The sequence below is a fragment of the Odontesthes bonariensis genome, chromosome 4 (assembly GCF_027942865.1).
Source record: "Odontesthes bonariensis isolate fOdoBon6 chromosome 4, fOdoBon6.hap1, whole genome shotgun sequence".
Lineage (NCBI taxonomy): Eukaryota > Metazoa > Chordata > Actinopteri > Atheriniformes > Atherinopsidae > Odontesthes > Odontesthes bonariensis.
Window position 1 is genome coordinate 2,926,209 of NC_134509.1, and position 523,402 is coordinate 3,449,610.

At 41.3% G+C, this 523,402-nt stretch overlaps 17 protein-coding genes and 2 non-coding genes across 30 annotated transcripts in view; 9 read left to right on the plus strand and 10 right to left on the minus strand.

Annotated features, from left to right (window-relative positions):
• Nucleotides 1–25,272: 25,272 nt before the first annotated feature.
• On the plus strand, nt 25,273–70,566 carry gna12a (guanine nucleotide binding protein (G protein) alpha 12a). The gene is made up of 6 exons (XM_075462489.1): nt 25,273–26,047; nt 37,391–37,609; nt 61,118–61,168; nt 61,241–61,441; nt 65,063–65,269; nt 66,331–70,566. The coding sequence occupies exons 1-6, from the start codon at nt 25,730–25,732 to the stop codon at nt 66,490–66,492; spliced, it is 1,158 nt and encodes a 385-aa protein (XP_075318604.1). The 5' UTR covers nt 25,273–25,729; the 3' UTR covers nt 66,493–70,566.
• An 8,533-nt stretch (nt 70,567–79,099) lies between these two features.
• ern2 (endoplasmic reticulum to nucleus signaling 2) lies at nt 79,100–103,725 on the minus strand. Its single transcript, XM_075462490.1, has 24 exons — nt 103,404–103,725; nt 101,373–101,490; nt 101,256–101,289; nt 98,310–98,382; nt 98,148–98,220; nt 97,172–97,294; nt 96,976–97,077; nt 95,879–95,938; nt 95,574–95,790; nt 94,552–94,630; nt 94,295–94,445; nt 92,728–92,870; nt 92,295–92,474; nt 91,552–91,705; nt 87,891–87,995; nt 86,478–86,565; nt 85,186–85,375; nt 84,982–85,078; nt 84,665–84,864; nt 83,226–83,373; nt 82,862–82,989; nt 81,141–81,264; nt 80,078–80,145; nt 79,100–79,976 (listed from the first exon to the last, which is right to left on the minus strand). Exons 1-24 carry the CDS (start codon nt 103,467–103,469, stop codon nt 79,794–79,796), a joined length of 2,904 nt encoding a protein of 967 aa, XP_075318605.1. The 5' UTR covers nt 103,470–103,725; the 3' UTR covers nt 79,100–79,793.
• Nucleotides 103,726–104,796: 1,071 nt separating this feature from the next.
• Nucleotides 104,797–119,010, minus strand: LOC142379186 (carbohydrate sulfotransferase 12-like). Of its 2 annotated transcripts, XM_075464318.1 has the most exons (6): nt 118,908–119,010; nt 113,367–113,991; nt 113,080–113,222; nt 108,609–108,737; nt 108,290–108,482; nt 104,797–105,348 (listed from the first exon to the last, which is right to left on the minus strand). In XM_075464318.1, the coding sequence occupies exons 2-6, from the start codon at nt 113,877–113,879 to the stop codon at nt 105,076–105,078; spliced, it is 1,251 nt and encodes a 416-aa protein (XP_075320433.1). In that variant the 5' UTR covers nt 113,880–113,991; nt 118,908–119,010; the 3' UTR covers nt 104,797–105,075. The 2 variants fall into 2 exon arrangements, with proteins under 2 accessions (XP_075320433.1, XP_075320434.1); XM_075464319.1 differs by lacking the exon at nt 108,609–108,737.
• Nucleotides 119,011–126,425: 7,415 nt separating this feature from the next.
• On the minus strand, nt 126,426–139,490 carry eif3ba (eukaryotic translation initiation factor 3, subunit Ba). Its single transcript, XM_075462493.1, has 19 exons — nt 139,250–139,490; nt 137,928–138,120; nt 137,707–137,826; nt 137,566–137,623; nt 136,313–136,441; nt 136,052–136,209; nt 134,965–135,096; nt 134,809–134,875; nt 134,680–134,726; nt 134,381–134,591; nt 133,156–133,228; nt 132,887–133,009; nt 132,724–132,802; nt 132,405–132,543; nt 132,196–132,321; nt 129,589–129,666; nt 129,361–129,469; nt 129,149–129,261; nt 126,426–126,994 (listed from the first exon to the last, which is right to left on the minus strand). The coding sequence occupies exons 1-18, from the start codon at nt 139,353–139,355 to the stop codon at nt 129,161–129,163; spliced, it is 2,049 nt and encodes a 682-aa protein (XP_075318608.1). The 5' UTR covers nt 139,356–139,490; the 3' UTR covers nt 126,426–126,994; nt 129,149–129,160.
• On the minus strand, nt 132,604–132,674 carry LOC142379515 (small nucleolar RNA SNORD60). Its single transcript, XR_012769736.1, has one exon. It is a non-coding gene; the product is annotated as a small nucleolar RNA SNORD60 (small nucleolar RNA).
• brat1 (BRCA1-associated ATM activator 1) lies at nt 139,033–149,632 on the plus strand. 2 transcript variants are annotated; one of them, XM_075462492.1, is made up of 13 exons: nt 139,033–139,682; nt 139,765–139,960; nt 140,979–141,127; nt 141,229–141,376; nt 142,832–143,279; nt 144,197–144,316; nt 144,389–144,480; nt 144,560–144,663; nt 144,938–145,124; nt 145,859–145,932; nt 146,874–146,958; nt 147,027–147,313; nt 148,582–149,632. In XM_075462492.1, exons 2-13 carry the CDS (start codon nt 139,795–139,797, stop codon nt 149,419–149,421), a joined length of 2,700 nt encoding a protein of 899 aa, XP_075318607.1. In that variant the 5' UTR covers nt 139,033–139,682; nt 139,765–139,794; the 3' UTR covers nt 149,422–149,632. The 2 variants fall into 2 exon arrangements, with proteins under 2 accessions (XP_075318607.1, XP_075318606.1); XM_075462491.1 differs by having other exon boundaries at nt 139,033–139,960.
• A 3,620-nt stretch (nt 149,633–153,252) lies between these two features.
• LOC142379187 (GRB2-related adapter protein-like) lies at nt 153,253–162,870 on the plus strand. The gene is made up of 5 exons (XM_075464320.1): nt 153,253–153,441; nt 153,533–153,630; nt 155,084–155,203; nt 161,179–161,479; nt 162,426–162,870. The coding sequence occupies exons 1-5, from the start codon at nt 153,364–153,366 to the stop codon at nt 162,603–162,605; spliced, it is 777 nt and encodes a 258-aa protein (XP_075320435.1). The 5' UTR covers nt 153,253–153,363; the 3' UTR covers nt 162,606–162,870.
• A 4,089-nt stretch (nt 162,871–166,959) lies between these two features.
• On the minus strand, nt 166,960–209,458 carry slc5a10 (solute carrier family 5 member 10). The gene is made up of 14 exons (XM_075462497.1): nt 209,429–209,458; nt 207,766–207,870; nt 203,810–203,869; nt 203,368–203,472; nt 203,158–203,263; nt 201,670–201,750; nt 201,378–201,583; nt 189,889–190,024; nt 176,407–176,514; nt 174,498–174,648; nt 174,175–174,343; nt 170,362–170,577; nt 167,896–167,989; nt 166,960–167,806 (listed from the first exon to the last, which is right to left on the minus strand). The coding sequence occupies exons 1-14, from the start codon at nt 209,441–209,443 to the stop codon at nt 167,613–167,615; spliced, it is 1,746 nt and encodes a 581-aa protein (XP_075318612.1). The 5' UTR covers nt 209,444–209,458; the 3' UTR covers nt 166,960–167,612.
• Nucleotides 178,991–198,516, plus strand: LOC142378225 (protein FAM83G-like). 2 transcript variants are annotated; one of them, XM_075462494.1, is made up of 5 exons: nt 178,991–180,268; nt 183,856–184,023; nt 185,210–185,334; nt 187,590–188,979; nt 197,516–198,516. In XM_075462494.1, the coding sequence occupies exons 1-5, from the start codon at nt 179,777–179,779 to the stop codon at nt 197,885–197,887; spliced, it is 2,547 nt and encodes an 848-aa protein (XP_075318609.1). In that variant the 5' UTR covers nt 178,991–179,776; the 3' UTR covers nt 197,888–198,516. The 2 variants fall into 2 exon arrangements, with proteins under 2 accessions (XP_075318609.1, XP_075318611.1); XM_075462496.1 differs by lacking the exon at nt 197,516–198,516 and adding an exon at nt 197,234–197,495.
• Nucleotides 209,459–216,951: 7,493 nt separating the features above from the next.
• chtf18 (CTF18, chromosome transmission fidelity factor 18 homolog (S. cerevisiae)) lies at nt 216,952–245,660 on the plus strand. Its single transcript, XM_075462498.1, has 21 exons — nt 216,952–217,171; nt 219,890–219,979; nt 220,067–220,208; nt 221,422–221,611; nt 222,143–222,235; nt 224,017–224,069; nt 224,169–224,301; nt 225,320–225,544; nt 225,633–225,730; nt 226,203–226,326; nt 226,430–226,572; nt 227,605–227,698; nt 227,774–227,872; nt 227,966–228,096; nt 229,288–229,402; nt 229,495–229,719; nt 229,805–229,954; nt 235,862–235,992; nt 239,016–239,262; nt 241,626–241,695; nt 245,275–245,660. The coding sequence occupies exons 1-21, from the start codon at nt 217,084–217,086 to the stop codon at nt 245,394–245,396; spliced, it is 2,763 nt and encodes a 920-aa protein (XP_075318613.1). The 5' UTR covers nt 216,952–217,083; the 3' UTR covers nt 245,397–245,660.
• On the minus strand, nt 245,484–248,980 carry gng13a (guanine nucleotide binding protein (G protein), gamma 13a). 2 transcript variants are annotated; one of them, XM_075462500.1, is made up of 3 exons: nt 248,714–248,980; nt 246,026–246,130; nt 245,484–245,956 (listed from the first exon to the last, which is right to left on the minus strand). In XM_075462500.1, exons 2-3 carry the CDS (start codon nt 246,121–246,123, stop codon nt 245,851–245,853), a joined length of 204 nt encoding a protein of 67 aa, XP_075318615.1. In that variant the 5' UTR covers nt 246,124–246,130; nt 248,714–248,980; the 3' UTR covers nt 245,484–245,850. The 2 variants fall into 2 exon arrangements, with proteins under 2 accessions (XP_075318615.1, XP_075318614.1); XM_075462499.1 differs by having other exon boundaries at nt 246,026–246,162; nt 248,714–248,977.
• A 2,752-nt stretch (nt 248,981–251,732) lies between these two features.
• On the minus strand, nt 251,733–251,818 carry LOC142379514 (small nucleolar RNA SNORD60). The gene has a single exon (XR_012769735.1). It is a non-coding gene; the product is annotated as a small nucleolar RNA SNORD60 (small nucleolar RNA).
• A 3,782-nt stretch (nt 251,819–255,600) lies between these two features.
• LOC142378229 (uncharacterized) lies at nt 255,601–316,479 on the minus strand. 4 transcript variants are annotated; one of them, XM_075462502.1, is made up of 22 exons: nt 315,774–316,479; nt 308,880–308,931; nt 304,262–304,359; nt 297,482–297,627; nt 297,203–297,298; nt 295,789–295,910; nt 293,753–293,861; nt 292,257–292,365; nt 291,368–291,462; nt 287,592–287,706; nt 286,749–287,024; nt 281,797–281,895; nt 281,520–281,704; nt 279,432–279,513; nt 275,208–275,275; nt 270,927–271,031; nt 269,299–269,400; nt 269,047–269,185; nt 267,343–268,124; nt 266,636–267,269; nt 262,238–262,838; nt 255,601–257,501 (listed from the first exon to the last, which is right to left on the minus strand). In XM_075462502.1, the coding sequence occupies exons 1-22, from the start codon at nt 315,865–315,867 to the stop codon at nt 257,405–257,407; spliced, it is 4,206 nt and encodes a 1,401-aa protein (XP_075318617.1). In that variant the 5' UTR covers nt 315,868–316,479; the 3' UTR covers nt 255,601–257,404. The 4 variants fall into 4 exon arrangements, with proteins under 4 accessions (XP_075318617.1, XP_075318616.1, XP_075318618.1 ...); XM_075462501.1 differs by having other exon boundaries at nt 270,927–271,034; XM_075462503.1 differs by lacking the exon at nt 270,927–271,031.
• A 659-nt stretch (nt 316,480–317,138) lies between these two features.
• On the minus strand, nt 317,139–332,000 carry socs1b (suppressor of cytokine signaling 1b). Its single transcript, XM_075462505.1, has 4 exons — nt 331,864–332,000; nt 329,302–329,723; nt 324,166–324,353; nt 317,139–320,930 (listed from the first exon to the last, which is right to left on the minus strand). The coding sequence occupies exons 2-4, from the start codon at nt 329,506–329,508 to the stop codon at nt 320,606–320,608; spliced, it is 720 nt and encodes a 239-aa protein (XP_075318620.1). The 5' UTR covers nt 329,509–329,723; nt 331,864–332,000; the 3' UTR covers nt 317,139–320,605.
• Nucleotides 332,001–333,875: 1,875 nt separating this feature from the next.
• Nucleotides 333,876–350,080, minus strand: LOC142378233 (ATP synthase F(0) complex subunit k, mitochondrial-like). Of its 2 annotated transcripts, none has more exons than XM_075462508.1 (4): nt 349,604–350,080; nt 341,815–341,885; nt 334,779–334,871; nt 333,876–334,099 (listed from the first exon to the last, which is right to left on the minus strand). In XM_075462508.1, exons 1-4 carry the CDS (start codon nt 349,728–349,730, stop codon nt 333,998–334,000), a joined length of 393 nt encoding a protein of 130 aa, XP_075318623.1. In that variant the 5' UTR covers nt 349,731–350,080; the 3' UTR covers nt 333,876–333,997. The 2 variants fall into 2 exon arrangements, with proteins under 2 accessions (XP_075318623.1, XP_075318624.1); XM_075462509.1 differs by lacking the exon at nt 349,604–350,080 and adding an exon at nt 341,976–342,072.
• prkcba (protein kinase C, beta a) lies at nt 349,771–409,166 on the plus strand. 2 transcript variants are annotated; one of them, XM_075462507.1, is made up of 17 exons: nt 349,771–350,348; nt 350,837–350,868; nt 378,151–378,233; nt 379,841–379,952; nt 384,704–384,832; nt 386,210–386,366; nt 386,664–386,798; nt 386,895–386,991; nt 388,054–388,197; nt 388,298–388,471; nt 389,243–389,334; nt 392,748–392,810; nt 392,912–393,050; nt 393,138–393,218; nt 393,309–393,416; nt 396,756–396,896; nt 406,640–409,166. In XM_075462507.1, the coding sequence occupies exons 1-17, from the start codon at nt 350,185–350,187 to the stop codon at nt 406,790–406,792; spliced, it is 2,004 nt and encodes a 667-aa protein (XP_075318622.1). In that variant the 5' UTR covers nt 349,771–350,184; the 3' UTR covers nt 406,793–409,166. The 2 variants fall into 2 exon arrangements, with proteins under 2 accessions (XP_075318622.1, XP_075318621.1); XM_075462506.1 differs by lacking the exon at nt 406,640–409,166 and adding an exon at nt 397,320–400,828 and having other exon boundaries at nt 349,775–350,348.
• Nucleotides 409,167–410,402: 1,236 nt separating this feature from the next.
• On the plus strand, nt 410,403–417,834 carry cacng3a (calcium channel, voltage-dependent, gamma subunit 3a). The gene is made up of 4 exons (XM_075464322.1): nt 410,403–410,613; nt 416,032–416,115; nt 416,203–416,343; nt 417,272–417,834. Exons 1-4 carry the CDS (start codon nt 410,403–410,405, stop codon nt 417,832–417,834), a joined length of 999 nt encoding a protein of 332 aa, XP_075320437.1.
• Nucleotides 417,835–421,583: 3,749 nt separating this feature from the next.
• On the plus strand, nt 421,584–443,839 carry LOC142378234 (uncharacterized). Of its 3 annotated transcripts, none has more exons than XM_075462510.1 (20): nt 421,584–422,745; nt 424,631–424,730; nt 424,857–424,896; nt 428,006–428,047; nt 428,183–428,271; nt 428,357–428,453; nt 428,571–428,713; nt 428,884–429,056; nt 429,902–430,005; nt 430,092–430,459; nt 430,565–430,637; nt 432,589–432,643; nt 432,733–432,781; nt 432,881–433,204; nt 433,313–433,408; nt 434,946–436,557; nt 439,527–440,122; nt 440,254–440,330; nt 440,439–440,541; nt 441,816–443,839. In XM_075462510.1, the coding sequence occupies exons 1-20, from the start codon at nt 422,580–422,582 to the stop codon at nt 442,786–442,788; spliced, it is 5,280 nt and encodes a 1,759-aa protein (XP_075318625.1). In that variant the 5' UTR covers nt 421,584–422,579; the 3' UTR covers nt 442,789–443,839. The 3 variants fall into 3 exon arrangements, with proteins under 3 accessions (XP_075318625.1, XP_075318628.1, XP_075318626.1); XM_075462513.1 differs by having other exon boundaries at nt 441,819–443,839; XM_075462511.1 differs by having other exon boundaries at nt 439,530–440,122.
• Nucleotides 443,840–483,439: 39,600 nt separating this feature from the next.
• LOC142378235 (voltage-dependent T-type calcium channel subunit alpha-1H-like) overlaps nt 483,440–523,402 on the plus strand; it is a 68,295-nt gene continuing 28,332 nt past the window's right edge. Inside the window, exons 1-15 of the mRNA XM_075462514.1 lie at nt 483,440–483,528; nt 485,620–485,753; nt 486,121–486,218; nt 491,251–491,410; nt 495,319–495,631; nt 495,714–495,806; nt 496,276–496,840; nt 502,971–503,383; nt 508,149–508,300; nt 509,610–509,795; nt 510,108–510,225; nt 515,397–515,552; nt 516,224–516,311; nt 517,491–517,681; nt 521,605–521,904. Coding sequence (XP_075318629.1) covers nt 483,490–483,528; nt 485,620–485,753; nt 486,121–486,218; nt 491,251–491,410; nt 495,319–495,631; nt 495,714–495,806; nt 496,276–496,840; nt 502,971–503,383; nt 508,149–508,300; nt 509,610–509,795; nt 510,108–510,225; nt 515,397–515,552; nt 516,224–516,311; nt 517,491–517,681; nt 521,605–521,904 — 3,006 coding nt within the window. The 5' untranslated portion in view covers nt 483,440–483,489. The remainder of the gene's footprint in view (nt 483,529–485,619; nt 485,754–486,120; nt 486,219–491,250; nt 491,411–495,318; nt 495,632–495,713; nt 495,807–496,275; nt 496,841–502,970; nt 503,384–508,148; nt 508,301–509,609; nt 509,796–510,107; nt 510,226–515,396; nt 515,553–516,223; nt 516,312–517,490; nt 517,682–521,604; nt 521,905–523,402) is intronic.

The following is a 523,402-nucleotide window of genomic DNA, read 5'->3' on the forward strand; positions in this document are numbered from 1 at the left end:
TGGGCCAAGAAACACACACTCATCAGTACTCGTAAAGCATGGCACAACACCACGAAGAAAGACAGACCCGGGCTGTGTTCGAAACCGCATACTACCATACTGCATACTGATCGATCAGACAGTATGCAGAGCGTTTACCCACAATGCATTTCACTCCTGCCCGAGCCGAAATCAGCCTGCCTGAAGCTGATTTCGCTTAAGCTCTAAACTCTGTAAACTTTAGCAACATTTGAAACATTTTCAGGCGAGAAAGTAGTCGTTTAGATCCCCAACGTGTTGAAAACCTGACAAAATACCGGTTGTTTACAATTTTGTTCCCATGAATTCGGCGCTACTAAAGCTAGCCGCAGTGAGCAACGCACTTCCGGTTATTTTCACAAAATTTAATACCCGTTGCCTTTTATCATAGGGAAAGCCATTACCATACAAGTGGTGCTTTTGTTTTGAAAACAGGAAGTGAACCTACCCTCGTTGTAGCTAGCTTGAAACTGCCGTTTTGACAGGAAATGACGATCGGCGACGTCACGTTACGTTGCATCTTGGGTAGTTTGAGTATGAGTAGTAACCTCATGATGCATACCCAACATTTCAGAGAATCTAGTATGCATCCGGGAACTTCTCGCTTACTCAAACTCGCTTACTAACTCAAAAAGTTAGTATGAGTAGTAGGAGAAGTATGCGGTTTCGAACACAGCCTTGGCCTACCAGCAGTGATCCACTAATGTCCAAGGGAGGGCCTGCACTGAAACGAGCTGCAAAAAGAAAAAAGCCACAATAAGCAATTGTACTTCAGGTTCCAAAGGAAGAACAGAGCTGCAGGAGCAGCACAGCATACCTGCAGTAGTGTGAAAGGACAGGCTGCCAGGTTTGACTGACAGGCTGGTGAGTTCCATGCAATTAAAGGGCACCAGTTACCAGAACACAGACTTTTTTACACGTCTGCACATGAATGTAGTCATTCAACTGAGGAACAGATGCTTCAGACTGCGTTATGGCTGGAAAACGTTTGTATGTCCAGGACATCACTGTTGCATCTGGCTGAGCTGCTTCACCCCTACGTTAAAGGGCAGGAAAGCGTAATGAGGTCACATGTCAGTCCTGTCAAAGAAGCTTCCCACTACACTGCTTAGCTTCAGTTGTCTCAGAGCGAGGGTGGGCAGAGGAGAGAAAAAACATTTACAAATGTTCATGTGTGCTCAGCCTGAGCCAATGTAAAGTCTTTTGAAGTGATGGGAACACCAATGTGTGTAAGAGTGTGTAGGAGGGAGGTTTGTGCACATTTTAAATTAATTGTATGGCTAAATCTTAGATTGAGGGGTTATATTATATATGGTAATTGGCTTTCCCAAATGGCAGTTTTCCTCATTACAAACTCACTTAAGACACACACCACACCATTTTAGATAGCAGGAGTACAGAGTCAGTGCGTTCACATGCACAGCCGCACAGACGCACAGATGTATGTGTTTCAGTGCCAGTGTGCAGAAGAAATGAGAGTCATGAACATTTAGACAAAAATCTCTTTTTACTCAACGCAAAGTCTCAACTGAATTTTAAATACCCGCTCAGGTGCAAGTATACATACAAAACTGTCGAATACTTTTACTCAGGCCTGTTTACCCCATGTCCACATGAATCAATTAAAACAGACCTTCTTAAAGATCCTGTCCAGTTGCAGGCACGTTTTTAACCTTATCAACACGTCGGGGTGGAAATAAGCATTCAGCTGCGTTGTCCAGTATTTCTGCCCTGAAACCTTCCTCTACACTGGAAAAAATCTAAATCTTACCAAGTATATTTTTCTCATTGAGTATCTCATTACACTTGATATAAGACACAACTGCCTAACAAGCACCATTTCAGCCAGATATAGGGACTTGTTTGAAGACAATACATCTGGAATATCTTGTTAAGTGAAAAAGTCTTGAAAACAAATTGTTTTGAGTCATATTTCACATGAAACAAGCTTTTTTTTTTTTCATGTGAAGAGGTTTTTAAGCTAATTTCAAGATCACTTTTAACTCAAAAGTCCCAAATATCACATCTTATTTCAAGAAATCTGGACAAGCCGATTTTGACTAGTTCCATTGGCAGATTTTTTTTTTCTTATTTCAAGCAAAAACGTCTTTTATTTGTTGTTTTTTTATTTAGTTTTGGAGGGGCATTTTTTCCAGAGCAACAGTCACAAAAATGAGAATTAATTAAAGGGATAGTGAGGTAGCGCCAAGCGATTGTGAGGTCTGACTTTTTCCTGGAGAACCATTTTGTGATGCAAATGCACTCTGTTGAACGCATATTGTTCTGAGAAGCAAGACGCTTTATTTTTTAAACCCCAGCCAACTAGCCGGACTACCTTCATCAACACCAAAACGAGGCTGGAACTCTGCTCACAGGACGCAGCAGGGGGTAAGAAGATGTTCATAAATGATGTTGTAAAAGAGGCGAACTGTCCCTTTAAGACAGCCAGGGTTTCATACATGACAAACATTAAGGACTTGCCAGATTCCGCAGATAAAACCAGGTTTATCTAACATAAATGACAGATTATCAGCTGTTTCCTGATGGTGGCTGAGCCAGAAACTCAAGGGAGTTGTTGAGGAAATCCTATAAAGTCATGTTGAAAAGTTTGCTGTGGTGGAGTGTTAAGTGATTTCCCGTTATTTAGTGAGCTTAAAGACTGCGTCAGACTTGTGCTGCAGGCCTGGAATTCTCCAGATATCATCCAGAGTTTCTGTATATGAGCAGACGAACACTTACATTAGAAGGACTAGACTCTGTGGGTCATTTACCCACCAGCCCGTTGAATTAACTCCAGAAAGGGTCCATGTGAGTTAATCAGTAGATAGAGCAGGTAATTATCCTGTGAGTCCACAGTAAGCATCCCGGGAATGTGTTTGCTGCTCAAATTTCAATATCTTCTTGCCGGCGTATTTACAGCTCAGAAAACAAAAGAGTGGCAAGATAAAAAAAAACGGCCAAAACTTTAGGGCGAAGGAGATGGTCTACCAAGATGGTGAAGAAAACTTTTTAATATGTAGATCTGATGCTCACCGTTCAGCAAAAGTCTCTGAGGCAAAACATTCAAATGAACTGAAATACAGAAAGAGAAAAAGACCTCTGAGAGTGAGAGATAAAACACTCACAGAGGTGTTGTCTTTTCTGCTGGAAGAATACTGCTGAGACTGAGAGAGCGATGCTCTGAGGATTAAAGAAGAAGAAGATTTAGAGGTAAAATGGAGTGGAGAATTGATTTGGAACATATTTCAAATCCATTTATCTTTCATCTCTATCAGCTGAGATCCAACCGTCGAAGAAGCTCAAATAGATTCACGGCGATGATTGCTGAAGCAAAGTAGTATTGTGTTATGCAGCGTGAGTTACGGGTGGTCGACATGTGCCTGAAATGACACATGCACTGTGCCATCTTCTGGCTCGGCAGGTGATGTGCACGGTGACATCAGATCGAGTCAGAGAACATAAATATCATCATAGTACAATATAATGTAATTTATCCATATACCCTATATTTCTTATTGGTTCAGTCTGCTCAGTTAAATTTATTTTTACCTTTATTGTTAAATGTACAAATCTGTTTTTATTTAGTTTACTTATGTTTATTATTATTACTATTATTATTATTTACCCTACTCTTCATACTGTAGATTTGTTTATAGCTGATGTTTATTCTCTATTTTTATTCTGTTCTATTTGCTTGTTTTTCCTTTAATTGTTTACATATCTTTTATATTGTACGCTGTCGCAATACAATAATTTCACAAATTGGGATGAATAAAGTACTTATCTATCTATCTATCTATCTATCTATCTATCTATCTATCTATCATAAATGGTGCTGTAATTATTATCTGGTGCTGATATAAAAGTAAAAACATAGGGAAATTCAGACGACATTAAGTATGGCCACAATTTGAATTTGGATAATCATGGGAAAAATGTAAAATAACTTTATATCACACAATGGCAATGCAGAACTTTTTCTACATTTAGTGACCTATAAATTCAAAGTTTTAAAAATTTTTTTTTATCTAAACTTGGCTTGTTGTGAACTGATTTGGATTGGAAGTGTATCTTTAAGAAAAAACACATTTGCACGTGTAAAGATCACTGTTTTCTCTGATCAAAAATCACACTTTAATTGCTAAATGGTGGTTTTTTTAGGGCTGGGCGAGTTAACTCGTTAATTATCGCGTTAACTCGTTAATTATTTCACGCTGATGGGAATTTTATTGCGCATTAACGCATGTTTTATTATTTATTTTATTATTGTAAAAGTCTGTTGCTCACAGGCTTTTATTTTGTAAAAGTCTGTTGCTCACAGGCTTTTATTTTGTAAAAGTATGTTGCTTTCTGCTGTGGAACAGGAAAAGAAAGTAATCGGCGGATCCACCAAACATGGAGAAGGGTACGGAACTTTTACTCGGCCATTTTCATTTTAAAGTTCTTCCAGACGGCGGAGTCGACAGAACCAAAGTCATCTGTAAACTCTGCCAAGTTGAATTGTCTTCTCAGCGTAGTAGTTCCAGTCTAAAATATCACTTAAAGGTAGGGTAGGAGATCCTGGATTTTGAGTCCAGCGAAGCTGCATTTTGAAAATACACAGGTAAAAAGTCCCAACCCTTTTCTTCACTTTCCCCCCGAAGCCACGCCTCTAGAGTACATGAACGCGCACGAGCACGAAGGTGCACGAGCGCTGTTCTGACAGCAAGCATCGATCGTTGCCGTATTTAGTATTTAGTATATGCTAACTATACATTTAATAATGCTAGGTGCTAGCCAAGCTGGCTCTAGTTTAGCTTCCTGCCAAGCTTCTGGACGCGTAATTCGTTCACGGAGCAGGGTACGCGCACAGGGGGAAGGAGGGGGAGGGAGGAGCAGATTTCAGTTTGAGAGACGGCATCAGTATCCAATCATTCTGAACGGTCCGTTCAGTATGATTGGATACTGTTTTTCCTAGATTGTACGTTCTACAGGCCACTAAAACTTTTCATATTTGTGTAAAAACTTTTAATTAGTTGGTTGCAATGGGGGTGTGAAGAGTATTTCAAGCAATATGTAAAAAAAATGTTCCAGAAAAAGATCCCCTACCCTGCCTTTAAAGGCAAAACACACAACTGATAGCAGCAAGTCATTCAAGGAAACAGACAGTGGAGCGAGGCTTCTACATAAAAAATTTTTTGGATTCTGCGTACAAATGCGATTAATCGTGATTAATCAGGGAAATCATGTGATTAATTAGATTAAACATTTTAATCTTTGCCCAGTCCTAAACTTTATATCACACAATGGCAAAGCAGAACTTTTTCTACATTTAGTGACCTATAAATTCAAAGTTTTTTTTTTATCTGAACTGGGCTTGTTGTGAACTGATTTGGATTGGAAGTGTATTTTTAAGAAAAAAACACATTTGCACACATATTAATTGCTAAATGGTGTTTTTTTCTTTCCTGTCAGTCCCTTTATTTGAGTACCTGATACCTGAACAGGAAATGTACTCAGTGTTTACATCAGATCAGACCCAGACTTATCGTTCCCAGTTGCAGATATCCAAACTTTACCTTCCACTTGGTGGAAAAAGAAAATAAACGTATCAACAAACTATTGGCAAAATAACTAAAAATGCTTCCCCAGCTGGCAGCTAGAAACATCTGTCACCACTACTAAAAAGCTTTTGGAATGTGTCTGGTTTCATTTTAGATCAGATTAGATTCAACTTTATTGAATTTACTGAATTTGAATATTCACTTTATAGAACAGTGCTATGAATATATTCAACAACAGTAGCATTTAGCCTATGGAAGGCCACAAAATGACCATCACAAATGGCTGTTTTCCCCAAAACAAGCCCATGTGGCGTCTGTTCATGCAGACAGGCTATGGACAATGACTGTGTTCACAGAACATGCGCCCTCTACTGGTCATGAGAGCAACTGCATGTGAAGGCATCAACGGTTTTAAGTGTAACGGCACCATGCATCCCCCCTTTCTTCTTCCTTGTGCGGACTTTGTGGCTTCTTACACGAAAGCTTTGGGGATGATGCCTGCTCTGACGTGGAAACGCTCACGAGTTGTATTTCTATTGAGACGTTTTACGGGCGGCACTTTTCAGGGCTTTGTCATGAGCAACAAACCCGTATGACCATTTCAGTTGGAAGACGTTTGTCAACATTCAGAGGGTTTTTTTTTCCCCCTGCTCTCCCAACATTGCTTGAATACACCTTTGTGCATCTCATTTGTCCTGAAAAAAAACATAATCCCAAAGAGGATCAAAAAGGTTTGACTCACAAACATCTGGGGAACCGTGTGGAATTAACACTTTCTTAGCTCTGGACAGGCCGCCAGTCCATCACAGGACCACACAGAGACAAACAACCACACACACTCACTCCAAAGGACAATTTTAGAGACACCGGCTGTGTTCGAAAACGCATACTACATACTACATACTGCATACTGCATACTACATACTGCACACTACATACTACATACTACACACTGCATACTGCATACTACATACTGCACACTACATACTGCACACTACACACTGCATACTACATACTGCATACTACATACTGCATACTACATACTACATACTACATACTGCACACTACATACTGCATACTGCATACTACATACTGCACACTACATACTGCATACTACACACTGCATACTGCATACTACATACTACATACTGCACACTACACACTGCATACTACATACTGCATACTACATACTGCACACTACATACTGCACACTACATACTGCACACTACACACTGCATACTACATACTGCACACTACATACTACATACTACACACTGCATACTGCATACTACACACTGCATACTACATACTGCATACTACACACTACATACTGCATACTACATACTGCATACTACACACTACACACTGCATACTACATACTACACACTGCATACTACACACTGCATACTTCATACTACACACTGCATACTGCATACTACACACTACACACTGCATACTGCATACTACACACTACATACTACATACTGCATACTACACACTACACACTGCATACTACATACTACACACTACATACTACACACTACACACTACACACTAATCGATCAGACAGTATGCAGAGCGTTTACCCACAATGCATTTCACTCCTGCCGGCCTGAAGCTGATTTCTCTTAAGCTCTAAACTCTGTAAACTTTAGCAACATTTGAAACATTTTCAGGTGAGAAAGTAGTCGTTTAGATCCCCAACGTGTTGAAAACCTGACAAAATACCAGCTATTTACAATTTTGTTCCCATGAATTCTGCGCTACTAAAGCTAGCCGCAGTGAGCTAACGCACTTCCTGTAATTTTCACAAAATAAAATACCCGTTGCCTTTTATCATAGGGAAAGCCATTACCATACAATTGGTGCTTTTGTTTTGAAAACAGGAAGTGAACCTACCCTCGTTGTAGCTAGCTTGAAACTGCCGTTTTGACAGGAAATGACGATCGGCGACGTCATGTTACGTTGCATCTTGGGTAGTTTGAGTATGAGTAGTAACCTCATAATGCATACCCAACATTTCAGAGAATCTAGTATGCATCCGGGAACTTAAAAAAAGTTAAAGTTAGGAGTAGTGGGAGTAGTAGGAGAAGTAGGCGGTTTCGAACACCAGGATAGCTGTAAGTTGACAGAGTGGTTCTGTATATAAATTGTTGAAATCAGTTAAAAGTGCTAAATTGAGATGTTAATGTTATTTTGCGCAGGTCACAAGTGTTTGTTCCTTTGTTAGCGAGCTGTATATTAATGTGTGTATGTATGAATATATTTGTGTATGGCACTTTGCAGTTTGTCATTCAGATTTGAGCCAAGCTAACTGCGCATGCATATCCCCTCCAACCGTTGCTAGTGGTTCCCAAACTTTTTGTGCCCAAGGCACACCAAAGAACAAGTAAAAATCTCAAGGCACAGCTATTAGCCCTTATAACACGTGTTATCACTCACATCATGTAAAATATCTGTAAATGTGCATAATTATTTACTAATGCCAAATAAAATGGGACAAAGACTCATGAAATATTTATTCACGAAATATTTAAAAAATGAATTTGAAACTTAATCAAATTAGGCTTCATCAAAGCAGCAACACATTCATTTAAACCAGACAGGTTTAAATTCAGCACAGAGAACTCTCAATGCAAGGAAGCTGCATTGTCCACGGTCCTAAACTACAAATGATAAATGCAACATTTCAGCAATCAGCATTGAAACATGTGTTATTGTAAATATTTAGCCTACTTACAAATTACATGTGCCTGTCGGGGCGCACAGATTTTCTTTAATCCTTGGTGGTACTGAGCAGAGGGGCACTCGCAAGTCCTGTTCAACAGAGAGCTGTGACCTCCTGTTCTTCTGGTTCTGATGCTGATTTATTTATCAAGGGATAAATAAATACTTAGCTTTGGAACATGGAACATGGAAGGAAGGTCAGGTAACGTGGGGTAAGAAACATGGGAAATGGTAGAATCTCACACCAAACAAAAAGGACTGAGAACATATATAGGGAGTGAACGTGATTGGGACAAGGTGCAGCTGGAGGGGAATAAACAGGTGCAGTGAGTGAACTATATAACAGGGTGCAGGGAAAACTAAGACATGAACTGACACAAAAACATAACCTAAAACATGAAACTAAAAAACACAAGTCCATGGGCATGACAGAAGCAGTCACATTTCTGTGCTGAAGCATTTGATATTTTTGGCATTGTACCATTTCCAGTTTATCATACATGAACACAGGTTGGTGTCAGGTTCAGATTGAGGTGAAAGTGCGATCAGCGAAGATCAGTGTTACTGAAGAGCAGGGAGTCAAAAATCTGAGGATTGCTGCTAATCATAACAGTACTCTAGTTAAAGGGATAGCTCGCCTGTTTTGACATGAAGCTGTATGACATCCCATATCAGCAACATCATTTATGAACACCTTCTTACCCCCTGCTGCGTCCTGTGAGCAGAGTTCCAGCCTCGTTTTGGTGTTGATGAAGGTAGTCCGGCTAGTTGGCTGGGGTTTAAAAAATAAAGTGTTTTGCTTCTCAGAACAATATGCGTTCAACAGAGTAATACATTTACATCACAAAATGGTTCTCCAGGAAAAAGTCAGACCTCACAATCGCTTGGCCCTATTTTCTCTCCCTTCGAACGATTTTCTGATAAATGTATTACTCTTTGAACGCATATTATTTAGAGAAGCAAAAGCCTCGTTTCCACTCTGCAGTCCGGTACGGGTCGGTTCAGAACGGTTCGCTTATTTCAGTGTTTCCACTACCACCAAAGCGTACCGGTCCCATAGAACCCGTTACCATGGAAACCATGGTTACCATGTCTGTAACCCTTCTGCTTGGGGTACCGAGCACACAGGACCGGTTCCAGGCTCTGCTCTCCGGTGTTGGTGAGGAGGCTGAGCAGCGGGAGCTCGATGGCGCTGGGTCAAACCAAAAAGTTTTCCAGCTGATTGCAGAAAAAATGGCAGAGAGTGGTTTCAACCGGACCGCGAGCCAGTGTGGCATTAAGCTGAAAAAGCTGGGAGGTGGTTCCAAATTATGGATGTTATTTGCTATTTGCTGTTATTTGCTATTTACGCTTCGGCACACACTCCGCCCACCCCTGAGGGTCCCCTTTGTACAGTGGGAACGCAAGCTGACCCCAAAGCGACCCGACCCGTACCGTTCTGCATAGTGGGAACGAGGCTTTAGCTGCAGAGGGGACATTCAGGACCCCCGGCCGCTCTTTTACTGGGCTGGATCCACATTCTCCACTGCTCCTGTTCGCCTTGGACAAATAAACAAATTTTCATTCATTCATCTCTTTCTGTGGATTTGTTGGTTCACTTAACTGCCTCACTTGTCATCTCTGGTTAGGAGCTTGGCTCTGGAAAAAAATAAACCAGGATCAGCACTGCTTTCTGCCTCCTAGTGGGGCACACACTTCTGTAACGTTGGGATATAATGTCGCTTTTCCACTAGCTCGGCACGGCTCGCCACGGCTCGGTTTGGTTGTGTTTCCATTACAAACGAGTATACTTCGTGCCTCCTCGACGTGGGCGGGGTCGTCGTAACACGGCTGCGCGTGTTGCTGCTCACCCTGCGGCTTTTTGTCGCACAGAAGGCAACAGAAGAGAGCCAGAGAAGACTCCTGGCCGCCAGACAAAACAGTATTGAAAAGTACCGGAGAGTTTTGTCACGAGCTTCAAAAAGACGACGTTTGGAGGTAAGCTAACGGTTGCTAACGCTAGCTTTTATTATCCGCGTTATGACGCTTCCAGTGACGACACTCATCGCCCAATCAGTGGAAGGCAGTCGGCTGACGTCACGTTTTAGTAACGCTTCGGCCCGCTTGGGACCAGGGCTGAGGTGATACGGAAAATCGTCCCGGTTGCAGGTACGGCGTGCTAGTGGAAACACGCAATAGCGCGCCGAGCCAAAGCGAGCTAGTGGAAAAGCGCCATTAGTGCTTTTGGCCACAATGATGGTGAAAAATCAGATATTGTGACAGAGCTACGTCATAGTATGTATGGGCTGTTAATGTGGAGTGAAGATTCCCTCCACCAGCAAGGCTGCACCAGGGATGAATACCCCGCTACTGCTAACTATACTGAGCTAAACTAGACTGTATAGTGGAAACGAGGCTAAAACGTTTTACTTTTTTAAACCCCAGCCAACTAGCCGGACTACCTTCATCAACACCAAAACGAGGCTGGAACTCTGCTCACAGGACGCAGCAGGGGGTAAGAAGATGTTCATAAATGATGTTGCTGATATGGGATGTTATACAGCTTCATGTCAAAAGAGGTCAACTGTCCCTTTAATGTGAGTGTTTGTTACCTGTGCTGCTGAGAAGATGTAACTCCTAACTCAACTCTGCATGAGCAGTAACACTCAAACACAAACAAAAGTTTCACCACTCAGCCCACTGGGCCTCATCTCTGTGACGCCGGGCGGCGGCGCTGCCATCAGAGAGCGGGGAGGAGAGGCCTGTTGCGCCGCCGGAGCGGGGGCCTGTCAATCACTGCTCACAGCTGCATTTGGCATTTCAGTCAGGTAGAGAAGGTGTGTTTCGTGCCAAAGTATCTCAAGTCAGACAGACATCCAGACAGCGCACCTGAATAACAATATTTCATCTGAGTAGAGTGGGAATAACCGGGGAAAGGATGAGAGGGGTAAACGTGGTTCAGGGTGGAGCTGCGGCCGTGTTATTTCAAAACAGAAAAGATACACATACGTGTTCGAGGTTCTCCTCCAACGGCTGCTCTAAGACTGTAGCGACTCCAGCCTTCTTCTCCTTCTCACGCACGTACAAGCCCAACACTCAACAAGCCCTTTCCCAATTCATTAGCATATAAATAACTCACACAGACACAGGAAGGCAATGGTGCCATCACACTGATTTCCTTTGCAGTGGTGTTACGATATGAATGTGGGATATTAGTAGTTATAAGCAGCCTCTAGTAGTGTCAATTACCGTGTGTGTGTTAAAGAGTGTGTGCACCAAACCTGATGAAAAGGCTTTTAGGCTAATTACATAAGGAGAGAGTGTGTTTCTGTCCAGATTAATTTTGGTTTCGCTGTTCTCCTCGTACACACAAATCATAAATGCAAACTATACAAGGATGTTGCTGTTGGTTGTTTTAATTCTAAAGTCATTCAAATAGGATAATGGGTTCTTATGTTGGCGCTTCACAACAGTGAACAGTGAACTCTAGGATTGAGCCAGTAAAGATCCCGATGCTCAGAGTGTGACCTACGCAGCCTCGCCGTGCTTCGTCGCTCATGCCTTCCTCGCTGATGTGGCCCTCTGTTCAACGTGTTTCTCTTTCTCTTCTGTTTAAAATGGAGGATAAAGGGAGAGATTTCAAGAGTAGAGGGTCAAAACAATGTTTTTTTGCTTTAAATCTGATCTAAAAGCGCCCTCTATCTAGAGGAAATAAAAACTGCAGCAAGAAAAAACTAATCTTCAAAATCAAAATCAAGTCAAATCAAATTTATTTGTAGCACATTTCATGTACAAAACAATTCAAAGTGCTTCACATAAAATAAAAGCATTGCAGCAGGGAGTGGAAGAAGCATTAAAAATACATAAAAGAATATAAAGAGAAACAAATAAAATTATTTAAATGAATTTAAAACCCTAAAATGAAATGACAATTTGATGTATTTTTATCAACCCAGAAGCAGATAGATTTACAACCGTACCTTTACCCTGAAGAACATTAGGTGGACAGGTGGGGAAACAATGAGAAGAGCAACAGAGAAAAAGCCATTTCTTAAAATGCATAAGATGTCATGTCTAATACTATGTAAATATGAGTAATTTTGTCCAAAAGTCTATTTCTTTGTTGAGATTTATTCCTTCTTGACCTCCTTTGGCTACTCTTTTTTAATCATTTTGCCCCATTACCTTTGTAGTTTACATTTTTCTGCTATTACAGCTATATGTATTCATTTTTATTCCTTTCACAAACTGCAATTTTTCTAATATTTTTTGTGGAAAACGTTGTGGATGCCTGAAGTGAATTTTTAGATCAAGCTTCACAAAATCCAAAAAGAGAGAGTTTACTGCGCATTTATTCCTTTATTCCTTACTTTGCACACACTGGTGCATATCAGGATGATGTCAGCATCAAAACGACTGGTGTTTTATTGAGTTCTATTGAGCTGCTTTGGTTTAGAGACCTGACATCACGGCACACAGTCACGCAGTCTTGGTTTATTTGGATATTTCAATGGGACAGAGTGTTGTTAGTGTTATTGATGATACCTGTGCTTTTAGGCGGCTCAAAACGTCTGCTGTGAGCACAGTTTAGCAGTTTAAGTAACGCTATTTTTATTTCAGTGAGATTAAAAAGTAACCTAAAGTTAAATTTGACTAGTTCTCCGGGACATTTATTTCCCAGATTAGTTTTGTTGTCACTATTGACATCCATTGCATGGATTGATCGAGGCAGGCTTCGCATTTGTCATGTTCCTTATCGTGAAAAAGTTTCTAATCATGAAAAATGTGAAAAAAAAAACAGTTGTCATAGATTAAGACAAGAGAAAAAGTAGGTTGACTCAACATATTACACCAAAAGCTTTGATGATGTGGAGGAGGAAATATACTTATGGATCCCCAGTGGCTGCAAAATAGTCATATTTTGACGATGCCATTCCAGTCCAAATGAAAATGACTGAAATTGAGTCATCCAAACTGACATTTATAGCAAAATTTGATTTGATTTTGATTCATATTTGAATTGCTGAATGTTTTTTTGTTGAATTGTACAAGTTTTTCCCTCCTAATGTATTTAAGATGATCTTAAATCACTAAGAAATGATCATTTCTAAGCAGCGAATGTTAATAACTAAGGCTAGGCAACGATTAAAATGTTTAATCTAATTAATCGCATGATTTCCCTGATTAATCACGATTAATCGCATTTGTACGCAAAATCCAAAAATGAATCCAAAAGTAGTGTATAGCTTTTAGCATTTAGTTTTATTTTAAATGTGCTGCCATAAAGGCTTCTTCAGTTTGGATGCAAAACGGACCGCTACAGGAAATCTTTCCTGCCCACAGCCATCAGCATCTATAATAACTCTTTGATTTAATTGAGCTACATCAACATTTAATTTCCCTCTGGGATAAATAAAGTATTTTTGAATTGAATTGAATTGAATTGAATTGAATTGAATTGAATTGAATTTGAATATAAATGAAAGTGCCATAACATTTGTTGTGCAAACACACTTTTAACATCAGCATCTTTCTGTAGTTTTTATGTAGAAGCCTCGCTCCACTGTCTGTTTCCTTGAATGACTTGCTGCTATCAGTTGTGTGTTTTGCCTTTAAGTGATATTTTAGACTGGAACTACTACGCTGAGAAGACAATTCAACTTGGCTCTAAATGCAGGAGTTTTCTCGATCTATGAACAAGGTAATTGGACAAGTAGGTTTTATTGTTAATTCAGCAGATTTTTAACTGTAAGATGCTGTGAAAAACTGTAACAAAATGTGTGGCGCGGAAAGGACAAAACGAAGGCTGACAGGCAGGAAACAGTGTGTGGCGTGGCGTGGCGTGGCGTGGCGTGACGTGGCGTGGCGTGGCGTGACGTGGCGTGACGTGGCGTGACGTGGCGTGGCGTGACGTGACGTGACGTGACGTGACGTGGCGTGGCGTGGCGTGGCGTGGCGTGGCGTGGCGTGGCGTGACGTGGCGTGGCGTGGCGTGGCGTGGCGTGACGTGGCGTGGCGTGACGTGACGTGACGTGACGTGACGTGACGTGACGTGACGTGACGTGACGTGACGTGACGTGACGTGGCGTGGCGTGGCGTGGCGTGGCGTGACGTGACGTGGCGTGGCGTGGCGTGGCGTGACGTGACGTGACGTGACGTGACGTGACGTGGCGTGACGTGGCGTGGCGTGGCGTGACGTGATTAATTGATGAAACAGGTGCAGGGAATTTAGCCAACTAACACAGGTGTAAACAGAAGCCAGGAGGGAAACTGCCTGAGGTGAACAAGGGAAACCAATTTGAAATTGAAATGTGAAGTTAAGCTAACCAAGACTCAGAGCTTGGGAATACAAAGGACAAGGTCAGACTGAAACCCAATAAAGCCAAAGGACCATGGCTCCAGGAAACCAGCAAAACCCATAGACCGTGACGGTATCTTCCACATTCCAGTAGATGATCACAGTCTGGGTATAATGGGCGAGAAGTAGCTTATCACAGCCCTCCAGAGGTTAAATGTTTTTATTAGGGCTGGGCAACGATTAAAATGTTTAATCTAATTAATCACATGATTTCCCTGATTAATCGCGATTAATTGCATTTGTACGCAAAATCCAAAAATGAATCCAAAAGTAGTGTATAGCTTTTAGCATTTAGTTTTATTTTAAATGTGCTGCCATATGAATGAAAGTGCCATAACATTTGTTGTGCAAACACACTTTTAACATCAGCATCTTTCTGTAGTTTTTATGTAGAAGCCTCGCTCCACTGTCTGTTTCCTTGAATGACTTGCTGCTATCAGTTGTGTGTTTTGCCTTTAAGTGATATTTTAGACTGAAACTACTACGCTGAGAAGACAATTCAACTTGGCAGAGTTTACAGATGACTTTGGTTCTGTCGACTCCGCCGTCTGGAAGAACTTTAACATGAAAATGGCCGAGTAAAAGTTCCGTACCCTTCTCCATGTTTGGTGGATCCGCCGATTACTTTCTTTTCCTGTTCCACAGCAGACAGCAACAGACTTTTACAAAATAAAAGCCTGTGAGCAACAGACTTTTACAAAATAAAAGCCTGTGAGCAACAGACTTTTACAATAATAAAAGCCTGTGAGCAGCAGACTTTTACAATAATGAAATAAATAATAAAACAGGGGTGGTCCGTGGCGTAGTGGGTTGAGCAGCCGCCCCATGTACAGAGGCTATAGTCCTCGCTGCAGCTGACCCCGGTTTGAGTCCCGCTCCGGACGGACCTGTGCTGCGTGTTGTTCCCCCTCTCTCTGCCCCCTGCTTCCTGTCTCTCTGAACTTTCCATTAAAGGCACAAAAGCCCTGCATTAATGCACGATAAAATAATTGACAGGTTAACGCAATAATAACAAGTTAACTCGCCCAGCCCTATTAATAATCTTTATTTAAAACTTTAAAACATCTTTTCACTGTTTTTCTTTGCTTTTGTGAACCTTGGAGCATTTAACTCCGAGGGTCAGCTGTCAGTGACCTTCATGTATCCATCAATTGGACAGAAAGAAAAAGTGATTTGCTGTCACGGACCCCCACGTCGCCTGGCCCCGCAGAAACCAGCAGGCCCACTTGCTTTCACTTCCAGCCGTCATCGTGGTGATGACAGTACGAGGCCAGCGAGAAGTCTGCTGGAATAATCAAGGTCTGCAGACCCAACTGTTATGAATGCGATCGATTATTCTCCTTGCGAAACTGGTCCTGAAGACGAGCTCCTGTTTTTCTGTGTCTGTGTCGAGTTTGTTGAAGCATGGACGCTGCAGTTTGACTCCTTTAACACGGAGGAAGGGAAGAAAAACAACCTCCACATCTTGGTATTGAACTTGGGCCTCGTGGTCAAAAGCATCTTACGTTTGAATGTGTTGTGCACACCATCTAACTCCCCATCCTTGATCCTTATCAGGACTTTGTGGCTTGATAAAAGGACACGAGGATGTGAAAACACTTAGTTGTATGAGTGGTACCCCCCCCCCCCCCCGTTTGTTCAAGGGGTTGAACAAGCTTTTAAAAAAAAAATCATTCATTTTTGCTGCACTCCGGTAATTCCATTTTATGGTGTTAAATAACGCCAAGTTATTATTAGGTATTAAGGTTATAGTCCAGTGTCTCACTTCTTTTGTTGCTGATTTACATTACAGGCACTTCAAGGTTTTGGGCTTGAATAGTTCTCTTTGGAAACCAATTTAAAAGGGCAGGCTGTGATAAAAAAAAAAATTTAAAAAAAGAGGAATGTTTAATACAGTATTTGATATTTAAAGTATGAATGAGGAGTTTTATGTGGTTTTTGAGGGTTCTGTGTGTGCTGTCTTGTATTGGTAGAGGTCTGGGCAGATGGTGTCAGAGGCTGCTGTATTTCTATTGTAGACCATATCTGTTCATTAAAAGTGATATAAACTAGGGCTGGGCAACAATTCAAATGTTTAATCTAATTGATAATTTAGTGTAAACACTACATTTCTTGTTTAGGTATCAGGCACTCAAATCAAGGGCACTGACGGGAAATTAAAAAAACACCATTTAGCAATTAAAGTGTGATGTTTGATCAGAGAAAACGGTGATCTTTACACTTGCAAATGTATTTTTTCTTAAAAATACACTTCCAATCCAAATCAGTTCACAACAAGCCCAGTTCAGATAAAAAAAAGTATAGGTCACTAAATGTAGAAAAGGTTCTGAATTGCCATTGTGTGATATAAAGTTTAGGGCTGGACAACGATTCAAATGTTTAATCTAGTTAATCACACGATTTCCCTGATTAATCACGATTAATCGCATTTGTACACAAAATCCAAAAGTAGTGTATAGCTTTTAGCATTTAGTTTTATTTTAAATGTGCTGCCATATGAATGAAAGTGCCATAACATTTGTTGTGCAAACACACTTTTAACATAAGCATCTTTCTGTAGTTTTTATGTAGAAGCCTCGCTCCACTGTCTGTTTCCTTGAATGACTTGCTGCTATCAGTTGTGTGTTTTGCCTTTAAGTGATATTTTAGACTGGAACTACTACGCTGAGAAGACAATTCAACTTGGCTGTAAATGCAGGAGGTTTTTTTCAAATTTATTTTGAAATACGTGCTTTTATGTTGAAACCAGTAAAACAGGAAGTAGCGCCGGTTAGCTCCGTGAGCTTCACACCTGTAGCGGTGATGTTATCTGCTAGTTTATCTTTATTTTATTACTCCATGCTTCGTGGTGTTTGCTGTAACTGTGTGAATGTGATGCATTCAACAGACTTTTACAATAATAAAACCTGCGTTAATGCGCCATAAAATATTTATCGGCGTTAAATAATTAACGAGTTAACTCGATAATAACGAGTTAACGCGCCCAGCCCTAATATAAACACTTCTCACTTCTTACTCGAGCTTGCTGGAATGATAACCGCAGACATTTTAACCAGTATGACCAGTATGTAGAACGTCAGAAAGAGACATCTTACACACTCAGTCCCAGTAGCGGTTTAGAGTCAAATCTGAAAACAGTTATTTACAATTCAGCAGCCAAACAATTAGCTCTTTGACTGGAAAAAAAAACATGGCTCCAGAGCATCACCGCATCCTTTGCTAGTCTAGAGCCAAAAAATCTTTGTGCCAGGGGGCTGGGGGCAAGTTAGTTTGTAATGGCAAATAAGACCAACAAAAAACTGAAAGCAGTTCAAATACGGCAAAGAGAAACGCTGAATGTGTGTTCTGCTAAATCCAGGGAAGAGCAGATAAAAAAAACAAAGCTTTGGTACCGGCATGAAGTTGAAGCAGCGTAAAGTGAAGCTGATCATAGTAATGACTATGAGGACATTATTATAGCAAACTTCCCCGCTATTTTATGCATTATCCTCAGACAAAAGCATCATTAAACACTGATTTTTGTTTTAATAATTCAAGGCGTGGATAAAACTGTAACATCAATTTCTGCAGGTATACATGCACTGCATGCATTTAAATCTGTGTAAAGCATGTATCTAATGAGAAAAATGCACAGAAAAAAACTATTCCTCTGGAGGACAATCTAAAGTCTTCTTTGATAGCAGAATAACTTGGGTTTATGTTATGCTTGCATTGTACATTTTTCTTAGACAAATTTGCATTCAGTCATACTGTCATGACCTAAAGAAAACTTGGGGCGAGACACTGGTTTTGCTTCAGAACCTTGATTGGTTTCTGAGGCTCTTGGCAAAATGTTTTAATCGAACGTGTGGTGTATAAATTATGGAAATACGTAAACTGGCCTTTTTCTATACTGAGTGGGAAGAGGCCAGAAGTATATTAGCATAGAAAAAGCTTGGAAGACATTTCACTGCAAAATAAATGGTTCAAATAGGGCATAAATATGATGTGCTTTCAATGTGGGCCCAGGGAAAAAAATGAATGAATCAATACTTTAATTATTGTGAGAAGTTATGGTGTTTGTGGAAAGCATTTTTCAGTCTGAGACGTTTCAGACCATAGCTTGAGTGACAGCTGATTATGATCGCTCTAATTTCGCAAAGAGATATCTGGAGCTTCTCAAGATAGTTCGGAACTGTGTAAGGGCACAAAAGAAAAACAAAAAGGAAACATAATGAGATGCCGCTTTAAAGTAATGTCAAATAATTTGCTTTAATCCAGTCGGACGTGTTCTCAGATGTGGTGAGGTAGGATTAAAGCCAGAAATTTAAGCTTTTATGGCAATTCTTAATGGTTCACTTTGTGCTCTGCAATCATTTTTGACATTTAAAGCTGCCTGTTTTTCTTTCTTTGTAGATATTAGGGGGTGGGGGGGCGCATTTTAGAATAGAACATTTGCTTTTATGTTCCAACTACTTCCTTTAGACCAGGCAATGTCAAAGTGTCTGAGCATAAAGAGCCTCACAAATGAAAGTGTGTGATTTTATACACACACAATCACTTACAGGAAGTGCTCACAGTACAATACTGAACCAGAGGCTGTGTTCCAAACCGCATACTTCTCCGCCTAACTTTTTGAGTTAGTAAGCGAGTTTGAGGAAGCGAGAAGTTCCCGGATGCACACTAGATTCTCCGAAATGTTGGGTATGCATCATGAGGTTACTACTCATACTCAAACTACCCAAGATGCAACGTAACGTGACGTCGTCGATCGTCATTTCCTGTCAAAACGGCAGTTTCAAGCTAGCTACAACGAGGGTAGGTTCACTTCCTGTTTTCAAAACAAAAGCACCAATTGTATGGTAATGGCTTTCCCTATGATAAAAGGCAACGGGTATTTTATTTTGTGAAAATAACAGGAAGTGCGTTGCTCACTGCGGCTAGCTTTAGTAGCGCCGAATTCGTTGGAACAAAATTGTAAACAGCCGGTATTTTGTCAGATTTTCAACACGTTGGGGATCTAAACGACTACTTTCTCGCCTGAAAATGTTTCAAATGTTGCTAAAGTTTACAGAGTTTAGAGCTTAAGAGAAATCAGCTTCAGGCCGGCTGATTTCGGCTCGGGCAGGAGCGAAATGCATTGTGGGTAAACGCTCTGCATACTGTCTGATCGATGAGTATGTAGTATGTAGTATGCGGTTTCGAACACAGCCAGTGTTTGTTAGTTAGTTAGTTGGTTACCTGCAGTATTAGCCGAGGATATGCTAACGTTGCTCCTGCTGCTGGGATGAGATTCACTCACGTTAGTGCGGAGCAGATTGAAAACGCGACATTCATTAATAGTTATTGCATGCTGGTAGTATTTCCTCCCTTTGATGAAATATCTTTGAAAGTCTTGCAAGTTGCCCTGTTGTCGTCTTTTTTTTAGTGAAGTGTAACCAAAGTTTAGAACTTAAGCGAAATCAGCTTCAGGCCGGCTGATTTCGGCTCGGGCAGGAGCGAAATGCATTGTGGTAAACACTCTGCATACTGTCTGATCGATGAGTATCCAGTATGTAGTATGTAGTATGTAGAATGGAACTATGTAGTATGTAGTATGTAGTATGTAGTATGCAGTATGCAGTATGTAGTATGCAGTATGTAGTATGCAGTATGCAGTATGTAGTATGCAGTATGGAGTATGCAGTATGCAGTATGTAGTATGCAGTATGGAACTATGTAGTATGTAGTATGTAGTATGCAGTATGCAGTATGTAGTATGTAGTATGTAGTATATAGTATGCAGTATGCAGTATGGAACTATGTAGTATGTAGTATGCAGTATGCAGTATGTAGTATGCAGTATGTAGGATGTAGTATGTAGTATGCAGTATGCAGTATGCAGTATGCAATATGCAGTATGTAGTATGTAGTATGTAGTATGTACTATGCAGTATGGAAGTATGTAGTATGCAGTATGCAGTATGTAGTATGTAGTATGTAGTATATAGTATGCAGTATGCAGTATGGAACTATGTAGTATGTAGTATGTAGTATGTAGTATGTAGTATGCAGTATGTAGTATGTAGTATGCAGTATGTAGGATGTAGTATGTAGTATGTAGTATGCAGTATGCAGTATGCAGTATGTAGTATGTAGTATGTAGTATGCAGTGTGCAGTATGTAGTATGCAGTATGGAACTATGTAGTATGTAGTATGTAGTATGTAGTATGCAGTATGCAGTATGTAGTATGTAGTATGCAGTATGGAACTATGTAGTATGTAGTATGTAGTATGTAGTATGCAGTATGCAGTATGGAACTATGTAGTATGTAGTATGTAGTATGCAGTATGTAGTATGTAGTATGCAGTATGTAGTATGTAGTATGTAGTATGCAGTATGTAGGATGTAGTATGTAGTATGCAGTATGTAGTATGTAGTATGTAGTATGTAGTATGTAGTATGCAGTATGTAGTATGTAGTATGTAGTATGCCGTATGCAGTATGTAGTATGTAGTATGCAGTGTGTAGGATGTAGTATGTAGTATGTTCTATGCAGTATGGAAGTATGTAGTATGCAGTATGCAGTATATAGTATGTAGTATGCAGTATGTAGTATGCAGTATGTAGTATGTAGTATGTACTATGCAGTATGGAAGTATGTAGTATGCAGTATGCAGTATGTAGTATGTACTATTCAGTATGGAAGTATGTAGTATGCAGTATGCAGTATGTAGTATGCAGTATGTAGTATGCAGTATGTAGTATGTAGTATGCATTATGTAGTATGCAGTATGTAGTATGTAGTATGCAGTATGCAGTATGCAGTATGTAGTATGTAGTATGCAGTATGTAGTATGCAGTATGTAGTATGTAGTATGCAGTATGTAGTATGTAGTATGCAGTATGTAGTATGTAGTATGTAGTATGCAGTATGTAGTATGTAGTATGTAGTATGCAGTATGTAGTATGTAGTATGTAGTATGCAGTATGTAGTATGTAGTATGTAGTATGCGGCTTCGAACACAGCCATAGTCTCAAGCCTTAATCTTGATTAAGTGCAATGATTTAATGAAAATGTGCAAACAAATACAAACGCTGTGGCATGAACACAATTTGCACAATAATGACAAACTTCAATGTTTGGGTAAGAGCATGTTTGTTCTTCACACACAGCCTGAACCATCTTAGAGACGCTTTCTTGTCATTTCTTTTAACAGCCTTCAGGAATAGTTCTCCGGGCTTCTCTTCTTTGGATGTGGGCTGCCTTTTGTTCTAATGTTCTGGGGAGGATTCATCCCTCCATCAGACCTGCTGCCACTGATTTTCAGTCCACTTCTTGTGTCATTGGGCACAGCTCAGCCTTTTCTCCCTGTTCCCCTTCCTTAGGAATGCCGTCTTGACAGCCACCCTGCTGTAGTTTTTCAGGCCTTCCACTTCTTTTGTCCTCCACTTGTTCGGGTTCCTGCACACCATGCTGAGATATGCCTCGTCTTTGGCTAGCAGCTCTCCAGGAATCACTTTATGTTGCAAAAAAACACTATTTTATGTCTGTCAAACTGTGTTATCTTTGGCATTTTTTTTTTTGTGGACGCATCGAACGAAATGGGAATGAGTTATGTGTCTTTGTGGCAAAGTGCTGTTGTGTGTACACAACACTGCTTTATCACTTGAGTTAGGTGCCTTTTCAAGCTTGAATGATGAATAGGTCGGTGACATACCTCTGAAAAGCTCTCTTTCTAAACTTTTATGTTCCACCTTTTTTTGGGAAAAATACGCTGTGATCTTAGTCTTCATTCATTTTATGGATGGCTGAATAGTAGATGTGGCTGTGCTAATAATAAGGTGACCATGGCTTATCTTTTGGTCATTTGAGCCGTGAGCTAACAGTTTTGTGTCATTGCTGCTTTAGCTCTGTCTTTTTAAAAAATATATATATGTTTGGATATTACTTTTATGGCTACAACAATATTTTATATTCGCTGCAAACAAAATAAAATTTCACGCTGTTTGAAACTAAATCAAATCAAATCAAATTTATTTGTAGCACATTTCATGTACAAAACAATTCAAAGTGCTTCACATAAAATAAAAGCATTGTAGCAGGGAGTGGAAGAAGCATTAAAATACATGAAAGAATATAAAGAGAAACAAATAAAATCATTTAAATGAATTTAAAAACAAGCAACAGTCCAGATAAGTTCAGAGATATCGTGCAGATTTCATGCATAGACACATGAGAACAGAAATGTTTTTAACCTGGATTTAAAGATGTCTCCATTTGGTGAAAGTTTAATCTCCACTGGCAGTTTGTTCCACTTGTTTGCACTTTAATAAAACATTACAAACAAGAGTATATCACATAAAAGAAAGAAATACAATAAAAGAAAGAAATATATATATATATATTTATATATATACAATAGATAATAAATGATAAGCTGCAATGAATCAGTGCTGGAGAGGTTAGAAACCCTGGGAGGGCTTATCGAGAACCTCACCATTCAGATAAATAAACCAAATTAAATGTATCTCATCAGGATAAAACAACAAATGGATTAATGAGAGAGAAAAAACAATAAAGAATAAAAACAACATCGCAAAAATCAATAATCAAGCAATGAATCAAGAAATAAATTACAATAAATCAAAAGACTAAATTGCAATGGCAACTATCCCATTCCCGCCTATCTTACCTCTTTTATTTCTCCCCCTACCTGAACCAGGGTTTGCATCCCCACCCCGCTGTGACTGGTGTGCAGTTGGTGAGAGGCTGAGGTAGCTTGTGGCTGTAAAAAGATGGTTGTTGTGGTGTGAGGAGCAGATCTATATAGGGAGTATAGGGAATTACTCACTGAGTCTGGTCCTTTATTTTATTATTTATTTTTTCGTTAGCACAAGTTTCTTGTGTTTACCTTGAATAGGGATGGCTCAGGTAATCCTGAAACATCCCATAGTTAAGCTGCTATAGGCCTAGACTGCTGGGGGGCCTCATCTGTCACACCTTTCCTCACTTTACTCTCTTTATGTATATGTGATATTGTTGTGGTCATTAACTCGTGTTTCCCTGTTCCAACAGATATCCTTTGAATGGTGTTACAGTGCCGCCGCCGCTGCGGCCCCCCCCCCCCTTTCTGTCTTCTCAAACCCCAGCTGGTCGAGGCGGATGGCCACCCTTCCTGGTTCTGGTTCTGCCAGAGGTTTCTTCCTGTTCAAAGGGAGTCGTTTCTCTCCACAGTCGCCTCAGGCACGCTCAGGCCGGGAGATTGGACCGAAAAACAAAAAGTTTTCAGTGCAATCTGTTGGTTTCCTTAGCTAGGAAATTGTTTTTGGATTGGCTCTATATGAACGAATTGGATTATTTTATGAATTATGATTATTATTAATTAATTGAATTCCAATTGGCTTGAATTGGACTTACTATCTAAGTGCCTTCAGATGACATTTGTTGTATTTGGCGCTATATAAATAAAAATGAATTGAATTGAATTGAACTATAAAGTATTAAGACAGTCCAATAAAGTACAGGTGATCTTTTAATTTCCTTTTATAGATGGGTTGGGAGGGAGAGCCGTTTGTCAGGTGAATATTTGTTCCATAAAGTTACACCTTTATATTTGATGAAGCAGCTTAGATTGTCGAGTTGTTCTGGAGTGAATGTTTGAGGTTTTTTTAAAGTGTTGTTGGAAATGAGATGGAAGTGTGTGTCCCTGATACCAGACTTTAAAGACAAATATACACGTTTCCATAGTGTTAATGTTTGTAAATGGACATTATCTTTGATTTGGAAAATAAAGGGGCAGATGTGGACTCTGAACGAGTGACTGTTCTGATAAAACGTTTCTGAATTAAGTGGAGTTTATGTAAGTATGTAGGAAAAGTGCATGCCCAGGCAATATTGCCATAAGATAGATATGGATATACAAGACTGTAATATAACGTAAACAAACCAGACCTATTAAGGTATTTATGAACTTTCCTGATAATTCCCACAGATTTAGACTTTTTTTTTTGACACATAATCAATATGTTCTTTCCACGAGCATTTTTCATCGACTATTACCCCCAAGAAGCGGGTGGAATAAACTCTCTGCATTCATTTCCTGCAAACTTTAGCATTATGGAACTTGTTTGCAGCATAACAGCTAAATGCTGCTTCTCCATGTTTAGTCTGGACTCTGGACTGGACCAGCTGACCTGAGTCCTTGGATCTCAGAGCTCTGCTGGCTTTATATTCTCTGAACAGATCACAGATTGTAAACCATCAGCAGGCTTTTAAAATCTATTCTGTAACTGACTGGAAGCCAGAGTAAAGATTTTAAAGCTGCTGTGATGTGTTCAGATCTCTTAGTCCGGGTTAAAACTCCAGCAGCAGCGTTCTGGATGAGCTGCAGATGTTTAATGCTCTTTGTGGGAAGTCCAGTTAAAAGAGCGTTACAGTGATGGAGTCTGCTGGAGATGAACGCATGGATGAGTCCAGTCCCTCATTCATTCACCCGTTTCCCACACAGAGTGGAGGTGCTGAAGCCTGCAGGGTGCTGAAGCCTGCAGGGTGCTGAAGCCTGCAGGGTGCTGAAGCCTGCAGGGTGCTGAAGCCTGCAGGGTGCATCCTTCCCAGCAGTTTTGTGCCCGGTGGCGCCCCCTGACGGTGAGCCCGTGCAGTCCGGCGGCGCCCCCTCATCTGTGTGACCGTCCCACCGCCGCCCGCAGGGGCTGCTCTCAAGTTCACAAACCGCTGGGTGCGTGTTTGGATAGTTTGGATAGACTGTCCCGCTGTGAGCGCGAACCATTGTAGACGCTTTGGATGGACACGCCGACTTTCAGCTCACCTCTGAGGCATATTTTTCTGCCCTGAAAGATAGAATAATATCTGCTTTTATCTGTTCTGGCTGTGTTTCCTCATCCAGAGTTGCGTTGTTGTTGTTGATGGCGCTCTCCAACCAAGATGGAAACGGAATGTCTGCCGGTTGGACACTAGATAACGGCTTCACCCACTAAATGTAGACTTTCCTGATTCACCAGCTGGGGACTTATTGTCTATCCAGTGGATGCAGCCAGGCTGGGCCGTTTCCATCCCAGAGGTCACAGTCGTGAAATGAACATTTTCCCACTGGAGTTTCGGTAAACTTTTCCCACGACTTGCCATGTCGGGAGTGGTCCGCACCCTGAGCCGCTGCCTGCTCCCGGCTGAGGCCAGCCGGGACCCGGGCGGCAGCAAAGAGGGGAGCCGGGAGAGGGACGCGGCGCAGGAGCGCGAGGCGCGGCGCAGGAGCCGGGAGATAGACGCGATGCTCGCCCGGGAGAGGAGAGCCGTGCGCCGGCTGGTGAAGATCCTCCTGCTCGGGGCCGGAGAAAGCGGAAAGTCCACATTCCTGAAACAGATGCGCATAATTAACGGGCAGGAGTTTGATCAGAAAGCGCTCCTGGATTTCCGGGATACTATCTATGAGAATATCCTGAAGGTATGGACAAAGTTCGCCTTTTCTGCGCCGTCATCTCGGGTTTTATGGTCGTTTGAGTTTGTTTGGACTTGTAAAACTTATCACGGGATGTCGTGTAAATGGAAGACGAATATTTTGTATTATTGATCATGGCAGAAAGATTTGTTGAGCAATGGTTAGTTATTTAACTGTCACAGATCATTTCAGTTTTAAAAGTTTCCAAAGTCCATTTCTATTGACTCAGCTGTAAAGATTTGGTGTTTTTTTCTTCTCATGGAAGAAATTCATGGTGGAAATCTAATTGTGTCAGTTTCTTTTAGGCAGGTGTAACTTTTGGCCCTGGGAAACCGCTGTGACACATTATTTCCTAAATGAATCGTTGAGTTATCAATAAAACAAGTGCTGGGTGCCCCCCCCCACTGCAGTCCACACACCCACTCACACACGTAGAAAGCTCTGTTGACACAGTGCATATTTTTATCCGTAAGTGTGTGTAAGTGTGTGTGTGCTGGCCCTTTGTTTGCTGCCACGGCCGGGGCCTCCTTCACCAGCTAACAATGCCAGACTATTCCTGCGGGATGAGCACATCCGCCCTGAGTGCCACACCGCCCAGACAAGGATGATAAGAGCCCGCTCTCCTACACAGACAAGACAGTATTCACTCCCCTCCCCCCCCCCCAGCATACAGTGATGGTCCTGTCCCGGGCCAGATGACGAACACAATCCTCCCCCACACACCCACACCTCACTGCTATCCAGTGTAAAACGCACACAATGCACGATGTGTGGGAGCTGAGAGGTGAAGGAAAAGCTTCCCTTTAACACCAAACATTTATTTTATCATCTATGTCCGACCAATAGAGTGATTAAAGCTGCTAAACAGAAATATTAACATTAATTTTGATATATAGCCTTTGGAAATGTCATAATGCAAACATGATGTTGCAGATCAACACAACAAAAAGTTGATCTAAGTTAGTACACAGGCCCAAACATGATTTATTTTTTATTTTATCATCTATGTCCAACCAATAGAGAGATTAGAGCTGCTAAACAGAAATATTAGCATTAATGCTAATATATAGCCTTTGGAAATGTCATAATGCAAACATAATGCAGTGATGTTGCAGATGAACACAACGAAAAGTTGATCAACAGTTAGTACACAGGCGAGCCAAGTGAGAAAGGGAGGAATTGTAATGATTTCTGAGGGTTTGCTGCTTGATTTAAGAATTCTGTTGCTCAATAGTTCAGGGCCTCTTCTGTCATCTTTCCTGTTTAAAAACGTGGCTTCACCCAGACTCTTCGCTCTGCAGACCAGGGGGACATATTTCCATCATGAATGAGTTCAGGCCCAAAGAAGACGGCTGCATTTTTAATGTGGTTCTTCGTTGCAGAGCAGAGGTTTGATTCGTATTTGCTGATGCAGAAACAAACTTATTCTTTGGCCCATACAGTGGCTTTGCCACAGAATTATGTCACACTATGTAAACACTGTTTTTAGGCTTTATCCCTGGCGTACAGAGAGTTCTTCAGATTTCTAATGTGGATGATGAAACGTTGAAAATGTTCAACATTTCAACTTATATTGCAGAACCATTCATCTTCCACAGAGTGTTGATTCAACCCATCAGTGCATCAAATACAGGCTGTATAGATAGTTTCTACTTATCAGTGGGCAACATGGTCCATGCAATCACCCACATTGCCTGAAAATGTCCAGAGACTAACAGCATAATTGAGGTGTCGGTTCATTTGATTGATAATTAATTAGGGCTGGGCGCGTTAACTCGTTATTATCGCGTTAACTCGTTAATTATTTAACGCCGATAAATATTTTATCGCGCATTAACGCAGGTTTTATTATTGTAAAAGTCTGTTGAATGCATCACATTCACACAGTTACAGCAAACACCACGAAGCATGGAGTAATAAAATAAAGATAAACTAGCAGCTAACATCACCGCTACAGGTGTGAAGCTAACGGAGCTAACCGGCGCTACTTCCTGTTTTACTTGTTTCAACATAAAAGCACGTATTTCAAAATAAATCTAAAAAAAACTCCTGCATTTAGAGCCAAGTTGAATTGTCTTCTCAGTGTAGTAGTTCCAGTCTAAAATATCACTTAAAGGCAAAACACACAACTGATAGCAGCAAGTCATTCAAGGAAACAGACAGTGGAGCGAGGCTTCTACATAAAAACTACAGAAAGATGCTGATGTTAAAAGTGTGTTTGCACAACAAATGTTATGGCACTTTCATTCATATGGCAGCACATTTAAAATTAAACTAAATGCTAAAAGCTATACGCTACTTTTGAATTCATTTTTTTGGATTCTGCGTACAAATGCGATTAATCAGGGAAATCATGTGATTAATTAGATTAAACATTTTAATCGCTGCCCAGCCCTATAATTAATATATATATATTGCAGTGATTCAGTGAGAAAACGTGCAACAATGGTCAGCGCACATTGTTCACAGGCTGTTTGTCTAAATGTTTTATGCAGTTCATAATCACACGAGACAAAACGCAGCTAATCCTTTGCTGCTTGTGGTTTGGGTGTCTGGTGGAAGGATCAGGGTCACCTGCCAGGTGTGGGGCGTCCCCGCCTTTCATGGGAACCTAATGACAGAGTAAGAGAGGAGCTGGCAGGAGGATAAAGCCGGCAGGGAACACACAGGTGTGCGGCACAAGTGGCTTAGAAGATAAAAATCATAGATGTGGAGCGCAGGTGCAAGGCTCACTGAGTCCCGCTAATTATACCTGAAAGTTGGAACCATTTGTTCATGGGCGTCAATTGGGTATGGCAGCTGCCACACCTTGGCTCCAGGGGGAAATGGAAACGTTCGTTTTTCTTCTTTTTTTTTTTAAATCATCAATCAATCAATCAATCTTTATTTATATAGCGCATATAAATTAATTTATGGAATTACTCTGTCAATTTGTATTGATTATTCTATTATTTAATACATATAAGTGAACTACAAATGAAATTCTGAACAACACAATCTATTGATCTAAGTATCATCTTCCCTTTTGAAATGTGGTATCTCCCAGCCCCCCCTCCCACGAGATGACGGAGCCTGGAGGTCAAAGCTGATGTTATTAGCGGGATTTTTTGTTTGCTAATTAATGTAAAACATGAAAAGGAAGCAGAAAACTTTAGATTTATTTATCACCAAATAAAAGGGGTCCAATGTTGCCCCAGCGGCGGAGGAAGGAGGACCAGGTAGTGAAGGCGGGATTCAGGCTGTTAACGAGGCCGCTAAAGCTAATGCTAACAGGGAGACGGAGACGAGTCCATTGTTATGTTAGCGGGATGTGAGTGAGACTGCATTTGCACACAGATAAGCTACATAGCAGACTTTTGTGGATATTATTTGCTGGACATGTATATTTATTGATTGATACTGTAGTCATGTGACTATAGTGACCTTGCCGTACCTTAGCTTTGGCTGAATTGACGCCACTGCATTTGTTTTTTACTCATTACGGTGAAACTTAAAAAACAAACAAACAAAACAAAACCCTGGCCTAAGCGGAGCCTTTACTGAAGTGATTGGCGCTCACAGAACTTACAGTTCGTGCGACCGGTGCTTTAGCGCCGTTCTAAATTCAGCTCTTTTTATCCATCACTGGCTTTCTTGGTGTTCTTTGAATGTTTAAGGCCTGCTAATCGAGGCGGATGTGTCGTTTCTTGGAGCCCCATCCTTCACGTGGGTTCAAAAAGGAGGCATTACTTGCATTAATGCGGGAAAAGTGCCGCCACATACCGATTAGAGTGATAAATGTTACAGACGTCAGCCCACGCTGCTGACCGCACCGTGACTGTGGCGAGTTATCAGCTCAAGCATCAGATTATCCTGTTTTCAGGCCTGTGTTGTCGGATACTGCAGGTCCAGTGACACATAAGACGAATCCGATGACGGGGGGTCCCGTTTCCCCCTTTTAAAAGCGTCTCCGGTGGTTGTGGTGAGAGTATTGCTGTCGAGGATGGGTTAACAGGAAGCAGAGATCGATGGGAAAAGTGATACACCCCATTTCCAGAAGCTGCAATGACGTGTAAAAGGTGAAAGAATAACATTATTATTTTTTAGATTTGGACTATCTGAGAATGAAATGAGGAAAAGCTTCTCTAAGAAGCAGCACAGCCCCCTGAAAAACTATTTTTCTTCCTTCACTTTGTAAAATCATTGGGAAATCAGAGTTAGCAGGAATGATGGAGGTCAAATTGAGGTTTAGCGGACGAGTGAAACTCCAGTACGACTGGTTTGATTAAAAAAAGCTAATCAAAGCACTCGTTTGTCAAGGTAGAAAACCTTTCTACTCTGCAGCCACACTTTCACAAATAGGAGTTCACTAGAAATTCCTTAAAGAAATTAGTAAGGCTGGGCGAGTTAACTCTTTATTATTGCGTTAATTCGTTAATTATTTAACGCCGATAAATATTTTATCGCGCATTAACGCAGGTTTTATTATTGTAAAAGTCTGTTGCTCACAGGCTTTTATTTTGTAAAAGTCTGTTGCTCACAGGCTTTTATTTTGTAAAAGTCTGCTGCTGTCTGCTGTGGAACAGGAAAAGAAAGTAATCGGCGGATCCACCAAACATGGAGAAGGGTACGGAACTTTTACTCGGCCGTTTTCATGTTAAAGTTCTTCCAGACGGCGGAGTCGACAGAACCAAAGTCATCTGTAAACACTGCCAAGTTGAATTGTCTTCTCAGCGTAGTAGTTCCAGTCTAAAATATCACTTAAAGGCAAAACACACAACTGATAGCAGCAAGTCATTCAAGGAAACAGACAGTGGAGCGAGGCTTCTACATAAAAACTACAGAAAGATGCTGATGTTAAAAGTGTGTTTGCACAACAAATGTAATGGCACTTTCATTCATATGGCAGCACATTTAAAATAAAACTAAATGCTAAAAGCTATACGCTACTTTTGGATTCATTTTTGGATTTTGCGTAGAAATGCGATTAATCGTGATTAATCAGGGGAATCATGTGATTAATTAGATTAAACATTTTAATCGTTGCCCAGCCCTAGAAATGAGTCATTTTCACAGTAATTTATGCCTTTTGAAAAAAGACGTCATCCTCTGCTGATTCACAAATAAAACAAAGGCCAAAAATATTGAACAGAATGGATCGTTTCTGAACTAAAATGTCTGCAGCACCTGTATATATGTGTGTCATTGGCAACCAATTCAGTTTTTTACTCGTGGTTTACTACACCCTACATTCACCAGTGACTCATGACCACTTCAGCACGAATCAGTGTTTTCTAAATATGATGTAATCATGTGATATTTCTTGACTGTAAGAGCTGACCACGATCACCTGATTGTCCCAGCAAGAAATTAACTTGCTCACATGAGTGTATGGGAAGGATACTCTGCTGTCGCTTTCCAATTTCAAGCCAAGAGATTTCGGCCGCACGCCAACTTGGATCGGACCTGGTCGGTTTCACATGTGTTCAGAGGTAAAGTCATAAGACAGAGAAAGGGGAAGAAAGGTTTTTTACACATAACAAAAACAAACAAAAGAAAAGGTAAATATAGCCTCAGGTGAAGAACAACACGTGGCATTATGTATCGAACAAAAACCTAAAACACCCCATGATTCAACAGGTTGTAGAACCACCTTTAGCAGCAATAACCTGAAGTAATAGTTTTCTGTATGACATCAATCTCTGAAACCTTTTTCCTGCATTTCTTTCCAAAGTTGCTTCAGTTCACTGTTGATGCATAGCATTTCAGTTGCAACACCTTTAGCGTAGCCCAGTGATACTCACTGAGCCACATTGGCAGCAAAATCAAGGGAAGAGCCACTTTTACCACAACATACTAAAGTCCCCTTTTGCAAATATGCATTTCTACATATAAAACATCCCACAAAAAAAGAAACAACAATACACAATACATACATTACAACAATACATAACAATACAGCCAATACATTTTCAGTTAAGACCACATTTACCTTAATACTGGGATGAGCAGAAGCTGGCGTGCATGTCCTCGACTTTCTTCATGTTGTATTTGTACTTTGTTGTTGTAATCATAGTGAGACATTCAGGATGAGCATGGTTTTTGTGCTGGTTTTTCCCCTTTTTTAATTAAAAACCGATCCATTGTGGCTGCATCTCACGCTGGCTAAAGAAGCTAGCGTGCTCTGCGGTCAAGTGTGAGGTGGTTTAAGCGGGCTGCGTTGCCAGGTTTAACAGAGCCCCCTTTAGGAAACACCATTAAGCCTTAATTAATACTTAATAAAAATACTTAATACTACAAAAACGCAAACTTAATAAAAATACTTAATACTGTGCAGTATTTGCTGTGTGTTATTTGAAAAAATGTATTGTTATTGTTACCATATTGTTATAAGCTACTATGCGAGTGCGAGCCGCGCAATGAGGATCTCTGGTGTAGGCAGATAGTTTCACTTTTTTTTTTCTTCATTGTTTTTATTGCAATTTTCATTTCCATACAACAAACTTGTCTACAAAACAAAACAAACAAACATGACAGCTCTTACATAGAGATGAACATACAGCACGATACACGGATATCGTTCAAGTCCACGGCAGTCCTTTTAGAATAGAATAGAAAAATACTTTATTCATCCCCCAATGGGGGAAATTCTAATTAGTCAAGTAGTTCAAAAAAATTATTAATATTTACAATGATTGTATATTAACAACAACAATAATAATACAAATTCTAATAAAAATACTACTACTAGGGTATTTTAATAGGGTGGAGGAAAGTTCTGGACCAATATGGTCCAAAAACGGGCGCCATACTCTGTAGAACTGATCTACACTGTGATGCATGACGTTAGTAAGAAATTCCAGAGGTATCAGTTCAAAAATTATTTTGCACCTTGTCACTGACCCACTGCAAAAGAATATTTTTCCTAGCCGCAAATGTTAGAATATTATACAATCTTTTGTTAGCTGCCGTTTTCAATTGGTCACTTGCAGAGATGGGGACTCAAGTCGACTCGAGTCGCTGTTTTGATGACTTGTGGCTTGACTTGACATAAAATAAAAGACTTGAGACTTGATTCGGACTTGGAAGTTAAAGACTCGGCACTTGAATGACTTGAGTGTTAAGCATCTAGCATAACTTTGAACATTGTTTGTCATTTGAAGATCCATTCTGACCAGTAAGTGCTCGTCAAATTAGCTAATATTATCCTGTTAGCCTAGCCGGTAGTTAGCTAACGTTAGCTTGATATGATACGGGGTGGACAGGTTGGACACATTGGCCAATGATGTTTACTGACAGTTACTTATATCTTTGTGTTTTCACTTTATTAAGATCAGATTCTGCAGGTAAAATTGTAATAATAAATAGTTTATGACAAGATCAGAAACAATGCGTTAACGTTCCCACGTCAGTTTTACACTTGAGACACAGAGGGGAGAGAGAGCGGTTGAAGAAATGCCTTCGGTGAGGGGAAATGTGTAATCTGTGCAGAATCTTAAGTTGTATAGCTCGTGTCCGAGCGCAAATTGAGATCTTTTTTTGTAAGAAACCATATGGTGTCCCACTTTTCTTCCTCTATTCTCACAGACAACTCCTTCTCCGATAGCTTCACATTTGTATCGACATCACTTCTGTATACAGAGGAGTTCACGGTCCAAATAAAAACAAATGACTGCAAGGTGTGCCGTGGCTGCAGAACATGCCCAGATCATCAGCCCTCCACCACCGTGCCAAACAGTTGTTATGAGGTGTTTGTGCTGATATGCAGCGATTGGTTTTGCCAAATATGGTTCTGTACGTTATGGCCGCATTAGACAGATGAGACGAAAGTGGAGATGTTGTTCCAGAAGTCTTTACAAACCTAAGCTGTGCGGCCATGTTCTTTTTTTAGAGTGAAGAGGCTTTCTCCTGCAGCCAGTTCAGTCTTTAGTGAACTCTAAGATTTATAGAATGACTTCAGTGTGTTTTTTTCCACATTGTTTCTGCATTTTGTTTTAGTTTTGGTAAAAAAAAAAAATAGGGCTGGGCAACGATTAAAATGTTTAATCTAATTAATCACATGATTTCCCTGATTAATCGCGATTAATCGCATTTGTACGCAGAATCCAAAAATGAATCCAAAAGTAGCGTATAGCTTTTAGCATTTAGTTTTATTTTAAATGTGCTGCCATATGAATGAAAGTGCCATAACATTTGTTGTGCAAACACACTTTTAACATCAGCATCTTTCTGTAGTTTTTATGTAGAAGCCTCGCTCCACTGTCTGTTTCCTTGAATGACTTGCTGCTATCAGTTGTGTGTTTTGCCTTTAAGTGATATTTTAGACTGGAACTACTACGCTGAGAAGACAATTCAACTTGGCAGTGTTTACAGATGACTTTGGTTCTGTCGACTCCGCCGTCTGGAAGAACTTTAAAATGAAAATGGCCGAGTAAAAGTTCCGTACCCTTCTCCATGTTTGGTGGATCCGCCGATTACTTTCTTTTCCTGTTCCACAGCAGACAGCAGCAGACTTTTACAAAATAAAAGCCTGTGAGCAGCAGACTTTTACAAAATAAAAGCCTGTGAGCAACAGACTTTTACAAAATAAAAGCCTGTGAGCAACATACTTTTACAAAATAAAAGCCTGTGAGCAACAGACTTTTACAATAATAAAACCTGCGTTAATGCGCGATAAAATATTTATCTCGGCGTTAAATAATTAACAAGTTAACGCGATAATAAAGAGTTAACTGGCTGTTATATTCCAGAAGTCTTTACAAACCTAAGCTGTGCGGCCATGTTCTTTTTTTAGAGTAAAGAGGCTTTCTCCTGCAGCCAGTTCAGTCTTTAGTGAACTCTAAGATTTATAGAATAGAATGATTTAAGTGTGTTTTTTTCCACATTGTTTCTGCATTTTGTTTTAGTTTTGGTAAAAAAAATAATGACAACCTGTATTCAGCCGTGTGCTGTTGTTCATTTTGAGGTCGCATTTACCTTGTTCTAAAGCCTGGAAAGAACCGGAACCTTTCCTTTTTTTCTTGTTGTTCTGATATGTAAAAAAAACGTTAAAGAGGGTGAACTGTTTCTTCCACGCGACTGTATTCGATGTGAAATCAGGACACATCTACCAGCTTCTTACTTAGGAAGGGGCACAAATGAGACATGAATATAGAGAATTATGCAAGATTGTAGAGATTAGTGAACTGATAAGAGGTATATGCTCATAATGGGGACCACAGTCTGGATGTGACTCACAGTCATTTTACTGCCAACACTATGCCGGTGTTGAGTTGTCTTTGTTAAATGATAGTTGCAGACGTGTCCGTCTTAGAAGGGAAATCTATCTTTCAATTTCTTTTTCTGAGGTTATTTGGAACTTTTAGAGGATTTCTCTGTAATGCAAAAGGTTGAGCAGGGTCAGGCAATGATGCCGCTGGTGTACAAAGCCTATTGAATCTGAGAGAATGCTAAACAAATAAACTTGACTAGACTTGACTATTGTGAAGGAATTAGGTGGTCATGAGTCAGTGGTTGAGGCATGCCGCACATGTACACACACGTCCCTGAACATGCTGCGAGCGCCGTGACTTCAATTTCAAAGTTGTCTCGATCTATGAACAAGGTAATTGGACAAGTAGGTTTTATTGTTAATTCAGCAGATTTTTAACTGTAAGATGCTGTGAAAAACTGTAACAAAATGTGTGGCGCGGAAAGGACAAAACGAAGGCTGACAGGCAGGAAACAGTGTGTGGCGTGGCGTGGCGTGGCGTGGCGTGGCGTGGCGTGGCGTGGCGTGGCGTGGCGTGGGGTGATTAATTGATGAAACAGGTGCAGGGAATTTAGCCAACTAACACAGGTGTAAACAGAAGCCAGGAGGGAAACTGCCTGAGGTGAACAAGGGAAACCAATTTGAAATTGAAATGTGAAGTTAAGCTAACCAAGACACAGAGCTTGGGAATACAAAGGACAAGGTCAGACTGAAACCCGATAAAGCCAAAGGACCATGGCTCCAGGAAACCAGCAAAACCCATAGACCGTGACGGTATCTTCCACATTCCAGTAGATGATCACAGTCTGGGTATAATGGGCGAGAAGTAGCTTATCACAGCCCTCCTGAGGTTAAATGTTTTTATTAGGGCTGGGCAACGATTAAAATGTTTAATCTAATTAATCACATGATTTCCCTGATTAATCGCGATTAATCGCATTTGTACGCAGAATCCAAAAATGAATCCAAAAGTAGCGTATAGCTTTTAGCATTTAGCTTTATTTTAAATGTGCTGCCATATGAATGAAAGTGCCATAACATTTGTTGTGCAAACACACTTTTAACATCAGCATCTTTCTGTAGTTTTTATGTAGAAGCCTCGCTCCACTGTCTGTTTCCTTGAATGACTTGCTGCTATCAGTTGTGTGTTTTGCCGTTAAGTGATATTTTAGACTGGAACTACTACGCTGAGAAGACAATTCAACTTGGCAGTGTTTACAGATGACTTTGGTTCTGTCGACTCCGCCGTCTGGAAGAACTTTAAAATGAAAATGGCCGAGTAAAAGTTCCGTACCCTTCTCCATGTTTGGTGGATCCGCCGATTACTTTCTTTTCCTGTTCCACAGCAGACAGCAGCAGACTTTTACAAAATAAAAGCCTGTGAGCAGCAGACTTTTACAAAATAAAAGCCTGTGAGCAGCAGACCTTTACAAAATAAAAGCCTGTGAGCAACAGACTTTTACAAAATAAAAGCCTGTGAGCAGCATACTTTTACAATAATAAAATAAAAAATAAATCTGCGTTAATGCACGATAAAATATTTATCGGCGTTAAATAATAACGAGTTAACTTGACCAGCTCTAGTTTTCATAGTTTACATCTCCGGGAAATCATTTGTACAGTCGCACCGGGCCGTTTGCATTAGAAATGACTGAAAGTAACTGCTGTGTGCAGCTGTCCCGTCACTGAGGGAAGTGGGTGTGAATGATGGATTTCCAGGCTCAGACACCCACCTCCCTAATCTAACACCTGAAAGAGGATTTAAAGGGGTAGTTCGCCTCTTTTGACATGAAGCTGTAAGACATCCCATATTAGCAACATCATTTAAGAAAATGTTCATAAATGAAGTTGCTGATATGGGATGTCATACAGCTTCATGTTAAAAGAGGCGAACTACCCCTTTAATGTCACTGAAAGACCACAGAGGATGGGATACAATGGGATAGAGGACAGAAACCAGTCAAAATGAGCCATTCACATGACTCTCCTTAAAAAAAAACCTGCAGCCAGACACACACTTGTTTTAAACAGTTTAACACGTGTGATATCGGGCTTTTCTTGCCCACATTAAGAAAAGCAGCTTGTAGCAGTGATGGTGTGTGATTCTTTTGTTTCTGCAGGGCATGCGTGTGCTGGTGGACGCCCGGGACAAACTGGGCATCAGCTGGCAGAGCTGTGAAAACGAGAAGCAGGGCATGCTGGTGATGTCGTGGGAGGGACGCGTGGGAGCCTCGGGGGTGGAGCCCAGTGAGTTTCAGCTGTATGTGATGGCGCTGAGTGCGCTCTGGGCGGACACCGGCATACAGGAGGCCTACGCACGACGCTCAGAGTTCCAGCTGGTGAGTAGATTAAGCATCAGGTTCCCAGCCCCTTTTCTGTTTGATGAAACCCGTCGCTGTGACCCATAATATCTCAATATGTTCCTTTTAACTGATATTAAATTCATTTTAAGCATAGTTTAGCAAGCCCAGACAAGTCTAAATGTGAGTTTGAGATCACTGTAGGCATTTTTTTTTCTGTGGTCACTTTGATTTCATTTATATATATTTTTTCTTATTTTGCTTTTATTTGGTGTCTAAATCAAACATTTAGTTTAAAAAGCTTATTTTTTTCATTTTCCTAGCATCACCAATTATTTCAAATACACAATGATCACACTGTATCAAAAAATCAAAAATCAAAATCAAATTTATTTGTAGCACATTTCATGTACAAAACAGTTCAAAGTGCTTTACATAAAATAAAAGCATTGCAGCAGGGAGTGGAAGAAGCATTAAAAATACATAAAAGAATATAAAGAGAAACAAATAAAATGATTATAATGATTAAAAACGAGCAACAGTCCAGATAAGTTCAAAGATATCGTGCAGATTTCATACATAGACACATGAGAACAGAAATGTCTTTAACCTGGATTTAAAAATGTCTCCATTTGGTGAAAGTTTAATCTCCACTGGCAGTTTGTTCCACTTGTTTGCAGCATAACAGCTAAATGCTGCTTCTCCATGTTTAGTCTGGACTCTGGACTGGACCAGCTGACCTGAGTCCTTGGATCTCAGAGCTCTGCTGGCTTTATATTCTCTGAACAGATCACAGATTGTAAACCATCAGCAGGCTTTTAAAATCTATTCTGTGACTGACTGGAAGCCAGAGTAAAGATTTTAAAGCTGCTGTGATGTGTTCAGATCTCTTAGTCCGGGTTAAAACTCCAGCAGCAGCGTTCTGGATGAGCTGCAGATGTTTAATGCTCTTTGTGGGAAGTCCAGTTAAAAGAGCGTTACAGTGATGGAGTCTGCTGGAGATGAATGCATGGATGAGTTTCTCCTGGTCTGTTTGGGAGAGGAAACCTTTAATTCTGTTGACACTGTAGAATAGTGTTTTATCTCTTTCAGAATAATTGGGGCTTTAATCTAGTTTAGTTTAACTTCTCATGTTCAAACTGTCGCACTTTCTTGTGATCATGCTCTGCTGTTGCTGGTATTCTGCTGCTTTCTGCACTGGAAAAAATCAAAGTCTTACCGAGTATATTTGTCTCATTTCTAGTCCAAATATCTCATTACACTTAATATAAGACACAACTGCCTAACAAGCACCATTTCAGCCAGATATAGGGACTTGTTTGAAGACGATACATCTGGAATATCTTGTTAAATGAAAAAGTCTTGAAAACAAATTGTTTTGAGTCACATATCATATGAAACAAGCTTTTTTTTTTTTTACATTTGAAGAGGTTTTTAAGCTAATTTCAAGATCACTTTTATCTCAAAAGTCCTAAATATCACATCTTATTTCAAGAAATCTGGACAAGCCAATTTTCACTAGTTCCATTGGCAGATTTTTTTGCTTATTTCAAGCAAAAACGTCTTTTAGTTGTTGTTTTTTTACTTATTTTTGGAGGGTATTTGAATTAAAGATTAGCCTTGCAACAATTTGCTGCTGCTGCTGCTTCTTCCACATAAATATGGAGGATATTTATATTTGGCTGGGGTTATCTGTTGTGCAACATGTCCTCATGCCCTGCTGCAACAGGAGAAGGGTCACATGGGGCGTTACTCTCTTAGCTGGGAAGAGATAGATTAAAGCTTGGAGGAGCGTGTAAAATAGATGTGCAGCAGCGCTTAGTGCAAAGGAAGAATTGAAAAGAGCCACAACCCACAACAGAAAACAGCATCAAAGCTTCTTATTACCATCTCAAACTACCCAAGGGTTGAAGGCAAAATCAGTGCATCGTGTCCCCCTCAAGTAAAGAGGCTTACTTTTCAGACGGGAGTTCCATTTCCCGACTTTGTCAAACTGTTAAAAATGATGGCATTGAGTCGTTCGGACACCAGTCACGTTTCCGTTCATCCTGCTCACAGCTTCGTTCAGACGTGACGCACAGACACAGAAAAAACACTCGAGATTGGACAGTTCATGAAGTGAGACACGGCATCAAAGTCCTCTGGAGGTCAGATTACATTCAAACACAGAAGGGTTGTAAAGTTAGCGTTTTCTCTGAGTTCACATGAGGACATCTGTCCGCCATGTGTGTGTGTGTGTGTTTGTGGAGAGTTTTTTCTCCATCCCTTTGCCTCTGGATCTGTTTGAATAACGCCGAGCTGTGATCGGATCAGTGGAAAACATTGTGTGGGTGAAAAGGGCTTTATTTTCCCTAACCCCAAAACTGACAAAATGCACAAGTAAAAACCCAACGCTTGTCTAGCTCAGATACATATTTGTCTCCTCTGCATTCCTTTATCAGCTTGTGACCCCATGAGTGCGTTTTCTGACTGTTAAATCGGTATCGTTGGAATGCCTCAAGCACATTCATTAAACGATAAAATATTACAAGATAAACTACTTACCCAACAACTATCTCCTCCCATGAATGTCTGCATTATTAACCAGCCTTCGGTTCATTCCTTAACAGTCATTATCAGTGAGAGCTTACTCACTCACTGTTCTAATGCTTCACTTTTAGTGTTCCTAATTGCCAAAAAAAATCCCCAGTGAGAGGACTGTGCTAGGGCTGTGCCATTTGGCCTAAAAATAAAATCTCGATTTTTTTTTTTTTATAACTAATGGACGATTTTCGATTTAAACCTTGATTTTTTTTTTGTTTTTTTCTGTTTTTCTCTAAACAAACCAGACCAAGGCAAAATTTAAATACATATTTTCTTTATTGCAGAGATGGGACCAAGTCACACATGTGCAAGTCTCAAGGAAGTCCCAAGTATTTTTTTCTTGGTCAAGTCACCTTATTATTGCAATTTTACCTGCAGAATCTGATCTTAATAAAGTGAAAACACAAAGATATAAGTAACTGTCAGTAAACATCATTGGCCAATGTGTCCAACCTGTCCACCCCGTATCATATCAAGCTAACGTTAGCTAACTACCGGCTAGGCTAACAGGATAATATTAGCTAATTTGACGAGCACTTACTGGTCAGAATGGATCTTCAAACAAAGTTTAAAGTTATGCGAGATGCTTAACACTCAAGTCATTCAAGTCATCGTGTCTCAAGTCAAGTGCCGAGTCTTTAACTTCCAAGTCCGAGTCGAGTCTCGAGTCATTTATTTTTTGTCAAGTCAAGTCACAAGTCATCAAAACAGCGACTCGAGTTGACTTGAGTCCAAGTCACAGTGACTGGAGTTCCCATCTCTGATTTATTGAAACAAATGAGAATTACCAAGTAGTCTAGGCCTATGTGAACGAATCAGTTCTAGAATAAAAAAACAAAAAATGAAATAAAAACAGCACCACTTGGCTGTCATTAATGTGCAAAAATTTCAAACTGAAAAATAAAATCTCTTGTAGGCCATCCCTGAAAGTGGTGGAATAATAAAATATGTTTTGCAGCTGCTCTGCGACTGCAGCTCTTGTTTTGTTTTATAAATTGGGCAACTGTGGCGAAATGCTTGCGGCAGTTGATACTTCGGGTCTATCGTTGGCAGCATCTTAATGAACCCGTTTTTTTCTACGGTATAGATGGGGACCAGGGGTGGAGCAGCGATTTTAAATGTGGGGGTGTTACGGGGGGGCACATGAGCACCACATCAAGCCCATAGACACGACGCTGAAGTTGGCATCCGATGTGCAGAACAGGGCCATTTTACTGCATTTTTGCATTTTGATCGCCCTAAACTAGGTCCTGTATGGAAACTACAATAGTTAGACTGCTCAAATCTGGATGGAATTATTCTAAAGAGGGTACAGAGTCTTTAAAACATATTTTATGATTTGTTAAAACTTTATTTGGTCATTGAAAATTCAAAAAGGTGAAATCATCTTGCTGTAAAAGTGGGGGTGTCGAAACACCCCCACCCCCCACGGATGCGACGCCCATGATGGGGACCATATCTTTTGCTATGTAATATGTCTCCGCATCTCCGATCGCCTGCCACCGGGGAACTTCTTCTCATAAGGAATGGCTGCTGCCACGGTTACCTGCTTTTTCTGCAGGCACTTTGTGGCCTGAGCTAGCATCTGCATCTCTTAGTGCAGCCATTTCAAAAACCGTAGGAAAATAAAATTGCGATTTAATATTTAAACCGAAAAAATGTGCAGATCAGAACCTAATGGTGCATGTAACTTTGTAAATGTAAATGTACTTTATTTATACAGCCCTTTACAAACAATCCTTACGGTGTACCAAAGTGCTTTACAGCAGGTAATAAATAAAGAGAAGAATAAGTAAAAACAAATAAAAACAATAAAAAAACAGTGAAAGCAATAAAATACAACAAAATCGAATAAGATAAAAGTGTCATCATACTACTGGGTATTAAAAGCCATCCTAAATAAGTAGGTTTTTAGCCTAGATTTGAAGAGGCCCAGGTCAGAATTGTATTCCCAACTTCTTACCAAACGTAGCCATTTCAGCCGTGTCTGTCCAAAAAAAGTGCCCAGAGCAGCAGACAGCTGCAAGGTAACTGAGATACGACGGCCTGTTGTCATTGCTCTGTCGATGCCTGATGTGCTGAAAGCAGCAGAGAAAGTAGCCGGATCACATCAGAAGAGTTTCGACCTGTCAGCTAAAAAAAAAAAGAACTACAGAGACGCTGCACTGAGTGAAGCCAGAGGAAGTATTCATTCTTTGTCTGGAGACTTTCCAAAGGTGTAATTATTTTTCTCTTGACTGGAAGTGGAGCCCTGTGGAGTTTCATCTCCCTCGTCACATGCAGTGAATACAATCTGAAATTCTTTTTCCCCGTAGCTCTGATGTTTTAAAGACGCACACTGATCAACAGTGAGTTGCACACATCACAGAAGCGTCTCTCTTCTTTATTGTACAGCCAGTCACAGTCAAGAGATGGAAACTCCAGTGAAGTTCTTTTACTGAAAATACCACAAAGTGTTTGTTTTTTTTTAAAGGAGGGGTTGTAGAAAATGCCCCCTTTTCTTACACCCCTGCCTGTAATATTTTGAATACTTATCTACGCTGTTGTCTGATATATTGTGTTGTTTGTGAATAGTAAAAGTAAATGAGTGATTCCAGCTTTTATCGCATATGTCCGAGTTGGATTTATTCTAGGGCTGGGCGAGTTAACTCGTTATTATCGCGTTTACTCGTCAATTATTTAACGCTGATAAATATTTTATCGCGCATTAACGTAGGTTTTATTTTTTTTAATTTATTGGGGCTTTTGTGCCTTTAATGGAAAGTTCAGAGAGACAGGAAGCAAGGGGCAGAGAGAGGGGGAACAACATGCAGCACAGGGCCATCCGATGCGGGACTCGAACCGGGGCCAGCTGCAGCGAGGACTGTAGCCTCTGTACATGGGGCGGCTGCTTAACCCACTACGCCACGGACCACCCCTGTTTTATTATTTATTTTATTTTGTAAAAGTCTGTTGCTCACAGGCATCTGTAAACTCTGCCAAGTTGAATTGTCTTCTCAGCGTAGTAGTTCCAGTCTAAAATATCACTTAAAGGCAAAACACACAACTGATAGCAGCAAGTCATTCAAGGAAACAGACAGTGGAGCGAGGCTTCTACATAAAAACTACAGAAAGATGCTGATGTTAAAAGTGTGTTTGCACAACAAATGTTATGGCACTTTCATTCATATGGCAGCACATTTAAAATAAAACTAAATGCTAAAAGCTATACGCTACTTTTGGATTATTTTTGGGGATTTTGCGTACAAATGCGATTAATCGCGATTAATCAGGGAAATCATGTGATTAATTAGATTAAAAGTTTTAATCGTTGCCCAGCCCTAAAAAGTACACATCAGGCTAAATGACACAAAGCTGTAACTATAACTGGACACAAACCTCAAAGAGGAAGAGGCACACTTTAAGTCTTGGTCTTACGGTATACTGAAGAATTATTTCCCAATGGGGACGCAGCAATTATTCTCTAATGTCAGCTAATACTTGACCATGTTGATTTCTCAGAGGTGGAAACAGCTGACACAATGTTCACCACATCTGAACTTCCCTCCACATCTCACCTCTTTGAGCATAAACTATTCACGAGTTGTGTTTTTTATATCATTTGACTCGCTCCATGAAACCTTTTCAATAGGGTATTTTGCATAAAATTGTACATAAAAGCGTTGATGGAAACATAACAAGATGCATTTGACAGGATGTAAGCAGGTAATGGGCATCAAAAAACGCCTCCAAATGGATCGGTCTTAAGAACCAGAGCGAGTTTATCACACAGCAAACCCCCGATAAGACAAAGAAGCAGTCTGAGCGAAAGCTCTGCATCTCACACACACACAAAGACACAGTATGTTAAGTGAGAGGAAGTGGCTTCAGCCGGACTCCAGATTGTTTTGTCACTGATAAATGTGTAACGAGGTAAAAGGTCAAACTTACAGCCCTGAGCAGACAGTAAAGCTGCTGTGTCACTTTCAGTAAAGTCCAAATAAAAGCGTCTGACACGGCTAACGCCAACAGCAGCAGCTGGTGGTGTCCATGCTGTGAGGCAGTCGTTCTGTTCGCAGTGTGGTTAGTGGTCATTCATAACATTCTGCTGAACCGTTAAGTGTCACTAACAGTCTGTCTGGCCCTTTGCGGCACATTTGTAGACACTTGTGGAGTTAATGGCTTCTCTAGGCGTTCAGTTTTGTCACAAGTGAGTCTGTAAACTAAAGCGAGAGCCGACTTTAAAAGAGTCTCAACTTGTTTGGTAGCACAAAAATGTAAATTAATAAATAAACTAGGGCTGGGCAACGATTAAAATGTTTAATCTAATTAATCACATGATTTCCCTGATTAATCACGATTAATCGCATTTGTACGCAGAATTCAAAAATGAATCCAAAAGTAGTGTATAGCTTTTAGCATTTAGTTTTATTTTAAATGTGCTGCCATATGAATGAAAGTGCCATAACATTTGTTGTGCAAACACACTTTTAACATCAGCATCTTTCTGTAGTTTTTATGTAGAAGCCTCGCTCCACTGTCTGTTTCCTTGAATGACTTGCTGCTATCAGTTGTGTGTTTTGCCTTTAAGTGATGTTTTAGACTGGAACTACTACGCTGAGAAGACAATTCAACTTGGCAGTGTTTACAGATGACTTTGGTTCTGTCGACTCCGCCGTCTGGAAGAATGAAAAATGAAAATGGCCGAGTAAAAGTTCCGTACCCTTCTCCATGTTTGGTGGATCCGCCAATTACTTTCTTTTCCTGTTCCACAGCAGACAGCAGCAGACTTTTACAAAATAAAAGCCTGTGAGCAACAGACTTTTACAATAATAAAATAAATAAAACAAGGGTGGTTGTAGTGGGTTGAGCAGGCGCCCCATGTACAGAGGCTATAGTCCTCGCTGCAGCTGTCCCCGGTTCAGGTCCCACATTGGACGGCCCTGTGCTGCATGTTGTTCCCCCTCTCTCTGCCCCCTGCTTCCTGTCTCTCTGAACTTTCCAATTCATTAAAGGCACAAAAGCCCTCAAAATTAAAATATTAAAATAAATTAAAATATAAAAATTAAAATAATATTTATCGGCGTTAAATAATTAACGCGTTAACTCGCCCAGCCCTAGCACTTTTACTTTAGGAGTTCATTTGCTCCAAATCCGGCACCTAGTTTGCATTTTCTACAGTGATAGTTCCAAAGTTTGTTTAACAGCACGCTGACAGTAGCTAAACGTATTGGCTTTTTGAGGGTCCAAAAGGTACATATATGTACTCAAAAAGGCACATGTATGTACTCAAGTGGTAAAATATACATATATGTACCTCTTTTTCTACATGCTGGGGTACAATAGACAGTTTTTGTTAGGCTACTTCAGTACAGTGGAAACTGCTTATAGTGGTCATGGATATAGTAATCAACCGCTTATATAGATCAAAAGGCTTGGGACAAAATCATTTCTATACAAATGCTGTTTAAATAATTTGCTTATAGTAATCAAGAAATCCGCTTATAATGTTCATTTTTGGCCATTTTATGAATGTAAACATGTGCAAAAATAATTTTAAAACTACGTATAGCTATTTTATTTTTCACTCCCTTGATTCCTTTCTGGGCGTCTGCTTCTGCCTCGCTAGCTAACGTAACGAGTTGACACCGGGCAGCAAGCGCGCGAATCAGGGCTGGAAAAAGGAAGTCATTTTCTCTGAATGAAAAACGTAGTCTCCTCGAGGCGTATGACAAATTACCAAAAACGAGCCAACGAGATGCTGCGGCGAAGCTTGGCATTCCTCAGGCTACCTTGTGTAGTCTAATTAAGCAACGAGAGACAGTCATGAATGCTAACGACGGAGAAAGAAAACGACCAACGTGATCACTATAAGCGGTTTCCACTGTATAAGGGTACAAAATTGCCACCAGAGATACAAGATTGGTCTCTGTAAGGTACAAACCACAAGGGTACAAAACTATACCTTCTGAAGGTACTGCCCCAGTGACAAGCCATCGTACCCCTAAAGGTACAATTCTGTACTTTATTTTCTGAGAGTGTGCCTACGTTTTGGTCCTCTCGCACATGCAAAGATGAGCAGGGTTGCTTGCTTTACCTGTTAGTGATTATAATGTTGTGGCAGATCGTTGTATGTCTGAAGAGGGCTTTAGAGACACGTGTCAATTAGGGCTATCATAACAGATTTTGCCCTGTTAATAGTTACAACATATTTTTAACACATTTATATCACTTATATTTAGGATGTTGATGATAACTTGTAAATGCTGGTAAACCTTTCAAAGGGCAAGCACTTGATTCTTAAAAGTATTCAGACATTAAAACACCAAAATGTCCATCCATCCGTTTTCATTAATCAAATACAGGGTTTAGGGGAGCTGAAAATGTGAGCATATCATATTTGTGTTCATTCGGCGAGACACTGGGGAAGAAACACTTTTAACTGAAGTGAAAACCCTGTCGTTCATTCGCTTCAGTTCAAATGTTGGTGACGTTTCTCCAAAGCAAATATGCGCGTAAACAGAACGAGCAAAATTTAGGTCAGCAGCGTCACTTCATTTATTACATGATAAATGGAAAATGTGATTATGGGGATTGGCCTTTTCAGATTCCCTCTGCTGATCCGAACAGCTGCTTAAATCACACAGGCCTCCTGCTGTTTATACGTCGGAAGCATTTTTAATGGCATCCAGAGTCGCTGTGGACCAAATGGAGGGAGCGCTCCGGCTCGTGTCTCACTTTAACTTTAATGTGGCTTTTCAGTGAAGCTGGTGAAATTATTATTTTTTATTTCTGTCAGCAGATCTCATAAAGAGCCCCCAAATCAGTATTGCATTAAGAAGCCATTTTCTTTTCTTTTTTCCTTTAGTTTATGGTGAGTTAAGGCCGACTCTGTGACCCTGTTAGCAGCTGTGGGAAGCAGTGCTCTTTGTTAGCTGTGGGCTACAACTCAAGGCAGTTTTTAGAGCGCATTTTGGTCTCATTAGCCAAATTGCATTGAACAACCACTCCTACATATTTATTTAGATATTCATTGGTACAGCTATTTCTTTTCTCTCTGACTTCTGAGTGGATTTCTGGATGTTTATTTACAATGGGTGGTTGAGTTATGACCTCCAGCATGAATTTTGACACCAACTGCTGCACTCGGGTGCAGTTGGTTTCAAAGAACCATAATTGCTTCCAGTAGCTGCGCGTCACACTCGCTGCTTCTTCAAAACGGCTGCCTGTGTTGGACAAATTGGCCAAATGAGGACAAACTACAACTTAATTCTTGTAATTTTTAGGATACCAGCGTGTTTCCTTCAAGTCTCTGCAGTTAAAGATAGTTTGAAACATGCATGTTTGCTTAAAACGACACTGCACAGCTGTTTCTGTAACCTTTGTCTAATTAAACCGCATGTATGGGAGCTCTTTTTAATTAAGTACATCTGAGGCAGGACTGCCTGTTTTTAGGGGTTGTGGGCCAGGGACTGGATTAAGAAGGGAGGACAACTATGTTGGCAGTTAGAAAAATGTAAGAAGCGTCAGCCTTTTTCTTTAACAACAAAAGCTAAAATGTCTGCAGCGGCGTAAATGTGCTGAGTTGGATCCTTTCTGCCTCCCCTTTTTCTCCACTCTGAGAGGTTTTCCGGGGATACCACAGTCAGCTTTTCCCAGGCACAGCTGGAGTTGAGCTGCAGGCAGGAGGCGAAGGAAGGAAGGAAGGAAGGAAGGAAGAAAGTAAGGGAGTGGAAAGAAGAGATGAGCAGTGGGTGGGGAGGCTCGGAGAGAGGGAACAGAGTGTAGGAGAGGTAGAGATAGTGAGGCCAGAAAAACAAGCACATGCAAGGATGTTGTTTACTCGTAGGGTTTTCTATGTTCCCACCACACCCAGATAGCACACAGTTTGATAGAGTATATAAACACCAAAACCTCTGCGCTTGACAAAAACAAGGCCGTACATCAAGCCATGATGGTAAACAGTTGCTGTTGTCCTCAGCAGCACAGATGTCCTCCAAAAAATGAGGTCTAAATTCATAGAGAATTAATCCTGAGGTCAGTAAAAGGTGTAGAGATGCTTTGCTTTGCTCAGTCAGCGTGTTTACATGGCACTCAAACTTTTAAAATGCACGTGAACATGTCAGTCCCCCCTGGCCTCTTCAGGCTGTGCAGTCTCTTTGTTTTGTTGTAACCGTTCATCACGCATCTTAGATTTGTGTTATACTTTAGTAATCCTCAGGGTTAAGAGGCGCGTCTCCTTTGTTTAGTTAGCATAGTTAGAAAGAATCCCGGACGAGCCCCCATTTATGTTACGTCCCCAGGTTCTATGGGGATCAGGGAGGTAACATAAATGTGTCCAGAGGGAAAAAGTAAAGTTTAAAATTATTTATTACAAAGAAAAAGGTTCCATAAACAAGATAGGGGATACACTTTAACCACACAAACTACTAAGGTGAAACCCCGACAATAGAATAACCGATAATAACCAAAGTAGCAAATATAACTCAAACTCAAAATAATCCAGGAAAACAGGGTAACAAACTTCTAGTGAAGCCCGATTTGCACGGGATAAATATTACCTATGGATCACTGGTAATTCGCAACTACCCCCGCACCTCTGTATTTTTTTGTGGCGCATTCGGACGGGACAAGCAAAAGTCTGTAATTTACTCAAATCACAGATCATGAGCACACTTCATGCAAGACATGCAGCTCAAAGTGCTTAACAGTTACATTAACAACAATGTTAAAGTTGGAAGCCTATCACAGAATTTTGAACATGCTGGAGGTAAACGCCAAATTACGGTAGAAACTGCTGTCAGCTAATGCCAGCTGATCCTAACAGCTGTGAGCAGCTGTCAGCTCGACACAGTTGTCGCTACCCAAAAATACAAGGTAGTACAACCAAACAGTATTTGAAGCATGTATATTATCACATTTTCAATGAAGTGGGCGGTTATTAGCACCCTTACGATAACTATGTTCATTGGGGATAGTGGCATATTTCCTTACCGCATGCTGCCACACAAGCCATCCAGTTGCGTATTCGTGCTTTCTTGTTCTTCTTGAGGTGGTTTTTAGGCCTACTCTGGTTCAATATAGGCCTGTACAGGACAGGCCTACTTGCCCCTGAAATGCTGTTAATCAAACTCTCGGCAATACCATCCATTGTTTACTCCAGGACAACACAAGAGATGTGCGATTGCATTCACAAACACACACGTGTGCGTTCACACGGGACTTAAATTACCACAGGACGTCTGTGTTTCGCCGAAATTAGGTAATTCGCGGCGGAATTATTACCCCACAAATCACGGACATGGCGCATTCGCACAGGACTAAGAACTCAGACAATTATTCCGAATTACGGGGGGGTCCATAGGTAATACAAGTCCCGTGCGAATCGGGCTTTAGAAGCACTAGAGTCGGTTAACTCGAACTGCTAAGCAGAGCAAAAGGTGGAAGTACAAATTCCACTGAAGTTTCCTAAAACAGTCAACAACAAAAGGCTGCAGCAAACAAAGTCTGTTTCTAAGGCTGTCCCCTGGGGAAATGAGTTCAGGAGCCTTTTATACAGTGCAGGTGGACCTCATCGTGGACTAATTGGCTTGTCATCTCCTGCTGGTCCAATAGGGGTGCTCTGCAGCTCCCAGGCAGCCAATCAGCGCCCACACTTGAATCTGGATTAAAAAAAAAATCCAAAGAGACTGCACTGCCTCTAGAGGCCAGGAGCCGTAACACCACCTCACATTATATGAATTTGAGCTTCTTCAAACTGGAATAACACATGGAGATAATGCTGCTGTGCAGGGAATCACTCACGCATGGACTCGACTCGACTTAAATGGGCTCCGTACATGATCCAAAGTTCCCTCTTACATTTTTTTTTTGGGGGGGGGGTAACCAGTGACGCTTAACTGGATATGAATACATCCAATAAAGCTGCTCTTGTCCGTATATTTTTCTCTTTCTTTTGTCAGACGACTTAAGACTTATGTGTCAACCTGCAGCCACTTGAAGCATTTCCAGACTGTTCCTCTGCTTTAATGATATCCTGATCTCACAACCACTGCGTCATTTGACAAAATCACCATTCAAATAACTTGAATTGAATAAATTACAAGTGTCTGTGCAGTTAATTCAGGCATGTGATGATCTCCCACAGAGAAAAGCTACAGGCTGCAAATTGTGTAGAATGTTTCTGCACACAGTCCATGAAGCTGCAGCATTGAACTAAATTTCCCTCCTACTGGGACCAGGATGGTGGACTGACTGGATGGCTAAGCTGAGCTGCATCTGTTCTTTAACTCAACTATACACATAACCGTGCTGAATTTATCTAGAGTACTCATCCTTGCCTTGTAGTTTGGATGTCGTGTTTCTCTTTTTCAGCTGTGAGATACGTAAAATGATGTTGGTCACTTTTCTTGGAATGTTTCTCACCCTTCTTTGAGACTTGCCTGTGAACGTGACAGAAAGCGCCACAGTGCATGTGGAACATTGCAAGCTAGAGATTGGGCGGTAAATGATGAGAGGTGCAACATGATAGTTTTCACAGGTCGTGTTCATGTTGTATCTCTGTAACAGTTCATTTTAGTTTGTCTCGTAGTGATTGTGTAAAACATCGGAGCGTCTGAATGGAAGCAGCTGAAAATATTACTTCTCTACATGCGTGATCTTTAACTTCACCCGGGGACATTGTCTTCTCTGTTGTATTTGTTGTATTTCTTTGTTTATTTATTTTTTATTATTTGTTGTTTTTAGGTGGATTATTTTTTGTTTGTTTGTTTGTTTGTAATATTTTTTGTTTATTTTATTTTTTATTATTTGTTGTTTTTAGTTTTATTATTTTTGTTTGTTTGTTTTTAAATAAATGTTTATTTTTTTATTATTATTTGTTGTTGTTTTTATTGTTTTGTTTAGTTTTTGTTTATTTATTTATTTATTTATTCCTTGTTTTTTCTTTGTCTTCTTTGTTATTGCCGCTGTTTGTCGAAAGAGAAGCTGCACCACCGCCAAAAAAAACTCTTTAAGTGATTCGAGAGTTGCAGTTTGCTCATCGTATCTTGTAATTTCATCATAGAAATTCGTACGAAGCTACCCAACACAGAGCCTGTGTAAAAAGAGTCGTGGTGCATGGGTGCAGACGGAGAGCAGACGCTTAATTAGGTGTAGGTGAAGTCATGGACGAGGAAAGTTTGGACAGCAGTGCTGTTATTTATCTGTTTAGAAAGGTGATCTGTCAGATTCTGCTGCTGCAGTTCAGACTCGTGCCGCGTTGAAAGTGATACATTAGCAGCACCGACACCGGTCAGATTGGCTGTGTTCGAAACCGCCTACTACATACTACATACTGCATACTACATACTGCATACTACATACTGCATACTGATCGATCAGACAGTGTGCAGAGCGTTTACCCACAATGCATTTCGCTCCTGCCCGAGCCGAAATCAGCCGGCCTGAAGCTGATTTCCCTTAAGCTCTAAACTCTGTAAACTTTAGCAACATTTGAAACATTTTCAGGTGAGAAAGTAGTCGTTTAGATCCCCAACGTGTTGAAAACCTGACAAAATACCGGCTGTTTACAATTTTGTTCCCACGAATTCGGCGCTACTAAAGCTAGCCGCAGTGAGCAACGCACTTCCTGTTATTTTCACAAAATAAAATACCCGTTGCCTTTTATCATAGGGAAAGCCATTACGATACAATTGGTGCTTTTGTTTTGAAAACAGGAAGTGAATCTACCCTCGTTGTAGCTAGCTTGAAAACTGCCGTTTTGACAGGAAATGACGATCGGCGACGTCACGTTACAAATAAATAACAATAAGTAGGGCTGGGCGAGTTAACTCGTTATTATCGCGTTAACTCATTAATTATTTAGCGCCGATAAATATTTTATCGCGCATTAACGCAGGTTTTATTATTGTAAAAGTCTGTCGCTCACAGGCTTTTATTCTGTAAAAGTCTGCTGCTCACAGGCTTTTATTCTGTAAAAGTCTGTCGCTCACAGGCTTTTATTCTGTAAAAGTCTGCTGCTCACAGGCTTTTATTCTGTAAAAGTCTGCTGCTCACAGGCTTTTATTCTGTAAAAGTCTGTTGCTCACAGGCTTTTATTCTGTAAAAGTCTGCTGCTCACAGGCTTTTATTCTGTAAAAGTCTGTTGCTCACAGGCTTTTATTCTGTAAAAGTCTGTTGCTGTCTGCTGTGGAACAGGAAAAGAAAGTAATCGGCGGATCCACCAAACATGGAGAAGGGTACGGAACTTTTACTCGGCCATTTTCATGTTAAAGTTCTTCCAGACGGCGGAGTCGACAGAACCAAAGTCATCTGTAAACTCTGCCAAGTTGAATTGTCTTCTCAGCGTAGTAGTTCCAGTCTAAAATATCACTTAAAGGCAAAACACACAACTGATAGCAGCAAGTCATTCAAGGAAACAGACAGTGGAGCGAGGCTTCTACATAAAAACTACAGAAAGATGCTGATGTTAAAAGTGTGTTTGCACAACAAATGTTATGGCACTTTCATTCATATGGCAGCACATTTAAAATAAAGCTAAATGCTAAAAGCTGTACACTACTTTTGGATTCATTTTTGGATTCTGCGTACAAATGCGATTAATTGTGATTAATCAGGGAAATCATGTGATTAATTAGATTAAACATTTTAATCGTTACCCAGCCCTAGTTGCCGACATAAACCACAGTCTATTTTTATACCTACCGGTACTTTAATCTGCTCAGGATCACTTGAGGCTGGAGCGGTTTGTCAGTCCATCCCAGAGATGACACACAGAGACAGACAGCCATGCACGCCTACACTAACTCTCCTAATTTAGAATCACAACTAATCTAACACGTATGTCTTTGGACTGTGGGAGGAAACCGAAGCATCCGGAGAAAAACCCACGCAGGCACAAAAGGACACGGAAACTCCGCACAGAGGAACAAATCATGAACAAATCATGAACCCGCTTTGAGGTGACTGTGCAAACCAGCTCTCCGTCACAGAGGGCCAGCTGCTGCTGCCAAACGCAAATTACTGACACCAATTAAAATGTTTTTTAGAAGGAGCTCGACAGGATCGAGTTTTAAAAATATATTCTCATAGTTTGTCAAGCAAAAAAAGCCTAAATGTTGGCTTTTTGTAATGGATCGTGTTGCTCCTTTTCCTGCTTTTAATGGGACGTTGGGACTGCTCTTTATTTGGGATGTCAGGCTTTTTCCTTCTGAAGTTTACACTGGAAAAAATCAAAGTCTTACCAAGTATATTTGTCTCATTTTTAGTCAAAATATCTCATTACACTTAATATAAGACACAACTGCCTAACAAGCACCATTTCAGCCAGATATAGGGACTTGTTTGAAGACAATACATCTGGAATATCTTGTTAAATGAAAAAGTCTTGAAAACAAATTGTTTTGAGTCACATATCATATGAAACAAGCTTTTTTTGACATTTGAAGAGGTTTTTAAGCTAATTTCAAGATCACTTTTATCTCAAAAGTCCTAAATATCACATTTTATTTCAAGAAATCTGGACAGATTTTTTTGCTTATTTCAAGCAAAAATGTCTTGTATTTGTTGTTTTTCTTACTTATTTTTGGGGCATTTTTTCCAGTGTAGGACATCAACACATTCTCAACTGGACCAGGTGTCTCAAGCTTACTTTTCAAAACTCAAGCACACAATGAACAGTTGCTATTATCATTTCATCAGCATTATTCAAGCCTGAATGCAGTTAGCAACTGACCTCATGGACTAAAGATATACCAATAAAAGTCAATATAAAAAGTATTTTTTCATGAAGGTTTGATGGCCTGTTGAGACAAAGATTGAGCTGCTTGGCTGCAAGGTCCAGAGAGGTAAAGTTGAGGCAAGAACACAGTTGGTAGAGTACCATCAGAGGTGGGTAGAGCAGCAAAAAATTATACTCAAGTAAAAGTACTGTTACTTCAGAATAATATGACTCAAGTAAAAGTAAAAAGTAGTCATCGAAATAATTACTTGAGTCAGAGTAAAAAATTGCTCGGTGAAAAAACTACTCGAGTACTGAGTAACTGTTGAGTAACGTCTGATTTATTTGTTAACACAAGCATTCAATCAGACAGACAAAAATACTAAATAATCATCTTTAGGCAAATTAGAGTTCATACAATTGATCAAATAAATTAAAATGAATTCATTAATAACAAAATAGCTTAAATTAAAATAATCCAGGTAAATTCAAAAACTTCAATAAAAAATAAAAGAGACTTAGGAAATGTTTAAAACATTTGTAACCCATATGTAACCTAAAAAACAAACATTCACCTATCCATGGGGGGAAAAACGAGTTTAGGAAACTTAGCGCTACATGTTTCCTCAAGTTAGATGTTGAGTTTCTGCTGAAATGTGCGTTTGTTTTGGTTGCCACAGAAGACACATAATGTAGCTGCTGTTTCTCACTCTTTGTAAGGTAAACATGCTTTCAGTATGAGGCCTCGTCTGCGTGTTCATTTCCCAACGTTGGTTCTGACATTTTTCATCTGTTTCTTTCTTTGTTTGTACTGCTAATGCTAAAGCTAACCCGTCCCGCCGCTGAGATTGAGTATGGTCACGTGACCAGACCGCACGGCTGCGTCTGATTGGTGGAACACAGTCAGGTGGTAGAGCCATCAGAGTTCATCCAATTGATAAAATAAATAAAAATTAATTAATTAATTACAAAATAGCTTAAACAAAAATATTCCAGGTAAATTCAAGTACTTCAATAAAAAATAACAGTCGCTATTATCATTTCATCACTTTGAAAATGACGACAGACAGTTTGAAAACAAAGAGATTAATAAACTCTTTAATCCAGCTGGATTGTCAGTTATTACTCAGTATTTTCACCCTGTAGGTTATGGTAGCGTCGTAATGAAAGGACCGACAAACCGTGGTGACACACCCAGTGCAGGCGACACACACACACACCTGTGAACACACACACAAGCCTACACTACAGAATGTGAGCTTATTCAGGTCTTTGCTGTAATAAAGCCTCTAATCTACCCATACGAGTCATGAATGGAGACATTCCTCCGCCTTTATTCAGCTACACACACACGGTGACACACACATGGAGCTGGAGCTGATCTTTTGTCGCCTTCAGATCTGCATTTCAAGTGTCTGAAAATCACTCTACGGCACGAAAACATCCATTTAAGTCGCTGCTTCCACGGCGTGGACGATCAGGACACGATTCAAAGTGTCAGAGGAAACGGTCATTCTGTCTGTCTGTCCGTCTGTGTCTTTGTTTGCGTTGGCCTTCATCTCTGGGAATTCCCCTCTCGCTGTCTTTCCCTCCGTGAAGCCCCTCCTGCTGCTCATGTCCCGCCGAGCCAATCAGAGCGCCCGGCTTTGTGTTTCATGCCGCCGTGACACCGGGGGTCAGCGGCGGGGTCACGGCCTCGCGTCTCGCTCGCACCGGGGTCGCGTTTCCTGGTTGTTACGCTGCATGTCAGAGCTGACGGGAAGAGTTCTCTGTGGTAAACGCTGATCGGATAAAGAGGAGCTGAAACTCGTTCAAAGTTTGGAAAAATCTGCTGTTTATTGGAGCGTGTGCACGTGCACGTGCATGTGATGAGAGCGCTGAAACGACTCTGTAACCGCGTTCTGTCTGACTGGCTAATCCCTCCCTCCCCCATGTCTCTCCGCTCTGTTTTCACACACACAGCTGTTTCCTGTCGAATGCATTTAAAAGAAAGAGAGGAAGAGAGGGAATCAGTTTTTTAACTATTGTTGGAAATCAGCTTGAACTTTATATGTACTTATTGTTTCGATTTTTAAAAAAAAACTGGGTTTGAAACTGTCCCTTTTGAGCACTGGAAAAAATCAAAGTCTTACCAAGTATATTTGTCTCATTTCTAGTCCAAATATCCCATTACACTTAATATAAGACACAACTGCCTAACAAGTTCTATTTCAGCCAGATATAGGGACTTGTTTGAAGACAATACATCTGGAATATCTTGTTAGATGAAAAAGTCTTAAACAAATTTTTTTGAGTCACATATCATATGAAACAAGCTTTTTTTGACATTTGAAGAGGTTTTTAAGCTAATTTCAAGATCCCTTTTATCTCAAAAGTCCTAAATATCACATCTTATTTCAAGAAATCTGGACAAGCCGATTTTCACTAGTTCCATTGGCAGATTTATTTTGCTTATTTCAAGCAAAAACGTCTTTTATTTGTTGTTTTTCTTATTTTTGGAGGGGCATTTTTTTTCCAGTGAGTGAATCACAAACACTTACCAGCGTTGTAGTGGCCATTTGTCCATAAAAAACAAATTAAACTTAAACCAAACCAAATCAAAAGGCCACTGATGCATCATGGGGGATGTGGTTTAACGCAGGCAAAAGAAGATGAATGTCCAAGATGAATTCTTGCGTTTTCTGATGATTTATTTCAAAACAATAAAACAAAGAAAAGAACAAAGAAAACCTGCTGCTCTCTCCCTTTTCCATGGTAAAATAAAACTATCGGCCCACCCCGGTGCATGCTGGGACTCCAGGTGCCCAGTGTGACCCAATCACCAAAAAAATTCTAAACAAATAACTAACAAAGAATATTAGCAATAAATCTAATCAAAATAAAGCACTGAAATGAATCAAATAAAGTTACTCATAATTAGCTAATTAAATGTACAACTAGAACAAAAAAACAAAAACTAACTTTACAAATAGCTCCTACGAGCGTGGCAAAGCTTGCTGCAGATCATGCTGCTGTAACCTGATTAAGCCGTTTTCTCTGTTCCAGGCCCTTCCTGGTTTCCATTCATTTGTGAGCGTTCTGAAAGTCAATTAGCAGCCTCTTTAAAACTTGCCTGAACTGTATAATCCATCGACGTGAAGAACGGCGTGCACTTAAACCACATTACTGCTCAACGAAAAGGACGGAGGAGCGCTGACCAAAATGAATGCAGGCTTGAGGTTCCCTTTAATGGACTCCCGCATCTCAAGCTTTAAGAACTGGATAATTGATTTTCACACCATACAGAAATGAAGTGAACTCAAGTGATGCCTAATACAGCAGGAATGATATCCTGAAATATAACGTGCAATCAGCGAATGAGGCTGAGTGCACTTGAATGTCGAGACACGCACAATGATTTTAGTGTCCTGCTCAGACTCAGCCGGCCTCGGCAGTCAGGAGATAAAACTGATTGTGCCAGAAGAGACTAAAACAGTGCAGCATGACGTAAGAATTATTCAATAATCCAATTTGTCATTTTTTTCTCCTTATTCTTGTTTTAAAGTCACGTTGATCGCATTTTCGAATCCTGCTTCCAAATCTTGACCTTTTCAACCCTTTTCGGCACAGACTCACAGTTTCTGTTTTGATTTCGGAATATGTGGGAATTTATTGATTCATCGCAGGATTTCAGCAGCTTCTGTTCTGTGGCTTCAGGCCTCTTCTCATCCATTGTGTTGCCCTGTAAACACACTAACACTGGGGGCAATTGATGCAGATGCACCTAAAATAATTAGCTGCAGTTGCTAACCTTACATTGTTCGCATGCAGGTCGTGATTGTCTGACATGTCCTCGTCTATTTATAGATTCATATTAAATAGGGCTGGGCGAGTTAACTCGTTATTTATTTAACGCGATAAATATTTTATCACGTATTAGCGCATCTTTTATTATTAAGTCTGTTGCTCACAGGCTTTTATTTTGTAAAAGTCTGTTGCTGTCTGCTGCGGAACCGGAAAAGAAAGTAATTGGATCCACCAAACCTGGAGAAGGGTACGGAACTTTTACTTGGGCATTTTCATTTTAAAGGGACAGTTCGCCTCTTTTGACATGAAGCTGTATGACATCCCATATCAGCAACATCATTTATGAACATCTTCTTACCCCCTGCTGCGTCCTGTGAGCAGAGTTCCAGCCTCGTTTTGGTGTTGATGAAGGTAGTCCGGCTAGTTGACTGGGGTCCCGAAAATCTTGCTTCTCAAAACAATATGCGTTCAAAAGAGTAATACATTTGCATCACAAAATCGTTCTCCAGGAAAAAGTCAGACCTCACAATCGCTTGGCGCTATTTTTGCCTCCCTTCATATCAATGCGTTCAGCCACCTAGCGATAGCCGCGCCTGTTACAGTGTTTGCTGCTCGGTCTGCACAGCAGGCAGTGATACGAAGGGAGAGAAAATAGGGCCAAGCGATTGTGAGATCTGACTTTTTCTGGAGAACGATTTTGTGATGCAAATGTATTACTCTGTTGAACGCATATTGTTCTGAGAAGCAAAACGCTTTATTTTTTAAACCCCAGCCAACTAGCCGGACTACCTTCATCAACACCAAAACGAGGCTGGAACTCTGCTCACAGGACGCAGCAGGGGGTAAGAAGATGTTCAGAAATGATGTTGCTGATATGGGATGTTACACAGCTTCATGTCAAAAGAGGCGAACTATCCCTTTAATGTTCTTCCAGACGGCGGAGTCGACAGAACCAAAGTCATCTGTAAACACTGCCAAGTTGAATTGTCTTCTCAGCGTAGTAGTTCCAGTCTAAAATATCACTTAAAGGCAAAACACACAACTGATAGCAGCAAGTCATTCAAGGAAACAGACAGTGGAGCGATGCTTCTACATAAAAACTACAGAAAGATGCTGATGTTAAAAGTGTGTTTGCACAACAAATGTTATGGCACTTTCATTCATATGGCAGCACATTTAAAATAAAGCTAAATGCTAAAAGCTATACACTACTTTTGGATTCATTTTTGGATTTTGCGTACAAATGCGATTAATCGTGATTAATCAGGGAAATCATGTGATTAATTAGATTAAACATTTTAATCGTTGCCCAGCCCTAGTATTAAATAATGTTGGATTATTGGACTATCTGGATATTGAATTGTCATGCCAGCAGTTGATGATTTGAAGCATTTGGGGGGAGAAAAATACCAAAACTAACTTGTGTAGGATGAGGACAACAATTAGCATAATTTTAATGGATTTCATTAAAGTCAAACTCACATAAAGTAGAAAACATAAAGCTAACTGTCCATTGTAATGGCTTATTAAGCCTATAAATGGACTTCCACAGTGATGAGTGTCCTGGACCAACGCCTTTATCACCTGTAGGAAAAACCAGCATTATTCAAGCCTGAATGCAGTTAGCAACTGACCTCATGGACTAAAGATATACTAATAAAAGTCAATATAAAAAGCCTTTTTTCATGAAGGTTTGATGGCCTGTTGAGACAAAGATTGAGCTGCTTGGCTGCAAGGTCCAGAGAGGTATATTTGAGGCAAGAACACAGTTGGTAGAGTACCATCAGAGGAGGGTAGAGCAGCAAAAAAGTGTACTCAAGTAAAAGTACTGTTACTTCAGAATAATATGACTCAAGTAAAAGTAAAAAGTAGTCATCCAAATAATTACTTGAGTAAGAGTAAAAAAGGTGAAAAAACTACTCAAGTACTGAGTAACTGTTGAGTAACGTCTGATTTATTTGTTAACACAAGCATTCAATCAGACAGACAAAAATACTAAATAATCATCTTTAGGCAAATTAGAGTTCATCCAATTGATCAAATAAATTAAAATTAATTAATTGATTACAAAATAGCTTAAATTAAAATAATCCAGGTAAATTCAAGAACTTCAATAAAAAATAAAAGAGACTTAGGAAATGTTTAAAACATATGTAACCCATATGTAACCTAAAAAACAAACATTCACCTATCCATGGGGGAAAACGAGTTTAGGAAACTTAGCGCTACATGTTTCCTCAAGTTAGATGTTGAGTTTCTGCTGAAATGTGCGTTTGTTTTGGTTGACACAGAAGACACATAATGTAGCTGCTGTTTCTCACTCTTTGTAAGGTAAACATGCTTTCAGTATGAGGCCTCGTCTGCGTCTTCATTTCCCACCGTTGGTTCTGACATTTTTCATCTGTTTCTTTCTTTGTTTGCTACGACTGCTAATGCTAAAGCTAACCCGTCCCGCCGCTGAGATCGAGTACGGTCACGTGACCAGACTGCACGGCTGCGTCTGATTGGTGGAACACAGTCAGGTGGTAGAGCCTTTGGGGGAAGTCTCTCTCTCTCTGTCAGAATAAAACATTAAAATGAGGCGTACGCGGGGGGATAAAAATAATGAGGCGTAGAATACCAAAGAGGTAAGAAGAAAAGTAACCAGCTCATTGTAGCCTAATGTAGCGGAGTAAGAGGACAGTTTCTGCTGCACACATCTACTCAAGGAAAAGTAAAAAGTATAGAGATTTAAAACTACTCCTGGAAGTATAATGTTTTCAAAAACTTACTCAAGTAAATGTAACTCGTTACTATCCACCTCTGAACATTAACTCTCTTTTTATCACTGCTTTGGTTTCTACCAGCTGCTGAAGTGAAAAAGAAATCTGTTCAGCTGCTAAATCAGTCTACTAGCTGGTTGCCTGTGTGTTGTTTGCCGCTGGGCAGGTTGTTTCGCGTCACAACTTTGTGGGTTTTAAGTTTAAGGGCTTTTTAAACCAAAACAAGGAGGCCATTGAAGTTTTAACACTGAATTAGCTGGAGGTAAACAACAAACCCTGGAGATGTTTCACTGTGGGATTGTAAAACCAGACATTCCTTTCAAATTACACATCGCCGTTTAATCCAATGTTATTGATTAGTGCCGCTTTACTGTTGTCAATAGATCTTTAGTCTGTCCACTGATAAAAACATGGGTCATATATTAACACAACGATCGGTTTAAGATTCAGAATTACTGGACGACTGGTCAAGTCGACTCACACAAGCAGCTGAACCGATATGATTATGTTTGGTCACGTGGATTCAGTCTGTTATTGCATCGATTGATGTCTTATTCAATCAAACGGCAGAAATACGAGAAAATAAATTGTTCCGATGACCAGATTAGGAGATGTAATTTCATTATTTGGTCCAGTTATGTTTCCCTAATGTTTTATAAGATGAGTCAGTTGCACGTTTTGTGGGTGATCTTTAATATTTTTCCTTCTTGTCCTCAGAGTGAGTCGGTCAAATACTTCCTGGATAACTTGGATCGTATCGGACAACTGGTGAGTGTCAATGAAATTTTCTTTCTGATCCCTTTAAAAACTCGATAGAAAACTAGTTTCTCCTCTTTTCAGAACTACATTCCAAGCAGGCAAGATATCTTGTTTGCACGGAAGGCGACTAAAGGGATTGTCGAGCACGACTTTGTGATCAAAAAGATTCCTTTCAAGATGGTGGATGTTGGCGGTCAAAGGTCGCAGAGACAGAAGTGGTTTCAGTGTTTCGATGGGATCACGTCGATACTCTTCATGGTGTCGTCATCAGAATACGACCAGGTACGTAATGACAGGTAACCGGTAATAATGAGAAGAAAAATGACATAATCACCTACGATAGAGAAATAATAAAACATGACGAGGTCCCTAGATGTCCCTCGACACCCTGAATCCAGGGGAAACGTCTCCAGAAAGGTCCCTGGTAGGGAGGCAGTACTTTGGAGACTCCACTACACCTCTGTGGGTGGGTCCTGCAGCGCTATACTTTTCTGATTGGTCGGTACTCTCAGCGTTTTGCTTTTTTTCGAAGTCATCTCAGGTTTGATATATACACACAATAAGTAGGACCGGGCGAGTTAACTCGTTATTATCGCATTAACCGAAAAATATTTTATCGGGCATTAACGTAGGTTTTGTTTTGTTTTGTTTGTTTTTTTGTGGGGGAGGGGCTTTTGTTCGTTTAATGGATAGAAAAGTTCAGAGGGACAGGAAGCAGGGGGCAGAGAGAGGGGGAACAACACGCAGCACAGGGCCGTCCGATGTGGGCCAGCTGCAGCGAGGACTATAGCCTCTGTACATGGGGCGCCTGCTCAACCCACTACGCCACGGACCACCCCTGTTTTATTATTTATTTTATTATTGTAAAAGTCTGTTTCTCACAGGCTTTTATTTTGTATAAGTCTGTTGCTCACAGGCTTTTATTTTGTAAAAGTCTGCTGCTGTCTGCTGTGGAACAGGAAAAGAAAGTAATCGGCGGATCCACCAAACATGGAGAAGGGTACGGAACTTTTACTCGGCCATTTTCATTTTAAAGTTCTTCCAGACGGCGGAGTCGACAGAACCAAAGTCATCTGTAAACTCTGCCAAGTTGAATTGTCTTCTCAGCGTAGTAGTTCCAGTCTAAAATATCACTTAAAGGCAAAACACACAACTGATAGCAGCAAGTCATTCAAGGAAACAGACAGTGGAGCGAGGCTTCTACATAAAAACTACAGAAAGATGCTGATGTTAAAAGTGTGTTTGCACAACAAATGTTATGGCACTTTCATTCATATGGCAGCACATTTAAAATAAAGCTAAATGCTAAAAGCTATACACTACTTTTGGATTCATTTTTGGATTCTGCGTACAAATGCGATTAATCGTGATTAATCAGGGAAATCATGTGATTAATTTGATTAAACATTTTAATGCCCAGCCCTACACAATAGCTAATAAAATCTATAAACCTTAAGTTGTACCGTGGGTTTGCTGCTGTTTGTGATCACAAGATGTAAACTGAGACATTCATTGTGAAAGCTTCAGCATGAACGAGGAGACGCAGCTCAGATTATGACATGAAAGCAGTTAAATCAGAGCAATAAAATGTTCAGTTTGCTCTGAGTTAAAACACCTAAAACCGTTTAAAAATGTGTAACATTTTGAGTTAATACACCTTTCCTTGCACCAGACAACCAAGGGAGCAGCGGCCATGATAATGAAGATGTGATTTTGATCAATAAAGCCTTCATCTCTGATTTGTTTCTGGGCATTCTCTAAATAACAGATAAAAAATACCCAAAACCTCACAAAAAAAAAACGTGACGTGGACAGATTTCCATCTGATAAAGCTGAAGCACACTTCCTGGTTTTACTGTTGGCTAAATGTGACGATACTCCAGCGATCACTGTCAGGGTGGAGCAACACAGCTTAATGTACCTAAAGTTATTTATATAAATATAAGTTTGCAATAATCTTTTAGCTCCTGAATAAAAAGAAAGTTCTGGGCGCTGTCGGTCACATTTTGGCCTCATTAAGAACAACTTAAGAGCTTTGAAAGCCCGTCCTTTCAGTTCAGCCATCACTCAGCATCCGGGAAGTTATTACACATCAATGACCTTATGAAAGCCAGACAGACATGAGGTCAGACGGATTTATGGATTAACAGATTTGTGTTTTATCCACATAAAAAATGGGAAGAAACTTGACTCACTTGGCCCAGCATGTTTATGGAGAACAGGAAAGTTACAATCTAGTTATAATTCACTTTCACCAACAAGTAACAAACGTGGGTTTGAGCTTTAAAAGGTTACCAGCGTTTTCCCACTAATGGTTGAAAAACTGCTAATTCAAAAATAAAAGAGATAAAAAACAACAAATATCTTTTGTTAAGAAGGCATAAAGCTCTGTTAAAATAAATTTTGCCTAAGACCTAATTAAGAGGAGAATTATTTTATCCATTAATATAAACTTAATAAACTGAGCTTTACACTGGAAAAAATGCCCCTCCAAAAATAAGTAAGAAAAACAACAAATAAAAGACATTTTGCTTGAAATAAGCAAAAAAATCTGCCAATGGAACTAGTGAAAATCGGCTTGTCCAGATTTCTTGAAATAAGATGTGATATTTAGGACTTTTGAGATAAAAGTGATCTTGAAATTAGCTTAAAAACCTCTTCAAATGTAAAAAAAAAAAGCTTGTTTCATATGATATGGGACTCAAAACAATTTGTTTTCAAGACTTTTTCATTTAACAAGATATTCCAGATGTATTGTCTTCAAACAAGTCCCTATATCTGGCTGAAATAGTGCTTGTTAGGCAGTTGTGTCTTATATTAAGTGTAATGAGATATTTTGACTAGAAATGAGACAAATATACTTGGTAAGACTTTGATTTTTTTTCCAGTGTAGGTCTATTTATTTGTTTGTTCTATTATTTATTTAGTTTTTTTTTTTTTTTTTTACCATGATAGGGTCGATTTACTCGTTTTTTTTATAGAATTGATCGAAATTAAGTTGATTTCTCTTCTTTCACAGTGTGGTAGAAGTCTTCAGAAAGCTCTATCTCTGTGCTTTGGTAATAAACAGTGTGGAGTTGCTGGAAAAAAATCAAAGTCTTACCAAGTATATTTGTCTCATTTCTAGTCCAAATATCTCATTACACTTAATATAAGACACAACTGCCTAACAAGCACCATTTCAGCCAGATATAGGGACTTGTTTTTATACAATACATCTGGAATATCTTGTTAAATGAAAAAGTCTTAAAAACAAATTCATAATTTTAATTTCAAATTCAAATTTTGAGTCGCATATTATATGAAACAAGCTTTTTTTTTCATTTGAAGAGGTTTTTAAGCTAATTTCAAGATCACTTTTATCTCAAAAGTCCCAAATATCACATCTTATTTCAAGAAATCTGGACAAGCCGATTTTCACTAGTTCCATTGGCAGATTATTTTGCTTATTTCAAGCAAAAACGTCTTTTATTTGTTGTTTTTTAACTTATTTTTGGAGGGGCATTTTTTCCAGTGAACAATTTAAATATCTAGTAGCTTATTTTCTTCGAGCAATGATAAATCTAGTTTATGGAGCTGCTTAAAACCCCTGATGGGAGTGTAAAGCGGCCTGAAGCGGCCAGGGCTTTCCAGGTTAGAGGCTCCAGCTCTTGTGTGAAGCTAATGCTATGGAAATGTTTTTCTCTCTTGACTTGTGGAATTAAGAAACGGAGAAGAGAGAAACAGCATCTGAGTTTTATACAAAGCTGTCTTTGTGGTGCGCTGAGGAAACCGGATTGTTCCTGCAGCCGTGGCTCCAATTCAAATCAACGGTCATATGATGGCAACTGAATCCTTAATTGCTACACTGATAAGACCTTAAAAAAAAAGCAAAAAGATGATGCTGAATGTGTGTGGTTCCAGGTGCTGATGGAGGACCGCAGGACAAACCGTCTGGTGGAGAGCATGAACATCTTCGAGACGATCGTCAACAACAAGCTCTTCCTCAACGTGTCCATCATCCTCTTCCTCAACAAAACAGACCTGCTGGTGGACAAGATCCGCACGGTGGACATCCGCAAGTACTTTCCGGAGTTCAGAGGAGACGCACGCAGGCTGGAGGACGTGCAGGTACTTCATGCTTAATCAGACATTTTTTAATTCCTGGAATAAAAATCTGTTAGGTGGCCCTCATCTGTCAAAGTGTTGAAGATAAATCACACATGATGAGGAGTATTTTGTGATTAATGAGAGAAAAACCTTCAAGGACGAAGACTATCGTTTATTTGGACAAACGTCTGAGGTAATCTCCCACAAGACGAGAGTAATCTTTCTTTGCTTCGTCCAAAAAAGTGTGTTAGAAAAATCTTTAGTATCTGATAGGGCTGGGCAACGATTAAAATGTTTAATCTAATTAATCACATGATTTCTCTGATTAATCACGATAAATCGCATTTGTACGCAGAATCCAAAAATGAATCCAAAAGTAGTGTATAGCTTTTAGCATTTAGTTTTATTTTAAATGTGCTGCCATATGAATGAAAGTGCCATAACATTTGTTGTGCAAACACACTTTTAACATCAGCATCTTTCTGTAGTTTTTATGTAGAAGCCTCGCTCCACTGTCTGTTTCCTTGAATGACTTGCTGCTATCAGTTGTGTGTTTTGCCTTTAAGTGATATTTTAGACTGGAACTACTACGCTGAGAAGACAATTCAACTTGGCAGTGTTTACAGATGACTTTGGTTCTGTCGACTCCGCCGTCTGGAAGAACTTTAACATGAAAATGGCCGAGTAAAAGTTCCGTACCCTTCTCCATGTTTGGTGGATCCGCCGATTACTTTCTTTTCCTGTTCCACAGCAGACAGCAACAGACTTTTACAAAATAAAAGCCTGTGAGCAACAGACTTTGCAAAATAAAAGCCTGTGAGCAACAGACTTTTACAAAATAAAAGCCTGTGAGCAACAGACTTTTACAAAATAAAAGCCTGAGAGCAGCAGACTTTTACAATAATAAAATTAATTTAAAAAATATAAATAAATAAATAAAACCTGCGTTAATGCACGATAAAATATTTATCGGCGTTAAATAATTAACGAGTTAACAACGAGTTAACTCGCCCAGCCCTAGTGTCTGAGCCAGTTGTGCACAGATCCACACAGTCTAACTGCCCCTGCTCTGCTTCTTTTAGGCATTCCTGGTGCAGTCCTTCAGTCGTAAGAGGAGAAACCGGGGAAAGCCGCTTTTCCACCACTTCACCACTGCGATAGACACAGAAAACATTCGCTTTGTCTTTCACGCCGTCAAGGACACCATCCTGCAGGAGAACCTTAAAGACATCATGCTGCAGTGACACTCCTGCCACAGACGGCGTTTTGTTTCTGACTGTAACTGTGAAACCAGCCATTAGTCCGGGCCGGGGGACTTCTCTCTGACACATGGAGCAGTCAGTCGACCCGGACTGACTGGATCTAACTGAACTCTGAACCTGTGGAGGACTCTGGGCCTGGTGATCTACGCTGGCCACTGTGGACGTTCTGCATTTAACCCGTATAAATGTGCGTGTGCTGAAAGGAGAACGGAGGAAAAGCACCAGCTACACCACACGAGCACTGAAAGTGTTTTTCCTCTGATGTACATAAGACTTTGTCTCTAAACCGAGTCAGACTGCTGCCTGTTGGGATGCAGCTGAAGCAGGAGGGGAGGATGAAGCAGGAAGTACGGAGGGTTGCTGAATGCCTTGTTTTAAGGTGCACGTGACGGAGGGAGAGGGGTGAGGGTTCGGGCCCAAACTGGTCATATGCTGTGTTATGTGATAAGGTTGCACAAGTGTTCCTGTCAATGAACTTTAACAGAAGGAAGAGACGGAGCTCCCTCATGCTCCCCGTCCTGTTTTCCCACCGTCGTACGACAGCTGCAGAGAACAAGTTTTCTTCTTCTTCTTCTTCTTCTTCTTCTTCTTCTTCTTTTCTATCCTCTCGCCGGCACAATAGACGGATTGTTCCTTCCTCTCCGGCAGAAACAGACAGACAGTCAAATTAGAGACTCATTTTGTTTAAAAGAATACACACATGGATACCACTATCGGTTATCTATCATGTCTTTTTCGCTTCCTTTCTTTTCTCCTCGCCACTGTCCACCGGCTTTTTAGTAGATGCACCACAATAAACCAGGCTTAACCCGAGGCGTACTGAAAGTATTTACGAGATGTTTTTGCTTTATGATTATGCTGCCCGTTCCTATTCGTTTTGTAAACATGAAGGGAAGAGCAGAAAATTACGAGGTCGAACTGTAAATGACCTTGTTTGTCCTTGGGCTTCTAGCGGGAAATTTTAGATTTTAGACCAAACTAAAAAAAAATAAAAAATCAAATAAGTTGGCTAATGCAAGTTTTGGTGAGATTGGTATGCATTTCTCCACCCTTTTTCTTTGAATATCCTAAAAAAAGAGCTATATATACATATGTTAAAACTAAAAGGAAAAAAGCCACTACCCATACGTAGGCCTTTGACGTTGCCTAGCAACAGGGGCTCTGCCCACAAGCAGCCAAAGGTCAGCTGAAGATACGGTTGTGGGGTCCTCGGTAACCCAGCTGAGGTAAATTAGATGAGCGGTAGTGAAAATCAAAGCACACACAGGGATTCCTTCCTCTTTTTTTTTTCAGTTACATCCTTTTCTCAATACGATTCAGATAAGTCGCTGTACTCTGTCTATGAAAATCAATTTAAATCAGCTGCATCCAGCTGCTGAGTTTGTAAATTAATTAGGTTTTAAGTGCGTCAGTGAAAAGAAAAGCCAGAACTCTTGTGATGTCACGGTTTGTGTCATTGTTAAGCATCGCTAGTCATTGGCTGTGTTTGAAACCGCATACTACTCCCACTACTCCCACTAACTTTTTGAGTTAGTATGCGAGTTTGAGTAAGCGAGAAGTTCCCGGATGCATACTAGATTCTCCTAAATGTTGGGTATGCATCATGAGGTTACTACTCATACTCAAACTACCCAAGATGCAACGTAACGTGACGTCGCCGATCGTCATTTCCTGTCAAAACGGCAGTTTCAAGCTAGCTACAACGAGGGTAGGTTCACTTCCTGTTTTCAAAACAAAAGCACCAATTGTATGGTAATGGCTTTCCCTATGATAAAAGGCAACGGGTATTTTATTTTGTGAATATAACCGGAAGTGCGTTGCTCACCGCGGCTAGCTTTAGTAGCGCCGAATTCGTGGGAACAAAATTGGAAACAGCCGGTATTTTGTCAGGTTTTCAACACGTTGGGGATCTAAACGACTACTTTCTCACCTGAAAATGTTTCAAATGTTGATAAAGTTTACAGAGTTTAGAGCTTAAGGGAAATCAGCTTCAGGCCGGCTGATTTCGGCTCGGGCAGGAGCGAAATGCATTGTGGGTAAACGCTCTGCATACTGTCTGATCGATGAGTATGTAGTATGGAAGTATGTAGTATGTAGCAGAGATGGGGACTCAAGTTGCTGTTTTGATGACTTGTGACTTGACTTGACAAAAAATAAAAGACTTGAGACTCGACTCGGACTTGGAAGTTAAAGACTCGGCACTTGACTTGACTTGAGACACGATGACTTGAATGTTAAGCATCTAGCATAACTTCCAACTTTGTTCGTCATTTGAAGATCCATTCTGACCAGTAAGTGCTCGTCAAATTAGCTAATGTTATCCTGTTAGCCTAGCCGGTAGTTAGCTAACGTTAGCTTGATATGATACGGGGTGGACAGGTTGGACACATTGGCCAATGATGTTTACTGACAGTTACTTATATCTTTGTGTTTTCACTTTATTAAGATCAGATTCTGCAGGTAAAACTGCAAAAATAAGGTGACTTGCCCAAGAAAACATTACTTGAGACTTGCACATGTGTCACTTGGTCCCATCTCTGGTATGTAGTATGTAGTATGTAGTATCTAGTATGTAGTATGTAGTATGTAGTGTGCGGTTTGGAACACAGCCAAAGTCTTTTGTATCGATGACAGAAAAGATGTTCTTTAGCAAAGAGGGCTGCTCATCGTCACCAAACAACACATAATCATGGTCACCCGACTCTTAAAGGTTCACACAGTTCTGTAAAATATTTGACCTCCTTTCAGGTCATTGTTTTTGTTTGTTTGCTTCACTCTCACCGCTCTCATAGCGTTGCTGCCAGCTTTCATATCACCGAGCTCAAAACTGCAAAGTTACCCAACCAGCTGCTGACCTCAGCAGAGAATTTAGCAGCTGAAGAACCAGATTTAGTTTTTCAGGAGTTGGTCCAGATCCAAAAAGAGCGTGAATATCAGATCAACTTCCACCTCAACTGGAGGTAAAACAAAATATCGCTCTGCTTGTGCTCTAGCTGAGCAGGTGCCAGATGATATTGTCAGTAGGTCTGCCGGGGAAGCTTTCAGGGCTCAATCCCTTTAACGGATGATGAAATCAGCGTTTCAACGCTTTGGAAGTTTTTTGTGGTCAGTTTTAACAGGTTTTCAATCATCAGAAATCAAATTATTTCATCTCAGTTTGTCACTACCCTCAAAGTAACATCCCCAAACAGCGGGACGGTGACATAAGACCGTGTTAAAATGGTACTCCAGAGGTTTTTTTTTTTTGTGATGCCCTTCAGGTGGCCAAAAAAAAACATTCTGGTTAAATTCTAAATTATTAACAAAGCAATCAAAACCCCATTCACAGCAATCATTAGATCTGTTTCAGCAGAGCATAAATAAAAACGCCGTTGCTATGGTTACTTGCAGTTCAACACACCTTGCGCACTGATTTATAAATGGCGGTTAAACTGCCAAACCAGAACCGCGTCTGACATGCTCTGTTACGGGATTTTAATGGATTTTAACCCGCCATCTCCCACATACTCATCCATAAAAACCTGTATTCACAATTAAGAAATGAATCAAGTGGAGTGAAGTGGAAATGTTGATTTGATTTGCACGTGGGTGCACGGCAGTACGACACAGCTGGGCTGCTTTTCCCACCCCGAGCATTCAGACGAGACAAAGCACGAACACTTCCACACGTCTTATTATGAAACTGCATTAATGTGTATGTGTCAGAGTGGCACCGTGTGTGCCAGTAAAACACAAACGCCACTCTGAACAGTATCACTGTAACCGGTATGTTGCTGTAACATTTGTTGTTCACTAACCTGCGTTCTCCACTCACACCAGTTTGTATTTTTCTAAGTGTGTGTCATTGCACTGGATGTTTCTCAGAGAGATGACCAGCAAAGGAAAATGTCTGTGGGGGGGGGGAGAAAAAAGAAAAAGGCAAACCAAACAAACAAACAGGCGCAGACTCTGAGAGGCCAAGCAGGAAGAAAAGTGGGAGGTCCTCTGCTTTTGTTTTTTTGTTTTCCAGTGCCTTTGCCTCTGTGCTCTGTGGTGAAATACACTGCCGTTTGCTGACATGCTGTTTCTTTATTTTCTCAGTGTGGGCGTCAGTGTGTGTGTGTGTGTGTGTGCATGTGGCAAAGCGAGGGGTCAAGACCCTCTGATCTGGAAAAGTGACGACTGGTAAAAAGGCTACACTGGAAAAAGTCTTACCAAGTATATTTGTCTCATTTCTAGTCAAAATATCTCATTACACTTAATATAAGACACAACTGCCTAACAAGCACCATTTCAGCCAGATATAGGGACTTGTTTGAAGACAATACATCTGGAATATCTTGTTAAATGAAAAAGTCTTGAAAACAAATAGTTTTGAGTCACATATCATATGAAACAAGCTTTTTTTTACATTTGAAGAGGTTTTTAAGCTAATTTCAAGATCACTTTTATCTCAAAAGTCCCAAATATCACATCTTATTTCAAGAAATCTGGACAAGCCGATTTGCACGAGTTCCATTGGCAGATTTTTTTGCTTATTTCAAGCAAAAACATCTTTTATTTGTTGTTTTTTTAACTTATTTTTGGAGGGGCATTTTTTCCAGTGTAGGATTGGGAGGATTTTGAGAAATGTTTTTGAGTTCACGCAGAAGACATTTGGAGGAAAAAAAATGAATTTGAATATGTTTTTCTTATTCCCAGAGGCGCTTCGAACATGAGAAGCCAAAAATCAGCGAGTCGAAGCTCCTGATAACTAATGTCATACTGATGTACAGCCGGGGCAAAATGTAAGCCCTCATTCTGCATAATGTAACGTGAAGCTCATCAGCGAGAGCGATCAGACCGCTGGGCATGAGAGCAAAAGCTGAAATCGGGTGATATCTCTGTTACCCAGAGTCTGACCTTTGCTTTGGCTTTTAATCAGAGGAGCTCTGCTACATAACTGCCTGCAAGTCTCAAGAGAAAGGGAGGGGGGGGGCTCCAGAAACAACTGGAGCAGAGTTTTAGTGTTGTTTTAGAAATCACTGGTCAACATGGATTTATTTACACAGGAAGTGAGCAGAATGTAATTTAAGGCCTATACATGCGCTCTGCAGAAACTCATGTGACAGACTGTGAGATCTCTGGCACCCGAGAAAAAAAACACGACCTTGTGAATGAGTAGGCACCGACTGGGGGAGGGACGGACAAAGGGAGGAAGAGGGAATACAAGAAAAAGTAAGAGGATAGAGAGAGAGGGAGGAGGGGGGAGGAGGTTATGTTTCCTCTGAGCCCACTTCCTGTACCGATCCCAAAATGGAGCGACTGTAAGAACGAGCCCCCCACCCCCCACCCCCCAGCACACAGACACACATCAGAGAAACCCAAACCGCCCTCCTGCGGTATCCTACAAAAGAGGAAAAAGCAGGGAGCAGAAAAATATATCCCCAGTGGTCTTTGAAACACAAGGAAGAGAGGCGCAGTACACTTTGTCCTCGAGCTGCACTTCAACGTTTAATCTGCAGCCGATGCACTAAACATGGATTTATTTCTGTTCAACACTGGAAAAAATGCCCCTCCAAAAATAAGTTTAAAAAACAACAAATAAAAGACGTTTTTGCTTGAAATAAGCAAAAAAAATCTGCCAATGGAACTAGTGAAAATCGGCTTGTCCAGATTTCTTGAAATAAGATGTGATATTTAGGACTTTTGAGATAAAAGTGATCTTGAAATTAGCTTAAAAACCTCTTCCAATGTCAAAAAAAGCTTGTTTCATATGATATGTGACTCAAAACAATTTGTTTTCAAGACTTTTTCATTTAACAAGATATTCCAGATGTATTGTCTTCAAACAAGTCCCTATATCTGGCTGAAATGGTGCTTGTTAAGCAGTTGTGTCTTATGTTAAGTGTAATGAGATACTCAATGAGACAAATATACTTGGTAAGACTTTGAATTTTTCCAGTGAACTTTACGCTGCGATCAACACCAACACCACCCTGCAGGACTGCCAAATGGCCGAATGCTGGTCTGCTCCTAAAGTGCTTTGTTTTTAATATTAGGATATAGTTATGCTGTTAGAACGGGTACATTTATGTAGTTGAATGCAACAAAACACATCAAAATCTCAGAAACTCAGTCTTAAAGTCTTAAAATCAGCTGGATACATCTATATATATGTATTTATATATATATATATACATATATATATATAGGCTATATATACAAGGGCTGTCAAAATTAATTCATTAATTGTAAATACAGGCCTATATACACACATATATCCGTGAACACGTTTATACGTGCGCACGTATAGAACGTGCACAAGTTAATCTTGCCTAAAAAGCAAATTTTGCGTTAAAATGTTAAATTTCAGTTAACTTAAATCAACCAGGTACTATATATATATATATACACATATATATATATATATATATATATATATATATATATATATATATATATATATATATATATATATATATTTATATATATACACACAGGCTGTCAAAATGAACGCGTTCAATTTGACATATTTATAGAACGTGCGCACGTTAATCATGTGTAAAAAGCTAATTTTGCGTAAAAAGGGTAAATTTCAGTTAATTTGTTTTAAGTTTGAGACCCCCCAGTGGTCCCAGCGTTGAGTCTTAAAACGGCATCAAACTTGGAATAAATGTGTCCATGCAGTGCATCTTTTCAGACTCTGCCAGGATCAGCAGTTTCAATTATTATTATTATTTTTCCTCGGGGGGGCTTTTGTGCCTTTAATGGACAGGATAGTTGAAGAGAGACAGGAAGCAGGGGGTAGAGAGAGGGGGAACGACATGCAGCAAAGGGCCGTCCGATACGCGACTCCTGCTCAACCCACTACGCCACCAACCACCCCAGGATCAGCAGTTTAAAGCTATTAGATCAGGAAAAGCACATGGCTGACTCCACATGTTTAAACAAAGCAGGTTGTTAAGTTACCATTTTATGGAGGTTATTGTGGCTGCAACACCTGTTAAGATGGCGAGTAAATTACAGACGTTGACCCCCACAGAACCGCCTCCTTCGCCCTGCAGAAATCCAACGGCGAGCACCTATAGCAACCGCTTATGATGCTAAGGTAGCTTCACCTGAGCACCTATAGCAACCGCTTATGATGCTAAGGTAGCTTCACCTGAGCACCGATAGCAACCGCTTATGATGCTAAGGTAGCTTCACCTGAGCACCATAGCAACCGCTTATGATGCTAAGGTAGCTTCACCTGAGCACCTATAGCAACCGCTTATGATGCTAAGGTAGCTTCACCTGAGCACCGATAGCAACCGCTTATGATGCTAAGGTAGCTTCACCTGAGCACCTATAGCAACCGCTTATGATGCTAAGGTAGCTTCACCTGAGCACCTATAGCAACCGCTTATGATGCTAAGGTAGCTTCACCTGAGCACCTATAGCAACCGCTTATGATGCTAAGGTAGCTTCACCTGAGCACCGATAGCAACCGCTTATGATGCTAAGGTAGCTTCACCTGAGCACCTATAGCAACCGCTTATGATGCTAAGGTAGCTTCACCTGAGCACCATAGCAACCGCTTATGATGCTAAGGTAGCTTCACCTGAGCACCATAGCAACCGCTTATGATGCTAAGGTAGCTTCACCTGAGCCCCGATAGCAACCGCTTATGATGCTAAGGTAGCTTCACCTGAGCACCATAGCAACCGCTTATGATGCTAAGGTAGCTTCACCTGAGCACCATAGCAACCGCTTATGATGCTAAGGTAGCTTCACCTGAGCACCGATAGCAACCGCTTATGATGCTAAGGTAGCTTCACCTGAGCACCTATAGCAACCGCTTATGATGCTAAGGTAGCTTCACCTGAGCACCATAGCAACCGCTTATGATGCTAAGGTAGCTTCACCTGAGCACCATAGCAACCGCTTATGATGCTAAGGTAGCTTCACCTGAGCCCCGATAGCAACCGCTTATGATGCTAAGGTAGCTTCTCCTGAGCACCATAGCAACCGCTTATGATGCTAAGGTAGCTTCACCTGAGCACCATAGCAACCGCTTATGATGCTAAGGTAGCTTCACCTGAACACCATAGCAACCGCTTATGATGCTAAGGTAGCTTCACCTGAGCATAGATAGCAACCGCTTATGATGCTAAGGTAGCTTCACCTGAGCACCTATAGCAACCGCTTATGATGCTAAGGTAGCTTCACCTGAGCACCATAGCAACCGCTTATGATGCTAAGGTAGCTTCACCTGAGCACCATAGCAACCGCTTATGATGCTAAGGTAGCTTCACCTGAGCACCATAGCAACCGCTTATGATGCTAAGGTAGCTTCATCTGAGCACCTATAGCAACCGCTTATGATGCTAAGGTAGCTTCACCTGAGCACCGATAGCAACCGCTTATGATGCTAAGGTAGCTTCACCTGAGCACCGATAGCAACCGCTTATGATGCTAAGGTAGCTTCACCTGAGCACCTATAGCAACCGCTTGTGATGCTAAGGTAGCTTCACCTGAGCACCTATAGCAACCGCTTATGATGCTAAGGTAGCTTCACCTGAGCACCTATAGCAACCGCTTATGATGCTAAGGTAGCTTCACCTGAGCTCCATAGCAACCACGTTTAAACACAACGGGGCAATTGCCTGGCAGAAGCGCCAGCGATACAAGTAAATAATAATGATCCTAACCACAAGACCAGTGATACCTTACCAACGGTTTGGATCACATCCAGTCACAACCACCCTGAATATCCCATCAACCATCTATAAAAGCACACTGTAAAGAATTTCCCTGTAAAATAACAGTAAACTACTGGCGTTATTTTACAGTGCAACTACTGTTATTTATTTTAACAGTATAATACAGTTTTTTGGATTATAGTACATGACTGTAGGATAACTGTGTTTTAGTAATTTTACAGCACATCTACCGTAATTTATTTAACGGTATAATAACGTATTTTAGATTTGGACATCAATTCATTACAAATACTGTTTTATGCTGTTAGATTACAGTTATATACTGGTTTTGTTAAATGACTGATTTAACTGTTAATTTACATGTGAGGGATGAATATTCAACATTGTAAAATACTGTTGGATACTGTTGTAAATCCACCGTAAATATACAGCAATTCGTTACAGTGCCGTCACCACAAACACAATCTCAACAACCAAGGACACCGGACGCACTGGAAGTCATTTGAAATAATTAGTAAAACGCCTTCACAGCCTTAATACGAAGAGTGCACGAACGTTAGCAACCACCCGACAGAGCTCTAAACAAAGAGCTCACCTCACTGTGAGCGGCCGGCTTGTACAAACTGAATTGCTTTATTTCTTGAATGCTGTTTACGTTATGCATTACTGACATGACATCCGTGGGCTGGTTTATACGCAGACCTGAGTGCCATGTCACGCTTTTATCTGTTGTCTGTGTGTGTGTGTGTGTGTGTGTGTGTGTGTGTGTGTGTGTGTGTGTGTGTGTGTGTGCACGGCTGCATGTGTGCGAGTATGTTTGGTCTCATGACTCTGGTTAAGCTGATGTTTCCCTTAGGCTGTTTTGATTGGACCTACAGCTGAACTCTGATATTTAATAATGAGCAGAGCACACACACACACACACATGCCAAACGATTGAATCACACTGTGAACTATAAACAACTAGTGGCTCATTAGTTGATGATTTGACCATGACACATTACTGCACCCCGGGCCGCCACATCATTAAACCACTTCTGTTTAGGTTCACCCTGACAGTGTAATAAACTCGCGTCTGACTTCTTATCTGCTCCACAGGATGTGCTTTCAGAGGGATACTGTAAGTAAGACAAAGATGAAAGCTTTTTCAACTGCTCGGGCCACACAGCTAAATACACAATAAAGTTTTTTTTAAACTTTAAATTTAAATCTTTGTAACGATTGGAATGAAACCAAAGCAGTTCATAAATAATTGTATATTCAGTTTTATTCTACCCCCTGTATACTTCCACTGTTAAACAGGAAATGCGGCTTGAAAGCTGAGGAAAACGTGCTGGGCAGATGTCGCCCTCTGCAGGTGTGAAAAGGAATAACAACGCAAAAGATTATGCAGCAGCTTCAGACTCTCACCTTTTATCTTGCGCTGAATACTCTGAACCGGTGACACTTTCTGTGAGGAAAATGTATCATTTTTCCAGGTCTATCAGAAAGACATATCACAAGTGCAAATACAGAGTGTTCAAAACATCTTTTAAAGCCACACCAGTCCAGGAACAGCATCCTCTGACCAGACAAAAGTACGGTCAGGATGTACCGACTGACGGGTGGAGAAAATCAGAGGTGGGAGAAAGTCCCTATGTTGCAAGTCCAAGTAGAGTCTCAAGTCTTTGCTCTCAAGTCCAAGTCCTAGGATTTTTGTTTTCGAGTCCCAACCAAGTCCTACCAAATCGATTATAATTAATGATACGGATCATGACCACGCCTCAATTAAGTTGTTTATATTCTATTGTTAATGTTCTGCCACTTATTCATTTGTTTATTTTTATTAATATTGTGTTTAGATGCTTCGTCAATATAAGCACTGCCTTGTTGTGCCAATAAAGCTATTTGAAATTGAAAAAATTGGGCGATATCTTTAGTATCTTTTTTTTGTGTGTATTGGCATTAATTATCCAGCCAAGACTGATAACAGGAGTGCATTTGTAAATCGATAGACTTTGGGAGGTATTTCTCCTTTTATTTCTACACAAACTTGCTGAAACTTGCACATAAAAAATTCAGGCGGCGTTCAGGTGTCACTGACGGCCGGGATTTCTGGCTGGTTGCTACAGTATTGATGCGACACTTTTATTTTAAAAATATTTTAATATTTGTGCTTGCTGCATGTGACTTGATTCGAGTCCAGAGGGTTAAGTCCAAGTAGAGTCTCAAGTCTTTGCTCTCAAGTCCAAGTGGAGTCCAAGTCTTTTTTTGATTTGGTCAAGCAAGTCTCAAGTCATCAAAATCGGGACTCGAGTCCAAGTCAAGTCTCAAGTCTCGAGTCCAAGTCCTCACCTCTGGAGAAAAGTGAACGGAGCGGTTGGACTGGCTCCTGAAGCAGTGTAGTCCGGTGTATGTCCTCCAATAAAACTAAGTATGGGGTGTGTACAGATTGAAGTGAATATGGATACGTCGTTACCGTCTGTGTTCGATCCGTTTGTTTAGGTCACAGAATGTAAAAAATGTCTCCAAATATTTCGGGATCTGTGTTTTTAAGGCCATTCTTCAGGTAAGCTGTATACACTCAGTGGGGTCACATGGTGCTGAAAGGATCGGATTATTGGCTAAATTACAGTCAGAATGAGCTGAGCGAGGGTAATTCTCCTTGGATATATGGCGGTGAATGAATGGGATCAGAGGCACAAAGCGTGTCATACCCCGGTATGATAGGTGGCGCTGTACCCATTCCAGCTGTTGCTAATAGAGCCACTTCCTGTTGACCTCTTCACCACCAACAACAACAACAAACTCAGGCGTTGGAGAAAGATGGAGAACGCAGAGCCAGATGAAGCTACGTCCCTCTACATTTGGTCTGTGATGAGCTGCTTGTTGCACAAACTCGATGCCCAACGGAGCATTCTCCATCGCGTTGTTTGTTTCTTTCTGACGGCGACAACAACAGGAATATCGTCTCCTTTGACTTCCGGGTCACGACCCCGGGAAAACATCTGGAGCATGCGCAGAACGCAAAGTCTGATTCACCACGTGCTTCAGCGTCTACAAGCAGGTTTAGAGTGACTTTAACCCAGTTATCTCGGGGTCTGAATCCGATCCGATCCAGTTCTTAGTCAGATTAAGGTGTATACATGCACTTAAAGGGACAGTTCGCCTCTTTTGACATGAAGCTGTATGACATCCCATATCAGCAACATCATTTATGAACATCTTCTTACCCCCTGCTGCATCCTGTGAGCAGAGTTCCAGCCTCGTTTTGGTGTTGATGAAGGTAGTCCGGCTAGTTGGCTGGGGTTTATAAAATAAAGCGTTTTGCTTCTCAAAACAATATGCGTTCAACAGAGTAATACATTTGCATCACAAAATGGTTCTCCAGGAAAAAGTCAGACCTCACAATCGCTTGGCACTATTTTCTCTCCCTTCGTATCACTGCCTGCTGTGCAGACCACGCAGTCCCCTGCTTCCGAGCAGCAAACACCGTAACAGGCGCGGCTGTCGCTAGGTGGCTGAACGCATTGATATGAAGGGAAAGAAAATAGGGCCAAGCGATTGTGAGGTCTGACTTTTTCTGGAGCTTCATGTCAAAAGAGGCGAACTATCCCTTTAATAACTCAGTCTGATTGTAATTTAGCCAATAATCCGATCCTTTCAGTGCCATGTGACCCCACTGACTGATATCCTGTGGTGGTCTCTGGGCCTTTATCTAAAGACGGGACAAAAGAGTGGGCAGAGGCAGGGGGTCCACACGCTGATAAAAAGGCCGTGGGCCAACGGAAACAAGGAATCACTCACCCACCTGAGCTGCCCAGCAGCGCGGGGTAAGTTTCACCCGGAGGTTTCCTCCATCTCTGCCGTCTGAAGCCCAGCAGTGTCATCATAGTTTGGTTCGTCCGTCGCTGGTTACAAAATAAAAACCACACTTCTTCTGTCCACTTTATTCTTTGGCACGCCCAAAGCATCAATTTATTTCACTCATTTAAAGAAAAAAGTACAAAAGTTGCCTCGTAACGCTGTACAGCTTATGACTACGTTTTTTTAGTCCCTTTTTTTTTTTTTAAATAAAATCCCCTTCCACCAGTGTCTGAGCTACCTACAGTGCAACTAATTCAACGGTTTCATTAAAAAAAGTGTATTTTACTACATGGTTAAACTCTCTTGTGATAACCCCAACGTGAGATCTCAGTAGTTCTGATCTGGGTAAAAAAGTCATTTTCATTGGTAAAAATATATTATTATAATTCAATAGAAGCATTATATTTGTTTCTGACAGTCCTTAACATTATTCCCACTGTCAAAGTGCCTGTTTTTAGTCTGAAATATATATTTCTAATCATCTGATTCTTATTTGCTTCAGTGTTGTTTCCCAGAAACAATTTTCTTCCAGAGGCTTAAAAAAATGTTTTCTTTAAGCTGTTTAAAAGTATTTGTAAGGAGGGGCTGAATAAAATACAAGAAAATAAGTCTATAAAACAAGCACAGGCATATAAAAACTTCTTCACAGCACTGTAACCTCTCAAAAAACAAAAAAAAACAAAAACAATGTGGGCTTTACAAAAGCGATAATGGCGTTTTGTCGAGGGTTTCTTTTTCTGTGCACGTGGAGCATGGAGTGCAGTCATGTGAAAGCTATTTGGCTTTGGGGGGCAGATAGTAGGGATGAAACAGCCTCTCGTGGGCACAGATGTGCAGAGCGGCGTGCGTGTGCATCAGTAACCGTGGAAACCGTGAGGTGAAGTAGCTGACGAAGCCTTCGGGCAGTTCCCCGAGAGTCTCCTGCACCTCGGGTGGCAACTCGTGGTAGTGATGCTTCTGCAGGATTCGGAATGAAAAAGAAAAACATGCTGAGTGTTCGAATGTGTCTCAGGTAGCGCGTAAAAGCCAGGAGACGTTATGTAAGCACACAGGCAGACCTTATTCCTCATGGCTCTGAGCAGATCTCTGACGGAGTTTCCTTTATACGTTCTGAACCGCCTCAAGTCTGGAGCGCACATCGGGAAAAGAAGAAACAAGAAAAAACAAACTTACAAACGCCCGATTGTCCTGCTTTCAAGCACAAGTGAAGCAGGTATGAACTGCACTGGAAAAAAATCAAAGTCTTACCAAGTTTATTTGTCTCATTTCTAGTCCAAATATCTCATTACACTTAATATAAGACACAACTGCCTAACAAGCACCATTTCAGACAGATATACTCTGGAAAAAATGCCCCTCCAAAAATAAGTAAGAAGAACAACAAATAAAAGACGTTTTTGCTTGAAATAAGCAAGAAAAATCTGCCAATGGAACTAGTGAAAATCGGCTTGTCCAGATTTCTTGAAATAAGATGTGATATTTAGGACTTTTGAGATAAAAGTGATCTTGAAATTAGCTTAAAAACCTCTTCAAATGTAAAAAAAAGCTTGTTTCATATGATATGTGACTCAAAACAATTTGTTTTCAAGACTTTTTCATTTAACAAGATATTCCAGATGTATTGTCTTCAAACAAGTCCCTATATCTGGCTGAAATAGTGCTTGTTAGGCAGTTGTGTCTTATATTAAGTGTAATGAGATATTTGGACTAGAAATGAGACAAATATACTTGGTAAGACTTTGATTTTTTTTCCAGTGTAGGGACTTGTTTGAAGACAATACATCTGGAATATCTTGTTAAATGAAAAAGTCTTGAAAACAAATGACAAATGATGGTTTTGATTCACATATCATATGAAACAAGCTTTTTTTGACATTTGAAGAGGTTTTTAAGCTAATTTCAAGATCACTTTTATCTCAAAAGTCCTAAATATCACATCTTATTTCAAGAAATCTGGACAAGCCGATTTTCACTAGTTCCATTGGCAGATTTTTCTTGCTTATTTCAAGCAAAAACGTCTTGTATTTGTTGTTTTTTTTACTTATTTTTGGAGGGGCATTTCTTCCAGTGTGTGCAGTTAGGCGGTGATACGCCGGCCTGTTTGTGTGTGTGTGTGTGTACCCGTCTGTAAAGGCACAGAGATGTGCATCCTCCAGTTGGTGCGAACCACTGCTCGTCCTGCAGTCTCCAGTCTGACCACGATCCGACTGTCTGCTGGCTCCTTCTCTATGCGGTCGCTCACGTCCTTTCAACACAAAGAAGACATTACGCACAACCCTAACCCGCTCAGAAAGGTGGAAATTAGGGCTGGGCAATTTCATTTTCCTATTGTTTCCTATACAAATACCATGAAACCTACCCAAGCTATTGTCACAAAGATCAACTGCAGTCAATCGGATCAATGCATCTGATCAGATGCATGAAATTAAGAGGCTCTCGTGTCTTTCCCCTCAACATCACTTGACTCAAACACTGTATTTGCCATTGAAAGCTTATTCCATAGATCTGTTGTTGCTAAACTTATCTAGAATCTTCACTTCCCTTTTCATCTTTTATCATATTTTTTTGGTGTGAATAAATTAACCAAGAGCCATGATATTTTGTTAATACGTTAGTTATCACTACAGCCAGCAAGAAAAAAAGAGTCCAGATAATAAACATGTACGGCAAAAAGAGTACTAAACTGGTCAGGCAACCATACCAGAAGAAATAGGTGGCAAAGATGAGTTTCTTACTAAAAACTAGGGCTGGGCAACGATAAAAATGTTTAATCTAATTAATCTCATGATTTCCCTGATTAATCGCGATTAATCGCATTTGTACGCAGAATCCAAAAATGAATCCAAAAGTAGCGTATAGCTTTCAGCATTTAGTTTTATTTTAAATGTGCTGCCATATGAATGAAAGTGCCATAACATTTGTTGTGCAAACACACTTTTAACATCAGCATCTTTCTGTAGTTTTTATGTAGAAGCCTCGCTCCACTGTCTGTTTCCTTGAATGACTTGCTGCTATCAGTTGTGTGTTTTGCCTTTAAGTGATATTTTAGACTGGAACTACTACGCTGAGAAGACAATTCAACTTGGCTGTAAATGCAGGAGTTTTTTTAGATTTGTTTTGAAATACGTGCTTTTATGTTGAAACCAGTAAAACAGGAAGTAGCGCCGGTTAGCTCCGTGAGCTTCACACCTGTAGCGGTGATGTTAGCTGCTAGTTTATCTTTATTTTATTCCTCCATGCTTCGTGGTGTTTGCTGTAACTGTGTGAATGTGATGCATTCAACAGACTTTTACAATAATAAAACCTGCGTTAATGCGCGATAAAATATTTATTGGCGTTAAATAATTAACGAGTTAACGCGATAATAACGAGTTAACTTGCCCAGCCCTTGTGGAAATAAAATGCAGACACTGAAAAGAGAGACCGTTGTAGAAAAATCTGAACCTTGGAGTACATTACATCACATTACGGTCATTCTGCAGACGCTTTTATCCAAAGCGACTTACAATAAGTGTGTTCCACATCGGTAGGCAAAAGAACTTCAGGTCACAAGAAATCATAAGTGCATTTCCTTCCAAAACCAAACAGCTAAGAGCATAACTAGTGCTAGAGGAAGTGCAGTAAGTTATGTACCGAGACAAATGGGAAAGACAATTTAGGAAACAAATAAGTGCGTAAGGAGCTGGGAGGAAACAGGTGATGTCCTCAGAGGGCGGATCAGGGGGTGTTTCCTGCAGAGATGGTTTGCAGCCTGCGGCCAAAGATGGGCAGCGACTCAGCTGTCCTGACATCAGTCGGGAGCATCTATGAGTGAATGACCAGGTCGAGCAGGTTTGACCCACCTGGAAAAAGAGCAGCTGCTTCTCGGGACTCCAGAAGAACGGATGTTTGAGCACGCAGGCGGTGGTGGGGCGCGACTCAGCCTCAGCGCTGATCATCTGCTCGATCAGATCCCGCGCTATGACGTCATCTGATAGGACGGAGAAACAGAGACGTCTACAGGTTGGTCGCGTGTCATTTTATGTTGCAGAACCATAAGATTTGAGCTGCGGTTCTAACGGAGGCCACATTTTCAATGTGGATAAACTGGGGCCATCAAAAATGCATTTTTCTGCACGATGATGATTTTCCAAAGTAAAAGCACGCTAAAATCATTGGGACATAGGAACAAACTGCCAAGAGAAGTAAGTCAAGTTCCACCATTACCGTGCATGTCCTCCATAAAGTGCGAGAGGGAATATTCTCCCGACAGGATGTTGATCTGTCGTCTCAACGCATCGCCGAAAGGGTGCTGCCCTCTGCTGACCACGAAGTAAAACACGCAGCCTGCCGAGAACACGTCCACTGCAGTTGTCTGGAAAGATTTAAAGTCACGTGATAACCTTAAAGGGATAGTTCGCCTCTTTTGACATGAAGCTGTATGACATCCCATATCAGCAACATCATTCATGAACATCTTCTTACCCCCTGCTGCGTCCTGTGAGCAGAGTTCCAGCCTCGTTTTGGTGTTGATGAAGGTAGTCCGGCTAGTTGGCTGGGGTTTAAAAAATAAAGTGTTTTGCTTCTCAAAACAATATGCGTTCAACAGAGTAATACATTTGCATCACAAAATCGTTCTCCAGGAAAAAGTCAGACCTCATAATCGCTTGGCCCTATTTTCTCTCCCTTCGTATCACTGCCTGCTGTGCAGACCGAAGTGCAGACCGAGCAGTCCCCTGCTTCCGAGCAGCAAACAGCGTAACAGGCGCGGCTGTCGGCGGCAGGCAGTGATACGAAGGGAGAGAAAATAGTGCGTTGTGGCCATTTATGTTTGTAAATCATAAGTTCTATCAATTTAGTTTTCTTTGGGCAGTTCGAATATACTTTAGTTAGTTTGGAATCAAAATCTGTAATTCATTTTTATATTTGAAAATGTTTAGATTATTTTGGCGTGTTGGAGATTTTTGTTGGTCAGATGTCCGCTGTGAAGACGGGAGGTTTTGGTAAAATTATTTTTTGACCACTTTTTGAGCTTGTAAAATCAGATTAAGTTAACTTTCGTTTTTCATCTAAGTTGTAACAGATTTTTAGTTATTGTTTTGTTCATATTTTTTGTTGGAAATAAACTACATATATTTTTTAAACAATCAAGTCGGAATTGCGTGCAAGAATCAAACCACCTGCTGCCGCCCACGGCCTTTCTTAGAAAATGTAGTTTGGAAACTTAGAAGGCCGCGATGTGAGGTCTGACTTTTTCCTGGAGAACGATTTTGTGATGTAAATGTATTACTCTGTTGAACGCATATTGTTTTGAGAAGCAAAACGCTTTATTTTTTAAACCCCAGCCAACTAGCCGGACTACCTTCATCAACACCAAAACGAGGCTGGAACTCTGCTCACAGGACGCAGCAGGGGGTAAGAAGATGTTCAGAAATGATGTTGCTGATATGGGATGTTATACAGCTTCATGTCAGAAGAGGCGAACTGTCCCTTTAACATTGTGGAACATTAGGAACTGAAAACGAGAAGTAAATCCTGCTCCAGCTAGAGATAAACCTGGTTTATCGAACTTGATTGAGTAGATTTCATCGGTTAAACTCCATTTTTTCCTCACTGTAGGGAATTAGTTTGGTCAAGTTCACTCCGTGTTTAAAGAAGAACCCTACTGGTTTAATTCCGGGTGTATCTCGCAGCACTTCGGGAGCTATCCACCCTTCGGTTCCTGGTATTCCCGAGCGCAGAGAAAAGCTGCTCCGACCGTCTGGGATCTTCTTACAGAGACCAAAATCTGAGATGAGAGCTCGGACTTGGCCCAGTGCGCTCGGACCCGAAAGGAGAATGTTTCTGGGCTTCAGGTCCCGATGGACTAGAAAAAAAGATGGAGGAATTTCGAGTGGATCAACAACACCGTGTGCTGTAATTCCAACATGATCATGAAGTGTGTTAACGGGTCCATCTCTAAGTGTGTGGGTGTGTCTCTGACCTATATTGAGTGAGTGTAGATGCTGGAGGCCACACATGGTCTGTTCCAGCAGAGTTATAGGATTCAGCTCGGAGAAGGAAGACGAATCCTCCACATACTGAGGAGAACAAAGACAAAGAAAAGCTTAAATTCCTCATTAATGGATGTTGATCCGCTTTACATTGGAGGCCGAGCACACAGCTAACAGAGCCCCACGGCGCTGACCTGTTGCATGGTGGCGGCACACAGCTCGATGGCGATGTAAGTGAAGAGGCGGTCTCTCTCCGTGCAGAAGTATCGGATGACGTTGGGGTGCGTGTCAGACTCCCGCAGGAGCTGCACCTCCCGCTCTGCTACTTCAAAACACTCGGGCAGGATTCGCTTTACAGCCACATGCCGGCCATCAAATTTACCCCTACAGTTAAAAGAAAAAAAACGTAACCTATTATGTACATACTTCGCCGTTTTTAAATCGAAGAAATGGAGGTACAGCTCTGCCCAGCACCTACACACTGCACTCTCTCCACCTTCAGAGGTCACCGTCTTTGTAAAATTCTGTAAATAAAAGATGATGGCTGTGTTCGAAACCGCATACTTCTCCTACTACTCCTACTTCTCATACTGACTTTTTTCCCGGATGCATACTAGATTCTCCTAAATGTTGGGTATGCATCATGAGGTTACTACTCATACTCAAACTACCCAAGATGCAACGTAACGTGACGTCGCCGATCGTCATTTCCTGTCAAAACGGCAGTTTCAAGCTAGCTACAACGAGGGTAGGTTCACTTCCTGTTTTCAAAACAAAAGCACCAATTGTATCGTAATGGCTTTCCCTATGATAAAAGGCAACGGGTATTTTATTTTGTGAAAATAACCGGAAGTGCGTTAGCTCACTGCGGCTAGCTTTAGTAGCGCCGAATTCGTGGGAAAAAAATTGTAAACAGCCGGTATTTTGTCAGGTTTCCAACACGTTGGGGATCTAAACGACTACTTTCTCGCCTGAAAATGTTTCAAATGTTGCTAAAGTTTACAGAGTTTAGAGCTTCAGAGAAATCAGCTTCAGGCCGGCTGATTTCGGCTCGGGCAGGAGCAAAATGCATTGTGGGTAAACGCTCTGCATACTGTCTGATCGATCAGTATGCAGTATGGTAGTATGTAGTATGTAGTATGTAGTATGCAGTATGCAGTATGTAGTATGGAAGTATGTAGTATGGAAGTATGTAGTATGTAGTATGGAAGTATGTAGTATGCGGTTTCGAACACAGCCTATATCTCCTGCAGCAGGGACATCTGGGGGGGTGGGCAGCGCTGTTCGGTTTGATCTCTCTGCTAGGTTGATTCATTTTGACCCATTTATTTGCTCATATATATCCCAATATCCCTTAATAATAATGAGAAATAAGTACTTAAAGAGTATAAACTAAAAAAAGCAAATGCACTGATATGATCCTTTTACTGGGGTCTGTTCCATAAGCAGCCAAAATAGCTCTTTGATAAGATTGCAAATACTGTACCTGAAGACAAAAGTTCCTGCTGTGCCATGTCCAAGCACCTCCGACGCAGCAAAGGAGATTTTTCCGACCAGCACTTCATCACCGGTTCCTTGTGAAAGACGTTGAAAAGAGCAATTAGTGTCATCTTATCTTTAAATCACACTCAGTGGGGTCACATGGCGCTGAAAGGATCAGATTATTGGTTAAATTACAATAAGAATGAGCTGAGCGAGGGTAATTCTCCTTGGATATATGGCGGTGAATGAATGGGATCAGAGGCACAAAGCGTGTCATACCCCGGTATGATAGGTGGCGCTGTACCCATTCCAGCTGTTGCTAATAGAGCCACTTCCTGTTGACCTCTTCACCACCAACAACAACAACAAACTCAGGCATTGGAGAAAGATGGAGAACGCAGAGCCAGATGAAGCTACGTCCCTCTACATTTGGTCTGTGATGAGCTGCTTGTTGCACAAACTCGATGCCCAACGGAGCATTCTCCATCGCGTTGTTTGTTTCTTTCTGACGGCGACAACAACAGGAATATCGTCTCCTTTGACTTCCGGGTCACGACCCCGGGAAAACATCTGGAGCATGCGCAGAACGCAAAGTCTGATTCACCACGTGCTTCAGCGTCTACAAGCAGGTTTAGAGTGACTTTCAACCCAGTTATCTCGGGGTCTGAATCCGATCCGATCCAATTCTTAGTCAGATTAAGGTGTATACATGCACTTAATAACTCAGTCTGATTGTAATTTAGCCAATAATCTGATCCTTTCAGTGCCATGTGACTAAACATGGAGAAGCAGCATTTAGCTGTTATGCTGCAAACAAGTGGAACAAACTGCCAGTGGAGATTAAACTTTCACCAAATGGAGACATTTTTAAATCCAGGTTAAAAACATTTCTGTTCTCATGTGTCTATGCATGAAATCTGCACGATATCTTTGAACTTATCTGGACTGTTGCTTGTTTTTAAATTCATTTAAATTATTTTATTTGTTTCTCTTTATATTCTTTTATGTATTTTTAATGCTTCTTACACTCCCTGCTGCAATGCTTTTATTTTATGTGAAGCACTTTGAATTGTTCTGTACATGAAATGTGCCACAAATAAATTTGATTTGATTTGATTTGATGTAACCCCACTGAGTGATTTGTTTTTGATTAATCTGATTAAGTTCTTTACCGAATGGACTTTATTAGAGCAGAGCAACAGTCACTGAAACGTAGTCTTAATGGGTTGATTTTCAGTGTTCAGTTTCTGAACAATAAAAAACAGATAAATATGTGATTAAATACCCATCTGCCTTATCTGGATGCGTTAGCCCAGCTTTGCACGAACATGTTTATATGCACTTTAAAGCTCCCATTTTGTTTTTCTCTTATGCGAGGTGCTTATTTTGCTCACTGCGGAACGATTTGGTGTCTCACCTGCTGCTGGTTTGTGTTCAGTTGGGCCATTTCTATCCACATCGGAGGTGCTACTGCTGCGACTGTGGTGACTGGGTGGAGCGTCAGTTGATGCGGGTGGAGAGTCTAGAGCCACAAAAGTGAAGATGCACATTATGAATGTGTGTGCTTAAATAGAGCTAAAACTCTTTCCACACACCTTAAACAAGCAGTGACTAATACTACGAACATTTTGAAAAAATGCAACTTTAGCAAAGAAAAATGTTTAATAATTAGGGCTGGGCAACGATTAAAGTGTTTAATCTAATTAATCACATGATTTTCCTGATTAATCACGATTAATCGCATTTGTACGCAAAATCCAAAAATGAATTCAAAAGTAGTGTATAGCTTTTAGCATTTAGCTTTATTTTAAATGTGCTGCCATATGAATGAAAGTGCCATAACATTTGTTGTGCAAACACACTTTTAACATCAGCATCTTTCTGTAGTTTTTATGTAGAAGCCTCGCTCCACTGTCTGTTTCCTTGAATGACTTGCTGCTATCAGTTGTGTGTTTTGCCTTTAAGTGATATTTTAGACTGGAACTACTACGCTGAGAAGACAATTCAACTTGGCTGTAAATGCAGGAGTTTATTTTTAAATTTATTTTGAGCACAGAAGTGGGAGAGAGATCTTGACACGGAGTATATTGAGGATGACTGGCAAGAGGCCATTAAAGTATTTAAATCCACCTTTACATGTAATAGATTGAGAGAGACACAGTACAAAATATTACACTGTCTACACCTAACCCCTTACATACTAAATAAGATGGACCGTCAGGTTTCACCTCTGTGTAACAAGTCGTAGAGGGGTAGGAACAAATTACCGTTACTTCTGGCAATGTAAATTAAAGGGATAATCCGGAGTAAAATGCACTTTAGATCAATTTACGGGATGTTGGGAGTACATACGTTGAGTTGACATCAAAATCATGTCATTCGGATGTGTTTTGAGAATTTCGATTTGACCGTTTTCAGCCAAAAGTCGTTAGCCTGGAGGAGAGTGGGGCATATGGTATCGCTGCTACAAAACGCTATTTTTATACCTCTTCTACAGCTCCAAACAACATAACACTTACGTGGTAGTGAGTAGAGGGTCCCTAAAGCCAAACCGAAGTGTCCCGAGGTCTTCATGTGGTCTGATAGAGAGTCCAGAATGAATTTAATCAAGCCAGCACCTGCTCTCAATCAGAGCCTCTTCCGTCAACAGGAGGCTATCTCACGCGAGACATCACGTGACATTTCAAAGTTCCAACCTGTTAGTAAGCTAGGCTTTGCTGTTGCATACAACTTCATTTCACTTTTGAAAGAAATACTGGACTATGTTTGTAAAAAAAACGGCAACGAAATTGTGACTTTCCAGAGCGAGTTACTCCACACTCGGCAATCAACTACGGACTCACGTGACGTGATGTCTCGCGTGAGATAGCCTCCTGTTGACGGAAGAGGCTCTGATTGAGAGCAGGTACTGGCGTGATTAAATTCATTCTGGACTCTCTATCCGACCACATGAAGACCTCGGGACACTTCGGTTTGGCTTTAGGGACCCTCTACTCACTACCACGTAAGTGTTATGTTGGTTGGAGCTGTAGAAGAGGTATAAAAATAGCGTTTTGTAGCGGTGACATGATATGCCCCCGTCACTTCCAGGCTAACGACTTTTGGCTAAAAACGGTCAAATCGAAATTCTCAAAACACATCCGAATGACATGATTTGGATGTCAACTCAACGTATGTACTCCCAACAACCCGTAAATTGATCTAAAGTGCATTTTACTCCGGATTATCCCTTTAATAAAAAGATTTTGGGGTACGATCTCACAGGCATCTTACAAGCAAAGGTGAGGAGGGACCCTGGGCCCTCTTCATCCTCGGCCTCCCCTCAAAGGAGGCGACTCTTACCCGTTTGAAGTTCAAACTATGCGGAAAAAAACTACTACTATTGGCCAGAAAATTTATTTTTATTAACTGGATCAATGTTAAAACACCTACTGTAACCTTATGGTATTGGGAAATATTCCGGGTCCTCCCCCATGAAAGACTTAGTGCAGTTTTGAAGGGTAATGAGAGATACTTTAATGAGGTGTGGGCTCCTCTGCTCAACTATCTACCTGACGAGTTGACTCAGCTCGTGACGAGGGGCCAGTCTTCCGTACAATGGCCACGCCCACCTGATATAAATCCGTAAGGGTCTTTTCTTGCAGTTACATACGACCATATTTAATTATTTTGAGTCTGCTTGATGTATCCCTGTTTACTCTGTGGGAGGCTGATGTGACTTGGACTACATTAATGGGAGATGTGTATGTATACAAAGCAATATGAGGAGGGTGCCTGTTTGCGCTGTGGGGGCAGATGGGGGGGCAGTTAACTGGAAGATTTGTCTGCTCAGGATAGATGGATGGCAATATTTTACTGTATTTTATCTATATTTGTTACTGACATGATGGCAAAATGTAGATTTTGTGTTTCTGCTGAAAACCAATAAAAATCTGTTTAAAAAAAAAAAAAAATATTTTGAAATACGTGCTTTTATGTTGAAACAAGTAAAACAAGCCGGTTAGCTCCGTGAGCTTCACACAGAGACCGAGGAGCACCTGTAGCGGCCTTTCTTTTCTGGTTCCGCAGCAGACAGCAACAGAATTTTACAAAATAAAAGCCTGTGAGCAACAGAATTTTACAAAATAAAACCTGCGTTAATGTGCGATAAAATATTTATCGGCGTTAAATCATTTTTTTTTTCTCCTCCTCTCCCCTAATGTGGTATTTCTTCTGTCATTCTACCCTTATCTTATTAATGCTTCACTAGGAGGAAAACTTAGTCATATTCAAATGGTCTATTAAGACCTATTACCACTGTATCAACCTTAATATTTCCTCTCAGATGAAAGTATTTTAAAGATTTGTTATCATTCATTATATCAACCGTTCTGTTATTAGTTATATTTTTAAATGCCTCCTCTTAGAGGAAAGTTTATCCATGTTTGTTAGCTTTTGTTAGTTTCCTCAAATTACCTGTTATAGTTATACCAATCCTACTGTTAGCTAAATTTACTTTTGCTCTGTTATAGTTATACCAATCCTACTGTTAGCTAAATTTACTTTTGCTCTGTTATAGTTATACCAATCCTACTGTTAGCTAAATTTACTTTTGCTCTGTTATAGTTATACCAATCTTACTATTAGCTAAATTTAGTTTTGCTCTGTTATAGTTATACCAATCCTACTATTAGCTAAATTTACTTTTGCTCTGTTATAGTTATACCAATCCTACTGTTAGCTAAATTTACTTTTGCTATGTTATAGTTATTCCAATCCTACTATTAGCTAAATTTACTTTTGCTCTGTTATAGTTATACCAATCTTACTGTGGCCTAAATTTACCTGATTGATGTTCTGTATCTGTATTTCTGTGTTTGATTTTTTGATGTTTTTATTTTTGTATTTCTGTACCTGATTGTTGTTTTTGTGTTGTAAAGCACTTTGGATCGCCTTGTTGCTGAAAAGTACTATATAAATAAATTTTACTTCACTTCACTTCACAATTAACTCGTTAACGCGATAATAACGAGTTAACTCGCCCAACCCTAATTAATTATTCAACTCAGCTGCGTCATCAGAGGTTTTAAAACACATACCACTTGTGATATTTGTGTCAGCAGATGGCGTCATGTCTGCAGAAACCGAGGTGACCGTCTGACTGTTGGTCTGGATATTAGTCTGCATGCGCTGCATGTGAGATTCAAAAGCCTGCTCCAGCTGCCTTTGAGCTTTCAGCTGCTTGGCTGTTCGCTGCAGAAACACACAAACATTCAGAAGTTAGTGACTGTGAGAAGAAGGTGTGCTCGGGTTCAGAATGTGAGTGAATACAGCTTCAGGGCAGCTCACCCTCCCTCTCTCTATTTACTCAGGAAAACAGCTCCAGTACTTATTTCTCAACTTCCTTTAGCAGAGGACACGCTGGATCTTTTAATATTTTAATCTTGTTCTCATTTTTCAATATCATTTTAAAAAATATTAACAATGCCGATCGTGTCCTATTTCCATTGGGTTGCTCACATAGATATTTCCTGTCAGAAGTAAAGGTGGAGAGAGGTTCACCTCTCTGTGAAAGACTTTGATGAATTTGTGGATCTTATCAGCTGTTGCACATAATATCATTCAAAGATTAGGAGGCTAATTTCAATATTTAAGAAGAAATAACACAATCCCAGCATGGGCTAAAGAAAATACCGTGGATCATGGCCCAGGCTGATTTCAAATGGATTCAGGAGTAATGGTAAACTGTTTTGATCCATCCCATAAGCTGCACTCTTGAGTTGAGTTCGCACAGCAGTGTTTATACCAGTTAGTACACATTAAATACACAAGATAAACTCACAAGGGGACAAGTGAGTACAAAAGCAAGCCACCCTCCCAGCAGCAGTGTCAGGACAGCCAGCATCAGACGGTCCTGAGTCATATAGACGGGCAGCACAGTGGGTGGCCTCTGAGCCTGTTCTGTTGTCCTGCCATCAGCACCTTTGTTAGCGTTAGCGTCACCGTGGCCACCGCTCTGAAACTGGGGGACAAGAGAAGGAACGACAGGTAAAAAAATAATTTTATGTGATTCCCACAAAGCTGGTTTAAATGGTTACAAAGAAGTGACATTCAGTCATTATTTTGTTGTTTCTTTGCTCTCTGAAGTAGTTTGAAGACGGCTGTAGAAGGGAAAAGTAACAGCAGTGATAAAAAAGGATTATTATTTGATTCCGTTCCTGTAAATTGCCCAGTTGTAAAAACTACAATAATGGCACATAAGTGCTGCGTCTCACATAGTGCTGGTGGTAGTGGGAGGCAGAGGACACTGGGGAGGCAGAGGATCGAGGGGGGATGACTGCCTCACCAGAATGCTGCAGAGATGCTGGGAAATCCCTCAGCATGGTGGTGTGTGCTGCTGGAGGGAGCTCATGATGACCTGCAGAAACAGCACAGACACATTTACAGCAGTCGATGAAAGCCCTACGGACGCCGAGTCTTTGGCTGTGTTCCAAACCGCATTCTACATACTACATACTACATACTACATACTGCATACTGCATACTACATACTACATACTGCATACTGCATACTGCATACTACATACTACATACTGCATACTGCATACTGCATACTACATACTTCCATACTGCATACTACATACTACATACTGCATACTGCATACTACATACTTCCATACTGCATACTACATACTACATACTGCATACTGCATACTACATACTTCCATACTGCATACTACATACTACATACTGCATACTACATACTACATACTGCATTCTACATACTTCCATACTACATACTGCATACTGCATACTTTCATACTGCATACTTCCATACTGTATACTACATACTGCATACTACATACTTCCACACTGCATACTACATACTACATACTACATACTGCATAATGCATACTACATACTACATACTACATACTGCATACTTCCATACTGCATACTACATACTACATACTACATACTGCATACTACATACTACAATACTGCATACTACATACTGCATACTACATACTGCATACTGCATACTACATACTTCCATACTGCATACTACATACTGCATACTGCATACTACATACTGCATACTACATACTTCCATACTGCATACTACATACTACATACTTCCATACTACATACTACATACTTCCATACTGCATACTACATACTTCCATACTACCGTACTACATACTGCATACTACATACTACATACTGCATACTACATACTTCCATACTCATCGATGCAGAGCGTTTACCCACAATGCATTTTGCTCCTGCCCGAGGCGAAATCAGCCGGCCTGAAGCTGATTTCTCTTAAGCTCTAAACTCTGTAAACTTTAGCAACATTTGAAACATTTTCAGGTGAGAAAGTAGTCGTTTAGATCCCCAACGTGTTGAAAACCTGACAAAATACCGGCTGTTTACAATTTTGTTCCCACGAATTCGGCGCTACTAAAGCTAGCCGCAGTGAGCAACGCTCTTCCGGTTATTTTCACAAAATAAAATACCCGTTGCCTTTTATCATAGGGAAAGCCATTACCATACAATTGGTGCTTTTGTTTTGAAAACAGGAAGTGAACCTACCCTCGTTGTAGCTAGCTTGAAACTGCCGTTTTGACAGGAAATGACGATCGGCGACGTCACGTTACGTTGCATCTTGGGTAGTTTGAGTATGAGTAGTAACCTCATGATGCCTACCCAACATTTCGGCCAATCTAGTATGAACTTCTCGCTTACTCAAACTCGCATACTAACTCAAAAAGTTAGTAGGAGTAGTAGGAGTAGAAGGAGAAGTATGCGGTTTCGAACACAGCCTTTGTCTGCCTTTACCTATGAGCAGCCAGTGGTTTTTCTTGCTGTTTGTGCTGCCTGCTGGGTAGCGCACATCAGTAGACGGTGTAATCTCGCACTCCCCTCTCTCACTGACCGTCACTTCAGCCGTCACTGGGCCCTCAATCCGAGCCAGGGTCAGTCCTCGAGGCTGCAACCACGACAAAAAGCACACGTGAGTCATCTTATTAGACTTTGTTAGCGCCTTATTTATCTAGAGGGGGAGTACTATGTTTGTTTGAGGAAGCTGTACTTACAACTAATGAGACTCCATGGTGGACAAGGGAAGTGGAAGCATAGAGGTGGGAGTCCAGTTTTCCTACATAGAGAGTAGGCCTAAAGGAAACAAAAGCTGGGTTACTTCCTCAGCTTAGTACTCAATAATTAAATCCTATTCATCATCATTAAAGGGATAGTTCGCCTCTTTTGACATGAAGCTGTGTGACATCCCATATCAGCAACATCATTTCTGAACATCTTCTTACCCCCTGCTGCGTCCTGTGAGCAGAGTTCCAGCCTCGTTTTGGTGATGATGAAGGTAGTCCGGCTAGTTGGCTGGGGTTTAAAAAATAAAGCGTTTTGCTTCTCAAAACAATATGCGTTCAACAGAGTAATACATTTGCATCTCAAAATGGTTCTCCAGGAAAAAGTCAGACCTCACAATCGCTTGGCCCTATTTTCTCTCCCTTCGAATCACTGCCTGCTGTGCAGACCGAAGTGCAGAGCAAGCAGTCCCCTGCTTCCAAGCAGCAAACACCGTAACAGGCGCGGCTGTCGGCAGGCGGCAGCAGGCAGTGATACGAAGGGAGAGAAAATAGTGCGTTGTGGCCATTTATGTTTGTAAATCATAAGTTCTATCAATTTAGTTCTTTGGGCAGTTAGAATATACTTTAGTTAGTTTGGAATCAAAATCTGCAATTAATTTTTATATTTGAATATATTTGAGAGAAAATAGGGCCAAGAGATTGTGAGGTCTGACTTTTTCCTGGAGAACGATTTTGTGATGCAAATGTATTACTCTGTTGAACGCATATTGTTTTGAGAAGCAAAACGCTTTATTTTTTAAACCCCAGCCAACTAGCCGGACTACCTTCATCAACACCAAAACGAGGCTGGAACTCTGCTCACAGGACGCAGCAGGGGGTAAGAAGATGTTCATAAATAATGTTGCTGATATGGGATGTCATACAGCTTCATGTCAGAAGAGGCGAACTGTCCCTTTAAGAAGCTGATACCGCTTTACGACTGCAGGAGCATCAGTGCACAACATCTGTCTTACACTAGCTGTGTTTGTGCGCTGGCTTGCTCCTTCACAAACTGATAGCTCCACTTCAAGGTGGACTGCGCTTCCTCCTGGTTCTTGGCCGAGGAAAAGGTGAGGAACCGCAGCGTTTCCATGGCGAGGGACAGGTGAGGGGCGTCCCTCAGCGAGTCCCCGGAGTACAGGTACACCCCCACGACCGGTGAACCGTAGTTTTGACTCCACAGGACATCACCTGGAAAACAATGAGATACAACTACTGGAAGGTGGAGAAGAAAACCCTTTGCTTGTGTGTACGGTTTAAACCGCTCACTTCCCCTCACCTGACTCTCTGTCGACTGTTACGACAAGACCGTCACCACTTGACACGAGATGGGCCATTTCTGGAGGGAAAGCACAAATAACGGGCGTTTGTGTGTTTCCGATGTCTTCTCTCTTGGTTTTTGGTTTAGTGGGAAATCTCTAGGTTTTTTTTTTTTTTTTAAACTTTAAAACTGTGCAAACCCTAAAGCGGACACCACCGTAAGAGCCCAAACATCAGAGATGGGACCAAGTCACACATGTGCAAGTCTCAAGTAAGTCTCAAGTAATTTTTTCTTGGGCAAGTCAAGTCAAAGTCACCTTATAATTGCAATTTTAAAAGCTAAAACAACTTGTACTGAATTAGATTCATGACTCATCCTTTTTTGCATTAAGAAACTGAAAGTAATTAAGTAACTTTTACTCAAATTACATTTTAAATGAAGTAATTTTGTACTTTTACTCAAATAAATTTTGAGATGGGTAATTTTACTTTTACTCTGAGTAGAATTTAGGCAAAGTAAAGGTACTTTTACTTAATTACAATTTTTCAGTATTCTTTCCACCTCTGGCCAATGTGTCCAACCTGTCCACCCCGTATCATATCAAGCTAACGTTAGCTAACTACCGGCTAGGCTAACAGGATAATATTAGCTAATTTGACAGCACTTACTGGTCAGAATGGATCTTCAAATGACGAACAAAGTTCGAAGTTATGCTAGATGCTTAACACTCAAGTCATTCAAGTCATCCTGTCTCAAGTTAAGTGCCGAGTCTTTAACTTCCAAGTCCGAGTCGAGTCTCAAGTCTTTTATTTTTTGTCAAGTCAAGTCACAAGTCATCAAAACAGCGACTCGATTCGACTTGAGTCCAAATCACAGTGACTTGAGTCCAAGTCACAGTGACTTGAGTCCCCATCTCTGCCAAACATGCAAGAAGAAAGCAAGCATTCCATTTTAAGGTCATTAAATGTCCTGAAAATAGTCCGAGTGAAGAGAAAAATGTCAACAAGAACAAAGACAACACAAAGAAAAAGAACAAGACAGACAAATAAGTTGTTTTCATGGACTAAACTCTATTTACACGGTCAGTGTAATTGAACGTGTGCGCAGAGACGTACTATAGTCTTGCTTCTCATCATAGGGAACAGCGGAGTAATCATTGTACGTGGCGCTCCATCGCAGTTCTTGTGTCTTCGTATCAAACATGGTGACCATGTACTCTGAAAAGCAGACAGCAGCACTCTCTTTGACATGGAGCTTCAGTCCTCGGCCGCAGGAGAGACCGACCGGTGAGCTGCTGCATGTGTGACATACCTGAGCGCCCGATGTAGAGCAGAGGGGTGTTGGGACAGATGGACTCGGAGGAGGAGGTGGTTAAACTCGTTTGCTTCTCACCGGTTTCAGGATCCACAACAAACCACACATCCTGCTTCTTTCCTGTATGCAAACACACGCACAGGAAGAATTATTTAGCAATCAGGTGTGTCAAAGATTCATACAGTAGGTCTCAATTTCTCTCAAGTGTTGATCTCACATGCAGATAGCAAATACGTTTTTACTAGGGCTGGGCGAGTTAACTTGTTATTATCGCGTTAGCTCGTTAATTATTTAACGCCGATAAATATTTTATCGCGCATTCACGCCTGTTTTATTATTTATTTCATTATTGTAAAAGTCTGTCGCTCACAGGCTTTTATTATTGTAAAAGTCTGTTGTTCACAGGCTTTTATTTTGTAAAAGTCTGCTGCTGTCTGCTGTGGAACAGGAAAAGAAAGTAATCGGCGGATCCACCAAACATGGAGAAGGGTACAGAACTTTTACTCGGCCGTTTTCATTTTAAAGTTCTTCCAGACGGCGGAGTCGACAGAACCAAAGTCATCTGTAAACACTGCCAAGTTGAATTGTCTTCTCAGCGTAGTAGTTCCAGTCTAAAATATCACTTAAAGGCAAAACACACAACTGATAGCAGCAAGTCATTCAAGGAAACAGACAGTGGAGCGAGGCTTCTACATAAAAACTACAGAAAGATGCTGATGTTAAAAGTGTGTTTGCACAACAAATGTTATGGCACTTTCATTCATATGGCAGCACATTTAAAATAAAACTAAATGCTAAAAGCTTTACACTACTTTTGGATAATTTTTTGGGATTTTGCGTAAATGCGATTAATCGTGATTAATCAGGGAAATCATGCGATTAATTAGATTAAACATTTTTAATCGTTGCCCAGCCCTAGTTTTTAATTGTTTCGAGGTTCGAGTCCCACAAACACGAACATACTGTATCTGACCTGTATAGAGAATGCCATCAGAGCTTCTGCAGGGAGCCGACTGAACCAGCTCTGGGATGGTAAAAGGCAGTTTCTAAAGATACAGAAAACCATCGGGGTGAAAACAGTAAAAATAGATCAATGTGATCAGACACGGACACACAAAAACGAACCGTTGCTTACCATCAAGCCCTCCTTGTACTTTCCACCGAGTACATACAAACTGCCATCGTTAGGGTCCGGGAGAAAACTCGGTCTACGCGAAACACAGAAATTCATCAGGCAGAGAAGAGGCAGTGGAACATTTAGATTAATGTACAGTTCATGCCAAACATATCAGTACAAACATGACAACAGCTTGTAAGAGTTAGAAGTTGGAAAATTGAAAGTGAGAGATAGAGTTATTCAGACTAATAATAAGGGAAGATCAGAAGAATGATTCGCGCAAACACTGAGTGTAATCTAAAAGTCTACCAGACATTTAACTCTGCGTCTGCTCTTGATATCTGTGGGTTTATTTATATCAAATGTGATCATTTAGCAGACATTTTTATCCAAAGCAGTGGAGGAACAACGCTGAAGCTGCAACGCAGTAAGAAATCCTGGTATATATATTCAGTGAAAAATGTATTTAAATCCGTTTCCATGGCAGTGTTAGGGCATTGTAATGTTTTTGGAGAGACATGCGAGTCTTCATGAGATTCTTGGACGTTCTGCTCTGACAGCATTAGCTCGTCTGGGCTGATTCTACCCCGTGCCTCTGTAATGGAAACACCATTACAATCCTGAGAGGAACGCAGTGGTCAGGAAGAAGCTTAAGAAGAAGCCTGCACGACTGAGCTCAGATAGTTGGGCGCAGACCCAGAAGTCAATCTGAAAGCAGCATTCAGTGACTTGAATTCGAAGCGTGTAACCAAGGGGAGCCAGTGAAGTTCAATAATGCGTTTGGTAACATTTGGTGCAATCCATGAGCTTAGCATGAAATGCATGTGCTGATTTCATCCTTCGACACTTTGCATCACCCTGTGAGGCAGCAGCGTTGGGCAGCGTTAGACCCAGAGCTCATTTAGCAGATTCCAACACAAAAATGACTTATATTCACCGTAATAAACCACCATCCATCCTTTGAACTCATTTCAAACATTATCTGTAAGTGACACTTGCATTTTCAATAGAACTGACAGCAAAGTGACTCCTCACACCAGGATCTGGAAAGGCTGTAACTATGACTCTACCGGACCACTTTGTCATACTGTAGCAGCACCCTGTGAGAGTGGTGGAAATACAGTTCAAATTTAGTGTATGCAAACACTTCAGAAAGTCTGAACTATGCCAAGATAAAAGCACTGTTCCACAGTTTAAAGGGATAGTTCGCCTCTTTTGACATGAAGCTGTATGACATCCCATTTCAGCAACATCATTTATGAACATCTTCTTACCCCCTGCTGCGTCCTGTGAGCAGAGTTCCAGCCTCGTTTTGGTGTTGATGAAGGTAGTCCGGCTAGTTGGCTGGGGTTTAAAAAATAAAGCGTTTTGCTTCTCAGAACAATATGCGTTCAACAGAGTAATACATTTGCATCACAAAATCGTTCTCCAGGAAAAAGTCAGACCTCACAATCTCTTGGCCCTATTTTCTCTCCCTTCGTATCACTGCCTGCTGCCGACAGCCGCGCCTGTTACGGTGTTTGCTGCTCGCTCTGCACTTTGGTCTGCACAGCAGGCAGTGATACGAAGGGAGAGAAAATAGGGCCAAGCGATTGTGAGGTCTGACTTTTTCCTTGAGAACGATTTTGTGATGCAAATGTATTACTCTTTTGAACGCATATTGTTCTGAGAAGCAAAACGCTTTATTTTTTTAAACCCCAGCCAACTAGCCGGACTACCTTCATCAACACCAAAACGAGGCTGGAACTCTGCTCACAGGACGCAGCAGGGGGTAAGAAGATGTTCATAAATGATGTTGCTGATATGGGATGTCATACAGCTTCATGTCAAAAGAGGCGAACTATCCCTTTAAGTACAGTTGGGGTACATCCTGATCTGGGGCTGTTTGGCCACTGCTGGTTCCATATACCCAGGAATGGATACCTTTTCATTATCTGGCTTCACTAATCCTAACAGCTTGGTAAGTCAACCCCTTCTTTTCTGACTGGAGCTAATGTGTTCACGTAGAACCTGTATTTACGGCCTCCTTCTTCAGCTCCTGACTACAGCTGTTTATCAGCTGCTAAACCAACAGCCTCACCCCCTCAGCTCAGCTCTTTCTTCACCACCACAGACTGGCTACAGTGTCCACATCCAGCCAACTACCAGCTGGTGATCAGAGGGCAATTCAGCTCTATTCCTCACCCGAGCATCCCAGGCACATGGTCACAGATCAGATGATACAATTACAGAATCAATCATCAACCTGCAACCCCTTGGTGCCCTGGAGCCAACTCCCCTTATGAACCCATCTAAGCTCAAACGTGGTGTTTGTTATGCACAAACCATGACTAGCATAGAGGTACAACAACAGAACACACCTCGGTTTTGTTCCTCTTAATCAAACTCGTCCAAGCAGATGCAGAACAGTAGTGTTTGGTTATAGGCTTTATGCCTATATGTTGCATACAGACTAAATGAGTGAAGTCGAAACACAAGTGGTCTCTTGAGATGCTCGTGGAGAAGCTCTGTGACACTTAAAATCAGATCACCAAAGAGCGCTTTAAAAGATAAAGATCATACTATAAAGATAATAAAATAAAGATGTATGACAAATCAGTGCAGAGGGGCAGGTAGTTACAAGCAAGTAAGGCAAGAATACACATAAACAAATAACACAATAATAGCTGCATTCTGATTTAAAAGTAGATAGATAGATAGATAGATAGATAGATAGATAGATAGATAGATAGATAGATAGATAGATAGATAGATAGATAGATAGATAGATAGATAGATAGATAGATTCTTTATTGATCCCGAAGGAAATTCAAGAACAAACAAGTAGTGAACAAACAAGTCAGCTGGACTGAAAATTGACACTTTGTAATTTGTTCAACAAATGCATTTAAGTTGGAACCACAAAGTAAGCTGAAGTTCAAAACTTTGCCTCATGTGCACATACACCAGACGTGTACTACTTACTCTGTGAGGTAGACAGGTACTTGAATAATGGGGTCTGAAAGATTCAAAGAGTAACTTCATGACAACCGTTAGAAATACTTTTTTTCTTGTTATGCGCTGGCGTCTGCGTGCACCAACCTTCTCTTAGGGTCCACTTGATGTCTCCTGTCTGTTTGGACACGGCATGCAGACTACCGTCCAGGGTGGAAACAAACAGGAGGGATTCTGGGAGGGTGACCGACCTGACTCCTCCGACCTGAAGGGTTGCAGAAAGAACAGAGATAGGAGTGAGGGAAAACCATCAGGCCTGCTGTCTGACAAGGAGGTCAGTCGTGTCGTGTGTCATAAAATTTCCACACAGCTCGACTACAGCATGCGTGCGTGAGAGTTTGCATGAGTGCCAGGGCTTGATTGTCCAGGCCTGTGCTGAGTTGGTGCTCTAACAACCGTTCCTCATTTAGCAGGATATCCTTCTCCTCCCCGCCCACCTGACACTACGCCCCATGCTGTGTTTGTCTCTGTGTTGCTAATGCTGTGAGGACATTAATGTGTTTTAGGGCTGGCCAACGATTACAATGTTTAATCTAATTAATCTCATGATTTCCCTGATTAATCGTGATTATTCGCATTTGTACGCAAAAAAAATCCAAAAATGAATCCAAAAGTAGTGTATAGCTTTTAGCATTTAGCTTTATTTTAAATGTGCTGCCATATGAATGAAAGTGCCATAACATTTGTTGTGCAAACACACTTTTAACATCATTATAACAGCTTGTTCCATAGATCTGTTGTTGCTAAACTTATCCAGAATCTGCACTTCCCCTTTCCTTATCATATTTTTTTGGTGCATTTCCTTTTCAGACATGCGTGTGAATAAATTAACCAAGAGCCGTGATATTTTGTTAATACGTTAGTTATCACTACAGCCAGCAAGAGAAAAAGAGTCCAGATAATAAACATGTACGGCAATAAGAGTACTAAACTGGTCAGGCTACCATACCAGAAGAATTGGTGGCAAAGATGAGTTACTTACTAAAAACTAGGGCTGGGCAACGATTAAATTAATGTTTAATCTAATTAATCACATGATTTCCCTGATTAATCACGATTAATCGCATTTGTACGCAAAATCCAAAAATGAATCCAAAAGTAGTGTATAGCTTTTAGCATTTAGTTTTATTTTAAATGTGCTGCCATATGAATGAAAGTGCCATAACATTTGTTGTGCAAACACACTTTTAACATCAGCATCTTTCTGTAGTTTTTATGTAGAAGCCTCGCTCTACTGTCTGTTTCCTTGAATGACTTGCTGCTATCAGTTGTGTGTTTTGCCTTTAAGTGATAAATTAGACTGGAACTACTACGCTGAGAAGACAATTCAACTTGGCAGTGTTTACAGATGACTTTGGTTCTGTCGACTCCGCCGTCTGGAAGAACTTTAAAATGAAAATGGCCGAGTAAAAGTTCCGTACCCTTCTCCATGTTTGGTGGATCCGCCGATTACTTTCTTTTCCTGTTCCACAGCAGACAGCAGCAGACTTTTACAAAATAAAAGCCTGTGAGCGACAGACTTTTACCAAATAAAAGCCTGTAAGCAACAGACTTAATAATAAAAGATGCGCTAATACACGATAAAATATTTATCGGCGTTAAATAATTAACGAGTTAACGCGATAATAACAACGAGTTAACTCGCCCAGTCCTAGTGTTTACACAACCTGTTGGGGCTTCCTTTTGGGGACAAAAAAAAAGTAATCTCGTGCAGCATAGATAAGGAAAATATATAAATTCTAGGGTTTTTAGTCTGATTTAAATTAGATTAAGAGATGGAAACACCGCTGTGTACATTTGTGTGTTTGCTCACCGCTCCCATATTTACCCACTGAGGGGTGTCAACCGGTAACAGAGCACCTGCTCCAGGAAAACACGGATTCAAGGCGAGCATGGAGACACGCACACACACACGCAGTATTACTTTCTTCGGGCAATTTGGGATGACCAGTGGGCCAGCTACACACTTCAAACCTCCCATCATATCATTGGCAACTTTACCGGAGCCTTAAAATAGACACAGTTGCGGACTCCGGCTCGGCATAAATAGACACAAACTGTATTCACAACAACAGAAACAGCCACACAAGCCACGCAGCGAAACGTTACGAAGTTTACCTGAAATAGGTCGCCTTCCCAGGACAGCAGGAGAAGAGACAGCAGCAGTCGCCCCAGCGCTCCCATGACCCCTAAAACACTATGTTTCACGGTCCGACACAAACCAAAGACTAAAAAGCTATTCAACCAAACAACAGAGGTCGAACTCTCTCTTCATTTCCAGCGCCCGCGTCCACCTGCCGCACAGTAAGCGCTAAAAACTGCGCGCATAGTTAACAAAAGTTGTGAAAAATCGAAGCTGGGGAGAGTACAACTTTAAAACCATGACAACCGCTCCTGTCACTGTTCCATATTTCCGTGTTAGGACCGTTACGGTGACGTCAGGAGCAAAACTGTCATAGCGATAGGAGGCCCCGCCTGCTTCCCGTCCGCTCGAGATTGAGTGATTTAAGTCCCGACCAATGAGGAGCGACGTTTGGAGGAAAAAGGGGCGGGCCTAATGGAATTGGCTGGAACACGTGGAAACCGACAACAGGACAAACTGTGAAAGCAACGAGAGCAGCTTTTTGTGCAATAGAAAGTGGTGGAGGGATTAATTGTTCATTTTACACCCGCCCAGTTACACGCACTCACACAAAGTTATGGAAAGTACTTTCTACATCATTCATAACACTGTAATTGTACTTCAATTGTACGTTCATGCATTCACTTCAGTGCTCTTAAGGAGGGGAATTTAGTCATTTTTACCTTTTTCCTACTCTTTTTTAAATAAAAAGGTTAAAAGGCTTTTCAGTGGTAGATTTCTTCTAATTTCTTTTAATTTAATTGGACTGTTGCTTGTTTTTAAATTCATTTAAATTATTTTATTTGTTTCTCTTTCTATTCTTTTATGTATTTTGCTGCAATGTTTTTATTTTATGTAAAGCACTTTGAATTGTTTTGGACATGAAATGTGCTACAAATAAATTTGATATGATTTTGATTTAATTTCATAGTGTTTTAACTTGTGTTCATACAATACCGTTCTGCCTTTACTCCCTCCGGTTTTATTCATTTTACTAATACTAATACTTTGTACATATATTTTTTATTATTTTATTTTATTTTTTTGTTTTATTGCACCAAACAGACCAGGCCAAATTCCTTTTGATGTGAAAATTACTCTGCAATAAAATATTTTCTGATTCTTATATACTTAAAGGCATTACATTATATACGAGTCATTTTTCATTTCACTTTTATAAAGAAGCCACTACTTCACAAATTTAGAAAATGTCCTCAAAGTTTTTCTATTTTCTCGTCCCTTTTCCAAGCTTTTTGTCAAAAATCTACAAGCATTAAAACTGGGATCCTCAGTTTTGGCAAATATTAAACAGAGACAAGCAGCTGTCCTTTGCTTGACAGTACTCCTAATTGTTTCTTTTACTTTAATAAAGTGAAAATATTGATCAAATCCTTTATTTTTCAGCAACATATCTCCCTTCAGCCCCAGAGCTTCATCCATGACTTACAAAAAAATACAGCACTATTCACAAAATGCCATTCAAAGTGCTTTTAGATGGGGTACAAAAGACTTGGAGCAATCCAACTTGTAACCAGGTGTGCTTAAGATATCAAATGATAAATAATACTGGTAGGACTGCAAAAAAAAAAGTGAGACAAACAGCATTCAGACTGGTCTTAAAGGCATGAACTGGTTGTGCACAGGTAGGCAACGTGTGGTCAGTGTAGTCTACTGGTGGAGCACGCTGTCGGGTTTGGGATATCCAAACAGCTCAAAGTCTGGTTCATACAGCTTGTACAGTTCTCTCCTCTCGGTGATGGGTATCTGTGTGAACCAGTCCCTTTCCCAGCTGGCTGCGGTGCGGTTTCGGGCCCCCGAAGGGAAGCGCAACAGATGATCCACCTTCAGTAGCTTCAATAGTTGCTCCGCATCCGTTTCCAGGGTTTCCAGTCGTCCAATGAAGTCGTACTTCACCTGACACGGATGGCACAAACGGTAAACCTGCAACGGAGAAGAGGCAGGCCTACGGTTTAATGTCAGACTAGATGTGTTCATATGCTGATGTACACGAAAAAGTTCAGTTCAGTTCAGTTCAGTTTAGTGGTGGTAGCATCCTCCATACCTCTAGTTGGCCGATAAGCAACGAGCATTCTTTTAATTACCAAAAAGGATTTGGGCAACGTTGCCTTCAACGGCAGATGGATGTTCATGATTCTGAACAAACTACGAGCACTGGAAAAAATGCCCCTCCAAAAATAAGTAAAAAAACAACAAATAAAAGACGTTTTTGCTTGAAATAAGCAAAAATAAATCTGCCAATGGAACTAGTAAAAATCGTCTTGTCAAGATTTCTTGAAATAAGATGTGATATTTGGGACTTTTGAGTTAAAAGTGATCTTGAAATTAGCTTAAAAACCTTTTCAAATAAAAAAAAAGCTTGTTTCATATGATATGTGACTCAAAACAATTTGTTTTCATGAATTTTTCACTTAACAAGATATTCCAGATGTATTGTATTAAAACAAGTCCCTATATCTGGCTGAAATGGTGCTTGTTAGGCAGTTGTGTCTTATATTAAGTGTAATGAGATACTCAATGAGACAAATATACTTGGTAAGATTTAGATTTTTTCCAGTGAGAGGAGACAGATTCTTGTTCATCTCTTGTTTCTTCAGTTAATCTGTGGTGGAGAGAGTTTTCATTGCAGCAGCATGAGGTCCAGCAGTGACCCAAAGAAACCGAATAAACTCAGAAAGAAGACTGCTCTGCTCCTGGAGCCCCTGGAGCTGATTGTGGAAAGAAGAAAGTCGCACAAGATTGGCAACAGAATGGACATTACTGCTCAGCTGCAAGCCTTAATACTGATAAAAACAACAGCTTGTCTTAAGAAACTTCTGCAGCTCTAATACAATAAGGTCTCATAAAGGAGTTTTATTACGCCTGCTGCCATAGCTTAACACAATAACTCTCCTCCTTTAAGCTGAAATCCATAATGTATGTGACTTTCATTTATTCTAATTTTTTTCTTTTGGTAAATCGAACTGAAACCTCAGTATGTCTGAGACAATCAGACAAGCATTTGTTGTTCTTCCTGAGAAGAATCTACTCCCTATCTGAGACGAAACAACTTTTATTTCCTGTACTTTTAACGACTGGAGTCTTTATTTATCATATTCTGTGTGTCTGTTATGAACTTGCTTGCATTTCTCTCAGTGTCTACGTGTTGATTTTCTGTTGATTTTGGTTACTTTTGGTCTGCCAGATTGTGCTTTGGATAGATCTGAACCTGTCTCTGCAGTGTTGTGGAGCTCCATGTGTTTCCCCCTTTAAAAAACCCTTTATTAAGTTTTATTAGCTCCGCAACACTTAGAAAAAAACTACTGTCTTCACGTAGTTATGATGCCATGTCCTCTGACTACACGGTATACATTGTCACAAAACGGATTCAGTTTGATTGGAGACAGAGAGACTCCACTGAACAGTACAAATACATTAGTATTAGGGCTAGGCAATGATTTTTAATCTAATTAATCACAGGATTTGTACACAAAATCCAAAAATGAATCCAAAAGTAGTGTATAGCTTTTAGCATTTAGCTTTATTTTAAATGTGCTGCCATATGAATGAAAGTGCCATAACATTTGTTGTGCAAACACACTTTTAACATCAGCATCTTTCTGTAGTTTTTATGTAGAAGCCTCGCTCCACTGTCTGTTTCCTTGAATGACTTGCTGCTATCAGTTGTGTGTTTTGCCTTTAAGTGATATTTTAGACTGGAACTACTACGCTGAGAAGACAATTCAACTTGGCAGTGTTTACAGATGACTTTGGTTCTGTCGACTCCGCCGTCTGGAAGAACTTTAAAATGAAAATGGCCGAGTAAAAGTTCCGTACCCTTCTCCATGTTTGGTGGATCCGCCGATTACTTTCTTTTCCTGTTCCACAGCAGACAGCAGCAGACTTTTACAAAATAAAAGCCTGTGAGCAACAGACTTTTACAAAATAAAAGCCTGTGAGCAACAGACTTTTACAAAATAAAAGCCTGTGAGCAACAGACTTTTACAATAATAAAATAAATAATAAAACAGGGGTGGTCCGTGGCGTAGTGGCCTGAGCAGGCGCCCCATGTACAGAGGCTATAGTCCTCGCTGCAGCTGGCCCCGGTACAAGTCCCGCATCGGACAGCCCTGTGCTGCGTGTTGTTCCCCCTCTCTCTGCCCCCTGCTTCCTGTCTCTCTGAACTTTCCATTAAAGGCACAAAAGCCCTCAAAAAAAATTTGTTTTAATTTTTAAAAAATCTTTAAAAAAAAAAATTTAAAAAAAACGTGTTAATGCGCGATAAAAATTTAATCAACGTTAAATAATTAATGCGTTAACGTGATATTAACGAGTTAACTCGCCCAGCCCTAATTAGTATTAAATGACACGTTGATTTATTTCTTAGTTTTTTTGCATACTCATAGTCATCATATCTCAAAACATCATAAATGTTTTAAAAGTATCATATGCTGGGGGTGGGGATAGGGGATTGGGGGTGAGTGGGGGTCAGGTCGGGTCAATGTTCTACCTCAAGATTTCTGTACATCTTTTTATTTCTTATATGTAAATGTTGATTTTTACAAAACTTTGATACCATTTAGAATTACACGAGCCCAACCTTGGGGTTGTTTTGTGGAGGGTATTTTTGTTATTGTTGAGATACTCATCTTCAATGTATCATTGTTACTTGTATATTCATCGTGGAAATAATAATAAAAAAGATTTGAAACCAAAAGTATCATTATGTAGGTTGGATAAAAAAAAAAAAGAGATTCAGTAAGAATCTCATGCTGTCTTTGGGGGGGAAATGGAAAAGTTGACGAATCCATTTAAAATATCCAGCATTGCCTTTATGTGTCAGCGTGCACTCGAGGTTGTACATCTTTGTATGTAAGACATATACCTGCCGCCAGTGTTCGTTGAAGACGCTTTCCCTCTCAGTCTTTGGATCGAGCAGATATGTGATAAACTGCTGAAACGTTGGTTTGATTCCTGCCGCAAACGCCTCAGCAGCCGTCTCCGGCAAACTCCCCGAAACGTTGCCATACTGCCGCAGCATAACCGAACCAAACTGCCTGTAGAAGTCCTCGTTGGGCCTTAACACACACACAGATGCACACACTTTAATAATGAATTAAATAAGTGAAAAGGATTGCTGTTTAGTCACGGGTGAAGCACATTCCTTTCCCATAAACCAGTGTACATGCACACAAGACACACACCTTCCAAACTTGTTCCTGAAGGCAGAGATAAGGCGCACAAACGGGTCTCTCACAAACAGAAACTTAGTGTAGTGCTGGAGCTTGAGTGCCATCAGGTGGCGGGACAGTGAACCATAATGGCGCCAAAATCTGGCAAAGAGAAACAGACACAGAAAGTACCGTAAGAGCTCATCTGTTGGTGTTTCTTCTCTCTTTTTCTTTTTTTATCTCGCCATGTCAAAATCTGTTAAGCTGATTGGTCTGCAGACATTTGGTATTGACATCAGATGACTTCTAAACACAGTCAGATCACTCCTGAAGGGGGAAAAGACATGTCTCGTATCACGATGCAGGCAGAGAAAAACACATGTTCGGCTCCCGAGGGGCAGAGAAAGGTCCGTCTGTGCTGCAGCACCAAGCCCCACCCGCCTGTCGTTTCCACACTTTCCAGCATCAGCTCGTTTAATCGCTCATTTAGCTCACGGATAGCTTGTCAAACAGTTTCAGTGTAATTGCATATCGGAGTGGTATAGCAGACGTCTTTCTTGGGAAACCATGTTCACTTTTTGTTAGTCAATGCAATAAAAAGTAGAGACAGAAACAACATTTTGATACGAGGAACCCAGTAAGTGCAAACTAAGTTGGCCAGTCTTCTCCCAGCCGCCTTCAGCTGGTGCAGAACGCTGCTGCCCGTCTTTTAACCAACACCAACAGACGTGTGCACATCACTCCTGTTCTTAACTCCCTCCATTGGCTTCCTGTCCTTTAATAGAACTGATTTTAAACTTTTAATGTTTGTTTTTAAAGCTCGCCCCATCGTATTTATCTGAGCTTTTAACAGTCCTGGCAGAGCTCTGAGGTCAACAGATCACTGGTCACTTTATATTTTCAAACTGTTTTTTAAATTGTTTTTTAAATTCTTAGATTGTTTTTAAAGTGTTTATAATTGTATAAACATTTGTATTGCTTTATTATGTCTTGCTACTGGATGCTTGTATTTTCTTCGGGATCAATAAAGTATCTATCTATCAGTTTCTGCCCCCAGGCTCTGGAATAAGCCCCCCGTCCAGCTGCGTCTTATTTCTGACCTGGGCCTCTTCACATCTAGGCTAAAAACCTACTTATTTAGGATTGCTTTTAATACCCAGTAGTATGATGACACTTTTATATTATTTTATCTTAATATTTTATTGCTTTCACTGTTCTTTTATTGTTTTTATTTGTTTTTACTTCTTCTTCTCTTTATTTATTACCTGCTGTAAAGCACTTTGGTACACTGTAAGGATTGTCTGTAAAGGGCTGTAGAAATAAAGTACATTTACATTTTATATTTAACCCCTTAACGTCTGAATTTATATAGCTGTATATAAAAAAATGTTTTGTGTGTGTTTTAGCCTTTAAGTAGATGGTAAATAATGCTGAGATTATTAAATTCACTTTTGCACAAAAAAAAAATTAGAAATTTTGGTATGTTGCTTATTTGCGACAACAGGTATAATGGTCAATAATAAGATAACAACAACACAGTAATATAACAGTGAAAAAACAATGTTTTTTTATTCACCCTTTTTTTAAACATATTTATTTATATAAAGGTTCCTAGGTCCGTAGTGAATATGGACTAAACGGCATTGGGGGAATAAAGATGCTATCTCAGCTGGTTGATTGAGTCAAACGGTTTGTAGCACATATGCGACAATAGGCGTTAAGGGGTTAAAATACACAGACTGATTCACTTTCAGGTCTGAACTGTGAAGCTGTCTGAAGCCATTTCCTTCTGTGTTCATCGTGGGATTGAGAAATGCGGCTTGCTTGGCACTCTTTCTGCTTTGCTACATCTTTGGTCTTTGGTCAAATCTTGATTTTATTGCAAATTACACAGCAGACGTGGCTTACATCCACTCTGTAGTTATCTTGTTCATGTAGACATTTCTAAAACTCGTGCTGTCCTGTGTGCCCATTCAGCATTTTGAGGTGCGCATGCTGTAGAACTTGGGAAGAAGTTTGTCTTGTGCTAATGAAAGTTAATACATATGACACATAATCTCTCCTCTGTGAGTCTTGTTCCCTAATTGAAAAAGCCAATGTTTCCTTATGAGTGCCAGTACTTTCCTTTATCGACTTTTTCCCGGAGGAAAAATTTAGCATGTGACCTTTGGAGCGTAAAGAGCATTAGATTTGCAATCACTGCAAATATGAAAGTCAATTTCAGAGTAAGAAAAACCACTGGGGGACACCAGGGTCATCCTGAAATGATATTCATAAACCACACAGAGAGGCTGAGTTCAGTACAAGAATGCTAAAAAGTCTGTTTCTGCGGTGCAGAAGTGATTTGGAATCTTAAAACAAATCAAATTAAATGAAAAAAATCCTATTCCCGTTATAATCCGTTCTCTTTTTAATTATGTTACTCATAATGTGCTTCCATTTTATCATTTGCTACACATTTACTCATCTTCCAGTCATTCTGCACAAGCATTTTGACATTGTGAAAATGCCATATTTTTAGATATACCTACATACATACATATTTATTTATTTGATTTATTTGATTTATTTTTTATATTTCCATATTTTTCATTTTAAATCGGCCTTATCTTTGTCTGTAGCATCACCAACTACAGTGTCAAATCAAAAAAACTGATCATTTTGTGCTGTGACTGCCCTCTCAGGGTGGGTTTGTCTCATAGTTTCCCTCATTTTCATACCCAATAAAACATAACAAGCTTATTTTACTAAGAACTCAAGAGGGCATGCATTAATTCAAGCTGATATGTATTAAATATTAGAGCACCTTTCTAATGGCAGGAGAAAAAAACTCCCTGTGTATATTTTATGGTCTGGAGCACTTACAGACTGTAAATTTTGAAGTTTGCTGGAGTCATTGCACTTAAAAGGTTCCCGTGTTTGACAGGGTGTACAAAGTTCAAACGAAAAGTCGCGGCTTTACGAAATACAAATGTTTAATGTCTGTTTGGAAGCTGCTTTGGCACACCTTTCGCATCATTTCTCATCACTCGGCTGACAAGTGATGGCAGACCGAGCCTCAGAGGACGGGCCTCAGAGATTCAGCAGCGAAATGATCAGACAGACAGCAAAGTAGGATATGGTAGATATATAACGTGGTTTATAAATGTTAGGGCATATAGACCTCCTCTAAAAGTCCCTGCAAATAAAAAGGTAAGATTGTAAAAGTAATCTAATCAACTCCTTGGTTTATAGGGATCGCCCTAGAGCTAGGGATCGCCCTGGAGCCAGGGATCACCCTGGAGCCAGGGATCGCCCTGGAGCCAAGGATCACCCTGGAGCCAAGGATCACCCTGGAGCCAAGGATCGCCCTGGAGCCAGGGATCGTCCTGGAGCCAGGGATCGCCCTGGAGCCAAGGATCACCCTGGAGCCAAGGAACACTCTGGAGCCAGGGATCACCCTAGAGCCAAGGATTGCCCTGGAGCCAGGGATCGCCCTAGAGCCAAGGATCGCCCTGGAGCCAAGGATCGCCCTAGAGCCAGGGATCGCCTTGAAGCCAGGGATCGCCCTGGAGCCAGGGATCGCCCTAGAGCCAGGGATCGCCCTGGAGCCAGGGATTGCCCTGGAGCCAGGGATCGCATTGGAGCCAGGGATCGCCCTAGAGCCAGGGATCGCCCTGGAGCCAGGGATCGCCCTAGAGCCAGGGATCGCCCTGGAGCCAGGGATTGCCCTGGAGCCAGGGATCGCATTGGAGCCAGGGATCGCCCTAGAGCCAGGGATCGCCCTGGAGCCAGGGAACGTCCTGGAGCCAGGGAACACCCTGGAGCCAAGGATCGCCCTGGAGCCAAGGATCGCCCTGGAGCCAAGGATCACCCTGGAGCCAAGGATCACCCGGGAGCCAAGGATCACCCTGGAGCCAGGGAACACCCTGGAGCCAAGGATCACCCTGGAGCCAAGGATCACCCTGGAGCCAGGGATCACCCTAGAGCCAAGGATCACCCTGGAGCCAAGGATCACCCGGGAGCCAAGGATCACCCTGGAGCCAGGGAACACCCTAGAGCCAAGGATCACCCTGGAGCCAGGGAACACCCTAGAGCCAAGGATCACCCTGGAGCCAAGGATCACCCTGGAGCCAGGGATCACCCTGGAGCCAAGGATCACCCTGGAGCCAAGGATCACCCTGGAGCCAGGGATCACCCTAGAGCCAAGGATCACCCTGGAGCCAAGGATCACCCGGGAGCCAAGGATCACCCTGGAGCCAAGGATCACCCGGGAGCCAAGGATCACCCTGGAGCCAGGGAACACCCTAGAGCCAAGGATCACCCTGGAGCCAAGGATCACCCTGGAGCCAAGGATCGCCCTGGAGCCAAGGATCACCCTGGAGCCAAGGATCACCCTGGAGCCAGGGATCGCCCTACAGGTCGCCAGTCCATCACAGTGCTCAAACATTTATTATGTAAAAACATGTCAGATTAATGGCAGACATAAAATAATAAGGAGTGCGCAGACATTTGTGTGTCATACTTTGCGAAGGTGAGGTGGATAGAGGAGTTGTGCACGAGGTCAGGGGGCACGGCCTCTGGGTCGGTGTAAGGTTTTCCTGAGGATGGTGAGATCAGAGACTGAGACAGAACCACCATGACTCTCTTCCAGTTGGTGCACGCCACCTGAACAGAGGGACGCCATAAGAAACAGAAGCAAAGAAAAGGTCGACTGTTCAGGAGATAAAGATAAAGAGAAACTATGGAAATGGGTGCATGCATGGCAGCGGCATGTTGATCCAAACACAGACACACAGAAAGGAGCTGTACCTTGGGAACATAGCAGTAGATAATCTGGTGCGTGTCATCCACTATCAGGTGGTCCAGTTCCCTGTTGGGAATCTGCTCAAACGCCCGAGTCCTTCCAGGGAATTCCATCTTGTCCTTTCCTGAACACGAGTCGGTGACCCTCTGCTTCCTCACCTCCTGTTCCCCATCACCAACAGGTAAGTGAGTCCTCTTCTTCTCCTCACGCTGCCTTAGTTTCTCCTTTGGCTCCTCCTTTCTGTGCTTCTGAGCTGCTCCTTTGTGGAGAAGAGTAGCGCTGGAAGTGGCGGTGGAGACGGTGACAGGAGAGCTGGTCTGTGATATGACGGCGGACGCAGACGGGGAGGCACCTGTGGTAATCCGGTTGCAACAGCCGGAGTGAAGCGGCCCGTGTTTCAGATCCTGAAAAGGGTAGAGACCGAACCCCCCGACGTCATCCCAGTAGACGATGATGAGCAGAATCATAAACAATGAGCCCAGGATGAAAGCTACTCGTAGACCGCGCCATGTTCCCATGATTAAACCACATTAAGGGCCGTGAGTGGCGAAAGAAAAACCGAAGCGTCTATCTCTGCTCCATGGTAGCGACCAATCACGGAAGGTGGCACTTCCTGGTCGGCAGCCGCAGCTAAAAAGAGAAAAAGAGGAAGTGAAACTAAGACCCCAGTTTTTTTTGGTGTGTTTTTAACATTCATTCATTACATTTTAAAAGAAACAGAAGCACACTGCAAAAAGTGAAATCTGAGTAAAAATAAATATCTTAGATCAAAGGGATATATGCTTATTTTTTGTCCGATAAGATAGTTCTTCTATGTTAGACTGTTTCACTTGTTTTAAGTGTTTCTGTCCTTAATTATCTAAATAAGATATTACAGCTTGTTACTGAGATTTTATGACCTGTTTTGAGTCTATCTGTGATAGCTGTAGGTCACAGATAGCTGTAGGTCTTTCCAACAAGGAAGCCATCTAGTCAAGTTTTCAGATGACACTGCACTGTTATCTTTATTCCAAGTTCCACATTCCAGTCATGGGCTAGCGTTGACATCATTTGTGAAGTGGTGCGACAATAATATTTTAGATTTAAATGTAGCCAAAACAAAGGAGCTCATAATTGATTTCAGGAGGGCAAAGGCAGAACCAATAGCAAGACTCATACATGGGGGGGATGTGGAAATTGTTGATTCTTACAAGTACTTAGGTACAATATTTGACAGTGAGCTCAAGTTTCATGTAAACACAGAGACAATTGTCAAAAAGGGACAACAGAGAATTCATCTGATGAGGAAGCTTAACTCCTTCAGTGTCTCTAAAACTATTTTACGTAACTTTTATCAGTCTTTTATTGAGAGTCTTTTAACTTTTTCTTTTTTATGTTGGTTCAATAGCCTATCAGTCAAAGACAAGAACAGTCTCAGCAGCATTGTTAACACTTCATCAAATATTATTGGAACACAGCTAAACAGTCCGAGTGCTCTGTTTAACAAACAGGCAGTCCAAAAGGCTAAAAGTATCATCAGTCAGCCTGATCATGTTTTAGGTGGGGAATTTCCATTAATGCCCTCTGGGAGGCGCTATTATTCTGTCAGGACAAAAACAAAAAGGTATTTTGGATCCTTCATTCCTACAACCATTAGATTATTAAATAAGGTGTAGGGATAGAGTATATTACTGACAATTTGATTTACTGAGCGCTGTTCATCACTGACAGGACAGGGTGTTTGACTGTATGTGTGTGTTAAGATGTATATGTTTTTATCTATCTATTTTTCTTATTTATATTATTTAATGTTGATTGATGGAGACTGGGACTGCAAACTTAATTGCCCACTGATGGGATAAATAAAGTTTTCTGAATCTGAATCTAAGTACATGCTTGAAGCTAGAATATCAACAGTTTCCAAGCTGGTTTCAAGAAATATAAGGCCTAGTGCATACCACTATGTCAAGATAATGGCTCTAGCATTTACTTAATTCAAGAATATTTTTCAATATATTGAAAAAATAGGCCACGTGTATTTAATTAGAATCAAGAAAAATTTTAAAATACACTAATTCTAAGGTATTTGTTGGTTAATTGAGATTAGATATTTTTACTTGTTTTGAAAAATCTTGACAAGCCACATTTTCTTGTTCCATTGGCAGATAATTTTGCTTTTTTAAAGCAAAACACACCTAAGTTTTGTACTTTTTTTCCTTGTTTTTGAAAGCTGGCTTTTTGCAGTGCAGTAAATACATACTGTTGATAATATCTTTAGTGGCTTGACTTCACATAACAGACATGCAGAGGATTGACCTGAAATGTTACTCCGAAAAGCTAAGTGAACCTGACCTCATTTCCAAAAGGCATAAAGTTAAATGTGAGGTTTTTTTAGTTTTTTTTTTATATTTTGTAAAACAAATCTTTGGCTTACACCTGTGCAGGTGAGGGGTCGTTGTTTTAGAGGTAAGTTTAGGGTCACAATTTTTTTTTTTTCTTAAGGTCACTTTTAAAAGACAAGTGTAGCACATATCAAAGGTTAGAAACCAACCGAATGATGTTTTTTCTGCGATTTAAGCGTTTATTTTCTGTTATTCGACTTAATCTGATCTGCCCTCTGTGCTGCTTTGCTGTTCATGGTCATTTACATGTCTTAAATACATTACAAACTGCCTGAAAACACTTCCAGCCCTCTCAAGCTTTGTGTATAACAGAAAAATCTGTTCTTCTGAGAGCCAAGCAGCACCTGAAATTAACTGTTTATTGTGACGAGGTTTGAGGAGTCCAAATATTTAGACAATTTTTTTGTCCTTTCCAAGCGGTCACAGTCAATGAGCCACGGCCTTGTAAAACGTTTGGCAGAATAACACCTTCTTTTTGCAGTCTCTTTCACTTATATCACTCCCGTTACGTTCCTTTATAACATATGAGTTTACTAAAGATTAGGAACAGTCTCACAACTGAGACAGAATAATGTTCTTCCGATTTCACCTCAAGCAACAAATTGATCTAAATACCAGATTTATGGTCATTTTTTCTATTTTAGTGAAGGTCTTTGCCCTTCACTCTGTTTCCGTTATTGTTTTTATTGTTATTGTTTATTATTGTTTTTACATTGTTCTTATGTTTTATGCCTTGTACTTTGTGCTGTTATTCATGTACAGCACTTTGTTTCAGCCACGGCTGTTTTTAAAGGGCTTTATAAATAAAGTTGAGTCACTTGCAGGAGGTGAGAGATTTGTTTTCTCTGTTGTGTTAACGCCCACGCCTACCTATAGGCCGCTGTCATTTCTTACACCAAATACACAACGTTTGCATTTAGGCTTAAAGGGTGTCTGGTTCCATGGCAAACACAATATCCTATTCTACCTATTATAGCCTATTTACTAAACTATCTTAGGCATTATAAGTGGGTAAAAAGTGGGTAGGCTAGTTTAAAAGGGAACTCAATCAGGGCAATAACTTATCAGACCATATCAGGTACTCTTAATTTAAGATTCTGACTTTTTATTTTGCAATATTCCCTCTTGTAGAAGTATTTATTGACTGCTGCAGTAAGATTAAAGCGTGTTCAGTACCTGGACTGAAATATTGTTCATTATTTTGTTGCACACTGTGTTTTTTAGTGATATTTCCTCTTATTAAAGGCTGACTTGATTATGTTTGATGGGCTACAGAAGGAGGAATTGAAAAGCTAAATGGCTGAACTCAAAGGAGTTTCTATCTGCTTGGATAGCCTACAGCTCTGTTAAACCTGTTGAGGTTCATGCAAATTTGAACAAATGTTCGTAGACATCCAGTACAGGCTCATTTTCTGCATACAGTACGGCAGTGTTGGTGGTGGGGTTCTGGCTGGGGGCCTGGGCCCCCGTACAGCTGTATGCCTAGCAACGCCCCTGCTGTTGATGCTGTTTTTTGTTTTTTTTTTCAATTTAAATCTGTGCCTCCTCAACCTTTCTTTCTTTCTTTTTTTTTTGGTGCCTAACATGCCCCAGATGTGGATCACTCAGCTTAAGTATCATCTCCAAACAGTGGAGCACAGTTGGTCTATGAGTGTCAGTCTGATCGTTTCATGTGTGATTTTGCATAAATTTGCCACAGTGACATTACAAACATGAACAACAGTGTTTGTAGAATGTAGACATTTTTTAAATCCAGGTTAAAAACATTTCTTTTCTCATGTGTCTATGCATGAAATCTGCACGATATCTTTGAACTTATCTGGACTGTTGCTCGTTTTTAAATTAATTTAAATAATTTTATTTCTTTCTCTTTAAATTATTTTATGTAATGCTTCTTCCACTCCCTGCTGCAATGCTTTTATTTTATGTGAAGCACTTTGAATTGTTCTGTACATGAAATGTGCTACAGATACATTTGATTTGATTTGATTTGTAGAAATGACATCAGTTGTTTTGATCTGCCCTTAATTCATTCAGATACCGTAAACACAAAGATAAGGGCCCAAAAAAACAAACAAAAACACGCATAAAAGTACAGAAATAAACTCTTAGGATACGTGGCTGCATCCACACAGCTTCTCAGTGCAGCACAATAACCTGATCTACACTACATGATATGCTTGGCTGTGTTTTGGAGCGCAGGGGCCGTGGGAACCGCAGGCTCCGCCCGGGACGCTCAGCTGTCACGGAGATGTGAACAAACGGGGCTTGAAGTGGAGAGGGGGGGGGGGGGCGCCGGCCTCAGGAGGGTTTACACCCCTTATTGTCTGTCCCATAAAAACATCTGCTGTCGGTGCGTGGGTGGGTGGGTGGGTGGTGGGGGGGAATTATGGAAAAAATGACGGTCCCCAGTAAAACCAGATAAATTCCAGACACAGAGAAGCTCTGCAGCCCCATGCTTTGCAACAGAAAATTACAGGGTCTCTTTTTAGGGGGGAGGGCTGGAAAAAACCAAAGTCCTCACAGACTGGAGAACTCTCCTCTCCTGCCACGCGTTGCGCACACTGGCGCGTGAGCACCGACACGCGCAGGAAATAAAAAAACAAACAAAGATATGAAATCATTTGCGCGTGTGAACTCTAAACATGGAGCTGGGTTACCGGTTCAAACACTCCTTGGATGTTAGTTTATTTCCCTGAAGCCTGAGGGCGTTTTAAGGCGCCGTTAGGCGGTTTTGTCTCAGGTAACAGGCCCGCTCCTCCTCCAAAGGGACGGACACCGGCTCCTCTCATTCCCCGGGGGGGAAACAATCTTAATTTATACAGTAAACAGTTACAATGTGCCCTTTCATGGACGGCTGCGGACACTGTCTCTGTCTGTGTCAGGCAAAGCAGACACTTTGTCTCCGTCCTCTCCTCTCCGCAGCCGACAGAAAGTCGCAGCACATTTCCTCCACAAATATCCCCTCACTTCAGCTCCCCGGTTATTATTATTATGGGTCTTTATTCTTCCTCTGATGTGCAACAAAGCCCGCTTCGGTTCATTTCATACCTTCACACCGGCAGCATCACAGGGACAATAAGTCCATCTGAACACTCGTCTGTCTGTGTGAAAGAAACAATAAAAGAAGAAAGAAAAACACCTGATCCGTGCGTTCAGTCTTACCCAGGAGAGGAGATCCGTGCCGCTCAGAGGTCCCCCCTTTCCGTCCGTCCGTCCGTCTGCCCGGTGAGGAGACCGGGCGGGCACAGCAGAGCTGCAGCGGTCTGCGCTCCCCACGGAATCAATCTGGAACTCTCGCGAGATGTGAACACCGGCCACCCACACGTTCCAAACACAGTAGTTTTCACACAGCTCATCAAATAGAGTTTGACATCAGGATTTAGGCTGTAAAACCACCATTATCCAGGATTCTGGTCCTTAAACTAATACAGACACCCCCAGAAAGCTTCCGCAGAATAATGCTTTAACCGAACTGGTGAGAAATTAATCTGTACCATCATTTTTAATTAGGCCTGGGCGAGTTAACTAGTTATTATCGTTAACTCGTTAATTATTTAACGCCGATAAATATTTTATCGCACATTAGAGCAGGTTTTATTATTTATTTTATTTTGTAAAAGTCTGCTGCTGTCTGCTGTGGAACAGGAAAAGAAAGTAATCGGCGGATCCACCAAACATGGAGAAGGGTACGGAACTTTTACTCGGCCATTTTCATTTTAAAGTTCTTCCAGACGGCGGAGTCGACAGAACCAAAGTCATCTGTAAACACTGCCAAGTTGAATTGTCTTCTCAGCGTAGTAGTTCCAGTCTAAAATATCACTTAAAGGCAAAACACACAACTGATAGCAGCAAGTCATTCAAGGAAACAGACAGTGGAGCGAGGCTTCTACATAAAAACTACAGAAAGATGCTGATGTTAAAAGTGTGTTTGCACAACAAATGTTATGGCACTTTCATTCATATGGCAGCACATTTAAAATAAAGCTAAATGCTAAAGGCTATACACTACTTTTGGATTCTGCGTACAAATGCGATTAATTGTGATTAATCAGGGAAATCATGCGATTAATTAGATTAAACATTTGAATCGTTGCCCAGCCCTATTTTTAATTGTTTCGAAGTTTTCAGTATTTATAGCTACTATGTGTTTTTAACAAGTAACTCATCCTAGCCAGTTGAGTGCCAGTTCTTTGCTCAGTTTATTATCTGGACTCTTTTTCTCTTACTGGCTGTAGTGATAACAAACAAAATATCACGGCTCTTGGTTAATTTATTCACACGCATGTCTGAGAAGGAAATGCACCAAAAAAATATGATAAAAGATGAAAAGGGAAGTGAAGATTCTGGATAAGTTTAGCAACAACAGATCTATGGAATAAGCTTTCAATGGCAAATACAGTGTTTGAGTCAAGTGATGTTGAGGGGAAAGACACGAGAGCCTCTTAATTTGATCAGATGCATTGATCCGATTGACTGCAGTTGATCTTTGTGAAAATAGCTTGGGTAGGTTTCATGGTATTTGTATAGGAAACAATAGGAAATGTAGGAAAATGCAAAGAAGTTACTTAAGATATAAAAAAAACAGGATTGTACATTTACACAAGTCAGAAATAGCTCTTGGGGGCCATTGCTAAACAGCTGCAGTCTCCAGTCAATTCAAACAATTTCACGTGAGCATAATTCACAGAATGTGCCACCACTTAGCTGAGGTAAGATGGCCTAACTTTAGGCAAAGAGAAAACTGGTGTTAGTGGTCAGGAAGAGCCCAGAAATCTGCTCTGAAGTTGCTGAACACTGAAAACTGAGAGGCGGCCGTCCAAGAAAGAAGCTGAAAGAAGCTCCGGCGTCAGAGAAGAAGAAGCTTGATGAGGGAAGGGCGGTCTGTGGTCATGAGAAAAATATCAAAGTTGTTAACTATAATGAGAAGAGGTATGTTTGGTGTAAAACACAATCTCACTTGTTAATGATGGAAGCGGTAGCATCATAATGGGGGGCTGCACAGCAGGAAGAGACGGGTGGATAGCACAAAGTGGACGGAAAAGTAAAGTAAACCACGTCAACGGAACCCCAAAGGACCAGCGAGAGCAAAACATAACGCAGACAAAATGAAAAGATGACCACAAACACAAAACAGCCGCCTTCAGCTGGTGCAGAACGCTGCTGCCCGTCTTTTAACCGACACCAACAGACGTGTGCACATCACTCCTGTTCTTAACTCCCTCCATTGGCTTCCTGTCCTTTATAGAACTGATTTTAAACTTTTAATGTTTGTTTTTAAAGCTCTTAGCGGCCTCGCCCCGTCGTATTTATCTGAGCTTTTAACAGTCCTGGTAGAGCTCTGAGGTCAACAGATCAGTTTCTGCTGGAAGTGCCCAGGGGCCCGTTGCACAAAAGTAGGATTTAGACATCCAGGATGAGTTACTTAGCCAGGTTCAAGTAATCCAAAACATGGCGCCCAGGCTCAGTTGGTTGCACAAAGGCCAATCCAGGATGAGCAGACACGGATTCATTAAGCCAGGTGAAAGCGATCCTGGATAAGTGCTGCACACGGCTTGCTTAAATAGACCCCACGATCGATCATAGATTCACTGATTCACCATGGCAACAAGGGCGGCGTATTCCTCCCCAGCGGAGCAATAATTATTAATGGAAGCATATGAAGAGGTGACGGAGAAAATAAAACAAAAAGGAAATACTGCCACAGTTAAAAAACAAAGGGAGCAAGCGTGGCAAACCATTGCTGACCGCCTGAATGCGTAAGTAGTGCACAAATACACACTCACCACTCCACTGAAACTATCACAATTAGGCAGTGTTCGAACTACGGGGGACTCGGGGGATCCGAGACCCCCTGAAACTGACACGAGACTCCCCCGAAAACATGATTTGGGAAATGTTGAGGGGTCTCTAAAATATTGGCAAAATGTGATTTCCCCTGATGAGTTATGATTGCAGACGCGATGCGTGTGGAGCCTGTGTGCGTAATTGGCATAAAGCTGTGCTGTCCGCCGCGTATGATTCTGTATAGCTTCTCAGGTGTTTTCGAGATCCGCGCTCTGAGTCAAGCGCAAGCAAGCAACCAAAATGGACATGGCAGCAACTTTTTATTAAGAATGTGCCTGCCCACACATTGCCTGTACTGTTTTAGCAGTGAAATAAAAAACGCAATTAAAGGACTTGCAAGCATCTTCATCTCCTTCCCTGGGCATAGCAGACTCTGTGACATCAAGGAGGAGTTCAATAGGATTGCAGGTAAGAATTCTTTTTTTTTTTAAATTACAGTTACAATTACAATGTTAACATTCAGAGTAAGATACTCATTGCATCGTATTACAGGTTTCCCCAATGTCATTGGTGCAGTGGACTGCACACACATCAAAATAAAATCCCCCTCAGGTGGCCATGAGGGGGATTTTGTGAACAGGAAAAACTTCCACAGCATCAATGTACAGGTGAACATGACTTTTGATAAAGTTAATTAATGAACACTGTGCATTGCCTGTGATGTGCATTAATTGGTTTAACATCTTATCATTTCAGATGGTCTGCAATGCTGACTGTTTGTTCAGTAATGTTGTGGCAAAGTGGCCCGGCTCGGTCCACGACTCCCGAGTGTTTCGGAACTCAGAGATCTATCGGCGCCTATCACAAGGTGAGCCACAGAACCTCTATTGATAACCACTTTTAACATCATGGCTGTGTTAAGACTGTCACTACTTATGAGGTTGTGATGGTTACATTTTGTATTCACAGGTGAATTCCTGGGTGTATTGCTGGGTGACAGAGGGTATGCCTGCCAGCCTTTTCTGCTCACTCCATTTGCGGACCCTCTGGAGGCACAACTGGCATACAACCATGCCCATGCCAGAACAAGGGCCCGGATCGAAATGACATTTGGCCCACTGAAGGCACGTTTTCAGTGTCTGACCCACCTGAGAGTCAGCCCAGACAGGGCATGTGATATCATTGTGGCCTGTGCTGTCCTCCACAATGTGGCCTGCCTGAGAAAGGAGAGGGCCCCCAGAGTGCCAGCTCTCATAGACTGGGACAATCCTGCCATCTTCCCGGATGACGACTGTGGTCAGCTGGTCAGAGACCAATATGTGTTAAATTATTTTAATTAATATGCATGTTGCTTTAAGTTGGGCCTGCAATGGCAGAGGGATTTTTGTCAGGTGTTTGTGCTGTATAGGCAAGGCAATTTTATTTGTATAGCCCATTTTTACAAACAGTTTGTCTCAAACTGCATGCTTTGATTCTGTGCTTTTTGTCTTGTAGAGCACTGTGTGACTTCAGTTTTGAAAGGAGCTGATGGTTTACTTGCTTTGATTCATCCTTGTTCAATAAAGGAACATCATGGTACTCTCTAATGTGTATTTATATTTATATGGTGATGTACTTTATGTGTAGTCTGTGGGGAAACTAAATTATCTAGTGGTTCATCTAAAATCATCAGTTATCTAAAATGATTGTAATTAATGATCACAAATGTTTCAATAATGATAGTGGGTATAGTTAAATGTTTTAAAAATATGTTCTAGGCAGTGGAATAAATATTGGTTTCCATATGTGGCGACCGCTGACTGAGATAAGGAATGAGATTAAATAGATCCTGGAATTTAGCCTGGTCTGGAGCAGGCTAGCTTCACAGAATAAATCTCCATGGTAACTTAGGTCTGAACATATCCCACTTCCCTCTATCCCACTTTTGTGCAACCGGATCACGGATAAGTTGATCCAGGACAGCCAACATATCCCGGCTTAATCCCTTATCCTACTTTTGTGCAACGGGCCCCAGGTCAGAATACAAACCCTGGGGTGACCGAGCCTTTTCCCAAAGCTGCCCCCAGGCTCTGGAATAAGCCCCCCGTCCAGCTGCCTCTTATTTCTGACCTGGGCCTCTTCAGATCCAGGCTAAAAACCTACTTATTTAGGATGGCTTTAATACCCAGTAGTATGATGACACTTTTATCTTATTTTATCTTATTTATTTTGTTGTATTTTATTGCTTTCACTGTTCTTTTATTGTGTTTATTTGTTTTTACTTATTCTTCAGAATCAGAATCAGAAAAGCTTTTATTGCCAAGTAATTTTTACATCACGAGGAATTTGGCCTTGTCTATTTGGTGCCACAAAAACAAAAAATATAATAATAATAAAATAAAGTAATGAATGTAAAAAATGTAAAAATATATGTACAAAGTATTTGTAAGCTGAGGGCAGAAGAGTGCGTTAATTTATCTTAATTAATTTATTTTAATTAATTAATTGAATCTATTTAATTAATTATTTAATTTATTTAATTTATTTATTTCTCTTTATTTATTACCTGCTGTAAAGCACTTTGGTACACCGTAAGGATTGTCTGTAAAGGGCTGTATAAATAAAGTACATTTATATTTACATTTACAAACATAAAAACCGGTGGTAGGTTCAGTAAAACGGACCTAAAAAAGAAAACCTACATCCTGGCATAGATGTTAATCTGACGCTCCCCACCTGCTTAAACACTGTTGCAGACCCTCCGTAAGGTGCCCTTACTCCCCTCAGCAGCAGTGCGTCCTGCTAAAACTGCCAAGGAAGGCCTCAAAGAACACCAACAAGAGTCTGGCGTGTTTACCAGGCCTCCAAACGTCCCCAGATAGCAATATGATGTCAGTTGTGGGACGCCTCCAGATGCTCCTGTACCCTTTGACCCTGACTGGTCAAAGCTCTTCTGGCTGCTTGACAAACACATCACAGCAGCTTTAAAATCTTTACTCTGGCTTCCAGTCAGTCACAGAATAGATTTTAAAAGCCTGCTGATGGTTTACAATCTGTGATCTGTTCAGAGAATATAAAGCCAGCAGAGCTCTGAGATCCAAGGACTCAGGTCAGCTGGTCCAGTCCAGAGTCCAGACTAAACATGGAGAAGCAGCATTTAGCTGTTATGCTGCAAACAAGTGGAACAAACTGCCAGTGGAGATTAAACTTTCACCAAATGGAGACATTTTTAAATCCAGGTTAAAGACATTTCTGTTCTCATGTGTCTATGTATGAAATCTGCACGATATCTTTGAACTTATCTGGACTGTTGCTTGTTTTTAAATTCATTTAAATTATTTTATTTGTTTCTCTTTATATTCTTTTATGTATTTTTAATGCTTCTTCCACTCCCTGCTGCAATGCTTTTATTTTATGTGAAGCACTTTGAACTGTTTTGGACATGAAATGTGCTACAGATGAATTTGACTTGATGGTTATGTTACAGTTATGTTTGTACTTTTTCCCGGGACACATGGTCTACATTTTTTTTTTGCCCCAGAAAAAGAGCAGTTCAAAGATACCTCTGGAAGTCCAACACAGCCATGAGTATTTGTAAAAGTCCCACCGGAAATGTTCACAGCTTTTGTGTAATTTATCAGCTCATAGATGCTGATATTCTGGACTTACACCGCTGACATGTGCCGCCATGTTGTCAAGATACGATAAAATGAACATGGAGTCAAATATGTCACTCATAAAACTGCATCTGTTACAATCTGTAAGTTATTTCAGGAGCCTAAAAATGCCTTTAGTCAGTCAAAGAAAAGAAAAAAAAACTATATATTAGGGATGGGCAAAGATTAAAATGTTTAATCTAATTAATCGCATGATTTCTCTGATTAATCACGATTAATCACAGAATCCAAAAGTAGTGTATAGCTTTTAGCATTTAGTTTTATTTTAAATGTGCTGCCATATGAATGAAAGTGCCATAACATTTGTTGTGCAAACACACTTTTAACATCAGCATCTTTCTGTAGTTTTTATGTAGAAGCCTCGCTCCACTGTCTGTTTCCTTGAATGACTTGCTGCTATCAGTTGTGTGTTTTGCCTTTAAGTGATATTTTAGACTGGAACTACTACGCTGAGAAGACAATTCAACTTGGCAGTGTTTACAGATGACTTTGGTTCTGTCGACTCCGCCGTCTGGAAGAACTTTAACATGAAAATGGCCGAGTAAAAGTTCCGTACCCTTCTCCATGTTTGGTGGATCCGCCGATTACTTTCTTTTCCGGTTCCGCAGCAGACGGCCCTGTGCTGCGTGTCGTTCCCCCTCTCTCTGCCCCCTGCTTCCTGTCTCTCTGAACTTTCCTATCTATTAAAGGCACAAAAGCCCCACAAAATTTTCAGTATTTTATTTAAATAAATAAAACCTGCGTTAATGCGCGATAAAATATTTATCGGCGTTAAATAATCAACGAGTTAACCCAGCCCTTATATTTATATATATATAAACAAAACAACAGCATCCAGGGCTGTAAGATGAACAACATCAATGTGGTTTACACACCGTGGGCAAACCTGAAGAAAACCGGAGACATGGACGTTGGACAGATCGGCTTCCATCGGCAGAAAGAGGTGAAGATCGTGGCAGTGGAGAAGAACATCAATGAGATTGAGATATATATATCTCTCAAGGTTTAATTCAGATTCCTTCTTTTATTGTCATTTAATCGTTATGTTAAAACCCATTCGGTAAATTTACCTCTCCAAACAGTAAAGTATCAAATTCTCTGTGCTTTTTGTTCGATAAATCCTGAAAATGGCCGACACGGTTCTGGTTCTTTCAGATTTTAGAAACAGCACTTCCTGTTTAAGGTGTAATGTTTGTGGTCGTGTGACTCAGCTGAATGAATAAAACACACCGAGACAGAGCCTGGTAGCAACTGTGTTTGAATGTTTATTTAAAGTTATTCCCACTGCGCGCTCCACCCCCCCCTCTGTGTGAAAGCGGAGTCTGAAAGGAGGAGGATACAGGCCACTATAATGCCACATTAGCACGTTTATGGACAAGGCTACCCGTTTAGTCGTAACACCTCCATCCTGCACTGGTATGGCACTCTGTGCTGGCCTGTAGTAACACGCTAGCATGATTCGACTAGTTGTGAAACAACCCCCGGAGGAAGAAGGTCCAATAAGAGGGGGTTGAGAGGTGGGGACTATAACCAATGACTAGAAAAAACAAAAAAAGAAGGGAATATTACTGAATATTGAGTTCCACAGAGATGAAAATTGGGTAGATGGTGGTAAGAGGCGAAGAGAAAATATAGGAGATCTTCTCTTGCCCCTGGATGTGGCTGCTGATCCACAAGGCGTGCTTTGATGATGCCACTAAGGTTGAAAATCCAGGCTCAAAATGAACCCGAGATTCCCAGCGTGGTCGTCGTCCTTCTCCAATCAATGACGCAGTCCCCCTCTCCTCCTTCCACACAACAACGGATGGACTGCATGAAAGAACAACCGGATTAAGCGACGCGTCACAATCTCAACAGTTTGGGTCATAAAATACTTCAATGATGCTGGTTTGTGGCCGCAGCAATGTGCTTAAAGCGATAGTTCGGAGTAGATTCACCCTAGGGTCATTTGAACCGTGATATCCAGCCAAGTAGCCCACCCGAAGTTTTTTCGATCTTGGCTGAACATCAGCTGAGTTACTGAGTTATCCTAAGCTATTCGGGATAACTCAGTAACTCAGCTAATGTTCGGCCAAGATCGAAAAAACTTCGGGTGGGCTACTTGGCTGGATGTCACGGTTCAAATGACCCCAGGGTGAATCTACTCCGGAGTATCACTTTAAAGCGAGACACGGCAGGCAAAAACTGATTTTTCATGCAGTGGTCAATTCAATTTTTAGATTTTGGGCCAGTCTACTCCTTCAATATGTGTTCTTTCAACCTGCTATAAAGAAAATGCTGAAAACATAAATTAAAATGTTTATTTCATCACATTTTGTTTACTCGCGGCAGTACGTTTCGCCCAAATTTACCAAAATGAATTCCCATATTTAAATCTTTAAATGCCGTTTTCTCAAAATCAGTTATTTGTATTGTTCCAGTATCAATATCTCAGCCTATGGAGCGCCTACTAACACCAAACTTTCCAGTTATACACTTAGCAGTATTCTGAAGATATTTATAGAAGGATTTGTTGATAAATCATTCCTGGCCTGATTTATGTGACATTAGAATAAAAAAATATGGCGAAAATTGATGTTTTTTAGGCTATGGGCAGTATATTTTGATTTCCTAGGAAATTAAAGCACATATCCTGAAATCCCTCTGTAATTTTCTTTTCATTTTGTGTGTAAAAAAAATGAATAAAGGATTTTGCACCTGGCTTTATCATATGTTCAGATCTTGCTTCCGGAAATATATGCAAATATGTGCATATTTAATGAGATAATGCCTGCTTTGCATAATTAAACATACAAATTTCTAAAACTTGTAATACGTTTTTTATAAGTTTCATGGTGATATCTATTATTTTAAAATATTACCCTATTCACCTGTAGTGTCTCGCCTTAAATCAAAAAGTTCTTCCAACAAATCCAGCTTCATAACGGACCTACAATGACTGGTTTAACAAAAAATAGAGAAGACATTAATGTTGGAGCACACTTGGCTTTGATTAAGGGACACATTTACCTCGGCTTCGGTTTGAGAAGCTTACGGTTTGGACTCTTAACCCAGATTCAGTAATTTAAGGAATCTCCCCGGGTTGTTTTGTTCGCTTGATGTAGACCAATAATTTGACACTTCTGAAACAGAAACATTTTTTGCAACAACCACAGAATGTGTTTTCCCCAACTGGGTTGTTGAAGGAATGTGAAGCCGCTCACTGTATCACGCTCACATTTCAGGTCACAGAGATAGTCCGGTTTTCACAGGACTTGGCACGTAGACTCTTCAGACCAAGCCGCACAAAAGTCAAATCAAACTCCAATCAAACTCGGCGGCGACGCCACCAAACCGGAAGTGAGGCCATATCTCGGCAACCGTTTGATGTTATGACGCCAAACTCCTAACACAGACTCATGGCCACATCTTTGAGAGGCCCAAGAAGTTTGGTGACGTTCGGCCTATAGGTGGCGCTATATGTAGCAAAAATGCAATTTTTGCTCATATCTTTGGACCCCTTGGTCCAAATTTCACAAGTGAGATACGTTATCCATGACGTTATCTGCGCCATATTGGATTTTCCGCCATTTTGAATTATAAAAAAAACCTTTAAAAAGCATTTAAGGCCATGCAGATTGTCTGATTTTAACGGGACTTGGCATATAGAATCTTCAGACCAAGCCGCACAAAAGATATGATGTGGATTTTTTCATTTCGCTTCCGTTTGCCCGTGGCAGCCAATCAAACTCTACGCCGACGCGCAAACAGGACGTTAGGCCGTATCTCTGCGATGCATTGATGTATCGATGCCAAACTTGGTGCATGGACTCATGACGCCTTCCTGAGCAGCCGTAGCCTTGCCTATTGTGCCATGCTGCTAGGCCCCCCCATCGCTACAGCTATATTTTTTTTTGTATTTTTTGTTTTTGCCAGGTAGTCTATCTAATGGTCACCAAGGGCGGTAGGCGTGCCGAGTATTACCTGCGTAGGGGACTACAGATCTCCAAGGGGAATGATTTCTTCGTTGATAAAAAACTCAATGGTCTCCTCCTCCCAGTCGTCCACGTTGCTCTCCAGCTCATCAGAGTCCACTCCTGCAAGATTACAAGATGCAATTAAAGCGTAAACATTCTCGAGTGATGATCAGAGGCGAATGAAGACTGGGCGGTGTTAAAAAAAAAGTGTGGCTCCACCTCCTCTGAGCTCCAGGCGGATGCTCTTCTGTTCCAGATAGATCTGTTGTGCCGTCTCCCGGTAGCTGCGGTACTCCTCCATCATGGCCCGGCGCTTGTCCACCAGCTCCTACTCTCACACACAGACAGACACATTCAGCTTCATGACACAGCTCCTACGTTTGGAAGACTTGGAAGTCAGTAAATGATTCTCTGGGTCGCCATTTTGAAAATAAGAACAGCTCAAACCTTCGATGCCTTGGACTGGCTGAGACGATCCTTCTGCTCAAAGATCTTTGAGTATTTCTTAAGATCCTTTTTGATAATCTGCAAGAGAACAAATCAGAGTTTTAAAAACATTTTTATTTCAGATTTTAACACTTTTACATACAGCCTTTACATTTGTATATCTTCATTCAACTTCCATACAAAAAGTGGCAGCATTTGTTTAAAGACGAGTAAAAGTAAAACAAAACATAACACTCAAAACAAGGATGCTCCTCCTGTTAACCAAGGTGATGATCTATATACAAACAAGTATTATTAATAAGTGCAAAATAAGACACAAATATAGAGAAAACATACAAATCTTACAAGGTCAGGATCTGCATTGCCCACAAAGATTAGTCATCCACTTCTTCATCTATTAAATCCAAGTCCTTAATGTAGCTGATGCTCCACATGTCTTCTAAATAATTACCGTTTAGCCTTTAATATGCAAGTTATTCTCTCTAATGGAAGGCTTGCTAACATCTGTCTTATCCATTGAGTAGTACTCGGTCTACAGATCTTTTTCCACAATAATGCAACACCTACTATAGTTATGTTTCTCTGGGTATATGCTCAACAAAAAAAGGTTTAGGGTCCAATACGATTTGTTTTGAAATAATCTTCTCGACTGTAGCTCTTACCTCTTCCCAGAATGTTTTAAACTTTCTGCGTTGCCAAATGCAGTGAAATAGAGTTCCTCTGGTTTCTATACATTTTGTGCATACATTTCTATTATATCTATTTAAATCTATTGGAGTTACACATGTCCGCATTAACCATTTGTACTGTATAAGTTTAAGATGTGAATTTATAGACTTAGCCTCAGTACAGGTTGATTCCCAATCCCCATCTGAAACTTCTAATTGGAAGTCTTCCTTTCATGCATTTAGCTTATACCAGAGATACTCATTGCGCGGCTCCTCAAGCTTTAACTGGCGGCTCGCACTCCCAGAGTAGCTTATAACAATATGGTAACAATAACAATACATTTTTTCAAATAACATACAGCGAATACTGCACAGTATTAAGTATTTTTATTAAGTTTGCGTTTTTGTAGTATTAAGTATTTTTATTAAGTATTACTTAAGGCTTAATGGTGTTTCCTAAAGGGGGAACTGTTAAACCTGGCAACGCAGCCCGCTTAAAGGGGAACTCCGGGGCATTTGAAGCGTGTTTCCATTGCTAGAGGTTGTCAAATACTGATAGTAGGACACAGAGAGGTGCAAATCGGCGCTCCCTGTGTGGAGATCGCGCTGTTCCCACAGCGTGTCATGCGAGGCTAATACGTGGTGGCTAAGGGGCAAGCGCTAACCCTTCCACGTAAAACAACAACTTGCACACTGCAGAAACGTCACACCACTTTATAAACCATCCGACAATAAAGTCACAAGCCTTACCATCAAAACCATATGCATGGTTCTCACATTACTGGCATGGGGACGTTACAAAACAACTTTATAAACAGCATGTCACTCACCGGCTGGTTGTAGGCTCGCGCATGTGAAAGCCCAAAAGAGTCGATGGACGATAATCCCATATACAAAACAATTATCTTCTCTAGAAAAACTGCGTTCAAGTATTTAAAACATTACAACAATACATGCCCAGTAATATTGTTGTAATGTTTTAAATACTTGAACGCAGTTTTTCTAGAGAAGATAATTGTTTTGTATATGGGATTATCGTCCATCGACTCTTTTGGGCTTTCACATGCGCGAGCCTACAACCAGCCGGTGAGTTACATGCTGTTTATAAAGTTGTTTTGTAACGTCCCCATGCCAGTAATGTGCGAACCATGCATATGGTTTTGATGGTAAGGCTTGTGACTTTATTGTCGGATAGGTTATAAAGTGGTGTGACGTTTCTGCAGTGTGCAAGTTGTTGTTTTACGTGGAAGGGTTAGCGCTTGCCCCTAGCCACCACGTATTAGCCTCGCATGACAGGGTGTGCGAACAGAGCGATCTCCACACAGGGAGCACAGATCTGCACCTCTCTGTGTCCTACTATCATTATTTGACAACCTCTAGCAATGGAAACACGCTTCAAATGCCCCGGAGTTCCCCTTTAAACCACCGTCACTCTTCTCCTTTAGCCAGCGCGAGATGCAGGCACAATGGATCGTTTTTTAATTAAAAAAGGGCAAAAACCAGCACAAAAACCATGCTCATCCTGAATGTCTCTCTATGATTACAACAACAAACTACAAATACAACATGAAGAAAGTCGAGGACATGCACGCCAGCTTCTGCTCATCCCAGTATTAAGGTAAATGTGGTCTTAACTGAAAATGTATTGGCTGTGTTGTTTCTTTTTTTGTGGGATGTTTCATATGTAGAAATGCATATTTGCAAAAGGGGACTTTAGTATGTTGTGGTAAAAGTGGCTCTTCCCTTGATTTTGCTGCCAATGTGGCTCTTGTGAAAAAAAATAGTGAGTATCACTGGCTTATACTGTGCATTTTCTGATAGATTAGATGTCAGCAACCTGTAAACTTCCGACATTAAAAACATTTTTAAAGGAAATCTTACATGAAATGGTTTGTCGTCAGTGACTGCACACATGCACGGGAAACAGAGGACGCTGTACCTTGATCTGTTCTATGCCGAGCAGGGTGGGAGGTCTGGGTCTCCAGAGCAGCTGACAGAAGCGGTCCTTGTTGTTTTTCTGCAGGAGGCGGCCCTGGAACGTCCACAGCCAGTAGGCGTTGTCCACCTAAAACGCACGAAAGCGGAGCGTCATTAAACACATGCGACAGAAAGCAAACGCCACGCTTTGCCTGAGCAGGCGGTGCGCACCTTGTGGCTCCACCAGGAGACGGAGGTGACCACGTATCGACCGGTCGGGTCCCACTCCACGTCAGAGGCCATGTAGTGCTCGGCTATGTTCATCATGGTACAGTCCGACGTGTCCACAAAGGCCAGAGCTCCGTTCATACTGAACACAGACACAGAACGTGAGGGTTAGCTCGGGAAAGGCTGATCAGAGAAACAGTCCAAGCCTCAGATCAGCGAGCTCAGCTCTCATATGAGGCGTCAGAAAAATTGTTTAGCTTTTCATCAGTGGCTTCTTCCACCCATCTCTTACACATTACACACACGGACAGACGTAACTGACCTCCTGAGTCCTGCCAGCACCATAAACTGTCCCTGGGGGCTCCAGAAGATGCTGTTGGCCTGCTGCTTGTCGAACATCTCTGTCAGAGACAAAGCGGCACGTTTCAGTGGAAGCTCACAGGATAAACAACACCAGGCGGCATCTCCTTACACCATTTACTCACTTATGAGCTCGATCTTGCCGTTGTTCTTGACGTGATAGAAGGAGGCGTTGATCCTCGGAGACTCGCCGTGGAGAACAGCAAACTTGCTGCCGTTTGGCTCCCACGCAAACGCTATGATGCTTTCTGAGAAGAAAACCAAAATGGCATCAGATGGTGTCTGTGGGACAGAATTACCAACAGAAAGTGCACACACATTTATATATATATATATATATATATATATATATATTTATATATATATATAAATAAAAATAAACACGTGTTCTTACCCTTCATCTCCACCACATCAACAGGGACCTGCTTCTCCCTCATTCGGAAGATTTCAAAGTTGGTAACAACGCCCTGAGAAAGAATAAAGATAAAATGTAACATTTGTTTTGTTTTGTTTTGGTTGGTGCCCCCCCCCACACACACTTCTAACCATAACGAGTACAATCAGTGGGGTCACATGGCACTGAAAGGATCGGATTATTGGCTAAATTACAATCAGAATGAGCTGAGCGAGGGTAATTCTCCTTGGATATATGGCGGTGAATGAATGGGATCAGAGGCACAAAGCGTGTCATACCCCGGTATGATAGGTGGCGCTGTACCCATTCCAACTGTTGCTAATAGAGCCACTTCCTGTTGACCTCTTCACCACCAACAACAACACCAAACTCAGGCGTTGGAGAAAGATGGAGAACGCAGAGCCAGATGAAGCTACGTCCCTCTACATTTGCTCTGTGATGAGCTGCTTGTTGCACAAACTCGATGCCCAACGGAGCATTCTCCATCGCGTTGTTTGTTTCTTTCTGACGACGACAACAACAGGAATATCGTCTCCTTTGACTTCCGGGTCACGACCCCGGGAAAACATCTGGAGCATGCGCAGAACGCAAAGTCTGATTCACCACGTGCTTCAGCGTCTACAAGCAGGTTTAGAGTGACTTTCAACCCAGTTATCTCGGGGTCTGAATCCGATCCGATCCAATTCTTAGTCAGATTAAGGTGTCTACATGCACTTAATAACTCAGTCTGATTGTAATTTAGCCAATAATCCGATCCTTTCAGTGCCATGTGACCACACTGAGTGATTTGTTTTTGATTGATCTGATTAAGTTCTTTACCAAATGGACTTTATTAGAGCAGAGCAACAGTCACTGAAACGTAGTCTTAATGGGCTGATTTTCAATGTTCACTTTCTGATTCGTTTAGTTGATTAACAAAAAATTTAAAAAAAACAGATAAATATGTGATTAAATCCCCACCTGCCTTATCTGGATGTGTTAGCCCAGCTTTGCACGAACACGTTTACAGGTCCCATTTTGACTGAACCCACCCCGAATATGTATGTATGCGAGGTGCTTATTTTGCTCATTGTGGAACGATTTGGTGTCTCAAATCAGGTGTCTACATGCACTTAATACCTCAGTCTGATTGTAATTTAGTCAATAATCCGATCCTTTCAGTGCCATGTGTCCCACTGAGTGTCTCCCCTCTTTCTCCCAGTACCTGTGTCCCTTTGGGAGTCCTGTCCACCTTCACACACAGATAATCTCCGTTCCTCTGCCAGTGCAGTTTGCAGTCGACAACATTGAAGAGATTGCGGACACGGATCTCCTGACGGGAGGGCATCTGCATCAGAGTCACTCTGGCTGGGATGTCCTTGTCCTCAGGTACCCAGAATGCTATGATGTTGTCCCCAGGAGACCACGAGAAGTCCCTGTTGGTACACAGACACTCAGACTTTTCTTCTCGGGACACGATGTTAAGTGTGTTACAAATAGAAACAAACATCAAAAAACTCTTACTTGATCCCACTAATCTTGAGACTCTTCTTATCCAGCAAGCCCATCGACTGAAAACAGCAGAAACGGGCCTTTAGGATCACTTGTGTTCTTTATAATCAAAAACTTTGTGGGTTTTCCAAGTCCACTTACTGGAGTTTCATAGATGCTCAGCGTGTCTTGAGTCATCCTGGCAAAGAACTTCCCGTCGTGGCTCCATCTGAGAACAATTCAATTTTAGTTTTAACGCTGCAGAAGTAGCAAAATATGAGATTTGGACGAGAAAACAAACAAAGGTGGTGTTCTGACTTAAATATGGGCCAGTGTGCGGAGCTTTCGCAGTGGAAGCCTCTCTTCTTCTGTCCAGTCAGAATGTCCCAGATGATGATGGCCTGTGGATCCTCCTTGGTGTCCATCAGTGGACTGAAGGTCACAACATACCTGGCAGGCATCAGAAACACATGTTAAACATCTTAAAGCAGCTCAGATAAAGCACAGTTCATCCAACGTTTACCCCAGCACATAACAATCTGTTTCAATCATTCTTTTAGATCAGAAATCCTCATTGTGCGGCTCCTCAAGCTTTAACTGGCGGCTCGCACTCGCATAGTAGCTTATAACAATATGGTAACAATAACAATACATTTTTTTCAAATAACATACAGCGAATACTGCACAGTATTAAGTATTTTTATTAAGTTTGCATTTTTGTAGTATTAAGTATTTTTATTAAGTATTAATTAAGGCTTAATGGTGTTTCCTAAAGGGGGCTCTGTTAAACCTGGCAATGCAGCCCGCTTAAACCACCAGAGCACACTAGCTCCTTTAGCCAGCGCGAGATGCAGGCACAATGGATCAGTTTTTAATTAAAAAAGGGCAAAAACCAGCACAAAAACCAGCACAAAAACCATGCCCATCCTGAATGTCTCACTATGATTACAACAACAAACTACAAATACAACATGAAGAAAGTCGAGGACATGCACGCCAGCTTCTGCTCATCCCAGTATTAAGCTAAATGTGGTCTTAATTGAAAATGTATTGGCTGTGTTGTTTCCTTTTTTTGTGGGATGTTTTATATGTAGAAATTAATATTTGCAAAAGGGGACTTTAGTATGTTGTCGTAAAAGTGGCTCTTCCCTTGATTTTGCTGCCAACGTGGCTCTTGTGAAAAAAATTAGTAAGTGTCACAGTTTTAGATCATATTGGACTGATTAATTTATTTAAAATCAAAGAAAGCCACATGCTGAAAAATATCTGGACATGTCAACAGTTCCTAATCCTCGGGGGAAGGAATCAAGATGGCGAACATGCAGCAATCGGACCAACGTAAAACACTTTTTAATGCTCCTCTCATCTGTGAGATAAGAGTTGATCACGATAACGTGTCGCTTACCTCTCACATGGTGAGAAGTCGATGAGGGACACGCCTTGGTGGCTGAACCTCTGAATCTGCTTGAACTTCTCGCCGCCCCACAACGCGATGCCACGCTGGTGGAAGGTGGCGAGGTAGGTGCCTTTAGGAGACCAGCGAACGTAAGTCTCTGTCCAGCGCTGCGAACACAAAAAACCTTTAAGTCTTCCAAAAACCAACGGCGGGACGGGGCGAATGATGCTCAACTCAACCCGTTCAGGTGGGCGTTTTTTAATAACTCACTGCTCTCTCTTCAGAGGTGATCGGCTCTTTAACGTCATTGGAGAAAATGGCGGTCCTTTCTCCAGCTTCATAGATCACACTGTACTGGTCACGGCAGTCTGGGTCCTCGATCCAGTGGCGCATGTTACCCTGGAAACAGAGACAGTTCATGGAGGTCAAAGCACTTCTACAAATTGATCTATTTCATAATAATAGCCAGAGGTGGGTAGTAACGAGTTACATTTACTTGAGTAAGTTTTTGTAAAAATTATACTTCTAGGAGTAGTTTTAAATCTCTATACTTTTTACTTTTCCTTGAGTAGATGTGTGCAGCAGAAACTGTCCTCTTACTCCGCTACATTAGGCTACAATGAGCTGGTTACTTTTCTTCTTACCTCTTTGGTATTCTACGCCTCATTATTTTTATCCCCCCGCGTACGCCTCATTTTAATGTTTTATTCTGACAGAGAGAGAGACTTCCGCCAAAGGCTCTACCACCTGACTGTGTTCCACCAATCAGACGCAGCCGTGCAGTCTGGTCACGTGACCGTACTCAATCTCAGCGGCGGGACGGGTTAGCTTTAGCATTAGCAGTCGTAGCAAACAAACAAAGAAACAGATGAAAAATGTCAGAACCAACGGTGGGAAATGAAGACGCAGACGAGGCCTCATACTGAAAGCATGTTTACCTTACAAAGAGTGAGAAACAGCAGCTACATTATGTGTCTTCTGTGTCAACCAAAACAAACGCACATTTCAGCAGAAACTCAACATCTAACTTGAGGAAACATGTAGCGCTAAGTTTCCTAAACTCGTTTTTTCCCCCATGGATAGGTGAATGTTTGTTTTTTAGGTTACATATGGGTTACATATGTTTTAAACATTTCCTAAGTCTCTTTTATTTTTATTGAAGTTCTTGAATTTACCTGGATTATTTTAATTGAAGCTATTTTGTAATTAATTTATTCATTTTGATTTATTTTATCAATTGGATGAACTCTAATTTGCCTAAAGATGATTATTTAGTATTTTTGTCTGTCTGATTGAATGCTTGTGTTAACAAATAAATCAGACGTTACTCAACAGTTACTCAGTACTTGAGTAGTTTTTTCACCGAGCACTTTTTTACTCTTACTCAAGTAATTACTTGGATGACTACTTTTTACTTTTGTCATATTATTCTGAAGTAACAGTACTTTTACTTGAGTACAATTTTTGGCTGCTCTACCCACCTCTGATCATAGTATCATAAGTTTTAAAGGAGTAACACTCACAAAGTCTTTGAAAGGCTGTTTCTCTGGAGTTTCCCACTCATCGCTGATGGTCATGTACCTGAGGAAAAACAACATATTAATTCATTGCATGTCATTTCTGTACCATTTTAACACACATATTGGCTGATGGTGCAAACATACTTGTCAAAGTCAGTGAAGAGGTTGACCCTGAATGTATGCTGTTTGTCAAGTTTGTAACCATCTGCGTTCTTCACCGCCTCGAGAGCCTGAGTGGGAGCCGCGTACTCCAAGAAGATGTATCTGCAGGTACAAAAGGTAAAAAGGAAATCCGTCGTGCTTCCTGAATTCAACAGTCCAGCAAAAAACAACACAAAAACACATCCGAGACAACTGGGTCGTACCCTTTGGTCAAGCCATCAGCATCTGGATAAAACTCGGTCGTGATCTTGCCGAACTTGGAGAAGATCTTGTGTATGACGTTTTTGAGTTTTTCCAAACGTTCCGGGCCCACCTGAGGGACGTTGTCCACCACCACCATCGAGTCTATACCGTCAGCCTCCTGGGGCTTTTCCCGCAAGATGTCCCCCAGAAGCTCTAAAAGAGTTCAAGAAAAGTGTTGGGAGGATGAGACAGACGAGTGAACTGCAGTTTCTTATCTTATCTGTCTCTACTGGTCTCGGCTTCCTGGAAAAACGTTGTGTCCTGGCATCTCTCTCAGTGGAACTCACAAATACCCAAATTTATGAAGTTATTATTATTATTATTATTATTATTATCATAAACTATTATTATTATGGTTGCCAATGATTTTTGAAGATAGATAATAAAGTGCTTGACTGAAGTAAATGCCATCGTTCTAATTCATGAGAAGATTTGGGTAAAACGTTTTGGATAAGTTGTGCGTATGAGCTTGGATATTGTCTTTAGCAATGCTGCTGAATTACATTTCTAAAGACAGGGGTCTCACTGCAACATATGGCGGAGCAATACATAATCTCAGTACAGTTTCATTTCATTTCAATGCGAGTTCTTTTGCAACATTTGTACAATTACCTCATTATGATCCATTTTAAATGTAGGATAAGCAGCTATAAGGCGTTATTAACCGGTCTGAATCAACAAAGCAAATAAACTGGTCAAATGAATGGCAGTAGCGTTAACTGTGCAATAGGACTACGCAGTTTGTTTTTGGAATGATAAATAAATAAATCAATATTAATCATCCAAAAGGATTTTGTCCTGTGAGCTGGTTGATGCGCCCAACTGCTTACCATCAATTTCACACAGGAGGGTCACAAATTCGATCTTGGCCTCAATTATCAATATTTATTCATCCATGTTAATCATGCTCGGCCATCCCCGAGTGCTCCTATTTACTTTAACCTACTAATAAGCTGTCAAACAGTCTCAAATTACAGTGACAAGGCCACAATCAGTGGCTATCTGGCGTCTGGGCGAGGCTACAACGGACGCTGTAACAGCATTTCGAAAACATGACGTTGGGTAAACCCTCGAGGAAAATTACGGTGACGCTGCTATATATTAGATAATCACGTTTTAATACCAGGGTATGGTTAAGTGGCAGCTATCGCTGTGTCTCGACGAGCAAATCCTATATTGTGGCTCGCCTTCTGGCATCCAGCGAGCACCAATAGTCTGTTAAGCTAACAGTTAGCAGTTAGCAACGGGCCTCAAAGCCGGCGATTTTCCTGGCGCCGCTCACCCTCGTCGTCGATGTCCTCCACGTAGTCCTCCGGGTCGCTGAAGGAAGGCTCATCCTCCTCCTCCTCATACTCTGGGTCGTCCACCATATCCACCGTATCTTGCATTTAACGGGACTTCAAGTCGGAATTATGCCTACAAGGGAGTAAAAGCCCGATAAACGTGAGGCTAACGATGCTCGACCGGTGCGGCACCATGTGCGAAAATGGACGAAAGAGGCGGAAACGTCACACCGGAAGCTGCTCGTAGGGCGCGTGTTCAGACTGCGGAGAAAACGTCAAACATGGAAGCTGGTGGTGGATTACAGTTTCGTGCTAACTTACCCCCATTGGGTTGTTAGAGATGCCGTTGCTATGACTCTCAAATTTTACTCAAAAGGAAAGAAAATCCTGCAAAACTACTCCCCGCGAGATGGCCTCTAGAGACCAACTGAAGTCAGAAGAGACTATAGCAGGGCTTTATATTCTTTATATTCTCAGATAGCTGTACTAATTTACTTTTGTTTTGTTGTTAAAGCTAGTTTTCCACCTGCGGTGTTAGCTGTGGATGCTTCAGAGCAGTAAAACTGTCTTTGTGCACGCTGGTATGGACCGGGACTGCGTGTCCGTGCTGCCCCGGGTCTGTGAGGTGCTGGCGGCCTCGGGGAGCTCCCTGCCCGATGACACCAGCCTGGAGAAACTGCTGGACTGGTTCACAACGCTCACCAAGACTGGTTAGTTGATCTGACCCCCACAGGGCTAGTTTTTAGTCGCAGTTCATCACTCTCTTCTTTGGCAGTTTTACTGGGCAACGATTAAAAATGTTTAATCTAATTTAATCACATGATTTCCCTGATTAATCACGATTAATCGCATTTGTACGCAAAATCCAAAAATGAATCCAAAAGTAGTGTATAGCCTTTAGCATTTAGTTTTATTTTAAATGTGCTGCCATATGAATGAAAGTGCCATAACATTTGTTGTGCAAACACACTTTTAACATCAGCATCTTTCTGTAGTTTTTATGTAGAAGCCTCGCTCCACTGTCTGTTTCCTTGAATGACTTGCTGCTATCAGTTGTGTGTTTTGCCTTTAAGTGATATTTTAGACTGGAACTACTACGCTGAGAAGACAATTCAACTTGGCAGTGTTTACAGATGACTTTGGTTCTGTCGACTCCGCCGTCTGGAAGAACTTTAAAATGAAAATGGCCGAGTAAAAGTTCCGTACCCTTCTCCATGTTTGGTGGATCCGCCGATTACTTTCTTTTCCTGTTCCACAGCAGACAGCAGCAGACTTTTACAAAATAAAAGCCTGTGAGCAACAGACTTTTACAATAATAAAATAAATAATAAAGCCTGCGCTAATGCGGCATTAAATATTTATCTAGTTTCCACACCTTATCACTTATCACACCCGTTTTCATATGTATGTCTTTGTGAACCTCATTATTTATCCTAAAAGAAGGATTGATTTGGCACCCTTTCTATTACAAAAATAGCAGGAATAGATGCAAATTGTCCCTAAAGGTGCCAAAAAAAGTATTTAACTTATGATGCACCACTGAGCCAGCTAATATTATTCACAGTTTTATTGTTCTTTGAGCTTGAAATGTCAACAAATGGTGAGACGCAACTACAAAATGTCCTATAACTGAAAGCAACAAGTTGCATAATTTCTGCTTCCATCTCTCAAAAAAACAGCAATAGGATCGACTGTAAATCTGTTTCATTGTCTTTAAATCTGATGAAGGGGTATCTCTGGTGGAGGCCTGCCCGTGTCTGCTCGAATTCATATCCACCGTGGGTAACGACCCATCGCCAGACCCCAGCGTCCTCTCCTTTGCTCTGAAACTCACTGGCCTAATGGGCGCCACGGTGGACGGTTTCAAGGTTCTTCAGGTAGGGCTCACGACTTCTATCCTAAACTTTTAAAGATGAAACGGTCTAAATCCATCCGGGACTTACTGTCGCCCACGTGTGCAATGATGTCCACCCTGTAGGAGTCCTCGGTGTTGGACCTGGTCTTTGACCCTCAGCGCTGGCAGGAAGCAGGGCTCTGGGAGGATCCGTGTACACGGATCGGATGGATTCAGGGCTTGAGGACGATGCTGCAGCATTCAACGGCGCTCAGTTTCTTTGTACAAGCAGGTGACTTATCATGTAGGAAATTATACCATCTGCCCCAGCAATATTAATGATTAATCGTGCTCTATAGGTAGAGGTTTTTATGTCAGAGTGAGCATTTACCTCGGCGTGCTGATAGACTCAGACCTGACCTTCATCAATCATATCAAATCAGTCACCAAATCAGCCTTTTACCAACTTAAGAACATATCCAGGATGAAGGGTTTCATGTCCCAAACAGATCAGGAGAAGCTGATTCATGCTTTCATCTCCAACAGACTTGGAAACAGACACTGGAAAAAATGCCCCTCCAAAAATCAGTAAGAAAAACAACAAATAAAAGACGTTTTGCTTGAAATAAGCAAAAAAAAATCTGCCAATGGAACTAGTGAAAATCGGCTTTTCCAGATTTCTTGAAATAAGATGTGATATTTAGGACTTTTCAGATAAAAGTGATCTTGAAATTAGCTTAAAAACCTCTTCAAATGTAAAAAAAAAGCTTGTTTCATGTGATATGTGACTCAAAACAATTTGTTTTCAAGACTTTTTCATTTAACAAGATATTCCAGATGTATTGTCTTCAAACAAGTCCCTATATCTGGCTGAAATGGTACTTGTTAGGCAGTTGTGTCTTATATTAAGTGTAATGAGATATTTGGACTAGAAATGAGACAAATATACTTGATAAAACTTTGATTTTTTTCCAGCACTTTTACATCCAGGTTAAAAACATTTCTCTTTCCATGTGCTTATGGTTGAGTTCCTTTAAATAATTATTATTTTTTATTTATTTATTTATTTTTATTGACATTCAGAAACAAACATTCACATCCGGTACATTGTGCATACATCTTGTATCTCTAGTCTGTCCTAAATGCCAAAGTGGTATTTTTTTATTTTATGTCTAAACGATGAAAATAGAACCAAACAACAACAAAAAACACAAGATTATGTACAAAGTGGGGAGTGATCCTTTTTACATGGCATAGTTACTGATATGTAAAAATAAAATCAGGCCTATGGGGCGTGACATAGTTGACCCAGTTTTCCCAATATGAGGCGAATTTCTCCAGTTTAAGATTAACAAATGCTGTTATTCTCTCCATTTTATATATGTCCATCCATATGTTGACAGTTGGGCTCTCTTGTGATAGCCATTTCCTGGTAATATTCTTTTTACAAGCCATTAGCAGGATATTTATGAGGTGCTTTTCTCTTTTCCTTTTAAATAATTCGAAAGCATAATGCTATAAATCCTCTTAATTTTTTTATATTTTTCTTTTTTCCCCTCTTCTTTGATTGCTTTTAACTGTGTTTTAATTTAGATTCTCTTTAAATTGCTTGTTTTTCTGTTTGTTTTAAATGCCTTGTCTTTATGTAAAGCACATTGAGTTGCCTGTGGTATGAAATGCGCTGTATAAATAAAGATGCCTTGCCTTGACTTAATTTAAGCACCTTTTTTCCTCTCTTATTCTGCAGATTTTATCGACCCGCTCCTGCACCTTCAGACGGACTCGAGTCTGTTTGTTGCTGCAGCAGCCAATCAGACGCTCGCTCACGTCCTGCTCTCCTGTCAGAACGTCCCCTCTGTGGGATTTAACGGTGAAGTGGAAGTCAACACGAGGACGGATCCCTCAATCGCAGACCTGGAGCGGCCGACTGCCGCCTCGGAAACCGATAAGGATCGCTCTGCCGTTGTCGTGACGATCTCGGAGTACCTCAAGAAGTCGCTGGTCCCCAAAGAAGCTTCGCGGCTCCACCAGAGTCGGCAGATCCTCAAACTGCTGGCGCTGCTTCTGTCCCAGGCCGGGCCTCCTCTGCGGGACAAGCTGCTGCTGACGGTCGCAGACTCTCTGGAGGAACTGGTGACGACAAACCACAGTCAGCTCACGCCACCTCTGATGGACGTCCTCCTGGCTGCACGCAGGTAGGCGTCCGTAATGCGTCGCGCTTACTGCTTCCTGGGGGTTAACCTGGCGTCGACTACAGTGTTGAACACACACAGAAAGAAAGAGTGGTTGTATGAGTAAACATTCAAGACTCGGGCTGTGTTCGAAGCCGCATACTTCTCCTACTACTCCTACTAACTTTTTAAGTTAGTATGCGAGTTTGAGTAAGCGAGAAGTTCCCGGATGCATACTAGATTCTCTGAAATGTTGGGTATGCATCATGAGGTTACTACTCATACTCAAACTACCCAAGATGCAACGTAACGTGACGTCGCCGATCGTCATTTCCTGTCAAAACGGCAGTTTCAAGCTAGCTACAACGAGGGTAGGTTCACTTCCTGTTTTCAAAACAAAAGCACCAATTGTATGGTAATGGCTTTCCCTATGATAAAAGGCAACGGGTATTTTATTTTGTGAAAATAACAGGAAGTGCGTTAGCTCACTGCGGCTAGCTTTAGTAGCGCCGAATTCGTGGGAACAAAATTGTAAACAGCCGGTATTTTGTCAGGTTTTCAACACGTTGGGGATCTAAACGACTACTTTCTCACCTGAAAATGTTTCAAATGTTGCTAAAGTTTACAGAGTTTAGAGCTTAAGGGAAATCAGCTTCAGGCCGGCTGATTTCGGCCCTGGCAGTAGCAAAATGCATTGTGGGTAAACGCTCTGCATACTGTCTGATCGATTAGTATGTAGTATGCGGTTTGGAACACAGCCTCTGAATTTGCACAGACACAAACGTGTTATTTTAGCATCTTCTGATCCAGCAGCATGTTTTCAGTGTGCACAATAAGCATTTTTACTTGGTAGATGCTTAGTAAAAAGTAAGGGCTGAATACGCAGTGTGGATTTTAACAGCTGGTGCATTTAAAAGTCTCTTTTTCGTGCCTGTTTCCAGCGGCTGTGGCGGTGACGTCCCCGTCCAACGTGTCTCCCATCTTCTGTCCTTCATGCTAAACACGAGGAAACCTGCCGACCTCATCCACGCTGCAGCTGCTGTTCTCCGCCGCGGCCATGAGTAAGCGTTCGTTCACACAGGTGGCCGTTAGCGTCAGGTTTATATTCACCCTGAGTTTTTCTTTTTCTCCAGTGACCGCGTCCTCTTAGCCCAGTCAGCCAGAGTCCTGCTGCTGCCCCTGGACATTGCTACAGGCCTGAATTTACTGAGCACAAACGCCTCAGGTAACACACACCCGTCTGAAAGTGAAATGTACGTTATTGAGCGCTGGTTCTGTACGGCAGATGTTGTCTAATCTTGCAGCGGATGAGCATCGGCCGTCAATGGTGGAGCAACTGAAGATCAAAACCTCCTGCGTCTCCATGGTTTGTGTCAGTGTAACAAGCACGCCACAGATTAGCCTGATGGTGAGTGTGAGAAAGGACATCAGCTGTGTTTCTCATAAATGTACGGAAGAGTATTAGGGCCAGGCATAAGAAAAAATAATAATATTTTGTCTGTCGAGAAAAAAGTCCACATGTCGAGAATAAAGTTGAAATGTCGAGAATGAAGTCGTTTCGACCTTTCGACATTAATCTCGACAGGCAAAATATAAATATTTTTTCTTATGCCTGGCCCTAATACTCTTCCGTATGAATGGAACGTCTCTTATGTTGTTTTGTCTCCACCCCCCCACCTTAGGCTCCGGACTGCCGCCCCTGTCCTCCGGCTTTGATTGTCACTGCTGTGTTGTCGTTATTGAGGCTGAGCGGTGGGGACACCGCCTCCTCGTCCCCTGCTTGTGTTGACGTTTTCAGAAATGTCGCCGGCTGTGGCAAAGTTCAGAAATGTGCTCTGGAGGCTCTGTCGGCACTCAGCAGCTGTCCAGGTATTACCTCTCCTCCCTGAACACCGTCCGCTCGGTGGATGATCTGCTGGCAGCCACAGTGCCGACAGGTTTCAGCTCAATTAGCTGAACTTGGAAGTATAAAATATGGAATAACTTACAGTTAGTTTAAAGGGACAGTTCGCCTCTTTGGACATGAAGCTGTATGACATCCCATATCAGCAATATCATTTCTGAACATTTTCTTACCCCCTGTCCCGAGTTCCTGTATGTCCGAATGAGGGAGGGGAAAAAACGGCCCCGTTCCTGAAAAGGTTCTAGGAACTGCAGAAGGTTCCTACTATTGATAAGAAGGGAGAGAAAATAGGGCCAAGCGATTGTGAGGTCTGACTTTTTCCTGGAGAACCATTTTGTGATGCAAATGTATTACTCTGTTGAACGCATATTGTTTTGAGAAGCAAAACGCTTTATTTTTTAAACCCCAGCCAACTAGCCGGACTACCTTCATCAACACCAAAACGAGGCTGGAACTCTGCTCACAGGACGCAGCAGGGGGTAAGAAGATGTTCATAAATGATGTTGCTGATATGGGATGTCATACAGCTTCATGTCAGAAGAGGCGAACTGTCCCTTTAAGTGGTGTCAACAGTATCTGCAGCGTGGCATTCAGTGTAGTGATGCTTCCACATGATAAACTGTGTGTGTTTATGACTATAAAACAAATGCTAAAGGAGCATTGCAGCTTTATCGGGCCTATTTGTTGGCGTGTTTTACAGAAGTAGAAGTCACGCTGGTCCAGGTGTTCACGCATCTGACACGATGTCTGGAAAACCCGGATTCTGACCCCTCCGTAAGTCGATAAATGCGCGTCTGTTCTTGCATGCTTGGTCTCAGCCGTCTGTGTCTGATTTAGTCTCCGACGTTTCTCTGTCGGTGAACAGTTAATTGCATCGTCTGTAACTGGAACAGCATCTGCGTCTGAAGTGTGAACGAGAGCCGAGGTGGGATTTGAATGGATAAATACGCAGGTGGTCAACACTTATATGGGGTCTTTTAAGCTTTTCAAGAGTGTTGCAACGTTTTCCCTCGTTCAAAAATCAAATCAAATTTATTTATGTAGCACATTTCATGTACAAACAATTCAAAGTGCTTCACATAAAATAAAAGCATTGCAGCAGGGAGTGTAAGAAGCATTAAAATACATAAAAGAATATAAAGAGAAACAAATAAAATGATTTAAAATGAATTTAAAAACAAGCAACAGTCCAGATAAATTCAAAGATAGCGTGCAGATTTCATGCATAGACACATGAGAACATATAAAGAAGCGCTATATGACCGTTTGTGTGAATGAATCCAGGTTAAAAACATTTCTTTTCTCATGTGTAATGAAAATAGAAGAGCGTCATTTTGCAGAGGTGTGTGTTCCGTTCACCTATCCTCAAAGAAAAAGAGCAATGAACAAGTTGCCAAAATTGTTCAGAATTAAATTTATCTTTTGAATTTCGCATTCATACATTTTTTTTTATGAATTAAATTAATGTTATATCCACTTCTTGTCATTTATCTTTCTGTTCTAACAACAATACACAGAAAATGTGAATTTTTCAGTCATATGTATAAATGGAATTAATCAAAATTAAGTCACAGCAACCCTGTGATTAATTATCAAATCAAATTTATTTGTAGCAAAAGGGTAATAAAGGAAGATTCCTAGAAGGTTCGGGCACATTTAAAAAATCTCTTCAGGTTATCTGCTGTAACTAAAATAGCTTCTTCCATGTTTCTCAGGTGCTCCAGAAGTCATACCAGGCCTTAGTGAAGTGGATAAGCGTTTGCACAGACCTCTCCTCTATAACAGAGCAGCTCAGACAAGGTAAAGCTCATAGATACAGTCCTGTGTGATCGATTCACACAGTGTTATATCACACATCTGTCTGTCAGATCTCACCCAGGTGGTGAGAAAGCGTGCATGTGACGTGCGTTGGGAGGTCAGAGACTCGACGGTGGAGTTTCTGGGTCACCTGGCCGGGGTGCGCGCCCACCCGACATCAGCAGAAAGACCGTGCGACGCGTCCGGAGTCCTGCTGGGCGGCTGCCGCTTCACCACTCCTCTCCTTAAAGAGGCGCTGCGAGATCAGGAGAGTTACGTGAGAGCCAGTTCCATCTCAGCGCTGGCACAGACACTGACCCACAGCTGGCACCAGGGGGCAGCACTCACACAGGAGCAGGTGGGCCCCGAGTCCTTTCATATTCAGCTCCAACAAATCACCAGAGGAGGGTAGAGCAGCCAAAAAGTGTCCTCAAGTAAAAGTACTGTTACTTCAGAATAATGTGACTCAAGTAAAAGTAAAAAGTAGTCATCCAAATAATTACTTGAGTAAGAGTAAAAAAGTGCTCGGTGAAAAAACTACTCAAGTACTGAGTAACTGTTGAGTAACGTCTGATTTATTTGTTAACACAAGCATTCAATCAGACAGACAAACATACTAAATAATCATCTTTAGGCCAATTAGAGTTCATCCAATTGATAAAATAAACTAAAATGAATTAATTCATTACAAAATAGCTTCAATTAAAATAATCCAGGTAAATTCAAGAACTTCAATAAAAAATCAAAGAGACTTAGGAAATGTTTAAAACATATGTAACCCATATGTAACCTAAAAAACAAACATTCATCTATCCATGGGGGAAAAACGAGTTTAGGAAACTTAGCGCTACATGTTTCCTCAAGTTAGCTGTTGAGTTTCTGCTGAAATGTGCGTTTGTTTTGGTTGACACAGAAGACACATAATGTAGCTGCTGTTTCTCACTCTTTGTAAGGTAAACATGCTTTCAGTATGAGGCCTCGTCTGCGTCTTCATTTCCCACCGTTGGTTCTGACATTTTTCATCTGTTTCTTTGTTTGTTTGCTACGACTGCTAATGCTAAAGCTAACCCGTCCCGCCGCTGAGATCGAGTATGGTCACGTGACCAGCCTGCACGGCTGCGTCTGATTGGTGGAACACAGTCAGGTGGTAGAGCCTTTGGTGGAAGTCTCTCTCTCTGTCAGAATAAAACATTTAAATGAGGCGTACGCGGGGGGATAAAAATAATGAGGCGTAGAATACCAAAGAGGTAAGAAGAAAAGTAACCAGCTCATTGTAGCCTAATGTAGCGGAGTAAGAGGACAGTTTCTGCTGCACACATCTACTCAAGGAAAAGTAAAAAGTATAGAGATTTAAAACTACTCCTAGAAGTATAATGTTTACAAAAACTTACTCAAGTAAATGTAACTCGTTACTACGCACCTACAGGAAGGAATTTATAGATGCACCAGTGATAAAGGAGGAAAACATTAAGTCCAGACAGAATATTATTTAGTTATTGTGTCTCAGTTTGTGTTTTCAGAGGAAGTAAATAAATATGCAGAAACAAAAAAGCCTGTTTTCAGATCCTTACAGGTCAGCGTGAACCGGAAAGGTTTTGATAACCTCAAACTTCTGTTTCTCTCCAGACTGAAATCGTGACGCGGCTGCTTGAAATTCTCTCCCAGGACACGGAGGGATTTGCCAGGAGAGCCGTTGTGCGGTTCTTCATCCTGTGGTTCTCCTCCTCGTCCTCCTGCTGCCTCCTCGCGCGCTCCGTTCCCTCCGTGCTCTCGCAGGGCAGCGCCGACCTGGACTGGGAGGTCAAAGTTCACACGCTGGAGCTGGCCGAGCTACTGCTGGACCGAGCCTTTTCGGGTCGCCGTGGTTACGCAAAGGGATCGGAGACGCCCCCCTACGCTGTGACGTCTGACCAAACCTTCACGGACTCAGACTTTGTGGACGTGCTGGACGGTCTGGTGGAGCAGGGAGTCGTGTCGGCGTTGCTGAGCGGTCTGGTCGACTGCGACAGACCCGTCGGTCTGAAGGCCTGTCGGCTGCTGATCAGACTCAGAGACGCGGTTTGTCCGCTGTCGTCGGGGCCCCCGGATGCGACTGTTGCCCCGGCGACCAACACTGGAGCGTTCTTTGAGCTGCCCGGGTGGGGTTGGGCGCAGGAGATCAGAAGAATACTCGGGGAGAATAACCAGGCCGAGGCGGTCGCCGCCGCTCGGAGAGGTGTGGCTGACTCTGAAGGCGGCGGCGAGGCGGCGGCGGGGGGGGGTCTGAGTGCCGGGGGTCGCACTGTGCGTGTCGGTGTGCGCGAGGTGCTGAGATCTCTCGGTTTAGATGAGAAGCTAGGCATCCTGGCTAAAAGCAGTGACCACATTCACAACTCTCCTCTCTCCCTGCTGCAGGACATACTGACCGCCAGCTCACCTGCCCCCCACTCCCAGCCGGGGCAGGAGGTCATCGTGGACTGCTACTGACACACCAACTGTCTCCGAGGCTGATTACTGCCCCCATCCCAAGAGTTTTTTTTCAGGTTTTTTGAATAAAGATCATTTTTGAATAAATTTTGCACATTGATCTTTGTTCAAGCACTTCAAATTCTTTAAAAACTTTGACTTTAGATTAAAACTAGGGCTCGGCGAGTTAACTCGTTATTATCGCGTCAACTTAATTATTTAACGCCGATAAATATTTTATCGCGCATTAACGCATGTTTTATGTATTTATTTTTATTTTGTATTTATTATTGTAAAAGTCTGTTGCTCACAGGCTTTTATTTTGTAAAAGTTTGTTGCTCACAGGCTTTTATTTTGTAAAAATCTGTCGCTCACAGGCTTTTATTTTGTAAAAGTCTTGCTCACGTGCTTTTATTTTGTAAAAGTCTGTTGCTCACAGGCTTTTATTTTGTAAAAGTCTTGCTCACGTGCTTTTATTTTGTAAAAGTCTGTTGCTCACAGGCTTTTATTTTGTAAAAGTCTGTTGCTCACAGGCTTTTATTTTGTAAAAATCTGTCGCTCACAGGCTTTTATTTTGTAAAAGTCTTGCTCACGTGCTTTTATTTTGTAAAAGTCTGTTGCTCACAGGCTTTTATTATTGTAAAAGTCTGCTGCTCACAGGCTTTTATTATTGTAAAAGTGTGTTGCTCACAGGCTTTTATTTTGTAAAAGTCTGTTGCTCACAGGCTTTTATTTTGTAAAAGTCTGCTGCTGTCTGCTGTGGAACCGGAAAAGAAAGTAATCGGCGGATCCACCAAACATGGAGAAGGGTACGGAACTTTTACTCGGCCATTTTCATTTTAAAGTTCTTCCAGACGGCGGAGTCGACAGAACCAAAGTCATCTGTAAACACTGCCAAGTTGAATTGTCTTCTCAGCGTAGTAGTTCCAGTCTAAAATATCACTTAAAGGCAAAACACACAACTGATAGCAGCAAGTCATTCAAGGAAACAGACAGTGGAGCGAGGCTTCTACATAAAAACTACAGAAAGATGCTGATGTTAAAAGTGTGTTTGCACAACAAATGTTATGGCACTTTCATTCATATGGCAGCACATTTAAAATAAAGCTAAATGCTAAAAGCTATACACTACTTTTGGATTCATTTTTGGATTCTGCGTACAAATGCGATTAATCGTGATTAATCAGGGAAATCATGCGATTAATTAGATTAAACATTTTAATCGCTGCCCAGCCCTAATAAAAACAAACCATCATCAGAACAACAAGTTCCCACTTATAGATACACTTTACATTTTTGCGCCATGATAATCAGTTCATAATTACAGTTTAAAGGGACACAGTTTGTGACTTTAACTCGACTGTAAAGATTCGACCCGTCATCAGCAGTTCCCCTCACCTCTACATCCACTCAGCTGGAGAAGACAGAGAAATGTAAGTTATTCACTTTAGCTGACTGAACAAACTAAGTGTGTGCACTGAACAGCCATCCATGTATTTTTCTATAACTGCTTAAGTCCATCACAGGCCCAAAAAAAGTGTTTTTCAGTTTATTTGTGAGTCGGTTGTGACTTTAGAAACATAAATAATGCCCCTTTAACCCTTTGTGCGGTCTTAACATTGTGTTTACTCCCCTCGACCCGCCCTACCAAAGCCCCAAAATAAAGCAACTTAATTGAATTTTAAATCCAAAATCTATTTTGTATGATGAAACCACCTGTTATTTATCTAATCAACTCAATTCAATACATTTTTTATCATGTATTTTTTGTTACACAATACAAAATCAGCAGTTTTCAGGATTACACTTTTTTTTTTTTTTTGGTCAGTTGGACCAACAGTTTTCTTGTTTTCTCAGTTTTCTTTTACATAATAAAGGTTTATTATTGCTATAATATAAATGTGAAGTAATTACTTCTGAATTAATTATATTGAAAGGGAAAAAAAACAGTGAACTTTTTTCTGGTGTTTAAATGTTTTTATAATTCACGGGTCAAAAATGACCCATAAGACCATCTTTGTACCCTAGTGGTGTACAGCCCACATGGAAACATAAACAAAAATAAAGTGTGACTTTTTCTAATGATGGGGGCCCTTTAGGTAAAGTCATAACATTTCAAGTTGGAAAAGGATAGTTTAAGGTATTTTTTCTGCAGCTAAACATGGTGGTGGCTCACTTTGACCCGCAGGACAACAGGAGGGTTAAAAAATCTCACTCTTTAAAAATGTAAATCAGCCTTTAGCACTTAACTCCTGTCTTCTCTTGTTATAATAAGGGCTCGTGCCGCCGGTCTATTTTCGGTTCCTTTTCCTCCCGCGGTGGAGGTGCTTCATTAAGAGTTTGGAACGTGCAGACGGCGATGATGAAGAGTGAGAGGGCAGCCGGCGCCTCCACGTGTCCGCGCACCAACTCAGTCACATGGACCGACAGAGGGACACATGCAGTGAACACTCTCCTCATTAAGCAGCAGCATGTCAGCACACACACCGATTATCTCACACCAGGGGCGTGGCTACGGGAGGGGCACTGCCCCCCTGAAAAATGCCCGGCCTTTAACTCATTGGCTGCCAGCCATTTTCAGTGCAGAGCCACCCATACTGCCAAGTGTTTTTCAGTATTTTGACTGATTTTCCAAGACCCACAGAAAAGTGTGTCTTATGACTATGTACACACCGAAATTACCAAAGAAAGAGTAGACTCTCTTCTTTCATCAGGGAAAAAAAGTTTGTTTCTACCATTTTCAGTCCTTTAGTAATAGACAGTAGAACATAGGTTGGTTTCACCAAAATCAGCTGTTTGACTCAAAAAATGGAGAAAACAAGCTCTTTTTTTGTGCATAGTGGCACTGCTGCCACCTAGCGGGTAATTTTGCCAGTATATTCTCTGTTTAGTGTTTACAAGCCTAAGATTTAGTGACGAACTCCACTAGATTGTCCCCCAGCCCGCTCCGTTAAAAAACGCAATTGACGTCTACAGACGTCTTTGGCAGTGAACGTTTTTTTTTAAATTGACGTCTATAGACGTCAGTGGCACCGAAAGAGTTAAAGAAAACTGGCCAGAAAAAAGGCCACAATTTATTATCTCTGTTTGTGTTTTAAAAAAGCATACATCTGCAAAGTTTATAGCTTTATTTAATTTTTTGTTATCGTGTTTTTGTTATACAACAAAAACATTTTCGGATGTTTTTGTTGTATGTAATGATCTGAAATGTAGACTTAATGAAGGTAATAAAAAGCTGGAGTTGGCTGGATGTCTCGCCCCAAAGTATCTACTTGAATTTAAACCCTCAATGGAGAACGTGGAGCATGTTAATTAAAATTAAAAATTAAAATTGACGGTCATGATTTATGCTAGTGTGACCATATTTTCATTACCGAACTGAATTATTACTATTATTATCATTATTATTATTATGACTACTATTACTATTATTATTACTATTACTACTATTATTATTATATTACTATTATTATTATTATTATTATTACTACTATTATTATTATTATTATTACTACTACTACTATTATTATTATTATTGTTATTATTATTATTATTACTGTTATTATTATTATTACTATTATTATGATTATTATTATTACTATTATTATTATTATGATGCTTGAAGTTGTAGTAGTGGTTTTCCACCATTTTTTCAGGTATTGTTTTCTGCCCCCCCAGATGAGCTAACTGCCCCCCCACACATGCCATTCTGGTCACACCTCTGCCTCACACACTGATTATCTCCCCCCGTCCTCTCACACACTGATTATCTCCCCCCGTCCTCTCACACACTGATTATCTCCCCCCGTCCTCTCACACACTGATTATCTCCCCCCGTCCTCTCACACACTGATTATCTCCCCCGTCCTCCCTCTGCCCTGCTCCACGCGCTCAGCTGGACTCTCTCTCTCGTTCTGCATGAAGTCAAACTGCTGTTGAGGCTCTCGGCTCTCTCCGGGCAGCATGGAGGCCGTGGCCCTTTTCTCTTTCGTGGCATCGGAAGCAGACGAGATCAGTTTTCAGAAAGGAGACGTTATCAAGGTAAGCGGGAACCCGTCGGATAATGAGGCATTGAAAGTGGTTTCCCTGCGTGTTTGCGTAGAGTAATCGTGCGTGTGCGTGTGTGTTCCAGGTGACAGAAATGGAGGATGATTCATGCTGGTTCACAGCAGAGGTCCAGGGCAAGCGTGGCTTCGTGCCCGAGAACTACATTTCCCTCCTCCCTCATCCGTAAAGACACGACTCGTGCACTTATTATTCTGGAAGAATAACAAACTGGTTCAGCCTCTGGCACTTTTCATAGATTTGATATCTGCTCATTTGTTTCCGAAGTCAGTGGCTTTGAATTTTTTATCCCAGTCAGATTGCGCAATTCCTAGAAATTTGATAAGCCATAAGAGCTGGAAGTATTTGGTATTTCACAAGATATTAAAGGGACAGTTCGCCTCTTTTGACATGAAGCTGTGTAACATCCCATATCAGCAACATCATTTATGAACATCTTCTTACCCCCTGCTGCGTCCTGTGAGCAGAGTTCCAGCCTCGTTTTGGTGTTGATGAAGGTAGTCCGGCTAGTTGGCTGGGGTTTAAAAAATAAAGCGTTTTGCTTCTCAGAACAATATGCGTTCAACAGAGTAATACATTTGCATCACAAAATGGTTCTCCAGGAAAAAGTCAGACCTCACAATCTCTTGGCACTATTTTCTTTCCCTTCGTATCACTGCCTGCTGTGCAGACCGAGCAGCAAACACCGTAACAGGCGCGGCTGTCGGCAGGCGTCTTTCCTTTCCTTTTGTTTCTTTTTTTCCTTCTATTTCTTTTCTTTCCTTTCCTTTCCTATTCTTCTGTCCTTTCCTTTCCTTTCCTTTTGTTTCGTTTCCTATTTCCCTTCTATTTCTTTTCTTTCCTTTCCTTTTGTTTCCTTTCCTTCTATTTCTTTTCTTTCCTTTCCTATTCTTCTTTCCTTTCCTACCCTTTCCTTCTCTTTCCTTTCCTTTCTTTCTATTTCTTTTCTTTCCTATTCTTCTTTCCTTTCCTATCCTTTCCTTCTCTTTCCTTTCCTTTCTTTCTATTTCTTTCCTTTCCTTTCCTTTTGTTTCCTTTCCTTCTATTTCTTTTCTTTCCTTTCCTATTCTTCTTTCCTTTCCTACCCTTTCCTTCTCTTTCCTTTCTTTCTATTTCTTTTCTTTCCTATCCTTTCCTTCTCTTTCCTTTCCTTTCCTTCTATTCCTTTCCTTTCCTTTCCTTTCCTTTCCTTTCCTTTCCTTTCCTTTCCTTTCCTTTCCTTTCCTTTCCTTTACCTGCCGGTCTTACTTTTTCCTGGAGAACCATTTTGTGATGCAAATGTATTACTCTGTTGAACACATATTGTTCTGAGAAGCAAAACGCTTTATTTTTTAAACCCCAGCCAAATAGCCGGACTACCTTCATCAACACCAAAACGAGGCTGGAACTCGGCTCACAGGACGCAGCAGGGGGTAAGAAGATGTTCAGAAATGATGTTGCTGATATGGGATGTTACACAGCTTCATGTCAAAAGAGGCAAACTATCCCTTTAAGTGTTCTTTTCTCTTTATGCCTCTCTGTTGGGCAACAACGATTTACATAACAGAGTTGATGTTTAATTCAAGCACAGCTGTATTAGCTCAGGAGCAGGAGATAAGTTCTTTTTTTTTTGTCGTAGGTGGTTTGCAAGAGACGTGTCGAGACTGGAGGCCGAGCAGCGTCTCCGCCGGCAGGACTCCGGAGTGTTCCTGGTGAGGGAGAGTGAGTCGGCCCCAGGAGAGTTCTCCCTCTCTGTTAGGTCAGTGAACGCACCACACTTATCCACACACACCTCAGAATTAAATGCTTAATTCGTCCAGGGTGAATTAAGCATTTAAACTCTGTTTAAATCTCAAGATAGCATTCTTTTTCTTTTTCTTTTTTTTGTTGTCAAACACTTGGATGAAATTTTAGAATAGAAAAATACTTTATTCATCACCCAATGGGGGAAATTCAAATTAGTCAAGTAGCTCAAAAAAATTATTAATATTTACAATGATTGTATTTTAACAACAAAAATAATAATACAACAATAAAAAAATATAATAAAAATACTACTACTAACTAATAATAATAATAATAATAAATGACTAAATAATTACAAAAATGTAATAAAATAAAAAAATAAAAAAAGAAGCTGTACAGTTTAAGCAGCACAATGAAACACAATATCGCCTCATTTCGTTGTACATTCACTCAGATGTTTGTTATGCACTGGTTATCCACGTGTGCTTGAGTGTGTGTGTCGGGGGGCCGGCAGAGAGGAAAAGTCAGACCATTTTAATACGCTCTATGAGAATTGGTTGCACTAAAAATATCCTAGAGAGCACAGAGAGAGAGAGTGTGTGTGTGTGTGTGTGTGTGTGTGTGTGTGTGTGTGTGTGTGTGTGTGTGTGTGTGTGGGAGAGAAGTGCTATTTGGGTCAGTCAAAGTGACGTGGGACACATTTAATCACTGAGGGTAAATTAAATGTGTTCAATAATCGGGGCATTGCGTCACACCAGCCGCTCTTTATTTATACACACACACAGGTACGTTATGCAACCGACTTACGGCACAAACATGCATCTGCACACCGCACACGTGTTCATCTTTGAGGCGTAACATCTGTCTGACCACAAGAGCTGAGGAGTAAGGAGTGTACTTTATTCCAGACGGTGTCGTACAGAAAGTGATCAGCAGAGGGCGCGGATGCTCCACAGGAGTAAGTCACACGCCTGTAAAAATGACTCATTCATTAGTTTCTAAAACACACTGCACGCCATGATCTTACTCACTGTCTTTGAGAGATTAATTCAGTTCAATTCATTTTTATTTATATAGCGCCAAATACAACAAATTTCATCTCAAGGCACTTAAATAATAAAGTTCAATTCAAGCCAATTGGAATTCAATTCATTGTAATCATAATTATTTACAAAATAATCCAATTCATTCATATAGAGCCAATTCAAAAACAGTTTCCCAGCTAAGGAAACCAACAGATTGCACCGAAACGTGTCTTCAGTCCAATCTCCCGTCCTGAGCGTGCCTGAGGCGACTGTGGAGAGAAACGACTCCCTTTGAACAGGGAGAAACCTCTGGCAGAACCAGACTCAGGAAGGGTGGCCATCAGAACCAGAACCAGGAAGAAACCTCTGGCAGAACCAGAACCAGGAAGGGTGGCCATCAGAACCAGAACCAGGAAGAAACCTCTGGCAGAACCAGAACCAGGAAGGGTGGCCATCAGAACCAGAACCAGGAAGAAACCTCTGGCAGAACCAGAACCAGGAAGGGTGGCCATCAGAACCAGAACCAGGAAGAAACCTCTGGCAGAACCAGAACCAGGAAGGGTGGCCATCAGAACCAGAACCAGGAAGAGTGGCCATCAGAACCAGAACCAGGAAGAGTGGCCATCAGAACCAGAACCAGGAAGAGTGGCCATCAGAACCAGAACCAGGAAGAAACCTCTGGCAGAACCAGAACCAGGAAGGGTGGCCATCAGAACCAGAACCAGGAAGAAACCTCTGGCAGAACCAGAACCAGGAAGGGTGCCCATCCGCCTCCACCAGCTCACTGGAAAAAATGCCCCCCCAAAAATAAGTAAAATAACAACAAATAAAAGACGTTTTTGCTTGAAATAAGCAAAAAAATCTGCCAATGGAACTAGTGAAAATCGGCTTGTCCAGATTTCTTGAAATAAGATGTGATATTTAGGACTTTTGAGATAAAAGTGATCTTGAAATTAGCTTAAAATCCTCTTCAAATGTAAAAAAAAGCTTGTTTCATATGATATGTGACTCAAAACAATTTGTTTTCAAGACTTTTTCATTTAACAAGATATTCCAGATGTATTGTCTTCAAACAAGTCCCTATATCTGGCTGAAATGGTGCTTGTTAGGCAGTTGTGTCTTATATTAAGTGTAATGAGATATTTGGACTAGAAATGAGACAAATATACTTGGTAAGACTTTGGTTTTTTCCAGTGCTGGGGTTTGAGAGGACAGAAAAGAGGGGACAACAAACACTGTAACACCATTCAAAGGATATCTGTTGGAACAGGGAAACACGAGTGAATGACCACAATAATGTCACATGTACATAATATCATTTGAGAAATTAAACGGGGGAAAAAGAGAGTAAAGTGAGGAAAGGTGTGACAGATGAGGCCCCCAGCAGTCTGGGCCTATAGCAGCTTAACTATGGGATGTTTCAGGATCACCTGAGCCTTCCCTAACTATAAGCTTTATCAGAAAGGAAAGTTTTAAGCCTGGTCTGAAAAGTGGAAAGGGTGTCTGCTTCCTGTCTCAGCTCTATAGACGCGTATTAAACTGCGTGCCACAAAATAAAGCGCACTTGTTGTTTAGATAAAGTGTGGCTGCTGCAGAACACACACATTAGGACACCTTGTCGAAGGAATGAAACACCAAACCTTAAAACAAAACCAAAAAATTTACGAGGAAGTTTGCTGACAAAGGTGTGGCTCAGTGAGAGGAAAGTCTTGAATACATTGGGGGTGTTGTGTTTGTAGGCTGGCGCCAACTGAGCTGATTATATCTCATTCAATGTTGGCAGGTAGCACAGGTGACCTCGCTCAGCAGAGAGTGTGGATGGAAGCTGAGTTCAACATCTGGGTGCAAAGAAAACACCGTCTACCATCTGTTGTTAAAGTGATACTCCGGAGTAGATTCACCCTGGGGTCATTTGAACCGTGACATCCAGCCAAGTAGCCCACCCGCAGTTTTTCCGATCTAGGCTGAACATCAGCTGAGTTACTGAGTTATCCCGAATAGCTTAGTACAAGCGCTAACGGACCCTGGCAGTATCTCCAAAATTACCACACTAAAATCACATGCCATGACACCAAACTTCTACAGTAGTACAAATATGGTCTGTACTCACAAAACGATGCATTTGGAAGTTTGTACATAGTCCAGGAGTTTATTATTATCAGCACAAGCCTGATAGCTTCTCTGCAGCTAAAGCTGCGTCGACGTCACTTCCTTGATCTGGGAGCTTCAAAGTAAGATGAGGGTTGATCTACTACTGTAGACAACAAAGTATATGCTATATTCTACATGAATTTTTATGTTGAAGAGTTGTGAATTTATTTTATCAATGGAGAAATTGAGCAGCCTTGCTTTGTTGTCTACGCAGCTTTAGCTGCAGAGAAGCTATCAGGCTTGTGCTGATAATAATAAACTCCTGGACTATGTACAAACTTCCAAATGCATCGTTTGTTGAGTACAGACCATATTTGTACTCCTGTAGAAGTTTGGTGTCATGGCATGTGATTTTAGTGTGGTAATTTTGGAGATACTGCCAGGGTCCGTTAGCGCTTGTACTAAGCTATTCGGGATAACTCAGTAACTCAGCTGATGTTCAGCCAAGATCGGAAAAACTGCGGGTGGGCTACTTGGCTGGATGTCACGGTTCAAATGACCCCAGGGTGAATCTACTCCGAACTATCACTTTAACAAGCACTGCCATCCCTCCACCTTCACCTTTTCCACCCAATCTGCAGTCTCTGTCCTCCTATGTCGTCTGAAAACCGGTGATGAGACGTTGGGGATTGGAATTTGTTGCCGCAGCGAGGTCTCAGTTAAAAGAAAGACAAATTGTGTTAAAATGCACACAATTTTTCAGCGAATGGTTTGGACTTTTCTGCTTTTCGTCCTCGACGTGTCCCCTTCAACTCGTCTTGAAGAAAAAGAAAGAAAGATGAGTTAAAAGAAAGACAAATTGTGTTAAAATTAGGGCTGGGCAATGATTAAAATGTTTAATCTAATTAATCACATGATTTCCCTGATTAATCACGATTAATCACATTTGTACGCAAAATCCAAAAATGAATCCAAAAGTAGTGTATAGCCTTTAGCATTTAGTTTTATTTTAAATGTGCTGCCATATGAATGAAAGTGCCATAACATTTGTTGTGCAAACACACTTTTAACATCAGCATCTTTCTGTAGTTTTTATGTAGAAGCCTCGCTCCACTGTCTGTTTCCTTGAATGACTTGCTGCTATCAGTTGTGTGTTTTGCCTTTAAGTGATATTTTAGACTGGAACTACTACGCTGAGAAGACAATTCAACTTGGCAGAGTTTACAGATGACTTTGGTTCTGTCGACTCCGCCGTCTGGAAGAACTTTAACATGAAAATGGCCGAGTAAAAGTTCCGTACCCTTCTCCATGTTTGGTGGATCCGCCGATTACTTTCTTTTCCTGTTCCACAGCAGACAGCAACAGACTTTTACAAAATAAAAGCCTGTGAGCAGGAGACTTTTACAAAATAAAAGCCTGTGGGCAACAGACTTTTACAAAATAAAAGCCTGTGAGCAACAGACTTTTACAAAATAAAAGCCTGTGAGCAAAAGACTTTTACAAAATGAAATAAAAAATAAAACCTGCGTTAATGCGCGATAAAATATCTATCGGCGTTAAATAATTAACGAGTTAACGCGATAATAACGAGTTAACTCGCCCGGCCCTCGTTAAAATGCACACAATTTGTCAGCGAATGGTTCAACTCGTCTTGATTTTAAGGATTATTTTGGGCTTCGGAGCTACAAAATGCAAACAGCTTTATGATGGCATGGTTACCCATCATCATGACAAATGTTAAAAAGTCACAGCTGAATCATTCCAGCAGCAAAGAAAGTCAAACCAGCGTAAAAAAATCTGTGTTTATACAGAAGAAAATCTGAAGGAGAAAACAAAGAAAGAAACAATATGTCCACAGCTACTGCAGCAGGCAGAGCAGTATTCTGCAATATCACACATGTAGATATAGCAATAAGGACCATTTTCTTTATGTTGTGCAGCCCTTTGTACAAAGTGTGTGAGGTTATAGTTTGTTTATCTGAAGCTGCACTATAGTTACATACATTTTGTAGTATAGGCTACTGTGCAAAAATCTTTAGCCACCCATCATTCCTAATGTATCAAAGAAGTCAATATTTGATATGAGCCTCTCTGACAAACATTCTTGTAAGTTCTTTAAGAGGTCTTCAGGAAAAGTTCCCCAGGCTTCTGTAAGGATGTTCACCAACCGTCTCTGGATGTTCTTAAATGTAAAGGCTTAACTTTGTCCTTCTGGGTTTGGACTGTTTCACTTTCTCACTGTGAAAGTCTTTCATCGCCTGTGGTTCCAGAACTGCAGCTCCAGTTTTTACGAGTGGAATTCTTCAGCAGCTATGGGATGGATTGGCATGAAATTTGGTCCGTTCAGATCAGAAACCCCTCCTGACAGAGATGGGGACTCAAGTCACTGTGACTTGGACTCAAGTCGACTCGAGTCGCTGTTTTGATGACTTGTGACTTGACTTGACATAAAATATAAGACTTGAGACTCGACTCGGACTTGGAAGTTAAAGACTCGGTACTTGACTTGAGACTTGAAAGCTAAGACTTGGGACTTACTTGAGACTTGAAAGCTAAGACTTGGGACTTACTTGAGACTTGAAAGCTAAGACTTGGGACTTACTTGAGACTTGAAAGCTAAGACTTGGTACTTACTTGACCCTTGAAAGCTAAGACTTGAGACTTACTTGAGACTTGTGTGACTTGGTCCCATCTCTGCCTCCTGATTATTTGTGCCTCGTTTCCCACGCTGACAGAGTTATGCGCAGCATGACTTTGAGGATTCCTGAATACAAAGAAACAGAGGAATGAAGAAGAAGAAGAAGAAGAAGCATGTGCCGGAGCGCACATACCGGCCATTCTTTTCTCCACTTTGTTCTTTCTCATTCTGCAGCTACGGCGACAGGGTGGAGCACTTCAGAGTTCTGGAGGGGGGCGGTCAGTACTCCATCTGGGACAAGTCGTTTGGCTCCTTGAACCGCTTGGTGGATTTCTACAGAGCTCACAGCATCGCCGTGGAGAAGGCGGTCTGCCTCAGAGATCCTCCGTCGTCCCTTCATCTGCAGTCAGATCCCGGACGGAACCCCTACCCCAGCCCTTATAAAAGCAGCTCTCAGGAGCCGGCGCCCCCGGCGCGCCTCCATTCCCACGCAGAGCGAGATCCTGCCCCACGGCTGCTGAAACCAGTTTTGGAGGTATGAACATCCTTTCTCTGTGTGAACAGTTTGCACACTGGAATAAAATGCCTCTCCAAAAATAAGTAAGAAAAACCCCAAAACAAATAAAAGACGTTTTTGCTTGAAATAAGCAAAAAAATCTGCCAATGGAACTAGTGAAAATCGGCTTGTCCAGATTTCTTGAAATAAGATGTGATATTTAGGACTTTTGAGATAAAAGTGATCTTGAAATTAGCTTAAAAACCTCTTCAAATGAAAAAAAAAAGCTTGTTTCATATGATATGTGACTCAAAACTATTTTTTTTCAAGACTTTTTCATTTAACAAGATATTCAAGATGTATTGTCTTCAAATAAGTCCCTATATCTGGCTGAAATGGTAGTGTCCCTATATCTGGAAAAAATCAAAGTCTTACCAAGTATATTTGTCTCATTTCTTGTCCAAATATCTCGTTACACTTAATATAAGACACAACTCCCTAACAAGCACCATTTCAGCCAGATATAGGGACTTGTTTGAAGACAATACATCTGGAATATCTTGTTAAATGAAAAAGTCTTGAAAAAAAATATTTTTGAGTCACATATCATATGAAACAAGCTTTTTTTTTTCATTTGAAGAGGTTTTTAAGCTAATTTCAAGATCACTTTTATCTCAAAAGTCCTAAATATCACATCTTATTTCAAGAAATCTGGACAAGCTGATTTTCACTAGTTCCACTGGCAGATTTTTTTGCTTATTTCAAGCAAAAACGTCTTTTATTTGTTGTTTTTCTTACTTATTTTTGGAGGGGCATTTTTTCCAGTGTATATCTGGCTGAAATGGTACTTGTTAGGCAGTTGTGTCTTATATTAAGTGTAATGAGATATTTGGACGAGAAATGAGACAAATATACTTGGTAAGACTTTGATTTTTCCCAGTGCATTTCTGTTGGATGCATCTAAGTGTCTGACGTCTGTGCGTAGAAACCTCGCCTGGCTCATGCCCTCTGCGACTACACCCCCCCTCAAACCGCCCGCCTCCACTTCTGGCGTGGTGACATCATCGAGCTGCTGGACTGCTCGAGCTCCCTGACCTGGCGCGGACGCTGTCGAGGCCGAGTCGGCATCTTCCCAGCAGATTATGTCCAACCACTGTACCATTAACACCTTATCAGGCCTTCACTTTACTCATCCAGGGACTTTCATGCTCAAATGATGGTCAAAAAGAGAACAAAAGTCTTTCTGATGGTGTTTGTCCTTTTTTTGATTAAAGTCCTTTTTCCAATTAGCTTGTTAGGCCAGAAAATACTAGCTTTTAATGACGCTTTTGCATGTTTATGATCAAATCAAATCAAATTTATTTGTATAGCACATTTCATGTACAAAACAGTTCAAAGTGCTTCACATAAAATAAAAGCATTGCAGCAGGGAGTGGAAGAAGCATTAAAAACTAGGGCTGGGCGAGTTAACTCGTTATTATCGCGTTAACTCGTTATTATTTAACGCCGATAAATATTTTATCGTGCATTAACGCAGGTTTTATTATTTATTTTATTATTGTAAAAGTCTGTTGCTCACAGGCTTTTATTTTGTAAAAGTCTGTTGCTCACAGGCTTTTATTTTGTAAAAGTCTGTTGCTCACAGGCTTTTATTTTGTAAAAGTCTGCTGCTCACAGGCTTTTATTCTGTAAAAGTCTGCTGCTGTCTGCTGTGGAACAGGAAAAGAAAGTAATCGGCGGATCCACCAAACATGGAGAAGGGTACGGAACTTTTACTCGGCCATTTTCATGTTAAAGTTCTTCCAGACGGCGGAGTCGACAGAACCAAAGTCATCTGTAAACTCTGCCAAGTTGAATTGTCTTCTCAGCGTAGTAGTTCCAGTCTAAAATATCACTTAAAGGCAAAACACACAACTGATAGCAGCAAGTCATTCAAGGAAACAGACAGTGGAGCGAGGCTTCTACATAAAAACTACAGAAAGATGCTGATGTTAAAAGTGTGTTTGCACAACAAATGTTATGGCACTTTCATTCATATGGCAACACATTTAAAATAAAGCTAAATGCTAAAGGCTATACACTACTTTTGGATTCATTTTTGGATTCTGCGTACAAATGCGATTAATCGTGATTAATCAGGGAAATCATGTGATTAATTAGATTAAACATTTTAATCGTTGCCCAGCCCTGATATATATATATTTATATACACACATGTATACGTATATGTATGCATGTATATATATATATAACTAGGGCTTCATTATTGCACATTAACGTATTCATTGCTCATAGTGAAGGGAAAATTTCAATATATTGTGCAGCCATAGTTTGTATAAAGTGTGTGATGTTATATTTTGTATATCTGAGGCAGAAGCTTTTTCTGTCCTTTCTTTAAGGAGTCTTCAGGAATAGTTCTCCAGGCTTCTTGAAGGACGTCCCAAAGCTCTTCTTTGGATGTTACCTCATCTTTTGTTCCGTTCTTGGTCAAGATGATCCCACGCTGCTTCAGTAATGTTGACGCCCGGGAAGCTCCGGGGAAGGATTCATGACTCCATCAGACCTGTTCCCACTGATTTTCACATTGTCACGATAAAACTCTGAATGTTAAACTCCCAGTTATACTTATTGTGGTATAAGATACCTGTTGGGTCCATGTTTTAAACCCTTAATGCAAAATAAGTGCGTGGAGCCTGTAATGTTTTAAATCAATTAAGATTTTAGATGAAAATGACAGATTTGAGGTTTGTTATATTTTACATGTAAATACTCTTAGATATCGAACTGCTGCTCGATAACCAGTTCAAAGATCTAGAATGGCTGCAGAACACCTCGGGCTCTGTGTTCATATATGAAAATGAAGGAGACTCTTGAAGCCCTGGTGAACCTTTACAACCTCTTCTGTGAGCCTTTCTGAACAGCATGAGTGTAAAACACCAGGTAAAAGTGATGTAAAACCTTATGTTTGCTTTGTTTTACCATTAATTTTCACAGAAAACAAATATACACACACACACATATATATATATATGATCTCAAGGAATTAATGACACGACAAGGACATTAAAACAGTTTATTGTCCTATACGGATGTTTAAGCAAAAAGAGCTTGAAGGTAATTGTTATCTCTGTTAAATATGTAAGAATAATGTGGGGTATATTTAAATATACTTCAAATAAAAACAGATCCAATTAATGGGAGTCATGAGTTTGGGTTCCTGTAATAATTTAAAACCAGGAAAATTTGTTAATTCTAATTTATATCTCTAAACGAGCTAAATATGATTAGAAAAGGGATTTAGAGCAAAAAAAACTAAAACCCTGCTTGTACATAAATATTCATAAATGTGAACAAGCGACATCAAACACTAAACACTGAGTCTGGAAACAAAAGTCACACACATCGTACACCACAGAAACATCTTTACTATACGACCTCACTACATATTTCTAACCTTTAGATTGAACATTGTCTGGTGTCAGGAATGAACTGCATATTTACACTGGAAAAAATGCCCCTCCAAAAATAAGTAAGAAAAACAACAAATAAAAGACGTTTTTGCTTGAAATAAGCAAAAAAAAATCTGCCAATGGATCTAGTGAAAATCGGCTTGTCCAGATTTCTTGAAATAAGAAGTGATATTTAGGACTTTTGAGTTAAAAGTGATCTTGAAAATAGCTTAAAAACCTCTTCAAATGAAAAAAAAAGCATGTTTCATGTGAAATCCGGTTCAAAACAATTTGTTTTCAAGACTTTTTCATTTAACAAGATATTCCAGATGTATTGTCTTCAAACAAGTCCCTATATCTGGCTGAAATGGTGCTTGTTAGGCAGTTGTGTCTTATATTAAGTGTAATGAGATACTCAATGAGAAAAATATACTTGGTAAGATTTAGATTTTTTCCAGTGTATGTCAGCATGCAACAATCCACAAGATCCACTTTAGAACTTTAGAAAACATTTATGACGGGAGTAAAAAGTCTTGAGAAGTATTTGATGTCTATAAAATACCACTTTTCGATCACAACCTTTCATCTGCCAGCCTGTGAAGATCGGGGCTTTAAAACATCTCTGAACATTTTTACCACATAACTCTAAACCTGCTGATACACGCAGAAGCTGTTTAGGTAACTGCAGCCATCTTTGTTTTTACTCAGGTTCTAAAAACGATTTTTTTAGAAATTTGTTGGTTTATCCTGGACGCTGCGGAGGGACGAGGAACCGCGTCCTTCACCACAATGTCTAACTTAAAGGGACAGTTCGCCTCTTTTGACATGAAGCTGTGTAACATCCCATATCAGCAACATCATTTCTGAACATCTTCTTACCCCCTGCTGCGTCCTGTGAGCAGAGTTCCAGCCTCGTTTTGGTGTTGATGAAGGTAGTCCGGCTAGTTGGCTGGGGTTTAAAAAATAAAGCGTTTTGCTTCTCAAAACAATATGCGTTCAACAGAGTAATACATTTGCATCACAAAATGGTTCTCCAGGAAAAAATCTGACCTCACAATCGCTTGGCCCTATTTTCTCTCCCTTCGTATCACTGCCTGCTGCCGCCTGCCGACAGCCGCGCCTGTTACGGTGTTTGCTGCTCGGTCTGCACTTCGGTCACACAGCAGGCAGTGATACGAAGGGAGAGAAATTAGGGCCAAGAGATTGTACCCAGGCTCCGCCCTCGCAGTGACGCAACACCTTCGGCTCTGCTACACTTACTCAGGCAAACTGCTCATTCAGGTGGATTCGAGTTCCCGAAAAAATGGGAACTCCACCCACTTTGTCGGGAAGCAATCAACTTTGAGCAGCGCCAACAGCCCAGGGTAGAGGCGTGTTCAAGGTAGTGACGTGGCCACTCAACCCATGGATTGTACACGGAAGCGCTTCATTCAATATCAACATGGAGCAGCGGCAAGCTTTTGACACTGCTGTAGATGCTGTAATGAAAGTGTTCGACGGGAGATTCTCGTTAAAAATCGAGCAAAGAACAGCCCTTGAGTCATTTCTTGACAGGAAAGACGTTTTCGCCTTGCTCCCTACTGGCTTTGGTAAGAGTTTAATCTACCAGTTAGCCCCGCTGGTAGCTAAATCATACGTCAGAGGAAAGAGTGGTGTGATTGGCTTAAGCTTAGGCACAGCCTTTTCTGGCCTCAACCAGTAGCAACCCGAGGGAGGCGGGTTGACCAGGCCATTTCGAATCGTATTCGTTATGGTCTTGGTCAGACCAGAATCTCGAAGAGATTTGAAAGTCTATGTTAATCAGGCTAAAGAGATTGTGAGGTCTGACTTTTTCCTGGAGAACCATTTTGTGATGCAAATGTATTACTCTGTTGAACGCATATTGTTTTGAGAAGCAAGACGCTTTATTTTTTAAACCCCAGCCAACTAGCCGGACTACCTTCATCAACACCAAAACGAGGCTGGAACTCTGCTCACAGGACGCAGCAGGGGGTAAGAAGATGTTCAGAAATGATGTTGCTGATATGGGATGTCACACAGCTTCATGTCAAAAGAGGCGAACTGTCCCTTTAATGTTTGAGCCCTGATTTTTTTTTTTAGTCCTGTTCCTTATCTATAAAGCCAGACATGACACCACGCCTTTTTGCATCAGCAACTTCCTTTCAATTTGCAGTTTGAGCCTGTTTTTATAGCCCCAAACTGTGAAGCATAATTGCCCGGATGCGAGGAACAGTTAACTCGCATTGGCATATTTAAGAAGAAAACAGATGCATATCCTTTGAATTCTGGGGGCAATCTAATTGATTTATTCATAATCCTGTTTTACTCCAAAGTTATCAAACCTTTAGGTTTTAATCTTGTCTGTAAAGCCCTTTAGGTCAGCGGCTGCTATAAAGAGAAATGTTATTATTGGCTGAAATTGACTGGCATGTGTTTCTCATTATTGCCTGCTACTGTAATAGGATGCAGAAAAAAATGTGGAGTGTTGTGCAGCCTTATCAGAAATATGTGCTCTGTGGGTTTCTGTCGCCCCCCCCCCAAGTTTCATCTGCCAGCTTTAGATTGCAAAACCCGGGATGTAGTAGTGAGTTCTGTTGAGATCTGGGCACCTATCTGTTCCTTTTCCTCCCTGAAAGTGCAGGAATCAGCCTGCGGTTCATTTTTTTTTGGGTGAGTAGAGTTCAGCAGGAGGGCGTGGCAGGATGTCGGATCTGATCCGTCCCTCAGGCAAAGTATGCATACAGAAAAATGTTAATGCTGACCAGCAGGATTGCATTGATGCCGCAGAACCTGGACCAGAACACGCTCTCTCGAAGGCTAGGAACTCTGGGAGGTGGAGTTTCATCGGAGCAGCGTGTTGCTGAGATGCACAGACTGGCGCCCTGCGCACACGTCCTCCGGCATGTCACCTCCGAACCTGCATCAGTGCACGCACAGACACAGGAAGTTACAGCAGCCGCTCCGCGCAGAGTGTTTTTAATTCAAAGCGAATGCTCAGACTCTCACCCTGGGAGCTACGGTGGCTGACAGAGGACACTTTCTGCAGAGGAATTTCTCTTTGTGGCTCCTCACTTATTGTCCACCAGGTCAGGTTACACAGCTGGGAGAGGAGAAACAAACAAAAGCAACAAAGTTTCATCCGCTGACCTGCAAGTAGGTCTAATTTCTCTCCTAAAACCCTGTCAAATAGATGCAAAGTGTTAACAAACCAGCTTTAGATGTGCAGGGAGGAGGATTTTTCACATATATTTGGAAAATCCAGTCTCGTTTACATCTGATTTCTTTTTTTTTTTTTTTTGAACATTCTGTTTGTTGGATTTTTCCGTTTTCAAGACAAGTATTTGAAACTCATTGTGAACATATTTTCAACCCGAGCCCCCCCCCTTTCCCATTACTGGTATGCATGTCTACTCAGTTAAATTTATTTTTACCTTTATTGTTAAATGTACAAATCTGTTTTTATTTAGTTTACTGATGTTTATTATTATTATTTAGCCTACTCTTCATACTGTAGATTTGTTTATAGCTGATGTTTATTCTCTATTTTTATTCTATGCTATTTGCTAGTTTTTCCTTTAATTGTTTACATATCTTTTATATTTTACGCTGTTGCAACACAATAATTTCCCAAATTGGCATGAATAAAGTATCTATCTATCTATCTATCTATCTATCTATCTATCTACAGAAATGTACTTAAATGCAAATTATAACACAATGGGATCATAACACAAAATAGGCACACAAAAACAAAACAAAAAAGTAAATAAATAATATAATATAATAAAACACATGAAGAGAAGTACATAGTGAAAATAAATAGATAAATATATAAAAGAAAAGCCAAATAAAATATAAATAGTTTCTCTAGTCAGCAGCTATTTCTGGTTTTTGGTGTGGCACTTCAATCAACTATGTCCGCTGTGTTCAGATGCTCAATCAGATTACTCCATATTCCCTCAAATGTTTTCATCTGATTTCTGTCCATTTGCTAATCTTAACCAGCTTTTATGGGTAGCTGTAAAGCTCCAGAGATGATAGGAGTAGCTTAGTGCAGGAGTCCCTCTGTGGTTTTCCCACCATGTTAAGCTGCAGAAGATTAGAGTTTTACTTTGAATATGAGGTGTGGATTTTTTGTCTGTTCTTAACTCTGGTGATGAATCAATGAATCAATGAATCAATTGAGGGCTTGTATGGACACGACGAAGAAAATACTCAAAATAATGGTGAGTATTTTAACATAGATTTGGCACACAAACACACACACATATATATATTTTTTTTGGCATTTTTTGTAGGTCTAACTAAAAATATGGGAGCAAATTATGCGTTTTTGTGACGTTTTGTAAAAAGGTTCTTCACTAAGTTGTCTTGTTATGTGTTGATAAAACACTCATCCCTTCAGTTAGGTGCCTTTTTGTACCTGAATGATCCACAGGTCGGTGTTAAGTAGCTTAACAAAGAAAGAAAGAACACATTAAAGGGATAGTTTGCCTCTTTTAACATGAAGCTGTATGACATCCCATATCAGCAACATCATTTCTGAACATCTTCTTACCCCCTGCTGCGTCCTGTGAGCAGAGTTCCAGCCTCGTTTTGGTGTTGATGAAGGTAGTCCGGCTAGTTGGCTGGGGTTTAAAAAATAAAGCCTTTTGCTTCTCAGAACAATATGCGTTCAACAGAGTAATACATTTGCATCACAAAATGGTTCTCCAGGAAAAAGTCAGAGCTCACAATCTCTTGGCCCTATTTTCTCTCCCTTCGTATCACTGCCTGCTGCCGCCTGCCGACAGCCGCGCCTGTTACGGTGTTTGCTGCTCGCTCTGCACAGCAGGCAGTGATACGAAGGGAGAGAAAATAGGGCCAAGAGATTGTGAGGTCTGACTTTTTCCTGGAGAACCATTTTGTGATGCAAATGTATTACTCTGTTGAACGCATATTGTTCTGAGAAGCAAAACGCTTTATTTTTTAAACCCCAGCCAACTAGCCGGACTACCTTCATCAACACCAAAACGAGGCTGGAACTCTGCTCACAGGACGCAGCAGGGGGTAAGAAGATGTTCAGAAATGATGTTGCTGATATGGGATGTCACACAGCTTCATGTCAAAAGAGGCGAACTATCCCTTTAACTCCAGAAAATCTGGAGAGCTTTGGCTCAAAACCACTTTAAAAGATTGTAAGAAAGCACGGCTGCTTAAATGCTAGAGATGGGGGGGGGGGGGGGGGGGGGGGGGGGCTCAAGACTTTTGCACAATTTTTTAACATTGTGGGAGGTTGTAGTTTGTATCCTACTTGTAGGAAATGTATGAATGACACAAATCTTCCTAATTCCCTTAAAACATGTTAATATGGGACATACACCCTCAGATAATGTTCTCTGAAATGTTCCTTTACCTCAGATTGATCTGATTTACTTCAGTAGATCACATTCTTTGTTAGTCCTGCTCATTAAGATATCCATGTGTGCCCACCTGTTCTTGGCTGGGTGGCGGTGTGAGCAGCGATACTATGGCAACCACGATGGCGGTGAGCCCACAGAGCAGAATGGCAAAGTGAAGGTAATGCACGCCACGCAACACCATGGGCGCCGAATCCACAACGCCACATCTGGGGGGAGGGAAGGCAAACTCCAGAACCATCCTACACGTGCCCACCACCAGGCCCACCATCAGGCCCCAGAATGCACCCTGAAAACACACCAATGGATGCAGATTACAGTACGCAGCTCTTTCTGGAAACAGCCGCCTAATTCCTGAAGCACCTGCGGTTCGTGGAATGTTGCACTCGCACTTTCCCGGCATGGAAATCTGTCATCGTCCTGTCACTTCTCTTACTCCCTGTAGGTAGACAAACTATTTGTCGTCTTCATTTCCCTTTCTGCTTCACCTTCAGCAAAGAATGAGATCCGTGCAGTTTGACTTCAAAAACATGCGAAACAATAAATCTGCCTCACCGAACATCAGAGAGAAGTTATTTTACTCACAGATTCAGGGCTTTGTCTGTCTGTTGTTCACCTATGATGACAACAGTGTTCTGGTCTACGTGCAGCGTCGAATTTGTGGCTAAATTCTAATGAAAAACTTCTGCATCTGTGGGACAACATCATCAGGGTCTGTGTGTTGGACTCCAGTGATGATGTCATCAGTTCAGAAAACATGTGATAGCATTTACAGGTATGATTACACCTGATTACGAGTTAACTCGTTAATTATTTAACGCCGATAAATATTTTATTGCGCATTAACGCAGGTTTTATTATTGTAAAATTCTGTTGAATGCATCACATTCACACAGTTACAGCAAACACCACGAAGCATGGAGGAATAAAATAAAGATAAACTAGCAGGTAACATCACCGCTACAGGTGTGAAGCTAACGGAGCTAACCGGCGCTACTTCCTGTTTTACTTGTTTCAACATAAAAGCACGTATTTCAAAATAAATGTAAAAAAAAAAAACCTCCTGCATTTACTGCCAAGTTGAATTGTCTTCTCAGCGTAGTAGTTCCAGTCTAAAATATCACTTAAAGGCAAAACACACAACTGATAGCAGCAAGTCATTCAAGGAAACAGACAGTGGAGCGAGGCTTCTACATAAAAACTACAGAAAGATGCTGATGTTAAAAGTGTGTTTGCACAACAAATGTTATGGCACTTTCATTCATATGGCAGCACATTTAAAATAAAACTAAATGCTAAAAGCTATACGCTACTTTTGGATTCATTTTTGGATTTTGCGTACAAATGGGAAATCATGTGATTAATTAGATTAAACATTTTAATCGTTGCGCAGCCCTGATTACATCTTTTATGAGTTGTATTTGCTGCTCGTGTTTAATGACTTCACACGTCATGTTCCCTCCGTAACCAAGCCTGATTGTTTGTAGTCTTCAATGTTAACTATTCAGCTGTGGCATAACCTGTGCAGCAACATGCGTCCTTCAGCCCTGTGAGTGAACGCCGCTCAGTTTTTTTCCTGCAACAAGCTCACCGTGTTTATCGCAGCACATAAAAAGCTCAACTCCTGTCAAACGGCAGCTGTATAGATCTAAAAGAAACAGACTGAATTCATGTTAAAGGTGGAAAATAAATTAAAGTTGTCAGACATGGAGGAATGTTTCCTCGCAGATTCCAAAGGACACGCGTAATGGGTTGATTGGGGATTCAAACATGGCCATACGTGTGAGCGTGAGCGTGCACGGTTGTCTGTAACTGTTTAAGATGTTTGTCCTGTTCTGAACTGGCAACCCGCCCAGGCTGCGCCCCTGTCAGTGAGGAGGGATACCCTCCCGTCCTCATGCTGCACGGTGTACATGAAACAGGCAGAAAATGGATGGTTGAAAATGTGGAGTTAGCTACATTGATCCATCCGTACAAGCGATGGCTTTACAATGTTATTCTACTCTACGAGGACTTTGTTAGATCTTTCTTTACACTGCTGTCATCAGATAAGACAGTCACATTACAACTCTATTATGCTTTTAATTACTGGGCATAAAGTTGTAATAATGTACGTTTAATATGCTAAGCGAGCCAGATGATAACCAAAGTCATCAGGATCCATCTTTGGGGGACCTCAAGGGGAACAAGATCAACAAACTGGCAGAACAATCTCACCATCTACAATGGTGTTCAGGCTACAATGGTTTGGGATAAGAGAGTTGCCCTTTGACCTGCAACCCGTCAATTCTGGCAAATTTTTTGTTTACACAAAGTAATAAAAGGCACTGAAGGGGAAAGTCCGGTTCGAGCTCAAAAACCTGAGAAAAAGTTGATTTGAGCTGTTAAACAGCATGCCAGAGGAGAGCAGACACACCCACAGCGTGGACTGGATCTGGAATATCCAGCAGACTGGTGTTTACTTTCAGTCAAACAAGGTTAAAGTTACGACACCATGGTTATTATCTCTGGCATTGTTTTATTTTGTCTTTTTCTTGTAAAAAAACAGACTTTCTCTCACACCGTGCTGAGTGAAAGTTTTTCCTCCTTCTGCTGAGAAGAAGGTTCCCTCGTGCTGCTTCCTACACGGGAAACGATAAACAATACACTTAATAAAAGGAGTGTTTTTTCACACATTCACAGAAAGGAGGGGCTCCACACGAAGCAGTGAGAGAAAGAAAGAGCTGCACAAAGCTGGGTCTCATGTGAGGCCAATAAAAGTGTACAGCGCAGGAGGAAGGACAAAAAGGACAAAAAAAACAACTAAAAACTCCAGAAAGTTCTGCAGTCATCGGTCAAATCAGCCCGTTTACGTTCATGCTAAAAGCAACATTTCAGTCTTCTGATCAAGTTATTGATGGGTGGATTTTTATGATTGAGAGTAATTCATCAAATGTGAATGTCAGATATTCCCACATGGAACTGGAACTTTGGACAATGGTCGGTGGGTATTTCTCATAATTTTCACGGAGAAATTCCCCAAAAAATAGGGCTGGGCGAGTTAACTCGTTATTATCGCGTTAACCCGTCAATTTTTTAACGCCGATAAACATTTTATGGCGCATTAATGCCTTTAATGGATAGGAAAGTTCAGAGAGACAGGAAGGAGGGGGCAGAGAGAGGGGGAACAACACGCAGCACAGGGTCGTCTGATGTGGGACTTGAACCGGGGCCAGCTGGAGCGAGGACTGTAGCCTCTGTACACGGGGCGCCTGCTCAACCCACTACGCCATGGACCACCCCTGTTTTATTATTTATTTTATTTTGTAAAAGTCTGTTGCTCACAGGCTTTTATTTTGAAACCGGAAAAGAAAGTAATCGGCGGATCCACCAAACATGGAGAAGGGTACGGAACTTTTACTCGGCCATTTTCATTTTAAAGTTCTTCCAGACGGCGGAGTCGACAGAACCAAAGTCATCTGTAAACACTGCCAAGTTGAATTGTCTTCTCAGCGTAGTAGTTCCAGTCTAAAATATCACTTAAAGGCAAAACACACAACTGATAGCAGCAAGTCATTCAAGGAAACAGACAGTGGAGCGAGGCTTCTACATAAAAACTACAGAAAGATGCTGATGTTAAAAGTGTGTTTGCACAACAAATGTTATGGCACTTTCATTCATATGGCAGCACATTTAAAATAAAGCTAAATGCTAAAAGCTATACGCTACTTTTGGATTCATTTTTGGATTCTGCGTACAAATGCGATTAATCGTGATTAATCAGGGAAATCATGCGATTAATTAGATTAAACATTTTAATCGTTGCCCAGCCCTAATAAAAATGTTTCGTATGAAATCATCACGGATTGATGGAGAACTTTTTGTGTCTGGTGTGTGCATGTCTGACCTGCTCATTGGTCCTCTTCCAGAAGACCGCCAGCGTGAAGACGGCTGTGACGGGTGGGGCGAGGTAGCTCGTCACTGACTGGATGTAGACATACAGCTGCCCACTGTTGGCCGACTGGAGGATGGGGATCCACACCACACTCACCACCACCAAGATTACAGTCGCGATCCTGGAGCAGACATGAACCATAAACCCTTTCTCTCCTCAAAAAGTAGCATTTTTCATGGCTGATCCTGGAGCTCAGACTCATGAGCGAGCAGTCCGCCGGTGCCCTGATAAAGACTAAATAAAACCGATGCTCTCTGAACAGTTTTGCACCGTACCTGCCGACCAATAGCAGCTCCCTCTCAGAGGCTTGTGGGCGGTGCTTCTTCCATATGTCCATGGTGAAGAGTGTGGAGCTGCTGTTGAAGATGGAGGTCAGTGAGGACATCAGAGCGGCCATCATCACGGCTATCATGAGTCCCCTCAAGCCTGAAACCAGAGATGGGACCAAGTCACACATGTTCAAGTCTCAAGTAAGTTCCAAGTCTTAGCTTTCAAGTCTCAAGTAAGTCCCAAGTCTTAGCTTTCAAGGGTCAAGTAAGTCTCAAGTCTTAGCTTTCAAGTCTCAAGTAAGTCCCATGTCTTAGCTTTCAAGTCTCAAGTAAGTCTCAAGTCTTAGCTTTCAAGTCTCAAGTAAGTCCCAAGTCTTAGCTTTCAAGTCTCAAGTAAGTCTCAAGTCTTAGCTTTCAAGTCTCAAGTAAGTCCCAAGTCTTAGCTTTCAAGTCTCAAGTAAGTCTCAAGTCTTAGCTTTCAAGTCTCAAGTAAGTCTCAAGTCTTAGCTTTCAAGTCTCAAGTAAGTCTCAAGTCTTAGCTTTTAAGTCTCAAGTAAGTCCCAAGTCTTAGCTTTCAAGTCCCAAGTAGGTCCCATGTCTTAGCTTTCAAGTCTCAAGTAAGTCTCAAGTCTTAGCTTTCAAGGGTCAAGTAAGTCTCAAGTCTTAGCTTTCAAGTCTCAAGTAAGTCTCAAGTCTTAGCTTTCAAGTCTCAAGTAAGTCCCAAGTCTTAGCTTTCAAGTCTCAAGTAAGTCTCAAGGTTTAGCTTTCAAGTCTCAAGTAATTCCCAAGTCTTAGCTTTCAAGTCTCAAGTAAGTCCCAAGTCTTAGCTTTCAAGTCTCAAGTAAGTCCCAAGTCTTAGCTTTCAGGGGTCAAGTCAGTCTCAAGTCTTAGCTTCCAAGTCTCAAGTAAGTCTCAAGTCTTAGCTTTCAAGTCTCAAGTAAGTCCCAAGTCTTAGCTTTCAAGTCTCAAGTAAGTCTCAAGTCTTAGCTTTCAAGTCTCAAGTAAGTCCCAAGTCTTAGCTTTCAAGGGTCAAGTAAGTCCCAAGTCTTAGCTTTCAAGTCTCAAGTAAGTCTCAAGTCTTAGCTTTCAAGTCTCAAGTAAGTCCCAAGTCTTAGCTTTCAAGTCTCAAGTAAGTCTCAAGTCTTAACTTTCAAGTCTCAAGTAAGTCCCAAGTCTTAGCTTTCAAGGGTCAAGTAAGTCCCAAGTCTTAGCTTTCAAGTCTCAAGTAAGTCCCAAGTCTTAGCTTTCAAGTCTCAAGTAAGTCCCAAGTCTTAGCGTCCAAGTCTCAAGTAAGTCCCAAGTCTTAGCTTTCAAGTCTCAAGTAAGTCTCAAGTCTTAGCTTTCAAGTCTCAAGTAAGTCCCAAGTCTTAGCTTTCAAGTCCCAAGTAATTTTTTCTTGGGCAAGTCACCTTATTATTGTAATTTTACCTGCAGAATCTGATCTTAATAAAGTGAAAACACAAAGATATAAGTAACTGTCAGTAAACATCATTGGCCAATGTGTCCAACCTGTCCACCCCGTATCATATCAAGCTAACGTTAGCTAACTACCGGCTAGGCTAACAGGATAACATTAGCTAATTTGACGAGCACTTACTGGTCAGAATGGATCTTCAAAAGACGAAAAAAGTTTTGAAGTTATGCTAGATGCTTGACACTCAAGTCATTCAAGTCATTGTGTATCAAGTCAAGTCAAGTGCCGAGTCTTTAACTTCCAAGTCCGAGTCGAGTCTCGAGTCTTTTATTTTTTGTCAAGTCAAGTCACAAGTCATCAAAACAGCGACTCGAGTCGACTTGAGTCCAAGTCACAGTGACTCGAGTCCCCATCTCTGCCTGAAACCCACACACAGATGTTTGTGGATACGAACATTTCAAAGTATTTGAGATACTTTCAAAGTAAAAGCTGTATTCTCACCACTTGGCATGAGTTCAATGACTAGTTTCGGAAAGGCAATGTTGGAGCATCCCACCTCAGCTCCACACACTCGGACACACTCCTCTGGATCCACACATCCCACAGAGTCTGAAACGAAAAGGAAACATGGAGGAAACGTGCTTTGGGGCCGCAGCATCAGAGCCAGAGACTCAAAGAACCAGGAAAAAACTGATAAGAACGGTCGGCTGTGTGTGCTGACGGCTGCTTTGAAAAGAGCTTAAAAGAACTACGCTGAACATAGTGGTCAAACAATAGGGTTCAGTCAGAGGCTTCTTCGGCTTCGTTGCAACAAATAATGATGGAGCAAGTCATTCCCACCCGCAGCCATAACTACAAGAATGATTATGATGAGTTTATCCATTGCGCAACAGTAAAATTTCACTTGAGTGATAATCAAAGTAACATTCAAATAAATCCAGATCAATTACGACACATCAGAATGTTGTTTGGTGAGGACGACTAAACGGAATTAATGTTCCTTTTCTTCAGTTTCTGCTCAAAGCTGATGTAAAGTTTCCCTATAACAACACCCACGGTACTGCAGGGACACAGAGAGCATTGTGGGTTGTTTCTACTCCTATTTCTGTCCATTCTGGCTGAATTATCAAACAATTTGAATGAAAGAACTTGGGCAAAAACCATTGGGACATTCAGCCGAACCCGATGAGGCTTTTAAAGTCTGAGTTAGACGGACCAAGTCTGGGATCTGTCGAATTTCGAGCCTCTTTAGGACAAATATTCCTTTTTATGTCGCTGCACAAAGCAAACTGGCGAAATAACTACAAGCGTGGGAGTGTAAGTATTGTTACATGTTATGTAATATGAGCCATATAACTTTTAATTTGATCTTTAATCAATCTTTACTACAAATCGGATGTGTCCTTAAACTATTTTAGATGCATCCAATTAAGTATTCACTAAAATTTGGCAGTTCGTTTGGCAAATGATCAAATTCACTTGTACTGTAATAATAAGCTGGAAAATAACTGTTATCTCTAACTCAACTGCACAGATAAAACAAAACCTTCCTGATCTGTACTGTCAGATGCAGAAGATGTATTAAAAAAGAAAATATTATTAATAACACAACACATCTGTTACACCCACTGCTATTGCAAAATATCTGACTGACCTAAAAAAGTCATCTTAAAGGGATAGTTCGCCTCTTTTGACATGAAGCTGTGTGACATCCCATATCAGCAACATCATTTCTGAACATCTTCTTACCCCCTGCTGCGTCCTGTGAGCAGAGTTCCAGCCTCGTTTTGGTGTTGATGAAGGTAGTCCTGCTAGTTGGCTGGGGTTTAAAAAATAAAGCGTTTTGCTTCTCAAAATCCTTTGAATGGTGTTACAGTGTTTGTTGTCCCCTCTTTTCTGTCTTCTCAAACCCCAGCTGGTGGAGGCGGATGGCCACCCTTCCTGGTTCTGGTTCTGCCAGAGGTTTTTCCTTTTCAAAGGGAGTCGTTTCTCTCCACAGTCGCCTCAGGCACGCTCAGGACGGGAGATTGGACTGAAGACAAGTTTCGGTGCAATCTGTTGGTTTCCTTAGCTAGGAAACTGTTTTTGAATTGGCTCTATATGAATGAATTGGATTATTTTGTAAATAATTATGATTACAATTAATTGAATTCCAATTGGCTTGAATTGGACTTTATTATCTAAGTGCCTTGAGATGACATTTGTTGTATTTGGCACTTTATAAATAAAACTGAATTGAATTGAAAACAATATGCGTTCAAAAGAGTAATACATTTGCATCACAAAAAAGTTCTCCAGGAAAAAGTCAGACCTCACAATTGCTTGGCCCTATTTTCTCTCCCTTCGTATCACTGCCTGCTGTGCAGACCGAAGTGCAGAGCGAGCAGTCCCCTGCTTCCGAGCAGCAAACACCGTAACAGGCGCTGCTGTCGGCAGGCGGCAGCAGGCAGTGATACGCAGGGAGAGAAAATAGGGCCAAGAGATTGTGAGGTCTGACTTTTTCCTGGAGAACCATTTTGTGATGCAAATGTATTACTCTGTTGAACGCATATTGTTTTGAGAAGCAAAACGCTTTATTTTTTAAACCCCAGCCAACTAGCCGGACTACCTTCATTAACACCAAAACGAGGCTGGAACTCTGCTCACAGGACGCAGCAGGGGGTAAGAAGATGTTCAGAAATGATGTTGCTGAAATGGGATGTCATACAGCTTCATGTCAAAAGAGGCGAACTGTCCCTTTAATCTTCATTCACCACAGTTAGTTGTTGTTGTTTTATCACTGGGAAGTCCAGCAGATCTTTCAGAGACTCATTAACCAGAAATAACACTGAACAGCAAAAAAGTACATATACAATACAAAATTCTCATGTGTCTCCTTTTGTTCTGGAAATTGAAGTTAAGCTTATGCGTCCCAAACAGTTTAGTTTATAGTTTATAATATGTTAGCTATAACATCCTGTTTCCTAAAGCGTCTGATTTGAGGTGGAAAATCAAGATATCTCTCTCTCTCTCTCTCTCTCTCTCTCTCTCTCTCTCTGTTTGTCTCTGTCCGGGAAAGAGGGTGGGGTTTGGAGTTTTTCACTCCGAACCAACTACCGGACACTCCGCCTTTCGGCCCCCGGTAACCGAGCTTCCGCTGCCGAATTCAAGGGTCAGACACTCGCGGGGAGCTCCACAAACACAGCCCACTGGACCTCGATGAACTTTTGTGTGGTTTTTAAGTAAGTTTAAAGAAAAATACAGACAGCTACAAACTCGGTGACAGTCGAAAGTCGTTCGGTGCCACGTTTGTGAAGCCGACTGACCCGAACAGCTGCCTGAACATCTGTGAACATTTTGCGTAATAGCGCTCCGACCAGAAGGCGAAAAGTGATCATTCAGCGCCACAGTTAGACTGAGTCACTCACTGTTTCGACACATTTAAAGGAGGATTAACGACCCGAATCTGTTCCGCTTTGGACTGACTCAGCGGCAGACAGACACACATGCACACTCATCCAACCCCACAGCTGCCTGCCGAGCCCTGAGGCTGGAGGAGTCGCGCCGGGCCGCCGCCGGGTTCAGCCGGCCCCTGTCAGGTGAAAGGCGTGGCGCTGGGCGGGTGAGCTTTGTTCAAACTACACCTGGGACAGAAGATTGATTTCCCCGAGCTGAAAGCCTGTGTTGGTGGAGCTCACAGCGGTTCATTTCCTCTAAGAGAGTGTTTCCCAACCACACGGATCTGGTTATTACATCAGGAGCCCGGGTCAGGAGGACATTGTATGGACCGGAATGACATATTGGAGGCTTGACCCTGTCCAACGAGCTGAATCTGGGTCAGGGTGGTTTCAGAGCTTAACCATTTACTGACCAGCTGCTCCACACCGGGGACATGGCGTTGTCTCAGATCCAGTGTCTGGATGAGCACCACGTCAACTGGCGCGTCAGCGAAAATAAACCCGAGTTTTTCTACAGCGAGGACCAGCGGCTGGCGCTGGAGGCGCTGGTCACCGAGGGCCCCGAGGCTTTCACGCACTGCCTCCGCGAGAGCGGCGTCCGGGAGTTCCTCTCGGAACCGGAGCTGGAGCGCATCGCGCGCACGGCGGAGGCCTACCGGCCTGGGTTCGAGCATCACCAGAAGCCCGAGACGCCGGGCCCGGGGAACATCACCCCGGGGGCCGGGGAGGAAGCCGGGGACGGAGAGGTGTCGCTGGAGTACTGGCCAGACCGGTCAGAGGCCTCGGTGGTGGAGCTGGACATGGGGTGGCCCGATGCCATCTCATACAGAGGGGTCACGCGCGTGACCGTGCACACTCAACCCCCAGCTGAGGGACAGACGCACATTAAGGAAGTGGTGCGCAAGAGCATTGCATCAGCACAGAAGGTGGGTAGCGCAGAAGGTGATGGTGTAAAAGTAAAAATGATTTAGATTTTCCCTTAAAAAACACAGAATATCACACAAACACGTCTTATTTCCCTTAAAAAACACTGAATATCACACAAACACGTCTGATTTCTCTTAAAAAACACAGAATATAACACAAACACGTCTGATTTCTCTTAAAAACACTGAATATAACACAAACACGTCTGATTTCCATTAAAAACACAGAATATCACACAAACACGTCTGATTTCTCTTAAAAACACTGAATATAACACAAACACGTCTGATTTCCATTAAAAACACAGAATATCACACAAACACGTCTGATTTCACTTAAAAAACACAGAATATCACACAAACACGTCTGATTTCACTTAAAAAACACAGAATATCACACAAACACGTCTGATTTCTCTTAAAAAACACTGAATATAACACAAACACGTCTGATTTCCATTAAAAACACAGAATATCACACAAACACGTCTGATTTCACTTAAAAAACACAGAATATCACACAAACACGTCTGATTTCACTTAAAAAACACAGAATATCACACAAACACGTCTGATTTCACTTAAAAAACACAGAATATAACACAAACACGTCTGATTTCACTTAAAAAACACAGAATATCACACAAACACGTCTGATTTCCATTAAAAAACACAGAATATCACACAAACACGTCTGATTTCCATTAAAAAACACAGAATATCACACAAACACGTCTGAGCCTCTGAATTATTTAAATCTATTGATATACTTAACTTGATATTTTGTCAGGTGTCTATATGTGGCTCTTCCATAATGGAGTCCAATACAAAAAAAAACTTAAATTATGCTTTTATGAGTGAGTCAGCACAAAAAACAAACACAGTGTCCCAAAAAAAAGCTACGGTTCTGTTTTTTTCTTTGTTTTGCTTTCAGAAACAGTTAACTGTGCCAGTGCACGTCCTGGTTTCAATACTTTTATGGTTCCCCTATTTCCAATGCAAAGCTTGCGGATGCACGAGAAGTTAAAATATCAACTGACTGACCATTTTAAAAGCATTAAAATAGACAGAGAAACAGCTTCTGCACGTGGGCTGCCAGGTCAGTAAACTCTCACTACAACAATCCCTCAGTGAGCATTATCACCCTCAGTGCAATAATTACAAATTGTAAATGAGTGTATTGTCTCGTCTGCCTTTATTTATTTATCTATTTATTACTCTAGTTTGAAACCTTTTAACCTTTTAGCTTCTGGAAGGACTAGAGCGAAACAAAGCTCGTTCCAGCCACTCAGATATCACCATAAGCACATTCATTTTCCATGGAACTAATTGCTTATTGCACCCAGACATGTGTTAACTTGTTAGGTGCTGCTCAGTATTGTTGTATCTATTGTTTCTTCTTGTGAATTCTGCCAGAATAACAGTGTTTATTATCACAGCTTTGACGGTCCTGGCTGTTTTCACCCTGCTGACACCCATGCAGTTTCACACGAGACAAATGAAATCAAACGTGTGCTTCTTTGCAGATCATTTAACCCAGTTTCCCTCATTTGTATTTGCCTAGAGCTATTTTTTTTTTGGTCCACATAGATTTAATGATTTGCTTCATTCTGGTCTGACAGATTTCTTTTTGTCTCCCTGCTTGGGCCACTTTTACATTTGCATACAACACAGCTTTAATGAGGCAAGTATGAGCTTGACATGCCAGTGGAAAGGAAACAAAAATCCCGTGATGTCACCGAACGTATTGCAAGCCAGCAACAAATACATCACTTTTATAGCTTATATGCAGAAACACTGGCACAAGCTAGGCTTGCACCAAACAAATGAAAGACATCGAGACTATGATGGGAAAAGCCACACAAATCCAATCTTATGGTCTATTCCTGAGCACTTTTTCTTGACCTTGTTGGAAAACACAATGAGGTTAACAGAGGGTGGGAGTGGGGGGGAACTAAAGCAGTTATGCTATGGTGTCTGCAGCACTGAGCAGAAAGTGCATTAAGATTATTACCTAATACATTCGTATCACCTTTTTAATACACTGGAAAAAATGCCCCTCCAAAAATAAGTAAGAAAAACAACAAATAAAAGACGTTTTTGCTTGAAATAAGCAAAAAAATCTGCCAATGGAACTAGTGAAAATCGGCTTGTCCAGATTTCTTGAAATAAGATGTGATATTTAGGACTTTTGAGATAAAAGTGATCTTGAAATTAGCTTAAAAACCTCCTCAAATGTTAAAAAAAGCTTGTTTCATATGAAATCCGACTCAAAACAATTTGTTTTCAAGACTTTTTCATTTAACAAGATATTCCAGATGTATTGTCTTCAAACAAGTCCCTATATCTGGCTGAAATGGTGCTTGTTAGGCAGCTGTGTCTTATATTAAGTGTAATGAGATATTTTGACGAGAAATGAGACAAATATACTTGGTAAGACTTTGATTTTTTCCAGTGATTTTCCAGCGAGGCAAGTGATTCAGAAAAGAAAGAAATGAGCCACAAAGTGAAAGACGGGGCTGTCACAGGTTCACCTTCCCGTCCTCATTGTCACTGAGATGAATCCCAGTTTGACTGGATGAAAGTCAACGACTTTGTTTTGACTTTTTTTGGGCCGAATGATCTCCTTTCGTTTCATAAATGATGGATCAGGGTTTCTTAAAGTAAAAGTGCACTGGAAAATAATCAAAGTCTTACCAAGTATATTTGTCTCATTTCTAGTTAAAATATCTGATTCCACTTAATATAAGACACAACTGCCTAACAAGCACCATTTCAGCCAGATATAGGGACTTGTTTGAAGACGATACATCTGGAATATCTTATTAATTAGTCAGATTTCATATGAAACAAGCTTTCTTTGACATTTGAAGAGGTTTTTAAGCTAATTTCAAGATCACTTTTATCTCAAAAGTCCTAAATATCACATTTTATTTCAAGAAATCTGGATAAGCCGATTTTCACTAGTTCCATTGGCAGATTTTTTTGCTTATTTCAAGCAAAAACGTCTTTTATTTGTTGTGTTTTTACTTATTTTTGGAGGGGCATTTTTTTCCAGTGTGATGATGAGTGAAGCTCATTCCATTTCACTTCAGTACGAAAGCCAGACTATTCGACCAGATGCCAGATGATTGAAGGTAATTAGAGTCGGTATGAAAGTGAAAGGTGTTTTTTTAACAGCCTGTTTCATTGTGTTCACACAGTGAAGTTGATTGGAAAGCGTTCCTGTTTTCCCACCACTTCATTGTTCTCTGCTTTAAAACCTTAAGCTGCACCAGGACAGCGGCATCGTCCCGTCTTCAGCGCCGCTGTGGACACACACTGTCCAGTCACATTTTATCACCACTCTGCAAAACATTCTTAGTCTCTGGCAGTCTCTTAAAGGAACAGCGCGAGTATTTTGTTTTGATTTATCGTTGAAAATCAGTTCACATAAGTGGGCCGCTTCCTTTGTGGATTTAATGGCTTTAATCTTGTTGATAAGAGCAGCCTAAATTGAACCCACCCTCAGAGCAGGAAACACTAACACCCGCTGTGGTTTCCCGTCTATGTTTTTCTTGCGTGTGCATGTGTGTGCATGTGTGCAGGTGATCGCCGTGGTGATGGATGCCTTCACGGACGTGGATATCTTTCGCGACCTGCTGGATGCGTCTTACAAACGCAGAATTCCAGTCTACATAATCATCGACTCAGCTGCGGTCCCCAACTTTCTGTCCATGTGTGGCAGAGCTGATATGCACCGTGGACACCTGAAGGTGAGTCTGCTGACGCAGGCAGGTGGTATTTGGATAAGCTGGGTGGGAAGATTGCCACATAAGATCATCATAACAAATCTTTTTTTTTTTTTTAAACCCCAACAATGATAGTATTTTAAAGAAGATGCTCCTGCACTGGAAAACATCAAAGTCTTACCAAGTATATTTGTCTCATTTCTAGTCAAACTATCTCATTACACTTAATAAAAGACACAACTGCCTAACAAGCACTATTTCAGCCAGATATAGGGACTTGTTTGAAGACAATACATCTGGAATATCTTGTTAAGTGAAAAAGTCTTGAAAACAAAATGTTTTGAGTCGGATTTCATATGAAACAAGCTTTTTTTGACATTTGAAGAGGTTTTTAAGCTACTTTCAAGATCACTTTTATCTCAAAAGTCCTAAATATCACATCTTATTTCAAGAAATCTGGACAAGCCGATTTTCACTAGTTCCATTGGCAGATTTATTTTGTTTCAAGCAAAAACGTCTTTTATTTGTTGTTTTTTTACTTATTTTTGGAGGGACATTTTTTCCAGTGTGATTATTATTCATTGGTCTCCTTCGGTTAAACTACTTTGTCACTAATTGCCTGTCTGAGTTAAACTAGTCACGGCATGAACTATAAATACTTACTGTTCCACATGCAACTTTCTAAATGTTTCGGATGTGAAGCCAAAAAGACACTGATCACATTCCTGTCTGTGCCGCAGGCAGCAAGATAAGCAACACTGACTGACTCTGCTTTCTCTATCAGAATTATCTTTCAACTTTCTTCCTTCCTCACTGCATTCACTTTCAACTTCTTTCTTATCTTTCTTCTATAACTGTTACTGTGAGCGTTTATGAGTCCTGTGTTTCGCTTCTCCCGTGAGATTTCACATGGAACCAACGCTCAGCCTGGAGCCACACCCTTAACGCAGAGCTGAAGACAAACACTGCAGGGTGTGTCACTGAAGCATGCACTCACACAGTTAGAGTCCATGTTCCAACCTGTGCACTCACTTCACATCAGGTCATGCTGTTACTGATGCTCTTGAGCAACAAGGAAACTCATTCAATTCAGCCTCTCCATTCTCTCGTTGCCTTTGTGACCCCTTTGTGCATTAAGATCCTGCCTCCCATCAATTACAAAACCTCCAGGGTTACATAGCATTAAGCCTGCGTGCTTGCATGTGTGCAGAATTTGCGAGTGCGCTGCTGTGGAGGCGTGGAGTTCTACACACGATCGGCACATAAGGTCCGCGGGTCTCTAAGCCAGAGGTTCCTCCTGATAGATGGCGATAGAGCCATCTCCGGTTCATACAGGTGAGCAGCACACATCGGGGTATTTATATGTTTAAAGTTTTATTTAACTAACTAGCATTAACGCAGGTTTTATTATTCATTTTATTATTGTAAAAGTCTGTTGCTCACAGGCTTTTATTTTGTAAAAGTCTGCTGCTCACAGGCTTTTATTTTATAAAAGTCTGTAGCTCACAGGCTTTTATTCTGTAAAAGTCTGCTGCTCACAGGCTTTTATTTTGTAAAAGTCTGCTGCTGTCTGCTGTGGAACAGGAAAAGAAAGTAATCGGCGGATCCACCAAACATGGAGAAGGGTACGGAACTTTTACTCGGCCATTTTCATGTTAAAGTTCTTCCAGACGGCGGAGTCGACAGAACCAAAGTCATCTGTAAACTCTGCCAAGTTGAATTGTCTTCTCAGCGTAGTAGTTCCAGTCTAAAATATCACTTAAAGGCAAAACACACAACTGATAGCAGCAAGTCATTCAAGGAAACAGACAGTGGAGCGAGGCTTCTACATAAAAACTACAGAAAGATGCTGATGTTAAAAGTGTGTTTGCACAACAAATGTTATGGCACTTTCATTCATATGGCAGCACATTTAAAATAAAGCTAAATGCTAAAAGCTATACACTACTTTTGGATTAATTTTTGGATTCTGCGTACAAATGCGATTAATCAGGGAAATCATGTGATTAATTAGATTAGATTAAAGATTTTAATGGTTGCCCAGCCATAGTTTAAAGCCACACCAATCTGTATTTTCTCTTAGCAAAAAAAAAAGAAAAACAAACAAAACAAACCCCGATGGGATAAAAGACATTCTCCTGAAGAACATTTACTAAACTCTTCAGTGGTTTTTCCATCACATTTTCCTGGTTTTGTGTTGGTTTCAGTCACTCTCACCCAGGCTCACTTGGTTTTCAGCTGCAGCAGCTTTTTTCGCTCCTGTAAATCACCCGCCCACACACGTGGCTGACAGAAAAAGTTAGCAACCAGCTGATGAGCAAACAGGAGAATTTAACAGCTACAGGGACACATTTTGTCCTCAGCCGGAGTTTGCAGGGCTGCAACACCACTTGCAAACTGTCACTGACTAAGTGATTTATTAAAGCCCTTAAACAGCTATACCATTTCCCCTTTATTAGCATAAAATGTATGTTATGACTGACGGCATTGCCCTGGGAACACCACAGATGATTAAAGAACAAAGACAGCCCCATTTATTACATTCTGTTTCCTGTTTTCTCAAATCCCCACTTAAGATCCGCTTTAAGTGTCTTGATCTCATAAAGGTTACACAGCGTGGTAGGAATGTGTAATGTTTAGACTTTCTGGTGTTTTCCCCCTACAAACGATCACCTGCTGCAGCGTGCCCAACTGTTATCAGATAAAGCTAATTTCTGCAAATTAGGCACACACAGAAACCGCCTGTGCATCAGAACTCCTGCTGACTCTCATTGACTGCAGTTCTGGAATATGGAGCAGGACTAATGTGGTCAAAGAACATCATGTGCTGCGTGACTCCAGGAAACAAACACCTGGTGTAACAATTTATATATATATTTATATATATATATATACACATATTAGGGCTGGGCAACAATTAAAATGTTTAATCTAATTAATCACATGATTTCCCTGATTAATCACGATTAATCGCATTTGTACGCAAAATCCAAAAATTAATTCAAAATTAGCGTATAGCTTTTAGCATTTAGCTTTATTTTAAATGTGCTGCCATATGAATGAAAGTGCCATAACATTTGTTGTGCAAACACACTTTTAACATCAGCATCTTTCTGTAGTTTTTATGTAGAAGCCTCGCTCCACTGTCTGTTTCCTTGAATGACTTGCTGCTATCAGTTGTGTGTTTTGCCTTTAAGTGATATTTTAGACTGGAACTACTACGCTGAGAAGACAATTCAACTTGGCAGTGTTTACAGATGACTTTGGTTCTGTCGACTCCGCCGTCTGGAAGAACTTTAACATGAAAATGGCCGAGTAAAAGTTCCGTACCCTTCTCCATGTTTGGTGGATCCGCCGATTACTTTCTTTTCCTGTTCCACAGCAGACAGCAGCAGACTTTTACAAAATAAAAGCCTGTGAGCAACAGACTTTTACAATAATAAAACCTGCGCTAATGCGCGATAAAATATTTATCGGCGTTAAATAATTAACGAGTTAACGTGATAATAACGAGTTAACTCGCCCAACACTAGACATGACATTACAAGTCACAGCTGGTAATTTCTGTTTCTTTCTCCGTGGCGCTCCAGTTTCACCTGGTCATCATCTCGCCTGGACCGTAACCTCATCACCGTCATCACGGGACAGTCTATGGAGACCTTCGACGTGCAGTTTCGTGAGCTGTACCTCATGTCCCGAGGTGTGTCTCTCAGTAAAGTTTCCATGGTGGACGAGCCGGTGCCCGACCCGCTCCCTCAGGCGGCGCCCGTTCCCGTCTCGGCAGCCGTCGCGAGGAAGCTCATCAATCCCAAGTATGCTCTCGTTGCCACGGGAACCCACACAAGTCCAAGCTCCTCTGACCAAAACTCCAGCAACAAGAACTCAAACCCTCAGATCCACGCCGGGCTGAAAGTGACGAAGGGACGTTTGAAGGGGGTCTTTGAAGAGCCACCCTTACATCCCGGGTTGGCCCATCTGGAGAAAGCATACCTGATCCCCTACCTGCCCACCTGGCCAGAGCCAGACCCACCGAGCGACGTGATCGGCTTCATCAATATCAGGGATGAAAAGAGGGCCAATCAGGTTCACTTGCAGAGGTCGGAGAGGTTTGAGGTTAGTCAGGCTATACGCTTCAGCTCGCCACTGTTCGCACCAGCCCAGACCGAGCAACCCGCTTCCAGTGCAGGTGCGAAAGATGCGAAACCGGCCGAAAATCTGTCTGGGAACGCAAACCCAAAGGACTCTGCTCCCATGAGTCCCACCAACAAAGAGCTTAATGCAAACGTGGCTCCGAATAAAGACCAAACTGATTCCACAGATTCCCCCCGACGGCCCAACTCACCTCCCGCACAGGACACGCGCAAACCAAATGCTCACATTCCTACATCACAGATGAAAGTTACTGCTGGTTCACAGCCGACAGACGATCGGAGCCTAACTCCAGAGACACAAAGTGCGACGCCTCCTGTTCCCAAACCCCGCACGCTGCAGCTGGTCATGGAGCCCTCCCCGTCAGAGCAGCCCGTCAAAGCGCAGGTGACTCTGATAAAAATGAGCCGGCCGGAAGGTTCGAGCAAGGAGCGGACCCAGAAGAACCCGACGCCAGGTCCGAGTCGCCTAACGTCACGGAACGACGACGACGGAGAATCTGGAAGCAACGAAGACGGAAGCCAAGATAGCACCAAGGTCATTTGTGACCGAGCAGCCATCGAAGATCCCTCAAGCGCTTCCACGGCGTCCGAGGAAGAGTTTTACGATTGCTCGCCGCTGGAGTCGAGCGACCCTCTGCCCAACGGAGGGCACACGGGGTCGGGCCGAGGCAAACGCCAAGGAGACGGGCTCAACATGATGGCCCGCCTGTCTCAGAGCATGCTGGACCTGCGGGAGCCCAGCTCCTCGGAGGACAGCGCCTCCCTCCTCCGGCAGTCGCAGCAGCTGCGCAGGCAGGGACATCCGTCCCCACACCGGCACATCGGACAGGTGAGCACCCTGCACAGCACTCTGAGTACGGCTAATCACACCGTTACCTGAGGAACACTGGAAAAAAATCAGTCTTACCAAGTATATTTGTCTCATTTCTAGTCCAAATATCTCATTACACTTAATAAAAGACACAACTGCCTAACAAGCACCATTTCAGCCAGATATAGGGACTTGTTTGAAGACAATACATCTGGAATATCTTGTTAAATGAAAAAGTCTTGAAAACAAAATGTTTTGAGTCACATATCATATGAAACAAGCTTTTTTTGACATTTGAAGAGGTTTTTAAGCTAATTTCAAGATCACTTTTATCTTAAAAGTCCTAAATATCACATTTTATTTCAAGAAATCTTGACAAGCCGATTTTCACTAGTTCCATTGGCAGATTTTTTTGCTTATTTCAAGCAAAAACGTCTTTTATTTGTTGTTTTTTTTTAACTTATTTTTGGAGGGGCATTTTTGCAGTGAATAAGTTGGTTAAAGGGGAAAAGGCCAGCAGTTGATGTTAAAACCGAGCTGTTTTAATTATTTTCTGTGGGGTTTTCTTTTTGTGGTTTAGGTTATTCTCCCTTCTAACACTGCACCTTCCACCCCTCTCAGATATGTGAACAAGTGGTTTTTCTGTTGAATATGATAACAAGTTAAGTAGCTTTTGGTTTGTTGAATTGCAGTTAGAATATTTTTAATGGTTAATGAGTTATTATTGGCAGCATCGAGCGCAGTGACTCCCAGAAATTCAGTTTGTCCCGAACAGACTAATAGGAAGGTGTGTTTCATCAGTGGCAGCAAAACAAGCCACTGCGTGCTTAAACTATGTCCTGTTTCTTATTTCTGAAGCTAAAAGTGCACGTGTGTGTTTGCGTGTGCGTGCTCCCGCTTCTCCACCCACGTTATTATTGCCCGCACCTGGATAGAGAGCTCTGCTGATCATGCCAGGGAGGACGATGAAGATGAAGGGCAGCAACTTCAGATAGCCCGCGAAGATTGACGCTCCTTTGACATGACTCATGTTCTTAGCCGAAAGGGATCTTTGTACAATAACCTGCACATACAGACACGCAGACAAAAGAAACACATTTATTTAAGCCCCTGTCAACAAACACAAGATTTTAAAACAAAAAAAAAAGATTACGAAATGTGAATAGTTCACATTAAAAGCAGCGTGACGGACGATGAAGGAAGTGCCGTGAAAAGCAAACTGCCCAAGGAGATCGACTTGTTTAAGGAAGACTGAAGCACCTCAGAATTAAGAGAAGTCAAATAAACTCTGACACACTGGAAAAAATCTAAATCTTACCAAGTATATCTGTCTCATTGAGTATCTCATTACACTTAATATAAGACACAACTGCCTAACAAGTACTATTTCAGCCAGATATAGGGACTTGTTTGAAGACAATACATCTGCAGACATCCCAAGTCTCCCGGAAGTTCCGGGAGTCTCCCTGATACTGATAGTTAATCACGGATGCCCGCGAGTCAGATAAAATATCCCGGATTTTAGACTATGCGAGGGAGTGTTTTTGTTTTTTTTTCAATGCGAATGAGAGCGTGCAGGCAACACAATAACTCGTGCACCATGTGCGTTTCGACTGCGCAGGCACGAGAGAGAGAGGGGTGTGAGGGGTTGCTTGTGAAACCTGTGCGTATCTGTCCAAAGCGATGCTCTGTTCAACGAGCGTTCAAGGCGACTGCTTGTCAGAGGGCGCGCTGATTGGTTTAGTCAGCAAAATAAGCCAATAATGTTCGGTGTGGGAGGGCTTCGATTTACTCTCTGACAGTCACCTAAGTTACCACTCAAAACTGTGCATCCTGCCAAATGGCAGAGGGTGAATCCTCGAGTAAAAAACGAAAATATAAGACTGATTTTACAGCAGAATATACTAAAGTATACCCATGCCTAGTGAAGGTGAAGAATGATGACACCGTGCGAGGTGCACTGTATGCAATAGTGACTTCAGTATTGCCCACGGCAGACTTAATGACTGTAAAAACATGTGGAGGTAGGCTGAACGCGCCATCATCTGCATTTTATTTCTGTAGGTTAAATGCTGTTATAAAATAAAGCAAAACGTATCAAAGACTTATTTAAAGGATCAATACACATTTAGTTACTAAATTGTGTAGGCATATATCTAACTAGCCAGCTACTGTATCTAACTATATCCAGCCTGTCTAAGCCTTTTAAAAATCCCCAATTTAATATGTTAAAAAGGGGCGGGGGGGGAGGGGGGGGGGGGGGGGGGGGGGTCGATAAGCATCTCCCTGAAATGAGTTTTTGGAACTTGGGATGTCTACATCTGGAATATCTTGTTAAATGAAAAAGTCTTGAAAACAAATTGTTTTGAGTCATATTTCACATGAAACAAGCTTTTTTTTCATTTGAAGAGGTTTTTAAGCTAATTTCAAGATCACTTTTATCTCAAAAGTCCTAAATATCACATTTTATTTCAAGAAATCTGGACAAGCCGATTTTCACTAGTTCCATTGGCAGATTTCTTTTTGCTTATTTCAAGCAAAAACGTCTTGTATTTGTTGTTTTTTTGCTTATTTTTGGAGGGGCATTTTTCCCAGTGCAGAAATCCACAGAGCTGATGATATATCCTGAAAATGCAGTTAAACAATTTATATCTGAGCTTTACATTTAACCATTTCATGTGGTCGACAGCATAGGATCGGATTAGCTGGAAGGACACTGCTGATGAAGAGTGATTTAAAAAAATCTTCTGAGATGCTGTGTTAAAACCTGAAGAAACAAAATGCCTGCAGGAAAAAACAAAAAGTTTTGTGTGCAAGATTTCTGCTTATTAAGTTGAACGAGTTTGAGATTTGGGTCGTTGGCTGGGACAAAGCGAGCATTGTGTTGGTGTCAACACGAGCCCTGCGCTTGTTTATTGGACTCTAACGAGCCAAATTCCTCTCAGTCCAACACTGATCTGCTGAAATGGTTTATGCTTTCAACCAGAGATTCGAATCAGAGGTCAGGAAGTTTTCAACTCGCTCGGGCCGACTAATTGTCAGCAGCAAAGTAGTGGAGAAAAACACGAAACAAGCAAACACAGCGAGCCCCCTCCGCTGACCTATTTCACATTTTCAAAATCAAATCAAATATCAAATCAAATTTATTTGTATAGCACATTTCATGTACAAAACAGTTCAAAGTGCTTCACATAAAATAAAAGCATTGCAGCAGGGAGTGTAAGAAGCATTAAAAATACATAAAAGAATATAAAGAGAAACAAATAAAATCATTTAAATGAATTTAAAAACAAGCAACAGTCCAGATAAGTTCAAAGATAGCGTGCAGATTTCATGCATAGACACATGAGAACAGAAATGTTTTTAACCTGGATTTAAAAATGTCTCCATTTGGTGAAAGTTTAATCTCCACTGGCAGTTTGTTCCACTTGTTTGCAGCATAACAGCTAAATGCTGCTTCTCCATGTTTAGTCTGGACTCTGGACTGGACCAGCTGACCTGAGTCCTTGGATCTCAGAGCTCTGCTGGCTTTATATTCTCTGAACATATCACAGATGTAAACCATCAGCAGGCTTTTAAAATCTATTCTGTGAGTTGACACTTCTAATTCCCAGAGTGTCAACTTTTACAGCGAAACAGCCAATCACAGCGCATCGCTTCAGCTAATCTAGCACCAACCATGAATGTTGCATTCCTTTAAATAATGTCTTTGTCTTTAACGGTCAGGATGGTGGGTTGTTTTGTGTTGGAAGGTGCAGTTTGTATGTTTAACTGCCCTCACCTGGTGTTGATCCCGTTTCAAACAACTCATGTTTGCATGGGAGACGGTTCTAACATTGACTTATGGGACCAGTACTCGCTCACTCACACAGAACAAATGGAGGCTAAAAATAAACTCTTTGTTTTTTTTAGCTTTTCTTCTTCAAACACCACGTATAAATGTGTTGGAGAAAAATACATTTACTCGCCCTCAACTAAAAGTAGTGCAATCAGGGGACAAGCCATCGATCTTTGTCACCCGAAAAACCAACATTTGGTCATTGTAAAAGTTTCATAACAAAGACATTTCCACCATCTGTCAAAGACAAAGACGGCACAGTCTATCGCACGTCACACTTATCCTGGAGGCTGACTCCAGACACCAGCAGTTAAAGGGGGATATTTACCCTTCACACAAGACCGGGCAGCTCGTAAAGTGAGGCATAACACCAGAGTCTGTACCATACTTCTCTCATCGTTTATATAACCCTGTCAGGTGCATGGTGGCTGTATAAAACATGAGATCACTTTCCTACATGTGTGAACTTTTCGATAAGTCAGCATTGTAAATTATCTTAACTTGCGTTTTTTATTGACCTTACACTTGTTCTGTTATCGCTGTGAGACAATGTTTAACTTTAAGTCGACCCGCGGAAGCTCTTTCCTGCTTTTCCTGCTGTCTTTGTGTGCAGAGGTGGGTAGTAACGAGTTACATTTACTTGAGTAAGTTTTTGAAAACATTATACTTCTAGGAGTAGTTTTAAATCTCTATACTTTTTACTGTTACTTGAGTAGATGTGTGCAGCAGAAACTGTCCTCTTACTCCGCTACATTAGGCTACAATGAGCTGGTTACTTTTCTTCTTACCTCTTTGGTATTCTACGCCTCATTATTTTTATCCCCCCGCGTACGCCTCATTTTAATGTTTTATTCTGACAGAGAGAGAGACTTCCGCCAAAGGCTCTACCACCTGACTGTGTTCCACCAATCAGACGCAGCCGTGCAGTCTGGTCACGTGACCGTACTCAATCTCAGCGGCGGGACGGGTTAGCTTTAGCATTAGCAGTCGTAGCAAACAAAGAAAGAAACAGATGAAAAATGTCAGAACCAACGGTGGGAAATGAAGACGCAGACGAGGCCTCATACTGAAAGCATGTTTACCTTACAAAGAGTGAGAAACAGCAGCTACATTATGTGTCTTCTGTGTCAACCAAAACAAACGCACATTTCAGCAGAAACTCAACATCTAACTTGAGGAAACATGTAGCGCTAAGTTTCCTAAACTCGTTTTTTCCCCCATGGATAGGTGAATGTTTGTTTTTTAGGTTACATATGGGTTACATATGTTTTAAACATTTCCTAAGTCTCTTTCATTTTTTATTAAAGTTCTTGTATTTACCTGGATTATTTTAATTGAAGCTATTTTGTAATTAATTAATTAATTTTGATTTTTTTTTTATCAATTGGATGAACTCTAATTTGCCTAAAGATGATTATTTAGTATTTTTGTCTGTCTGATTGAATGCTTGTGTTAACAAATAAATCAGACGTTACTCAACAGTTACTCAGTACTTGAGTAGTTTTTTCACCGAGCACTTTTTTACTCTTACTCAAGTAATTATTTGGATGAATACTTTTTACTTTTACTTGAGTCATATTATTCTGAAGTAACAGCACTTTTACTTGAGTATAATTGTTGGATGCTCTACCCACCTCTGCTTGTGTGTGAGAGGCCGAGCTGCTGAGCAAAAACACTGCGGCATTATGTTTCCATTGGTTTGGCTCATGTGGGGGAAAAAAACAGAGACAAACTCTTAGTTCCTGCACCAAGTAATAGTGAGGGGAACCAGGGGGATAGTGATGCTCTTTTTCATCACTTAATAATGTAATCTCTCTGTGAGTCCTCCTTAAAATCCAAATTAAGACCCACAGCTACTGTCTGCAGCAGTCGGAGCTTGTGCCGCGTTGAAAGCGATGCGTTAACCTTTCCGTGTTCAACCAATCAAAACTGCCTTCTCCGCGCGTCCTTATGCCTTCATAAAAAGCTTCTAAAAGCTTAACTTGCTTTGGATTAAAGGTCTCCGCTCAATGCCAAGTTAAAGTTGGAAATTGAAACTTTCACAGGAAAACATCCGGGTAATTTCCATCTGTGATGTCAGATTGACAGAAAAGTAATAAACATTCGCAGAAACGTCCTCAAACTAACTTCTTTTTTTTATCAGTAACACGCTCTCTCATGCCCTAGAAAAAGGGCAAACCCAGCTTAGAACTGAAATCAGCCCCAACTGTGAGCACTTTTAAATCCAGGTTTGGACTTAACCCTCTGGACTCGAGTCAAGTCACATGCAGCAAGCACAAATATTAAAATATTTTTTAAAAGTGTTGCATCAATACTGTAGCAACCAGCCAGAAATCCCAGCCGTCAGTGACACCTGAACGCCGCCTGAACTTCACACCGCCCGCCACGCCACGCCACGCTACGTCACTACGTCACGTTACCTTAAGTACAGCTAACAGACCAGAGGCTACTTATATTGACGAAGCATCTAAACACAATATTAATAAAAATAAACAAATGAATAAGTGGCAGAACATTAACAATGAAATATAAACAACTTAACTGAGGCGTGGTCATGATCCGTATCATTAAATATAATCGATTTGTTAGGACTTGGTTGGGACTCGAAAACAAAAATCCTAGGACTTGGACTTGAGAGCAAAGACTCGAGACTCTACTTGGACTTGCAACATAGGGACTTTCTCCCACCTCTGGTATGAAATGTGCTGTATAAATAACGATGCCTTGCCTCAGATCTTTGTGCTATGAGGGAAAGAAAAGGAGCCTCCATGAGGCGACTGATGGAAGAATCTGAAAATGATGAAAACTCTTTTGAATTTGAAGCCTAATCTGAATTTAGGAAGGGATAAGATGCAGAGATGGGACCAAGTCACACATGTGCAAGTCTCAAGTAAGTCTCAAGTCTTAGCTTTCAAGTCTCAAGTAAGTCTCAAGTCTTAGCTTTCAAGTCTCAAGTAAGTCTCAAGTCTTAGCTTTCAAGTCTCAAGTAAGTCCCAAGTCTTAGCTTTCAAGTCTCAAGTAAGTCTCAAGTCTTAGCTTTCAAGTCTCAAGTAAGTCCCAAGTCTTGGCTTTCAAGTCTCAAGTAAGTCCCAAGTCTTAGCTTTCAAGTCTCAAGTAAGTCTCAAGTCTTACCTTTCAAGTCTCAAGTAAGTCCCAAGTCTTGGCTTTCAAGTCTCAAGTCTTAGCTTTCAAGTCTCAAGTAAGTCCCAAGTCTTAGCTTTCAAGTCTCAAGTCTTAGCGTTCAAGTCTCAAGTAAGTCTCAAGTCTTGGCTTTCAAGTCTCAAGTAAGTCTCAAGTCTTAGCTTTCAAGTCTCAAGTAAGTCCCAAGTCTTAGCTTTCAAGTCTCAAGTAAGTCTCAAGTCTTAGCTTTCAAGTCTCAAGTAAGTCCCAAGTCTTAGCTTTCAAGTCTCAAGTAAGTCCCAAGTAATTTTTTTTTTGGGCAAGTCAAGTCAAAGTCAAGTCACCTTATTATTGCAATTTTACCTGCAGAATCTGATAATAAAGTTACTTAATAATGTGAAAAGACAAGATATAAGTAACTGTCAGTAAACATCATTGGCCAATGTGTCCAACCTGTCCACCCCGTATCATATCAAGCTAACGTTAGCTAACTACCGGCTAGGCTAACAGGATAATATTAGCTAATTTAACGAGCACTTACTGGTCAGAATGGATCTTCAAATGACGAACAAAGTTGGAAGTTATTCTAGATGCTTAACTGTGATGGCCAAACCCATGGCCACACTCTAAAGTCAGCAACTCTCTTATGCAGTATTCTTTTACACGTCATTTACATTACTTTAGTTTCAATAAAATGTTTATTGTTTGGGTTAAATACATTTGTTCTATTTGTAAGCGCGCACATTTAGTTACTTATGTATTCTTTCTCAACCGGTGGTTTCTGTTTGTTTAATTCTGTTTCTTTTACTGATATTTACCTGTTCTGTGGGAGTTGCCTGACAAGAGCTGAGCATGCAAACACTGATTGGACTGAACCACCAGTTCCTGCTGGAGGGGGGAGGAGATTTTGAGTTCTTTAGTTAAATAAGTTTCCTATTTTAGTGATTTTTGTATTTAAATTGTAAGACTTTTGCTCTTATTTTTGGGTGGTTAGTTTATTTACTAAGGTGGCTGTAATGTGGTATTTGTTGTAGCTTGTGATTGTATTTTGTTTAGTTACCCCTAATGTGTGTGTTACTGGTCTGATCAGCCAGCATTTACCCGTGTGTGTCATTTCTTTGTTAGGTCAGTTATGTTTTGTTTGTACAGCTACTTTGTTCACATTTTTGCCTGAGTTCAATTTCGTTTCTTTGACCTCTTTTATGAGCTCAGTATTTTGTAGTTGATTTTTGGGTTAAATAAAAAACCCTATTTTCTAATAATTTTCCTGTCTCTTCTCTTGGTTTGACGTGGTCCCTCACATTAACACTCAAGTCATTCAAGTCATCGTGTCTCAAGTCAAGTCAAGTGCCGAGTCTTTAACTTCCAAGTCCGAGTCGAGTCTCAAGTCTTTTATTTTTTGTCAAGTCAAGTCACAAGTCATCAAAACAGCGACTCGAGTTGACCTGAGTCCCCATCTCTGATAAGATGCCTTTGTAACACTTCACCACATAGAGAATGAATCCTAAGGTGCTGAAGGTTGATCCCTGAGGTTTTCCAGCTGTGAAACTGACTGGACGTCCCACTCGTCTCTCTCCTCTTCCTCTGTCTGTGCAGCTGTTTCAGGACTCGAGATCTCCGGCTCGCGACGGGAGACTGAAAGGACCCAAAGTGATCATCGCCAAACCGGGAAGCTATCACCGCCCGGCTCACGCCGCCGGCCTCGTGATAGGAGGACACCGCTACTGGCAGGGTCAGATGTCGCAGGCCGGCTCCGCCCACCTGCGGGCGGAGAACCGCTCGGGCCGGTCGCCACGGCGACACAGCCCGGGCTACAGGAAGGTGGACAACGCGCCGCCCCAGGCGTCCGCCGACTCATCGGGCTTATTTGGAGCGTCTCTCGCAAAATTGAGCAACTTCAGACAGTTGAGAGCGCGAGGGGGAGCGTCTCAGAAGAAGGTGTCTCAGAACAACAAGGCCGCCAGGTAGAACACAGGTACATAAGAGTGTTGGTCGGCTGACTTCCTGCTTGAAAAACGGGTGATTTGACAGTCCGCAGCACAGAAGTATTGAAAGAACTATTCATGATTCTGGATTTTATCATCACATGCTGCGCACTCTGTGGAAAAACTTACTTCTGATAGTGACGTGTCAGCTGATATTTGTGTTTACAAACGTGTGTTAACGGGATGAGATGGATACTTACAATTAGTTGAGCAGGATATGTTTGGTACAATGTTTGGTAAGTTTTGATATTCCTCTCTCTATATTCAGATGGGATATTTCTAAATGACCTCAGCTGCTTTTCCTCTTTACACTGTAATTAATGTTTCGTCCATGTCCAGCATGCACAGACGCTCTGATATATGTAAGATAATGTTGTATCTGCCTATTGATGCAGATCGGGCCTCGGTACTGACGGTACTGGGGTTGGTTACAGGTGGTGAGAGGGCAGGGCTACAATGTTGGTTTCTTTGTGTTTTTTGTCTGAAGTCATTGATTGCCTGCACAGATGTAGAAACGTGCAAATGTTCGGCACTGTCTCGGGACCAAAACTGAGTGTTTTAAATAAAAAAGACAGGCAGTTCATGAACTGGCTCTGTTGTTGTCTACGATGAGCAGTCTGCAGGATTCTTTCAGAGCATAACTCAAGCCAGACGTCTGATCTGGAGATAACCCAGTTTAATGCTTACGTATGAGTAGAGTGAAGTGTCCTCTTACTCCGCTACATTAGGCTACAATGAGCTGGTTACTTTTCTTCTTACCTCTTTGGTATTCTACGCCTCATTATTTTTATCCCCCCGCGTACGCCTCATTTTAATGTTTTATTCTGACAGAGAGAGAGACTTCCGCCAAAGGCTCTACCACCTGACCGTGTTCCACCAATCAGACGCAGCCGTGCGGTCTGGTCACGTGACCGTACTCGATCTCAGCGGCGGGACGGGTTAGCTTTAGCATTAGCAGTCGTAGCAAACAAACAAAGAAACAGATGAAAAATGTCAGAACCAACGGTGGGAAATGAAGACACAGACGAGGCCTCATACTGAAATAGGGCTGGGCGATATGGACCAAAAGTCATATCCCGATATATTTAGGTTGAATATCGATATACGATATATATCCCGATATTTTTTCCGCAAAGTGAGAGCTGTGAAATGAAATGCTAAGTCAAAGTCAAAGCCAAATACGAGTAGATTTATTGAAAACTCACTATAAAATGTAAACATAAACACTGTGTAACAAAGCTCCATAAGGTGCACATGTAAATAAAAAAAATATCTTAAATAAAATTGGCCTATAAAATAAAATGGGCAGCATTTATATATAAAGAGATAAAATAATAAAGTGCTCAGTTTAAGAAAAACGTTTTTAAACATCAGCTTGAGAATACCTGTTTCCGATATTTGAACTATATCGATATATGCGATATGGTCTAATTCCATATCTTATTTAAAAATATATCGATATATCTTAAATATCGATATATCGCCCAGCCCTATACTGAAAGCATGTTTACCTTACAAAGAGTGAGAAACAGCAGCTACATTATGTGTCTTCTGTGTCAACCAAAACAAACGCACATTTCAGCAGAAACTCAACATCTAACTTGAGGAAACATGTAGCGCTAAGTTTCCTAAACTCGTTTTTCCCCCATGGATAGGTGAATGTTTGTTTTTTAGGTTACATATGGGTTACATATGTTTTAAACATTTCCTAAGTCTCTTTTATTTTTTATTGAAGTTCTTGAATTTACCTGGATTATTTTAATTTAAGCTATTTTGTAATTAATTCATTCATTTTAATTTATTTGATCAATTGGATGAACTCTAATTTGCCTAAAGATGATTATTTAGTATTTTTGTCTGTCTGATTGAATGCTTGTGTTAACAAATAAATCAGACGTTACTCAACAGTTACTCAGTACTTGAGTAGTTTTTTCACCGAGCACTTTTATACTCTTACTCAAGTAATTATTTGGATGAATACTTTTTACTTTTACTTGAGTCATATTATTCTGAAGTAACAGTACTTTTACTTGAGTACAATTGTTGGCTGCTCTACCCACCTCTGGCTGTGTGAGAGAGGCCGTTGTGGCGATAATGGTCAGGTTAACGTGTGCTGGACAGGTGCGTGCTTTTAGACATTTACAGGTAAGCACGTTTTCACTTGGCCAACGCATCACCTGCCCTCTCAGTCTTAGAAGAGAGAAGGAATACCGATCAGGCAAGGTGTTGTCTCTGAAATATGAGGCTTCTTAAGGCCTGGGTGCCTAACCTAGATGCCGAGCGGTGACATTCTTTGCAAGCGTTTCGACCCGTGTGACCCTTTTTGAAAAAAGGCAGACTTGCCTCAGGCAGACCTTAAGGAGGGAAATTCCATCAGGTAGAGTGTGGCTTTGCTGTAATTCAGAGCAACAGGATAGACGTTTTTTTTTTTCTTTTGCTTTTGTCGAAGCAGCATCGAGAAAATGAAAGTCAAGCAGGGCGAGTGGTTTAAAAACCAAAAAAAGTTGTAAAATCTACGGAAGCCCAGAGCGGACGTGGTACGTATAAACTTTTTTCTGATGGTTTTCTCGAGATAACGAGTTAGTTTTCGAGGCCACTTTTTCTCCCCAGTCCGCCCCTGTTTACATGTGTTTATATGTGTTTCTGGCAAAGGTTTTTACCCATTTTTACCCCCTTTCATTGAAAACTGAATAAAGTAGCCTATGAATCAAACATGGAATGTGGAGCGTTTGTGAAAATGCACAAAGAAAATCCCGCTGGTGTGACAAGCATCTGCAGAATGGAATCAGGTTTAACACACACCAATCGTGCCGTTATCATTTTTCTCGAGATAACGAGATAAATAACTCGTGCAACATTCGGTAACCATGGAGACGGCCTGGTCCCCTCAGCTGGTCACTGATGAAGTCGACTACATCAGCAGGATCACTGAGGTGTAAACGCCTTTTGAGTTGCAGTCGAGCCGGCCGTCCCCGGCTATGTAATTCAGTTTTCAATGTAAGGGGGGTCAAAATGGGGAAAAACCTTTGCCAGAAATACATATAAACACATATAAACAGGGGCGGACTGGGGATAAAAGGTGGCCTCAAAAACCATCGGTAAATTAACTCGTTATCTCGAGAAAACGAACATTGTTTTCTCGAGATCTGAGATTAATTATCTTGTTATCACGAGAAAACGGATGGAATAAAATGTATGTATCTATGGCCATTTAGGGCTTCCGTAAAAAACAGAGTTTCCCCTCGTTATTTCATTAAATTCCTGGCTCATCTGTAACTTAAACCTCACCGGGCATTCAGTTTGCATCTTTTTTTTTTTCTTACTCGGAGGTAATATGGTGAATAAAAGACAAAAGAAAGATAAATCTAAAAAATCAAACCGGATTGTAAAGCTCTGGTGTTTTCAGACCACTTTCCCTTTTTGGACACATTCTAGTCACAATCCTCAGTTAGCTGTGTTTGCTTAAGGTGTACCTGGTCAGTGCACCAGTACCAGGTGGCCAGTATGAGGAGGCCCAGGGTCATGCCGGGCCAGGGCAGGTCTCCGGTGACGGCGTCTCTGAACAGGTGCATGGCGTCGGGCCGTGGCAGGTGACAGGTGCTGTTGGGGATGATCTTGCTTGGCACTGCGACACTGTAAATACGCTCCAGGCTGCCATAGCCGCCAATCTTGTTGAAAGCTTGAGATGATCGATTGAAAAACAGATGACTAATGATGCCGTGCGTGCGGCAGCTCGTGTTGTGGAATGGTGGAATCTGTACATACCAGTAATCGTTAGGATGATTGCTCCGATAATCATGATAAAAGTCTGTAAGGTGTCTGTGTAGATAACAGCCGCGAGGCCACCTGAAAGAAAGGCATTTTCACAATCATTTTATTCAAAATGTTTTTTTATCGTCTAAAACTATCGAGGAAACGGTGGGAAAGGACTTCTTTAATATGTTAGCTAACACGAGTCAGCAAATTCACACAACAAAACGAGCTAATTTAATTATTTCTGTGTAACTGTAAAAGTGTCGGGGCAAACGACAGATGTAATGTTAAAGGGATAGTTCGCCTCTTTTGACATGAAGCTGTATGACATCCCATATCAGCAACATCATTTATGAACATCTTCTTACCCCCTGCTGCGTCCCGTGAGCAGAGTTCCAGCCTCGTTTTGGTGTTGATGAAGGTAGTCCGGCTAGTTGGCTGGGGTTTAAAAAATAAAGCGTTTTGCTTCTCAAAACAATATGCGTTCAACAGAGTAATACATTTGCATCACAAAATCGTTCTCCAGGAAAAAGTCAGACCTCACAATCGCTTGGCCCTATTTTCTCTCCCTTCATATCACTAAACACAAAAAACTAGGGCTGCGTGAGTTAACTCGTTAATTATTTAACGCCGATAAATATTATATCGCACATTAACGCAGGTTTTATTATTTATTTTATTATTGTAAAAGTCTGTTGCTCACAGGCTTTTATTTTGTAAAAGTCTGCTGCTGTCTGCTGTGGAACAGGAAAAGAAAGTAATCGGCGGATCCACCAAACATGGAGAAGGGTACGGAACTTTTACTCGGCCATTTTCATTTTAAAGTTCTTCCAGACGGCGGAGTCGACAGAACCAAAGTCATCTGTAAACACTGCCAAGTTGAATTGTCTTCTCAGCGTAGTAGTTCCAGTCTAAAATATCACTTAAAGGCAAAACACACAACTGATAGCAGCAAGTCATTCAAGGAAACAGACAGTGGAGCGAGGCTTCTACATAAAAACTACAGAAAGATGCTGATGTTAAAAGTGTGTTTGCACAACAAATGTTATGGCACTTTCATTCATATGGCAGCACATTTAAAATAAAACTAAATGCTAAAAGCTATACGCTACTTTTGGATTCATTTTTGGATTCTGCGTACAAATGCGATTAATCGTGATTAATCAGGGAAATCATGTGATTAATTAGATTAGGGAGAGAAAATAGGGCCAAGCGATTGTGAGGTCTGACTTTTTCCTGGAGAACGATTTTGTGATGCAAATGTATTACTCTTTTGAACGCATATTGTTCTGAGAAGCAAAACGCTTTATTTTTTAAACCCCAGCCAACTAGCCGGACTACCTTCATCAGCACCAAAACGAGGCTGGAACTCTGCTCACAGGACGCAGCAGGGGGTAAGAAGATGTTCATAAATGATGTTGCTGATATGGGATGTCATACAGCTTCATGTCAAAAGAGGCGAACTGTCCCTTTAAGCTTGTGTTGTTTGCTTGTGGCTACCTGCGATGGTGTAGAAGGCGGTGACCACCAGCATGAGGACAGTGGACAGGTAGAGGTTCCATCCCAGACACACCTGAACAAACAGGGCTCCAGAGTACAGGTCAGTCTGGTGAGACAAACACATCTGTCAGCAGCACATCTGTCAGCAGCACAGCTTTGACCTCACAGAGTCTGATGCTGATTTCTTTTGTACGTGCGTCGCCGTTGTACCGATATCTTTGTGAAGACCGACAGCAGCAGGGACAGGACGGCCAAGTAGGTTCGGATCCTCTCTCCTCCGAAACGACGCCCCAGATACTCCGGCATCGTGACGATCTGAACGCGCACATTTGGACATTTTCAACCACAAACCAGACAGCAGAAGAAGCTCTGCGTGTTTTTCACTGATGACTGTAGCTCAGTGTCTGCACACCTCCCGGGCTCTGAGTGTAATTATGCACAAAAGCATAGCAGCTTTTTGCTTTTTTTTAAGTTAATAGGCTAGCTGTGAGTGTGGCGCAGTGTAACACCCTGTTGGGGAATTTACAAGGTCTTATGACACCTACATCTAGCAGCAGAACCAGCCTTAACAAGAAGATACACACCCATATATATATATATATATATGTGTGTGTGTGTGTGTGTGTGTGTGTGTGTGTGTGTTTGAACCGACCCCTGAGGAGATGTAGACAGGCACAAATACCCAGGCCAACGCCAGCAACACATAGGTGGCCTAGTGGGGCAGAAAGAGAGACAACAGAAGGGTTTGAGCAGTTTGTTAACTCTCCTGTCAGACTGTAATAAAAGTGTTAACTCTTTATATTCAGATAAACAGTTAACTCTCCTGTCAGACTGTAATAAAAGTGTTAACTCTTTATATTCAGATAAACAGTTAACTCTCCTGTCAGACTGTAATAAAAGTGTTAACTCTTTATGTTCAGATAAACAGTTAACTCTCCTGTCAGACTGTAATAAAAGTGTTAACTCTTTATATTCAGATAAACAGTTAACTCTCCTGTCAGACTGTAATAAAAGTGTTAACTCTTTATATTCAGATAAACAGTTAACTCTCCTGTAGAACTGTAATAAAAGTGTTAACTCTTTATATTCAGATAAACAGTTAACTCTCCTGTCAGACTGTAATAAAAGTGTTAACTCTTTATATTCAGATAAACAGTTAACTCTCCTGTCAGACTGTAATAAAAGTGTTAACTCTTTATATTCAGATAAACAGTTAACTCTCCTGTCAGACTGTAATAAAAGTGTTAACTCTTTATATTCAGATAAACAGTTAACTCTCCTGTAGAACTGTAATAAAAGTGTTAACTCTTTATATTCAGATAAACAGTTAACTCTCCTGTCAGACTAATAAAAGTGTTAACTCTTTATATTCAGATAAACAGTTAACTCTCCTGTAGAACTGTAATAAAAGTGTTAACTCTTTATATTCAGATAAACAGTTAACTCTCCTGTCAGACTGTAATAAAAGTGTTAACTCTTTATATTCAGATAAACAGTTAACTCTCCTGTCAGACTGTAATAAAAGTGTTAACTCTTTATATTCAGATAAACAGTTAACTCTCCTGTCAGACTGTAATAAAAGTGTTAACTCTTTAGATTCAGCTAAACAGTTAACTCTCCTGTCAGACTAATAAAAGTGTTAACTCTTTATATTCAGATAAACAGTTAACTCTCCTGTCAGACTGTAATAAAAGTGTTAACTCTTTATATTCAGATAAACAGTTAACTCTCCTGTAGAACTGTAATAAAAGTGTTAACTCTTTATATTTAGATAAACAGTTAACTCTCCTGTAGAACTGTAATAAAAGTGTTAACTCTTTATATTCAGATAAACAGTTAACTCTCCTGTCAGACTGTAATAAAAGTGTTAACTCTTTATATTCAGATAAACAGTTAACTCTACTGTCAGACTGTAATAAAAGTGTTAACTCTTTATATTCAGATAAACAGTTAACTCTCCTGTAGAACTGTAATAAAAGTGTTAACTCTTTATATTCAGATAAACAGTTAACTCTCCTGTCAGACTGTAATAAAAGTGTTAACTCTTTATATTCAGATAAACAGTTAACTCTACTGTCAGACTGTAATAAAAGTGTTAACTCTTTATATTCAGCTAAACAGTTAACTCTCCTGTAGAACTGTAATAAAAGTGTTAACTCTTTATATTCAGATAAACAGTTAACTCTCCTGTCAGACTGTAATAAAAGTGTTAACTCTTTATGTTCAGATAAACAGTTAACTCTCCTGTCAGACTGTAATAAAAGTGTTAACTCTTTATGTTCAGATAAACAGTTAACTCTACTGTCAGACTGTAATAAAAGTGTTAACTCTTTATATTCAGATAAACAGTTAACTCTCCTGTAGAACTGTAATAAAAGTGTTAACTCTTTATATTCAGCTAAACAGTTAACTCTCCTGTAGAACTGTAATAAAAGTGTTAACTCTTTATATTCAGATAAACAGTTAACTCTCCTGTCAGACTGTAATAAAAGTGTTAACTCTTTATATTCAGCTAAACAGTTAACTCTCCTGTCAGACTGTAATAAAAGTGTTAACTCTTTATATTCAGCTAAACAGTTAACTCTCCTGTAGAACTGTAATAAAAGTGTTAACTCTTTATATTCAGATAAACAGTTAACTCTCCTGTCAGACTGTAATAAAAGTGTTAACTCTTTATATTCAGATAAACAGTTAACTCTCCTGTAGAACTGTAATAAAAGTGTTAACTCTTTATATTCAGATAAACAGTTAACTCTCCTGTCAGACTGTAATAAAAGTGTTAACTCTTTATATTCAGATAAACAGTTAACTCTCCTGTCAGACTGTAATAAAAGTGTTAACTCTTTATATTCAGATAAACAGTTAACTCTACTGTCAGACTGTAATAAAAGTGTTAACTCTTTATATTCAGATAAACAGTTAACTCTCCTGTCAGACTAATAAAAGTGTTAACTCTTTATATTCAGCTAAACAGTTAACTCTCATGTCAGACTGTAATAAAAGTGTTTACTCTTTATATTCAGATAAACAGTTAACTCTCCTGTAGAACTGTAATAAAAGTGTTAACTCTTTATATTCAGCTAAACAGTTAACTCTCCTGTAGAACTGTAATAAAAGTGTTAACTCTTTATATTCAGATAAACAGTTAACTCTCCTGTCAGACTGTAATAAAAGTGTTAACTCTTTATATTCAGATAAACAGTTAACTCTACTGTCAGACTGTAATAAAAGTGTTAACTCTTTATATTCAGCTAAACAGTTAACTCTCCTGTAGAACTGTAATAAAAGTGTTAACTCTTTATATTCAGATAAACAGTTAACTCTCCTGTCAGACTGTAATAAAAGTGTTAACTCTTTATGTTCAGATAAACAGTTAACTCTCCTGTCAGACTGTAATAAAAGTGTTAACTCTTTATATTCAGCTAAACAGTTAACTCTCCTGTAGAACTGTAATAAAAGTGTTAACTCTTTATATTCAGATAAACAGTTAACTCTCCTGTCAGACTGTAATAAAAGTGTTAACTCTTTATATTCAGATAAACAGTTAACTCTCCTGTAGAACTGTAATAAAAGTGTTAACTCTTTATATTCAGCTAAACAGTTAACTCTCCTGTCAGACTGTAATAAAAGTGTTAACTCTTTATATTCAGATAAACAGTTAACTCTACTGTCAGACTGTAATAAAAGTGTTAACTCTTTATATTCAGATAAACAGTTAACTCTCCTGTAGAACTGTAATAAAAGTGTTAACTCTTTATATTCAGATAAACAGTTAACTCTCCTGTCAGACTGTAATAAAAGTGTTAACTCTTTATATTCAGATAAACAGTTAACTCTACTGTCAGACTGTAATAAAAGTGTTAACTCTTTATATTCAGATAAACAGTTAACTCTACTGTCAGACTGTAATAAAAGTGTTAACTCTTTATATTCAGATAAACAGTTAACTCTCCTGTCAGACTGTAATAAAAGTGTTAACTCTTTATGTTCAGATAAACAGTTAACTCTCCTGTCAGACTGTAATAAAAGTGTTAACTCTTTAGATTCAGATAAACAGTTAACTCTCCTGTCAGACTGTAATAAAAGTGTTAACTCTTTAGATTCAGATAAACAGTTAACTCTCCTGTCAGACTGTAATAAAAGTGTTAACTCTTTATATTCAGCTAAACAGTTAACTCTCCTGTCAGACTGTAATAAAAGTGTTAACTCTTCAGATTCAGCTAAAGATAGACGTGTCCACACATCTGTCCACACATCTGGGCGGTGTCGTGTTGCTGCCCCCTGCTGAATGCTGCCGGTTACGGCTGCTGACAGAAGTTAACTCACCCTGAAAAGAATTTAATCTCTCAAGGTCTAGACATGTTGAAAAAAGAAAGTCAAAGAAATCATTTGTGGTAATAAAGCCACATATCAGAGCTTTTGTTTCCAGGTACAAAAGGGAGAGTGATTATGCTTTTGTCTGAGCAGCACGCCTAAAAATAAACAACCTGTAGCTGGATTTAGCAGGCTGAATGCATCTACTTCTTCCTGATGTCTATAATCTCTTTAGTCCCTAAATGATAGACCGATTAGAATAGCTGCTGCTCTGTGCATGTGTTCAGTACTCACACTCCATTCAAAACCGGCAACAGCGATGCCACCGGTGGCTCCGGTCCCAGCCAGGCCGATAAACAGACCCGAGCCCTCTGAACTGGCAAAGAGGGACGATCCAATCTGTTCACACCAGGGAAGGAAGAAAACTTCAGCACTGGAAAAAATCTAAGTCTTATCAAGTATATTTGTTTCATTTCTAGTCCAAATATCTCATTACAATTAATATCAGACACAACTGCCTAACAAGTACTATTTCAGCCAGATATAGGGACTTGTTTGAAGACAATACATCTGGAATATCTTGTTACATGAAAAAGTCTCGAAAACAAATTGTTTTGAGTCACATATCATATTTTAATAAAAGCAACTCCTCATAAAGTGTTAATGAACCGATGGGACCAGCTGCTGTAATTTTCTGCCTCTTCAGATATGCTCGTGTCCCATGAAGGCTGCTTTTCAGACATGTTCCTGAGCCCGTGCAGACTTTTTATGGAGTGGGAAACTTCTCCCAACCTCAATCTTCCAAGAATGATCTGCTTTCTTTTTTTTCTTCTCACAGAATCCATTTACTGACACAAGGCTTTCAGGGTTTTGTTTGCTCGGACGGAAAGATCTTGAATTTAAATAGTGTTTGAATTTCTTGTGTCCCAACTTTAAAAGCAGGATTGTGGTAAAATGCTTTGCCTTTAATTGTCTCGTTACCTAAAGCGCCATCGGGAACCAAGAACCAGTATTTGCTGTTTTTTAATCACTGAAACAAAATGACCATGAACACATGAGTCACTGCCTGCTCTAATAATTGTGCATGAGTTTGACTGCCAAAGTTGTGAAATCTTAAATCAAATGAGTTGGGCTGGGCAAGTTAACTCCTTATTATCACGTTAATTATTTAACGCCGATAAATATTTTATCGCGCATTATCGCAGGTTTTATTATTTATTTTATTTTGTAAAAGTCTGTTACTCACAGGTTTTTATTTTGTAAAAGTCTGTCACTCACAGGCTTTTATTTTGTAAAAGTCTGTTGCTCACAGGCTTTTATTTTGTAAAAGTCTGTTGCTCACAGGCTTTTATTTTGTAAAAGTCTGTTGCTCACAGGCTTTTATTTTGTAAAAGTCTGTTGCTGTCTGCTGTGGAACAGGAAAAGAAAGTAATCGGCGGATCCACCAAACATGGAGAAGGGTACAGAACTTTTACTCGGCCATTTTCATTTTAAAGTTCTTCCAGACGGCGGAGTCGACAGAACCAAAGTCATCTGTAAACACTGCCAAGTTGAATTGTCTTCTCAGCGTAGTAGTTCCAGTCTAAAATATCACTTAAAGGCAAAACACACAACTGATAGCAGCAAGTCATTCAAGGAAACAGACAGTGGAGCGAGGCTTCTACATAAAAACTACAGAAAGATGCTGATGTTAAAAGTGTGTTTGCACAACAAATGTTATGGCACTTTCATTCATATGGCAGCACATTTAAAATAAAGCTAAATGCTAAAGGCTATACACTACTTTTGAATTCATTTTTGGATTTTGCATACAAATGCGATTAATCGTGATTAATCAGGGAAATCATGTGATTAATTAGATTAAACATTTGAATCGTTGCCCAACAAATAAGTTATTGGTTTGAGTACACATTGTGCGGTCGAAAAAAAACTCAAAGCCTCTCAGAGACGGACTCACCGGCCACCAGACCATGTCCCGCCCAGCCAAGAAGTATCCACTCAGAGTGTTCCTGCTCACCCTGCATGACGACTGACGGACAAAACAGTCACGCATGAGCACGCAAACCGCCTGAATTAGCAGAAAATAACACACAAACACACACACACATAGCTGCATCTCCTACCCAAATGCCAACTGCCAGGTTGAGGAGGAAGTATGTTGCTATGACGATAATATCAGAGAAGCTGAAGGACTGCGTCAGGTCGTAGAAGTTGGTGGTGGAATTAGACATCCTCAGTGCTCACAGCAAAGTGTTACAAATACACTAAAGCCCCCACTTCTCGTGTTGCACCTCTGGAATCTGACTTTTACCTCCTGAATCCGACTTTTACCTCCTGAATCTGACTCTTACCTCCTGAATCCGACTTTTACCTCCGGAATCTGACTTTTACCTCCTGAATCTGACTTTTACCTCCTGAATCTGACTTTTACCTCCTGAATCCGACTTTTACCTCCGGAATCTGACTTTTACCTCCGGAATCTGACTTTTACCTCCTGAATCCGACTTTTACCTCCTTAATCTGACGTTTACCTCCTGAATCTGACTTTTACCTCCTGAATCCGACTTTTACCTCCTGAATCTGACTTTTACTTTTACCTCCTGAATCTGACTCTTACCTTCTGAATCTGACTTTTACCTCCTGAATCCGACTTTTACCTCCTTAATCTGACTTTTACCTCCTGAATCTGACTTTTACCTCCTGAATCTGACTTTTACCTCCTGAATCTGACTTTTACTTTTACCTCCTGAATCTGACTTTTACCTTCTGAATCTGACTTTTACCTCCTGAATCCGACTCTTACCTCCTGAATCCGACTTTTATCTCCTGAATCTGACTTTTACCTCCTGAATCTGACTTTTACCTCCTGAATCCGACTCTTACCTCCTGAATCCAACTTTTACCTCCTCAATCGGACTTTTACCTCCTGATCTGACTCCTGAATCTGACTTTTACCTCCTGAATATGACTTATACCTCCTGAATCTGACTTTTACCTCCTGAATCCGACTTTTACCTCCTGAATCTGACTCCTGAATCTGACTCCTTCCTCCAGTCTCTGGTGAAAGTCTCCTCTCTGGTGAAAGTCTCCTCTCTGGTGAAAGTCTCCTCTCGGGCCGAGCTACGAGCGGACCTCTGTGCTGCTGGAAAGCCTGAGACCGAGTGTTGGCCGTTACCCCTGAAGAGGGCAGTTCCTCGGCTGAATTGATGATTAAACACATCACCTTAATGTGGCCCCGGCAGCCCTCACACACATGCACAGTGCCGGGGGATAATGGAGTGCTCGGCGTGGACGAGCACTGCTCTGCAGCAGATGCTCATGTAGGCCAGAGTCCACGCTGACACACAGACGGTCAATCATTGGCGATGACAAGTTTATAATCATTAGTGTCTAAACACACAAACATCCTCTAATGTGCTAATAGGGCGAGGGAAAGTGTGTGAGAACAGTCCCCGAGCTGTTTGTGGCTTCATTCGGTCACTCTTAGGATTGTTGGGCGATGGTGTGATTAGACAGAAGCTGGAAGAAAGGCGAGCCGGCGCTAAGTGTGCATTTACAAGAGCGGGAGGATCGTTTCAAGAATATTACCAGAAAATAAAGAGATCAACAAGTAAAGGAGTACTTTTGTGAGGTGGTTGTTTTTCATTTGGCTGGCTTTTAATGGTTGTTTGTGTTTATTTGACTATGTTTGTGGTAACTTTGTAAGAAGGGACAGGTGTATGGAAATTTTAAATCTAATTAATCACATGATTTCCCTGATTAATCACATTTGTACACAAAATCCAAAAAACAGACTTTTACAAAATAAAAGACTGTGAGCGACAGACTTTTACAACAATAAAATAAATAATAAAACCTGCGTTAATGCACGATAAAATATTTATCGGCATTAAATAATTAACGATTTAACTCGCCCAGCCCTAGTTTTTTGTCAAATTGTGATATTTAAGGATTGTTTCTTAATATTAGGGCTGGGCAACGATTAAAATGTTTAATCTAATTAATCACATGATTTCTCTGATTAATCACAATTAATCGCATTTGTACGCAGAATCCAAAAATGAATCCAAAAGTAGTGTATAGCTTTTAGCATTTAGCTTTATTTTAAATGTGCTGCCATATGAATGAAAGTGCCATAACATTTGTTGTGCAAACACACTTTTAACATCAGCATCTTTCTGTAGTTTTTATGTAGAAGCCTCGCTCCACTGTCTGTTTCCTTGAATGACTTGCTGCTATCAGTTGTGTGTTTTGCCTTTAAGTGATATTTTAGACTGGAACTACTACGCTGAGAAGACAATTCAACTTGGCAGTGTTTACAGATGACTTTGGTTCTGTCGACTCCGCCGTCTGGAAGAACTTTAACATGAAAATGGCCGAGTAAAAGTTCCGTACCCTTCTCCATGTTTGGTGGATCCGCCGATTACTTTCTTTTCCTGTTCCACAGCAGACAGCAACAGACTTTTACAAAATAAAAGCCTGTGAGCGACAGACTTTTACAAAATAAAAGCCTGTGAGCAACAGACTTTTACAAAATAAAAGCCTGTGAGCTACAGACTTTTACAAAATAAAAGCCTGTGAGAGACTGACTTTTACAAAATAAAAGCCTGTGAGCGACAGACTTTTACAAAATAAAAGCCTGTGAGCAGCAGACTTTTACAAAATAAAAGCCTGTGAGTGACAGACTTTTACAAAATAAAAGCCTGTGAGTGACAGACTTTTACAAAATAAAAGCCTGTGAGCGACAGACTTTTACAAAATAAAAGCCTGTGAGCAACAGACTTTTACAAAATAAAAGCCTGTGAGCAACAGACTTTTACAAAATAAAAGCCTGTGAGCAACAGACTTTTACAAAATAAAAGCCTGTGAGCAGCAGACTTTTGCAAGATAGAATAAATGATCAAACATGCGTTAATGCGCGATAAAATCAGCATTAAATAATAACGAGTTAACTCGCCCAGCCCTAGTTTTTTGTCAAATTGTGATATTTAAGGATTGTTTCTTAATATGCTATAGATTTTCTGATATCTTGAACAGTGTTCAAATGCCATTTTCAAACATATTGTCTTGTCGATATTCTATTTTAGTGAACAGCTGTTTTAAGACTGATATACATCTGTTCTTTTACTCTGGCCTCGTTGTGTGAACTTCCATCGGTTAGTCGTTGTAACTTAAAAATGACCACACATACCGGTACATGGAAACTGAAAAAAAACAACCCAGATAAGGAGAATTTCCTTTGATTACATTTCTTAGAGAACGTTTACAGGCTTAACATGAGATGTATGACACACAGCATAATTTCATGATAAAACAGTCGAAACTTTGTCCAAAGCTGGGAAAAAAACATGTTTTAAAAAAAAAAAAAAACTTTATTCAATTTTGCTGGCATGTAATGAAACTGCCCTCAAAAGGAAAACTGAACTCCGAACACATCTGTACGTTTCTCAGTGGCGCGACAACAAGAGAGAACAAGGAGTCCGAGAGGAGGATGCGAGCAGAGTTGAGTAAGTTTGCTTTCCAGCTCCCTGATGTGAAATTAACTCAGTGTCACACATAAACTGCTGGTCAGTGTTTGTCTACTATAAGGAGCAGATGGCGGTGATGGAGACACCCTGACGTCACACACATCATCATTAATCTCTCTTTCTCGCTCTCACACGCAAACACACACTCTGGGAAATATCAAAGAAAAGTTGATTGGTGTGAGATGGAAGCTGATGTCTGGCTTTCAAACTAGTTTGGATATCATAAATCAAGCAAGCATGTCAAAAGCAGGCTGCCACTGTTCACCTCTGAACATATTCATACATAGTGAAAGGTGAATACAGGGTTAAAGTTAGTATATGGCCCATGGAGGAGTGATTTAAATAAATTATTATCATGAATTTTGTTTTCATAATCGCTTCAATCAATCAATCAATCAATCAAACTTTATTTATATAGCCCTTTACAATAGCCAACTGGTACTCAAAGTGCTTTACAACAGAATAAAAACAACAATACATAAAACAAAACATAAAACATGATTCAGAAATGGTAAAAGTGCTAAAAGTGCTGCAGGGCATTAAAAGCCTTCCACAAGTGCAATAAAATGAATTGAATAAAATTTGTATAAAATTAAGACAGTTAAAAAAGAGCGGATGGAATGAGCATAGTGGCCCTAATCAGAGTTCGAACGCCAGTCTAAAAAGGTTGAATGCACGTATCCCGGCAATGCTACAGAGAAAATTTAAGATTTAAACGATGACTTGATTTTAGATTTAAACCAAATACTTGTAACTCCCAGTGAAGAGAGATTTTTACACATATTTGCCTCCTCTGGCTCTGCTCCTCCTCTGGAATAAACTACAAACTGAATAAACACAACATACTCTTTACAAATACATTGCTCCAATCTTTGCAAAAGAAACAATAACTGACATGACGGTTTCTTAACAAAATTGTGGAAAAAATTTGGTACGCGTCTCGCTGAAGCTCGTTCAGTGAATTTTGCCACTATATGGCAGAGATGAATAGTAACGAAGTAGAACTACTTCACTACTCTACTTAAGTACTAAAATGCTGTATCTGTACTCTACTGGAGTATTATTTTTTTCTCCTACTTCCACTTTTACTTCAGTACATATTTTCAATGAGTTTAGTACTTTTACTCCGATACATTTTTTATGTGCTGCATCGTTACGCGTTATTATAAACGCACACACACACATAAAAACGTACACTCATTCATGCACAAACACACCCACACGCATACAAACACGCAAACATACATATAAAAACACACACAGAGAGACACACAAGCATGCACACAATTTAAGAAGGGGAAAAGTTGTAGAGAAAAAAAAGCACAAGCAGGAAAGAGAGGGGAGGGATGCTTTAAATGGAGAGGCGACATGCTTGATCTGTTTGTTCACAAAGAGTTAAGCCCAGTGTTTTCAGCTGTTCTAATCACTTTTTGTTTTTACATGGCATTTGTATTTGTATGTGGCCTACTGGCCTTGAGATTTTTTTTAACAAGTTGAAAGAAAATGACAAGAATGAAAAGAAAATGTGTAATGTGTGAAGTGATGGGAGATGCTTTAAAGGGGGAAGGGACATACTTGCCAATACATATTCTTTTGTTCAAAAGAGTTAAGCTCAATGTTTTAAGGTGCTCTTATTCCGCTGTACTGCTGTTACAGCCAAACATTTTGAATAATATAAACAATTTGATTTTCAAACTTTCGACTGATTTCTTTAATAACTACACTACACAATACTTTTACTTTTTCTTTCAGTACTTGCGTAGTAATTTTAAAAATAAACTACTTGCAATACTTAAAGGTAGGAGATCCTGGATTTTGAGTCCAGCGAAGCTGCATTTTGAAAATACACAGGTAAAAAGTCCCAACCCTTTTCTTCACTTTCCCCCCGAAGCCACGCCTCTAGAGTACATGAACGCGCACGACGAAGGTGCACGAGCGCTGTTCTGACAGCAAGCATCGATCATTGCCGTATTTAGTATTTAGTATTTAGTATTTAGTATATGCTAACTATACGTTTAATAATGCTAGGTGCTAGCCAAGCTGGCTCTAGTTTAGCTTCCTGCCAAGCTTCTGGACGCGTAATTCGTTCACGGAGCAGGGTACGCGCACAGGGGGAAGGAGGGGGAGGGAGGAGCAGATTGCAGTTTGATAGACGCATCAGAATCCAATCATCGTTAACGGTCCGTTCAGTATGATTGGATAGTGTTTTTCCTAGGTTGTACGTTCTAGAGGCCACTAAAACTTTTCATATTAATGTCAAAACTTTTAATTAATTGGTTGCAATGGGGGTGTGAAGAGTATTTCAAGCAATATGTAAAAAAATGTTCCAGAAAAAGATCCCCTACCCCACCTTTAAGTACAAAACATGTTTAATACTTTAGTACTTCCACTTAAGTACGGTGCTTAAAGAGCACTTCTACTTCTACTCAAGTCACTTTTTTGATAGAGTACTTGTACTTCTACTCAAGTCTGAATCGCTAGATATATATTATATATAGTAGAATGTATGCTATATATGGGCACGTTTGGGAGTATATTTGTGTGGAAACCGAGCAGTATCTGTATGAGTCCTCTGAGATCATTCATTGCTGTTTGCTGCAAAGGAACACAACTGACAAAAATCCTCTGATCAACACTTTAAAATCCATCATGCAACTCTAATATGGCACTGACATTATTGCTGGTAAATAAAATGATGGTGAACATCTCGACAAAAAGCCGTTAACACATTTTACAGACTGTCAAACAGCACCCCCATGTGGCCGTTTTTACTAATTGTCTCTGGAGTATTTAATGGAAAATCTCTTGTCATAACAACAAAGCTGATTTATTCTAAAAATGTGAATAAGTTTACTTTAAAGGATATGATGTGATGTCACTTTGGTGAATCTTTAGGCAAGGCAGGTTTATCTGTACAGCACAATTCAACAACAAGGTGATTCAAAGTGCTTTACAGATACATTAAAACAGTAGAAATAAAAAGCACGATTTAAATTTTAAACAAAAAAGAAAGAAATAAGAACAATAGATAAAATCAGATAAAATCAGTAGTTAAAATGTGATTAAGTTTAGTCATATTACTTTTGGGAGGGAAAGGACGGCATATTAAAATAATTTTAAAGTATTTTGGATAATTTACCAGCAGTGCATGATGGGAGATGGAGAGAACGCAAAACAAGAGAGCGATGGCAATTCCTGTGGGACAGTGCAGAAACAGGAAGACACTTGCATGGAATCCAAGGCAACATAGATAGATGTGGATCATCAAACAGGAGTAAGGGAGAGGAAGATGTGCTGTCAAGGATGAGATTTGGGCACACTAGGCTTAACAATACTTTGGCAATAATTAAAAAACATGCAGATGGTAAATGTGAATTTTGTGATAGTCCAGAATCCATAGAACATGTGATATGTCACTGTCCTAAGTACCAGAAAGAAAGGGAAATATTAACAAGGCAGCTGAGAAGGGACAAGTTAGGACTAAATCTAAAAGAAATTTTACAGAAAAGTTCTGGCCACACATGCTTCAACTATGTGTTTAGATTTCTGATGGATACTGGCCTTATTCATAGGGTCTAGTCTCATTCTCTTTTCTTTTCCTTCCTTTTTAATTTAAACATTTTTTTTTTTTTAATTTTTTAATTTTTTAAATTTTTAAAATTTTAAAATTTGTAACGTTTTTAAATTTTTTTTAACATTTTTTACATTTTTTTTAAAATTATTTTATTTTTTTATTTTTTGTATCCCCCCAGTCTAGCATTTGAGTACGTTCTCTTGCATCCACACCCCAGTCCAGCAGGTGGCGATAATGCACCTTTTCCGTTAAGCTGCCAACCGCCATAACAACCCAAGAAGAAGAAGAGATGGAGAGAAACTCCAGTAGCCAATCAGAGGATAGATCATTTGTTTTACCCGGATGTAATACTTTGCAACAAAAAAAATTGCCGGGAAATATCCTCTGTGAAAGCAGTTACCATCGAAGCTCACAGGGAATATTTGCGAAAGCAGCATTTTATGGTTTATTTGGGGTTGGTTAAGGTAGGTGCCGTGTCTCTGGGGTTATAGTGTTCCTGCACGATCCGAAATGGACGAATACGACGAGCTTTTTGAGATAGACGACCATTTCGAGGAGCAGTTTGCCGATGAGCTCGAAGTGTTGGCCCAGATAGAAGGTGAGTCAAAACAAGCTCAGGTGCAAAGCATCCGATTTTACCAGGAAACTTTAACCTGTAAGTTCATCTGTTCTGCTTGGAGCTTGTTTGTGTTACAGTTCAGGCGCCAAAAGATCCCGTTAAATTATCAGTAAATTTGATTGAAAGTGCAGTAAACAGAAAAGTAAACTCAGTTTCTTTTGTACTCGTTCGCAGTTTTTCAGGGTTTTTGCAGGCAGGTGTATGGAAGTTTTTCTGTGCCATCAGAGTTTGAATACAAATTTCTAATACTGAATTTTTACAGCATCAAAATCCACTGATTTTTCTTTTTTTTTAGATGTTGAATTTTTTCCCACAGAATTTTTAGATGTTTTTTTTTTTTTTTTTTTTTACTGAATTTTTTTTAATGTTTGAATTTTTTTACGCTGATTTTTGTTTTTAGAAATTGATTGTTTTTCACACTGTTGGTTTTTCAAATTCAAAGTCTGATTTTGATGCTGTAAAAATTCAATATTAGAAATTCGTATTCAAACTCTGATGGCACAGAAAAACTTCCATACGGTGGTTCAGAGCTTTTTGGATAACTTTCACAGTTTATTTTAAATTTTGTCAGTGTTTTTTTTTTTATTTAATTTTTTTTATTGCATAATTGAACATAACATATACACAGGAAAATATTACATCACAATTGGACAAAGGGTAGTTACAAAAATAAAATATATTTCACCATTTTAAATTAAAGATCCATTAACAAAATAAGTGAAATTAAAAAAAAAAAAAAAAGTAAAATAAAAGAGCTCAAGGTTTATGATTTCAATTTAATTATTTTATTCACATAATCTTCTTGTTTTGCTGGCTTTAGAATTTATACAATTTTCCAAAGATCCTAAATAGGATAAAAAAAGAGTGCTTTAAATACAATAAGGTTTGGATGCTGGTGTGTAAATTTAGTACAATGAATATGAAATTTAGCAAATATTAAAAGAAGGTTGATAATATAAAATTTTCCTGGAATTCTTTCCTCATTTTGTGTCAGACCAAATAAAAAATGCTGGATGTTCAGTTTGTAATAGAAGTCAATTTTGTTGTTTATAAAATTATTTAGGTCAATCCAAAAGACATGAGAGTAGGTGCAATCCCAAAATAAATGACATATTGTTTCATCTACATTGCCACAAAATGAACAGTATGTGTCAATATTGATCTTGTATTTTACAAGAAGGGTCTTGACTGGATAACATCTGTGGAGCAATTAAAATGTATCTTCTCGTACCATTTTGTCAGTGTTTCCTGTGTTAGTTCCATGATGTTGACGTCACGGCTTTGTTGATATCAGTTAACCACAGGACGCCCTGTTCTTCTTCTATTACCCTTAAACATGCAGAAGAATACTTTGTGCGTAGACTTGTGCTTATGTTATCAGCTAATCTCTTTTTGTGTATATATATATATATATTAGGGCTGGGCAATGATTAAAATTTTTATCTAATTAATTACATGATTTCCCTGATTAATCACGATTAATCGCATTTGTACGCAAAATCCAAAAATGAATTCAAAAGTAGCGTATAGCTTTTAGCATTTAGCTTTATTTTAAATGTGCTGCCATATGAATGAAAGTGCCATAACATTTGTTGTGCAAACACACTTTTAACATCAGCATCTTTCTGTAGTTTTTATGTAGAAGCCTCGCTCCACTGTCTGTTTCCTTGAATGACTTGCTGCTATCAGTTGTGTGTTTTGCCTTTAAGTGATATTTTAGACTGGAACTACTACGCTGAGAAGACAATTCAACTTGGCAGTGTTTACAGATGACTTTGGTTCTGTCGACTCCGCCGTCTGGAAGAACTTTAAAATGAAAATGGCCGAGTAAAAGTTCCGTACCCTTCTCCATGTTTGGTGGATCCGCCGATTACTTTCTTTTCCTGTTCCACAGCAGACAGCAACAGACTTTTACAAAATAAAAGCCTGTGAGCAACAGACTTTTACAATAATAAAATAAATAATAAAACGGGTGGTCTGTGGCGTAGTGGTTTGAGCAGGTGCCCCATGTACAAGAGGCTATAGTCCTCGGTTCTAGTCCCGCATCGGACAGCCCTGTGCTGCGTGTTGTTCCCCCTCTCTCTGCCCCCTGCTTCCTGTCTCTCTGAACTTTCCATTAAAGGCACAAAAGCCCCCAAAATAAAATAAAAACAAACAAAAAAACTGCGTTAATGCTCGATTAAAATATTTATCGGCGTTAAATAATTAACGGGTTAATGCGATAATAACGAGTTAACTCGTCCAGCCCTAATATTTATGTGTGTATATATATATATATATATATATATAGTCAATTTGAATATAACATGAGATAGAAAAACAGTAAATGTTCTTTAGGGCCTGCAAATAGTCGACATTTATGCTGGGGGAATGATTTAATGTTGATCAAAATGTATATTCATTTACTGGTGATTAACTAAAGAGTTTAAACCGCTGATCACGCAAATTATATATATATATATATATATATTTGTGTGTGAACTGTAATTACTCGTCTGTTTACGTGGCAACACTGTGGGGACAACAAGAAGTACCCCGGAACAAAAATGATTATGTTTTAATCCGAAGAACTGGTTTGAGGTCATAGTAGGGGGGAGGTGTTAAACAGTGTTTATGTTTGGAGTTTGTCTCCAGAAACTGAGCCGTCTTCCTCAACTGTATGATAGAAACACAACTTTGTATGATTTAACTACTCAGAAGACTCTTCCAAGCCGGCGAAGCGTCAGAAACGGAGTCCAGGAGACGACATATCAGACATTGAGCACCTGCTGGCGGATCAGCCTATCAGTGAGTTCATCCACGTCTGCTGTGTTAAGTGTTGCATTTATTATTGTTTTTCACTTTATACCTCAAAACTCAACCCGTTCATTTCAGCTCCAAAGACGAAGCAGAAGCAAGACGTGGTTAAACGGCTTTTCAGCTCGTCGCAAACTCAAGAGGAGGAAGTCCCGTCGCAGCACGATGACATCACACCGCCGTCCTCTCCTGAGCAATACGAGCCTCCTCACACCTTCAGGTAGGAACTTCCACACAGTCCAAAGATCCAGAGAGGTTTTAGTTTGCTCAGCCTGGTGATGTGGCTCCCTGCAGTTCAGACATATCCAGAGGTGGGTAGTAACGAGTTACATTTACTTGAGTAAGTTTTTGAAAACATTATACTTGTAGGAGTAGTTTTAAATCTCTGTACTTTTACTTTTCCTTGAGTAGATGTGTGCAGCAGAAACTGTCCTCTTACTCCGCTACATTAGGCTACAATGAGCTGGTTACTTTTCTTCTTACCTCTTTGGTATTCTACGCCTCATTATTTTTATCCCCCCGCGTACGCCTCATTTTAATGTTTTATTCTGACAGAGAGAGAGACTTCCACCAAAGGCTCTACCACCTGACTGTGTTCCACCAATCAGACGCAGCCGTGCAGTCTGGTCACGTGACCGTACTCAATCTCAGCGGCGGGACGGGTTAGCTTTAGCATTAGCAGTCGTAGCAAACAAAGAAAGAAACAGATGAAAAATGTCAGAACCAACGGTGGGAAATGAAGACGCAGACGAGGCCTCATACTGAAAGCATGTTTACCTTACAAAGAGTGAGAAACAGCAGCTACATTATGTGTCTTCTGTGGCAACCAAAACAAACGCACATTTCAGCAGAAACTCAACATCTAACTTGAGGAAACATGTAGCGCTAAGTTTCCTAAACTCATTTTTCCCCATGGATAGGTGAATGTTTGTTTTTTAGGTTACATATGGGTTACATATGTTTTAAGCATTTCCTAAGTCTCTCTTAATTTTTAGTGAAGTTCTTGAATTTACCTGGATTATTTTAATTTTAGCTGTTTTGTAATTAATTAATTAATTTTAATTTATTTTATCAATTGGATGAACTCTAATTTGCCTAAAGATGATTATTTAGTATGTTTGTCTGTCTGATTGAATGCTTGTGTTAACAAATAAATCAGACGTTACTCAACAGTTACTCAACAGTAGTTTTTTCACCGAGCACTTTTTTACTCTTACTCAAGTAATTATTTAAATGACTATTTTTACTTTTACTTGACTCACATTATTCTGAAGTAACAGTACTTTTACTTGAGTACAATTTTTGGCTGCTCTACCCACCTCTGGACATATGTTAAGCAAAAACTACTGTCATTCACACATGGAGCTGCCATCCAATTATCTTTCCAAGGAAAATGAAAGAGTGTGTGTGGGGGGGGTGGCATTACTTTTTAGATCTGCTCCTGCTGTGTTGGACATCAGTGGCTTTGCTGCGATCCCTGAGTCACCCAGACGACCTCCCGCAGTGGCACCAACATCCCTGCGGGTGCTGAAGCGACCTCCTCTGGAGGGAGAATACATCAGTGTGACGGATTCATCAGGAAATCGAGTCTACCTCAGACAGAAAGAGGACGCAGTATCTAAGGTTAAAGTTTACAGCGGTTCATCAGTTTTGTTGAATGTATACATGCTTCTCCTAATCCCTGACTTGAGGAAAGAGGTCTGTGCAGTACTTCTACAAGTTATACACTGGAAAAAATCTAAATCTTACCAAGTATATTTGTCTCATTGAGTATCTCATTACACTTGATATCAGACACAACTGCCTAACAAGTACCATTTCAGCCAGATATAGGGACTTGTTTGAAGACAATACATCTGGAATATCTTGTTAAGTGAAAAAGTCTCATATGAAACAAGCTTTTTTTTTTTCATTTGAAGAGGTTTTTAAGCTAATTTCAAGATCACTTTTAACTCAAAAGTCCTAAATATCACATTTTATTTCAAGAAATCTGGACAAGCCGAATTTCACTAGTTCCATTGGCAGATTTTTTTTTGCTTATTTCAAGCAAAAACGTCTTTTATTTGTTGTTTTTTTTTTTTTTAACTTATTTTTGGAGGGGCATTTTTTCCAGTGTATCTCTGTGTTTCTTATTTTATTCTCATTTCTCTTCAGATAGAGGACCCCAGAATGGTGGCAAACTCCTATGGTGGACTGGGACTGTTGGTCGTGCCAATAGGAGTGCTGAGAGAACAAGAGGCAGACAGGGTGAGCGACTCCTGATCTGCTCTGTAACGCACTGTTAACTAAAACTTTATCAGTTCATATGAATAGAAACATGGAAACGATAGAAACGCACACCGATCGAATGCAAACTGGTTGAAATTAAGCTCGAGCTGGCTTGAGCCAGGATTGGGTGACAACAAAGAGGATGAAGCGCCGGAAGAGTTTATTGCCTTGTGAATTACACGGTCAAACCGGTTAAACTGTAAACCCTAACCCTTGTAAATAAATTTACAATATTTAGCATTTTATAGCATTCAAATAAACACAAATTTTAAACCATACATTTTAAAGCTCCGCAGTGAAACATATGATCATATCACAGCAAAAGTTGAGCTGGCTTTAACATTTTACTACATTATCAGCCACATATAATTTCCCTTTGAACGCATCATCCTCAATCTGTTTGGTGCACTAAACAAGTGCTAGCATTTCGCTAACTAGCCGCTAACGTACAGAACCCTTAGAAACAGCTAGTATATTTCAATAACTTGATGCTAATCTGCCAAACAACCCATGCAGAAAAATTTGTTTACAACGTTCAAAAAGAACTTACCACGTTGGGCAATGTATCAGAATGTAAGTCAAAGAACCACAGACCGTATAAAACAGATGTATGTCGCCACCGATGCATCACTGATTAGTTTGTTCCATTTTCGAGGCGTCAAGTTCAGTAATTTGCCCTTTTGCCATCTTAAAGGGACAGTTCGCCTCTTTTGACACGAAGCTGTGTAACATCCCATATCAGCAACATCATTTCTGAACATCTTCTTACCCCCTGCTGCGTCCTGTGAGCAGAGTTCCAGCCTCGTTTTGGTGTTGATGAAGGTAGTCCGGCTAGTTGGCTGGGGTTTAAAAAATAAAGAGTTTTGCTTCTCAAAACAATATGGTCTGACTTTTTCCTGGAGAACGATTTTGTGATGGTAATGTTTTACTCTTTTGAACGCATGTTGTTTTGTACGGAAGCCCAGAGCGGACGTGGTGCGTATAAACCTTTTTTTTGATGGTTTTCTCGAGATAACGAGTTAATTTACCGATGGTTTTCGAGGCCACTTTTTCTCCCCAGTCCGCCCCTGTTTATATGTGTTTATATGTGTTCGCAGTTTGTTCGTCTTGTAGAGATAACTTTCATATCAGCCGGCGTCCTTTAAGGAGACGGCCGGCTCGACTGCAGCTCAACAGGCGATTACACCTCAGTGATCCTGCTGATGTAGTCGACTTCATCAGGGGACCAGGCCGTCTCCATGGTTACCGTATGATGCACGAGAGGTGCCGTTATCGTTTTATCGATAACGGCATAAAGATCTCGTTATCTGGAGAAAACTAAATGCTCGTCACACCAGCGGGATTTGCTTTGTGCATTTTCACAAACGCTCCATGTTTGATTCATAGGCTACTTTATTCAGTTTCCAATGAAAGGGGGTAAAAATGGGTAAAAACCTTTGCCAGAAACACATATAAACACATGTAAACAGGGGCGGACTGGGGAGGAAAAGTGGCCTCGAAAACCATCGGTAAATTAACTCGTTATCTCGAGAAAACCATAAAGAAAAGTTTATACGTACCACGTCCGCTCTGGGCTTCTGTAGTAAATGATGTTGCTGATATGGGATGTCATACAGCTTCATGTCAAAGAGGCGAACTATCCCTTTAAACTTTTTAAAATTAAGAGGAAACTATGGCTGAAAAGTTCTTGACTGTCAGTTTTATTCTGAAATGCTTACCTTTCCTCCTCCGTTTTTTTTTTTTTTTTTTAAATCTTGTAGCGCCACCAGCAGGTTGTTGAGGAATCGCAGCGTCTCACTGAGCTGCTGGGCAGGTAACTCACGACCTCGCAAAGAGAAACAGGATTACACCCGTTATCTGCTATTTATTTTAAATTATTAATTTTTTTTTGTGGACGTCTGCCAACTTCCAGCAGTGTGAACGGCGTGTTTGCCGAGTCTGAAAACGAAGAAAACGAGGATCCTGAAGACGAGGAGGCCCGAACATCTCGACTGTGGGTGGACAGATTTTCTCCGCGCCATTACACCGAGCTTCTCAGCGACGATGTAGGTGACGTGTGGTCTTTCTGGATATGAATGGAAGCTTTAAAGGAGAATTCCGGCTATTTTACAAACATATCCCATCTGTTGGAGACCCAGGGAAGTTGGCCAAAGGGAAAACCGCGACAAATTTTCATGCCCGCTGAGCAAAGTTGTCCAATTGCGCTGATTTCCATGAAAGCGGGCTCTATCGGGCAAGCGTTTAACCTTTTCTGAGCCTCTTAACGTGTATCAAAATACTTTTTACCGAATTGGCCGTGGTGTCAGTAGCAATACAATTCAACCCAGCGGCTAACCATACCATTAGCTAGCACAGACATGATACATTTTGAGATTTCAAAAACAGCGCTCTTACCTCTCTCAGCTTCCGTGTTCCACAGGCGTGCGCACAAATTAATCGCCGAAGTCATACACTATAGTATAGTGTATATATATATATATGTGTGTGTGTATATATATATATATATATATATATATATACACACATATATATATATATATATACACACATATATATATATATATATAGTATTCCAAAATTGTCTTTTTGTCCACCAAAAACGACCCTCGGGAACCGAACTACACATTGCCATGTTTGTTATTGTTTCCTATCGAACAGCTGACTCGTTTCAACACCCATTTTCGCCGTGATGTCATGACGTGTCACATGACTGCTGGAAGGAGCGCACCTTCCCCCATTATTCATGTCCAAATGTATCATGTCTGTGCTAGCTAATGGTATAGTTAGCCTCTGGGTTGAATTGTATTGCTACTGACACCACGGCCAATTCGGTCAAAAGTATTTTGAGCCTCAGGAAAGGTTAAACGCTTGCCCGATAGAGCCCGCTTTCATGGAAATCAGCGCAATTGGACAACTTTGCGCAGCGGGCATGAAAATTTCTCGCGGTTTTCCCTTTGGCCAACTTCCCTGGGTCTCCAACAGATGGGATATGTTTGTAAAATGGCCGGAATTCTCCTTTAACTCTTGTGAACACCTGGTCCGCTTCTCTCTGTTTGACTGCAGTTCACCAACCGCTGTCTGCTCAAGTGGCTGAAGCTCTGGGACACGGTGGTGTTTGGGACGGAGAGGAAGGCCCGCCCTGTGCGGCCCGACAGACAGGCCTCTCATCAGAACTCGTTCAAACCCAATCAAGGACATCCGAATCAAAATCGCTTTAAGAGCAAAAGTGAGATGACTGAGGAGCTTCTGGATGCTGAACTGGACCAGCACAAACGACCCAGATTCAAGGTAGAACAGCGCAGATACCGTTCAGTGAACTTTAGGTGTTACAACATGTGATTTATTCTGTTTTTTTTTGTTTTTTTTTTGTCTCCAGGTGGCTTTGTTGTCTGGTCCTCCTGGTTTAGGGAAGACCACTCTGGCTCATGTCATAGCAAAGCATGCTGGGTACAATGTGGTGGAAATCAATGCCAGGTTACTAGATCCAAACACACCAATGATAATGTTGTCAAATATGAATTTAATTATAATAACAATTAAAGGAACACTAGAGTGAATTAAATTGGATTAAATGCATTATTTAATTAATATTATTATATTAATTATAATTATCATAATAATAATTATTAATAATACCTATTAGAATTATTAATAAAAAGTATTATATTATATATTTAAATAATTCAATATAATTAAATAATGATAATTATATAATATATTTCTATTAATATGTATTATTAATCATTATTATTATTATAATAGTTATAATTATGTAAAAATAATTGTTATAATTGTATAATATAATATTCATTATTATTATAATTATTGTAATGTAATAATAGTAATAATAATATTGTAGTAATTAAATAATGAATTAATTTAATCCAATTTAATTCACTCTGGTGTTCCTGTCCTCACCTCAACGCTTTCTTTGATGCTTCCGCAGTGATGATCGCAGCGCGGAGGTTTTCCAGAAACGCATTGACACGGCGACACAGATGAAATCGGTTTTGGGAGCCAACGAGCGGCCGAACTGCCTCATCATTGATGAGATTGATGGAGCGCCTTCGGTACGTTCAGGATATTGTTTTAAATCGCCGAAGAGCAGCCAAATGACAGCGACAGCAGCATTTACTCTACGCGGTTTTGTCCCCCCTCTGTGGTGCTCTGCAGGCTGCCATCAACGTACTGCTGTCGGTTCTGAACAGGAAAGATGGGCACGCCGGGGAGGCCAGCACGGAGACGACGACGGCGAAGAAGAAGAAGAAGAAGGAGCCCATCCTGCTCCGACCAATCATCTGCATCTGTAACGACCTGTAAGACAGACTTTGGCTGTGTTTGAAACCGCATACTTCTCCTACTACTCCTACTAACTTTTTCAAAGTCAAAGTTGCTTTATTGAGTTAGTATGCGAGTTAGAGTTAGCGAGAAGTTCCCAGATGCATACTAGGAGCAGGATGCATTGTGGGTAAACGCTCTGCATACTGTCTGATTGATGAGTAATGCAGTATGGAAGTATACAGTATGCAGTTTCAAACACAACCTTTGTGCCACCTTTTGAATATTAAGGCCCCGTTTACACGATAGGAAGACGCAGATATTTTCCTGCGGTTTGGCCTCTCATTTACACCAAAACCCCGTTTTTATCACAGAAAACGATTATTTCTAAAACCTCCGGCCAAAGTGGAGATTTCTGATAACGCCGGTTATGTGTTGCCGTGTCAACTGGGAGAAACGGCGTTTTAGGTTCTTAAACGTCACATTATGCGCCAGAAAATGCTTAACGTCATGCGAGTGCCTTATGTTTACAGTTTGTTTGGCTACTGATCAGGATTATCATGGATGATGTTAAAGTTCTACTAACTTTTACGTTTGTGGCCTTATTGCATTTGCCACCCAAACCTGCTCGCACAGTTCAAAATAGAGGAGCACCACTCTTCTGTGGCCGCTCCTGCGTCCTGTATCCACTGACTGTCTACATTTCCCTCTTATTGCCTTCAGTTTTGTTGTGATATTTGCTCGCGTTATCTCCTCCTTCACATGAGGAAAGTTCTCGATTCTGAGGATTTTTATTGGCTTGCATGGCTTTATTCCTTTCCCTACGCTGCCGCCAATAGGTTTGGCATAGTTATTATGGCGCTTGACGGCGTATATTTATGCGGGTTGATGTAAATGGCAAGTTTTTTGAAAACGATGTTGTGTGCACAATGTTATTATTGAAAACGGAGGGGGGGAAATATTTGTTTCTCTAAATACCCGGCTATGTGTAAATGTGGCCTAAATCTGACAGTTGTGTGTTCAGTGAATTGATTTGGCTGCGTTGCATTTTAAGATGTGTTTTCTTGTAGTTATGTTCCAGCTCTCAGACCTCTCAGGCAGCAGGCCTTCCTCCTGACGTTCCCACAAACTCAGCCTTCCCGCCTCACGCAGAGGCTGGCAGAGGTCAGCACGCACACCTTCGGGAACACACCGAACACATGTTTTCTTTCTTTTTTTAAACTGAGTTTTTGCTCTCAGATCTCACTGCAGCAGGGCCTGAAGGCAGACGCAGGCTCCCTGATGTCACTGTGTGAGAAAACCGACAACGACATTCGCTCCTGCATCAACACGCTACAGGTGTGTGGCAGCGCCGTGAAGGAAAGTTGTGCGAGCAGCGGGCGGCGGCGCACACTGTGAATAAATCGCGATGCTTTTCTCTTGGCTGTGCAGTTCCTCCACAGCCGTGGCTTCAAGCAGCTGAACATGAAGACGATTCAGTGCGTCTCCGTTGGGCAGAAGGACCAGAACAAAGGCTTGTTCCATTTGTGGCAGGAGGTGTTTCAGCTACCCCGGACAAAACGGTAAGTTTTTCCAGTCAGAAAATCATAGACGGGTTAAGAGATCCTCCAAATGAGCAAGAGAGTTTTGATGCTTTGGACAGAGAAAACGGCATCAGGACACACGAGACGACAATGTCTAGCAAATTTTGGTTTGCGACGTCATAATAACCCCAATGCGGAGGGGTTTTTGAAAATTTCTAGGGGGCACCACTGAGCCATTTTGCTCCGCCCACACACGATACCCTTTACATACGTACGAGGTCGTCAGGGTGGACGTGTGTGCCACGTTTCATGACCTTGCGATGATGATAAGGCTTTCAAATCACAAACGAAAAGTTTCTCCATTAATTCCCCCCCCCCCCCCCCCCCCATGTCTTAAGCGTAACCTGGCCAAGTTTGGAGCTGTTACCATTAAATACCTGTATGTAGGAGGAGTTCGATAAAATGCGAGGTGTGGGAAAAAAACAAGACGTTTCCAACCACCAGCAGGTGGCGCTATAGGTGGATGTCACAGTGATTATATGTACGCGTTCAGGCTGGGTACAGCATTCACCGTATGAAGTTTGAGACAGATTGGATAATGCATGTGGGAGTTATAAGCGACTTTTTTCGTTTTGGTGTTGATGAAGGTAGTCCGGCTAGTTGGCTGGGATTTAAAAAATAAAGCGTTTTGCTTCTCAGAACAATATGCGTTCAAAAGAGTAATACATTTGCATCACAAAATGGTTCTCCAGGAAAAAGTCAGACCTCACAATCGCTTGGCCCTATTTTCTCTCCCTTCGTATCACTGCCTGGTGTGCAGACCGAGCAGCAAACACCGTAACAAGCGCGGCTGTCGGCAGGCGGCAGCAGGCAGTGATACGAAGGGAGAGAAAATAGGCCCAAGCGATTGTGAGGTCTGACTTTTTCCTGGAGAACCATTTTGTGATGCAAATGTATTACTCTGTTGAACAAATATTGTTATGAGAAGCAAGACGCTTTATTTTTTAAACCCCAGCCAACTAGCCGGACTACCTTCATCAACACCAAAACGAGGCTGGAACTCTGCTCACAGGACGCAGCAGGGGGTAAGAAGATGTTCAGAAATGATGTTGCTGATATGGGATGTCATACAGCTTCATGTCAAAAAAGGCGAACTATCCCTTTAAATGCCACCTCGTGCTGTCTCCTCATTAACCGGTTGTTGATTGAACATCGATTCGTGTTTTCCAGGAAACGTATCGGCGAGGGCTTTGAAGAGGCCCCAGGTTCAGGCAGCGGGGCTCAAAGGTTCCAGCACATTCTGCACCTGGCTTACTCCAGTGGAGAGTACGAGAAGGTGTCTCAGGTGATGAACTCAACGTTTGATTCGGCCTTTGCACTCATCGCTCGGGCTTTGCTGCCATCAACAACCTTTTGCGTTGCGTCTCTTTTCCTCAGGGTCTGTATGAGAATTATTTGTCGGTGCGCGTGAGGGACCCCAACCTGCAGAGCGTGTGCCAGGCTCTGGATTGGCTGTCGTTCACAGACAGGCTGAACCAGGTGATTCTGCACGGGCAGAACTTCTCCCTGATGAGATATCTGCCCTTCCTGTCCGTCACGTTTCACTTCCTGTTCGCTCATGCGCACGTGCCCCGCCTCAGCTATCCCCACAGCAACCACGAGGTACCGCTCAGACGCCTACTTGAGATGTTTTTTTTTTGGCAGAAACGATTGAGATCTCATCGCTCGTGGGTTGTGTCCTCCCCAGGCCTCGTCTCGTCTCCTCGGCAGCAGGAATGCCTTGTCCACCATGTTGGCTGACATCCCAGCGGGCGTCAGAACCAGAATCAGCCAGCTGAGCCTGGCCCTCGATGTTCTCACTCTGCTTCTCGACATCATCTGCCCCAAACTGCGGCCGGTACGTTGAAGCATATTTTACAGCGGTTTGCACATGTGGGACCTCAGATCCCAGGTATTTATTTGTCCTCCACAGACCGGGATGGATATAATATTTCAGCAGGGTTCTACATAAGCACAGACTGCTGTCAGATCTCAAAAATGATGGTTGTGAAGTGAAAAGTCATCGCAGGACTCGTGTAACCACGTGTGCTCGGTAGCTTTGATATTTTCATGCTTTGAGGCCTTAGAAGTTACTGATGTTATTTTCAGTTCCCTTATTTGGCTCTTTTTTATTACACGTATGTTCAGGTGGAATGACGCCATTGGGGGGTCCGCCTGACTAATAAACACAAGTTAACTGAAAATCGGTGATGTGCTGGATACGGGTTAAAGGGATAGTTCGCCTCTTTTGACATGAAGCTGTATGACATCCCATATCAGCAACATCATTTATGAACATCTTCTTACCCCCTGCTGCGTCCTGTGAGCAGAGTTCCAGCCTCGTTTTGGTGTTGATGAAGGTAGTCCGGCTAGTTGGCTGGGGTTTAAAAAATAAAGCGTTTTGCTTCTCAGAACAATATGCGTTCAACAGAGTAATACATTTGCATCACAAAAACGGTTCTCCAGGAAAAAGTCAGACCTCACAATCGCTTGGCCCTATTTTTTCTCCCTTCGTATCACTGCCTGCTGTGCAGACCGAGCAGCAAACACAGTAACAGGCGCGGCTGTCTGCAGGCAGTGATACGAAGGGGGAGAAAATAGTGCGTTGTGGCCATTTATGTTTGTAAATCATAAGTTCTATCAATTTAGTTTTCTTTGGGCAGTTAGAATATACTTTAGTTAGTTTGGAATCAAAATCTGCAATTCATTTTTATATTTGAATATATTTGAGAGAAAATAGGGCCAAGCGATTGTGAGGTCTGACTTTTTCCTGGAGAACAATTTTGTGTTGCAAATGTATTACTCTTTTCTTAATGATACAAAGTGCTCTACAAAATAGAATGAGAGAAACTCATGTCGAATAAAAAGGCTGAATGTGACAGGCCTATAGAGGAGGTAGAAACAATGAGATGAATAAATTGAATGAATATATGTAGAAATTACAAGTAAAAAAAAAAAAAAGAAAACATCAGTTTGTTAAGACGGGGTTTTAAAAAAAAAAAAAGGATTTGGAAATGGCTATAACTGACCATAGTCCAGTTCAATATAGTGGGTGCTCTAATGGGATGAGTGTCATGGAAAATAATTATCAGGGTCACATCCTTCGACCTCAGTGGCATCTGCCACCTCACCGACTCCTGCAGGGAAGATCATTAAGTCTGTAAAGGTGAGTAATATTTAAAAGTTGGTAGGCGTGAGATGGACACGGGGGGGCCATGTGAAAATGTCTCTTGGATGTGGAGACTGCAGAAGGAGACCTGACGAACGCCTGATTTATCGACTGAAAAGCCTTTAACGTGAGCATCAAGGCAGAGGCTAGAATTAATCACTGTGGGTTTTAATGGCACAGTAGATAGGTAGAAGCAGCATGTATGCAGAAAAACTGACCAGAGGGGGGCTCAGTTGATCCGTCTCAGCTGTCGGCGCTGAGCAGGAGGTCATTAGTCACCTGAGCAGTGTTTTTATGTGCTATGAAGCACTCTGAAACCAGACTGGAAGCTGTTATTTGTAAATGATAGAAACTGTGCAGGTGGGTAACTTCCATAACGGTGGCCTAAAAGACATTTTTGAGTTGGAGAAAGAGGCTCCGATTTGGGTTTCTTTGGCAGCACGTTGACGGTGACACGCTTTCAAGCTGTCATGGAAAGAGCCAGAGATTTATGGAATATTTGTACAACAAGAGGGTCGACTCTGGAGAATTCTTTCTTAAGCAGCTTAAGAGGGAAGAGTGACTTTGACACGGTAATCTGTTGAAGCTGTGTGAAAGAGACTAAATCAACATGTGGGATGGAAAGTCTGGGTTTGGGTCCGATGTCCTCAACACATTTACAATGTGAGTTAGAGATATATTATACCTTTTGTAGCATGGCATAGTAAAGGGATCATGAGGTTTGGTGATCTATATGTAGATGGAACCTTTTCTAGCTTCAATGATTTGCGTCTCAAATATGGCCTCCAACAAAAGGACCTATTTCGCTACTTTCAAACCCGTCACTTTGCTAAGAGCCATAGCCCACAGTTTCCTAACCTTCCCAGTGAGTCACTTGCAGATTTAATTTTTGGAAGTTCCCTTTTGGCTGAAGGGTTTTACAGCACTTTCTTACACAAGGATCATGTCAATGGACAATGCCAAGATGGACAGGATCAAATGTGGCTGGGAGAAGGAACTTGGAACTGAAATCTCAGAAAAGCTTTGGACTGCAGTTTTGAATAGAGTGAATACTAGCACCTCCTGTGCAAGACTGGGACTGTGCTCGAAACCGCATACTTTTCCTACTTCTCCCACTACCCCTACAAACTTTTTGAGTCAGTAAGCGAGTTTGAGTAATGGCGCTTTTCCACTAGCTCGCTTCGGCTCGGCTCGGCGCGCTATTGCGTGTTTCCACTAGCACGCCGTACCTGCAACCGGTACGATTTTCCGTATCACCTCAGCCCTGGTTCCAAGCGGGCCGAAGCGTTACTAAAATGTGACGTCAGCCGACTGCCTTCCACTGATTGGGCGTGAGTGTCGTCATAACGCGGATAATAAAAGCTAGCGTTAGCAACCGTTAGCTTTCCTCCAAACGTCGTCTTTTTGAAGCTCGTAACAAAACTCTCAGGTACTTTTCAATACTGTTTTGTCTGGCGGCCAGGAGTCTTCTCTGGCTCTATTCTCTTGCCTTCTGTGTGACAAAAAGCCACAGGGTGAGCAGCAACACGCGCAGCCGTGTTACGACCACCCCGCCCACGTCCAGGAGGCCCGAAGTATGATGGAAACACAACCAAACCGAGCCGTGGCGAGCCGTGCCGAGCTAGTGGAAAAGCGCCATTAGCGAGAAGTTCCCGGATGCATACTAGATTCTCCGAAATGTTGGGTATGCATCATGAGGTTACCACTCATACTCAAACTACCCAAGATGCAACGTAACGTGACATCGCCGATCGTCATTTCCTGTCAAAACGGCAGTTTCAAGCTAGCTACAACGACGGTAGGTTCACTTCCTGTTTTCAAAACAAAAGCACCAATTGTATGGTAATGGCTTTCCCTATGATAAAAGGCAACGGGTATTTTATTTTGTGAAAATAACCGGAAGTGCGTTGCTCACTGCGGCTAGCTTTAGTAGCGCCGAATTCGTGGGAACAAAGTTGTAAACAGCCGGTATTTTGTCAGGTTTTCAACACGTTGGGGATCTAAACGACTACTTTCTCACCTGAGAATGTTTCAAATGTTGCTAAAGTTTACAGAGTTTAGAGTTTAAGAGAAATCAGCTTCAGGCCGGCTGATTTCGGCTCAGGCAGGAGCCAAATGCATTGTGGGTAAACGCTCTGCATACTGTCTGATTGATGAGTCTGCAGTATGTAGTATGTAGTAGGCGGTTTTGAACACAGTCCGGGTCTGATTCAGTTTAAGGTGGTACATCACCTGCATTGGAGTTGAGCGAAAATATCCTCCTTTTATCCAAATATCGATAGCAGTTGTATCAGATGTCATGCTGGTGTGGCAGATCTGACACATATGTTTTGGTCTTGCCATAAGCTATCTGGGTACTGGTCGGCCATATTTGACGTACTGTCTAATGTCCTTGGAGTTGCTTTACAACCTTGTGCAATGATTGCATTATTCGGTGTACCAAATGAGGACATAAGCTCGACGAAGAAGCAAGTCAACATCACAGCATTTGTTTCTTTTCTTACGCGAAGACTAATATTACTTAATTGGAAATCAAATATCCCCCCCACTGCAGCACAATGGCTAAAAGATGGTATGTTATTTTTATGTTTGGAGAAGATTAAATTTGCAATAAGAGGCTCAGACAAATTTCAGTCAGTCTGGGAACCTCTTCTGTCATACTTTAGTAATCTTCAAGAACTTCCAACACACTGATAGACTAAGCTGGAAGATGTCAGTAGTCTTTAGAGTCTTGTGGCTTGAGCCCGCACTACAGCACACTCTGTAGGCATGCTATCCCTCATTGAAATCCTATTCATTTATTTGTGTTTTAATTTTATTCAGGTGTATCTATTCATAGTTACCTGTTACTAAAACCTTCTTATTTTTCTTATTATTATTTTGGTCCAGTCAGGGTGGGTGGGTGGTGTTCTGTGTGTTTAAAAAGAAAAAAGAAGAAGATAAATCTTATGCAACCTTACCGATAAGTCATTGTCACTACTCTTGTTTCTTTTTCTCAATAAAAAGATTTAAAATATATATATATTATAATATAATAACAGGAGCCAATGAATATCAAATGATGAAGGAAAACTTTCTGCAGCTAAACAGTTCAAAAACTGAAGCAATTCTCGTTGGCACCCCACATCAGACCCGGTCATCCTCCATTACCAGTATCACCTTCGCCGGCCACAACATCCACCTTTCCTCATCAGTCACCAACCTCGGAGTAATAATGGACCCTCACTTGACCTACGACCTCCACATCAAACAGCTTTGCAAAAACTCTTTTTACCACCTTAGAAACATTGTAAAACTCCGCCCATCACTCTCTCTCCCAGATGCAGAAAAACTTGTCCACGCCTTTGTCTCCACCAGGCTGGACTACTGTAACGCCCTTCTCATCGGGGTCCCAAATAAAAACATTCAGAAGCTCCAATACATCCAAAACTGTGCTGCCCGGATCCTCACAAGGACAAGAAAATTCGAGCACATCACACCAGTCCTCAAATCCCTCCACTGGCTTCCTGTTTCCCTCAGGATCACATACAAGATTTCGTTACTGACCCACCAGTGCCTCCATGGTACTGCCCCAACCTACCTGAAGGAGCTACTCACCCCTCTACCCTCTCCACGACACCTCCGCTCCGGTCAGGCAAACCTCCTCCAGATCCCAAGGACCAAGCTCCGAACCATGGGAGACAGAGCCTTTTGCCACGCCGCTCCCTGTCTTTGGAATGCTCTCCCTGACCACCTGAGAGCTCCATTGACCCTGGACACTTTTAAAAAAGGCCTAAAAACCTACCTTTTTAAAAAAGCCTTTGATTAGGCCATTTTATTATTATTATTTTTTTCTCTGGAGACGCTCGCTCTCCATGTTCATATTTTTAATGTAGCACTTTGAGACTGTTCATTCAGTATAAAGTGCTCTACAAATAAATTTATTATTAAATCAAATTTATTTGTAGCACATTTCATGTACAAAACAATTCAAAGTGCTTCACATAAAATAAAAGCATTGCAGCAGGGAGTGGAAGAAGCATTAAAAACACATAAAAGAATATAAAGAGAAACAAATAAAATCATTTAAATGAATTTAAAAACAAGCAACAGTCCATATAAGTTCAACGATAGCGTGCAGATTTCATGCATAGACACATGAGAACAGAAATGTTTTTAACCTGGATTTAAAAATGTCTCCATTTGGTGAAAGTTTAATCTCCACTGGCAGTTTGTTCCACTTGTTTGCAGCATAACAGCTAAATGCTGCTTCTCCATGTTTAGTCTGGACTCTGGACTGGACCAGCTGACCTGAGTCCTTGGATCTAAGAGCTCTGCTGGCTTTATATTCTCTGAACAGATCACAGATGTAAACCATCAGCAGGCTTTTAAAATCTATTCTGTGACTGACTGTGAAGCCAGAGTAAAGACTTTAAAGCTGCTGTGATGTGTGCATCACACCATATCAGCAACAACCTCAACTGTAATGAAATATTCTTTATTTGAAGGCTTCGGTCGGCTTCTTTTGAATCAACACAGGGTTTTTTTGTGGGTGAGCCGAGGGACGGGGTTTGATTTTCCGCTTTGTCACAGTGTACGTTTGTGTGCCTCCTTCAGGTGAACCCGCAGCTGTTCAGCAGCAGAGAGAAGGAGCAGATGCACGAGCTGATCGACACCATGCTGGCCTACAACCTGTCGTACAGGCAGGACCGCACGCCTGAAGGCCAGTACACCTACGTGCTGGAGCCGTAAGTCCAACACATCGCAGCGTATGGAGGCACGCCGAACAGATGTGCATTTTTTCTTTTGTTTTGTTTTTGTTTTTGTTTAATATTCTTTATTGATGTGTATACAAGAGTAACAGAGGCACTTACGTATAGCGGTATACAATGGTGTGGTCATTAAACATGTTTGTATACACCCTTAGATTTAAATTATAATTTTATGTTTTAAGAACAAATAATTGCAGGAAAAAAAAGGCCAAATAGACTATACAATGAAAAAGGATTTATGACATAGTCTGTTTAAGATGATTAAACTGTCTGCATAAACATAACAGATAAATTACATAAATAATAGAAAAATAAATAAATAAATAAATAAAAGAAGAAATGGATAGATAAAGACTTTATTAATCCCAATTTGGGAAATTGTTTTGTTGCAGCAGCATACAGTAAAGATATGAAAACAATTAAAGTAGTAAAAACAAGCAAATAGAATAAAATAAATATAAAATAAATAAAAATAGTGAATAAACATTCGCTATGTACAAATCTACAGTAATTTTTTTTTTTCTATAATAAATTTTTTTTTCCATAATAAAAAAAAAAGTCCATAAATATTTGCCATTTACTGTAAAATTTGCTCAAGTTTCTTCAACTTGAATATCTAATTTTCTCTACTTTCAAAAATGACACAGTCTCTTTGATCCATTGTGTGCTGGAAGGAGCTGTTCTGGATTTCCAATTCTTTAGTGGCAGATGGTTTGTATGTAGCGTATGGAGGCACGCGGAGCAGATGTGCATTTTGTGGGGGTGTTGAAGGTCACGGCTCCTGTCCACATGTTGGTTCTCTGCATGGCGGCTTAGAGGAGCGTAATCCCCTTAACACCTGGAGGGGTGGGTGTGTGTTTGTGCGTGGTAATCGTGGCGTTAGAGCAGGGTAGCAAACGGAAAAGCGTAACCAGGGGGGGGGGGGGACAGGTGGCTGGACAAACAGAGGAGAGGGTGGATAGATTCAGTTTGGATTGATTAGAGAGATAAATTAGTAGGAAATCTGCATTTATGACACAAAGGCTGTCAGAATTACATCAAATCTGGAAGATGCTTTGACTTTGTAAGGCTTCGTGACTCCTGAGTTACACCACAGACTGACTGACTGACTGACTTCAGCCATGTGGGATCAGACCGAAGAGCGGCGGGCTGCCGGCGGCGGCTCCTTCTTTCAGGCTCGCTGTGACGAAGTCCTGGTCACCAACGACTGGTGCCTGCCGCTGGTGTTGGCCCTGCTGCTGCTGCTGCTGCTCTACACCTTCCTGTACCTGCCCTCTCTGGCACACCACAACGCCACGCTCTGACAGATGCAGGATCCAGGCATTATGGGGCGCCGTGGGGCTATAAAACATCAGACAGCCACTCCCAGCAGGACTCTGATTGATCAGATTCGGGTGGAACTGACGTTGGAAGCTTTGAGCAGCAAGAGACAATGAACTTTAACCTTTTTAAAAGCTTGAAATGTTCTCTACCGCAACATAATGCTTCGATCTGAGGACTGTTGCAATATTCCCAAAATTGATATGATTATGTGTTGAAATATAAGTAAAGTGAAGCCAGAACGTAATGTAAGTGATGTTGATAAATGATATGGACCTTGTGGTAAATGGATAATATCTCTCTGTGCTTTCAGCCATGAACTGAAGGGTTAACACTCATTTCTACGACCTGCACCGTGTGTTATTTGTGAGGGCGGCTCAGCTCTGATATTTAACAGTTTTCCTGCACGGCCGGCGTAAATCGTAGTAAGAACTCACTGTTTTTGTTGATCCATCAAGCGTTGGGTGAGACTACGCGCTTCTGTGAGTGTGCTGAAGCTCTTAAGAAGATTACGCTTTTAGAGGATGACATATTCAGGGTTTTCCGCTCAGGGAAAACACGGAAACCGTGGCGCCCAAAGTGGAAGTTTGCTCTGTTTGAGGCGCAAACGCTCACGTTTCTTACATTAATTCGATTTAATGCAGCGTAGTCTAACAGTACTCCTGCTTTTTTTTTTTAAGAGTAGTTTCTGTGGTGTGTGAGTTTGGTTAGCTCCGTTAAAGGGATAGATGTGTATTTGTGTCATTTACAGCACATGAAAAAATGTACGCGATATTTCTAGTTTGCCTTAACTTTCAACTTTGAAGTACTGTTGGTATCTTTTACCACAACTCTAACGTATTCACAGTTTGCTGGATAAGCATCCTCAATATCAGTCCGTATATTGCAGTGGTGGCCAACCCGCGGCGTTCATATAAATGTTTTTTTTAAATTTTTTTCCGCTTGGTTTGAGTTCAATACGGCAGGGGTCTCCAACCTTTTTTTGCTCCATGGACCGGTTTAATGTCAGACAATATTTTCACAGACCGGCCTTTCAGGTGTGGCGGATAAATACTACAAAATAAAGTAATACAACTAACACAGACCCTGTGCTATTTAGTAAATATAATAATAAACTTGAATCCACTGTGTACTTGTGTGTAACTTTATTAGCAGCGTCCTCCTGACGTAACATCCTCTCTGCCTCCTAACGCACTCTGGTCGCTATGGTAACGCTTAAACATGCCTTCAAAATGCAGCTTTCTTTTTCTTAGTGGTCACAGCCTCTTCTTCCGTCTCCTCACTGGGAAGAAGCTTTCCAAACACGCCTGTTTTTGACTCATTTTGCTTTAATATCAGCGCTGATGTGACCGAGACGAGAGCGAGTCAAGAACAAACGGATGGAACGGAGAGAATTCAGTCATTTTTCAAAAATAATGTGGCTCTTTGTGGTAACACAGTAAAAAATGCGGCTCTGACCGGTTGGCCACCCTTGGTATATTGTGTACTGATGTTGTTTTATCCAGTGATTTTTAAACCTGACATTTCACCAGGTGAGTGCTCAGATTGGCACTTTGCTCCACTGACTTTTGTCCAGTGTTCCTTCCTTCTTATAAAAGACAAATGATGAGAGCAGCAGCTTTCTGAACGAGCTCCAGAGGTCTGATGGCAGAAGCTTGTGTGTTTTCTCGTGTTTGCAGGCGCGTTGAGGAGGTGGCGAGGTTTCCAGGCCTGCCGCCGCACCGCCAGCTGACCTACCAGGCCAAACAGACCATCAGCAGAGAGATGGAGCAGGAGAAGATGAGGAGAGCCGAGCAACTGATGCAGCGGCGAAACCCTGCGCCGGTGCAGAAAGAGGAGGAGAAAAAGAGCGCCGCTCCTAAAGCAACACGCAACCATCAGCAGAGGCTGGAGAACATTGTCAGACAGACCACGGTGGAGACCAGGGTGAGACGCACAGACACGCTCTCAAACTATTTCTGAATCTTTTTAGACTTTATTTTTATAGAAAGAAACAACATATAATAAACAGAAAAACATGGAACAAACAGTTGGTCACCTACACATTCAAACAGACTTTATGCTGATGATGCAAGTCGGTTCATACAGTAATGGCTCAGTGAGCATCTCTCGTGGCCACAAACACAATCCATTTTTCCCAGTATTGCGAATACTTATCGATCCGTAGACTCACCGAAAAGCTCATCCTTTCCATATTTTGAATATTTGGCACAACATCTATCCAGTCTGTCTCTGTTGGAGGTGAAGCCTGCAGCCATTTCCGGGTTACAGCTTTCTTGCCGGCTGCTAATAATATTTTTAAAAGTGACATTTTTTTTTTTTTTAAACATATCTTTATTGCACATTTTGTTAATTAACAAACGGTGAACAACATAGAACAAAAAGGTACATACAAGAAGAAAAAAAAAAAGCATAGCAATAAAAATTATTAAAATGCAATTAATAAATAAATAACTGGAAGGAGAAAAAATAATAAAATAAAATAAATAATTAATAATATAAATGTGTATACTAATTCAGCTCTTCATTCCAGCCATCTACTTCAATGTCATTTCTTTCAAGGAAATCACAGAAAACCTTCCAGACTTTCCAAAACTTGTCAAGTTTATTTTTTGTGGTGTAGCTTATCCTTTCTAAAGCCAAGTAAAAAGACATCCCTGTTAGCCATTGTGAAGTGGTACAAGGTTTTTCCCTTTTCCATGAACGGGCTGTACATCTTTTAGCTTCCAGAAAACAAATATTGAGTAGGGATTTTTCATTTTTGGAGGTCACAAAATTGTCCGGGTGAATGTTTAGCAAACATAACTTTGGTTTGAGAGGTACTTCTTTTTCAATGATTCGACTGGCCAGGCTTAACACTTTTTCCCAAAAAGAGAGGATCAGAGGGCATTCCCACATGCAATGGAGTAAAGAACCTTTTTGTTGATTACATTCAATGCAAGTGTCTGGGATATTTGGGTTAAAAAGGTGCAGCTTACTTGGGGTTATATACTGTCTACTTATCCATTTGTATTGTAGTAATTTAGAGTTTGTATTTATAGTTTGAGTTTGAGCTGTTAAACAAGCTCTGGCCCATTCTTCCTCTGTTATATTTTAAAAGTGACATTTGTCTCGCACCAGTAAATATCTTCAGAAGGTTTCATGGGCTCAGCTTCTCACCTGCAGGTCAATCATCGGGATGCTGAGGTTTTACTTCACAAAATGGCGCCAGAAACTCTTAAGTAGAACAAACGGTGTTTCCTGTCAGGCAGCTACGAAACAAACAGCTTGTTTATTCAATGGCCTGCGACAGTTTGTGTTCTCTCGGCCTATAATTTGCTTTAAAGGAAAAACGTATCCCATCTGTTGGAGACCCAGGGAAGTTGGCCAAAGGGAAAACCGTGAGAACTTTTCATCCCCGCTGCGCAAAGTTGTCCAATTGCGCTGATTTCCATGAAAGCGGGCTCTATCGGGCAAGCGTTTAACCTTTCCTGAGGCTCTTAACGTGATGTCATGACGTGTCACATGACTGCTGGAAGGAGCGCACCTTCGCCCATTATTCAGCTGCGGGAGATAAGAACCCTCGGGATTTTATTGTTTGCAATTTCGAGATGGATAGTTCGTCAGATTCTGATGTTGGAATCGAAGAGTTTGACGAGTTTGATGGTCAGGGTTATCTTTTTGAACCTTTAAATTAGGTTAAACGCTTGCCTGATAGAGCCCGCTTTCATGGAAATCAGCGCAATTAGACAACTTTGCGCAGCGGGCATGAAAATTTCTCGCGGCTTTCCCTTTGGCGGTCTCCAACAGATGGGATATGTTTGTAAAATGGCCGGAATTCTCCTTTAAGCGTTGTTATTTTTTATAGGGAAGAAAAAGCTGCTTGGCCGGGTGATTTTATGCTTAACTGCATGTAAAGCCGGCCGTCAGCACTGTTCCCCTTCCTCTCCTCCGGTCTCTGTTCCTGTGTTGCGAAACAACGTATTCATTAAGCCTATTGAGCGTATATTTTTGTATTTTGTCTTTGATTGTGGCAGTTTCGGTTCTCGTTCTAGAAAGGACTGAAAATCAAAACCCTCTCTGAGTGATCTGCATTGTTGTCATGGAGTGATGGAGCCTCCAGGGGGAAGAAACGGGGATAATGAGAAGCCACTGGGTCACAGTCCCTTAGGGTGAAACCAGGAAAATAGGCTAATGAGGAGGTGTATGTGCCTGGGATTGTTCGCTGATATTGACCTGGTTACAGAGGACAGTGTTTTACCGACTTCCTCGCTGAATTCTCCTCTTCCTCGTGTGTTTGTGTCCTGCAGCCGGAGGTGGATTTCTTTGGTCGAGCTGTTGCCCCCAAACCCCAGAAACAACAGCTGTCATCAGACACAGGTACCGGAGCGACTCTGCACTCAGTGACATTATTTTGGCTTCATTCATTAAAGGGACAGTTCGCCTCTTCTGACATGAAGCTGTGTAACATCCCATATCAGCAACATCATTTCTGAACATCTTCTTACCCCCTGCTGCGTCCTGTGAGCAGAGTTCCAGCCTCGTTTTGGTGTTGATGAAGGTAGTCCGGCTAGTTGGCTGGGGTTTAAAAAATAAAGCGTTTTGCTTCTCAGAACAATATGCGTTCAAAAGAGTAATACATTTGCATCACAAAATGGTTGTGATGCAAATCACAACGATTTGCATCACAAATTTTTCTCCAGGAAAAAGTCAGACCTCACATCGCGGCCTTCTAAGCTTCCAAACTACATTTTCTAAGAAAGGCTGTGGGCGGCAGCAGGTGGTTTGATTCTTGCACGCAATTCCGACTTGATGGTTTAAAAATTATATGTAGTTTATTTCCAACAAAAAATATGAACAAAACAATAACTAAAAATCTGTTACAACTTAGATGAAAAACTAAAGTTAACTTAATCTGATTTTACAAGCTCAAAAAGTGGTCAAAAAATAATTTTACCAAAACCTCCCGTCTTCACAGCGGACATCTGACCAACAAAAAGCTCTTCCAACACGCCCCTCCCCCCCCCCGGTGTGTTCTTAATCTCTCTGATTAATGGGAGGGTCTAAAAGTTACCAAAATAATCTAAACATTTTCAAATTTAAAAATGAATTACAGATTTTGATTCCAAACTAACTAAAGTATATTCGAACTGCCCAAAGAAAACTAAATTGATAGAACTTATGATTTACAAACATAAATGGCCACAACGCACTATTTTCTCTCCCTTCGTATCACTGCCTGCTGCCGACAGCCGCGCCTGTTACGGTGTTTGCTGCTCGGTCTGCACTTCGGTCTGCACAGCAGGCAGTGATAGGAAGGGAGAGAAAATAGGGCCAAGCGATTGTGAGGTCTGACTTTTTCCTGGAGAACCATTTTGTGATGCAAATGTATTACTCTGTTGAACGCATATTGTTCTGAGAAGCAAAACGCTTTATTTTTTAAACCCCAGCCAACTAGCCGGACTACCTTCATCAACACCAAAACGAGGCTGGAACTCTGCTCACAGGACGCAGCAGGGGGTAAGAAGATGTTCAGAAATGATGTTGCTGATATGGGATGTTATACAGCTTCATGTCTAAAGAGGCGAACTGTCCCTTTAAGGTAAAAACATTCCTCACCACACACAGGACTAACACAGCTTCATCTACAACCTTTTTATGTTTGTGAACTCTACAGTAGAATAAACGGTCTTCATATTCCTTTAATGTAAAATACTCCCAGAACTACGGCCGTTCTTCTTTAAAGCTGTCAGTGTAATTCCAGAAACCCAACGAGACTTTTCTGAGTGGTTTTCGGGTTTTCAAACGTGTGACACCACCAGGCAGATAACAGCTAATGTCCAGCAGCCCCACCGCCTTTGGCAAACATTACTTTAAAAGGATGTTTCATTTTTTTTTGCTGTCAGTCATATGTATCTTTTTATTTTTTAAACATAAAATGCTATTAGTGCCTTCCAACAACTAGCATGTCGGGCCCAGATTCTGCACTCAGCGGTTGTGGCAATTAAAAGTGGACCCATTAAAATCACTAACTTTCCCCAGAGCAATCGATCAACAGGGTAATCGGGGTGGAAAAGCAGAGCTGTGGCTGTTTGTAGGTCAGAGCAGGAACAACAAGGCAAAGACTCCACCAACTATAACAGGCACTGCTCCAAATGCTGGAGTGTCTTGCTGCCCTTGCTGATAACCCAGACCTCCATTTGAGCACACTGATAAGTGGATGTCTTCCACAGACGTGGGCTCGGTGCCGTCGGTCGTTTTAGGCTCCATGATGAGTTAAGATCGAGTTAAATCTGTAGGCTCAGTGGAGCTGAAAGTGAATACCTACATTTACTTTACGTACATACATTTGTATGTGTGTGTGTTAATCAGGTGGTCGGACACATGGCCCCAGTCATTTCTGTTCCATGACAGCTGAAATCGCCTGCACTGGAAAAAAAAATGCCCCTCCAAAAATAAGTAAAAAAACAACAAATAAAAGACGTTTTTGCTTGAAATAAGCAAAAAAATCTGCCAATGGAACTAGTGAAAATCAGCTTGTCAAGATTTTTCTTGAAATAAGATGTGATATTTAGGACTTTTGAGATAAAAGTGATCTTGAAATTAGCTTAAAAACCTCTTCAAATGTAAAAAAAAAAGCTTGTTTCATATGATATGTGACTCAAAACAATTTGTTTTCAAGACTTTTTCATTTAACAAGATATTCCAGATGTATTGTCTTCAAACAAGTCCCTATATCTGGCTGAAATGGTGCTTGTTAGGCAGTTGTGTCTTATATTAAGTGTAATGAGATATTTTGACTAGAAATGAGACAAATATACTTGGTAAGACTTTCATTTTTTTCAATGTGTAGATTTTTTTTTTTTTTAGAAAATAACTAATTATTATACTAATTACTTATTATACTAATACTGTTTGCGTCGGTTAGAGGTGACGGTAGCAGCGTTTTCATCACTCAGTGGGGTCACATGGCACTGAAAGGATCAGATTATTGGCTAAATTACAATCAGAATGAGCTGAGCGAGGGTAATTCTCCTTGGATATGTGGAGGTGAATGAATGGGATCAGAGGCACAAAGCATGTCATACCCCGGTATGATAGGTGGCGCTGTACCCATTCCAACTGTTGCTAATAGAGCCACTTCCTGTTGACCTCTTCACCACCAACAACAACAACAAACTCAGGCGTTGGAGAAAGATGGAGAACGCAGAGCCAGATGAAGCTACGTCCCTCTACATTTGGTCTGTGATGAGCTGCTTGTTGCACAAACTCGATGCCCAACGGAGCATTCTCCATCGCGTTGTTTGTTTCTTTCTGACGGCGACAACAACAGGAATATCGTCTCCTTTGACTTCCGGGTCACGACCCCGGGAAAACATCTGGAGCATGCGCAGAACGCAAAGTCTGATTCACCACGTGCTTCAGCGTCTACAAGCAGGTTTAGAGTGACTTTCAACCCAGTTATCTCGGGGTCTGAATCCCATCCGATCCAGTTCTTAGTCAGATTAAGGTGTCTACATGCACTTAATAACTCAGTCTGATTGTAATTTAGCCAATAATCTGATCCTTTCAGTGCCATGTGACCCCACTGAGTGCTTTACTGCATCCGATGAAAGTCCCGTGGAAACTTAAACGCTTATCTAAATCTTCCTTTTCCCCATCAAAGCTTTTGCTCTCGCTCGGGGGGGTTTTGTTCCTTGTTGTTAGGGTTTGATGTTCACAAGAGGAGACGACATCAACACAAATAACCGATCAGCTGTTTCTGATGATGGGGAATGTATGTGGAGGGAGAACATGCTGCAGCCTTTCATCACCTTCAAACATGTCAGAAGTTCACTCAACATTTGAGTGACGGTCGTACGGAAACCCGGCCGTGGGAAAACTGGATTCAAACAACGATTTTACAGATTTTTGTTAGGATTAAGTTTGTGTTTTTCGTTCTCTTTCTCTTCCCTGTAGGTGATAAGTGTGCAGTTCTCGCTATGGGAACAGCGGTGGGCAACAGTGACGTGTGGTTCCGGTTCAACGAGGGCATGTCCAACGCTGTCAGACGAAACGTCTACATCAGAGAACTTCTGTAACACCCTCACACACTCACACACACTCTCTGCTTATCTGTATCTGTTCGTTCTGTGGGGAATTAAAACATCCCAATCAATTCGCAAGCATTTCTGTTAATTCAAAACAGTCTTTATTTGGATTGACAGTGTAAAGAGCCAATAAAAACATGTTGTTGAACATTGCTCAAACCTCTAGAAAGCTACTCAGTGCTATACACACTCTCACACACACACTCACACTCACACTCGTGCACACACACACACACACACACATTGGTCTTCACATCCTTAATAGCATTCAGGAATCTCCAAATAAATAAACATGATAAAAGCAATAAGGTGTGTGTGAGAGGGAGTGAGTGTGAGAGTCGGTGCAGCGAGGCCGTGTGGGAGTGCAGGATTCTTTTAGATTGTATGCATCCGTCATTGATTGATAGCGTGCGTGCGTGCGTGCGTGCATGTGTGTGTGACGCCATTAGAGGATCACACACTTGCCCTTCTCCACCCAGGGGTTGGCTCGCATCAACTCGGGGTTCAGAAACGGATCTTCGCAAACACAGCCCTCGATCCACTTCACCAGCCTGCGAAAACAAAGCAAAATTAACTAAAATGCGTGTGCACGTGCGTGTGCACGGACGGCGGAGACTCACTCGGTAACGGTGATGGAGGATTTCTCCCTGTTGATTGCCAGCTGATACTGAAGGCTCTCCACTTCTCTCCTCATTTGGGGGACATCTAACTCCTCCATGATGCTGCTGCTCGTGCACACAAGCAGAAAAACACAAACCTGAGCAGACAGAAGCGTCAGATTTCTAGATTAGAGGAAGTGGATTTCAGGCTATTTTTTATTTATTTTTTTAATTCAGAAAAACACAAACCTGAGCAGACAGAAAATAATAATAATATATTTTATTTATAAAGCACTTTACATCAATTTAATGACCTCAGAGTGCTACATTTTAAAACAAACAAAAAAAAAACCCAGTAAAATAATATTAAGATAATTCAGAAGATAGATAGACTTTATTGATCCCGAAGGAAATTCAAGCATCCATTAGCGAGACGTAATAAAGCAATAAAAATGTTTATACAATTATAAACGGTTTAAAAATATAAAGTGACCAGTGAAATAAGACCAAAAGGAAGCCTCGGTTTCAGAGGTGGGTTCCATGACGAGTAAGTGGATTTCAGGCTATTTTTTATTTATTTTTTAATGACTTCTTCAGCCGTGTGTTGAGTAACCCCGTCAGCCTGTGGAGGACCACTGTTCTGTCCAAAGTCGGTCCTGGGGGGCCGCTGTCCTGCAGGTTTTAGACGTTTCTCTGCTTCAACACACCTGATTCAGATCAGTGCATCATTAATCTGTTGAAGAGGTCCATTTAATCTGAACCAGGTGTGTTGAAGCAACATCTAAAACCTGACTGAGGTGTTATTTAATGCTCGTTATTTTCTACAAAGAGTGGGAATCGCCCCTTTTTGTAGAGCGTAGAAACATGGAAAGAGCGAAGGAAACCGAACAAGGCAAGGCTGCGCGGCGAGACCCTCAAACCGCAAAACACCAACTGTAAGGGGACTATTTTTCAAATTCCAGCGACTTTTACACAAGGCGAAGAAGCAATGCAGAGTATAGAAATAATTAAATAGTTGCACTCGGATACAACTGACCTGCTTTTCATGTTTATTAATAACACCCCCCCTCCCACAAAGAAGAAATAACAGTCTTGTTACGTTCATACTCTTATCGTGCCAAATATCCACAGATTCATTTGATTTAGCAAAGATTCAATGAGAATACATAAATAAATTAATCATATTTTAATTAGTTTATTTAGCAAAAATAGGACAAATCTTTTGATGGGGCCTATTTCCAGCTGCGGAATGACACAGATACAATGGCAGATGTCCTAAAATAAACTGGCATCGCATTCATCTTTGAATAGTTTCAGAGAGACTGTGGAGCTGCGCGCTTTGTGGCACAAACCAAAAGCTGCTGTTTGCTTTGGAATCCAGTCCTCTGGATAGCTGTGTGTATATATAATTACATATATGTAGCCTATATGTGTGAGGATGTTCTAAGCCGTATCACCTGGTGAAAGTTGAAAAGGACCAAAAGGCGCATCAGTACGCGCGGCGGTGTGTTGGCGCGCTCTGTCACAGCTTTGGCAGTTTGTGACTGAAATGTGGCAAATCCTGCCGAGTGGTATTCAAATGTGGTGACCGGGCTGAGCCTGAACTGCAGCAGCAGCCATGAAGATGGGGAAACACACATGAGATACCGGCTGTTATCCCCGTTTAAGGCCGGCATGGAGCCAAAGGACGGCTCGGCTCGGCACTGCGTGAGAAACGGGTTTTATTTGTATAGCGCCGGACCACACAGTTTGGTTTTTATTTTTTGGAGTTTGTCAGTTCCCTTTTTAAAAAGCGTTTGGGACAAAAATAAATAAATAAAAATCACGGTTAGTTTTCTGCTGTGAGCTCCAGTCAATAACGGCGGCGGCTGCGCAGACAGAATCCGGCAAACACGCAGACAATGTCGGCTCGTTTTGTGATTTATTTATTTATTTTTTCCAATAAGAAACACCTTGGCTTGGAAAATCACATGCGCCAAGCCTTCATTAAAAGAAATGAACGGATAAATGGATTAGTTTGCGCCAGATGCCTGTGGAAACATCTCCGGACTGACGGATTCTGCCATTAAATTTCAGTTCTTTGCAGGGACGTGCGCAACGTTTGAAAATAGGAATAAGTGCACAGTTTGCGGCGTGCACCGACGGAGGAGACTTTGCTTTCTTTTATTTTTATTCCCGTTTTAATCTCTGGCTCTTACACGCGCGGGCTGTGCTCATGATTTCTATCCCTAACGCGCAGTCCAGCCCCGCCCGGCCACATTAGCACAGGGCAGAGGGAGAGTTCAGGTTAACCAAGGATCAGTCCGGTCCTCTCTATCTATCGCACCCCCCTCCTCCTCCTCCTCCTCTCCATCATCATCATCATCTCTTCATCTTTTTAATGGATCTAAGTGGGTCGGCTGCGCGGTGCCTGTTTCCTGCAGCAGCAGCCATCCCACTGCGTCCCTGACGAGGCCTTCATCACTTAAATAGAATATTCTCTACATGTGCGACAGTGACAGAAGTCTCCATCACTCACATGAACCGGGACGCCACTGCTCAGCCTCCACGCACTTATTACGGTACATTTCGGTGTATCTTCCGCATAACCGCCGATAATAATAATAACCCGAGTTTAGGCGTCAGCTGACTGCAGGAAAACATCAGCTTTGATGTGTCGTGATTGGAAAAATAAAAATAAAAAATGGATGCAAACACACGAGCTCTTACCGTCGGGCCTGTCGGGGAAGACCGCTGCTCGAGTTGGTGTGCAGCCGGCGGACAGAGGATGCGGACCGGACTGTGACGGTGGCAGGAGCCGCTCGGAGTGGAGAGTCGGTGGCGTCTCGCCGGCAGAGGAGTCCGGGTTGAGTGTGGGAGGAGGCTGTCCGCGGCACAGAGCGAGGCACTCCCCTGCGCTCCTCTCTGGTAATGACTGGATGCGCAGGGTGGAGACAGACCTGCCGCCTGCTTTGACAGTCAAACGAGGGGCCGGTGCCCAGCACGCACCTGTATGCAAATGTGGGCGCACAGTGTGGCTCAGCAGGGGAAGGAAATTACGCAAATGAGGGCGCGCTCCAAAGGGAAAACAGGCAGGGAGTTCATTTTGTAATGAGCAGAGGTGATTCATGGCAGCTGGGAGATTTAGAGCCAAGAATGGATACAAAACTACCACGGAAGCCTCTTTATTCACTCTCAGCACAACAATAGCCTAAATACCTGAAATGATAGCCTATAAAACCTGATTTGGATTTGCCTTTTAATCTGATTACTAAACTATATAGACTTTCTCCCCTTGGCGCTACCCCTCCATTTAGCAGAGGTAGGTGCCCTTGTTCTTTTGGGGGTAATCTAGAAGTTGTGGTCCTCTGACCATCCTGATGGTTATTAACACCACATTCTAAGAGCTACTGCTCCTTAATCCCCAAAAGATAAGGGTACATATCGTCAAAATGGTAGGGTAGAGCCAAGAATGGGTACAAAACTACCACAGAAGCCTATTTATTCACTCTCAGCCCAACAATAAATATCTGAAATGATATGAAACCTGATTTGGATTAGTCTTTTGCTTTTTAATCTGATTACTAAACTATATAGACTTGGGCCAAATACCACTTTCTCCCCTTGGAGGCAAGGTGCCCTTGTTCTTTTGGGGGTAATCTAGAAGTTGTGGTCCTCTGACCATCCTAATACAGTCTTACAGTCGTATCTGGCCGACAGGACCTTTTCTGTCCAGCTCGGAGACTGTCTCTTCTGTTGCCCCCCTAACCTGCGGGGTCCCTCAAGGCTCCATACTTGGTCCCATCCTGTTTCTGCTATACATCCTACCCTTAGGGGAAATCCTGATCAGACATAACATCTCCTTCCACTGCTTTGCCGATGACGTTCAGCTATATCTCCCCCTAAAGGCTGATGGGCAGGCTGCGATCCATTCTTTAGTTGACTGTCTGGCAGACATCAAGTCATGGATGAGTGCCAACTTCCTCAACCTAAATGAGCAGAAGACTGAGATTATTGTCTTTGGCAATCCTCCCCCGGCTTTCTCCACCGATGCCCTGGGCCCTCTCGCCTCGAACATCAGGCCTTCTGTCAGAAATCTGGGCGTTATTTTCGACAGTGCCTTCAAATTCAATAAGCAGGTTAGTGCAGTGGTTAGGAAAAGCTTTTTCCATCTAAGAACCCTAGCAAAGATCAAAGCATACCTGCCCCAGAGTGCTCTTGAGAGAACTATCCATGCCTTCATCTCTTCCCAACTGGACTACTGCAATGCCCTTTACACTGGCATCGACAAATCCCAAATCCACCGTCTGCAGCTGGTTCAAAACTCTGCTGCCCGTCTCCTCACCCGCACAAAAAAACGTGAACACATCACCCCGGTCCTTGCATCACTCCACTGGCTCCCTATTCACTTCCGTATCAATTTCAAACTGCTACTCATAGTCCACAAATCCCTCCATGGCTTGGCCCCCTCATATCTGTCCGACCTCCTCCACCGTCACATCCCCCCTAGAGCACTTCGTTCAGCCGACCTACTGCTTCTGGAAGTGCCTAGGTCCAGGCTAAAATCAAAAGGAGACAGAGCCTTTGCCATAGTGGCCCCCACTCTCTGGAACCGTCTCCCCCTCCACATCCGCGCAGCCGATTCGGTAGATGGTTTTAAATCCCTGATAAAAACCCTTTTAAACTGGCCTTTGGTTAGGGTCCTACCTTGTTTTTAAACACTTGTATATAGTGTCCCCTGGTTGCCTTAAATGTTTTTCTTTTCCTTATTTTAAATCGTCACCAGTCACTGTTCTCTAGCCCTTTTTATCTATTATTTGATATTTTCTTTTGTTTTTCTCTTCCTCCATGTACTTTTTGACTGTAAAGCACTTTGGTGCGGCTCTGCCGCTTGTAAATGTGCTATATAAATAAACATTTACTTACTAATGGTTATAACACCACAGTCTAAGAGCTACTGCTCATTAATCCCCAAAAGATAAGAGCACATATCGGCAAAAATGGTAGAGTAGAGCCAAGAGGAGGGATGTGGGACTCTGAAAGGTGTCTGGTCTGGAGGTGAGACCTCATCTTCCTCTGATGTGATGCTGTAGGACCACCTCTAAACCCAATTCAAAAGCCCCTTCATTGATTCAAATGTCAGGGAAAAGGGTGAAAACAGCAGTGGGAGGTCTTGCTCCCAAATATGAGGCTGATTAATAAAACACAAAACATGTTACATCTGCAAAATATAAGTAGTTGTTGGCTAAATGCACAATTCACATGTTAACATTTCACTGCCTTAATTCAAGTCACTTTATAGTTTTTTTTAACAACTGGGAAAAAAAAAAAAAAAAAAAACATACTGAAAAGCAACAATTTATTCTTTATTTAGATAAGAGCTTCACAAAATAAACAAACGTATACACAAATAAATCCGGACTTGTCGCGGCCTCGCTCGGGTTTGTTCCGGCATCTTGTGGGCGGCGTTTTTCAGGCACCGAGGAACCTGTGAATACAGGCAGAGTTTAAGCTACATCATCCTTTGTGATGAAAATAAATAAAAGGTTATAATCCACGGTAGCCAGAAAATAGAACCAGGAGCTGAAAGTAAAGACTTGCCAGAAAAATATGAACTTACCACTGAAGTACAATCACTGCACACCCTGAAGAGGACGGACATCTTTGTTGAGTCCAACCTGCAAACAGAGAGGAGCTCAGACACGAGTCGCACCAAAACAAGACCAGCGTTGCACGTGCACAACTGCAGGAGCCTCAGAATAAAGTCTGAATCAGGAGCCGAAGCTCTCATAGTAGGTGTCAGAAAAGTTTTGGTAGGTTTGATCATCACAGGCTAAAACTGGCTGAGGCAGCAGCAGTTACAGACTCACCTGCTCTTAAACCCTTTGGACCATCTGAAAGGGAAGATCTTCACCCAGATAGTGGTGTTGTTTTCAGGCTCATTCTCACCTGTAAAGGGACAATTTTACAAGGAAGTTACAGAGAGCGACGTGTTTGAAGACTGTACTGATACAACATTAAAGCAATACTATGTAACTTCTCAAAAAGCCCATTATGGAGCTCCCCCTACAGGCTTGGAGGTAATGTACAGTTACACTGTCATAAATCTCTTTCTCTTCCTTGCTTCATCAGTCAACGTCTTCTTCAGTTTCTTCGGTGCCTCTGCCATGATGATCGTACTGAAGATGTTTCGCTAGCTTAGCCTTATACCTGGGAGCGTGAGAGGGGTCCATTTGTTTTTGCGGTAGGTGTGCCAGAAAGCAAGTCAAAGTACTTCCGCTCAGCTCCCGGGCCGGTCCTGCAAAGTTACATAACGCAGTTTTTCCAACTCAGACCCCCGAAGGGCATAGGAGACAGGCCCATCGTAATATTAAAACTCATTCTAGCTGCGCAATTTTTTTCAAGCTGTTATGTTAAGGTAGAAATGTTACATAGTATTGCTTTAATGTGGCCTCAGAATAAAGTCTGAATCAGGAGCTGATGCTCTCATAGTAGGTGTCAGAAAAGTTTTGGTAGGTTTGTTCATCACAGGCAGAAACTGGCTGAGGCAGCAGCAGTTACAGACTCACCTGCTCTTAAACCCATCAGACCATCTTAAAGGGAAGAACTTCACCCAGATAGCCGTCTTGTTTTCAGGCTCATTTTTACCTGTAAAGGGACAATTTTACAAGAAAGTTACAGAGAGCGACGTGTTTGAAGACTGTTGATACAACATTAATGTGGCCTCAGAATAAAGTCTGAATCAGGAGCTGATGCTCTCATAGTAGGTGTCAGAAAAGTTTTGGTAGGTTTGTTCATCACAGGCAGAAACCAGCTCACAGGCCAATATAGGGAAGAACTCACCCCGCTGTTCCACATCGGCTTTCCTCTCCAACCGCGGTGTCTTTGGATTGAAGTCTTCCGTCTCACATCATCCAACCTGTGGCTGTGAAGGAAGAAGAGAAACTAAATTTAAACCATGTTTTTGCCTTTAAGTGCGAGATCAGTTGCCAAGAGGCTGATAAGAAAAACTAAATTAGTCTTCTGATAATAGGTGGTCTGCCAAAGAGTGAAATTCGATATGTTTAAGGGGGCATTTTGCAAGTCATCTCTGCATTTTGAGACCCGCGAGTACTTCGTTCATTGAGCCACATACAAAACAAACCTCGGGTTTGACAATAAAGCCATGTATTCTCAGCATTGTTTTCCATACGTCATATCCCAGCCTCCTAAAGAGGAAAGACTGTGGGGACTTTCTTAGTCGCACATATTCTAAAACGTGTTATTTTCAAAGAAACCAGCCTCAGTTCTTTGGATCCGAGCGCCCCTCCCCCTCTCTGATGCTTCCTTAAGTTGATTAAATCACACGATCCCAATTTATATATATTAAAAATAAAATAAAATGGTGCATTGCACAATAACACGATGTGACTGATTATCATATTAGATATAATAAACGGAATAGATTTATATGATTATTGGCTCCTGATAAAAATGACTAAACAGCATCATGAGGTCTGTTCTTTCTGTTCAATTACTCTGATGACCAACGCTGCCCTCTGGGTCAGGGCAAATTAAGCCTTTGTTCTCGATGAGATGTACTCCCAGGTTAAATGTTACGTTAATAAGGTTTCAGTCACCATGGTAAAAACAGGAGAAATGAACACTGGAAGGGGAACATGATGCGAACTACTCGGCTCCAGACTCAAAAGTAGGATTAAGTCGCGCTAAAGTGAAATTATCGTCAATAATATTATTATTGAGTAAATGCAATTATGATATAACAGCTAATCGTATTTCTCTACTTCCACGGGCCCATTATTGAAACTGTTAGCAGGCCGGCCACGTGTCTCGCGGAAACTCGAGTGAACAAAACTTGCAGCTCTCCACGTGTGAACATCGCACTCACTTGTTTCATTCCTTGTTGGTGGCGGTTCTCTCATCACTCGAAGAGTTTTTGCCTTTTTTCTAAAGACCATCATTACTAAAGGCTTGAAGGTCTGTTGGCTCAGAGCAGCAGGAGTGACGTCCTGTTGCCTTGCCTGACTGCGAGAAAAAGGACAGTGCTCTGACACCAGAGGCGGTTAACTTCACGGCTTCCGTCCAACGGCAACCGGAAGTCCCTCCCCACCGCCTGTGGCTAGCTGGTTAGCTACAAAATCATTTGTTGGACTCTCTGGAAGACAAATAAGCTGCTGCCTCGTTTGCTATATCTTATTAGCTGTTAGATTTCCACTCAAATATTGTAATACTACCTGAACATCGTTTTAGTTTGTTGTCAGTTGAAAGAGAAAAAGATTTTTTGAGAAAAAGGACAGTTCTCACCAGAGGGGGTTAACTTCACGGCTTCCGTCCAACGGAAACCGGAAGTCCCTCCCCCCGCTTGTGGCTAGCTTGTTAGCTACAAAATCATTTGTTGGACTCTCTGGAAGACAAATAAGCTGCTGCCTCGTTTGCTATATCTTATTAGCTGTTAGATTTCCACTCATGAATTGTAATACTACCTGAACGTCGTTTTAGTTTGTTGTCAGTTGAAAGAGAAAACGATTTTTTTTTGTTAGCATGTAGCAGCAACATTTCCCATGAGTCTCTTTTCATGCGGAAACCGCCACGAAGGCATCATGGGAGTTGTAGTTACAAAAGATTAAAACTTTCCTTTTGAATGTCGGAGCGTTTTTTATTATTATTATTATTATTTTGAGTCACTTTCGTGACAGCATTTCAATTAGAAAAGTGAACAGAACATTTAACTGAATATATTTAATAGGAGAAAAATTGAATGTAAACCTACTGTATGTTAAAACAGTTCATCATGCATATTACGTATGGCAGTCAACTGACAAATCACGAGGAGCCTGGTATATTTAAAGCGTATTTGGGTCACCTTAATGATAATTCAACATGTTAGAAAAGAATCATTCGAGGCAGAACCTTTGCAATTTGTTTATGCTTGTAGGTATCTTACTAACGAAGTTCTACCGGAAGCTCTTATAAAAGAGTTGGTTGCTATGCAGACGTTTTTCTTCTTCGTGTGCTTTATTCCTGCATTTCTACTGTAAAACCAAATTTGGGGTCTCTAATAATGTAGCCTTTAGCATTTAGTTTTATTTTAAATGTGCTGCCATATGAATGAAAGTGCCATAACATTTGTTGTGCAAACACACTTTTAACATCAGCATCTTTCTGTAGTTTTATGTAGAAGCCTCGCTCCACTGTCTGTTTCCTTGAATGACTTGCTGCTATCAGTTGTGTGTTTTGCCTTTAAGTGATATTTTAGACTGGAACTACTACGCTGAGAAGACAATTCAACTTGGCAGTGTTTACAGATGACTTTGGTTCTGTCGACTCCGCCGTCTGGAAGAACTTTAACATGAAAATGGCCGAGTAAAAGTTCCGTACCCTTCTCCATGTTTGGTGGATCCGCCGATTACTTTCTTTTCCTGTTCCACAGCAGACAGCAGCAGACTTTTACAAAATAAAAGCCTGTGAGCAACAGACTTTTACAAAATAAAATGAATAATAAAACATGCGTTAATGCGCGATAAAATATTTATCGACGTTAAACAATTAACAAGTTAACGCGATAATAACGAGTTAACTCGCCCAGCCCTAAAAAAAAACACATTTAAAGAGTAATGTCAGGTTTAATTTATACATTTATTCTGATCACAGCTGTACAGGAATGCATTGTCACAGCAGAAACACAACCTAAACCCAATCGAGGGCACAACAGCCATCACAACACATCCAGAACGCAACCATAAATCTACAGGCTCAATTAGCTCACCTCAGTTCAACGTTTAGACCCATCTTCATTATTATTATTATTCACATAGAACTATCTGTCTCTCAAATATATATTTGTTTTCAAAGAGCATAAAAATACAGGTGAACTCTTCACTGGGATGAAAACTGGTGGTTGATCCTCTGTCTGGCTCACAGGGCGTATTAGGTAAGAGGGGAACCGACTTATTACAGCTTACAGGGGGACCTAAATGAGCTCATACAAGCCTTTTTGATGGTTACAAGAGGTTGCAGACAGGGGGGCTGATTTTAAGGATCATATAGGACTCACAACTCAACTTAGAAGCCACTTTTGACATCACAGACACACAAAGGTTGTAAGAGACCATTAAAACCATTAAACATTTTGGAGTAGACATGAAAAAAAGAAAACATATGAAGAACACTACGAAGGCACAGAGATTTGCAGAGTTAACAAAAACACACAAAAGGAGATAAAAACTGGGGCTCAGAGGCGGGTAGATTAAAGGCAGTTCCACTAACCGACACTAGAGGGAGCTCTAACAGTTCATATACCCAGGTATATTATAAACTATTTGTTTATGTATACTGGATGTGCTACATAAAGCATTGAATTGTATCTTTTGAAAACACTGTTCACTGCAGCAGGACAAAAGGATATACCACATGGATGTGTTTGCTAATATGTGTTTTTGCATGTGGATGTTTGTGTGTGTATATCTGTCTCGGTATTTGTCATGTATTACGTGTGGACAGAATCATTTCCAAGCAAACCTCCACAGATGGAGCAAAACACCAACAACAGCAGAACACCAGCAACATTTGAACCACTGTAATGCGCATTTACGTGTGTGTTTGTTTTATGTGAGAGAGCGTCTGGAAATTCCTGGACACCAACATCTATATAGTTGGTCCGATCTTCAGAATGACTACCGCACGAGTGGGATGACGATGACATGAGCGTCAGAGGGGATTACAAACACTCGTAGCAACAACAGCGCCAACAATAACAACAACAACAATATGAACAGAGACAACACACAGGTCAGGAAGTCCAGCTAATCACAATCCTCCACTCATGCAGAGGAGACATGGAGGCTACAATTCATCTGGAAAATGCATCCTTTTTGACATTGTAGGAGGGAGACAGACTCAGAAAGCGGCCTGTCTTTCCATGTGCTTTTAAAAATTCTCTCTGGTGTCTGATCCACACGCCATCTCGTCTGTCTAGCTAGCTATCTATCCGCCTGTCAGACGATTATTGTGCTCAGTTAAGCAAGCAATATGCGCGTTTTGTCTGTCTCTACGTCAGACTGAATTAGCTCGTCTGTCCTAGCCCAGAGTCTGTAGAGATAAAAGGAGGAGTAAAACGATTGTGCTTCTCGGACCACGCAGCCGTCCGAGGCCGGGCGGCGTGCACGTGCTGGGCTGCAGAGGTCAGAGGTTGTGTGGGAGCGGCCTCCTCGCATCAGGAGGAAGAGCTAGAGCTACTGCACCAGACAAAGAGGGCTCCCTGCTCAGTTCTGTACGAAGCTACTTAGGAAGCGCTCACGCTCAAACACTCGCCCTCTGAACACCGGCGTCGGGCCCCGGGAGAGTTTTCTTCTTACACCAACACATGACGGGGAAGGGGGGGAGAGGGGAGGAGCTTGTTGCAAATGCAATGCGGGCAGGAGATCAGTCGAGCATTGCATCCAGTTGATCCGCCAAGTCGTCGAACATGCTGCCGATGTCATCCAGGATGGAGACCGCTGCTTTTTTGTTGGACAGAGAGCTGCAAGTTGGAAAAAAAGGGAAGATAAATATCTACTGAAGCAGTCGTACAATAAAGGCGTCATGAGATGTGGTTGAGTTCCCGCTAAAACTAGAAATATATTATGATTGTGAGGCTGCTGAGAAAATTACAATTTTCTAAACACTCCAGGGCAGCAACCAGTTAATTACTAAACTTTAGGGCTGGGCAACGCTTAAATTTTTTAATCTAATTAATCACATAATTTCCCTGATTAATCACGATTAATCGCATTTGTACGCAGAATCCAAAATGTTTTGGAATTGTGACCAAAAAACTGTACAACTAACAGAAATGTTTTGTGACAGTGATCGTGACCTTTGACCACCGCAGTCTAATCGATTTATCGAAATGAATATTTGTGAGAAATCTGGTTAAATCCCCTCGAGATGTTCTGAGGAGAATGCGGTGCAAACCCAAAATACAGAACTTTAAGGAGGTATACTTCTAGTTCTGTGGGTTTACTTCTACATTTTATGTAAGACTCTCTTTTTGATAAAAAATAAATAAATAAACTAGGGCTGGGCAACGATTAAAATGTTTAATCTAATTAATCGCATGATTTCCCTGATTAATCACGATTAATCGCATTTGTACGCAAAATCCAAAAATGAATCCAAAAGTAGTGTATAGCTTTTAGCATTTAGCTTTATTTTAAATGTGCTGCCATATGAATGAAAGTGCCATAACATTTGTTGTGCAAACACACTTTTAACATCAGCATCTTTCTGTAGTGTTTATGTAGAAGCCTCGCTCCACTGTCTGTTTCCTTGAATGACTTGCTGCTATCAGTTGTGTGTTTTGCCTTTAAGTGATATTTTAGACTGGAACTACTACGCTGAGAAGACAATTCAACTTGGCTGTGTTTACAGATGACTTTGGTTCTGTCGACTCCGCCGTCTGGAAGAACTTTAAAATGAAAATGGCCGAGTAAAAGTTCCGTACCCTTCTCCGTGTTTGGTGGATCTGCAGATTACTTTCTTTTCCGGTTTCAAAATAAAAGCCTGTGAGCAACAGACTTTTACAATAATAAAATAAATAATAAAACAGGGGTGGTCCGTGGCGTAGTGGGCTGAGCAGGCGCCCCATGTACAGAGGCTATAGTCCTCGCTGCAGCTGGGCCCGGTTCGAGTCCAACATCGGACGGCCCTGTGCTGTGTGTTGTTCCCCCTCTCTCTGCCCCCTCCTTCCTGTCTCTCTGAACTTTCCATTAAAGGCACAAAAGCCCCAAATAAAAACATATTTTTTTAAATAATTTTTTTTTTTAAATAAATAAATAAAAACTGCGCTAATGCACAATAAAATATTTATCGACGTTAAATAATTAACGAGTTAATGCGATAATAACGAGTTAACTCGCCCAGCCCTAGTTTAAAGGCTTTACATTTTATTCAAATACAGCACCTGCAATGGATCGGCATCGACTATGAATAAAAAGTTTGTTGCATCCATCAAAACTGGTGACTGGTGACATCAAAACGTGTCGCTTTTGGTATTTCACTAAATAAAAGCCTGTGAGCAACAGACTTTTACAATAATAAAATAAATAATAAAACCTGCGTTAATGCACGATAAAATATTTATCGACGTAAATAATTAGCGAGTTAACGCAATAATAACGAGTTAACTCGCCTAGCCCTAGTAAGCTTCTTTGATATTGGTGAGTGCACTAGCCGTGGCCTAGTGGTTAGGGAGGTGGACTTAAGATCAGAGGGTTGCAAGTTCAAATCCCACCATTACCTCTCCCTACACCTCTATCCATGGCTGAAGTGCCCTTGAGCAAGGCACCTAACCCCACATTGCTCCAGGGGCTGTAACCAATACCCTGTATCTAAATAGCTGTTAGTCACTTTGGATAAAAAGCGTCAGCTAAGTGTAATGTAATGTAATTAACTGTAGAGACAGCTGGGCTGGGCTTCAACATCCTGACTGCAGTCTGTGAGTGTTGATCGTCTCAGAAAGACAGTGAGTGAGCCTTTTTCCTAAAGTTTTTAGATGTTTCTTCTAAACTACATATCATCTGTACATTACTATAACACTGACTCTTCTCATTTTGCAGCTCCATATTGCCTATATAAAACTTAACTTTCATAATCAATCTGGATACCAACAAGTGGTAGCCTGGGAATTCCCATGCTGCTTTGCGCGCGATTTCATTCACACTGCAAAGGCAGCCTGGAAACCACCGCCCTTATTTGTGCCTGAGTTAGGGAACCAATCACAGAACGGGGGGGGGCAGCAAGACGATGACGACGTCTATGTGCGACACCGAAGCTTGTAGAGCATGGGTCTCCAACGCGTCGCTCGCGAGCTACCAGTAGCTCGCCACCCCTTTCCAAGTAGCTCGCCAAAGGGCCGATGAATCATAAAACTTGATTGGTCTCTCGGCAAATCTACTTAAATTTGTGTCCAATCAAAATTCACAGTGTCCCGCCCCTTCCAACACTCCCAATAGTTATGCCAGTCAGTGGTGATGTGAGAAGGTAGCCTAGAAATCTAGACGCCCTTAGCGACCGCAATTTGAATTTGCTCCCGGGCTGGTGTAGTCACTTGTGGTCGTTTTGCGAGGCTGAAAATCGAAACTTAATCGGGCCAATCAAATCGTGAGGAGCGGGGTCGGAGGCCGGGCTACCTAGTGACGACAGAGGTGCTATGTTTCAGTGAGAGGTAAACAATGGCTGCGCCCAGCGAACAGTCTTTCGAGTTGGCTGACCGATGTAAATGAGAAAATTAACCACCTGAACCTACAGTTGCAAAGGTAAAAATATATGTGACATGATCAGTGCTGTCAAGGCGTTCAGTGCAAAACTCTCATTGTACATTCAGCAAGTGAAAAGCAGCAGATTTCAGCACTTCCCCTCTATCTCAAAGATGCTGGACAGTCAGTACAGGTGAAGCCTGACCTCTTATCAAGGCTTGGACAGGAGTTTGCTGACAGATTCAGTGACTTTGAGAAACTTGAGCCCTGTGTGACATTTATGGCCAACCCTTTCATGAATGTGGACATAAGTGAGATTTCAGGACAGATGGCTGAACTTTTCTGTGTTGATCCTATGGAAATGGAGGTTTTAAACCTTCAAAACAATGTGCAGTTAAAGTCTCAGCAGCATTCACAGCATTTCTGGAGCTTGGTAGAGCCAGATAATTATGAAAATCTTCACCAAGCAGCTCTGAAAATGTCTGCTTTGTTTGGGTCTACATACCTCAGTGAGTCAGCTTTTTCTGACATGAATGTCGTGAAATCAAAGCTCAGAACGAGACTGAGTGATGAACATTTAAATGACTCCATAAGAGTGAACTTAAGTGGATACACTCCAGCATACACCTCTCTTGTTGACTCCTTGCAGTGTCAGTCATCTCACTGGCTAAAAAGGCTGAACTTCTGAACACATTCACACTCACACACCTTCACTGCTCAATATTGAACTGAACTCAATGGTTTTTATTGTGAATGCAATTTTTGTTCTTTATTTTTGATGTTTTAATACAGAATGTGAGATGTGGACAGTAACATATTGTAAATGTTCAGGAAAAGAAGGCTTATTGAGTTTCTTTGTTCAAAATGAGCGATGATAATAAATGTTACAAAACACGAGTAGCTCTCGGCCATTTTTATTTTGTTAAAGTAGCTCTCGGAGGGAAAAAGGTTGGAGACCCCTGTTGTAGAGTGTTAATCCAACATGGCAGCGGACACAACGTTACCGTTCGATGCAGCCTTAGAAAGTGTTTTAAGTAGCTTAGAACGCAAGTTTACTTTTAAAAAAGAGCAACGTTTGGCGTTGAAAGATTTCATTGGCTGTGTTCGAAACCGCATACTTCTCCTACTACTCATACTAACTTAAACTTTTTTAAGTTCCCGGATGCATACTAGATTCTCTGAAATGTTGGGTATGCATCATGAGGTTACTACTCATACTCAAACTACCCAAGATGCAACGTAACGTGACGTCGCCGATCGTCATTTCCTGTCAAAACGGCAGTTTCAAGCTAGCTACAACGAGGGTAGGTTCACTTCCTGTTTTCAAAACAAAAGCACCAATTGTATGGTAATGGCTTTCCCTATGATTAAAGGCAACGGGTATTTCATTTTGTGAAAATAACAGGAAGTGCGTTGCTCACTGCGGCTAGCTTTAGTAGCGCCGAATTCGTGGGAACAAAATTGTAAACAGCCGGTATTTTGTCAGATTTTCAACACGTTGGGGATCTAAACGACTACTTTCTCTCCTGAAAATGTTTCAAATGTTGCTAAAGTTTACAGAGTTTAGAGCTTAAGGGAAATCAGCTTCAGGCCGGCTGATTTCGGCTCGGGCAGGAGCAAAATGCATTGTGGGTAAACGCTCTGCATACTGTCTGATCGATGAGTATGCAGTATGTAGTAGGCGGTTTCGAACACAGCCATTGCCTTCTTCCTCGTCGAATTTCTGTCGCTCTACATACGTCATCTGGTATAAGTGATACAATTGGCTATGAATCGCGCGCAAAGCAGCATGGGAAGAACCAGACGCCATTTGATAGACATTGGTAGCGCCCAATAAACGGCTCTAGGCATTCGTAAACCACGCCTCAAATACGAGAAAATGCACACCTAGTTCCCAGACCACCATCTCATCCAGATGTGGACGCGTCAGCCAGGCTAAACAAGTGGTCCTTTGAAGATGTTTTTTGATATGAATAAACAACGTGTGGTAAAATCTTAGGTTTACTTCAGGGATACTCACTCATTCTGCCTTTCCTCCACAGCCTGCAGAGATGTTGTCAGAGAGGCAGCGGTCTCTTCAAAACAATGAAGCTCCGCCTCCTCTGCTCGGCTCTCCGTCTCCTCGGAGGCGTCTTCTCTCCTCGGAGGCTTCTTCTCCAGCTCCCTCTGGTTCCCATTCTCGGCTTTCTTCCTCTCTTTTCCCCTTTCTGCTTGCTTCCTGTGCTCCCACTCTTTTCTCCTCTCCTCCTCCTCCTCCTCTCTCCGCCTCTCTTCTTCGTCCTCCGCCTCCCGTCCTCCCAGCAGGTCGATGGAGAGGCCGGCGATGGAGGAGCGGGGAGGTTTGACGGGGTGTGGCGAGGGGGTGGAGGGACTCTGGGCCGGAGAGGGGGAAGCTAGAGGGAGTCCCGGGGAGAGTGAGGGAGCAGAAGGGGTGTCGGGGGCTGGAAGAGGGGCGATAGATGGTGGAGAGGAGGGCTTTGAGGCTGGGGAGGGGCTGACCGTCGTTGGGCTGGTGGCTGCAGGGCTCATGGTGGCTGAAGCCACCATTGCTTTGCCTGGTTTGGGTGCAGTTGGAGGCCCTCGTGGTTTTGGGGAGACAGGAGGAGGGACGCGTTTTGGCTCTGGTCAGAGAATCACAGAGAATAATAATGTCAGTTTCCTTAAGCATACACTGGAAAAAAAGATCAAAGTCTTACCAAGTATATTTGTCTCATTTCTAGTCAAAATATCTCATTACACTTAATATAAGACAGATATAGGGACTTGTTTGAAGACAATACATCTGGAATATCTTGTTAAATGAAAAAGTCTTGAAAACAAATTGTTTTGAGTCACATATCACATGAAACAAGCTTTTTTTTTTACATTTGAAGAGGTTTTTAAGCTAATTTCAAGATCACTTTTAACTCAAAAGTCCTAAATATCACATCTTATTTCAAGAAATCTGGACAAGCCGATTTTCACTAGTTCCATTGGCAGATTTTTTTGCTTATTTCAAGCAAAAACGTCTTTTATTTGTTGTTTTTCTTACTTATTTTTGGAGGGGCATTTTTTCCAGTGTAATTAGCCAATTAAAATCTTTACTCTGGCTTCCAGTCAGTCACAGAATAGATTTTAAAAGCCTGCTGATGGTTTACATCTGTGATCTGTTCAGAGAATATAAAGCCAGCAGAGCTCTTAGATCCAAGGACTCAGGTCAGCTGGTCCAGTCCAGAGTCCAGACTAAACATGGAGAAGCAGCATTTAGCTGTTATGCTGCAAACAAGTGGAACAAACTGCCAGTGGAGATTAAACTTTCACCAAATGGAGACATTTTTAAATCCAGGTTAAAAACATTTCAGACATTTCTGTTCTCTCTATGCATGAAATATCTTTGAACTTATCTGGACTGTTGCTTGTTTTTGAAATCATTTAAATGATTTTATTTGTTTCTCTTTATATTCTTTTATGTATTTCTAATGCTTCTTCCACTCCCTGCTGCAATGCTTTTATTTTATGTGAAGCACTTTGAACTGTTCTGTACATGAAATGTGCTACAAATAAATTTGATTTGATTTGATTTGATCAGACGGTTAATTACTTTGTCACAAGATTTTTCTTGACTGTACAATGTCCACGTTGTAGCTCAGGCCCGGTCTGAAGTGATGTGGTGTAAAAATCCACAGTGGGATGTTTGCCTGAGCTGCTGTGAAATAGTTTTTATGTGAGTGGCTTTGGTCGGCTAACAAGTTTGAAAATTGAATCTTAACAAGAAATCGTTCTTCTGTTCCTCCCATTCAGGGCAGCGGTTAGCTTGGTTAGCTTGGCTCTCCCATCAGAATGACGCTCTGACCGCTGTCTGCTGAAGGGAAAACTCTGGCTGCTCAGAAGTACTTCACACAACCCCACTCTAAAAGTGGAAAATATATGCATTAATTCTGGATAGCTGCCCTCATGCATGGGACAAAATCAAGGCAGCATGTGAAGGAGAGGTTGGAGAAATAATACCAGAAGACACCCGGGGTCCGTTTCACAAAGCAGGTTCAACAATCTCTGAGTCTGTTCCTGATCTCTGAGTTGATCTACTCTGAGATAGAAAACCCTGAGTTTTTGGTTCCTGAAACGCTGATTTGAGTGAGGTTAATCAACTCTGAGTAGGTTCACCTTGAGTTTAGCGCTTTAAAAATCCCGCATCAATGGAGCCCCGATTCGACGAGTCACCATGGCAACGGGGAATAGGAGGGGCTACGTTTTTCACCAACCTCGAATTGGAAATCTTAATGCGCTCATACGGCGAGTTTCAACACGTTTTTAGAAATAAGTGCAACACAAAAGTGTAAGTTTAAATGTAGTCCTTTGCAATCACAATAATATTACAGGGAAACTGCTTGAATGGTAGCCCATTCATTTATTTCATTTAGGTGTAATCCTGCGGGGGAGAAGCGCACTCTGCAGCAGTTTAAGATGAAATATAAAAACATTGTTCAAACAGGTGAGACCTCGGCATGGAGGTACCTCATTTTGATCATGTTTTACACTGTAAAATAAATATTAAGTGGCTATTTGACTGTGCAGTTGTTTTATTCCCAACATAATGCTGTTTTCACACATAAATGTCTTCTCATCTATATCATGTTCTGTTAAATAATTAAGCCTATTTAAACTAACACAGACTTCTACTGAGCCAACAGAAAGAAGGCAGATGCCCGTAAAACGGGTGGTGGCCAGCACCGCCACCTCTAACGGGAGGGCCAGTGGCTGAGGGAATCCACCCCAAGACACGAGTGCCTTTATAAAATATAATAGGCCTATGTATGTCTTTTTTAAGCCTATTCATACAAATATTTATTTGTCTTTTATGTCTTTTTTTCTTTTGTCCCAACACATTCTGATGGTGCCGCTCAAAAAGATAATTGTCTGGAAATGCAAACATCTATGCGCGGTCTGATAACCATCTACCGACGAATATTTATTTCTCTGCGCAGTAATGCTGCTCCTTCATCCTCGGGATCGTTATCTAAAGGACATGTTGGTGAAAAAAGTCGCCTCCTGCTGTGCCTGATGGACTTCTAGAAGTAGAAGAACTCGCTCTGCTGAGTGAATGAATGAGGAAATCAGATGGTGTGTGTGTCTGAAAGAGGGCGGAGACAGAGAGAAACTCCAGGTTCACTGAGTAAAACCTGGTCCCGACCAGGTTAGGTTCAGAGAGTCTGTTACTACGGTAACTGACCGAGAGCTTAAGTTACCTCTCTTTGTGAAACAGGCTAGAGTTACCCCTCTTTCTCTGGGTTGAGTTACCTCCCTTTGTGAAACTCAGAGTTTCCCTCATTTCAGGGTTAATAAACTCAGAGTTTTCACTAAACCTGCTTCATGAAACGGACCTCTGGAAGGATATGCCTATGTTCATTGGATTAGAGAGGTGATGTTGGGATTGGCTCTGGAAAAAATTAGGTTTACAGTACAAGGGTTAGAGGACAAATATGACAGAACCTGGTCACAGCTCATAACTCATATCAAGAGCCTGCCTTTTACCTGACTCCTTGTTTTTATGCATTAGTGTATTTATTTTTCTTTCTTTCTCTTTGACTGCCGTCTTAGTCTTCTCGATGCCCATATTCTCACTGTTGGGACTTTTGTCTTTTTTCTTATGCCAGAGGTCCAGAATGTTGGTGTTATGCAGAGATGGGACCAAGTCACACATGTGCAAGTCTCAAGTAATTTTTTCTTAGGCAAGTCACCTTATTATTGCAATTTTACCTGCAGAATCTGATCTTAATAAAGTGAAAACACAAAGATATAAGTAACTGTCAGTAAACATCATTGGCCAATGTGTCCAACCTGTCCAGCCCGTATCATATCAAGCTAACGTTAGCTAACTACCGGCTAGGCTAACAGGATAATATTAGCTAATTTGACGAGCACTTACTGGTCAGAATGGATCTTCAAATGACGAACAAAGTTGGAAGTTATGCTAGATGCTTAACACTCAAGTCATTCAAGTCATCGTGTCTCAAGTTAAGTCAAGTGCCGAGTCTTTAACTTCCAAGTCCAAGTCAAGTCACAAGTCATCAAAACAGCGACTTGAGTCCAAGTCACAGTGACTCGAGTCCCCATCTCTGGTGTTATGACCATAATGACCAACATATTTTGGTTTGAGTCTTTTCTGTCTGTCTGTTTTTGTATTTGTGTATATTTGTTTTCTTCTTTTGGTGCTCTGTTTGCACGTTTGATACGTGAGTGTTTTTGTGTTTGTGGCGAAGCCACCTGGATGGGGCGGGTTCACAACTTTTGTAAGAAATGCTTAACTAATGATGTCAATAATGTTTTCAATTTGGAAAAATGATAAATAAAGTTGTAAAAAAATAAATAAATGGAATATTCCTTGAATGTGGAGGATTTTTTAAAACAACGCTAACTTTAGTGACTGTGCGTGTCTCACCGGGGCTCTGTGCCATCTCGGCGTTATCCGGCCCGGGGATGGGGACCCTTCGGGTCGGGGTGGGAGGCTCAGCCTGCGTCTTCCTCAGGGTGACGGTGGACGGTTTGGGTGAGACCGGCGGCTTCAGGGACTTCCTGGCCTCCATCCACTCGCAGCTCTCTCTGCCGGCGTCCGTCCTCTCAGAGACCTCGGACGCCGGCCTCCGCCGCAGCACCACGCCGCCGTTCTGCTGCGGCTCGCCCTCGCTGTTCCGGCCGCCGTCTGGAGAGTTTGACTGATTATTGCTCAGAAGGACGTGTTCCGCTTGCTCCGATTTGCGCGGTCGTCTGCGTATGGTGTCTGAGGCGGTTGTCATGGCAACGGCAGACGCAGGTGCGTCGGAATCTGGCGCCAGGGGGCGCGGCTTCCTCCGAAGCGTCGCTGTGCCGTCCGCGCTCTCGGTTGCCGAGGTGACCACGATGGAGCGGGGGCGCGGCTCCGGGCGCTGCTGGGTCAGTTGCCGGGGCAACTGCTCGGCACAATCACCTGGCAGGCCTTCGAGTCCACCGATGGTCCTGCGCCGACTCGCGACATCTTCGTCCTCGGACCCGAGACCTCCTGCGCCGGCCTGGCGCCGAAGCAGCGGCGGACTCACCTGAGGGTCGCAGGATTGTTACAAAAAGAATCCTGCTGAAGTTTGGAGTTCAGAGAACATGACTCAGACTCACCTGAAGGTAGCTGGTGCCGCCTCCCAGAGTCTTCGGCACGAGGGATGTTTCCAGCATGGCGGCGAGGCTGCGGACGCTCCCGGACGCGCCCTCTGACCTCTGCAGGCCCGAGTCCTGAGCTCGTAAAGCGGCTCCCAGGCTCCCGCAGTCGCTGGCCCGCCGCTCTCTGTAGGCGGGCGGCCCTAACAGCCCGTCCGTCTGGGCCTCCGCCTCCCCGTCTCCTCCGGTGATGGAGGAGCAGGAGCGTTTGGGCGGAGTCGGGGGCCGACCTTTCCGCCGGGGGCGCAGGGTGACCGATGAGTGGCTGCGGTTAACGGTGACGTCGTTGGGGACGGCGGTGTGCGTGGAGCTGCTGCGGCACACGGTGGCGTACCTGGAGTCTGACTCTGAGCCGATGAGGCTGTGAGTTCTCTGCCGCTCCTCCTCCTCGCACGGCAGCCGCAGCAGCGGCACCGGCTTATCTGCCCCGGACGCCTGGGTGGAGGGACGCGGCCGGGCCCTGGGGGACGCCTGCTGGGGGCGGGTGTACGGAGGGGTTTGCGGCGGGGTCTGCGTCGGTGTGTACGGTGGCGTTTGCGAATGCGTGAGACCCGGGCGAGGCTTGACCAGTGGGCCGGGGGCTCCGTCCCTCTGCCTCCTCGCCTCCCTGCGGGGCTCCGAGGGGGCGCCGCCACCTGGGCTCGGTGGAGGTGAAGAGGGGCTACGGGGGGGCTCAGAGCCGCTTTCTCCTCTCTGAAGCTCCTTCAGTCTCGTTACTCCCAGCATCATCTTCTTCTGATGTCCTGAGGCGATGGAGTGGCGTTATCATGAGGTAGAAAGATAAAAAGGAAGTATTCAGAGCCACAAAATGTATGATACAATGTGCTTCATTTCTGCCTTTGGGAAAAATTTACTCATGTGCTGAAATTATTTATCTTCATAAAAGATGAATAAACCTACTTTAAACTGCCTAGAAAAGTTCAAGTATTCATTTAAATCTGGATTTAAATCTGGACTGTTGCTTGTTTTTAAATTCATTTAAATGATTTTATTTGTTTCTCTTTATATTCTTTTATGTATTTTTAATGCTTCTTCCACTCCCTGCTGCAATGCTTTTATTTTATGTAAAGCACTTTGAACTGTTTGTACATGAAATGTGCTACAAATAAATTTGATTTGATTTTAGATTTTTTGATACATACATTGTGTATTTGAAATAATTGGTGATGCGGGGAAAATGAAAAAATTAAGCTTTTTAAACTAAATGTTTGATTTAGACACCAAATAAAAGCAAAATAAGAAAAAAAAAATGTATAAATAAAATCAAACAAAGTGACCACACAGAAAAAAAAATGCCTACAGTAATCTTTGAATTGTTTTGTACATGAAATGTGCTGCAAATAAATTTGATTTGATTGGAATTATAATCAAATCAAAGAGGATTCTGAATATTAACTCTTATCACATTTTGTTATATGAACTTTAGTAACCTGACTAGATAAAAGTTAAACAGCAAACTGCACCCATTGATTTCAGAAACTGAAACTGATCCGCAGGTTCACTACAGAGCCCTCTGCACATTTGTTACCATCAGAAAGTTAAACAATAGATCGGTGTTATATAACCACTCAGCGTTCTATTTATATTAATATCAAAAATCGTATTCATCTCATTATAATGTTGCATAATCTCGTTTCCAATCTGAATGATGTGGATTAATCTCACCGAGCTTAGTGATGCCAATCTCTTGCAGATCTTCGAGGCTGATGTCTGAGACAAAGTCGATGTTTTCATACCCGTTCTGCACCAGAACCTGGTAGTACTGGCTGAGGCCCAGGTGGGACAGCCACTCTGCCAGGTTGGCCTGCAATAGACACAGCGGCGTCAAGAAATAACAAACCATGGGTGCAGATTTCTACAAAGCTGTAGAATTCTTCTAGAACTCTTGTGTTCTGGATCACCACAGGAGATCCTTACGGGTTTGTGGTCCGGCAGCCAGTCGGTGGAGGGCAGCTTGCTGATTTCTGACGTTAACTTCTTCCGATGACCAGGCTTCATAACCCCGATGGCCGTCAGGTCCTTAAATGCAAAGCACACCGAGTCACATCAAGAATTCACCGCGACCACCGATGGTGTTTTGTTTTTTCCTTTACGATGTTAATAATTTAATGCTATTTTAACATGTGTGCAAGCGCTGCATGTGTTATACCTTCAGGAAAAAAGATTTGCCGGGGATAATCCCTGTTTCGTGTCCCCAGCCCCTTTGGGGCTTCATATTGCTGTGTCTGCTTCAGTATACACGCACATGCACACTCAATGGCACTAAAACACACCCTGTGTTCGAAACCGCATACTTCTCCTACTACTCATACTACTCATACTACTCATATTGACTTTTTCCCGGATGCATACTAGATTCTCCGAAATGTTGGGTATGCATCATGAGGTTACTACTCATACTCAAACTACCCAAGATGCAACGTAACGTGACGTCGCCGATCGTCATTTCCTGTCAAAACGGCAGTTTCAAGCTAGCTACAACGAGGGTAGGTTCACTTCCTGTTTTCAAAACAAAAGCACCAATTGTATCCTAATGGCTTTCCCTATGATAAAACGAAACGGGTATTTTATTTTGTGAAAATAACCGGAAGTGCGTTGCTCACTGCGGCTAGCTTTAGTAGCGCTGAAAATGGAAGTATGTAGTATGTAGTATGAAAAGTATGTAGTATGCAGTATGGAAGTATGGAAGTATGGAAGTATGTAGTATGTAGTATGAAAGTATGTAGTATGTAGTATGGAAGTATGTAGTATGTAGTATGAAAGTATGTAGTATGTAGTATGCAGTATGGAAGTATGTAGTATGTAGTATGTAGTATGAAAGTATGTAGTATGTAGTATGGAAGTATGTAGTATGTAGTATGAAAGTATGTAGTATGCAGTATGGAAGTATGGAAGTATGTAGTATGTAGTATGAAAGTATGTAGTATGTAGTATGGAAGTATGTAGTATGTAGTATGAAAGTATGTAGTATGTAGTATGTAGTATGGAAGTATGTAGTATGTAGTATGAAAGTATGTAGTATGTAGTATGCAGTATGTAGTATGTAGTATGCAGTATGGAAGTATGTAGTATGTAGTATGCAGTATGGAAGTATGTAGTATGTAGTATGGAAGTATGTAGTATGTAGTATGAAAGTATGTAGTAAGTAGTATGCAGTATGTAGTATGTAGTATGAAAGTATGTAGTATGTAGTATGTAGTATGCAGTATGTAGTATGCAGTATGTAGTATGCAGTATGGAAGTATGTAGTATGTAGTATGAAAGTATGTAGTATGTAGTATGTAGTATGGAAGCATGTAGTATGTAGTATGTAGTATGTAGTATGCGGTTTCAAACACAGCCCCAGAGTTATTTCACACAGCTGTGTGTGAACACAGGTATGTACATGAAGAATGGGGGGCTCAGGACTCACACCGGGGGGGTCAGGTGACAGACAGGAGGGACATGATGACATCATCCAGGTCAGTGGGTAGCTGTGCTGTGCAGAGCCTTGACAGACAAGAGGGGGGGGCAGGACGTGAGGGGGTCAGGGGTCATGACCTTACCTCGGGGGTCATGCAGCTAATGGTGTCTAGATCATATCCCGCGGTGAGGAAGTGGGTGGTGTAGAACTGCAGCTGAAACTCACCCAGCCACGTCACTACTGCCTGCTTCTAGAACACAGAACACAGAACACTACTGCTTCTGCTTCTAGAAGGGTCCCTACGGGAGGGGGGGGGGGGGTTCTTCTAGAACACAGAGCGCAGGCCTGTTCTAGAACACAGCACAGACACTTCCAAGGAGGTCCTAAAGTTGAACCCTGCTCTTGAGCAAAATGTTGGGGGGGGGGACTGTTCTGGACAGAACGTTAAATCAGACACAGACCTGTAACCATTCCCACATTTGATTATCTGAGCTATCAAAAACTGTTGCATAACTGCCATAATACTCCTAAAATATACAAAAAGTCCCTCCAAAGCTTACAAGTATCTCCTTTTGTTAGGGCTGGGCGAGTTAACTCGTTATTATCGCGTTAACTTGTTAATTATTTAATGCCGATAAATATTTTATCGCGCATTAACGCAGGTTTTATTATTGTAAAAGTCTGTTGAATGCATCACATTCACACAGTTACAGCAAACACCACGAAGCATGGAGGAATAAAATAAAGATAAACTAGCAGCTAACATCACCGCTACTGGTATGAAGCTAACGGAGCTAACCGGCGCTACTTCCTGTTTTTACTTGTTTCAACATAAAAGCATGTATTTCAAAATAAATTTTAAAAAAACTCCTGCATTTACAGCCAAGTTGAATTGTCTTCTCAGCGTAGTAGTTCCAGTCTAAAATATCACTTAAAGGCAAAACACACAACTGATAGCAGCAAGTCATTCAAGGAAACAGACAGTGGAGCGAGGCTTCTACATAAAAACTACAGAAAGATGCTGATGTTAAAAGTGTGTTTGCACAACAAATGTTATGGCACTTTCATTCATATGGCAGCACATTTCAAATAAAACTAAATGCTAAAGGCTATACACTACTTTTGGATTCATTTTTGGATTCTGCGTAAAAATGCGATTAATCGAGATTAATCAGGGAAATCATGTGATTAATTAGATTAAACATTTTAATCGTTGCCCAGCCCTACTTTTTGTATAATTATCATTATTCCGAGGCAGCGCTGCTGATAGTTTTTTCCAAATAACACGTGACACATATCCTAAAACTAATCAAGAACTAAGTGAAAGTAAGACACTCACTTCACTTACCCTGACATAATTCCTTTACCCTGACTTATTATTAGCCCGTAACGTTTTGAGATCTCCGCTGACGGGACTTTTGGAATCCTCCCGAGTAAAAAGGGAGGTAAATGGAAATGAAGAGCGACTACTTGAAAAGCATTAAGAGCAAGAGGGCTACATCTCAGAGCGTTCATTTTGGCTGATGCCCTCCTAAAAAGTGGCAAAAACATTCTATAAGCCAACAAAATTGGTAGGGAGATAAGGAGAGAGCTAATGTTGGTTATTTGAACTGCTATCATGTGAAAAAGAGAATAAAAAAAATAAATCTGGTCCTTTCCAGGTTTGCTCATAATGCACAGCAGCACGTTTGGAGGAAACCAAACACAGCATATCAGCTGTCAAGCACGGTGGTGGAGGGCTGATGATCTGGGCTGGTTCTGCAGCCACAGGACCTGGGCACCTTGCAGCCATTGAGTCCACCATGAACTCCTCTGGATACCAAAGTCCGACAGCTAAAGCTGGGCTGAAACTGGCTCATGCAACAACCGTTAGTACGCACAGATTCTTAAAGGTAGGGTAGGAGATCCTGGATTTTGAGTCCAGCGAAGCTGCATTTTGAAAATACACAGGTAAAAAGTCCCAACCCTTTTCTTCACTTTTCCCCCGAAGGCACGCCTCTAGAGTACATGAACGCGCACGAGCACGAAGGTGCACGAGCGCTGTTCTGACAGCAAGCATCGATCGTTGCCGTATTTAGTATTTAGTTTATGCTAACTATACGTTTAATAATGCTAGGTGCTAGCCAAGCTGGCTCTAGTTTAGCTTCCTGCCAAGCTTCTGGACGTTAACGGAGCAGGGTACGTGCACAGAGAGAAGGAGGGGGAGGGAGGAGCAGATTGCAGTTTGATAGACGGCATCAGTATCCAATCATTGTGAACGGTCCGTTCACAATGATTGGATACTGTTTTTCCTAGATTGTACGTTCTAGAGGCCACTAAAACTTTTCATATTTGTGTCAAAACTTTTAATTAATTGGTTGCAATGGGGGTGTGAAGAGTATTTCAAGCAATATGTAAAAAAATGTTCCAGAAAAAGATCCCCTACCCCGCCTTTAAGTTCTGTTCTTAAGTCGTCCGTACGAGTGATTTAAGAGAATTTGCGCATTCACCAATTTTTTCGTATTTTACGTTTTCTTTCAGGTACAAACAGAATTTACGAGGTACCCAGAGCTGTCGTAGGAGTTTCCTAAAATAGTCCGCTGTTATTACAATCAAGTTTGCTTGACTAATGGATTGTTTATTTAATTACTTTGAAGCAAACTGCTCTGTAGCCCAGAGAAGGCATGCCAGATTTGCACAATATTGCCAAGAACGAGGGTTTCCTATTACCTGAACCAGCCCAGGCAGACCAGAAGGTGTGGTACCATGGACCACCCCATCAAAGACCATCATGATGAGGCAACAACTGATTGCACGGCTTCAGTTGCAGTCATCGAGCGCCTGGCCATGGCGAGACGTTTTAGTTTTTTAAGCCATTTTCATATCAAACCATTTCTTTTTTATTTCGGTGACATTACGTACTACAGGTGACAATTAACAGCACTCGTAATAACTTCCCATTTCTTGGCTTCTTGGATTTTCCTTTTTGGATCTCTGGAAGCAGAACTGCGCCTTGATGCCATTCTCATGACTCAAAACTCAGCACTTCCTGGCTTAGGAGGGAGGAAGTGTTTCCTTATATGGTATTATTTTGGGCGTCGAGTATGCAAATCTACTATCCTCGTGCACGTGGACTTAAATATGCACGCGTGGAATTGATCATTTACGCAGGTTGTTTACACACTTTTTCCGAAGTTAAGAGCGTTTGTTGAATCTGACGTGGCGTGTTCGCACGAGACCTTCGTACGAAAAAAGTGAGAGAAATTTAGAATAAAATTACGAAAATGTTCTTGCGTGAGGCCCAATGATCCCAAACACAGCAGCAGATCTGCAAACAAACGGCCAGAAGAAGAAAAATAATCAAAGTGATACAATGAACCAGTCAAAGTCAGGACCTGAACCCGATTGAACTGTTGTGGTGGGCCCTTAAAAGAGCTGAAGAACAGCCTGAAGAACCCAATGAATGAAGCAATGTGGGATAAATGTCCTCCACAACGAGACTGTTAACATCCAACAGAGAACAATCTATTCGAGTTATTGCTGTGGTTCTACTAGCAATTTAGTTATGGGTCGCACTTAGTTCATCAAATGGTGCTTTTGTATTTTGTCTTTGTGCTAATAAATAATAACACAGTGTAATATGTTGTGTTATTTTTTCCACCACAGGTTGTATTTCACTCATTCTGAGACCTGGTAAAGACCAGATGATTTATTTATTCAGTTCTCATCATGTCCTGATACATAAAACTTTAGTAAGAGGGTGTGCTTTCTTTTTGCATGTGTGCTTATCTTTTTATTAAAACAAACACTTTTAATAAAGAAGGTAAAGAGGGATAGTAAATAAATCAGGTTCCATTCACCTGTATTGTAGTTAACAGCAGCTGAAATCCCTGAGGTGGAGATCTCAAAATTAAATCTACGGCTAAGTAATAATGTTTATAATTCACTGTTAGACCTTAAACCACTGACATACAAACATTATTCTGTGAATGACTGAGGAGATCGACTAACGAGGACTCACTACGACAACAACAACTACTCTGACTGAACACCACTGTTGCCTGGCAACCAGTTTGATACCAGAATAGAGCATCTGTTTGGTTCTAGAACACACGCAGGGTATTTAACCCTCAACTTCACGGGGCAGTTCTCGAGCAGAGCGGCAGCATGTGGGTGTCTCAGTGTGGTGTGAAGGCAGGGGGGGGGGGGGGCGGGTGTAGGGGCAGAAGGCAAAACAGCAACTGACTCCTCGATGTGTCTGTCACTCTGCCTGTCTCCATGGTGACACACTCATGGCTGTCGTCAGGGTGACAACAGGAAGCTCACTAGACCAGCTGAACCCCGTCCCTCTAAGATGTTTTTTTTTTTTTTCCCAAACCAGAGCACTGGTTGAGAACAAAAAAAAAACAACCAAAAAAACAGCAACCTGTCATCCAAAACTCACTTTCCCATCATCCTCCTCTGTCTTCCGCTCAAACGACCGCTGTGTGTGAACCGTGCAGCTCGAGGAACCTGTGAGGAAACGGAGACAAAGAGGGGGAAAATGTTCAGATTTAATTCTACAAGCCTTTATAAATCAAATCAAATAAAATTTATTTATATAGCACATTTCATGTACAAACAATTCAAAGTGCTTCACATAAAATAAAAGCATTGCAGCAGGGAGTGGAAGAAGCATTAAAAATACATTAAAGAATATAAAGAGAAACAAATAAAATCATTTAAATGAATTTAAAAACAAGCAACAGTCCAGATAAGTTCAAATATATCGTGCAGATTTCATGCATAGACACATGAGAACAGAAATGTTTTTAACCTGGATTTAAAAATGTCTCCATTTGGTGAAAGTTTAATCTCCACTGGCAGTTTGTTCCACTTGTTTGCAGCATAACAGCTAAATGCTGCTTCTCCATGTTTAGTCTGGACTAAAGTTATGTATAAGTTATTTATAGAGACCAAAAGCCTTTCATCTCTATAAATAACTTATACAGTACCTTTTTAACCAGTTTTTAGTGTTTCAAGTAGGGCTGGGCAAGTTAACTCGTTATTATTTAACACCGATAAATATTTAATCGCGCATTAACGCATGTTTTATTATTCATTTTATTTTGTAAAAGTCTGTTACTCACAGGCTTTTATTCTGTAAAAGTCTGCTGCTGTCTGCTGTGGAACAGGAAAAGAAAGTAATCGGCGGATCCACCAAACATGGAGAAGGGTACGGAACTTTTACTCGGCCATTTTCATTTTAAAGTTCTTCCAGACGGCGGAGTCGACAGAACCAAAGTCATCTGTAAACTCTGCCAAGTTGAATTGTCTTCTCAGCGTAGTAGTTCCAGTCTAAAATATCACTTAAAGGCAAAACACACAACTGATAGCAGCAAGTCATTCAAGGAAACAGACAGTGGAGCGAGGCTTCTACATAAAAACTACAGAAAGATGCTGATGTTAAAAGTGTGTTTGCACAACAAATGTTATGGCACTTTCATTCATATGGCAGCACATTTAAAATAAAACTAAATGCTAAAAGCTATACGCTACTTTTGGATCCATTTTTGGATTCTGCGTACAAATGTTATTAAGCGTGATTAATCAGGGAAATCATGTGATTAATTAGATTAAACATTTTAAACGTCAGTGGACATGAATCTGAAGTTTGTTCATCGCTTGTTTTCTTCATTTCAGTCTCAGCTTAACAAAAATTATATTTGTTGGGGCACCCAAAGTACAAATACAATAATTTTTTAAGGTGGGGCCGTAGTTGTTTGATGCTGTATGAAACAAATATAAATGTAAATGTACTTTAATTATACAGCCCTTTACAGACAATCCTTACGGTGTACCAAAGTGCTTTACAGCAGGTAATAAATAAAGAGAAGAAGAAGTAAAAACAATAAAAGAACAGTGAAAGCAACAAAATACAACAAAATCGAATAAGATTAAAGTGTCATCATACTGCTGGGTATTAAAAGCCATCCTAAATAAGTAGGTTTTTAGCCTATATTTGAAGAGGCCCAGGTCAGAAATAAGACGCAGCTGGACGGGGGGCTTATTCCAGAGCCTGGGGGCAGCTTTGGGAAAAGGCTCGCTCACCCCAGGGTTTGTATTCTGACCTGGGCACTTCCAGCAGAAACTGATCTGTTGACCTCAGAGCTCTAGCAGGACTGTTAAAAGCTCAGATAAATACGACGGGGCGAGGCCGTTAAGAGCTTTAAAAACAAACATTAAAAGTTTAAAATCAGTTCTATAAAGGACAGGAAGCCGATGGAGGGAGTTAAGAACAGGAGTGATGTGCACACGTCTGTTGGTGTTGGTTAAAAGACGGGCAGCAGCGTTCTGCACCAGCTGAAGGCGGCTGAGAGAAGACTGGGAGACGCCGACATAAAGAGCATTACAATAGTCTGACCTTGAACTTATTAGGGCATGGATGGCTTTCTCAAGGTCATGACGACTTAAAAACATTTTGGCTGTGTTCGAAACCGCCTACTTCTCCTACTATTCCTACTAGTCATACTTTTTTAAGTTCCCGGATGTACACTAGATGCATATTAGATTCGCCGAAATGTTGAGTATTCATCATGAGGTTACTTGTCACACTCAAACTACCCAAGATGCAACGTAACGTGACGTCGCCCATCGCCATTTGAACGGTCAAATTCCGTTAACGGGACGAGAGCAGTCAAAACGGCATAACCGGAAGTGCGTTGCTCACAGCGGCTAGCTTTAGTCGCGCCGAATTCGTGGGAACAAAATTGTAAATAGCCGGTATTTTGTCAGATTTTCAACACGTTGGGGATCTAAATGACTACTTTCTCGCCTGAAAATGTTTCAAATGTTGCTAAAGTTATATATTTACAGAGTTTATAGCTTAAGCGAAATCAGCTTTTCAGGCCGGCTGATTTCGGCTCGGGCAGGAGCAGGATGCATTGTGGGTAAACGCTCTGCATACTGTCTGATCGATGAGTATGTCGTTTACAAATATGTAGTATGTAGTAGGCGGTTTCGAACACAGCCTTTAACTTTGGCCAGGAGACGCAGCTGGAAAAAACTAGTCCTGACGACATTGTTAATTTGTTTGTCCGACCTCAGGTCAAAGGTCAAAGGTCACTCCCAGATTTCTGAGGGTTGAACTGAGCTTTGAAGACGAGGTGCCAAAGCAGGCCGTCACAGAGTCCATTCATTCAAGTCCAATGCAAACACTGGAGCTTTGAAGTGTGATACCCAAGACTTTTACACAACATACATGCATGAACACGTGGTTAAATCTAACAAACTTTACAGACACGTTGGAAGCATCCCAATAACAAGAGTGTAGCTGCTTACAGTTATGCAGTAATAAACTTGTAAAAAAAAAAATGTAAAAGTTTCAATAGAATGGTAAAACCTTCCAAAATTAAACTGAAAAGAAAAGAAAGCATTATTTAGAAAGCATTATATGAGTTATAGAAGACCACTTATCATACTGCCCTAACCTGGACCCTCTATAGCATTTGGATTTATGTATCTCCACATTTATGGTGCTTACTGCTGCTCAGGGTAACACAGTTTAGTAAAATCTGTATCACTGCAGTTAAAGCCGAAAATGCACAGATTTCTGATCCATCCAAAGAAGAGAAGAAGTGTTCAAACAACTTTCATTAAAGGGATAGTTCGTCTCTTTTGAAGGGAAAGAAAATAGCACCAAGCGATTGTGAGGTCTGACTTTTTCCTGGAGAACCATTTTGTGATGCAAATGTATTACTCTGTTGAACGCATATTGTTGTGAGAAGCAAAACGCTTTATTTTTTAAACCCCAGCCAACTAGCCGGACTACCTTCATCAACACCAAAACGAGGCTGGAACTCTGCTCACAGGACGCAGCAGGGGGTAAGAAGATGTTCAGAAATGATGTTGCTGATATGGGATGTCATACAGCTTCATGTCAAAAGAGGCAAACTATCCCTTTAACAGAGTACAACTTGAAGAACTAAAATACATAAACGCAGACAGGTGGGTAGTCTACAGAGGGCCAGGCTGAATAAAAGTGGGACGAGGAAACAAAGAGATCCATACAAGCCTCAGGGGAGTTCTACTTGTGAATGCCACCTTGATTATCTTTAATTGGTGTCACTTTTGTGCAAAGTATAATTTTTTAATGAATGAAAGCACACAGTCCCTCTCCATTAGAAACACAGGGAAATCCACATTAATGACAACAGGCTCAAAATTCTCTAAAATCCACAATGTCTCTTACACCTGGAGGAATTCTACCTCAAAATGTAGGTATTTCTGTACTCTTTGGGGAAAATTGTCAATGGGAAAATGCGTTGAAAAGCACTAAATGAGGGCATTTTGAGGCCTCATAACCCTCATTCAAAGTTTATATGTGACAAGAGACTCTCAACTTTATAGGGTTTGTTCCAGGCAAAAGTCAAGGTCATAAAGAGAGAAAGAGAAGGCACAAAAACGGCCCTATTTTGGAGTTCTCATAACTCAGCCATACGACATCACAGAGACCTCATTCAAAGTTTAAATGTGACAGGAGACTCTCCACTTCAACTAAACTAAAGGGTTTGTTGATAGGGCGGGCAGTAGATTGGCACCCATCAAAATTTCTTCAGAAATTTTCTAGTTTTTCAAATGGATTTTAAACGTAGAGACATTATGTCTTTTGAAGACAGAGTATGCTTACCTGTTGACTGCTCAACAGACTGCGACTGCTCCAAGAGATGCTCCTTGGCTTTTACCGACTGAGACAGCACAGTGGCCAGGAGCTAAAACCCCAAAAACACATAAAAAGGCACATGAAGAAGCATTTAAGCACAGGCATTTAAATCCTAGAGGTACTTTGGAACTCAGTTTACACAGAGAAGACACAACGACACATCGTTCTTCATATTCAGGGGATGAAATTGAATTTAGAATAAGTTAAGCTAAGAAAGGTAAATAGAAATCAGTTGTTAAACTGTGGCAGAGAAAATGTGTGGTAGAAACATGTGGTTTAAATCTCCAGAGATCCCTCTGGATGCGTCAGGATGTTTGTGTTTGTATCCTGGCAACAACTGAGACGATGACGTCATAGGCAGTGTTGGCAGGTCAACAGTTCAACGTGTCTTCTCAGTGATATGTCTGCAAATCTTTTTTACTTTTCTTTTTTTCAACAAGCACTGCAATTCCTCCTCCTTTGCTTTTGCCGCTCGATCTAAAGTCTTAGTTTAGTTTTAGATCTGAAAGCTGGTTAGAGAGCCATGTCTCCATTAAACACATGATATTGCATTTCTTGTAATCCAGCTGTGTCCTTGTCAGCAGTCCAAGCTTGTCCGTTTCATTTACCAGTAATCTCACATTCCCAATGATGATCAGGGGAAGAAATGGCTCCATTTTGATCCTGCGATGCAAACAGAACACTTCCTCTTCCACTTATCTGAGTTTATTCTGGGCGTCACGTGGCTTTAAAAAGCTCAATCTGCATAAGGATTTTAGTGTGTTTGACTAAGATTTGTCTACCTATAATCCAGCCCATGCTGACCTGTTATTATTAAAATTATACTTTTAGGAGTAGTTTTAAATCTCTATACTTTTTACTTTTCCTTGAGTAGATGTGTGCAGCAGAAACTGTCCTCTTACTCCGCTACATTAGGCTACAATGAGCTGGTTACTTTTCTTCTTACCTCTTTGGTATTCTACGCCTCATTATTTTTATCCCCCCGCGTACGCCTCATTTTAATGTTTTATTCTGACAGAGAGAGAGACTTCCGCCAAAGGCTCTACCACCTGACTGTGTTCCACCAATCAGACGCAGCCGTGCAGTCTGGTCACGTGACCATACTCGATCTCAGCGGCGGGACGGGTTAGCTTTAGCATTAGCAGTCGTAGCAAACAAACAAAGAAACAGATGAAAAATGTCAGAACCAACGGTGGGAAATGAAGACGCAGACGAGGCCTCATACTGAAAGCATGTTTACCTTACAAAGAGTGAGAAACAGCAGCTACATTATGTGTCTTCTGTGTCAACCAAAACAAACGCACATTTCAGCAGAAACTCAACATCTAACTTGAGGAAACATGTAGCGCTAAGTTTCCTAAACTCGTTTTTTCCCCCATGGATAGGTGAATGTTTGTTTTTTAGGTTACATATGGGTTACATATGTTTTAAACATTTCCTAAGTCTCTTTTATTTTTTATTGAATTTACCTGGATTATTTTAATTTAAGATATTTTGTAATTAATTAATTCATTTTGATTTATTTTATCAATTGGATGAACTCTAATTTGCCTAAAGATGATTATTTAGTATTTTTGTCTGTCTGATTGAATGCTTGTGTTAACAAATAAATCAGACGTTACTCAACAGTTACTCAGTACTCGAGTAGTTTTTTCACCGAGCACTTTTTTACTCTTACTCAAGTAATTATTTGGATGACTACTTTTTACTTTCACTTGAGTCATTTTATTCTGAAGTAACAGTACTTTTACTTGAGTACAATTTTTGGCTGCTCTACCCACCTCTGCCAATACTGTAGTGATGAGCAAACAAATAAGAAATGACTAACACGGGTCAAATCAGTGAAGGCGCTGAAGCAGAATCCGTCTGCATCAGGTTTAGAGTTAAAGAAAAGGTGCTGTTGATCTCTCCGACGGAAGAACGAACATAGCAGGAAACACACTTGTGGTTTATTTGGTTTATTTCCTGAAAACGCTTTGCAGTTTCCCATAAATGACTGTTGTTCTGTAAAGTTACAGCACCGACACGACGAAATCAACGCAGGGAGTGTCTCACCTTGACGCCCTCCGCTTGTGCGTGGAGGCCCGGCGCGTTCAGGCCGTGGGTGTTGACCCCTGGCGTGGGAGCCGGGTGAGGACTGGGTGCAGGCGTGGTCAGAACGTGCGTGTTTCCAGAGCTCTGCACGCTGCTCGTTGACCGAACGCTGCCGAGGCTGCCCACACTGCCACTGCGGTCGCCACCTGCACAAAGAGCTCACACTTACACATGGAGCACTGCTCAAATGCAAAAGCATTTTCTTAACTGTTTGCCCAAAAGCTCCCTGGTGAGTTACCTGCGAGCGGTTTGCGCAGCACCCATATGTCCTCACTGGTGCTACTCTGATGCCCCAAAGTGGGAGAGCCTTGAGGACTCAGCTCTGCAGTCCGAGAGCCTGACACACACACACACATGCACACGCACACACATTTGTTACTGCCACTATTTAAGTTAAAAGTACTTTTAAAGGAAAGTTCTGAATATCACAAATTCAGCCGATAATTAGTCTCATACATAAATATGTTTAAGTGTTAAATGAACAGCGTCAAACTCACAGACTCACAGTTACACTCACTCACCTAATCATCAATAGACATGTCACTTATAATGGGTGCAGGCCTTCAAAGTGGTAAAACTATACAAATAAACCCCCATGTTCAGAAAATCAGTACTTTATCTGGATGCACTACCGTTCAGAATGACTTAAATGTCAATATCAAAAGTGTATCACCGCTCAGTAACATCTCAGCAGAATAGATGCACACGTGCACAGCTTTCATGACAGACAAACACTTTTTTTTGGGGTAATTTCAGAGCTTTAGAGGTTTAGTTCAGTTTTGGTTAAATTCCCTAAAAAGATACTTTTTTAGCGGCTCCCTGCATTACTACGCTTCTTCAAAACAACCAAAAGATGTTCCACTGGATTTCTCGGGCTGTTTTTAAATCCTATCTAAAACACATCTCTTCTCCTTGGCTTTCAACACGATGTGAGATGTTGAATGTATAAATATTTATTTTTATTTATTATTATTGTTTTAAATTATATTGCTGTTTTATGTCTTTTAATTTATTCTTGTATTTTATTTGTTTAATTTTTTGTTTTTATTTTTCTGTACAGCACTTTGGTCAACTGAGGCTGTTGTAAAGTGCTTTATAAATAAAATTGGATTGGAAGAAACTTCAGTGTGTTTTGGATCGTCAATGCTGGAATATTCCTCCGCTCCGCCAAGCTTCTGGAGACTGGGAGTAATCTTCCCTGACAGTTTTTGGTATGTCCCTCAGGCATTCAGGTTGCCATCCTTTAAGGTCTTTTTCTCAGGATCTTAAACACACATGCAGGCTCATGTCATCACACTTCCACCTCTGTGCTTCACTCAGTGGGGTCACATGGCTCTGAAAGGATCAGATTATTGGCTAAATTACAATCAGAATGAGCTGAGCGAGGGTAATTCTCCTTGGATATCTGGCGGTGAATGAATGGGATCAGAGGCACAAAGCGTGTCATACCCCGGTATGATAGGTGGCGCTGTACCCATTCCAGCTGTTGCTAATAGAGCCACTTCCTGTTGACCTCTTCACCACCAACAACAACAACAAACTCAGGCATTGGAGAAAGATGGAGAACGCAGAGCCAGATGAAGCTACGTCCCTCTACATTTGGTCTGTGATGAGCTGCTTGTTGCACAAACTCGATGCCCAACGGAGCATTCTCCATCGCGTTGTTTGTTTCTTTCTGACGGCGACAACAACAGGAATATCGTCTCCTTTGACTTCCGGGTCACGACCCCGGGAAAACATCTGGAGCATGCGCAGAACGCAAAGTCTGATTCACCACGTGCTTCAGGCCAACCCGCCAAATGCGGGTGAAAGTTATTTTTGGCGTGTATTAAAATAAACTCACTAGCCGGCTTGGCCGATGATAAATGAGAAACTTTACCATCTATTTCGTGGGACGCAAAATTATTATATACAGTCTATGCACGGGACGCGCGAGCGCAGTTTCTATGGGAACGCATCCGGCGAGGCTGCCGTACTAGGGGAGCGGGCGTGGGTCACTCTTGGTTTGGAAATACGATAGACGCCGGTACAAATACAAATACAGACGCAAACACTAACAAAATGTGGCGATGGTTGGGACAGCCAGCCGTGAAGAGAAAAGATTTGCCCGCCAAAGGAGGGGAGGAGGATGATATTGAACCTCGCGAAAAACACCGGCCACACTTTGTGAGAAAAGGGAAAAATGGAACTGATTTAGATGGGTCCGAAGACAGTTCAGAGAGCTCGGACGATGTTTAAGCATTTCACAGTATCCCCCTCATAATTAGTCTCTGCACATAGCTTTGTGTTTAATTTTGTGCATTATCTGCACTAAAACATGGTTAGAAAGTTGTTAAATATTTCCATTTTTGTAGATTCAGGGTTCACATGAATATAAATCAGTTTTAAAGTTGTTTTTTTATGTACAAAAAATGTGACCCTGAATAGTATGTGAGGGTTGAGGAGTAATGAAATGTTAGAATAAGTTTTGTATGCACATAAGTTTAATTATTGTAATTATTTTAATTGGATATACATTCCCAATTTCACTATAAAATGAATTTAAAGCTTTAGTTAATAAATTGATTAAATGAATTCAGTGGCTCTCATCTGTCTGTGGCTAGTGGGAATTCTGATTGGCTGGTAACTTCAGAAACTTACTAGCCACGTTGGTTGGTGATTAAAAAAGTTAATTTAGAGCCCTGACGTGCTTCAGCGTCTACAAGCAGGTTTAGAGTGACTTTCAACCCAGTTATCTCGGGGTCTGAATCCGATCCGATCCAATTCTTAGTCAGATTAAGGTGTCTACATGCACTTAATAACTCAGTCTGATTGTAATTTAGCTAATAATCCGATCCTTTCAGTGCCATGTGACCTGAGCTGCATTAACATCAAACCTGAGGAACAACAGGATCAGAGGTTTTGCTGAAAACTGCCAGGCTCAATTACAGGGTCAAGCATAAACACCTTTCTGCATCTGTATACACTGGAAAAAATGCCCCTCCAAAAATAAGTAAAAAAACAACAAATAAAAGACGTTTTTGCTTGAAATAAGCAAAAAAATCTGCTAATGGAACTAGTGAAAATCGGCTAGTCAAGATTTCTTGAAATAAGATGTGATATTTAGGACTTTTGTGTTAAAAATGACCTTGAAATTAGCTTAAAAACCTCTTCAAATGAAAAAAAAAAGCTTGTTTCATGTGAAATATGACTCAAAACGAGATGTTTTCAAGACTTTTTCATTTAACAAGATATTCCAGATGTATTGTCTTCAAACAAGTCCCTATATCTGGCTGAAATGGTACTTGTTAGGCAGTTGTTGTTAGTCAGATTAAGGTGTCTACATGCACTTAATAACTCAGTCTGATTGTAATTTAGCCAATAATCCGATCCTTTCAGGGCCATGTGACCCCACTGAGTGTCTTGACACCGTATTCATTGTGATAGTCTGGTTAGGTTCACACCAAACATCTGAGCTGACAGCAGGACAGTTTTTATTCCTAGTGTCTCTCACACTGTCATAGATATTATTGGAAGGATATCTGTTCAAAGTTGTCTGACATTCAATCAGAGCTAAAAGCACTTTCTGTAGCATCATCTCAGGGGGCCTCTGATGGATGCCCTGACTACTACTGCTACTGAAGTAGTCAAAGACATTCCTTTATCATTTCCCCATCTGAAAATACTCAACATACAATCAGATTTTTCAGTTTCTTTCCACGTGGAGCTATGCCGATGCAGCTGGATGCAAATGAAAGATCCAACACTGAGCAGGTTCTGTAATCTTGTCCGTGCAGCTAGGCTAACTGAACGCTTAACACAAATGTTTCCATGATCACAGGTTTTTCCAGCATGTGTTTATCAGTGACCACAGATGCATTCACTCCTGCTGAAGTGGATTTCTAAAGTATTTTAGAAATCTTTCTTAAAGAACATTCATAAAATAAAATATCAACAATAACACAGTCACTGAGTGGTGATACAATTTTCAATGATTTGACATTAGAGTGATATTCCATAGGAATGTGCTCACCTCTGTAGTTTAATAACACATTCACAGTGTTTCGAAGAAATTATGTGAGAATATAAGGTGCCGGTCAAAAGTTCAGACACACCCACTCACTTAAAGGGATAGTTCGCCTCTTTTGACATGAAGCTGTATAACATCCCATATCAGCAACATCATTTCTGAACATCTTCTTACCCCCTGCTGCGTCCTGTGAGCAGAGTTCCAGCCTCGTTTCAGTGTTGATGAAGGTAGTCCGGATAGTTGGCTGGGGTTTAAAAAATAAAGCGTTTTGCTTCTCAAAACAATATGCGTTCAACAGAGTAATACATTTGCATCACAAAATGGTTCTCCAGGAAAAAGTCAGACCTCACAATCTCTTGGCCCTATTTTCTCTCCCTTCGTATCACTGCCTGCTGCCGCCTGCTGACAGCCGGGCCTGTTACGGTGTTTGCTGCTCGCTCTGCACTTCGGTCTGCACAGCAGGCAGTGATACGAAGGGAGAGAAAATAGGGCCAAAAGATTGTGAGGTCTGACTTTTTCCTGGAGAACCATTTTGTGATGCAAATGTATTACTCTGTTGAACGCATATTGTTTTGAGAAGCAAAACGCTTTATTTTTTAAACCCCAGCCAACTAGCCGGACTACCTTCATCAACACCAAAACGAGGCTGGAACTCTGCTCACAGGACGCAGCAGGGGGTAAGAAGATGTTCATAAATGATGTTGCTGATATGGGATGTCATACAGCTTCATGTCAAAAGAGGCGAACTGTCCCTTTAAAGTAAAAGGGTAGGTCTGTCCACACTTTTTGATTGGTACCATCTCTAAGCTGGTGATTTTCTATCTTATCTATCACTCACAAGATGAACAGTTATCTTAAAAATGGCATAATTGATTTTTCATTTTAGTTAAAGGTTCACCTCACTCAGATTATAAGAAATCTGTTTCAGCACAATTTCTTTTCCTCATCCTTAATAAAACTAATAAAAAAAAAAAATCCGAATAATTATCTGTGGATATCAGACACTACTTCATACCTTTGATGTGGAGTGATTTTAATTCAATGAAAATAGCAACAAAAATCCGTCTGCAGTGGTGCGGCAACAGTTTTTGGTCATCTGGGTGAACTGATCCTTTACTCAAGCACAAAAACTAGCCTATAGACTGTGAAAAGGATGCTTATCTGTGATTTATAGTCTGTACCTGTCTGACTTTGCTGCTCCTGAGAAGTGGAGAGAGGAGGAGGAGAAGTGGACAGAGGAGGAGAAGATAGAGAAGGAGGAGAGATGGGGAGAGGAACGTACCCAAATGAGGAGAAGCGAGGGAGGGACTGTGTGTCGGGGTGGAGGGGAGGAGGGGGAGGCAGATGCAGGGGGAGGACTTGGGATGGGGGGTATGAGTGTCCGTTGACCGAGGCAATGGGACAGGGGTTGGGCCTGCGGAGCAGGAGGGTGTGGCACTGCTGGGACAGGGAGTGACCTGGACACATGCCAGGAGGAGGGAGGGGTGCAAAACAACAACAACAACAACAACAACAACAACACAACAACCGATCAGTCAACTGGAAACAAAACAAGTCTAATCAGAAAAATCTGAAAATGCATAAAAAAAAGAACCCATTAAAATCAAAACATGAGAACAGAATACATCCATATATCCACGGGGAATATATTCATATCAACCAAAACATACTGTGAACTCTGGTGATAAAGCAAACAAACAATGTGAACACAAAAAGCATCACGGATTGGGAAAGCGGGTTTGTTTCTGGGGGAGAGTTGTCGATTAAAGAGGGCGACAGGAGGAGCGGACATTTCACAGGAAGGGGGAGGAGAAAACAGCAAGTATAGGAGTGTGTTTGATCCATGGAGATGATTGACAGGCTGGGGGGGGGGACAGATGGGACGCCCGAAGAGGCTGATGAAGCTGCCGCTGGCTAAAGCTACATATCAGAAACAGCAGGACAGCTGCTGGACTCACACATGCAGAAGCTATTCAGCATCACACACACACACACACACACACAGCTGAGTCGTGGTTGGTCACCTGCCCTCTTGATGACTTCCACCATGTTAGAGGGGAAGTAGCCCACGCGATCGTTTCCGGTGCGGTTGTCATGGATACAGCCTTTCCATCGGCCATCAGAGTGCTGCTCCAAAACCTGAAAATAAAGCAGAAAGGTAACCCCGACATATACAGAGCGGCATCTAGTTTCAAACTAGGGATTTCGAATTATGGAATGATTAAAATCACGTCATGTGAAATATATTATTTATAAATATATATATATATATATATATATATATATATATATATATATATATATATTATATTATATGTATATAAGGCTTTTTAACAGTGACTGCTGAGTTCTTCTCAAATTGATTGATTGATTTTTTTATTTTATTTTATTTTTATTTAGTCATTTATTATTATTAGTTAGTAGTAGTATTTTTATTAGAATTGGTATTATTATTGTTGTTGTTAATATACAGTCATTGTAAATATTAATAATTTTTTGAGCTACTTGACTAATTTGAATTTCCCCCATTGGGGGATGGTTAAAGTATTTTTCTATTCTATATGCTCCGTTAAATGTGTGTAAAGGAATGAGCTTTTTCCTGGTTTACATCATCATTAAACAGCTTTTAAATATCTAACAGCTGTTTCCACCACAATCCACTATTACTGCATTTAATCATCAAGCTGGAGAGCTAGCATGAGCGTTGTCCCCTGCATTAGTCAAACATGTGATACTTCACAGTGACTGGATGTGTGTGGCCTTAAAATGATTAGCTATTACCATCCGTAATCTCTGCCAAATAACTTAATTAAAGATTCACAACATCTTCTCTTTAATATTTGATATTTCTGATACTGAAATAAATGCCATTTCATCCTTCTCTTCCCACAGCATTGCCTATTCACTTAAACAGAATGAGTTTTTCTTTTTCTTTTTTTCCTTTTTAAAACTTTTTAACCTTTAAAGGCACCTTAATATCAGTTTTTTTTCCTTTTTAAAACGTTTTAACCTTTAAAGGCACCTTAATATCTGTTTTTTTGCCTTTTTAAAACTTTTTAACCTTTAAAGGCACCTTAATATCTGTATTTTTCCCTTTTTTTCCCTTTTTAACCTTTAAAGGCACCTTAATATCAGTTTTTTTCCCTTTTTAAAACTTTTTAACCTTTAAAGGCACCTTAATATCAGTTTTTTTCCCTTTTTAAAACTTTTTAACCTTTAAAGGCACCTTAATATCTGTTTTTTTCCCTTTTTAACCTTTAAAGGCACCTTAATATCTGTTTTTTCCCCTTTTTAACCTTTAAAGGCACCTTAATATCTGTTTTTTCCCCTTTTTAACCTTTAAAGGCACCTTAATATCAGTCTTTTTTCCCTTTTTTTCCCTTTTTAACTTTTAAAGGCACCTTAATATCTGTTTTTTTTCCCTTTTTAACCTTTAAAGGCACCTTAATATCTGTTTTTTCCCCTTTTTTCCCTTTTTAACCTTTAAAGGCACCTTAATATCTGTTTTTTTTCCCTTTTTTTCCCTTTTTAACCTAGGGGGTATTCCACGAAAGTAGCTAAAGAAAGCCAGGCTGTAGCCGGAAAGCGTCGTTTGAACTAGCGCCATCTCCCTATTAAGCCTCAAGTCATTCCTCGAAGACATTTTAGCTGCATCTCGGTGAGGCTAATCCAAGCGAGGCTTACATAGCCTGGCTAAGTGCGAGTGCACGAGGAACGTAAGAAGCCCTGACGAGTGGATGGTGGAAAAACGGAGATGGCAGAAAAGGAGAGCAAGACAGAGCTGTTATTTTTTCGGCAGCTGAACAAATAATGCTGATGGAGCTGTATGAGGATTTTAAAAGTGTCATCACCAGAAATGGTATTACAGCTGCGATCAATAAAGCGAAGAAACGGCATGGCAAACAACTGCAGACAGACTAAACGCGTAAGTTCTGAAAGTTTCATACCATTGTCAATTGTTAGACATTTATTTTACTGTCCTCATGTGTTTATGCTCTCCTCTTTGTGTTACAATTTGTTTACATAAAGCATGCTGAGTTGTCTCTGTATGAGATGTACAGTACAAATATACTGGCCCTGCTCACTTCATTAATAACCCAATAATCGACACGCATCATCATACTTTGTGACTATATTATCCTGTGTGTGTGACCCACATATTATTTTTTCACTGTTACATCTCAACAGGAGCAATCTTAACAGCCAAAAGCGTACCTGGCAGCAGGTGAAGGTAAAGTACAGGAAAATATTTCAGAGTGGTAAGTAGCCTTTGAAGAAATGCGTTTGTCCAATAAAGAGAGCACCAAACTAGATATGGAAGAAACTGAAAATAAAAAAGATCAAGCTAGAGATTATGAAACTGGAGAGGGATATTAGTATAAATTCAGATAAAGGAGAATTTTGTGTTGTGAACCGTATTTAATTCTGTTTTCTCTCCACAGCTTGAGAAACATGTAATAATTAAACAATTCAACACAACTTCAACTCAAACTTGTCGGTTATTGTACGGTTCATGCAAAGTGTTAGAAATTTGTTTTTTACATTTATATTCACAGTGGGGTGCCATGACCTAACGTGTGGAAAGTTATAAATCATCTCTGTCCATTTAGCCTTCTTACACTTGCTCTGACTTAAACTGCTACTGTGTCAATGCTAAATTATGAAAATAAGTTCTAACTCAAAGGTCACAACAATAAGGATCAAAGGAAATATGTGTCCCTGTACAGGTCCCTCACTGTGTCAGGAGAAACTGAGTCCTTTCAGGCACTAGAACCTGCAGGGACTCAACGAAGAAAAGACTTGAGCCTGAAAAGTTGTCCACAAGACAAAATGTATAAAATATGAAGTATACTATTAATTTAAGATGGTGCTGTCAGAAGTCAGCCATGGTGCCTGAGAACTTTAAGCAATGAACCTGTATTTAATTTGGCTAAAGGTCATTTCTATCCGTGCCCTTGTTTTAGCATGTGCATGTGCATGTGCATGTGCATGTGCACGCTCAAAACCCATCCGTTTAACTTTGCTTACCTACAGTGATTGCTCCGTTCTGTGTATTTTTAATATGGTATGATGTTTTAATTCCTGCGTTTTATCTAATATCTTCTTTGTACAGTCCTTGACTGTTTTGAAAGGAGCTTTTAATAATTTGTATCATTAACATTATTACCTGTCCCCCATTTCTCTGAGTCTGGTCCTACATGGGTGTAGATCGGATGTTTGTTACGTGTTGATTAGTTTTAATGAATACCATGTTCTCTCTCATTTAATTTCATGTTCAATACGTGTGTATAGTTGCGTTTCTTTAGTTGCACTGGCACCTCCTGATTGATTTTTCGACACAGTGAAAGTGGTGATATGATAACCACAGTTTTTGTTTAGTTTTTTAGACAAGACATGAGTTGCGGGAGCGCAGAATTCTTGGTGAACATTTCTTTCCGGAGTCCGTTTCAGCCGTTCGGACATTCTTTGAGTTGCAGCTAAGCTAAGCTTCAACTTTAGCCTGCCCGGGACCAGGCTAGTTCAGCGGCATAAGTTACCATGGTTACTCAGCGGGCATTCAAATAAGCCACGTTCGTGGCACGGAACTCTCTCTAAGTTTAGCCAGAAGTAGCGTGAAAAGCCTGGCTTTCCGCTAAGCCAGCTTCGTGGAATACCCCCCTAATCTACCCAAACTCACAATATTTTCTATGAAGTTTAACCTGACCCACTTGAGCTGTGGGATTTGTGGGAAGAGTTGACGTTGACCTCAGTCAAGAGGTTGAGACTTTAGTTTGGGATTATCGTTATTGAATGATTGTACCGTGATGATGTCTCCAGCTTTGATGTTGAGGCTGGTCAGGTCGTAGTTGTTGCAGTAATCCTTCAGTGCTCGCACCTGCATTGCAGCCGAAGCATCTACAGCACAAGAGAACGGAGAGGGGGGAGGCAGGCGTGGGTTGATCAGCACTTAAAAACATCAATAATACAAGTAGTGAGACTGTTTTTAGTGAGGACATTAGTATCAACAGGACCGAAATATATATATGGACCAATATATATACTTATATACGTATATATATGCTCATATGCCTCTTTGTGGCAATGATCACTGTGTTAATGTGCTGACAGGTTCACCCTCCTCAATGCAACATTGAACAAGATTGAACTAGTTAATTTTCCATCTGCTGACCAAGACACACTAACCCCCTTTTATCGAACTCTCAGCACATTCTGAGCAGCCAAAAACCAAACAAATCGCCAGTGTAGTTGATGAAGAAGCATTTAGAGGACAGACAGCACAGCTGGGGGGAAAGCTAAAAGCTTTAGCCTGCCGGTCTTATTGGCAGTCGGTTGATGGAACCTTTTAAGATATAAAAATTACAAAAACTCACACACACTTTACTCTGCTGCCAAGATTACTTCTACTTTCTTTCCACTCAGTTGACTTGAATACATTTTTAAATGAGAGCTGCATTGAAAACTATTTTTTAAACCAGTTGTGATGCAAAAATCTGAATCAAAATGTTGATTACTGAAGAATCGCATCCTTTCTGCATACCTCCTGCTGTAGATAACAAAAAAAATGTAATTATTAAAAAATTTTAATCTGGCACATGTCAAAATGTTAACGTATGAAGAACAAAAAGCTGTGGTATTGTCCACTGCTACAAAGATGTGTGTTATGCATGCGTTTGAGCTTGTGACCTCACCTCTGAGTAACTGTTTGATCTCGCGGCTGGCCTGCGTGGTGGTGAACTGGTTAACTATGTCCAGGGCAGTCTGACTCAGAGTGTTCCTCACTCCTGCACTGATGCCACTCTGGAAAGAAGCAGAGAAGAAAATCAAGTAAAGCTGGAAGGCGTGGAAGGGATTAGGTGGGGTGCAACTTCCTGCTGCTAACATTCACACTCAGTGGGGTCACATGGCACAGAAAGGATCGGATAATTGGCTAAATTACAATAAGCTGAGCAAGGGTAATTCTCCTTGGATATCTGGCGGTGAATGAATGGGATCAGAGGCACAAAGCGTGTCATACCCCGGTATGATAGGTGGTGCTGTACCCATTCCAGCTGTTGCTAATAGAGCCACTTCCTGTTGACCTCTTCACCACCAACAACAACAACAAACTCAGGCATTGGAGAAAGATGGAGAACGCAGAGCAAGATGAAGCTACGTCCCTCTACATTTGGTCTGTGATGAGCTGCTTGTTGCACAAACTCGATGCCCAACGGAGCATTCTCCATCGCGTTGTTTGTTTCTTTCTGACGGCGACAACAACAGGAATATCGTCTCCTTTGACTTCCGGGTCACGACCCCGGGAAAACATCTGGAGCATGCGCAGAACGCAAAGTCTGATTCACCACGTGCTTCAGCGTCTACAAGCAGGTTTAGAGTGACTTTCAACCCAGTTATCTCGGGGTCTGAATCCGATCCGATCCAGTTCTTAGTCAGATTAAGGTGTCTACATGCACTTAATAACTCAGTCTGATTGTAATTTAGCCAATAATCCGATCCTTTCAGTGCCATGTGACCTGAGCTGCATCAGCATTAACATCAAACCTGAGGAACAACAGGATCAGAGGTTTTTCTGAAAACTTCCAAGCTCAATTACAGGGTCAAGCACAAACACCTTTCTGCATCTGTATACACTGGAAAAAATGCCCCTCCAAAAATAAGTAAAAAAACAACAAATAAAAGACGTTTTTGCTTGAAATAAGCAAAAAAATCTGCCAATGGAACTAGTGAAAATCGGCTTGTCCAGATTTCTTGAAATAAGATGTGATATTTAGGACTTTTGAGTTAAAAGTGACCTTGAAATTAGCTTAAAAACCTCTTCAAATGAAAAAAAAGTGAAATATGACTCAAAACAATTTGTTTTCAAGACTTTTTCACTTAACAAGATATTCCAGATGTATTGTCTTCAAACAAGTCCCTATATCTGGCTGAAATGGTACTTGTTAGGCAGTTGTGTCTTATATTAAGTGTAATGAGATACTCAATGAGACAAATATCTGGTAGGATTTAGATTTTTTCCAGTGTAGTAGGCAGGAGTACGCTGTTAGTTTTACGCTGCAAGCCAATTTGTCCAAGAGATTTCCTAATGCAGCTCATCTGTGTGAATGACAACGGCTGAGGTTTAAACTTGCTCAACATGGGGCAGCATTAACAACAGCTGCTTATGAACACATTTAGCAGGCCGACTTACATCCAGCAGCAGGCGCACTACCTCCGTCTTCCCACAGAGGGCAGCCTGATGGAGTGCAGTGCCACACTCGGACTGCCTGTTAATATCTATACCAGCCTGAATCAGCAACCTGCAACACAACATAAACACTGATATTAACCTATCATGTAGCTTATTCATTGAGAGAAAAGCACAAAAAAGCTCAAAACAAAAAGTCCTGAAGAAAAAAAAACACGAAGCCCACAAACACTGACAGTAACGCAAGCTGAAGTCCAACAGAAATGGCATTTGGACATTCATTTTGAAGTGTAACTTTCTTTTTTTGTTTCAGCTGGCTGCAGGGTGTTTCTGTTTTTCACTGATAGCAGCAGGCAGCCTGCCAGAGGGTCAGTGCACCAGACCCCCCCTTTTTTCAAACACATAGACTCAAACAGGCGAGGTTTCATGAGGAGCAAACAAAAACTGGTAATCGTGAACAACATTTGGACTTTTGATTTTGGATTGGAGACGAAGAGAAGACAACGGTTTGAGTTGAGGGTGAGCTTCTGCAGCCAGGAGAGTGATGGAGATAGATATGGGGCTAATTACTATTTTGACAAATTCACACAGATCCAAGTAGGCCAAGTGAAGCCTCACAGCTACGATTCATCTGCGTTAGCCATGAATCATGTATTTGTTTTTAAAATAAAAGACTTTTAGGGGTTTTATTAATGCCATCCTACGGAGTTAATGTGACTTAAGTTTTCATCTACAAACAAATGTTAAATATCTGCCTTTTTCTTTGTTATTCACACACTCAGCTGCAGGATAAGAACAGAAACTAAAGCAGTGGATTCATGTGAACAATTTTTCACAGTCAGTGGCTTTTGTGTTGAGCAGCAGGCTGCTGTCTGCTCTACCTTTGATGCAGTGTTGACTGGTGGGCATGTTACCCCGTTGGTGCTCTACCTTTTAACCTTCGCGATGCATGGGCATTTGATATATAAACAGCCCCTTTTTTTTCCCAACAGAGGAGGGAGAGAGATGGAGAAAGACAAAAGAACGACACTGAGAGACAGCGAACCTCATGGAAACTGCTGCTGTAGCTTTAGCATTAGCAGTCGTAGCAAACAAACAAAGAAACAGATGAAAAATGTCAGAACCAACGGTGGGAAATGAAGACGCAGACGAGGCCTCATACTGAAAGCATGTTTACCTTACGAAGAGTGAGAAACAGCAGCTACATTATGTGTCTTCTGTGTCAACCAAAACAAACGCACATTTCAGCAGAAACTCAACATCTAACTTGAGGAAACATGTAGCGCTAAGTTTCCTAAACTCGTTTTTTCCCCCATGGATAGGTGAATGTTTGTTTTTTAGGTTACATATGGGTTACATATGTTTTAAACATTTCCTAAGTCTCTTTTATTCTTTATTGAAGTTCTTGAATTTACCTGGATTATTTTAATTTAAGCTATTTTGTAATTAATTAATTCATTTTAATTTATTTTATCAATTGGATGAACTCTAATTGGCCTAAAGATGATTATTTAGTATTTTTATCTGTCTGATTGAATGCTTGTGTTAACAAATAAATCAGACGTTACTCAACAGTTACTCAGTACTTGAGTAGTTTTTTCACCAAGCACTTTTTTACTCTTACTAATTATTTGGATGACGACTTTTTACTTTTACTTGAGTCATATTATTCTGAAGTAACAGTACTTTTACTTGAGTACAATTTTCGGTTGCTCCACCCACCTCTGATAGCAAGTCATAGCGAATAGAGACTGTTAACATTGTGAGCAAAATGGCCTCGATGGGCCACTAGTTTCTGTTTACTAAAAGGCTGAACCCTCGGGTTACACATCCCAATATGCACTGTTCACAAACTTTACACGCCACTGTAGATCCTCAGGGGTCGCAATAAGAAGACATACAGCAGACGGAAATAAACCAAAATAACCTTTTAAGAATAAACTGCATGAGGCAAACAGGTGGACTGACAGAAGAACTGTGTGGATGACAGGTAGATGTAACAGGTATTAAGAAAGACTGAAAGGTGAAGTGGCTCAGACCGTATGACATCTATGTGTCCGTTCTTTGCTGCCAGATGCAGAGGCGACACTCCGTTGGGATCTGAAGGCTTTGGTTCCAGCATGGCTGCACACATGTTACTGCTGAGCAGGAGCTGGACCACCTAAACACACACAGAGACACACAGCATTACTTATATATATTCACATGAGCATTTCCACAAGTCTTTCCCAAACCAGGTAGAAAGATTTCTATGTGCTCCGCACCCTCTATGTCTAACCTGGGAAGTAAGATTAGAAATAGCAAAATTGCCTCTGTGTACTTATGATGCTGCAAAGAGCCGTGCACTTTACTTTTCAAAACACCTTAAGCTGTAAATGTGAGCCTCATTCCTCCGCTAAGGAGGGGAGCCTCAGTGGAGGTGCATTTTTAAGTAGTTTGTTTGACTTCCAGGGAGATTATATGTAAAAACTGTCAGGCAAAAGTTTTTGTTATTTCCGATATGATGTAAAATCCCTCACGCACAATCAATCTATAACCTCATGCAGCCCAAATATATGTGACTGCACGGACTGAGCACGTCTACAATGCCTGGATTGATTTAGATTGTTCTGGAAATATCATATTTCATCAGTGACTGCAGGTTGTAGAGAGGACCAAAATGAAACTCATCATTAAACTGAATAAAACTGATTTTTTTTTTAGTGTGAGACATTGTTTGAAACATTTGGGGTAATGTAAGAAGTCAATCAAATACTTAACTATAGTAAATTCAATGTGGAAATATAACATTTTATACCTGAAATTTGATTAAATAAAAGTTCAAGTCAAATAAGAGGACAATACTGTCACGTCCATGGGGTTTTCCTCATGTTTTTAGTTTTATGTTTTATCATGTTTTAGGTTGTTTCATGTCTTGGTTTTTGAGTTCATGTTTAGTTAGGTTTTGCCATTGTTTTTCCCCTCAGTCAGTTCATTAGTTTCACTCATGTTACCCGTTAGTCATTGTCCCCAGCTGCACCCATTCACCAATCACTCTGTTTAGTATTTAGTTCCCAGTATCCCCTTTCATTTTGTGAAATCCTTTTGCTGTTTTTCACCCGCCACACTACGCCACGCCAACGCCAACGCCAACGCCAACGCCAACGCCAACGCCAACGCCAACGCCAACGCCAACGCCAACGCCAACGCCAACGCCAACGCCAACGCCAACGCCAACGCCAACGCCACAGATAAGTGCTTTTTCCATGTCAAGTCTTGTTTTTTCGTGTCATAGTCATGTTCATGTTTTGTCCCACAGTTTAGTTTTTGTCATCTGCCTTTTAACTTTGTTTTTGAATAATAAACCCAGTTTTGCCAGACACCTCCGGAGTCCGCATCCGTGTCCTGCCACCCAATATCTGACAAATACAACAAGAGTGCATTGTGTGTTCGATCCTTATGAAATGTACTTACTCCAACACGTCCAAATTCACAAGCGAGATCCAGCGGGGTTTTCCCAGCTGAGTCAGATATACACGGGTTGGACTGGTGTTGTAGCAACATCTCTGACTGTAACACACACACAAGCATACACACTAATTTTACTGGCGCATCTGAATTTCCTGTGTCGTAACAACCACCTTTCAGGCATGCATCCTTAGGCCTACATTACAGACACACCTCACAAAAAACACACAAAATGTCTGTAGGCAGTAAAACATCCACAGTGCACCCACACACAGACAGAGTTACCCCATCATAGTGTCCATGCTGAGCTGACAGGTGCAGAGGGATCTGTCCTTCGTCTGAATGGCCATTGACTGACGAGCCTGCCTTCAGCAGCATTTTCATCGGCTCGGTCTTCCCCTGCCATGCAGCATAATGCAGAGGACGCATTCCTACACGAAACACACACACACACACACACAAAAGCACACAGCCAGGGATGACAGCACCATAAAACACAGACCCCACAAAGCACATGCACGCAGACACAAAGATTAGCACATGAACGCATGCAAATACACTTTTATTTAGCTTGCAGTTATCCCAGACCATAATTATCCCGACTCAATAATTCCACTTTGCATTCCATATTTTGAAAATACTGGCACCTAAAGGCTTAAAATTTGGGCTAAAAAGTTCAAATTGGCATCTTAAGGGTTAATTTTTTGAAAATAATTGAAAACTTGGTGGTTATGATCAGAACTGAAGTGGAATAAAAGATTTCTGGAAAAAAAATATTAATATATGATGTTTTTAGGTCGTTTTAAAAGGGGACAAAAATGTCCCTTTTCAGAAATTAAGGATTTTTTTTTTTTTAACAGATATAGCAAAATAATTAAAAATCCCTAAAAATCAATGTTGTTGCTGATCATTGACATATCCCAGACCATAATTATCCCTGCTTAAACAATTCCACTTTGCATTCTATATATTGAAAATATAGCAGTTTCTGTGGTTTTTTTTTTTTTTTTTTTTACAGAAATTGGTGTTTACATCATATAAAAATTGAAAACTTGGTAGTTATTCCACTTCAGTTCTGAAGTGGAATAAAAGATCTATGAAAAAAAAAGCAGAAAAAAATATTAATATATGATGTTTTTAGGTCGTTTTAAAAGGGGACAAAAATGTCCCTTTTCAGAAATTAAGTTGTTTTAAATCAGGTATGAGGGTTAAACAAACGAATTAGCTTGCAGTTACACAACCAGCAGACACAAATGCTGCCTCTCTTTTTCTGTAACTGAATCACAACTTTATTGCCGGCAATTGTCCTCAGACTCATTTTTACTATGGAATGTTTTTTTTTTATGTTGTAATATGCAATTAAACTGAAAGCGTTATCGCTGGAGTTTGAATAAAGATATGTGCACCAGAGTCATAAGAGTTAGTAGACTGCGATAAAATGTATTTTACATAACATAAAGGTTAATTATCTTTTTGTATAATAAAGAGGTTTATGGCAGCCCGATGTGACATGGAAAATAAAAAGTGATAAAGACAACTGTTAGCCACTGCCCTATTTCTTCCTATAACTGTTATCCTCCCCTCCTGGGAATGAAATCTTAGTGGTTGACATCTTTATGACCCTTTTCAGCCCTGGTTGTGTTGTCTGTGCAAGCGTCACACTCGTGGCTAAGGCTAAGACAACCCCCCATCAGTATCCTGACATGGCCTGAGTCGACCTTCCAGGGGCGTGGACGACACGATCCCACACACGATGCAGAAAAATGAAGGATGATGCCACGTAATACTGAGAAAAAATAATCCACGGGGAATCAAGTAAGCAGTGGGCATGTTTCTTTGACCTCCATTGTTGATACCAGGGATGAGCCATGTTGTCAAGCTGAGCAAAGAGGCCCTCCGGGGTCAGGCGGCATGAGAGAGATGTGATTCAGAGGAGACGATGCTGGTACGATAACGACACTAGAGGCTAAACCTTTAAAAGGAGGAGATGCTCTGGCAAATTTCCTTTAAGGAGCCTCAAACAGCTCCTAAAACGTAGGTTTGTTGATTTGGAACAAGAGGGGAGGATTTCACCTTGACTGTGCACTGGAAAAAATCTAAATCTTACCAAGTATATTTGTCTCATTGAGCATCTCATTACACTTAATATAAGACACAACTGCCTAACAAGCACCATTTCAGCCAGATATAGGGACTTGTTTGAAGACAATACATCTGGAATATCTTGTTAAGTGAAAAAGTCTTGAAAACAAATTGTTTTGAGTCATATTTCACATGAAACAAGCTTTTTTTGACATTTGAAGAGGTTTTTAAGCTAATTTCAAGATCACTTTTAACTCAAAAGTCCTAAATATCACATTTTATTTCAAGAAATCTGGACAAGCCGATTTTCACTAGTTCCATTGGCAGATTTTTTTGCTTATTTCAAGCAAAAACGTCTTTTATTTGTTGTTTTTTTAACTTATTTTTGGAGGGGCATTTTTTCCAGTGTGAAGGGAAAAGGCAACAATGCGCCTGCCTGGCCTAACATCTAGAGGTTCTTTTGCAGGGATAACGTCTTCTTCTGTCCAACGCAGAGATATTGTGTGACACGTCCCAGCGGGTTGGTTTTCCTAATTCACAGTTCCATATTAATCATGTCGAAACGAGGCTAAAACAAACAGATTATTCAGAGAAATGTGCCCAACTTGTTTTTGCTTTCATCAGTTTCCTACAGATAACTATCGTGAAGGTGTTGTGGAAATGTGGTAACGCCGAGCTTTTGGAAATACCCTTAACTGTGCTCCAAGGATTATCCTGGCAGGACTTCAGAGTAAATGGCCGTAAGCTCCATTTTCTCTATTTCATGTTTTTTTTTTTTGACAGGCAATCAACCCCCGAGGCCCACAGGATGTTCAGGTCAGTGAACTCGAAATGGCATTTCCCAAATCAGAGTAAATAGCTCTCTCCAAAGACAATGTTGGCTTGTAGCAACAGTTTGATAAATGACTCTTGAGCCTGCCAACACCAGCCTTTCTTAAGGGTTAATATCTGGCTTCGGCTACAAAATGCTCCCCCAGCTGGGAAGTGACTAACTTCTGTCTGCCATCTGACTTTGAGCTGAGAATCAACAGCATGTCTAAACCATAAAAAGCTCTGCACTGGAAAAAAATGCCCCTCCAAAAATAAGTAAGAAAAACAACAAATAAAAGACGTTTTTGCTTGAAATAAGCAAAAAAATCTGCCAATGGAACTAGTGAAAATCGGCTTGTCCAGATTTCTTGAAATAAGATGTGATATTTAGGACTTTTGAGTTAAAAGAGATCTTGAAATTGGCTTAAAAACCTCTTCAAATGGAAAAAAAAAAAGCTTGTTTCATGTGAAATATGACTCAAAACAAGATGTTTTCAAGACTTTTTCATTTAACAAGATATTTAAGATGTATTGTATTAAAACAAGTCCCAATATCTGGCTGAAATGGTACTTGTTAGGCAATTGTGTCTTATATTAAAGGGACACTATGTAATAAATTAAGTCATTTATTAGCTCAAATCAACATATTCATTCATAAATTAGTCCTCAATGGCGTAAAATTATCTCTGTCAAAAATCTCACTTATCCTCCTGAGTGAAGAATAACTTGTCTGTATCTACATAGAGCGGGCGAGCTCTATGGAGGCTGCCATGTCCTTCCGGTCTATGAAAAAGACGAAGTGCCGAGAGGGACATGAAGCACTTCGAATCGCGTTTTCCCCAACGCCAGGCCTGCAAGCGGAAATGACGTCATTTTGACGTCACGTCCGCCGAATGGCTTATTACTGGCGCTAATGGTAAATAGATTTTATCTGGTAAATTATCCCACTAATAATGCATTGAGTGTTACCAAACTTCTGCCGTAGTATACATAGGCTCTTAACTCACAAAACGAGGCATTAGAAAGTTTGTAAGTTTACTGGGAGTTTATTTAAAAGAACGCTTTCCAGATAGCAACTACACACTGCTGCTAACGCTACCGCTGCGTCGACGTCATTTCCGGTAACCATGGGCGGCGCCAGGGGGGCGCTAGGGGGTGCTATAGCTCCCCCTGGATTAGCCATAGCACCCCCGTAGCACCCCCAAGAAAATATCTCATTTTCAAATATTAAATTATATTCTCTATTATTTATTGTGTGTGTGGTAACATATTTCAGCCAGAAAATAAAAAAAGTTATCAACGAACAGATTGTTTTAGACACAAAACAATGACGATTCTGTCATAAGCTTTGACCCAATTTATTTTCAAGTTGCAGGCAGAAGAAGAGCAGGGATATACCATCAACAGCACCCAGGAGTTCTTATCCCTTATGCAGCCTTAAGGGTACAAGCGCTAATGGACCCTGGCAGTATCTCCAAAATTACCACACTAAAATCACATGCCATGACCCCAAACTTCTACAGTAGTACAAATATGGTCTGTACTCACAAAACGATGCATTTGGAAGTTTGTACATAGTCCAGGAGTTTATTATTATCAACACAAGCCTGATAGCTTCTCTGCTGCTAAAGCTGCGTCGACGTCACTTCCTTGATCTGGGAGCTTCAATGTAAGATGAGGGTTGATCTACTACTGTAGACAACAAAGTATATGCTATATTCTACATGATTTTTTATGTTGTAGAGTTGTGAATTTATTTTAATAATGGAGAATTTGAGCAGCCTTGCTTTGTTGTCTACAGTAGTAGATCAACCCTCATCTTACTTTGAAGCTCCCAGCTCCCAGAAGTGACGTCGACGCAGCTTTAGCAGCAGAGAAGCTATCAGGCTTGTGTTGATAATAATAAACTCCTGGACTATTTTCAAACTTCCAAATGCATCGTTTTGTGAGTACAGACCATATTTGTACTACTGTAGAAGTTTGGTGTCATGGCATGTGATTTTAGTGTGGTAATTTTGGAGATACTGCCAGGGTCCGTTAGCGCTTGTACTAAGCTATTCGGGATAACTCAATAACTCAGCTGATGTTCAGCCTAGATCGGAAAAACTTTGGGTGGGCTACTTGGCTGGATGTCACGGTTCAAATGACCCTAGGGTGAATCTACTCCGAACCATCACTTTCAAACATTTGCCATTTTTTTTAAAAAAGGCTCGTGCAGTGTATGGAAACATGTGAAGTATTGAGTTTAGCCTATACGCATTTTAAATGCAAAGTATGAGTGAATGTGTTTATAGTAGGCTGCCTTGCGTTGGAGGTAGGCTAATAATAATAATAGCAATAAATAATATTGATAATAAAAACAACAGTAAAACAGTAATGATGATACAATCAATTGTATATAGCGCTTTTCATGGTCGTGTGTGTGTGTGTGTGGGGGGGGGGGGGGGGGGGGGTGGGTGGTTGGGAGGGGTAGCACCCTCGGTAAAAAGCCGTGCTCCCCCGTAGCACCGGCAGTAAAAAAATCTCTGGCGCCGCCCCTGCCGGTAACTCCTGGAATATGACTAATTGCATTGCTTGCACACCAAAGGCTATGTCAACTTATGTTATCTGACATGTTATCTGCCATCTGTATTTATAGTGTTGTTGTATGTGTGTTATGTAATCCTTTGTACTGTGTTTCTTAATGTCTTTTTGTTTGTGTGGACCTTTAGTCTGAATCTATAGCTTCTTGAATCTTGATACATACCGCCTGCCGTAGTTCAACAAGTTGCAACGCACATTTGAAAACACGAGGCGCTAGAGAGCAAATTCATTCGACTTTGCAAAGTAAATTTGCAGAAATTACATAGTGTCCCTTTAAGTGTAATGAGATACTCAATGAGACAAATATACTTGGTAAGATTTAGATTTTTTCCAGTGTGACAAGCTGAGTGACATGCAGAACCAGGTGATAAATATCTGTCCTAATCGACACGAGTGATGGCAACTCACACGCAAGCCGAAAAATATTTGACAACAGCAGCTTTAGTATCTACTTCAGAACTGGCACACTGTGTCACATAATGGGAGCAATGCACTGGAACAGGAAGGGACACAACCAAGGTCTCCTTGCTCAAGGATTTGATGTTTTCTCAACACATCCACAGAAACGCGCCCGTCGACGAGGTGAAACCACGTGGCAAAGATGCCTGCCAGGTGCACGCCTCTATTTACAGACACAGAGAGGCGAGGCCTACATCCTGCGGGGATTATTACTCCCATCTGCCCTGAGATTTCCTCTTTTTCTTCTACTGGAATCTGCCAATGTGGGACCAAGTTATTCTCTACACTGGAAAAAATCTAAATCTTACCAAGTATATTTTTCTCATTGAGTATCTCATTACACTTAATATAAGACACAACTGCCTAACAAGCACCATTTCAGCCAGATATAGGGACTTGTTTTAATACAATACCTCTGGAATATCTTGTTAAATGAAAAAGTCTTGAAAACAAATTGTTTTGAGTCACATATCATTTTAAACAAGCTTTTTTTTTTTTACATTTGAAGAGGTTTTTAAGCTAATTTCAAGATCACTTTTATCTCAAAAGTCCCAAATATCACATCTTATTTCAAGAAATCTGGACAAGCCGATTTTCACTAGTTCCATTGGCAGATTTTTTTGCTTATTTCAAGCAAAAACGTCTTTTATTTGTTGCTTTTCTTACTTATTTTTGGAGGGGCATTTTTTCCAGTGTATCTGGCTGAAATGGTGCTTGTTAGGCAGTTGTGTCTGATATTAAGTGTAATGAGATATTTTGACTAGAAATGAGACAAATATACTTGGTAAGACTTTGATTTTTTTCCAGTGTGCCAATGTGGGACCAAGTTATTCTCTACTGTCACTTTCACTGCTTTCACTCGGCTCTCAGTCCCGCAGCCAAGAAGCTGTCCTCCTCCGCTTCCTATTGTTCACAGTGCAAACAAACCAACAAACAGCAACGTAATTGCATTTCCCAAAAAGCTGGCTTTTTATTCCATGGGTTGATACTATTTGTCGGAAATGTGTATTTATTTTGCTCCTCGTGTTTTTTTAATCCCTTGTTTTAGAGCAGCTTTGTGTGCTTATGTGCCTATTTAGTGTTGACGTAGCGAGCTGTAGTGACACTGTGAAAATCTGAGTGTTTTTTTACCTTTATGATCTTTGATATCCACTGCGGCCTGGGCCTCCAGCAGCAGAGAGATCAGCTCCTTGTTACCACTTAGAGCAGCATGGTGCATCGGCGACAACCTTCACACAGACACAGATTATGTGTAAAAATACACATTTTCACATATACATAGTGAAAGCCCTGAGTATAACTTTGCTGAATTAATCTTCAGTGTACAGCTGCTCCGCCCTTCAGCTCTTTGTGAGAGAGAGAGAGAGAGAGAGAGAGAGAGGGGGGGGGGGGTTGACCTACTTCCATTAACAAGCAATCTTACTACCCCACAGTCAACAGTGCACACAGGGCATCTATGTGAGAGTGTGTGTGTTCATCTAATGGATCCCTTGTGAATATAAGAGCTAGTCCCTGGAGTCAAATCAACAACAGATCAGTCACTGCAGAAAGGAGCCAAGTCCAATTATCTGATTCCAGCCACCACAATGAAAAGATCTCTGTTATCTGATGGCCCCAAATGCAACACAGTCATAAACCAAGTATGTGCACTCAAAAGATTTAACCCATTATGAGTCTAAACACAGCTGAGATCCATAGCTGAACATTTACAGATGATAAGGGAACATTTCAAACCAAATAAGGAGCTCGTAGACACTGGCTTTGCTTACAGTTAATTATTACTGTCTTCATGTTACATGTTCCAAAGATAAGTTTAAGCAGGCAGTAAAATGTATAATAATATGGTCAGTTACTGCAGATGACATGTTTCAACTGCAGGATAAAGTCTCTGGTGTTTGTAGAAGTTTGTCGTTTTTCTCGATATCAAATCAAAATCAAATTTATTTGTAGCACATTTCATGTACAAAACAGTTCAAAGTGCTTCACATAAAATAAAAGCATTGCAGCAGGGAGTGGAAGAAGCATTACAAATACATAAAAGAATGTAAAGAGAAACAAATAAAATAATTTAAATGAATTTAAAAACAAGCAACAGTCCAGATAAGTTCAAAGATATCGTGCAGATATCATGCATAGACACATGAGAACAGAAATGTTTTTAACCTGGATTTAAAAATGTCTCCATTTGGTGAAAGTTTAATCTCCACTGGCAGTTTGTTCCACTTGTTTGCAGCATAACAGCTAAATGCTGCTTCTCCATATTTAGTCTGGACTCTGGACTGGACCAGCTGACCTGAGTCCTTGGATCTAAGAGCTCTGCTGGCTTTATATTCTCTGAACAGATCACAGATGTATTTTGGGCCTAAACATATCACGTAAGTTAGCTCACAGGCTGCACGCACAGTGTGGACATGACATGAAAATCTATTAAAGGGACAGTTCGCCTCTTTTGACATGAAGCTGTATAACATCCCATATCAGCAACATCATTTCTGAACATCTTCTTACCCCCTGCTGCGTCCTGTGAGCAGAGTTCCAGCCTCGTTTTGGTGTTGATGAAGGTAGTCCGGCTAGTTGGCTGGGGTTTAAAAAATAAAGCGTTTTGCTTCTCAAAACAATATGCGTTCAAAAGAGTAATACATTTGCATCACAAAATCCTCCCTCCAGAAAAAGTCAGACCTCATAATCGCTTGGCCCTATTTTCTCTCCCTTCGTATCACTGCCTGCTGTGCAGACCGAGCAGCAAACACCGTAACAGGCGCTGCTATCGCTAGGTGGCTGAACGCATTGATATGAAGGGAGAGAAAATAGGGCCAAGCTATTGTGAGGTCTGACTTTTTCCTGGAGAACGATTTTGTGATGCAAATGTATTACTCTGTTGAACGCATATTGTTTTGAGAAGCAAAACGCTTTATTTTTTAAACCCTAGCCAACTAGCCGGACTACTTTCATCAACACCAAAACGAGGCTGGAACTCTGCTCACAGGACGCAGCAGGGGGTAAGAAGATGTTCAGAAATAATATTGCTAATATGGGATGTTACACAGCTTTATGTCAAAAGAGGCGAACTATCCCTTTAAGTCAAAAAGGGATTTTTTTTTCCCCTCCCGGTTTAATTAAAAAAGATTATTTTGATTTGTGTTTGAATGCAGAAGTTGAGCGTTCAGTAACTCTAACAGCTGCAAAGTTGTTGTGACTTTGAGCTGCGAGCGGAGACACTCCCAGAGGCAAAGTACAGCTTACAGGGCTCTTTTACACCAAACTAAAGGGAGCAACCTGTGGTGAAGAGAAGCCCCCCTGATGTCTGAACAAACCAAATAGCACTCGAACACAGACGCTTCCACCTGCCAGCCAAAATGCTGCAGAAGGGGGCAGCAGTATGCACAGTGTGCAGGATGTTTCCTTCAGTCAAAGAGCTGGTGCCTCTGGTTTTTTATTAGGTTCCTTCAGTCTGCATATGGGTGTGCTGTTGTGACAGTGTTGCTTTGTTTTGGAGGAATGAAAAATGACAGATGATTGTGAAAGACGTGTTCGGTTAGCTTTCTGTCATCGATGCCGCTTTTCTTCTCGTGCACTCGTGCACTCGTCCACGACTTTGAAAAGCCAATCGGGAGTGAGTCACTCACCGACAACTCAACATGCTGAATCAGTGGCTGTGTTCGAAACCGCATACTACTCCTACTACTCCTACTAACTTTTTGAGTTAGTATGCGAGTTTGAGTAAGCGAGTTCCCGGATGCATACTAGATTCTCTGAAATGTTGGGTATGCATCATGAGGTTACTCCTCATACTCAAACTACCCAAGATGCAACGTAACGTGACGTCGCCGATCGTCATTTCCTGTCAAAACGGCAGTTTCAAGCTAGCTACAACGAGGGTAGGTTCTCTTCCTGTTTTCAAAACAAAAGCCCCAATTGTATCGTAATGGCTTTCCCTATGATAAAAGGCAACGGGTATTTTATTTTGTGAAAATAACCGGAAGTGCGTTGCTCACTGCGGCTAGCTTTAGTAGCGCCGAATTCGTGGGAACAAAATTGTAAATAGCCGGTATTTTGTCAGGTTTCCAACACGTTGGGGATCTAAACGACTACTTTCTCGCCTGAAAATGTTTCAAATGTTGCTAAAGTTTACAGAGTTTAGAGCTTAAGGGAAATCAGCTTCAGGCCGGCTGATTTCAGCTCGGGCAGGAGCGAAATGCATTGTGGGTAAACGCTCTGCATACTGTCTGATCGATCAGTATGCAGTATGGAAGTATGCAGTATGTAGTATGTAGTATGCGGTTTCGAACACAGCCTGTGTCAACATCAACGGAGTCCAACAATAACCGACTGCGCCCTTACGCCACAATTACAAATAGACAGATGTTTGGGCTCGGTGTGAAAGAGCCCAAAGAGGCTTCAGGGAGCGCTGGCGCACCTGAACACGGTGCACTCAGGTGCTCACAGTGCCAGCGGGATGTATAAACGCACAAACCTCTGCTCGGTCAAAGTGAAGGAGAAAGGGGAACAAATCTTCGTGCCAGCTCTGTGTGAAAAGGCTTTATGATAGTTGAAGGTTGTTAAAGGTGTAAAGGGAAACAAAACTGTGGTGACACAAAATGTCTCTCTTAAACTAAGCAAGAACTTCTATTATAAACCTTTATATTAGGGCTAGGCTAGTTAACTCGTTATTATCGCGTTAAATCGCTAATTATTTAACGCCGATAATAACGAAATTTTTTTAACATTTTTTACATTTATTTTATATTGTAAAAGTCTGTTGCTCACAGGCTTTTATTCTGTAAAAGTCTGTTGCTCACAGGCTTTTATTCTGTAAAAGTCTGTTGCTCACAGGCTTTTATTTTGTAAAAGTCTGTTGCTCACAGGCTTTTATTTTGTAAAAGTCTGCTGCTGTCTGCTGTGGAACAGGAAAAGAAAGTAATCGGCGGATCCACCAAACATGGAGAAGGGTACGGAACTTTTACTCGGCCATTTTCATTTTAAAGTTCTTCCAGACGGCGGAGTCGACAGAACCAAAGTCATCTGTAAACACTGCCAAGTTGAATTGTCTTCTCAGCGTAGTAGTTCCAGTCTAAAATATCACTTAAAGGCAAAACACACAACTGATAGCAGCAAGTCATTCAAGGAAACAGACAGTGGAGCGAGGCTTCTACATAAAAACTACAGAAAGATGCTGATGTTAAAAGTGTGTTTGCACAACAAATGTTATGACACTTTCATTCATATGGCAGCACATTTAAAATAAAGCTAAATGCTAAAGGCTATACTCTACTTTTGGATTCATTTTTGGATTCTGCGCACAAATGCGATTTATCGCGATTAATCAGCGTTATCAATTAGATTAAACATTTTAATCGCTGCCCAGCCCTACTTTATATAATCGAACCTTTTTAGCAACAAGGCCAACTAAATAATGACTTTTGATGCAGCTTTTTCCTCTTCTTCTTTCATAGAAAAAGTGTATGAATACAACATAACTACATGTCCCCCTTAAGTATTTAGATATCTTCTAAATTTTTCCTGACCTCCAGGTTTGAAGCTACTCATCGAATCTAATAAAAACTGAGCAGGTCTCATGTGGTATTATGGATTTAAATGCTTTGCTACTCATGATTTATGATACCGCTGGTAGTTTCTTTAGGTCTCTGAAAAGGGAAAATATCAGCGAAGGAAGGGCGTGATGTTGACAGAGGTGTGATGAGGGGGAGGAAGTGATGGCAGGACGACTGGTGGAGCTGTTGTTTCTCACCCGTCTGCATCCTGGATGTTGACGTTGACCCGCTTCGCTGCTCCGAGGAGCTCTGAAAGAGAAACAAGAAGCGATACGCTCGGTTAAAAAAGAAAAAAGGACGTACAGGATTCTCTTTTCTCACTCTCTGCTGGTGGTTTTTGAAGCTTTGATGTTTGAGAGCTTAAAAACAAGCCTTTACCTTCAGATTATCCCCCGTAGCAATAAAAAGGTTAAGAGGAAGTGACAGTGTGATGAAGACAAATAAAAGGCATTCCGGGAAACTCTCAACAGGTAAACTTAAAAGCTCCATTTGTGCTTCTGTTTTAAACACATAATGTCAGGTATTAACTGGCAACATTAGATGTTTTAGGACTTTGAGGAGGCGAGATGGAAGCGGGGGGTCTTTCTGTTTTCTTTTCAGTTCAACATCAACAGCTAAACATGAGAGGTTTATTTATCCTCTGATATATATATGTGTATATTTATATATATATAAATATATATATATATGTATATATATATATATATATATATATGTATGAAAAGAATAATTTAGGAAATGTGGCATCGCTTTTTGTTTAAACTTCTTTTTTTGCATTTATCGAATGACTAATGTGACAAACTGTGTCTTTATTTACTGATGCCTTTGAGTATATAAATAACTACAAAAACCAGTGTAAAAGACCAGTTTAGTTGAATGTAGGAAATAAGTCTGTGCTCTGCATCTCCGTGGTTACAACTTTATTTTGCATAGAATCTGTTATTCATGGGGCCTGAGGAAAGTTTCTATTCTACTGTTCGGTGTGGATCATTTTTAATATCAATAAAGAGAATAGTTTTTCAATTCAGTGAACTGTTTTTAAGAAATAAAATGTAAAAAGAAATTAGTGTAAAAAGCCCTCCTCACTTTTTTCTGAACAATGACGTTCAATCATAAACTGTGACATGCGAACTGTAAAATGTATTTATATATAAAAGCATCTTCATTTGTAACTAGGGCTGGGCGAGTTAACTCGTTATTATCGCGTTAATTATTTAACGCCGACAAATATTTTATCACGCATTAACGCAGGTTTTATTATTTATTTTATTCTTGTAAAAGTCTGTTGCTCACAGGCTTTTATTATTGTAAAAGTCTGTTGCTCACAGGCTTTTATTTTGTAAAAGTCTGTTGCTCACAGGCTTTTATTTTGTAAAAGTCTGTTGCTCACAGGCTTTTATTTTGTAAAAGTCTGCTGCTGTCTGCTGTGGAACAGGAAAAGAAAGTAATCGGCGGATCCACCAAACATGGAGAAGGGTACGGAACTTTTACTCGGCCATTTTCATTTTAAAGTTCTTCCAGACGGCGGAGTCGACAGAACCAAAGTCATCTGTAAACACTGCCAAGTTGAATTGTCTTCTCAGCGTAGTAGTTCCAGTCTAAAATATCACTTAAAGGCAAAACACACAACTGATAGCAGCAAGTCATTCAAGGAAACAGACAGTGGAGCGAGGCTTCTACATAAAAACTACAGAAAGATGCTGATGTTAAAAGTGTGTTTGCACAACAAATGTTATGGCACTTTCATTCATATGGCAGCACATTTAAAATAAAGCTAAATGCTAAAAGCTATACGCTACTTTTGGATTCATTTTTGGATTTTGCGTACAAATGCGATTAATCGTGATTAATCAGGGAAATCATGTGATTAATTAGATTAAACATTTTAATCATTGCCCAGCCCTAATTTTAACACATAAAAAAAGAAGAGACCGTGAACATCTTTTATCGTAATTTACTTAAAAGTTCTGCTGATGACAATAAGGTGGTCATGAAAATAGTTGCTTGATTTCCTGTCAGTCCACAAATAGGCAAGGCATCTTTATTTATTTATATCTTTATTTATAAAGCGCATATCATACCACAGGCAACTCAATGTGCTTTACATAAAGACATTTAAAATAACAGCATAAAGCAGCATAAAAACAAGCAATGGTTAAAATAGGTTATCGGAGGGGTCATCGCGGTTGTCGAGGGGTTTCTTTGTCCCACACGTGTTATTTAGCTTCAGTGTGTGACTGACTCCACACGGCGTCCGCGTCTGTGCGTGATCATGTGATTGATAAACAGCACACTGACCCTTTAAGGTAAATAACGAACACATAAAACCAGCAAACGCTCGGCTCGCTCAACTTTTTTTTTTTTTTTTGGTCTGACTCTCATAATCCGTGGTCTGTAATCTGTAGCTGTTCTGTAATCTGCGGAAAAGCTTCTCCCTCTCCCCGCAGCTCTGCACTTCATCCCTTCATCCTGCTTTCACACTCTAATTTTCCCAGTAATTTGCTAAAGAGCGCGTGCTGATTGCTGGTTCAGTTACTGTTTACGCTCTGCAGCTGACATCATTCTGCTGCAGAAGTGTGTGTGTGTGTGAGTGTGTGTGTTAGCATGCGTGTGTAGGTTTCCCCTCCTCTCCATCTTGGATTAAAAATAAGAGCCATCCCTTCCCCCCCCAGCTGATGAATCAATGTGTCATAGATATCTGTGTCAGACGCCCACAACATGGGGCGACTGCTCTCTAAACTTTCATGGTCATTATCATTTTCTGAATTTATTCTATTAGTTTTTTTTTTTAGTTATCACTTTCTGAATTTATTCTATTTTTTTTTTTTTTTTTCGGGTTATCATTTTCTGAATTTATTCTATTTTTGGGGGGGTTTTCGGGTTATCATTTTCTGAATTTATTCTATTTTTGGGGGGGTTTGGGTTATCATTTTCTGAATTTATTCTATTTTTGGGGGGGTTTCGGGTTATCATTTTCTGAATTTATTCTATTTTTTTTGGGGGGGGGATTATTTTGTTGCTGGATTCCCTGCCTGTGCAGCATTTCCTGGATGTTTCAGGAAGTGTCTCTTTTATTTTCTCATCCTGCTGCCTTTTGGATTCTGCATTTGTTCCTACTCACTGTTGACAAAAACAAACATTGATTTCCAGTGTGCATCTTATTAAAGATCACGTGGACAGGCCAGAGGGCTGTCCAGAAAAAAAAAAACAAATCAACATACAATCGGGTGATTTTCCTCAAATAAATAACCTTATATTTGGTCTAATTTGTCTCTTTATCCTATTTTTTTGTGAAAATCTGATGCATTATTGCTCATATTCACACATAAATGAAATAAAAAATGCTTTAGAGTACAAATGTAAAAGCAAGACACTTAAAATGCAGCGACAACATGGTATCGCTCTGTCCTCATGCAGCTCAGCCTCTTGAGATTCTTAGAGCTGCTCTCTAAACAGACTGTAATCTTGAAAATTCCCTCATTTCATTCGCATCTTCCATCACTTGAAATCATTTCGATAAATTCCGAACTCCTGTTATTTTCTTGCCCTCCGCGAACCACTTGTTTGAAAGCATTACCATAACACTTTTCCGTCTGTGTCCTCAGATCAAGGTTCATATTTCCATGATAATTTGGAGGCATACCACTGCAAACTGAGCCCCGGTTACTGTGGCAACCCCTCAATGTGCCATTCTCACAGACTGTCAATCACTTGGCAGGCATTACCCATGATATGATTTTGCTACAGCTCCTTCAAACTGTTTATAGTTTAGTTCAACCTACAATTTGAATCTGAAACCCTTCAATCTTAAAGAAGAATGGTGGCTACCAGCTGGAAAAGCAGCCTTGATTACAACAGATCAGACGTGACGTCAGGAGAGGTGAAGTGGAAGGTTTCTCCAGGGTTCTAATTATTGGAGATGTTTCCATCACCTCTGACTTTGCTCCTCACATAGCCCAAAACTAAATGCCAGCACTGATGTGAGTTTTCTCCTTCTGTTTTCAGACAATTGGACAAATACCGCAAGTTCAGGTGTCTCGACTCAGTGAAGATATGACATTTTCTCTAAAAGCTCACATGGGCTATGAATACATATACAGCAATATTCCAAATGTTGACCTTAATATAATTAGTGTGCTAAGATAAATCGCAGGGATGTTACGGAGCATTGCGTTGCCCGTGGCAACTGCAATGTGTGTGTGGCCATCGCCACCGAAGTGCATCTCCTTTTTTGGCCTGAACTCTGTCAGAGCTGGTGTTGCCAGATCTCGTGACAGAAACAAGCAACCCAGTCAATGAAAATGTATCTTAAAAACGAGCGGTCCTCTTTTTGAAAAACAAAACTCCAAAGTCACTCACAAGAAGCGAAAATGGCAAATCTGGAGCCTTGAACGTGCGTCGAAGAAACTGCGGTTTGTGACACAATATGCCGTGAAAGCTCCAGTAGGATGTATAGAGGGTGTATATATGTCTACATAATGTTATTAAAGGGATAGTTCGCCTCTTTTGACATGAAGCTGTATGACATCCCATATCAGCAGCATCATTTCTGAACATCTTCTTACCCCCTGCTGCGTCCTGTGAGCAGAGTTCCAGCCTCGTTTTGGTGTTGATGAAGGTAGTCCGGCTAGTTGGCTGGGGTTTAAAAAATAAAGCGTCTTGCTTCTCAGAACAATATGCGTTCAACAGAGTAATACATTTGCATCACAAAATGGTTCTCCAGGAAAAAGTCAGACCTCACAATCTCTTGGCCCTATTTTCTCTCCCTTCGTATCACTGCCTGCTGTGCAGACCGAAGTGCAGACCGAGCAGCCCCCTGCTTCCGAGCAGCAAACACCGTAACAGGCACGGCAGGTGGCAGGCGGCAGTGATACGAAGGGAGAGAAAATAGGGCCAAGTTAATCAAATGAGTTAATCATATGGATTCTTGATCAACGTTTAGTTGAATAAAAACAAAATGAAAATCAAATTCAGTTTAAGATTTTCGAAAATTGCTCAAGTGAGTACAGAGACCAAAAAATGATTTATCATGAGTAAAAATGGCCACAAGAACCAAGATTTTGTTACTAAGGTTATGCCAAGATTCTGATGGTTAAATTATGCCACGTAGAGATGTTAGAAGTATACGGTCCACCACTGTTTTGACTTTAATGCTGTGAAGAATTAGTTTGAATCATAACATACGTGTCAAAACATCATAAAATCACACGAGTAAGCAGATGATGGGTTTGATGAAAGTGATAAAATGACTTTAAGGGGCGTCTCATTGCAAAGGGAAGCAGTGAAAATACTCTCAACAATGAAACTAACTCCGATTTATTCTGATTTTGAACTTTTAGATAGTTAAAATTCCAGTTTGCATCTCAAACTAGGAACTTGTCCAACCACCATCTATAGTGGCTAAATGTTTATCACCTATAAAACAGGCTCTAGTGACAGTCCATCAAGCGTACTATTCATTTTTAGAGACAACCATTCAGTCCGACACAGATTAAATGCAAGCTTTTATGTTTTAATTCACGTATTTTGGAATGAAATCTGGCATGAAGAATGTTTCCACAGTATTGATGTCAGCTGTCTGCTCGCGTCACATCCCTAATCAGGACACCCCTAATTTGTAGACACATTATGCAACTGTTGAACAAAGCAGAGGTTTCTGTTTCACCCCCCCTTTTACAGTCATAAGCTGAATGAGCGCTGCCTCCAGAGACATTATAGTACACCGCAGATATCCAATTCTGGGCAAGGAACTGAATATTTCTTTCAATTTTTTTGGTGATATAAAAGAGGCCCAGAAACCAAGACAGGCGGCCCCGGTGCCCAACTCAATTACTTTAGACTCCAGCATCAATTTGTGCCACTTTGACAGCGCCACAGCGCCTCCCCACCACCCTGCCACACTGCTGCTCCCAACTTCATTAGCATTCTATTAATAATACAAACACAAGCAGGCACATGACTACCACTTGACGTGTCAAGAGTGTTCCCGTTCACGCTTGCATGCAACTGTGTGTGTGTGCCAGAAGTGTTTTGGATCGGTGTGTTTGTGAAGCCAACAATCCTCCAGCAGGGAATCCTGGCTTACTGTTTAATTATTCAAACAGAAATCTGGATTCACACACAGACACACTTTAACCTCCCTCCAACACCGAGTGTCCTCACCTCCCTGCGTTCCTATCTCCCTGTTTCACTCCTTCCGTCCTGCACCCTAACAAGCGAACCCTCCTCACCCTCCTCACCCTCATCTCCCTCACCCTCAACCCTACCTCCCCCTCTCTCTTTGTCAGTGTGCAGCGGCCTGAGTGCTCAGAGATGATCTGTTCTGGCATTTGAGGAGAAGCATTTCTCTGTTCCGTGGCACTGCTGGAATGTCCAGGGACAAACATGCACACACAGGAGGAGGAGGAGGAGGAGCAAGCCCGGCACCAGAGGACCCGAGGAGGGGAGAGGAGGAGCAGGGAAGTAGGTGGCCGCGGAGGAGAGGAGCTGAGAGAGGCCTTGTGGTGAAATGGGAGAGGAGGAGAGCAGCTCCAAGGCTGTAATTGAAATCTAATTATCACCTCAAGTCCCAGCTGAATCCATGCGCGCTCGCGAACGCGCACGTGTCACATACGTGCGTGCATGAAAATGTCTGCACGTGTGCAATCATCACATTATTACCACTAACATCTGGCGTCTTCACACACCAATAATCCGCCTGTCCCGGGAGTGGAGTTACAGGACCTTTTGTGCGCTCACGTGCGCGCACACGCACATCGTTTCCTCTGTGTGCAAACACGCGCATAATTTTTTGTGCGTTCACGCGGACGCAGAACACGAACGCTTTAATTGTGGGAAAGGGGGTAACAAGCATCCTTAATGACTAATTACATCCTGATGACGGCTCTCACATGTGCAACGTCATCACTATCGCACGCTCAACGTCAAAAGCACAAACACACGCACACACAAACATGCCTGCAGGACAACGTGCGCGCGCGCGCACACACACACAAACACAGTGAACCATTTAAGCTAAATGGCATCCCGTCAGATTTGTCCTGACCTGGTAAGGACGGGTGTGTGAGGCGGGAGGGCGGATGGATACTCACTGGCTTTTCCCGGCCGCGGTCTCTGCAGAAGCCGCTGAGCTGTCAGCAAGTCCTCGGTCTTCACGGCCTGGAGCAGCTCCTGGTCCTTCCCCATGTCCCCTCTGTCCCACCCCGGTCCGCTCGGTCCAGCTCTCTTCCTCTGAGCGCCCCTCTCTCCTCCGTTAATCCGCTGCTACATCCTGCTGCCGCTCCCGGCCTCCCGCTGGAGCTGGGGCGCAGAGGGACGGCTGCTGCCCGGGACTGGGATGCTCCGATTCGGCCAGGAGTCCAGCGCAGGTCCCTGTTTACCTTTCCCTGCACGCAGTTCCACGGACCCACGCAGACCGACCGTGCGCTCTGCACGGGATGCTTTCCTGCCGCTCGCGATAGATCCCACAGACTCTATATGGTATCCGCGTGACGATTTCGCCGGGTCTGCGTGCGGCGCATGCGAACGGTGGAGCTCGAGCGCCCTCCTGTTTGGTGGGTCACGCCGGCACCGCTAAAAATCACCCGAGCCCTCAATCCGCAGGATGGCACGCGCGGGTCGCTGATGTTTGACGTGTGATAGACGTCGCCCCCGCAGAGATGGACCAGCTCTCGCCAGATCCAGCGCGCGCGCGCCAACACACACACACATGCACACGCACACTCGAACAGCCACAGTTATATATGGCATTACATAAGCAAGAGCCACTTGTGCGCGTTTTACTCCAGTTGTTGTAACCCCCTGTCCCTGCGCGCGCGGAAGGTCAAGAGAGAGAGTTCATGCAATAATAATGCAACCTTCTCAGTCGCGTGCAACAGCGCGAGACTTGAAGGAAGAGACCAGGTCGCCTGAGCCTATTGAGCACTCTTTTGTAGACACCCTGATCTCACTATTAAGCTAAACGTGGCATCATTTAGACACTTTATGCCCAGTTTGTTTTAATCAAATTATAGATACAGACGTCATCTCCTTAAAAACCTCCTTATGCATCCTTCAATGGAAACTCGCACACATGGAGAGAATTTGGATGGAAATGTCTAATTAGATGTTTTTTTTTATTACCCCAAAAGCAGAAAACACACTTCACAGGACAGGATTCCAGGTGCTGGAGACTGTGTGGGAGCCAGGATGCAAATCACTGGCTCATATTCTGGTATGGTCCAGTCATAAAACTGTTCTGGTTAGAGATACACAAAACATTGGAAAGTATATTTAATGTGAAAATACCTTCCCAGTTTTGCATTTTTATTTTAGGGAAAGATGATTTTCACCCAGCGCACTTCAACAATGACTTATTTGGTGTTCTGATATCTTCCTGACTCCCCCTACAACAGAGGAATGGAAGGATATAGTTAATGAAGTGTACATAATGGAAAAAATGATTTTTTCACTTCGCCTACAAATGAACAGATTTATTAAGTTGTGGTCAGAATGGGTCTCCTATGTGCAACAGTCACGGCCAGATTTCATGGAGTTAACAAACTGATAGATTTGGTTTTTGTGGTGTTGTTTTGTCTTTTTGTTTGTTTTATTTATTTCTTTATTTTAATTCTTGGGATTTATTTGATTTGTTTCAGTTTTCCTCATAATCTGATACACAGCTCTACTGTCTAAAGAAAAGGTTGCTCGGTCTCCTGTTTATTTTATTTAATATTTTTATTTAATTGTTTAAAGAAACCCAGATGTTGATGTCCCAACATACCATGTACATTTCTGTTACACCCCTCTGTTCCTTTTATTTTAATAAAAAAGAAAGAAAATGGTAAAAAAAAAAAAAAAAAAACTCCTTGTGAAAAAATCTCATTAACTTTTTATGGCTGTTGAAAGGTGCTTCACAACTTGCCCTTAACTCAAAGTGTGTCGCAGCAGTGACGGTATGACATCATCATGTTTAAGGTTAATGAGACGGAGATAAATTAGTGAGCACCAGAAAAAGAGTGTGTATGCGTGTTTCTCTGGTGCGGAGCTAATTTAGACTAAAGGGGCCACTGTCAGTCAGATTTAGGACAGGAAGTGGAACAGATGAATAAAAAGCATTGTGTACCGACACACTGCTCAGACTATCTCATCTATCGGGACGGATTTTGAGCAGGGAGCCATCTTCATGCAGGATTACCCCTTCAAATGGGTCACAGAGTCAAAATGAACTGTTGGCCTCCATTCAACCCTGATGCCAAATTGGATTGGTTGGAACAACAAAAATAACAGAAATAGATATTCAGAAAAAAATATTCATTTTCAAAATTTATTTTACTATACAGTTGTGCTCCACAGCTACGAAGTTGTATATTTTTCATGAAACAGTAAAGTGTCTTTTTCAAAATTTGACCTTTTTTCCCCTACGTTTCACTGTGAATAAAAACATTTTTTCTTTTTTAATTTACATTTTAAACAGTAAACTTTTTATTTTTGGAATGTACTTTTTTTTTAGATTTTCCAACATTTTCCAAACATTCAGCTCAAAAAACAAAAAGTGCCTTGAATTTGCATTCTGTGTGACATCCACCTGAAGATGCAAAAGGAAGTCTTACTGTACTGAAATATTTGACAAAGCAACCCATTTGTTTACTTACTGGTCTTGTTCAATACAGAACGATGTTCACTTAGTATCTAATCGTCCCATTCAAAGTAAAACAGATTAAACACTGCGTTTCGGTGGGTTATTATCAGTCAGATCCATTCGCTGCCTGTCCAGTGTGCAAAACGTGAGGCAGAAAACCAAAGGGCAACATTGTAGTACCTGTTTCAGGCAATTAGTGGTCTGGAGACAGACCAACAATATCATTCTTGTAGCATTTAAATAAGCATTAAAAACAAGAACATGGGTATTCATATTTGCTCAAATGATCGACTACAAAATCAGGTGCTCGTGGGGATCCTTCGAGTCTGAGGCTGACCGGCTGCTCATCGGTTATTTAGCCTTTTATCCAGCAAACAAAATATTTGTATTAAAGTCAACACAAACAACGATGTCGAAGTGATTATTGTGCGCAGTACCACCAGATGCTTTCTGTAACCTATACATGCTAAATCATTTCAAGTACAGATGAGTTGTTGATCAGATTTTAAAACTGAAATTATCAATGAATTCAATCATAAAACTTATTGAGTACTGTCAGTGCACAGCTAAGATTTGATAATAAACACTTCCGAGGTGCTCTGAAGAGATTTTATGCCTCGTTTGGCCAACCCAACTAATTCATATAAAATCTGAAAACTACGCATACTGCTTCATGAAAGTGTGTATTTCAGTGATATTTGGCTCCAGTTGTGATTAATCTACAACTAATGTCAAGGAAAAGGGTTAGTCATTTAAAAAAAAATAGGCATTTAATCCAGAATAAGCAACCTATTCAGTTTCCACAATAAAGACCTAAATAAGCCATTTCTACCAGGAAACAACTCTTTTGTTGGGAGATAATTGAGATCATTATCTTGGGGGGACTGGCTGCGAGTGGCTAGATGTCATGAACATGGGGTTTTGCGCCTTATTTTTAGTTCTTAGTTTTGTGTTTTTATCATGTTTTAGTTTCTCATGCCGTGGTGTTTAGTCTTTAGTTTTAGTTTTGCTGTTGTTTTTCCCTCACTCCCCATGTTCAGGTCATTAGTTTCACTCACGTCACCTGCACTCGTTTTCATTAGCTGCCCTCATCAGTCCTCATTAGGTTCCCTGTTTTCTCAGTCGGGGTGAGATCCTTGCGCCTTGCACGTTCACCCTTCATTCCACGCCAAGTCAAGTCAAGTCAATTCAAGTTAAATTAAGTCAAGTCAAGTTAAATTAAAGGTAGGGTAGGAGATCCTGGATTTTGAGTCCAGCGAAGCTGCATTTTGAAAATACACAGGTAAAAAGTCCCAACCCTTTTCTTCACTTTCCCCCCGAAGCCACGCCTCTAGAGTACATGAACGCGCAATGCTTGTTCACGAGCACGAAGGTGCACGAGCGCTGTTCTGACAGCAAGCATCGATTGGTTTGGCTAACTTTTGCTAACCTTTTCTCATGGCGGATTCACAGGTAATAAAATACCTTTCAACATCACAATGAACGGTTTAATAATGCTAGGTGCTAGCCAAGCTAGCTCTAGTTTAGCTTCCTGCCAAGCTTCTGGACGCGTAATTCGTTCACGGAGCAGGGTACGCACACAGGGGGAAGGAGGGGGAGGGAGGAGCAGATTGCAGTTTTATAGACGCATCAGAATCCAATCATCGTTAACGGTCCGTTCAGTATGATTGGATACTGTTTTTCCTGGATTGTACGTTCTAGAGGCCACTAAAACTTTTCATTTTTGTGTCAAAACTTTTAATTAATTGGTTGCAATGGGGGTGTGAAGAGTATTTCAAGCAATATGTAAAAAAATGCTCCAGAAAAAGATCCCCTACCCCACCTTTAAGTCAAGTCAAGGCAAGTTAAATTAAGTCAAGTCTTTTTCCAAGTCATGTTCTTTGTTTCCATAGTTCTAGTCTTGTCATCCGGCTCAGCCGCGTTTTGCTTTAACCTTGTTTTTGATTAATAAATCAAGTCTTGTTTTTTTAAGTCCGCATTCGTGTCCTTACGCCTCGCAAACCATCGCATCATAACACTTGATGCAAAGTCAAGTGAGAAAAGGAAACATTTTTTGGGCAAAAAGATGAGCGCTTTTCTGCCCACCGATAGACAAACATCGGTTCGTGCAGCTTTACATAACAACAATAATGTGTGCTAACTCATCTGAGCTCTGCATTACTTCAATTCTGTGTAATAATCCAGATGGCCTGCAGATGAAATACTCTCGCAATGCATGTTTGATATACCATACAAAAAGACAAATACATAACATGTTTAACTTAGAATAACACAAGTGACATCTGGACACATCAACAGCTGCGTCTATATACAATACGGGTAAGCTTTAATGTCGGCTTTAACCCTCGTGCTGAGTCCAGGAAAGGTGCTAATACTTTCTGCTCCATATGTGCGTATGAAAGCTCTCCTGGACATCTGCTTCAGGCGCTCTGGGCGCTGCTTGCGATAAGGCTCCGTCAGTTTGCACGACGCGCTGGTGTAATACGCCAGCAGGGCAAACAGTGAGTCAAAAGTCCTGTGGCTGCCGTACAGACTGAAGAGAAGGTTGTTCAGCTGGACGCGGACGCTCGTTGGGCCGTCTTCGCTTTGATAGCTCAGAGTAAAGAAAACATCTGGCTGGCCACTGTCCCTGCAACAACACAGCAGCACAAAGTCACTTTGTGCAATTTAATGTGGTTTATTTCTTATCTATTGGACATGGTATTGTGGAACATACTGAAAAATGACAATACGAGTACTCAGGGCTCTAAATTAACTTTTTTGATCACCAGCCAATGTAGCTAGTAAGTTTCTGAAGTTACCAGCCAATCAGAATTCCCACTAGCCACATATTTGTCCGTGCAAAAAAGACAGAAGAGAGCCACTGAATTAATTTGATCAATTTATTAACTAAAGCTTTAAATTCATTTTACAGTGAAATTGGGAATGTATATCCAATTGAAAATAATTACAATAACTAAACTTATGTACAAACAAAACTTATTCTAACATTTCATTACTCCTCAACCCTCACATACTATTCAGACTCACATTTTTTGTACATAAAAAAACAACTTTAAAACCGATTTATATTCATGTGAACCCTGAATCTACAAAAATGGAAATATTTAACAACTTTCTAACCATGTTTCAGTGCAGATAATGCACAAAATGAAACACAAAACTATGTGCAGAGACTAATTATGAGGGGGATACTGTGAAATGCTCAAACATCGTCCGAGCTCTCTGAACTGACTGATCTAAATCAGTTCCATTTTTCCCTTTTCTAACTCCATCTTCTCAAACTCGGACGTCTTCATTAAGGCCAGGCTCCTTCCAGCGTCACTCTCTTCGATACGACACGTTTTGGCGGTTTTCGTCCTCAGGCTTTCCTGATGACTTTGGGCACTCTCATGATCCTTTACCGCCTCTACTTTGAAATTATTAGTTCCTACTAGGGCTGAACGATTATGGAAAATAATCTAATTGCGATTTTTCGCGCCAATATTGCGATTGCGATGCGATATGCGATTATTTTTTAAGGTCTTTGTCTTCTGTATTATTAAACAAAGACAAGCAATACATCATACAGTATGGCTAAAACTACATTACATTCATTTTAAACTGTTCTTTCCTGGAAGACAGACCTCTGTTATGATGACATGAGGTGATGCATGAATTGATGACTGACATTTTTATTTAACAAAACAGTATATTTGAACATACACAATAGTATATTTTGAGCTTACAAACATCTGAGCATAAAGTGTTGACAAGGAACAAGGAAAAACATGCCATGAACCAAACTTCTACAGTAGTACAAATATGGTCTGTACTCACAAAACGATGCATTTGGAAGTTTGTACATAGTCCAGGAGTTTATTATTATCAACACAAGCCTGATAGCTTCTCTGCTGCTAAAGCTGCGTCTACATCACTTCCTTGATCTGGGAGCTTCAATGTAAGATGAGGGTTGATCTACTACTGTAGACAACAAAGTATATGCTATATTCTACATGAATTTTTATGTTGTAGAGTTGTGAATTTATTTTATCAATGGAGAAATTGAGCAGCCTTGCTTTGTTGTCTACAGTAGCAGATCAACCTTCATCTTACTTTGAAGCTCCCAGCTCCCAGAAGTGACGTCGACGCAGCTTTAGCAGCAGAAAAGCTATCAGGCTTGTGTTGATAATAATAAACTCCTGGACTATGTACAAACTTCCAAATGCATCGTTTTGTGAGTACAGACCATATTTGTACTACTGTAGAAGTTTGGTGTCATGGCATGTGATTTTAGTGTGGTAATTTTGGAGATACTGCCAGGGTCCGTTAGCACTTGTAGCCTACTAAGCTATTCGGGATAAGCTAACTCGGCTAAGCTAACTCGGCTGATGTTCGGCCAAGATCGGAAAAACTTCGGGTGGGCTACTTGGCTGGATGTCACGGTTCAAATGACTCCGAACCATCACTTTAAAACCAAAATAGTCCCACACGACTGATGTGCAGTTCCTCTTTGAAACTAGCATCCCCGCAGGGTCTGGTTTTGTTGAGCCTGAGGCCATTGTGTAGGTTACAGCTTTGCTTGCGAGTCCTCTCCGGTAGACTGTTTCATAACTTTGCTCCCCGTGTCACGTGACCAGAGTGCAGCCTCTGTGGTTAGACAATCTCGTTTGATCATATCACATGTTTTACTCGCGCATGTCACGTGAACAGAGTATAATCGCAGCCTTTTTTTTTTTTTTTAATAATCGCAGCCTTTGCGATTAGAAAATTGCACTTGGTCATATCGCGATATTATCGCAAATGCAATATATCGTTCAGCCCTAGTTCCTACCACGAAATGATTCATTTTGTGTTTTTCTTTAGCATACATTTGGAAATCCTGACAGAACATTACGTTGTTTTCGTGATCATACACGAGCCACTCACGACCAGTTAGCCATTTACAGTTAAATTTCCTTTTTTTGTTTCGCGAGTTTCAATATCATCCTCCTCCCCTCCTTTGGCGGGCATATCTTTTCTCTTCACGGCCGGCTGTCCCAACCATCGCCACATTTTGTTAGCGTTTGCGTCTGTATTTGTATTTGTACCGGCGTCTATCGTATTTCCAAACCAAGAGTGAGCCACTCCCGCTCCCCTAGTACGGCAGCCTCGGCGGATGCGTTCCCATAGAAACTGCGCTTGAGCGTCCCGCGCATACACTGTATATAATAATTTCGCGTCCCGCAAAATAGATGGTAAAGTTCCTCATTTATCATCGGCCAAGCCGGCTAGTGAGTTTTTTTTAATACACGCCAAAAATAACTTTCACCCGCAGTTGGCGGGTGTTAATTTAGAGCTCTGCGAGTACTGTATATACCAAAGAAATTGGTTTAAATCATTTCAACCTTGTCAATTTCTCTACTTTTTTTATTATTTATATATTTTTTTATTTTTTTAGTTTAGTTGTTGTTATGTATCTTTATTACCTTAGTTTTTAGTTTTCCGATGTTCACTGTTGTTCCTTATCCCGTAATTAATGCAGATTTACATGGTCATAGATGTTGTTAAAGATAACCATCATCTCTGAGTGAGGTTACTGGATATTTGTGAGAAATATATTCTTGTTTACTTTTGCCTATATCGTGGACTTGTGTTAGTCGGAATAGACAGCCGGTATATTTACGGTAGGTTAAAATGTTTAAAATGGTCTGTGTAAATATGATAGTAATAAGATGTAAAATGTGAAACGGGACAAAGAGTGAATTGTGTGTATGTTTGTATAAAATGGTTAATGGAAAATAAAAAGTTAGAAAAAAAAAATAATAATAATTTCAATACGATATAGTCACACTTGGCTGTTCATATTTAGGAGTAAACCTTGCAAAAGCAAAGGGTTAGAATACCTGATGAGGAAAGTTCCCATAGGCACATGTTTGAGGATTGAATGTGCTTCCTCCATGGTCATTGGTCCCCAGTAGTAACCGCTGTGTTGGAGCTGATGGTATGTGTGTTTCACTAGATTGTACTCCGCCCGGCTACTGAAAGAACGGAGGTGTGTGGGCAAGCTGTCGGCATCGGCTCCAGTCACTGCCTACAGCAGAAAAGAAGTCAGGCATCATCGGTCAGCACGTACACACGACACAATCTGAACATTTCATACATGCAGAAATAAAACAGTTCCCTGCACACAAGAATCCAGAGACAGATTCACACGTACATGTTTGAGGCCTCAGCGGTCTCGCTTCTCATTCACTATGAGTGGTCTTGCCTCGTTGAATGAGACATTGGGATCGGTTTCTTTGCTTTGCTAGCGTAGCTTGCATTATACCTGCCCACCATTAAGCTTTAAAGCAGAGATACTCATTGCGCAGCTCGCGAGCCACATGCGGCTCCTCAAGCTTTAATTCACTAGGAGGAAAACTTAGTCACATTCAAATGGTCTATTAAGACCTATTACCACTGTATAAACCTTAATATTTCCTCTCAGATGAAAGTTTTTTAAAGATTTGTTATCATTCATTATATCAACCGTTCTGTTATTAGCTATATTTTTAAATGCCTCCTCTTAGAGGAAAGTTTATCCATGTTTGTTAGCTTTTGTTAGTTTACTCAAATTACCTGTTATAGTCATACCAATCCTACTGTTAGCTAAATTTACTTTTGCTCTGTTATAGTTATACCAATCTTACTGTTAGCTAAATTTACTTTTGCTCTGTTATAGTTATACCAATCCTACTATTAGCTAAAATTCTGTATTTCTGTGTTTGATTTTTTGATGTTTTTATTTCTGTATTTCTCTGTTTCTGTGATGTAAAGCACTTTGGATCGCCTTGTTGCTGAAAAGTGCTATATAAATAAATTTCACTTCACTTCACTTAACTGGCGGCTCGCACTCGCATAGTAGCTTATAACAATATGGTAACAATAACAATAATTTTTTTCAAATAACATACAGCGAATACTGCACAGTATTAAGTATTTTTTATTAAGTTTTCGTTTTTGTAGTATTAAGTATTTTTATTAAGTATTAATTAAGGCTTAATGGTGTTTCCTAAAGGGGGAACTGTTAAACCTGGCAACGCAGTCCGCTTAAACCACCTCACACTTGACCGCAGAGCACGCTAGCTTCTTTAGCCAGCGCGAGATGCAGGCACAATGGATCGGTTTTTAATTAAAAAAGGGCAAAAACCAGCACAAAAACCATGCTCATCCTGAATGTCTCACTATGATTACAACAACAAACTACAAATACAACATGAAGAAAGTCGAGGACATGCACGCCAGCTTCAGCTCATCCCAGTATTAAGGTAAATAATTGAAAATATATTGGCTGTGTTGTTTCTTTGTCTGTGGGATGTTTTATATGTAGAAATGCATATTTGCAAAAGTGGACTTTAGTATGTTGTGGTAAAAGTGGCTCTTCCCTTGATTTTGCTGCCAATGTGGCTCTTGTGAAAAAAATAGTGAGTATCACTGCTTTAAAGCATCTGATCTGTGTGAATCCTGCCCTAAAAAGCTTTTATTCTTTTTTTTTTTTATTTATATATATGTTTATTAAATTGTCAAAAGACAAAACAAACACATTTGGCTCACATACACATCCAAATTCAAATTCAGATTTAAATTTATACAGGCGAGAGATTCAGGAGTCATCCCATATAAATAAGATAAGCAAGCAAAATAAAAACACACCAATTAAATGGTAGGGTGGCATTCTCAGCTATGATACAAACCCTCTTGCAAGAATGGTAGAGATATTCAAACCAATATATGACAAAAAGGGTTCCCATGTTTTACAGAAAGCATCATCTTTGCTGTAATTTACACGTCAGATAGTCCAAAGCAACATATTCGAGTATCACCCTGTGCCATTGAGCCTCAGATGGGGCTTTATCCATTATCCAATTCAAAAGAATACACTTTCTAGCACAGAAAGCAAGAGTTTGGTGAAGTTTTTCTCTTAAATTTGTCAGTAATGGACAAAGTAGCAGATACGAGGGGTCATTATTTCTATTAGTAATACAGAATCTTATTCATTTCTTGCTCAATGACCCACCAAAACTGCTGGACTTTTCCACAATGTGTAAGACTACCGGTTGGGGCACAGCGGAGATGAGTTAGGGTTGGACTCGTGACGTTGAGAGGGAGATATGTGGGCCCTATGCAGGAGCTTTAGTTGCATGGCTCTCACTCCATTGCATACACTCAACGTTTTGGCGTCCTTCCACACATCGTTCCAGCCTTCGTCTGTTATCTTAACATTGAGTTGCTTTTCAGGAAATAAGTGTTTGTGGTATACCCCTTAAGGATATTATAGAATAAGCTAATAGACCTGCCAGATTTCTGTAAAAAGAGTCGTCTCTCCACATGTGAAATATTTTGACACTCAAGGATTGTGGTATCTTTTGTGACGAAGTTTCTTTCTTGCAAATATCGAAAGAAATCCTGTTGTTGAATGTCATATTTCCTTTTCAACTGACTAAAAGAGCTCTTATTCTGATAAAAATTACTAAAATGCAACTGATTAATGGATCATCAACAAGGGTTCACAACTCTATGAAAGCAGAAGTGTCATTTTGCTGGTTTGCAGCATTCAGGTGTGTTTTAACACGATGCAATTGTGTTGCTTTGGTTGGTTAAAGGTCACCCCAAGGTCAGAAACCCAAGAGCTACATCTAAGACTCTGCGGGCCTCAGTCAGCATGTTAAAGGTTAAAGGTCACCCCAAGGTCAGAAACCCAAGAGCTACATCTCAGACTCTGCGGGCCTTCTGAGTTACAAAATAAATGACAGTACAGTTGTAGCTCCTCTTGTAGTTAATATAAAGAAAAGCTCTTTCACATAATGTTGTTCTATTTTTGTTCTACTTATTTTTTAAATGACTCAATCTCTGTGGCACGTCAGGGATGCCGCGTCCCAGAATCTCTCGAACGGCCGAGCTTCAGAGAAAGCCAGAACTTTAATTTTCACTTTCACTTTCTCCGAGATTCGAGCCCCGAACTTAAGGACTAATCCTCCATTTCCTCCCTCCGGTGTTTATTGTAGCGTCGTGCGACTCAAAATAACAATTGTCTGCACTGCAGTGAACCTTCAGCAAACAGAGTCCTGCAGATTAAAGGCTCTTTGTTCAGGTCCACTGTGAAGGTGTGTGCTCTGAAGCTTCCAAACAATGACTCCGTCACAGGCACACGACCCTGGAGCTGATAAGGCCCGAATTCCCATGCTGCTTTGCGTGCGATTTCATTCACACTGCAAAGGCAGCCTGGAAACCACCGCCCTTATTTTTGCCTGAGTTAGGGAACCAATCACAGAACGGGGGGGGGGGGTCAGCAAGACGATGACGACGACTATGCGCGACACCGAAGCTTGTAGAGTGTTAATCCAACATGGCAGCGGACACAACGTCACCGTTCGATGCAGCCTTAGAAAGTGTTTTAAGTAGCTTAGAACGCAAGTTTACTTTTAAAAAAGAGCAACGTTTGGCGTTGAAAGATTTCATTGCCTTCTTCCTCGTCGAATTTCTGTCGCTCTACATACGTCATCTGGTATAAGTGATACAATTGGCTATGAATCGCGCGCAAAGCAGCATGGGAAGAACCAGACGCCATTTGATAGACATTCGTAGCGCCCAATAAACGGCTCTAGGCATTCGTAAACCACGCCTCAAATACGAGAAAATGCACACCTAGTTCCCAGACCACCATCTCATCCAGATGTGGACGCGTCAGCCAGGCTACCTTTCTGCTTGAATTCAACCATAAACCTAAATCTATGTGACAGCTGTAGCTGAATAAGCAGACATGGCCTATATCATTCATAAGGAAGATCAACATATTAAGTATGATGCATTACTGGTAAAGTTGCCATAAAGTAAAGTATGTAAACGTTTGTAATCCTTACCAGCTGCAGCACCTAAAAGCCTAACCAATGTTGCAACAGCAATCACGATCTCCAAATAGAAATCTGAAATTTGTGATTCTGCACAGGGTGCTTGCTCTTTTTCCAAATTAAAATTCCAGACTTTTTTAAAACTGATACTTTTTTTCCCCAAGACCTGAACTTTATGTACTTGTAACTTGTGTGCCTACTGCCTACTTCATTGTTAGAGATTGTACCAACTGTGTTTATTAGAAATGTTAATTTTTATAGGCTAGTATTCAATGAACAAATGCATTATTCACAGTAAAATATGCTTTTACTGATGAAAACGTTTCAAAACATGAAAATCACAAGTACATGAATTTCACATCAAACAAGTGTCACAAAAACTATCTATAAAAAAAAGGATTGTATGTAGAATTCAGTCTCTTCACTCACATCTCATCCCATTAGGCTAATACAGTACGTGAACAGTTAGTAAAATTATAGTTTTATAGCCTACCTTCCTATTTCTCATTTCACAATGTAGAGAATTGAGAAGCAAAACGCTTTCGAGCAACCCTGTGTGCCACACCGAAAATAATCTGGGCATGTATTGTAGGCCTAATAACGATAGTCACAACAAATCCGGATCCGGAGTACAAATTCCTATGTTCAATGATGTATTTAGCCAACAAAGCAAGGTCCAAAATTGGTCCAAATTTCCCCACATGCTGCCTCACCTCCATCAGTAACGAGAACGGAAGTGTGCACCCTCCTTTTCCGTAATATAGATATTTTCAGTATCTCGTTTCATGACAGAAATCACCAACAAGACGGATATCAAAACCAGACATTGACACTAAACAAACTTTAATTTACCTGTTTAATTATATAAATAGCTGGCGGAGCGCGCTCCGGCTTGCTCAAATTAATCCCCGCTTTTACCACTTGAGTACATATATATATGTACCTTTTGGACCCTCAAAAAGGTACATATATGTACCTTTAGGTCCAATAATTAACCCTAGGGGGTACATTAGTACAGATCGTACCTCAGGGGACAAAAAAGGCCTCGTACTGTACCCCTGTTTCTGAGCTGGTTTTGTGCGCCCTGTTTTAAAATCAATCTCCAACAGCAATAAAAAACTGAGTGACATTGAGTGCACCTTGAGTACTGACCAGGCTCCAGGATTCAGGGGCGTCCTCACAGCTGAGTTTTTTCAGGAGCAGTAAATGTAGCTGCCCCTCTGAAGTCTCCTCTGGCTCAGCTTTCTCTGAGCTCTGTGATTGTTTAGGCTCGGTGGAGTCTTCCGGGGGTTGACTCTCGGCTGAATGGCTCGGTTTCTCGCTCCGTACTACTGTACTGTTCAGACTGTCTCTGACCATCCTAGAATGGAAAATCCTCTCCCTGACCGCCCAGGGCACCGGTTGCTTCTCTTTTCACAGGCAGATCCTCCATCATCCACTCGCTTCTGCATGTCACTGGCCTCTCGGTTCCCTTTGACACTCCATGCCGCACGGATTTTAATCCAGACTTATCGGGGGGGACGACTGCAGAGGACTGGATGCGAGCAGTCGGCTGTCACTGAAAACCAGACGAACTGAAACACAGAGACGAACACAATCAGAATCTTTCATTCATTGTCGCAAACACTCGCGGGCAACAGGAAATAAACGGGGAACTCTGCATCACCGAACTGTAACACGAAACTTTCAAATTCCACAGCAAATCTTTGCTGATCCAAAAATGCCATGTCATGGAGCAACGCTGCCATCCCTGTGTAAAGATCAGTTTCTTTATCATATGAGGGAAATGTGTGAAGCACAATAACTTTGCTCAGTGCAGCGTCGATGATATGCTTTGCGGTTACCATATTAACTACAATATACTACAGTGTCCTGTGCCTGGCTGCTTGTATAGATACATTTATATTAGGGCTGGGCAACGATTAAAATGTTTAATCTAATTAATCACATGATTTCCCTGATTAATCACGATTAATCCAAAAATGAATCCAAAAGTAGTGTATAGCTTTTAGCATTTAGTTTTATTTTAAATGTGTTGCCATATGAATGAAAGTGCCATAACATTTGTTGTGCAAACACACTTTTAACATCAGCATCTTTCTGTAGTTTTTATGTAGAAGCCTCGCTCCACTGTCTGTTTCCTTGAATGACTTGCTGCTATCAGTTGTGTGTTTTGCCTTTAAGTGATATTTTAGACTGGAACTACTACGCTGAGAAGACAATTCAACTTGGCAGTGTTTACAGATGACTTTGGTTCTGTCGACTCCGCCGTCTGGAAGAACTTTAAAATGGAAACGGCCGAGTAAAAGTTCCGTACCCTTCTCCATGTTTGGTGGATCCGCCGATTACTTTCTTTTCCTGTTCCACAGCAGACAGCAGCAGACTTTTACAAAATAAAAGCCTGTGAGCAGCAGACTTTTACAGAATAAAAGCCTGTGAGCAACAGACTTTTACAATAATAAAATAAATAATAAAACCTGCGCTAATGCGCGAGAAAATATTTATCAACGTTAAATAATTAACGAGTTAACGCAATAATAACGAGTTAACTCGCCCAGCCCTGATTTATAACATAGACCCCAAACACTGAATAAAGCTGTGATCTTAAAGTCAGCCGTGGTGTATCTATTGTTCATATCATGACAACAATCAAAAAGTGAAAAGTGAAAGCACAACCAGCTGCGCTCACATTTCTCTTTTTTTTCTTCTTCGAGATTTTTCAGACTTTTCGAGCTTATTGAAAATAAATAACAATCATGAGCTGATACTCTCTGAGGCGCGCACTGAGTGGACACGCACGCCCCACTCCCTGTCTGTCTGTCTGTCTGGGTCCACCTCAGAACCAGAGACCGGGTTTGTTTGTCGTTTGGACGCGCGACATGACTAAAGTGCAAACTTTCATTTTCTCAGCGGGGCAAAAAAGAACATTTTTATTGCAGTTCTTTTTTTATAATTATTATTTTTTATCAGGAGATAGGCTACTTTACAGAAAAAAGACCCTTAAAACAAACTATAAAGGCCTTAAAATAACGACATAACGCACAATCTGAATCGTTTTTTTCATTTATCACTCAAACGGCGAAAAGTCTTGACACACAATAAATATATCACGCACAAAAAAAAAGCGCTTTGAGTGCTCAGACAGACTAGAAAAGCGTTAAGCACAGTCCATTAACACACATCTACATGCATCCAAACAGAAAAATCACCTACAGTGAGCAGGAGTCCGTTTACACTGAGCTACAGTTACACAGTGTGCTGTAACACAATGATTTCTGTTATCTTTGGCCTATCCAAAGACTCCAGACACAGCTACCATGAGGTTTAAATTTCAGTTTGAACAATAAGCAGCCTACTTGTAGCCCAGATGCAGACATGTTGCCTTTTGGGCTTTGTGTAGTTTAATATTTGATCAGTTTGTCAGTGACAACAAGTTAAACAAAGCAGGCAAACAGCCCAGAACTCATCCGAATGGGTGAAAGACGTGAGGAAGATGAGGAATAAATGTTCCTGTTTGAGCTGCAGCCTCAAACTCTAAATAAAAGTCACTTCAACTAGAAAACGTCACGTGGAAAAAAAAAGCAAGTAACCGAAGTTACACCCATGCACGGTTTAATCATTGGCTCATGGAATCATCGATTCTGGACTCATCCGTCAAAACGCACACATGCACAGTGACTCGGTGCGTCAGTACAGACTTTACAGGCTACTTACTTGCTGTGGAAGCCTGGCAGAGTGTGAGTGGCAGTGGGCTCCAGCTTGTCCCCAGCAGCAGGTCTCAGCTTTCCATCTGAAGCTTTTTTTACTTTCGGTTCCAGCTCTGAGATGAGGTGGAGCGGCTGCCTTCAACAGTCTGGCTGAACGGAGACTTACTATCAGCGCTTAATCAAGCAGGAGGACCAAACATTTGCAGCAGGCTGCGCATGCCCATATCTGTTGCTGGCACACGCGCGTGCACACGCTCGCATCACACACACACTCACGATCAGGTGTTCCAGAGCTATACTTTCAGTTTCTCTTCGGCTCGCAGAGTTCCCCTAAATCACGTGATATGCCGGCAGCGGCTATATATATATATATATATATATATATATATATATATATATATATATATATGATTATTCTGTATATTGAGCAGGTTTAATATAAGTTGATTAATCCTACTTTTACGCAGTCCACATTGTACGTTTTTTTCTTTTCTATTCAAACAATCTTATAGTTCAGTAGTTTTTTTTCTTGTTTTTATAAACAGAAAAAATTAATTATATTCTTTTATGTATTTATATTCTTTTATGTATTTTTAATGCTTCTTCCACTCCCTGCTGCAATGCTTTTATTTTATCTGAAGCACTTTGAATTGTTTGTACATGAAATGTGCTATATAAATAAATTTGATTTGATTCACAAGAAAAGAACTGCTCTAAACTTACACAAATCCAGTCGTTGTCCAGATGTTCTCTGAATCTGAGATGAATGTAACTCACTGAGAAGAAGGCAGAAGGCTTCGTGAGAAGATTGAAGATCAGTTTAATGCACGATGCTTCATGTATTTACGCGATGCAAAAGTATCATTGAGGTGACCGAACGCACCGGACAAACAATATGGTTGTAATCACCTAAGATTTACTGGTTTGCTTTGGTCGTCAGAGTTCAGGACTCGGGTCACCTCAGGCTGCTGGTGCAGCCTGAGGTGACCCTACAGTTTTAAGCATGCGTTTGAGACGTAGCCACAGATATTTGGTCAGTAATCACAGCCCCTGAGGCTGCTGAACCACAAAAATTGCACCGCAGCCGTTTGTTTTGAGTTCTGCTGTTGGTTTCCTCTCACAATTATGAGAAGCGCATATTTGAGGGCAGTTGCTCTTCTTGACAGCTCACTTCCATGTTTGTCAGGCTTTCCGGCTGACTACGGAGCAACAAATGAGGTATGTTATGAAAACATGCCATAATTAGCTATGCTGCATTCAGGATTTAACTGAGCAGAGATTCTGATTATTTCATAACACGTGGAGCCGTTACCAATGTTTTTTTTTTTCAGTTATGAAATGTGACTGCACAAATTCCCCAAAACATTCAAGTAGAAATGCTTAAAAAGTGGTAAAATATTTGTATTGGCCATTTGTCCACAAAAAACAAATTAAACTTAAACCAAACCAAATCAAAAGGCCACTGATGCACCATGGGGGATGTGGTTTAACGCAGGCAAAAGAAGATGAATGTCCGAAAATGAATTCTTGCGTTTTCTGATGATTTATTTCCAAACAATAAAACAAACAAAAGAACAAAGAAAACCTGCTGCTCTCTCCTTTTTCCTGCTTTAAACCACAACCACATCAGTGGTCTTTTGATTTTGTTTGGTTTAAGTTTAATTTGTTTTTTATGGAAAAATGGCCAATACAATCAAGTAAAAAAAAACATCGGCCCACCCAGGTGCATGCTGGGACTCCAGGTGCCCAGTGTGACCCAATTATCAAAATAAACAAATACAGTAACTAACAAAGAATATTAGCAAAAAATCTAATCTAAATAAAGAACTGAAATTAATCAAATAAAGTTACTCATAATTAGCTAATTAAATGTACAAATAGAACCAAGAAACAAAAACTAACTTTACAAATAGCTCCTACAATATCTAATTATTTACATGAAAATGGTGGTTTGACTGCTTGAAGGCATGGTAACCAGCCGCTCGTCTCTGAGTATTAGAAAATAACGATGACACGGGCACGGGTTGAAGCATTTATCAACAAAACACAGCTTTCCCTCCATAGTTTCCTCACGCTCGGAGGTTCATTTTGGTTTCCGTCACTTCATGAAATAATGCTCAGTGAATGCAAAGGCGTGCGTCTCAGGCCGTGGAGGGGGACGTCCGTTTCTCCTCTCTGTTCTGTCTGTGCATCATGAAGGCCGCTGCTGTCACCACCAAGATCCCGTAAGTAACCAAGACGCACTGCAAGAGATGGACAGACTGCTGGGGATTCAATGTGCAAAAACTTTACAAAGGCTTCGTGTGCATGCGTGTGCAGTGCGTGTGCAGTGCGTGTGCATGAGTGTGCAGTGCGTGTGCAGTGCGTGTGCATGCGTGTGCATGCGTGTGAAGCAGCATGGAGAAGCAGCATTTAGCTGTTATGCTGCAAACAAGTGGAACAAACTGCCAGTGGAGATTAAACTTTCACCAAATGGAGACATTTTTAAATCCAGGTTAAAAACATTTCTGTTCTCATGTGTCTATGAATGAAATCTGCACGCTATCTTTGAACTTATCTGGACTGTTGCTTGTTTTTAAATTCATTTAAATGATTTTATTTGTTTCTCTTTATATTATTTTATGTATTTTAATGCTTCTTGCACTCCCTGCTGGAATGCTTTTATTTTATGTGAAGCACTTTGAACTGTTTGTACATGAAATGTGCTACAAATAAATTTGATTTGATGATTTGATTTGTGTGCAGTGCGTGTGCATGCGTGTGCATGCGTGTGCAGTGCGTGTGCAGTGCGTGTGCGGTGCGTGTGCATGCATGTGCGGTGCGTGTGCATGCGTGTGCAGTGCGTGTGCAGTGCGTGTGCGGTGCGTGTGCATGCATGTGCGGTGCGTGTGCGGTGCGTGTGCATGCGTGTGCGGTGCGTACATTTCTGCGACCCTGAATGGTGTAGCTGTTAAAATGTTTCCTCCAGCCGGTCAGCTCCAGAGATGTTGGGGCCTCGATGCCAAAGAGCTGCTTCTGAGTCACAGGAAACACGGGAACAATAAGAGTAAAAAAAAAAAAAAAAAACTGCAAACAATAGTTCTTGAGATTTTTACACATTTATCCGTAACATGAGACGAGTGGAATGTCTTCAGAAAACACAAACAGTGTTTCATGTGAATGCAGGGCGATCCTTCAAAAAGAAGACAGACTGCACAAAGAAACATGAAGCTAACCACACCCTGCACCCAAAGTAGTTCATACTCAAAATGAATGTGAAAGCAACTTGTTGAATTAAGTTAATCATCATCATCATCAACTTTATTATATAGTCTTTTAACACAGCTGTGGCTGAAACAAAATGCTGTACAACACAAAATAAAAGAAGGCTTTAAACACAAGAACAATGTAAGAACAACAATAAACAACAACAATATTAAAATAATAAAAACAATAAAACAATACTAGAAACAGAGTCTCATGCTGGGTTAAAAGCCAGGGAATAAAAATGGGTCTTAAGACGGGTTTTAAAAATGGGCAGTGAAGGGGCCTGTCTGATGTGAAACGGGAGGTCATTCCACAGTTTCGGACCGGCAGTGGAAAAGGCTCTGTCTCTTCTGAGCTTCCGCTTGGCCCTCGGTACCTCCAGGAGCAGCTGATCTGCACGGTCTGCACAGCAGGCAGTGATACGAAGGGAGAGAAAATAGGGCCAAGCGATTGTGAGGTCTGACTTTTTCCTGGAGAACCATTTTGTGATGCAAATGTATTACTCTGTTGAACGCATATTGTTTTGAGAAGCAAAACGGTTTATTTTTTAAACCCCAGCCAACTAGCCGGACTACCTTCATCAACACCAAAACGAGGCTGGAACTCTGCTCACAGGACGCAGCAGGGGGTAAGAAGATGTTCAGAAATGATGTTGCTGATATGGGATGTTACACAGCTTCATGTCAGAAGAGGCGAACTATCCCTTTAACCCATGAAGATTACCATCATCGGTTTATGATAACGAGCAACAACAACATCAACGGTCCTGCCTTTGCTGAGACGGGCCAGGCTTCCAGGAAGCAGGCGAACACGGTTAGGAGCCGTTTCTCAACCGTGACAGTTCAGGAAAACGTTAAAGGGGAACTGCATTTATATAGTGCTTCACCCAAAGTGCTTCTACACTGCAAGCCGTATTCATCTGTTGTGAGGCGACGGCGTGGACGCACCCGTGCAGTCCACGTTTAAAAGTGACGGAGCTTAAATGTCCACCGGTTCGGTCTTTGCACCGCTTTAGCAAATTATGTGCGGAAGAAGGCAGCGACGGTGTGATGAAAGCTTAACGCTGAAATCCTCTTTAAAGATCTTCATGTCAAAGTCAAAGTCAAATTTATTTATATTGCACATTTCATGTACAAAACAATTCAAAGTGCTTCACATAAAATAAAAGCATTGCAGCAGGGAGTGGAAGAAGCATTAAAAATACATAAAAGAATATAAAGAGAAACAAATAAAATCATTTAAATGAATTTAAAAACAAGCAACAGTCAAGATAAGTTCAAAGATAGCGTGCAGATTTCATGCATAGACACATGAGAACAGAAATGTCTTTAACCTGGATTTAAAAATGTCCACATTTATGGTCGTCTTTGTATGTATTTATACTGTCTGTACTCATCAGAATTCATAATTGCTTTTAAAAACATATTAAACTGAGCACATTCTATCCAAGTCATTTAAGTCTCGTCAGTTCTAATTTTGTTTTTAAAAAGTCAAAACTGCAGCTAAGAGAGTCCGACTAGCCTGTTGGAAATGTTTAGGAATGATACCGGGAAAGGGTTAGCGTAGCTTAGCATTGAGACGAAAAACAGGAAAAAAAACTGCCAAAAAACAACAACAACAACAAAAACAAAAACATCATGCAAGCTGCACCTCTTAAGCTCAATAAAAAACAGTTACGTGATTTTGTTATTACACAAAAAAAATTAAAGACATACTATGCACAAACAATGGGATCATCTTTTAACGAGTTTTACCACCAATAATTATTTTGGCGCCAAGACGAAACGGGAGAAACCTGCTGGCCTGGCTCTGTCCAAAGCCAACAAACATCCCTCCCCCTCACCTAAAACCGTTGACACATAACCGATTTGATATGCTGAGGAATACAAATGAAAATGAAAGGCCAACAAAGCAGTGATTTTCCATTGTGAGCTGAACTTTAGCCACGCAGCCACTTCCCTTCTTTCACTCTTTACTAAACTAAAGTGATACACTACAGACAATCATTTTTATTTTTTTATATTACCACGTACTGTCTACACATCCTAACAGGATTAATAAATGGTTACCACACGATATATCCTGTTTAAATAAAAGCATTTTCTATAAGATGTCCTGCCAAATAACAGAAAAAGGTTGTTTTGTAAGGTTTTTTTTTTTTAAGTTTTGAATTTCCTGTAAAACAAGTGGCCAACCGTTTCCCTGGAAACATCTTCATTTCTGTACAAAATAAAAGCCTGTGAGCAACAGACTTTTACTAAATAAAAGCCTAAGAGCAACACTTTTACAAAATAAAAGCCTGTGAGCAACAGACTTTTACAAAATAAAAGCCTGTGAGCAACAGACTTTTACAAAATAAAAGCCTGTGAGCAACAGACTTTTACAATAATAAAATAAATGTAAAAAATAAAAAATAATAATTTAAATGTGTTAATGCGCGATAAAATATTTATCAACGTTAAATAATTAACGAGATAACTCGCCCAGCCCTAATATATACATATATATATATATAAATATATTCTGAACTACATCACCATGGCACCAAAAAAACAAAAAAAACAAACCGCATTAAAAATGTTGATGACTCATCATGTATACTAAAGTAAACAGTTGAATTGTTATGTCCCTTCCCCATGACAATCAACTATGGCCAAACAGAGGAGCTGATGTAGAACGGTGGCGGTGCCTTCTCAAGCAGCTGCTGCTGACTCATCAGTGTGGATGAGGAGAAGGCTTCCTTATCTCCTGGAACATGCAAACATAAACGGCTCAACAAGGCTCTCAGTTAGTCATTTCATGGGAATTTAAATCAGCTGCGAGACTTCCCCTCAGGACTGGAAGTCCTGCACGGGCCTGCTGTTTTCCCCACAGAGACAGTCGCTGCTCAACCTTCATCAGGATCGTTGCTTTTCTAATGCCTCAACTTTTGCTTTCAGGCGCTTCTTGGTTAGGTTTAGGAAGAGATCACACGTTCCGGGTTAAAACCTGAACCTTGCACATTCAACCATCAGTTCCAGAAATCTTAGTTTTAGTCTCAGACTTGCAGAGGAAGCGACATCTTTTGGTCATGACGTGCGCCATGCTTAGTCTACAATCTTCTGCAATGCCCGTGCTTCACATTTAGAGGTGTGTGCATTACTTTGGAAAACATGGCTGCCAATTCATCACCCTCTTACAGAGACTCGTCTGATTAAAAGTCAAGTGAGTCCCATGAAGTGAAACATGCAGTGCAAAGCATGCCCGTGAAGATGGAAATAGAGTCCATAACGATCGAAGTTTGCCCCGGGCGAGAGGAGACACAGTGCGATGTTAACAAGGCCGCTCAGCATGGTGAGGATGATTCCTCCGTCACTGATAAAAGCAGCATCCACACAAAATCTTTTTTTTAATTTAAACTCGTACAGCTACGGTTCTAAAATCATTTCTGATCAACAGCTGTGCTCCGTTGAATTTTTCCACAGATTTAATTTCATTAAAATCTGTTGTAAAGCCATAAAAAGGCTTAAAGGGATAGTTCATACTCAGAATGAATGTGAAAGCAACTTGTTGAATTAAGTTAAAGGGATAGTTCGCCTCTTTTGACATGAAGCTGTATGACATCCCATATCAGCAACATCATTTCTGAACATCTTCTTACCCCCTGCTGCGTCCTGTGAGCAGAGTTCCAGCCTCGTTTTGGTGTTGATGAAGGTAGTCCGGCTAGTTGTCTGGGGTTTAAAAAATAAAGCGTCTTGCTTCTCAAAACAATATGCGTTCAACAGAGTAATACATTTGCATCACAAAATGGTTCTCCAGGAAAAAGTCAGACCTCACAATCGCTTGGCCCTATTTTCTCTCCCTTCGTATCACTGCCTGCTGTGCAGACCGAAGTGCAGGCCGAGCAGCAAACACCGTAACAGGCGCGGCTATCGCTAGGTGGCTGAACGCATTGATATGAAGGGAGAGAAAATAGGGCCAAGCGATTGTGAGGTCTGACTTTTTCCTGGAGAACCATTTTGTGATGCAAATGTATTACTCTGTTGAACGCATATTGTTTTAAGAAGCAAAACGCTTTATTTTTTAAACCCCAGCCAACTAGCCGGACTACCTTCATCAACACCAAAACGAGGCTGGAACTCTGCTCACAGGACGCAGCAGGGGGTAAGAAGATGTTCATAAATGATGTTGCTGATATGGGATGTTATACAGCTTCATGTCTAAAGAGGCGAACTATCCCTTTAAACTTACACTGAGACAACTGCAAAACCAAGAGTGACCCCTTGTTTTCCAGAAAATACACACTGCAAGTCGCTAATTATTCACTGAAAATCCCTAAAAATGTGTTTGTGGCGACTGAACTATCTGTGGTGTTTTTTTCTTGAGCTGAATTGCTTGGCCCCGCGATAACTTCTTCATTCAAAAATGTTGCAAGTAATGTCTTTAGGACAGCGTCATGAGACCGACTTCCTGTTTATATTTGATGCAATTTAATTGAGATTCAACTCAGATAACTAAGCGATCCATCAAATGAAAAAGTTTTAAAGAATTATCACCTGAACCTGCAGCTTCACAGAGCTTTCATGCAACAGTGAGCTAAGTGATAATGAAGTGAAGAAAAAGCAGCAGCAGACAAGATGTCACTGATACTCAGGCTACTTATGCTGTACCAACATGTAGGACCCAACAGGCACAGACTTATGTGGGCATTATGAGTATAAAAGAAGAATTGAAAGGATAGATAGATAGATAGATAGATAGATAGATAGATAGATAGATAGATAGATAGATAGATAGATGACTTAATTATTATTAACAATAATATAACAAAATAGTAGTATACTAGTAATAGTAATAAAAATAATGATAATAATGATGCTAATAAATAATAATACGTATATAAATGTAAGTATAAACTAAGATTAAAATGATTAAAGTAAGATTATTGCACGTTTTTGCCCTGTTGGTTGGACACACTGACTGACTGCCGCCCGTCCCACAGTCCCTCTGCCCTTCTTCTGCATCGTTTTCCTCTCTGCCAGAGCGTGGTTGGCCGCCTGATCATCTTCTCCAGCCTGGAGAAACCTCCCTCCCCAGCACACCACAGCGTAGGACAGGACGCTAGCGACCGCAGACTGGTAAACAAAAATTGCTCATCCAGTCCAGCTTGTTGCCTAGCCACAGTCCATCTGCAAACTTCTGGATGTGACACGATCCAGAGTCGTAGCAGGAGTAAGGAGGATGGGGCACAGCACAGTCCCCTGTGGAGCTCCAGTGCCGCTGACCACAGTGCCGGACGGGATGTCCTTCAGCCTGACGGACTGTGGTCTGTGGGTGAGGTAGCTGAAAATGGGGCCTGCACAATTGTTTTGCTGCCATCAGATGGACAACTATATATTGCATTTTTAATACTCATATCTACTGTCAATTCTTCCTTTAATGTTCTAATGAAAATAAAGAAATAAATGCAACAACAGATCAGTTTAGCTCTGCTGCCCCATAAAATAAATGTTTTGTCAATGTTTCAGCCCCACCAACAGACTGAAAAACTCTTTTGTTCCTCCGGCCATCAGGCTGTGCAACAGCTCTCAGTGATGGCGCTTCTGAATTTCACTGGTCACTTTATATGTTTAAACTGTTTTTTTAAAGTGTTTTAAAGTGTTTATAATTGTATAAACATTTTTATTGCTTTATTATGTCTTGCTACTGGATGCTTGAATTTCCTTCAGGATCAATAAAGTATCTATCTATCTTTCTAATCTGCATTTCTATATTCATACCATACGGATGTTCTCACAGTCAGAGGCGCACCTTGTCAACAGGCAACTGCTTGGAGCCCCGAGCCACTAGGGGGCCCCCGAGAGTTGAGGTGCATTCAATCAAAGATTGTCTCTTACTTTATAAACTGTCTCAAACAGTGGCGAACGTTCGTGGTGAACATGTTTTCTTTGAACAGTTAAATTTAAATGATTTAGTCAAAGATTGTCTAGTTAACATGTCTTTGGATCTGGAAGACATACTATCAGCATTTGCACAAGCCAAGGCCCGTAAGCAGCATTTCTAAAGCAGTGCATACTGTAAATTGGGCTTATGAGGAACTTACTACTGTATATACTTTGTAAATATGTACTGTAAATATTTTGAACAAAGTTTATATTGGGTTTTCAAAGTAATTTGCGGTATTTTATTCAATTTTTTATTTATTTTATTATTAGTCGTTTTTAGTTATTTATTTATTCTTTACATGTATATTTTAAAAATAACAATGTTTTTCATGTTTGGAACATGTTTGGAATAAAAAGAGGTTTTATTTCATACATTTTTTGTTGGTGTCAGATGTTTTGGTGACACTGGTCGGTAGGGTCCCCTAGGATTTTTTCGCTTGGGGCCCCCACAGACTGTAGAATCGCCACTGCTCACAGTACTGGAGTTTTGAGGGTCCTTATTACAACTGAGTGCATTTCTCTTTTTTTTTGTTCAGCACCTGAATTCCATTTAAAAAAAAAATTTACGATACATATAAAATCCATAGGCTATACAAATAAAATACTCAGATTATGGAAGATGCTCCACTGGTTGTGTAAATTAATGAGGGGTAAAAATACATCAATAAATAAATAAAATAGGGGGGGGGGGGGTACATTACAACCAGTTTATCTAATTTGGTCAGGATATTGATTTTCTTTTAAATTAAATACAGACAGTATTTGCCGCAGTCACATCGTGGTCCTACCTTCACCTCCGTTATCAGATGACCGAAACTGGTGAGGGGGATCCGCGTTTTCACCGGGGACGTCGGCATGTCTGGGGACAGTTTAGATGAAAATGTCACGCTGATACACTGACTGAGTTTCCACTTAAATTAACATTCACATGAAACAAACCGGTACTCACTGCAGGCTGTAGGTTAACCGAGTCGATTATACAATGTGGTTATGTGTATGTATACACTTTGTTCCGGGTCTCTGACGGAGAGCGCATTTGGACCAATCACGTCCGTCTATGTAAAGTTATGACCAATAGGCTGCGGTCTAGTAGGCGGGACTAGCAGGTGATGACGCAGACTGTACGTTGTTCGTAAATACAACCACCAGAGGGCGCAAGACCACCGTTTATGACAAACTGTGCCCTGCTGTGCATGTTTTGCTCACTGACTTAATGGTATCTTCTTGTTCCAAATCTTTTTTTAAATCAATTATTTGAGAGCTCGTGAAAAAGTTTTAGACGCCCTTCACAAGTCTGTCATGACCCAACCAATAAATTAATGAGCTGGTTAACATTTTAACCCTATATATTGTTCAGAATCAGAATCAGAAAATATTTTTTTGCCAAGTAATTTTCACATCACGAGCAATTTGGCCTGGTCTGTTTGGTGCAATAAAAAAAAAAAAATATATATATATATATATATATATATATATATATATATATATATATAATAAAATAAAATGAAATGATAAAATGTAAAATAATAAAAAATATATTAACATTATTATTATATATATTATTATTGTTACTATTATATATTGTTATTAGCACAATTGTTATCTATGGGGGTAAATTACTCAACTATGATTTAATTAGTATTAACTCTAGCTGTTAAAAAATGAGTTTTCCTCACTCTGTACTTGTCTAAGATGGGAAATTGATCAAATTTGGAGATTCAGTGTGATATGTTGGTTTCATTCACAAGACTGTGTTGTATGAACTGGCACAATACGAATACAAATATAAGGAAGGGGTCTAAATTTAATCGAATTAGACCGGACTGTACTCAAATGTACAGTATGTGTTGAACTTAAGAACCTGAGATGCATCTTTGTTGTGATATTGCTCTGTATAAATGAACTAAATGGAGTTGAATGAATATTAGATACAAATACTTACTCATTTAAGAGTTTTCTGAGGTAAACAAACATAAATGCATGTGCTTCATCTTCCCCTATACCTTTATGCCCTAAGGTATGTAATTTAGGCATTTATCCAGATGACTGTTCTTTATCTTGTAAGGAAAGAAAAATGGTCGACCTTTGTTTATTGCAGGCCAAACGCTGTATTGCATTATGCTGGAAGAATGCTGGTTGCCCCTCTTTTACCCGCTGGTTAAATAACTTAGCATCGAGTTTGGCTCTTGAGAAACTGACCTATATTGTTACAAAGAGTGCTTCTGAATTTTATGATATTTGGAGATATTCTGGAACTGTTGAGGGAGGGAGAATGAGATAATGAAAATGATTTAATTTGTTGTTGGGAGTGCAAGCTGTAACCTACATTTTGAGTACTTTTTTTATTTATCATTATTATTATTATTTATATATGTGTTTATTTACTTATTTATTGTTATTATTTTCATCATTTCATATTCATTGCACAGTAATTTGCTGACTAATTACTACGGTTTAATGTATCTTTTTTATTCATTTAATTATTATTTTCTTTACTGCCATATGTTTTGGATGTTTAAATTGTTGTTATATTAACATGAAAAACCAATAAATATATGTTTTAAAAAAATAAATAAATGCATATGCTTGAGTTTGTATGATATTAAAACTTTGTCTGTTTGTAGGAGTATCCAGGTTGTGTGTTGCATATGTGGAAATCTATAATATCTTCTCGTCTGAAAGCTGGTGGTGCAGGCTATCTGGAGGACTCCAATATTATAAACCCCTCATGCAGGTTTCTGAGCAAGTTGGCAAATATCGTTGTGACTAATGCGATAAGAAATTAGACACAACTGTTCACACATGATCTGAAATCTGTGTACCTAAGTGACCCTATGCGGTGCGCAGGAACATGAATGTGCGTGTTCGTCATCCAAGCGGTGTCTGCGAAGATGTATTTAAATGCAAAGCATTTGCTAATAGCCTCTGACAATATTACCATCTGTGTTTGATAGGATTCTCATAGAATTGATATAAAAATCTGAAATCAATTCAAGGAAAGGAGCAAAGAAGCAACAGTAGCAAACAATAAAAATGTTATTTTAGTCACGCTCCTTTTTAAATGACTCAAGCCCCTATAAAGCGTCCTCGTTTTCCAGGCTTCTGTTGCCGATGGTCTTTTTCCCGCCTTCTTGTAAGCGAGTACATTTTATTTCACGTTGCACTTTGTCAGGTAAAAATCCCAAAGCTCCAAAAGAAATTACGGTAAGAGAAATAAAAGCCATTAAGAGAAAATAAAAACATGCGTAAAAGCTCTCTCTAACTGAAAGATGTGCAAAATAAGAGCCAGACCTACTGAGGAGTTTAACCATGCAGAGCCCTAAAAGTTAGCACAAAGATTCGATGATGAAATTGTCGGCTAACCAGAGAAGAACCAAGAAAACAGGAGGCACGTGAGCTCTTCTGTTGGTTCCTCGAACCAGCGTTTTGTACAATCTGAAGATGCTAACGGCTTTTGTCACCCCAAACAAAAATAAATAAATGGATTTTTAATCGTCTCCAATCCAGCCTCGGAAACCTTCTTAAAGGGGAACTGCGGTATTTTCAACATTAAGCCTCTTTTCTGAGTCGTCTGCAATGTTTTAGAACCCCCCTCACCGCTTTTTTGATGTTTACTGCTGTCTCTGGTATTTGCCTAATTTTGATTCTTCTCAACCTGCTTCAGAACGGCAAGTCATGCGCATGTCTAAAAAGGTCCGTAAAAGCACCATAAACGTCCGTTTTCAAAATCATCAACTCACCGAGTGGTTACTGGTGTGCACTGGTAATCCATATCAAATTTCGTTGCGAAAAGTTGCTTCTGTCGTGTTTTATTTGACATTTTGTACTGGATGTTCGTTGATATTACTCCGCCACCGCTAAGAAAATAGTGCGAGCATGAACGAGCTGCCAAATAAAACACGACAGAAGCAACTTTTCGCAACGAAATTTGATATGGATTACCAGTGCACACCAGTAACCACTCCGGTGAGTTGATGATTTTGAAAACGGACGTTTATGGTGCTTTTACGGACCTTTTTGGACATGCACATGACTTGCCATTCTGAAGCAGGTTGAGATGAATCAAAATCAGGCAAATACCGGAGACAGCAGTAAACATCAAAAAAGCGGTGAGGGGGGTTCTAAAACATTGCAAACGACTCAGAAAAGAGGCTTAATGTTGAAAATACCGCAGTTCCCCTTTAAATTCTAATTATTTCTCGAGTTCATCACAATCCAAGGCGTTTCCTCTGTTATGTTTTTTTCTTCCCATTTTTATTTGTATTTTTGTTCCCTCTCATTTTCTTTACTTTGGACAGATTTCTTTTTTTTTTAAATTTTTTTGGGGGGCTTTTTATGCCTTTTAATGATAGGACAGTTCAGAGAGACAGGAAGCAGAGAGGGAGGGGGAAGACATGCAGCACAGGGCCGTCCGATGCGGGACTGGAACCGGTGCCAGCTGCAGTGAGGACTGTAGCCTCTGTACATGGGGCGCCTGCTCAGCCCACTACGCCACGGACCGCCTCGGACAGATTTCTTTTGATTGGCCGCCTGGATTTTGTGTGAAGACTTTTAGATCCCACGTTCTGAGTTTTACTCTAAATCCACATCACCGTCCTGCCAAATGTTTTACAGTTTCTCCACGGCTGGCATAAAATGAGGAGGTCAAAGGCCGACCTGAATTAGATGGTGGCCCAAACTCGTCGCGCAGTGGAGGAAGGAGAAGGTTTGTGATTTTGGTCGAGCGGCCTTGTTGTTTTGGAAATGCATTTGTGTTTACTGTGGGAAAGTTGACTGTGAGACTCAGCTGGCCTAAAGCGGTGAAACACGTTGAAACACGTTGAAACACGAAGCTGTTTCCCAAAGCAAACACGTCAATTTTCCGTGGAAGTTTTTTGATTCATCAGAAATGACAAAACTGGCAAAACTCCAAGTGCCTCCACCTCTGCTCATCGGCCTGCAGTTTACTGTCGGACTGCCAGCTCTGTGCCGGAGTTTAGGGAAACATCCTGCACAGGTCTGCACAGCGCTCCACCTGTACGCTATATCCGGGATCCTCGTGTTTGATGTCTGAAGCATTTTTATTGACGTTCTGAACCAATGATTTCTGGGGAACTGCGTGATCCCATTTCACACCCTCGCTGTGATAACCAAAGCAAGCAACAACTCAGCTCGTCATGTCAAACAGTCCACAACTGCCTAACAAGTTCTATTTCAGCCAGATATAGGGACTTGTTTGAAGACGATACATCTGGAATATCTTGCTAAATGAAAAAGTCTTGAAAACAAATTGTTTTGAGTCACATATCATATGAAACAAGCTTTTTTTTTTTTACATTTGAAGAGGTTTTTAAGCTAATTTCAAGATCACTTTTATCTCAAAAGTCCTACACTGGAAAAAATGCCCCTCCAAAAATAAGAAGAACAACAAATAGAAGACGTTTATGCTTGAAATTAGAAAAAAATTGACTTTTGAGATAAAAGTGATCTTGAAATTAGCTTAAACACCTCTTCAAATGAAAAAAAAAGCTTGTTTCATATGATATGTGACTCAAAACAATTTGTTTTCAAGACTTTTTCATTTAACAAGATATTCCAGATGTATTGTCTTCAAACAAGTCCCTATATCTGGCTGAAATGGTGCTTGTTAGGCAGCTGTGTCTTATATTAAGTGTAATGAGATACTCAATGAGTTAAATATACTTGGTAAGATGGTAACTTGTTGAATTAAGTTAAAGGGATAGTTCGCCTCTTTTGACATGAAGCTGTATGACATCCCATATCAGCAGCATCATTTCTGAACATCTTCTTACCCCCTGCTGCGTCCTGTGAGCAGAGTTCCAGCCTCGTTTTGGTGTTGATGAAGGTAGTCCGGCTAGTTGGCTGGGGTTTAAAAAATAAAGCGTTTTGCTTCTCAAAACAATATGCGTTCAACAGAGTAATACATTTGCATCACAAAATCATTCTCCAGGAAAAAGTCAGACCTCACAATCGCTTGGCCCTATTTTCTCTCCCTTCGTATCACTGCCTGCTGTGCAGACCGAGCAGCAAACACCGTAACAGGCGCGGCTGTCGGCAGGCGGCAGCAGGCAGTGATACGAAGGGAGAGAAAATACCTGCGTTATTGCTCAATAAAATATTTATCCACGTTAAATAATTAACGAGTTAACTCGCCCTAAAATAAGGTATTATGAACAAAGTATTAAAAAAACAAATGTAAAATCTCCTCCAAACATTGTTACCAGATGGTAAAAAATGATTTTAAGAAAAGAGGTCAGAGTTGCAAATCATTGTTTCATCCTTCATCTGTGGGGCAGACACAGATCTGTGGGGGTATTTTCCCTGCATGCACACACTGCATCACTGAGGCGATGGATTCTATAGTCCCAGCACTAATCAGAGACATTTGGCCCACCAAGTTAAACACGATTGAGTCTGAATCACAACGCGAGTAAATGAAAAAGACAGACTTCAGCACAACTGAACCCCATTGCTGCTCCACGTGTGCTGGGAGCTGTGGGCAGGTGACGGATGAACACCTTTTTTAGCCTCCCTCACACCAAACCTGCAACATCACAGCTTCAAATATTAAAGAGGCAGCGGTTTCCGTCCTTCACACGTCTCATCCTACACACAATATGGCTGCTGAAGAGAGATTAAAGGCTCAGCGTGTCGAGGTGTGACCAAAGGTGAGACCCTATCACCAGACACTCAGCCACGGCCCGGCTCTCCTTTTATCAAACAGACCATCGTCTTAGGGAGATTCCCGGCGAGACGCACAGTTAATGCATCACGTAAGGACTGTGCCACTGTAAATTAATAGCAAACGATAAACTCACGGGATTCATGTCAGAGAGGCTGGACGACTTTAACCTCCGCTGGACGTATCACCAGAGCAGAGCTGCAGCTGCGGCTGCTGTGATATAAACGAGACTCAATAAAGTATGAGATGTTGAATACTGTTGCTTTAGCTCATCAGACCTGGTGCAGAATATGAGGAAACCCAGGGGTGCTCTCAGAGATGGGAATATTTCTAATAACTGCCCAGATGTTCTTTAAACCTTCTGTCCAGAAATGTCTTTTATCAGCTTTAAAAGCGGTGCATGTGACCTCTGCTGCAGACCTCCTGCTGAGGCCTGTTTGATGCCGGCTCATTTGAATCCATCTGCTTATATCGAGCTCCTAATGCTGCACACTCATGAGCGTGTCACATATTCTTCTCTGAGCAGGTCCATTTTTAAGGCAAGTAACGGCGAGGCGGTTCAGAAGTAACGTCTCTTGAATTTTTGGACTTTAATTTCAGTTTAGTGAAAAGAAGACACACACTCATTCTGTTTCTTGGAGAATGATCTGAATAAAAACATGACTGAACATTTTCCTCATTTGCGTGTTTAAACATTAAAATTCATATAGACAAAAAAAAAAAATCGTCTTAAAGGGACAGTTCGCCTCTTTTGACATGAAGCTGTATGACATCCCATTTCAGCAACATCATTTCTGAACATCTTCTTACCCCCTGCTGCGTCCTGTGAGCAGAGTTCCAGCCTCGCTTTGGTGTTGATGAAGGTAGTCCGGCTAGTTGGCTGGGGTTTAAAAAATAAAGTGTTTTGCTTCTCAAAACAATATGCGTTCAAAAGAGTAATACATTTGTATCACAAAATGGTTCTCCAGGAAAAAGTCAGACCTCACAATCTCTTGGCCCTATTTTCTCTCCCTTCGTATCACTGCCTGCTGCCGCCTGCCGACAGCCGCGCCTGTTACGGTGTTTGCTGCTCGGTCTACACAGCAGGCAGTGATACGAAGGGAGAGAAAATAGAGCCTAGCTTAAGCTTAGGCACAGCCTTTTCTGGCCTCAACCAGTAGCAACCCGAGGGAGGCGGGTTGACCAGGCCATTTCGAATCGTGTTCGTTATGGTCTTGGTCAGACCAGAATCTCGAAGAGATTTGAAAGTCTATGTTAATCAGGCTAAAGAGATTGTGAGGTCTGACTTTTTCCTGGAGAACCATTTTGTGATGCAAATGTATTACTCTGTTGAACGCATATTGTTTTGAGAAGCAAAACGCTTTATTTTTTAAACCCCAGCCAACTAGCCGGACTACCTTCATCAACACCAAAACGAGGCTGGAACTCTGCTCACAGGACGCAGCAGGGGGTAAGAACATGTTCAGAAATGATGTTGCTGATATGGGATGTCATACAGCTTCATGTCAGAAGAGGCGAACTGTCCCTTTAATGCCAGTAATGTAGATGACTCCATCGATAACCCTCCTTAACCAGCATCAGAGTGACGAGAAGTCGTCGAACTAAGCATTTCAAATAGCTAACAATGTTTTATCACTGTCATGCCAACTTATAGATTTTTTGTATCTACAAAAATATGTGACAGAACCTTTCTGCTGTTTGTGTTCACCACATAAGAAACAGGAAGCAGAATAGCAACAGCACAGACTGGAACCTGATAGAATGAATCAGTGAGTGTTGGTGCCTGGGGCCTTACACATTTCTACCCCGGGCTCAGTCAGGGCTGATACTTTCACATGCCGGCCATGTGAAGGACATGTTTCTGTACATATTGCACTCAAATGGTTGTCAAATACCGTCAGCCAGTTGAACCTGGAGCTCTGAAGGCCTCTGAGGTCCCGGGTAAAGTACTCTCTCTGCTGAAGTGGAGCTCCGGCCTGAAGTGGGTGCGCGTGCGTGCGTGTGCGTGCCTGCTGCAGTCATACTCCTTTTGAAAGTATGCAGGTGGACTTGTGGTTCAACTCGAGTTTCTAGTGACAGACGAGGCTGCTGCGCGCGCACATACACTGTGTGGTGGTTTTTAATAATCAGCGGCCGTGCTGCGCGTATAGTGCGCGTATAGTGCGCGTTTGTTTGTGAGAGCGAGACAGACAGAGCTGCAAGCAGCGACACTTTGGTGTGAACAGGGAAGCAGGCGCGCGGCACGGGGAGCAAGAAGCAGCAGCTTTAGCGCGAGGTGGACGCAGACCGTCAAAAACACCGGCAGCACGAGCGACACCGAGGCGGCCAGCGGGGTGGAGAGGAGGAGGAAGAGGAGGAGGAGGAGGAGCGGGCACCTGCACCGTGACTGGTCCTTCCGCCGCCTGTCCCTCTCTGTCTCGGCTCTCCTCACCCCTCGCGCCTCTCGGACGGCCGCCGCCGCCGCTTCCTCGTTAAGATGGCTGACCCCGGCAGCGACGGAGAGGTGCCGGAGAGCGCGCGCGGCTTCGCCCGACAGGGAGCCCTCCGCCAGAAGAACGTGCACGAGGTGAAGAACCACAAGTTCATCGCACGCTTCTTCAAGCAGCCGACCTTCTGCAGCCACTGCACGGACTTCATCTGGTGAGTGCGCGCGCGCCAGAGAAAGCAAAGCGTGCGAGCCTCTTTTTTCAGGGGGGAAAGGACACAGGTGATTCACTTGCTGCTGCGGCGCTCATCGGCCTGTGTGCACACTGGCACCGCAGTGGTTCACTGTCATCGGAAACAAGGCGGTGCGCCATTCTGCCCAGTCCGCCGAAATGCGACAGCACCGCGGGCCTGTCGGTGGGGAGGGAGGGGGGGACGCGCTGCCGGCAGCCGCAGAGCAGGCGCTGCTGTGCGGCGCTGCTGTGCGGCGTTTACCGCATCGATCCCCCGACACCCGCCTCCGAATCCTCCGGGGCTGGTGGAGGAATGTGGAGACAAGGGGCCCCGCTGTTGTTGCAGCTGCAGCTGTGTGTTGCTTGATCTGTGCGTCCATGTGTGATCCGAGATATCTGTCGCCTGTGTGCGCGCGCGTGCGTCTTTGTCAGTGCATACCCAAATATCACATCCCTCTTTTCTGTCCGCAGGGGCTTTGGGAAGCAGGGATTCCAGTGCCAAGGTAAGGGCAGCTGCTCACTCACAGGTGCTGCTGCTGCTGCGCGTGCATGGCTGCGGGTGCGTGGAGGGATGGGACTGTCTGAAGGCGTGTGTGTGTGTGCAGGACGGCTCTCTGTCGGATGACCTGTTGGCTCTTTGGTTGATGGTTGGTGTCAAACTCGAAGCAGGTGCTTGCCAAAACTGGTAAATGAGAGTGAGAACACTTCAGAGGCTCCGGGCCCCGAGGAGACAACGTGAGACGTAAGAGTAGAAGAGGCAGAGCGGTGAAAGCTGAGACGGCTGGTGTTGGCCGAGGAGAGAGATGGGGAGGGAGGCACAGCAGGAAGTTAGACTTCTCCTCAACTGACATGTTGATTGGAGCTGTAAAATGGTGGGTTTGTGTGTGGGCGGGTGGTGCCCGTCGGGGTGGTGGTCGTGGGTGGGTGTCTAGACACGGGCTTCTGTACAAAATGGTTGCAAAACATAGTAACATCCCCTAAATCACATGTATGCTAATGTTCTGCAGCAAATGTTCTGCTTCCAGTTTCACTTCCTCTTCTAACGCCGGTCCGTCTCAGACACCCACCTCAACTCGTTTGGCCCCGGTCATGTGACCAGATGTGCAAGTTTTCAGGAAGAAGACGACCACAGTTTCTACAGATTTTTGGAAGTTGTGCAGAATTGTGTAATTTCCTTAGCTGTAAAAAAACCTCAAGTTCACTCTTCTCCCTGGGCTGCAGATTCGAGGAGACCTCTAGTTGCTGCTGCAGGAAATGCACTGGGGGCAGAGAAAAGTAACACAACATATGTGAGAGTGAGCGCACACACAGCCTGCTGGTTCATAGTGAGCGAGTTACCCCGAGCCGCCTCCACAGACGGCTCAGAAAGCACCGGTTCGACTGCTGCCAGATCAGGTTTCCTGGCGAGTTTCCACCAGTTAACTGAAAACAGAGTCTTAAATATGTAAAAAGTCTCTCGCATAACAAACCGGGCTTGAAGTTGTTCGTGATGGGAGTCTGTGACAAAAGTTCATGTTGAAAGTATAGCGGCATGAAAATGGCCGAGTAAAAGTAGGAAAAATATGTGAAATATGTAAAAGTAGGAAAAATGTATTAAATATGTAAAAGTAGGAAAAATGTGTTAAATATGTAAAAGTAGGAAAAGTAGCCGTAGGAACCTTCTGCAATTCCTTTAATCTTTTAAGGAACGGGGCCGTTTTTTCCCCACATTCGCACATACAGGAACTGGGGACCACGGCCCTCAGTTCCTGTAACCATTTCAGCTCCTTCTCCTCAGCTGGGTCTGTTCTGGTTTCCATAGGAACACATCTGACAGGGTGTTTGCTGGTTGGTAGCTCCGCCCCTTGTCATGTTGTCAGGCTGAAATGTTTCCTCATACCACACGGACACAACCTTGGCGTGTTTAATAAGTTAAACCTCCACGTGGTCTCCTTTGTCTGCGGCGCTCTGCTCTCCTTCCTTCATGAAACCAAGAAGTATGGCCTGCGCTCCATCCTGCGTCTCCTGACTCTCTCTGTGAGCTCTTCCAGCCTCCATGTTAGACGCCTGATCGTCCATGATTAAACAGTCGGGATAAAACAGTCGGGTTAAAACAGTTGGGATAAAACAGTCGGGTTAAAACAGTCGGGATAAAACAGTCGGGTTAAAACAGTCGGGATAAAACAGTCGGGTTAAAACAGTCGGGATAAAACAGTCGGGTTAAAACAGTCGGGATAAATAAGTCGGATTAAAACAGTCGGGTTAAAACAGTCGGGATAAAACAGTCGGGTTAAAACAGTCGGGACAAAACAGTCGGGTTAAAACAGTCGGGATAAAACAGTCGGGATAAAACAGTCGGGTTAAAACAGTCGGGATAAAACAGTCGGGTTAAAACAGTCGGGATAAAACAGTCGGGTTAAAACAGTCGGGTTAAAACAGTCGGGTTAAAACAGTCGGGATAAAACAGTCGGGTTAAAACAGTCGGGATAAAACAGTCGGGTTAAAACAGTCGGGATAAATAAGTCGGGTTAAAACAGTCGGGTTAGAACAGTCGGGATAAAACAGTCGGGTTAAAACAGTCGGGATAAAACAGTCGGGATAAAACAGTCGGGTTAAAACAGTCGGGTTAAAACAGTCGGGATAAAACAGTCGGGTTAAAACAGTCGGGTTAAAACAGTCGGGATAAATAAGTCGGGTTAAAACAGTCGGGTTAGAACAGTCGGGATAAAACAGTCGGGTTAAAACAGTCGGGTTAAAACAGTCGGGATAAAACAGTCGGGTTAAAACAGTCGGGTTAAAACAGTCGGGATAAAACAGTCGGGTTAAAACAGTCGGGTTAAAACAGTCGGGATAAATAAGTCGGGTTAAAACAGTCGGGATAAAACAGTCGGGATAAAACAGTCGGGTTAAAACAGTCGGGATAAAACAGTCGGGTTAAAACAGTCGGGATAAAACAGTCGGGTTAAAACAGTCGGGATAAAACAGTCGGGATAAAACAGTCGGGATAAAACAGTCGGGTTAAAACAGTCGGGATAAAACAGTCGGGTTAAAACAGTCGGGATAAAACAGTCGGGATAAAACAGTCGGGATAAAACAGTCGGGATAAAACAGTCGGATAAAACAGTCGGGTTAGAACAGTCGGGATAAAACAGTCGGGTTAAAACAGTCGGGTTAAAACAGTCGGGTTAAAACAGTCGGGATAAAACAGTCGGATAAAACAGTCGGGTTAAAACAGTCGGGATAAAACAGTCGGATAAAACAGTCGGGATAAATAAGTCGGGATAAAACAGTCGGGATAAATAAGTCGGGTTAAAACAGTCGGGTTAAAACAGTCGGGTTAGAACAGTCGGGATAAAACAGTCGGGATAAAACAGTCGGGTTAGAACAGTCGGGATAAATAAGTCGGGATAAAACAGTCGGGATAAATAAGTCGGGTTAAAACAGTCGGGTTAAAACAGTCGGGTTAGAACAGTCGGGATAAAACAGTCGGGTTAAAACAGTCGGGTTAGAACAGTCGGGATAAAACAGTCGGGTTAAAACAGTCGGGTTAAAACAGTCGGGTTAAAACAGTCGGGATAAAACAGTCGGGTTAGAACAGTCGGGATAAAACAGTCGGGTTAAAACAGTCGGGTTAAAACAGTCGGGTTAGAACAGTCGGGATAAAACAGTCGGGTTAAAACAGTCGGGTTAAAACAGTCGGGTTAGAACAGTCGGGATAAAACAGTCGGGTTAAAACAGTCGGGTTAAAACAGTCGGGATAAAACAGTCGGGTTAAAACAGTCGGGATAAAACAGTCGGGTTAAAACAGTCGGGATAAAACAGTCGGGATAAATAAGTCGGGATAAAACAGTCGGGATAAATAAGTCGGGATAAATAAGTCGGGTTAAAACAGTCGGGATAAATAAGTCGGGATAAAACAGTCGGGATAAATAAGTCGGGATAAATAAGTCGGGATAAATAAGTCGGGATAAATAAGTCGGGTTAAAACAGTCGGGATAAAACAGTCGGGATAAAACAGTCGGGATAAATAAGTCGGGATAAATAAGTCGGGTTAAAACAGTCGGGATAAAACAGTCGGGTTAAAACAGTCGGGATAAAACAGTCGGGTTAAAACAGTCGGGATAAAACAGTCGGGTTAAAACAGTCGGGATAAAACAGTCGGGATAAATAAGTCGGGATAAAACAGTCGGGATAAATAAGTCGGGATAAATAAGTCGGGTTAAAACAGTCGGGATAAATAAGTCGGGATAAAACAGTCGGGATAAATAAGTCGGGATAAATAAGTCGGGATAAATAAGTCGGGATAAATAAGTCGGGTTAAAACAGTCGGGATAAAACAGTCGGGATAAAACAGTCGGGATAAAACAGTCGGGATAAAACAGTCGGGATAAATAAGTCGGGATAAATAAGTCGGGTTAAAACAGTCGGGATAAAACAGTCGGGATAAAACAGTCGGGATAAAACAGTCGGGATAAATAAGTCGGGATAAAACAGTCGGGATAAATAAGTCGGGTTAAAACAGTCGGGATAAATAAGTCGGGATAAAACAGTCGGGTTGAAACGGTCGGGTTGAAACGGTCGGGATAAAACAGTCGGGTTAAAACAGTCGGGTTAAAACAGTCGGGATAAAACAGTCGGGTTAAAACAGTCGGGTTAAAACAGTCGGGATAAAACAGTCGGGTTAAAACAGTCGGATAAAACAGTCGGTTAAAACAGTCGGATAAAACAGTCGGGTTAAAACAGTCGGGTTAAAACAGTCGGGATAAAACAGTCGGGTTAAAACAGTCGAGATAAAACAGTCGGGATAAAACAGTCGGGTTAAAACAGTCGGGATAAAACAGTCGGGATAAAACAGTCGGGTTAAAACAGTCGGGATAAAACAGTCGGGATAAAACAGTCGGGTTAAAACAGTCGGGATAAAACAGTCGGGATAAAACAGTCGGGTTAAAACAGTCGGGATAAAACAGTCGGGATAAAACAGTCGGGTTAAAACAGTCGGGTTAAAACAGTCGGGATAAAACAGTCGGGATAAAACAGTCGGGTTAAAACAGTCGGGATAAAACAGTCGAGATAAAACAGTCGGGTTAGAACAGTCGGGATAAAACAGTCGGGTTAAAACAGTCGAGATAAAACAGTCGGGATAAAACAGTCGGGTTAAAACAGTCGGGATAAAACAGTCGGGATAAAACAGTCGGGTTAAAACAGTCGGGATAAAACAGTCGAGATAAAACAGTCGAGATAAAACAGTCGGGATAAAACAGTCGGGTTAAAACAGTCGGGTTAGAACAGTCGGGATAAAACAGTCGGGTTAAAACAGTCGGGTTAAAACAGTCGGGTTAGAACAGTCGGGATAAAACAGTCGGGTTAAAACAGTCGGGTTAAAACAGTCGGGATAAAACAGTCGGGTTAGAACAGTCGGGATAAAACAGTCGGGATAAAACAGTCGGGATAAATAAGTCGGGATAAAACAGTCGGGATAAATAAGTCGGGATAAATAAGTCGGGTTAAAACAGTCGGGATAAATAAGTCGGGATAAAACAGTCGGGATAAATAAGTCGGGATAAAACAGTCGGGATAAATAAGTCGGGATAAATAAGTCGGGTTAAAACAGTCGGGATAAAACAGTCGGGATAAAACAGTCGGGATAAAACAGTCGGGATAAAACAGTCGGGATAAATAAGTCGGGTTAAAACAGTCGGGATAAAACAGTCGGGATAAAACAGTCGGGATAAATAAGTCGGGATAAAACAGTCGGGATAAATAAGTCGGGTTAAAACAGTCGGGATAAATAAGTCGGGATAAAACAGTCGGGTTGAAACGGTCGGGTTGAAACGGTCGGGATAAAACAGTCGGGTTAAAACGGTCGGGTTAAAACAGTCGAGATAAAACAGTCGGGATAAAACAGTCGGGTTAAAACAGTCGGGATAAAACAGTCGGGATAAAACAGTCGGGTTAAAACAGTCGGGTTAAAACAGTCGGGATAAAACAGTCGGGATAAAACAGTCGGGTTAAAACAGTCGGGATAAAACAGTCGGGATAAAACAGTCGGGTTAAAACAGTCGGGTTAAAACAGTCGGGATAAAACAGTCGGGATAAAACAGTCGGGTTAAAACAGTCGGGATAAAACAGTCGGGATAAAACAGTCGGGTTAAAACAGTCGGGATAAAACAGTCGAGATAAAACAGTCGGGTTAGAACAGTCGGGATAAAACAGTCGGGTTAAAACAGTCGGGATAAAACAGTCGGGTTAAAACAGTCGGGATAAAACAGTCGGGATAAAACAGTCGGGTTAAAACAGTCGGGATAAAACAGTCGAGATAAAACAGTCGAGATAAAACAGTCGGGATAAAACAGTCGGGTTAAAACAGTCGGGATAAAACAGTCGGGTTAAAACAGTCGGGATAAAACAGTCGGGATAAAACAGTCGAGATAAAACAGTCGGGTTAAAACAGTCGGGTTAAAACAGTCGGATAAAACAGTCGGATAAAACAGTCGGGATAAAACAGTCGAGATAAAACAGTCGGGTTAAAACAGTCGGGTTAAAACAGTCGGATAAAACAGTCGGATAAAACAGTCGGATAAAACAGTCGGGATAAAACAGTCGGGATAAAACAGTCGGGATAAAACAGTCGGGTTAAAACAGTCGGGATAAAACAGTCGGGTTAAAACAGTCGGGATAAAACAGTCGGGATAAAACAGTCGGGTTAAAACAGTCGGGATAAAACAGTCGAGATAAAACAGTCGAGATAAAACAGTCGGGATAAAACAGTCGGGTTAAAACAGTCGGGATAAAACAGTCGGGTTAAAACAGTCGGGATAAAACAGTCGGGATAAAACAGTCGAGATAAAACAGTCGGGTTAAAACAGTCGGGTTAAAACAGTCGGATAAAACAGTCGGATAAAACAGTCGGGATAAAACAGTCGAGATAAAACAGTCGGGTTAAAACAGTCGGGTTAAAACAGTCGGGTTAAAACAGTCGGATAAAACAGTCGGATAAAACAGTCGGGATAAAACAGTCGGGATAAAACAGTCGGGTTAAAACAGTCGGGATAAAACAGTCGGGATAAAACAGTCGGGATAAAACAGTCGGGATAAAACAGTCGGGTTAAAACAGTCGGGATAAAACAGTCGGGTTAAAACAGTCGGGATAAAACAGTCGGGTTAAAACAGTCGGGATAAAACAGTCGGGATAAAACAGTCGGGATAAAACAGTCGGGATAAAACAGTCGGGATAAAACAGTCGGGTTAAAACAGTCGGGTTAAAACAGTCGGGTTAAAACAGTCGGGATAAAACAGTCGGGATAAAACAGTCGTGTTAAAACAGTCGGGATAAAACAGTCGGGATAAAACAGTCCACCGTGTTCATGGTCTGTTAGCTTCTTGGTGGTGTTTTTTTCTTCTCTCCTTACTGTTACCGGGATTTGTTTTGTTCTGTTTTGTTGTTGAATGTGGCGCTAAAGTAACACGTCGCTGTCGCAGACGGCTGCGTCGCATCAGTCCCTATCAGGTCCGACTCATGTGCGAATGCAGACTGAAACAGTTCTGCTGGGGAAGGACAGTTATCAGAACGGAATTCAAGGTGGACCGTTCTTAGAGCTGCGTTCTTAGAACGGCTCTGTCCGAATGCGGCTAATGAGGACAATTTATTAATCATGGACTGATGCAGCCAGAATCCGGCCTGGACCTAACCTGACAGACTTACCTGTTGCAGGAAGCCGGGGAAACTCTGGAGCGGCAGCTGGATAACGCACGCAGGACTTTTGCACTCTGAGAATAGCAGAGGGAGCTATTGACTTATGTTTAATGATCGCTGATCTTAAGCCGATATCTGAACTACTTGCATTTGAAGCAGTAAACACGACCAGCATGCACAAAACTCTGAACTCTTACCTGCTCCATTCACACACGTGCTCCTTTTGGAGGTTATCCAGACTCCTGATCACTGGAAGGGATGAATTACATTTACCGTTTGCACAATTTAAGTCGCACTTCTTGATTTATTTATTTAATGTTGTGCATGTTTAAGCCATTTTACTGTTAGCCTTGAAGCGTGCCTGCATTTCTGTCAGTTGTGGCAGGAAATGAAGTGACACCCGATAGCAAGAATGTGCACGCGACTTGACACATGAAGTGATGGCAGACTTAGATATGAAAATAACACACACACACACACGCAGATTAATCTTCTGAAACTTGGACTCGGTCACGTTAAGTTGAATCTGAAGATGACCAGAAAGAATGCTGCTCGGCTGCATTTCAGGGACGAGTTTCAACTCGTTCCGTGAAGTTGTGCTCGCCTTCCAAATCAGATAAAATGTTATTCAGTGTTGTCAGCAGGCTGATATTTACAGCCTGCTGACAACACTGAATAGTTGAAGTTAAATGAAATGTAAGTAAAATCCTCTTGATACTCCTCTGGGAGGTGGCAGAGTTAATTACTCCACTCTGGTCTGACTAATTCGAACACTGTGTTCTTACATGGATCTCCTCTGCGCCAAGTCTACAGCAGTGAATGTGTGGAAACAGCTTTGTTCATTTCATTTCAAGGCAGGTTTATCTGTGCAGCACAATTCAACAACAAGGTGATTCAAACTGCTTTACAGTGACATTAAAAAACAGTAGAAATAAAAAGCACGATTTAAATTTTAAACAAAAAAGAAGGAAATAAGAACAATAGATAAAATCAGTAGTTAAAATGTGATTAGGTTTTGAAACTCCAGCTTCAGATTTGGAGCTTTATTCAAATACAGCTGAAAATAGGTCTTCAACCTGGACTTAAACACACTGAGTGTTTCAGCTGATCTGAGGCTTTCTGGGAGTTTGTTCCAGACATGTGGAGCATAGAAGCTGAACGCAGCTTCTCCATGTCTGGTTCTGACTCTGGGAACTGATAGAAGACCGGATCCAGATGAGCTGAGGGGTCTGGAAGGTTCATACTGGGTCAGGAGGTCACTGATGTGTTCTGGTCCTGGACCATTTCAGCCTTGATAATGTTGTTTTGTTTCTCAAAACTCCAGACGGTGAAATTGAATTACTCTTGTGAATCAATGCCAGAGCTGAGCTAATTTTAGCGTTAATTTGAAACACAGAAATTCTCCATTCTTCTGTTTGAAAACCCCAAATATGAACACCGGCTCCCTCTCTCGGTCTTCCACTCTAATGATTTTCTTATTTATTTATTCATTTGGAAAGGGGTTTGACGATAAAACTTGACAAATCTCTGCGGGAGATGTGGGTGATCGCCTGTCACAGTTTTTCTGTTTTTATTTTTAACTTAGTCAAATTAACCAATGGCTCAGAATGAGAGTGAAATTCCTGTTGCCCCCTTTTTTTGATCTAATTTATGTGAAAAAACACCGGCGGTGGCGGCAAAATGATCCAATTCGGAACTTTACAAACCAACGAGTGACGTCACTGTTGCTACACCTGTGTTTTAGAGGAAGTGAATCTTGACTATTTTTGCAATTTGGTAACCGTTGACCTCATAGAGACCTTCACCGGAGCTTCCTTTGACATGAATCTGTATGAAATCCCATACTAGCAGAGGTGGGCAGAGCAGCCAAAAATTGTACTTAAAGGGGTAGTTCGCCATTTTGCACATTAAGCCCTGTTTTTAGGTAGTCTGGGGTGAATTATAGATGTTCTGATCACAATTTGGACATTTGGTGCTGAACGGAGCATTTAGGTATCCACTGCTGCAGCCCCCCCACCTTTGCATTGAGTCAATGACCACTCAAGCAAACAATCATAAAACGGCATTAAACTTTCGTTTGCAGAGACATGAAACTCACCGTGTGGTCTGTGGTGGACAGCGATACGTTGGCTCAAAAATCACCGCGAAATACGCTTCCAGAGAAGTTATATTACCATTATTGTCCGTCTTCATTGATTTGTATTGTACACAAACAACGCACTATCGCCACCTAGTGGCTGGATGTCTTGCTGCTGCTATTCAACGGTGTCCGGAAAAATAGGTCCACCAAATGCTAAAACAACTGTTAGAAGGCACATTTCGCTGCGATTTTCGGGTCAATTTCGATAAATTGACCCGAAAATCGCAGCGAAATGTGCCTTCTAACAGTTGTTTTAGCAACAACTGTTAGAAGGTTGTTTTAGCAAGCAGTGGATACCTAAATGCTCCGTTCAGCACCAAATGTCCAAATTGTGATCAGAACATCTATAATTCACCCCAGACTACCTAAAAACAGGGCTTAATGTGCAAAATGGCGAACTACTCCTTTAAGTAAAAGTACTATTACTTCAGAATAATATGACTCGAGTAAAAGTAAAAAGTATTCATCCAAATAATTACTTGAGTAAGAGTAAAAAAGTGCTTCTCAAGGAAAAGTAAAAAGTATAGTGATTTAAAACTACTCCTAGAAGTAGAATGTTTTCAGAAACTTATTCAAGTAAATGTAACTTGTTACTACCCACCTCTGGTTATCAGCAACATCATTTCTGAACATCTTCTTACCCCCTGCTGCGTCCTGTGAGCAGAGTTCCAGCCTCGTTTTGGTGTTGATGAAGGTAGTCCGGCTAGTTGGCTGGGGCCACAAAAATAAAGCGTCTTGCTTCTCAAAACAATATGCGTTGAAAAGAGTAATACATTTGCATCACAAAATGGTTCTCCAGGTAAAAGTCAGACCTCACAACCGCTTGGCCCTATTTTCTCTCCCTGCGTATCACTGCCTGCTGCCGACAGCCGCGCCTGTTACGGTGTTTGCTGCTCAGAAGCAGGGGACTGCTCGGTCTGCACTTCGGTCTGCACGGTCTGCACAGCAGGCAGTGATACGAAGGGAGAGAAAATAGGGCCAAAAGATGCGACCTATCCCTTTAAGATCCCGGGACTGCTGCTCTAGTATGATCTGTTAGTGGTGAACACTGTCCCAGTAGTTCAGTGTTGGAGAGCTGTGTGGTGTTGCTTCTGCTGTCTGGGATTAAACTTTGTTTTTCAGCAGTTTGTGACGACTCAACTGCAGATTTAATGTCCTGCTGAGGCTTTTTTCTTTTTTGTGCATGTATGTAGGTTCTCAAACGCTCAGTGTTGGTCTGTCATTGCATAGAACGAGTCGAAACGTGTCCCTGAAATGCAGCCGAGCAGCATTCTTTTTGGTCATCTTCAGACTCAACCGTGTCTGAGATTCAACTCTCCTTATGCAGAGTTGTCCATGTCCATATTTCTATATCTCAGAATAAAGAAATATACAAATCTCAGCTGTTTAGGTCACAATGAAGAGCAGCTTGTCAGAAATCTTCTTTTCATTTATCTATTCGGACAGAATCCAGAATATATTTTGATTTGAAGCCAATTCCTGCATCGCAGTTAAGATTTATCATTGTAATACAATTGAAATAAACATAAGTTGCCTTAAATTTCTCTTTAACTTTGCACCCCGCGATGTCTTTTGAATACGGTTGATTTGTTTTTGTTCTTTTATCTTTATTTTTTTATCGAACTTCAGAAACAAAGTGAGACACAGATGTGCGAAGAGTGAACTTCCAACTAGGCGTAGAGGATGAAGAAGGGTGGAGACGTATACATCGGTGTGAACGGGAGGCGCACCAACAGAAACTAATATAACAGCGCTGTTGGGAGGAATGTCAGATATCTGGTTTCAACTTGTTCTTACGTGTAGGAGTAAATGTTTGCTTCTTCAAAGAGCGCTGCTTTGCAAATGTGCGGCAAAGGTGTTTTCTCTGCTCTGTGGGCCTATGGATACCTGTTTAGCAGGTATTCAGAGCTGTTAGTCTCTTTTTTTTCATCCTCTGCTTTTTAAAAAAAAAACAAAAAAAAAAACAGTTTTTTTTTTTATTGGAGTCTATATATATATGCGTGTGTCCACACACCTGAGTGCGCAGAAAGCAAAAAGAGGAAGTTATGGCTCTTTCTGTTTCCTGCTAAAGAGAGATGCAGATGTCTGATCAGAGTTTGGACTCTGTGATACAAAACATCAGCACGAGACGTCATAAATCATCAAGACGCCCTGCACCCTTTCAAAAGCAGGAGGTCAGACGGTGAAATACTATCACTACTTATTCTTTTCAGACTCTGGGAATAAGAATAAAAAAAAAACTGGCAGATTGATCCACCATCTGGGTGTCGAGCTGTTGAGGGAGAAGACAAAGAAATTCTAAAATGTAGTTATGTGCTCATATTTGTGCAGATTATCTATAGTTGTTAGCCGCTGCAAGCTGAACTCGTGCTGTTGTAGAAGATGGCTCTATGTACTCTGTGGTGCAAGAGGAATTGGCGTCAGAAATAACATGGCATCGCCAGATCACGCCCAGAGTGCTGCAGGATGTTCTGGTAGCTGCTAATAATTCTAGTATCGAGGAGTTGCAACTTGTTTACTTTCTCTAAACCAACAACGATCGTCATGGATAGCTCCGAGTCCAGGATGGATGTTGTAAAATGCCGTCTTAGTGGGACTTTGGTTGTGCGCCATTAGTTATACCGAGAGCCTTAAAGGGACAGTTCGCCTCTTTTGACATAAAGCTGTAAGACATCCCATATTAGCAACATCATTTATGAACATTTTGTGTAGGCCGTGCAGACCGAAGTGCAGACCGAGCAGTCCCCTGCTTCCGAGCAGCAAACAGCGTAACAGGCGCGGCCGTCGGCAGCAGGCAGTGATACGAAGGGACAGAAAATAGGGCCAAGCGATTTTGAGGTCTGACTTTTTCCTGGAGAACCATTTTGTGATGCAAATGTATTACTCTGTTGAACGCATATTGTTTTGAGAAGCAAGACGCTTTAGTTTTTTAAACCCCAGCCAACTAGCCGGACTTCCTTCATCAACACCAAAACGAGGCTGGAACTCTGCTCACAGGACGCAGCAGGGGGTAAGAAGATGTTCAGAAATGATGTTGCTGATATGGGATGTCATACAGCTTCATGTCAAAAGAGGCCAACTGTCCCTTTAAAGTCAAATGATTGAGAAGTGAAAGTGGAACGTGTGCCCAGGATTCAGGATTTTTTTTCCCTCCTCCTGTTTTGTTTACCAGACGATGACCTTGAAGAGGTCCGCTCGGCTGCTCATTATCCAGGGACCCTGCTGTGAGCCTGGCTTATCAATAATTTCACCTGTAAGGCTATGTGTGGGGGGCTGTGAGCCTGGCTTATCAATAATTTCACCTGTAAGGCTATGTGTGGGGGGCTGTGAGCCTGGCTTATCAATAATTTCACCTGTAAGGCTATGTGTGGGGGGCTGTGAGCCTGGCTTATCAATAATTTCACCTGTAAGGTTATGTGTGGGGGGCTGTGAGCCTGGCCTATCAATAATTTCACCTGTAAGGTTATGTGTGGGGGGCTGTGAGCCTGGCTTATCAATTACTTCACCTGTAAGGCTATGTGTGGGGGGCTGTGAGCCTGGCTTATCAATAATTTCAGCTCTAAGGCTATGTGTGGGGGGCTGTGAGCCTGGCTTATCAATAATTTCACCTGTAAGGCTATGTGTGGGGGGCTGTGAGCCTGGCTTATCAATAATTTCATCTGTAAGGCTATGTGTGGGGGGCTGTGAGCCTGGCTTATCAATTACATCACCTGTAAGGCTATGTGTTGGGGGCTGTGAGCCTGGCTTATCAATAATTTCATCTGTAAGGCTATGTGTGGGGGGCTGTGAGCCTGGCTTATCAATTACATCACCTGTAAGGCTATGTGTTGGGGGCTGTGAGCCTGGCTTATCAATTACTTCATCTGTAAGGCTATGTGTGGGGGGCTGTGAGCCTGGCTTATCAATTACTTCATCTGTAAGGCTATGTGTTGGGGGCTGTGAGCCTGGCTTATCAATAATTTCACCTGTAAGGCTATGTGTGGGGGGCTGTGAGCCTGGCTTATCAATAATTTCACCTGTAAGGCTATGTGTGGGGGGCTGTGAGCCTGGCTTATCAATAATTTCACCTGTAAGGCTATGTGTGGGGGGCTGTGAGCCTGGCTTATCAATTACTTCACCTGTAAGGCTATGTGTGGGGGGCTGTGAGCCTGGCTTATCAATAATTTCAGCTGTAAGGCTATGTGTGGGGGGCTGTGAGCCTGGCTTATCAATAATTTCACCTGTAAGGCTATGTGTGGGGGGCTGTGAGCCTGGCTTATCAATAATTTCACCTGTAAGGCTATGTGTGGGGGGCTGTGAGCCTGGCTTATCAATAATTTCACCTGTAAGGCTATGTGTGGGGGGCTGTGAGCCTGGCTTATCAATAATTTCACCTGTAAGGCTATGTGTGGGGGGCTGTGAGGCTCGTCATGCCTTCCACCCTCAGCTTAGATCTGCCCCTGAGAGGAGATCTCAGCCTGGGCACAAGATGGCACCCAGTTTAGCATCTCACTCTGTTTTGTGACTGTGGGGGAGGAATGCTGCGGGGGTGATAACTGTGTGAGGGTGCTAACCCCAGTCTGGTGTTTGACCTTTAGACCATGTTCTGGTCCAGCTGGGCTGCACTGATATCTGACAGCCTCGACCTACCGTTAAAACCAGCGTGAAAACACGTTAGACGGCAAGTAGGCAGGGCAAGTTTATTTGTAGAGCACAATTCGTACACAAGGCAATTCAAAGTGTTTTACAGCTACATAAAATCACAAGAAGGCAATAAAATCATTACAAAAAAACATAAAAAATAATCATTAATTCATTCATTTAAAGGTAAAGAGTGCAGATAAAATACTTTGTCATATGCACAGCTAAATAGAACTGTTTTCAGCCTGGATTTAAACATTGTCAGAGCTGAGGCCCGTCTCACATCTTCTGGAAGGCTGTTCCAGATGTTAGGAGCATCAAACTGAAACGCAGCCTCAGCTTGTTTAGTCCTGACTCTGGGCCCCAGCAGGAGACCCCTCCCTGGGGCAGGAGACCCCTCCCTGACCCCTGCCTGAGGCAGGAGACCCCTCCCTGACCCCTGCCTGAGGCAGAAGACCCCTCCCTGAGGTTCTCAGAGCCCCAGTTGGTTCATGTGGCTCTAACATGTCAGAGATGTACTTTGGTGCTTCACCATGAAGAGACTTGTACACAAGTAGGGCTGTTTTAAAGTCTATTCTCTGAGCGACAGGAAGCCAGTGCAGAGACCTGAGCACTGGACTAATATGGTCGTATTTCCTGGTTCTAGTCAGGACTTGACAAATGAGAAATAGTTACTGGACATAACCCAAGTTTCTGTGCAAGTAAGCCGCCCTCTGAAAGGTGTGTTGTGGACAGCTTTGAACCCACTCTGGAAACATAATGTGTTTTTTATCATAGTTTCCATGCTAGTGACCATGCTTCTTTAGACAATGAGGTTGGGGCGTCACAAAAATTGCAGATAAACAGTCACATTTACGCCATGCGAATCTAGCATAAGAGCCTTGTTTCCAGCTGCTGCCCTCCTCTGTGTTTTGTGTGCTGCTGAATTTCAAAGGGAAACGAGCGGTGTGTGCGCTGGGGCCACACTGAGGAGTGCTGGTTGCTGTCTGTAACCCCTGATTAGGTGTGCATCAGGGTGCCAAGAATAAAGAAGAAGAAGAAGAAGAAGGTGATTTCACATGTTGGTTTGTTGAGATGGTGAGTTGCTCTCTGGGTGGCTTTCATATTCACACTTCAGGATAGTGTTTGTTAGGCTACATTTACACCGTCAGTTAAATGTTACCCTATTCCGATTTTTTGCTCTCATGTGACACAGATCGGATATGTTTTTTGACCATGTAAATAGGACAAGGACGCATGCATTCGGATATTTTGAGATCGGATACAGGCCTCCTTCATATGTGGAAATTTATCAGATACGAATCGGATATGTGACAATGCGACCGCCGTGTAAACAGGCAGATCGGATATTCTTACACATTGCGTTCCACACGTCATTAAATATGCGACGATTTAGATTTTTTGTCGCACGTGGTAAGCTAGTGAATGTGAGACGCACAAACATACAAGGAACATGTCGGAGGAGGTCAAAACCAACGAGGCGCAGTGGACAGTTGAGGAAGTGACCTGTCTTCTCGGTCTTTGGGGAGAGCAGGAGTAGGACCTATGTCAACGTCGTCCATTTGCCTCAGCAGCAGAGTTTGGTAAACACTTAAGTAGGCATGCGTGATGTTTCAGGTGATAGGCAAGTGTAATCGCGTGAATCAGATATGAGTCACATTATTAAAGTACGTGTAACCACACGTTATCAAAAAATCGGATTTAGGCAAAAAATCAGATCTGGGCAAAAAATCAGATCTGGGCATCAAGACTTGCAGTGTAAATGAAGCCTTAGAGATGGGACCAAGTCACACATGTGCAAGTCTCAAGTAAGTCCCAAGTACTTTTTTCTTGGGCAAGTCACCTTATTATTGCAATTTTACCTGCAGAATCTGATCTTAATAAAGTGAAAACACAAAGATATAAGTAACTGTCCCCCACCCCGTATCATATCAAGCTAACGTTAGCTAACTACCGACTAGGCTAACAGGATAATATTAGCTAATTTGACAAGCACTTACTGGTCAGAATGGATCTTCAAATGACGAACAAAGTTGGAAGTTGTCGTCTGGCTGTCTGAGATGTTGATGCAGCATGTCTTGCACTGTGCTGTTCATCTTTTGCCGACAAAATAGTAATTACGAAAGCCGAAGACAACGACTCTCGGTCCCGCTGACATGTTGATGCATGTCTCCAATAAACACGTAAGGTATGTAGAGAGGGCATGGCTGACTGACAGGGTAGGGATCCAATCAGGACGCCATTCTCAGCCTGCGCTCCTACCGGGTAATCGATATTATTTTTTTAATTAATTTAAAATTTAAACTGAAAACAGGAACTGAATAACACTAAAGTCATTCAAGTCATCGAGTCTCAAATCAAGTCAAGTGCCGAGTCTTTAACTTCCAAGTCCGAGTTGAGTCTAGAGTCTTTTATTTTTTGTCAAGTCAAGTGACAAGTCATCAAAACAGAGACTCGAGTCCCCATCTCTGGTGTTTGTGTGCTCAAACTGTAGAATCGGCTTTTAAAATGATATCCGTCCATTTCCACTCTTTATAACCTATTGCTGAACATATGTCTACATGTTTAAAAAAGAGAATTATTATTATTATTATATCAACTCATAAAACCCACTGCATGCAACTCCATAGAACAAATACACAACTTAATGTATTTGGAAGTATTATATTTAGTATCTCTCTAATTTTTGAGAGAATCAAATTTTCTTTTAACAATACCGGCCTGTTAATTGGCAGATCTTGTACTCTTTTGATTTCACAAGGTAAAATCCACTTTTTTTCTCCATCTCTTTTCTTCTCCACCAGACCATTTTGTCCATTTTTAGCCAAACAAAACAAAAACTAGTCAGGCAGCAACGACAGTAATGAGAAGGTGCAACAAGCTGTGACAACCCTTCACGTTCTCTGAGGGGAAGGCTCATACTCATAGAAATAAATCAAGTCCAGTAACTACTATTTTTGGTGGAACTGGTGGACAAACGGCGTAAGAAAATGTCTGTTGGATTATAAATCGTATAAATCTGTTGTTGGTCGAGAAAAGCACACAGTCTCGGTGATTGTAGTCTCCAAATCTTTGTCTAACGGTGACGTTTCCAGCATTTAGGCAGCAGCTTAAAGATTGTTGCTGTCAAGAAGGAAAAATGGCTAACGAGCAGTTGCATGAAGGAAGGAGAGTGACCGCCAAAAGCCGCTGTCAGTGGCAGATTTATAGCAGTAATAGACATCCTGTTTTATCAGATTTGTCCAAATCTCAACTGATTTTCATTGCTCTGGCCTCTTCAGTCAGGTTAACTCTGCTTTTCAATCTGTTAATCAGTTTTTGGCCGGTGCCTTGTTTTATGCTCCTGTATATCGGAACAGGATGAACTAATGGAAGTGCAATATAAATATTGACAGCCTGAGAGTTGAGGCTGAACTTCACGTTGAAGATCATGGCCTGTTTGGTGACGAGTTCAGGATGCAAAGACGCTCCAAAGAACATTTATTTCCTCCTCTGTAAGTTATGAATTATGTCGGTAAATTGAACTTTACAGCACGTTGGACTTTGCACTGCTCTCATTAAGTGTTGTTAAGTTCCTCTCCGGTGGTTAATAATGCAACAGAACTTGCCTGTGTTCCTTAAAATTGACGCAACACCTTTATGTCTCATCCAGTGACTATATTTCTTATGAAAAAGCTAATTTGGACCCGCTCGCATCTCCTGCCGGCAGCAGCTAGTGTCTGCTTGCTTGGCTGAACCGATTCTCTGCTCATTTCTGGTAATTTGCTGTATGAGCAGTATTGCGTTACACTGACCCGCAGCACCATAGAATTGATGTGGTTGAAATAAATTGGTCAAATATGAACACTTCCCTTTTAGGGGGAAAAGTCTACATAAGATTCTTTCATAAGAATCTGAGATAACCACAGCAAAGTTGTGCACGTGTACAGAGCAGCCTCAGTGCTCCTCTGAAGATGCAAAACTAAAACAAGATTTTGATGAAAAATGTAAATTGCGAGAGCACAGCTCCCTGTTTTTAGCTTCTTCCTGCTCAGCAGGGTTTAACTTACCTGTGCAGGAGTGATGATATATTGCACCTAGCGGTGCAGCTGACCTGCACAGAGCACTCTCATTAATGTCCGGGTGTGTCGGCCTCTGCACTCTGTGGCCTCTGTGTCGGCCTTTAAGAGCATAAATTCTAGGGGTGGGCGAAAAAATCAATTCATGTACATATCACGATTTTTTTTTTTTTAATGGGATGATTTTAAAAATCGATTTTTCTCCCCTGAATCGATTTTAATTTTTTATATATATATATATATATTTTTACCCTTGTCCTGTCCAGCATTATGGCAGCAGAATTGTAATCTGAATACCGTTTATGCTAAACACATTTGCTATGCCAAGGGAAGCTTTATCGATTATATTACATCATATACGTGTCCAGATAAAATTCATCAATTCATTACATTAAGTTATGTTAAAACTATCCGTTTATTGGGCGCTACGAATGTCTATCAAATGGCGTCTGGTTCTTCCCATTCTGCTTTGCGCGCGATTCATAGCCAATTGTATCACTTATACCAGATGACGTATGTAGAGCAACAGAAATTCAACGAGGAAATACATCCTTCTTGGCAATGAAATCTTTCAACGCCAAACTTTGCTTTTTTAAAAGTAAACTTGCGTTCTAAGCTACTTAAAACACTTTCTAAGGCTGCATTGAACGGTAACGTTGTGTCCGCTGCCATGTTGGATTAACACTCTACAAGCTTCGGTGTCGCGCATAGACGTCATCATCGTCTTGCTGCCCCCCCCGTTCTGTGATTGGTTCCCTAACTCAGGTGGTTTCCAGGCTGACTTTGCAGTGTGAATGAAATCGCGCGCAAAGCAGCATGGGAATTCCCAGACTATATATTTACGGATTTGTCCACACAGCACAAATGTGGGCTAGTTTTAACATAACTTAATGTAATGAATTGATGAAGTTTTTCTGGACACGGATATGACGTAATATAATCGATTCAGGGGGAAAAAAAATCAATTTTTAAAATCATCCCATAAAATAATCGCGATATGTACATGAATCGATTTTTTTTTTTATTTTTTTGCCCACCCCTACTGGTCACATTCTTTGGGCTTTCTATTTCCCTATATTTGGATGCCATTTTGTGGCGTTGATAAGGGGCAAAATATAAGATCGTCCGCCCTCAATCGACGTTACATTACGGTGACTGTGGTACCAGATTAGCCGAGCTTCACAGCAGTAGAACTACTCTTCCGTTACGAAGCAGATTCACCCTTTTTGCTTCCAGCATCACAGCCTTGAAAATGACCAGTGTGACGGTGTTGTTATATATCGCTGGAAAGCGATGGAAGATTAAATTACAGGAAGCGGCTTTAAGAGCAATTAAAGGCTTCCATGTCGGCTCGGCTCTAAGGTCCGTGTGACGTAAGTTTCGTCCACGTCACCAGTTTGTTTAGGTCCATTAGGGCCTTCTGCAGCTGAATGTAGGCAGCTCAGTTATGTGTAACTGCACAGGCCGGCTGAGTCGGCCGACCTGTGATGTACCCGAATTAATCACAAGGAAGAACAACATGCTTGACAAAGAAGACGAAGAGCAGAACGTGGACGTGTTCTGCTGACTGATTCCAGGCCCATTCATGAAAAAGCTTTGGCACGGCCAATTCAAACGGTAGCATGAAAAGGACTGCGTATGCTCCACTCACAGTTGGTTTGTGCAATGCAAAAACCACGTCCCTACTCTTTTTATTTATTTTTGTTAAGATAGGATTTGATTTGTCACGGACATGGATCCAAATCAATTTTTTTTTTGTTTAAGCAAGGCCTCAAGCACAAGCACGCTCCAGGGCCTACACTACACTGGCTCCGTTTGGTGTAACTCAGCGATACTCACTATTTTTTTTTCACAAGAGCCACATTAGCAGCAAAATCAAGGGAAGAGCCACTTTTACGACAACATACTAAAGTCCCCTTTTGCAAATATGCATTTCTACATATAAAACATCCCACAAAAAAAGAAACAACACAGCCAATACATTTTCAATTCAGACCACATACTTTAATACTGGGATGAGCTGAAGCTGGCGTGCATGTCCTCGACTTTCTTCATGTTGTATTTGTAGTTTGTTGTTATAATCATAGTGAGACATTCAGGATGAGCATGGTTTTTGTGCTGGTTTTTGCCCTTTTTTAATTAAAAACCGATCCATTGTGCCTGCATCTCGCGCTGGCTAAAGGAGCTAGCGTGCTCTGCGGTCAAGTGTGAGGTGGTTTAAGCGGGCTGCGTTGCCAGGTTTAACAGAGCCCCCTTTAGGAAACACCATTAAGCCTTAATTAATATTTAATAAAAATACTTAATACTACAAAAACGCAAACTTAATAAAAATACTTAATACTGTGCAGTATTCGCTGTGTGTTATTTGATAAAATGTATTGTTATTGTTACCATATTGTTATAAGCTACTATGCGAGTGCGAGCCGCCAATTAGAGCTTGAGGAGCCTCATGTGGATCGCGAATTGCGCAATGAGTATCTCTGGCGTAAATGAATGAAGAGAAGCGACATGGGCCCAACTAAACCAGGGCTGCCTTCTTCTTTGTGATATTACAGCACAGTCTCAGAGTGTAAAGGTCTCATGATTCAGAATGATTAAAAAGGCATCATTCTAGATTTTCCGCTTGATGAGCTTTCACATGAGACTGGCTTATGTCCCTCACGGGAATAAAAAAAATGAGTTTTTAGCCTGTCAAGGAAATGCATCACGCAGTCAGGGTCACGGATGAGGCCATTTTCTGCAGTCGAGCATAGATGTGTTAGAAATTTTGAGTTCGAAATACTGAATCTTGAGCTGGAGAATTGTCTACTTGTTAGATAATCAGGACTGTTTCTGATAAGTGTGACTGAAAATTAAGGCTAGTTTGTTATTTTTGATTGGACAGCGGAGGTGGGTGAGCTGCCAACCTGTGTGAAAACAGGTTAACTCCATCAGCTGTTGCAGTCCTGAAGGCAGCATCCGTGTTTAACATCAGCACCGAGGTGTTGGCATAAAAAAGACGTGCCGAGCTGGAGCTGATAAATACCCGTGAGTCATTTAACCCAGGACTGAAAGGCAAGGACACATTTTCCCATTGCACTTAAAGCCAGAGTTTAACTGGTGGCCTGTTTTGACCAGTATAAAAAAAGGTTTAAGGCCTTTTTCTTTTTCTTTTTTTCTTTTGTTTTTATCAGGGAGATACATAGAACATTCAATTTCAGCACTGTTACACACATAGAGATCTATACAAAAACATGTGTCTGGATAACTGCGCTAGCATACCCTCCAAGCTGTTACTCTCCCTTTCATTTTACGGTGTATAAAATAGTAACAATTGAACAAAGAGAGTCACATTCACTCATTTTTCCATCAAGATTAGTAAACTGGTTCTTCAAGCCATGTAATAGAGATACTTAAAGCAGTTCAGGTCTCCGTGATCTTATATATCTGATCCATTTTGCCCACAGACTCTTAAATTTCTCCGACTGTAATTTCAGAGCGAATGTCAGTCTCTCCATGATGTAGATATGGTGAACAGTCCCTCGCCAGTCTTCCAGTGTCGGTGTGTTGCAGAGATGGGGACTCAAGTCACTGCGACTTGGACTCGAGTCGACTCGAGTCGCTGTTTTGATGACTTGTGACTTGACTTGACAAAAAAATAAAAGACTCGAGACTCAACTCGGACTTGGAAGTTAAAGACTCTGCACTGGACTTGAGACGCAATGACTTGAATGACTTGAGTGTTATTCAGTTCATGTTTTCAGTTTGAATATGAAATTAATAATTAGCTAATATTATCCTGTTAGCCTAGTCGGTTGTTAGCTAACGTTAGCTTGATATGATACGGGCTGGACAGGTTGGACACATTGGCCAATGATGTTTACTGACAGTTACTTATATCTTTGTCTTTTCACTTTATTAAGATCAGATTCTGCAGGTAAAATTGCAATAATAAGGTGACTTGACTTTGACTTGACTTGCCCAAGAGAAAATTATTTGGGACTTACTTGAGACTTGCACATGTGTGACTTGGTCCCATCTCTAGTGTGTTGGGTTGTAGCCATTTACTCGTTAAAGCTTTCTTTGCTCCAATCTATAGTATCTTCATTAGATATTTGTCTGCTGTTGATTGCAGATGTAATACTTAAGGCCTTTTTTCATTGAATTTCATGTGCAGTTTGTTAAAAAGTTGTACAGCTCTTACATAATTCTGCTGAAGTGACGTGAACGCTCTCAGAGGGTTTACTGTAATTACAGTAACATGATATGACATGAATGCAGCTTTACAGGACCGTTCAGTAGTCGTCGTATCTCTGTTTATTCTGGCATGTTGAGGCCTGAGCCTTGATTTGATTCTGTGGTTGTGCAGACTGGTAATCGTCCAAGATGGAGGAATTTCCCGTTTGTCCTCCTGTCCATGTGAAATTGTCGGCCTGCTGTTATCCTGGCGGTTCATGGCAGGAATCTTTTTTTTTTTTTTTTTTTTGGATCTACTCTGATTTGCTGTTCATGCTGTCGGTCGGATAAAGCCAAGTGTGTGTGGCCTCGACTGTAGGGCTCAGCCCGGTTGCTACGCAACAGAGCAAAGACCTCCTCACCAGGTCACTAGGCCTGTCTTTCAGTATTCTGTATGTGTGTGTGTGCATGCACAGAAATGTGTGTGTGTGTGACTGAGCAGATTTATGAGCAAAGGGTTTTAAAGTGCAACTGCATTTTTTTTTTGGTTCCTGCTGCTCCACTTCTTTTTCTGTCTTTCTGACATGCTGCAAACACACAAAAGAGTCTCCACCCCCTCATGGTGCTTCAGACCCAGCTGTGCTCCCATCACATGCACGGACACACACACACACACACACTTGCCTTTTCATTACTGTCTCTGTCAGGACACATTTGAATAATGCATTTTTTTTTAATCCACCGCACGAGCCATGACCATTACAGCCAAACAAATAAGCCAGCTCTTATCCTCGCCCAAACCTAAACCCCATTCTAACCTGAACCCTTAAAGGGATAGTTCGCCTCTTTAGACATGAAGCTGTGTAACATCCCATATCAGCAGCATCATTTCTGAACATCTTCTTACCCCCTGCTGCGTCCTGTGAGCAGAGTTCCAGCCTCGTTTTGGTGTTGATGAAAGTAGTCCGGCTAGTTGGCTGGGGTTTAAAAAATAAAGCGTTTTGCTTCTCAGAACAATATGCGTTCAACAAAGTAATACATTTGCATCACAAAATGGTTCTCCAGGAAAAAGTCAGACCTCACCATCTCTTGGCCCTATTTTCTCTCCCTTCGTATCACTGCCTGCTGCCGCCTGCCGACAGCCGCGCCTGTTACGCTGTTTGCTGCTCGGTCTGCACAGCAGGCAGTGATACGAAGGGAGAGAAAATAGGGCCAAGCGATTGTGAGGTCTGACTTTTTCCTGGTGAACCATTTTGTGATGCAAATGTATTACTCTGTTGAACGCATATTGTTTTGAGAAGCAAGACGCTTTATTTTTTAAACCCCAGCCAACTAGCCGGACTACTTTCATCAACACCAAAACGAGGCTGAAACTCTGCTCACAGGACGCAGCAGGGGGTAAGAAGATGTTCAGAAATGATGTTGCTGATATGGGATGTCATACAGCTTCATGTCAAAAGAGGCGAACTATCCCTTTAATATTAATAATATTGTTACTGGTTTGGAGAGACTTTTTTTTAAGGAACTTGGAATGGAGCTGGAGCCGTAGTTTAGCTGTATAGCACCACTATACATTCAGATAACTGTGTTTATTTCAGATTTGTTTGGAAAACTGTGACAGGCCAGGTCCTCTCTAACGTTAGACGTGCCTTTTGCACTTCGTTCCTTTGCATTTTGAACCGGTCTCGTCCTCTCTCGTGACCTTCCTCACAGTCGGCTCATTTACGTTGTGAAAGGCTACATGGGGACGGAGTTCTGTCACTTCGAGTTACGGCTGTGGTCTCCGGCTGTGGTTACGTCTGAGCTAAAATCGACACTGTGTTGCTTGACTTTATGCAACCTGTGGACGGTGTCTGCAGTTGCCTCTGAGCCTCATGAAAATGTAATAAGAGGGTGAATAATTCACATTAAAGCAGAATAATGTCACCTTCCTTTTGTGTGTTTGCGTTTTCTTTGAAATGGCTGCTAATGTCTTCGTGATGCTTGGAAGAAATGTGAGCCAGTGATGCGTTCAGTCCATTTTGATTTGATATTGCAAGTCATTGTACAGTGGAAGTGGTTTATATCAGCACTTTGCAATATCATTTTCTTTGGAACAGAGAACAGCAATAATGTGAGGCTAAACCGCAGCTGCTGAGACGATCGTCTCTGACCGATCTGTCCAATTTCTTTACATGGAGTTGTAATGTTGGTCATATTCTTCGTTTGTTGGAAGAGTCTGATCAGAAATCAAAAGGAGATGTTTGTTTTTTATTTATTTATTTATTTATTTATTTATTAGCATCTAACCCAGAGTGAGACAGACTTGTGTGTGTAAGTATGTGTAAACTAAAGTGAATAGAGACAAATGAGAAGCTGTGACCAGTAAAGCCTGACCGATGCTGGATTTATTTTTTCTTAAAGGGACAGTTCGCCTCTTTTGACATGAAGCTGTATGACATCCCATATCAGCAACATCATTTCTGAACATCTTCTTACCCCCTGCTGCGTCCTGTGAGCAGAGTTCCAGCCTCGTTTTGGTGTTGATGAAGGTAGTCCGGCTAGTTGGCTGGGGTTTAAAAAATAAAGCGTTTTGCTTCTCAGAACAAAATGCGTTCAAAAGAGTAATACATTTGCATCACAAAAAAGTTCTCCAGGAAAAAGTCAGACCTCACAATCGCTTGGCCCTATTTTCTCTCCCTTCGTATCTTCGGCTGTCGGCAGGCGGCAGCAGGCAGTGATACGAAGGGAGAGAAAATAGGGCCAAGCGATTGTAAGGTCTGACTTTTTCCTGGAGAACGATTTTGTGATGCAAATGTATTACTCTTTTCAATGCATTTTGTTTTGAGAAGCAAAACGCTTTATTTTTTAAACCCCAGCCAACTAGCCGGACTACCTTCATCAACACCAAAACGAGGCTGGAACTCTGCTCACAGGACGCAGCAGGGGGTAAGAAGATGTTCATAAATGATGTTGCTGATATGGGATGTCATACAGCTTCATGTCAGAAGAGGCGAACTATTCCTTTAAGGATTAAATTGGCCCTTATCGATCTGTCGACCGTTGTCCTTTATGCAAACACACAACAGCGTATAGATACAGGCTGTTAGAATTATACTGAAAACATAAAAAGATACGGGGCCCCTGTTTACTGACGTTCTACCAGCGTGTCTCACAGGCCTAAAAAGGAAATGACATCGACACTTTTTTCCGGTGGTCATCTTTAGAGCAACAGTTTAGATATTATTATTATTATTATTATTATTATCAGGGCAAAAAGCCAAGAAGTGTCATCAGCATTTGTGGGAGAGAATGACGCCCAGAATCAAAGTGCCATCATTGTCGTGGTTACATTAAGTCGGGGCCCATGTCTCAAAGACCTCTCAGCTGTGTCTCAAGAACCTCTTGGTTTTGTTATGTCATCACTCCAAACATGTGGAAACTGCATTATGGGATGCAGTAGAGTGGGCCGTGCGTGCGTACGTACGTGCGTGTGTACGTGCGTGCGTGCACGTCTGGGGAAAATGACATCACATTTGGATGGATGGTGGCATTTCTGCAGTGCAAGCAAAAACAAAGGTGTTTTGGTTTTGGTTCAACTCCTCGGGTTCCTTGTTTGAGGACAAAAACAGGGAAATTACTGCGTTTTATTTTTGTTGACGCTGTTGCCAAACAAGTCAAACACAGCTTTTGACGGAGGACTGCTGGTAAATTTTAATGTTGACGGCGTACCTTATCTCCACCATTCCTTTTAAAGTCCCGACAATATGGACTGAGCAACTAATCGTCTTATATTTGATCTCTTTGGGGTTTTTTTTTAACTGTTGGTCAGACAAAACATGCTGTTGGACTTTTAGCTGTAAAGCGTGTAAAAACGGTATGTTATAGAGCAATCTAATCCCTCAAGAAGTAACCCAATAACCTCTTTGGCTGGAGTTTCTCCTCATGCTTTAAAAAAAAATAAAACACATCTGCATATTTCTGTTTGTATGTGACATGATCATTTAAAAAAATATTATATTTATAATAAATATTTTTTTATATATATATATATATATATATATAATATTATTTTATATTTCTGTTTGTATGTGACATGATCATTTAAAAAAAGAAGCACATATCTGCATATTTCTGTTTACAAATTTTGCAAAATTTATTTAAAATATATAATTTTATATATTTTTTATATATATAATGTATATATTTTATATATATTTTTTTTATATATATTATATATATATATTTTTTATATATATATATGTTTTTTATATATATATATAAAATATTATTTTATATTTCTGTTTTTATGTGACATGATCATTTAAAAAATATATTATATTTAAAATATATAATTTTATATATTTTTATATATATATATATATATATATATAAAATATTATTTTCTATTTCTGTTTGTATGTGACATGATCATTTAAAAAAAGAAAAGAAAAAAAAAGTCTCGTTGTTTTTTTTTATATTTGTCACCAGCAATTCCGAGACCTTTAGCACTTTTTGTCCCTCTAATGTTCATATGAATACCTGCAGTCGTGTGATGAATAAGTTTCAGAGCATGAACGGTGTCTATTTCAGTCCCTCACTTCACTGAGTGATGTCCAGCTGTGAGAAGGAACCTGCAGTGAAACCTGCTGCCATGTGAAAGCTGCTAATGAGGGACGTTTCCTTTAATGTTGTGGGGCGGGACCCTCGATGCTATGGTTACCTTTAAAGTCATCCCTGCTAAAGCTAAAGCAGGGAGTCGTTTCTCTCCACAGTCGCCTCAGGACGGGAGATTGGACCGAAAAAGAAAAAGTTTCAGTGCAATCTGTTGGTTTCCTTAGCTAGGAAATTGATTCTGAATTGGCTCTATATGAACGAATTGGATTATTTTATGAATAATTATGATTACAATTAATTGAATTCCAATTGGCTTGAATTGGACTTTATTATCTAAGTGCCTTGAGATGACATTTGTTGTATTTGGCGCTATATGAATAAAAATGTATTGAATTGAATATAAAGAAGCAGGAACAAATGGGAACTTCTCAAGTTGTGAAGCGATTAATGCCAGATAAACTTAATCTTTATGCTGTTGTGTTTGAAAGGGAGTTTTATTAATATTCTCGCTTTTTTTTTTTTTTTTCCCCTCTTCCCTCCCCAGTGTGCTGTTTTGTGGTCCATAAACGCTGTCATGAATTTGTCACCTTTTCCTGCCCGGGGGCCGACAAGGGACCCGCCTCGGACGTAAGTAAAGAAAGTTCACACACCGACTCGTACGAATCTTTCTTATTCAGTACGTTGTTTTAATTAAGGTTAGACGTTGAAAGGAGACAGGCTTTTACAGGAAGTCTGCATTAAAGCAGATGTGAGCTCAGTTTAGACATTCTCTCATGCATGTGGGGTTTTTTTGAGTTATTAAATGCTTGTTATTAATAAAATGAGCAAGCTCAGCTTTGGCTTTTGGCTTGCTGGAGGATGTAACCTTTGTCCATCCCCCCCTTTCTCGCATGACATATTGAGACATGTCAGTAAAGGGAAAATGTGCTGCCTGGCTGCCTGAAGTCAATGACCCAACTTCCCTCACTGGCTCTGCTTTTGAGTCAGCACACATTTTGTGTAGTTATGTGCTGATGTTTATTAATGGCTAATCCTCTCGGTGTTTTGCTGCATTACCAAAGCTCAGTCTCAGCCAGTTTTCCATTTTTGTTTTGTCTGTCATTCATTTTCTGTTTTCTCCATGTTATAAAGGAGGCGATATTTACAAGATAAATTCATACAAATTGGAAAAAAAAAAAACATACATCCCTTTAACTCCAATTTCCTGATGTGGCATCAAAATTCTCCAAGAAAAGGAGTGAAAAGTACAGTTTAAACCAGTGATACTCACTATTTTTTTCACAAGAGCCACATTGGCAGCAAAATCAAGGGAAGAGCCACTTTTACAACAACATACTAAAGTCCCCTTTTGCAAATATGCATTTCTACATATAAAACATCCCACAAAAAAAGAAACAACACAGCCAATACATTTTCAGTTAAGACCACATTTACTTTAATACTGGGATGAGCAGAAGCTGGCGTGCATGTCCTCGACTTTCTTCATGTTGTATCTGTAGTTTGTTGTTGTAATCATAGTGAGACATTCAGGATGAGCATGGTTTCTGTGCTGGTTTTTGCCCTTTTTTAACTAAAAACTGATCCATTGTGCCTGCATCTCGCGCTGGCTAAAGGAGCTAGCGTGCTCTGCGGTCAAGTGTGAGGTGGTTTAAGCGGGCTGCGTTGCCAGTTTTAACAGAGCCCCCTTTAGGAAACACCATTAAGCCTTAATTAATACTTAATAAAAATACTTAATACTGGGCAGTATTCGCTGTATGTTATTTGAAAAAATGTATTGTTATTGTTACCATAATGTTATAAGCTACTATGTGAGTGCGAGCCGCGCAATGAGTATCTCTGGTGTAAGAGGACAGAAATCAGTATTTCGTGACGATCCTTCCAGCTCGATGAGGCCTCTGTTGGCAAACCCTGCAAAAGAAGCAGTTATCCCAGCTTGTTTTCCAAGGTGTTTAAACGGCCTGGAGGGAGCCCGAGCATCAGCTTTGTCTCTGCCATGAAGTACAAGCCAGGCCTCATCACCCAACATCACAGGCTGACCTTATTAATGCACTGGAGGCTGAAAGGGAGCCAGTTTTTTATTTTTTTATTTTCAAAATTGGATGAAAAGCTGCCTCTGAGGGGGGGGTGATTTAGGAATTAAAATAAATGTTTGCCCATCTCGTGCATTTGTGGCTGAACCGTTTCTACGCTGCAAATGTTGTGATTAATAATAACGCTGATGTCTCTTTCTGCAGGATCCTCGTAGTAAACACAAGTTTAAGGTCCACACTTACTCCAGCCCCACCTTCTGTGACCACTGTGGCTCCCTCCTCTACGGGCTGCTGCACCAGGGCATGAAATGCGACCGTACGTACACACATATCTGCACGTGTGTGTGTGAGACTGTTGCATGAGTGAAGGCTTGAACTTTAGAGGCCAAAAGCAGACGCTTCTCATTCTGAGGAGTGTTGACATCTCGAAACGCTGTGCGCAACATGAATCACCTTATGAAAAAAGAAAAAAAGCAGTAATAAGTGTGGCTCATGCCCTCTATGTATAGGCTTCAGCTGAATATTTAATATGTCTGTTCCAGCACTGCAATAAATCCTGCCCCGCTGAGGGATTTGTTGCTGTTTTTTGTTGCTGCTCTGGTGCAACTGTTCTGATGGATAAAATCTGAGTCCACATTAAGCTGCTGATGGGTTACTGAGACTGATGCTCGTCATTGTTATGCAACCTCATTTTGTAGAAAACATTAGTTCTTTTTAATTTTTATTGTGCATGTTTGTGGACAACACAGAAAAGAGTGCCGTCTCTTAATCTGTAAACTCAGATGTGAAGGATTAATGGGTGGAGAAGAAGACTTTAAACACTTAATTCTTTGTCTACATTTTGTATTTTTTTCATAATTGTGAGATCTTTCATATCCAAACATTACTTATATTTTACTTCACAGCACTCATTATCCACATATGCTGTTTGTTGTGGACCAAACTAGGTTTTCCATTCAGTTCTGGATGGCATACGTCATTTACTCCCTTGTGTTTTATTAGGTGTGTTACATTTTGTGTTAACACAAACAGGAAGTATTTCTGTGCGCTGCTGTATTCAGCACAGCAATGACCGACATTATGTTTTGGGTACACATTTCCTTATTGCACCTGTGTGCCGCACACAGTTATAGACAGACTTTGGCTTGACCTCCTCGTGAAAATACTGCAGTTTGGTTTTATATCGGTGCATAAAAACTCACAACATATGTGTTTTTACTTTACAGGCTTGTTCCTGCAAATCAAAATGGCTAAAATTCTTGTCATTACCCAGAAAACGGAGACATAAAGCACAGCTCCACACTTTTCTGTCTTCAAAAATTAAAATAAAAAAACAGCTGGCGCACAAATGTGTACAATTATTGCAGCACTTTTCTGGAGCTAAAACGGTGCTTTAGCAGCAGCACTTTGGTTTTAAGCACACCGTTCCAGATGAGCTGTGTCACTGTCACATCAAGAGCTGCCTTCTGTCTCATCTCTCTTTTAAGAGGAGATGTAAAGACATAAAGTTGCATGAATGAATGATGCGTTTGGCACTCTGCCTGATGGTGATGTAAGATAGAATTCAACAGAAGTGGAGACAGAATGAGATTAACATCTCACTCTCCTCCCTCTGCAGAGCCTCAACACCACCCACTAAACAGAGAGCAGAGCAAGATGAGCTGCTTTACGTCAGAGCCGTCTGCCATCTAGTGGACAGATGGAGTATTGTTTTATTTGCTTTTTATTTTTTACTGTGAGATTAATTAATCTTAAAAAGATTTTGATTTAGATGCTGATCGAATTCTATTCACACAAATCAAATCAAATCAAATCAAAAGTTCCAGTGCAATCTGATAGTTGTATGACTGTATTGCACATATTGCAGCATAAGTAAGTCAAAGTCATTCAAAGTGCTTCACATAAAATAAAATCATTGCAGCAGGGAGTGTAAGAAGCATTAAAATACATGAAAGAATATAAAGAGAAACAAATAAAATCATTTAAATTAATTTAAAAACAAACAACAGTCCAGATAAGTTCAAAGAGATCGTGCAGATTTCATGCATAGACACATGAGAACAGAAATCTTTTTAACCTGGATTTAAAAAGGTCTCCATTTGGTGAAAGTTTAATCTCCACTGGCAGTTTGTTCCACTTGTTTGCAGCATAACAGCTAAATGCTGCTTCTCCATGTTTAGTCTGGACTCTGGACATATCTGCTCTTTGAATTCGAAGTACTGCAAAAGATGTTTCTCCCAATAATTAATAAAAATGTTTCCATTCTCATCACTCAAGCAACAAATTAGTTGTGGGTTAGTGTCACTGCAGACTGAAGTTTTGTGCCATAATACTGCATTATGCTAAGTAAGCACACAAAAGTCTCAAAGTTGATAATAAATAGGATGTTGTTTTCAGTTCCTGTCCCAGATAACAGATATCAAATGAAAACCCCTCATCTCGGCCCGATTAAAAATGAGGTGTGGTTTCAGTGGAAGGGTCATAGGCAGGATTCTTCAGGTCGGCCTTTGATAGGTTTCTCTAGCTGTCGAGATGGTTATTTCAAGTCTGAAGAGATTAATCAGGTATGCCGTCAGAGGTCGATGCTGCCAGAAACTTCAGAAATCATAAAGTCGCTTCTCGAACTGAGCGGCCGTCTCTCTTGTTTTCTCACGTGTTGTCGCTGTTTGGGCCATCGAATTACGCAACACTCCGAAACTGATGCAACGTGCTCAAAAAATGACTTTTTTTTTTCTCAAGTGTTTGAAAATCAATACTCATGCAAGAAGTAAAACTTCATATTAGAGGAAAGTGAATCAAATCGAGGCACGGTGACGGTTGTGTCTTTGCTTTCACCTCTGCTTTCAGGGCTCATCTTTCAGCTTACGTTACCCAGCTGAAGCGACTCATGTTTGTTTGTTATTATCCTTTTTTTTTTTTCGGGGCTGTGGGACACGGAAATCTTTTATTCAGATTTTTAAATCCCAATTTGTGTCACTTAAGTATGGCCATAGATTGGATATAAATCTGATACGTGACCATGCAACATGATTGAGGATACCCAGGAAAACGGCTTCTCTCATGCTTTCCAATCTCTTCTTAAACAGTTCCACAAATGGTTGCTGTCCTCTTGTGCTTCCATTTCACAATTCTGTCTCAATCTAATCTTCCCAAATGTGACGTTTTCCGTAGTTGTTGGTGCATGCGTTGCATACAAAAAAAGCATCTAATACACTTTGCATTCCAGTGGGCAGTCATCTTCACATAGAAGTCAGATACAAGACGGCGATTAACGATTATGTTTTTAACTGAATCAAACTTTAACGATGACCGCTCTCTGATGACATGGAGATTAATTCAAATGCACCAGATGATATCTTGCAGGACTACTCTTCAGAGCTGGAGAGGAGGCGTCTCCTGTTGCTCTGACATAACGAGCATCTCGAGGTCTTCGTCTGTCTGATGTCCCAGAGCTCAGATGGGACATGAAGTGTAGCTAAAATCTTTTAGTCAAAACTAGGGCTGGGCGAGTTGACTCGTTATTATCGCGTAAACGCATTAATTATTTAACGCCGAAAAATATTTTATTGCGCATTAACGCAGGTTTTATTTATTTATTTTTAATTTTTGGTCTATTGTACCTTTAATGGAAAGTTCAGAGAGACAGGAAGCAGGGGGCAGAGAGAGGGGGAACGACACGCAGCACAGGGCCGTCCGATGCGAGACTCGAACCGGGGCCAGCTGCAGCGAGGACTATAGCCTCTGTACATGGGGCGCCTGCTCAGCCCACTACGCCACGGACCACCCCTGGTTTATTATTTATTTTATTATTGTAAAAGTCTGTTGCTCACAGGCTTTTATTTTGTAAAAGTCTGCTGCTCACAGGCTTTTATTTTGTAAAAGTCTGTTGCTCACAGGCTTTTATTTTGTAAAAGTCTGTTGCTGTCTGCTGTGGAACAGGAAAAGAAAGTAATCGGCGGATCCACCAAACATGGAGAAGGGTACGGAACTTTTACTCGGCCATTTTCATTTTAAAGTTCTTCCAGACGGCGGAGTGGACAGAACCAAAGTCATCTGTAAACACTGCCAAGTTGAATTGTCTTCTCAGCGTAGTAGTTCCAGTCTAAAATATCACTTAAAGGCAAAACACACAACTGATAGCAGCAAGTCATTCAAGGAAACAGACAGTGGAGCGAGGCTTCTACATAAAAACTACAGAAAGATGCTGATGTTAAAAGTGTGTTTGCACAACACAATTTTTGGATTTTGCGTACAAGTGCGATTAATCAGATTAAAGATTTTAATCGTTGCCCAACACTAATTATTACCTTTTTGACTTGTGATCAAACGGGACTGACGGTTAAAGAAAAAACAAAAGTACATGTTTTATTACCCAAAATAAGAAATGACCTTTTCAAGAAGGCTTTTGTTTTAGTACATTTGATTCAAATAAAAAGATATCATCTAAAATACCAACATAAAGAAGAGACCAATGCAAAATAACTGATAAATTCATGCCTGGATACAACTCTGAAAATATTGTGTCAATAATTTAAATCATTGCAGCAGAAAAAGTTAAGAGTAATTACAGTTATTGAACATTTTGTCGCACAGAATCTTATAATACTGTTATTGAAATATTTACAGTGATATTGGCATTTGTTTTTGTAGAAAAGTAGTAATTATTTGTAATTCTCTATGTAATACTCTCTAAAGCTATACACTACTTTTGAATTCATTTTTGGATTCTGCGTACAAATGCGATTAATCGTGATTAATCAGGGAAATCGTGTAATTAATTAGATTAAACATTTTAATCGTTGCACAGCCCGAGTCATAAGTTGAATAAAAAGCCAGCTTTAAAACCTGGTCACCAGGTAGAGGCGGTCTTAACAAAAAGAAGCTGCTCATTGTGTGGAAGACTATTTATCCGACTTGACTGATATCTCTGTTACTTTTGAAACTATGAATAAAATGTGGATTTAAGGGCACATTGTGTCATATGTTGCACAGATATGATCTCATGCACATTATTTATACATTAAATTAACTTTTTTTTTTTTTTTTTTTTTTTTAATTAATGCTCAGATTGTATGATGAACATCCACAAGCGATGTGTTGCCAACGTCCCGAGCCTGTGTGGGACGGATCACACGGAAAGGCGAGGACGCATCCAAATCACCGCCCAGATCGCCGCGGACTCTCTCACCGTCACCAGTGAGTACTCTCCGTCCATTACCCCGTCCATTCAGTCTCACACACGGAGGGCAAAGCACTTTATCAGCCCAAGACTAAAACCGGAAAGTCCATTAGCCATTCAATGGTCCAACGATTGACCCACATGTCCGCTGGGACATGTGTCCACGTGCCAGCTCTCCCTCCACAGACAGCTGTGGATTGATTATAGAACAGAAACTAAACTGTTGTTAAGTGTTGTCAGATGTGGAGTTATTTAGGGCAGGCCGGAGCGACGCTCAGAGCTTTAGACGTGGGTGTGTTTGCGTTTGCGTTTTCAGGTTCACCTCCTGCTGTCCTCTGGAAAGGACAAATTCCACCAAAAAAAATAAATTTACGGAAGCCCTAAACAGCCATAGATGCATACATTTTATTCCATCCGTTTTCCCGTGATAACGACATAATTTTCCTCCGTTTTCCCGTGATAACGACATAATTAATTTAAGATAATTCGGAATATGAATATGCGTGTTCGTCATCCAAACGGTGTCTGCGAAGATGTATTTAAATGCAAAGCATTTGCTAATAGGCTCTGACAATATTACCATCTGTGTTTGATAGGATTATCATAGAATTGATATAAAAATCTGAAATCAATTCAAGGAAAGGAGCAAAGAAGCAACGGTAGCAAACAATAAAAATGTTATTTCGGTCACGCTCCTTTTTAAATCCTTTTTTAAATGACTCAAATCCCTTTGTCTCAATTCCAAGCCCCTATAAAGCATCCTCGTTTTCCAGGCTTCTGTTGCCAATGGTCTTTTTCCCGCCGCCTTGTAAGCGAGTACATTTTATTTCACGTTGCACTTTGTCAGGTAAAAATCCCAAAGCTCCAAAAGAAAATACAGTAAGAGAAATAAAAGCCATTAAGAGTAAAACTAGTAGACTAGAATAGTAGAAAATAAAAACATGCGCAAAAGCTCTCTCTTACGGAAGCCCAGAGCGGACGTGAAACGTATTAACTTTTTTTGGATGGTTTTCTCGAGATAACGAGATAATTAATTTGAGATAATAACGAGTTAATTTACCGATGGTTTTCGAGGCCACTTTTTCTCCCCAGTCTGCCCCTGTTTATATGTGTTTATATGTGTTTCTGGCAAAGGTTTTTACCCATTTTTACCCCCTTTCATTGAAAACTGAATAAAGTAGCCTATGAATCAAACATGGAATGTGGAGCGTTTGTGAAAATGCACAAAGCAAATCCCGCTGGTGTGACAAGCGTATCTCGTTAACGAGATAATTATGTCGTTTTCTCGAGAAAACCATCCAAAAAAAGTTTATACGTACCGTGTCCGCTCTGGGCTTCCGTATAAATGTCCTCTCCTGCTTACTTTGATCCATTGTTCTCCAACATTTCCACAGTCAAAGAGGCTAAGAACCTGGTGCCCATGGACCCAAACGGCCTGTCAGACCCTTACGTCAAGCTCAAGCTGATCCCAGACCCGAAGAGCGAGAGCAAGCAGAAGACGAAGACCATTAAGTGTTGCCTCAACCCCACCTGGAATGAGACGTTCACTTTGTGAGACATCTCTCATTTTTGTTGGAGGAGTTTTAGCTCAAACATGCTAACATTTTCTGGCTCTGCTAAGCAGAACTTCTTGTGTTTTAAAGTGACTCTTTTGGCCTAAATTTTTAGTGGCTCCACAGGAGCTCATTGCAAGTGACCCTGGCCTCGTTCTCATTCCTGTTTGTGCTCGTTGTTATTTAAGCTTTTCTGGGTTACTGTGCCTGCTCAGAAAGGTGCAGCCATGGAAAAACTGACGGTGCTTTCAAGTTTATGAGAGGATTTTAACTGCACTTTGTTGTCATTTCTTAGCAAACTCAAGGAAACTGACAAGGACCGTCGTCTGTCAGTGGAGGTGTGGGACTGGGATCTGACCAGCAGGAACGACTTTATGGGCTCGCTGTCTTTTGGGATCTCTGAGCTGCAGAAACAAGGGGTTGATGGATGGTGAGATGTCATGTACACATGGGTTGTAACTTTTTGGAGTGTGGCGATGACCTTGGATTTGATCTGACATTGCTCTGCTTTCCTTCTGGGCTTCAGGTTTAAGATGTTGTCCCAAGAGGAGGGAGAATACTTTAACGTTCCCGTCCAACCAGACGGAGAAGATGGTAATGAGGAGCTACGACTAAAGTTTGAGGTGAGCTGGAGACGCACACCGCGCTCCTGTTTGTGTGTTATCTGGGGGCCTAGCAGCGAAGCTGCAAAGAATTTTCATGCCCCAACAGTGTACTCTATAGCGCCACCAACACGTCAAAGTTCAAAGTGCATCCAAATGCATAACTTTGGACTCCTTGGTCCAAATTTCACAAATGAGGCATCATTTGAATCCTTGGATCATGACGAGTCCAATGACTCCTATGATGTAAATTTGCGTATACTTAGATTTTCCGCCATTTTGAATTTAATCAAAAACCTTCAAAAAGCATTTCAGGTCACACAGATTGTCTGATTTTCACGGGACTTGGCACATAGACTCTTCAGACCAAGCCGCACAAAAGTTATCATGTGGAATTTTTAATTAGGCTTCCGATTTTCTATAAAAGCCAATCAAACTCGAGGTAAATGCCGCCAAACCGGAAGTGAGGCCATATCTTGGCGACCATTTGATGTTATGACGTCAAACTTCTAACACAGACTCATGACCACTTCGGTGAGAGGCCAAAGAAGTTTGGTGACGTTTGGCCTATAGGTGGCGCTATATGTAGCAAGAATGCATTTTTGCTTATATCTTTGGACCCCTTGGTCCAAATTTCACAAATGAGGTACCGTTGGAATCCCTAAATGCAGACAAGATCAACGCACCTCATGACGTCATCTGCGCCATATTGGATTTTCCGCCATGTTGAATTTAATCGAAAACCTTCAAAAAGCATTTAAGGCCACGCAGATTGTCCGATCTCCACGGGACTTGGCACATAGAATCTTCAGACCAAGCCGCACATAAGCTATCATGTGGATTTTTTTATTTCGCTTCCGTTTGCCCTTGGCAGCCAATCAAACTCTACCCCGACGTGCAAACAGGACGTTAGGCCGTATCTCTGCGATGCATTGATGTATCGATGCCAAACTTGGTGCATGGACTCATGACGCCTTCCTGAGCAGCCGAAGCCTTGCTTATTGTGCAATGCTGCTAGGCCCCCCCATCGCTGCTTGTTAGCTCTTAATCTTACTCTTTCCCAACAATTCCTTCTCCCTCCAGAGGGCAAAAGTGGGTCCAGGGAAGCCCACCGATTCGTCTTCCTCCTCCTCTGTTTACAAGTACGACAGCAATGGCAACCAGGACCGCGTCAAGCTCTCAGACTTCAACTTCATCATGGTTCTGGGCAAAGGCAGCTTTGGCAAGGTGCGTTGGGAGAAAGGTTGTGTTTCGTTGTGAAAACTGGGAACAGGAATTACCTCTCACTCAGAGGCCGGTTTGTTTTCTTTGGCCGCCTCCCCTTCAGGTGATGCTGGCTGAGAGAAAAGGGACAGATGAGCTGTACGCCGTCAAAATCCTGAAGAAAGACGTGGTGATCCAGGATGATGATGTGGAGTGCACCATGGTGGAGAAGAGGGTCCTGGCTCTGTCTGGGAAACCCCCTTTCCTCACTCACCTGCATTCATGTTTCCAAACCATGGTAAGGCACAAGCATGAACTTTTTGCATGGAGCTTGTTACTTCTCTATGTCTGTGTTCGAAACCGCATACTTCTCCTACTTCTCCTACTAACTTTCTGAGTTAGTATGCGAGTTTGAGTAAGCGAGAAGTTCCCGGATGCATACTAGACTCTCCGAAATGTTGGGTATGCATCATGAGGTTACTACTCATACTCAAACTACCCAAGATGTAACGTAACGTGACGTCGCCGATCGTCATTTCCTGTCAAAACGGCAGTTTCAAGCTAGCTACAACGAGGGTAGGTTCACTTCCTGTTTTCAAAACAAAAGCACCAATTGTATCATAATGGCTTTCCCTATGATAAAAGGCAACGGGTATTTTATTTTGTGAAAATAACCGGAAGTGCGTTGCTCACTGCGGCTAGCTTTAGTAGCGCCGAATTTGTGGGAACAAAATTGTAAACAGCCGGTATTTTGTCAGATTTTCAACACGTTGGGGATCTAAACGACTACTTTCTCACCTGAAAATGTTTCACATGTTGCTAAAGTTTAGAGTCTAGAGCTTAAGGGAAATAAGCTTCAGGCCGGCTGATTTCGGCTCGGGCAGGAGCGAAATGCATTGTGGGTAAACGCTCTGCATACTGTCTGATCGATCAGTATGTAGTATGCGGTTTGGAACACAGCCTATGTCTTTGTCTGCATTTTTCTCAAAACCTCAAAAATGCCTTAAAACTGGCTTGATTTGGTTAATTCAGGCATTCACCTTTCCTACATCTTCATCATCTCTTCTAGGATCGGTTGTATTTTGTCATGGAGTATATAAACGGAGGAGACCTTATGTACCAAATCCAACAGGTCGGCAAGTTCAAGGAGCCTCATGCTGTGTGAGTATTCACACATACATTGTCCTGTTTCACCTTCTCTTAAGAAATTATAGAAATAGGACCGCATTATAATAATATAATTTATTTATAACGCACTTTACATCAATTTAATGACCTCAGAGTGCTACATTTTAAAACTAGCAAAAAAAACAAAAAAAAAACAAACAGTAAAATAGTATTAAGATTTTTCAGGCAAACTAAAGGCTTTTCTAAAAAGGTGAGTTTTCAGGCCTTTTTCAAAAGAATCCACAGTCTGTGGTGCCCTTAGATGGTCGGGGAGAGCATTCCACAGACTGGCTGCAGCTGAGCTGAAGGCCCGGTCGCCCATAGACCTGAGCCTTGTCCTTTGGAGCTGGAGGAGATTGGCCTGTCCAGAGCGGAGATGACGTGAGGAGGAATGGGGGGCGATGAGTTCTTTGATGTAGGGGGGGGCAGTGCCATGGAGGCACTGGTGGGACAGAAGGGAAATCTTGAATTCGATCCTGTACTGGACAGGAAGCCAATGGAGGGATTTGAGGATGGGTGTGATGTGGTGGTCCTTCTGCACCCCCATCAGGATCCTGGCAGCACAGTTCTGAATATGCTGCAGCTGCTGGAGGTTCTTGCCGGGGATCCCGATGAGGAGTGCGATGCAGTAGTCCAGCCTGGAGGAGACAAAGGCATGGACAAGTTTTTCGGAATCAGGGAGAGTCAGTATGGGGCGGAGTTTGGCAATGTTTCTGAGGTGGAAGGAGGAGGTTTTGCAAAGTTGTTTGATGTGAGCCTCAAAGGTCAGGTGAGGGTCCATCCTAACACAGAGATTAGTGACTGAGGGTGAAAGGTGGATGTCGTGGCCGGAGAAGGTGATGCTGGTGATAGTGGATGACCGGATCTGGTGCGGAGTGCCAACAAGAATGGCTTCTGTTTTTGAGCTGTTTAGTTGCAGGAAGTTTGCCGTCATCCACGTCATGATCTCCTCCAGGCAGGTGGAAACTGTGGATAGGGCTGCAGAGGGGGTTGGGTTTGTTTTAATGTAGATTTGGGTGTCATCAGCGTAGCAGTGGAAAGATATTCCATGCCGGCTGATGACACGACCAAGGGGGAGCATGTACAGTGTGAAGAGGGTGGGGCCAAGGACAGAGCCTTGAGGGACACCACAGGTAACGGAGTGCATGTCTGAATTTGCACCTCCCAGGGATACATATTCTGTTCTGTCAGTGAGATATGATGTGAACCAAGCCAGGGAAGTGTCAGAAAGTCCGATGGAGGAGTGGAGGCGGTGGAAAAAAGGATGTGGTGGTCGATGGTGTCGAAAGCTGCGGTGAGGTCAAGAAGGATGAGAAGTGATGGAGAGCCAGCGTCAGCGGTCAGTAGCAGGTCATTGGTAACCCTGACCAGAGCGGTTTCTGTACTGTGGCCAGAGCGGAAACCAGACTGGAACTTCTCATACAAGCTGTTAGTGGTGAGGTGGTTGTGAAGTTGAGCAGAAACTACCTTTTCCAACACCTTTGATAGGAAAGGTAGGTTGGAGATGGGGCGGTAGTTGACAGGTGTTTCTGGGTCCAGGCTGGGCTTTTTGAGTAGTGGCTTGATGACAGCAGTTTTCAGGGACGTGGGAACATGGCCGGACCGAAGGGACTGATTGATGATTTTGGTGATCATGGGACTTATTGCAGAGGAGTGACTTTAATGGAAAATCTGTTATTTCTAAACCCGCAGCAGCATATTTGTTCATATTATAGTGTCTAAAATGATTCAAAAGGGTGACAAAATTTGAAATTGCTGCAATGGCTGTGTTCTAGAAAGTGTAGGTCACGGTTTTCTAAGAACAGGGTTTTGTATTTGCTGCAACAAAATGATGTCAAAAAGCTCCCACAGGCCACCTAAGGAACACCAGAGCACACCAGTGGGGGTGGGGTGGGGTGGGGTGGTGGTTAATGGAGTAAAAAAGGGATACAAACACTTTTTTCTGGATGTTGCTTTGTAGAGAGGATTGTGTTTGCAGTGGCTGTTTTAATAAGATCAAACATGTATCAAACAACTTTTTAAGAAAGGGAAAAGTCCAGGATTTTACAGATTCCGTGCAGACAGAGGAGGTAAAAGGATTTTGTCATTATTAGGGCTGGGCAACGATTAAAATGTTTAATCTAATTAATCACATGATTTCCCTGATTAATCACGATTAATCGCATTTGTACGCAGAATCCAAAAATGAATCAAAAAGTAGTGTATAGCTTTTAGCATTTAGCTTTATTTTAAATGTGCTGCCATATGAATGAAAGTGCCATAACATTTGTTGTGCAAACACACTTTTAACATCAGCATCTTTCTGTAGTTTTTATGTAGAAGCCTCGCTCCACTGTCTGTTTCCTTGAATGACTTGCTGCTATCAGTTGTGTGTTTTGCCTTTAAGTGATATTTTAGACTGGAACTACTACGCTGAGAAGACAATTCAACTTGGCAGTGTTTACAGATGACTTTGGTTCTGTCGACTCCGCCGTCTGGAAGAACTTTAAAATGAAAATGGCCGAGTAAAAGTTCCGTACCCTTCTCCGTGTTTGGTGGATCCGCCGATTACTTTCTTTTCCTGTTCCACAGCAGACAGCAGCAGACTTTTACAAAATAAAAGCCTGTGAGCAACAGACATTTACAAAATAAAATAAATAATAAAACAGGGGGGGTCCGTGGCGTAGTGGGTTGAGCAGGCGCCCCATGTACAGAGGCTATAGTCCTCGCTGCAGCTGGCCCCGGTTCCAGTCCCGCATCGGACAGCCCTGTGCTGCGTGTTGTTCCCCCTCTCTCTGCCCCCTGCTTCCTGTCTCTCTGAACTTTCCATTTAAGGCACAAAAGCCCCCCGAAAATAATAATACTTTTTTTTTTTTTTTTTTTTGCGCGCGATAAAATATTTATCAGCGTTAAATAATTAGCGGGTTAATGCGATAATAACGAGTTAACTCGCCCAGCCCTAGTCATTACACATAAATGTATGGTATGGCTCAGGATGGAAAATATTTTCCAGTTTCTCCTGGGTCCCTGTGCTTTGTCTGCAGAGGAAATCTGTGTTCCCCCGTTTCAGTGTTTTAAATAATCGGACAAAATGTTGCAAGATGTGCAGAAGATTTATAGAGATGAACCATCATAATGGGACACAATTATCTCCAGTTTTCATTTTTTATCTGAAGGCAAACCATGTGACAGCAGGGTTAGAATAAAATCTGCTTAAGAAGTGATGTTATTGTAGCTTTGGGACTGCTTTATCATGTTTTTTTTTCTCCATTTTTCTCATTAAAGGTACCTAAAATTAAACCGGCGACAACACTGTAACAGTGACACAAACAAACGTTTTGAAAAAATTGCCAGTTTTAGTGAAATATGTGAGATATTATAAGAAATATACGTGCAAATATTGATGGAGACTGTCTTCTGTGTTTTAGGTTCTATGCTGCAGAGATTGCCATCGGCCTCTTCTTCCTTCACTCCAAAGGCATCGTGTACCGGTGGGTCTGTGAGCGAGTCGGCTCAACTCTCCGTGAGCAGTTTTCAGCCTTTTCAGAACCTCGGGTGATGTTGCTATAACGCTCTTTGTGTGTGTTTCCAGAGATCTGAAGCTTGACAACGTGATGCTGGATTCTGAGGGCCACATCAAGATCGCAGACTTTGGCATGTGCAAAGAGAACATGTTGGATGGAATTACCACCAAGACCTTTTGTGGAACACCAGACTACATCGCTCCAGAGGTGGGTGTGTTTGTAGTCCAGCAGCCGATGGGTCGTTTTTATTCATCTTTTAGCATATAAGTGAAACTGTTCTTCTCTTTTTCGTAGATCATAGCCTATCAGCCTTATGGGAAGTCTGTAGACTGGTGGGCCTTCGGAGTACTGCTATACGAGATGCTCGCTGGACAGGTTTGCGTTCATTTGATGGTTTTTCAAATGAAAACGTTGAAAACAAGACACCGAAAAATGCCAAAGTCATTCATGTTTGTGCGTCCGCAGCCACCTTTCGATGGTGAGGATGAAGATGAGCTGTTCCAGTCAATCATGGAGCATCATGTCTCTTATCCTAAATCCATGTCCAAAGAAGCTGTTGCCATCTGCAAGGGGGTGAGAACACACACTTTACATGCATATACAGAAACATGTGCATATAAAAAATAAGTAAATAATAAGTCTGTTAGCAGGTAGGCTGCTCTCATGCCTCCGTCTGTGTGAAGTTTATCAGAAGCCTGGAGCTCCAGACTTGACTTGCATTGTTCATCAGTCGTAATTTGTTATTGGCGGTTTCATGCTTCACAGTTTTATTGTAGACTTTTGAAGATGCACGCTTGTGTTACCTGGTGTCAGCAGCGTGGGGCTAATTTTAGCTTCACTGGGCTCGATGAGCTAAAATGTTCACGACGAGTCGTAATTTACAACTGGCTGCATTTACCTTGGGTAACTCCTAAAACTACCTAAACTCTGCATACATCCGTACCCTTAGATGCATATGATTATGTTCTTGTGTCGTTTTAAATGTAAATGTGTTTTATTTATACAGCCCTTTAAAAACAATCCTTACGGTGTACCAAAGTGCTTTACAGCAGGTAATAAATAAAGAGAAGAATAAGTAAAAACAAATAAAAGAACAGTGAAAGCAATAAAATACAACAAAATTTAATAAGATAAAAGTGTCATCATACTACTGGGTATTAAAGCCATCCTAAATAAGTAGGTTTTTAGCCTGGATTTGAAGAGGCCCAGGTCAGAAATAAGACTCAGCTGGACGGGGGGCTTATTCCAGAGCCTGGGGGCAGCTTTGGGAAAAGGCTCGCTCACCCCAGGGTTTGTATTCTGACCTCAGAGTTCTACCAGGACTGAGGACTTTTTTAAGATTTAAGGTTTTAAGAGATAAGTCATACGACACAGGATCAGAGTTTTGCATTTTGAGACGTGTCTGCAGAGACTTTAGCCCCGTTTCCACTATGCAGTCCGGTACGGGTCGGTTCAGAACGGTTCGCTTATTTCAGTGTTTCCACCACCACGAAAGCGTTCCAGTCAAATGGAACCCGTTACCATGTTTAATCTAATTAATCACATGATTTCCCTGATTAAAATAAAATTCTGGGTGACAAAATGTTCAACAACTGTAATTACTCGTAACTTTTTCTGCTCCAATGATTTAAATTATTGACACAATACTTTCCGAGTTGTATCCAGGCATGAATTTATCAGTTATTTTGCATTGGTCTCTTCTTTAAGTTGGTTTTTTAGATGATATCTTTTTATTTGAATCAAATGTACTAAAACAAAAGCCTTCTTGAAAAGGCATTTTCTTATTTTGGGTAATAAAACATGTACTTTTGTTTTTTCTTTAACCGTCAGTCCCGTTTGATCAAAAGTCAAAAAAAGGTAATTACTAGGGCTGGGCAACGATTAAAATGTTTAATCTAATTAATCACATGATTTCCCTGATTAATCACGATTAATCGCATTTGTACGCAAAATCCAAAAATTAATTCAAAAGTAGTGTATAGCTTTTAGTATTTAGTTTTATTTTAAATGTGCTGCCATATGAATGAAAGTGCCATAACATTTGTTGTGCAAACACACTTTTAACAACTTGGCTGTAAATGCAGGAGTTTTTTTTAAAGGCCTACAGAAAGCTGACACTACACCCAATACATAATGATAATACATACACAGAGGAACAATAATGATCATTGGACTCTACACCAAAACATTTCATAAACGCATGAAATTTGCGATTTTGAATTTGCCGCTAGGAAACCTTCCTGGAATTCCAGACTGGGGGCGGGGCTTCCGTGCGACGTCACAAGTGCCATGGTTTTTCCTGGCTGCCTCAGTGTTGCCAATTTAGCGACTTTTGGCCATCTCTGGCGACAAAAAAAATAATCTAGCGACTTAGCGACTTTCGGGCTCAATCAAAGAAATCAAAAGCAAGCAAAGAAATCAAAGAAGCACTGCAGGACGGCGGCAACCCGGCATACCGTCATTTCCTGTCAAAACGGCAGTTTCAAGCTAGCTACAACGAGGGTAGGTTCACTTCCTGTTTTCAAAACAACAGCACGTAATGGCTTTCCCTATGATAAAAGGCAACGGGTATTTTATTTTGTCAAAATAACCGGAAGTGCGTTGCTCACTGCGGCTAGCTTTAGCAGCGCCGAATTCGTCGGAACAAAATGGTAAACAGTCGGTATTTTGTCAGGTTTTCAACACGTTGGGGATCTAAACGACTACTTTCTCACCTGAAAAGTTTCAAATGTTGCGGGGACAGAGGAAGCAGAGAGACCCGCGGTCGGAACTTGTGTCTGTGCCTCCCTGTCCGCCTGCCTCCTCTCTGGTGAAATCAGCCGGAGCCATCCCGCCGTGTTCAGCACCCTGCGGTGCGGACACTCAGGGGGAATCCACCTGGCGGAGAGCGGACACACCGCGGGATGGTTGCCCTGAAATCAGCCGGCAGAGCGATCATCAAGAGCCCCGACGTGGACATGATCGCTCTGCCGGCTGATTTCCACTCTCCACCTGGCGGAGAGTGTGTTCGCTCTCCGCCAGGTGGATTCCTGTCCGACCGCGGGTCTCTCTGCTTCCTCTGTCCCCGGTGGTGTGAGCTGCTGCTGCTGAGGGCAACACACACACTTCGTACATCTACTCGCAATAAAAACTGCACTGAACCCAACGTTTTATATTTCCAAGCGACGTCCCGCGGCACACATCGAAATTTACTGTGAAGAAGCTGTCCAGGTCTGGCAAACTGCTGGCTTCGCTACTAGAACTACTGGGGGTTGTTCCAGCAGCTGGCACTCGTGACGTCACGCACCTGTCGTTCCAGTTTGCCAAATTCGAGTCAAATGTGGTGATAGTTTATTGGGCCTAATCAGGACTATCCAGGGGCCTAAAATTATTTTAAAATCATAAAAAAATTCCATGGTATATAAGGAATCGATCTGCTATTTCAGTTTTGTGCAAAAAAAATCACCTTTCTGTAGGCCTTTAAAATTTATTTTGAAATACGAGCTTTTATGTTGAAACAAGTAAAAACAGGAAGTAGCGCCGGTTAGCTCCGTTAGCTTCACACCTGTAGCGGTGATGTTAGCTGCTAGTTTATCTTTGTTTTATTACTCCATGCTTCGTGGTGTTTGCTGTAACTGTGTGAATGTGATGCATTCAACAAACTTTTGCAATAATAAAACTGCGTTAATGCGCCATAAAATATTTATCTGCATTAAATAAGTAACAAGTTAACGCGATAATAACGAGTAAACAGCCCTAATTATTAGGCTGTCATTAAAGCACAATATGCAGATGCATACAGCGCAAATATTTAAAAAAATTTAATTTAATTAGTGAAATTAAACATATTAAATGAATCAGTATGGATAGCTTTGGAAAATTACAAGCAGACTTGTGTAAACTCATAATTGTGTCTGTGCGTCTGGCTTTCAGCTGATGACCAAACACCCCGGTAAGCGTCTGGGCTGTGGTCCAGAGGGGGAGCGAGACATCAAGGAGCATGCGTTCTTCCGCTACATAGACTGGGAAAAGCTGGAGAATAAGGAGGTCCAGCCGCCTTTTAAACCGAAAGCTGTGAGTACATCGCACACCCGTCAGCTGTTAGTGATATCCAGCCCTCAGTGTGAGTCCTAGAAAGTGTTCACAGTCAGGAAGAAAATGGCACACCTAGTCAAGCTTTCAAGGTAAGTTATAGAAACTATTAGCTCGCTCATCGCCTGAACCCAACCATCACCTGCCATTGGTCACTACTCAGACAAATGCAGAGCGTGAGACTTGTGAGAGTAGTCACCAATGAAGAAGCTGAGATGTCACTGCTTTCATTTAGACCAATTGAAATCCACAGTTTCGGCTGTGAATGATTTTATTGGTTGATATCATGCTTTAGTTGTATTTCTCTTTTTTCTCTTTGTTGTTTGTTTGTTGTCCTTTTTTTCCTGTCATCCTTCATCGAACTCACTCCACTCCCCTCCCCCATGTCTCTCCTCTCCACGACAGTGTGGCCGTGATGCGGAGAACTTTGATCGCTTTTTCACACGCCACCCCCCAGAGCTGACCCCCCCAGATCAGGAGCTTATAGCCAACCTGGACCAGGAAGAATTCCAAGGCTTCTCATTTGTTAACCCGGAGTACTCTCATACAACCCACTGACCATGCCACATATCCCTGGGCTGCTTTACTCATCACCAACACCTCACAATCATGTTATACAAAATGGAAATTTTAACAAAAGAAAGGAAACAAACAAACAAACGTCATCATGACATATCTTGACTGGCAGAGTGAAAGGTTCAAGAAATAAGTTAACATTTTAGGAAATGTGCTTTTTTTTTTCCCCCACTTTCTTTCCAAAACTGCGATGAGTAAAATTTCACCAATCTGGGATCAGCGCATAATTTACGGAGCTACAGCTGTGAAAATGATTAGCTTAGCTTAGCATAAAGCTCAGAAACATCCTGAAGAAGCTACCCTGGATTTCTCTCAGCTAAATATACAAACATAAAAACCACCGCCCCATACTTATTACCAAATTCAAGGATAAATGTGAGGTTGATCTCACAAAAGGAAAAACATGCTATGCTAGCATGCTATGCTAACTAACTTATAGCTAACATGCTTATGCTAGCTAGCTAGCATAAGTATCATCATGTGCACTAATGACATCCTCCTCCTACTGGCTGCTGACTGGCGACCTATGAGGAATTTGCAGCGTTCCCAAACAATTAGTTCAGAATCCACTTATTTGAGAACTATGTTGTGTCACAAATTGGCTCTTATTTTGAAGAGAGAAGTGCATTCACACTGTGAAGTACATCTATATGCAGTTGTAGATATGCTCACAATAATCAAAAACTGAATATAAAAGGCCATAATCTTCTCATTCTTAACGGTCTTGGCTATGTCAAGTAAATGGAGGGACCAAAAATTTTCAGCCAGTAAGAGGAAGTTGGATTATTGGTGTAAATGGTGATGGCAATCCTAAATGGTTAACAGTTTGGCAGATTACATGGGATGCTGTTTGTTGCTAATGAATATTACGTTGTTTATCTTCACTTTAGGGTTAGACGTGTGGCCACAGGTTTGAGCGGTTTTAAATAGATATTCAAAATGGTCAATTCTGTTCAATTTGAAGCGTCTAATGCTGTCAGAATTCAGAAATTGCAAGTAAGTACACCGTGTACTACACTGAAGTTTACCAACTGAAGTATGGGACATGCAATACAGGTCTATGTTCTGACACAAATAGTAAAAAAAATATGTTCCTTCACGGGGAGTTTTGTGCTACAACAAAAGAGATGCTGCTTAGATGCACTGGGTGGACAAATGGAGCAGAAAACATTTTCCTAAGCAGCGTGCTTACATATCAACCTTTCCATCGGCCTTTGTACTCGCTCTGATTAGGGAATATAAATGCCTATAAATACCCTGAACTATTATCAGCACCACTGTAAACGTGTTATAATCTAAAACAAAAAAAAACGCAGCATCTTAGCATTTGTATTTAGAGGACTTCATCTTTTAGCTGAGAGAGCACTGGGGTGCCAAATTACAGCTTCACAAGCGGCCGTAAAAAATAGATAAATAAATAATTTGGTTGGGCCAATTCTGATTAATTTGCTCGTCATAGGTCCACGACAAACGGCAACATATTTATCTCATCTGTCCCCTAAATGATTTTTGTAGTTTTGGTGCTCTTAGACCTTTTGGTCCGAGGTCACAAAATGACTGACTTTTTAATTAATTAATTAAATTAATTAGTCCGTTTTTGAGTTTGATCGATCCAGAGAGAGCTGCAGAAATTTGGGGAGCGATCTGGTGAAATTCCTGCGGTTAAAATGCTCTTTTTCCTACCTGTTTTAGTCAGCCTCAGAAAGCTCAGAAACATCCTGAAGAAGCTACTCTGGATTTCTCTGAGCTAAATATACAAACATAAAAACCACCGCCAAATGATAAAATCCATCCTGTTGTCGGCAGAGTTCCGGTGTGAAACTTCTCCGTGTTATTACGGAATGAAGCTGCAGTTTCCTTCAGTCTCTTTCCCGCTAGCAGTCACCAGATTGCTGTTTTTGATCAGTTTTATCTGAACTGTGTTGCACTCCAGAGTGTAGTTTAGTGTTACTGTTGAGCTTTAGTTCCAGCGGCCTCATCGTTTACGGTCTTCATGCTAAGCAGAGCTCATCATCTTCAGGCTCCAGCTCTAAAGGACTCTAAACGCCTCTGACTTTTGGAAAGAAAGCAACTAAATTTATCCCCCCCCCCCCAAAAAAAAAAAAAACACATTATTCAAATAATGTTCACATGGAAATGCAGACACGTGCACAAATGATAGAAATCAGCCAAAATACTCAGATGTTCATGTGTCAGTGTGCCAACAGGAGGCTACTCCGCTCTCCACCCGGGCCACTCTTCTCGGTATAATGTAGTTTAACACACGATTGCTGCTCTTGTAGCAACTCGACTGGCTGTTTTTCTACCTTTAGTGCAGAAACGCTGCTGCTCACGTCAGCAGGTCGATGTCAGAGTCTGACTTGAACCCGCTCTGCCTCTGTGTCGCCCTCCCTGATAACTGCCCCTCAGTGGTGTTGATGAGTGTACTATGATCACATGTTGGTAATCCATGCAGTGTAAGTGAAAACTGAGTAATTGCTTTTCTATAATGGTTTGAATACTAATCACTTTCCCAATGTTTACTTGCGTCTGTAGGAACAAATAGTAATACGCGTTCTTTTCAGTGTTGTGATGAGCTTATCTGCATTTTTTTGGCTGATTTTTACGATCATTACACAGTTTTTCTTTCTTTCTTTCTGTTACTCGTTTTTATCGACGGCTCATTTATTTCTCTCTGAAACCATTCTCCACATTACACCGTTTCTGTTGGTTCACATACGACTGAGCCGCTTAGAGTCTTGTGAAGTTATCGGTTTGTTTGCTAACCTAAACGGGATCTCTAGAAGTGCCAAAAAAGGGGATGTAAAAAAAAATATATATATATATATTGCTCTCAACAACTGTGATGAAGGGCAGCCATCTTGTGCCATTTTGTAGTACATGTATGATCATCGTAATATTCATTAGAGCCTATCTGTTCACCAACAATACAATACCTTTTGGGAGTCATTTTCATATATACGATGAATTTGTTGATGAGTTGTATTATACTTTTGTAATTGTGTAACGATGCAAGGTGGTAACAGTGTGTCAAATCTAGTTCTTAGAAGTTGTATCACAAAATGAGGAGTGAGGTGACATTAGAGACGACTAAACTTCTACCAGGTGAAACGGTGAGCACTTATTGTGATGACGGTACTTTAAGAGACAAATCAATGTTGAGATACAGCAGAGAAAAGAAAAAAAATAAATATATATATATCTATGAGGAGTTCTATATCAGAAAGATTTTTGGATCTTTTTTTTTCTGGATGGGAGAGATGCTTCTGTGGATTGTGTAATTGTCTTGTATGACTGGAAACTGATAATATACTCACTGGTGCCGGCCAGAATACTTCTGCTGTGTCTGCCTTGTTACTGTTGCCACGACACTCGAGTCGGTTCAACACGTCAACACACACGGTATGTTTATTTTTTTGCCATCTGATCTGTTCGATGTGCTTTTAAAGGAGACGTTTGGCAACGGGAGGGTGCTGAAACTTTTTAATGAACGTTTTAAGAAAAGATATTTGGGGTGTGCGGCATCATGGGAAGCTACTTCGAATGCTGCATCCTCTTCAGAGTAGATGTGCCATCGACCTGTTTCAGTTCCTTGTGAATGTCTTTACGGCCATTCATGTGAGAAAAGTGAGAATCCTTTTCAATCGGGTAATGCAGTATGCATTATTTCAATCCTTGTTAAAGGGATAGTTCACCTCTTTTGACATGAAGCTGTGTAACATCCCATATCAGCAACATCATTTATGAACATCTTCTTACCCCCTGCTGCGTCCTGTGAGCAGAGTTCCAGCCTCGTTTTGGTGTTGATGAAGGTAGTCCGGCTAGTTGGCTGGGGTTTAAAAAATAAAGCGTTTTGCTTCTCAAGACAATATGCGTTCAACAGAGTAATACATTTGCATCACAAAATGGTTCTCCAGGAAAAAGTCAGACCTCACATTGCTTGGCCCTATTTTCTCTCCCTTCATATCAATGCTTTCAGCCACCTAACGACAGCCGCGCCTGTTACGGTGTTTGCTGCTCGGAAGCAGGGGACTGCTCGCTCTGCACTTCGGTCTGCACGGCACGTAAAGAAAAGGAAAGGAAAAGAGAAGGAAACGAAAGGAAAGGGAAGGGAAGAAGGGAAAGGAAAGGAAACTAAACTAAACTAAACTAAACTAAACTAAACGAAAGAAAGGAAAGGAAACAAAAGGAAAGGAAAGGTCTGACTTTTTTCCTGGAGAACCATTTTGTGATGCAAATGTATTACTCTGTTGAACGCATATTGTTCTGAGAAGCAAAACGCTTTATTTTTTAAACCCCAGCCAACTAGCCGGACTACCTTCATCAACACCAAAACGAGGCTGGAACTCTGCTCACAGGACGCAGCAGGGGGTAAGAAGATGTTCAGAAATGATGTTGCTGATATGGGATGTCACACAGCTTCATGTCAAAAGAGGCGAACTGTCCCTTTTAAGGGCAAAAAGATGCTTATTCATGTGGTCAGTCATGAGCACAACATGTTTGCTGTGACAGAATCGGTGCACATTAGGAGATTTCTTCAGAACCTTTTAGTAACATCAGAATCCCAGATGAGTTCTATGATAACTGTTAGATGCCATTATCCATCTTTTCTTTTTTAATTTAGACTATGGTCAAAAGATTAGTTATTATTTTGCTTGATGCTTACTGTATGTTATGTTATCGACTTGTCATAAAGGGCCACGTATGGAGGGAATTTTTTTCAGCATGAAACTAGCGTGCATTTTAGAGATAAAACTTGCTCCTGCCTCAGGCAACAACATCAAGCTGAATTAGTGAAAATGTTTCCAGCCCCTCCTCATTTCAGCTGGCAGCCCTGTGATGAGACAAACGGAGGAGGTAGGACACCGAATGCTCTGTGTGTGTGGTACATGTGTCGTGCCGAGGGCTCACTGCTTCACTTCCTCGTGTGAAATCCCTTCTGGTTGTGTTTTTTTTTTAGTTTTTTTTTATTGATTCTCGTCTTACCTGCACTGAAACATTTCCTCCCTCTGGCTTTGGAAGTTTGTCTTGGATCTCTCTGCATCTGTGCTGTTGACATAGTTTGGGTGGGTCTTTTCCATATTTTGAATGTTTTTATGGTTCTGTCGGCAGCTTATTTTGTTTTCTATCGACTTGCTCCCCCCCGTATTAAATCGGTCTAAACTGCTGGTGGTGCCACCGTTGACAGACGAATAGAAATGACTGACAAAATCAAAACTCGACTAAAATTTGAACACTGAATGACTGAATTTCATGGTTTCACATTTTTCATGTCCGTCTTAAAACATGCCTGATCCTAATGTAAAACTGAACTCCATAATTAATTTGAAGGAAGCCGTCCGTATGTGGTTTTGACATTGATTGGGCAGAAGATGTAAAAGCCTAAACCTATTTAAAGTCAAACCAGTGGAACAATTTGTCACTATTCCTTACTCCAGTTTTGCACAGAAAAGGGATTTCTTTACCTCTCCCGAGGTCTTGAAATTAAATACAACCTGAAATGAACAGCAACGCTTCACATTTTGTGCCTTTTACATTTCTTTGACAAAATCCAAGTCAAAACGCAGAAGCAGTGTGTGAAAAACTAAGGACACCCTTACACTTCCAGGTGCTGCTAATCAAATCAAACTTGAATAAATGGCCATTATCAAGTAGGGATGGGAATTGATAAGATTTTTACGATTCCAATTACATTTTCGATTCTGCTTAACGATTCGGTTCTTTGTCGGTTCCCTTATCGATTCTCATTTGTAGAAAAAGGACAACAAACCGGTCGATTAGCATCAACTTTGTTTAGTTTAGAAGTAACACGAGTCATGACCTTACAAACCCAACAACGCTCTGGTGAAAGGAGAAGCTGGAGGTAGAGGTGAACTGGGGGTAGTACCACCAGCCTCTGGCTCTGAGCCAGTCAGGCTCTGCCTCTCTTGATTTCATCTAAATGTAATGCCTGAGAAGGCATTCATTTAACCTTAACCGTTACTAACAGCAGGTTTTACAACGAGGCAAATGGTGCTAACATGATAGGCAGTGTTTGTTAGTTAGTTACCTGCAGTGTTAGCCGAGGACATGCTAATGCTGCTAACGTTGCTGGGTTCAGATTCACCAACGTTAGTCCGGAGCAGATCGAAAACGCGACATTCATTCATAGTTATTGCATGTTGGTAGTATTTCCTCCCTTTGGTGAAATATTCACTTTGCAAGTTGCCCTGTCGTCTTTTTTAGGGATGTGTAATCAAACTTTCGAGCGTTTGTACCGCTTGGGCGCCATGTTTACTGTTGGCTGCTGGCTGCACTGGACTCGCCACGCAACGTTGCGTGGTGACGTCATTCACGCCCACTGGAATCGATAAGGGAAACGTTTGCAAAATCGCCAAACGATTCCAAGGAATTGAAACACAGGGAACCGGTTCTCGATTCCCATCCCTATTATCAAGTGTAAGTACCTCTATAAAACCAGAAGTTTTGACAATTTGCTGGTACCGGAGCATTCAGCTGTGTGTTAACACGATGCCGAGGAGGAAGGACAGCTGCAATGATCTTAGAGAAGCAACTGTTGCTGTCCATAAGTCTGGGAAGGGTTAGAAGGCCATTTCAGAACAGCCAGATGTGGGTAGAGTAGCCAAAAATTGTACTCAAGTAAAAGTACTGTTACTTTAGAATAATATGACTCAAGTAAAAGTAAAAAGTCGTCATCCAAATAATTACTTAAGAGTAAAAAAGTGCTTGGTGAAAAAACTACTCAAGTACTGAGTAACTGTTGAGTAACGTCTGATTTATTTGTTAACACAAGCATTCAATCAGACAGACAAACATACTAAATAATCATCTTTAGGCAAATTAGAGTTCATCCAATTGATAAAATAAATTAAAATGAATTAATTAATTACAAATTAGCTTAAATTAAAATAATCCAGGTAAATTCAAGAACTTCAACAAAAAATAAGAGAGACTTAGGAAATGTTTAAAACATCTGTAACCCATATGTAACCTAAAAAACAAACATTCACCTATCCATGGGGGGAAAAACGAGTTTAGGAAACTTACCGCTACATGTTTCCTCAAGTTAGATGTTGAGTTTCTGCTGAAATGTGCGTTTGTTTTGGTTGACACAGAAGACACATAATGTAGCTGCTGTTTCTCACTCTTTGTAAGGTAAACATGCTTTCAGTATGAGGCCTCGTCTGCGTCTTCATTTCCCACCGTTGGTTCTGACATTTTTCATCTGTTTCTTTGTTTGCTACGACTGCTAATGCTAAAGCTAACCCGTCCCGCCGCTGAGATTGAGTATGGTCACGTGACCAGACTGCACGGCTGCGTCTGATTGGTGGAACACAGTCAGGTGGTAGAGCCTTTGGCGGAAGTCTCTCTCTCTGTCAGAATAAAACATTAAAATGAGGCGTACGCGGGGGATAAAAATAATGAGGCGCAGAATACCAAAGAGGTAAGAAGAAAAGTAACCAGCTCATTGTAGCCTAATGTAGCGGAGTAAGAGGACAGCTTCTGCTGCACACATCTACTCAAGTAAAAGTAAAAAGTATAGAGATTTAAAACTACTCCTAGAAGTATAATGTTTTCAAAAACTTACTCAAGTAAATGTAACGGAGTAAATGTAACTCGTTACTACCCACCTCTGAGAACAACCCATAGTTCTACAGTAAGAACGATTATTTGCAAGTGGAAAACGTTCAAGATAATTGCCTATTTTTCCAGCAAGTTCAAAAGACGGTACAGAGAAAGCGTCTTTTGTCCTAAAAGAACACGACAGCACATCTTAGGTTTGTAAGAGTGAAATGTGAGACCATCTGTCTGATAGCTAAAGCTTAGAGGAGATGGGGACATGCAGCAGAACTATGAGCTCAAACAGAGCAGTGGATCCACAACAGAAGTGGCTAAAAAGGAAAATAAAGTGTTGAAACGACTCAGTTAAAGTCCAGCCTGATAGAAATGGTGTGGCGGGACCTTTAGGAGAGCTGTGCAGAAACATACAGCAGATCTCAGAAGAGTGGGCCAAAATGCTCTCATAACTGATAAAGGTAGACCTACAAATGTTTGAATCGTTAAACAAAAAACAATGTTTTTACACACTGCTTTAGCATTTTGTCTTAGTTTTAGTCAAATAAATGACTGTAATATAAATGTAATGTAACACATGTTGCTGTTTATCTGCGGTTGTATTTACTTCATTTTATGGCCTGGAAACGACCAGATGTTTTTATAGTGTTCTTATATGTCAAAGCTTAGAATTGAAAGAGGATGTATTTCCTTTTCGCATGATAGTATATGTATTATATTAGATATTCACTTAAATTTTCATTTTCGTTGTACATCTAACATGGGGAGGTATGATCAGCTGGTCATACCAGCACTGGTTTATTGTCATAAAACAGACTTGAAACATTGTGAGGATGGTTTTTAAGCCCATTGATAAATACTTAAACCTGCACTCGAGTACTTAAGTGACAGAATAGGAAAGCAGCCACATGTAGCAGGAACTGTATTTATAACCCAAACATGATGGCTAAATAAAAAAAAATTAAAAAAAAAAGGTTTTGAGCATCTTTCACATCATTGTGTTGGTTTGATTTCCTTCACTTTTAATGAATCTGATCGGATCTGATGACAAACACAACATCAAACTCGAAGCACTAAAAATTTAAATCCATTGAAAACAACTCGTTGGTTCATATTTATTAACCATCAGTGACCTCAAAGTGTGTCTCCCTTTTTACAAATGAGTTCCGTCACCTTTGAGCCTTTAAAGAAAGAAAATCTTCTGAATAATATTGTAACTCGAGCAGAAAAGAGTGGCCGTACACAGATGATCATTAGCAGACTGAGGGACACCAAATACCAAAAAGACGTTAGGATTTAGGACTTGACCGCACTTCAAAAGACTTGAGACTTATTAGTGTTTGCAAAACAGTAACTACCCCAACTCTACATGTTCTAACCGTCTTTGAGTGTGCTACAAAAGCCGGCGTCCTTCTTTTGGTCTTTATCTGTGTGCTCATACGAAAATGTTGTTCTTATTCCTTGTCAGCAGTTCTCTTTCCACTCTTTCTTTTCATCGCTCTATACCTTTCCCTCTAACTTTTGCATGTCTAACTCTTTCTCCCTTCGTCGTCTTCTTGTCTCTTTTGTGGCAGAAATCGCGCCACGACGTCGGCAACTTTGACAAGGAGTTCACAAAGATGCCAGTGGAGCTGACGCCCACGGACAAACTCTTCATCATGAACCTGGACCAGAACGAGTTCCAAGGCTTCTCCTACACCAACCCTGAATTTGTCATCCAAGTCTGAGATGCAGCCCCCCCCCAAAAAAAGACTTGTACTCCAACCATGCAGCCCGGTTACATTTCATTAAGTCCTGTCCAGCAACTAATCGCACGATTGGAAAGTCAAAGCCACAACATTTTGTTTTCATACACATAAGTCTTCAAATCTTCCCTCAAAAAACGCCCCAAAGTGGACAATTATAAGTTCCCTTATCTACAAACACGGAGCAAAAGAAAGCTAACCCTGCAGGCGGCTGAGTTTTCCTTCTGCCCACATGGTGACAGGCATGGTGACGGGCAGCTGGTAGTTACAGGACCTCACGGTGAGCAGGTCAGGGGTCGCAGGAAGGCTGTAGCTTTCTGCTCTGTCGATCATGAAGAGTTTGTTTACTTAATTCCCTTCTCTTCAGCCTGTAAGAGTTGCATCATGAATCCGTATGCCAGAGACGGGACCAAGTCACACATGTGCAAGTCTCAAGTAATTTTTTCTTGGGCAAGTCAAGTCACCTTATTATTGCAATTTTACCTGTAGAATCTGATCTTAATAAAGTGAAAATACAAGATATAAGTAACTGTCAGTACAGGGGTGGAGCAGTGATTTTAAATGTGGGGGTGTTCCAGGGGGGGCACATGAGCGCCACATCAAGCCCAGAGACACGACGCTGAAGTTGGCCTCGGATTCGCGAATTAAAGGGATGGGCATAAAGGGCCATTTCACTGCATTTTTGCATTTTGATCGCCCTAAACTAGGTCCTGTATGGAAACTACAATAGTTAGACTGCTCAAATCTGGATGGAATTATTCTAAAGAGGCTACAGAGTCTTTAAAACACATTTTATGTTGGTGCACTACGAGGGTGGGCAAACCGTTAATATAATACATCCATGGGGCAAACTGGTTTACCTTTGGAAAATGTTTGGGGGGTGAAATCATCTTGCTATAGAAGTGGGGGTGTCGAAACACCCCCATCCCCCACGGGTGTGACGCCCATGTGTCAGTAAACATCATTGGCCAATGTGTCCAACCTGTCCACCGCGTATCATATCAAGCTAACGTTAGCTAACTACCTGCTAGGCTAACAGGATAACATTAGCTAATTTGACGAGCACTTACTGGTCAGAATGGATCTTCAAATGACGAACAAAGTTCGAAGTTATGCTAGATGCTTAACACTCAAGTCATTCAAGTCATCGTGTCTCAAGTCAAGTCAAGTGCCGAGTCTTTAACTTCCAAGTCCGAGTCGAGTCTCAAGTCTTATATTTTTTGTCAAGTCAAGTCACAAGTCATCAAAACAGCGACTCGAGTCCAAGTCACAGCGACTCGATTCCCCATCTCTGCCGTGTATGTGCTCACACATAGACACACACACTGCAAAATAAAGGGAGGGGAAACTGTGACGATTTATAACCTCGTGTCAAAGTCAGTCCTGAACTTAATCTCAAACAAGTCTCGTCTTCCAAACTGATGCAAAAAAGCAAAAAAAAAAGAAAATGGAGAAACGCCTGTTTGGCCCTGATGTGTACATGTGTCTTTCTCTTTTCTGTCTCTCTGGCACTATGTATGCAGTGGCTCAGTGCTGTGTAGGCCTATACAGTCGTTGTGGTGGAGCTCTTCTATGCATGCCATGTTCGTTGGTACAGTAGTTTAAGATTTGCTTTTGACATCACAGAGGAGAATAAAAGAAAAAAAACCTTGTGAGGTGTCTTTGAATGTATCGATCCAAGTCCCTTGGGAGAAATCCTCGCTTAATTCCAGCGTTTAATTTCCACTCTGCCGTTTTTTGTTATCTCTAAAAGTGTTGGAATATGCTCAGCTGAGAGGTTTGCTTTACAAGGATCAGAGCAAAGACTGAATGGCTGTCCATGACCAGAAAATATGGATATTTATCAGTGAACATATAGAGTTTGTGTATACTTCTGACTTGTGTTTGACATGTGTATGTGTAAATAGAAATGGGATCCAGAGGTAGAAGTGTTTATCGTGTTATTACACACTTCTCTGCTTTTCCTCACAGCCCGATCCCATTTCTCTTTGAGACTTCTTTGATGTCACTTTTAAATATTTCGGTTTCCCATTTTTCTATCTTACCTTCTCCTCTTCTTCGTCCCTTGCTGTATATCTATACTTTATCTGTGTTCTTTCTTTCTTTCTTTTCATTCCTCCCTTGTCCTCAGCTAACTTTCAAATCTCTACATTCTGAGGAAATGTGATAGTAAGATAAAGATATTGGGGAGGGGGGGATGTGGGAATATTTACTATGCAAAATGCAAGAGGTTTAAGAGGAGGATGTTCTCAAGAAATAAAATTTTAAAGTACAGTATACATGTGATGCATGCACCATCCTTACCTATGTGTGAGAGGTACATACAGAATGAGCATTAAAAGAAACCCTGAAACCATTTCTGGTCTTTGTGCTTTCCTCTTTCAGTTTTCATTTGGAAAATGTTTCACCCTGACAGTTCTAATTGTGTTTGATGTATTTTATTTATTTATTTTTATATAATTATTTATATATATATATATTTGGTGTATTCCTTCATAGTACTGTGCTGCTCTCCGTATTGCTGAACTGGTACAGTGAAAAAAGTGACTTTTTGGTGAAGTAAACTCTTAGAGTAACTGTCATAATTTCTACCTTGTATTTTTAAGATTCAGTAAGAACTACTGCTTCTTAGGTAAAATGAAACATTTTATTAACGTAATACATGAATTATGGGGGAAGAGTAAGTTTTACTTAGGTTTCCTCATACAATTTAAATGTTTAATAGTTGTATGTACATAAACCTAGAAATACTACATAAACTTTACTCTGAAAGTGTATCGTTAAAATGAACTAAGTTACTTCATGACAGCAAATACTACAGATACATAAACTTTACTTAAAATTTTGAGTAAAATGATGTTCCTGCCTATGAAAAACAAGTAGATTTTACTTCATTTGTTTAAATAAATATAACTTGAAACTTGGATGTGATTAAGTAAATGTTACTTAATGTCTTCAAAACTGTTATGTTTTATGGTGAGAAAAATTTACTTGATATTGCAGCATTAAATATTACTTAAATCATTTGAGTGCAAATAGCCTACTTACAGAGTTTTTTTTAAGTAAATCTTACGAGTTGTTTTTTTTTCAGTGTGGACAGCACTGCAGGCCCAAATGTGACACACGCACACATAAACGTGCGTTCTGGCAGGCGGGGTTATCCTGCAGACATGAGCTTCAGTGTTGAGCTGCAACAAACCAGAGCGCGTCCAGAGTATCGCTGCCGATGGTGTTTCCACCAAACTACTATCATCCAGGCTTCCCTACTTTCCTCTCAGCTCCTTTTGTTACTCTGACAAAATGGCCACAGCCCGTGGTCCTCCTCTGCGGCTTTTACGCGGAAACATTTGCACGCTTTGAGCAAAGTTTGATGCGCGTAATGAGCGTCTGGTACGGTTATCCAACTGTATGAGTTTTGCGCGGCTGCACGGGATAATGCGCTCAAACGCTCATCTGTGGGTCCTTCAGGCGACTGGAACTACAAAAAGTTAAGACACCAGAAGTTGGTTGTGAACAGTTTTTCTAAATCCCGCAAGTGTTGGTACTCTGGAGGGCTCCTCGGTGCGGCGGCGGCGGCGGAGGCAAAGCCGACATGAGGGTGTGTAACCGGGGAGTGATGATGCTGCTGACCACGGCGGGGGCTTTTTGCGCCTTCAGCCTCATGACCATCGCCGTGGGCACGGACTACTGGCTTTACTCCCCTGGGATGTGCCGCTCCAAGAACCTGAACGACAACGAGACGGTTCACAAGAACGAAGAGGTTCTGACCCACTCGGGTCTGTGGAGGACCTGCTGCACCGAGGGTAGGGTGCGCTCTATTCCGTGCGTCTTCTCTTTTGTTTTTCCTTTCCTTTTCTAATTCATTCATTCATAACCGAGTTCAGAAGTTTCGCTATCATGCTGGTTTCTTAAAAATACCTTTAAAGGGATAGTTCGCCTCTTTTGGCATGAAGCTGTATGACATCCCATATCAGCAACATCATTTATGAACATCTTCTTACCCCCTGCTGCGTCCTGTGAGCAGAGTTCCAGCCTCGTTTTGGTGTTGATGAAGGTAGTCCGGCTAGTTGGCTGGGGTTTAAAAAATAAAGCGTTTTGCTTCTCAGAACAATATGCGTTCAACAGAGTAATACATAGTAGTAATACATAGCACTTTTATGAGGAGCACTCCCATCTATGAAATGTGACGCCTACAGGTGTTTATATCTACAGAAATATTTACATTCAAACACATTCTGAATCACATGGATATAAATCACAGTCCCATATGACCTGACGGTGTTAAATACAACATAAAGGGGTTTTATTGATGGGTTTTTAATGAATAAAAGAATAAATTATTCTAATGAAAGCACTACGTTTTGATTCAAAATTCTATTTTCAACTGTGAATAAAAGACACTTAAACTAAATTTCAGATAAAGGTGCAGCTGCTCGGCAAAAAGTTGCTGAGCAAGGTTCACTGGTGGGTCGCAGCTCTTTGTGCCGAAGGAAAAAATATCTCATCGAGCAGGGAACTTATTTAAGTGTGGCACATCTCACCTTTTTGTCATTTTTTTAATATAGACTGAATTAATGAGGGTGTATCTTGAAGAGAAATAGAGCAGGGGTCAAGTCCTGGATCTGGGATGGATGGAAATGACATTTATCTTTCTTTGCCTTTTAATGACACCATTCCTGGTCTTGCACTCATGTCTCCCGTTTTCTTTGCTAATTTTCGGAATTCATAGAAAATGTGCCGCCGATTTTCTTTCTCTGTCTTATATTTCACTTTCACTCCACTCTGCTCCTCTCTGCCCCTCCCTCTGCTTACCGCCTCAATTGAATCTAAAATGTTCTAATGGGGAGGCAACAAAGCATGCAGAGGACATCAATGCTTCCTCTGCATGCTTTGCTGCTTATGAGTTTGTCTGTGTCACTAAAAGCCACGAACCGGAAGAGAGATCTATAGCTGAAAGCTGCCAGGTCGACGTATGGAATATATAACTCCGGATCGGGCCAGAAGAGCTGGTAGAGATGTGTGTATGCATTGGCTGTGTGAGGACATTAAACACTGTGGGACAGGTTCACAATGAGATGCAGATGTGAGACACCAATGTCAGATTATTCTAAGTTTGAATAGTTTGAATAACAATGATATAGGTGTTTAGACACAAATTTATTCCTGAAAACGATCCAAATGAATGTTTTCCCAGTGTTGGACTTTTCTCACTCACCGTGGGTAACCATGGCGATCAAAAGCACACAGTCAATACTGGTGAAATCAGTGTGGCAAGCAGGAACAAACTCATCAATATGTGCCTGTGTAAATATCAAAAGGGACGGGGTAATGATGGCAGCCGGCTTGAATCGGGCTGATTCTCCGTAGGTCTACATTAAAGTGTTGTAGTGCAAAGGAGGATTGTGCGTCTACTCGTGTTTGACCACACGTCTGTCTGCAACCAAGGCCAATGGATAACCTGGATTCACTACACAGGCAGAGCAGTGAAAAGAAGAAATCTGCCAATCTTGCACCTTCTTGTTGGTGTAGCGGCTTTTTACTATCTGTTGCGTTGTGTATTTCACAGAAGAAGACTGTTGGCAAACTCGCCTTTTATTTCGGACGTCTGGTGGGGAATTAAGACAGTCAGTCCCGCTTTCCTTGAAAACTGTGCAGCACTAGCCATTTTATAAACAAAAAACTAGGGCTGGGGAACAATTAAAATGTTTAATCTAATTAATCACATGATTTTCCTGATTAATCACGATTATTCGCATTTGTACGCAAAATCCAAAAATGGATCCAAAAGTAGCGTATAGCTTTTAGCATTTAGCTTTATTTTAAATGTGCTGCCATATGAATGAAAGTGCCATAACATTTGTTGTGCATTTTGAAATACGTGCTTTTATGTTGAAACAAGTAAAACAGGAAGTAGCGCCGGTTAGCTCCGTTAGCTTCACAACTGTAGCAGTGATGTTAGCTGCTAGTTTATCTTTATTTTATTACGCCATGCTTGGTGGTGTTTGCTGTAATTGTGTGAATGTGATGCATTCAACAGACTTTTACAAAAATAAAACCTGCGTTAATAAATAATTAACAAGTTAACGTGATAATAACCAGTTAACTCGCCCAACACTACAAGAAACACAAAAATACCGTCAACATTTATGAAAAAGAATGTGCTCAACCGTTTGGGAGCTATAGGTTTATAAAATACAACTTAAACCTTAGTAATAAAATGAAAATAATTCATATAAAACAATAGTTGAGCTCATAACTCGTGCACCTACCAGGGAGACGGCGAGGTCCGACTGCTGTTTACTGCATTTAAGTACCATAGGACTAAGTTTGTGTGTTGTGTGAAAAGTGGAATCACACGACACCTTAACTCCGTTACACAGGGTTGTGCTTAGGTGTGGGAGGTTTTTTTAATTTGTATTGTGGAATGTAAACCCGAGTAAATGCTTTTAAAAGATCAGCAATCAATCATTCTTTCTTATGCTCGCCTCAGCCCCAAAACACAGGTGATGGCAAACATACTACCAACTCACCAGAGGTGTTTTGTGGGGTAAATATCTCCCTGGCACTTTGTTTAACTTCTGGTTCTTGAGGTTGAAATGGAGTCTCTATGCTGTGCTTCTACTTCATGACCGGAAAAGAAAACATTCACTTTACACTTACTTGAGGTATGATTTTAATCACGTTGCCTGTTTTCTGAAGGGTTTATCATATATTTGCAGAAATGGTACCACGGTTATCTTGTTTTGTGCTTCACCAACATCAGGGCAGCTGTGAGGAATAGGTGCACACCAAGTATTAGATGGGTAAAAAACTAACAAACAAACTGAGTTTTCTCTACCAAAACTAAATGGATTATATTTTGTTTTTGTAGGAATATTGCTGCTTCTGTGCACATACATATATTTACTTTACTTTATTTTACACTCTATTTTATTCTATATGTATATATTTTTAATCTTATTTTGTATTTTAATCTTGCTTATATATTTTATTTGATATTCTACTATTCTAATTTAGGAATTTTTAATTTTACTTTAACTTTCCATGAATGTTACTTTGCTACCTAGTTTATATTTTGTATTTTATAGTTTATAGTTTGTATTTTGTGGACGGCGGTCAAAGGTCATTTCACTGCATGTTGTACCGTGTATAACAATGCATGCGACAAATAAAACTTTGAATCTTGAATCTTCTGTGCTGCTATGCTCAGCCTATTTATATGTGTCAGTGGCATGAGAACTTAAAAGGTCACTAAACAACACAACTGGGGGTTAAATAATTTATTGTTTTGATTTCAGCAGATTGATTTCTTAGTCCAGGATGGGAAATGGACATTGTTATGTGAACTAGCTTATGTGATGCTATTCGGTCCCTTGCTTGTTCACATCTGTGTGGGATTCCCATGTTTTTAAAAAAAAAAAAAGAAGAAGAAGAAGAAGAAGAAAAAACACTCAGAATAGAGTAGGATAAAAGTGCAGCCAGGTTACTCCCACATTATTGCCTCAGCACTAATATGTGTCAGATTCACATGTATGAGTTGAATTCAACCGTAATCTTTCCTTATTCATTCATAAAGATTTGACAAAAATTAGTTTTCACAATTCATTCGCGACTAAAAGAAAATCAAACTACTAAGTTATTTTAAGTTGCGTCTTACCTGGTGTAGACAGAGGTTAGAACTAAAAATCTCACTTTTGCATCATATTGTTATAAACTTTCTCACAATTTTCTGTGTTATGCACAGTGGCCACTCCCCTGCTGCACGTCTGCTGTGACTATGAGACAGTAAAAGTGCATGAAAGGTGTGCAAAAACTTACCATCTTTTAAATCTTTGTAAAAAAAAATACTGCCCAGTATCAAATCAAATCAAATTCATCTGTAGCACATTTCATGTCCAAAACAGTTCAAAGTGCTTCACATAAAATAAAAGCATTGCAGCAGGGAGTGGAAGAAGCATTAAAAATACATAAAAGAATATAAAGAGAAACAAATAAAATCATTTAAATGAATTTAAAAACAAGCAACAGTCCAGATAAGTTAAAAGATATCGTGCAGATTTCATGCAGAGACACATGAGAACAGAAATGTCTTTAACCTGGATTTAAAAATGTCTCCATTTGGTGAAAGTTTAATCTCCACTGGCAGTTTGTTCCACTTGTTTGCAGCATAACAGCTAAATGCTGCTTCTCCATGTTTAGTCTGGACTCTGGACTGGACCAGCTGACCTGAGGCCTTGGATCTCAGAGCTCTGCTGGCTTTATATTCTCTGAACAGATCACAGATTGTAAACCATCAGCAGGCTTTTAAAATCTATTCTTTTCAGTAGTAAGCTATTACCCGTCTGACGTGACTGCTGATGGCGTCGTCTTATCAGTGGCAGGATAGGCTGGGCAGATTCCAGTGACAATTATTGAGACAGAGTAAATTCTGATAATGACTTCATTTTAAAGGATAAGACCGTTTTTTTGACATTGGGCCCTTGATTTCACATCATAACATGATGTTCTACTCACCCCTGCTTGTTGTTGGTAATTTGGAGCTGTTCCGAAGATATTCGAGAGGCGTCTGGCTGCTCTCTTGAGATATTCGGTTTTGGTTTCCTATGGGCAACGTTATACAGGCACAAACTATGCTGTTTATAATTTATTAATTACTGTACACTAGCACTGATAACGTGGAGGTGCGTCGCTTACTTCAAAAAATCCGGGTTACTGTAATTTTGAATTTTTGTCGTAAAGTGGGTGTTACTGTCGTCATCATCGTGCTACTACCACAGACCCACTTTACGACAAAAATTCAAAATTATAGTAACCCGGATTTTTTTAAGTAAGCGACGCACCTCCACGTTATCAGTGCTAGTGTACAGTAATTAATAAATTATAAACAGCATAGTTTGTGCCTGTATAACGTTGCCCATAGGAAACCGTTTCATGGCCGAATATCTCAAGAGAGCAGCCAGACGCCTCTCGAATATCTTCGGAACAGCTCCAAATTACCAACAACAAGCAGGGGTGAGTAGAACATCATGTTATAATGTGAAATCAAGGGCCCAATGTCAAAAAAACGGTCTTGTCCTTTAAGTCTGTTAAAATCAATTCCAGCTGCTTTCCGAGGTAAGTTTAAAACCAAAGTGTATGCAGAAAAATAAAGAAGCGTAACAGATGCTTGGATGGCTGGCCTTGTTGTGTATAAAAGAGCCTGTTTTTGTGTTTTTCTTCAGGGATTTTTGAGGGCGTTTGCAAAGACATTGATCACTTTCCTGACGATGCAGACTACGAGCAGGATGCTGCAGAGTATTTACTAAGTGGGTAACAACAGAGTACGTTCAACAGTTTGCTCTGACAGCTGTGATAGACATTTCATCCGTTCACTGTCCCACCACTCTCTTCAGGAGCGGTACGAGCCTCCAGCCTCTTCCCCATCCTCAGTGTGGGATTACTATTTCTTGGGGGTGTTTGTGTAGCTGCCAGTGAATTCTACAAATCACGCTACAATGTCATTCTCTGCGCTGGTATTCTCTTTGTCTCTGCAGGTCAGACACAAACACAAGCACTGATGTCAACATCTTATATTTCTGGTCAATTAGTCTCCCAAATGACCTGAATGTAACCCTTTCAGACCATTCTTTAATCTCCTATTTTCAGTTTTGGTGTACTCTTGAGAAAAATGTTTTATTGCATTTGTCTTGTTTTAATTTAGCCTTAAAGGGACAGTTCGCCTCTTTTGACATGAAGCTGTATGACATCCCATATCAGCAACATCATTTATGAACATCTTCTTACCCCCTGCTGCGTCCTGTGAGCAGAGTTCCAGCCTCGTTTTGGTGTTGATGAAGGTAGTCCGGCCAGTTGGCTGGGGTTTAAAAAATAAAGCGTTTTGCTTCTCAAAACAATATGCGTTCAACAGAGTAATACATTTGCATCACAAAATGGTTCTCCAGGAAAAAGTCAGACCTCACAATCTCTTGGCCCTATTTTCTCTCCCTTCATATCAATGCGTTCAGCCGCCTAGCGATAGCCGTGCCTGTTACTGTATTTACTGCTCGGTCTGCACTTCGGTCTGCACGGTCTGCACAGCAGGCAGTGATACGAAGGGAGAGAAAATAGGGCCAAGCGATTGTGAGGTCTGACTTTTTCCTGGAGAACCATTTTGTGATGCAAATGTATTACTCTGTTGAACGCATATTGTTTTGAGAAGCAAAACGCTTTATTTTTTAAACCCCAGCCAACTAGCCGGACTACCTTCATCAACACCAAAACAAGGCTGGAACTCTGCTCACAGGACGCAGCAGGGGGTAATAAGATGTTCATAAATGATGTTGCTGATATGGGATGTTACACAGCTTCATGTCAAAAGAGGCGAACTATCCCTTTAAACACTAAACGTGTACATTATTGTTTTTTTTTCAGCTAATTTTCAGCACATCCTGACCCTCTTTATCCCTCTTAATTCTTCTTTAGGTCTTAGTAACATCATCGGCATCATTGTATACATATCAGCCAACTCAGGGGATCCCAGCCAAAGTGACAACAAGAAGAGCTACTCCTACGGCTGGTCCTTTTATTTCGGAGCGCTGTCCTTCGTGCTGGCTGAGATGGTGGGCGTCCTGGCAGTGCACGTGTTCATTGATAAGCACAGACAGCTGCGCACCAAAGGTCGGCCTTCTCTCATGAAACCCCCCATCTCCCGCACCTCGTCTTACTACCGCAAGCGTTACTACCAGAGCCGGAGCCGCCGCTACAGTTACAAGAGCAACCAGAGCATGGGGGACTCGGCTTATCAAACACCGTTGATGCGTTGCAGAGAGCCGCCCATCTCAGCCGAATCCAAAGTCACGGCCATGGCGGGTTTGCCTTCACCGGTGACGGTGGACTCAGCGTTCATGCTGTACACCTTAGCCTCGCCTCTCAAAGACGGTAAGATTAACATGGGCATGGATGATTTAACAACGGCTGCCGCGCACAACAACGCAGAGATGCTGCCGGGAAACTGCGCCTCCAGTCGAAGGACGACGCCGGTCTGAGGAGTTAGAGGCAGGGAAGGGGAGATAAAGCACACTGTGACAGGACAACTTTAGCAGAGAGTCGCAGATTTTCTGTTTTTTCTGTCAATCAGTTCATCTTTTCAGGTCAAGAGAGAACCAGTTTGTTTGATTTGCTGTTGTCAAACTCAGAGAAAAATAGAAGACGTGAACAAGAACACAATCGTGAGACCCGTTTTTTTGTGTGTTTTTGTTAGGGCTGGGCGAGTTAACTCGTTATTATCGCGTTAACTCGTTAACTACGCATTAATGCATTATTTTAAATAATTTTTGGGGGCTTTTGTGCCTTTAATGGAAAGTTCAGAGAGACAGGAAGCAAGGGACAGAGAGAGGGGGAACAACACGCAGCACAGGGCCGTCCGATGTGGGACTTGAACTGGGGCCAGCTGCAGCGAGGACTGTAGCCTCTGTACATGGGGCGCCTGCTCAACCCACTACGCCACGGACCACCCCTGTTTTATTATTTATTTTATTATTGTAAAAGTCTGTTGCTCACAGGCTTTTATTTTGTAAAAGTCTGTTGCTGTCTGCAGACAGTGGAGCGAGGCTTCTACATAAAAACTACAGAAAGATGCTGATGTTAAAAGTGTGTTTGCACAACAAATGTTATGGCACTTTCATTCATATGGCAGCACATTTAAAATAAAGCTAAATGCTAAAAGCTATACGCTACTTTTGGATTCATTTTTGGATTCTGCGTACAAATGCGATTAATCGTGATCAATTAGATTAAACATTTTAATCGTTGCCCAGCCCTAGTTTTTGTTAGTTTCTGCAATGCTACTGTAGATAAATCTGTGATTTGTGTGCAAGTTAGTTTGTGTGTTTCCAGTAATGCGTCAGTTATGGTGAAGCTGTCCATAAAAATGAGAAACGGTCATGGAAATAAAAAGCAAGAAAAAAAACACACACCTGACTCTGACATAACTGTGTGCTGCTCCTGTCCTCATTTTTGTGTCCCAAAGTGTAGCTTTTGTATTGAACAGGCAGGAGTCTGCGTGTGAGAGTGAATATTCAAACGTGCGTTCTTGCATTAGTGACGGCAGAAGCAAATGTCCAAGCTAAGCACAGATATATGAGCAAAGGCACAGCTAAGTTAAGACCCCCTGCGCTTACAAAATATCAAGGCCTTCCTGTGTATGAACGCGCATGAATGAGCCGTGTTACTGACGGTGTCAGGGTGGGACAAACAGCCTCAGAAGACAGACTGTACATCAGCACAACAGCGGGCAGACAGAGAAACCTGGAGGGTTACCATGGCAGCGGCAGCAGTATCCAGGTAAACATTTAAGGCAGCTGTGATGAATTTGATTTCACAAGAAACTGCAGTTACCTTTTGAGCTCTTCATATATTTTCTTCAATCTTTCGGTGTCTATCGTCCACAGGAGGAAGTCACACATAGTGAGCTGAGAGTCTTGTTTTCATGTCATTTCCAGTCCCCGGCACTTTGACACTATTTCAGAGACGTCCGTCACAAAATCCTGGCATGGGTGTGATATAGCTGAGCATCTTAATCCTCTTCTACACGACGCCTCTGGAGCACTAAATGAGTTATGAAGCCATGATTGAACAAGTTGTTAAAGAGTAGGTTGGGGTCGTAGAATAATGAGAAAATAAAAAGATTGCATTAGATCACTGGACAAACAGTACAATGTAGGTTAAGTTTGTAGCTGCATCAGTTGATTAACTCAATATATCATTGAACAATCAATGTTATATCTGTGAAATAACTGTGTTTGGCATGCAGCCAGCAGAAGCCGGTTTCTGACCAGGAGGAAAAACTAAAGAAAAAAAAGAAAGTTTGAAGTTATAGAAATAAGAGTTTCAAAATGAACTGTACATCACATTTAACTAACAAAATAATTTCCCCTTCCCTTTGATGACCATTTATTTGAAGCAGTCTCTTAGCTTTGGTTTGGTCTCTCGTCACTATAAATGCTCTAAGGATCCGAAGGAGGAACACACAGGAAAATGACCTTTCACACTGAGCCCATTTGGAGCCTTGTAATCACTCTTCTCCATCAAATCAAATCAGATCAAATCATATCAAATCAAATCAAATTAAATTAAATTAAATTAAATTAAATTAAATTAAATTAAATTAAATTAAATTAAATTAAATTAAATTAAATTAAATTAAATTAAATCAATCAAATTTATTTGTAGCACATTTCATGTACAAAACAATTCAAAGTGCTTCACATAAAATAAAAGCATTGCAGCAGGGAGTGTAAGAAGCATTAAAAATACATAAAAGAATATAAAGAGAAACAAATAAAATGATTAAAATGAATTTAAAAACAAGCAACAGTCCAGATAAGTTCAAAGATATCATGCAGATTTCATGCATAGACACATGAGAACAGAAATGTTTTTAACCTGGATTTAAAAATGTCTCCATTTGGTGAAAGTTTAATCTCCACTGGCAGTTTGTTCCACTTGTTTGCAGCATAACAGCTAAATGCTGCTTCTCCATGTTTAGTCTGGACTCTGGACTGGACCAGCTGACCTGAGTCCTTGGATCTAAGAGCTCTGCTGGCTTTATATTCTCTGAACAGATCACAGATGTATTTTGGGCCTAAACTGTTCTGGGATTTGTAAACCCACAGCAGGCTTTTAAAATCTATTCTGTGAATCTATTCCATCAGGAACGTCTTCATTGGTACACAGATAGCAGTAAGCACACAATCAAGCAAACAATCGTTATCGCAAAAAGCGATGAACAGATGATAGATCTGAATATAAATTTTGAAGCAGCCTACCGATTGAGATTGCTTAAAACAGTCATCATTGTGGATATTGTGCTGTGAAGCACAGCTTACTTATCATAGTATGTCTCTCACACACTCAACTGAAACATCCAATTATTTTCAACGCTTGTGATTCTCAGCCAGAGATTTGGGACCCCCAGGGGTGTTTGTAAGATATTTTTTTAAGCTGGCCAGATGGTTGTGGAAAAAATAGATAAAATAACGTTACGAAATGAAACATTTTAGATCGAGTAATCTGTGTCAGAATGTTTCATTCGGTGTGTTTGTGATCATTAAATTGTGCTCGGAAGAGTCCAGTTGACATGTGGAGGTCATGACCAGCAACCTGAGTATTTATATAGCTTAGTTTTGTTTTTTTAATAAGCCTAACTAAAGCTAGCAACAGAACACAGGAAAAAAGGTCAATGATATCCATGTGTTGTGATGCATAAATATACCATAAATAAAATACATAATAATAATGATAATTATATATTATATTATATTATTATTATTATTATTATAAAATATATTATAATAAGTAATATTATATAGTATTATTATAAAATATATGATTATAAATATATTATAATAAAATAAAATATATTATTTTATTTAGTGGTGTCCCCCGTTTAAATGGAACCTTCAGTGGAACCATAGGCTACATATGAAGAAGAAGAAGTTTATTTATATAGCACCTTTCATAGATAAAAATCACAATGTGCTTTACACAGTAAAACAAAAAAACACCAAGAGAAAACAAGTTCATATATGGATACGAAACAGAAATATCTCCCATTGTGCCAGTTTAGGATACCTAAGCTTCTGAAAGTGTCCTTCGTCATATATATATATATTTTTTTAATTATGCATACAAAATAATTTCCTCGTACTTAAATCGGGGCTCAACTGCTTTTGAGTGGGGATAAATCGCTTGCCTTTTAATGCACTCTTTGTAAAACCCTAGTTACATCCGGTTCCGTCCGACGCCATTTTGATGAAACAGCGAGGAGAGGAGCAACTTGGATCACCGAAATGGATTTTATGGATTTTCACTGAAGAATCATCTGGATAACTCTGTTTTTTTCGTGGTGGAAAATTATCGTGGATCGAAGAGGAACTTTTTCCTCTCTGACTGCAAAACTGGTGGATTTAGACAGATTATTTGACAGCTAACAACATTAGCATTAGCCCCGTTAGCCACTAGCTGCTAGCTTTTGTTAGCCATTGGTGTTTCATAATGTGTTCAGTGGCGAGGCAGGATTAGCTTATCTTCATGTATAGCATGCTAGCGGTAGCCATTTAAACGTTAACACGGACCTGGACGATTTCTGAATAATATTTTTTGAAGTCTTAACTGCAGTAACGTAAACATTGTGGAACATTTTTGAAGTTTTGTGGACTTTTTGAGGGTCTCAATAGTGTTTCTCTATATTTGATCATTAAGGACTGTGTCAGAAAAGCAAAACATTGCCCCCAAGGACTGCTGCTGCTCCGGAAACCCGAGGCCCGCTGCTAGCTAGCTACACAAGCGGCTCGCAGCGTGGCGGTTTGGGCTTTCCATCAAGGACAGTTCACCACGGACTTGGTCTCATTTACATCCATGTGATAGAAATTTGTTGTGCTGCTTGGACTCTCTTGGATTTGGTCGCTCTCTGTTGTGTTTTATCGGACTTTAAAAGGACTGGCGAGGTACACGGTGCCTCTCAATGGCGCTCTGGCCTCAGACCTCGTTCATTTTTCTTTGGCATTAACAAGGACTCCCTCGTCATCTGCGAGCCGAACCCGTTTCCCATTTTTATCCCTTTCTTTGTCCAGTTGTTTCAGCGAATATTCAGAAGGTTTTCCCATTAAAGTCACCACATTTAGCCTCCTGTGTTCAGTGTTGACGCTGTTTAATTTTCTTATGACAGGCCTGTGGTTTTTTTTTTGTACTTGATTGACCTTTGCTTAGACTTGTTAAAAAAAAAAAAAAAATGTCGTGTGTTCACTATAAGTTTTCTTCCAAACTGGACTACAACACGGTCACTTTCGATGGGCTCCATATCACCCTCAACGAGCTTAAAAGACAGATTATGTCCCGGGAGCGCCTCAAGGCCACGGACTGCGACCTGCAGATCACCAATGCGCAGACTCGAGAAGGTATTTCAACTAACGACACACTGCATGACGCCAGAGAAACCAGTAATCCCATTATAATCAGATTGTGAGTAGATAATGGTGGTTAGCAGGCAGGCTGGTATTTTTTTAACACGGGTTTGTCTTTGAGGGTTTTTTTCCCCTCTTTGTATGACATGCAGTTTGTTGTGTTGTCCTGCAACTAGATATTGTGTTCATTATTAAAAAAAACAAAGTAAACTAATTGATATTAGAAGTTAATCTTTTATTTGATATCACAGGGGCGGATATTGCTATAACACTAGCTGAATACTTAATGAAGTTGTCCCCTTTGTTTTCCATTTTCCAAACACAAGTTTGCAACGGACTCATTGTTCGAATACTGAATAATTACATTACATCACATTACGGTCATTCTGCAGACGCTTTTATCCAAAGGGACTTACAATCAGTGTGTTCCACATCGGAAGGCAAAAGAACTTCAGGTCACAAGAAATCATAAGTGCGTTTCCTTCCAAAACCAAACAGCTAAGAGCATAACTAGTGCTAGAGGAAGTTAGTTACAGAGACAAATGGGAAGACAATTTAGGAAACTAATAAGTGCGTAAGGAGCTGGGATGAAACAGGTGATGTCCTCAGAGGGCGGATATCAACTGATCAACTTCTAAACTCAAGACATTTGAACTATTTTGGTGTAAACTACTCGAAAACCTGCACAGTAGTTGGTTTACGTGTTTTAAGACTGCAGCATGTGTGGTTGTTGAGTCGCACAATCCAGAGTAACGCTGCATTCGGTATGAAGTTGTATCATTTCTGCCTCTTTTATTAAAGAGTGAGAAACCATGGCTGCCCACTTATTATTATTATTATTATTATTATTATTATTATTATTATTATTAGCGCTGGGCGAGTTAACTTGTTAATTTTTTAACGCCGATAAATATTTTATCGCGCATTAACGCAGTTTTTATTTTATTTTGTAAAAGTCTGTCGCTCACAGGCTTTTATTTTGTAAAAGTCTGTTGCTCACAGGTTTTTATTTTGTAAAAGTCTGTTGCTGTCTGCTGTGGAACAGGAAAAGAAAGTAATCGGCGGATCCACCAAACATGGAGAAGGGTACGGAACTTTTACTCGGCCATTTTCATTTTAAAGTTCTTCCAGACGGCGGAGTCGACAGAACCAAAGTCATCTGTAAACACTGCCAAGTTGAATTGTCTTCTCAGCGTAGTAGTTCCAGTCTAAAATATCACTTAAAGGCAAAACACACAACTGATAGCAGCAAGTCATTCAAGGAAACAGACAGTGGAGCGAGGCTTCTACATAAAAACTACAGAAAGATGCTGATGTTAAAAGTGTGTTTGCACAACAAATGTTATGGCACTTTCATTCATATGGCAGCACATTTAAAATAAAGCTAAATGCTAAAGGCTATACGCTACTTTTGGATTCATTTTTGGATTCTGCGTACAAATGCGATTAATCGTGATTAATCAGGGAAATCATGTGATTAATTAGATTAAACATTTTAATTGTTGCCCAGCCCTAGTTATTATTATTTTTCTTTTTTAAACAAACATCCAAGACTCATTAACTGAAAAAATAAGAGACGTGAAAACAACCCGGTTTTTATTTTTTAGGTAAAGTAAAAGTTTGCATCAAGACTTAATATAAAGAACGTAGCGGTTTGGGATTTTTATACCAGTTTGATGTTGTAATGCTGAATAATGATACGCAGGTTAAACAAAAAGGTAAGAGATGGATATTTCTGACAGATCTGCTTTGGCGCCTTTCTCCAAATTCCACCAATGCTTCGTGTTCTGATGAATGAATGAATGAATGAATGTCGGTGTTGCTGTTCAGGTGTCGTGAGGTTCCGTGTTCTCTAATGATCTCCGTTGTGTTTTTATAGAGTACACAGACGATGAAGCCCACATCCCGAAACACTCATCGGTGATCGTCCGCCGCACTCCGATCGGAGGTGTAAAACCTGCTGGCAGGACGTTCATTGTGTGCGTATACTTATAAAACAAAATGATTACTTATTTAAATGGAGAACATCTCTTTACTAACATGATTTTTTATAATATCTCCAGTTATTAAAGGCTGAAAGTTTTCTTTCTCTTTGGTTTCTGCAGAGATCGTTCTGACACAGCTGTTGTGGGATCTTCTAGACCCGTATGTAAAACAAACCCAAAACAACACTCTCTCCTCCTCACCTCTCACTATCCCACTCTATCTGGCTTTAAACACCTTTTCTCGAGAACATTCTGTCAACAAAAATCGAGTTGTACCTTTTGTTCACTGTGTGTTTGCTACATTTGTGTTCAAATTTCAACCTCTATATGTCATTTGATGTCTTTTTTGGGGGGGGAAGGGTTTCCTGGAGTCACTATAGTTAATATAGTGTATTGTTTCTAAAAAAAAAACAACAACAACACGGTGGTTTTGTTTCTATTTTTGAAATTAGCAGATTAAAGTACATTGTGGCTGACTGAGACTTAGTTATGACAGACGACAGACGAGCCACCATCGTTTCTTTTGTTAAATGCATTGAACTGTTGAACTGTTGCCACATTATTATTTCCTGAGAACTTCTTTAAAAGTGACTGTATTTCATAATGAAATGGTTTTTTTGTAGCCTGCTTCAGGTCAGGCAAAATGTATTTTGAAGGGATTTGTAAAAAGGAAACTATGGTATTTTTGTACTGATGATTTATTGTCATTTATTTTTTGTAAATACATTTTTATTTATTGGTTAAAGAAGCAAAGCGTGGCTGGGATTTGATTGTAATTAACTCTGATTGCATTTACAAGACTAAATTTGTGCGAGTGGATTTAGATTTTCCAGTTGCCTTTTTTCTTAGAGTTCAAAAAGCTCACCCTGCTAAACATTTATTCTCGGATCTGTTGTTACGGTAACAACTATTGTCAACTGTTTTTGTCTTGTACAATTTCATCATGAAGATGTTCTGTTTTGCATCTCGTATGGACTGCACATCACCCTTGAACTTCTAAGGCTCACATATTTTACTCGTTTAGATTCTAAGTGCCTCTTTTGCAAAGAAACCAGTACAAGTTCAAAGTGTGTCATTACATCTGTAGTGTGGGGAATCAGTGAGAAGCTGGTTTTAAATACCAAAGATGCTGTGATTTGGCCTCTGATCTGTAATATTGTGACACGATCACAAATTACTTTAAAAAAACAACAAAAAACAAACGTATAATCAGTACCGTGAATGCCCTGTCACTCTCTGGAGGCCCTCCGATGGTTGCTGCAGTGAGAAGTAATGCTGGTGTAGTGTGTCCTGTAAGCTGTAAGCTGCAGAACCTGTCAATAAAGTTGTTCAGCGGTTCGGTGTCAGAACCGCTTGCACCAGATCCCTGTGTGTTCCCTCCACAGCGTACTGCAATAACCAGTGTTTCCTCCGAGCCCTGCTGATCATGATGGACACCCCACCCCGCTCCTCCGTTTACTTACTAACGCACCTTTTGCTTAGAAGAACCGCGCAGGACAGAATATGACTTTTTTTTTTTTTGTCTGGGCTTGACACTTAATTCCTCCTTAACACTTGTAGCGTGAGGCTGTTTTAGGGGGACACTTTGACAGATTGCTGCCTTAAATCAGGCTCATTCTAAGAAGAGAAGTGCACACTTTTGTCTTACCGGCCATAAATCTTTTGATACTTTTACAGCGTTTGCATTTTTTTAAAGAAAACCGGTCGGCAACTATCTGTGCGAGCTCATTAGGTTTCCACAAATGAATCTTTGAACAGTTGAATGAGTTTGAGACAGTTTGGACAGCTGCTTTTGACTAGGTGGTGCAAAGCCTTGAATCCCCTCTCTGGGGTGAAAGGAAACTGCACCATGTGCAAGTAGCTACTTTCTTTTTTAGAACTTATTGACGAGCCCTCTTAGCTTGGAAGGTTCGATTTGTTCAAGAAGAAGATTGCAATTATTCTAGACTTAGTGCTTAGATGTAGTAGGAGAAAGAGGACACTTTGTGCAGGCCCAAAAATACCATTTTTAACGTGGGAAAAGAGCAGAAGTGCCATCAGTAAGGACACTTTGCATTTAAAAACAATCGGTTTATATGCGTAGGTTTTATTTTCCCGTTTAAAGTGATACTCCGGAGTAGATTCAACCTGGGGTCATTTGAACCGTGACATCCAGCCAAGTAGCCCACCCGCAGTTTTTTCGATATTGGCTGAACATCAGCCGAGTTACTGAGTTATCCCGAATAGCTTAGTACAAGGGTTAATGGATCCTGGCAGTATCTCCAAAATTACCACACTAAAATCACATGCCATGACACCAAACTTCTACAGTAGTACAAATATGGTCTGTACTCACAAAGCGATGCATTTGGAAGTTTGTACATAGTCCAGGAGTTTATTATTATCAACACAAGCCTGATAGCTTCTCTGCAGCTAAAGCTGCGTCGACGTCACTTCCTTGATCTGGGAGCTTCAAAGTAAGATGAGGGTTGAGCTACTACTGTAGACAACAAAGTATATGCTATATTCTACATGTTTTTTTTATGATTTTTTTTATGTTGTAGAGTTGTGAATTTATTTTATCAATGGAGAAATTGAGCAGCCTTGCTTTGTTGTCTACAGTAGTAGATCAACCCTCATCTTACATTGAAGCTCCCAGAAGTGACGTCGACGCAGCTTTAGCTGCAGAGAAGCTATCAGGCTTGTGTTGATAATAATAAACTCCTGGACTATTTACAAACTTCCAAATGCATCGTTTGGTGAGTACAGACCATAGTTGTACTACTGTAGAAGTTTGGTGTCATGGCATGTGATTTTAGTGTGGTAATTTTGGAGATACGGACCAGGATCCATTAACCCTTGTACTAAGCTATTCGGGATAACTCAGTAACTCAGCTGATGTTCAGCCAATATCGGAAAAACTTCGGGTGGGCTACTTGGCTGGATGTCACGGTTCAAATGACCCCAGGGTGAATCTAATCCGGAGTATCACTTTAAATGACTTCAGACCGACGCAAGCGGAGGCGTGCGCGTTCTTTTCTGGATTTTTTTAAAGAATTGTGATGCTCGATAAGGGGGGTGAACATCATGAAGAAACGTCTGTAATCTAAGCTCAATTGTGTAAAATCTGCATCATTTAATTTGCAAGTGTGCAACAAAAAAAGCCCTGTTTTTTTTGGACAGACTTGAGTGGACTGGACACAGATATGGTGTGGAACTATCTGGGCTCTTCCAGTGTATGTCAGATGGACATTAACACCCTTAATTTATATATTCTGATTCTCCTGCAGACGGATTCTTCTCCTTCTATGTCTCTCGCCCAGCTTGCCAAGGTAGCGTTTGTGTAAATCATGAATTTCTTTCCTTAAGTCTGAATAGATGGCTTTTATTTATTTATTTTTTACTTTGGGAGGAGTTTATATTCTCTTTTTCTCTAAATTTCACCTTTCTCCGTTATGTGTTTGTAGACCGCAAACCTGGTTGATGCAAATGCGTCAGAGGAGGACAAGATTAAGGCTATGATGTCCCAATCAAACCACGAATATGATCCTATCCAGTTAGTAAAAAATGCACACTTTATTCCCGAACCGCAAGCTTATCAATCTGTATTCCAATAAATCTAACTGGATTTGTCTCTTCAGTTACTCTAAGAAGGCAGTTGGACCCCCACCTGCTAACTACACCTGCTTTCGATGTGGGAAGGCAGGTCACTACATTCGGCACTGCCCCATGCTGATGGTAATACTTGGTTATTGTTTAGTTATTGTCTGTGGTTCTACTCTTTTTTTCTTAACCTCAAAGCGATCTTTTTTCACACTTTACACGATGATAATGTTTGATTTTTCACATTTTCAGGTGCAGGATAAAAGTGTGGACGGGCCCAAGCCGGTGAGAATCAGTAAGGGCATCCCACAGAGCTTCATGGTGAAGGCAGAACCGGGGACCAAAGGAGCCATGCTGACGAGCACCGGAGAATATGCCATACCTGCCATAGATGCGTACGTGTCAACCACAAACACAGTTCTTTCTTATTCTTACACATGTACAGCATTTGTCTTTTGTTTCCAGTCAAAAGTCAAGTATCCACAATTTTTTTTGTTGTTTTTAATCCCTGCAATCTTATTTCTTATATCTTATTCATCCTTTTTTTTTTTTTTTTATTTAAAAGGGAGGCGTATGCCCAAGGAAAGAAAGAGCGCCCTCCATTTGTTCCACACGACCAGTCGTCGTCCGAGGATGACAACGACCCGATCCCTGACGAGCTCTTGTGTCCGATCTGCAACGACCTGATGACGGACGCCGTAGTGATACCCTGCTGTGGAAACAGCTACTGCGACGACTGTGAGTTCTTCATCATTCACCATCAGTTGGTAACCCCGTAAACCAGCGATACTCACTATTTTTTTTCACAAGAGCCATATTGGCAGCAAAATCAAGGGAAGAGCCACTTTTACCACAACATACTGAGTCCCCTTTTGCAAATATGCATTTCTACATATAAAACATCCCACAAAAAGATACAACACAGCCAATACATTTTCAATTCAGACCACATTTACCTTAATACTGGGATGAGCTGAAGCTGGCGTGCATGTACTCGACTTTCTTCATGTTGTATTTGTAGTTTGTTGTTGTAATCATAGTGAGACATTCAGGATGAGCATGGTTTCTGTGCTGGTTTTTGCCCTTTTTAATTTAAACCGGTCCATTGTGCCTGCATCTCGCGCTGGCTAAAGGAGCTAGCGTGCTCTGGTGGTTTAAGCGGGCTGCGTTGCCAGGTTTAACAGAGCCCCCTTTAGGAAACACCATTAAGCCTTAATTAATACTTAATAAAAATACTTAATACTGTGCGTTATTCGCTGTGTGTTATTTGAAAAAGTGTATTCTTATTGTTACCATATTGTTATAAGCTACTATGCGAGTGTGAGCCGCCAATTAAAGCTTGAGGAGCCGCACAGTGAAGGGTTCCGTAAAGGGTTATTTGAAGTATATAACCGCAGATGTTCAGAGTTTTCAGCGGCCTCTGTCACATTTCGATCATTTTTTGTTGGCCCAGTCAACCACAAACACAGTTCTTTCTTATTCTTACACCTGTACAGCATTTGTCTTTTGTTTCCAGTTTTGTAGTTAGAAGAAAACTCCTACTAAAACGGATGCGAGCTTATGTCCTTTTTGCCTGTTTTCAGGTATCAGGACTGCCTTGTTGGACTCGGAGGAGCACATCTGCTTCACGTGCAAACAGTCCGACGTTTCACCCGACAATCTCATCGCCAACAAGTTTCTTCGGCAGGTCAGTCGCTTCGGACGCATGCGTTCTGATTCGGTTCATTTTACTTGGAATGTTTCTGAAAACCGATGAAATATCTGTTCATTTAGGCTGTAAACAACTTTAAGAATGAAACGGGATACACCAAACATGGGCGCAAGCAACTCCAGCACGCAGCCCCTCCCCCACCGCGCCCCCAGCTGGTCAGGCCTCTGCAGTCCAGACAGCAGGACCCTCTTCTGGTCAACGCTTCCAACTCTTCTTCCACAAGCGCACCCACAACAGCCCCTAAAGCAAAAGTTTCTCTTCCTGCACCTACTACTGCTGCCCCCGCTGCTCCTACTGCCCCCAGTCTTCCTCACACTGCTGCTGCTGTTGCTGCTGTTGAAGAAAAAGATGCTTCACCGGCCCCCGCACCTGCTGCTGACCGCCATTCTCCCGTGCTCACCACCAGCCAGGGGGAACCACCTCCACCGGGGTATGTTTAGTCAATTTTTAGTGGTAGAAGGTGGTGTGCTAATGCTTTGATGAAATGAATTGAGCTGTTTTTTTATAGTCGTGACGTTTGTCTGTTTGTTTTTAGTGAGACTGAGCCAGAGCCTGCTGCGCCTGCTGTGACACAAGACTCTTTAGGAACCTCAGAAAGCGTCTCGCAGGTAGGTCCATCATCACCCGAACAGCAGTGCTTTGGTGTTGTTTTCGACAGGAGAGATTTGGAGTTGGCGTGCTTATAATCCTGTGCTACAAAGGCAAACATTTGTTCCAAATAATTTCACCAGTCGTCACTAAAGAAGCTGATCAGAAGAGCAGATCAGTTGTTGTAAGAAAGGAGAGGAGAGCTGGCCTTGATCAGAGCTGGAATTAAAGTCCAAGTAAAGCACAGATGAATACGCTTTCTGAGATATCGACAAGTAAACGACATTTGGTTTGAAAAAAACATAAGAAAATTAAAGCTGCAAGCAGCCTTGTGCGGGACCGAGCCTGTGCGCACGTCGGGGCACGCGCTGGACGCTGTAGTCCCGCACCCTCTGCGTTGGGGTCATTATGTGCTCGTACGTACGCAGAGTAGTTGTTGAACATTTCTAGGGGGCGCCACTGAGCCGTTTTGCTCACAAACGCCATCACATGATTTTTACCGCCTAGCCACGCCCACGCCCTTTGAGGTTTAAAAAAGTTTCTCCATGGTTCCCCCCACCCCATGTCTTAAGAGTAACCTGGCCAAGTTTGAAGTCTGTAGCATTAAATCTGTAGGAGTTCGATCATATGCAAGGCGTGGAATCGGGCAAAAATGGCACCAAAATGCACCTTCCATCCAAAATGGCCGCCTTCCTGTGGACGTGGGACCATGGCGGCATGAGACTTTTTTGTGCTTCTCGGCATGATGAATGAGTGTACCGAATTTTGTCGTCCCACGCGAAACTAAGCCCAATGCGGGCACCATTTTTAAGCGTTATAGGGGGCGCTACAGAGTCAATGAGCGACTCCCAAAAATATAAAGTCCAGATTTTTTTCATTTTTTCATGACTGGCAGGTGGTGCTTGCAAAATTTCCTGAGTTTTTTACAGATACAATAGGGTCCTTGCAGTTTCACTGCTCGGTCCCTAATCAGTGGTGCTCTTTGCTCCCAGGTGCAGGGGGCGTGTCCGTTGGCAGTAATGATTGACAAATTTCAGAACAGCTCAAATGAACCATGCTACAGTGCAAACAGCAGAGTTTGTTTAAACCAGTTTGCCCTTAAATTCACCAAACCCCACTCGCATGAGCTGCATTTCAGCTTTGAAATCTGGAAAGATGTATTTCTGCTGTGAAGGCAGACTAGTTGGCTAGCTAAAAAAAAAAAAAAAAAACAAGTAATGCATAAATGTTTTGGTAATTCTACCATAGTCCCAATATGGCTGCTCTCATTCATGTATTTCTGACGTATAAACTTGTTTTAAACACCGACTGTCACTCAGCTCTAATAAAATTCTTATTTTACGACTGGAGCAAAGGTGATGATCAAGTTAAATGGCACAGATGAGCTGCAACTGTAGCTCGACTCAGTTGTGCTTATTGTTTGGGTCATGAAGGCAGCATGCAAGGCTTGAGAATTTAAGTTTTTTAACAAAACGGTTTTTCCCAGAACGGTTTAGGCCCAAAATCCATCTGTGATCTGTTCAGAGAATATAAAGCCAGCAGAGCTCTGAGATCCAAGGACTCAGGTCAGCTGGTCCAGTCCAGAGTCCAGACTAAACATGGAGAAGCAGCATTTAGCTGTTATGCTGCAAACAAGTGGAACAAACTGCCAGTGGAGATTAAACTTTCACCAAATGGAGACATTTTTAAATCCAGGTTAAAAACATTTCTGTTCTCATGTGTCTATGCATGAAATCTGCACGATATCTTTTAACTTATCTGGACTGTTGCTTGTTTTTAAATTCATTTAAATGATTTTATTTGTTTCTCTTTATATTCTTTTATGTGTTTTTAATGCTTCTTCCACTCCCTGCTGCAATGCTTTTATTTTATGTGAAGCACTTTGAATTGTTCTGTACATGAAATGTGCTACACAAATACATTTCATTTGATTTGATTTGATTATGTAATAAACTATAAATTCCTCCACAGAGCTACAGTTTACCCGTTATTGGCCACCTGCCCCCCGCACGGCCTCATCCTCCAGGTCAGTAGTTGAATTTATTAGTCTGAGATTCTTTGAGCCTAAAGGAAAGGTTGGGAAAGAAAGGTAACACCGTCTCTTTGCTCTGTCAGGTCACCAGTCACGAGCCAACCATTCTCAAAGAGGAGGAAACAGAAATTGGTAGGTCTCGACCAGCCGCCTGTTGGCCTGTCTCATCTTCTTATTGTTTTCAGTGTTTCAGTCTTAAAACGCTTAATGCCCTTTTCTCTTTTTAATCAGGTACAGAGTTAGAGGCGAGCACCCCTCCGCCCACCTGCCGACGGCTCCACCTCCTGCACCCGTTCCTCAGATCTACCCATCTCTCCTGTACCCCCCCCCACCACAGAACTACCCGCCTCTCTACAACTCCGGCCCCGGCCTTATCCCGCCACCTTCCATGAATTACCCGCCACAGCCTGTTTTTGGCCCCGGACCACCGGGGCTCAACCCTCCCTGGATTGCCCCCGGTGCCCAGCCCCCTCCGCTACCTTTACCCCCATCCATGTCCCAGCCCCTCCTCTCTAAGGACGATTTCTACCGACAGAGGCACCACAGACAAGACAAGTGAGTCGTTTCTTTTTGTTCCGAGCTCTTCAGTAAGTTACAGCGGCTGACTGCAGACTGTCGCTGGGGTCATGGACATGCGTGAATGATTTGTCTTTGTATTTACAGAGTTACATCCAAACTGGATGAGTTTACTAAAGACTTCCATGAAGAGCTTATTAAGAACAGAAAATCACCAAAGAGCCGGAGACCATTTTATCCCAGGTAACTACATCAGTGCTCACAGGTTGCTGTTCAAACTTGCAGTTTGCTGAATTTGACTCTGCTGGTGGCCCGTGGCTGCTCAGTTTCTGCCATCTCTGCCAGTTTAACACAGAAACATCACACTTTAGTTTACTGGCTGTGTTTCCAGTTCAGTCTTTAAACATTTTAGCTTTCTCTTGACCAACAGTTTGCTGCCAGAAAAAAAGATTTACCCCACCACCAACACAACAACATATTATTTTATTATGTATAATCTTAAATACAAAAAGGTACAAAAAGATACCACATGTAGCTTACAAAATGCCATGTCAATGTATATTAGAAGTTATTTAAGTTATTTAATTTCACATATAGCTTATAGCAATAAAAAAAAAAATCCACTGTCGGGACTTCTGTGTGAATTTGCACTTGTTGTGTTGCAAACACAAACTAGACTGAAATTAGCTGCATGACATGATGCCTCAATTCTAATTCTAGTTCAGCAAAACTAAAAATCAATCACAGTCGTGGCTAATAGCAACATGTTAGCAAGAGGCTAACAGATAGCCTATAGCCTATGTCACTCATAGAAATCTGCATCCCTTTATCTTCTGCCCGTTTCTCCTCTTCTTCTTCTCTTCTCTTTCTAAACTGGGCACCTGATGGCTTCTTTGGTCTTTCACCATGATGACTCCACATTATTACCTTTCCTTTTCCCATTAACGCCGTCCGTTCACCCGTCAATCAACCGGAGTCACGTGACGTAAACAGATTCACGTGGATGACTGCACAGATTTTTACATGTTTCACATAACCCAGTTAATTACATGAAGGTATATGGGTCTATGTTCATTTTAGGAATGAAATGCAGTTTATTTGGATTGGAAGCAGTTTGTGTTGTGGCCTGGGATCAGTCTATCCCCTGCCCAGCACCCACTCCACTAACTGGACATGGAAATGAGCGGATAGTCTAGAAAACTGGCGTTTTTTAAATTTATTTTTGTATTGTTTATTTTAATTTTATTTTTGTATTATTTATTTTAATTTGATTTTTTTATATAATTTTTTTTTAATTAAAATATTCATTATTATTATTATTTTATTATTATTTTTTGAGGGCCCTCACATAGAGTGCGCCCTGGGCGGTCGCCCACATTGCCCATAGCAAAAACCGGCCCTGTGCCTTTTAGAAAACTGTGTTGGAAATGACATTTACAAAAAGAAAAGGTCACCAATTTTTCAGTTTTTACATTTGCTGACGTTTGATTCTTTTAAAAAAGTTCACGCAGGCACACAGTGAGATGGAAAAATGTGAATGAGACTGGCAGTCGCCTCTTATTGCAACCAGAGAAAAAACGGAACTAATACTTACTCACATGAAATGGTTATCATGTGATTGAACAAAAAAACCAAAACCAGACTATTAGTTGGTCTGTAGTACTTGTAATGACTACATATGCATGATACTTCATCCCCTTGTTAATTGTCTTTTAAAATGTTTTATTTTTTTTTATTGATAATCTGTTTTTGCCTCGTTCCTTTTCTGTTCATCTTGTAGACCCCGCTCATACAGCCGCTCACCCTTCAGCCGCTCTCCCTACTCTCGCTCTAGATCAAGATCCAGATCCAGGTCAAGATCCAGGTCTTACTCCTTTTCCCCGAGTCGATCCCGTTCACGTTCGCACGGCCGGTCTTATCCCCGCTCCCCGTATTCCAGACGAAACGGACGCAGTTACGGACGCTCGAGGACGAGGTCCCGCTCGCGTTCAAGATCTTACGGCTACCGGCGCTCCGGCTCGCCGCGCTCGCCGCCCTCCTACCGGGGAGGAGGCTGGGACGGAGCGGAAGGAGCCGGGCCCTTCAGGTCCAGGTCGCGCTCGCGCTCCCCCGGTGGCTTCAGGAGCCGCAGCCCTGGCGTACGAAAGCCGCCTCCTCGAGAGTTGCCTCTGTTCGACCTGAAGGGACCCAATCCCGGAGGCCACGATCGCTGGGAAAGAGAGCGCTACCGACAGTGGGAGAAGGAGTACGCAGACTGGTACAACAAGTACTACAAAGACTACGACAGCCAGCATCCCTCCATGCATCAGAGGGGCCACGGCAGCCGAGACCGAGAGCGAGAGAAGGTGTCCTCATCGTCCAGAGACTACTCACCCCAGGGGAGAGGGAGGCGGGGGAGGGACGAGCGAGGGGCTCCACCTCACCATCTCCCATCTTCCTCCACGTCGGGGACCAAGTCCAGCGCTAAAATTCTCAAGTCGAAGAAAGTAAAGAAGAAGAAGACGGGCGACGAAGCGGAACCGTCCCAACAGTCTTTGGACCGAGGCGATGCCACTCCCGTCAGAGACGAACCGATGGACGAAATAGCTTCAAACGCTAAAACGCCCCCCGTCTCCTCGAGGCCACCCGTCAGTTCTGCAACCTCCAAAGCGCCGGCCTCTAAAAGCGCCGCTTCGTCCGCCAAACCCCCGACCAAGTCCGTGTCGAAGACTCAGTCGGACAAGTTGAAGAAGGAGAAGAATCAGAAGGTGAAGGCTAAAGTTAAGACCGAGAACGTGAAGGCGAAGAGCGACAAGTTGAAGAAAAAGACCGTAGAGGCTGTGGCACCCAAAAAGAAAGAATCCTCCTCTTCCTCATCCGTCGCCAAACCGTTAAAGACCACGAATAAAACCAAACCAGAAGACGCGTCCAACGCAACTACCCCGAAAAAGGAGAAGGCTAAAAGCTCCTCTGTGAGGCCTGCCGTGATGAAGACGCCTCCCGTTCCCTCCCAGAATCTGCCTCTACCTCATCCCTCTCTTCACGAAGGCCCTCGATCGAGCCACGACCTGCGCGGGCGAAGAGATCTTCCTCCGAGGGAAGGCCTCCTCCCGTTCCCCCATCAGCACGGACTCCCTCTGCTCCTCCGAGCTCCGTCGCCAGTGGACGGCAGGAGGAGGATGGGAGAGGAGTGCCGCTCCATCCTCGGACCTCCTCCTGGAAAGCTGAGGAGAATAGACGGGTTCGGGGGCGGAGTCGACGTCATCTCTCACTCGCACCTGTCCCATCAGCCCCCGCTCCACAGGCTGCCACCGCCCTCCGACAGGTCGACCTTTCTTCCCCCACCAGGGAGGCGTGAGCTGGGCCCGGTAGACGCAGACCGAGGATCCATCAGACCTCTGATGGATATTCAGGTAATCCCAATACATCACAGTACGACTTTTTGCTGCGTTATACACAAAGAAAACTCCAGTGGCTCATTTTTCATGCCTAATTTAATCTAATAGAGATTTTTTTTTTTTTTTTATTAGGGCTGGGCAACGATTAAAATGTTTAATCTAATTAATCGCATTTGTACGCAAAATCCAAAAATGGATTTTTGTATTGTGACCAAAAAAACTGTACAACTAAAAGAAATGTTTTGTGACAGTGATCGTGACCTTTGACCACCGCAGTCTAATCGATTTATCTAAATGAATATTTGTGAGAAATCTGGTTAAATCCCCTCGAGATGTTCTGAGGAGAATGCGGTCCAAGCCCAAAATACAGAACTTTAAGGAGGTATACTTCTAGTTCTGTGGGTTTACTTCTACATTTTATGTAAGAATGACTTGCTGCTATCAGTTGTGTGTTTTGCCTTTAAGTGATATTTTAGACTGGAACTACTACGCTGAGAAGACAATTCAACTTGGCAGAGTTTACAGATGACTTTGGTTCTGTCGACTCCGCCGTCTGGAAGAACTTTAAAATGAAAATGGCAGAGTAAAAGTTCCGTACCCTTCTCCATGTTTGGTGGATCCGCCGATTACTTTCTTTTCCTGTTCCGCAGCAGACAGCAGCAGACTTTTACAGAATAAAAGCCTGTGAGCAGCAGACTTTTACAAAATAAAAGCCTGTGAGCAGCAGACTTTTACAAAATAAAAGCCTGTGAGCAACAGACTTTTACAAAATAAAAGCCTGTGAGCAACAGACTTTTACAATAATAAAATAAATAACAAAACAGGGGTGGTTTGTGGTTGTAGTGGGCTGAGCAGGCGCCCCATGTACAGAGGCTATAGTCCTCGCTGCAGCTGGCCCCGGTTCGAGTCCCACATCGGACGGTCCTGTGCTGCGTGTTGTTCCCCCTCTCTCGGCCAAATTTTTTATTTTTATTTTTATTAAAAATAAAATTAAAATAAATAAAACCTGCGTTAATGCGCAATAAAATATTTATCGGCGTTAAATAATTAACAAGTTAACGCGATAATAACGCGTTAACTCGCCCAGCCCAAGTTTTTAGTTTTTATATACATTTTCTGAACAAAATGCAAAGTTAGTTGCTTGTATGTGACATGCATGCCACTGTGAAATGAGAAAGACACAAAGTAAATCTACTCAAAAGAAGATTTGACTGTAAACAAAAAAAACATCCGACTGGATAGGTGAATCAGTTTATTCCTCTAATGTGAGCATCGGAGGAGCTTTCTGTGGGGTCAGACTCATTCCACCTTTCTGCCCCTGCAGAGTCCTCACAGGAATTATTGCCCCCCCCCTCCTCCTTTCCGTTTTGAAGGATAATGCAGGGGGGCCCATTTCTTGTCCTCGCATCAGTCTCTTTACTCTAGAGGATGTATTTCTCCACCGGTATTTCTTTACCTGCAAAACCATTGTATTTTAACGTATAATCAACTATTTATTCACATTTCTTCCCTTATATGAATTCTAACAACAGTAACTATAATTACTCAATAGACTTCCTGCATAAACTTTTCAAACTAAACATTGACACAAAAATAATCTGTGAATCTGCGGTCATTAATAACAATAAAACTACTTGATACACGGCAACGACGCCATCAAAGGGCAAAAGATGCAGGCAGATTCAACAGGGTAGAAAAACCAACAAAAACGGCACCTCTGAAGCGCGCTTCTCCTCATTTCCTGGTTATAAGCAAGGAAGAGGCTGTGTTCCAAACCGCATACTACATACTGCATACTCATCGATCAGACAGTATGCAGAGCGTTTACCCACAATGCATTTCACTCCTGCCCGAGCCGAAATCAGCAGGCCTGAAGCTGATTTCCCTTAAGCTCTAAACTCTGTAAACTTTAGCAACATTTGAAACTTTTTCAGGTGAGAAAGTAGTCGTTTAGATCCCCAACGTGTTGAAAACCTGACAAAATACCGGCTGTTTACAATTTGGTTCCCACGAATTCGGCGCTACTAAAGCTAGCCGCAGTGAGCAACGCACTTCCGGTTATTTTCACAAAATAAAATACCCGTTCCCTTTTATCATAGGGAAAGCCATTAAGATACAATTGGTGCTTTTGTTTTGAAAACAGGAAGTGAACCTAGCCTCGTTGTAGCTAGCTTGAAACTGCCGTTTTGACAGGAAATGACGATCGGCGACGTCACGTTACGTTGCATCTTGGGTAGTTTGAGTATGAGGGGCACTTTATACGGAAACGAAAACGGGTTAAAAACGCAAAACCTTTTTGCGGATGCACTATATCGTTTAGATGGTAACGGCGTTTTGGGGGCATGAAAACGCAAAAAAGTGAAACCGCCCTCCAGAATTCTTGAAAACGCTCCACTGTCGCGCCACCGTGTAAAGGATGAAAAACGCAAAACTGCGTTTCTCGTCACATATAAATTACGTGACAAGCATCTTGGTAGTGTTGCCACCTAGCCATCTGGCGTGTTTACTGCATCGATAAATATGAAACGTCACACACTTTTGCGTTTCCGTATGCACGCAGATTTTCACCCTAAAACGCTCGTCTAAACGCAGATTTAAAAGTGAAAACGAAACGCCACTTTTGCGTTTTGGTTTCAGATCGTTTCCGTGTAAAGGTAGCCTGAGTAGTAACCCCATGATGCATACACAACATTTCGGAGAATCTAGGATGCATCCGGGAAAAAAGTCAGTATGAGTAGTAGGAGTAGTAGGAGAAGTATGCGGTTTCGAACACAGCCAGTGAGTCACCTGAAATGTGACGTGTATTTCCTGTTTCAAAATAAAAGATTTACAGATTGTAACAAAAACAAGCCGTCAAAAGGAATTCCATTTTTCTCATTTATTTAATTACTATCCCAGTAATTGTTGGTGGGGAAACTCACTGCTCTCACAAGGCTGACATTTTCTGACATACCCCTCTTAAAAGGCTTTTCTCTTGTCCTCAGAAGCCGGTGAGGAGGATCAAGTTGAACAGAGATCTGGGCAGAAGAGGCAGCACTGAGTCGGCGCCGTCGGAGAGGACGCAGTCGGGCTCCGAGAAGACGACGACCTCCGCCTCGGATCGATCGGCGGCGGCGGCTCATATCTCCGAAGCAGACAGACTCGGTGGTGCGACGGATGGAGCTGGAAGGAAGGAACCGTCGGGGGTTTCCAGAGAGAGGCCGAGCAGTGCCGGGGAGAGACGCCACGCTTCGGACAGAGAGCAGGACAGACACTCTGGACAGGACAGAGAGCGAGAGAGGCCGTCTGGTTCTGACAGAGACCGAGACGTTGGGCCCGACCGAGACGGGGACTGGGTCTCTGGGTCGGGCTCGCAGAAGGGTGCAGTGGACAGAGACACAGACGGAGAGAAGTCGGAGAAGACCGAACGGAAAAGCTCCAGCAGTGTCGTTGGGGGAGGTAGGTCCGTCTGTGTAGATAAACTGACCATCGGAGAGAAATGTGCCGCCGTCACCAAGAGACTTCCAGAGCATCAGGAGAAAGCAAGCACGTCCTCCAAGGAGAAGGGCGAGGCCTCAGAAAGGGCTGCTAAAACTGACAGGTTATTACCTTTTTTATTCTGCCGCTTGTCAAAACACGATCCAGATCCACAACTGAGAGAAAGCACGATCCGCTGAGTCTGTCCGTGAACAAAGTTGTTAATAGATGTAATTATATTCTCTCATTTCCCAGGAGTGCGTCCAAGGACAGAGCAGAGAGGAGTGTCACCTCTGGAGAGAAACCAGCTGCTGCTGCTGCTCACAGAGAAGGTAATTTAAAGCTCAGTGAAGTGCTGCTGGAGATGATTGATTGATTTTTATCTTGTGCATTTAATAAAGCATTCATTGAATCCATATCCGTTCCCCCTGCTCTGACAGCACCACCTTCGACGGGACTCAAAGATGTGAAGGAGACGGCTGTGAAAAGCAAACCCAGGATCAGCCGCAAGGCTCTGACGAGCCACAGCGCCGGCTCTGCCAGGTGAGTCCTGAAAGCGGTCTAAGATCTGTTCATTTGTTCTTGGGTACATTTTGTTATTAGTGTGTTCTCTTTCTGCAAACCCCCCCCCCCCCAGAACAGACAGTTTATTTTCAATCAGCTACTAGTTATCAATGGGAAATATTCCGCAGTATGATCATGGTCTGTAATTACTCGGGCTGGGCGAGTTAATTCGTTATTATCGCGTTAACTCGTTAATTATTTAACGCCGATAAATATTTTATCGCACATTAACGCAGGTTTTATTATTTATTTTATTATTGTAAAAGTCTGTCGCTCACAGGCTTTTATTTTGTAAAAGTCTGTTGCCCACAGGCTTTTATTTTGTAAAAGTCTGTTGCCCACAGGCTTTTATTTTGTAAAAGTCTGTTGCCCACAGGCTTTTATTTTGTAAAAGTCTGTTGCTGTCTGCTGTGGAACAGGAAAAGAAAGTAATCGGCGGATCCACCAAACATGGAGAAGGGTACGGAACTTTTACTCGGCCATTTTCATGTTAAAGTTCTTCCAGACGGCGGAGTCGACAGAACCAAAGTCATCTGTAAACTCTGCCAAGTTGAATTGTCTTCTCAGCGTAGTAGTTCCAGTCTAAAATATCACTTAAAGGCAAAACACACAACTGATAGCAGCAAGTCATTCAAGGAAACAGACAGTGGAGCGAGGCTTCTATATAAAAACTACAGAAAGATGCTGATGTTAAAAGTGTGTTTGCACAACAAATGTTATGGCACTTTCATTCATATGGCAGCACATTTAAAATAAAGCTAAATGCTAAAAGCTATACGCTACTTTTGGATTCATTTTTGGATTCTGCGTACAAATGCGATTAATCACGATTAATCAGGGAAATCATGTGATTAATTAGATTAAATATTTTAATCGTTGCCCAACCCTAATATTTACCTTTTTTTGACTTGTGATCAAACGGGACTGACGGTTAAAGAAAAAACAAAAGTACATGTTTTATTACCCAAAATAAGAAAATGCCTTTTCAAGAAGGCTTTTGTTTTAGTACATTTGATTCAAATAAAAAGATATCATCTAAAATGCCAACATAAAGAAGAGACCAATGCAAAATAACTGATAAATTCATGCCTGGATACAACTCGGAAAGTATTGTGTCAATAATTTAAATCATTGGAGCAGAAAAAGTTATTGAACATTTTGTCACCCAGAATTGTATAATACTGTTATTATTTACAGTGATCTTGGCATTTTGTTTTTGTAGAAAAGTAGTAATTATTTGTAATTCTTCACAGTAGGTCAACTCAAGAAAAAAAGCAGGACTCAGAAAAAGAGCAGAGGAACGTATCCTCCAAACCTGCAGAGCAGCCTCAGTCGAGTCCGGCGGGGAGCCGCGGTCCCAGCGTCAGCCCGGCCAGAGAGGAGCCGCTCATCCAGCCGCTCATCCAGCCGCCCCCCCGCTCCAAGTGGGAGAGGGAAGACGACGAAGAGGGTCAGGACGACGCGCTCACTGCGCCCGCAAAGGAGCCCTCACCTGTGCCGCCAAGGAGCCGAGGCCGAGAGGGGCACCCCGAGGCCCCCAAGCCCACCAGGAGCGAAGGCCGGGACGCTCCACGGGAAGAGAGGAGGGGAGTGACGAGGGAGGAAAAGAAAGGGAGAGCACCCAGGGAGGAGGGCAAGAGCAGCAGGGTCGCACCGGCAGATTTGGATAAATCAAGCAAAACAAAAGTCTTACGGGAGGAGGGCAGAGGAGACAAAGAGGAAAGGAGATCTGCAGTGAAAGAAGAGGAAAGAAGGGGCGGAGGACGAGAGGAGGGGCGAGGACTCCCAGCGAAGGAGGAGAGGGCAGCAGAGAGCCGAGTGGGAGGAGGACGAGAGGACGGCCGTGGCCCGGAGCCCCGGAGGCAGCGGCTGTGCTCCGACCTGACGCGCGAGACGGACGAGGCCGCCTTCGTGCCCGACTACAGCGAAGGCGAGGGCTCGGAGCCGGAGCGAGGAAGGAGCGGCAGCGCGAGCGCCTCCGTCAGCCAGCCCTCCCACAGCCCCACGCCGAGCAACCGCAGCGGCTCGGCCTCCACCTCCGCCGCCGACAAGAAGAAGAAGAAACACAAGAAACACAAAAAACACAAGAAACACAAGAAGCACGGCAGCCAGGAGAAAGAGGGGGAGCCCAAGAAGCACAAACACAAGAAGAAGAAACACAAAAAGAACAAAGACAAGGAGGCAGAGGACGACGGGAAGAAGACGGAGAAAGAGGCGTCGTGCTAACGGGCTCAGTTTAACAGGACGGACGATAAAAGCTGTGGAAATAACAGCCTCCAGCTCTGCTCCGTGCACCAGTGGAAGGGATGAGCCGGAGTCCGACCGGCCCCGGCACACCGGCTGATGCTTAGACGTTCTCTTTGTTGTACCTGAACCGGGACGGCTGCTGAGGTCTCTTAAATGACAAGCTCTTTGTTGATTTTGGGGTCATGGAAAAAAAAACCTCTGGATTGCTGCTGTGACGCGCTCGTTGTGATCAAACTGAAGCTGACCTGAAAGGACTTGACAATTAACCGATCCCGCAGCAACGAATCTGAAATGTGGGAATAACAAAGTGTTCTCAGGGATGTGACCGCTTCTTCGTAGAGGAGGAACTGCTCGTCCTCTTTACTTGATTTCATTTGTAAATAGAGATGAACATATGCTTCGTATAAATTTCTGCTCACATCCCAGTGTGCTCTTCAGTGCTAAGATATAGAAAAACCTTTCACTGCTTTAAAGGCCATAATAAGTGTCTATTTTTTTCTCCTTTTTATTTTCTTTTAAGGACTCTACTTGCAGTTTTGCACGTTTTGGCACATTTACTACAAGTAGTTTATATTATTTTTCAACATTGAATATCTTTTAAGGCGGCCATTTAACAAAATATCTGGATCAATGGCCTGAATCCAGGTTCTGTAACCTGGTTTAAAACAAAAAACAAAAGGAAATCTTAAGAAACGCTTGCAATTAAATCGACGGTTGAGCTAAAACGTGCAAAATCTCTCTAGTTTAGTTGTTAAAGTGAAAGCAGACCTTTATGCGTACACGCCACACTGGATTGTATAAAGACAGGATGTGCTTATTTAAAGACAAATCAGGCGTTTTTGTTCCAAAGGTGCAGTCGCTGTGTAATCACTCGTCAGTGAGTGAGTGTGTGTGTGTGTGTCGGTGTGCAACTGAAACGTCTGGGGAAATGTGACCGTTTGGAGGACGGGTGTTCTTACAAAATGAAGTGGAAGCTTCTTTTTTTTTTTTGTGTTTTCGGTTTTTTTTAATAAAATTTTTTTGACTCAAACTAATTGTCTCGGCTGTGTTTTTTTTTTTTTTTTTTTCTTTGTTTGAAACATCAAGCTTTTAGATTTTAAATGTAGAAATTCATCTGTAAAAAGTTGGTCCCAAGTTTGAGGTTATGTGGAAAAATATGGGAAGTGATGAGTTAAAAACTGCAGTTTGCATAAAAAACGCACAGCAGGGAGTACGTCGGGCTTTTACACTGACGGTGCATCTTTAGGGGCTGATATCTGTTCTCCACATGTAGTCATGGTTATAGTTGCCGTGACAGCCAAATGTAGATGTTGATGTAATATTGACCAACACATGATTTTACACTTATCAAAACATGAGAAAAACAAATTTAGCTTGCAAAGTGTAAACATAATTACACCATCTTATTGAAATGTCTTATTTATACAGTTTGGGTTACTTGAAATTAAACCATTAAAGGGATAGTTCGCCTCTTTTGACGTGAAGCTGTATGACATCACATACTAGCAATATCATTTATGAACATTTTCTTTCTCTGGGGTTTAAAAAATAAAGCGTTTTGCTTCTCAAAACAAGATGCGTTCAACAGAGTAATACATTTGCATCACAAAATGGTTCTCCAGGAAAAAGTCAGACCTCACAATCGCTTGGCCCTATTTTCTCTCCCTTCGTATCACTGCCTGCTGTGCAGACCGAGCAGCAAACACCGTAACAGGCGCGGCTGTCGGCAGGCGGCAGCAGGCAGTGATACGAAGGGAGAGAAAATAGGGTCAAGAGATTGTGAGGTCTGACTTTTCCTGGAGAACCATTTTGTGATGCAAATGTATGTGGTCCTAAATTGGAAATGGTTGTTTTGCTCACGTCTGGGTCCCTGCCTCATTTGGAGGAGCTTAACCCATAAGAAACCAGATATTTTTCCATAGATAAAAATAATAGGGAATATGAAATGGACCAAATGGATCCCTACTTAGACTTTTGCTTCCAAGACCCCACACACTGTGACAGAAAAATGGATGGATGTAAGGTAAATGGTCTCAAAAATCCCAAATTTTCTCCATTTTAGTTTAGCGTGTACGCATGCTGACATTTATCAACAAACGGAAAAAGGTAAAAGATTGCATGGATTATGTCGCGGAGTGAAATGTTGCTGTCTGCTGAATATTAAATTCAAATTTAATGCATAAGAGTTTTTTAAACCAAAGTGAGAAAATAGGGCCAAGCGATTGTGAGGTCTGACTTTTTTCCTGGAGAACGATTTTGTGATGCAAATGTATTACTCTGTTGAACGCATATTGTTCTGAGAAGCAAAACACTTTATTTTATAAACCCCAGCCAACTAGCCGGACTACCTTCATCAACACCAAAACGAGGCTGGAACTCTGCTCACAGGACGCAGCAGGGGGTAAGAAGATGTTCAGAAATGATGTTGCTGATATGGGATGTTACACAGCTTCATGTCAAAAGAGGAGAACTGTCCCTTTAAAAGTGAATTGGCGTGGGTTTTAGTACAAATTTAGCTTTTGGAGCTCCTGCTGACAAAGTGTAAACATAATTACACCATCTTATTGAAATGTGTTATTTATACAGTTTGGGTTACTTGAAATGAAACCTGGTTGCTATTTATGTATATGGAAAAAGCTGATATTATATAAGGAAGATGAGCTATTTGAACATTTCTAATTTGTTTTGCGATGTACAATCTCATAAATCTTTTTCGATATTTATCCTTAATCAAATCAAATCAAATCAAACTTTATTTATAAAGCACTTTTCATACATTAAAGTTTAGCACAAAGTGCTTATACATGTTTAAAATCAGCCCCCATCCCCACCCCAACACATACACAAACAGAGATATGCACACACACATAAAAAAGAATAAAACAAATAAATAGATAAATATAAATAAATAAAATAAACTTAGAAACGAGTGGCTCAATAAAGGATGAAATATTCATATTTGTCGTAATTGAGTACAGAAGAATAGAAGACGGCTGACTTTTTAACTACTATCCAGTGATAGCAAAGTGAAATTCCATACATTACTGTTACAATGTTAAGTACCTCAGCGACTGCGATTCTTACGTTTAAAACTTTACAGGATTAATAATTGTTTTCACGTGCATCATGGACGTAATAATGATGACCGGGGCCTTTTAGGACGGTCACAAAATGCGCAAGATGTTGAAAGATGAATATAAACCAATAAAAAAAAGAAGAAAAACCTCACACCGCACATTCAGAACATGATCCAAAGATGTTCTGCCGCACGTGGAGTTTCAGCTTTATGTGGAAATTAAATGTGTTCCTCAGAGTGGATGGAGTGCACGTTCCAAAGCAGTCACAATGATGAGTTTCAGGATCTGTGACGGCTCATTACCAGCGTGAATAATTAAAGTCGAGTGCCCCATATGGAGAAACGTGCAGTAACACGGAATTAACACCGCGGGGCGCTCTAAGCCCTACGACTGAGATTACTAATAAAACATTTCTCTTACATGTGTCAGCTCTGAAATACCACATGTCACTACCCGCCTCTCCCACCCAAAGCACAGCGGTGAGCCGGTGGGGGGGCTGAAAGAAGCAGATTTTTTTCCTCAAACAGCAATGCTCAAAAGCCGACTCAGGCCGTGCATCATTGGGACGTGTGTTTATATTTAAGTTCGCCTTTAAAGAGATCAGTGCGACCCATTAGAGAAGATTAACATATTGCTTTAACTCTCCAGATTACCTCCAAAAACTCATTATTCCTCTCCTCTACCATCCTGTGTGTGTGTGTGTGCACCTGTTATGTGCCTGTGTTTTTGTCTTTAAAGCATGACATCATTTCCTATCATCAAGGCCAAAGGTTGCTAAGCAACTTCACTTCTCCGGTGATTGTCAGAGAAGATGCTTCTCCGCTGACCGGCCTGCTGCCTTACTTTACCTCATCCTCTGCAGAGAGTGAGAAAAAAGAGAGAAAAAGGGGAAATGTTACGAAATTCATGCAACCATTCATCCGCCGTCTTTTATTCTCGTCGACAGATTAGATCAATTTGGAAAAATGTACACGGTCTCGCTGGTATTACAAAGGCGTGCAAAGTGATGTTTGAACAGCAGTCCAGAAATTAAAGTGTGAACATTTGGATATTTGGAAGTATTTGTACTCAAATGCATTTAAAAACTTCTCAATCTCCAGCTACCAAAATGATTTTATGTTTATCCGTTTAGCAGACGCTTTTATCCAGATGAGGATATAACAGTACAGCTAACATCAAAGCTAACAATAAGCTACGTAGAAGGAAACCAGAGTCAGACTCTGTCAGAGGTGACAGAGAGAGAGTGCAGGCACGGAGGGAAGTAGCTCTCTGAAGAGCTGCAAGAGTTTCCTGAAGATAGCCTCGTTTTGGTGTTGATGAAGGTAGTCCGGCTAGTTGGCTGGGGTTTAAAAAATAAAGCGTTTTGCTTCACAAAACAATATGCGTTCAACAGAGTAATACATTTGCATCACAAAATCGTTCTCCAGGAAAAAGTCAGACCTCACAATCTCTTGGCCCTATTTTCTCTCCCTTCGTATCACTGCCTGCTGCCGACAGCCGACAGCCGCACCTGTTACGGTGTTTGCTGCTCGGAAGCAGGGGACTGCTCGCTCTGCACTTCGGTCTGCACGGTTTACACAGCACCAGTGTTGGTCAAGTTACTTTTAAAAAGTAATTAGTTATAGTTAGTAGTTACTGCTCCCAAAAAGTAATTGAGTTAGTAACTCAGTTACCACATTGTAAAAGTAATTACTTACTTAGCAAAGTAACTGTAGCGTTATTTTTTGTGTTCTATAACATCTTTAACATCAAATATGTTTCTATTAACTGATTGAATTCATTCAAGGTAAACACAAGAAACTTGTGCTAAAGGGAACAAAAAAAAAAAGAACCAGACTCAGTGAATATTTCCCTATACTCCCTATATAGAAGATATAAAAACACTAAATACAGTAATTTAGAACATTCTGTATTTATTTGAACTCAATATATTGCAGCCTGCCATATGATGCATAGAAATAAATTAATAAATAAATTCTCACCCGAAAAATCGAGTGTTTGTTTTCGAGTGGCTCCGTCTCCTTCGCTGGGGCTCAGGCTAGCTGCATTTGGGCCTGGGGTTGGGTTAGCTAGCTGCCTTTGGGCTTGGGGTTGGGTTAGCTAGCTGCATTAGGGCTTGGGGTTGGGTTAGCTAGCTGCCTTTGGGCCTGGGGTTGGGTTAGCTAGCTGCCTTTGGGCTTGGGGTTGGGTTAGCTAGCTGCCTTTGGGCCTGGGGTTGGGTTAGCTAGCTGCCTTTGGGCCTGGGGTTGGGTTAGCTAGCTGCCTTTGGGCCTGGGGTTGGGTTAGCAGCTGCATTTGGGCCTGGGGTTGGGTTAGCTAGCTGCCTTTGGGCCTGGGGTTGGGTTAGCTAGCTGTATTTGGGCCTGGGGTTGGGTTAGCTAGCTGCCTTTGGGCCTGGGGTTGGGTTAGCTAGCTGCCTTTGGGCCTGGGGTTGGGTTAGCTAGCTGCATTTGGGCTTGGGGTTGGGTTAGCTAGCTGCCTTTGGGCCTGGGGTTGGGTTAGCTAGCTGCCTTTGGGCCTGGGGTTGGGTTAGCTAGCTGCCTTTGGGCTTGGGCTTGGGTTAGCAGCTGCATTTGGGCCTGGGGTTGGGTTAGCTAGCTGCCTTTGGGCGTGGGGTTGGGTTAGCTAGCTGCCTTTGGGCCTGGGGTTGGGTTAGCTAGCTGCCTTTGGGCCTGGGCTTGGGTTAGCAGCTGCAGAAGCAACAAGTGCTTCATATTCGCATGGGTTGATGTAAGGTGCTTCATTAGATTTGAGTTACTTGAGGCAGACATGGATAAAGTTTTTTTCCCTGGGCATAGCGTGCATGTTACATACACATTCTTGCCTTTTATCTCCACGAGTGAGAAGTAGTGCCAGTAATTCCAGTTAGAGAACGCTACCTTTGAACTTCCCTGGCTTGTCGCCGCTGTCTTGTGTGTGTTTAGCGCGTGCAGTGAGACAGCGTGAGCAGGGCATCCGTACATCCGCCCACACAGCCAAACATCATCGCATTTGCAACGGTGTCATCATCCCCACCCCTGCTCTCTCCAGGCAGCTGATGTGTAGCCGAAAGCCTACAACCAAATTGTAGTAACGCGCCACTTTATATTCTCAGTAACGATAACGGAGTTGTAACGATGGGGAAAGTAATTAATTAGATTACTCCGAAAAATAACGCCGTTAGTAACGCCGTTATACTTAAACACCATTACTCCCAACACTGCACAGCACGCAGTGATAGATCCTGAATAAGGCGCAAAAAGGCCGAGTCTGCTCAGATGGGCCTGCTGATTGGCCAAAAACTGTGAGGCAGCTGCTCATTCTTTGTGTTGAACCAAACTGCCCTGAAGGCAGGCATTAAGTCAGTGAGGATAAGTAGCAGAAAAAATGAAACACTGGAGAAAGTGGAAACTGAAAAATCGAGTTGTGACCTCTTTAACTACTGTGGTGCTTTGAACTGAATGCTAATGTACACATGGTAACGGACTCAGAATAATAATAGCAGCACTAAGCTGCGCAGACTTTGTTACTCTGACTGAAATTATAACGACTGAAGATAGAGGCCACGCTTCTCACGTGGGATACGATTGCCCCAGGGGTGGATTAGATCCATCCTGAGTTACTTAAGACCCTAAAACGTGGCATGGAGGGGCCAGAAGGTGCGTTACTTCTGCAGGGGGATCACGCCTCTCAGCCTCCCCGGAAAAGTCTACGCCAGACTTTCAAGAGGGAGGAGATTTGTGGAATTTGGAGGAAGCTTACAATCGTGTCCCTCGTTATGCTCTGTGGGAGGCATGGAGCATCAGGCCAATTGGTGTCGCTACAAACGGATTGAGAGCTCGGTTTGCACAGACTCATTTCTGGTGCGTTTCGGTCTCCAGGGCTGGCTTAAAGGGACAGTTCGCCTCTTTTGACATGAAGCTGTGTAACATCCCATATCAGCAACATCATTTATGAACATCTTCTTACCCCCTGCTGCGTCCTGTGAGCAGAGTTCCAGCCTCGTTTTGGTGTTGATGAAGGTAGACTTGTTTGAAGACAATACATCTGGAATATCTTGTTGAATGAAAAAGTCTTGAAAACAAATTGTTTTGAGTCGGATTTCATATAAAACAAGCTTTTTTTGACATTTGAAGAGGTTTTTAAGCTAATTTCAAGATCACTTTTATCTCAAAAGTCCTAAATATCACATTTTATTTCAAGAAATCTTGACTAGCCGATTTTCACTAGTTCCATTGGCTGATTTATTTGCTTATTTCAAGCAAAAACGTCTTTTATTTGTTGTTTTTCTTACTTATTTTTGGAGGGGCATTTTTTCCAGTGTGACTTTCAGCAGCCACATCAAAGCTGTCACCAAGGCAGCTTTTTACCACCTCAGAAACATCAGCAGAATTAAAGGTTTCCTCTCCCAAACAGACCAGGAGAAACTCCTCCATGCGTTCATCTCCAGTAGACTCCATCACTGTAACGCTCTTTTAACTGGACTTCCCAAAAAGAGCATTAAACATCTGCAGCTCATCAGAACGCTGCTGCTGGAGTTTTAACCCGGACTAAGAGATCTGAACACATCACACCAGTTTTAAAATCTTTACTCTGGCTTCCAGTCAGTCACAGAATAGATTTTAAAAGCCTGCTGATGGTTTACAATCTGTGATCTGTTCAGAGAATATAAAGCCAGCAGAGCTCTTAGATCCAAGGACTCAGGTCAGCTGGTCCAGTCCAGAGTCCAGACTAAACATGGAGAAGCAGCATTTAGCTGTTATGCTGCAAACAAGTGGAACAAACTGCCAGTGGAGATTAAACTTTCACCAAATGGAGACATTTTTAAATCCAGGTTAAAAACATTTCTGTTCTCATGTGTCTATGCATGAAATCTGCACGATATCTTTAAACTTATCTGGACTGTTGCTTGTTTTTAAATCCATTTAAATGATTTTATTTGTTTCTCTTTATAGTCTGTTATGTATTTTTAATGCTTTTATTTTATGTGAAGCACTTTAAATTGTTTTGGACATGAAATGTGCTACAAATAAATTTGATTTGATTTTGATTTGAAAAAGCTGATTTATATAAGGAAGATGAAACTATTTGAACATTTCTAATTTGTTTTGCGATGTACAATCTCATAAATGTTTTTCGATGTTTGTCCTTAAGGATGAAATATTCGAATTTGCCATAATTGAGTACAGAAGAATAGAAGATGGCTGACTTTTTAACTCCTATCCAGTGATGTGCTACAAATAAATTTGATTTGATTTGATACTGTTGTGCAGATTATCAGCCTTTTTTCCGCTGAGTCTTTCATCGACGCTTCCTTTGTAGGTCGTCATCTAAAGAACTACTTCAGAGACCCGCAGTTACTGCTGGTTCCTGTTGGCGTTCGTCCCCAAGCTCCGAAAACTGAAACTTTAAGAAGTTGACATGGATACCGCTGACCATACAACATCCCTGTGTGTGTTCCTGTGTACTAACTGGGTCAAGTGAAGTAGTACGACAGCTTAGTGTCACATGTGTGCATGCAAAGTGGGATGTGCCCCCGAGGTGGTTGTCATGGAAATGTCGGTGACTGATCAGGGTTATTGATCTCTAATCGAATTCTCACAGCGCGTAGTCGAGACGATGGCATGGGATATAACACTTCCCCGTATATAAGGTTGTGTGGTGGTCACCATGGAAACACACCCATCGGGCGCCTACCACACACTGATAATAGTGTTTGGCCTAGATACCCATCCTCAGCCGATAACAGAGCAGATGCATTTCTGTACGTGTTTTTGTGCGTTTCAGTGCTAATGTAAACCAGCGTCACAAACACCACGGTGACGGAGCTGGAGTGAAAAATGCATGAAATGATTCCGTGGAGCAGAAAGTCTTGCATGACTTACACGAGACAGTAAGAGTGAGACGAGTGAGGCGAGCTGGAAAGAGAGGAAAACGAACGAGAGGAGGGGGGGAAACATACAGCCAGAGAGACCCGATAACAATTGATGACAACCAACTCTGTCTCTGTCTCACACACACACACACGCACACACACACACACACACACACACACACACACACACACGTACGTGCACACACAGGCTTTAAACAATGTTCACCAGTTTCCTCCACAGGGAGAGTAAGACATCAGCTGGAGGTCTTTTGTGCTTGAATTTGTCCCAGATATTTTAAACTGTGTGATAAATCTTTGATGTTCAGTGTAATTGTGAGAGTTAAAAAAGCAGTGAGGAGTCTGTCTGCTGTGGATATTAACGGGGGTATTGCACGGTGTTTCCCCACTAAGAGTAAGTAACATCAGCAGCTTTTTACCATCTAAAAAACGTGGCCAGAATCAAAGGAATAGTGTCTAAACCAGACTTAGAGAGACTAGTGTCACGCCCACGGGACTCTGCCCATGTTTTTAGTTAAATTTTTTACCTGTTAATCATGTCTTAGTTTTTTAGTTTTGCCATGTTTTAGTTTCCCTTCACTCAGTTCATTAGTTCATTCCCGTCACCTGTTAGTTGTCACCAGCTGCACCCTGTCTCCAATCACTCCCAGCCCTCTATTTAGTTTCCAGGTTCCCCTGTTTCTTTGTCAGATACTTACCTTCCTACTCGTGTTACCCAGCAATGCCCAGCAATGCCCAGCAATGCCCAGCAATGCCCAGCAAATGCCCAGCAATGCCCAGCAATGCCCAGCAATGCTACGATTAAGTTAAGTATTTATCCATGCCATGTTAAGTCTTTTGTTTTGTTTTGTTTTGTTTTGTTTTGTCTTGTCAAGTATTTATTCCTAAGTTTAGTTTTTTGATATCCGGCTCAGCCGCGCCTTTTGTTTGAACTTTGTTTTTTTTTGTTGTGAATAAATCAAGTTTTCTTTTTGAAAAGTCCGCATCCGTGTCCTCCCTCCACCCACCCATTGTGACAAGTGATCCATGCGTTTGTCTCCTGCAGGTTAGACTGCTGTAACGGCCTGCTCACTGGGCTCTAAACGGGCTGTAAGACAGCTGCAGTACATCCAGAACGCTGCTGCTCGAGTCCTGACCAGAACCAGGAAATACCACCATATTAGTCCAGTGCTCAGGTCTCTGCACTGGCTTCCTGTCGCTCAGAGAATAGGCAAGGCAAGGCATCTTTATTTATATAGCGCATTTCATACCAAAGGCAACTCAATGTGCTTTACATAAAGACAAGGCATTTAAAAGAACAGCATAAAGCAGCATAAAAACAAGCAATTTAAAGAGAAAAAAAAATAGAATAAAAATTAAAAACACAGTTAAAAGCAATCAAAAAAGGAAAAATATAAACTCAACCATAAGCACACCGAAAGAGAAATGTTTTTAACCTGCATTTAAAAGTTTAGTTTAGAATAGACTTTAAAACAGCCAAATCTCTTCATGGTGAAGCGCCAAAGTACATCTCTGACATGTTAGAGCCACATGAACCAACTCGGGCTCTGAGAACCTCAGGGAGGGGTCTCCTGCTGGGGCCCAGAGTCAGGACTAAACAAGCTGAGGCTGCGTTTCAGTTTGATGCTCCTAACATCTGGAACAGTCTTCCAGAAGATGTGAGACAGGCCTCAACTCTGACAATGTTTAAATCCAGGCTGAAAACAGTTCTGTTTAGCTGTGCATATGACACCTGAAAGTGTTTTATCTGCACTCTTTGCTTTTAAATTAGTTAATGATTATTTTTTATGTCTTTTTGGAATGATTTTATTGCCTTCTTGTGATTATATGTAGCTGTAAAGCACTTTGAATTGTGCTCTACAAATAAAATTGCCTAACCTAAGAGCGAAAGCTGATTTTCAGTGACTCTCAATTTGCAGATTTGTCTAAAAAAATCCATCTCTTGGCCCACAGCAAAAATATTCCAACTGCAGGTGACGACACCATTAAGAGCGCTAAAAGGTGAGGTGAATGATAGTGATGTCTCTGTTGGACAACCTGCCATTCTTTTGGACCCATTATACTTCCCCATCCTGCAGAGACTGCTCAGGGAAGGCTTGAAGGGCTTCAGTGAATGAAGCATTGACATGAGCTGTATGCTCCCGGGATCTCAATCTGATCAAGCATCTGTTGGCTGTGCTGGAAAAAAAGATCTGACCAGAGAAACTCCAAAAGGGGGGGTTCCTCACAATCTGGCCTGTCACCACAAATGACATAAGTTACGCGATTGTGCTGGACAAAAATCATTACTGATGGAGATATTATTGTGATATCAACAGAATGCTATCAGTCTAATTCATCTTTTTTTTAATCCTCATTTTTCAGTTCGGACGACACGGAAAACACAATATTATCAGATGTGAATCTTAATCCAGATAATTCGGTGTCCAACAAGTGCACATCTGCTGTGCAGATGGTGTGAGGCTCGATTTAACTGCAAAAATGATCCAGGAAAAGTTACTCTTCCAGCAAATGGCAACAACTGCCTCTATTACAAAGCAACACACAAAAAAGGTTAGTTTTGTTTAGGGCTGGGCGAGTTAACTCGTTATTATCCGATAAATATTTTATCGCGCATTAACGCAGGTTTTATTATTGTAAAAGTCTGCTGCTCACAGGCTTTTATTTTGTAAAAGTCTGTTGCTCACAGGCTTTTATTTTGTAAAAGTCTGTTGCTCACAGGCTTTTATTTTGTACAAGTCTGTTGCTCACAGGCTTTTATTTTGTAAAAGTCTGCTGCTGTCTGCTGTGGAACAGGAAAAGAAAGTAATCGGCAGATCCACCAAACATGGAGAAGGGTACGGAACTTTTACTCGGCCATTTTCATTTTAAAGTTCTTCCAGACGGCGGAGTCGACAGAACCAAAGTCATCTGTAAACACTGCCAAGTTGAATTGTCTTCTCAGCGTAGTAGTTCCAGTCTAAAATATCACTTAAAGGCAAAACACACAACTGATAGCAGCAAGTCATTCAAGGAAACAGACAGTGGAGCGAGGCTTCTACATAAAAACTACAGAAAGATGCTGATGTTAAAAGTGTGTTTGCACAACAAATGTTATGGCACTTTCATTCATATGGCAGCACATTTATAATAAAGCTAAATGCTAAAGGCTATACGCTACTTTTGAATTCATTTTGGGATTTTGTGTACAAATGTGATTAATCAGGGAAATCATGTGATTAATTAGATTAAAAAAAATTTAATCGTTGCCCAGCCCTAATTTTTTAATTTTTTTATTTATTTATCAAAAAGAGAGTCTGACATAAAATGTAGAAGTAAACCCACTGAACTAGAAGTATACCTCCTTAAAGTACCTCCATCTCCAGGGGATTTAACCAGATTTCTCACAAATATTCATTTAGATAAATCGATTAGACTGCGGTGGTCAAAGGTCACGATCACTGTCACAAAACATTTCTTTTAGTTGTACAGTTTTTGGTCACAATCCAAAAATGCAGGCACCGTGTGAACAAACATTCACACAAATGTCTTACTGGGTGATAAGATGGTGAGATTCACTGTTTCCCCATAATGTTGAACAAAAACAGCTCTCTGTGGTGATCTCGCAGATTGAGATACCATTTGAAATACCGACTCTTAGGCCTGTCACAATTGTTTCAATCATATCTTATTGCATCTATTTGAGACTATTGTGGTCATTTTGTATCATCCTTATAATCGACTTGACTCACATGACATTGCGTTAAGCTCCCGGCGTCTGATGTAGACGTAGCACGAAGGCCGTAGAGGATTTTTGTTTACAAAGCCTGAAAGGCAACAAGACATATCTTTAAAAGAATCATTGTTTGTGTATTAATTGCCAGTTAATGGCTGTTATTTTTCACCATGCGTAAATGGGAAATTAAATTTTCAATGTCGTGCTGTAAGAGGGTCCGAAAATTAACAGAGACAATTAGGATCATCAATCTCACTTATATGTATTTCAATAAGTCGACGGCTAATTTTATAATAGGAACAACCCCATTGACCTTCATGTTCTACCACAAACTGCTTTTCCAAACTCAGCTCATACAAGGAGCTTTTGTCTCTGTCATTCCCACTATGAGAGTATAATTACATCAAAACAAGAACGACAAAGCTCAACAAACTCAAGTCTTCTTTATTTATACGTATATATTCGTGGTACTTTTTGAGTCTTTTTTGTTACTTCATATCACTATATTTACCAACAACCCCGAACACAGCTGACTGATAGGTGGGATTTTCTGACCCAAGCCTTAGTTTTGCTTCAGCGTGAACTCTCCAGAGCTTGGGCGGTCTTAAAATGGCCACTATTCAGAGGTTAAAGGCTGATTTATGGTCGCCTACGCGGAGCCCTCTCCGTCAACGGAGAGCCTCCCGGAGACGCTTTCCGTCGCTTGCGTGCGTCGGCCAACGTTCCTATCTATCAGTCGAGGAGATGGAGGCTGTGTTCCAAACCGCCTACTAGATACTTCCATACTGCATACTCATCGATCAGACAGTATGCAGATCGTTTACCCACAATGCATTTCGCTCCTGCCCGAGCCGAAATCAGCCGGCCTGAAGCCGATTTCTCTTAAGCTCTAAACTCTGTAAACTTTAGCAACATTTGAAACATTTTCAGGTGAGAAAGTAGTCGTTTAGATCCCCAACGTGTTGAAAACCTGACAAAATACCGGCTATTTACAATTTTGTTCCCACGAATTCGGCGCTACTAAAGCTAGCCGCAGTGAGCAACGTTATTTTCACAAAATGAAATACCCGTTGCCTTTTATCATAGGGAAAGCCATTACCATACAAGTGGTGCTTTTGTTTTGAAAACAGGAAGTGAACCTACCCTCGTTGTAGCTAGCTTGAAATTGCCGTTTTGACAGGAAATGACGATCGGCGACGTCACGTTACGTTGCATCTTGGGTAGTTTGAGTATGAGTAGTAACCTCATGATGCATACCCAACATTTCGGAGAATCTAGTATGCATCCGGGAACTTCTCGCTTACTCAAACTCGCTTACTAACTCAAAATGTTAGTATGAGTAGTGGGAGTAGTGGGAGAAGTATGCGGTTTCGAACACAGCCGGAGACCGAGGAGACGGAGACCGCAAGGGTTGTGATTGGTCGGCTAACAGCATAATTTCCTGAATCACTTTCCCGGTTTAGCTCCTTCCTCTCAGAACAACAACACCGCCATTTCTGAAAGAGTTTACTGTGTGCCGGTCAACATTTGGTCAAAATTATTTGCATTTCAACATCAACGAGCTCCGACTCCAACAACAGTCTTTCTCTCTCGGTCGCCATCGTTCACTGTGAGGAGTGGAACGGAGCCGGAAGGTGAACAATCAGTCAACCACTTTCACCATAGACGTCGCCAGATTGGGTCGTCTAACATAGCGCCGCCTACTGATCGGGAGGTGAACTGCCATCCCGACGGAGAACTTCGAAAGGACGGACTACGGAGACGGATTTTCGGATAGCGACGGAGAAGCATACCAAGCCCTTAAAGCTTGAAAAAGTGGAGAAAAAAAAAAGCAAGGCTTCCCTTCCGGCACAGCCAACTTCAATTTGCTGATTTTGTTGAATGTTTATTTGAGTGTGAACATTAAAGGGCATTAGAGGCAATATGCGGATGCTGAAAATCATCCAAAGAGTGTTTAAAATTAGTGCTCTCTGTAAGATGTTTACAGACCAAAAAATTAAGTAACAAAAAAAATAAGCTGCGTTTAGTTTCAGCCTTTCTGTGTGGAGTTTGCATATTCTCCCCGTGTACGCGTGGGTTCTCTCCGGCTTCCTCAAACCACCCAGAAACATGCATGTCAGCTTCAGCACTCAGTGGGGTCACATGGCACTGAAAGGATCGGATTATTGGCTAAATTACAATCAGACTGAGTTATTAAGTGCATGTAGACACCTTAATCTGACTAAGAACTGGATCGGATCGGATTCAGACCCCGAGATAACTGGGTTGAAAGTCACTCTAAACCTGCTTGTAGACGCTGAAGCACGTGGTGAATCAGACTTTGCGTTCTGCGCATGCTCCAGATGTTTTCCCGGGGTCGTGACCGTAATTCGTTCATAATTTTTATGGACAGAATTTCTAGGCGCAGCCAGGGCGTCGAGGGGGTCCGGTTTGGCGACCTCAGAATCGGGTCTCTGCTTTTTGCGGACGATTTGGTTCTGTTGGCGTCGTCAGGCCGTGACCTTCAGCTCTCACTGGAGCGGTTCGCAGCCGAGTGTGAAGCGGCTGGGATGACCATCAGCACCTCCAAATCTGAGACCATGGTCTTCGGCCGGAAAAGGGTGGAATGCTCTCTCCGGGTCGGGAATGAGATCCTTCCCCAAGTGGAGGAGTTCAAGTATCTCGGGGTCTTGTTCACGAGTGAGGGACGAATGGAGCAGGAGATTGACAGACGGATTGGTGCGGCGTCTGCAGTGATGCGGGCTCTGCACCGGCCCGTCGTGGTGAAGGAGGAGCTGAGCCAGAAGGCCAAGCTCTCGATTTACCGGTCAATCTATGTTCCTACCCTCACCTATGGTCACGAGCTGTGGGTAGTGACCGAAAGAACGAGATCGCGAATACAAGCGGCCGAAATGAGTTTCCTCCGCAGGGTGTCTGGGCTCTCCCTTAGAGATAGGGTGAGAAGCTCGGTCATCCGGGAGGGGCTCGGAGTAGAACCGCTGCTCCTCCGCATCGAGAGGAGTCAGATGAGGTGGCTCGGGCATCTGGTGAGAATGCCTCCTGGACGCCTCCCCGGTGAGGTGTTCCGGGCCCGTCCCACTGGGAGGAGACCCCGGGGAAGACCCAGGACACGTTGGAGAGACTATGTCTCTCGGCTGGCCTGGGAACGCCTCGGGGTCCCCCCAGAAGAGCTGGAGGAAGTGGCCGGGGACAGGGACGTCTGGGTCTCTTTGCTCAAGCTGCTGCCCCCGCGACCCGATCCCCGGACCAGCGGAAGATAATGGATGGATGGATGGATGGATGGTTTATTATTATTCCGCCGTTTGTCTTATTCTTTGCAAAAGGTGCTCGAAAACTCTTGAAATTTTGCGAGCGCCACCTGCCAGTCGACGACATGAAAGAATCTAAACTTTATATTTTTAGGAGTCGTTCATTGACTCTGTAGCGCCCCCTATAATGCTTAAAAATTGTCCCTGAATTAGGGTTAGTTTCGCGTGGGACGACAAAATTCGGTACTCTTATTCATCATGCCCAGACGCACAAAAAAGTGTCTTGCCGCCATGGTCCCACGTCCACAGGAAGGCGGCCATTTTGGATGGAAAGTGAGTTTTCGTGCCATTTTTGACCGATTCCATGCCTTGCATATGATCGAACTCGTCCTACAGATTTAATGCTACAGACTTCAAACTTGGTCAGGTTACTCTTAAGACATGGGGGGGGAAAAATCATGGAAAAATCTTCCCAAACTCTGAACGGTGTGGGCGTGGCCAGGCGGTGAAAATCATGTGATGGCGTTGGTGATTATATAGCCTTATCATCATCGCAAAGTCATTAAACTTGGCACACACGTCCACCCTGACGACCTCGTACGTATTTAAAGGGTATCGTGTGTGGGCGGAGCCACATGGCTCAGTGGCGCCCCCTAGAAATGTTCAAAAACCCCTCCGCATTGGGGTTATTATGTGCTCGTACGTACGCAGAGGGTATCGTGCGTGTGGGCAGAGCTGCACGACTACGACGTCCAGCGCATGCCCAACGTGCGCACATCCAACGTGCGCACATCTCGGTCCCGCATACAGCTGCTTGCAGCTTTCTAGTTCTTATTGTAATTTAGCCAATAATCCGATCCTTTCAGCACCATGTGACCCCACTGAGTGTGAACGTGGATGGTTGTTTGTCTCGTTTGTCTCCGTGTGGCCCTGTGATGGACTGGCGTCCTGTCCAAGGCGCACCCCGCCTCTCGCCCAATGACGGCTGGGATAACGCCTTTACAACACAGTGCCTCTCAGAGAGAAATGTTCCTAATTATTCCGCGTATTTGAAACCCACAGTTGCTACTTTTAAGTTGACTATTTGATACAAAACACGTGATCAATTTATCACAGTATGCTATGTAAATTATGAAAGCACTTTAACCATGAATATTAAAACATTGAGAACATCTGAAAGTGCTAAAGATGATAAAACAACGGTACGTTTTTAAAAATCGATAAAGATTATTCTTCAGAATCAGCAGGACTTAGGACTTACAATTGATTTAAACTTCTACTTCCCTCACCACTATCATGGAAATCTTGCACAGTTGTTGGTAGTATTGTTCATTAGTAACCCCTCGTCCTCTGAAAGCTGACATAGCGTATGAGCAGATTTGAAAGTTTCTGGGTCTGGTGAGTCGACACCCCTGCTGAGTGTGGCCGTGGAGCTTCGCCTCACATATGACAGCCCGCTCTGCCCACACACTCACTCACACCATCCGGGGACGGTGGCTGCTGAGATAACTGCCTGGCAGAGCCTGCATGAGGGATACTGGGAAGGGGTGTACCATAAGGGGGAGTAGAGAACAAGTCACATGCTCTGACTCACTCTGTCAGAGTCAAGTTATGCAATATTAGAAATAAGCTTCTAGGTTCAGAACTTTCAAAATAAAACACTTATTGGAAAGGGCGCTCTCTCATATTCTCATATTCTGGTGTCTGTATTATGCTATCAAAATGAGAAGGTGTCCAATAAAAAGAAGCATTATTTTTTTCAAATAATGAAAAAAAAACACTTTTTTAAGAAGTCTTGCTTGTTGTTAAGGGGAATCCTTTGGCAGCGACTAACACTAAAGATGTACGAGGACCAGTGTCAATCGGAATGATAATTAAGTAACGGTGGGCTATTTTTCAGTTAAATTAATCTGATAACCTCTGTAATTAATTTGTAACCATTTACATCCTCACATTTTTTTCAGGTATTCTTTCATTTCCACCTTGAGATTTGTTTCCTCAAAAGATAAATCACAACTCTGTGAAGGGTTAAACGCGGAAAATGATTTAACATATCAGACATATCCTGACTGATTTGATTCATATTTGATTTACATGTTCAGAGAATATAAAGCCAGCAGAGCTCTTAGATCCAAGGACTCAGGTCAGCTGGTCCAGTCCAGAGTCCAGACTAAACATGGAGAAGCAGCATTTAGCTGTTATGCTGCAAACAAGTGGAACAAACTGCCAGTGGAGATTAAACTTTCACTAAATGGAGACATTTTTAAATCCAGGTTAAAAACATTTCTGTTCTCATGTGTCTCTGCATGAAATCTGCACGCTATCTTTGAACTTATCTGGACTGTTGCTTTTTTAAAAATTCATTTAAATGATTTTATTGGTTTATCTTTATAGTCTTTTATGTATTTTTAATGCTTTTATTTTATGTGAAGCACTTGGAATTGTTTTGGACAAAATATGTGCTATACAAATAAATTTGATTTGATTTGATTTGAAAAAGCTGATTTATATAAGGAAGATGAGCCATTTGAACATTTCTAATTTGTTTTGCGATGTACAAATAAATTTGATTTGATTTGATTTACACAAATCACTTGATAATCTGTCATTCCATGTTTCATCTCACATTTTTTATTTTTTACATAAACTCCCACATTTTGTTCATTTTCGTCACCTCCTTTCCTCATAGTTGAATGACTTAAATTGGACAATAGAGACGTGCAAGAGTGCACAAACTTTAACACCCAGCCAAATGCAGGTAAATGTCGGCTTTGGCAGATGTTTTTTTTTATGTCCGCCCGATGAGAATTGTGTGACCTTCACTTTCCACCATACTTCGAAATCAGTGCATGAAATCTGAGCACATCATCAATATTTCACTCAAGTTTTTTTTTCTTTACTGAATTAGCTCAGAATTGTCTGCAATAATGACAATTGTCAAAAAATACATGATGCAATTTCGTGGCCAGTAAAAAGTTGGCTGATCACGGTTTTTAATTAATTTGCCTTTGGTGTATGAGCCAAAAAGTGTTAGTTGTGCCCAAAAGACTCAGCTCTACAGCCAATAAAACCTTTTGATTGGTCAACAAAAGTGTCTTAAAGGTTTTATATTCTATTGAGACATTTAATGAGATTTTTAAAGATTTCTCAACAAACTTTTCAATCAGATTTATTTAGAAATACATTTTGATCCCAAATTCATTTCACAGTGTTTGAGGGCAATGCCTGTAATAAACTAACACACAAATAGTTATCACAGGTAAGAATGTATTAGTGCATTTATCTTTTAACCACTTCACTTTAGCTTTGCAAGCAATCTGGTTGAAAGTGGCAGCTTTTTTCTTCTTCTAAGCTTTAGAGGTTTCCAAAATGTGTTTAGAAAGAAAAAAACTGATTGCTGCTTTTGTCAAATAGTTTGACATTTATTTCAATTCAGGAAAACATACTCAAAATCTCAACAGGCTTTTAAATCAATTCAATTCAGCTCAGTTTAATTCATATAGAGCCAAATCACAACAAATGTCACCTCAAGGCTCTTCAAAGATACAGTCTAATTCATCCATTTACAATCCAATTTGTTGTAATGCAATCATAAACAAATCAATCCCAATTAATTAAATTCCAAATAAGTTCAATTCATACAAAGCCAATCAAAAAAAGTAAAAAATTGCCCAGCTAAGGAAACCAACAGATTGCACCAAAACTTCTCCTACTTCCAGGCCCCCGTCCTGAGGAGCGTGCACGAGGCGATGGTGGGGAGAAAAAGACTCCTTTTAACAAGAAGAAACCTCTGGCAGAACCAGACTCAGAAAGGTGAACCAGCTGGGGATCAAAAGGATGGAGGGGACAACAAACACCGGAACACCGGAACACCGGAGCCAGGGATACCTGCTGACAAAGAGAAATGACAACAATAATGTCATATGTACATGGAGAGTAAAGAGGGCCGAGTGAGGAGAGGTGCATCATGGGAGCTCGCCAGCAGTCTAGACCTACAGCAGTATAACTATGGGATGTTTCATCTGAGCCACCCGTAACGGTAAGCTTTGTCAAAAAAGAAAGTTTTAAGCCATTTCTTAAAGGTAGGGTGTCTGCATCCTGATTTCAAACTGGCAGCTGGTTCCACAGAGAGGGGCCTGATAACTGAAGGCTCTGCCTCCCAAACTGGCAGCTGGTTCCTCAGAGAGGGGCCTGATAACTGAAGGCTCTGCCTCCCAAACTGGCAGCTGGTTCCACAGACAGGGGCCTGATAACTGAAGGCTCTGCCTCCCAAACTGGCAGCTGGTTCCACAGAGAGGGGCCTGATAACTGAAGGCTCTGCCTCCCAAACTGGCAGCTGGTTCCACAGAGAGGGGCCTGATAACTGAAGGCTCTGCCTCCCAAACTGGCAGCTGGTTCCACAGAGAGGGGCCTGATAACCGAAGGCTCTGCCTCCCACACTGGCAGCTGGTTCCACAGAGAGGGGCCTGATAACCGAAGGCTCTGCCTCCCAAACTGGCAGCTGGTTCCACAGAGAGGGGCCTGATAACTGAAGGCTCTGCCTCCCAAACTGGCAGCTCGTTCCACAGAGATGGGCCTGATAACTGAAGGCTCTGCCTCCCAAACTGGCAGCTGGTTCCACAGAGAGGGGTCTGATAACTGAAGGCTCTGCCTCCCAAACTGGCAGTTGGTTCCAGAGAGAGGGGCCTGATAACTGAAGGCTCTGCCTCCCAAACTGGCAGCTGGTTCCACAGAGAGGGGCCTGATCACTGAAGGCTCTGCCTCCCAAACTGGCAGCTGGTTCCACAGAGAGGGGCCTGATAACTGAAGGCTCTGCCTCCCAAACTGGCAGCTGGTCCCACAGAGAGGGGCCTGATAACTGAAGGCTCTGCCTCCCAAACTGGCAGCTGGTTCCTCAGAGAGGGGCCTGATAACTGAAGGCTCTGCTTCCCAAACTGGCAGCTGGTTCCACAGAGAGGGGCCTGATAACTGAAGGCTCTGCCTCCCAAACTGGCAGCTGGTTCCACAGAGAGGGGCCTGATAACTGAAGGCTCTGCCTCCCAAACTGGCAGCTGGTTCCACAGAGAGGGGCCTGATAACTGAAGGCTCTGCCTCCCAAACTGGCAGCTGGTTCCACAGAGAGGGACCTGATAACTGAAGGCTCTGCCTCCCAAACTGGCAGCTGGTTCCACAGAAAGGGGCCTGATAACTGAAGGCTCTGCCTCCCAAACTGGCAGCTGGTTCCACAGAGAGGGGCCTGATAACTGAAGGCTCTGCCTCCCAAACTGGCAGCTGGTTCCACAGAGAGGGGCCTGATAACTGAAGGCTCTGCCTCCCAAACTGGCAGCTGGTTCCACAGAGAGGGGCCTGATAACTGAAGGCTCTGCCTCCCAAACTGGCAGCTGGTTCCACAGAGAGGGGCCTGATGACTGAAGGCTCTGCCTCCCAAACTGGCAGCTGGTTCCACAGAGAGGGGCCTGATAACTGAAGGCTCTGCCTCCCAAACTGGCAGCTGGTTCCTCAGAGAGGGGCCTGATAACTGAAGGCTCTGCCTCCCAAACTGGCAGCTGGTTCCACAGAGAGGGGCCTGATAACTGAAGGCTCTGCCTCCCAAACTGGCAGCTGGTTCCACAGAGAGGGGCCTGATAACTGAAGGCTCTGCCTCCCAAACTGGCAGCTGGTTCCACAGAGAGGGGCCTGATAACTGAAGGCTCTGCCTCCCAAACTGGCAGCTGGTTCCACAGAGAGGGACCTGATAACTGAAGGCTCTGCCTCCCAAACTGGCAGCTGGTTCCACAGAGAGGGGCCTGATAACTGAAGGCTCTGCCTCCCAAACTGGCAGCTGGTTCCACAGAGAGGGGCCTGATAACTGAAGGCTCTGCCTCCCAAACTGGCAGCTGGTTCCACAGAGAGGAGCCTGATAACTGAAGGCTCTGCCTCCCAAACTGGCAGCTGGTTCCACAGAGAGGGGCCTGATCACTGAAGGCTCTGCCTCCCACACTGGCAGCTGGTTCCACAGAGAGGGGCCTGATGACTGAAGGCTCTGCCTCCCAAACTGGCAGCTGGTTCCACAGAGAGGGGCCTGATGACTGAAGGCTCTGCCTCCCAAACTGGCAGCTGGTTCCACAGAAAGGGGCCTGATAACTGAAGGCTCTGCCTCCCAAACTGGCAGCTGGTTCCTCAGAGAGGGGCCTGATAACTGAAGGCTCTGCCTCCCAAACTGGCAGCTGGTTCCACAGAGAGGGGCCTGATAACTGAAGGCTCTGCTTCCCAAACTGGCAGCTGGTTCCACAGAGAGGGGCCTGATAACTGAAGGCTCTGCCTCCCAAACTGGCAGCTGTTCCACAGAGAGGGGCCTGATAACTGAAGGCTCTGCCTCCCAAACTGGCAGCTGGTTCCACAGAGAGGAGCCTGATAACTGAAGGCTCTGCCTCCCAAACTGGCAGCTGGTTCCACAGAGAGGGGCCTGATAACTGAAGGTTCAGTGTCGTTGTCGGTGTGATGTTGTGTGTGAGTTTATGCATGAATTGATTCGATTATTGATTTTATTATGTAAAGCACTTTGTGCTGCTTTTTAGTATGAAAGGTGCTATATAAATAAAGTTTGATTTGATTTGATTTAAAACTATGAGGGTTTGTGACCTGGACAAAAGCAATCTGTCTATTTTTATTGCTTAATAAAATTATTTTTATTATAATTATCTCTATTTTGTTTATTTATTTAGCCATTTATTATTACTATTATTATTATTATTATTATTATTATTATTATTATTATTATTATTATTATTAGTTAGTAGTAGTATTTTTATTAGAATGGTTTATTATTGTATTATTATTGTTGTTGTTAATACACAATCATTGTAAATATTAATAATTTTTTTGAGCTGCTTGAATAATTTGAATTCCCCCCATTGGGGGATGAATAAAGTATTTTTCACAGACTGTGAAAACCAAAACGCAGTCTCATGCACAACTTCCTGGCTCGGTTTGTCTTATTTTGAAGGTAAATTGCGCGTGTTTCTGGTCCTCCTCTGTCTGGCTGGCTTGACGCAGCTCTCCTCCCCGGTGCGCCTGAACTCCGGTACCTGAGACCGCGCAGCGCGTCCAGCGGCTGAAGGGACGCAGACGCACCGGGGACAGCTTGCCCCTTTTTAACTTAACTTTTCCCGATTGTCTAAACTTGCGCGTGTCATTCCCCTGATCATTTTTTAATCTTTCCCATCCTCCTGGCTGAGGGACTGAGTTTGGATATCGGCAGGGGGGGAGAGGAGGAGGAAGAGGACCAGCGAGCGGCTCTCAGATGGAGCACCAGGGCTCCGGGAGCTCAGGGCGCACGGCGAACCTGGAGTGAGTGAGGCTGTTGGATGGACGCTGCTTCCCGGTAAGAACGTCAAGCAAAGTTTTTTGCTTTTTTATGCTATTGTGCACTTTTATTGCTGTCTGGTCCCGTGCTCTGGGCTGAGAGAAAGCCCGCGGCACAATAGAAAAATGTCCAGATCATGATGTCGCTCTTTGTCAATGGCGGTGCGTCTTCCACAAAAAGGTAAAAAGAAATTATTGTTCCCAATTGCGCAGCTACAACCCCCCCTTAGTTCTAATATCTTCTAAGGTAGTAGATTATGGACCTTTGCCAATTTTTAATGGAATATCACAACAGAATGTTGAGACTTTTTAGCTTTTATTGAATCATGCAGTTGATTATTATTCAGTTGTTTTTGTTTAACTCCTACGACTCAGAGTAATGTTGGGGGATTGCAAATCATACATGTTTGTATATGCATCTGATTTGCCTTCAGGAAGGTGTAGATCACTATATTTGGAAAGACACTTGTTATGTTTTACATGTTTTATGGAGATTTGCAGTTTTATTTGGTATGAGACATTGTTGTCTTAAGATTTAAGGCAGTGAATGATGCTTGTAGTGATTCCAGTGTCCATAGAAAGCTGTAAATGAGTCTCCAAGGTCTTTTAGAGGCATGGATTCCCAGTATCCTGCTCTGGTCACTGGTTGAGATTCGCAGGGATGATTTAATTTCCGTCATAGCCTGAGTATTAGAAAGGCAGGCCAGTAAATGAGTTTTCAAAATATTTTGAAAGGACTAATTTTCAGCTGTGGAGAAGAATAGCTTTTTTTCTTTTTTCATGGTAAATTGATGTCTAACCAATAGCAACTATTGAATCTCAACAAAAAGCCTGAAACTGTGCAGCCCTGGTCTGCTTTAAATGTCTAGGCCAGGTGCCCATAATGAATTCAGAAAAAAAGAGAGGGATGGTGGCAGATACAATCTCATTATTTTCATCAAACACATACACACACACACACCCAAACGCACATACACTCCTCTTTGAGCTGTGAACTTGCAGCTTTGCTGTCGTACTTCCACACAGACACCAGAGTACACTGTGTGTGTGTGTGCCTTCATTTTGGCCAAATAATTCAGTTTGTGCCCCGACTTCCAAGGAAACTGGTAGCTTTGGAGTAAAGCCTCTCCGGGGATCCATAAGGACACGATGGACCAGTGGGCAGCGTTTTCCGTCTGTGGGCATTTTGATGCTTCTCCTCCCATCTTTTCTTTCAAAAAAATCCAGAGCATAGATACAAAAAAAAAAAAGGAAATCACATGTTTAATTCAGAATTAGCTTATTCAATTTGACATATGATAAAGGAATGAGCCACAGGCTCCTGTAGTCTGTCGGTGTCTCTGCACTTTCACAGATTTTATCTTAACTGTAACGAATTGCTGTATATTTACGGTGGATTTACAACAGTATCCGACTGTATTTGACAATAATTGTAAAATACTGTTGAATATTCATCCCTCACATGTAAATTAACAGTTAAATCAGTCATTTAACAATACCAGTAGATAACTGTAATTTAACAGCATAAAACAGTATTTGTAACGAATTGATGTCCAAATCCAAAATACGTTATTATACTGTTAAATGAATTACGGTAGATGTGCTGTAAAATGACTAAAACACAGTTATCGTACAGTCATGTACTGTAATCCAAAAAACAGTATTATACTGTTTGATAAATAACAGTAGTTGCACTGTAAAATAACTACAACACCTACCATTATTCTACGGCCATATACTGTAATCCAAAAAACAGTAATATACTGTTAAAAATACTGGCGTCCCTGCTGCCAGTATGTTTTCTTCTGTCAGGGAAAAAATGATAACTCATTGCATTGCTTAACTCCCGTAATTATAAGGGGAATTTATTGTAAATTGAAAAATGTCATTATGTAACACTAGACTTTTGCTCTATTTATCCCCTCAAGAAGCAGCCAAATAAGCCACTTTATCTCTTATGTATGTCCAGATTGTATAAACCTCGTCTGGATTAAAGGCATCAGCAGTAATGTCATCACAGACTTGCAGGGCTGCAGGATTATTATGAGGAGTTTTAAATGCTTCCTGTCGCCCTGTTTGCGCCTCTGCTGATAGCTGTTAGTTCACTCTGTGTAGATTTATGAAGAGTTATATTTCCTGGATGGCTGCGAAAGAAAAAAAAACAGAGATAGGTTTGTTCCTGCGCTTCCTCGCCCGTGGACAAGCTTCACAATCACACACACTCAGACGCACAAACACAGACATCCATGCATATGCTGCTGTGTGCTGAACGGTCTGCCGGTGCCCCTGCGCCCTCTCTTAGGTTCCGGCTGCTCACAGCACGGCCATGACGGGCATCCAGGAGCCAGACCTGCATGAGCAGCACGGAGGACCGACGCAGGAGGGCGAGGATGAGGAGGAGGAGGGGGAGAAGGTGCATGTATCAGTTGAGAGAGAGGAGTGGGAGCACAAAGGGGAGGAAGAGGAGGAAGGGGAGGAGGAGGGACAGGAGGAGCTGCCATATCCCTCCCTTGCGCCGGTGGTTCTTTTGGCTCTGACCCAAACCAGCCCTCCCCGCTCCTGGTGCCTCCGAGCTGTTTGCCATCCATATCCTTCACCGCTGGTGCGCCTGAAGCACTGCGGACATGTGTGCGACTGTGCTCAAGTTCAACTCTGTTTAGAATGTGAGAGATTCTGCACTTTCTCAAAGGTGTTGCACGTCCGAGGCAACGTGCGCCTGCATGTTTGCGTCTTTCTTTAAACAGGAGAAAGGTGGGCTGCAGGTCAGCTCTGTGCATCTTCCTGTCTGAGCAGCGGGGACACATGTTGTGTTCGGAGGAGCTCAGGTATTTCCTTGGACCCATTAGCTATAGGAAAAGATGGGGAACATTTTTTTTCTGATTGGAGGTTTCCATAGTGACAGGCCCTAATGAATCTCCAGGGTTACAGCTGCCTGTCAGTTGCATTGTTACTCGCCTTTAATGGTGGAGGCTCCTAAAGCCGGCTCTGCTTCTGTCTTCATGGCCTCATCCACCGCTCTGCTCACCGTCTCTCACTCTGCGCCTCCATCAGGTTCTGCTGTGGATGAGAAGGTGTGAGTGTGAGGCGGTGCAGTTATCAGCGCTGTAGTTGGTGTGAGCGGCTATGAATACTCTGAAGCGTGCATAAACGTCAGCAACACCTCGGGGATTTGTTGATGCTCTCCAAATTGAATATTTTCCACAGCTTGTGACTCCACCGGAGCTTGTGTTGTTAGGGTGCTTGTCGTTGCGCGTCTGTAGGTATTTGCCACAGTCAGCACTCTGTGTGTACTCTATAAAATATGAATTCATAATTGCTGAATAAATAAAGTGTACACCAAGAGGAAAAATAAGAAAACAATACTCTGAACTTATCTCCTTTGCGGGCTGCTGGGTTGTTGCCACGCTCACATCCCAGATCATTGTGTCAGCACTAACTCACACGTGCACGCTCACACGTGCACGCTCACACATGCACACTCACACATGCAAGCCAGCATGCGGACTCACAAGTGAGTAAATGCCCTCATACAAACAGGGGAATCTCCCCTGGAGAGGCTCTTTAGAGGAATCACCTGGTTGCTTGGCAACAGCGTAGCACTGCCCCGACGACCTGGTTACTTCCGCTCGCCGTCCTATTTTCCCGTGACTTCGCTCGTCTGTGTTTCTGTTCGTTGCCGTGTCCAAACACAACAGTTCCTGGTAAAATTTCCCCATTTTTTTTTTAATGTTGGTGCACACTGCGCAGCTCTCTGAGTGCTTTTGTGTTGCGTTGCTGAGTTATCTGCAGGAGAAGTGATGCGGCCGGACGTCGCTCGGACGGGGAGTTTAATGTGATCACGCTGGGGGTGTGGGCAGAGCTGAAGGTCCCGTTTTTCCTGTGGTAACCCCTCCTTCTGTTCTGCTTTTCTTTTTTTTCCCACTGTATTACAAATTAATTACCCTTCTCCTCACCTCATTTCGCCCCCTCTGCAAAAAAACAAACAAACAGCCATGTTCGTTTGTGCCTTGTTTACAACATCATGTTCATTCCCACTTACATCCAACCAAGTCATCTGGAACCAGAGCAACACCACCCTCTGCCATTGCGTAACATCTCCTTGTACCCCATCTCAGCTACAGTGATTCCTGCCATTTCCTCTGTTCTTTTGGGAGCCAGATGTTGGCCATACACTGGGAGTGTGGAGCAAGGTTCCTTTAATGTAATGTATGACACACGCATAAATGTGCACGCGACTCGTGCGTGGAGGTTTGGGGGTGAGCGCGCACACACGGGGCATGACTTATTCAGCAGTGCATGAAAGATTCAGAGCATTCCTTTTGTTTAAAGACGGGAAAAGCGGATTCTGTCACTCCTTTATGAGTACCTTTCTCCTCGTTTTCCTTCTCTTTCTTCATCTCTCTCTCCTTCAGATCAGACAAACCCATGTTTCCTTTTTCCTCTTTCTTTTCTAAACAGTTTCTTAATTGGGTTTAGCTGTGTGTGTGTGTGTGTGTGTGTGTGTGTGTGTGTGTGTGTGTGAAGACATCTTACTCAAAGTAGGGGGAGCTGTCAGGATCATTTCTGCCAATTAACATGATTCGAGCATGTGTTTCCATAGTTACCAGCTGTCACACTCTTAATGGGTGGAGCCAGTGGACTTGACAACTTGACTTGACCCACCTTCTTGTCAGAAACTCAGAAACACACGTGCACACACGTGCACATGTAAGACTCTGAGTTTAAATAGGTTATGCTTAATCAAGTCTGCGTGTGCGGATGCCAAACTGAGAATATGGGGCCAAGCAGCAAAGAGCATCAAACCAGTGAGTGGTAGTTCATATTTCAGGACTCCCATTAAAGCCACAACTCCTTCCAGCGCCACATCAGTACCACTTTCTTGTGAGGTACCCTTTATAGGATTATAAATTGAATCAAGCGGCTTTATTGACGGTTCATGAATCATTCGGTATTTCATTACGGATTTTTATAAACGGTAATTTGGGATTAGCCGGGGGTTAATGGGTTAATGGGTGCACAAGTATGTTCACATAAGCAAGACTGACAGGTTGAATGCTTCCACACAGTCAGACAGACATATGAATAAATGTTAAAGTTTAGGCTTATGTATGACTAACTAGTTTTTGGAAATATTAGAATTCCAGTTGATAAAGTAGTACTGTTTTCTATTTATTCAATAGATTCCCTTTGCATGGATGGATAACCCTCATCATCCCACATGCATTATCATCTGCATTCTTACGCTTGTTTTACAAGGACATGTGCCCCAGTAAAGTTTTACTAATCTCATGTATTCGGCTCGCAGATTAATAAAGGTTGATAATTTATCTTCAAATCCACAATTTCCAAACAATTTGAAAGCTCGCAGAGATCTATGTGTCATAGGAAAAAAGACTGTATTAGACTGTATTATATTCACATTTTAGTGTGTTCACAGTAGATATCTTTGATATTTTATTTCTTTAATTATTTCTCAAAAACAACAAAAAACAAAAAAACTGGTGTTCTCAAGTAATGAAACGATTGTTTGACCTATCATCATCATCATCGTTATTATTATTATTATACTAGTAGTAGTTATAATATATATAATGCAGAGTATAACATATATATAAACTATACTATGTATAATATATAGTATAGTTATTATAGAAGTATTAGTAGTATTATCATTATCATTGCATTTATTAATGATGAAATCCATTTTGTTGCTTTACATCGTCTTGCTGTGCAGGAATGGCTTCCTTTGGACCATTTCCACACAATTCCACAATTTCAGTCTAAAGTCATAGAGGTATACGACTATTGTCAAAGAGCTGTCTGTACATATAGTCAGGCCCCATTATTTATTTGAATACCAGTAATATCTTTTAATTAGGGCTGGGCGAGTTAACTCGTTATTGTCGCGTTAACTTGTTAATTATTTAACGCCGATAAATATTTTATCGCGCAGTAACGCAGGTTTTATTATTTATTTTATTTTGTAAAAGTCTGCTACTCACAGGCTTTTATTTTGTAAAAGTCTGCTGCTGTCTGCTGTGGAACCGGAAAAGAAAGTAATCGGCGGATCCACCAAACATGGAGAAGGGTACGGAACTTTTACTCGGCCATTTTCATTTTAAAGTTCTTCCAGACGGCGGAGTCGACAGAACCAAAGTCATCTGTAAACACTGCCAAGTTGAATTGTCTTCTCAGCGTAGTAGTTCCAGTCTAAAATATCACTTAAAGGCAAAACACACAACTGATAGCAGCAAGTCATTCAAGGAAACAGACAGTGGAGCGAGGCTTCTACATAAAAACTACAGAAAGATGCTGATGTTAAAAGTGTGTTTGCACAACAAATGTTATGGCACTTTCATTCATATGGCAGCACATTTAAAATAAAACTAAATGCTAAAAGCTATACACTACTTTTGGATTCATTTTTGGATTTTGCGTACAAATGCGATTAATCGTGATTAATCAGGGAAATCATGTGATTAATTAGAGTAAACATTTGAATCGTTGCCCAGCCCTATTTTTAATCTAATATAGTTATTTAGATTTTTGCTCTAGGCCAAACTTACAGAACACAAAGAGTAAGATGCTTTCAGATATAAAAGAAATATCATTAGAAAAACAATGGATGGATGGATGGAAAAAAGCAGCAGGAGAAGAAATTTCTTTCTTTGTTTTTCACTTTTTTTCTCAGTTGTTGTTTTTTTGCTTCACCTCACATAAACGGCGGCACATTTGCCGTAAAGAACCTTAACCTTAAAGCCAAAATAATGTCTTTAACTGTCTGCTGTGACAAGCCAGGGCCATGACAAGCAAGGTGGGAAGCGGTCGAAATGTCTTTATAGCTGGGAAGGTTTAAAACTGAGTGAAATGACCCAGAAGTATCGAAGCAGCAGTGATTGATGCGAGCTGTTCAAGTTCTTTAAGTTCCAAGGAAAAGAGCTTCAACGCTCCTTTTATTGTCTCCTATAGAGTAGGAAAAACTGGCCACGACTTTCAAAGCTTGATTATTTTCATTCAGCCCTACAAACTGTGATTTTTGTGGAAAAATCTGAGGACAGAAGAGGAAGTGTGAACAGCCTCACTTATGTGTCTCACTTATGTGATTTTTGTGACTCATTGATTTTTTATTTTTTTATTTTTTTAATGATGGACCTTGAAAAAAACAGTTACATTTTTATATCTTATTATACTAATATTATATAGCCTTCATGCAACAATGAGAGAAGATTGCAATCGATGTTGCATCTACATAATTGGATTTTATTCTAATTGGCTTGAATTGGTTTGTATCGTTGAAGTGCCTTGAGATGACATTTGTTGTGATTTGGCGCTATATATAAATAAACTGAATTGAATTGAATTACATTAGAATATTTGTTGGACAGCTTTAGCATCAGTGCTACAGACGCACATCGTGGTTACGGCTTGAATGAGTTCCCATTGCAGCATGGCTGTCTTTCAAATCAAATCAAATCAAATCAAATTGATTTGTAGCACATTTCATGTACAAAACAGTTCAAAGTGCTTCACATAAAATAAAAGCATTGCAGCAGGGAGTGGAAGAAGCATTAAAAATACATAAAATAATATAAAGAGAAACAAATCAAAATAATTTAAATTAATTTAAAAACAAGCAACAGTCCAGATAAATTAAAAGATATCATGCAGATTTCATGCATAGAAACATGAGAAAACACACTTTCCCTCAAGTCTTTCAGAATTTCTGCCACCATCTTTCCTTCAGCTCACAACATTTTGCAACAAACTAAAGAAACAAGCTTAGAGAGTGACGATAGGAGAACGTAGGTGAATATCTGCACCAATGGCTGCTGATATTTCTGTCTGATTGAGAGTGGTGAATCCATCCTCATACAGGAATTGCCGTCAATAGAGCGAGGCTATTAAAAATATAGAAATGCTTTATAAATCATAAATCAATAAGCGCATGCAAGATTCCTCTTTTGTAATTAGCCAGTGTTTCTTTTTTAATTAAGAGATTTTCCAATAATCCATTATGTGTGTTGTTAAGCTGAAAATGAAAATGTATTCTGAGAGCATTTTTTGAATTTAAATAGTCCACAGCAGAAGAGTTAGGTACAAAGACAAAGCTGGATGTGCAGTGGTTCATGTTCAGCAGCCAAATGTAGCCAGGAAGCCCCTGAGGGGGTATCTTCTTAAAGAGGGCTTGGCTTACTTTTCCTTGTTTGCTGCCATTTATATTCGTACAATTAGGTCTTCATATCAAACATGGCCAAGTTTTCAAATCATTTGGTACCGTAAGCCCTGTGAACCATCTGCAGTTAAAGATCTGTTCTAAATAATTTGCTTGAGTGTAATTGAATGTTCTCCGGCACACATATAGCTGAGGTGCTTGGAGACGCGAAAGGTCATTTACAACAAAAATAGCTAACTAGCTAAATTAGCTTTGTTGGTTCACGACAGGATGCATTTTCAGCTCTAGCGTGTGTTTTGCTGTATTTCCCACATGAGCTGATATTACAAGAGGCATTTAGAAAAATCTTTTCATATACCTTGAGATGATTTCCCTCAGGTCACACAGTAAACGCGTAATGAACAGAGACGTCCTGATGTAATCTGTGTAGCTGCGGATGTTTCTGCTGTCCACTCTCATATTCCAGATGCATACACATGGATATTGTAAGTTGCCATTTACTAATAAAAATGAAGTATTGTTCAATAGGTTTACACTTTGGTTCCACACCAGCAACATCATGATATCACCCTCAAACCCAGCCTGATGGAACATGGCGAGACGGGTTATAGTCACATGAATTCAGTCAATTTGTGTCAGCAGATACATTTTTCGCTGTATTTTCGTGCTGCTGATAAAAAAAAAAAACTCCTTAGAGTAACACAGCATCAAAGCAATTTGTTGAATAGTCGTATGTTGATGCTGCATCATATTTAGTTGGCAAAACAGTCCAGCTTCTGAAGTTTGGGGCGTGGATCGTGCTGCACACCTGGCTGCCAAGTGGGAGAGTAAATATCAAGCCTTGATCATCGGTGCATTCGAGTAACTTTACCTTGAAATGTCGTTTATTCTTTAAACAGTCCCTGTTTCCTTGAGCTTTTACTCACTGTTTTGTAGCTTTTTTAGACGTTCAGGTATTGAAAACGGGATGCTTAATATTGGGAAAACATCATGGTTTCCATTAAAACTGACCTTTTAATAATGGAATGAAAAATGTTATTTTCCTGGGATTATTAGCTGCCGAGCTGCTTTTTCTGTGAGACTGGGCCATTAGGACAATATGATATTTTAGGGAGGGGTCCTTAATAAGATATAAGCCAAAAAGACTGAAGGCAAACTAAAGGCTGACATGAAAGTTGATGAAGATTCTCAGTCATCCAGGTCGTGGTAATCATAATAACTTCGAATAAGGGCAGCTGGACTTCTTTTTGGATCTTGAAGACGTCTAACCTCTCACCTGAAAGGCTTCTTGGTTAGACTAGATGGCTGGGAGTATCAGAGTTTCTAATTTAGAACTGAAGAACATAAAGGGTCACAATCAGAGGAATCCGAGTCCCAAAATATAAATGAAAAACAAGCAAAATATGTTATTTTTTCAGTGGTTTAAAACTGTGACATAAAGCTTTTTGTTAATCTTTTCTAAAGTGTGCTTCATGAGAAATTCTCCGACCTTCTCTGCATTCTGACAGCTTTTCCGTCCCTGTGGATGATCCTTTTAAGTTAATGAAGGTTCCACATGAAAATGTTCCCACATGCTGGCCTTAGCATGTGTGTCCCAGCCAAGAGTGGAGCACGATGCCAAAAAGATCAGGGTGATGTGATCTGATTTGATTTATAATGTCTGCCTGACCTTTATCACCTGCGTTGGCACTCGAGGAGAGAAAGTTCAACAGTATGAGAGAGAAGAGCCAGGAGGGAGGGATGAGAGGATGATGCAATTAGGAGGGAAGACAAAGCTTGGAGTCCACGCAGCATTGGAAGTTGTTCACACTTAAAAACTTATATTGAAAGCCCCTCTGATTCTTCATTTCAGCTTTGTTTTTTTTACCTTCAACTTTAAAGCATTTTTATTAGGGCTGGGCAACGATTAAAATGTTTAATCTAATTAATCACATGATTTCCCTGATTAATCACGATTAATCGCATTTGTACGCAGAATCCAAAAATGAATCCAAAAGTAGCGTATAGCTTTTAGCATTTAGTTTTATTTTAAATGTGCTGCCATATGAATGAAAGTGCCATAACATTTGTTGTGCAAACACACTTTTAACATCAGCATCTTTCTGTAGTTTTTATGTAGAAGCCTCGCTCCACTGTCTGTTTCCTTGAATGACTTGCTGCTATCAGTTGTGTGTTTTGCCTTTAAGTGATATTTTAGACTGGAACTACTACGCTGAGAAGACAATTCAACTTGGCAGTGTTTACAGATGACTTTGGTTCTGTGGACTCCGCCGTCTGGAAGAACTTTAAAATGAAAATGGCCGAGTAAAAGTTCCGTACCCTCTTTTTCTGGAACATTTTTTTACATATTGCTTGAAATACTCTTCACACCCCCATTGCAACCAATTAATTAAAAGTTTTGACACAAATATGAAAAGTTTTAGTGGCCTCTAGAACGTACAATCTAGGAAAAACAGTATCCAATCATTGTGAATGGACCGTTCACAATGATTGGATACTGATGCCGTCTATCAAACTGCAATCTGCTCCTCCCTCCCTCCCTCCCCCTCCTTCCCCCTGTGCACGTACCCTGCTCCGTGAACGAATTACGCGTCCAGAAGCTTGGCAGGAAGCTAAACTAGAGCCAGCTTGGCTAGCACCTAGCATTATTAAACGTATAGTTAGCATAAACTAAATACTAAATACTAAATATGGCAACGATCGATGCTTGCTGTCAGAACAGCGCTCGTGCACCTTCGTGCTCGTGCGCGTTCATGTACTCTAGAGGCGTGCCTTCGGGGGGAAAATGAAGAAAAGGGTTGGGACTTTTGACCTGTGTATTTTCAAAATGCAGCTTCGCTGGACTCAAAATCCAGGATCTCCTACCCTACCTTTAAATAATTAACGAGTTAATGCGATAATTAACGAGTTAACTCGCCCAGCCCTAAACAAAACTCACCTTTTTTGTGTGTTGCTTTGTAATAGAGGCAGTTGTTGCCATTTGCTGGAAGAGTAACTTTTCCTGGATCATTTTTGCAGTTAAATCGAGCCTCACACCATCTGCACAGCAGATGTGCACTTGTTGGACACTGAATTATCTGGATTAAGATTCACATCTGATAATATTGTGTTTTCCGTGTCGTCCGAACTGAAAAACGAGGATAAAAAAAAAGATGAATTAGACTGATATTCAACTTGGCAGTGTTTACAGATGACTTTGGTTCTGTCGACTCCGCCGTCTGGAAGAACTTTAACATGAAAATGGCCGAGTAAAAGTTCCGTACCCATCTCCATGTTTGGTGGATCCGCCGATTACTTTCTTTTCCTGTTCCACAGCAGACAGCAGCAGACTTTTACAAAATAAAAGCCTGTGAGCAACAGACTTTTACAAAATAAAAGCCTGTGAGCAGCAGACTTTTACAATAATAAAATAAATAATAAAACAGGAGTGTGCTGCTTGTCGTTCCCCCTCTCTCTGCCTCCTGCTTCCTGTCTCTCCGAACTTTCCTATCCATTAGGAACAAAAGCCCCCCAAGATGTTTAATTGTTTTTTTAAAAATTCAAAAAACATGCGTTAATGCGCAATAAAATATTTATCGGCGTTAAATAATCAATGCGTTAACGCGATCATAACGAATTATTGCCCAGCCCTAATTTTTCTTCTACTTGTATTTGATTGTACCTCTTTCTTGACTCCTCTTTCTTGACTTACTCCACCTGTATCACTCTCTCTGCTTCTTCATTCTCTCTGATGTTGTTAATTATGGAGTGTAGTTGTGTTCCTGTTGTATCTGTTGGCTGAGAGTCAGGTTTCTGACCGAGGCTACAACCCTACCCGAGGGCGATCTTATGCGGAGATGGTAGAAACAGATGAGCAAAGGCGTTCCAGTAAGAAAACGAGATAGCCTGTGTGCACGAGAGTCGATGGGAGAGGCAAAAGAGATATGCAAGAACTCATACGGAATGAAGATGGGAAATTATGCCACGCTATAAAAGAAGAGGGAGAGACAGAGAGCAGGAGGAGCGAAGCAAAGAGAAAAAATAATTGGGCCAAAGAGAGGAAAATGAGAGATGATGGAGGGAAAGGTTGAATGTGAAAGGAGATAAAGGAAAAGCAATGGAGAGAGGAAACAGAAGGAAAGAACACTCTCTTTGTGTTTCATTGCTGATATTGAATGATGTGCCAACTGTAGAAATACTCCCGTTTCATCCATCACTAACGCCGTGACCCTGACCCAGCCCTCCTTTAACTATGCGCGTGTGCGTTGTGCATGTGCAGGAGTGTGTGCTTCACTGATGTACGGGATTATTGAAGCTGCTGTAACTTACGCAGGTGGAACAGGACGGAAACGACTCAGCAGTGAGGAAATAAACGAGGCTTCTCCTCCAGGAGGAGGACGAGGCTTTTCACTGACTGTCACCGTCGGCGGGTTTAGTTTGTTGCGTACATTAATTGTGTTGTTGTGTTCCAGCCCAGACAGGATGCGAGCGGATTGTGAAACGCAGAAGTCAGTTCCCACGGTGAGATGGGGGGTTCCCATGGCAACCGTAGCAAAGGGAGGACACTGGATTACCCTCGCTCCTTCCCTTGATTCTCTCTCACTCCCTCCCCTGTCTCAAGGGTGATAAAGAATTGTACTCTCATTAATTTTTACGCCCTCTCGAGAGCAAAGTGTCCGAAAGGGGACTGCATGTGTGTCTCTGTGTGCGCGTGCACGTGCGTGTGCACGCTCCAGGCTTTGTTATGTATGCGTCCTTGCTTCTTGAATACATTCCTGTCATCCATTCGGTTGGCACTTGGATGTGTGTGTGTGTCTTGTTCAGGTCCATGTTTGCACAAATTCAACACAATGTTTTCATTTAACTTTCTACTTCAGACCGTTCCTCCTTTTTAAAGTATGCCGCTTTTTTCTTCTGATTCAGGCTCCGTCCTTCAGTTTGACAGCTAACAAGCCGCACTAAAGGTTACACTTAAACTGACTCCAGAAGTCTTCTGTCTGTTTCATTGTAGCTGTCTGAGTATTGAACATTTGAAAATGTGCTGTCAGAAGTTTGACACATCTAAGTTTAAAGTTGAAAGATTGTACCCTTTATAAAAGCTTTTTTTTTGTTAGTTTTTTTGTGTTGTCAGTTCTGTCCTTGTAAATTTAAATTTTGGCTTCAACAGGCACAATGTGAATGTTATCCGCAGACAAGTGTTTTACACACTGCAAGGCAGACCTTTAACTTCAACGACACGTTTTCCCCGGGGCTGCTGCAGACATTACCGTCGGCCAAATTCCTGAACTGTGGCAGACAGAGTAGAAAAAGTATCAAAAATTAGGAATGCAGATGATTCCACAAAAGACAGGAAGGGTCACTGGTTATGGATTGATGAGTGTGAAAATTAGGTGAATTATACGCTATGGCAGTCTCTTGGGGCCTGATGTGCGAGCAGCGTGCATTCAGAAAATCCATGTGTGTTTTATTTGTGGTGAGAAAGAACATATCTCACATTCAGACTATCATTGCACAAGTTTGCTTTAATTTTTAGACCAAGGCTATCGTGATATGGTGACCTGAAAATTAAAAGTAAGGTGTGGCAGGACGGAATCTCCTCCTCCTTGATAAACACCACCAGGTGTAGCTCTGATTGTAGGGTGTGGCCCTGCACATGCATGAGCAGGTGTGGGGTTACATGGCTCTGAAAGGATCAGATTATTGGCTAAATTACAATCAGAATGAGCTGAGCGAGGGTAATTCTCCTTGGATATATGGCGGTGAATGAATGGGATCAGAGGCACAAAGCGTGTAATACCCCGGTATGATAGGTGGCGCTGTACCCATTCCAACTGTTGCTAATAGAGCCACTTCCTGTTGACCTTTTCACCACCGCATACTACTCCCACTACTCATACTAACTTTTTGAGTTAGTATGCGAGTTTGAGTAAGCGCGAGAAGTTCCCGGATGCATACTAGATTCTCCGAAATGTTGGGTATGCATCATGAGGTTACTACTCATACTCAAACTACCCAAGATGCAACGTAACTTGACGTCGCCGATCGTCATTTCCTGTCAAAACGGCAGTTTGAAGCTAGCTACAACGAGGGTAGGTTCACTTCCTGTTTTCAGAACAAAAGCACCAATTGTATCGTAATGGCTTTCCCTATGATAAAAGGCAACGGGAATTTTATTTTGTGAAAATAACCGGAAGTGCGTTGCTCACTGCGGCTAGCTTTAGTAGCGCCGAATTCGTGGGAACAAAATTGTAAACAGACGGTATTTTGTCAGGTTTTCAACACGTTGGGGATCTAAACGACTACTTTCTCGCCTGAAAATGTTTCAAATGTTGCTAAAGTTTACAGAGTTTAGAGCTTAAGGGAAATCAGCTTCAGGCCGGCTGATTTCGGCTCGGGCAGGAGCGAAATGCATTGTGGGTAAACGCTCTGCATACTGTCTGATCGATCAGTATGCAGTATGCGGTTTGGAACACAGCCTCAGGCATTGGAGAAAGATGGAGAACGCAGAGCAAGATGAAGCTACGTCCCTCTACATTTGGTCTGTGATGAGCTGCTTGTTGCACAAACTCGATGCCCAACGGAGCATTCTCCATCGCGTTGTTTGTTTCTTTCTGACGGCGACAACAACAGGAATATCGTCTCCTTTGACTTCCGGGAAAAAATCTCGAGCATTCGCAGAACGCAAAGTTTATTTTGACTTTCAACCGAGTTATTTAATCCGATCGCGAGTAACTCGATTCGATCCAATTTCTTGTCAGATTAAGGTGTCTACTTAATAATGCACGTAATAACTCAGTCTTATTGTAATTTAGCCAATAATCCGATCCTTTCAGTGCCATGTGACCCCACTGAGTGTGTCATTGTGCCTGGCTAGAGCCTGATCTCCAGGTGCTGGTGAGGTGGGCTGCAGCAGCGTGGCTCTTGCATGCCTTGTGTTGACTCCTCTTTCTAATTGAAACCCAGGTTGTCTGGACTCTGGCATTTGGGCTGGAGTGTTTCTGTGCTGCTTCACCTTCTGAGTGGTAGGGACGTGGCTCGCTGCTTCACCTTCCTCCCCTGTGTGGGGAAGCTGTAGAGATGGGACCCAGTCACACATGTGCAAGTCTCAAGTAACTCTCAAGTCTTAGCTTTCAAGTCCCAAGTAAGTCTCAAGTAATTTTTTCTTGGGCAAGTCAAGTCCCCTTATTATTGTAATTTTACCTGCAGAATCTGATCTTAATAAAGTGAAAACACAAAGATATGAGGAACTGTCAGTAAACATCATTGGCCAATGTGTCCAACCTGTCCACCCCGTATCATATCAAGCTAACGTTAGCTAACTACCGGCTAGGCTAACAGGATAATATTAGCTAATTTGACAAGCTGGTCAGAATGGATCTTCAAATGACGAACAAAGTTGGAAGTTGTCGTCTGGCTGTCTGAGATGTTGATGCCGCATGTCTTGCACTGAGCTGTTCGTCTTTTGCCGTCAAAAAGGTAATTACGAAAGCCGAAGACTCTCGGTCCCGCTGACATGTTGATGCATATCTGATGTGAGTTTATTCTCTCCAATAAACACGTAAGGTATGTAGAGAGGGCATGACTGACTGACAGGGTAGGGATCCAATCATGACGCTATTCTCAGCCTGCGCTCCTACCGGGTACATTACATTATATTACGGTCATTTTGCAGACGCTTTTAACCAAAGCGACTTACAATAATAATCAATGATATTTTTTTCATTAATTTATTAATTTTATATTCAAACTGAAAACATGAACTGAATAACACTCAAGTCATTCAAGTCATCGCGTCTCAAGTCAAGTCCAGTGCCGAGTCTTTAACTTCCAAGTCCGAGTCGAGTCTCGAGTCTTTTATTTTTTGTCAAGTCAAGTCACAAGTCATCAAAACAGCAACTCGAGTCCAAGTCACAGAGACTCGAGTCCCCATCTCTGGGAAGCTGTGCCTCGGCTTTCAGGCGAGCTGTGGAGCTGGCAGTCCCAGCTGCTGTTGTCTTGTCTCTGCACATCTTTCCCTCTTGTTTCTGGAGTGTCTCCACCTGTAACTGCTGCAGGTCACCACCCGCACTGCATCTGTAGGTGCTGTCCTGCAGCCTTGAAATGTGGGTTTCGTGTCCAACACCTAACCATATGCTAAGGACGGGATTTGAGGAGCTTTGCTTGGATTGCTTGGTACTGAAGTCCTGAATTGGTGTTCAGTTGTATTTGGGTTTATTTGTTTAATTTCATTCTGAGAATATTTTGCATGTTTAATTTCTTTAACCCAATCGTCAGCATCTGACCATATGTTCCTTTAGCTGGGGTCGGTGGAGGTTTTATTAAAGTGAACTACCACTTCTTTTAAAGAACAGTAAAAATGAAAGATTTTATGTAAATAAAGACTTTGCACTGTAATTACATCTATGGGTGGAAACCCAACCTCCAGGTGGCATTGATGGACAGTCTTTAATGGTACAATTGGAGCTTAAAGAAAACCCATTTCCCTTTGTCATTTGCCCCGCCCTCATGCCACAAATGCAAGACAAAACTGTTTGAATGTATTCCTATGATTGTGGCTTTTTATTTAATTATTTTTTTGTGTGTATTATGTCCAATTTGCCACTCACACACTACATTATTAATTAAAAAAAAATGCTTTAAAAGTGTGCACATTTCTCTGTGTTGAAATCTTAATGATCCTAAGGGGAGACTTTGGACACGTATGTTATATAACATCGGAATCAAATGAGCAAATAAGTCATTTTTCAATCAGTGTTATCACTTAAATTGAGTTGCACTGAAACTGCTCTGGTACCTTGTGAACTCCCAGCAAATTATGGAGGCAATTCATTACGTTTTCATGCTCGAACAACTGCATTAACATAAAATCTTAAGTTTTATTTAATTATTTGTTCAAAGCTTGGATTTCAATTCTCTCCTAACAACCATCTCGGTGAATGTTTGAAAAACATAAAAGAAGACTTAGAAGTTGGCTCGTTAAGTCCTTATGCAGCACTTAAATGTACTCGCACACATGTCGATGGTACCTAAAGTCTTTACTGGTTAAGTTTGGCTAATCTCCATGTTTACTTCGCTCATTGTGATTGGCTGCTGTCCGTCACACTGTACATGAAGCTAAAGGTTCAGGAAACGCAGTGAAACGTGGGAATGCTGATGTTTTGTTGTTGTGATCAGTGCTCAGACTCTGCCTTGTTGTTGACTCTTAACGCTGTGTCACATGGTTTGAGCGTGTCAGCATTTTGGCCATCCTGCTGAACTGTGTGACTTTGGGAATGTTCCAGCCGTGTGGCCACACGTCTTCCCTGCTGCAGGTAATGCACACCAACACACTCACACACATTATCTGACATTACAAACGAATTATGTTAAGCTGTGCTTATCAAGGCTCTGAAAACTTTTGAAAAGTTAATCTAACTCTAATTTATAATAACCCCAGCCCAGGTGCCTTAATCCTAACCCTAACCATTTGACCCTAATCTGCTCTGTGTTTTTTTTTTTTTTTTGTAAATGCGGTGCTTTATTTTATAATGCCAACAAGTTGAGTAACTTACTTCAGAGTGTTATTGAGTACACACTCTCTTATTATCTAATCATTTCTTCTACATCACACAGTCTTTCAAAATGTTATCAATTTTCTATATTAAAGGGGAACTCCGGGGCATTTGAAGCGCATTTCCATTGCTAGAGGTTGTCAAATACTGATAGTAGGACACAGAGAGGTGCAAATCTGCGCTCCCTGTGTGGAGATCGCGCTGTTCGCTCAGCCTGTCATGCGAGGCTAATACGTGGTGGCTAAGGGGCAAGAGCTAACCCTTCCACGTAAAACAACAACTTGCACACTGCAGAAACGTCACACCACTTTATAAACCATCCGACAATAAAGTCTCAAGCCTTACCATCAAAACCATATGCATGGTTCTCACATTACTGGCATGGGGACGTTACAAAACAACTTTATAAACAGCATGTAACTCACCGGGTGGTTGTAGGCTCGCGCATGTGAAAGCCCAAAAGAGTCAATGGACGATAATCCCATATACAAAACAATTAATCTTCTCTAGAAAAACTGCGTTCAAGTATTTAAAACATTACAACAATACATGCCCAGTAATATTGTTGTAATGTTTTAAATACTTGAACGCAGTTTTTCTAGAGAATATAATTGTTTTGTATATGGGATTATTCTCCATCGACTCTTTTGGGCTTTCACATGCGCGAGCCTACAACCAGCCGGTGAGTGACATGCTGTTTATAAAGTTGTTTTGTAACGTCCCCATGCCAGTAATGTGAGAACCATGCATATGGTTTTGATGGTAAGGCTTGTGACTTTATTGTCGGATGGTTTATAAAGTGGTGTGACGTTTCTGCAGTGTGCAAGTTGTTGTTTTACGTGGAAGGTTTAGCTCTTGCCCCTTAGCCACCACGTATTAGCCTCGCATGACAGGCTGCGCAAACAGCGCGATCTCCGCACAGGGAGCGCCGATTTGCACTGGTCTGTGTCCTACTGTCAGTATTTGACAACCTCTAGCAATGGAAATGCGCTTTAAATGCCCCGGAGTTCTCCTTTAACATCCTGGAGACTCTGCCTCTCAGGGATACTTTTTTATATATATCCAATCATGCTGATCAGTTGCCACCTAACTTACTTAAATCTCCAACATTTTAACAGGTGTTTAGAAAAGTATAACTCAACTTTTCCTGTTTACTATTGCTCTTGTCCCATTCTTTTTTACTGACATCAGATTCAAAATGAGCAAATATAACAAAATGCTTTCAATTTAAAAAACTGATATGCTGTTTTTGGACCATGTCTAGTCAAATATAACATTTTCCAATCATGCTATTCTTTTTTTTTATCAACAATTTCTTTTTTCAGCATCACAGCTTTTTGGAAATTAGCTCTTACAAATGGGATACCTTTCCACACTTCCATAAAATGTAAACGCATATAAACATCTGTTAACATAATGACATACTAATATTTATCTGGGATAACCTCATCTTTCACTTTTACTCTCCCTACTCTGTTTTCTTTGCTAATTAAAGTTAAAATAAAAATAAAAACATTTTTTTTAACAAATTTTAAATTGAACAATTTAATTTAAAATTTAATAATTGTTAATTCTATTAATCTAATTATAAATAGAATAATTAAAAATTCTAACAATTTGGTTTAACATTTTAAATTACCATAGATATAAAAATTTTAATTTTAATATTCCAAAAATAATTAAAATGTTTTTATTAGAATTAATAACATTAGGACATTTACAATTCATTAAGATTCATAATACAAAATTATTATCTAAAAACATTCGGCAAAAATAGGGTTAAAGTCATTGAAAAGTTTTATTCCTTCAGATCAGCACACACTAATCCTCTGTTTGGGTGTGTGTGTGTAGGCTCTGGATGATGGGATCTTTGTGTTTTTTGCTGGGGAAATGCTAGTGAAGATGGTGGCTCTTGGGGTCATAGGTCAGAAAGGTTACCTAGGCGACACATGGAACAGATTGGACTTCTTCATCGTTATTGTGGGGTGAGTGCCGTGCAGACACACACCAACATACGCACACTCATCTGACATTAAATATGAGCCAAAAGTGTGTACGTGTGTGTTTTTGTGTAAAGCTTAGACGCTTGTTTAATGCCAGATAAATGTCAAGCGTGTGTGCGCGCGGGCTGAGTTGTACAGTGTGTGTGTGTGCGCATGCGCACGTGTGTGTGAGATAGCTTCATAGAATGACAATCGTATCGCTCGGTCCTGAGAGACACAGACCTCAGCAATTGTTAGTTAAAAGACTGTGTGTCCCAGAGAAAGTGTTCCCTGTAGACGCACAGAGAGATGGCCAAGGTCAGAGCGATCAGGATGTCAGAAACATGTCGGTGGCTTCCCTTTGCTGCAGAATGCTGGAGTACTCGCTGGACGGACACAACGTCAGCCTATCAGCGATCCGGACTGTTCGGGTTCTCCGCCCACTGCGAGCCATCAACAGAGTTCCCAGTGAGTTTATTTCTGTCTTTCTCCCTAATATTGCAGCTTTTTCAGATGTGATTTATTGCTACATTTATCATTTTTTTTCATTGTTTTGTGGTTGTATATCAACACAGTGGACACAATGAATTAGAAACAGTGGGATTCAAAGTGCTGAAACTATTTTTTTTACTGTGTGTAGGAGCCATTTCTCTATTTCTAGTTAAAGGTGGGGTAGGGGTTCTTTTTCTGGAGCATTTTTTTACATATTGCTTGAAATACTCTTCACACCCCCATTGCAACCAATTAATTAAAAGTTTTGACACAAAAATGAAAAGTTTTAGTGGCCTAAACACTATCCAATCATACTGAACGGACCGTTAACGATGATTGGATTCTGATGCGTCTATCAAACTGCAATCTGCTCCTCCCTCCCTCTCCTTCCCCATGTGCACGTACCCTGCTCCGTGAACGAATTACGTGTCCAGAAGCTTGGCAGGAAGCTAAACTAGAGCCAGCTTGGCTAGCACCTAGCATTATTAAATATATAGTTAGCATATACTAAATACTAAATACGGCAACGACCGATGCTTGCTGTCAGAACAGCGCTCGTGCACCTTCGTGCTCGTGAACAAGCAGTGCGCGTTCATGTACTCTAGAGGCGTGGCTTCGGGGGGAAAGTGAAGAAAAGGGTTGGGACTTTTTACCTGTGTATTTTCAAAATGCAGCTTCGCTGGACTCAAAATCCAGGATCTCCTACCCTACCTTTAAGTCTTAGAATTTAGATTTATTTTATATTATTTGCTTAGTTTTTGGTTGATAATTATTATTTTTGTTTAATTTGAGTTGTTTAGGATAAATTGGTTTGTAATTAATTTAATTAATTTTTTGTTTGGGAAATGGGCGTTTCACACATAAATACTTGGGTTTTAGGGAGCTCTGGGCGCACTTGGGTGGTCACATGTTTTTTCTTTGCACCAGTTAGCAGTTCTCAGTTCGTAGATCAGTGGGTGAACAGGTGAGGCAAGCAGAAGCAGGTACGGGAATCAGAGCAGGAAGGGATCCTGTAAAGCTAGTCATGTTCTGTTTTGCCTGCAAACTCGGAATAAACCCACCATGAACTACATTTTTGGACCTTTTTACTGCGTAAACCAGAAACCCACAGTGCGTCAAGTGACTATTTGAGTTATGTTTAATTTTAGTTTGGTAACCTTTAAGTCAAAAGTTTTTTTTATTTCTTTTTATTTTCATAGACAAATAGTCACTACACTGTGTTATATTGTTTTTTTTTTTTTGCACATGTAACTCCAAAGGGAGCGATTCTCTCCCACTGAAGTCACTGATCTGAAATGCCTGAAGCGACTCTCGGTCCAGGCTTTTCCTTGTTTACCAAACCACATCACCATAACACACATTTCCACAATGCCTGCCTGGCGGCTAGTTTGGCACACCTCAAGCAAAGAATGAGCTGATTGGTGCACTCGAGTGAGCCTGTGGCTGACATTATGGGTGATGACAACTGCAAGAGGTGGAGTGTAAAAAGACTGCAAGTCAGCCACACTTGGGTGAGCTCAAAAGAGTGGCAGGAATTTCTTTACCATCATATCCCATTGCCAGATGGGTAAAATGGAAGTCAATCCAAGGGATAGAAAAAAAAGAACGTCAAAGACACAACATCTTTTCCAGAAAGAGGACAGGAACTGTTGAACTAAACTGGCCTCACAGGTTTTCTGCTGGAAATAACTATGGTGATTAGTGTCTATTTGTAGAGAAAATGAACTACCATTGCATCACCTTTCAGGGAAATAACAAATAACAGATGTGAAGATGTAAACCAAACATGCATCAGTTAAGCCTTCTGCCAATCAGGTCACAGATGTGTCATCCCATACAGGGACTGCAGTGCAAGACCCGACCTGACTGCAGCTGCCTCGCTCCTGCAAAGTTTTAATGTCATGCGACAAGGTGTTGTTCTCCTCCAACAATGCAAGTCAGACAAGATTTCTAATCGTGTATTTCTGCAAGTCCATCATAAATCAAATCAAGGCAGTGCTACAAAGCGCCACATGAAGCCGAACGCATGCTTGGTACTGCTATTTGGTATATGCTATTCAGAGGTGGGTAGTAACCAGTTACATTTACTCGAGTATGTTTTTGAAAAAATTATACTTCTAGGAGTAGTTTTAAATCTCTATACTTTTTACTTTTACTTGAGTAGATGTGTGCAGCAGAAGCTGTCCTCTTACTCCGCTACATTAGGCTACAATGAGCTGGTTACTTTTCTTCTTACCTCTTTGGTATTCTACGCCTCATTATTTTTATCCCCCCGCGTACGCCTCATTTTAATGGCTGTGTTCGAAACCGCATACTTCTCCCACTACTCCTACTAACTTTAACTTTTTTTAAGTTCCCGGATGCATACTAGATTCTCCGAAATGTTGGGTATGCATCATGAGGTTACTACTCATACTCAAACTACCCAAGATGCAACGTAACGTGACGTCGCCGATCGTCATTTCCTGTCAAAACGGCAGTTTCAAGCTAGCTACAACGAGGGTAGGTTCACTTCCTGTTTTCAAAACAAAAGCACCAATTGTATGGTAATGGCTTTCCCTATGATAAAAGGCAACGGGTATTTTATTTTGTGAAAATAACAGGAAGTGCATTGCTCACCGCGGCTAGCTTTAGTAGCGCCGAATTCGTGGGAACAAAATTGTAAACAGCCGGTATTTTGTCAGGTTTTCAACACGTTGGGGATCTAAACGACTACTTTCTCGCCTGAAAATGTTTCAAATGTTGCTAAAGTTTACAGAGTTTAGAGCTTAAAGGAAATCAGCTTCAGGCCGGCTGATTTCGGCTCGGGCAGGAGCGAAATGCATTGTGGGTAAATGGTCTGCATACTGTCTGATCGATGAGTATGTAGTATGTAGTATGTAGTAGGCGGTTTCGAACACAGCCCATGTTTTATTCTGACAGAGAGAGACTTCCGCCAAAGGCTCTACCACCTGACTGTGTTCCACCAATCAGACGCAGCCATGCAGTCTGGTCACGTGACCATACTCAATCTCAGCGGTGGGACGGGTTAGCTTTAGCATTAGCAGTCGTAGCAAACAAACAAAGAAATAGATGAAAAATGTCAGAATCAACGGTGGGAAATGAAGACGCAGACGAGGCCTCATACTGAAAGCATGTTTACCTTACAAAGAGTGAGAAACAGCAGCTACATTATGTGTCTTCTGTGTCAACCAAAACAAACGCACATTTCAGCAGAAACTCAACATCTAACTTGAGGAAACATGTAGCGGTAAGTTTCCTAAACTCGTTTTTTCCCCCATGGATAGGTGAATGTTTGTTTTTTAGGTTACATATGGGTTACATATGTTTTAAACATTTCCTAAGTCTCTTTTATTTTTTATTGAAGTTCTTGAATTAACCTGGATTATTTTAATTTAAGCTATTTTGTAATTAATTAATTCATTTTAATTTATTTTATCAACTGGATGAACTCTAATTTGCCTAAAGATGATTATTTAGTATGTTTGTCTGTCTGATTGAATGCTTGTGTTAACAAATAAATCAGACGTTACTCAACAGTTACTCAGTACTTGAGTAGTTTTTTCACCAAGCACTTTTTTACTCTTACTCAAGTAATTATTTGGACGAATATTTTTTACTTTTACTTGAGTCATATTATTCTGAAGTAACAGTACTTTTACTTGAGTATAATTTTTGGCTGCTCTACCCACCTCTGGTGCTATTTTTTTGACTGATCAGTGTCCTTTAATCAGGCTTAAGAACATAGGAGCTGAAACTAAATGTAATGTCCAGTTTGATAGTATTATTTTACATTAGTCCAAGTAAACATGTTGTAGTAGACCCCTAGTCTAAAATGTTGAGTGCAGCCGGTCAAACAATGTAAAGTGAGATAAGATTGGGCAACTAAAGAGATTTTCATGTTCAAACTGTGTAACGTTCTTGGACTGATAAGACAGATTTCTGAAGACCAAAGCATCGTCAGAAATAGATATCAGCAGTCCGCTCTACACACCAAGAAAACCACCGACCGAACAAAAGTGAAATATGAGGACAGTGCAAGACCTACCTAAGTTTACAATAACTTGTTTTATCTATTCTCAGCCCCCCTTAATTGGACCATGTATGGGGTTGGCTGCAATTACTGCACTGAAGTGGAAATACCTTTTAGCTAAAAGTCAGCAACCTCATTAGTTGCAGCCAATACCATGAAAAATGTGTCAACTGTGCTTGTGCTCCCTGACCTAAACTCAACATCACATCTTAAAACCAGAAACAGAAGCGAAACGTCTGTTTAAAACCGCTGTTTCCCTTTTTTTGATGAATGCAAGGGTAAGCAAATCAGGACACACGCTTTTTTTTTTTTTTTTAGATTCAACTTTATTGTCATTGCACAGAGTAAAGGTACTGAGACAACGAAATGCAGTTTAGCATCCAACCAGAAGTGCAAAAAGCGGTTAAAGTGCAGAGTATGTGCATATGTAAAGTGTAGTAGTGAATAAATACAAATGTAGAATGAAAAGGTAGAATGGAATAAGTACAATGAATTACACTGTGAGGTAGTATGAAATAAATACAATGAATACAATGAACAAAGTCATGGAATTCATTGCGATGCCTCTGTCGTTCTCGACAGCTCAGGGCACGAGCTTATCCGGCCAACTTTGTGTTTTTCTGAGCCACAGCCTGTGACCTTGGCACAACTCAGACTCAGAGTTCTTGTAAAATTTTGAGGATGTGTTTCACGTAACTAGAAGCAGGAAAAAAAAGGAGAGTTTTTGTATGTGTGTGTGTGCTTTTTAGGAGAGCAGATTGGAGGGCAATTATCAGCATCTCAACTCTAAATATTTGTCAGCTGCTTCGGCTAATTGCTCTGCTTTATTTTCTGCAGAATACAGGGGGGAGATGTCACCTGTCCGGCCAGTGTTTCCTTTTTAGTGACATTTTGTTAATTGAGGTCCACTTGCGTGCAGCTCTTTGCCCGTCTCAGTGTGTGTGCTGTGTGTGTGTGTGTGTGTGTTTTTGGTAGGTATGCGCATCCTGGTGACCCTCCTGCTGGACACACTTCCAATGCTGGGCAATGTGCTGGCGCTGTGCTTCTTTGTCTTCTTCATCTTCGGCATTGTTGGAGTTCAGCTGTGGGCGGGGCTACTGAGGAACCGCTGCTTCATAGGAGAGGATATCAAGACGTGAGTTACTATAGTAACAGATGTCAAAAAAAAAAAAAAAAAAAGGGGAAGGCGTCGGTCTTATTTCCCTGAATCCTGTGTCACAAGTTTGCTTACAACTGATTTCCATACATCCACCCAGCTATTATTTCATGGCAGAGATCAATATCAGATAGTCTGATCATGTTTGAGCTTTAACTAACTAACTCTTAAGGCAGTAAATTTAATGCAGAAGAGGGTAAATTAAGGAGACAAGTGAACTGAATGAATTCGATGTGTTGTTAGGTTGACTCTCAGTGGGTACCTCCACAGAGATCAGTTTCACTGTGCCTCCTTAATGTCATGCTCGATCACTGTCTGACTCACGGTGTTACAACATTACTGTCACTCCTCCTCCCGTTCACATGTTCACAGACACAGTCTCATAACATCAGGAAGCATCATTTCCACCTCCTGACCTCACATCTCATTTGACTCACCTGTAAAATGTTGCTGACGTGCTCTTGTTCCACCGAGTGGAGGAATATGGAGCTGCTATGTTGTATCATTCTATTAAAGATAGAAATAAACTTAATTCATAGCTTTTAAGGCTATAGCAGGTACCTTTTCTAGGAATGGTTCTTTCCTCTGCCCCCCCTCCAGATGTGGGCTGAACAGACTTTCCCCCTCAAAAAGGCATGGTTGAGACTTTTGGCCTTGAACATGTCTGACAAGTCGCTTATTCTCAGTGTTTAATTTTTTTCTTTTTGTATCAGCCATCTCAGTTTAATCTCCACCATAACTTGTAAAATCCGTTAACAATAAATTTAGGGCTGGGCGAGTTAACTCGTTATTATCTTACGCAGATAAATATTTTATTGCGTGTAAACGCAGTTTATTTTCGGGGGGCTTTTGTGCCTTTAATGGAAAGTTCAGAGAGACAGGAAGTAGGGGGCAGAGAGAGGGGGAACAACACGCAGCACAGGGCCGTCCGATGCGGGACTGGAACCGGGGCCAGCTGCAGCGAGGACTTTAGCCTCTGTACATGGGGCGCCTGCTCAGCCCACTACGCCATGGACCACCCCTGTTTTATTATTTATTTTATTATTGTACAAGTCTGTTGCTCACAGGCTTTTATTTTGTAACCAAACATGGAGAAGGGTACGGAACTTTTACTCGGCCATTTTCATGTTAAAGTTCTTCCAGACGGCGGAGTCGACAGAACCAAAGTCATCTGTAAACACTGCCAAGTTGAATTGTCTTCTCAGCGTAGTAGTTCCAGTCTAAAATATCACTTAAAGGCAAAACACACAACTGATAGCAGCAAGTCATTCAAGGAAACAGACAGTGGAGCGAGGCTTCTACATAAAAACTACAGAAAGATGCTGATGTTAAAAGTGTGTTTGCACAACAAATGTTATGGCACTCTCATTCATATGGCAGCACATTTAAAATAAAGCTAAATGCTAAAAGCTATACACTACTTTTGGATTCATTTTTGGATTTTGCGTACAAATGCGATTAATCGTGATTAATCAAGGAAATCATGTGATTAATTAGATTAAAATTTTAATCGTTGCCCAGCCCCTAAATAAATTGTATTGCAGAACTAGTTGATTCTGCTCATAAACACAACATTCAAGGTCAGCCATGCATTCAGCTCCAAAAACAGGCCCCAGAAGCAAACACAGGATGAAAGCTCAAACTACGCTGAGAGAGCACCTAAATCATTAATAAGTGTTTTTGTTTTGAGGTGCAAATAAAACACCCAAAATTTAAAAAAAAAAAAAAATGTAACACAAGCAGACCTTCGAGCTGAAGCTTGTCGAACTGTCTGAAGGTTGCTCTGATCAGTACGGTAATATCTTCCTCACGGCAAGCAACAGAAGCAGCAATGATTTGAATAACATACTAGTGGTTCAGAGCAATAGAGTGTTAATCTCAAATACTTTCACAGCTATTCATTAAAGGGATAGTTCACTTCTTTTTACATGAAGCTGTATGACATCCCATATCAGCAACATCATTTATGAACATCTTCTTACCCCCTGCTGCGTCCTGTGAGCAGAGTTCCAGCCTCGTTTTGGTGTTGATGAAGGTAGTCCGGCTAGTTGGCTGGGGTTTAAAAAATAAAGCGTTTTGCTTCTCAAAACAATATGCGTTCAAAAGAGTAATACATTTGCATCACAAAATCGTTCTCCAGGAAAAAGTCAGACCTCACAATCTCTTGGTCCTATTTTCTCTCCCTTCGTATCACTGATATGGGATGTCATACAGCTTCATGTCAAAAGAGGCGAACTATCCCTTTAAGGCACAAATAAAAACATTCACAACTTTGGAGAAATGTGCAACATGAACAGATTTTGCAGCTAAGTCACATTTCCACTGCACTCTGGTGAGGATAGGGGTACAGCAACACAGGCTAGATGGAAAACACCTTGGGCTGAAAATGTTTAAAAAAAATAAAACAAAGCCCTGGACGTTTAAGTTCTGGGTTCTGTTAGTTGGGCAGCACTTAATGTACCAAAAGCCTTCCAACATATTATCCTCACCTGGAGCCAGTTCCACAGAAAAAAAGCTGGCGCCAGTGTCAAAAAGCCTGCACTGGCAGCACCACACGGAGCTGCTGCTCCTGAATTTTGGTCTGTTTGAGCGTAAATAATAAGCCAATCTTCTGCAACATAATGTTCAAACCTTTGGAGACACAGGTTGGATTTCTGGCTCCACACCAGCAGCACTACCAGATATGAAAGAGTCACAAGTGTTTCACTGGGGTTTCCTTGAAAAAGTAAAAACCTTTTCATTATTTTACTCATGGTCTGCACAGTTGCTTTTACCTTTTTACTCAGAAACTAATCTTTCTCTGGATCTTATGGTCAGTGTGGCAGTTTTTCGTCTTCATAAGCAAATAAAAAAAAACTTTCCCTAATAAGGCGCTCCGCTGTGACTCTTTTCTGCCTCACAAATGATTGATTGCTTATCTCTCCCTCCTTTTTCTTTTATTCTTTTACCTCATCCATATTTCTCTCCGTGTTTCCTCATTTCCTCCTCCAGCACTCGTGCCTTTCCTCAAGTAAATAGACCTTTAGTGGAAACAAAAGGTCAATTGAATGATTTATCTCTCAGGAAATCTTTCTGGCTTTGCTCGAATTCATCTGGACACTTTGTTTTTGTATTTGAGGTCCATTACATGTTTATGCTGCAGAAACTTTTAGAAATAGGGCTTGATCCTAATAATAAGCATTAATTGAGAATTAAGAATGAATTGAAATTCAATTGAGGTCTTCATTAGAATTTCAGTGTAGCTGCAGGCTAACTGTACGGTGCCTATTTCTCACTGTAAAAAAATTATTTGGTGGAATTGAAGAATTTGTAAGTGAGCTTTTAATGCATGAGACATTTCTTCATTATTTCTCACTTATTATTTCCTGCTGCTGTTATAAAAAAGCCACTAAAACAACAAATATCTGCAAATAATAATTATCAAGACATTGCAAAAGTAAAAGTTTGCTGTTTTAAGGCTTTGAATGGAATTTGTTAACTGTAAAGAAATGTAGATAAAATTATACTTTTAAGTTTTGATTTAGTTGTAAGAATGTGATAGATAGATAGATAGATAGATAGATAGATAGATAGATAGATAGATAGATAGATAGATAGATAGATAGATAGATAGATAGATAGATAGATAGATACTTTATTGATCCCGAAGGAAATTCAAGCATCCAGTAGCAAGACATAATAAAGCAATAAAAATGTTTATACAATTATAAACACTTTAAAAACAATCTAAGAATTCAAAAAACAATTTAAAAAAACAGTTTAAAAATATAAAGTGACCAGTGAAGTAAGATGAAAATGATATGAAAAATAAAACAGAAAGTCACAAAAAAACAACAAACAAACAAAACAAAAGAATATTGTTTATTCACGCTACCCTTCTTCTGCAGGAGATATAACATCACATTCCTGAATGGTTATTATCAGCCTGACGGCACAGACGACCACCCCTTCATCTGCTCCATGGCGAGAGAAAATGGGATGCTCCGATGCTCTGACGTGCCTCGCCGCCGTGTGGGCGGGACTTACTGCTTTCTGGGGGGCGAGGAAGCCCAATCAGAGACGGGGCTCGGAGGAGATGAGCCAGCGTCGTGTGTAAACTGGTACCAGTATTACAATGAGTGTCGGGCCGGAGAAGTAAACCCACACAAGGGAGCTATTAACTTTGATAACATTGGATATGCATGGATTGCGATTTTTCAGGTGAGTATTCGTGTGCAGGAATGCATCTTTGATCGATAGACAGTTGTGGTGACCTCTGGTTTGTTTGCTTGTTTTCATTCAGGTAATTACTCTGGAGGGTTGGGTGGACATCATGTACTATGTCATGGATGCACACTCCTTCTACAACTTCATCTACTTCATATTCCTCATTATAGTAAGTACTGACACACACACATACACACACACACATCCTTGTTAACCTCCCACTGCAGGACCGAAACGAGTTTAGTGAGTTGTGGGGTCCACCCTTTCTATTCGTCCTAGAACTATAAAAAAAATCAGACGTCCCGAAAAAAATCTTGATATTAAAAATCACTTTCAATAAACACAATTTGAAACTTTATTTTACACGTTAGTTTTTCGCTACCAAATGGGCCAAGTTAAAAAAAATGCATGAGGCATGTTGGGAGAGCATCCTAGGCTGCTTTAAAGTGGTTTCCCATGTGGGGTCCAGGATTTTGGGCCCCACGAAGACACAGGGCCCCACTTTGTTGGTGGGCTCCCTGTCACAGGACCCTCCACGGTAACAAAAACAAGTGCACACACACACACACACACACACGCATTCGAGTGTAAGTTACACTTGCATTACAGCTAGTGTGTGTTTGCATCATCCCGACCAGGTGGGCTCTTTCTTCATGATCAACTTGTGCCTGGTCGTCATAGCAACCCAGTTTTCTGAAACAAAGCAGAGAGAACACGCCTTAATGAAATCAGAGCAGCGTGCCCGCCAGCTCCACCAGTCGACTTCCACGCTGGCCAGCGACAGCCAACCGGGGAGCTGCTACGAGGAGATCATCCGCTACCTGGCGCACCTGGGCCGGAAGGCGTGGCGACGGCTCTGCCGCTGCCACGCCCAGATCAGCTCGCACTTTCTCTGCGTCTGCGCGTGCCAGAAAGACCACGGCGGCGCGTCTGCCAGAGGGGGCGGGGCCGGAGAGATGAACGGGCTGGCCAATCGGCACTCAGGCCACGCCCCCAACGACTTGTCCCACCTTCATCAGCTCTATCATCTCAATTGCCAGCATCATCACCAGCGAGAGCTGGCCGTCAGTAATGGAGGGAACTGTTTTAATTATCCCATCATTTCACCCCTCTTCAGTCAACTGGATGATAAGGACCAGAAACAGAAGAGGGGGGTTGCCATGGAGACCATCAACAGACTGCCGCAGCTGGTGCTTGAGCATGGTGAGAAGGACGGGGAGTATGTGTCTGTTTGAGAGGGTGTGAATGCTCTGAAGGTTACAGAGTTGCACTTACAGGCGCAGGGATGTGAGATAGTTTGGATCCAGACTTTATTCTTCTGTTGAGCAAAGCTTTCCCACGACTTTAACAGTTACTTCTCAACCAGACTGCACAAGAGCATAGCTTTCCCCACTTAGTGAGACTATACTGACATCAAATGATTAGACGTTTACCGCCTTTGAGACGAGGAGAGGCAATTTGAACTTTTTTTGTGGATTTAAAAATGTCGTTTCACAGGGAACGTTTTCGGAAGCGGGCATGCATCTTTATACTTGGAAGGTGATAAATTAGATAATCTGTTTATCTGTCGCCATCTGTGAACTTAAACCAGTTAGATAAGTGAACCACTACCAAGGGAACCAGTTGTTAAAGGGATAGTTCGCCTCTTTTGACATGAAGCTGTATGACATCCCATATCAGCAACATCATTTATGAACATTTTCTTACCCCCTTACGAAGGGAGAGAAAATAGGGCCAAGAGATTGTGAGGTCTGACTTTTTCCTGGAGAAAGATTTTGTGATGCAAATGTATTACTCTGTTGAACGCATATTGTTTTGAGAAGCAAAACGCTTTATTTTTTAAACCCCAGCCAACTAGCCGGACTACCTTCATCAACACCAAAACGAGGCTGGAACTCTGCTCACAGGACGCAGCAGGGGGTAAGAAGATGTTCATAAATGATGTTGCTGATATGGGATGTCATACAGCTTCATGTCAAAAGAGGCGAACTGTCCCTTTAACTCAAACTCTTGCTTCAGCCAGTTGGATGCAGAGTGAAAAACAACCTGTCATACTTGCTGTGTTTCGATAAAGAAACACTAGTAAAGATATAATTGATGCGTAAGCATCCAGTGGCTAAGTTTACATGCACAGCAAAATTCCCATTAATCACAAACATGCAAACATTATGCAAACATGAGTTGCATAAAGCATATTCCATTCATGTTCCTCTTTACATGGTACACAACATAGTTCAATTAAAGACCCACATTACACCCCCCTTACTCCACTTTGGTGTTTGCTCCAATCCAATCATTATTTCTACCTCTTTCAAAACATGGAGCGTCATTTGAGGGTCTCCCTCACCCCAAAAACATGCCCTCTTTTTACATGCAACCATCCTGGTCTGCACCAACTCTGCTGCTGGAGATGGTGTTGCCAGATCCTGTGACAGACACTGGCAACCCGTCCAAAACAAGTGCCTGAGTTATTACAAAAGATGTCCAAAAGTCACTTATAACAAGCAGAGGTGGCGACTGTGGAGGTAAAGGCATGTTGTAAAGTAGCAGTGTGTCTCCAGATGCGATTTAAATGTGTAAATAATACAAGTGAGATTAGCATAGAAGGCTCAAAGGTTAATTTGGTAAATTCGATTTTTGCTTTCTCTGAACATAACCTTATTCAGATTAAGGTGCCAAGAAAAAGCTGTTATTCAGAGTAAGGTCTTAATTAGGTAAATCGTGGAATATTGCTGTGCTTGCAAACACAATTAAAGGTAGGGTAGGAGATCCTGGATTTTGAGTCCAGCGAAGCTGCATTTTGAAAATACACAGGTAAAAAGTCCCAACCCTTTTCTTCACTTTCCCCCCGAAGGCACGCCTCTAGAGTACATGAACGAGCACGAGCACGAAGGTGCACGAGCGCTGTTCTGACAGCAAGCATCGATCGTTGCCGTATTTAGTATTTAGTATATGCTAACTATACGTTTAATAATGCTAGGTGCTAGCCAAGCTGGCTCTAGTTTAGCTTCCTGCCAAGCTTCTGGACGCGTAATTCGTTCACGGAGCAGGGTACGTGCACAGGGGGAAGGAGGGGGAGGGAGGAGCCGATTGGAGTTTGATAGATGGCATCAGTATCCAATCATCGTTAACGGTCCGTTCAGTATGATTGGATACTGTTTTTCCTAGATTGTACGTTCTACAGGCCACTAAAACTTTTCATATTTGTGTAAAAACTTTTAATTAATTGGTTGCAATGGGGGTGTGAAGAGTATTTCAAGCAATATGTAAAAAAATGTTCCAGAAAAAGATCCCCTACCCCATCTTTAAGACCTCCAAGTAGCTGCCAGTGTAGGCCGATGCTGTGACCGCCGAGCCTCGGCCACCAACGCATCGCCTCAAAGCCTGGCGAAATGAATTTTCTCACGGTCATGATCTCATGATTCTTTTCAGACTCCAGCTGCTTTGCAGGATATTGGAAAAAGCAGAAGAGCCACAGCTTTCCTGGGAGTTTTACATTATGCAATGCATTGACAAGCCAAGCAGAATGCTCAAACACAGTAGTGGATTTCTACATTATTAATTTAGTCACAAGACAGATATTTCTCTCCTATGAAACAAATTCACACTGAAGGTTATCATGCCTGGACAACAAAGACGGGGATTAAGGGATGCAAAATATGGATGAAATAAAAGGTGCAAACTCATTAAACAACTGAAAGAAATCTCCAAAATGCCTTCATGTGTCACTTCAAGACAAATATGTCAAATTAGAACATAAATTAATAACACTAAACTCCCCATTCAAGCCAAAAAGCGAAGATGTCTCCAAATAATTGATTTTAATGTTTAAATTAGTGCTGGGCGAGTTAACTCGTTATTATCGCGTTAACTTGTCAATTATTTAACGCCGATAAATATTTTATCGCGCATTAACGCAGGTTTTATTATTGTAAAAGTCTGTTGAATGCATCACATTCACACAGTTACAGCAAACACTACGAAGCATGGAGGAATAAAATAAAGATAAACCAGCAGGTAACATCACCGCTACAGGTGTGAAGCTCACGGAGCTAACCGGCGCTACTTCCTGTTTTACTTGTTTCAACATAAAAGCATGTATTTCAAAATAAATTTAAAAAAAACTCCTGCATTTACAGCCAAGTTGAATTGTCTTCTCAGCGTAGTAGTTCCAGTCTAAAATATCACTTAAAGGCAAAACACACAACTGATAGCAGCAAGTCATTCAAGGAAACAGACAGTGACTGTTTGTTTGTTTTGTTTATTTTATTAAACGGTGTCATACACCAAAAAGGTGCCTAGCCCGCATGGGCTTACAAGACACACCACAAGCAACAAAAAGCAATAGTCAAAAGAACATGTTCATAATTGATAAACCAGCGTACACAGTCCTCAGTAGACAACAACCCCACTCAAACATAAAGCGCTCTCCTGCGTTGTTGGTAAGCTTCCAACACATATTGGGTTAAATAAAACACCTTCTCGCTAAACAAATATGTAAGTCTGCACTCATCAGACATAGAAAATAAATCATGACATTCCAAGGTCAATTTAAGGAAGAGCTTAAGTCTAACTTCATGGTAAAAAGGACAGTAAAACACAAAATGCATCTCATTTTCCACCTCATTTAAGTCACACAGGTGACACTTTCTGTTCTCCTCTGGGATTGCATGGAAACATCCAGTTTCAACCGCCAGAGGCAACATGCCACTTCTCAATTGGGCACAAACAGAGCTCTGCGCTCTGCTAAGGTTCAGGGTGACATAGTGCTCTAGATGGTAGACAGACTTTATCAAACAATACATTCTAAATTTAGGTTTGTACAGAATTTCTTCTGCCCAATTTTGTTTATAGTTTTCAAATAATATTATCTTAATTTGTTTAACACTACAGGATAATTTATTTCTATATATGTACTGGAGACCTACTTCATGAAATATACTGGAAAGTTCATTTGTCCAACGACTATTTTTTGAGAGGTTCCACAAAAAAATTTGTTTGACACGTCTGTTGTCAGACATGTTGATGAGTCTATTCCACAGTCGCACCATGTCACCCTTAATCCGCACTTCGCATGGCTCCCATCCCATATCACCACATACTGCGAGTTTGGGGGCCATTTTGTGTACACCAAGGAAGCAGCGCATAGCTCTGTTCTGAACTGCATCACATTTTGCTTTCTTACAATAACCCCAAACTCCTGCACCATAATCTAAAATTGGACAAACACAGGAATCATACAACTGCGTATAAGGTTTATACCCAAGATCCCTACACAGCTTGACCTTATTAAGGACAGTTCTCAGTGCCCTGCCTGCAGAGTCTGATAGAACTTTTATTCCTTTTTCAAAGGTAAGATGGGCATCTAGAGTCAGTCCTTGGTATTTGTAGTGCTCAGTATGTGACAAACGTGTTGAACCAAAACAGAATTTAAACTTAGTCTGTGGTTCTCCCTTCTTCCTGAAATCATGTGATTAATTAGATTAAACATTTTAATCGTTTCCCGAAACCTCAGGGAGATATGGCGTGCAAATATTTATGAAAATCACTTGAAAGAAGATCCTGAAGATCTTCTGTAAATTTTTTTTTACTTGAGAAATATTGTTTTGCGTTTGTCAACGTGATCGGCAGTCGCTGAGCTCAAAGGAATCTCATCAGCAGTGTGTGTTTCCAGAGACGATGTGAAGTCACTTTGGATAAACCACCTGATTTTTTTTTTGTGAAATGAGAGCTCTGTACCTCGAGAAATTGCTTTCCCATAAAAGTAGGAGAATGATGAGAGATTTCCTTAAAAATTTGTGGACAAAATGAAAGGATCTTCATAGATTTTTATCTTTATTTCTTGTCCAGGTGTTAGTCATTTTGGCATCATTGTTGACAGACTTTACAAAGCTCTACTGTGTTTTCGCTGAGTGAATGGGTCTATCCATTATGATTTAAGATGTTGATATACAATTTTCATACAAATTGTTGCTGTGGCACTTCCTGCATATGAAAAAGTAAAGAGAATTGACTCAGTGTATTGTTCTACTGCCAAAGCAATAAATAAGTGTATTTTCTGTACACATAACAAATGTAGTCATTTAAAGCAAGTCCTTGCGGCCCCACATTATCTACAGAAACACACCACATAATGGCTGGGTTGGATTTACTATATCAGTCTCCAGTGTAACATGAATTTGTTGTAATTGTGATGAGAAGTGGACTCCTCTTGCTAGATTAGTGTTTGTTGTTATGTCATTGGAGCATTCCTCCTGAGCGGACTACTAGGCGAGGCATCTTTATATATACAGCGCATTTCATACCACAGGCAACTCAATGTGCTTTACATAAAGACAAGGCATTTAAAAGAACAGCATAAAAACAAGCAATTTAAAGAGAATAAAAAAAAGAATAAAAATCAAAACACACAGTTAAAAGCAATCAAAGAAGAGGGGAAAAATATAAAACAATTAAGAGGATTTATAGCATTATGCTTCAAAAATGATTTAAAGGAACTCAACCATAAGCACACGGAAAGAGAAATGTTTTTAACCTGGAATAAAAGTGCTTACACTGGGGGCTGATTTCAGTTCTGCTGGTAGTTTGTTCCAGTTGTGTGCAGCATAACAGCTAAAAGCTGCTTCACCGCTGCTAATAAATTCAGCTGAAATCTGCATCCATGTTCTAATAAAAGCGCTCCAGCTCTGCAGAAAAGCATTGCAACTCCTCGGTGGTTCATGTTATTGAGTCTTTGTCTCACAGAATCAAATAAAATCAAATCAAATCAAATTTATCCGTATCACATTTCATGTACAAAACAGTTCAAAGTGCTTCACATAAAATAAAAGCATTGCAGCAGGGAGTGGAAGAAGCATTAGAAATACATAAAAGAATATAAAGAGAAACAAATAAAATCATTTAAATTAATTTAAAAACAAGCAACAGTCCAGATAAGTTCAAAGATATCGTGCAGATTTCATGCATAGACACATGAGAACAGAAATGTTTTTAACCTGGATTTAAAAATGTCTCCATTTGGTGAAAGTTTAATCTCCACTGGCAGTTTGTTCCACTTGTTTGCAGCATAACAGCTAAATGCTGCTTCTCCATGTTTAGTCTGGACTCTGGACTGGACCAGCTGACCTGAGTCCTTGGATCTCAGAGCTCTGCTGGCTTTATATTCTCTGAACAGATCACAGATGTATGAAAAGAATGTCTTATAGTGGACAGAAAACACATTGAATTACAGACTGCCTGCATGAGTGTAACATCTAGACTCAGCTTTTTACTTTTGGGGTTTCTGATTTAAATGGCTGGTGCTTACATCCCCTCCACCCTGATGTCTGTGCAGGTGGGTCTGCTGGGCGTCCCGCCTTACGGCTGCCGGGTGAAGCTCCTGGACAATCCCCGGCGTGCCCGTACTGCGTCTGCTACAACCAACTTGGTGGCAGTGAACATGTTAACGTGCAGCTTGAAGACCAGCAACATGGGTACCGCAACTCATGCCATGGCAACAGCCCTTGTCATGGTAACGGCCCTTGTCATGGTAACAGCCCTTGTCATGGTAACAGCCCATGCCACTGTAGCGGTCCCTGTGGCGGTGATGCGCAGGCGGCTGAGCCAAAGAAAAGGCTGTGGGAGCGCTGCTGGATGGGAATCCAAATCAAACTGGAACTTATCGTCGGCAGCAGATACTTCAACAGAGGAATCATGATTGCCATCCTCATTAACACACTCTCGATGGGCATAGAGTACCACGAACAGGTATGATTTTTGCCATGTGTTTGTGTTTGGACGTGCACTGCTAGCGTGCGCGCCTCCCTCAGACTGGATGAATGATTGACGTGTTAATCGCTGTGTGTGTGGGAGAGTCAACAAACTTGCCCTCCAATCAACACTTACGACATCCAGCATATGGGATCACGACGTGGGTGTGTGTGCGAAAATGCCTGCCTGTGTGTGGGAGTGCAGGAGACGGGGGAAACTCATAAGACCTCAAGTGTTAATTAAAGCGTGACCCTGGGACAGGAGAGAGATTGAGCAGTGAGGAGATGGGGCAGAGTTTAGAGAAGCCAGCAGGAGCGAACGGAGGAGGAAGGTCGAGGAAGCGGGCTGATTTGACTGTGTGATTGGCTGAAAGGCAGGGACAGATTGTGGAAGACGATGCAAGATTTCATTTGTCCCACTTCCTGAACAATGTGACACAACTGGACAGCCATAACTTTGTGAATGACTAATATTTAAGGATAAAAGCTGCCCTATTTTGTCCTTTTTTTATATATATATATCATCAACAAACTCCCTGAGGAGATGAAATGAAACTATTAGGATGTATAAATCAAATCAAATCAAATCAAATTTATTTGTATAGCACATTTAATGTACAAAACAATTCAAAGTGCTTCACATAAAATAAAAGCATTGCAGCAGGGAGTGGAAGAAGCATTAAAAATACATAAAAGAATATAAAGAGAAACATGTGGAGACAACATCCAATTAAATTATAACTCTTAAAATACATTTCTACATGATTTTGGCTCAATTTAATGCAAAGAAATCAGGCGTTTTTTCACTTTTTTCCCAATATTTTCATCTTTACTTCATTGACAATCAATTATTCCCCCAAGTTATCAAATCATATCAAATCAAATTTATTTATATAGCACATTTCATGTACAAAACAATTCAAAGTGCTTCACATAAAATAAAAGCATTGCAGCAGGGAGTGGAAGAAGCATTAAAAATACATAAAAGAATATAAAGAGAAACAAATAAAATAATTTAAATGAATTTAAAAACAAGCAACAGTCCAGATAAGTTCAAAGATAGCGTGCAGATTTCATGCATAGACACATGAGAAAAGAAATGTTTTTAACCTGGATTTAAAAAATCTCTCCATTTGGTGAAAATGAAGGAAATAATCTATGAATGTGTCACTAAAGCCTGATTTATTGTTCCCCGTGCAAAAAGCCTTTATCATCATTCAAAAACTCTCACAAAAGTCATTAGCTTCCCGTTTCATTTAGCAGTATGCCATCAATTCAATTAACGTGAGCAGGGTAGATTAGTCTGAAACACCCAGAGACTTTTTCTCTGTGGAGCGGCAGATGTCACTGAGCATGCTCAGAGATGCTTGTTAATGCTGCTTTGTTGGTTTGGTGAGCTGAGAGGAATAAGCCACAGGGGCTGCGTTCTCTGATTTAATGAGGAAATGTCACCCACAGCCATGACATATCCTTTTAATATGTTTTACAATCACAGCAGCAGCACGGGTTTAATCTATATGATGTTTTAGTTACATGTGATTATTAACATTTGTGTTTTCTTAATGCTGTCGTTATATATCTCCTCTTTTTGATGCTGTCTGCAGAATTGGACAGTGATGACTGCGAAATCCATTAATTCCCCCTTAAATTGTTCTTTCTGTATTTTTAGACCTTGTTAAACCCAATCTGCATTAAAGCATCACTTTGGCTAGCAGAGCCGCAACATTTGATGAATGTTAAATACTCAAAATGACCACGAAAGTGTAATGTGTGAATTAATGCCAATAATTAGATTTTTAGATATTATTCACGTCTGTCAAACTGTGTTATCTTTGGCTTTTTTTTTTTTTTTTGTAAATCGAACTTAAGAAACAAGAATTTTCCTTTGAAAATGGTCAGGTCTAAGAACTGGACTGAAAATGAGTGGAAAAAGCAGCCAATATCCAAAGAAAAACTTTGAAAGACCTTCATGAAGTCTGGAGAAATATTGTTGAACACAAAGAAATGTTTCCACGGCCTCTGATTAAACTTCACACTTTGTTTTCATGCATTGTTTTTGTTGCCGCACCTGAATCATCGACTAAAAGCTGCCCGTTTACCCACGAAGCGAGGCAGCCCCCAAGCACAACATTTCCACCACTGTACTCCACAGATGTTTGAAGTTCTACGCCATAAAAGATTCATTTGGTCTCCATCAAACATGTCGGCTTTCACTGTTTCTAGAAATCACCGTGCTGTCAAATGTCTGTGATTGGAGTCTCTTCGGTCTCTCCGGATATTCAGTTCCTTTCACATCCTGTGATGAATTTTTCAGTTTCTCACAGACTTTTTCCTGTCGTCACATGCGCTGCTCTTCTGTTGAATTTGCAAAGGTGGCCAGACCCTGACATTTCTGAAAGTCCTCGGAGAGCTTCACAACTTGTTTTTCTCACCGTGGAAAGATTTATTAGAAATTCCTCGCGGATCTTTTGAAATCACTTGCCCGACTCGGAGGTATCGACAACCTTTTTGGCTGCCAGCTGCTCCCCATGGAGCTCTTTATGTCTCGACTTAATGACTTAATGACGTTTACAGTAGCAAAGCGAACACCAGACCGTAGAGGATCAAATACTTGCTTGTGTAGATAGTGTATCTCAAAAGCCAAACACTCCCTGTACTTGCTTTTTCACTGTCTTCAGGACCCTAAAGCCTTGTTTCCACTGTCAGTACGGTTCGGGTCACTTTGTATCGGTACGGGTCGGGTCGGGTCGCTTTGGGGTCAGCTTGCGTTCCCACTGTACAAAGGGGACCCTCAGGGGTGGGCGGAGTGCGTGCAGAACAGTGTTGGTCAAGTTACTTTAAAAAAGTAATTAGTTATAGTTACTAGTTACTGCTCCAAAAAAGTAATTGAGTTAGTAACTCAGTTACCACATTGTAAAAGTAATTAGTTACTCAGCAAAGTAACTGTGGCGTTATTTTTTATGTTCTATAACGCTGTTACGTTCTATAACATCTTTAACATCAAATATGTTTCTATTAACTGATTGAAGAATAAAAACACTATATACAGTAATTTAGAACATTCGGTATTTATTTGAACTCAATAGATTGCAGCCTGCCATATGATGCATAGAAATAAAAACATAAATATTGAATATAAAATTCAAGTGCAAAATTTAGACACACAAATGTAAACTCGGGTAAAAAGAACCAAAGGAAAATCTGGCGATTAAGTAGTGCAATTCTCTGTAACTGTATTTTAGGCCTACTGCACAATAAACAGAACACTATCCTACTACCTGTTTCTGAGCCGAAAAATCGAGTTTTGTTTGTTTTCGAGTGGCTTGTCTCCTTCGCTGGGGCTCACGCTAGCTGCCTTTGGGCTTGGGGTTGGGTTAAGGCTCTAGCATGGTTGCCGCGTCTGTAAGCGCGAGCGGTGTTGATGACGTCATGATTTTTTTTTTCCCTGGGCATAGCGTGCATGTTACATACACATTCTTGCCTTTTATCTCCACGAGTGAGAAGTAGTGCCGGTACCCCCAGTTAGAGAACGCTACCTTTGAACTTCCCTGGCTCGTCGCCATTGTCGCTGTCTCGTGCATTTAGTCGTCAGTGCGTGCAGTGAGACAGCGTGAGCAGGACATCCGCCCACACAGCCAATCATCATCGCATTTGCAACGGTGTCATCATCCCCACCCCTGCTCACTCCAGGCAGCTGATGTGTAGCCCAAAGCCTACAACCAAAGTGTAGTAACGCGCCACTTTATATTCTCAGTAACGATAACGGCGTTGTAACCATGGGAAAAGTAATTAATTAGATTACCGTTACTGGAAAAATAACGCCGTCAGTAACGCCGTTATACTTAAACGCCGTTACTCCCAACACTGGTGCCGAAGCCTGCACCTCCTCAGCACTCCAGACGAGGCATGGGCCGGTTAACGGTTTCAAGGTTTTTATACCACGGTATTAAAAAGTCAAGGTTTCTGGGGCGGTCGGTTGCGTAGTGGGTTAAGTAGCCGTCTGCAGTCCTTGCTGCAGCTGGCCCCGGTTCGAGTCCCGCACCGGACGGCCCTTTGCTGCATGTCTTCCCCCTCTCTCTGCTTCCTGTCTCTCTCCACAGTCCTATCCATTAAAGGCATGAAAAGCCTTGTGTAAAAAAGTTGAAATATGATCTGTCTGTGTGAAACTTCATCTTCTGGAGTTAGAAAACATTTCATGCCCATTTTAAATAAATGACCCAACCTTCATTTTGTTTTCTCCTTCCAAAAAGTGTTATTGAAAACGGGAAACAAACAAGTTTTCATCGTCTTCTCTTGAATATGATTCATTTGCTGGTTTGATGAGCATTTTTTTTAAACTCTCACATTACAAATGTGACCTCTTTGTGCTTAGTTCCCAGTCTCACTAAATCCTGCCAACTTCAATCATCTCAGCGCTGCCAACCAGGGAACTTTTCTTTTCCCCTCCCAGTCTTAAGTGCTTCCCTGAGATCCCTGTGCGGCTCACAGTTTCAGAACCACTGCTTCAAGAAACCATCAATGATATTAATAATAGAAGTTCATTAACTCTCACCCTACTAGATAAGAATTGTGGGAAGATCCTGGTACACTTTAGTCCATAAACATCAACACAGAAGCAGCATTTTTTTTTAGAAAAGCCTTGCAGGTTGAGTCTGCTGCACTCCACACTAACTGTCTGCCTGTCTTTGTTTGTTTGTTCATTTTTCTCTGCGCCTGCTGCTCTCTGTACATCAATCCCTCTTTCGTCTCCACAAACCCTGCAGCCGCAGGAGCTGACAGATATTTTGGAGATCAGTAACATGGTGTTCACCAGTCTCTTCAGTCTCGAGATGCTGCTGAAGCTCCTGGCTCTCGGGCTCTTTGGCTACATCAAGAACCCTTACAATGGCTTTGACAGCATCATCGTCATAATCAGGTGAGATAAATGTTTACCTGAAAAATGGGAATTCTGTCATTAAATCCTCTGCTTGTCATTTGGAAATCCTTTTGATCCTTTGCGACACTGTGATGCTCAGCGAGCCAGCAGAGCCAAATGGTTGCAGTCGTACTCCAGAAGGCCTGTGTTCATTCCATTATGGAGTACTAAAAGCTAAATTATGTAGCTGTGTTGGAAGGCTTTACTGGTTTGCTGTGCCTGTTTACACTGCTCTCACTCGCTTTCATTATTGGCTGGTTGTAAACAGAGTTTTTTTTTCGTATGTAATATCCAGGGCTGGGCAACGATTAAAATGTTTAATCTAATTAATCACATGATTTCCCTGATTAATCACGATTAATCGCATTTGTACGCAAAATCCAAAAATGAATTCAAAAGTAGTGTATAGCTTTTAGCATTTAGCTCAGTGAAAAAAACGCAAAACAATATTTCTCAAGTAAAAATTTGTAGAGTAAGAAAAATTTACAGGAGATTCTATATTTCAGGATCTTGCTTCAAGTGATTTTCATAAATATTTGCACGCCATATCTCCCCTCTGTTTCCTTGAATGATTTGCTGCTATCAGTTGTGTGTTTTGCCTTTAAGTGATATTTTAGACTGGAACTACTACGCTGAGAAGACAATTCAACTTGGCAGTGTTTACAGATGACTTTGGTTCTGTCGACTCCGCCGTCTGGAAGAACTTTAAAATGAAAATGGCCGAATAAAAGTTCCGTACCCTTCTCCATGTTTGGTGGATCCGCCGATTACTTTCTTTTCCTGTTCCACAGCAGACAGCAACAGACTTTTACAAAATAAAAGCCTGTGAGCGCCAGACTTTTACAAAATAAAAGCCTGTGAGCAACAGACTTTTACAATGATAGAATAGACAATAAAACAGGGGTGGTTTGTGGCGTAGTGGGTTGAGCAGGCGCCCCATGTACAGAGGCTATAGTCCTCGCTGCAGCTGGCCCCAGTTCAAGTCCCACATCGGATGGCCTTGTGCTGCGTGTTGTTCCCCCTCTCTCTGCCCCCTGCTTCCTGTCTCTCTGAACTTTCCATTAAAGGCACAAAAGCCCCCAAAAAATAAAAAAATAAAAAAACTACATTAATGCGCAATAAAATATTTATCGGCGTTAAATAATTGACGGGGTAACGCGATAACGAGTTAACTCGCCCAGCCCTAGTAATATCAAAATAAGAGTTAAACTCTTTCACTACTGAAGAGATCCTTTCGAACATGGTGATTTCTTAATGACTTTATTGTGGATTCTGTCTAACATCTGCATGTCATGTACGTGTGTTTCAGTGTGTGGGAGATTGTGGGTGAGAATGAGGGCGGCTTGTCGGTACTGCGTACCTTCCGCCTGCTCAGAGTTTTGAAGCTGGTCCGGTTCCTTCCTGCCTTGAGGAGGCAGCTGGTGGTGCTGATGAAGACCATGGACAACGTGGCGACATTCTGCATGTTGTTGATGCTCTTCATATTCATATTCAGGTACATTCAGGTACTTTTAGTGCAGGTGAGATTGCGGGCAGTGACAGACAAACCAAAATGTTACAGCTCGTCTCAGCTTTTTTCAGCTTTAATAGTACAGATAATTCCTAAAACACATCACAGTGATCACCGTACGGACCGCTTTGAACTCTAACAGTCAGCATATTGAATCACATGTATTATCACCTTTCATGCAAACACAATGATTCCCACAGGCAGCGTTCTTGCAATCTTTTTTTACTCAGTTTCTATATTTAATTACTGTGTGATGAATGTTTTATCTCATTGTTCTTTTGGCTGTGTGCACTGCAGCATTTTGGGGATGCATCTGTTCGGCTGTAAATTTGGTTTGCAACAAGACAGCGGAGACACTTTACCTGACAGGAAAAACTTTGACTCCCTGCTGTGGGCGACCGTCACCGTCTTTCAGGTGAGACACTCTAACACACACTCAGACACATGCAGAGTAAACAAGTATGTCAACATCATTTGATTTAGAGCAGTGATACTCACTATTTTTTTCACAAGAGGCACATTGGCAGCAAAATCAAGGGAAGAGCCACTTTTACGACAACATACTAAAGTCCCCTTTTGCAAATATGCATTTCTACATATAAAACATCCCACAAAAAAAGAAACAACACAGCCAATACATTTTCAGTTAAGACAACATTTGCCTTAATACTGGGATGAGCTGAAGCTGGCGTGCATGTCCTCGACTTTCTTCATGTTGTATTTGTAGTTTGTTGTTGTTATCATAGTGAGACATTCAGGATGAGCATGGTTTCTGTGCTGGTTTTTGCCCTTTTTTTTAATTAAAAATCGATCCAATGTGGCTGCATCTCGCGCTGGCTAAAGGAGCTAGCGTGCTCTGCGGTCAAGTGTGAGGTGGTTTAAGCGGGCTGCGTTGCCAGGTTTAACAGTTCCCCCTTTTAGGAAACACCAGTAAGCCTTAATTAATACTTAATAAAAATACTTAATACTACAAAAACACAAAATTAATAAAAAAATACCTAATACTGTGCAGTATTCGCTGTGTGTTATTTGAAAAAAAACATTGTTATCGGTACCATATTGTTATAAGCTACTATGCAAGTGCGATCCGCCAATTAACGCTTGAGGAGCCGCATAATGTGTATCTCTGATTTAGAGGAATCATCCTACTAATGAATTCTATGGGGCATAAAGACATTTTTATTATTTCTAAGGTTTTAGGACAACATAAAAAAAATCTTTACCAGGTATTGAAGTGAAGTAAATACAGCCTCAGATAAACAGCAATATATGATATATTATACCATTTCATTATTTATGTAAGGAAAACTAAACCACTAACTTACACACCAGCTTGTAGAACAGCAACAACTTAAAGATCGTGTTGTCTGTATGATGTTATTGATCTCTCACATCATTGTGGAGAAATTCTGGCCCACTCTTCTTTACAATGTTGCTTCAAGTCATTGAGTTTTGCAGCGTTTATTTTTTCACAGCTCACTTGAGTATTTTCCATCCCATCACAGTGTTGTCCATCAGGCTGAAGTGTCGACTTAAACTGGGCCGCTGCAACACCTCGATCGTTTTTCTTTTTCAGTCATTCTGTTGTAGATCTGCTGCTTTGTTTGGGATCATTGTTGCATGATCCAATTTCAGCCAAACTTAATCTGTCAGTCAGACGGCCTCACATTTATCTCTGAAATACTTTAGTACACAGAGGAGTTTGTGGATGACTCAGCGAGTACAAGGTGTTCAGCTGCTGCTGCAAAGAAACGAGAAAAAAAGGGTTAAACACAAGACGAATTTAGTAAATTATTTTTATTAACAGAAAGCTAAAAGGCCAGCTAGAACAATACACTGGAAAAAAATCAAAGTCTTACCAAGTATATTTGTCTCATTTCTAGTCCAAATATCTCATTCACTTAATATAAGACACAACTGCCTAACAAGCACCATTTCAGCCAGATATAGGGACTTGTTTGAAGAAGTCTTGAAAACAAATTGTTTTGAGTCACATATCATATGAAACAAGCTTTTTTTTTACATTTGAAGAGGTTTTTAAGCTAATTTCAAGATCACTTTTATCACAAAAGTCCTAAATATCACATCTTAGTTCAAGAAATCTTGACAAGCCGATTTTCACAAGTTCCACTGGCAGATTTATTTTGCTTATTTCAAGCAAAAACGTCTTTTATTTGTTGATTTTTTTTTTACTTATTTTTGGAGGCGCATTTTTTCCAGTGTATTAAAAGCTAAATGACTAACAGAATTAAAATCAGTGGGCTGAGGCCTCAGTGGAAGGCATACTACTGGATGTGTGTCTCTTTCTTAAGCTGGAGTGCAACACTACAATTGAAAAGTCTCCACAAACACGGTAAAAGTGCCCCAGTGTACTTGCAGACCAAAACAGGAAGTGAGGTCCTCACCACAGTGCCGAGCCTCCCACCCGATGACACCCAGGCCGCACTGAAACTAAAAAAAAAGGAATGACAAAAGGTTAACAACCCTAACACTTAATCAATAATCAAACTAAAAGACAAAGAACTACACAAGCAAAAACGAACCAAACAAAACTGCACTGAATGGAGCCATTTTGAGGCTTTATATACAGCATGGGGAGGAGCTATGGGAGGTGCTTACGGGTTGAAACCTGGGTGTTCAAGACCTTTAGGTCCACTACAAAAGGACAGACACAAGTACATTTCTGCATTATAAAAAATGCTCATTCGCTTGCCTCAATCTTTACTAACATGAAAGAGGATTGGATCCACAAACAAACTGAGTTATCAGGAAGGGAGAGCCATGGTCAGATAACCTGAATGGATGAGATCCAGAGTTCCTTTTTGAAGATGAAAGATCCTTACATAGGGACGACTATCAATGTGGCTGTCTACCAGCGAGGCCTTTATGGTGGAGTGCTTACACAGAGGCCATTCTTCACTAAAAGGCACACGACAGACTGCTGGGAGTTTGCCAAAAGGAACAGCAAAATGATCTTATGTGACACTAAACTATCTGACCACAATCCTCAACAGCATGTGTGAAGAAAACCAGGCACTGAGCTTCACCTTCTTATTACCATTACTGCAGTCAAACATGGTGACGGAGGCAACATTATATGGGATTTAAAAAAATAAAAAAATGTTCAGGAGCCGAAAGTCTTGTCGAGATAAAGGAAAGGATAAATGCAGTGAATTTTGAGCAATCTTGATAGAAAACCTTTTTCAGAGTGTTCAGAACCTCAGACTTGGGCTGTGTTCGAAACCGCATACTTCTTCTTCTACTCCTACTACTCATACTAACTTTCTGAGTTAGTATGCGAGTTTGAGTAAGCGAGAAATTCCCGGATGCATCCTAGATTCTCCGAAATGTTGGGTATGCATCATGAGGTTACTACTCATACTCAAACTACCCAAGATGCAACGTAACGTGACGTCGCCGATCGTCATTTCCTTTCAAAACGGCAGTTTCAAGCTAGCTACAACGAGGGTAGGTTCACTTCCTGTTTTCAAAACAAAAGCACCAATTGTATCGTAATGGCTTTCCCTATGATAAAAGGCAACGGGTATTTTATTTTGTGAAAATAACCGGAAGTGCGTTGCTCACTGTGGCTAGCTTTAGTAGCGCCGAATTCGTGGGAACAGAATTGTAAACAGCCGGTATTTTGTCAGGTTTTCAACACGTTGGGGATCTAAACGACTACTTTCTCACCTGAAAATGTTTCAAATGTTGCTAAAGTTTACAGAGTTTAGAGCTTAAGAGAAATCAGCTTCAGGCCGGCTGATTTCGGCTCGGGCAGGAGCGAAATGCATTGTGGGTAAACGCTCTGCATACTGTCTGATCGATGAGTATGCAGTATGGAAGTATGTAGTATGTAGTATGTAGTATGCAGTATGTAGTATGCAGTATGTAGTATGTAGTATGCAGTATGTAGTATGTAGTATGCAGTATGTAGTATGCAGTATGCAGTATGCAGTATGTAGTATGTAGTATGTAGTATGCAGTATGTAGTATGTAGTATGCAGTATGTAGTATGTAGTATGCAGTATGTAGTATGCAGTATGCAGTATGTAGTATGCAGTATGCAGTATGCAGTATGTAGTATGTAGTATGTAGTATGTAGTATGTAGTATGTAGTATGCAGTATGCAGTATGTAGTATGCAGTATGTAGTATGTAGTATGCAGTATGTAGTATGTAGTATGTAGTATGTAGTATGTAGTATGTAGTATGCAGTATGTAGTATGTAGTATGCAGTATGTAGTATGTAGTATGCAGTATGTAGTATGCAGTATGCAGTATGTAGTATGCAGTATGCAGTATGCAGTATGTAGTATGCAGTATGCAGTATGTAGTATGCAGTATGCAGTATGCAGTATGTAGTATGTAGTATGTAGTATGTAGTATGTAGTATGCAGTATGCAGTATGTAGTATGTAGTATGTAGTATGCAGTATGTAGTATGTAGTATGCAGTATGTAGTATGTAGTATGCAGTATGTAGTATGCAGTATGCAGTATGTAGTATGCAGTATGCAGTATGCAGTATGTAGTATGTAGTATGTAGTATGTAGTATGTAGTATGCAGTATGCAGTATGCAGTATGTAGTATGTAGTATGTAGTATGTAGTATGTAGTATGCAGTATGTAGTATGTAGTATGCAGTATGTAGTATGTAGTATGCAGTATGTAGTATGCAGTATGCAGTATGCAGTATGTAGTATGTAGTATGTAGTATGTAGTATGTAGTATGTAGTATGCAGTATGTAGTATGTAGTATGCAGTATGTAGTATGTAGTATGCAGTATGTAGTATGCAGTATGCAGTATGCAGTATGTAGTAGGCAGTTTGGAACACAGCCGTGGTGAATGTTTACATTTCAAGATGAAAATTATGTGTAACATACCATCAAGAAGAGCCAGAAAAGGCTTCTTTGTGAGAAATATTCAAACACAGCCTGGACCTAAACCTTGTAGAACACAGCTGGGAGACCTGAAAATAGTCGACTTTCCACATCCAACCTTGTCGAGCCTAAATGTTTCTGTCTAGAAGAAGAAAAGTACAACATTTCAAAAAAGACCTGAGATAGCCTGCTTAAGGAAAAACTCTTTTCACTTAGCACTGACAGAAAAAGAGTTTACCTACTGATGTGTATTTTTGCTAAATTCATTTAAACAGTCTGAAACAGCATCATGTGTAAAACAAAAAAAGGCTCTGGAAATATTCCACATTGTCTCTAAAGGCCATTTTGAGCAGCTGCTGATTTTTTTCTCTCCATTATTTCATTTGCTCCCGTTTGGGAGCAGTCACACTCAATTTTTCAACTCAATTTAAGAACTCTCCCAGTAGGCATGTACGGTTTGCTTCACGAGCAGTCGGGGAGGAAGAGAAGTGAAACAAACACTCCACACGAGCTTGTGTTTAACACTGATGAGCCTCATAATTGTTCAAATGAGAGTGAGATATTAAAAGAATGCACATGTGTTGTTATGCTTTGATCCCCCAACATGCAAATTGGTTTGCATTTGATTTCCTTTTTGCTTTTGACAGCATATTTTCTCAGCCCCCAGGGTTTGCCCTCTAAGACCTCTTCTCCCCGTTAATCTGCAGATCCTCACGCAGGAGGACTGGAACGCAGTGCTCTACAATGGGATGGCCTCCACCTCGCCGTTGGCTGCCCTCTATTTCGTGGCCCTCATGACCTTTGGAAACTACGTCCTCTTCAACCTGCTCGTTGCCATTTTGGTTGAGGGCTTTCAAGCTGAAGTAAGGGCAAAGACTAAGTTTTATTTAACTCAGCACAGAGAGTTTTGCACCGATAAACGCCGCCTACTAAGGAATAATCTCCACCATCTTGCCTGTGTGGTTTCTCCTCTCCCGCTCTTTATCCATTGCTCTTTTTTCTCTCTTCCTCTTCTACTCATCTTTTTTTCTATCCCTTTTCCTGTCTTCCTCTATCTGTCTTTCTCGCTGACACGCACTCACAATGCTCTCCAGGGTAGGGAAATGTTTGATATCGCCCGCCATTCACAGCTGGTGAGCTTTTGTTGTTTAGTTTCCATCTTTTATCTCCAGCATCAGAGAACACTTGCTCTCTATCACACACACACACACATATAGGTACCCTTTGCCAAAGCCGTCTCCCTCAATCTTTCTGGCGTGAATTTTAATTAAATTCAGTAAAGCTTTATTGGCGTGACTGCAGGAGATCGCTGCCAAAGTGATGTACATAACTCAGCAAGAGAACACTAGAGATTCCCTCCGCCCATCTGTGTCCTGCTCTTTGTTCGTAATCATTCCCTCTAAACTTACAAATGTCTTCCACTTGTAAAATAATCAACATTTTGTGGAAAAGGAAGGTGGTGATGATGATGATGATGATGATGACGATAAAGACTGTGATCACAAGGGTCATCCTGGAGCTGTGTGTGTTCCAGGGTGATGCCAACAAATCCGAAGCTGACGATGAGAATCTATCAGCCTTTTACCAGGATGAAGAGAAGCTGAGAGAGCTGTATGCTGCAGGTACCAGATGCTGTAAAAATGCTCTTTTTAAGAGTTTTTGCTCTTTTTGAGCAAACTTTGGACGATGCAGGGACATCTCTATCACAAAGTTTGCAAACCACTTTCCTTAAAGGGATAGTTCGCCTCTTCTGACATGAAGCTGTATGACATCCCATATCAGCAGCATCATTTCTGAACATCTTCTTACCCCCTGCTGCGTCCTGTGAGCAGAGTTCCAGCCTCGTTTTGTCGTTGACGAAGGTAGTCCGGCTAGTTGGCTGGGGTTTAAAAAATAAAGCATTTTGCTTCTCAAAACAATATGTAGAGAAATAGGTAGAGAAAATAGGGCCAAGCGATTGTGAGGTCTGACTTTTTCCTGGAGAACGATTTTGTGATGCAAATGTATTACTCTGTTGAGCGCATATTGTTCTGAGAAGCAAAACGCTTTATTTTTTAAACCCCAGCCAACTAGCCGGACTACCTTCATCAACAGCTGGGGGTAAGAAAATGTTCATAAATGATGTTGCTAGTATGGGATGTCATACAGCTTCATGTCAAAAGAGGCGAACTATTCCTTTAATTATCTTTTTACTCCTGGTTTTGTATTGCTTTGTAACATAAAACATGTTGTTATATAGATTTCATTGTTTTTCTGCCCATTTTCTGCTCCAAGGGTTTTAAATTTGACTAACATTTTGTGTTAACTTGGATATTTGGTTGCTTTTCAGATTCATATATTTCTGTAATTATGTAGACGTAGCCACATGCTTCAGTGTTTCTCCACTTGGAGATATAAGATATTGGCTATATCAAATAGCCAGAGATAAACACTCATATTGCTTCAAGATTATACAGTTTTAAAAATGATCTGCTTAAAAATATTGATATGTATCCTTTAAAAAATTATAATCAATGTGATTAAAATAGTTACAGGGCATCTGAAAACCAATGGAAATAAGAAGAAATGGATGATTTCAAGGTGAAAACATCTGCACAGAATAACTGTGCAGCCATTTCTTCATTTTTCTATCATAAAATGGAAACTTTGCATCCTTAAATTCCAAGAACAAGAGGGTAGACGTGCACATCACCTGCCTGTGTTCAGTGGTAGTTACACCTCTGATACAAATGAGAGCCGGAACAGCAAATCGTGATAAGCAGGTATCTCAACCTATAACTCTAAAAGTTTTGTTTGTTTAGAGCTCAAGATCCAAGCAATGATGCTCAGCCCCAACGGTCTCCTGAACCCAAAGGCCTCCATGCCTCCCCCGCCTCCTCCACCTCTGCCGGTCATCACGCACACTGCCGCCACGCCCACCATAAACTCCAGCCAATCCCGCCGGGCGAGTGGTCCTTCCACAGACTTCAGTAGCTTTGAGCAGAGGTCGCTGGTAAGCTTTGGGAGCGCCATGTTCTTACATGTCTTAGTAGCGCAGTAACGATGTGTAATAAAGTTGATTTACGCGGGCATTCAAACGGAGAAATCAGAGATCAATTTCCAGATACTGAAAGGGGATATACAGTAATGAGAAACAGATCCATTATCCCAATGAGAAAAATTAAGATTGACTTGGAAAGTTTTATCAGCTCACATAGAGTGTTTCCCTACAATCCAGTCATTTGTATTCTCAAGGTTTAACAAATTACTTACAGTGCATTTTCCTCCTAATAAAACATTTGTAATATTGGAACATCATTGGAACCGGTAGTCCTCTTGTGACGGGCCTTTTGCTGGCACATTTCCACCACCAACGGGTGATCAGTTGAGACATGTAGCCCGTTGTGTATTGATGGCTATGGCTTACATCTGAGGTAAATCCCATTCGTATTTGACTTTGCTTTGGGGGATTTGATGAACATTTGCTAACAGTTGATGAGATTTTTCCAGTTTAGGCCAGAACTTTCTTCCCCGTCTGTTTTCTTCACGGGGCTTTTTCTGCAGTGGCAAGTGTTCACTTCACTCCTTTTTTTTTGTAATGAAGACCTGACCCAGCACAAGAGTCCTGAAGGGGAATGATCTATACTCAAATCAGGAAGCGTCCTGGTCTTTTCTTCAGGTCTCAGGTCTGAATATTAGTATGTCTGGTCCCTTATTACAGATTTATTCAATGAAATATTTAGGAAGGTTTGAAAAATGGTGTGTATGGGATGGTCTTTCATATTTCTTATGTAAAAGAAGATGTCCAGCAGGCCTGACCTGTTACCCCTTGGCTGACTGAGATTGCCTGTAGACGTAAAGGTTAAAGAGATTCATTTTTAAAAGGGCTAGGACTTTTAATGCAAACAGTTGAAACAGTGCTCACTTATACTTCTTTCTTTTCAGTGTTATTAGTTGTCATCAATAGAGGAAAAAATATTTCATATAAAAGGTACAGGAAAAAACGTCACATTTTGGTTTTTTGTTGTAATTATGGAGGTAGTCAGGTATTTTTAGGAAACATTTTACATCTTTTAAAGCAGTTTGACCCTCCCAAAAGGCTGCTTAAACTGCCCGAATTAAAACTTTAAGGTACAAAAGTGCCCATATGTGCCAAGATGTTCGATATAGATAGGTTTCAACAGAATGTCTTCATGTGATATGTGTTTCTGCTTTCTTTATATTTCTCTTTATTTCGTAAGAATATTATAATTCTGATAATATCATAAAAGAATTAAACTTCTGTGCATCCGGCAGTTAGCAGTGTCAGCCTATCACATATGTTTGCTTTTTTTCCTACTCTTCTACTCTCATAGGCTGTGTTCGAAACTACATACTACATACTGCATTCTGCATACTTCCATACTGCATACTCATCGATCAGACAGTATGCAGAGCGTTTACCCACAATGCATTTCGCTCCTGTCCGAGCCGAAATCAGCCGGCCTGAAGCTGATTTCTCTTAAGCTCTAAACTCTGTAAACTTTAGCAACATTTGAAACATTTTCAGGTGAGAAAGTAGTCGTTTAGATCCCCAACGTGTTGAAAACCTGACAAAATACCGGCTGTTTACAATTTTGTTCCCACGAATTCGGCGCTACTAAAGCTAGCCGCAGTGAGCAACGCACTTCCGGTTATTTTCACAAAATAAAATACCCGTTGCCTTTTATCATAGGGAAATCCATTACCATACAATTGGTGCTTTTGTTTTGAAAACAGGAAGTGAACCTACCCTCGTTGTAGCTAGCTTGAAACTGCCGTTTTGACAGGAAATGACGATCGGCGACGTCACGTTACGTTGCATCTTGGGTAGTTTGAGTATGAGTAGTAACCTCATGATGCATACCCAACATTTCAGAGAATCTAGTATGCATCCGGGAACTTCTCGCTTACTCAGACTCGCATACTAACTCAGAAAGTTAGTAGGAGTAGTAGGAGAAGTATGCGGTCTCGAACACAGCCATAGCCTGTATTTTTTGAAAACTCTCTTGCTTAAGCTTTTTTTTCCCACAGGACAGAAAATCTGCAAAATCACTCGCTGACATCTGGCTTTTGAGTGTGATGTGAAAGTGTTTAATCTCCATTGAGTCCCAAAAGTTACTCTGCAGTTGTCAGGTTATTTTTTATTGACTCTGGCTAATTGTCAGAGTTGGCTATACAACACCCAGCTGCACACTCTAATTTTCACTGGAAGTGCTGCAGTTTTTGGCTATGAGAGTAGGATTCAAGATTCAAGATTCAAGAGGGTTTATTGTCATTCCAGCCATATACACAGTACACAGTGCAATGAAATAACGTTTCTTGAGAAGTTTTCAGTGCAAACAAACAGCAACAACAAACAGTAGTCACAACATTTCACATGGAGGCTCTTAAACTGACAGCAACAACTTACAGACTAAAGAAATATGAGATTGATCGATTTTTAACTGTCTGCTGTTCACTCATGCTTAAGTTCAGTCTGATATCTGCAGTCCAGTCAAAAATAAGTGCTAGTTATCTCAGAAAGTCATGATTAAGAAAAACTGTGCTCCAACACACCTTTAGGATGCAGTGTGATGTCATAGCTTCACGCTGTTGTAGCTACAGGTCCTTCCTCTTGTAGGTCGCAGTGGTTACTGGGCCGGGTCTGAATACACTGTTGTTCTCCGAGGACTGAGGATGAACACATTACTGTTGGCAGAGGGAGACGATTAAATGGGATTGTTTTAACAGATTTAATCATGTTTTAAATAGCAACTTTTTATGTAAATATAGCATAAGTTAGCATAACTTATGCATAACAAAGTATGTACTTTGTTTCGCTTGTAAAACGACTGAGAGAGTTCCCGTCCTTTCGGTCAGCTGAATGTAAATCTCAACAGGGACAGAGACTGAGGGGTGTGGAGGTGAAAAAGTCCTCATATATACATACGACTCATCAGTGTAATTTAGCCAAAGTATCTCCAACGAGTCACCAGGTTTTACTCTGTAGTATGAATAAGTTGCCAACCAGGAAATGTTGTTAACAAGTCTGCTGTGCACATATACAGAGGGAACGGCGGCTGCAGGGCCGTGCTGTTCGTGAAAAGAAAACTCAACAGAAACATGGCTTGTAGCATCAGATTATATGGATATATATAGCAGAATTGTCTTTTTTTTCAATTATTTAATCGGTCAAGCTTTATTTGTATTGCACTTCTCATACAACACGTTCAACACAATGCTTTGCAGGATAAAAACAACATTATTAGATGATTAGATTAGATTAGATTCAACTTTATTGTCAAAGAGCAAGTACAGGTACAAGCCAATGAAATGCAGTTAGCATCCAACCAGAAGTGCAAAGGTGTGCATTTTATACAGAATAAATAATATGTACATAATATACACAGAATATATACAGACTAAATATATACACTATATATACTATGTAAATAAGTATCTGAAGATTAATAAATTAGATAATTAAATATAAATAGTGCATAGACAATGCAAAACAGAGTGAAATGAAAAGAACAGTGCAAACCAGAACTAGTGCAACCAAAAGTTGTGCAAATGGCAGTGGAGTGCAAGATGGATAAAAACTATAAAACTAGGTTTGAATTATAAAAACTAGGAGAAGGAAATGGGGATTTTTTTTTTTGTATTTTCTTCCTCTTTACAAACAACAAAGAGGCCAAATTGAAGCCATGAAAGGGACAGCTTTGGCCCCTGTGAAAGCAACTCAGCAGGCCTGTCGAGGCGGATCCTTCCAGACTTTCCGTCCGCCGCTATGAACGAACGTTGTCTTTTTTTTAATGAGCAAGTTGGAACATTGCTCCATAAGACTTCTGGAGAAGGAAAGCTACCTCAAGAGAGCAGCTTTAATCTAAGCTAAAAATGATTTGAAATCCAACCAGGCTTCCACTGTCTTTGCAGTCTCTGTGGGAGAGCGGGCCGGAGAGCCGGCGCTCCAGCTGGACCAGTATGAGCCGAGCCTCCAGCCTCCACAGGAGGAGCCAGTCAGGAGAGCTGGAGTCCCTGCTGTCAGACATGCACACCTGCTCCAACCTCAGCAGCATGGAGCAGTCTCTGGATCAGCCGGACTACCTGCAGGTGCCCGTGCTCCTCTCGCCCGACTGCAACGGCACCACCTTTCACCTGCCGGACCAAAGCTACGATGAGGCGCCCCCGAAATCCTATTACCACGATGATCGAGAAGAGGAGGAGACCGAGGAGGTGAATAAAACAACGTTGATGCCACTGCACTTTAAGTAGATCGCTGTTTAGAAAAGGGAAATGCATTTTTTATGCTGCCTGTTATTTGTCCAGCCTGTTATTTCTGAATAGAAAAAGTAAAAAAAGTTTGGTTTAGACGTGTTCAACAGATCAAATGCTGCTGCTAATTATCTGAAAAAAGCGTCAGCCTGGATGACTTTGGCCCTTATTATCAGTGTAAAAATGTTTAATGAGCAGAATCTGAATCATGTGCGTGGGAAACACTGCGATAGTATCCTGAGCTGTGTTGGATTTTTTTTACCATATATCTGAGCAACATCGGGTGATCGAAATATAAATTTGATTTCTTTACATCTTATTTTGAGCATCAGAGGTGGGTAGAGTAGCCAAAAATTGTACTGAAGTAAAAGTACTGTTACTTCAGAATAATATGACTCAAGTAAAAGTAAAAAGTAGTTATCCAAATAATTACTTGAGTAAGAGTAAAAAAGTGCTCGGTGAAAAAACTACTCAAGTACTGAGTAACTGTTGAGTAACGTCTGATTTATTTGTTAACACAAGCATTCAATCAGACAGACAAAAATACTAAATAATCATCTTTAGGCAAATTAGAGTTCATCCAATTGATAAAATAAATTAAAATGAATTAATTACAAAATAGCTTAAATTAAAATAATCCAGGTAAATTCAAGAACTTCAATAAAAAATAAAAGAGACTTAGGAAATGTTTAAAACATATGTAACCCATATGTAACCTAAAAAACAAACATTCACCTATCCATGGGGGAAAAAACGAGTTTAGGAAACTTAGCGCTACATGTTTCCTCAAGTTAGATGTTGAGTTTCTGCTGAAATGTGCGTTTGTTTTGGTTGACACAGAAGACACATAATGTAGCTGCTGTTTCTCACTCTTTGTAAGGTAAACATGCTTTCAGTATGAGGCCTCGTCTGCGTCTTCATTTCCTACCGTTGGTTCTGACATTTTTCATCCGTTTCTTTGTTTGTTTGCTACGACTGCTATTGCTAAAGCTAACCCGTCCCGCCGCTGAGATCGAGTACGGTCACGTGACCAGACCGCACGGCTGCGTCTGATTGGTGCAACACAGTCAGGTGGTAGAGCCTTTGGCGGAAGTCTCTCTCTCTGTCAGAATAAAACATTAAAATGAGGCGTACGCGGGGGGATAAAAATAATGAGGCGTAGAATACCAAAGAGGTAAGAAGAAAAGTAACCAGCTCATTGTAGCCTAATGTAGCGGAGTAAGAGGACAGTTTCTGCTGCACACATCTACTCAAGGAAAAGTAAAACGTATAGAGATTTAAAACTACTCCTAGAAGTATATTTTTTTCAAAAACTTACTTAAGTAAATTAACTCGTTACTACGCACCTCTGCTAAGCATAAACATTGCATGACTATCATTTAATGAACTACACTATGAAATAGAAAACAGCCTATAAAAATGTCTTTCATGTAATTGTGTATTTAAGTATGTATGAGTT

Coding starts and splice junctions, on each gene's coding strand:
- gna12a (XM_075462489.1), top strand. CDS start 25,730: ATGTCGGGAGTGGTCCGCACCCTGAGCCGCTGCCTGCTCCCGGCTGAG. Junction 37,610..61,117: donor GACGCTCAGAGTTCCAGCTG/GTGAGTAGATTA, acceptor TCTTGTCCTCAG/AGTGAGTCGGTCAAATACTT. Junction 61,442..65,062: donor CGTCATCAGAATACGACCAG/GTACGTAATGAC, acceptor GTGTGGTTCCAG/GTGCTGATGGAGGACCGCAG.
- ern2 (XM_075462490.1), bottom strand. CDS start 103,469: ATGGGAGCGCTGGGGCGACTGCTGCTGTCTCTTCTCCTGCTGTCCTGG. Junction 98,221..98,309: donor AGTACAAGGAGGGCTTGATG/GTAAGCAACGGT, acceptor CTGTATCTTTAG/AAACTGCCTTTTACCATCCC. Junction 94,446..94,551: donor ACCATGGAGTCTCATTAGTT/GTAAGTACAGCT, acceptor TCGTGGTTGCAG/CCTCGAGGACTGACCCTGGC.
- LOC142379186 (XM_075464318.1), bottom strand. CDS start 113,879: ATGGGAACATGGCGCGGTCTACGAGTAGCTTTCATCCTGGGCTCATTG. Junction 108,738..113,079: donor ATCCACCTCACCTTCGCAAA/GTATGACACACA, acceptor TCTCTTTGCCAG/ATTTTGGCGCCATTATGGTT. Junction 105,349..108,289: donor TCAACGAACACTGGCGGCAG/GTATATGTCTTA, acceptor TCTCCGTTGCAG/GTTTACCGTTTGTGCCATCC.
- eif3ba (XM_075462493.1), bottom strand. CDS start 139,355: ATGCAAGATACGGTGGATATGGTGGACGACCCAGAGTATGAGGAGGAG. Junction 137,827..137,927: donor GCTGATGGCTTGACCAAAGG/GTACGACCCAGT, acceptor TTGTACCTGCAG/ATACATCTTCTTGGAGTACG. Junction 133,010..133,155: donor TGATGTGGTGGAGATGAAGG/GTAAGAACACGT, acceptor TTTTCTTCTCAG/AAAGCATCATAGCGTTTGCG.
- brat1 (XM_075462491.1), top strand. CDS start 139,795: ATGCTTCAGAGCAGTAAAACTGTCTTTGTGCACGCTGGTATGGACCGG. Junction 141,128..141,228: donor ACGGTTTCAAGGTTCTTCAG/GTAGGGCTCACG, acceptor TCCACCCTGTAG/GAGTCCTCGGTGTTGGACCT. Junction 145,933..146,873: donor ACCCGGATTCTGACCCCTCC/GTAAGTCGATAA, acceptor CATGTTTCTCAG/GTGCTCCAGAAGTCATACCA.
- LOC142379187 (XM_075464320.1), top strand. CDS start 153,364: ATGGAGGCCGTGGCCCTTTTCTCTTTCGTGGCATCGGAAGCAGACGAG. Junction 153,631..155,083: donor ATTTCCCTCCTCCCTCATCC/GTAAAGACACGA, acceptor TTTTTGTCGTAG/GTGGTTTGCAAGAGACGTGT. Junction 161,480..162,425: donor TGCTGAAACCAGTTTTGGAG/GTATGAACATCC, acceptor GTCTGTGCGTAG/AAACCTCGCCTGGCTCATGC.
- LOC142378225 (XM_075462494.1), top strand. CDS start 179,777: ATGGCGTTGTCTCAGATCCAGTGTCTGGATGAGCACCACGTCAACTGG. Junction 184,024..185,209: donor TGCACCGTGGACACCTGAAG/GTGAGTCTGCTG, acceptor GCATGTGTGCAG/AATTTGCGAGTGCGCTGCTG. Junction 188,980..197,515: donor CACACCGGCACATCGGACAG/GTGAGCACCCTG, acceptor CTGTCTGTGCAG/CTGTTTCAGGACTCGAGATC.
- slc5a10 (XM_075462497.1), bottom strand. Junction 201,584..201,669: donor AATCATCCTAACGATTACTG/GTATGTACAGAT, acceptor GATCATCTCAAG/CTTTCAACAAGATTGGCGGC. Junction 167,990..170,361: donor CGCCACCCAGCCAAGAACAG/GTGGGCACACAT, acceptor CTCCTCTCCCAG/CTGTGTAACCTGACCTGGTG.
- chtf18 (XM_075462498.1), top strand. CDS start 217,084: ATGGACGAATACGACGAGCTTTTTGAGATAGACGACCATTTCGAGGAG. Junction 227,699..227,773: donor TCACGCAGAGGCTGGCAGAG/GTCAGCACGCAC, acceptor TTTTGCTCTCAG/ATCTCACTGCAGCAGGGCCT. Junction 239,263..241,625: donor AGACCACGGTGGAGACCAGG/GTGAGACGCACA, acceptor TGTGTCCTGCAG/CCGGAGGTGGATTTCTTTGG.
- gng13a (XM_075462500.1), bottom strand. CDS start 246,123: ATGGAGGAGTTAGATGTCCCCCAAATGAGGAGAGAAGTGGAGAGCCTT. Junction 245,957..246,025: donor TCCTCCATCACCGTTACCGA/GTGAGTCTCCGC, acceptor TTGTTTTCGCAG/GCTGGTGAAGTGGATCGAGG.
- LOC142378229 (XM_075462501.1), bottom strand. CDS start 315,867: ATGGGGAAGGACCAGGAGCTGCTCCAGGCCGTGAAGACCGAGGACTTG. Junction 268,125..269,046: donor GATTGGCATCACTAAGCTCG/GTGAGATTAATC, acceptor CCATCGCCTCAG/GACATCAGAAGAAGATGATG. Junction 267,270..267,342: donor GCGGCACCAGCTACCTTCAG/GTGAGTCTGAGT, acceptor TGCGACCCTCAG/GTGAGTCCGCCGCTGCTTCG.
- socs1b (XM_075462505.1), bottom strand. CDS start 329,508: ATGGTCAGAGACAGTCTGAACAGTACAGTAGTACGGAGCGAGAAACCG. Junction 324,354..329,301: donor CCCCTGAATCCTGGAGCCTG/GTCAGTACTCAA, acceptor TTTCTGCTGTAG/GCAGTGACTGGAGCCGATGC. Junction 320,931..324,165: donor ATGGGAACTTTCCTCATCAG/GTATTCTAACCC, acceptor GTGTTGTTGCAG/GGACAGTGGCCAGCCAGATG.
- LOC142378233 (XM_075462508.1), bottom strand. CDS start 349,730: ATGACTGCAGCAGGCACGCACACGCACGCACGCGCACCCACTTCAGGC. Junction 341,886..349,603: donor CCAGGTTCAACTGGCTGACG/GTATTTGACAAC, acceptor AACTGTCCCCAG/ACATGCCGACGTCCCCGGTG. Junction 334,872..341,814: donor ATCTGATAACGGAGGTGAAG/GTAGGACCACGA, acceptor CCTGTGACTCAG/AAGCAGCTCTTTGGCATCGA.
- prkcba (XM_075462507.1), top strand. CDS start 350,185: ATGGCTGACCCCGGCAGCGACGGAGAGGTGCCGGAGAGCGCGCGCGGC. Junction 378,234..379,840: donor ACAAGGGACCCGCCTCGGAC/GTAAGTAAAGAA, acceptor CTCTTTCTGCAG/GATCCTCGTAGTAAACACAA. Junction 379,953..384,703: donor CCAGGGCATGAAATGCGACC/GTACGTACACAC, acceptor ATTAATGCTCAG/ATTGTATGATGAACATCCAC.
- cacng3a (XM_075464322.1), top strand. CDS start 410,403: ATGAGGGTGTGTAACCGGGGAGTGATGATGCTGCTGACCACGGCGGGG. Junction 410,614..416,031: donor GAGGACCTGCTGCACCGAGG/GTAGGGTGCGCT, acceptor GTTTTTCTTCAG/GGATTTTTGAGGGCGTTTGC. Junction 416,344..417,271: donor TATTCTCTTTGTCTCTGCAG/GTCAGACACAAA, acceptor ATTCTTCTTTAG/GTCTTAGTAACATCATCGGC.
- LOC142378234 (XM_075462510.1), top strand. CDS start 422,580: ATGTCGTGTGTTCACTATAAGTTTTCTTCCAAACTGGACTACAACACG. Junction 428,272..428,356: donor CACGAATATGATCCTATCCA/GTTAGTAAAAAA, acceptor TTGTCTCTTCAG/TTACTCTAAGAAGGCAGTTG. Junction 433,205..433,312: donor AGGCACCACAGACAAGACAA/GTGAGTCGTTTC, acceptor TTGTATTTACAG/AGTTACATCCAAACTGGATG.